General features: G+C 35.8%; 6 protein-coding genes across 8 annotated transcripts; 4 read left to right on the top strand and 2 right to left on the bottom strand.

Moving 5' to 3' along the window:
* The first annotated feature begins 31374 nt into the window (after positions 1-31374).
* On the top strand, positions 31375-54989 carry LOC150095759 (uncharacterized). The gene is made up of 2 exons (XM_090409953.1): positions 31375-33100; positions 54067-54989. The coding sequence occupies exons 1-2, from the start codon at positions 31375-31377 to the stop codon at positions 54768-54770; spliced, it is 2430 nt and encodes an 809-aa protein (XP_090266079.1). The 3' UTR covers positions 54771-54989.
* Positions 54990-62277: 7288 nt separating this feature from the next.
* Positions 62278-206031, bottom strand: LOC150095758 (phosphatidylserine decarboxylase proenzyme, mitochondrial-like). Of its 2 annotated transcripts, none has more exons than XM_090410750.1 (8): positions 205909-206031; positions 126437-126609; positions 117180-117382; positions 100444-100680; positions 87762-87896; positions 80743-80899; positions 76046-76206; positions 62278-71524 (listed from the first exon to the last, which is right to left on the bottom strand). In XM_090410750.1, the coding sequence occupies exons 1-8, from the start codon at positions 205941-205943 to the stop codon at positions 71282-71284; spliced, it is 1344 nt and encodes a 447-aa protein (XP_090266876.1). In that variant the 5' UTR covers positions 205944-206031; the 3' UTR covers positions 62278-71281. The 2 variants fall into 2 exon arrangements, with proteins under 2 accessions (XP_090266876.1, XP_090266875.1); XM_090410749.1 differs by lacking the exon at positions 205909-206031 and adding an exon at positions 137567-137630.
* A 5815-nt stretch (positions 206032-211846) lies between these two features.
* On the top strand, positions 211847-268806 carry LOC150095757 (meiotic nuclear division protein 1 homolog). The gene is made up of 6 exons (XM_090410751.1): positions 211847-211985; positions 213468-213533; positions 216478-216651; positions 231144-231251; positions 242829-242988; positions 268568-268806. Exons 1-6 carry the CDS (start codon positions 211983-211985, stop codon positions 268672-268674), a joined length of 618 nt encoding a protein of 205 aa, XP_090266877.1. The 5' UTR covers positions 211847-211982; the 3' UTR covers positions 268675-268806.
* Positions 268807-294291: 25485 nt separating this feature from the next.
* Xbp1 (X box binding protein 1) lies at positions 294292-344342 on the top strand. Its single transcript, XM_090410181.1, has 6 exons — positions 294292-294670; positions 311391-311487; positions 328286-328405; positions 331377-331522; positions 337099-337200; positions 344130-344342. The coding sequence occupies exons 1-6, from the start codon at positions 294453-294455 to the stop codon at positions 344206-344208; spliced, it is 762 nt and encodes a 253-aa protein (XP_090266307.1). The 5' UTR covers positions 294292-294452; the 3' UTR covers positions 344209-344342.
* Positions 344343-357964: 13622 nt separating this feature from the next.
* On the bottom strand, positions 357965-393680 carry LOC150095755 (monocarboxylate transporter 12-like). Its single transcript, XM_090410122.1, has 4 exons — positions 393248-393680; positions 383109-383252; positions 374138-375118; positions 357965-358318 (listed from the first exon to the last, which is right to left on the bottom strand). The coding sequence occupies exons 1-4, from the start codon at positions 393450-393452 to the stop codon at positions 358164-358166; spliced, it is 1485 nt and encodes a 494-aa protein (XP_090266248.1). The 5' UTR covers positions 393453-393680; the 3' UTR covers positions 357965-358163.
* Positions 393681-413868: 20188 nt separating this feature from the next.
* LOC150095754 (monocarboxylate transporter 9-like) lies at positions 413869-464023 on the top strand. Of its 2 annotated transcripts, none has more exons than XM_090410124.1 (4): positions 413869-414003; positions 450182-450325; positions 453982-454956; positions 463610-464023. In XM_090410124.1, exons 1-4 carry the CDS (start codon positions 413997-413999, stop codon positions 463738-463740), a joined length of 1257 nt encoding a protein of 418 aa, XP_090266250.1. In that variant the 5' UTR covers positions 413869-413996; the 3' UTR covers positions 463741-464023. The 2 variants fall into 2 exon arrangements, with proteins under 2 accessions (XP_090266250.1, XP_090266249.1); XM_090410123.1 differs by lacking the exon at positions 413869-414003 and adding an exon at positions 419790-419985.
* Positions 464024-483329: the final 19306 nt, after the last annotated feature.

The raw sequence follows: 483329 nt of genomic DNA, 5'->3' as shown, positions 1-483329 counted from the left end.
AATAAAAAGTGTGTAAAAAAAAGAGAGAATTAACAAAGGATAAATATCGTAATTTATCTAAAACTGGTCAAAGGGGAAAACTAAGAATCAAATTAAGATATCGTATGATATTATGATAACCAAATTATTATGATATAAACTCTTAAAGTTATTTATATATCACACAAAAGTAGTTTCAGATTATTCTGTAAAGTAACGAATTTGTTAATCGTCTGAGAAGATTGCAAATACGCATTTTCTTTATTCCTATACTTTTTTATATATTTTATTAATGTCAGAGGTGACATATGACATTTTAGGATATTATTATTATTATTATAGAAAAAATCTAGAAATTCTAGAAAAAACAACACACACCAGACTACAGAACTATTTACAGAAGCCCAACATTATCTCATGAAACCAATACGGCTTTCAGAAAACAAAAAGCACCATCACTTTATTAGAAGACATCGCTGACGCCATAAACAAAGCCCTCGATAAAAACAAGTACGCCGTCCTTATACTGCTTGACTTAATGAAAGCATTTGACACACTTGAACATGAAATACTACTCACCAAACTATACTCAATAGGTATAAGAGGAACAATGCATACATGGTTCAAGAACTACCTCTCAAACAGAACACAAGTAACAAAAATAGGCACATATTACAGTAGGAACATATAAATAAAATACGGTGTCCCACAAAGCGCCATATTATCACCCACTTTGTTCAACATGTACATTAATGATGTTCATATATGGTCATAAGAAGTCAAATATTTCAGTACGCAGATGACACTGCACTACTAGCAATCCACACAGACATCAGCACGGCTCTCTCCAAAGCACAACAAGACTTAAATGAAATCACAACATATTTCCACCAAAACGCAATTCTAATCAACGGCACCAAAACACAGATGTTGATAATACACAACCCAAGAATCATACGCCCTGCATCACTATCGATACATTGTCACACATACAGCTGCATTAACAACAAAAATACCTGCCAGTGTTCCGAAATCAAACCTATAACACACGCAAAAGACATTGGTCTCTCTATAGATTGTCACCTTAAATGGATATATAGAATACCTACATACCAAACTCAGGATCACCACAGCAAAACTCTTCCAAGTAAAAGACAGTATTCCATCCAACATTAAAAAAAACTCCCATATCACGGCATCTGCGAATCCCTACTCAGATACGAAATAACAGTCTATGCAAAAACATCAAACAGCCACCTAACAAAATTAGAAATATTACACAGGAAAATCGTGTCAACAGTGATTCTAATTAGATCTGGTTATATTAGTAAGAATAAAATTGTCCACTAAACCAGAAACAAATAATCTCGAAGAAGGGACTCACTCGCATAATTCAGACAGACCTTGGAAAATATCGCTAAGAGTACGAAACAAAACACGAGAAAAAGTCAGGAGCCTTTTTGAACAGTTGCTTACTTGGGAAAACTGAATAATCCCCGAATATTTGTCAGCACGAGCATTTGTGTATGGGAGAATGTCACATCAAGAGGCAAATGCTTTATCTGTTGAGATAAATATTTTTAAAGACATTGAAGCGACATATATGACATATTTCTTTATAAAACGAAAGATGTCTTTTAATGCCTATTTATTCCCTTAAAGGATAGGACTGAACCCTTTATTCTTATTATTACGTGACATTTTCTCATTAGCTGAAAATACAGTACTTTCATAAAAACAGGAACTCAGAAGGAAGCCGCATTCAGTTAATTAAATACGAAATAAATATGGAAATGAGAAAAGACTTCATTAAGGATTCCATTCTCTCTCTTACCCCTCCCCCCTTTCGCTCTGTTTTTGGTGTGACATACGAGGGAAGGAAGAAGATAAAAGCATGGACGATTTCCAAGTACTCAATTCGTAAGCCTAATTAACGATAATTCTGTTTTTCTGTATTCATAAGCTATTTTTCTTCGAGCACGATTTTGTGTGTGTGTACTGAAATGACAGATCCAAGAAATCAGTTGCTGACACGTGTGACATTCACATCCGGGAAACTCTTCTGTCCATCTCGATATTAATGTGGTAATAAACCTTTATCAACTTTTCTTCTACAGAGTAAGTCATCAACCTTTATTGCAACGACATTTTTCGTTTAATACACTGAAGACGTCTGCTGTAATTACAGATCCCTCGCATCGATTTAATACGACAAACAACCCTTGCTTTGAGTGTCTCAAGCTAATTTGAATATTAGACTGAATGAAAATTTCTTTATTAAGTTTTTTTCCCCTTATGTAATGGTCTTCCACAAGAAGCTCAATAACATTAAGGAAGGCCATTTCCCACGTGACGCTACACGATCCAGCGTGTACTAATTGACAAAGTATGCACGCATTAAATCCTGCTATATCTGTGAAGAAACGTGTTCATACTACAGCTTACTCAAATAATGTTGCCAACCAGACGCATCCTTTGATTCCCCCATGGCCACAAGGATAATGAACATGGGCGGCTCATGCTTAGGTACTACGGAACTGCAGCACCCCCAGTTTTTCTCGATATATAAATATATTTATTAATTTATTTATATTTGCTTGTAATATTTAATTTTATCATCAACAATTCGATACAATTCTCTTATTTTGTATGAAAAATAATAAAAATCCATCTTGTAGCACTTAGGAGGGCGCTAGCAGCACTGTGTTTACCAAGTATCATATTGCTACGCGCGCAAGCATATCACGTCATAGGGAGATGCGAGCTATTAGCGTAATGCGGCACTGTCCGTCGCGCAGTTCCACTGTTGTTTATATGCAGTTTGCGCCAGTAGTAGAGTGTTCGTAGTGCTTATCGTGTTTACTCCGTCTCTTTAAATATTTGGACATTACAATTCAAGACATAACATTTGTTATAGTTTTTATTTTAGAACATTATTGGGGTTATGATAATGGATTTTATTTTTAAGTAATTTTGAATTATACCAAACTGTATAATTTTATCGATAATAAACAATATTTTTCATGTTTAATTTTTTTTTAATTTTTACATAATTTTGATATTTCATCCAAACACGTCTACACTGTACTTGCAGTGTGTATGTGTATTTCGTAAGTTGCAGCACCCCCACTATTTCAAGCCACGAGCCGCCACTGATAATGAGCCAAGTCACAACACCTGGATTGATTGGGAATAGTTGCAGAAGAATAAGGATGACCGGACCATAGTTCGATGGGCTACTCACAGTGCACTAGCTTGAACAGCTTCAATTCAAGGAAGATCAACTTGCAAATACATAACGGAGGTTTTTAACGAAGCATATTTGAGTCTATCGATCAACAGAAATGTCACCTAAATCCTTATGAGTGCAATCTTAGTTTTGCATAAGATTGTCATCACATTTCAAAACTCTCCCTTCATATTCAGGAAGTGAATCTATTTCCGTAGTCTCTGCCAAAGTCAGATTCATCTAGTCAGATATCATTTGAAAACAATACTCAGCACGTGGAAACTGTCCACACCGTGTCAATAGACTGACCAAATATTGACTACCATTCCCCATTTGTTTTTTAAAATCCAGACTTTTGCTTCCTGCAACACTAAACAGGAACTTATATTACTAAAAACCTAGGGGGTTTTTCTCCCTCTTAATGTAATCAATTAATGTTTAATACTCTGTATCTAACACCACTTCCAGGTTTTCCAACTTCTGCAAATAGTTGCTCGTCAGTAGCTTTAGTTTTATTCATCAGATTACCTATCTATTCATAAAGATATGTATTTATATATTTCAACAATGTTTACGGTAAAAATCTGAGTTGTAAGAATGGCTTTTTATTTCCTTAAAGATTGCGCATGTTGAAAAACGTAACTGTCAAATATGTACGCATATTTGTAGATCGAGTCAATGCCCTCTGTGGAAGTAGCTAATCAGATATGTATTATTGATGGGGTGTTGGAACGAAGTTTGAGCAACCTCACACACACACACACACACACACACACACACAAACATCCCCAGCGTGTCTTCCAGCGCACTATCCTCGGATATTTGGACACCTGTTGCTACGGGTAACAAACCGATTCTGACGCAAACAAAAACAACTCTTACTACAGAGAGAGCGCCTACCACTGTGTGCCCACCCCGAATAACAGGAAATACCAGGCTCCAAATTCGCTTCGACGTCCGTATTGCTCTACAAAAGGTTCTGCCACGAAGTCAACTCAGTCGAATATTAATGTCTGGATTGATTTAGTCTGCTTCAGTAACAGAACTAATAAAGTACGGAGGGGGGGGGGGACTTGAGGGAGGGATAAAGGGATATCTAGTGCTTTCGTGAGCGAAACTCATTACTCTGCACGTGTTACGATCTGCACGGTCGTCCAACAGCGATACCACACTTACTGATCGGGTGGCCAATAGCTGGTGCAGACGCCAGGTGGTTACGGAGAAGCCCTATACATTACGGCGAGAGCTGTCACGTTCTGTGAAAAAAACGCCAAAAAGGAATATTAACGTGTTCCAAACCAAGCAGGATTACAGGTGAAACATTAGTAATTACAGAATGCTGTTAAAGTCTAACCAGGACAAGCAGGTAAGTCAATTCAAAGAGTGGTGATTGGACACGCGTTCTTGTGCTCAGCTATGTTCGTTGCATCCCTAAAAATAACCAAACTGCGCATTAGCAGACGAACGTTTCACTACAGCACACAAATGCTAAAACGATAATTTTACTATATAATTAACGATATATATTTTCAAAAAAATGCTGTCGGACATATTTAGTAAACGTATTGGGGTTACAATTATTCACCACAGACATGGCATTGTAGTTAGAAGAATATAATTTATAGCTGTATATTTACATACATTGTAACGTTTTGGATATGCAAGTGAAATCCTATTCTGATCATTGCTTTTTTTAGGCTATTTTTGGTGACTTTTAGATTAACCGAATCATTCTGTCTTTTTAGTCATACTAGCAGTAGCGTGGCAGGAAAATCTGGACAAATAATACCGAAACTCCCTCAAATAGAACTTTTCAAAATTTGTATTTGTCAAATATCAATTCATTATCGAATAAACACGTTTTCACAATTTTATTGCGACAAAAACTGATTAGTGTGGAAAGCATAAATATTCTCGTTATAATTATTAATTATATAGCGTAATTATTATATAAATTATATAAATTAAAATTATTATTAAAATTATAACTAAAATATAATTTTATAATGAAAATATAATTAAAAGTAATTATAAATTAAAATTATATTAATTATATAATAATTATATGATTATAATCGTACTTATTTTTAACGTTTCCTTTATGGGTTTATGCAAGTGCAATTTCATCGTTTGCAAACCGAATTTATCTATTTATTAATTAGGCCTAATGGAATTTATTACCAAAGGGATTTTTTTAATTGTTATTTTTCGAATGTTGTCATATTAAATAATATAATGTTTATATGCTATACAGCTTACGGGTTGAAAGGGGGGGGGAGAGTAAAGCAATTTTTTTAATTGAATCTAAAGGGGAGATAAAATGTACAAAATTTTAGTGTCATTTTTAAAGTCTTCTACTTGCTTCAATGCAGCCAAATATGCACCACTTCTTTGACTTCCCGAAGTTGTTTTTTTCCCAATTGCACAGACAAATACGACAAGTAGGTTCCCCATCCCCTCTATAAAAATCCGAATTTCAAAATCAAAATCGCATCTTAGAAAAAACCCATCGTACGATGTTTCAGACAAAAAACAATGCGAATGTAGGATCACTAGAATGCATGGCGCCAGTCGTCAGTCTTGTTGTCGCCTGCTTTCAAAATCATCGAGAACTATGAACTCAGCTATTGGTGATGGATAAGGATCGAGACGGACTGCCTACCGATTTACAAAAATTAGTTAGGACTAAAGAAACTATGCTTGCTCCCTAAGAGAAACAAAAGGACCTTAAAGAATCTATTTTATTATAAAATGAGGGTGTCGAGGAAAAAAGAAGACTATATCGACGTCCCAATTGGATTAGCATCCATCTGGGGATTGCTATTTAGTTATATGCTGGACCGAGGAAGGGGTTTTGAAAATTTTCATGGAATGAGAAATTAAAAAGGAAGGAGATCACCAATGCCGGGGAATTCGTGTAAAAGCGGAAATGCTTGAATATTTCTACACTAAGGGAGATAAACGACGTAAATGAGTTGGCGAATGCAAAAAGTTTAGAACTGCAGAAAAAAAAAAAAAAATGCTGAAGGAAGAAGCGTCAAGGGCAGTGAGTAATGGCACGAGGAGAATCACACACTCTCCTCTGTCGTGTATAAGGAGACTCCTACACGACAGAGGAGGTTTGAAAGGTTGGAAATAAATGAAATAAAGCGTTTAAAATGTTAAGAAATGACGTTAAAAAAGGTGACGGGACTGGATGGAACATCATTACGCGTTTTTAGAATCATGGTAAGGAATTAGCAATGGCTTCGACTGCTGGCCGTGTAACGAGGCATTTCAAAATGTCTTTAAGAAGTAGGGAAATATGGTGGCCCCGCATAAAAGGGGTGGGGTGTAATGACCGGGAAGATCCGTTTGTGTTTATGAAGAAGTAGCTAAGATTTTGGAGACGTTTAGGCAAAGGAAATAGATGTGAACATGAGGGTGGATTTATTGGAGCGAGGATATTCTTTTGTTTTTGCCAGTTTCTTACATTTTCCAATATGAATATGGTTGCATTAGACAAAGGAAATAAATGCAAATTCGTGTTTTTGAATTTTGCAGATATCTGAATGAGTTTCAGATCGCAAGTTAGTATTTTAATCAGTTTAAAATAACACGAACAACAGATTACCAGCTTGGATAAAGATTATTAATGTTAATTAGCGGTTGGGAAAAGAGTCGTTGGATAATTCTATCCTTGGGCTGCTAATTTAAGGAATGTGTCAGATGATGATGAGGATGATACGAAGTTCCAAAGTTCTAATAAAGAACAAACGTTTCAGCGATTCCACAAGGGGATCTGAAGAAGAGATAACCGACAGATAAGTGGGGAACGCGATTTCGGTTCAAGGCGGATAAGTGATGGGTATCGCGCGTCAGGCTACTTTGCCATAGGCAGGATTATCATTAGAATTGTTTTTAATACTTACTTCGGGATATACATAATACTCCTTGTTTGGATTGTGGAATTAAAATCTAATGTCATTAGCTTTTAGTTCCACATTGTATTGAGTGTGGTAAGAAGCGAGACAACTGGAATCAAAACATCTCTAAAGAATTCGCGTGTACAAAACTTCAAGAAGTGGAATAAACCAAGATGTTTGAAGTTTACAAATAATACGATAATCCACTTCATGAACGAGAATTTAGAATCCAAAAAGCAGAAATGATTTTTGGATTCTGAATAGGCTTTTACTAGGCTGTCCAAAAATTCAAGAGGTTCGTCGTGTTCCATTCCCAATACTTAACGTTATACGCTATTGATTTAATCCAATAGGATTATGTTTGAAACATAATCCTATTGGATTAAATCAAAAAATGAAGTAATCAAAATATATTGCAGGATAATATAGTTAGCAACGATCTGTTACAAATAAAATGTACTGAGTCGAATCATTGTTCGATATGTTAATGATGTATCTCCCAAACAGCAATACGTCTTCACACGAGGTTGCAAGTGTTGTCTGAGTGGATAGAGTACTCGCTGTCCAACCGAGAGACTGGTTTGGAATCCTACCATGGTATCGAATGCTTGTGAATGCCATAAAGTCCATCGCCGGTGTGACACCCTGTTTAGTGGAAGCCAAGTTCCTTGAAAAAGTTCCATGTTGGGTCTTAGAACAGAGTTTCTGGATTATATATAAATTTAAACCCACCTGCGGGGTTAATACTAGTGTAACTATACATTTACAAACGTTTTATGATGAAAAAAAAAAAAAAAAAACACTATCCTCTTTTGCTGTCATTAGTGATTTCTAAATTAAAATAGAAATTTTATTCATTTCCTAGCCGAAACGTATTAATTAAATGACCAAGTACTTTTTTTTATGATACAGACGGCTGCATATAAAGTTCGATTTGTAAAATGGCACATAAATCTGGTAAAACTGAACTTGGGGATATATTTTCCAGTAGTAAATTTCACCGAAATCCGTCAAGCAGTTTCAGAATCAACAATGCAGTGTAGAACAGACAGGCAGATGATCCTATCAGGGCAGTGTTTCGCAGTGTGACACATGTATTCTTGGGGTGTGCGAAAGGACTTTAGAGGATACAAGGAACTGTTTTTTGTTTTTAATTTTGATTATTTTTTGTTGTTGTTGACGGTTCTCAGCGATTTTTTCACTACAGGTGCGTGCATCTAACCCCCCTCCTCATCTAGGACTAAAAAAAAAAAACGTTTCACAGTTTTGTAATTTATTATGATGCAAATGTTAAAAAATAAATACCTTTCCTTTTTAATAAATAGGAAGCATCTTTAAGTGAAGTATTTTTGGTAAATAAACAAAACAGGATATTACCGAATGCTATAATTAGAAACATTAGTTTTTCATTCTTTTCATTATGTTTTCCATTCATTATGTGCAAATTAAACAGAAAGGTCCAAGAACAGAGCTTGTTACCTCTTTTGAATTCTTCTACACCATATACTTTTCGCTATCTGTCCAGCAGCAACTCTCTTATTCACTTATCTAGTGTCATATCCATCCCCATTTGTTGCAGTGTGCATAACTGAGTTCATTGTGGTATTCTGTCAAACGCCTTTGCAAAATATCCAACAGCATTGTCGTGTACTCTTTATCCAACTCCACTGTCACTATTATAACAAGTTAGTCATTTACTAAGGCATGACCAATCCGACACAAAACCGTGCTATCTCGCATAGAGTATCACATTCCTTTTCACAGATTCCTGAATTTTGTCGTACCATGTTTTCCAATATTTTTACCACTCTCGAGATACTGAATGACGGGCCTATAATTTGCTATGCAGTCTTGGAGTCTCCTTTATGCTGACAGACCTATTTTGCCCTCCTTCCACTCTCTTAGGACTTTACCAGAACTGAGACTAATAGCCGAACTAACGTTAATCATCCCAGTCAGAGACATTTTCAATTTCTTTGCACATTCTCGTAAAAACCGCGAGCCGATATCCCATCCAATCCCACAACTGTATTTACATTCAGATTCTATATTAAGTACCTGTAATTCATCAACCTCTGTTCTCACATCAGTCCCCCTCACCTCTGTCATAACAATATCTTCACTTCAATGATATACCCATGCAAAGTGGTCACTCAGTAGCTCAACAATTTCGTCTGCTTCTGTTACCTCTCCACCATCTGCACTCATCAAGGCTAATCTTCCATAGTCATTCTTCCTCCACCTTGCTACATAACGAAAAAACTCGGTTTGGAATTTCTTTCGCCTATTCGGCTAATTTCTTCTCGTGGCCTGATTTTTCCTTCCTTACCATGCTGGTCATCACTTTTTCTGTCTGAGCCCTTCCTGTTAAGTTTTTTTCCCAGTTAACCCTGCGGAGGTCGCTGTCGAAAAAATTGCAGCGTAGGTCGTGTGTATCTGAGAGATACATTCATTACTAGTTTGTGCTAAAATGCGATAAAACTTAAAAAAAAAACACTATAAAGATAATATATGATGGTTTATTTATTTTCGGTTACAATCTAGAAATTATTGAACAAAAAACAAAGAGAAAAAAAAAACAACCTAAACCATAGTATACTGACATCGGAGGTCGCGGTATCTCTCAGATACAATTTACTATGAAATATCACACACCTTTACAAACGACGTGTTAAACCAAAACTGATTACATAAACAGTATGGAATATCACTCGTAATATATGCATGCACGGCTACTCATGACCTCCTAGCTATACACTGGATATGTGTAAGAATATTTATATTAAACAATTTGTTTGTATCTGTCAGATCAGCCGTGACCTCCCAGGGTTAACAGGAAAGTAACTAATCCAAAGAAAAAGCTCGAAAAAAATTAAGAAGTGAATCGCAGACATACAGAAATGGGGATAACTGAAGAAAAGGGCAAAAGCTTCAACACACGAACAGGTCATCGCTAACATGTTGTTCCTACATAAAAATGTGCGCAAATCCATATGGAGAGAAGACACAGGATGTCATTGACCACATTGTTGATAGCGATATCTTCATGCTAGTTCAGTATTGAGAGGATTTGAAGCAGGAAGTGATTACCATTTAGTTTGATCAGGTTAAAACTGAATTTCAATGGCTTCATGTCATCGCCAATGATATTCTTCACCTAAGAACTCCAGTTGCATTTTGTTGCCGATGCTTATATAATATTTGCTTTGTTGCGTTAGATTCAATACTCAACAGCAGAGTTAGAGCTTAGGCGCGCGTTCTAAAATATCGTATATTTCGTTCTCTCTTTCGGGAACATGCTCCCAGTTTGGTTTTCCAATAGCCACTCGTATCGTAAGTCCGATTCGAACCCAGAACTCGGGAACGTAGTGGTAAACTTAATGCGTATCACGCGCGCGCGCGCGATACGCATTAAAGTTATTCTGAAAACAAAAACAACCATCTCATCACGGAGAGTGGGTCATGCAGAAGGTATTTTCCTAATGGACTGACACATATTCGAGGGAAGGAAAGAAGACTATGTTGATATGGCATTCTGGTTCTAATTATCGGATTTCTTTGTTGTCGTGCATGGCATTAGTAGCCTTCTTTATAACGAGAACCAACGCCTCACTGGCCCAGTTAATCATCTGCGTATAATGTAACAAGTCCACTTAAAAAATAAAATCATCCCACTTCGTGCTAATGTGGTCTTATTGTTTCTTTGCGTTTTGTCGCCACCACACAACCCCAGCTGTTAGTTCTCACCGGTTGGGAAATGCAGAAAGTGACACTGGAACTTGCGTGACTCCTACCCCTTTCGGATCTGGGTGAAGTTTTAAATATTGATCTTAACGATGGTGGTCCAGTAGCCGCCATATCAGAAACCCACCAGGGCGAGAAATCTTAAATGATGACGCCTTGGTTACCACAAAACAAAGGGGAGTAAGATGTCTGTCGAACCTCGAAATCCGTAATAGAAGAACGCATTAAGATAAAGCAAACAGGCGTGGCCACACTCCTATTAGCTATTAGAAGAAAATATATTACCGCCTAAGAGTTATTTCCATTCATATTCGCGTCGGCCTTGGATCTGCTACCAGGTGTGAAAAGCAGTGACATCTCCAGAACTTTCCCCATGGACACGACAGCAGATAGAATCAAGACAGATTATTTCTTGAATATATATGAAATTCAAACGAATTCTCAGGGACACAGAACGAACAAAAACTTAATTCTGCTTAAAGTTTGTCGTCTTTTGTCCATTAAGGATATAGGTCAAGTCTACTTGGATCTCTTTCCATTTTTTGCTAATAAATTAACTTTCGAAATACTTTCTGTTCAAATATCCTACCTACTTTTCACTAATTATGCGAGAGAATTATAATTAAATTTTCCCCGTATTCAGAGACCTCTGGCGAATCGTGTAGTGATTGAAATATACACTAAAACTCAAGAAATAAATAACAAAAAATATGCAGACGATAATAACATTTAAAGACAAGTTCATACTTTTAACACCGCTTTATTGTGTGTCGTTTAAATTAATTCAGTAAATGCTGTAATCCATGCAATTTATCCCCCTTAAATGATAAGGTGTGTGTATGTATGTGTGTGTGTGTGTGTGTGTGTGTGTGCTCGTGCGCGCACTGAACTAGGTCAAAGAGACCTACAAAATGTGGGTAGATTAATGTGGGTTCACCGTAAACTACGGAAAAAATAATTGCTTGGTCTAGGTTAACTATTACCCTAATAAGCAGAGCCGAGCCGTGCAGATTGTGCGCCGCACAATGGCGCTTAAAGATAGGGGGCGCCATTTCACGACGGGAAATAATAAAATATATATAAATTTTCTTATTCTTGAATTATATCGTACTATATAAATATCACAATTATAAATTATAGTTAATGCAATAAAACTAAAATTTTAAATCAGTCAAATTATTATGAATTCTAAATAATCTAGCAACATTCTTAACTTAATACATCATTAATTTTATTATAATTTGTTTGAAGTGAAACGTTATCAATATTACCACAGATTTTATTTCACAGCGTAAACATCGACTCAGCGAAAATTGTATAAATATTCTCGATTGTTTATTATAGTTTTAGTGGAAATTGTTAGTTTAAGACAGACCGTGAATTCATGCCATCGACAGGGTGTAGCATAGAGGCAGCCAAACGGCGCTGCTTAATAAGGGCGCTCGTTCAGCCGTATTACGGCAACATGATATTTTACAAAAATACAGCGTTTAGTTTACCAAATAAAAAAGGCGCCATTTCCCATTGACAGTTAAATATGTGTTTATTATATTTTATTAATAAAAAAATTACAGTCATACATACTAAAACTAAACATTTTAGAACCCACTTATTAGATACTTAAGGAAACAACACAAAGTATCATACGATGTGAATTTCATAAACTTTTATAGTCTATATATATATATATATATATATATATATAGACTGCAGATCTATATATATATATAGACTGCAACTATACTGCAGAAACACGAAAAACAATTCGTTTTATCATGTCACTGAATAAGGTTCACAGACATTTGCAGACTGTGTAATATATTTCTCAACAAACAGTGCAATTAGAGACAACTGGGAATATATAAACACTAACTAATAATCACATCTCCTCTGCTGTATAGACTGGAGCAAACCACATGTTGCAGGTGCAACATATGCTTCTTGGTAAGTCATACCCATTTTCATTGTTTTTTTTTTTCTCCTGAAAACTTTAGTTTCCGAAAATCCCCGCATATATCTCGGACCACGATTTTTTAGCTTTAATTTTGGGAAAAAGTGCGAGTTATAGTCGAGTAAATACGGTAATTTTTTTAGCTTTCAAATTGTTAAGTATGGATCATTGGTTAAAGACTGGATTTATAAAACGCACAAAAGAGAGCAACATAACAGATATAGAAATAGGCAATTTCACTTGTCTCATTGATGATAAATTATTTATATTAAGTAAAAATGTATAGTATCTTTCTAAATTTTGTTCTATTAAAAATAAATCACATTTGTTTTGTTGAAATATATATCTAAATTCAAATAAAATAGATATTTAAAATGAAATATATTTTTATTTATTGTTATTATTATTATTATTATTTTGATAAGGGTATTTGAAAAGGTACTTGATAATAATGAAAATTAAAGAAGGGGTACACGGATATCTGAATTTCAGAAACACTGATCTATCCAAATATTTAGTCTGAAAAATAGGTGCATAGTACGATGTTCGGTTTCTTAAATTCAGCTTCGAATTTGAATAAACGAAATAGTGTCTATCCAAATATGCACTTACATTTTTTTCAGCGTCATTTCAGTTTTGAATGTGAAACATATTGAGTGTATTGTGTATTCTGTGTTTAAGTGACTTTGGACAATTTTTGACTTGTTTTTGTGAATTTGGATTATTATTCACTTAAAGTAAGTACGTCTATTATATTTTGGCTAAGTTTGAAAATCAGTTTCATTGTTTCATTTTGGTTAATTATCTTATTTTGAAAACAAAAGATTTTTATCTTATGTTGGATAGACGTTTAGAAAATAAGAGATTTATTTATATATTTGTTCTTGTTGGAAGACATTGGGGTTGGGGTCCTTTTACTGATTTCTTTAATAAATAATTTTAATATTCTAGAAATTTCTTAATTATTAAACAATTACCAGAATGTAAAAAATATTAAATAAATATCACTGAGAAATCAATCTGTGTCTAATATCTCTACTAGCTAATATTCAAAAAAATACCTAAAATGTAAGCATATTTATTATTCAAAACATCTGAAAAAATCAAATTCTGTAGTAAAAAAAATAGTCAGTTTTGGGGGCCATTCACCTTAAAAATAATAGTCGGTTAAGGGGTTAAAAAATAAGTTGAAGGGAAAATTTCAGAAATTATTATTTATTTTGGTGGACAACTTTTAACGCTTTTCTTATTTTAAAGTCTAACCAAGTATGTTAACCCCCCCAAAATGTCGGGAAAAAAGCCAAAGAAGTTTTCTGGTGCACAAAACAGGAAAAGACCATTGCAGCGAGTACAACTGGAACATAAATTGGCTGGATCGCTGAATAAATTTTTAACTTCAAGACCACATAAAAAACGAAAGTTCTGACGAAGCAAGTACTCCGTGTAGCTCTACTACCGAAAAAGAGAGGACACAAAATAACTTTAACGAAAGTTGCAGCAAAAGAAATATTGGATTCCGATTCAGCGAAACACGAAACTTCAAATTTTACTTTAAATTTTAATGTTAATGACTAGGTAATGGCCGTTACCTGATCATTAATGTTAATGGCCGAATCATATAACTACCAAAGTTAGAGATTGTTTAGTTGAGCATTGCCCGCGTCAATTAGTTAATAAAGCCGGCAAAGGTTGGTCGATTGGTAGAGCCTCTGCTACTAATGGCTCAGTTAAGTAAGTTTGAGCGCGGTTAGTAGTTGGAAGGGGATCAATCGTTTGATGCTGTTGGTATACTCTCCCTCGATGAGTCTTTGGACTCCCTGGAGGTGTCAAATAATAATAATAATAATAATAATAATAAAGAATTTCCCAAAGATGAATCTGGCCGCAAGTTTTCCGATTCATGCTATTATCGAACTTTAGCAAATGGAGAAAAACTTTTACGAAGTCATTTAGTTTATTCAGAATCGCGAAATTCGGTTTTCTGTTATTATTGCAAAATATTTGGTAGTCAAAATTCCCAACTTACTAACGAAGACGGTTGTAACGATTGGCAACATTGTCATATACTAAAGATACACGAGACAAGTTCCGCGCACATTAAAAACTGTTCAAAATACAGCGAACTTAAAATGTCGTTGATTAAGAAATGCACTATTGATTGCACACAACAAAGATTATACGAAACTGAGAAAAAATATTGCCAATCTATTATAGAACGGTTAATCTACATAATACAATATTTATCAAGACAGTATATAGCTTTTAGAGGTTCTTCACAAAAACGTTTTGAAAATGATAACGGCAATTTTTTAAAGTTAGTAGAAATTGTCGCTAAATTTGATTCGATAATGGCAGAACACTTGCATCGCATCCTAACATTACTAAAAAGAACATTGCTCATTATTTATGTGATGAAATACAAAATGAAATCATCCATACAATTTCTGAAGCTATATAAAAAAAAAAAAAAAGTTTAGAAATGGTTAAAGAGGCGAAATATTATTCATTTATTCTTGACACTACTCCGGATATAAGCCACACAGAACAATTATCTATTGTTATTAGATTTGTTAATCAAAATAAAGATACAAAGATAGCATAAATTCATTAACATTTTTTGGGTTTTCAATCTGTAGAAGATACCACTGGGCAAGGACTATTTCAATTTATAAAAAAATATTTAAAATTATTGAATATTAACATTTCGGATTTACGCGGCCAAGCTTATGATAACGGTTCTAATATGCGAGGCAAACATAATGGACTGCAGAAAAAAATCCTTGAAATAAATTCAAGGGCTTTCTTTATTCCGTGTGCTGCTCATTCATTAAATTTGGTAGTTAATGATGCAGATAAGATATCCTGTGAAACTGTAAATTTTTTGCGGCTAATACAGGAATTATATAATTATTTTTCAATATCTGTGAAGCGTTGGGCTATATTAAAAAAAAAACATATTCGTGTTTTAAATTTTAAAGCACTTTCTGCTACTAGGTGGGAAAGTAGAGTAGAAGCAATAAAGCCACTTAAAAATAATATCAAGGAAATTTACCAGGCTTTTCTTGATATTACGAAAGATGAAACTGAAGATATCGATTCTAGAGTTCAGGCAGACAACTTAATTTCAAAGATTTATTCGTTTAAATTTATTTGCTCTGTTCATGTTTGGTAAGAAATCTTAAGTCTCGTAAATTTGCAAGCAAAATAATGCAGAATCCGACATTTGATAGAGGAAAAATTACAGAAAATCTTGATTATGTTATACAAGAATTAAATACTCGCCGAACAGACCAATATTTTGAAAATATTACTAGAACTGCAAAAGAAGTAGCAGACGATCTTAATATTGATCATATTTTTCAAGACATTCGCAAAAAAACAAAAATACAAAAAAGTTTGGTTACGAAGCATCAGATGAAACAACGCATGATCCTAAACAAAATTTTAGAAGATTGGAGCGATGACGATTTAATGAAACATTGTAAAGATTTGCACTTAAAACTGAGCGACAATCGCGATATTGATGGTATGACTTTATTTGAGGAATTAAAAACTTTGCAATGTTTTATTAAAAAAGAGTCGGCTCCTCAGGTTGTTTTAAATTATATATATACGTTAAAATAAATTAACCGACACGTTTCCGAATACTGCGATTGTGACGCGTATTTATTTAACATTACCAATATCCGTAGCATCAGGGGAAAGAAGTTTTTCAAAACTGAAACTAATAAAAAATTATTTGCGGTCAACAATGTCTGGAGAGCGTCTAACGGATTTATCAATTATATCAATCGAAAAAAATATTATGGATTCATTAGACATTAAAGATATTATTAAAAAATTTGTGGAGGCTAAAGCAAGACGGATAAATATGTAAAATAAATCTACATTTATCCTAATTGTTATATACATAAAAGCATATCTCCAAATGTGTGCGCGCGTATATATATATATATATACACACACATTCTGTTGTATTTATATATCAAGGAATAAACATTTTTGAAAATGTTTATTATTAAAAATTCCTTATTAATGAATTTCAGTGATTACAAAGTTCTACTACTGTTAAATAACATTTATTTTTATGTATGCCTATAAACTGTTTTGTACTTTTAACAAAGTAAAATTTTTCGCAAAATTTTTCATGGGAACTTATTTTATGGGGGCGCTGAAAAAAGTTTTGCACAAGGGCGCCTCCTACCCACGGCGCGGCACTGCTAATAAGAGTAACAATTAACTGCATTGGTTTAAAAGTTTTGCCTTTTTTTTTTGCATTTATATTTTTCTAAGTGATGTACCTTTTGCTAAACTTACCTTCGAGGTTATATTACTACGAAAATATTAGAAATGTTAATAAAAACCACAGACTACGCATGCCCGGTAAAGAGATTTGGCTTAATATTCATTAGTTACGTAATTGTGAAGCACCAAACGACTGATGTTGAAAATTAGGATAATTATAATTTAAAATTTTAATACTATTTTATGAATACACGATAAAAAAAGACCGATAAAAAAGACAGTAACTGATGATAATATATATAAAAAGCTTTTTACGAAACCTCCCAGTATTTAACTCACCATTTCTCTTTATTTTATTTTCCATGACGATATTAGAGTAATTATTCTTTAAAATGAATTAATAATATTAATAAAATAATTTCAAAATACTTAATGAACTGTGACAATTTAGTTTAGAATTGCGAAAATTTTAGGAGTATTTGTTATGTACGCTACTATGACGAAAAAACAAACATTGCACGAAAATTTCAAACGATCTCAAAATAACGTGACTAATATAAAAAAACAAACAAAACAACTCAAGTTCTTCGAAAGATCCGTAACGTGTGTTATTCCAAGAAATTAATTTTGTAAATTAGTTTCTACGCGTAGTATTAAAACGCATTTACAATTCTTTCCTTTTTTTTTTTTTTGCAGTAGCTTTTTTTTTTTAAACTATCGCAATTACTTGGAAAGATTCATTGCAAAAGTTTCGCGCATGCTTATTAAAGATTTCTCTCTCGTTTGGCACGATATTGAAAGCTTGCACGTTCAACTTTGGAGGCGAATAACAAAGCAGCAGACGTTAGCTTTATATTATGCTACAGAATGAAATATAAGGCTCATATAGTAAGTTTTGCATTTGAATATATTTTAACTGATTTTTAATAGCATTTAAGAACTTTGTGAGGACACAGAGAATATAAATTCATAGTATTCCTATTTCTGTAGATTTTTTTTTTTAATTACAGAACTATTATTAATAAGGCTACGGAAACACAAACAATTATTCTCTCTTATCTAAACTGTCACTACTTTGTTGTTTCGTAGAAGTTTATTACCAAATTTACTTTTTAATTAGTAGTAAAAAGCCTCTCTCTTCCATCTTCCATAGATTTCACTATGCATCTTACCATCTTGTAGGTGGTCTTCGTGGTTTTCTCTTTATTCTTGGTTGCCAGTTGAGTATTCTATATGTCCATCTGTTATCCATGAGTCTGGTTGTGTAACCTGCTCTCCTCATCTTGCTTTCGTATACTTCAGTTACATCTTTTATGCCTGATCTTTTTCTTAGTTCCATATTTCTAACATGTTTCATTTTGTTGATGTTACAAATTCTACGTTCTGTTTCACGCTGAGTTATTCTGAGAGTCTCTTCTTCTTTTCTTGTCGTGTATTCCATGTTTCTGCTCCGTATCTGAGTGATGGAAGAATGTCACTATTAAATAGTTTTGCCTTCGAAGAGATATCAAGATTTGGATCGGTAAGTGTTTCTTTTAGTCTTTTGAATGATAGCTATGCAGCTTTCTTTCTTTTTGCTAGTTATTCAGATAAATCGTTATTCATTTTTATTGTTTGTCCTAAGTATGAGTCAACTTGTTCTATAGGGATGTTATTAATTGCATAGGTGACTGTCACTTGTGTAGATGTTTTCGATCCATTTTGTTTTTTCTAGATTCATTTCTAAGCATATCTTACTGCTGTTTGTGTATATTTTTTTCACCCATTTCTTCTAGGTCTTTTGGATTGTGGGATATCAGTACTAGATCATCGGCAAACATAAGGATTTCTAGTTTTTCATCATCTATGCTTATTCCTCCGTTTAGGTCTATTTTTTTTTTTTCAGAATGTATTCTAAAGTGCTGGTAAAGAGATTTGGGGAGATCACATCGCCTTGGCGGACCCCTCTCTTTATATTTATATTTATAGGTTGATCAAATAGGGTTATTTGTGTTGTCTGATTTTTGTTAATTTCTTTTATCATGTGGATGTAAGTCCACACTTATTTCCAGTAAGGCATTGATGACTGCATTGTGCTCTATGGTATCAAATGCTTTTTTAAAATCAATAAAGAGGAAACATAGAGGGCTTCTCTGCATTTTTCTGTTAGTTGTGAAATGACCTGGATATGATCTATTGTGGAGAAGCCTCTTCTGAATCCTGCCTGCTCTCTACTGGAGTTGTCTTCGAGAGTGTTTTGGATTCTGTTTAGTATTACTCTGTTCATGATCTTATATATGTGAGAGAGTAGACAGAGTGGACCATAGTTTTTTATGTCTCCCTTGTTTCCTTTTTTGAACAGAAGTATGGTTTTTGAGGTCTTCCATTCCTCTGGAATCTTTCTTTCTTTGAAGTACCACGTGAATCTAGCAGCCAAGGTTTTGAAAATAATGGGTCCACCTTGTTGGATTTCTTCGGCCTTAACATGATCAAGTCCTGAGGCCTCACCTTTACTCATTTTCTTAAGGGTATGTTCTATTTCTTCTGGAAGTACATCTGTTATATTGCTTGGTTTTTCTTCTATCCTTTTCCCATTAGTATGTTTTTCTTCATTTGAATCTTGTAAAGCAGATGGAATTGACTGTTTAAAATTTAAGCCTTTCTCTATTTGTTTCAGGCTAGTTTTTGTCTGCCTGAATTAATAATATAATATAATAATAAAAAATAAAATATTGTTTAAACTGAATGAATGCGCATAATAATGGCCGAACGTGTACTTTATAAAAGCACGTCCAGCCCAATTAAAAGCGAGATGCGACTTATCTCGTCTATCAAGACAATACCTAATCAATTGGTTCGATATTGCTAACATAGTTTTCAAATAAGGCCATCACTTCCAGAAACAAACTTATCAAAATCTGTTTTTACATCTTTTTATTACAAAATACGTTTTGTTTCCCTTGAAAATATGAACGACTTTTATCATCTTTAAAGCTTTCATTTTACTATTCATTTATTGATTTCTTTTAATATTTATTAATATTTAAGTAATTATTCAATAATATTTTACGATTTAGGTGATAGACGATTTTCTTTGCAAAATTTGAAACCACTACTGTTTAATAAAATCCTGAAATGGCCATTGGATATCTAACCTTAGATAATTTCTGATAAACTGAAAATAAAATCTTTTTATGGCCAGATACGGTTTCTTGCTCTCAGAAAATCTGTTTTTTATCCCGCAAATCAAGAAAACGAACCGTAGAAACTCACTATTAAAACAATGATATGTAGTGTTAGGAACCATCGGATGGCGGAAGTTGTCTGCCGTACTCTCCCCGATGTCAAATAAAATAATTTAATAGTCTTGGACCAGCTATCCGTAATTTACTGTGTGGAGACCGACTTTCCCCACTTTCTAAAAGTTATCTATTTATCTATTTCTAATATTTTTTATTTGTAGCATATAAAAAAAAAACTTCAGCCAATCTTGAAGTAGACTTTGAAATTGCCTTTTAAAACGTTTGTAACCTATTTTTTTTTTTTCATATCGCAGTTTAATAGTGAAGTAAAAATATTTCGTAATATAAGTAGCTTGTCATAGTTATAATTGGAAATTTAATAATTATCACATACTGATGGAGGCGAACTCTTTCAATACATGGCTAAAGTGAAAAAAAAAAAGATTGAGAAGGATTACCAGTTGAAGATGAGTAAAAGTATAGTTAGCAGCTATGCGATTGCTAGGTTGTTTGCTTCGGGGATGATGAATGAGTGAGATGATTGCCTGCAGCTGTTGAGTGGGTTTAAGGAGACGTTTGATAGGCATTGGGTGAAAAATGGTTTAGTGTGGCTCTCCACTGTGGAGTCTACGGACTCCATGGAGAAGCTTGTTAATTATAATCATGATATCCTTATTAACGCAGTTGCTTCTATAAGTACGTATTATAATTTAAATCTTCAACGTACGAAAGAAAAAAAAATCTTTTATTGAAGTCTGCCCAAGATCTGTACGTGTGCTATCAATGAGGACAGCGCTGGGCATCCCAATCCTATGAAGTTCCGATTAATATCACGAAGAGATTGGATGTTTTTTAGCATTTGAAGCATAGCGAATTGCACACGCTAGCCTTCTCCTCTCGTTGCGAGATTAAAAACTTGCGCGAACTTCCATAGACAACTCCATCGCTTCGGGAATTTCCGATTTTCCCTCCCCGAAAATAATAAAATGCACGCATTTCATGGGCACACTATAATGTTTTGCATAAAGAAGAGGATATTCCAATATCCACATTCAGTTTACAAAAAAGTATTATCACGTACAAGGCTATTAATAATTCCGATGCACTATTTTTACTATTCACATCGCACTTTAACCTTGAGACAAGAACACGTGATCCTCGATTAGCCATCATGATGCAGATGCAGACTGACATCATATAACAACTGAAATTTATAACGAAATTATGAGGGACTCCTCCCCCCCCCCCCCAATATCATTTCGTTAGGGTTGCATTTAATGAAGATAGCCCAGAAGAGACTTGATTGTGTTTGCCCGCATGCGCTGAGCTCATCGTTCGCTCTTGTCAAATACTGAAATGGCCTCATTCGCAACGAGGGTTAATTCCCTGCTACACAAATTCTCTGTGGCGTTGTTTTACTAGGGAAAACGTCATTATTGCTATTCTTAGGCATGTTTATAACACTTTAAACGACATAAAAATTCTCCTTCTCCTCCCTCCCTCCCCTCAAAAAAAAAAAATTCAACGGCTGACTAATCAGAATCGCGTAAATCATTCGGGACTGTGTGGGCTCCTGAAACTCATTGTGGGATGGATATGACAGCGTCGGGTTGGCAAAAATAAACAAAATAAATTTCATTTTGGATTAATCGTTGGCCACATGCTCTGTGGTTTTGATCTCGCTCGCCGCCGACAGTTCGCCTATCATGTCGGGCTCTGCGTTGAAGAGGACAAAACTTTCGATGAGATGATAGCTTCCTGAACGATGGCGAAACTCCCCCCGGCACGGACAGGGGGGGCGTCAGCCATCGACCGAAACAAGTTACGTCAAATAGCTCCAGGTCTGGGTTGTATGCAGGATGAGGTATCGGGAGAGTTCATCGAAAAAGCAATTAATCGAATGAACAATTCATCGAACGACAATTCATCGAAAATGCAATTCATAGAAAAAACAATTCACCGAAAATCGAACTTTTAGTTCGATTTTCGGTGAATTTTTTTTTTTTTTTTTATTGTTACTAGTAGTAATATGCGACTTCAGTACATCAATTATTATGGAATGAATTTTATTCATCAGATTCAAATAGCAAATCTGAATCAGATTCCCTCTTTGAAACTTTTACAAGAAAATGTCGAACCGTTCCAGTTTTCAGTTCAGCTAGATTCGGGACAACAAAGAAATCACGTGTCCAAGTTATGTGTTACAATAACTCTCTGACTTAGCGGAATTAGTAGAAATTGTCGGCACAAGAAGATGACCGCACGGTTCAGTTTTTGTTCTAAATGGATCACTTTTATCAGAACATTTTCGAAAAAAAGTTTCGAAATGATATTAGCAATTCCGCTTTGGATGGTTCAATTTAATAAAATTTTAGTTACATTTTTCGGTGAATTGTTGCTCAATGAATTGCCTTTTCGATGAATTGTCTTTCGATTAACTGTTTTTTTCGATGAATTTTCATGGAACCGCAGGATGAGGAAGAAGCTCCAACTCCTTCGGTTCTTGTTTGTGTTCCAAGTGCGGTCTGGCTTTACCATGTTGTAGTTGAGAACAGATGTTGGCGTGGATGGTGTGACTTTATGAAACCAGGTCAGATTAGATGCACTTTCGAACTTCCAACTGTATACTTGTTCTTGAATCGACCTCTTGTTGGGAACACGAATGCAACTCACTAGGATTGTGTTCCCTAATTTTGTGGGTTGGAATTTGAGGTGCTGTTTTCACCCTAGATGTTCGTCCCGATGACAGATTATCGACGCATCAGTTCAATCCTGTTCTAGTGTCAATTCAGTTCTAGAATATTTCGACCATTTCTGATTTGGCAAGTTGGGAAAGATGATGTCGACCGGATCTCTTAGAGTTCGGCTCATATTCAGGAAATATGAATGACAGATGGTAACTGCTGTTTATTACGACATTAAAAATGAAAACCAGCATAAAACTACGAACTGGGAAGACTTGTGGGTCACTCTTGTACTGAATGCATTTGACAAGAATTTATTGATTTAAAGAGAATCATTGCACCAAAAAAGAAGTAACGTTTGGAGAGAATAACTATTATTTGTTTTTTTTTTGTCAAATGTATTTATTTTAAACTAAGTTATACCAACTAGTTTCGCCAACTGTGGCTGCTGACCTCATCAGGGTTAAAATTATATAAATGTAAGAACACTTAAATCCTAAAAAAACTATTTGCACTGAAACAATACAATTGCATTTTTATAAAAGCAGAAGTACGCGTACATCACACGTACAGCACATGTAAGATCTACTAGTTGTTATGTAAGAACATTCTGGCAAGTTTAAAGATCTAATGAGGGTTTTCCAGATCTCGGACAGAATTAATCCTTGGTTTCTATTTAGGTTTTCTTCTGAACGGAGAACTGTTGTGGCTTCTTTTATCATTCGGGAGTTGAAATCATCCTCTAAGTAGGGCATGGAGCTTTTGTCCCATTCTATGGTATGGTTTGTCCTAGAGAAATGAAAGGCTAACCCCGATTTGTCTTCTCTGTTATTGTTTACTTCTCCTACGTGTTCTTTTCTTCTGATTTCAAAACTTCTTGAAGTCTAGCCAATATAGTTTAAGCCGCACGAGCAGGGAATGTTGTAAACTCCGGTATATTTGAAAAAAGGATGACTATCTTTTGGAGATGACTATCTTAAGAATTGGCGAATGGTCTGTGAAGGTTTAAAAGCTACTTGTATTCCATGTGGCTTGAGGAGTTTAGCAATCTTATTAGAAACAGTCCCTGTAAACGGAATCACAATAGTAGAATTGTTTTTTTTATGTGACCCCCCCCATATCTTCCGGTCGTCTTTATGGGGGGGTCACAGAAAAGAATCTTGTGGATCAATTTTCTAGGATAACCATTCTTTGTAAGATTATTTGATATCAGGGATAGTTCATCTTGGAGGTCTTTATCATCAGCTGTAATGAGAGAGGCTCTATTTTTTAGCATGTGTACAATGCTACGTTTCTGAGAAATATGGTGTGAAGAAGTGAAGTGAAGAATCGACATGTGTTAGTAGGTTTGCGGTAAACTGTAAGGCAGATGCGTCCATTTATTTGTTTCTTAATTAAAATGTCCAGAAATGGTAATTGGTTATCTTTCTCCGGTTCTAGAGTGAATTTAATTTTCTGATGCAAAGAGTTGATTTTGCTTAGGAAATTGAACAAATCCTTTTCCGTATTTTGCCAAACAATAAAAATATCGTCAACGTATCTCCCCCTAACTGTGGGTTTAGGTTCCAGTTGAGATAAAATTTTATTTCCAAATTTCTCCATAAATAGATCAGCAAAAGGTGGTGAAAGAAGGCTTCCCATTGCTTTTATGAAAATGCAATTGGACTCGGTCCATTTATGGTTTCAGTTTTTTTAGCGTTTAAGTGTTCTTACATTTGTATAATTTTAACCCTGATGAAGCCAACAGCTACAGTTGGCGAAACTAGTTGGTATAACTTAGTTTAAAATAAACACATTTGACACAAAAAACCCAAATAGTAGTCATTCTCTCTTATAGTTCTCGTGGTCAAAAATAACCGTTTTATTATCGAGTAACATTTGGGTTCGAGCTTAGACTCAGACCTGACTGTCAAATGAAACGCATCTTCTGTCAACATGTCGCGGCCATTGCAGTTATAAAGTTGCTGGCTTCTGATCTTCGCGCTAGCAGAACTCTTTTCGCTTAAAAAGAGTTTTGCTAAAGCAAAGTGCTATTTTGCTTCCGCATTTTAAACCAGAAAGGTCAAAAGAGGAAGGATTTATTACCACACCGAAGAGAGCTTCGTTTGCATCATCGCACGAACGTGACAAACTGCCTTATTACAGTAATTGTCACAGACACATGATGATAGTGCAGTGTTGCATTCTCACTCCGTGTCATCAGATGTGCTGTCATTCCCATTTGGACATTTCGTGGATCTGAACAGTGCGTACAATGCTTTGGCGATCTCCTGATGCACGAAACATGGTTCCTTTGGTGTGTGGAAATTTAAACGTGTATCAACTGCTCAATGCATTTCTGGTAGGCAACTCATTTTCAAGTTGCAAGCCCTGAAAAATGGCCCTCCCTACCCCCTTTAGGATCGGAGTCATCCGGTCTTCCTCCCGCAAACTGGCAGAAGAACGCACAGTTAGCTTTACTTACTCAGGCCATAACTCGAAACCTTCGGGGGGAGGGGGGGGGGGGCTTTTCATTTTGGAGAAGAGAAAATTCTCAAGAACGAAACCTCGCAAATAAGGCGGTTGGAGAATCACGAGATCGAACATCAAGATCATTTCTCGCTCGGACGAATTGCATCTCGGAAACATCGACGAGTGATTCCGTAGGTTTGATCGATGGCCTGGCAAATATTTGGGAAGAGTTTAAAGAAAGCACTGCCTTGACATTTTTTCAGTGGAAACATTACTCAAATGGCTCCGCACTTTTTCTCTGAATTCTTGTTGCAATATTTCGTTCCCTTCTGTAGAAGCGTTGCCATGGTTACGGAAGAACCCGAACACGCTCATTTTGCAATGCTCTGTTGGGGAACAAAACATTTGCAGATCAGCGCTGTCACTCACGACCGAGTGAGCTACCGTCTATTCTGTCAAGGGATGTTGTCCTATAGGGGCGTGGGGGGTTCCACCTCGTTAGTAGTTTATATATTTTTGATCAGCCCTCATGACGACTCCCCCCTTTCTGTCTGTAGTGTCCAAGAAAGCAAACAATGTTTCCCTCGTCAATTAACGAGGGAGGAATATTTAAAGCATTCGTTTTTTTTTCTCTGCGGTAACCTCTCATCGTCCGAAGCGGTCCAAGGTTTAACCTTTCGGTCGAGGCGAATCGTGCTATCCGATTAAATGTGTAATAGCACGGTACGTAGATAAGGAATTACAAAACGGGGGCAGCTCGCTCTTCCCCGGCGTATCTCGCGGCTTCTTCCCCACCCGTGTATGTGACGTTTGCGGTGTGTTTGCCCACTAATCAAGCCCGATCGGTCCCTTTTCCCCCCAGGCACGGACGCTTCGCAGAGACACGTGTGGTAGACGCAGCGCTGCTGCTGCCCTTGAGGGTTGCGTGCACGAGACGGCTCGTGATCTGTATTGGTCGTTTCCATATTAGAATGTGCACGCAGGTAACTGGGGTGGCTTGGAAGTAGACCAGTGCGGACGCGAAACACCCGAACAGGAAGAGACGGTGGATACTCGTTTCAATGACGCGCTATGTGCGAATATCTTCTTTTCTCCCTTTAAATCACGAGGTAAGTTGTTAGATTGTGAATAGATGATAGGAAACAATTAAATTGCTTTGAAAGAAACAGTCTTTCGGGTGGTTTAGCGAGGTTTATAATAACCATAAAGTATAGAATAAGTAAGGCGTATTTTTTTTTCATTATTATTACTTTGGATTAGCCCTGTGAAGCTAATCCAGAACTGAACGGTGCATGATGAAAATCGTGTCGACTTCGCGTTTAGAATTTGGCAGGTCAAGTTCACTTACCAAAGATTGTCTGTCGCAGACTGACACAGCAGCAGAACCTAAAATGTTACTGTTTTTTAAAGCCCTGCAGCAAAGCTGCGTATCTCATGCACTTTTCTAGTAAGAAAATATCAGTAATAAAAATTAATCAAATGTTTTTAAATCTTTTAAACATTTCTAAAAGGAGTAAAGAAAAATTATACTAATAATCTTTAAATTCATGAGTTAAGTATTTATTTTTAAAAAAAGACTTAAAATTGTAAGATTTTAAGTCTTTTTTTTTTAACTTTTTAGACCTTTGTTAAAAAGACTTTGCATTATTCATTGCAGTAATTGCACAACTGTGCTGTTTTAATGCTGTTATATCGGAATTACTTCAAAAAGAGTATTCTACATGTCGATGGATTGAAGCTGTTTGAGCTCAATGTCGTTTGAGCTCAAAATGTCGTTCTAATATTACGAAATGGGACTTTTAAAAAAGGATATACTGTGTTTTAGAGAGGAGTTTTTATAATTCAAGCTGTTTAACATTTTAAATTGCATATTTAACTAAAATGTTGCGTTATTATTTCTCTCAGAAATTAATTAATTCTCTCAAACGTACGAGGGTGGATCTGAAAAGTTCTCGACCATAGATGGCAACACTATCGACAAGATTTTTTTGTTCTAAGATGGTACATCTGTCATAAGCATCCATGTGAAATTGCAAGTCATTCTATCAAGTAGTTTGTTTTATACAGCTGTCTGAAACAAAAGTGTTGTCTAACCCTTGAAATGGATAAAATTCAGTATCGTGCGGTTATAAAATTCTTTGTAAAAGAAGGTTTAGGCCCAAAAGAAATTCATTCAAAGTTCATAAAAGTTTATGGGCATTCTTCTCCTTGGTTTTTGACAAATAAGAAATGGGCTGCCGAGTTTAAACGTGACTGTATAGTAGCCTTGAAGATGATCCATGTGAAGGACGTCCAAAAATAAACATCAGAAATCATTGATCAAGTGCACGACATGGTATTGGATGATCGGCGAGTCAAAGTGCGTGAAATTGCTGAAACTATAGGCATTTGAAAAAGAACGTGTCGGATATATTTTGCATGAAGAATTGCAAATGAAAAAGCTTTGCGAAAGATGGGTGCCGTGCTTGCTCACAGCAGATCAAAAACGCACTCGCATGAAAATCTCTGATTAGTGCTTGGGACGTTTTAACAAGAATAAAACAGATTTTGTGCGTCGATTTATTACTATGGATGAGACTTGGATTCACCATTACACACCAGAATCCAAACAGCAGTCAAAACAGTGGACAGAAGCCGGTTGTTTAGCTCGAAAGAAGCCAAAGTCGGTTCCATCAGCAGGAAAGGTCATGGCAACGGTGTTTGGGATGATAAAGGCATTTTATTTATTAATTATCTTGAAAAAAGGTAAAACAATATCCGGAGAATGTTATTCCAATCTTTTAACCAGATTAGACGAAAAAAATTCGTGAGAAAAGACCCGGTTTGCATAAGATAAAAAAATCATCTTTCATCAGGACAATGCACCTGCCCACAAAGGTGTTTTGGCAATGGGAAAATTAAGGGGTCTGCGCTATGAATTATTGGAATATTCACCCTCTTCCCCAGATTTTGCTACCTCTGACTTCTATCTATTCCCAAAACTAATACTCTTCCTTGCTGGTCAGCGTTTTTCTTCGAATCAAGAGGTGATTGCAGCTGTAGAGAAGTATTTTTCAGATCTTACTGAGAACCAGTACAGGGACGGGATAATGGCGCTGGAGCATCGCTGGGATAAATGTATTAGTCTTAAGGGAGATTATGTTGAAAAATATAAATAATTTTGAAATTATAAATTCGTTTTTTCATTGTTAGGTCGAGAACTTTTCAGACCGCCCACTTAGTCTGAAACAAAACCTTTGATATTATTATCACGGGATATTTTTATTATTATGATAATAATAATTATTATTATCACGTGATAATAATAATTATTATTATTGCCACGTGATGATGATAATAATAATAATTATTATTATTATTATCACGTAATAATAATAATATTATTATCACCCTTAGACTCATCGAGGGAGGCCCCTAACATCATGTCAAGAATCACTATTCAACACCACACAGTATCTATGATACTTTGCCTTGAACTCGCTCACCGTCATAGCACCCACAACAGACTCTGGCAGCTTATTCCACTGATTTACCACTCTAAAAGTAAAGAACCCCAGCTCTAACACCTTTGATAACCACACTCTTGCTCAGTTTCCATGGATGGCCCCTAGTTCTCCCATCACTAGTCCTGTTCTCATAAGGTTCATTCCATAGACCTACTATCATCTTGGTCACTCCGCTCTGGATCCTCTCCAGCTCCTCCCCATCAAGAAGAAACCCTGGCGCCCAGATCTGGGCACAGTAGTCAAGATGAGGTCTTATCAAGGCTCGATACAGAGGAACAATAACTTGCTTGTCTCTGCTCGTCAAAGTATTCTTCAGTAACCAAGTGATTTGATGAGCTGATTTAGCCACTTTTGCAATGTGCCCCCTAAACTTCAACTCCCTATCCACCAATACTCCCAAGTCCCTGGCCTTATCAATCTCGTCGAGGACACTTCCACCAATGTGGAAGTGTCCTCTGCTAATCTTTTCACCCCAAAATGCATAACCTTACACTTTGCCACATTAAATTGACATCCATTCTCCTTACCCAGTCCTCCAATCTATCCAAATCATCCTGCAAAATTTTGACATCATGTGCATTCACTATTCACAAATGAACAGTTCCTCTCAGATCCTTTCCTATATCGTTAATGAATAAATTGAACAGTAGTGGTCCAAGAACAGAACCCTGCGGCACACCACTGGCCACAGGACTTTTGGACTCTACTCCTGAATAAACCACTCTCTGATATCGCTCCATCAACTACCCTCCTATCCATCTCACCAACCCTATGTCCATTCCCATATGCTGCAGTTTACTGATTAGAATGCCATGTGGTATCCTGTCAAAGGCCTTAGCAAGGTCCAGTAGAATCACTGTAAACCCATTACCCTTATCCAGTTCAGTCGTCACTGTGTTATAACACGTGAGGAAGTTACTGAGGCATGATCTACCCTTCACAAAACCATGCTGTCCCCCATACAGTATCCAATTTTTATCTATCCAATCCTGTATTTTCCTCCTGACTATTTTCTCCAAGACCTTGACAACGATTCCAGATATGCTGATCGGTCGGTAATTTACAACAGCAGTCTTGGATCCTCCTTTATGCAATGGAACTATTTACAGTCAGCCATTACCTCCTTGAAACGCTCCTTTATCGCTTCCCATGCACTATCAACTTCCAGCCCTTGCAGTTGTACATGCCATGGCACTGATCCAAGCAATCTCCTAAGCTTGTCATACTTGCCAGCACGTTAATTCCACATGTACCCTGTCTTAATTGTAAATTCCACACCTTTAGTCACCTCCCAAGTCAAGACCCTATGATCACTCTCACCAATTGGTGGCAACGTGGTCATATTCATTACAGCCAAATTTTCAGACGCAATTACTAGGTCAAGCACTCTCTGACTCCTAATATTTTCCATTACATGCTGTCGCAGATAGTTATCCCTTAATAACCGCATAAAATCCAATTCCTTCCTCCTATGTGTCCTCTCCTCCTTCCAATCAATGAAATCCATCACCTGGTCTATATTACACCCAACTGTATATTTTGTTCCACTAGTCTCAATCTCACACCAAATAGCCTCAAATGTGCTCTCCTCACTATCCTGCAGTTCAACTTCAATTCTCCTTGGCTGCAGTTCATCAGCTATCACCAATAACACTTCTCCCCCATTCTTTTCTCTCTGTCCCTCCTAAACACACTATACCCTTCACATTCTATCCCACTAGCTAATAGTTGGCTCTTCCTGGCCAATAACCTGTGGCCAGGAAGAGCCAACCAAGGCCAAAAATTCTTCCTTCTTGTTCCTAATACTCCTGGCATTAGTATACATGAAGTGCAGAAGCCTGTTAGTCCCACCCCTATCTTATACTAACTATCCCATTCTGATTTGTTGTCCTTCGTATTAGCTCAGGCATATTATACATCTTACACTCAACTGCCTCACTGATGTCTACTCCACTCCCCCCCCTAATAGCTCTAGTTTCCCTGATTCTGCACATCCACTTTCACTTCATTCAGCAACAATTTTTCCAGTCTGCGCACACCAAATCCATTCAGATGCAAACCATCCATATTGTATAAGTCCTTTCGCCCATCAAACTCACTGCATAGGTTATAGAGCTGATTTCTTCTACAATAAAAAAACAGGCGGGCCGATCCGTCAATCGCACCTGTTTTTTTATTCCGAAGAAGGAATTTTGATTTCAGTTTTTCTAGGAGATCTAGTTAGAGTAAATTGAAGTGATTAAATTTAACAGATAACTTTTATAACGCACTTTGAACCAACGTTTCAGAGAATGACTTTCTTTTGCAGATGCTGCATCTTGCGAGCCAACTCAAGTGGGATCAAGGAAAACGTCTTCCTGCAATTTCTTTGAATTCTCTGAAGGAGCCTCGCTAATCCGTTTGGATTTCACTGCGACGTCTTGAAGCCCACGCACCAGCAGAATGTGAATCTCCGCCCGATGGCGAATAAGCCAAAACTCCCTTATTTAATCTCCCCGCGGTCCGTTTTGTCCGAAAGGGAAGAAGAGCCAGACAAGGTGAACAATGACCACTCGGTGGGCCACTCGGAGACCGAGAGCACGCATGAAAACACTGCCCTTAAGCACGACGCCATTTCCACTAACGGCGCCGTCAACAACCTCGCTTCTCCCTCGACAAGCGACGGCCAAGAAAACGAAAAGCAAGAAGAAAACGCGCTGCCGACTGCCAACGCAAGATTTAATAAACCGCTGATTACGCTAATCAAAGACGACTCCACCAACTCGTCAAACTCCAAGTTATCTTGTGACCTGCCAGAACATCCGTCGCTGAACGACGAGACTGGAGGGCCGAGCGTGACTTTCCCACCTTCTCCCAACGTCGAACACGCGAAGTCAATCCTCCATCAAAACAACGAAGAATGTTCACCTTCGCCTTCAATCAGCGCATCCGACCATCCCCCCAACAAGCTTCAAGTGGAGAAATCCGTGACTTTTACGAAGTCCCCCTCCTTCAGTATGAAATCGTCCCAAGGCAACTCAGAAACGCGCATTTCCGTGTACATCAAACCCATCGCATCCTCTCCAAATTCTGCCGATAATTTTCAAAAGACGGGACATCAGTCGCTCAACGGAAACGAGTTCAAAGAACCCCTTTCAGAAAATAATTCGCATTTGCTGCCATTGCCTGGCACATCTCTGATGCCATACGGCCATCCTCCAGGCAATTGGCCACAGAATCCATCGTATAAACCTCCAGTCTCATATTTCACCAACACTTCAGCACCACCAGAAGACTTTGCTGGGTCTGTCCCACAAAGAGTCGATCCGATAGTTTACAATTCGATATCGAAGTCTTTTCAGGAGGCCCGAGAAACCAAATCCGAATTCGAAGAGTCAAAAAGCGAGCCTTTGGTGTACAACATCAACCTGAATTCCCTGAGCGAAAGTCGAGAGGTGAGGCCTCAGGAACCGGAGTTGAAAAGGACAGTGTCGTTAGTCGGTGGAGGTTCCCTCAAATCCTTTTCTCAAGAGGGTCAGTTGAAGCACGACAACGAAGCGGTTTGCAAGAAAAATACGGCCTCAGCCCCAGGGTACAGTCAAGCCAGACATGCGCATTCGAGTCAAAACAGCTGGAAAGACAAGCCGAGTACTCATCTCGGATACGGCGCCGATTTGAACTCTTTCTCCGAAGGTCACGCTGTTCAACAGGAAAGGCCACACCAAGAAGCATCGGCGGCACCGGAGCCCACCGTTTCCCAACGACCTCGACCCAAGACCGCTGCAGTGGAGCGGGAGACCGTGGAGCCAATCCAGCAGCAAAACATTCCCCCCTCGTACCCCCCGAAGCACACGTGTTCGTGTAAGTTTGTGTGTACGCTGTTGCTGACCGTGTCGGTCGTATCGCAAGCGGTGTTCGGCGCGTTTCTTTTCTCTTTCCTGGAACACTCCAGGGAGGTGTCGACCGCAGTGAAAACCGAAAAGTGGAAGAATGACACCTCCGTCCTGTTAGCAACTGAACTTCGACACGTGGTCCAGTACGAGCCTGTGTGGCCGCAGAAGGTCTACCACCATCTGGACATATTCGAACGCGATCTGTTGAAGGCTTGCCACAACGGCTACAGGAGATCGGAAGATATCGAAAAAGCACCCGTGTGGAGTTTCAGCAGCGCCCTCTTCTTCAGTGTTTCTGTGATGACAACAACAGGTAAGTAGATAGCTGGATCCTTTGAGTATTTATGTTGAGGATTCGTTGCTATAACAGAAATGAATCCCCCCCCCTCCCCCAAAAAAAAGACGTAATGGTAGGAACTTGATTTTTATAGGTTTGGACCCGAAAGACCGCTTTCAGACAGTAACGTGCTTCTCATTTCGCATGAAGTTAGTTCAAGACATTAAACCAACAACAAACTAAACTGTTAGTTATACGCGTAACCAAACAAAATACTTCAGCTCATATCCATTCAAAATTTAAGTCCCTTAACAACATTGGAGATTTTAATAAATGCACATTTAGACTATTCGTGTAATTTATTACTATTGGTCGGGGTAGGGGGAGTATTTGAATTCTTGTCGATGAGCCATTCTGTCCGATCGATAAATAAATTAATAATACGTGCTTATATAATAATGACTATTCGGGTGTGGAATTATTATAATTTTAATTCATTTTATTTAAAAATTGTGGGTGTGTTTAGAAAGATACATACATATTTAGAGTAATGAACAACTCCGATCACAGCTTTATTTTAATCTACCTTCTTTTGTCTTCGCTGGCCAGTTAAGCAAAAATTTGAAGACAAAGTTTAAGTCTCCTTAGCTTTTCCGATAGTTTGTCAGTACTTCCGGTTCAGGAATGGCTTTGGGTATTTCCAAGCAGCACACGCGATTTTATGTGAAAATAGTATATTATTCTATTTTTAATAAAAACGCCATTATGTACCACACAAAACAAACTGTAGTCCTGAAAACTTGCACTCAAATCAACACAACTGCTTATTTTTCACAGCTCAAATACGAAGAAATTGAGACCAATCACATTTCATCAAAAAAAAAAAAAAAAAAATTCTAGTTCAAATGCAATTTCTCCTCTGCAACGACGTTGAGGCACGTGCGTGTCTCGTGTGTAAACCACTAGCTCACACGTTTAATCACGTGAGTACGAATTGTGTGAAATTTAAGTTTGAGCTGTTTTGTACAATATTTTAATATGGAAATTTGCCTTAATATTATTTCATTTTCAGGGTTCTTATATATTATTTTTTTCTTCAAAGCTATTTTATTGCAACGATTACATACAAAATATTTTTTTAATTTAAAGATAGGTTACTATTGTGTGATATTATTACATTAACTCTCCTGGAGTCACTCGTGTTAGAGGCTTAACGGAGTGAAACAAAAAATATGTTATTTAATTCTTCCATTAATTTTATTTAAAGTTTGTCTTTAGTGGAGCAGATAAGAGTAGTAAGTGCACTTGAAAGTAGTGCAGCAAAGATTGTATTTTTTTTACTATCGGGATATTTTTCTGATGTGCCTCGGACATAGGGGATGGAATTCATTACTAAAATCTTTCTGAAGAGAAGGCCGTGGAATGGGGAGAAAGGATTGATTGTTTTTTGATAGCCAAATAAGAAGGTGATGTATATGATTAAATTCTGCTGTAAAGGTGGACTCATTGGAACAAAGGTTATAAGCTCTGTTGGTTAGTGTTTTAATGATACTATACTACATTGAGAGCGGGAGCGATGGGAAAGTTTGTCAATGTATCTGAATGTGTGGGCGGGCTTCCTGTATACTGAAAAGGACAGGTTACCATTGGATAGGCATGTTACCAAGGTGTCTAGAAAGACTATTATTAGTTTCCTTTTCCTGGTACAGTGGATTCTAAGGTGAAGACTTAGGTGAGAAAGGAAAACGTCTAACGTGTCTGGACCATGAGGATAAATCGAGAACACATCCACATATCTGAACCAGGCAGAAGGTTTGAGTCAAGACCTTGCTTTTCAAAATATTCCATAAAAAAATTGATGGGGGAGGAACCAATAGAGATACTCCCTATCTATTTATAAATTTTCTGTTTCCAAAATAAATATCCAGAATGGATAGCAGAAGGAAACAGATCAGTAATATCAGGAAGGAAAGCTTTATACACCTATATGCTATGCATTAAGTATTATTTAACGTTAATTTCACAATAAAAGTTTTAAAATGGTAGAACTTTTTATGTAGGAAGTGATATGACCAGTGACCATTTTTGGTAATTTGTATATCGGGGGGGGGGGGATGAGAAATGAAGGTTTTTGTGATTTTAGGAGGCCAGGAAGAAGCTTTTTTTTTTAGCAGACTTCTTTGAGCTGCGATTTTGTGGGATTGTAATCTAAAGGTCTATAGGTGGAGCTGAGAATGATGCCTATTTTTCTATTATATTCACTGGTATTAAGAATAACAGTAGCACTCCCTCTTATCAGCTCTGGTGATGATTATACTGCTGTATTTCCGTAGTTTCTTGAAGGCACCGAATTCATTCACCCTCTTCATACAGTAGTTAACATGTCATCAAAAAGGTTTAGCGATGCTGCCATCAGTGCCCGTAGTCTCGGTCGTAATTTTGCCATTGCTCCAAAGCAAGTACTGTCACTAGACCTAATGTTCAGCATCGAATGCGGTATCTGTAATTTCACTTTATAAATAGCTAACGATGTTAGGTTTGATGTCGCTAGCATTCTTCCTCGATCTTTGCCTTCTAAAAGAAATCTACCGTCTTGCCAACTCGGTGCCCTCAAGAAACTATGTAATAGTCATCACCAGATGCTGATAAGGGGAGTGCTACTGTGATTGAGGGAATAGACTAGAACTGGATGGTAATCGAGTGCCGATGTTTCTTCCTTCTCTTTGCGAGCATCACACTCCTTCCAAATGCCTTTTGGCGGCACCTTGACCTGAGGTTTCTGCTTATCTTGGTGATTACTTGAACTAGGGATAGCAGGTACTCCAGATTTGTCCATATTCTTTATCGTAGAGCCAGTGTCGTCATGCGACGAACAAGCAACAGATGATACGGGAGACCTTTCCAAATGATAACCGATTTTGATGTCTGTTAGGTCCTGTGTAATACGACATGATACCGATGGTTCAGATGGTACAAAACAAGGAACTGATGTTTGAGTATTTCTGCTGGACCTGTTAATCTGAAGTGCCACTGGATATCGAAAAAACTTCAACAGTAGCTGGAATGGTAGACTGTAGGCAGTGCAATCCCAAATTCTGTATCTTCCCTCAGTCGTGGCCCTTCTACCGTCACCGAATTTGCGCACATGGAATTGATTTGTGAGTGGATGCTCACTCACTCACCTAACGGAGGAAAACGAAACGCAGATTGTGGATGACTTAGTGCTGATAATGTCTTTCACTACTTCTGTCCAACCTACGAATTTCTTCAAATAATTCTGGTGAACTTGGTTCTCTGATCTTCGATGACATCTGGTTCTCAGCGTTACTACGGTTGGTGGGGAGATTTTGTCCTGCTTTGTTGCCCCATCCACACAGATGAAAAAACGGAGTACTTCTTTTGGTCTTTTCATTGCGGAAGATCCGAAGAACCTCTATGAAACTCTTAACTTTTAGAGCGTCTGCCGATTTTAGGAGTGTAAAAAGCCGGTCCTGCGAAACGTCCACTTCACCACGGCTACAGTATTCAGATCTGTATGTGATATCGCTGAGGGACGCAATGGTTGTTTGTAAGAAATTCAGAGAAAGAACAGACTGCACGCAGGTAGCACATCATGAGCCTTTAGAGTAAAGCTGTTACACGCTGTCGCATCAACTGGGGCTTCACTAGCAATGACTGATCAAAAACAGCTGAAATATTGAGCTGATGAGTCCTCATTATAAGCAGGTTAGCTGGATTCCCATCTTTTTCCACATTAAATAGAGTTACTCGCTTCGTATGCTGTCCAATCTTAGAGAGCAAATTTCTTTTCAGTTTTCTTCAAATAGAAAACATTTAAGCGCGTATACGCGTATACATAATTAAAAACCGAGAATCCCAATAAATGAACACTGTTGGCCTGGTTAGTGAATCCGCGGTGGGACCAACATTTAAAAAAAAAAAAAAAAAAAGCAGCTTTAGTTCATGTTGTCCTTGTAACAACGATTCAGTTAGGCTTAAAAAAAAAAAAAGAAGAAAAAAACGACAACAGTGGTGGCTCGTGGCTTGAAATCGTGGGGGTGCTGCAACTTTCGAAATATACATACACACTGTAAGTACATTGCATACGTGTTTGGATAAAATATCAAAATTATGGTAAAAATTCTAAAAAGAAATTAAACACGAAAAAAATTGTTTATTATCGATAAAACTATACAGTTTAGTATAATTCAAAATTATTTAAAAATAAAACCCATTTAATTGTAATTAAAGGAATGATTTACAATTTTTTAAAGAGACGAAGTAAACACGATAAGCACTACGCACACTCTACTACTAGCGCAAACTGCATATAAACAACAGTGGAACTGCGCGACGGACAGTGCCGCATTACGCTAATAGCTCGCATCTCACTATGACGTGGTCCGCGCGGTTAGCCTAGTGGCCTTGCGCTTCGCAACCATATGCCTCGGGAAGGAGTGTCCTAGGTTCGATTCCCGTCCACGACGTGAGGAGCTTAAGGAGCTTCCTCGGCCATAGCCAAGTTAGTCGGTCTTGGGCGTGGACAGCAGGGTTTTTCCCGCCAGTTTATCTGGTGTTTTTCATCCCGCAAGCAGGCAAACCAGTCTGAGGACACAAGGATTAGAGTCAGGAATACTGACCGAGCCATAGGTCTGATTCGTCAGCCTATGCCGGTTCCGGAGCCCGGATAAAATTTGGGGAGACTAGATGGTACTGTGAACTCCCGTAAAAAGGGGGAACGCAGTATTCACACGAAATTTATTATACTATGACGTGCATATGTTTGCGCGCTTAGCAATATGACACTGTGGAAAACACAGTGCTGCTAGCGCCCTCCTAAGTGCTACACGATGGATTTTTATTATTTTTTATACAAAATAAGAGAATTGTAGAGGATTGTTGATGATAAAATTAAATATTGCAAGCAAATATAAATAAATTAATAAATATATTTATATATCGAGAAAAATTGGGAGTGCTGCAGTTCCGCAGTGCCTATGCACGAGCTGCCCCTGCACGACAAGTTTAAATTATTTGATGAGAATTCTTCCCCTATTTAACGTGTTTCAAACTACTGTACTTACCAGTAATCCTGCACACTTCCAATCAATTAACAGCGAATTCATATCATAATACAGAGCTGGATTTTTTTAAAGCACCAAAATGCAATTTGTGAAGAAGAAGAAAAAAAAAATACAACAACATACACCACCTGCTAAAAAATGCAGTTTTATATTTGATCATTATCCAGTTTAGTGGAAATTAGTTTAGAGTTCCGTATTATTCCAAACTGAAATACAGTATATGCGAGGAAAGACTAAGTTGTGTAAGTAATTATTTTGATTTCTTCTGTGTGAGATAAATAGTGTGTGTGTGTGTGTGTGTGTGTGTGTGTGTGTGTGTGTGTGTGTGTGTGTGTGTGTGTGTGTGTGTGTGTGTGATTTTTTTTTTTTCCAAAGCGAATGCCGAACTAAATGAAGTAAACAGATCGTTGTTCTGTAACCAAGGTTACACTTCCTTCCGGAACTGAACAGTGAAGAACGAATATAATAGTACGCATTATAATCGCTATTATAGTCTCTACAAGTACTGCTTCACTAGAACAAGTTTCCGAAATATTTTTAAGAGAAATTGCGAAGAAAATAAACTTTCCTCGCAGTCGTACTGTTCCAGCGGGACTATAATTGTTCCGAACTCATGACTAATTCATCTCTTCCTACTATCGCCGCACTACTTAAACTGCGTTTTCTGTTTTGAGCGAATTGATGTGACGAACGGCTTGGCTACAAGTAAATAATTCATTTCTTTTCATGCCGTGCCAGGAGCCGACGTGGAAATCCAATAATTACCTCAGCACGATAACCGGTAGCAGGAAATGACGTCACCCAACAGCACTGATTTATGAGTGGTTGCTACGCTGTTGCGTTTTTTTTTTTGTTTTTTTTTTTAATAATCTCTTCTGTGTCTAAGGTACAACGCTGCGTGATGTTTATTTTCACTTTAAGATAATGCGCTTCTATAGGACACTGCGTTTGTTGTCCAGAAGTGAGCAAACTAAATAAACAAAATGGAAATAATTCACGCCATCTATGGCATAGCACTGACATTTCTAAAAGACTTGCAATCAGTGGCAGCTCATAGCTTGAAATCGTGGGGGTGCTGCAATTTTCGAAATATACATACACACTGTAAGTACAGTGTATACGTTTTCGGATATAATATCAAAATGATGGTAAAAATTTAAAAAAAATAATAAACATGAAAAATATTGTTTATTATCAATAAAATTATACAGTTTGGTATAATTCAAAATTACTTAAAAATAAAATCCATTATCATAACCCCAATAATGTTCTAAAATCAAAACTGTAACAAATGTTATGTCTTGAATTGTAATGTCCAAATATTTAAAGAGACGGAGTAAACACGATAAGTACTACGAACACTCTACTACTAGCGCAAACTGCATATAAACCACAGTGGAACTGCGCGATGCACAGTGAAGGATTATCGTGAGTTAGTCCTTGTGATCGGACGTATTCCTTTAGACTCTGCCTGCTTGAATTTTATATGAGGTTTTTCGGGAAGCTCGCATTGCACTGGAACTAACACAGTTCGAGACCTACCCCCCCCCCCCCATCTGTATGAAATATGCAGAGGTCTAATGGCGGACAGACCCCACCCGCAATGAGGACCAGTGGTGGATGAATGGTATTTTAGGGAGGTAGGTCTCTGCACTGTGTCCAAGTAAGTTCCCGAAACTCCCTTTTCCTTGTTTTTAGGATAGTCACCTATAATAAACTAACTTTTTGCTGGTAGACGCTTACTCTAAGCTGTCTACGGGATTAGCTAGTAGACTCTGAGTCTACAGGATTACTCGGGAAACCCGAGAAACCGCTATTTTCTCTCATGCCAAATTATGGACTCTCCATACGATCAGCTCGACTTCAAGCAGCTATTGGCAATCTTCAAACAGGGAGGAGGCCTGTTGCAAAGGAAATGGCCATGAAAAGTAGCAATTAGCCGAATAGAAGAGGTTGAATTAGAGGACTGCCAATCTCCTGACCCTCTTCAAGATTCCAGCAAAGAAAATGCCACATCAGCTGATATTCACACACTAGAGGATAATGACGACTTTCAAGTAGTCAGTAGGAAGAAGCGAAAGAAGGAGTCTCTAGAACCTGAAATGCTGCCTCAGACCTCAGAGAGAGCAACACCAATGGACACTACAGCATAAACTGAAAGAATAATAGAGACGGATACAGTAACTCAGTCTAAAGAGAGAATTCCACCAGTGATCTTACGATCCAAAGAAAAATGGTCATCAATCACCGAGTTGATGAAAAACAACAACATCAAATTCAATTCAGCAAAGAACACCGATGAAGGAGTCTGGATTCAGCCTGAAGGTGCATCGGACTACCGTCTGCTCACCAGACATTTAGATGAATTGAAAGTCCCATATCACACTTTTCAACTTAAAAGTGAAAAAAACGTCAAGGTGGTCATCAGAGGTTTGATAGAAACCATACCATCTGAAGAAATAGCCACTGATCTCAAATCGCAAGGATTAACACCAATAAAAATATCACACATGTACAGAGTGGATAAGTGGCCCATGCCTCTGGTCTTGGTGGAGATCAGTAAAGACCAACGAGAGATTTATGACCTTAAGACTGTCTGTAACTTGGTTATCAGGACTGAACCCCCTCAGAAGGAAAACATCCGCCGGGCAATGCCGCCGCTGTCAAAAGTATGGTCATGCGCAGAAGCTTTGTAGGGCGGAATACAAATGTGTAAAGTGCGGAAATAATCATCCCTCGCATACATGTGCCAAGTCAAGAACCACTCCTGCTAAGTGTGCCAACTGTGGCGGCCCACATCCAGCTAACTACAAGGGCTGTTCATTCCACCCATCTAACCTGACAAGGACTAGGAAGGCAGTAACCCCTTCCACTCAGAAGCGAATCACACAACTTGAATCGGAAATTAAAGTGCGGGCAATTACACCTGATAAATCGTATGCCTCTGTAGTTTCCTCATGCAACAAATCGGCAGAAACCATACCAAGTAGCCAAAACTCTGCTGCAATGCTTGCTGTCACTCTGGGAGAAATGCTATCAGCTTTTAGCAAATCAAATCCAAACCAGGCTGACACAAACAGATTTCTCAAAAATACCCAAGTCATATTCTCGTTGATTAATGGATAATCCAGCCATCACAATAAATTCTATACAGGTTGCATTCAGGAATGCTAATGGACTCAGCAACAACATTCTAGAACTCCAAGAATTTGCTGCCCACTACAAAATTGATATCCTGTTAGTTAATGAGACCCATCTGCGGCCACGTGATAATCCCAAGCTAAGAAATTACTCTTTAATTAGAAATGATAGGCCTAATGCCAGAGATAGAGGTACTGTAATCTTTATCAAGAAAAACATCCGTTATAATGAGATAAAAAAAGATTCCTACAACTGATGTGGAAAAAACTGGCATAGAAATTTACACCATTAATGCAGGCAACTTAAAAATATATTCTGTTTATAACCCTCCAGGCAGAACTCTGTTATCCTCTGATCTTTCTCAGCTGCTTGATACTACGGAAGCAACAATAGTAGCAGGTGTTCTAAACCCAAAACATCCCTTATGGAATAGCAGGTGTGCTAATTACAACGGAAAAATCCTTCACAATTTTGCTAAGTTGAGAAATATTATCATCGCAGGCCCGATTGAACCAACACACTATGGAACACACTGCAGGCCTGATGTATTAGATATAGCCATATTCAAAAACACATCTCATTTCCAGCTGCAAGTAGTTAACGACCTCAGTTCGGACCACAACCCAGTACTTCTAAAACTAGGAGAGGATCTGGAACTTATTCCCAGTCAGTCATTTACTAATTTCACAAAATTCAAGGCTACAATCAACACTATCATGGATTCAGTGCCGAATATCTCCACCTGTGAAGAAATTGACACAGCAGTCAGCAACCTGGAAAGCAAAATTGAAACTAGCTTAACTGCAGCCTCTTCTATTTCCACTCCAGCTCAAATAAACCTACTTCCAGAAGAAATCCTTGCTCTAATCAAATACAAAAATAAAATCAGACATCGCTTTCATAACACGCTATCTCTTCAAGACCGCCAAGAGCTGAACAGAGCATCAAACTTACTTCGCTATGCACTAAAAGATCACAGAAATCAACAATGGGAAAGAAAACTTTGTTCCCTGAAAACTGAAGATAACTCCTTGTGGAAATTGGCAAAAGCTCTCCGCACGGACAGTTCCAATATCCAGTCCATTCACGTAGAAAGAGGTATAGTTTATAGGGACGATGAAAAGGCAGAAGCCCTTGCTGAAGCTCTTCAAATTCAGTGAAGTCCTAATTATGCACATGCGAATTTGGTCTTCATAGAGAAAATTCACCGTCGAGTCCGTACTGCACTCCGGCAGCCTAGCAGCTGTGAAAATATCTGTCCCACCTCGCCTAAAGAGGTCTACTCAATCATTAGGAAGCTTAACAACAAAAAAGCCCCTGGCCCAGATGAAATTAACAACAAAACAATCAAGGCCATTCCGCACAAAACTGTCATGCATTTGGTAGCAATCATAAATGCAATACTCAGACTAAACTATTTTCCAACCAGATAGAAACAAGCAGATATAATCCTCATTCATAAGCCGGGAAAAGCGCCTCAGTTACCGTAAAGTTACAGACCCATCAGTCTCCTTTCATGCTTGGGAAAATTGCAGAAAAAATCACCCTCAATCGACTTCAAGATGTGGTGAACAATAACAACACAATACCGAAAGAGCAGTTTGGGTTTCGAACCGGGCACAGTACTACACATCAAGTTCACAGACTGGTCGAATTTATCGCTACTGGATTCAATTGGCGACAACATACAAGAGCTGTTTTTCTGGATGTAGCAAAAGCCTTTGATAAAGTTTGGCACAAAGGCCTCAAATTATTTATGGCCAAAGTTCCTCTACCTTATCAAACTTATCGACTCCTTTCTAAAAAACCGGAAATTTCAGGTCAAGTTGAGAGGACTCAAATCCTCTTTGAAAAGAATCACTGCAGGTGTTCCTCAAGGCTCGTTGCTCTCTCCGCTGCTTTTTAACATCTTCGTTGCTGACGCCCCTAACACGACATCAACCACCACAGCTTGCTATGCGGATGACATGGCAATTTTGAGTAGATCTCTCAGGCCGAACTTAGCTACACAGCGCTTACAAACCGCAGCAACAAACCTAGAAAAATGGCTCAGGAAATGCAGGATAGCTGTGAATGCCGACAAAAGTACTGCCATTCTCTTCACAAGACGGAAGGCATCCCACTACGGAGAAGTCAAACTTTTCAACGCAACTATTTCATGGAAATCCAGCACCAAATATTTAGGTATTCAACTAGACAACCGCCTCAACTTTAACTCTCACACCGATTATGCCTGCAGCAAGGCAAACTCCGCAATTATGCAACTTTACTCTCTTCTCAACCGAAGAAGCTGTGTCAGCACCGAAAACAAACTACAGATCTACAAAACAATCATTAGACCCACATTAAGTTACGGATCACCAGCTTGGGGTCACAACCCTCCTGGTAACATCAAAAAGCTGCAGGTCATCCAGAACAAATGTCTCCGTATGATATTCAGTGCTCCGTGGTTTGTCAGGAATACTCTCCTCCACCGAGACGCTGACATTCACATATTTCTTCGTGATACTGCCATTACATATTTCACCAAAGCAGCTAATCATCCCCATCAACTCATTCGAGAGTCATCTAACTACGATGAAAACGACAGGTGGAAACACAAGCGTCCGAAAGTGGCTCTGCTCATCGGTACAGACACTCCCACACTATCCTAAAATGGGTGAGTCAGGTGCTCGATAAATTCTCATTAATTTAAACAATTTTTCATAGAGATGAAGGGATTATAATCCAAGGGATTGAGATCCATCCAGCCACAAAGGTTAAAGGCGAAGCACAGTGCCGCATTACGCTAATAGCTCGCATCTCACTATGACGTGCATATGCTTGCGCGCGTAGCAATAGGACACTGTGGTAAACACAGTGAGCTACAAGATGGATTTTAATTATTTTTTTATACAAAATAAGAGAATTATATCGGATTGTTGATGATAAAATTAAATATTACAAGTAAATATAAATAAATTAATAAATATTTATGTATCGAGATAAATTGGGGGTGCTGCAGTTCCGCAGTGCCTATGCACGAGCCACCCCTGCTTGCAATTATCTGTGTGCTAGAGCAGTGCTTCCCCAACTTATGAATGTCAAGGCCCCCTTTGGAAAAATTAAAATATTTCACGGCCCCCACTAAAAAAAAATATTATTATATTTATTTATTTATATTCAAGATTTTGCGTTTGTAAGCTTTTTTTTTGTGCTTTTTATGAATACCTTGAAATGAAACTTATATGAATAAGCAGATATTTACTATTATTTATTAAGCGCCGAAATATGCAGGAAGCAAAATTTATGAACCAACACCAATGTGTGATTTTTTTCCATTAAAATATAAAAAATAACAAAAAGAAATAATAAATAATAAGAATTAAATACGTTTGTTTTAAGATAAAAAAATCATCTACTTAGTCTTAAAGCATTTTAAATTTGTTTTCATTATTTCACGGTCCCCCTCCAAAAAACGTACGGCCCCCCAAGGGGCCCATGGCCCTCAGTTTGGGAAGCGCTGTGCTAGAGTACAATGTTGTCGTATGATGTCATCGCTATTTACGTATCCAATTTTATCAATTTTAATGGACTCGTGGCGTTTTTGCCACTTCATCTTGTCCATCATTACAAAGTATTGTTTTTCTTTTCTTCTTTTTTTTTTTTTAATTATTAAGTGGCTTTGATTTTGTTGCATGTTAAATTTTTTGTTCTCCCCTTTTTTTATTCTTCTTTCTCACATGTCGTGATCCGACTTCCTCTTTTCCATGCAACTGCTTTCGAGAAAAAACCGTCGTCGAGAAGAAAGGCGTATTGAGATAAAGGAGCACGCGAACCAAAACAAGGGCGTATGCTTGGGTGAGCATTGTAACCTTTCTTAGAATTGTGACATTCTAAAATCCAACAAAAGACAAAGTATTCGAAAGGAGAAGTGTACAGCACGGTTGAATGAGTTATTAAACTAAACCCGGGCTCAAGTGAAGCTAGAAACTGGCAGGAATTACATGCTACCTTTCCAGTCACCACAGTGATAATTATTAACTAGTTAAGTAATTATTATTATTGCTTCGATCTTTCTATCTTCGCTAAAAATTTTGTCTAAGAACAGCTGAGATTTTTTACGTGTTCTATAGGTTCTCCTTTCAAAATGTAGTTGATATTTTCAATGCTTCTTCCTATTTTCATTGTCTTCTTATTGCTGATCTTCATTAGCAAGTTTTATGAAATTCGGGTAAAGTCTGGAAGACATATTTTGACATTTAGGCCTTATAAATAAACGTATTTACCAGATTACAAATAAGAGTATTTACGAGACCATCTCCCTGCTTATTTGAAGCCTGAAGTGGTTTAAAAGATAGTTATTTAATCTGTAGAGCATGGTTCTCAGATAATCAATCCTTTGGCTAGTTACACGTACATAGCATAAGTTTTAATTTATAACCTTTGTGCTGTGACATAAGTGTTTAGATTTTTGATCTGTTTTAGGCATTCAATACTAGCAGAATCGACCAGTAGCAAAACATTCTATGAGTATGTTCGTTACACAACGAACACCCTTTTCACATGCGACTTTCATTTTCCTGTGTTCACGAAGTTTGGAGAAATCTAGCATCGGGAACCTTAGAGACATATTTTAATCAACAAACTTAATTTTGTTGACATTGATAAATTGTTTTACATCGACTTTATTTACTTCTTTTCCCTTTGCAAAGAAGCAGTTCTGTGGTAATTTTTTAAATATTTGTTAGCTTCTGTTAGCAAGGCACGAGCTAACTGTTGTTATGGCAACGCACGACTTGCGCTGTCTCGAAAAATACTGCCCTATTTCCTAAACAGTTATGGCTAGTTTTTATTCGCATTTTAACTCTGCAGTTTAAAAAAACTGCATTCCAAATTGCAAGTGACAAAAGCACTTTTACTAATAAATTTTTAATTGTAGTTTTCGAATAACTATTATAGGCACTATAGTTTATAAAGGTCTTGCAAAACTTTTATCTCATTAAAGTACACTGCGCTTCTAAGTTTCAATTTCTGCTACTGTATTTTTCATTGTACACTCAACAGCCAAAATAATAGACATTCCCAGTCTAAATAGAATAGACCTGAAACTTCTTGCTAATGACACATGGGAGGCAATGGCTATGAATACGAGGAAGATGACCTCCAAGACATGATCTGCGTTCGAGCATGTATTACAGGGAACAGTGATTGTGACATGCGATTTTGAAAGAGAAATATAGTGAGAATTGGACAGGCTGGGTAAAAAGGATCTCGAAATTGTTGCAGTATAGTCGCATCATACACGCTGTGTTGATAAAAAGAAAAGTGTGGTCAACATCGCATACGTGGCTATAAATAGGCAATCGATGCGCCACCAGACGAAGAATCGATAGATCATGAAGTCCAACAGGTGTGTTGCTATCGGTCACGTGATTGCGAAGTGAAAGCAAAGAATGCGAGCGAGCGTCTGTTTGAATGGTTCTACCTCCTCCTCTAGATCACCTAGTACTAAGACTAACCTCTTTTTTTTTTTTCTTGCATAGATGACCAAGACGGTCACTTTTCTTCATACCAATAGCAGTTCACGGCTTTCCTCCGCTAGTCTTTCTCCAAAAAGAAATTAAAAGAATCTCGACTAGTCTAGATCTCAATTAGATGACTTCTGATGTTTTTGTTACAATTTACTTTAAATTAAAGATGCCAAGAAATTATATTCTTGGTTTCATTCCTTTATCCAAATGTAAGCAAACAAGTTTGCGCCTGAAGTATCTTCAGGACTGAGGCAACTCGTCGTAAAGGTGGTACAAGTTCTCATCACTTGCCTTAGTATCCCATAATGCAAAGCACACTTCGTTTTGCATTATGGTTTCATTCCACAAACAGACAAATTATGTAGAAAAATATCCGCAAAGACACTCATTTTACGTATTTCTAAACAGCATCAATTTCCAGCCCTTGGTGCGTGTGTGTGTGGGGGGGGGGGGGGGGGTTGTCGTCTTCTTCCATCAGACTGTTGCCCAGTAACATTAATTCTTTCTCTGATGTAATGCATTGTCATTTACAGTGGATTCCGCCTTAAGGACCACCTGTTAATGGATGACCATCAGAATGGATTACGCCACTTAAGTTCAACGGCAGAAATCCACGTGCCATGGCAAATTTAGAGAAACTTGTCCAATCGCTCTTGACATTTCCGAAAAATTTCATGCGTTGCGTCTAATAGGACTCAGCAAACTACCATTTTATGGGCTCGTTGACACCCTTTGTTATACTCTCTGGTCTTTCATTCTGTGCCATGGTAGGTTGCATCCTCTCTTCAGATTTTAGTATATTTCTTAAGAGAATCTGACCCAAGCAAGGTTGGAAACTTTTTAATACCTTAGGCTGGATAATCCCGGAAACTTTTCACTAGATATTGAACACGGTACTCGTTTTTGCCATTCGCTGGTGGGGAAAGGATAATTCTGTAAACGTCACCGCTACCAGAAGACAATCCTGTCTCCCTTGTCAAAAGAAAGATCTCCCCTCGCTCCTCCATACTTCTGATAATACCGAGATCTCCATTGAAGATCAAACTTCTCTTCTTGGGATGACTCTCACCTCTAAAAAGCATGTAAAAACACGGTTTTCACATGCTTTTTAGATCTTATAATCTACTGGTTAGAATCCATGTAAATTTCAGCTTCAAATTTATCTAACCAAACTTACCATCTCTCTCTCTCTCTCTCTCTCTCTCTAGATTTTCAAGAACCACTTGAACAGATTTCCTTTCTCCCTAATCACTTGCCTCCTCCACATGACGCGATTGTGTTACAATAATAAAAATAAAATAATTAAATCAACGGAGAAGTAATAAGGATTTATTTGCTGGTGTGATTGTTTGATAAATATAATACAGCAAATATCAACATAAATTTAACTGATTTCGCTGATTAAAATATCAGAATTGTTAGTGAAATCACTTTATTCCCTACTGGCTTAACTCGACCCCCCCCCCCCCAGCGACATACACATTTCGAGGGGAAAGCTTGGGAGAGTTATGGGGAAAGGTCACACATGCGCACTGCTATTATTACTGCTGCTATTTTTAGCGGATTTTTTCACACTCGATAGCAGATTGTAATAATAATGGTTAAAGAAAAGTAATCCCATTCTCGTGGACCCTCCGCCTTAGGAAAATCCAGTGCACCCCATTTATCCTATATTTAAGACAAATCTGGGTTGTTATTCTTATTAGTAGTAGTAGTAGTGGTGGTATTTAGGGAAAGTCAAAATCTAATTCCAGGAAGCACTTTTGGATCGCGATAAAGTAAAAGAAAAAAAAATCGTTTCCTTGATGTCATTTCGGGTTTTTTTTTCGTTATCCCAGTAGGAAATAGCTGCCTCAGACCGGAGATAATAAAATTTGGGATATCGCTGTGGTGTTTGCAAAGCGGGATATATTCGCCGTCTTGCGTGAGCGGGCGCTGTTAAGCACACATCCAAGATCGAATTCAATGTTCCTTGACTTGAAAATATCGCGTTGATGTTATCAAAGACGGAGAAGTTTTGCTCTCCGACATGTTTCCTCTACAAACGTCAGTTTTCTCCAGCTAGAGATTCGGCTGTATCCCGAAATACATGCAAAATTTTGTATTTGTTTACTTCATCCATGGAAGTGTAAAAGATTCGCTGAAAATAAAAACAGCAACAAACACTGTGAAAGGAATGGCGCCAGGCACTAAATTTAGTGAACCAATCGATGGTCTGCTGAGAAGAAATTGATCACAAATGCACTTTAGATTAAAGCGATCACTGTGTGACGTCTCGGACAAGTACAGACGCCGTCTGGCGTTGCTTTTGTTGTTGGCACCAAGCGAACAAACAACTAACAAAATTGACAAGATAATTTCCTATTTAAGCAAGTGTCCCAATTTTACTAATGGCTTCCAAAACAGAGGTTTAATCATTACTCCAGAATTCAGACGTCATTTCAGCGCTGCCTGTCCAATACAAAATAATATGCAGTGTCGTACAGTAACAAGAAATGGTTTCATTTTTATCTAAAACGGCTCATGCAGAATGGGAAGGGGAAAAAAAAAAAACGCAGAATACAGGAATAGTTGTAATTACTATTATTACGTGACATATCCAAGGAGTCCTAGAACTCATCGTGGGAAGGTACACTACTCCACCATACCATCTGCCCTACTTAATCCTTCAACTACACAAGTCAACGACGCTACTATCATCAACACAAAACGCCATCTAACGCCCATATTAATTTTCTCCTGACCATCTGTGAAAAACGAGAACAAATGAACCTAATTCTGATTCAAGTGTTTAAAAATCTGAAGAATATTTGTCTAGCTTTAATTTTGTTGAAACCCCCAACCGTTTTTTTCATTAATTAACTTAATTTTTTAATGTCGTAAACCATTCAGTTCGATGAATGACGTACAGTGGCATATCCCTTTCCTTATAACTCATTTCCCATTCATGCTTACAGAATTAAAGGTACTATCGGACCAACATAAGATGGAGAGGGTATTGCCATTGCAGCCAACAAGAAGAGGAGTTCAGCAGGCGATCAGAGAAGTGGAAAGCAGTGCATTTGAGCTGATTTAGTGGCCAACTAAATCAACTCAAACTTTATTTACTGCCAACAGTACAAAATATGCAGTCAATTGCTGCAGTAGGCCAGGAAGGTATGGGAGAAAATAATGGTTGACCTGCATCTGCAAATTAACACAATGAATTCAGGCCGAGTAATTATTATAGGGGACTTCAACGAGGGAATTTCTTTCTTCCAGCATGAAACACATGCTGGAACAGAGGGAGGGAGAGAGTAATCGTGCGTCTTGACCTGGAAAGTGATGAAACATGGCGCCATTTTTGGTGTATGTGGAACTACAAAGCTGATAATTATGACAATCACAGGGGCTGCTTGGAACTGTGCTGCAGAATAAGAAACTTCAAGGGAAGGATGTTAGTGATGAGCTATGGGGTGTTTTATCTAGGAAGTTATTAAACTGTATCCAGGATAAATCGGGTACGAGTTAGATGGATGAATAGTGTCATCAGGAATGAGCTGTTAAAAAAACTTATTTAAGGAATTTATTTAGAGAAAGGTGATCGACAAGCTTACCAGCAGAACACAAAGCACAAGTAAGAAGGGTAACTAGTTTAATAAAGAAGGTAAAATCATAGCATGCGAGGAAATGAGCAGAGCAGGCTCAAGCCAAACGAAATCCCAAAGAGATCCTTGCACTATGTCTCAAGTAGAAGAAGAATGGCCGTGGTAGGATCACCTTGATGAAGACTGATGGTAGGCAAGTGACAGAAATGAACGACATAGTTGCATTACCGCGCGTGTGACGACTTAGCAGTAGTGTATCACCCTGGTCGAGATGCTGCAGTAACAGAGGAAGATGAATTACACGTGATTAGGACAGCACAGAATCTTGATGCGAATGCAGCTATGGGATTAGGTTGATATCAATCTGCGTGTTACCAGAATGCGCTAAGAAATTGACACTTCCTCCAACCAGGCCGTTTAAATCTCAGCTCTCATGGTCCAAAGGGAGTGGGAATAAGGAAGAATAGTTAGATGTTTAAAATAGGTACCAAGATGGAATAACAAAGTATAGATCGATCAGTATCTCAGGAGTAGTGGTTAAGTATTAGTTGGGTAAAGTCGAATTTCGGAATGGAAAGATAAGAGGGGATGGGAGCATGAATTAAGGAAGGCTAGGTCACGTCTTAATCATTTATTCACACTTTTTTTTATAATGAGACAGATTACATGTATAAAAGGAATAGCTACAAAATAATGCTACTAGAGTTTGCAGAGCCATTTAACAGGATACTACACGGAACTCTGTTACATAAATTGGCAAACAAATGGATATAGATATGAAGTTGGTGTGGCAGCTAATGGGCAAGTATCTCAGAGTATTTATGGAGGAGTAGAATCCATGAGAAGCTGGATTCTACCCCTCTGGCTGGCAGCTTTTTTTTTTTTTTATGTTGGGCCCATATACGAGAGGTTGGCTGGTCAACCTATAGTACGTTAGTAGCGTATGTGGGTGATGGGTTGTGAAAGGAGAAACTTGTTTACATTTGATTTAAACACCTGCATATTGTATTCCTTGGGAAATACATCTGGGGAAGACTGTTCCACTGTACTGCAGTAGCAAGGATGAATGAGGAGGAAAAGAAACTTGTTCTGTGGGTTTCGAGGTGTACTGTGAAGGGATGCTGGGAGGTGGCTGTACGTGTTCCAATGGGTTTAGTACAGGGTGGGGGGATTATTGATGCTATTTCAGATGAACATTTCCCATGAAAGCATTTATAGAATATACAGATTGAAGAGACCAAGCGTCTATATGAAAGTGAGGGGAGCGAGTTGGTGAGGGATGGGTTATTTATTAGTCTAATTGCTCTCCTCTGTATTGAGTCAAGCGTTTTGAGGGTACTTTCGGAGCCCCACTCCAGATATGAGAGCAGTATTCTAGAACTGGGCGGATTTGTGATTTGTATAGTGTTAACAGCTGTTTAGAGGTGAAGTAGCGTCTTGAGCGAAAGAGAAAACTTAGTTTTTTGGAAGCTGAGGCTGCAATGTGTTTATGCCAGGAGAGGCTTGATGTCAGGGTAATTCCGGGAAGAGAAATTTCATCTTGTCTGGGAATTTGAGTGTTATCGAAAACGGTGCTGGGGAAAATTGGTTTACTTTTTTGTGAGAAATAAGACAGAACTGGTTTCACTAGCGTTGAAGTTGACGAGGTTATCTAAGCCCCATTGGCGGATGGCTTCGAGGTCGGAATTAAGGGCAGTGGTGGTTGATGTTCTGTGGGTTGAAGTGAGTTGTGTAGAGTAGGGTTTGTCAAATGAAAGGGTGGAATATAATGTGCTGTCATCTGCAAAACTGTGTATTGGGTTGGAGGTCAACTGAAGTAGGTCATTGATATACAGAAGGAAAAGGATCGATGAGAGAACTGAACCTTGTGGGACCTCAGCATTAGTTGGATAGTGTGCGTCCAGACAGGAAGCTGGTAATCCATCTGCAGAAGTCCTGAGGCAGTCCAAATGATGGTAGTTTGCTTAGTAAGCCTTTGTGCCAGACCCAGTCAAAGGTTTTAGAGATATCGAGTACAACTACTTGGGATTCGCCAAATTTTTCCATGGTATGTCTAGAGATGGCTGACATATAAGAACAGGTCACCTGTTGATCGACATCGGCGGAATCCGTACTGGTGGTCGCATAATAGCCGGGTACCTTCAAGGTAGAGTAGTAGTTGAGAAGTGATGGTTTTCTCCATCACTTTAGATAGGATTGAGGTGAGTGAGATAAGGCGGTAGTTAGATGGCAGCGATTTGTCTCCCTTTTTGGGAATGGGTGAATATAGGCCAATTTTCAGGATTTGGGATATATATATATATATATCCCAAATACCAGTGGAGTGAGATAGGAGTCAGTTCTGCTGCCCAAAGACCTTCAGGACAATTGGAGGAATGCCATCAGGGGCAGGGGCTTTTTATGTGTCTAATTATGACAACAGGTTTATGATCTCTTTTTCTTTTGGCAAAAGGATAGGATGCAGCTTACTGCAGGATTCTTTATTCGGCAAGAATCTATGGCTCACCTAATTCAGTGCAACAAAACACAAGGCTTAAACCTCATGCTTGTGGTTTTCCTCCTTAAAACATCTTAATTTCAGTGTTAAGTTCCAATGCACTGTTTTCATACCAAATCAACAATGAAGCACCCATGTTGAGATAAGAATCCCGATGCATATTTTTCTTTTTGCCGTTGTTGTGGTTGCCGTTTGAGACATGTTTTTAAGCCTGCTGTTTTGTGTAAATATTGTCCTCAACTATGTATGATGAACTAGTTGAATCAGTGAGAACTGTTATAAGACAGACCTGTTTAGTATGAATCTTGTCAACTTTGCAGGAAGGAGCTGTTCTAATTTCATAACTTTTTTTTTAAATTCTATCTCGCTCTATTCAAAAGGATCCAAACTGTTTCATTTATTATTACATGACATCTCCACACAACCCATCTATGATATATAATCCTCTATCTGTACAACTAAGCCATCTATCGTATCCTGAGATTTCTAGACATAAAACATGAACCTTAGATGCTTCACTCATATTAAAAAATAAAAATCCTAATAGCATTTTTGCTTGTTAATTGCATACGTTCTTTGGCCGATTTGTATGTTATTGGGATGAGAAACCCGAGTTTGGAGAGAAACTTCTTGCTCAATAACAGATGGCTAACTCACCTTTAACTGAAAAAGCCCATATAATAAGATTCCTCTCATCCTAACTAGAATCAAACTCGAGTTATTCAATAAAAAAAAAAGCACAATATCCCCTCATTCTTGCAATTGCGTTACAGTAGTGCTAATTATTAAAAAAATATTAGTAAAGAATTATTCTTCTGGGTTTTGTTTCCCTAAAGAAGGTGGAATTCTTTGAGTCCCTAACTTTTGGAAATCGGAAGACAGTTGAGAACATCAACTGACTTAGATGTAAGCAGACAAGAATGCAACAAATACAACAAACCATCTATTCCGAATTTTATACGTGTGTCGTATTCTGCGAAAAATTTGAATTATAGGACCAAAAATCTGAGTGTTCATGTTTATCATTTGTAAGTTCTAAAAAAAAATATAATACACCAAAGAACCAAATTTGTCCAATCCAGATGCTTAGGTTTACTTGTTATATATTAGTTTAATAGATTTATTTATACAGTTGTCCTTGTATTTCAGTATTCATATAGTTAACTTTATGTATTTACAGGCTATGGCGTAGCTGTCCCGAGATCAGAATGGGGGAAAACGATCACCTTGCTGTACATGGTAATTGGTATCCCTCTCACCATAGCGTGGTTGGCACTCATAGGTTGGTCTCTTGCCCGACTCTGGACTGTAACGTTTGTGCAAGTGATCTGCCGGGCATGTCGTAGGCCTACTAACAAAGTCTATCCCCTAAACATCGAGGATAAATCTCAGAAACCATATATCGTGGGAACGAAGCCTTATGTCGGAGAAAAACAGAATGCGTCCACACATCCAGCATCTGCAAGGCAAGTTACTACAGGGACGCCCCCTCCAAAGAAACCTGACATTACGATTGATCACATCGTACCCATAGTATTTGGACTTATCTTGTTGTTTGCATACTTCATATTTGGATCTATTGCTCTGGCCCTGCGGGAGAACTGGACGATTGTGGATGGAGTGTACTTCAACCTCCTTATGTTTACCACAACGGGACCTGGAGCTGTTGAAACCGAATTCCGACTCGATCTCAACAAGGTTTTAGAAATCCGACAGAACGTTGGATATCTCATTTACTTAGTGTTTGGTTTCTGCCTGCTGTCCATGTGTTTGAACTTAGGCTGGATGTACTTCTCACGTAGGCAGAAGAGAAAAATTATAAGGAGGGTTTATCGTAAGTTGCAGCGTGAAAGAAACTTGATCACAGCACCACCAACCAGATGAATAAGCATAACAAAGAAAAGTTTCAAAAGACCACACCTAGTCATTTTGGGGGTTAGGGAGAAATTATGTAAGAAACGAATTTTGTTAATACTTTAAACGATCGATGTGACTTGTATCCGAAGATATTAATCATCCATCGTAACTATTTTAAGCATTCACGTTTCGTCCCATGCTTTGCCACTTCATCAGGCTGGAAAAGGGAGTTATTACACTACCAATTAAAATTACTTTGAATTTACCACAATATACACCTGAAATTTAAAAGTGGAGACTTTTAAGCAAAGTATTAGAGGTGGACAGAAATATTTTGTAGTTCCAGATAGGATTCAAAATTCTGCAACCCTTACTGTTGGGTTCATATCTAAGGATTGTCGTAAATAAATACAATCTCTTCCCTGTGAGCGCATTTTAAAAAAATTGTGTGTTTCTGAAAGCATTTGATGTTTCTAACTCACGGAAAGATTTCTTTTTATATTATGACATATATGTAATCATACGCGCACCATTTTCGATTTGTAAAAGTGGACTCATGCTTATGCGCTTTTGCAGACAATTCTGAATATTAGATTTCTGTAATGTTGATATGAGATTGATTTTTTGCATTTGAAGTTACTATTAAGACAGCTTTATTGTATTCTGAAGGAATACAATAAAGTTCTCTGCTGTTCTATTCTCAAGTTCCCAAACAGTCCGGTAGTAGCTGTCTTCAAGGAATACATGAGACGAAATGACTGCTTTATTAATTGCTCAGAAGTGAAGGCAGAATGTTTAGATTTAAATAAGTTGGAAAACTGAGGCCAACGACAACAGGACACTGTTAATTGCCATAGAAGATGAAATATTTGTAATTAAAAGACTGCCAAATTTTATCGCAAAAATTTGAGACAGAAAAGTATGTTCAGACGTGATACTCGTCTTCGATGTAATGGCGTCGTAAACTAGTCACTGCAATTAATTATTATAAGAACATCTATTTTTAAATATAATACAATAAAATAGCGTTGTTTGATCCCAAACAGTAACACAAGTTGGGAAATTTCTCGACCAAAAGATTCCACGCATTCAGAGCACCCTGATGTTGAGATTTGTTGGAGATGTAGTGGGATCAAATGGAATCCATAAAGTATGCATGCCACCAGAGTGGAGGGAAAGAAAACGTGTCTCGTGCAAGAACACCACCACAGGGGAAAGATATTTAAATGAAACTTCACGTCCAACGCCAAAACAAGAACTAAAAATGCTGAGATAGAGAGCTAAACTACAGATCAGTGCTTAAAATAAAATAATATAAGAATTACGTACGTTGTCAAATGCTAATTCCTCAAAAGTTACAATATCAGGTATTTTAAGAAAACATTCTAGATATGCAATATCCCCAGTGGAGAACATCACCTCCTTAACCTCAAAAACATGACCGATCAAATATCAATCAACCAAAAGATTTCAGCTGTCTACTCAAGCACGGAATGTTTTTCTGCCACTTCAATCTAATTCTGGAGTCTGATACACTGTTCTATAACGTAATCGATTCAAAGTAATTTTCTAAGCAATGTAATGACCCACCTTGGTGAATTTGCATAAGACGAAACGTTGATGCTTAAGAAATAAATAGTTGCAAAAAGAAATATTGGACTCGAACTATGATACCGCAGATTTGTTTGCACACGAGCACTTTTGAATATGCATTGCGTGTGTACACTTTTGTACTGTGATAACTGATGCGCTTTCTTGTTACCTCATACTTGAGAGACTAATTCAGCCATACTTGTTCTGAAAATAAACAGTTTATATTATATTAACTTTAGTTGTCATCTTAGGACCCTATTAAAATAACTATTCATTATACTATCGCAGGTTTTCTTCAATAATGATAATTCGCCCAAAGTTTTGCAATAGTAGTTTCAATGTTTTTTTTTTTTTTTACTCTTGCAATGCATTCTGATAGATGCGTAGAAAATAAACATCGTAACAGAAGATATTTATTGAAATGAGAGTCACTCCTCACTAGAGCTGTATTTTGCTATTAAACTTGCAAAAAGATGCAATTTTATATTTCATCCATATTTCACCTTAGCAAGGTTGATATTGAAGTATCTTCAACAACTGGAATAATAAGTTATTTTCTGATTAGTAAGTTGTACATAATCAGTAAACGTTTGCCAGTAATGGGGAAACATGATATAAGCCAGTATTTTGGAAACAGTCCACTTGTTGGTTGCTCCCGTACTACTGTATCAAGGTATGTCAGGACTGGATTAACCATGAACAGACATCCACCAGATCCACCAGAAGGTCTCACATTTGTCAGCCACGCATGGTTGATCCTAAATCCTAAAGGTGAGCGTCACGACTGGTATCTTAGCAACGACGTGCAAAAGTCACAGCCTCACCTACCAGTACAATGCGGAGCAGTTCGACCCATTTCCACATGCACCATACCTTGCTTCGCGTGGGGTTCCACAGTCGGATACTATCAAGGGTACCCATGATGACGGCCAGGCCCCTCCAACAACGCCTCGTATGGACCAAGAAACGTTGGCAATGGATTCTGGACTGATCGAAGGTCATCTGTAGTGATGAGTCCCGTTTCTTACTGATAGCCCAGTTCACATTTAGTGTAAACAGCATCAAGACCTATCCTTTGGTTGCAGAGTTGGGGTTCAACAGACCAGTGGAGGTGGTGTTATGGTCTGGGGAGTTCTTTCCTGGCATGCCCTGGGTCCGTTTGTTATCCCACAAACACTGAATAGTGAATGCTGCAGGGACCTGTTGACCATCTACATCGGCAGGTCTACCCTGACCACAGTGCCATCTTTCAACAGGACAACGCACCTTGTCATCCGGCTCGTATAACTACTGAGTGGTTGGAAGAACCTGAAATGAATTCCACACGTTACCTTAGCCCCCGAAAGTCCTCAGACACTGTAACTTGATTGAACATGTGTGGGATATGCCAGATGAAGTGCAAGAACTACTGATTCTCCTACACGGAATGTGGACTGTCGGACTTGCTGCAGCGGACGTGGGTCGAGTTACGCATGGAGGATGTTCGACACCTTGTGGAATCTGTTCCTAGGCGTCTGCAAACCATCATTATACAGAGATGGACCAACGCGTTATTAAGTGGGTGTTCCTACTGCAAAGCTAACTCAGTGTAAATGGTGATACAAGGATGCAGCAGTTTCTCGGCTATTCTCGTTATAGAAATGGTTACAAGTTGGTAAAAATCTTAAGAAAATAAATTATGATAGATAAGACATGAGTACTTTGATATATTAATATTATTCTGAGTAACAGCTGATTTCAGTTTCAAAAACGAAAACAAGGGACTTAAACAGCTACTTGAAGGTCTAATAATTCCTGTATCAGGAATGGATGAGAAAGAGCTTAAAATTTGTTGATGCTACGAGCATAGAATACAAAGGACGTTTTTGCTTAGAATGCAACTAAGATAAGGGAAGGGGTATTGTTGTGGCAAAGTAAAGAAAAAAGTAGAGATAAAACAAAATGTATGGTAGGTATGGAAAATACAGGGCTGGGGGTTACAGAGAAAGATGAATGTAAAATGTATCAGCAGTTAATTCATTAGCTACAAAGCATATAATTATAATGGCACTAAATTGAGGAAAAATAGAAGCAAGGAAATTTATTTATAGAATTCCTATGGGACAACCGCTTTTATTCGCATGTAAAAGAGAAGACGTTGATTGCTATGTAAGAAAGTGTGTGGTCATTCAACGACTGCTTCAAATGTGGCACGTGTGCTTGATTCTCTCTAACCAACGTTTTGGTACCACCAAGTATTTGTCAGTAACAGGCCCAACTTCAGGAACGCATTCTTATCAAAGAATGCGATTTTTTTTTTTCATTCTTTGTGATCATATCTGCAATTTTTTTGTCATGATTGAGCCAACTTATCTTTAGCAATAATGCTACTTAGGAAACAAGGTCAGCTGCTTGAAATCATCCTAGGTTTTTCTTCTTCGCGCAAACGTTATGCGACAATTATGAAATCACTAAACTCGCTAACATTCTGTGCTAAATGAAAGTCGCTAGAGTGAGCAATTTATCCCGAATAAGCGAATGGGTGATCGTTCGCAGTTCATCTAAAAAGCAGATTATTAACCAGCATGGTAAGAAAGGCAAAACTAGATTGTGTAATAGATATAGTTGGAAAAAAATTCTAGAGAATTCTTTCACTACATAGCAAGTAAAAAGGAAGAACGAATGCAAGTGATGGCAAGATGATTTCAGAAAAAATAGTTGAATTTCTGAATCATTTTGTCAGTCTAGGTAAATATAATACAATGAATTATATGATGAGAATACACACTGCTTAAAGTCAACAGTTACCCTCATGGGCAAGGTGCATTGCGCCGTGTAAAATCACGTCTTTGTAGCCAGTACAAATTGGAGGAATAAATATGATGCTCTCATGTTGTAGGCCTCTGTTTAATGTTTGTTGACAAATTGGTCCATTCTAGATCAATAATCAGTGATACCATACTGAGATGGACTTGCAGGGAGTTCAATTGCAAGTGCTGCACGCGTTAGACGACTCATTGAACGTGACCATAGGATGCTACGAAGAATATGTATAAAATAAAATAAAACCCCATTAAACATCGACTGAAACACGAGTCTGCGCAAAAACATTCAGAATCAAGGTTCACAACATGAACTTCCATGGTAGGCAAATCCTAGATTAAATGAACCAATATGCATCATCGTCTTCGGTGGTGCAACGAATCGCGCTACACCCTTTACCGAGCAGATGGACGGAATCCTGGTGAACATCTCTTACCCCAGTGCATAACCCCTAACTATAAAATAAAATGCAGAGGGCAGTGCGATGGCATGGTCCTGTTTTTCTGGTTTGGCCTCAGACCAAACACCGAAAAGTGCCTGGACAATGCAATGTTTCTTTCTGGCGTTTCTGCATATATTTCTTATGATACAGCAATGAGCCCCTTTTATGGCGAGGAATGGCACCATCTGAATCCCCCATTTTTATCTGTTCTCAGGACCAGCATAGCTGACGAATAAGATCTATGGCTGAAGGGTCCATCTTAAGTATTCCCGACTGTAATATGTGTGAAAAAAAAAAAAAAAACTACCTCAGTATGAGAACAGCTAACTCACCTTTGGTCGAAAGAGACCAGATAAAGGTTCCTCATGTCATGGACGGGAATCAAACCTAGGTCTTTCCAACCAAAGGGCTTCGTCTATACCAACTGAGCTATGGAAGCTCTCAGTAACTGTGGTTTGTGGGCATGAGCATCATCACTTGACTGGCAGCCACACATATGTACTTTGAGCTTTCCATCCTTAAAATCAAACTGGCCATGTGCACCCACTTATCTACAAATGTAAAATATTTGCCTTAAGAATGCAGCAGAGAAGAGGAATGGCAAGTAGGCTGCATTAATTGCCTGAAACCTCTATTCAGGGAACTTGACCTATCTTGGACAAACAAGAAATGGATATATATATACACATACGCACACATACACAATCAGCTCTGAAAAGGAAGTAGGATGAGGCTATTAACTCTTTTAATCAACCAACTCCACTCTTAGCCAATTACTGATAGGTAGTCCAATACTATGAATGACTTTAATTGGCATCAGGGCAAGAGTATAACAGGCAACTGCTGCCATCTCATGGTCCCTGACCTGCATATATTCTCTGAACTAACAAGTTCTATGATCGATTTTGAGATGCAGGATTAAAACCGAAATTTCCAGGAACAAGGTTGAAGAAAGGCTTAGAATCCTTGTAGTTTGCAATTACAGAAATTTAAGGATATGGATGCAAACATAATTTCCACAGGGCTACTACAATGCCCTATATATATTTTAGATATAATTGAAACCTATCATCATGTATTGAGAAGGCTGGTTGTGGAACTTCTTCAAGCAACTTCAAAACTGTGGCACATTTGGTAATGAAAATGTCTGTTGCAGCTCACATCTGTTCTTACTGCTACACAACCATAACCAATCATGTTAACCCAAACAGTCTGTAGTATTTGATAATGTGATCACTGTGGTATTATTAGTAGCACTTTAGCATTTGGAGCAAAGTATACCAATGTGCATAAATATTAGGCTGGCAAAAGTTTTTACACAAAATAATTGGATAAATAAGAAAGTGCACTATAATTTGGGCAAAAATATTTTTACTATCAAAATTTGGCAGCACACATCATTTGAGAAACACTGCCCTAGCTTTGCAATGGGATTTAAACCCATTCACTTTAAAAAATATTAATACATCTTTTACATTTATGACAGGCCTCACATACAAGAGGGATGCAAGCTAGAATTATGAAGAACAAAGCTATGTTTTTTGTTATATGATGATATAAATCCAACTTGATCAGTTACATGATTGAAAGTTTATTTTCAGTTTCATTCACAAGAACTAATTCTATATAAATAAATATTAAATTAAAACAACAAAAATATATAATCAACCTTATCTTTTATTTCAAAAGGTAGACTTGTTCCAGTGTATGGTGTTGTAATCTGCTTATATGGATGATGTTATCAGCTGCATTGGAATTATCACAGAGAAAAACTAGTTTTTCAGAACTGTGAAACATGTGAAGTTTTTGACACTTTTGACATGAAGTTATTAGACACACATTCACCAGAATAATTCTTATTACTGCAAATATTTTGGCCAGGAACTAACTGGCCATCAGTGCATCATAATCACAAGGCAAAGTGAGAACAAGGAATGTTAACCATCCATATGGTGCTAGAACATGAAAGGGAAGACAAACAGGACACTGTCATAAAAACAAGCACAAGAACACCAATCATATATTAGTAACAAACATGAAAAATTTGGCTTTATTCAGTATTGAGTGGACACAGACCACAATATCCTCTGGTCCAATAGCTCACCTGTTGCATGATGCCAGCTTAATTTTGGGTGGTGGACAAGTACTTGTGCACCACCCAAACTTAAAATCAGAATGAGCACCATTCAATATTTTGAATGTCAAGATTTGGGAGTCATCCTCACAAATGGCAAGCACCCCCCCCACACAACTTTTTTCTTTTTTTATATATAATGCTGCATTATTCAATTATATTTATCTAAATTTGGGTAATTTTATATTTCAAATCATTTTAACTGTAATCTCATTTTAGTTTGTAACCATCTGTATGGTGTCATTCCAGCAGTTGGCTCAGCTTCTGCAAATAGGATTAATGTTCCTTGTTCTAGCTTAACCTTATGATTATGTTGATGGCCAGTTAAGTTTCTGGCCAAAATATTTGCAATAATAAAAATTCTTTATTCTTGTGAATATGAAGCATTCTTGCTGACACTTGGTAATATGCAAAACAAGAAAGAAATATATCAAACTAAGCATACACTTTTGATAAGCATATATGTGTTATATTTGTTATTTTGTGCAGCCTTCAAGTGCTACAGGACTACTTCATGGGACAATGTTTGGTTTGTGGAAATTTTACTTCAATCAGAGAGACTGTGTTTAATAAACATTTATCACAAAAGATATTGTACACCATAATTTATGCTGGCTGCCTAATATATTTAACCTATTGTAATTGGGACATATCTGGAACATATGAAAAGTAACATTAATGGCAGCCTGTTTTACAAGCATTAATGAGAAAATAATTACAAAAATATTTTATTTTGAACATTGTACTCCATATAAAATAAAATGCTGAAGTATCTCAAAAAATGTTTTTAAACTTCACAATTAAACCTAGCAAAATGTTTACTAATTCCCAATAAAAACTCCACAAGTATTTCATAAAATTGAGATTAAAATTTTCAATTGCAAATAACTTTCATTCCAGCATAATTTTTCTGCCAGCAAATGATACAAAAATCAAGTCATATAATTTATGCAAATACTGCTAAAGACAAGTGAATCACAGAAAACATATTATACAGTATACTGAAGATGTGACAAGCATGATGAATTACTAGCCAGTAAGTGCCAAGCTTGAGTTCAACAAACTTAAGTTTGGACTTACACTAGACAATATCGAGATTCAAACAGCTATTTTCCCCATGTTGCAATATGTAGAAAAATAATATCAGACAGTGCAAAAATAAGGATAAACTATACAATAATTTTTATTCTGTGTGATAAGAACAGACTGGAGTATACCTAATTCAAAGTGTTGGCTGCAAACAGATGCAGATTCAATATGAATTGTGACTAGAAGATGCTGGTTTGCCAATGCCACAGTTACATATGATTGCATCCTCTGAAGTAGTTTATTAAAAGTTATGCAAAATATCTACTTGGTGTTGTGTGTGTTAACATGTGAATTTCATGCATAATTAAGAGCATGTAATATTTTACACACTGGATAGTTAAATAATCATGGTTTATAGCTACTTAGTTCTAAATATCTTTACTGTAGCATTTAATGAAGCTTTGATTCAATTAAAAAAATATATACCGTATATCACACACATCTATGTGAAAATGGTAGTAAGCGGAAACCAGCAGTGCACAGATTTTCAGGAGCACTGGACACGAGTAAGGTATGGCACAAACAAATGCAATGCACGTGTTAGGTTTTCTTTGCTCTGAATAGTCCGGCATTTCTAGAACTTTTGCTGTTAAACAATACTAAAAGCATCACAAGGAACTAAACTAAACTGAAGTCGGGTGGGATTGTGTATAATTAACATGCAGACAGCTAAGGCCATTATGTTAATGGATTACAAAATCGTCTTACACCGGATAACTCAAGTGTAAGACAGTTTTGAAAATGTTCCTTGCATCCTTGACAGGAAGCAGAAAAACTATCTTGTCTTATTAAACTCAAACTGAAAAAATTTTTACTGCCAAAAATTTGCTGCTAACTGTATTGTGAAAGCCAGATCTGATGTTACAAACTGTTTCAGAAAATACAAGCCACAGAAAGATAAAATTATCTTGAGACAAGATTTATAATGAAATGCACTTTTCCATTAACAAGAGTTGAAGTTATCTTTGAAATAAAAATTATAGATATCCAAGCTTTTATACAATAGAATGATTTACTTGAAGAGGTTGGTGTAGATCACTAATTGTCAGAATCAGTTGTTCGTTACAATGGACAATAATTAGGTTATTCTTGAAAGCAACTGAGCATTGGTATTCCACATCAGTAACATTCTGAGCAGTGCATGTATATACTGTAATATACATGTCAAAATTGATAGCACTCAAGTTTAAATGATGAATAAGAATGCAGGTGTCTTAGTTCTGCATTCTTCATTATTTACTATGAAACAAGTTATCTTCAGATACCTTAATTATACTCAGTGAATGGGGAAAAATATTTTCTTCATTCACTGAGTTAAAAGTTGCCAAAAAAAATTTTTTTTTTTGACAACTTATACCATGAACTCAAGTTACCAGTGTCATGAGGGGAAAAAAATAAATAAACTGAAATGTTAATATTTTGAATGCATTGGAAATAAATTTCTCACACACCTACTTACAAACATTTTTCAATAATGAAGGATTTGAAACACTTGAGGATGGGGGTTACCAGTGATGCTGCAAAAAATTCTGGGAATAACTGTTGTCTAGAGTGAAGAAATTTATAAAATATTTCATCAGTTTTGAAATTAATAGCTATATCAATCCTCAAATGGCTGATTATAATGCTTTAAAAGTTAAGTGTTTTCTTAGATTAACTGACCTGCAGATGCAAACAGAATCAAAGAAAAGTGTGAATGAATTAAACTTAAGGGCTAGAGAAAATAACTGAGGTAACAATTTGATGTAAACAAAAAATGATAACCAAAAGTATATTTTTTCATTGCTTTGGAAAAAAGTCTACCACATTATTAATTCGTTGGCTGCTGCAATGCACCCTTGCAATAATAATTTTAAACTCTGAAGTACATTAACTTTTAACCAAAAACCGTGACCTTACTGATGAAATGAGTGAAGCTATGTTGATCTTAAATCTCACAACATATGCCAAATGGAGAAACATAAAAAAAAAACTATAGTAACAAAAATATCATGGCATAACATTTCTGGAGTATTGAGGATGAGTAGCAGCATTTTGCATTAGTCTGTTTTCTTAAAATGTTGGCCTAGGCAACAAGGTTCATCATCTCTGCACTAGGAGATATATATATAAAATGCACCGAGTATACCTTTCCACAAAATTTCAAGATGTTAATATTTTGAGTAGGAGACAAAATATTGCAACATAAAAGAAACAGAACACTTTTTTCTTTAATTTAATAAGGTCTTCAAAAATAGATTCTAGCAAACAAAACTTATTGCAGTAATTTCAAAAAATACATAACAAGCAATTTATTACAACAGTTTACATTGACTACAAAGGAATTAAAGGCACAGTTCTTCACGATGAAGATACTAAATATAATACTCTCAACCACTATAATTAGCTTCACATTGTGAATACATCATTTCCTCAAGGAAATCATACTACTATTGCAGGTTTGTCAAACACATTCCACAGGCTGCACTTTTTATTTTCCTATGGAAATTTCCCGTTATTGTCAAAGGAAATTTGCCGTTTACTTCTCTCCTTTCAACTAAGACAAATGATATTTAAATTTTCTCAATCATTGACACTTGCCTTCTTAAAACTGGATGAAGGCAAATTATCTGTATAAATAATTGTATAATTAGAAATGTAAAAGAAAATGATGACCAAATTCAGTATATTTTCTATATTACATATCGTTTTTTAATAACAATCCTATGAAATGCTGAAAATTACAATGGGCAAGTTGATTCAAAGAATAGAAAGATTTATACATTTGACTTAAACTGCAGAAGACTAATTATAAAAATTAAATTAAAGGGAATAATTTCAAAATTTGATAATGATGGAGCACAGCAAATGCATGCGGATTCCAAGAAGCGTGCAGACAAGTGGTTGACACACCTGCTGTACTGCATTTTAATTATAATTCTCTACCATATTTATGAATTCTCTTATACAAATTTAATATTGTATCACATATAAAAGCAGTGTGCATGATAAAACTAGTGACAACAGTTAAGTAGTTTTTAGACATCAAAAACAATGTTGTCCGACTGGTACGCAGTAAGGATTTTTTCAAAAAAAGGCAAGTTTAAATATAAACTTGAATATTTCAAGTGTTTTACTTATCAGCCAACTAAAAGGCTTAATGAACGTAACTGTTACTCCCACAATCCTACCTTATTAGTTCCTGTGTTTTTCCTACCTTACAGAATTTAACTACCCCCCCCCCCCCCCAAGCCCAAAATTGTGTACTGTGGAGCACTATGACATGCAGTTCAGAAACTGCAGCTCTGAACCATAAAGATCTTCCTATTGATTTTCTTCAGAGTACTACATGCATGAACATAACTCGATTCTGTCTGCAAGACAAAACCAAGTTATGCTGCTTAAATGAGGTTTAGTCAAAACCATAAAAACAAATCAAGCTTCCAAATATAAAAATAAACAGTACTAGATGAAGCATTATCTGCATCTGTTGAAATAAAGTTAACCGACACTAATATAATTCCAATAATTCAGTCAATATCAAGGATGTCTTTTGGTTGGAAAGCCCTGAGTTTGAATCCTGTCTAGGACACAAAGAAACTATCAGGGTTTTTCAAGTGAAGGTGGCCTCGTGAAAACTTGGATTTTTCATCCTGCAAATTAGGCAAACCAGTCAGAAGAATACATGCAATTTACAAACATAGCAGATAATGCAAATAGGATTAACTACCTTATTATAAGCAGTAATCAGGTTTTTAATGTGCCAAGTTGCTTAACTATTCAGTCTACCATGAAAAGGAATATGGTTGGGATGTTTTATTGAAAAAACTCCAATGAGTGACAGCTTTATTAGCACACGAAGCCTTTCAAAAGCACTTGTGAAACTTGAGAGTTCAAATGGTCAACAAAAATTACCATTTCAAATAAAAATTGCAATACTGTAAAGATTTAAGCCTTATGAAATGCAATGTAATGCACATAAGGCAAATCCATATGCTGAAATCACTCTTCAAACATATGAAAGAAGATATCTGCAGAATCCAAACAAAAAAAATATATATATACAAGGGTGTGTGAAAAGTTGATATCACCATGAAGGAATTAAGGTAGAACCATGTTCTAGGTGTTTATCAGAACTTTTCAGCTCCCCCCCCCCCACATGCAAATATAAATGTAGAACTAGTTAGCTATTTGTGTCTAAACAAGAAACTTTAAGGCAATTTTTGTATCACATGCATTTAAATAAGCTCAGACAGTATATTTTAACGTAAAATTTTAAATAAAATTTATTAGAAAGGCACCTTCCTTCAAATTATTTTTTTAACTTATAAAGGAGAAAAACTTGAGGTCAAAAAATATCGAATTACATTATATTTAATAAGAAATTCTTGTTTTCATCCTTATTTTACCTAAGCATAATCAAACAAGAGTATGTACATGAAATATCTTGACTATGCTATTTGTATATAGAGAGCAGTCAACTTTACATCAAGTTCTTTTATGTCCTATTATGCTTCCTTCCAGAGTAAAATAAGAATATTTTCCAGCATAGTAGGGGAAAAAAAAAAAAAAAAAAAATACTGTAAGATTACTGTATGTGTTTTATAAATGATACTTTAAAAATGTTTAAAAAACTTTATTCATAATAATAATCAAGAGAAAATCCATGGGAACATTTGCCAAATAAACATACAACTTAAATTTCAATCTTAAAGATTGAAATTGTGGTTAAAGAAATGTATAATTTTCAAACTCTGTACAATGTTTTTGCAAATGAAAAGGAACAAAACATTGTAGGGAAAACAATTCTAAAATGAAATAAGTAAAAACTAATCAATATTTAACTCTTGCCTGACAGGCTGGAAAATATGTGAATATAGTCTTGATGAAACAAAGGAATAAAACAATAATATAATCAGTTCATATTTAAACAATCTTTCTAGAAAAATGCTAGTCTGACAGACTCGATTATTAGTTATAATACCAGATTGAAATTTGAGTTGTATATTATATTATCTGGTAAATATTCCCATGGATTTTCTCTTTCTTGATCATGAATAAAGTTCTTTTAAGCATATCTAAAGTACCGTTTAAAAACACATACAGTAATATCTCACAGTATTCTTTGCCTGATAAGCTGGAAAATATATTTGACACAAAATATTCTTATTTTTGTCTTTATTTTACTCTAGAAAGGATCATAATGTGCATCATAGGATACAAAAAAATGATGTAAAGTTGACTGCTCTCTATATAAAGTAACATAATTGAGATATTATTTTTGTTATTATTACACGACACCTCAAAGAGTCCAAAGACTCATCAAGGGAGAGCACCTACTCTACAGCTCTCCATCTCCACCACTTAATTTACCAACTACAGGGAACCTTAACTACCAACATCATCTACACCAACACTACCTACTGCTCATACAAGTATCTTTTTATTTATTTATTTTATTGTCTGTAAATTGCTTGTTTTTTGATATTTCATGCATATACTTTTGTTCAATTATGCTTAGGCAAAATAAGAATGAAAACAAGAATTTCTTGTCAAGTATAATATAGTAATTGAGTAATCAGATAACTTTCAGATCAGGCTGGCTTAGAAACATGACAATCATGACTGTTTTGATGTTTCTAGTCGTTAAAAAAAATATTCACACCCGTTCACTTTTTGTTTGAGAAAAGTCTTTATATGGAAATTAAAAAAGTGCTAATTAAAATAAATTCAAAGAATTATTCAATACTAGGGATTCTATTCTCTCTTTGCTAACTTCTAACTTAGGTTTCATCCCCCCCACACACACTTATCCTAGTAAGATAATATATGGTAGTCTGTCTCCTGATATACTGCTATTGGTATTTTTGTTTTTGCCAAAACCAATTTGACTTTTTTTTTTAGGTACATTTTGTAACAATGATGCAGGCTAGATGGATTTCAATCAAATTCATATTTAACAGCTTTACTAAAATTTGTCAAACAATCTCAATTTTGATAAACTGGACCAGTTTAAATGAATAAATTTTTTTATCCAATTTTAACTTCCATAACCTTTTATTTCAGAAAAATTTCAGAAGATTAAAAATAAGCTAAAATGTAGATCAAAATAACAAAACATCAGCTTGTTTACTGGAAGAAATTAGAAATTACCATAAAACTAATTCACCAGTCTCATTAAGAAAATTACTGCACTAAAGTTGGAAGCTTTGTTTGGTGGGATTGTCAATAAAATTGAATAAGCAAGGATTATACAATGAGCGTCCTGTACTGAAAACAGTATGGTTCTGTCATGTTACTTTACTTAAGGCCTAGCAATGTGGCAGTGGTGATGAAAGTAATTACAATCCTTTCTCTTTGTTTAATCATATACAACACTATGGTTTTAGCAGTTATGATCTGGCAACATAAGTGTATTAATGTATTATTTAAGTGCCCCCCCCACACACACACACTTAGTTAACTCAAATTTTCAATGTTCTGTTACACTTTTTACAATGTGCAGAATTAACACATTAACTTTCTGACACAAAAAAAAAAGTTAGTGTGTTAAAATTCAACATTAATGACATCCTATAATGTTTAAAGTTACAAGATTACAGTATAGTCTGCACAGTTAGCCTAGTGGCTATGTGTTTTGCAACCATATGCCTGGGAGAGTGTCCTAGGTGATTGCTGTCGCCGACGTGAGGAGCTTAAGGCTCTTCCTCAACCATAGCCAAGTTAGCCGGTCTTGGGCGTGGACAGCAGGGTTTATCTCCGCAGTTTATCTGGGGGTTTTCCTCCCGCAAGCAAGCAAATCAGCCCCTTGAATGCATCAGGAGGCATAGGGCTAGTCACCTTATCCTCAGGACGGGTACGACTTAGAAAGGCTTAAGATAGCTCTGTAACAGGCCAATAGGCCTAACATGTAGAAGGGAGAAGATTACAAGTACTTGCAAATCCCATAAACACCGTACTCTTAACATGATGAATATTTACCATCTTTATATAAATGAGAAACATATTCTCAGATGTATGATTTATACCGAATTCAACTACGGTCACTATGTTTACCAGTAATTATATGTCAATCCCTATCCAGAACACATTTTTTGCATCCCAAGAAATTAACTTAAGCTAAACATTTCAACAATTATACTGTTCAATAATGTAAAATAATATGTATGTCCTTTCTCCTGTTTGGAGTTATTCTAACCTCTTAATAAACTAGCTGGTCAATCGGATACTCAAGAATTATTGTATATCATAATTTTTTAAAGATATTTAAACATTCTGTGTCAAAAGATGTTTAAAAAGAATTCTTACAGCAATTTAAAACAGATAAAAACATCAATTCACATAAAAAAAAAATTAAATCAACCATAATTTTTTATCAATATAAATAAATAAATATAAATAATAAATATAAGACACTAATTTTGTAGAGATAGTTCACTCTGAATTTTCATTTTAAAACAGACAACATACTGAACCCTCAGTTTTAGATGCCTCTTACTATGCTTCCAACCAAACCAAGAGTACCTATTTAAAAAATCCTGCACCAATTCTAATAAAGAACTATAAAATTCTACTTCTGCTTCATTATTAAATATCTGAAATATTCAATTTATTACACCATCATTGGAAATAAAAAATAAAAAAAAAAAAATCAAGTCCAACAGTTAATCCTTTTCATCAACTTGTTTTTAAATGCAGCCTCCACCCATGATAACTGTAAACAAGTTATTAATAAATAAAAAAAAGTTTTTAAGAAAACAAATTTTTGTCCCTTGAAATGGTAAAAATCAGGTGTTTTGCTTGACAGCTGGAACACGATGGTATTCCATGGTCAAAAGCACTTCCTCAAATTAGTGCATTAAAAACTCCATGCACTCAGTTTTATGATTTAAGAGCTAACATTTTCTTTTCAAAACATAAACAGGCATCTGACTAAAAAAATAAACTCACTTAAGCACCACAATTAATGCATTTGATTTGGAGATGAAGATGTCTATTTGTAGATGTGTCCAGAGCACTGCATTATAAAAGAACATTCATTCATTAAAATGTTTTTTATGATGCTTATTTCATGTTAAAAGAACACAGCTGACAATACTAAACCTTTTCAGAAAGACTTAATGACGATTAAGTCTTAAGCAATTATTAAACTATATACAATAGGCATTCATTAGCTACAGAGTATGAATTAAATGTCATTAAAAATTCCTTCTTGCACTTTTGTCTTCATCAGAAGCTATTCTCTAGGACAATATACATCTTAAATGCAGACATAAGACTTACAAAACATCTCAGTAAAATTACACAAAAACAGTTTTTTTTGTGGTCACTTAATCCTTTGGCTAGTATATCCTGATGTAATATACATCACAGAAAAATTCAGCAATATGCTTGGAACACAAGTGTGTATAGTCTCAATAAATAGATTGCCATTCCATCCTTAACCTGCAAGGATAATGAAATCTTGGCAGACAAACAAAATATTATAATTATCCTACATTAAGTTTTCTCCAAAGAATTTTTATCACATGTAATGATTCTTTGGCCATATTTAATTTTTTGACCTATCTCAATATCAAACTGGATATTATTTGGAGCTTCAAACACAAGTACAATAGTAGATCCAAGGTTGAATTCTCCAAATGGATCACTTTTCATCATTTTTATTTCACCATTACTACTGCTCAAACCACAATCATTGTAGCTTTCTTTGACCCAATGGCATTTATTTGTAGACAGATCCTATTAAATAAAAAGTTACATTTAGTTATGCATAACACTTTAATATTATATTTATGTATCACTACTATTTAGAAGACAAAAATGCTAAACAGACCACTGAGTGGACAGACAATATCAGTGTGATGGTAATTGTTATCTTTTGTTAATTTTCCCAATGTTACAAGTTAATTAATGTAATCACAATATTATATAATAATTAACATTAAATGATAATTGCTAACAATGCTTATTTCCTAAAAAGTATTACCTAATGCACTTTATTATTATTATTTTTTTATAGAGAGTTTGTTGATAAAGACCATCTCTCTCTCTCTCAATTTAAAAATACTCACTGCTATATAAGCTGATGATCTTTCAGAAATTTTTCAGCTTATACAATGCACTATGTTTATTGCAAAAAACCACAATTCAGCACTGTAAAATATGGAAGCCAAAATAAGCTACTCAAATTTCCTTATTTCTTACACTCTTGTAAGAGAGCAATGCTATGTAATTAAAGAAAATAAGTTTAATATCTCCAATTTTACATAAGATTTACAATCACTTTTCTTATGTGATCCATACAGATTATAACATATTCCTAAAGACAGTGTAGTATTACATGCACTATCCTGCTTAGTTCAAACTGCCAACATAATTTAAGTAGAAGCTAAACACCATACATACTTTCAGTTACACTGGGGGGGTCAAAATGAGGTGTTGACCCAAATGCAAATGGATCCATAAAAATTGTCAGATCAGCAAAGGTTCTTTAAAACAAGAAAATCCATTATATATATATATATATATATATATATATAAAAAATGGATTTTTTAACATTATATATATAATCTTAAAAAATGTGAAATAATGTGTATTTCTGTTTTTCATATATGAAAAACAGAAATCCACATTATTTCACATTTTTTAACACTGATATTTTACATCAACGGTAATGTAACACAATGCTCAAGCAACCAGAATTCCCAAGCACAAGGAAATGACTAAAAGACAAAAATGCAATTTTATGTCAATTCCATATATGAATGATAAAGCTTGGAATGCTAAGGGTTAGATTATCTGAGAACCCTAACATAGAACTTTTTCAAGTACTTCAGATCTCTAAGCAAGGTGATATTATCTAAGGACATTCAAAAACATTTATGTGGGAATCTGAACCCATGAGTGAACCAAGAAACAATACTGACTTGGCCAACCACCTGCACATAATTATTGCAAGCAATTTTATGCAAGTTAAACTTCTTGTATAGCAAACACTTTCAAGAAGAGTAATGTGGGCAAATTTGAAAATGGTCAATAAGATACTTGCACGTACATATCCACAGATGGTGGAAGTAAGGAGGAAGAGACAGCTAACAAAGAAAAAAAAAAGAAGTGGTTCTTGTTGGAAACCTAAAAAAAAAAAAAAACAGTAAGAAATGAATACCAGCTATGGCTAACAATAATCAAGTTCTGCTTAGGATATAGACTAGTCATTACTAACATATTTCAACAAAAGACAAACACAGTGACTAAGAAGTGTTTTGATTATGTTACTGCTGATAGTGATATATTAAGAATGGTTCAGGATATAAGAGTACCCAAGAGATCTGAAATATAAAACAGTCACATTTAGTTTTCAAAAGGATAAAATTAAATATCATATTGAAAAGAAGTGTACAAGAGAAGTTTTTTTTTTTTAAATCTATCAGCTTTCAGAGATGAAATGTAGCCTTAAACAGAAAAAAGGTAAAAAATGAGTTTCAAAAAACATTAATTCAGCCAGCTAGATGAAGTGGTCTGTGAGGATAGAAAAATCAGAATTTCATGTTGGACTTAAGACACTAAAGAGGTCTTAGAAGAGAAGATGTATAAAAAGTTTCTGATCAGTAAACAAGCATATGCTTGTTTACTGATCAGAAAGATTACAGAGAAAAATGTTAAACTAGACTATATGTAAAAGTAGCTAAAAAATGTCATGGAAAGACTTTGGGAAGAACAAAGAAGATAAGAATTCCAAAAATGACAAAATATTCTAATAGCAATTAAAAAAAGTTAAAAATGGAGGTGAGGGCTCTGTAAAAAAGGTATATAGGTGAAAAGCAACATAAAAACTGAAGATATTCTGCATATCTGGAGTAATTATTGCAAAAAAAAAAAAAAAAAAAAAAAAAAAAACCTTAATGAGATAAGCAGTGATGGAGGAGTGATAAAATTCAAGAGAAATGCAATCAGGTGTATATATCAATACTTGATGTAGAAACACTATCAGAAATCTGGGCAACTCATTGTAAAAATAGCGATCAGAGCTTATTCTATTTTTACCATGAATTGCCTTGACTTGCACTACTTTGAGGGTCACCTAGACTTTCAATACGTGCAGGTGCAAACTTGACTTGTTTGTCTGTTTGCTCACTTGGGAAATGGAGTAAAACCAGATTTAAAATAACTTGATATCTTTAACATTTATTATACCCAAGGTAAAATACTTTCCACACACACACACACACATATATAATATATTTGACAGGAAATGCTCAAATATTGAAGTACAAAAATTTGATCATGGCTACACTTGCATAATTCAGAAGGCCTGTCAAAAAGTAGAATTCTGAATGGATGATTGATGTAGAGCTCTCATAGCACCAGTTATTAAAAAAAATAAAATATTTTAATTTTCAAAAACACTCAGTAAGGAATTACAGAATTCCTTACTGAGTGTTTCAGCAAACATACATGAGAGGATAAGAAAAATTTGAAGAGCAAGCTAGATGCAGAATAGATGAGAGTTGTGAGAATCAGATTTAAAAAACATTGCTAAGAGAAAACTTGCTCAAAATGCTACAGTTAAAAATGAGTTTGCTAAAATCTGGGAAGTGATCCATCCTCCATAATCTTTTTTCATTATTAGATTAAAACAAATGATGTGAAGTTAGTCTTTATATACAAGGGAGTGCTGAAAAGTTGTGATAATCGTCAAGAAGGAATTGTGGTAGAACTATGTAACTTGCACGTTATTCTACATATTCCCCACAAAGTGTTATACACTTGTTACGATGCTGCTGCACCATTTGCAATCCTCTGAAAAAAAAAAGTTTTTCCCTTGTTACACAAATTGGTCTATTTTTGTTCTAGGTATTCATTCTTGAAGATCTTTCATGCTAAAACTTTTGATTAGATACAGAATTAAAACAATAGTCAAGCTGGTAAAGCCTCTGCTAATAATGGCTCAAGCAAAAAGTTAAGCAAGTTCGAGCATGGTTAGTAGTTGGAAGGGGTTATTTTTCAAAAAATAAATAGTCTTTAATGCTGGTGCAGTCCCCATGAACTGCAACTAACTCAGCTTTGATCTGCACACCGTCCACTTCAAATAAAAGCGTTTTATCACTGCATGAAACTCTTTTTTCTCTATTTTTATGAAAAATGCAAACACGGTCATTTTAAATGTTTGCCAAACGAGAACTATGTGTCGCACGAGGCTACAATTTTGCCAGAGGTCATAAAATAGATGATATATGCCGACATTGGTATGAATGAATGAAATGTGTGTCGCTGTCTATTGGAAATTTACCAAACTTTTCAAACAACCCTCATACACTATGAGAAAATAGAAACAAAGTTTAATTTAGCCATTCAATCTTCATTATTAAATTAAGATCTTTCTGATAATTAAAGATTGAAATCGAATAACTGAAATGCGACAATGAATAGTGTCATCATTATAAAATACTCGTAAAATGCACTTTTATGGTTGATTGTAATTGATTCCTACATAATTTCAATTACAAATGACAAATTAATTATGTAGTTTGTAACAGAAAAATGTAGAATTTTTCTTTTGCAAAACTAGCCTGTGAACATACACAAACTGACAATATAAGCACCCTACTAAGAACTCCAGAAAGGTAAAATATCAAATCTTAGATTATTAATTTGGTACAAAAAAAAAGTGTTAATGAGGATTCATGACATTTTCAGCTTCACTTTTGAATTTTTGTTTTACAATATAATAGAAAAATTTTTCTATTACAAACTACATAATTAATTTGTCATTTGTAATTGAAACAATGTAGGAATCAATTACAATCAACCATAAAAGTGCATTTCATAATGAGCATTTTATAGTGATACCAGCCTGATTGGCCGAGTGGTTAGTGTATCTGCTCTCCAGCCAAAAAGCTGCAGGTTTGAATCCTGCTGTGGGTATCGATGTTTGTGATTGTCTGTGGAAATACTAGTGTTGGTGTTAGGCGGTAGATGGCGTTGATGTAGTTGTGGTTAGTAGAAAGTTGTAGAGTAGTTGCCCTCCCTCGAGTCTGTGGACTCCTTGGTGGTGTAATGTAATAATAATAATTTTATTTTTCTCTCGTTAACATTCAAAATTGTCACTTAAACAATTTGATTCTTAAAACAATCAAGTTGCATAAACATTCTCACAAAATTTTACCTATGTTGTACTCTGAAACAGCTAATGAATAGTTATTTGGGTCGTGTGAGAGAGAGAGAAAGGAGTAGAGAGAAGACAGACTATAATTTCTTACCTTATCAAAATACACTTTGATGGAGCCAACATTGGTAGCACCTACAGCAGTCATTGAAAAGAATCCATGTTTCCATTTCCCTATATATGCCACTCTTTCATTAATATTAAAAAGACCAGCAATCCAATTTACAATTCCAGGTCTAACACTAAGAAGTTCACCTGTCAAAATAATTGGCTTTTCTATTATGATCCATCATAATTTATAATTAAATTATTATTTATAAAAAACTTATTAAAAACATAATAAATAAAAAGAAAGTAATAAAATCCTTTTCATATCTGTATGCTAAAGTACAATTCTCATATACAGCAAGGCTGCATTCAAATGAAAGACATCAAAATAAGATAATGCAGAAAATAAGGTAGCAAATTTTTAAAGTCTATTGGAAGAAGTAGAACACAACACTGTTTTTTTTTTTCCCCCACAGAGAAAATTCACAGTTTAATAACATAGGGGACCAATCGTTCGATGCTGTTGGCACACTCTCCCTCGATGAGTCTTTGGACTCCCTGGAGGTGTCAAATAATAATAATAATAACATATCTAAAATTCAAGATAAATAAAACATTAACTCTAAATAAAAAGATGCAAAAGTTTCAGAATTTGATATTTTTATTTTAACACTTGATAAAGTGCAAATGAAAAAAACATTCAACAAAACATGATTCATTATTTTACTTCATCCACCTCTCATCTTAGAGCAATTCCTCAACACTGGTGCCACCAACACAAGGGCAAGTTAGTTATTGTTTGGAAGTGATAATTAAATGATACCAAGCTTAGTTGAACCTCATTGGTTCCAGAGTAGCTATGTTAACAGCTTGGGTCTCTAAGTCTTCTTTGTAGAACTTGCCTAAATGGGGGAGAGGGAGGAATTCACTGCCATCCTATCTAGCTGTTTGTATATTTTTTTTCCAAGTGAAATAATCCACATGATCTGTTAAATTAATTTGAATATGTCTGGGGGGGGGGAAATGAGACTATTAGATATACTTAAGTAAAGTTCATAAGTTGTTTCTAACATCTAATGTTCTTAGTATGAGAGGCTGGCTTACCTATGAAAGTAAAGAGCAAAAATAGGCAGATGCTTAGAAAGTGGGACAACCAATGCAATCAACCACTGATCTTAAATGAACACATGATCTGTGCATTTTGGAAAGATTGCATGATCTAAAGATGGACACTAGAGATGAGTTTGTTAATCTGGCTTATGGCAGGATCAAGAAAGGGGATAAAGTAGAGAAGTTACAGAGGATTATAAGCTTTCTGTAATTCTTTCTTGTCTTGTACCAGAACAGCCTTACTGTTATCTACCTTACTAATGATGTTTTTTTATGACTTCAGAGCTTTTAGTTCAGAAAAGGTTTTAAAAATTGAGATTGTGATATGGAAAGCACTGCAGCAGCTCCAGCGCTCTGAGCAATAGCATGTGCCCATTTCTCCCTGGATTTTTCATTCCATAAAAACAGGCAAGCTAGTCAGAAGGACATATGCAGACATAATACACTAACCTTTTAACAACAACTGTAATTCTGAAATTACAGCCAAAGCAATCTTCTAAAGTACTAAAACTGCATCATCACACCTATATCTTTTTCTTCCTATATTTGAACTGATTTGGCTAAAGTTTATAAGGCAGAACGCTGTAATAAGCTGATGACATTTATTTTAATTGACAACATGATGTTTCATCCTAAATTTCACAGGATTTCTTCAGGTGTAAATATACAACCTAGTAGACAAAAGAGTAAGGACTAAGAAAGGTGACAACCACCATGTAGTTATAGAAGAGACTGATGTTTTTAAAAAATATTTCTAATTGTTTAGAATGTTCTGTGTGTCTATGCATTTACATGAATGTGATTGACTAATGAAGGCTAGGATGTACTCAGACAAGTTAATACTTTGGTTAACATGTTCACTGCCAACTATGAGTATACTCATAGTTGGTATACGAGCCTCACAAGCCAACTATGAATATACTCGTATGTCGACTCGTACTGACCTTGAAGAAGTGAAAGTGCTTGGCATGTTGTAACAAACTATGTCCGAGGAGCATGGCAGCGAACGTGTTAATATTTAGATGCTTAGGATCTAATGCTATTTTCAAACACTTCCAGATATTTCTTTCTGCTGTATCATAGCAACAGTGTAATAGTTCTGATTTATCCCATAAAACTTGATGTCTCGTTTATGAAGCGTTTTATGGGTTAGCTGAAGGGAGCATGTTTAAACTGACAAAGCTGAGGTTTCACTTCTATGGTATTCAATATCTCGAAATGTGTTCTTCAATGCATTGTTCAACTGATTTTTCTGTTTCCATAGTAGGATGAATGGCAATTGCACCATAGCCAATAAACACCCTGGTATTGAAGTGGGCTATGTTGAGGTTTTGTGGATCGGAGCAATGATCTCATCTTGATAAAGGGGGTAAATACTACTTTGATTTTATACTCCTTAAGTATTTTTGCTAGTTTTATGGAAATAGAGCTAATATATGGGAGCATGATGAATCCTCTGTTTGATTCTTCATTAGAAATTTCGTTGGTCTCATGTTGGTTGAATAGTCTGGAAATGGTGTGGTCTTTATAGCCATTTTGGAAGAAAGTGTTTTTTTAAATGTTGAAGTTCTTTGGCTAGTTCATCCTTATCAGTGATCTCTTGCTCCTAGTGTGGAAATAATACCAAATCTTTGAGGTTTATAATGATGGAAAAAGCATGTAGTTACTGTTGGTATGTGTAGGTTTTTGAAACAGACTTTTAATTTATTCAATTCCTTAAGTCAGTAAAAAGGTCCAGAAATGGGAGCGAACCATTAGATTCTAATTCATAGGTGAATTTTATGTTAGGGTGTTCATGATTCAGGTACTCATGAAAAAGTAGAAGTGAAGATAGTCCATGGTTCCAGACTAAGAATATATCATCGACGTACCTTTTCCATAATTTTGGTTTATGATGATATTCTTCTAGGGCCTTGTTTTCAAATGTTTCCATATAAAGATCTGCTAAAATTGGCAAAAAAAAGAGGCCTGCCTATGGCTAGACCAGAGTTCTGTTTGAATATTGTACTTCTATATTTGAAGTATCTAGATGAAATGCAGTGTTCTAAGAGTGCCATAACCTTCTCAGAGAAGGTATCTTGTAGCAGTGCAAGTAGATCATCAGTAGGAACATTGGTAAACAAATTAACTACAAAGCTTGCTAAAATGTCATGTCCATCGAGGATAATATTGCTGATGCTTGAATTAGATTCATGAAACAAAATGCTCAGAGTTTTTAACAAAGGATGGTGATTGTCCTGTCAGGCCCTTAAGTAGTTTAGCTAGATGTTTGGCAAGAAGATATGTCGGAGAATCTATCCTTTCTACTATTTAGACGTAGGGGTGTGTCTACTTTATGAATTTCGGGTGTCTCATATAGACATGGAGGAAGAGGATGAAGAGAACAGAGCTGGTCTGGTTTCTCTGTTAAATTCATAGATATAATATTATCAATATACATATAATATCATATATATAAATATAAAATATATTTATATTTCATATATAGCAAAACAAGTGTTCTATGCCAGGTTGGCAGCAAAACGACCCAGAGGAAGACCAAGATATAGGTGGATTGATACAGTACGAAGTGCCTTAGACGATAGAAATATAAGATCTGATAATGTTGGAGTCTTAAAAAAAGTAACAGACTGATTTGGAGGAAAATTGTAGATAGGAAATTAATAATGATGTAATTTTTTTTCATGTAGTACTATCATATCCTGTACACCCCTTGAGGATACATGGCAGGAATTTGATGATGATATAAAAAATATATTTTTTTTATCTTGTAGCAGTGCATATAAGTTCTAATAAATTCCTTTGCAATTTACTGTTAAAAACTGCCATCATTAACATTTCACAATATATGGCAGACTTTGAAATTGCTGCCATTCTGGTACACTTTGATATAGGAAGAAAAAGTATTTATAATGCACATATTTCAATAAAATACAAAAGTATAATATACTACAAATGTGTTATAGTAACATGTGATTGCAATAAGAGAATTTAACTATATATCTAAATAAGAGATTTATTTTCTTAGAATTTTTTTGTTAGTTCACCACATTGATTTTCTTCAAAAATGAGATGTACTCAGAGTGCGCGCACGCACACACACACAAAATTAACTATCCAAAGTTGTGAGAATGTAGAATGCACAATATAAAGTTAACTGCTTATTTGAGCCTTCATCAAAGTGAATTAACATTTCAGGTTCCAGTTCCAGTGAAAAGAATACTTAGCTTGTGATGCAGTTGTAAAATTTGAATTTCAAACATCATAGTTAATAACCAAATCTTCTAAATAAATATAGTATTAAATCTTTCATAATCTCCATAAATTACATATATTTCATTTATAAATTTAAAATGATTAGAACTTTCTGTATTTTAAACATTAAGTTTATTAAAAGAACCCTCACACTTCATTTTACTCAAGCTCCCAGTTAAATTTGTTACAAATTCATTTCTCATGAAAACTGAAATTTTCAATATTATGACAATGTAATGATACTAAAATTTTTTTTTATCCCTTTATCCCTTAAGTATTATAAGAAATTATTGACCAAACATTTTTATATCAGTGAATGTTGGGACTGAATGTAGATAATTATAAAATAATAAAACAAAAAATACCAAAGTAACTTACCTGGAAAATGTCTTCTAAACTGGACAGTCCAATCAGATGGAGAATGAAATCTATGATAGTCTCCTGGTGCCAAATATACAACACACTGATATAAAGATGTTTCCTTTCCTTCTTGCAGCAAAGACTTGTGATAATCTTCATGTGACTGGATTGTCATCTGCAAAATACTGGTAATCAGTGATCTTTTGATCTCTGTGAGAAATTTTCAGTACTTTGTAATGACATAGTACTGAGGAAAGAGGGGAGGAGGTTCAATTTTCTAAAGGACAGAGGGCATTCAGCTAGACATCTCTGGTTATGTACTGTCACACTACTAAACAAAACCAAAGATTTTTCTAAAATAAAATGTATAACTGATTATATATCAACCATACATGCAAGAGGTATCAAAGCCAATAACACAGGGGGTATGTGGGTAAGTTGTAAAGGAGAAAGAATGAAGCTGATGATGTTTCCTGAATAGCTGGGAAAGAAAGGAGAGATGGTGTTTCAAAGAAAAGTAGATGAAATGAAAGATAACTGGTAAATATGAGGCTGAACTGTATATGGATATTTAAATCCAACTGCCAGTTAGATTTAAACATCCATATTTGCTTAAAGGGAAAGTAAATGAAGTGACTAGTTTGGTGGAGCAGTACTCATGAAATACCTATAAAAATAGGCATAAGACAGAAACAATGTCTATAAGAAAGATGACTGGAATTTTTAAGACAATCATCTATTAAGTGGACCATCTTCTAGATAGCATCAATCTTTTTTAGGGTGGATTTTGATGTATGCCTCAAATATGAGATTACCATTCTAAGGTTGGGTGAATGTGGGATTTATGTGAGAAGCAGAGTCTTGAACAGAAAATAACACTTGTAGAGACTGAGGAAGCTATGGATGTAATGTGTCAGCAAAGGTCAGAGATGTAAATTAGCCCAAGAAGAGAAATCTCATCTCTGATTAGAGATCTCAGTATTATCAAGTAAGGGGAAGTGAAGCAAGACCTTCCTGTCCAGGACAGAGCAAAGTTTTGGTAGCAATGGGATACACTACATTATTCTCCCCTTGTGGAGATTGGTGTTTGAGATACTGATTATAGAAAGACCTGTATCCTGGATCATTTGAGCATATGCTTTGTCAAATGAAGAATGGAACATCCTATCAGCAGCAAAATTATGGTGAATAGCATTTGAGGTTAGTGAGAAAATTTATGCACAAGAGGAAGAGTATGGGTAAAAATGCAGAACCTTGGGATACTTTAGCCATAAGAGCCACCATGCTACTTAAAAAGCTACTATTACGGCTCTAGTGAGAAGTGGTATCTTAGTAAACAAACTTTTATGACAGACCTGATCAAATGTCCTAGAATGTTGAGAACAATCACATTAGTTTTCAATTGGTTCCATGAAGTGTTTGTAAAGATTATATAAGATGAGCATGAAATGTAATTTTGAGCACAAGAGAGGAGGATATCACCAGGATCAGAAGACTTGATGATATCAAAGCATTAAAAAGGACATCAGAAGAATCTTTTTTTTGGGGGGGGGGCAAAAGATCAGGAGGCATGCAATGGGTTATTCTTTGTACAGTAGAAGATAATTTTCTCCAGCTGTCTATATAAAAAGTTAGTAAAGAATGAAAAAGAGGTGAAACATGGAGAGGATAGAAATTGTACCTAACAATGTTAGTAAAAAAAAAAAAACCTCAAATGCTTTTTGAACAAGAGATATAAGTTTTCCATATTTGGTTTCTTTCAATTTCTGATTTGGATTTGTTGAGATCTCATATAAGTTAAGGAACAAAGAAAAATCATAACTCAAAAGTGCATGATAAATTTTTATGAAAATTCACTGAATTTTCATAAAGCAGTATATGAGATGTGACAGAAACACCCACATTTGAATTATAAATAAATAAATAGTTTAATTCAGTAGTAAATGGGTGCATGAAGACGACAGTCAAAAACAAGGTCAGAATGAAATTGTCAAAGACTCGATAAGGAATATGGTCATCCCTTATAGCATTACAGTGCTCACAGCTATGTTTCACACTGTTTATAATGGTATCCAGGAGCTCAGTCGGTAATAACCATTGCTCCTCCAAAGCTCTTCAAGGTTTTGGGGAAGGGGGTTTGAACAGGAACATGTCTACCAAGAGTAACCTACACATTCAATAGGATTAAAGTTGGGAGACCTAGTTGGCTAGTCCATACGTATGATAATCTGATCTTGAAGATATTGGTTCATGAGCTTCTTCACTCAATGAGGACAAGGATTATCCTCTTGTAAGATAAGTCTCCCCATCGCACCTGTATACAGATAAACATGAGTCCTGACCTTGTCTCTATAGTTGCAGCAATCTTGGTTCTGCCAGGAAGCAGATATAAATCAGTGAGTCCACCCAATGAGATGCCTCCCCAAACCATCACGCTACCTCAACCATAAGTGTCCTGTTCAAGGATATTGAGAGATGATAATGTACCTGGTTCTCTCCAAATCGAAGGTATCATTCTGTAGAGTAAATTGGAACTTGTCTGAAAACAATATTGACACCCCCCATCGGTCTTTAGTCTGGTTGATGTGGAGCCTGGCCCATTTCAAACATTCACTCCTATGGCATTGGGATAGAAGCACATAGGCTACCAATTGTTTAGCATACAGAACACTTTTGTGAAGTCTTCTGCACACAGATACTAATGTTCCTGTAGCCAATGTGAGGTCAGATCATAGCTGACTCAGGGTTATCTCCGATTATCTGCTTGCCAAAACAGGAGTTTTGGCAAGCAGATAATTGGAGATATCAGTCATCCACTACAGTTATAACTCATGGCCTTCCTTTACTGTATCTCCAGGATGCTTTTTGTCACTATTGGAATTGGTTCCACAGTCTGTGAACTAAGAAATGACTCGTATGCAACCATCTTACTACCTCTGCCTGACTTTGGCCAGTCTAGTCTTACAATTGCTCGCCAAGGTATCATTTAACTGAATTCATCAGTTAAATGATATCTTGCAACCATATCCAAGAATTTTGCTATCATGAAACGAAGTCCTGTTCTAACTCTGGACACTAAATGGAAAGCCACTCCAAAATGTCTGCTTTATGCCATGGCTCATTTGCATAATGAACTCCAAAATGCAAATGCAATAATAACCAGACTTAGTATCACTTTTTACATAATGTATCTGACTTTCCTATGCCCCCCCCCCCCCAAAGATAATGCAATTTTTCCTTTTCTTCCTTAATTTATGGAAGCACCATAAGCTAGCCACGAAGCTACTTAAACTACCACCTTATGGCTTAGTGAGAAGTGATATCTAAGTAAGTAGACCTTTATGACAGACCAGATCAAATATTCCAGAATAGAGAGAGCAATCACATTTGTTTTCAAATGGTTCCATGCAGTGCTTGTAAAGATTATATGAGTATGAAGAGCAATTTTGCACATGTGTGTGTGTATTTTTGTACTCCCCTCCAGATGTGGCTGCAATGTAGACCAAGTGCTAACTAAGATATGGTAATTTATTTTGTATTGCTTTGGTAACTTGGAGAACCAAGTTATTATATTCTTAGTGCATATTGTATCTTTTAATCATTTTTAACTTTTAGACCAGGGTTGCCAAACTTTTTTTGACCATCAACCCCTTCAAGAGTTTCTTGACTTTTTATTGACCCCCTCTATTTTACTATTATGTAATTATAATAGGACAAGCAAAAAAGACGCTTATGTGAGTTTCTAGATTGTTTATTTTATAGTTACAATGTTTATTATAGTATATATTATTATATTGGCTTAATGTCAAAGGGAAACGTTTTTGTTTTTGACGTCCTTCTTAACATAACATATTTGATAGGAGGGATAAATAATATATTACCTTAATGGACCTGTCTTTCACTCAGAATTTCTCCATGAGTGCAGGTCACAAAGATGCCTCCAACGATCTCGCTCTTGAGCATCTCTCTTCCATGTTACACCCATAGATTTCACTAGTGGATCTTCCCATCTTGTAGGTGGTCTTCCTGCTTTTCTCTTTATTCTTGGTTGCCAGTTGAGTATTCTATATGTCCATCTGTTATCCCTGAGTCTGGCAATGTAACCTGTCTGTCTCATCTTGCTTTCATATACTGCAGTTACCACATTTTTTATGCCTGATCTCTTTCTTAGTTCCGTGTTTCTAACATGTTCCATTTTGCTGATGTTATAAATCCTGCGTTCTATTGCACACTGAGTTATTCGGAGAGTTTCTTCTTCTTTTCTTGTCGTGTTCCATGTTTCTGATCCATATGTGAGTGATGGAAGTATGTCACTATTAAATAGTTTTGCCTTCGCAGAGATGTCAAGATTTGGATCAGTAAGTGTTTCTTTTAGTCTGTTGAATGATAGCCATGCAGCTTTCTTTTTGCTAGTTCTTCAGATAAATCATTATTCATTTTTAATGTATATTTGTACTAAGTAATAGGAGTCAACTTGTTCTATAGGGATGTTATCAATACATAGGTGACTGTCACTTGTATAGATGTTTTTGATCCATTTTGTTTTTTCTAGATTCATTTCTAAGCCTATCTTACTGCTGTTTGTGTATATTTTTTCACTCATTTCTTCTAGGCCTTTTGGGTTGTGGGATATCAATACTAGATCATCGGCAAACATAAGGATTTGCAGTTTTTCACCATCTATATTATTCCTCCATGTAGGTCTATTTTTTTCAGAATGTATTCTAAAGTGATTGCGGGTATAACAATGTCCTCTGCAATTGTATATGGTTTTCCTGTTTTTGCTATATTAAAAGAAATATTGTAGGAGGCTGTTAATCCTTGTTTATTGTCAGCTTCAGCAGGTGCTTTCATAAATGATTTTATAGTTGGTCGATGTGTGTATTTCTCTTTCAGTTCTTTATCTTTCTTAATCGGGATGGAGTCTTTGAAGATGATCTTTCATTTTTGCTGGTTTCATTGCATCGTTACCAAAAATTTTTTCACAAAGGAGACACATAGGCCTCGTTTCGTTTCTTAATGAAGCAATAAACCCAAGTTTCAAATATTCTAATGAATATTGTCTGCATTTCTTTTTAGAATCTGAAGTTGCCTTCGTGGTTACTGCGGTTGTAACAAAATAATTAAAATTGAAGTCAGTATGCAAAAGTAATGTCTAAATTATATACCTACTCACGTATTTCTATAGGATGTACAAAATTACCACCCTGCTCAACTCTTCAACATAGAGAAGTTTAGTTCGTGGATAACAAATGAATAAAGATTGAATTCTAATATGTATGTTGATGAATTTTAGAACATTAACGCTCACTTGTATGTTGATGTGCAAAAATGAGACTGGGATCGAATACGTGCAAGTATAAGTAAATAAGCAACTGTGCACGTGTTTCAATCTCGCTCCAGCCGTGCCGGCTGGGCAGGAACCACCGACATCCGTTTATTGGTAAATACGTCAGTTTGCCCTACTTGATTGGCCTCCGTAACTATTTTCATGACCTTGATCCATCTTACAGGTCCTATTCATGTCACTGTTCCCATGTTTCACTCTTAATTGCGTTTCATTCAGGATGGAGGTAATCCAAGTTAACCAAATTATATTACCCGTACAATGATGTCTTATATTTTTCTATCGACCCCCAACAATGTTATATTGACCCCTGCAGGTCGATATCAACCACTGTTTTAGACTCTTATATCTCAAGTTTTGAATTCTTAAGATTCAATGGAGTCCTATCTCACTATTTCACTTATTTTTAATAAATTCATTCATCACCTACAGTTTGGACATCAAGATTTAAAGATCATAATTGCCAAAAAATACAGCAAAGGTAAGCAATAATACCTATATACGAGCATTTTATTAACTTTTTAATTTAAAAGAGCTACAGTTAAAAACCATGCTGATCTAAGGGTGTACTATAAAAATTAAAACTTTGCTTATCTCTCTCTATATCAAAAATTACAAAAGGAGCTACACAAACCATAGGTTCAGAAATAAAATAAAATCCTCAATTATTAAGAAAATGGCTAGCCAAACTGGCTTGTCAGATAATTTCTCTTTTCTCTAACAAATAGAAAGGGAATATGGATCTTGCTGTAGGCACAGAGAAGCTTGAAGTGGCAAGTGCATTTGGTCTCTAGAAGTGGATTAATTAAGAATAAGCATAGTGGATTTGATTATTTCAGCTTTTCAAATGAAAATCCTTAGAAAAATATGTTCAGTGAATGATAATTCCTGGAGAATTCCTGTTCTTTCAGTGTTGATATAACTCTTGCTTGTACATACACTAATTACAATTTGAAGTCTAATGTACAAACATGAGTACACTTATGACTTGTCTAATCAAATTCAAAAAATTAGATAAGTCACATTTTTAGAATAGCAGAAGAGAAAATTTTTGATTTTATAGAGCAAAAGTTTTAGTTAAAGAAAGACAAAGGAAAAACCAATAACAAGATGGCTATATTACTATTAGTCAAGATTGTAAAATCATATTCCAATGTACAGACAGGAAATTATATTCTTGGTTTAATTCTTTATCCAAGTGTAAGCAAAAAGTTTACACTTACACTTTGCTTACACTTGGATAAAGGATTAAACTAAGAATATAATTTCTTGGTATCTATAATTTATAGTATAACCAAGTGGAAAAACTTCCAAAGTCCAGCCAGGAAAAACAAAATTTTCAACAGGAAGAGATGGAGGCAATGAATGTAGAATTCCAGTGCTTGATATGTGTCACAGGGACATAAGATGAAAGGGAGAGATACTATACACATTACACATTACACATTACACACACACACACACACACACACACACACACACACACACACACACACACACACACACACACACACACACACACACACACACACACTTATATATATATATATATATATATATATAAAAAAGGGGGAGGATAACATAGTAGTATCATACAATAATACTTCACACATTTTCAAACTGATATTTCAATATCTTTAGGTAACACTATAATATAGAGAAAATGACTTAAGAAAATGATAAAACTTACATTCTTGGTATCCTTATTATACCATGTCTGAGGACCAAGGAACATTTTCAGAGAATAGGATATACCTTTAATTTGTTCAATATATCCATCTTCAATTCTACCAAAATGAAGCACTGTCCCATCTGCAGGACTTACCTGGAATATAAATGGATGTAAATGGTTCAACATTTTTATATCAAGAAAATCGTCTAAAAATAGTTTTTATTTGAATTTTTTTTTTTCTATAATACTCCTGTATTATTTAACCTTCATCCATGAAGGTTATATAATACAGGAGTCCTGTGCTCAAGAACAAACATGGACCTTTTCTATCCATTTCAAGCCTCTAGTAAGGCAGGATGTGATGGTCTCACACCAGCTAACAAAAATTGTGTACAGCCAAAAAAAATCCAATGCCAGTGGAATTAGAATCCACAGTCTGCTGGATGGAGAGCAGAGATGTCATCCACTCAGCTAACCAGTCAGACAATTAAGTATGCTTTTAGTGATAACATATGCTGTTTACTGCATACGTGAAGTTACAACATTTTAAGTTTTGCAAAGATGCCAAGTCATTCTAGCTTAAAATAACTGATTTATTTTTTTAAGTGATACAGGTATACTCTACAACCTGTCAATTCAAAGTTACACTGTAATTCATTTTATACTTCTCTCTTTCCTTCTTACTTCTTTGAACTGTTCATCAATATTACTTGTATCCAAGAAGATGACTTCTGTGATCAGTTAAACACACCACTTTTCTGACTGGAGAAATGAAGTGGCTATTACCACGTTTAATCTCTGGAACAACATCTATGGTTTCTACACCCATCTCTTATTTTAAATGTAGTGCAGGTATTTGATTCAAGACTTGACAAACTCTGTAGAGACCTAGAACCTTCCAGATTTAAGGGTATATAGCAGGAAAAAGTTCTGCAGGCCCAGATCCTATATGTACATATGACTGAAAACTTGAATTGCTATTTCTGTGTTTCTGCTCTCACATGACTGAAGTAACTAAGGATATGAGATCAATGTATTATCTGTTAATCACAAATGTTCTGGCCATGTTTTGCAAGGTAAAAAATACCCAAGCATCCAGGAGGCAAAAATCATGCCATCTCCTGAACCTATTGGTAAATGTATATCAGAAGGCTTCCCTGACCACTTAGTGAATGAGCTTGCTGTGAGATTGTGTCTGGTGGGTATCTGCATACAACAATATACAATAAGCATTGTCAAGGCTACATTAGTCTTTCATTCAAACAATGCATGTTGGAACATCCAAAATCCTCTGTCAAACAATGACAAACCTAGAATCTGCCTTTTTAATCTACCACAGTCCAACATTTCTTTGTTATTTTCCTAAATTTGTTTTGTCTATATTGCAATGCAAATTCTGGTATCTGATTATCTCAAAAATTTCATTTTCTGCGGTCCAAATACCCAAATGATGAAGTTATCCTCCTTGGGTACATTAATATTTAACAAACTGGCTTGTATTCTCTAATTCCAGTGAATAAGATAAAAGGAATGCTGAAGTTAGTGCAGTTAATTATCTAGCACAAATGATTCCTCTATCCACTAGACTACTACATAATATTATAATTGATCCAAAAAGACCATGACAGCTCTCCTTTCAAATATACTGAATATGTCAGTCTTTTTGGTAATACAGACTCCGTCCACATTTCCATTTCCACAGAAAATCTTCACCCAGCCATTCTGCTCTCACTATATGAACATTAATCTGACCGAACAACTAAAATCTTTTCTAGAATGAAGGCTGTCATCCTCATTCCTTCATGGTCAGAAGGGAACTACTTTGAAGGTGGTTAAGTCCAAAGTTAAACTGGGTAACTAATAAGATTTTATTAGCCTATTTCCGGTTTCTTTCTGATAGCATCTTGAATGTACACTATGGCATTTTCTCTGCTTAACTCTTAATCATAACATCCAACAAATGGCATCTTGAATAACATTTAACACCTAAGCCTGTCAACTAGATTAATGATCCTCCACAGGAATGTTACTGTAAATAAAGTGAAGTGTGATTTGGCAAGTTGAAACGAAGACTGGCTAGACAATTAAACATACTAGCCTTCCTCAAACAATGCCAAGATACCAACACAATTCCTGTTTCTCTCATATGGGAAAGTTCCATCAGGTTAAGACGCATTGTATTTGTCTTTGGATCAAGAATGATTTCTTGATCCAAAGAAATCATTAACAAATTAAAACCTGTTCATCCCATATTTATGGGACATCTAAAATCCACAATTTCAATACTTCTTGCACCCAATAGTTCAACATCTAAACTTACTCCAACAGTTAGCTAAATCACATGCCATCTTACTGATAACTTCTCTATTATATATCTACTCTCTATATATAAAAAGATAAGATGAAATTTGAAACGTTTTTATGGCACGTTCTTTGTCTTACCAGCCTGGAACTCGGGGGGGGGGGGGGGGGGAGCCCCCTAGTGTGTGTGTGCACGCGCGCGTGTGTGTATATATATAATTCTGTCCATTTCAAATCACCAGTAAAAAAAAAAAATTACATCCTTAGAAATTTGGACATTATGATTAATTTTAATATCACTTCCTTATTTACTATGTACCAATAAGGGACACTCTTGATTTAATCACATCTAACTTCTCTGACATCTTTGAATTATTCAAATTTACTACATATGCGGTTACTACTTTACTTGGCAAGGAAAAATCTACAAACATATTAATGGCACTGCAATGGGTTTTCCCCCTCCAATCCTTTAGCAAACTTCTAGAGTACTGTGAAAAGAAAGCACTTTGTGGTTATGCTTTGTTAATTATGGGTTTGTCATTTGGACCCATGAGCAAGACACTTTGGGTTCTTTTTGTACCTTAACACCAAGTACACAAAAATTCACTTTACATTAGAAAGTTTAATTGTTTGCCTTTTCTTGACACATTAGCCACCCACCTTTTAAATGGCTCACTATCTTTTTTACCATTTACAGAAAGCTGACAAACATAGGAAGATATCTGCATAAACAATCACATCATTCAGCCCAATATTCTCAAAACACACACACAGAGAGCTAGGGCTATTTGTTCTAATGATGCAGCCCTTTCCACAGAACTCAACTACCTTTGCCATACTTAATTAGCCAATGGTTACTTGCACAAAAATAGATAATATACTACATACCACCCATTTCCCCCCCCCCCCCAAAAAAAAAGAGAGAACAAAACACCACTATTCCTATTCCACATACCTGAGATAATCTGAAAAGACAGCCAAAGTACTAATAAAATATAACCTTCACACCACATGTCAAATTAACAACTCTGATTCACTGTCCTAAGGAAAAACTACATCCTCTAGTACAGGGTTACTCAAACTGTTTTCCACAGAACACTAGTGTTCTGCAGAATGTGAACAGGTGTTCTGTGAGTTCTGGAATTTGTCATTTTAGTTTTTCTAAGCATTTTTCATGAATAAATATTTTATAGCAAAAATATTCTGAGGAGAATAATATTCGTGAATATGTCGAAAAGCTCAGACCCAGAACGCCTAATAACATCTGTGTATCGTTAATTTTCACACATCGAAACCTTTCAACATTTGGGAAAAGGAATACCGCTGTTTATGACAGGTCATAAAAATTGCCTGCAAGCTCATTACAACAATGGGTGGCATATCCTCTGTTCTCAAAACTGAAGGAAATGAGATCTGTGTAGCAAATGTCAGTGACCAAGAGACGTTATTAAACATGAAAATATTTATGAATTATCGTTAATTTTCACACATCAAAATCTTTCAACAATCAGGAAAGAGAATACCGCTGTTTATGATCAATCATAAAAATTGACTGCAAGCCAATTACAACAATGGGTGGCGTGTTCTCAAAACTGAATGAAATAACATCTGTGTTGCAAATATCAGTGACCAATCAGCAAGGAAGTATAAAGAAAATTTTTCCACTGAAATTAAAGATCAAGGTAGTCTGTATCTGGTTCTCAAATCTATTAATACTGAATACTTTCTTTGCAAGTTTGTATTGCAGTATATAAGTGCTTGTTCTGAAATTGGAGTGCCACGATTTTTTTTTAAAAAAGTAATAGGAATACATTACTAATTATATGAAGAGCCAAAGGCTTCAATTTGGCGACATGAACTTATTTAAGTTAAGGGATATTGCATCCCATATTGTTTCATAGCTGAATATAGAAACTATATAAAGTTCGGCGAGTCCAAGCGTAAGCAAATACCTGGATAATGAAACACTGAGGCAACTCATAGTAAAGGTGGAGCCAGCCTCGATCACTATTCTTGGTATTTGCCCATAATGTGAAACCCAGCTCCTAGGAGCTGGGTTACTGTTCTACATTATGAGAGAAGGTCACTACCCAAACCGGTTTCAACCTTTATTCAGGTCTCATCAGTGAGTAGGTAGACCTAAATAATACCAAGTTTGTAGTGAACAGAACTTACATATACTCTACTATAAGAATTGCCAAGAAGGTGTCCTAATAAATTACTAATTATATGAAGAGCCAAAGGCTTCAATTCGGCGACATGAACTTATTTAAGTTAAGGGATATTACATCCCATATTGTTTCATAGTCGAATAAGAAACTCAAAGAGTTTCATGCCGAATATAGAAACAATATAAAGTTTGGCGAGTCCAAGCGCAAGCAAATACCGGGATAGTGCAACACCTAACCCATTGCTAACATATTTGCTTATGCTTGGACTCGCCAAACTTTCACATTATGGGCAAATACCAAGAATAGTGATAGGAGCTTGCTCCACCCTTACTATGAGTTGCCTCAGTGTTGCACTATCCAGGTATCTGCTTACGCGTGGACTCACCGAACTTTATATAGTTTCTTATTCGGCTATGAAACAATATCGGATGTAATCCCTTAACTTAAATAAAATAGGAATATAGATTTAAAATCTAATATGAATAAGAGACAAGGCACTTTGTTTAATTTTGGTATTAAGAAATCTCTTATTGAAGGTGTTTGTGATGGAACAGATAGTGAGTCATCCACCTCGAGCCTACAAAGATCTCCAGGATGTACAAAAGGAGGGGAAAACTACCAGCACACAGGAGAAAAAGTCTGCATTCACTCGTAATTACTTATAATATTATAAATATATTTGGTGATCAGAATGGGATACATCAATGAAAATCAGCATAAATTAATTTAATAATGTTTGCCTGAGGAAACTACAACATGCTACAAGATTTTATTAGTGCAGTGATTGATAACTAATGTAAATGTAATTTTACATTTATCAACATGCCAACCGTATACATAAGTGGACTAATAATCTTTATGATTATGCCATGATTAATTATTAATACTTATGTTAATGTATGAACGTTAAAAAATTTTGGAAAGGTATTTAAGAGTAAATTTTTTGGGACCAGGCCCATGGGGAAAAAAAAAAAAAAAAAATTTATTCCTGTATATAGGGAGTAGGCGGCTTTTAAAAAAAGAATTCTCACTCTTTTAACTAATTTTATAATTAATATATCTGATTTATTTTCATTATTTTTGTTACTGAACATTTTATCAAATCATTCTTATTACAATTGCTTTTACATTATTCGACACGGTTTAGTACTTTTCTTACAAGTATTCTTACAATTTATATTTACTTTTGTGTGTTGCAGTCTTTTTTTTTTACTATTTTGCATTATTCATTTACTTTCATATTATTTAACATTTCTTATTTATAATCTTATTGTTTTTCATACTAAAGTTACCTTTGCAACACAATTCTATTTCTTTTTATTATAACTCTGACAAATTTTGGAATTTGAATATTATTCAAAAATTACCCATGGATTCTTGTTTAAAGACAGGAACTTTAACACAAGGAGGAGCAAGTACTTCTGCTGACACATCTACTCGTATGATTGGAGAAGATATGGAATTACAAACTGTGGTTTCTTCAAAAACTAATATTAAAGAACAAGAGTCATCTAAGAACAGACCAAAATGGAAGTACTATGAAAGTTATTTAAATTATGGATTTACGTGTATTGGCAATACATATGCTCCTGATGCAATATGTGTTTTATGTAATAAAATACTAGTAAACAGTTCTTTGGCTCCAGCTAAACTTCATAGGCACTTTGAAACGAAGCACACTGATTACAAAGGAAAAGATATACATTTTTTTAAGAGACGACATGACTTGCTAGAAAAATCTAAACTTCAAATGGCTACAATTGCTACAACTGAAAATGCAACAGAGGCATCTTTTCGCATGAGTTACTGCATTACGCTTCATGGTGAAGCTCATATAATTGGTGAGACACTCATTAAGCCTTGTGTGAAAGACATTGTATCATGCATGTTAAACGAGCAGGTTGCTAAAAAAATAGATGCAGTACAATTATCAAATGATACTGTTTCACGCAGCATCAAAGATCTTTCTGCTGACATAGAGAAAGAGCTAATTCATCGACTTAGACTCTGCAGTGAATATTCATTGCAAATGGATGAATCTACAGATGTCGCAGGACTCACTGCATTACTAGTGTTTGTTCGTTACATATTTGATAAAAGTATTGAAGAAGATTTACTCATGTGTGAATATCTACAAGAAAAAACTACTGGAGAAGATATATTCAACTGTATTAATAATTATATTACAAAACAGGAAATCGGTTGGGAGAAGTGTATTGATATTTGTACAGATGGTGCTCAAGCAATGGTAGGAAAGATGAAGGGAGTTGTAACATGTATCCTGCAAGTAGCTACAAGAACCACCAAAAGTCATCGTGTTTTGTATAGACAAGCACTAGTAACAAAAAGAATTCTTACATATTTAAAAACTATTTTGGATGGAGCCATAAAAATGATCAATATGTAAAATCTCGACCACTTCAATCCAGATTATTTAAACTTTTGTGCGATGAAATGGGTAGTGCACATAACGCACTTTTATTACATACTGAAGTAAGATGGCTATCCAGAGGAAAAGCATTATTGAGGCTTTCTAAACTTCTTAGTGAGTTAATGGACTTCTTGACGTCACATAATTTAGGACAAAATTTTATTGAATTATTAAGAAATTCTTCATGGTTGATGACTCTTGCGTATTTTGGCAGATGTTTTTACAAAGTACAATGAAATTAACTTATCATTACAAGGAAAGAATATTACAATTTTTAATACAACAGATAAAATTGCATCTTTTGACAGGAAGTTGCAAATCTGGATTTCTACAGTTGAACAGAATAATTTTCCCATCTTGCATGAATTTTTGACTGAAATAAATTCTAAAGGTAAATGAAGAAGTTTCTAATGTAATTTTAGAACACTTGCATGACTTACAATCAACCCTTTGCAATATTTTCCAAAATCCAGTGAGGACATTTCCTGGGTTCTGAATCCATTACAGTGACAGCTAAGCCAGCAGGCTTCAGCGCAAGTGATTATGAAAATCTAATTGACTTAATTAGTAACTCTGATTTAAAACAAAAATAAAAGTAACTGCCAATAAATGATTTCTGGACAAATTTAACAGAAGCGCAGTGTGTCAAAACTAGCTATTCTCGTTTTACTTCCTTTCACGACATATTTATGCGAGGCAGGATTTTCATATAATGCTGCAATCAAATCAAAGTCAAGGAACAGACTCAACGCTACACCAAATATGAAAATTCAACTTTCTAATATTGTGCCTGATATCAAAAAGAATTTGTAATTCAAAGACCCAAAAACATCGGAGTCATTAAGAACTTAATTTGCAATATACATGTATATACCCTAATTTATTTTAGTATTTTTATGTGTTTTGTTTTTAATAATTATCATTTGACAATAAATGTTTGTTTTTTCTTAACACTTAGATTTACTCATTTATTTTATTTATATTTACCTATCCTACAAAACCAGCACACAGGAGAAAAAAGTCTGTATTCACTTGCAAGTACTTATAATATACATTTTTGGTGATCAGAATAGGATATGTCAATGAAAATCAGCACAAATTAATTTAATGATGGTTTAATTAATTATTAATTAATTATCAATTATTAATAATAAATCAGCTAAATTACCAATTAATTATTAATTAATACATTACAAAATAACCAAGGTGTTACAAGAAAATTTCAGGATTTGTAAAGTGTTCTGTCATAGAAAAAATTTGAAAAACCCTGCTCTAGTACATCCTGGAGTGCATGAAGTTCCCTGTGACAAGGCACTATGGGCAGACAGGAAGATCTGTTAACATCCACCTTGGAGAACATGAAAGTTTTTTTCACTTGGTTATAAAATTAAAGATGCCAAGAAATTATATTCATGTTTAATCCTTTATCCAAGTGTAAGCAAACAACATACAAACTTTGTTTGCTTATACTTGGAGAAGGATTAAACATGAACTTAATTTAATGGCATATTTAATTTAGAGATGCATGAGAAATACATACACTACAATTATGGCAAGTCATTACATGGAAGAAAGCCAATGTGCTACATAGAAGTCATTATAGGTCAGAGAAACTATTTTTAGAGTTAGCAATAGCTATGCATCATTCTCCTGACCTTAATAAGTGTGGCTGCATTAATCTGCCAAAAATTTGGGAGACTATCCTAAGATCAACTCCTATACAACTATAATACTTTTTATACAACATTACAGTGTGCCAAATTAGCACTTTAGCTCTTTTGCGCATTACAACTTGAATAATTTCATTTACTGTCGTAAACTGTAACATGTTGTTTTACTGAGGATGCTAGTTTGAAATCCAGCAAAACAAACTAGTTAATAAACATCCTTTCATAATTTAGCTGATTTCTTATATAAATTAATAAGAAAGTCTCATTGACTATGTTATAACTGATAGTGATGTTTTCCCACTGGTTTAGGACAAGAATATGCAGAGTATTTGAAATAGGAAGTGATCACTATTTAATTTTGAGCAGGATAAAACTGAATTTCATATAGAAAACAAGTGCATATAAGAAAGTTTTAAAATGAATCAATGTTGAGCAGCTTTGAGGTGAAATGTAGACTCAAATACACAAACATCTTTGAAGAAAAAAATGGAAGAATTTGAAAACAAGAATCAAACCTTGGAGATTCAATGGCAAATCCTGAAGAAAACATTGATTCAGCCAGAGAAGGCACGTGGTGAGGTTGTCTGTAAGGACAGAAAAATCAGAACTCCATGGTGGACTCAGAAAGTTAAAGAGGCAATAAAAGAAAATAATAAAGCATATAGAAAGTTCCTAGCAAGTCAGTCAGTTTGTGCTCTTAGAGAATACAGAGAAAAATGTAAGAAAGCAAAGCACACTGTGTAAAACTAGCTAAACAAGTCATGGAAAGACGTTGGTAAGAACATAGAAAATAAATATCAGGAAGGTGGTAAAATATTCTGGATGCTTTGGAAAAAGCTTAGAAATGTAGGAAAAGTACAGTGAAAAGAAGAGATGATAAAGGTGATATGAAAACTAAAGATAATATTATTCTACATGTCTGGAACAATTACTTTGAAAGACTGCTAATTGAAACAGGCAGTGTCAGCATGATGGCAGAAAACTCCCAACAGGAATGCAATCAGGGAATACATATCCATGCTTGAAGTAGAAAAAGTCACCAAAAACCTGAAATGTGGAAAGGCAGCTGGAGTAGAAGTAGATGAAATTTGGCCAAAAATGCCCAAATATGGAGGAATAAAAGTTTTAGAATGGTTGCATTGCATAATTCAGAAGGCCTGGTCAGAAGATTGGAGTAAAGTGCTCACAGTACCCAATATAAAAAGGAAAATAAAACTGAGTGTGAGAATTAGAGGTATTTCCCTGCTGAGTGTCCCTGGTAAGATTTATACAAGTATACTTCAGAAACAGCTAAGAAAACTTTGGAAGGAAAGCCTGGTGAAGAACAATCTGGATTCAGGCCAAATAGAGGTTGTCAGCATCAGATTTTCAGTTTAAGATGGTTTCAAGTAAAATCAGGTGTGCGACAATAGTGCACATTATCTCTACTGTTATTCGTTATCTACATGGATCATATTATGAAGGAAAGTGGCATTAAATCTGATATTAAAATTGGTGATTGATCTTAGCTTTACTTTGTGCAGTCGATGTTATACTTGTGAATAAATCCAGTACAGGTCTGCAAGATTCCCTGACTAAATTGAATAACTGTTGTAATAAATTTGAAATGAAAATCAGCAATAAAAAGACAAAGACAATGAATATACAGAAACATTGAAAATATCAACTGTATCTTGATGGTGAATCTATAGAACAAGTAAAACATTTCAGCTATTTAGGCACAATATTTAATGAATAAATATCGAAATAGACAACAGAAATAATGAATTTATTTGCAATAAGAAAGAAATTATCCAACATACGAAATTAGCTTTATAAAATAATGCGTTCAAATTAATTTTAACTAATGAATACGACAGCTGGGTTAGAAATAAAAAAAAAAAAATGCTTCATCAAAGAATAGAGACCTTTAAGAGTTCTAAGAAAGATTAGTGGAGTGGACAGATGGCATCAATGGCAGTATCACATCAAAAATGAAGTTATTAGGAAAGCACTTGCCATTGTTAGCATTTGGGAATGTGTTAGTAGAGCTAATCTCAGGTGGTATGATCACTTAAACAGAATGGGAGAAGAAAGATTAATAAAACAAGTGTTCTTTGCAGGTTGGCTGGAAAAAAGACCTGGAGGAAGACCAAGTAGAGAGATTGATACAGTAAAAAGTGCTTTAAAAGACAGAAATATAAGATCTGATAATCTTGAAAGATAATAGATTAACTTGGAGGAAAATTATTGATCGACATTAATGGTGCAACTTTTTCATGTAATACTATCATAATTATCCTGTACACCTCCTGAGGATATATATCAGGAATTTGATGATGATGACAAAAGGACTAGTTTTTTCTTGTTTATTTAAAACTTATTTTCCCCATCAGTTTTCTATTCAAGGGAAAAATATCAACAATTTCTTTATTCTTAATCATTTGCCCACACTCAGCACTGATGTGCTACAAGTTTTGTACCTCTCATGAGGAATTTGAAAACAGCACTGCCTGATTTGATAAACCTGTACTGGAAGACTGTGCTATACAAATGCAGAGAATCAGAACTGTTCTGATTGAGTTTGAAATTATACATATCCATATACAGCATCCAACCAACCAAAAATCACAGAATACAAGCATATGCATAAACTTAACTGGTAGATATCAATGTTTAGCCATAGTAACTGTTCAATGTATCCCAGAAAAGTAATATGCCCCACTCTTTCAGAGTATTAGTAAGTTTCACTAATGAAGGCATTCTATCTAGTTATGTTCTAATTCTGTGTTCAAATTCATAGTAAAAATGTTCTGAGTTAGGTCAGGGTTCTATGCTAGCCACTGCAATGTTCCAATGTTATTCTCTTCAAAACAAATCACTACTCTGTAATATGGAACATTATCATGCTAGAAGGCACAGGTGTTATAAAACTGCATAATGAAGGAACACAGTTGTTCAGAACATAGCAATCATAATTTCTTGCGATGTGACCCAGATGGAGCTAACTCTTATCACAAAAATCAATCCCACATCATTATACTACCACCTCCTCCTCCAAATTTACTCATTAGACTGAAAAAGCATGTAATAAATCATCACAGCATAGGTAAATATATTTGATCCATTGTTTGTAGTTATTGATAACAAAGGCCTGTAGGCTACAGCTTTTTCACCAAAATTCACAGCACTGCCTCCTGCTGTTTCAATCTCTAAACCAAGATTCTCCAGGATCTGATAATAAGATGAGGTAACATTATTCAGGAGGGATCATGGTACATGTCATTCACTAACTAGCCAATTGTATTTTGGATTCAGGCATCATTCGTATTCTTCTATTTCTTCAGCATATTGCTAACTGTGGAGTTTGAAATATCTAGTAACAAGTATTTCCCCCAATGGCATTCAACTATCATCTTCTGAAATATGGTCAACTCTCAATATATTCATTATACAGCATACAAGACAGAAATGATTCCAAGTGAATCATTGACATCCATTATAAGGGGGAGGACTTTGCATTTTGCAATCAGAGAGAGATGTTGCTCGGATTACAGGATAGTGGCAAGATATGGGTAGAGTGTAGGCAGAACAAGTGATAAAATTTATACTACTGCAAAACATAACTTTTTTTTCAAGCTTCTGAATCTTAAAGAGTAACAGAACCCGCAAAGAATTAAACTACTAATATGCAACTACATGATTAAATATTTGACATCACAACTTTCTCAATAAAATAAAGATGATTTGCTTCTGATATTAAGGAGGACCTGCAGTTTCCAACTGTGCTATCATTTTTCACTTACCGATGTTTGTAAGTGAAAAAACTTTTTATATTATATTATTATAATATAAAAAGTTATAATACAACCTTCATCATCTAACACCAATGCCATCTACCGCCACCACTAGTGCTTTCACAGACAATCACAAACATCCATGCCCACGATGAGATTTGAACCTGCAGCCTTTTGGCTGGAGAGCGGATATGTTAACCACTCGGCCAACCAGGCTGGCCCGGATTTCATTATATCAATGAAACTTTTTATATTATATCAAAATCATGTATATTAATATTATGGATAACAGAAGCAAAAAAATATAAACAAAGAGCATTTCAATATTATGTTAAATAATTTACTTACAACACAACCTTTGGTATCAATGGGCCTCACATTAGGTTTCAGTCCTCGCCGAAAAAATTCTCCAAGATTTTTATACTCAGCTAAATCTTCCTTGTCAGCTTCTTTAACATCACAATCAAATACATACACAAAAAGATTAAGGACAGGCTTGCGCATCCACAAAGGAAGATTTAAAGAGTTAACCCAACCCCACCAGCGAGAGGTTATCCTCAGAGGAAACATCGTATAAAGTGATACCTAGAAGCCACAAAAATTACTGCTTAAAATAATAGTCATTATAATAAGTATAAAACTAGAATTCATTGTTAGAGTAATATGAAACCAATAACAAAGAAACAAATAATACGGACCATACACAAGCCAAAAAAACATTCAATAACATTTACTTTACAATACAATAACTATTCTATAGCATTTTCTGATGTAGCATAATCTGATGCAAAGAAGCAAACCTTGTGTAGAACTGATGTCATCAGAGCACAGAATCCTCAAATATCAACACCTTGAATAATATTTAGTTTGGTGAATATGAAAGGCTATTAGCCTATAGTACATTAATTAGGCTTAGTATACTCTAGAAAGCCTGCTCTAAAGACCAAATATGAAAACTTTTTTCAAGCCACTTCAGTAACGCATTCAAATAAGAAGCTTGATAACTTTAACAACACGCAATGAATTTCATCAATTACCTAAAAACATTTACAAAGCATTCATCAAAATAGCGGGATTTGAACCTACAGCCTGTTAACTGTAGAATAGATATGTCCACTTGGGTAGCAGATCACGTACTATTTCCATCACCAGTGGTGCCATTACAATAATTATGAATCATGCTAAAATTAATATCTTCCAAACAATTGTAAAACGCCTCCTTAAAATGATTTCATATAATCCAGTAACTAATCTTTCACTGGCAAACTATTTGCTTCTAATGCCAAGCTAAATAATCCATCATGAGTGAAAAAAGTGTCATCTAGTATTTACTGATAAAATGTAAAAATATTCATATAATTGATCATTAAATATTTAGGCTTTAGACTGCAAAGTATCTGCCATTTAGCAATTTTTAATGATGTCTAATTAAAATAAAAAAGACTTAGTCTTATTTTACATATAAACATTTAATTAAAATTACAAGTAGGCCTCTTAAAATGAATCATCCATAAATTGAACTAAAATCAATGTATTTCAATTCCTTCAGTATGAAAACTAACTTCTACAAGTTAATAAGTTTGCAATTTTTATAATTAGTTAAAAAAGATGACTGCAGGGAAATGGAACAAATCATGGAACATGGAGCAGCTAAAGATACAAAGTACGGCGAATGAATTCGCAAAGAAAGTAGAGGAAGAAATGAATGAGAGAAATATACAAGAAAGTGATGATGTAAGTAAAAAATGGAAGATTCTGAAGGAAAACATAACTGCTACAGAATTACATTTAGCCAAAACAGACAAGGAAAGAGAGAAAAGAAAGAAGCCATGGATGACAGACAATATTCTGAGGAAAATATCAAAGAGGAAAGTTAGTCCTCTTCCTCTGTCTTTATGAAGACAGAAGAAGAGGAGAAAATAAAATGAAAGAGCATAGAGGCTGTACATCATGAGGGAGGAATTGAATCTAGCAATTCAAAAGATGAAAGAAGGAAAATCCCATGGAATAGATAGTATATAGATGGAACTTATAAGGTATATAGGTGAAAAAGGTATGGAAGTGCCTTTTTCACCTATATTCCTTAAAAGTTATGGCAAATTACTAACGGAATTTATGAGGGATAAGAATTACCAGAGGAGTTTAGAAGATCAATTTTTATCCCCACTCCAAAAAAGACGGGAGTTTTAAACTAACAACTTTAGAACGATAAGTTTTATAACTCGCACAGCAAAAATTTTGGCACAAATAATTTTAGATAGAATTAAGAATAAAATAGAAAAAGAAATGAACGAGGAAGTTTGGATTCCGAACCAATAGAGGAACTAGAGAGGCTATAACTCGTCTAAGAATTATTGGGGAGAAAACACTAAACCATGGTGGAAAGTTGTTTTAGGGATTTCTAGATTTTGAAAAGGCATTTGATACAGTGAAACATAAAAGGCTTTTTGACATTCTAGAAATTATTGATACTCTTATTACTTGGAAATTTTAAAGAGATTATATTGGTCACAAACAGCGTCAGTATGTGCAAATGGAGAGGAAACAGGAGAATTTCCCAGTGGAGAGAGGAGTTAGACAAGGATGAAAGTTATCACCATTATCATCATCATATGTATCAAGGATTTAGGCCTAGCATGGCCTGTTCTAGCCTTAGAAGTCATCGTTGAATCGTTTAAGAGGACGTCCTGGTTTTCTTTTTCCTAATGGCTTGTACTTTAAGGCTTGTTTTGGTAATCTTTCTGTTTTCATTCTTTGAACGTGTTCCATCCATTTATGTTTATATTTTTTAATTTTTTCTATTACTGGTTCTTGGTTTAATTCTTTCATAATATCTTCATTTCTTTTGTGATCGAATAGGGTATACTTTGCAGTTTTTCTCATAAACTTCATTTCTGCTGTTGTTAATCTTTGTCTTTTTGTTTTATTGTCCAGATTTCGCTTCCATACATTAAAACTGGTAAGGCTAATGTATTGTATACTTTTAGCCTGGTTTGTTTTTGAACTAGGTTTGGTTTAAATATAGAGTTAATTACACCTGTTATTTTTAAATATTTTGCAATTTTTACGTTTATATCTTTTTCATATGTGATCATACATCCTAGGTAGTTAAATGAATTCACCTGCTCTAAGATCTTGTTATCTATTACTATTTTAGTTCTTGCTGGATCTTGTCCTTTAAGGCCATAGTTTTTGATTTTTCTGTTGATATTATCATACCATAATCTTTGGATATCTCATTTAGATTTAAAATAGCTTTCTGTAAGCTATCTTCAGAATTTGTAATTATTATTTGGTCGTCTGCAAAGAGGAGAGTGTTTAAGTTAACTGTAGGTGAAAGTTTAATTCCTTGGTGCAAATTTTTACTCCATTTTATTATTATTTCATTTAAGTAGATATTAAAAAGAGTTGCTGAGAGGGGACATCCCTGTCGGACCCCTTGGTTTATCTCTCTTGTATATGATAGCTCGTGATTTAATCTTATTTGTATTTGATTATTTTCATATATACTTGTGATAGCTTTTAGGATATTATTTGGTATTTGTCTTTCTTTTAATATGTTAAATAATATGTTTTTCTTAACTTTGTCAAATGCTTTTACAAAGTCAATAAATGCAATATGTGTTTCCAAATTATATTCTCTTCTTTTCTCTACTATTAATTTTAAGCAAAAGGCTGGGTCTATACATGATCATCCTTTTCTAAATCCATTCTGTACCTCTAGAATAAAGTTTTTGGAATATTTCATTAGTTTGTTATTTAAGATTCTGCTATATATTTTGTAACAGGAATTTAGTATATTGATACCTCTATAGTTTTTAGGGTCATCTCTATTACCTTTCTTAAAGATAGGAATCACAATTGCTTTTTTCCATTCTATTGGGGGGGAGGGGATACCAGTTGAGTAAATTTTATTTAAAAATAGTAAGAGTCTTTTTTTAAATCTTGTTCCTGTGTATTTATATAGTTCTGAACCTAGCTTATCTTCTCCAGGTGATTTTCCGTTTCTTGTTTCTTTCAGGCTGATTTCTAATTCTTCTTCAGTTATTTCCTTTTCATTTTCGTTAATTGTTTACCAGTTGTCTTTTTTAAAATATTTGTCTGTCCACAGTTCTGTGTAGTAATTTAGAAATTCTTCTAATTTTAATTCAGTGTTTAATTTTATGTTTTCTTTGGTATCTGCATTTAGGTGTTTCAAAATCTTATATACATTGGGTCTTATTTTATATAAATCATGTTCTAAATTAGAAACAAATTTATTCCATAATTCTCTATGTCTTTTTCTGACTTCTCTTTTAGCTATGGCTCTTATTCTTTTATATTCTATTTCATCTTCTAATCTTTTACTGCTTAACCATTTGTGATAGGCTTCTTTTTTCTTTTTAATTATTTCTTTGATTGTATCATCCCAGATCTTCAGTTTTTTTCTTTTATTGAATTTTTTGGTATTTCCTAAGCTTTCATTTGCTGCTGCATTTAGTATCGTTTTTATATTAAGCCATTCTATTTCTATTTCTTCATTTTGTTTTATTTTATCTAGATATTGGTTAATTCTTTGTTCATATAGCCATTGTACATTTGTGTCATTCAATAGTCTAGTTTTATCACCATTATTGTTTAACCTTTACAGTGAATAGATGCTTAGAGCGGCACCTGAGGATGTAGAAGAAGGAATAAAAATAAATGGAATATCATTAATAACTTAAGATATGCAGATGATGTAGTGGTGATGTCAGAAAATGAAAATGGATTACAACAAATTTTTCAAAGAATTGAAAACTCCTACAAAGAGTAGTGACTAAGGATTAACACAAAGAAGACCAAGATAGGCAGAAAAATAGGAGATAATGTAAAGATAAGATGTGGAGAAAAGATTTTAGAAGTGAAAAGATATCAATATTTAGGTAGCCTGGATCTCAGAGAAAGGAACTTCAGAGTTAGACATTAGAAATAGAATAGGCAAAGCTAAATCGGCATTTATGGAAATGAAGAGAATTTTAATAAACAAGAATATTAAAATAGGTGTTACAATTGGAATAGTTGAAGCAACAGTTTGGAGTATTGCAAGTCATGGAAGTGAGTCATGGACACTCAGAGAGATATGGAAAGAATTAATGCATTGGAAATGTGGTGTTATAGGGAGATGGAAAAGATTAGCTATACAGAGAGAATATCAAATCAAGAATTTTAAGAAGAGTTGGGATGGAAAGAACACTGCTAAAGAATATTATGCAAAGAAAGACCAGATTTGCAGGATATCTTCTGAGAGGTTCTTCAGGACACCTGACAAGAACTATATTACAAGGGAAAGTTGAAGCAAAGACAAGACATGGAAGACCACCTAGAGAGTGGTTCAATGACATCGTGGAATGGACTGGTTTAAGAATGACGGAGGCAACAGACAGAGAGAAATGGAGAAGAGCTGCTCATCTGCTACAACCCTCTTGCTAGAGGATGCTACCGGACGACGACGACGAGGAGTTAAAAGTTATAATATATAATTACAATAAGTTATAAATTAAAGTAAAAATACTGTATAATGGCAAAGCCTTAATGAGATGGGCTGATTGAGGGTCATCTGGTTTGACAGGCTCCTTGTCCTTCTTAGTGAGAACTGCAAGAAGGATTTTTGTGGGCCTTTTTCCCTCTTCTCTAACATGTTATAATATGTTTCAGACCATTTGAAAACATCTCTGGAATAGCTGCATTCCAGGTCAGGATCATCATCAACAAAAAGATTCACAGGCAGTTTGCATCAGTGTTAAAGCTTCTTTAACCACCTTACCGGCCATTATGGATCAAATACACATCCTCATACGCTTCGTATCCATCATATATTCCAATGTAATATCAATGGTATTAAAATTTTAACATGCACCTAGCATCCATGGAAACTTGGACGTGTGAGTATATATATATATATATATATATATATATCCTGGCCGGTAGCATGGTTAAGCATCTCTATGGTGAGGTTTCTGTGCTGCACTTCAACAATTGCTCTGAGGGTTGTGTGCAAGTAATGCATCTTGAAGGCTGAAACGATACCCTAGTCCGTTGGCTGCAAAAGTGGTGGTGTTGGACAGAAAATAAACATCTTAACATCCATGCATCAGAACATAAATCTTCAAGGTTTTGGATGCAAAGGGATGTTGTCAATGGCTAAAACAACTTTATTATTCAAGTTATTTACAGTACAAAATTTGCCACCTCTAGACAAAAGTATGAAGTGTACCATTCAGTAATGACTGTCTGGATCACCAATGCTTTTTATTAAAACTCCAGAGAACAGGCACACAAATCACAACAGTGCCATTTATAACACACGAGTGTCTTTTCATGATACACTAACAGTGGTTTTAATTTGAATGTATCTGATGAATTACTTACAACCCAGCAGCAACATATGTCAGCTTTTTGTACCTTTAAAACCAGGATTAGATTTCTGTTCACATGCTGTGTGGCATAAGCATTTTTTTCCAGTAATGATCTCATTCACATTAAAAGCCAAGTGATGGGAATAGCCATCTTCATTGATTTTCTGGAATTCAGCTGTATACTCATTTGCTGCAGAAACCTCATTAGCTGCTTCACCAGAAATTTTAATACTGTGAATTTTAGTCTAATTTTTTTAATCACAAAAACCAACCCCTGCTTGCCACAAATGACTTTTCTACCAGCTTCTTCCTTTATTTCATTAAACAAGGACTTTGCCTTACCCATAATTACTGCTTGATTACACTAATGTTGTTTTGATTCATATAGTCAACACACAGTACTAATAATTTATGCCATTACTTCATTCTTAAATATGATGCTCACAGAGTCTCCATAGCTTAGTCAGTAACCCTTTGGTCCTTTGGTTGGAAAGACCTGGATCTTAACATCCATCGAAGACATGAGGAATCTTTATCTAGGCTCTTTCAACTAAAGGTAAGTTAGCCAGTCTCATACAGAGGTAGAGGGTTTTTTCGCCTGGAAACTAGCTATTTTTCCTTTGGAACAGTCATACCAGCCCCGTGAACACACTAATTTACAATTAAAAAAAAAAAAAAAAATATATATATATATATATATATATATATATATATCTAGAAATAATATTTTTGGTTTACAGATTAAGTGTTGATCAATTTTATTAACTTAACCAACTAGTTTTGCCAAACTTTAACTGTTGGAGTCTTCAGGCCACTTACATATAGGCTGAAACAATCTCACAATTATGTGTAACTATAAAACTGACAAGAATAACTGTATCGAACGTGCATGAAACACTTATCGTGTGTACAAGATTAGTTAGCTGTTGCTAAGAAACTTTCTGTAGTATGTATTAAAGTTCATTTCTTTTGTTTTTAAAGATTTGATTAGGGTTTTCCCATATCTCTGGGAGTCTTGATTTCTGTTAAGGTTGACAGTAGAACAGGCGACTGTGGCTGCTTCTTTGAAAGTTCTTGAATGGTAATCTTCCTCTACGTAAGGGGAACAACTTTTGTACCACTTGATGACATGGTTAGTTGTAGAGAAATGAGACGATAGGCTAGAAATGTCCTGTCTGTTGTTTTTGACATAGCCAATGTGCTCCTCTTTTTGCCTGATTTCAAGGCTTCTTGAAGTCTGTCCGATGTAACTAGAGCCACACGAGCATGGAATATTATAAACTCCAGCATAGTTATAGAGAGGGTGGTTGTCTTTTGGAGATCTTAGTAGTTTACGAATAGATTCTATTGTTTAAATGTTACTCTTATTTTGTGTTGTTTGAGGAGGCTGGCGAGCTTGTAGGAGATGCCACTTACAAACGGAATTGCAATAGTTTTTGTATAATGAATATCTTCTTGTTCTTTTTGTGGTGGTTCAGAGAAAAGGACTTTGACTAGTCTTCTTGGATAGCCGTTCAAGTACAGATCGTTGGAAAATGTTAACTCATCTTGAAGGGTCTCGTTGTCTGTTGTGATGCAAATAGCTCTCTTCTTTAACATGTGTACAATGCTGAGTTTATGCGAGATGAGCTGAAATGTAGGTAGCGACATGTATTGGTCGGTTTTCTGTACACCGATAGATTTATACTGCCATCAATTTGTTTTTTTGATTAAGATGTCTAAAAACGGTAGTCGTTTTTCTTTCAAGTTCCAGAGTAAATTTAATAGAATGATGGAAGGAGTTGATCTTTTTGAGAAAATCATATAGGTCATCTTTGTTGTTGTTCCACACGATGAAGATATCGCCCACATATCTGAACCAAATTTTAGGTTTGGGAATAATTTGAAATAGGATTTTATTTTCTAAGTCTTCCATAAAGAGGTCAGCACATGAAGGTGAGAGTGGGCTCCCCATCGTCAAGCCTGTTAATTGTTGGTAGATCTTATTTTTCCAAGAAGAGTAGTTAGAATTTAGGCAGTGAGCAAACAATGAGGTTATATCTTGTGGGAACAAGGTACTTAAGATGTCAATGATCTCCACTACAGGAACTTTTGTAAAGAGAGAGGTGACATCTAGGGTGGCTAGAAGATCATTATCCGACATGTTGATGTTTTTTTAGCTTTTCCACAAAATGTTCGGAGTTTTTAATATAACTCTGAGTTGTGGATGTGTTGTTGTAAGAGTTTCGAGAGATGTTTTGACAATAAGTAGGTAGGAGAGTTTATTGCGTCAACGATTGGGCGTAAAGGAATACCATCTTTGTGCACTTTTGGAACGCCATAGAGTCTCGGAGCTAAAGGATGCATGGATTTTAATTTTTTAATCAAGTCTGTTGGCCAGTTGGATAAATTGCGTAGTAATTCATTGGTATCATGGTGATTTTTTGTCGGATCTTTCGTTAAAAGACGGTATATGGACAAGTCAGATAGTAGATGGTTTACTTTGTCCTCATAGTCCTTTGAGTTCAGTATTACAGTACTGTTTCCTTTATCTGCTTTAAGTATTATGATGTCCTTGTTGTTTTTTAAATTACGAATAGTTCTTCTATCCAATGAGGAGAAGTTTTGTTTTTTATTTATTTATTATCGCCTCACACTGTGTGAGGCGGTAATAATGAGATTCCTTTTTCTAGACTACAGATGAAATCCATTTTAGGAATCTGTTGAGGAGCTATTGCATAGTTGAAACCTTTCTTGAGAATAGCGATTTCAGGTTTCTTTAACATGTGGTTTGAGAAATTAAGAATAACTTGGTTGTCCGGTAAAGAAGGTTTAGACTCATTGTGGGTGGTATAAAGGTAGTTGAATTTTTTCACACAGCAAATGATTTAAGACTAAAAAGTTGTATAATACTTTCATCTCCCTATTCCACAAAACAAAACTTCTCCTCATTGGATAGAAGAACTATTAGTAATTTAAAAAACAACAAGGACATCATAATACTTAAAGCAGATAAAGGAAACAGTACTGTAATACTGAACTCAAAGGACTATGAGGACAAAGCAAACCTTCTACTACCTGACTTGTCCGTATACCGTCTTTTATTCAATATATAAAAACTATTGCAATTCCTTTGTAAGTGGCATCTCCCACAAGATGCCACTTTTGTGTTGTTTGAGGAGGCTCGCCAGCCTCCTCAAACAACACAAAATAAGAGTAACATTTAAACAATAGAATCTATTCGTAAACTACTAAGATCTCCAAAAGACAACCACCCTATCTATAACTATGCTGGAGTTTATAATATTCCATGCTCGTGTGGCTCTAGTTACATCGGACAGACTTCAAGAAGCCTTGAAATCAGGCAAAAATAGCACACTGGCTATGTCAAAAACAACAGACAGGATATTTCTGGCCTATCGTCTCATTTCTCTACAACTAACCATGTCATCAAGTGGGACAAAAGTTGTTCCCCTTACTTAGATTACCATTCAAGAATTTTCAAAGAAGCAGCCACAGTCGCCCGTTCTACTGTCAACCTTAACAGAAATCAAGACTCCCAGAGATATGGAAAACCCTAATCAAATCTTTAAAAACAAAAGAAATGAACTTTAATAAACTACAGAAAGTTCCTTAGCAACAGCTAGCTAATCTTGTACATGCAATACGTGTTTCACGCACATTCGATACTATTTTATTTGTAATTATTCTAGTCAGTTTTAAAGTTACACATAATTGTGAGATTGTTTCAGCCTATATGTAAGTGCCCTGAAGATGCCAACAGTTAAAGTTTGGCAAAACTAGTTGGTCAAGTTAATAAAATTGATCAACATTTGATCTGTAAACCAAAAATATTATTACTAATTCTCAGAATCAAGAAAATAAACCTTCATTGTATATATACCGAATTCCTCATTAGGAAGGCTCAACCTGCCCCCAAAGGAAGGAGGGTAGAAAGGGAGAAAACCAATACCAATAAATAAATAAAATGGTTCATGACATTTTTGCATAAACCATTCATGCATGTGACTGCTTTATCTTATCTGCATTGGTTACTACTGATCAAACTGTAGAAGGCATTAACTTAAATGCTCTATGCACACCAGAATGATGTTCACCTAATTTGATGCACGGAATGACTTCCATTTTTTTTCTATAATGGCATCTAATTATATTGTCTTTTTGTTTAAAAACTTTCACTACAGTATATAATTAATTAGAATTAGAACATAAAACAAAAAGACAATATAATTAGATTATTATTATTTATACAGGTACTATATGGAATTCAAAAGACTTATCAAAGGAGAACACACACACTATCCATCCATTAACACAATACCTATCATACATCTTAAACTTATTCACTGTTGGGACACTCCTGACCACCTGTGGCAATCCATTCCACTTGTTCACCACTCTCGAAGTAAAAAAAACTTATCCATGCAGCTTTGCTAACTACACTCTTAGACAACTTCCAAGCACGATCCTTTGTTTCCCCTCCCCTAATCCCCATATAATTAAACATTTCTTTTGTGTCAATCTTATGGAATCCCTTTAGTAACGTATAAGTTTCTCAAAGATACCAAGCTATTTTAAACCCGATTTTACTCCATTTCCCAAGTAAGCAAACAGACAAATAAGTCAAGTTTGCGCCTGCACATAGTGCAAGTCTAAGTGACCCTACTGCAAGTCTAGGCAACTCTTAGTAAAGGTGGAATAAGCTTGTATTTTTTTATTTCTTAGCCTGGCTCCCACTGATGAGACCTCAATAAAGGTCGAAACCTGGTCTAGGTAGTGGCACCTTGCCTTTAATGCATAGCATCATACATCTCCTCAAGGAGATGGGCTTTGCATTAAGGGTAAATATTAAGAATAGTGATCAGAGCTTATTCCACCTTTACCACGAGTTGCACTACGTGCAGGCACAAACTTGACTTATTTGTCTGTTTGCTTACTTGGGAAATGGAGCAAAACCAGGTTTAAAACAGCTTGGAATCTTTAACATATATTATGCCCAAGGTAAAAACTTTCTAGATATAAGTTTCTATCATATCCACTCTCCTCCACCTGTCAGATAAACTCAGCAACCAACAAACCTTCAATCTATCCTCACAGAGAACATTCCACAGACCTGTCACAAACTTCTGAATTCTCTCTACCACCTCCCAGTCCCCCACAAATTCAGACGACCAAATCTCTGACAGTAGGTCAACATGTGGCTAAATCATAGCTTTATAAAGAAGGATAATAACCTCCCTATCTTTATTTGTCAATGTGTTCTTCAACATCCAAGTAATCCTCTGAATTTCATATCTTTTCCTGAATGAGGTTCTAAGTGTCATTTTATGCAAATGAACTGTGGCTTTATTTACAACAAATAATTTTACTTCTTCCCCACCACCACCATGCTTTGTTCCACAGTAATGGAGTACACTTGCTACAGATGATTTTCATTGTCTAGTACAAGGTTTACTGCACCTTGCTTAGTGATGGCTTGAAGAAATGCCTTGTTTGTTTCTGGACCATCTAGTCCAGTGATGGCAAACCTTTTTACCCAAGTGTGTCAAACTTTTTTTTTTTTTTTTTTTAAATATTGACGTTGTTGATGTGCCACTTGCATACATGCATTATAAATGTAACTACATAATCATAGATGGTGACTTATACATATCATATTAGGCTATTTATTTAATAGGACATTGATATAAAATCTATGAATTCATATTATACAATTAATTTAATAAACCGAAATTACAAACTTACATTACTTAAAGTAAGGGGATATTAAATCCCACATAGTTTTAAAACCGAATAAGAAACTCAAAGATTGGAATCAGAGTTTCTTGCCGAATATAGTAAACTATAAAGTATCGGCGACACTAGCGTTAGCCAATGCAAGTGATCCTAGTACGTAGTACAATACCGGGCAACTCGTTGCAAAGGTGGAGGAAGTTCAGATCGCTATTCTTAGGTATTTTCCATAATGTAAAAACACATTTCCTAGGAAATGTATGCTGTTATTACATTATGGAGGGAGGTCACTACCCAGACCGGTTTCAGCCTTTTTTTGAGGCTTCATCAGTGAGTAGCTAGACCTAATACCAAAGTGTATAGCGAAAAGAACTTATGTACTCTGCGAACGAGTTATCCAAACAGGTGCAACCATTAAGTTACTTAAGTATAAAGCCGAAATGTATTAAGCCAAAATGAAGCTTATTAGCTCTTTATACTTAAGTTACAAACTTACATTATATTTAATGACTTTTCTGTTGCTGACTACTGGTAGAAAGTTCTTTCAATGAACAAACCTACCTTCACCTTAACTGAGAGCGATCTTACACGATTTATCGCAGTTTTTTCATCAGAATACCAATATTTTTCAACATCCAAGGTGTGTCACCTGAAACCCTCAAGTGTGTCAGCACTGACACACTTGTCATAGGTTCGCCATCACTGATCTAGTCCATCTATATTACTAAACATGCTATAGAATTAATAATAAATGAATGCAAGCAAGTTTGAACTCTCAATTTAAATAAATAAGATGGCTCAGTACATTACTTTTCATTTTGCTAAATTAGCAATATTAAAATACATGTCATCTGCTACTCTTCACTTTGCATTTCTTTCTTCAGAAATTGAAACTGAGCAAACTAAAAATTTGTTGGCATAGCTGTTTGCATTTATGAAATGCAGTTATGTTCCTTTTGTAACCTTGGCATAATTATTAGAGAACCTAGGCAATGCAGACAAGTTCAAGATGGTATGAAGAAAGGTGCTGATGTATGGTTAGAGACAAGGAAAAAAAAAAAAAAAAAGCGTGATAATAAAATTATGAAAAGCAGATAAAATATTCATCACTTACACTAAATAGGCAAGCTAAGTTTGCTCAAACTGCAAAGAGTTTGAAGCTTTTGGTATATCTTGTTATACCGGTAGGATACCAAGAAGCCAAGAGCTCTTTGCTCAAAAATCCATAATCACCCTTTACTGATATATTTATTAGAATCATTAGCTTCATTTGTAAATTAGACGGTCAAAATTCAGGGAATTGTATTTATCCAAAACCCAAGTGTTTTTAGGCATTTTGAAAATGTATAAAACACCGATTATATTAATTTGCCCATTCATCCATATACAAGTTATTAGACTACATGGGCAGAGTTTGCTGAAGCTCAGTATTTGGAAATTCTTACAAAAATTTGTTCAGCCATATCTATTTTGTATCAAACTGGATCATTTTCAGGGGCACCACTGAAATGGTGCCCCTGTTGTACATTTAGAGTGTACAACACAATGAATGGATTTGGTTTAAACTGGATTATTTTTTATTGACAAAAATGATCTGGCAATAGCTGATGCAATTTACTGAAACTTGGTATTTAGTATATATATATAGTAATGAAATTTATCAAGTGATTTTCATTTTGATTTTTCTATTGTTTCAATTCAGTCACTTACACCATTTGATAACCTTCTTGGAATAATGTAAAGCTCGATAACTATTCAGCCTCGTTTGATCAAGTGGTCAGCACATCTGCTCGATAACCAACAAGATGCAGGTTCGAATCCCATTGGCATGAATGTGTCTTTAGGTGGGAGATGAATTTCATAACCTAGTGTAAAAACAGCTACCCTGCTGCTCATTGGTAGTATGAAGCAGCTGAAGGAGAAAGTTCCATGCATGCTCTCTAAAGCAGGATTTACAGATTATGTAAAAAGGAATGGTAAAACAAACATTCATAGAAATAGGAAAAAATCCTTTGTCCATGAATGGTACCACAAGGTTTATGACCTTCCATGGTTGAGAGTCATATGAAATCAAAAATTCAGCTCTGAATGATATCAAAGTACCATGTGTATATAAAATTATAAAAATATATAGGCATAATAATATGTACACGATATTAAACAAATGTATTTGGATACTTAGATATGGGGAAAAAAAAAAAAGTGTTTTAATTACATTTCTAGTACCAAGTGGGAAAACACCTTTGACCTGGATGACAGTAACTACCCTTCAGGGCATGCTTTCAACCAATTTCTGATATGTTGCAAAAGGAATATTCTCCCATTCCTTGCACAAAGCCATCCCCATTGTTGATGATGGCTGCTGCAGTCTAGAGCAAATTCAGAGTTCTAATTCATCCGAAATGTGTTTGATGAGGTTGAGATCTGGAATCTGAGCCGGCAAATCCAACACTTCAACTTTATATTGTGGAAATCAGTCTTTGACATGCAAGGGCCACTACTGAAGTACTTCCACAACATCAGAAGCATGAAGTTGTTCAGGATGTCCAGGTAGCAATCAGACATGGTTTTGGAGATGTCCACCAACTTGATAGTTGGAATGATGCAGCCCTGCCAGAACACTGTTCCCTAAGTAATCTCCTGGTCCAAACACATCAATTAGAGTAAAACAATTGCAAGTATGATTTGTTACTCCACAGAACCCTTTTCCAATCATCCAGGAACAGTGTGAAAGACACCAATCCAAACATTATTTGGTATTGAAAGGGGGGGGGGGGTGATACATGGCTTGTTTGCAGTAGCTCTGCCATGGTAACCTAAGGCATGCAACTCTCTGCAAGCAGTTCTAGTGCTGTCCTGGCTGAGAGACGTTCCTGAAGTGTTTTCTAGTTTAACTGCAAGGTCTGACGCTGATGATGTGCAGATGCTCAAACATTCTAGACAGAGCTAGTCAATCTCTATCAGTGAGTGTTGTTAGCCTCCTAAGGCGTTTTCCATCTGTGGTAGGACCATCAAATTTCCATTTACAAATGACATAAGCGAAGGTGGATTTCGGTATACTGAGACAGGCAGCAATATCACAGACAAAGACCACTGATGTGACACCCAACTATCATCCTATGTTGGAGGTCTGTCAGTTCAGCTGAATGTGGGCATCTTGACATCGAGTACAGTGCAAAATCATGTAGCACATCCCACCTTTTATTACCAGACTTATGCAGACACTCCCTGAATAACTGCATGGTATGCAAGGTGTCCAAATACTTTTGTCAACTGTGTATTTGATCATAAGCATATACCATAATGTATGCTTGTGATCTTCAGTTTTTATTGCCAAACAGTTTATTTTCTTCTGAATGGAAATTAACAAAATCTGGGATGAGAAATTCAATTTGGATCTTGACAGAACAATTTTTATAGCAAAATAAAACGTCTGTGATAAATAGTGTCACTAAAAAGGAATGCATTACTGAATGAACAACTTAATGACTGTTGATATTTCCTTTGTCATGCTGTCTAGTGTTAGATCCTGAATGAAGGAATCTTACAAAGAAATCATTCATTCAGGGTCTAACATACTAAACTACACAAACAAAGAGAAATACCTGCACATCAGCAGAAATTGAAGTGAAACTTCTTCACATATGTATAAAATTGTATTTTAATCTGTTGTGATCATACCAAGATCGAATTAGAGATTGTCTTAAAAGAGGAATTTGTTAATATTATTTAAGCCTCACTTTAGTTGTATAGAATGATTGCGAGTCACCAGATAGATATTAAGTAAGAATTCATAGAAGGTATACAACTACACGTGTCAAGCATAATGCTGGAGGCAGTAGCTTACCCGGAAAGTACGTCGACACGAATTCCATGAATACAAGAGTATAACAGCAAAGGGGAGAAAAAATATAGATCGTGTGCAAAGGGGACTCCGAAAAAGGGGGTGCTCAAATGAAGAATATAAGGGAATGAGTGCTGTATCGGCTCTCTCTTGCCTTATCGCTTTTCCTGGTTAGGAAGTTCGGCGGTGGTTCGAGTAAGGGGGATGAAGCGTCAGGTAGAGCTGAAATTTTCCAGCCCTAGCAGAATCGAGCCCTCACTGAAGAGTCCCATCGAGAGGAATAGAGATGTTTCCTGAGACACAAAGAATCGAGTCCATGATTGGCGGTAATTATGAAGATAGCATAGCCCCTTACGCTGGTGTAAGAACAGCCAAGACAAGAGGTAACCAGACGTACACGTGGTGCTGAAGGACGTCGGAAAAAGTTTGGTAAAGTAGAATTACTCTATTTTGTGTTTAGAATTCCTTAGAAGAGAGAAAATTATTTGTGAATGTAAATTATGAATATTATTCTAAAGAACTTTGTGGACAGAATCTAATTAGATAGTTAGCCTCCTTTTGATAAGAATTGTTTGGAAGAGGTCTTTTGTGTTGTATGTGATTGATTTGACATAACGAGATTAGGACTGTAGACTTATAGTAACTGAATAACATTAGAATGGTAGTTATATTATCTTATGAATAGCTTGCAGAAGGAAATTTTAGCTTAACACCATCATTTGCTATCTATCCCAATTATCAGTCGCTGTGTCTTACATGCTTTATAACCTTTGATTTAAATATAAATTGTGTTGATCTTTTAACTCAAGTTTCCTTATTTAGTATTGAGATAAACTGAATGCCTGAATTCCTTTAGGTTATTGCACATCAAGTTGAAACTGAGGTATCCAGGACAGAATTTTTTTCTACCATTTATTAAAGAATTATTTCCTGTTTTGAATTTATATAGAAATACATGAATATCTTTTTTCTTTTTGTAAAAACTATTTACAGAAAAAAATTCTCTGTATAAATTAACTGGAACAAATTCTGAAAGCCATACGAGATTAATTAAAGCTATTCACAAAAAAGCTGACAATACAATATATGTGGAAAAAAAAAAGTATCTTCTCAAAGATCTTAGTACTCACCTCAAAATCACTAGCCAACAATGGTTTTTTTGTAGAATTTATTTTTATATATTCACGTTTTTTCACATTATGAAACTGCTGATATGCTATAAATGCAAAACCTAATCCAAGTGGTATAGGAGTCCAACGAAGTGCCCGGATATAACGAATTAAAGGGTTTGTTCCAACCCAGTGCCATGACTGATGAGAGGAAGAACTGGATTCTGAAATAAAGAATCGATTAAAATTTTCATATAGATGAGTCATAAAATATTAAAATTAGAGAATTGTTTTTTATATGAACTTTTTTTTTTCAGAGTAAAAGCAGAAGAGAGAGCTAAATCTGGTGTAATGTTCTTTCTACATAAATCTCTTAGAAACAATATAATCCATTACAACTTTTGGAGAGATAAATAATAGAAATGAGAATTAAAATAGACAGAGGCTATATGACAGTAATCTGAACTCATGCACCTGAAGAAGGAAAAGAGGAGGACTCAGAAAACTTCTACACCCAACCGCAGAACATATTAAATAAGACCAATCCTAAGGATCACATTTTGGTAATAGATCTCAACGCAAGAATTGGCAATAAACCATATAAACCAAGCATAGAACCTATCGGAGAACTTAACTGTAATAGAAATGGAAATAGATCAAGGGATTTTACTACAAGCAATAACCTTAAAATAATTGACACCTTCTTCAAACAAAGACATCCACAGATACACCTGGGAAGCAAGAGACACAAGAAGCATTACTGATTACATAATCAGCAATATCAAAATGTCAGAAATGACAATAGATATAAGAGTATACAGAGGATATGAAATAGAATCAGATCATTACCTTTTAATCACAAAAATAAAATGGGAACCAAGATGGAAAAGGAAAACAACAAAAAAGCACAGGGAAAATAGAAATTTTGAATCCTTCAAAGTTAGACTTTTGGACGACAATAGCATTAAAGAGTTGCCAAAAAAAAAAAATAAAAATAAAAATAAAATAAAGAACTGGATGACAAGTATAAAACAAAATCAGAACATAGAAGAATGGTCAAACCTAAAAACCATAATGACAAAAGCTGCAAAAGAAAGTTTAGGAACAAAGAAAACGTGGAAAAGAAAAAAGCATATAAAAACTGGCTCAATCTAAAAACAATAGAATCAAAAATCAAATACAGCAGAAAAAAAAAGCAATAGCAAAAGCAGCATGCAAGAGAATATACAGAAACAGATGGAACAATTTTGTAACAAAATTAGAGAGAGACTGTATGCTCAAAAGACCTAATGAATATAAAATCCTTAGAGATCTAAGCAATGAAATTAGAGATAAAGCAAATATTAATACCATTAAAATAGAAACATGGCAAAATTACTACCAAGATTTATGGTATGATGAAAACATTCAAAATAGAAAATTACCCTTTGTAAACATCTTGAATAACTTGGAAAACATCACTCTAGAAGAATTGACAGAAGCATTAACCCAAAGCAAAACAGGAAAGGCTCCAGGAGAAAACAATATAAACTTGGAACTTATCGAATATGCAGGACTTAAATTCTCACTCAGGTTACTTAACTTTTATAATATTATCTGGAAAGAAGGAAAATGCCCACAAGATTGGACCAAAGCAATAGTTATCCCCATCTATAAAAAAAGGACATAAATCTGATTGTAACAATTATCGTGGAATCAGCTTACTTAGTACCTGTTATAAAGTATATGCAAAAATCTTAGCATATAAACTTAAAACGTTAGTAGACCCAAAATTAATAGAACAAAAAAAATGGATTCAGAAAAGGCAGGTCTTCCATAGCTTCTGTATTTACGTTAAAATTATTAATTGAAAAAACACAGAGAAATGAACATAGAAACGCACATAGCTTTTATAGATTACACCAAAGCATTTGATAAAATTATGAGAGAAAAACTATGGGAAATCCTAGAAGAATATGAAATACCAAACCAACTCTTTAGAGCCTTATATAATATATATCAAGATAATAAAATATCTGTGAAGTACAATAATTCAACATCAAGCTGGAAACCAATAAATAGAGGAGTACGTCAGGGTTGCCCTCTCTCTCACCGGTTTTATTTAATATATCTACCCTATAATATAAAATGATAAGTCTTTTTTTGTCAAGTTATTTGAAACATTTTGAAACTCAGGGGCTACCCTGAGTGTCAAGTCATCAGAATTCAAGAAGAACCGGCCTACCAGTTGGGAACACTTGGGGGGGGGGGCTTTCGAGTCATCAGAATTCAAGGAGAACACAAGCCTACCAGTCAGGAACTGGGAGGAGGGGAGGCAGAGGCCCTCCCTAGTACATAGATAAAATCATAAAAAATCACTCACCACAATGAAATAATTTAGTTACGATTTAAAACATTTTACAAAGTTATTTTTAATGGCATACTACACTACTTCCATGTACGCTACGTATACTATGTTCCAAATTTTTACTGCCAAAATTTATGTCATCTGCTATAGTATACTCACAGATTCAAAACCCTTCGACACTTCAGCGCATGTCACAAAAAGGAGAATCCATTCCGATAATAGGGTAATCTTTTGGGAAGAGTTGTTTATTATTACATGTAACTTCTCTTTGATGATCATTGTAGTTTTTAAAATGGTAACTATTTTGCTTGTATCACAGTTGGGAAATTTTATCTATAAAGCATGTGATTTCATGTGTTGGCAACCAATTCGTATGTCCTTCATTTCTTTCTCCCCTTCAATGATAATGCCCAAGAGTTAATTAAATCTCTTCTGAAGAATTGAGTGATTCAGACCTGCTAAATTTAGATGCACAGCGAGAAGATCCCGAAGAACATGAAGAAAATTTAACCACTGATAGTCAGCCAAAAGAGATTTCACAGAAACAATTTGAAAATATTTTTCATACAATCGAAGATTTTAAGCAGCAATGCTTAGAGGCTGACCCTGATGAAGAGAGAAGCAGTAAAATTTGCAGAAGAGTAGAAGAGGCAATGGGGCCATACAGTCGGTTGTATGAAAAAAAGAAACAAAATGCCCACCAAACTACGTTCGCTCAATTCTTTGTTAAATAGAATAATAAAATTTATATTCTGAATATGTTTTATTGTCTTCCAGCTTCATGGTTTTCCTTTAACTAGATCCTGAGACATACCCAATTCTTTAATAAAAAAAATTAAGGGTCAAAAAAGAAATCTGAGGAAACGAATTATACATTTTCCCATAGGTTACTATATTCGATTAATGAGCCTGTTTTAAAGAACGCATTAGGCGCACTAATCGAGGGATTGCTGTACATGCATTTCAACATCCTCTTAAGCCCCCAGTTACCCTTACATAATGTCATTACCTGTCCATTCAGATTTGAAACCTTGGAAACTGCACCCAATTCTTCACAATCATTCCTGCACTCATGCTTATCCCAGAGGTGGCTAGACATGCTTGATTGCCTCCCCCCTCCACCAATATCTCTAGTTTCCCTGGTTTTGCACTTTCAAACTATCAATGAACACTTTCTCCAAGTACCTAATTCCAAAACCATTTAAGTGCAGTCCATCAGGCATATACAGGTACTTCCTTAGGTTCATCAAAATTCACTCCACACATCTATAAACTGTACACCATTCCTCCTGCACAATCTTCTCATTGACAATCATGGCCCTTATTCTCAATTCTATCCTATCATAATGAGACAGCAGACTCACAATCTTTACTTTCTCTTCATTTTTGCATCTTCCAACAACTTTTTCATTCTCTCATATTTCTCACCTTTCAAAGCATCTGTATCTACCAAAACAATTAACTTGTTTGCTTCTCTTTTTCTACAAAATTAAAGCTTTACTATCATCCTTTATCTTTGCACCTGGAAAACATGTTTTTGTTATTTTCTCATTAAGTATACCTCTTATACATTACCACATGCCAACTGTTTCTCCAGTTGCTTGCTCACGTTTTGTCATGTGAAGGAGACTGCATCAGTGTGCAGTTTCTTTCCACACTGGTATCTCATCATCCTACTTCCTTCAAACTTACATCTGTATTTCATGCGCTACCATTCACTGCTTCCACTACATTCTCCACAACACTTCCACAATCCTGCCTTATATCCATAATATCAAGGCACTTCATTCTCTCACTGCTGACACAACTCATTTTTTACACTCACAAAGACAATGAACATAGGTAGAAACATTGAAAATATCAACTGTATTGTGAATGGAGAGCCTATAGATCAAGTAAAATATTTCAGCTACTTAGGCACACTTTTTTTGTGAAGATGGTAAATTATTATTGATAGGAAGTCAAATGAATAAGTTTATAAGGAATAAGAGAGAAGATAGTTAAAACACTAAATTAGCTGTATATAAGACAGTATTCAAACCAATTTTAACTTATGATCTTATATCTGAGAGCTGGGTTAGAAGTAAAATAGTTGATTAAAGACTAGAGACTGTAGATACGAGATGGCATCAATGGCAATATCATATTAAAAATGAGGATATTAGGAAAGAACTTGACATTGTTAGCATCCAGGAATGATTAGCAGAGCTAATCTCAGGTGGTATGGTCACTTAAACAGATTGGAGAGGAAAGATTAGCAAAACAAGTATTCTCTGCCAGGTTGGCAAGAAAAAGACAGAGGAAGACCGAGATGTAGGAAGATTGATAGAGTAAAAAGTGTCTTAGAAAACAGAAATATAAGACCTGATAATGTTGGAGTCTTGACAGATAACAGATTGATTTGGAGGAAAATTGTTGATTGGAAGTAAGTAATAATGTAATTTTCATGTAGTACTACTATCATAATATCCTGTATACCCTTGAGGGTATATAGGATATTATGATAGTACTTAAGTGTACATGTCAGGAATTTGATAATGACTTATGAAATATTTCCTCTATTCTCACTCTCATACCACTAACCATTCAATGTCAGCAACGAAGGCATTAAACACACACTACATCACACTCATCCTGCATGTTGATATCAGTCAACATCTATGTCTTAGCTGCCATTTTTCTCATATGCATCAGCGCTATAATTATTATTATTATTCAGGCCTCCATGGAGTCAAAAGACTCATCATGGGAGGTCCTTCCTAGAACATAAAGTCTGTCAAGACTCATCGAGGGGAGGTCCCCCCTAAGAAACACAAAGTCTATCACACTACTCTTTAAACTCATTGACCGTTCTTGCTCCCACCACTCCATCAGGCAATGCATCCCACGGTTCAACCACCCTCCACGCAAAGAAACCACTCCTTACCCTCTTGCTCACAGTTTCCTTTCGTAACTTCCAGGGATGGCCTCTTGTCATTACTCCTTCCCACTGTTCAACCAAGCGAGAAGAATAATGAAGAATCTTTTTTTAACGAATATTGCATAAGTAAATAACAACCATTTTTCGAAGCTAAAGTAATGGTCTTAATAAAAAGGGACAAAAAAAGCAAGATTAAAATAATCTGAAGAGGCATCACACTACCTACAGCAGAGCTTGTCGATACCTAAAAATTATAGGTGCAACCAACTCAAGATTTAATTTGCAATAAAGCTCAAAATGTAAGAGTTACTGGCCAGGAAGAAGACACCTGGTCTTCTAATCTAGATTTGGAGTTGCATAATTTCATCAGTGAAAGGACAAGAGAATTCCAACCAATAAATATTAGGTTAGCTCATTATGTCTGATCCCTAGGATTTTCAAAATTAATTCCGAACTAAATAACTCTGGATGACAATCATAATTCTAAGGATATTTGTTGAAAATTACTTTATGACAGTAAATATTTTTAAGTAAGGATAGTTAGCAATATGCAGAATTAACATAGTTGGCAGAAATATCCAAAAGTTATTTAATGGAATAATCATGATCTATTGTAAAATCTCAAAGAATAAAAATAGAAGTATTTTTTTCTATATCGATTTTACATGAGCAATTAAATTACATAAATACTTCTTCCTTTTCAGGCTTATAGGCCAAGTGGCCTGTTCTGGACTCAATTCCACCTTTTTAAGGGTCTTCCTCTGCATCGAGTACCTTTTGGGTGATAATTTAGAATTTGTTTAGGTATTCTGCTTCTATTCATTCTCAGTATGTGTTCTTTCCATTTTTCTCTATAGCAAATACAGTGGAATCTCGCTAATCCGAACTAATAAAAACCCTGCTCGTTCGGATTAGTGAAAAGTTCGGATTAGCAAATTTCCTCTGAGAGACCGTAATAACTAGCGTTTGAGACAAAAATAATAAGATTCTAATGGTACATCAATTTAATTCTGTAAATAAACGAAGTAACTGATAGAAAAAAAGCTACTTTAATGTAAAACTAAAAAAAAAAATAATACAGTACACAAGTTTATTTTAGTAAAAAATTTAGTTTGTATATATCTGTATTGTTGAGGATTCTGATTTAATAAAATTGCGTAGTTCAGTACATAACTTAATTTGCATAAAAATATCACTTTCTTGTGCACAACACACACAAAAAAAAGTTTCACCAAATAACATACAAAAAAGTATTTTTTATTAGCAATAAAATATTGTGGAAGTGCGTATCATTCTGCTTAGGCCATTCTTGCACTCATTAAAACTGTCTACTTGCCTCTTTATGTTTTACTTTTTTTTTTTTCTTCGAGTTCTTCATCGTCTTCTAATTCATTCTGTAGCATCAAATTTAAAATTTCAGCATCTGATTTGATTTCGAATTCACTTTCGGTTCTACTTGTAATCCATTCCGTAACATCTGTTTGCAAAATTTCAACATCTGGATTTATATTTTTAACCAAATTACGCACGTTTTGAATTTCCTGTTTTTGCGTATCACCGTAGTTATCTTGGTAAATTCTAGAAGGCCACAGTTTTTAACGACAGCAGTGATTCATGACGACAATACAGTACGTACTATATTCTCCAGTATAACCGCACAATCCACAGTATGAAAAAAATACTGTACTGTAATAATAATAAAATAAATAATAATAGTTAAAATAATAATTATTAAATTAAATAATAGCACACAAAATAATAACACAACTTTTTTCTTTCAAATCGCAGTTCGGATTACTGGAGGGTTCGGACTAAAGAAGTTTGGATTAGCGAGATACCACTGTAACTGTCTCATTTAGGGAGGTTGTAATTCCAAGTTTTTTTCTGATTTCGCTACTTTTCATTTTGTCCATTATTGTTCTGCACAGAAATTTCATTTCGGATGATTCAATTCTTCTTTCATCTGCTTTTTTTTTATTGTCCATCTCACTGCCATAAAGTAAGGTTGGTTTATCTACTGTATCGTAGATTCTTATTCGTGTTTGTTTTTGTACATAATTGGGCTTAAAAATTTTATTTATATATAATTTTTATAATAAAATAATTTTATTACATAAAATACTTGTAATTATGTATTTTAATAATTACAATACATAATTGTAATTATTACAATTGTAATTAAAAACTTGTAATAATGTATAACTCACTTTAACTGTATTAAATCTGGTAACAAATTGTTAGAATATTTAAATAAGAACCACTAGAATTGCAACTAAAATTAAGCTCGGACAGGATAAGGCAAATAGACCTAAGGCTAGTGACAATCACGAAGGTCACGGGATTACGAGTTTTCCCGCCAAAACCCAACGATAGCGTGGGTGACGGAGAAAACCCTCCAGTAAATCCGGAGGACTTAATTTGAAGAAGGGCCAAGGTCGGGAGAATGATATAAAAGGCAGAGATTGAGGGGCCAAAGGGCTCGTGCCTCAAAGATTTTGTTCCTGTGCCAAGCCTTTTCCGAGAGCAGGGAGAGTTGCATTCCTGCAAGCATCGGTTAAGACAGGAAATTCACTAGTAGCAGAAACTGTCATTTCAAGATGTCCTAACGTACGATTCTTCGATGATCTACGTGTATGCTGAATTATCGCTGCCGTAACCTAGTGTCCGTAAGCCTTTAGGATCTATGTAACTGTGTAATTAACTGGCAAGATTGTAAGTAAACTGTTTTATGTCATATCCTAGATTGTAAAGTTCAAGTGACGAATGTTGGTTCTGTTATCTATTAGCATAGAAAGTACTAGAGAAATCGGAAAGCCGTACTTCTGTTTGAATGTGAACAGTAGTATATAGAGTTCTAAAGATTTGCTAATGTTGTGTAATGGTAAATTGAATGTGGTTTAAGTTTTGCCTTTTTCTGTTTATAACGTGAGTGAAGTTTAAGTGTGTTAAGTTTCTATCCAAGTGTCTGAAAATTTATGTGTACTTATAATTTCTTTGTCTTAAAGCTTGAGCGAAATGCTTAAATGATCATGTTGAGAATTAGACACATGATTTGTATTGTCTCCACTGTGCTTTTGTTGTCTTAGTTAGAATCAGACGTGTGATATGTGCTGTTTGAATTTTGTATATAATTTGTCTTAGAATGAATAAAAATATTTGTTTTGTTAATAGCTTGCCTGATCTTGTTTTGCCAATGCACTGTCTCATAAAAATATCGAACCTGTGTGACCTAAGAAAAGTGATAGCCACAACTGACTGATTAATTAATAGGAGTTGCTTGAGATGGAGAGAAATTGAGAGCTATTTTTGTACTTAGCTGAATGTTCATCTTGCATGTAAGGGAAAGAAAAACAATTCTTTTATGTGATCCTTAATGGCATAGTCGAAAAAAAAAAAAAAAAAAAATTTAAGGATCAATACAAGTGAAATACAGCAAGGTAGATTAAGGAATTGATTACAGCCAGAAGCCTTTCCTAAGTCTACACTTCGAGCATGTGAAATAGCATACCTACAGTCTTTGAGGGGGAGTAAACCAAAGGTTATAGACCAAAGGATTAAGAATAATTGCGAGTTTGAGCATGAATTAGAAATTGAAATCTACAAACAGTTTGAACTGGTTCAAGTAACTACGATGTAAGAAAAATATTACGATGCCGCAGTAGACATCCATTCGTCTATTCATTAAATCCTTATTTAAGGATTTAATGAATCTAGGGATAAAAATAAATATAAATAAACTATTACAAATGGCACAGTCCAACATAATAATAAATAAAATCATAATATCAAAAAATAAAAGATATTACACCTATAATTTAACAGCATCAAGCCACACATTTTTTCTTTCATACCAGTTGGCAGAATTGGCCAGATATCCCATGATTTATATTTCTGTGCAAAGTTTTCTTTAAGATAGCTTTAAGTTAAATATAATAATTAATGATGACTATAAAATTAAAATATCCAAGTTGTTGTAGAGTTAAAGTTGTAAAAATGGAAATAAACACTCACTTGTTGACATACCACATATACCATGGCTGAAGTCTGAACTACTTAGTGAAAATTTCTTTAATGGAGCATACGATGGTAATCTATACGAGTTAATGATTTTACTCTCTTGTGCCAAGGAAAATATTCCAAAATCAGTCAACTGTAATGGCTTAAGTAATCTGTGACTATAAATCCTAAAAAAAGATATGTACGAAGGTCATTTTATGCAATATTTTAAAACAATAATTCAAAAAGATTTTATACAAAATTAAGTACATTAAGGAGAAAATATGAGAAATATTCTGAAAGTTTTGTTATCAGGCACAAAAGTTCAATGCATGCCAAACAGCTTTTGACGAATAAAAATGTGTGATAGAATTCATCACAATTACAAGGTTTTTTGGTGAAGCAAACAAAGTACTGAATATCACTAGGCACAACGAAAAAGAAAACTGATGAGAGAACTGACATTAATAGTTCATCATGAAGTGGGGTTACCAAAAACTGCAGATGAGTTCCACAAGCAAGAAAGCTAAGGCAACTAAGAGAAAAATTCACAAATTGTTACAGAATTCGGCTATAATAAATGAATACACATTGAGTACCACATCAGCAGACTGACAAAATGAGACAAAGTTTGTAACTGACAGCTCCAATCAGTCAAAAAAAAAAAAAAAGTGCTTTTCTTCATAAATTTGACATGAACAAAAGTTGGATTATTATCACTCAAAATAAAATTACAAACTACATATTACCACTCTACCTCACCAAGTGCCAAAAAAGTTTTTATAGTAGTCTTTTTTTTTTTTTTTTGGCATTTGTTTTCAAGACAAATCTTCCAGGAGGTGCATGCTGACTAATGGAACAGTAAAAATATTATTTGAATTGAATAGTGAAAGGGCCAACCATAAATTTGCACAGTTATGTGGACAACTTCAGCAATTATAACAATGAAGTAATCATGTTTGTGCCTCTTGTTGTTATCAGGACAAAGATGTGTGACAAGAGGTTACACACAACTATGTTCATTTAATGGCTATCGAAAATCAGATTTGAAGTTGTGGAACATTCTCCATACAATGACTTCACTATCAGATTTATGGTTATTTCTTGGATTGAAAACATCTCAAGGAATGTTTGAAAATGGCAAACAGGTCAAAGCAAAGGTGAAAAAATGGTTCCTAAAACAACCTGAAGACAGCTTTCTTTGATAAACTTGAATAAATACAGTGAATCAAATATTGAAAGACTGAGCAACTTTCTGATATATATCATTAAGGATAGTTTGTAGTACCACATGAAAAAATTTATTTTAACTTATCAACAATTTTCATACCACATATACCATGGCATAGTCTTATCTGTCAGGGACTCCAATACTGCCAGATGTATGCTGTCCCTATTAAGCACAGAATCTTGTGGAATAATGCACAACTTCTATCCAAGAGCACAATTCTTATGGAATGCCTTTATAAGGAAAATTACGAAACTATTATATCATCCTACTGCGAACAGATTTCATGGCTTAGGTAATTAGTTCACTTGTCTTTTGGTAATTCCTATTGTTTATTTTTAAGTAATTGAGAATTTAAATGACCATTCACTGACTACAGTTGTGGTGGTAGAATTAAAAAAAAAAAAAATTCTTCTGTTACTTGTATTTTGCTGGGTATTCCACTATTCATTTTATTGAAGATGCCTTTCACAAATCAAAAATTTTACATAAATATTTTAACCACCTTAGTTATCTGTCTCTAATTTTTTGAGATTATGTCTACTTACATTCCTTAGTCAGAAAACTTTTCATTTGACTTCCCAGGATCTCCACCTTTACTTATTCTGTGGTCTATTTCCATATTTAATTTGCCATCTTCACTAAAAAGTGCCTAAATAGCTATGTTTTATTTGTTCTATAGGCTCTCCATTCAGGATGCTGCTGAAAATAGGCAGACTACTGATGTTTTCAGTAGTCTGCCTATTTTTATAATCTGTTTTTATTGCCGATTTTTATATCTAGTTTTTTTTCAGCAATTATTCAATGTAGTCAAGGAATCCTGCAGATTTGTATTGGATTAATTTAAGAGTATAACAGCATCTGAATAAAGTAAACATCTCAGATTTAAATCTCCAAATTTGATATCAGGTTTAGTGCCACTTTCCTTCATAATGTAATCCATATAGATGATGAACAAAAGTGGAGATAGCTCTTAGTCTCACACCAGAGTTTACCATCTTGAGTTTAGAGAGTTTACTCACATCTGGATTACTGTGCTCAAGTCTGGTCCCTTGGGGGATGAGGAAGAGGTGGAGAGAATTCAGAGGTAAGTGGCCTGCGGAATGTTCCCTATGAGGATAGATTGAAGGTGTGTGATTGCAGAAGTTGGTTGATAGGAGAAAAAGAGGGGATATGATAGAACCATTTAAGTTGCTTAAAGGATTTTATATGTAGATAGAGGGTAAATATTTCAGCACTTCGCTAGAGGGACTAGCACAAGGGATTATCCCTGGAAGTTGAATAAAGGTACAAGGACTAGATTATTTGCTTGAAGAGTAGTGAATGAGTGGAATGGGTTGCCAGATTCAATTGTCAGTGCTTTTTCTGTTAATGGGTTCAAGGAGAGGTATGATAGATTGAGTCTCCCACGATAAGTCTTCGGACTCCATGGAGGTACCCGTATAATAATTAATCTTTCTATATTATTCCGTAATTCACCGACTTTGTCTTAAAGGAAATCTTTGCTCTGGACGATACTTAATTGGCCTGAACTCAGTTTGTTCCACAATAAGTCTTTTTCAACTATTTTTCTTAGCCTATCCTCAAGTAATGCTTGCACAAATCTTGCTTAGGACAATCAGTAGGGGAATTTCTCTAATTTTTGCAGTTTTTATTATTATTATTATTATTATTATTTATTTCCATTTTTTAAAGAATGGTATCATGAGTTCTACTCTAACTCAGTCACTGTAAAAGGGAGAGAGATTATGTTGAGAAATAATTTGAAGTTTACATCTGAATTCATATACTGTTTTTTTTTTCGCTAAAATCTTAAGTAAACAGCAGCAGCAGAATTTACTTTTGAAATGCCCTTTATATAAGCCAGTGGTCGCCAAAACATTGTGGGGTTGATTCAGGCTCAGGGGTCTTATATTTTTCTATCGACCCCTGAGCCCGAATCAATGGGTAATATTTAATTCGGTTAACTTGGATTACCTCCATCCTGACAACGCAATTAAGAGTGAATCGTGGGAACAGTGACATGAATAAGACTTGTAAGATAGAGCAAGGTCATGAAAATAGTTACGGAGGCCAAAATGATGTATTTACCAATAAACAGATGTCGGTGGTTCCAGCCCGGCCGGCGCATACATGGTTGAAGCTGGTTTCAGTCATGTTAATTCCATCTTAACAAAACAAAGAAATAAGCTAGATATAGAATTTCGTGGCGATTTAAGGCTGAAACTTACTAATTTCGAACTCAACATTTCTAATCTTGTCAAGAGTCACGAAGCACACCCTTCACATTGACAACGTTAGTAAATTGTATACTAGGTTAATAAAAGTCTTATTTTCATTATTTAAATGAAGGGGATATTAAATCCTACATTATTTCAAGGCCGAATAAGAAACTCAAAGATCGGAATCAAAGAGTTTCATACCGAATCTTGGATTTAATATCCCCTTCATTTAAATAATGTTACATCGCCGAAGTGAAGCCCATTGGTTCTTTTATTTAAGTCTTATTTTCATATATATATATATATATATAAAAGGAAGATTGCATTATTGTTATTTTGTTATCTAAATTAAATTTTATATTTTACATATTATTTATCCCTCCTATCAAATATGTCATGTTAAGAAGGACGTCAAAAACATATCCCTTTGACGTTAAGCCAATATAATAATATATACTATATTATACATACAATAAACACTAACTATAAAATAAACAAGTTAAAAACTCACATAAGCATCTTTTTTGCTTGTCCTATTATAATTATGTAATAGTAAAATACGGTGGGTCGACGGTCAAAGAAGTTTGGCGACCCCTGGTGTAAGCAATAATGCATATATTATATAGGAACTTCCTATGTGTGTGTGTGTGTTTGTATTGAAATAACCATGAGCTCTATAGTACAAAGTTTGTATCACACTGAAGAATATATTTTTGAAAATATGAATGCAACAGCACAGACATTTCATAATTTGTGTTTGTGAATCCCATCCATGAAAGAATGTAGAACTATCCTACAGTAATATTGTAAGTGAACTAAGGACTAGATAATCTGGAAACGCTAAAAAGATCAGAAGAATACTAAGTGATCTACACTCAAGTCTTCTGGTCCCAATGATATCTCTTCAATTGTGCTCTGTAGCTAACATCACTCCTACATCATCTCTACAATTTTTAATACTCAGTTTGAGCTTATTCCAATGCATGGAAGCAAAACACACATTATACATCAACCTAAAAAAAAAGAGGGGAGGCAGGCAGGCAAATCTGCCATCACCTCAATCCTTTCTAAAATACAGAACGTCATCAAGTGCCAATTTCACTACCAGTGAAAAAGGCTAACAGTAAATCAACTACTGGTATGGATTATGCCAATTCCATCTACAGCTTACTTCAGTCTATATTGAAACATGCAATTGTCTGGAATCTACAATTGCTCTTAAAAATCAACTTAACTTAAAAACATGGATGTGTGAGAGACTCAGAAATTAAAAGTGCAATTTTAAGACCTCCTACCTCAACTAAACTAAACTAAAGACTAACACCCACAGCACAAATCTTCTTAGGATTTTAAGCCTTACATCTAATAATTTCCATTGTGTTGCTTGTGTACAAGCTACACTCATTTTACAATATAAGTATGTATCTGAAACAAAAACAATATTATACTTGCTAATAAGTTACATTCTTATTTAATCCTTTATCTAAGTGTAAACAAAACAAAGTTTGCACATGAAAATACTTCATGACTAGGCATTTTTATGCAGAGGCTAATTACTAAAGCAACTTGAGTGAAGTCATCATCCTCTTATATAGAGGCTGATACCTTCACATCAATTGCCTTAGTATCTCATCATGCAATGCATTAAAGGAGGGTCACTATCCCAACTGGTTTCAACTTTTATTGAGGTATTATCAGCGGGAGCCAGATCCATGAAGGAGATAATGCAGAAGTCATATTTCTCATACACACATAGTAAAAAAGGTGTATCACCATTTAATGAATAGTGACCCTTCCTTAATATATAGCATTTGCATGATGGGATACTAAGGTAAATAATGTGAAGTCATCAGCCTCTATATATAAGTAGCCTAGTCATGAAGATACTTTGCATGAAAACTTTGTCTACACTTGGGATTAAAAACAAGAATATAATTGCTTGGCAAGTATAATTTACTTTCTTACCAAGTGGAAAAAATAAAATAATAAAGAAAATATTACAAATATAGTTCAATTTAATTCATCTGTGCTGTACCTTATTCCCATTAAATCAACACAGAAGCAATAACAAGAACACGGGGCCATACATGTACAACAAAACTATTCTATACTCTGTGCTAAAATTACTACATCGAAAACTTCACAATGTGGAGAGTAAGAATTCGGTAGATCCAATGAAAGATTACAGAAAGATCCTACAAAAGCAGCAAAAGAGCTTACCAAAAGTTGTTACACAAGAAACACAGCACTACTACTGTATACAGCATAAAACAAAAATGAAGCACAAAATTAGTTCAGATCATTTACTTACAAAATAAAAGTGCGGTTGTGAAACATGCACTCACCCAGTTCTGACTATGTGTAATACCTATACTGAAATTCCTTATAGCTATATACGGAACAAACGTGCTTAACCCTACAGTACATCAGCGGATTAGAGAACAATGAATGCATGGGTTGGATATAAGAGACCAATGATATAATGCATCGTAAAACTGATAAAATCTCAATGTCAAATTTACACAGTTGAATATCTTAAATATTTATTCAGCATAAATAAGACTATATTGAGCAAAGTTTTCTTTTTGCTAGTCTACCGAACCTGACTATAGGAGGGAAAAAAAAAATTAAGTTCAATGAAAATTCTCTATTAAAAGCTGTTTTACGAATTGTGAATGCAAAGAATAGGCAAAAATAAATAAACATATACAGGGTGTTCGGGATAAATTTGACATATTTATAATTAATTATATTTTTCCGTAAGTTACATGTATTAACACACACTTCTCTTCATTTAAAAGTTTGGACCCTTCTTCATTCATATACAAGATGTCAGAAAGGATGGATAGCTGGAACCCACCTGAATCATGGAAGAGAATAACTTGTATCATGATGATTCGTGCCCGCCATCAAAATAAGGATATTACGACTGCTGCCCAATGCTCCCTGAATACAGTAAAAACAATCAGGCATGAACTAGAGACTTGCAATGGTGACTACGAGGATGTAGCAAGAAGAAAGATCCCTAGCAGACGATCTGATTGCGTTCGTACAGCAGAATTCCTCGCAAATCTGCAGGAACAGGTGTTGAAGAACCCTGGCATTGGAATTCGGGCTTTGTTCGTGGAGTTGCTAACTGTAGTCAAGCCCTGGATAACAAGGGTAGCCAATGGTAGGCCGTATGTATGGCAGCAGGATTCGGCCCCTTGCCACACCTCTGGGAAAAGTCAAAAATGGTTGTCTGAAAATTTCTACGACTTCACCAGTCCAAATGTTTGGCCTCCAAACTCCCCAGACCTTAACCCCATGGATTATTTTGTATGGGGCGCAGTTGAAAAAGACACCAATCGCACTTCCAGTAATACAAAAGCCCAGTTAATGGATAAAATTAAAACAGTTTTTGCGGCCCTTCCCAGGGAGACTGTAGCATCAGCTTGTTCGAGGTTCCGAAGCAGAATTGAAGGCTGTGATCGATGCTAATGGTGATTATTTTGAGTAAATCTTGTTGATAGTATTGTAATTAACTCTGCCTGTAATGTTTTTTTGTCAATTCATTAAATTTAATAGATACAAAGAAGATTTTCTTTTTCCTTACGAAACTGTCAAATTTATCCCGAACACCCTGTATATCTTTTTCTAAATGAAAATATGCTTTAAACAAGTTTTCTGAATCAATAAGCTGATTGTTATATATCAATCAGCTTATTGAACTTATTATCAATCATGCATAATAAGCAAGCATATCAAAATTAAGGCCTTTTCTATATTCTGTGCTAAACTGCTATAGCCAAAATCTCACAATGTTGAGGGTGAGAATTCAGTGGATCCAATGAAAGATTACAGAAAGAGCCTACCAAAAGTTGTTACACAAGAAATATAGCAATTTATAACTGACACAGTTATATCATACATAAGGGCAATTATGTCATACTCTGATGGTAAGTAGGTGTGAATGTAAGTAAACTTGAGTTTTTGAATTTACTTACTGAATAAAAGTCTAGATATGCATAAGAAATTGCAATCATCATAGAATTCTTTATTGCATTAAACATGTTCTAACACACTTGAAATTCTGTTCACAAAGCCCTTCTTGAAATTACACAACTGATGTTTACAATTTAAAAAACCACAATCTACCAGATAAGTTTAGGTGTTGATGGTTATTCATTACTTATTTTTAAATGGCATTAACAACACCAAACAAACTATTTTATAAAAAAGATGCTTTATTAACTTAATTATATTTTGCTGAATTTCAAATCAGCATCATCAGAGCACAACACAGCTTGTATAAGCGACAGTGAGTAAGAGAAACAATACAATTGTAGGGGCCATTTGCCTCATGGACAAGACACTTTGAATGCGTTTGCCACTTACCTAAACAACCAACACCCCAAAATCCAGTTCACAGTAGAAAAAGAATCTAATAACTGTTTACTATTTCTTGACACCTTAGTCACCCACCTTTCAGATGGATCACTATCTTTTTCCATTTACAGAAAACCAACACACGCAGGAAGATACCTACATAAACAAATCACATCTTCACCAGTTCAACAGTATGGCATTTTAAAAACACTTAAAAACAGAGCCATTTGTTCTAACGATACATCTGTCCACAAAACTCAAATATCTCCACCATACGTTCTTGGCCAATGGCTACAAGTCCTACAAAATAAAATACTACATAGCCCCATTACTTCTCCTTCCTGTGATACACAGGAACACAACATCATTTCTATTCCTCAGAGGTACATCAGAAAACATAGCCAAAGTACTGATGAAACATGGCCTTTGCACCATATTCAAACCTCATGTTAAAATAGCAACTCTGATCCACTCTCCTAAGAATAAACTTCACCCTCTAGCACACTTTGCTTTGAACTCATTTACAGTCATGGCACCCACAACAAACTCTGGCAGCTTATTCCACTCATTCACCACACACTTGCCCAGCTTCCATGTATGGCCCCTAGTTCTCCAACCACCAGTCTTATTCTCAAAAATATCTTCTGAATTAATCTTATAGAAACCCTTAAGTAATTTGAATGTCTCAATCATATCACCCCTTTTTCTGCATATCCCAATTTATGCAACCCACAAATCTTCAATCTGTTCTCATAAGGTTCATTCCATAGACCTGCTATCATCTTGGTCACTCGTCTCTAGATCCTCTCCACCTCCTCCCCATCCATAAGAAACCCTGGCGCCCATATCTGGGCACAGTAGTCTAGATGAGGTCTTATTAAGGCTCAATAAAGAGGAACAATAACCTGTTTGTCTCTGCTTGTTAAAGTATTTTTCAGCAACCAAGTGATTTGATGAGCTGATTTAGCCACTTTTGCAATGTGTCCCCCTAAATTTCAACTCCCTATCCACCAACACTCCCAAATCCCTGCCCTCGTCAATTTCCAGGAGTACAGTTCCACCAATGTGATATACTGCTGCTAATCTTTTCACCCCAAAATGCATAACCATTTTGCCACATTGAATTGACATCTATTCTCCTTAGCCCAGTCTCCATGGCTATGAAAAATTTTCCTAAAACTGAACAAATATGGTTGCATTAATTTACCAAAAATTTGGCAGACTTATCTTAAGAGCAATTCCCACATAACTGTCATTTTTTTAAAATTTTATTTAATTTATTTATTTTAAAACATTAAAGGACACCAAAATAGGACTTTACATCTTTTGTCCATTACAACTGTATTGTTTCACTTATTCACTATCGCGTATACAAGCTGTGTTGTTCTCTGATGATACTGATTTGAAATTCAGTGAAATATGAGCAGTTAATAAAGCATCTTTTTGATAAAATAGTTTGTTTGATGTTGTTAATACAGTTAAAAACAAGTCATTAAAAATCTGCAATTACTCCAAAATACCAAAAGGTGTTTTAAGTAAACAAGAAGTCATGCCAATACACATCCCAGACTTGTGACAAACTGACAAGATTCATGTGGCAACAGCTAGATAAAATTTGAATTAGGAAGCCAGGAGGCACTAAAAATGCTGATGACTAAAAAATTTTTCCAAGACCCCGACAAGTGAAAATTATGCAGCTATTCCTTCATCTGTATCTCCAAATCCAGATTATTACATAATCTGCTCAAGAGAAAAGAAGAAGGGGAAAGAAGATTGTAAAAGGTGCAACTTTCCCACTATCGACTCAGATTTGGATCCTCCCTTAAGTACAGTGATCTCATAATTATGTGATCCTCAAATGACAAAAGCCTCAATTTGTTCCTGAATGGGTTAGCATATCAATTGGCCAGTAAAATCTATTCCCCCGACATGCCAGATAACTGGAAGATCACCATACCTCTTTGGAATTCGAGAAATTATGAGTAGGATAGCTGGACAAGTGGAAAAATTCTGATAAATTCACAGAAACTACAATTAAAATAGGTATTATTTCTGGGTAAATTCCCATGTTACTCCTCTAAAATAAACTTATTATTATGGCTAATATTGCCTACTTTCGTTTAGGAGTGCCCTTTTTTTACAATGTCATTGGCTCTTTACTCAAATCTTAGGGCATTACTGATGTGTTATAAAACTAATATATGAAGAATAATATAGGAGGAAAATTTGGACATACATTTTTTTGGATGCTCTTTGCCGTCTCCTTATTCTGGCGATATGCATTCATCTGCTATTAGGGCTGTTAGGAAGGGGTTTTTGGGAAAGTGGGGGAGTATAAAAAAAACAGGTTTTTTCAAATAATTCCCCCACACTTTCCCAAAACCCCCTTCCTTTAACAGCCTAACAGCAGATGAATGTATAAAGAGACATGCATAAGGATAAGGAGACAGCAAACAACATTCAAAAAGGTATGTCTGAATTTTCCTCCCATATTATTCTTCATATATTAGTTTTATAACACGTCAGTAAAGCTCTAAGATTTGAGTAAAGAGCCAATGACATGGGGGGAAAAAAGGGGGGCACTCCTGAACGAAAGTAGGCTATATAGCCATAAAAATAATATATAATTAAAATAAAAATCTTTCACAATGAAGTATGTTTCCAAAACAATTTAATATACTTTATCTTTAGCCAACAACTTAATATAATTTGCCAACAGTGGAAAAGAGAAAGTTAAGCTATTTTGGTGATGAAGTAGACCCTTTGTAATAACTAGGCTTGCAAGTTAAAATTAATAGGTTTAAAATGAATTTAACTTATAACTTAAAATTAACTTGTAAGCCCAGTTGTTACAAAGAGTCAAAAATAGCTTAGCTTTTTCTTTTCTACTTCAAACATTCAGGAGCGTCATGATTTTTCAGTAAGTAAAGGTTTTAATATAATTGATTTTCTTGGTATAGTCAGTCAAACCCTGATTATTACATTCATGAAGGAGAATTAGAAACAAATAACTACGTTAAAAGGAGTTTCAACAGTCTCATAATTAACTGTGCCATTAGTAGTTGTTAAAATTTCTGGGGAAAAAAATATTTAAATCAATAAAAAACGATAGACTTTAATCGAAAATGCTAATATTACAATGGCAACTATAAAACCTTAACCGCGAATACCCAAAGCACCAAACGATATATAATATCAGGATGTAATAATATTAGCGAACGGTATATCTAATTACTTCATTGAGAAGCTTCCAACAGTTATGTAATACTACAAATTACAATCGTAGCAATAATAATTAACACACTAGGAATAATCAGAAAAGCTTACTCGGAACTGTAGGACCTATGAGCCAAGTGTACATTGCACGCAACCAGTAATGCCAACATCCAACTTCTAATCATACTCAGAAGAAGCAATTTTTTCTAAATTTCCCTGAGAAGATATATGCTTGGTCTTCTTTAAGAAAAACGGGTGGAGCCGTCACACAAGCATACAACCGGCGATTTTGATCGCAGCCTTCGCCATTTGACAACTATATAGCTATTGACTTGCCGCTAACAACTAATGGCGCTGTTCACGCATGCAACAGTGCAAAGGCCAGTTTATAGAAAAACGCGAACGCTTCCAAGAAGTGCCAATTGCATTTATAAAAGGAATTTGAGATCGACAATCAGATATTGTTACGGAGTACAAGAAAAATAATAAAAGAAAACTTGAAAGAACATTTTGCTGTTAATGTGGGACAAAAACAGAAAATTTACAAGAATTGCTGATGAACACAGAGCACAAAAGCATATCACATAAAGGGGAGAGTTAACAAAAATTACGAAAACATGTTTTTAAGCAACCTTTTCTCATCACGCTGGAATAGTTATATAAAATTCCTCTAAAGCTATGATGTCCGACCTACAAGCCGAAAACCGAATAAAAAATAATACGGCGCACTGCTGTCTTTTCTCACTGCCCGTGCCAACCTATTTCTGCAAATGCACAGGTGTGCGTCAGCCTGACATCCACGACGCGCTGGATTCGGAGAGGAAAAAAAAAAAAAAAAAAAAAATTAATAGGATCTCTTGTTCTCGTCTCTCCGTGAATATCAGACGAAAGAAATATTATTTGTAAATAAAACTATCTTGTCCATACAACGCAAAATTTGAAATATCCGAATTTTGAGTTGCGATTTTGTCATATTCACTCTGCGTTAAAATAAATGACGATAAAATGTCGAAAACAATTTAGTCAGCACGGGCATCGTATAGAAACGTAAGCTTAAGCTGCCTCTTTATATGCGCTCACTCAGCGGTACATGCAATTAGAGGCGGATCCAAAGAAGCAATAGGGATACCCCCCCCCCACCTTGTCTTGTTCCCTCAAGTAACTATACGAAAAAAAATCAATTAAATACGAATCTAGTATATAAATTATAATACAAATTAAACATGTGAATTATGCGTTATTAGGGGGGAGGGGAAGCAATTTCCCTCACTCCTCTTTTACCTTGCGGTGTCGAGGATTTTTCTACATTTAACCGCTACTGTATCGAGGATAAGGTAGTTAAGCCCTATGCCTCCCAGTGTGTCCTATGTCTGTAGATTTGTGTGTTCACGGGCCGGTTTGCCTGTTCTGGGGAACGAAAAACCCGAGTTTCCGGGTGAAAAAGACGCCCTACCTCCATATGAGACCGGCTAACTCAACTTTAGCGAAAAAGGCCAGATAAAAGGTTCCATAAGTCACTGACGGGAATCGAACCCAGTTTACTCAGTCGTTTATATCAAGTGAGCTACGGAGGCTCATTATGTGTGTGTGTGTGTGTGTGTGTGTGTGTGTGTGTGTGTGTATATATATATATATATATATATATATATATATATATATATATATATATATAATAGAGAGAGAAAAATTTACTGCAGCAGAAGTATATCCCCCGCACTCCCGAAAAAAGTCATCGCGAAAAGTACAATCAATTTGCCAAATATTTGAAACATTTGAAAACCACATTTCTTTGCTGATTTTTAAAAAGTAATATTCGTTATTAATAAACCTCTTCGCTAAAATTATCGAAGGGCAAACTTGCAAATAACAGGTCACTATGCCACGGCCTCAACCGATATAACTTACCGTTCACAAAAACGCATATTACAAAACTAAACCAACAGGAGATAAATCCACTTCCAGGTACGCTCTACGTTATGATACAGAAGATTTTTTTTTTTTTTTTTTTTTTTTTTAATGTTAACGTTACGCACAGTCCATCAATAAATTTTGTGCAACCGGCTATCTTTTTCGCCTCCATTCCTCTAAATGCAACAATTCCTTGCTGTATCGTATACAAGACCAAACGAGAACAAATGTCGTCTGTCTTGGTCCGACACTTGTTTCCGTTCTGGTCTTTATTTGTTTAATGAACTCTATTAAAGTTAAATTGATTCGCACATTCACCAGCACTTATACATAAAATAATAGATTTCACATTTCATAGAGCCAAAAACGATGTTTTTCATTTCATAACAAATTCCTATGTTAAATTATTTCCCTTGGGCTCCGGCTGCAAAAATCAGTCAACAATCCTATTTAGTACAGCTCTTTTTTTAAATAAAAAATTCTAGACATTGTGAAAGTTTTTTTAAACCGGTTTTAGTAGAGTCAGTAATGTATTTAAATTTAATAAATTACGCAAGGTACAATTCATCACCTCAGTTTAAGGAAAACACTAACTTCAAAAGTATTCGACACGAAATAAAAATGATAAATTCCTATGTAAGTAACCCTCAAGAAGTGTACAAATACTGAACGAAAATTATTCACAGAAAGCTGTAAACATATGCAGTACCCATGATAGTAGTGGATGAATCTATATTATAAATTTACAGCTTCGTGTCAACAAATCCCTCCCCCCAAAGTAACCTGCTATTTACTATATGCAAATAATATATACAGAGTTAAGAAATAGATTGTTTTTCCTCGTTCTGATGCGAATATAATAATATAAAAAAGTACCAAATAAGGAAATACTGTCTATTAAACTCCAACTGAACAAAAAAAACTCTTCTGGGATAGGATATATGGGGACCGAAGATAGCCAATCGTAAAATGGATGTGATTAGATGGACATAGGAGGAGATTGTAAACACAGAAAACAGAGAATAATGGAATATAGATAAAATCTTAAAGACAACTTCTTAAATCTTGTAAGCTGAGCTATAGTTCGTTGCGTGTGGACATCATAGTTTAATCATTATTATTGGAACAAATGCATACGTGTTTTCTTTTTTTTTTCCTTGAAAGATCGTGATACAGATATCTTTTGGGGTTCATATCTATTTTATAGATATCAGCCACTACGTCATTTATCATACAGATACCTTATTATGCCCAATCAACACTCTTGCTTAATGCACTAATTACAAATGATAGTACACAATATCAGACCTCTAAGCTAACGTCATGTCTTGAAATAATGGGGCCGTTTCAGCATAACCGACTGCCTCTGTTTTGTAACTTCTGTATGAAGTACATCTACTCAATTAACCTTCGGCAAAATCCATACAAAAATCAAGTTTTAAAATATTTCATGTTTATTTTATTGACTCATTATTTTTAACGTTAAAAGACCTTTATCATCCTCGCATAAGTCCACTGTGCTAATTTTTGAATGACAGGAAGTTCTCACTGGTTACAACAGGAAATGCAGCTATTGCTTCTGTATACAGGAAAACCTCGCTTAACGCGAATTTGATATGCGCGATAATCAGATAGTCCTATTGAGTGAAATGATACTATTTCCCGCTTTAAGTGGGTGATTAATCAGTTAATGCGATTTTTTACGTTATTCGAAATTTTTTGTCGCCAATCTGCAGCGAGTGGAAAGCTGGAAGTCATTAAGAAACATTAAGGTGGCGCTAGTAATACAAGGATTGTGCGAAACCTGGGATACAGCGAGTCTACAGTTTGGACTATATTAAATAAGAGTAAAGAATACAGAGAACAAGGATAAGTTGCTACTGCTTCTTTATGTGTGCAGATCACCAGAAAATAGAAGCCATTTAATGATCGAGATGGACGTCTTCTGTCACTCTGGATTGAAAATTATAACCAAAAAAAGAATACCTCTTAGTATAAGGAATATTCAGGCAAACGCTCGCAATATTTTTATCTCATTGAAAGAAACCAAATTTCAAGAGGAATGTGAGAGCGTTACTGCGAGTTTAGGACAGTTTGACCGTTTTAAAAATCGAACTGAACTGTATAACGTAAGAATAACTGGGGAATCTGCTAGTGCTGATAAAGATTCTTGGCCAAGTTTCTTGAAGAATAGCAAAGGAAAATTCAGGAGGGTAGTTATGGCCGATCGGCAAATAATCAACGTCGAAGAAACTAGTCTCTTTTTGAAGTGGATGCTAAAAAGCTTTCCTAGCTAAAACTGAAAGCATCTCACCCAGGATACGAAGTATCTAAAGATCGCCTTACGCTTTTATTAGGAGGAAATGCAGAAGGCGACTTTAAACTCAATAAAATTTCCTTAGCACTTCGATGTGATTGAAAACCAGCTAAGTTCTTTTGCAGTTAGCTTCTTTGTCGTATCATTCTCTTCTTGGTCGCACTCCTTATCAAACTTGGATTTAATGAACGGATAACGAAAATGTGAGAAACTTGCTCGATTCCCATCCAGAATAGTTAAGCGAGAATGATCTCCTTCAACTAGAAGAACAGCGTGCAAATGAAGATGATGATGATAAGGAGTGCGACCAAGAAGAGAATGATACGACAAAGAAGCTAACTGCAAAAGAACTTGAGATAGTTTTCAATCACATCGAAATGCTAAGGAAATTTTATTTGATGCTGATCCTGATATGGAACGAAGCTTCGAAGTCCACCGAAATCTTGATGAAGCTATTGCAAATTGCATGACAAGATGAAAAAGTGAAGCACGAGTCAAACATTTTTACTTCATTTTTTTGTAAAAAAGTAGCTCAATCAAATGTTTAGACATTAAATAAAAATTTAAGCAATTGATTTTAGAATTAACTTAGAAAATGATTTTATCCTCTAATATAGCTTATACTATTTTTTTTTTTCAAATTTACGCTAACTGATGGATGAATTATAATTATGACTATTGTTTACTGCATTCGCTTAGAGCGCATTAATTAATCGCGCTAAACGAGGTTTCCTGTATATTTTTTCGCTATTTTATTTCTATCAATACCTGAAGAAAAACTGCTCTGATGTTAGATCGAAACTGGAAAAGTATTAACCCGATGATTCAAATACACTGTAATTTTTATTTTATTATTTTTTATTTTTTTGAAGGGGAATCCCAGACTGTTCGTGTCACAGATGAGTTTCAAACTCAAATATTTTAACTAAAAAACACGTGATGGCATAAGTGCGCTAAGGAAGGAGTCTTAACATCACACCACCCACTCACAAAGTAGTTTAATACCTTAAATGGTGATATACACATCCACTGGTTTAGCTTGGCATAACATCTTGCCAACTCCTAAGCTCTACAAATTTCAGCTAAGAGAAACGGATCTGTGTCTATTCTGCAAAGTTTCAGATACCTTGGAGCACATATCTAACCTGTCCCGCAAACAAAGCGATGATCACCACTGAACTGTAATGTTGATTCATTTATTGCATTTTCTATTGTATATCCGAAAGGAAAATCCATCTTTCTCTGTAATATATATACTTATATGTAAATAGTCCTTTTGTTACCTATCTTCTAATGTATATTTTATCAAGTTAAATAATATATATATATATATATATATATCAAGCTGCCAAATCACTCCAAGTTGGAGGGAGGGCAGAGGTACTTAGAGGATCCAATGAAATCAAATCCAAGATTACTGCGAGGCACCATAACTTCAAGATTCCGCTCTAGGGATAGGAAACTAAAGTTCAAAGGTCACATAACAAAATTGCAATTTTCATTATGAGGACAGATTAAGAATATGCAGACTACTTAGCAGAACTTCTGAATGGGTGTTTTATAGGAGAGGACAAGGGGACATCCGTAGAAGTTAAGTTTGTGTGCGGTTAAGAGCTACATTTTTTCTCTCTCAGATAGTGAGTGAGTGGAACAATTTATCTGTTGAAGTGGTGAATGCATTCGGTGTGAATGAGTTTAAGAGAAGGTGTGACATTTGGTGTGGGTGATCTACCGCCTTCCTCGACGAGTCCTCGACTTCCTGGAGGTATCTGACGATGATGATACACAAATGAATCGAGTTTAGTTCAGGCTGAATTATGAACCACTATATGTGAATTAGTTCATAATTCTTTGTAAAGAACCGTTCTTTTGAACGATGCATCTTGACGTTATTTGACAATAACGCAAAGATCTCAAACGCCTAAAAGGGGTCTTGTTTTAGGGGCAGTGTAGAAACAATCGCGGATGTGAGGTGAATATCCCGTCCTGTTAACTGGGTGTGTTTTAGGACCTCTGTTTTTTGAAAGTAAAAAACCTGTAAGACCAGACTACAACTGAGGGTAAGCTAAGCACAAGTTGAAATTCTTCGAATCAAACAGGATTCAAGCCCGGTTCTTTTCTGCCACACCACAGCTGTTCTTCCGATTATAGTACGTATATATCGAATAAATATTACTTTTTTTTTCATTTAAAGGTCAACCTCATCCGCAAAAGGCTAAAATTTACATGTTTAGTATCATGGACGGAATAAAGATTACATAATCGTAGACTCCTGCTCTGAAGACCCAAAGAAGACATTTTTTCAAGCCGTTTCCGGATTCCTTATTAGCAAAGAGGTGTTTCACAACAGAAGACGAAAATCTATCCCCTAAACACATTCATAAACATCAGTGCCACGGTAGGATTTGAATCACAAGGCTGTTGGTTGGAGAACGGCTAACTATCCAATAAGGATGATATTTAACATAATTTCGCACGTTCTAGTGTAACTTCCGATCAACGCTTTGAAAGGAAATAATAATAATTATGAACTATATATACGTAAAGGATAATTATAATCATTCAAATAATCGATTTTGTATAGTTTGTTATCTCTGCTGTTTTCCCCTCCCCACTTTGTTAGGAGATTAGCAGAAAAGGAAACCGGAAGTTCAATTTCCAGATTCCTTATTTGTCTATAAGAACTCTGTAGTTGCACACCAATTATCAGGAAGTCGAAAATTGATGCTGAAAAGTCTACAAGCAGAAACTCGGCATTATATCCAACAGCGACCGATGCTTTTCGTTCATGCATTATTTCAAAGTCAAACTTTGTCCAAGTTTTTAAAAAAAAAAAAAAAAAAAAAAACGAAATGATAAACATTGTTTTTATTCATAGTTACGTATTTTGAAAAGACTAGAAGTTTCGAAAAGGATCATAAAGCTTATGGGCAATGAAACCTTCAGCATAACGAAATTTTATTATTCTTTCATGCCATAGCTTTGCAACGCCAACCAAGCTCTTTCTTCAACCATTACAATTTACCAATTTTCTTCAGCAATCTAGAATCCACTATGAAAAATGCAACTTTCCAACATGGGACTGCAATCGTTTTGACATCCAGGAGTTTCTCTATATTAAAATTTTTGCCTGGTCTCTGATGAGAACCCAACAGTTCAAAACAGCTGTCAGACAAGTGAAACCTTACAATGATAATGGCTCCTGAGCAGAGCTGGTGTCTTAAATAGTGTAAGACCAACACAACTCAGATGCTGAAGGTAGTACTTTCGTAAGTTCTCTGGTTAATATCAAAATATTTGGCTACGAAAGGATAACAGGCGTGTAATATTATCTAGTTTAACAGTTTAAAACATTTTTAATAGGCCGAAAAATAAATGAATACTCTTCTTTAAATAAATCGTCTAACGCTCCCTTATTTAAAAAAAAGAAAAAGAAAAAAAAAGTAGGTGAAGTTCTTTTAACCCCAACCAACTTTTGTAAATCGGTGAGGAGCTGATCTCCACTGGGCATCAACCACCTAAGCTCATGGCTATCGATGAATCCAAGCATTAAGAGGAAAGTACAGAACAGAACTCACGCAACTATCATTTTATGATCTTAAACCTTCACACACGTATAACTATCTGAAACAGAGTTTTAAGGTAGATTTTTCTGATATGCGTAATTAAAAACGAGGAAAGCCTACTTGCCCATTATAGCTGGGTTCCTGTATTATGATTAATACAGAAACCGGCTGAAAAAAAAGTCTAGAAAGAGTTCTCTAGTCAGTGATCAAAATCGAACTTGTAAATAGTCTTTCTTCAGGTGGTCTAGCATTATGATAGAAGTTTCCTTAAGGTTACATATGGGGAGTATCCAGATGCCTATCCTTAAGATGTTCTCTCTCCATTTTTTGCTATTATTTTTCTATCTACATACTTCAGACTCCCAATCTTTATATTGTTATTTGTTTAAATAGTTGCAAGCAAAATGAAAAGACAGCATTATAATTGCTGCGCCTCCAATGTTTTGTATTATGGAATGCTTAGGGAAACTTGAAGTTGGTTGCCCTTGACTTCGTACTGCTCAACAGGTCTTACTATGAAAGTTGCTAGTCATAAAGATACTTCATTTTAATGAATATAAAGAATATAATTTCTTGTCAGTATAACACCCAATCCAACCTAGTGAGGAAAAAAAGAAAATTGCCAAACTAGATAGATTGTTGAAGAATACGTAATCAGACAGGCATGTTTGCTGCCTCGCCTGTTTCGGGGGTGGGAAATATCTCCACGTGAGACCAACTAACTCATTTCAGTTGAAAAGTCCTCGAAGATTCTTATCCTAGACGAGATTCAAACCAAGGCTTTTCCAACCAAAGAGCACCCGACTGAGTTACAGACTCTCTCATTTATTTTAAATGAAGTCATGTAATATTTAATTCTGCATCAAATCTATAAATTTCACAGTACTGGACTACAACTTTAAAAATTACTTTCAGGGGGTTTCTGATGCTATAAAAAGGCGTTTATTCATGTTCACACTCACCGATGTGTTTCACCATCAATTACAGGATCGCTACATTATTAATCATAACCAATCAGTTTCGAGCAAGTTAAAGTACCAGAGTCAGCACCTGACATTTCTAGAAAGGTCAATGTCTCATATGGCATCACGTGTATCTTACTGGCTGACAAGATCAAAATACTTACCCCCCCCCCATGGCCAAGGAGCTGAAATTCTGCGAGCAGGTATCTTTTGGCGTGTAGCCAATAAGAAAAATCCGAATCACAAAATTTGAAATTAAATCCGCACCCCTCACGTTTTTTTTTCTCCAAAAATTCTATTTTTATTAATTAAAAAAAGTATTTTCGCTTTTAATTTGAAAGTGATTTAGGATATCGCGATGGGACTTTTCCATTGTGTAAGACTTAATCGAACCACTCGCATTAAAAAACAGAATCGTATGATAACTTGAGTCTTTCTTGCAGCATGCATCACAAGAAGACCTTAATCCATGAACGGTGGATTAAGGTCTACGACAAACTCTTACTTTAAGTGTTCCAGACTTTTTTTAGGGGGAGGGGATTAACCAAGTACTCACAGTGAGGCTATATATAGACTAACACCACTCTGGCGACAAACATAATCAGCAAGCAAATTGTGTGCTGTAATTCTCAACCTTGCAGAGGATGGCTTGCATTTGCTACGTTCATGTCTCCAAATTGCCTCATATACTTTATTTACATATACTACAAAATTATTAACATTTCATTAATGCAAATGACGTTACCAAATGCCTTATCAATTGACTATTTTCCTTGGTGTCGATATGAACAAAATTTATCAAACTGATAACAATTAAAAATATTATGCACAACACATCCATTACTAATAATGAAGGAGATATGAATCTTTTGATATTTAACTGCCCGTAAGCGAAACTCTAAGAACTCGGACTAAGATCTATGAGTTTCATACCGAAAAACTATCGGCAAATTCAAGTGTAAGTAACCACTTGGTAGTGCAACACCAAGGTAACTCGAATCAAAGGTGGAGCAAGCTGCCTCACTATCCTTGATATTTTCTCATAATGTAAAAACACAGCCCCTAGGGGATGTAATACTGTAATTACATTATGAGATGTAATTTAAAAAGGAAAGAAATTAAGTCTGATTCTTGACCGCCAAACGAGATGGAATAGTTAAGAGATATTATTAAGTTATCTGGAAAAATACTGTCTAGAATATATCCTAATTCTAGTATGGAAACAGATTCCGATGATGAATATATCGGAGAAACTATTACGGTAATTAGGGCAATGCTCTAAAAGAAGCCGTGAAAAAGTCAATTCATAGGGTTCTTGAGGAACCTTAAAGAAATAATATCAAATCCGAAGACACTGAAGGCCGATTTTTCAGTATTTGAGGCAACCAATAAAAGAACAAAGAATTTCGATTTAATAGATTCCCTGAAAACGATAAAACCAAGTTCAGTAGCCAGTGAGAGAATATTTTCTATTTCAAGCAATTTTGTATCTAGAATAAGAACAAGATTAAGTAATCGTTCAGTGGACATTTTATGTTTTTTGAAAATCATATTTCCTGAAGAAAGACTATATGATATAAAATATTATAATTTGTACGGATTTTAGTTTTATTTATTTGGTTTTGTATAAAGTATATTTTTTGTTATATTTTTGTGGTTCCATAAATATTAAATGAACTGAAAATTTTTAAAATAAGTATAAATAGTTTTTTAATGTTTTAATAATTACATTTTATTTTTGTAAAAATTCGAAAACCGGTTTAACCATTTTTTTTTTTTTTGAAATACTAGAATTCTAAATCTTTTTTTTTTTTTCAATCGGTTTTTGTATCAACCCTAGTGTTCATTCAAGTTTTACAAAGTGTTATGTCACAAAAAAGCGTAATCCTCTAATTAATGGGTGTAATCTCGTTACTAAGGAACTTCATGTGTAAGTATTATATCACAGTAGTTTTCCACAACTTCAAACCATCTAGTAACACTGATTAAGTAATTCGTTACTGTTTCGTTCGGATAAATAAACACAAAACGAGCCACGAGATCAAAGTATCGAACACATATCACTGACAAAAAGACTTTCACCAGAGTCGGTGTCAAGTGAGTGATGCAATAGAATATTCAACTATCAAAAATCTCGGCCTGCAGCAAGTCGAGTATTCTTTAAGGCCAAAATCTGACTTGCTGTTAATTCCGCTTCAAAGATGAATATTAGCAGTACATTTTAGAGATCTTCAACAAAAAACTCTTGCTAAATTTGAAACATCAAATTCAATTAAGTTTCAGAAACTTAAAAGGATATTAATATGGAAAAATATACAAAACAAAGACAGGCTGGAATTTTATTTTATTTATTTTTTAAATAAACACAATTTATATTGCTTGAAAATTTACGATGAAAGATAAAATAAATTCTACTCAGCACTCTCTTTCCTCAAGTGCTTTAATATTGGCAGAGTTTTAATTTGTTCAGTATCGAAGATCGTACAGTGACCTTCGGATACATCTCACATACGAAAACAAGTGTCTGTTTGAATGTGTGTCTGGTATACAGATTTCCACTAGTACTACCAGAGATTTCACACAACCTGTTTGTTGACTCGGAATAATACGTGCCAGTTTCATGCGAATTTCTGACTTATCTCCTTGAATTATGAGTCTTATTTAAATACATCCTCTGTCAATTAAAAAAAAAAAAATATATATATATACACACACACACACACACACACACACACACACACACACACACACACACACACACACACACACACACACACACACACACACACACACACACAATCTGAAGGAGGCGAGAAACGGGTACTGAACAAAGGTGTTTCCATAGACTTTCAGACTATTACAAAATTATCAGTTCTATTTCTGCCTGATTTGCTGATCCAAATGAATTAATCCACCTGGATTTTTAATAATACGTCGGGAATGTTCCGAGCTTAAAATAGTTTTAAAAATCAACATTCTTATTACAAACTGATACAACCGACCCTCAAAAACTAGCGGCAAATGATCTCTTGTAATTTCTAAGTTACGCAACCTGTGGAAAGCATTCTCCAAACATCTTCAATACACTCTTTTAAGTGGCGATCTGGAAAGGTCAAAGACAGGATTGACTATCATATCAGCGAATGTTAACATGCTATTACTTTCTTTTGGGTATTTTCCATACCCAATAAAATGTTTATTTTATTGGTGTAGGAATAAAACATTTTTATAAAAATTAATAAACATTTAATTTTATTAAATAATTAAATGTATTTCATTTGGGGTATTTGGTGCTGTGCTTTCGTCTGTGAGCACTAAAACATGTATGTGTAAAGAACATTAGAAGTTTCATCATCCTTGATAAAAATAATTAAATTCTCAGGACTGCTAACTCGAGAACATGCTACATACCTGCCCCTGTCCAAAACATTCATCACTTAAATCTAAACTTGCATATGTAAGGGTCTGCCCTTGGACTTCATTAATTGTCATTGCAAAAGCAAACTCTTATTGGAAATTGTAACCGTTTGAATGCAAATAGATAGTCTGAAGGAATGAGGGGGTATCCAAGATTGAAGACAATTTCTCCGATACCAGGACCTGTAAATATCACAACTAATATCATAATCAGTTTCACGATTTTACTTGAAGCCTAGTTCCATTGCAAAGATCTGGGGGAGGAGGGAGGGTGCAGAATTCGGAGCAACATAATAGGAACACCTACTTTCAATCCAGGTAGATTAAGCGAATTTAAAACTTCCATGGGCAAATGAACTGAATCTACATCCACAGGCGTATCTAGTGATTTGTAAACACTAGCAGATCCATTAACCCTATTAAGAACCAACTCGTTCATTACTGACATGCTGTCATTTTGAGATACGAGGATAACTCTCTCTGAACCAAGAAGGTGACTTTCCTGTTATGTTCTCAACAGATGGGTAGACACTGTACAACAGTTCGGACAATTTTCCAAATATTTCAGTGTGCTAATATAATTTTTCCGTCTCTTTCATGTACATTAACATTCTTCCATTAACAATTTTGAGGAGAAAGAATCCATGTAGGCGAATACATGTTAGTTTTGAGAGAAACCTCTCTTATATCATGACACAGTGACGATTTCTCAAGGCAGGCATTCACTTGGCTCGCTCTGCTCCATCGGATACGACGGCAGTGTTTGTCGAAAATCACCGGCAAATAAAAGTTATTCCACACATTCTTCGATCGTCTGATCTAAATCCGTCAGTGTTCTGTCGACCACTTCAACAGGAACATTGTTTTATGGGACATTGTACATTCATCCCAAACAATCAAAGAAACCTTTTGTAATAATTTCGCCAAATTACTTTTTGATATATTGCACACAGATGTATCATTAGTCACATTTGTAGGAGATACTTTGAAAGCAGAATGAGCAGTTCGACCATCTTGCAACAGAGTAGCTGCTATGCCTGAGGATCCCACAGCCAAAGCGACTTTACCTCGGCTTCTCAACTTAACTAATAATAATTTAGTAAAAATGTTTTCCAGTGCCACCTGGAGCATCCAAGAAAAAGTTTCCCTAATTGTTTTAACAAGCTGTGAAAAACTTCAGCTTGATCTGAAATTAGTGAAATCCCGAAGTTCATTGAAACTGTATATGGGGTTTCCCGGATTAAATCTGTATCTAGAGACAAAGGCTTGTTCGGTATCGGAAGACCGAAATCTTTAACACTTTTGTCACTTATTGACATAACAATTGATTCAAGTCTCAGTAATGCCTCATTATATATTGCTTCATTAAACTGCGCCCGAGAATGAGTAGAACGCTCTTGATGCAAGGTATCGAAGCGAAAAATGATTTTTGTAAGTTGACCACAGCGATTTGCATCGCTGAGACAATCGGGTCAGTGAGAAGCATCTTCTATCAAATTCAGGGCTTTACATGAATTCCAGTATGTCGGATGTACAACACCATTTACTGTTCTTAGGTCGCCGAATAATTTTGGTCCTTTCACACTCATTAAGAGCATTTGTAAATAAAAGCATTCAGCATTATTGGAATGTACACTATACGCACGACGTAGAGCATAGCTCTTTTTCACACCAGGATAAACGTCCACGTTGGTACTCTGTCTTCGTTGAAATTTGTTTTGATGACAGGTGTATATGTAAGTATCTCGTAAATAGGTCAGTGTTTGGGTAAAATATATTCGATGCATAGCTTAAAAAAGGCCGTTAATGTTGTGTCTCTTGGCGACTCCACTATGCTGAATGTGTTATTTTCTGTGAAATATATTCTTTGAGCATTTTCGAGATGAACTATGGTTGGATGGTGTTCGTTAATATCAAAAGATTACATCCGCCAAATGGCTTCAGAGAGACTGATGTATCGTCCAGTTTGGTATGAATCTACTTCGCTACGTTCATTTGGTCTGCACCTTTGTTGATATGTTTGAATAAATATTTGCTGGATTTCACGGAAATGCAAATTTCAACATTTATTATTATTATTATTTTGACACCTCCAGGGAGTCCAAAACTCATCGAGGGAGGGCACCCACTCTACCACTCTCCGTCTCCACTATCCGCATCATCTACACCAACGCCATCTACCGTTCACCACTACAACGAGCATTTTCCCCAGACAATCACAAACATCCATGCCCACGGCGGGATTCGAACCCACAGCCTTTTGGTTGGAGAGCGGATACGCTAAGCACTCGGACAATCAGGCCGGCATTATTGTACGCATTAAAGGTTGGCGACAAAACCCGATGATAAGGCAATATATGATGATTATCAATTTCAAAAGTTCCTTGGCTATTATGTATGGTAGCAATTAGGCCACCATCTGAAGAAGCACGTCGACGATATCATAGATATCCACCCTCACTTGTTTGAGTTTCATTAATAAATGATCCTGGATATCTCTTCGTGCACTTTCCTGACTTCATGCACGGTGAGTTTGGATGAACAGGTCCGCATGGACAGTGCACCATATGTTTTGTTATGATATCCAACAGTTCTTTGTCTCACTGAGGAGAAGGTATCTCGGCGCTTATAATGGAATCGATTTCATGACTCCTGATTTTATCTTCGAGCCAAATCAATATGTGAGCGTGTGGCAACCCCCACTTTTTTAAAATTTATTTTTTAAAGTAGAAATAGTGGCCAGATATCGTTAAACTGCAGTATGGGCCGTGGAGGGAGGTTAAAAAAAACAACTAATCACTGCTCCTTAATATGTAGGTGTACATTGATGAAAATGCACATAAACCATCTTTGGAACACCCTCTATTGGTGAAGAGATCATCAAAATCGGTCAATTCGTTCTCTAGTTATAGGCAAACATCGAAAACGGAATTTGCTTTATATATAAGCTACGATTTTTATTTTTTCAATAATTCGGAAACCCGACTATAAAGACTTAACGTGGAACTTTTTCGAACGACGAGTGTGGTAATACTTCGGTGGCAATAACAGGTTCTTCTTGTAATCTACTTGATAGCAGAATTCACTTACTATTCCGCAACAAAAGTAGATTGCAAGCACTTTTCTAAGCGTTACGTACTCCAGCTTAATATTATTAACGTGAAGTATTATTATATGAATACTTGGATAGCTGAAATGAATCTATTATATATCTGATGACTAAAGTAAATTCTTCAACTCTTATCAATCTGATGGCATGAATGTACAGTAGCGACTAAAATCTACTGATAAATTAGTGACTGCGTCATTAATTTATCAGTTGATTGTATTTGATAAATTCCAATTTACTTTTCGAAATGCTGAAACTGCTATACTATACACATTTTTCTATTGTGAAAAATTCTACAGGTAAAGCCGTTTTCAAAACTAACGCCATTAAAAATGTTTTAAGAAAGCTTATTCTAGAGTAATGATGTTGTATTAGTGAATTATATTAATTTTAGTTTCATTAAAGTTTTCATTGCAACGAAAGAACTGAAAATAGCGGAGCAGTAATAAATGTAGCAAAATTCTACTAGACCAAAATTTCTACATTTGGACTGTGTGTTTATCTTGGCGCATGCGCTAAAATATTGCTTCCCTCCAACCATGAATGTGGTGCAAGTTGGAAACAAGCATAGAATGGTAAAAAAAAAAAAAGCTAATAAAAGTAAAACTTCTTGTTGTCATGGAAACATTATTTAAGTTCCTTTGGCTGAAAAAAGACTAATTTTTAACGGACTAGACCAAGTGATTAGTGCCAACTTAAATGCAGAAATTAATTTTATTTAAAACCACTTAAAAAGATAAAATAATTATTAATTGCAGCAAGCATGTTTCGTTCATTTATGAGAAAATCGTTCTGCAACACAATCTTTCTCTTCGGTCAGTACTTACTAAAATACTTCGTACCTGTATTTAAATGAAATTAAATATTTGCCATTCTATTAGTACTTTCATTTCACTGATTTTCACTTTGCGACTATTTTTATTTCTTAAAAACTGTTTTATTTCTCGCTAATGAAAAGAATTACGCTGAAATATTTGCTGGCGAGATTTAGTTTCTTCTATTAGCTTTAGATATTTATTTTACACAAAACATGATTAAATTCCACCCGCAATGGACTTCAAGTTAGGTTTAATTTGTTCAGTCATCTGTGCTGACTTAATGGGTTGATGAACAAACAATGAGTAATCCTCGCCTATAAATTAAGATACCGCACATGCTCAATTTGAAGTGTTGTTTTGTTAGCGAAGGGTCAAAGAGACAAAAAAAGGTCATATGGGAAAAAAGGGAAGAGTTCTCTGCAAATTATTTCTGAGGAAGATGTTGAGACACTTATACCAATATTTTAAAAGTTGAAATGAATGCAATTTAATAGTATCACATACAACCTAATGAATAATATGGATTTATGTAACTTTTTGTTGTTTCATCTTTTTCTAGTTAATAGGCTTTTCCTAATTGGAAATAAAATCCAATGTACAAGAATAATTAAACATGATGTAGCATTAAAATTAGCAAAGAAAGATAGTTACAAATAATGAACAAAATAACAAAACAAAAATAGAAATAAAGCAGATAATCGGTTAAAAAATTACAGCAACTTGCTGAATCTTCGTGATCACTTCCATGATGCGAAAAGACGTTATTGGTTCGATTCTAATGGACTATAAAAACAACAGATTCAGCTTACTTAACTATAAAAATAAATAAATAAATAAATAAATAACAAGAAACCGATCTTTTAAGATCGAAGGTTCATGAATTTACAATATATTCACCATGACATCTTGGCGAATATTATTGAGGCGTAGTTCATAGTGAACTACGTCATTACTGGGCAGCAGGGCTTTTCATCACTCAAGGGGAAGAAAAAAAAATGCACAACAGACAATCCCGGTCTCACTGACTTATTGCTTCATCCGTAATTCAAAACAATTCATTAGCAATAAACGTCTTAAGATGAATTCAGAATTCACAACACACATTTCCTTTCGACCATCACATTCTTCCTATTTAAAACATGCGAAATGATGAGTATTATAGTTATACTTATTTCCAACTTGCTACTCTTATAATGATATTAACATGCGCTATACATGACGCTATTTGTTACTGAAACATGAACGAGATATGGAGAAGGAAAAAAAAAAAAAAATCCAAGGATTGTACTTCTACGTATTATATCATTTACCAGTTTTTTTATTTTTATAACAGGAGAGTTTTACACGGTAGATGACACGCTACCATACAATAAATACAGTAATGCAATCTGGAATGTCGAGAGAGAGGGAGAAAAAAAAAAAAAAATTTGATCACACTACTATTCGCTAACTTCATATTCCGCAACTCACACCTTAGCTGCACAATCTGAATAATGGCAGTTCCGTCCCTATTCGTTCTCATCCAGAAAAAAAAAAAAAAAAGTCTGTGCAGCATTTCGCGAGAATACCACATTTTTACTTTCACTGGAAGAACCAAGAACCAATTCAAAGGAATGGAAAACCTCTACTACCTCGAATCACTCCAATCAGGTACGCGAGGAAATTTATAAGGCTTTCCGAGTGAAAGTGAATTAGCCGTTAGCCAATTGGATAAATGACCTTTTGAAAAGAAGGTAGAACGCAAGTATTACTAAGATATAGAGCATGAAAGACTTCGATTTAGCAAATTAAGTAGTATAATGAGGATGGCCATTTTTTATTTTAATTTTTTAATCTAATAAATTTTTTCACTTCCCCTCCAACAAAATAGGCAGACCGGATGAAGAGCAGACGCATGCAATTAATACACTGGCTGAATTCATAGTCTTGATTGCAGTAATAACTAATTACAACAAAAGCGTCTGCCTTAAAATAAAAATCGTTACGCGATTTTGCATGATAAACTATGCTAAAATGTGATAAAATATTCATTCCTTAAGAAATAATATATCAATTAAATTAGATGGTTAAAATCATTTTCAGAAATGGAATATACTGCATTAGTCCGTTTTTAAAATAATGCAACTGTTAGGTGCGTCCTCGGCCGGAAAATAAAATCAAGTAAACAATTTTAATCATAAGAGTTCAGAAAGCTTGGTTAAATCAAAATATGGTCACAGACTATTTAATATGTACTTATTTCTGGTGCGTACACGTTTCATTTATTTTTATTATCACTAAAAATGATTAATTAATAATAATAAATATATATTATATCTATCTATAAAAATTTTCAAGCCTAACAGACATATTTGATAATTTTACTCCTGCGCAATTGCTCCAGTATAGTTTGAGTTGGGAGAAGCTATTCTTTAATATCGTGAAAACCTAGTGTGTACGCACGCGCGTGCGTGGTTTTCTGCTTTCTTTCAAACGTGCATTTTCTCCGAACTAAATGAATTTGTGAAAATCTTGGACATTCCTCTCCCCTCCCATTCTTCTCTTTGCTTTATTATTCTACAGTTAATAGAGCCTTACGGTTCTTTGACGAGGAAATTATTTTCTGAATCTACATAAAAAACAAATAGGCGCTTCATTAATATTTCATTAGCACATTCCCTTAACAAGTTTCATGAATAATATTACACTAGAGATAAATACCATTAATATGTATCGGACAGTTTTTACCTTTTAAACCATTGAATATATCCGGATATGTCTCAGATATATAGCATATTTCGAAGTATTTCAATAAGCAGTGAAAATGTGTCGTCTGCTTTATAAGCCGCGTTTGGAATAAATTCGCCTTTTAGGATTAACTGTTATAATTTGATATACAAAATCACGACTGATTAGTTTGTAATAAATCTATAATGAAAGTTATTTGCCTTCAAACGCAATCAGCTGACCTATCTAAGCAAGTGTACCGGATAAATATGACAATGATCAATGCTGCAAATACACTATGCTACAAAAATTTCAGCTACTCATTTTTCTGGAATACTAGTGACAAACTACTTTCGTAAGAAGCGTAGTTTTGTTATTTGAATTTGTATGGCTTTTAATATATTTAATATGTTATAAAACATACTTAAGCTAAGTTTATATCGGTTTATAGTTGAGTTTTCCTCCTTTTGCAGAACAAGAGGAAAATTCCTGTCAAAAAAGTTTTGCGTATAACTTTGCATGAGACTCACTTCTATGAATGCGTTTCGAATATTTAAACAAATATTTTTTATGTGGTTACTCTGATGAGCAATAATGTATTATTGAGGATCATATACATTTCATACCGGTACTTATTCATGGATATTTTCCAAGATCACGAGATCAACACATCACTGAAAAGGAAGGCGTTATTTGCTGTAATGATAGAGTCACCTTCGCTGCAAAAACCAGGCCGTGCCAGGCGGATAACACTAATTACAAATCGTCCGTAGACGTCACAAAAGTTGGCCTGCCAGCTTATACTGAAACTAAGACAAGATGGAATGCTCCCTAAAGGAAAAATATTAAAATTAGAGGAAAATAAAAGTAATGTCTGGAAAGTAAAATATTTCTTGTTTGCTCCGATATTTTACAAAATAATCGTATTCAAGTAATTAAATTATTAAAAATATTAAATAATCCTTTAGCCCGATCACCAAGGTCACAAATTCTTTGTTAAATAGCCTTGATGATCGGGCTAAAGGATTATTCACTGTATTGCAAATATCGTGTTTACGAACTGTCTTCTGCAAACAAATGCGTGTCACGTGCAGGAAACTAATTTTAAAGCAGGTGTCGTGAAAGATGAACAACAGGCAAATAGCATCCAATTACTGGAAATTTTCGACATAGAGATAATCGCATTATCCCACTCAGAGGGGTTCAAACGATTTGTTGATAATGAACAGGTGGCAAAAGGACAAAACTGAGTTACTAAAAGCTTCAGGCCAAAGAACACTGCGAACTAGATAAGAGTGTTGAAATAAAATTCCACGCTTTTTTTAAAGCACAGAATAGAGCATTTATGAATACAGATTGAAGGTAGCCTCTTCGTTCGGTGAACAATTACATAATTTATATCTATAGTTTGTAAGGGGAGGGGGAGGGGTAACGAAAGCTCAGGGCACAGACGACAAAAGCTTGACCTAACGGATTCCAATGCAAACTTGTTTTTCACTTTTTTGGGGAAATGAAGGTGGTTAGTTAGTCATTCTCATGTGAAGACTTATATATATATTTTTTTTTAATTTTTTTTTTAAAATTAGAAACTCGAGTTTATCATCGTACCAAACAGGCACACCGGTCAGACAAAAAACACTGACATCATAGCCATACTTGTTTCGGCCATGATTTTAAACAAATCATATCCCTAAACAATAAATTACAAATTTAAAGATTAAATCATATCCCTCTTATTCTATGGAAAGGCTATCGCATATAAACCAAAACATTCCCAAAACAAGGCTAAGATTCGGCCTGCGTGGTGGTTTCAGGTGAGGAATACACAGGTGGACATGTCTGAGTACGATGGCTTCCAACCATATATACCAGTATGCACTGGTTCCATTGCTTTAGTTGTTTCGGCCGTAATTTCGAACCAGCCAGAGTGCCTCCCATTTGTTAAATGTGGTGTTGGTATGTGAATGCTTCTCTTGGTTTGTAGAACTCTTGGTCATAGTGTTTTATCTGCGTTGCTTATGCCACTGGCGGTTCTATGGAAGTTACCTAATTGGTAACTTCCATGATAAATCGATATTTTACTGCAAGGTCTGTGGAGATGTGATGTGAAGAAATGGAAGAGCAAATGTTAGAGTGGCCAATTCCAATATGATGCCTACAGAACGTACGACTTCACTTTGTTTGACCGAAATATGCGGTTCTGTTTATCGATGGAAGTGATCACGGCCTGAGATGCATTTTATAAGGTTTGTAAACCATGGAAGATACACGGGTAATTTTAGCAACTCAGTGTGTGTGTGTGTGTGTGTGAGCGCTCGCGCGCGCACACACACCTAGTGGCTGTGCCCTTCGCAACCAGATGCCTGGGGAAGGAGTGTCCTAGGTTTGATTCCCGTCGGTGACGTGAGGAGCTTAAGGATCTTCCTCAGCCATAGCCAAGTTAGCCGGTCTTGGGCGTGGACAGTAAGGTTTTTTCCCATTTATCCTGGGGTTTTTCATCCCGCAAAGTAGGCAAACCGGCCTTGAGAACTCAACACTACAGGACATAGGATATACCGGGGCGTAGGACTGACCACCTTATCCTGTGAACAGTTTGAGGTCCGATGATTAATAAAACCCTCTTTTACCTCGACACCGCAAGGTAAAAGAGGGTATAAAGAAGATGAGATATATATATTTGATTTTAGCACAATATAATGTATGGGATTACTCATAACGTGTTTCTTATAAATAAACTGTTTTATTGGATAAATCAAAAAGCGTCTTGCACTTACTTAAAGAAATATTTCATCGCTGGAATAGCTGCTTTACTAAACAAATGGATGAGTGTTAACAACCTTTCGCAATCTGTATAAACAGCGATGCATTTATGGAACCACTAGTATGATTTAAAGTGGAAAGATTTCCACTCGACATACTGACGAAGCAGATGTGATGTATTGAAAAGATGCTTTAGCGTATCTGGTGTTTACTACTGTTTTTGACTTTGATCACCGTGTTCCGGAACTAGGCGTTTCACCAATGACCCTATATTGGTAGATGGTCTGATTTTTTCGTGTTTACATTTATGCATATGCTTAAACGCTTACATCTGCGATTTGAGTATGATTTGGCAATAATGTGAACTCTGAACTTCAGACATATAGTGCCTAGACGTACGTCCCAAGACTGGAAAAAAAAAAAAAAAAAGTGAAGATCAATAACCAGGAGCACACCGTACAGGAACCTCCCACACGATGTGGCTCAGAGTGAGGGGAACAACTGTTCCTGTCGTATGAGTTCGTATTCAAATGAAGAGAATCTACTGGACAAGTATTGCAAATCGTCATCATGCTCTCAATACCGTACCTGAATCTTTGCTTGAATAATGGTGGCAGCGTCTGTGCTGCCAATGCAGGTGGCATTTCCTGTTACTGGAAAGACCAGGGACTTACTAGCCACACCACACTGCAAATATTTGTTTTATTGAGTTCTCCGAAGAAATTGAAATGAAGCATTCGAAATCCTTTGCCTTAGTTGAGCTATTTGCAGGAGCAATCTGAATAAGAAGTCAATGGCTTTTCTGTCAAATTGCACCTCGCATAAATCTTCACTGATACATCCACTTAAGGAGTTTTTCCCTTTCTCTAGAAAAATGGAGTCTACTGCTTTCACTGTTGGCGGGCGTGTGGGCACTGTCTTATGAACAACAATGTCCTCTGGTTACAAAAGACCTGGGTTCAAATCCAGCGTAATAAGCGAGAAAGGTTTAACATAGTTCGTCAAAGGACGGCGATTTAATCAGTGTAGTAGAGAAGTGGTGTCGTCTTGCCTCTGTTACAGTTCAGCCCAATGAAGCGACTCAGAAAAACAACCATTTTTTTTTTTATGAAACTTAATATTTATGATTGAGTAAAAATTATCGACCATTTTTAATTTTTGTTAATATGGAACGATAACAAACTACAGTTTGAGGATTAAAATTTATTTTTCACAGCGCGAGCTATTAAAATTATTACATTTTCCTCTCAAACAATGTTTCTAGCAAACTTAAGAGCCAAAATATCTCACCAAAAAGGCATTTGGGTAAGCATTTCGGTTTTTTTTTCCTTTTCTAGGTACACCATTCTCTGTAATTGAGCCAAGCTAAGGAAACAACTCATGAGTTATGCGAGAATTATTCATAATAGGCTTAGCATACGACTTGCTTCCTTCTATCACTCCCCGCCCGTCTAATTATGTGCAATAAACTGCGCTGCGCAGATAAGCGAATCCAGTGTGTTCTGAGCATGGCATTCAGTTCGAGAAAAAACAATTAGAGAAACAATCTTGTGTAAAATGGTATTGTCTAACACTATTATTAATACTGTTTTTATAAATTCAAACAATTATGTATTTCAGACTATTATTAATACTGTTTTTATAAACTCAAACAATTATGTATTTCATAGCCTTTTAAAAAAAAAGGGGGGATGAATTCAATAAAATCGCAAGCCACGTTTAAATTGGTGTACTGTTACGAGTAGTTGAGCTACAATCAACAAATGTGCCCATGGTGTGAGGTGGTGAGCATATAAAAAGTAAATTTTTGTTGCGATGCCACTTGACGAGTTGACATAAGGCGAGATTATCCGTCAAAAAGTGCACGCAACAGTTTCTTGTAAATTAACAATAGCAGCCGACAGGAATAATTTCAGTAGTGTGATTCGTCATTATTTATTTAACAGCGGAAAGTGTACACAGATTAAAGGAAGTTAATCCGCCAACAAGGATCAATGTATAGACTACGGTTCTGCAGGCTCATCAAGAATTAGGAGAAATCGGAATAAACAAACAAAAACTACGAAAGAAAATCATGAAATATCGTAGAAATATCGAAGATATACCAACGGCCTCTTTCTTTAGGTCAGTTCATATTACAGTTTTATTTACGTATTAAACAGTAATATTATAATTAAGCTTGAAGAAGGGGCTTATTCAATTCAGAATAATACTTGTATAATTCAATTGTGTATAATAATTGAAGGAAAGTCAAGGTTCGTTCAAGTATTATTCCGCATTTAGTTGTATTGGCGTCTGTTTTCCGCTCACCGGTAACGATAGTGAAGGAAAAGAAAACGTGCGATGTGTCGAACACTTCTTCCTGGATGCGATGGCCGATCTGTAGGTCAACTACAATGGTTAATATCAAGTTAATCAAACACTAAGATAAAATTCAATTAAAAGGTCTCGTGTTTTACATTAATTTTTTAAAGTATTTTGATATTTCGGGAAAAATGCCGCGAACATCTTATTCAGGTTTACACTTTTTCATGTCTCACAAACACTGAAAAGGAAAGAAATTCTGTTAGCTTTCGATAAAAAAAAAAAAAAACCTGCGGATATTTGAAAAACAAACATTTGTGCATAAAGAATCAACCCCAAGAACTAAAATAAGTCGATATAGTTTATTTTCACTGAAAATAAACTGAAAATATCGACTTAGGATGTGAGCTTTAATTAAACTTTTTTTTTATAATAAAGACAGAAAATATACTTTTAATATTTTTACCGATTTTATATAGTGCTGCTCATTTATTGTTTTTTATTTGCAGATGGAACATTATTTTCTGAGAGTGAAATTTTTTGCTCTGACGCGGAAATGTGTCTTCAGAGAACAACCCAATCGTGAGACGTAAAAAAAGTCACGATAAAAAAAAAGATCCATCCGGGATTATTAATACGTGCGATTAGAAAAAAATAAAAAATTACTTTTGAATTGTTTCGAGAAGAACAGTTAATTTTGTTCAAAACCATTTCAACCCTTGAAAAAAATGGACATGTGAAAATAAGATTATTGAGGTCTGCCAACTTTCACCACAGAGAAAGGCGAAAACAATACGAGGAAAAACAAAACATGTTTACTAGTTAAGTGTGCATAACATAAAAAGGGAAAGAATTGGAGGTCAAAGAGAAGTGAAAATTACAGAAGATAACAGTGCGATAGGCTAAAAGGAAATACCAAAAGAAGGAAGAAAAGAGATTATAAAGAAGTGGAATGGTTAGATTATAATGGCGGCCAAATCAAGATACGTGACTACTTCTTCATGTCTGTTAATTGATTGCATTCTCCGGCAGGCGTCTCTTCTGCAGGAGCAAATTGCTACCACTATGAGGCCGATTAATTCGCTTCATAAAGATCACTTGGAATGAATGACTCAATACTAAATCACAAATTTTCTGAGGCCCCAAAATGTGGATTTTTAAAGCAAAAACCGAACAAATTAAAAATAAAAATAAATTTAAAGCGAGTTTTTCCTCTCGGAAACTCGGGTTTTTCGTCCCGTAAACTCAAGAAAATCGACCGTAGAACCCACATTATTTCAGACATTAAATATATTGTGTTAGGGTTAGGGACCACGAGATGGCGGCACATTTGAGCCGCCTCTCTTCACTGTGTACCGCTTAATTAGTGATAGCCTTGGGCCATCTATCTCTGATTGGTACCAGTGGAGATTGAACTGCCCACTCAGTCTCCAAAAGTTAGATAGGGCTAAATGGCCTCGCCTACTCCCCCGTATACGGGAATAAAAAGGCGTTAGCTGATTTTTTAAAAAAAAAAAAAAAAAACGTATCAGAACCAAACAAAAGAAAAGAAGCGAATAAAGTATTAGATAAACGAGGTGGGTGAACATGGTACTGGTGGAAGTACCCATATAATCATCTCATGACATTTTTGGGTCGATGTCATAGCCTAGTTAAGTAACAAAGCTTTGCAAAAACCTAATCAACTTGATAAGGCAGTTAATTCCATCTGTAAAACTGAATTCACGGGATTATCCTGTGGTGTTTTAACTTTCGAACTATAAGTGAATGTTTGTGAGATCTTACCTTTTCTCAGTGCTGGTGACCAGTTAAGGGTTAACTGGTATCCAGAAACGATGGAATCGCTGACAATAAGAAGTAAACGGCAACACTGTTATCATGAAAAGATAAATATGCATTATGCAGATATAAGTATTACTAATAATGACCCAACAGAAGACAAATGTCAATGGTAAGAAGTTGAATCGAGAGTGACAATGTCGTTTTCATGTAAAACAACGGGTCAATATGAAAATAATATATACTATGTAATATTAAGATAAGTTGTACAGTATTCGATGAAACGATATTTTCATGAGGCAGAATACTTGGAACATTAACATTTCTGGCTAGATGGGCGAAGCAAAATTGCTTTTCATATTCCCCTGTCTTGTAATGAAAGAACTTTGAATGGAGAGTTTGTGAGCTATATGCTCGCCCACTGGGGGCAGTGAATTTAGCTGTGTTCAGCTGAACTTAAGATAGACTTTGGTCTTTAATATTTGAAATTTTCTGCTTCATTATATTCCGAGGCTTCCTTGATAAACGTTTGGATGGTTACTTGTCATGGTAAAGAATTTCTCAGCTAGATTTAGAAGGGAAGAGATATAAGGGATATTAACTTCTCTATGGATCTGGGTGTTTATTATAAACCAAGGGGCATCCAGAATCATCCTCAGGCACTTATTCTGTAATCTCTGAAGTTTTAGAATGTTTGAATTCGCAGTGTGGCTTCATGCTGGGGATGCGTAAATGATGACCGGTCAAATTACCATCTTGTAAATTGTTAATTTTGTTTGCGTGTCCAGTTTACTTTGTCTGTTGATCATAGGGTAGAGCTGTGCTAAGACGTTGGATGTCTTTGATGTAATGTAACTAATATGTTTGCTGAACAGGAGTTTACTATCAAGAATCACTCCAAGATATTTAACTTCAGTCTGCCATGGAATCTTTACTCCCAATAAATAAATATCCTCCATGGTATAAATTTAAGTAAACAATATAGCTGAGCTTTTCTTGGGGTTAACTTGGATCCTCCAGTCTGCCATCCACTTTTCTAAAATGTGTATACTGGTTTGGAGTCTTTTGGTTGCCAGTTTTGGGCTCAGTGATCTTGCCATCAGTGCAGTATCATCTGCATATAATGCAGTGAATGTTCTTGGGTTCAGAGGGATGTCTGCTACATAGACTGAGAACAGGAGAGGTGTCAGAAGAGATCCCTGAGGTACGCCTGCCGAGATCCTGCGTCTGGTTGAAAACTTTTCACCAACCCTGACCTGCATATATCTGTCTTTCAGGTAGGAATGTATTATTTTTATTAACTTGACTGGCAAGTTGAATTTTATCAGTTTGCAGAGAATGCCTTGATGCCATACTTTGTCACACGCCTTCTCTGCGTCGATGAAGATGGCAGCTGTATTGAGTTTCCAGTTAAAACCTTTAGTAATGATTTCTACCAGCCGTTGCACTTGTTGAGCTGTACTATGGGCCTTATGGAAGCCAAACTATTCATTAGGCAAAATTCCTAACTTATCTGTTTCTGCTTGGAATCTTGAGAGGATCACTTTCCCTGTCACCTTTCCGAGGCTGGACAATAGGCTTATGGGTCTGTAGCTTTTGGGAAGGTGAGGATTTTTTCCTGGCTTCTTCAATGGCATGATGGTGGCTGTTTTCCATGTAGCAGGGAAATGTTGGAATCTAAAGATGGCATTTGTAATGTTGACGAGATGGACTATGGCCATTCTTGGAAGTAGTTTTACTATTCTGTTAGTTATGCCATCCGGTCCTGGAGCTTTTTTACTGTTTAGATGGGAGATGATATTTATCATTTCTGCCGGATTTGTAGGAGTGATATGTTCAGAGTTAACAGTGTTCTGTCTTAAAGTTGTCCTAACATGACGATGAATCTTGTACATAAGGTTGATATTTAGGTTTGTATGAGATGGATTGCACTAGAGTCTACGTTATTATTATCATTTGACACCTCCAGGGAGTCCCAAGACTCACTGAGGGAGAGTGTGCCAACAGCATCGAACAATTGTCCCCCTTCCAACTACTAACTGCGCTCAAACTTACTTAACCGAGCCATTAGTAGCAGAGGCTCTACTAATCTTATTTTCTCTTCATCTTTGCAAACTGACCCTTTCTTGGTTTGTATAGGGGGTATGAGTTGCTTTTTGGTGTGGATTGCTCTTAAGAATTTCCATACAGAATGATCTTCAGTATTGATGTTAGCCAATTTGGTTTCCCACTGATGGTTTCTGTGTTTTTGAAGAGCTTCTCAGACCTGCATGTTTGGATTGTTCAATACTGTTTTATCTTGTGGGGGCTCTGGTATTGTGCTTTTTTTTCTGGCTCTATTTTTTGCTCTGATTAGCTCCATGATTTCTTCAGGGATATGGTTGGTTGGGTGGAAGACAGTGAATTTGTATAGTTAAGTTATTTACTGCTGTGTCGATCTCTTCCTTTTTACTGATATTGAGCACTGGACCAATATGATCGGGAAGAACCTTGGCTAACTTCTCCCATGGTATGAATGTGTACAGAGGAGAGAATTGATCTGATGAACCTATATTAAGCACTATGGGACTGTGGTCAGAAGATAATTCGTTGACTGATTCCAATTTGAATTGGTATCTTAAATTTTTAAAGATGACAATGTCTAGTACATCCGAGCTACCTGAAGAGCTGAAGTGGGTGGGCTCGGTAGGGCCGGCCACAACAACAGAGTTGAGCATTGCAAAGTTGAAAAGTGTGTGACCTTTGGTGTAAGTTGATGAGCTGTACCAAGCTGTGTTTTGAGTTGAGATCTCCTGCTATTATTATGGAGTCATTTGAACCAAGTATGGAGTCCAGATTTGTTGTCAGCAGAAGAATGCTCGGAGGGTTATAAGCAGCATAGATCTTGAGACTCCCAGCATTGCAGGTATGTACCTCAACACCAGTCACCTCCAGGTTTACTGTTTGGGGCTTGTCTGTTGTATTATGATTCACTCTTAATATATATGGCTGTGCCTCCACCTCTTGTGCCAATTCTGTCGTTTCTGTACATAGTGTATTGACGGATTTTTGGGTTATTAGCTGGTCTTAGGTGTTTCATCAATCAAGCTTATATCAGCACTGAGATGAGTTGCAAATTCTTGAAGTTCCAAAACCTTGTCCATCAATCCATTTGCATTCCATGCGATTATCTTAAGAGCTTTTGGTTTGAATTTATTACTAATGACAGATGGCTGTTATAATGTTTTGAGTGCCTTGCAGGAATCTCTTTCTGGAAGATGTTGACGGGCATGTCTTGCTGAATTCCTGCAGCATGGTGGCAAGTGAGGCTGTTAAAACTGTTATGTTGGAGCTTTCTAGCTCGAGAGATGTAGGAGGCTTAGTTCTTGCAGCCTCAGCATATGTTTTGGTCATGGTTGTTCCTTCCTGTGAGGTTGAAGGCGAGGTGTTTCGGACTGGAGGACTATCTTTCTGGTTGCTTAAAACATTGTTACGTGGAGGAGCAAGATTGACTTTTGTTGATTCTCGATTTTTTGGATTGGAAAGGCATCCCTTGTAGTTGGCAGGGTGAGGTCCTCTGCAGTTTGCACAGCATGCTGGAGTTGTGCATGTGATGGTCTGGTGTCCCTTGCTGCACTTCAAGCACCTGAAGGCTGCCTTACATAATTTTGGGGCATGTCCAAACCTTTGGCATCTATGACACTGACCTGCAGATGCTCTTTTCCTAAGAGGCTCAGTTAAAATCTTGAGTGTGCATACTACTGTCAGTTCACAGATCTGCTTTTGTGTGTTGCTTATTTCCACCAGCACCAAAGGCACTGGTCTTTTATAAGATCTGAGCATCCTGCTCACTTTTACTAGGGACAGGCCCTGTCTGGAGAGATCTGTGCTCACATCTTCAAGAGTGATACCTTCAGCTATCTTACGTAGAACTACCTTCAGGTTCTTTTCGCGGGGGAAAGTAAGGGTGTGATACGGGACGTTAGCATTGTCCATAAATCTGGTGATCTGTCTGTAATCCATGACAGTAGTGGGTTGTATTTTAACTCCCTCATCTGAGTTTTTGGCCCATGAGAATGAGATGTTTTGTTCTCTGAGGGCTGATGAGACAGGGATCCATTTTTCCTTATCTCTTAATATGACTGGTGGTATCTTTTCTTTAGGACCATTGAGTGTTTCTATCCCTGTTGTTTTGGGTTCTTCCAAATTGGTGGAGATTTTCCTCTTCTTTTTGACCATTTGGAACTCTGTATCTGATAATTACTGTCTTCGGATGTAGCATCTTCCATACTTGGGGAGTGTGCAAAATCTGATTGCATTAGAGTTATGGGCTCTTCACTTATGTCATCCATACTGTCCTCTGTGACTGCTGTGTGTGTGGGGGGGGGGGGGGGAATGTGTCAAAGAGCTTGACTTTTCCAGGCCAATTATTACTCAGCAGCTTTCCTAGTCTGAAATTCCATGTATACTTCCTCGAATTTGGCCTCATTCAGAAGTTTTGCCATGACAATAATTTAGAAATGTGTTAAGACACAGATGGAGAAAGAGTAGAGATTGCTCAGATGTCCTGATCAGGTTAAAGATAATCCTGTGGACTTTTGAGGGTCCACTAGCAAGCTGTCCTATGATAGGGAAAAGGAGTGTGACGAAATCACTTGGCCACAGATTGAAATCCTACCTCCCTAAATAAAACCATAAATCCACCACTGGCTCTCATTGCGGGTGGGGCCTGCTGGCCATTAGACCTCTTGCATGTTTCATGCAGAGGGGGAGACAGCAGGAAACAAACTGTGTCTGCACCAGTGAAATGTGCGTTTTGTGAAAAACCTTCTAAACAAACTAATCAGGCTCAGTCTAAAATAATACGTCCGTTCACTTCAAAATCAGTCTCACCATTCAGAATACTTGGAAAGGGACAAGTTAACAATAGTACATCCAAACAAGTAAAGTGTGCTCACTGACATGTTTTGGTATCGTGACATTCTTATTTATCTCTTTATAGAGAAAAAGAAGTTAAAAAAAGGCATTACACAAGTGTTGCACAAGCAAATGCAATGAAATATCGTAGGTGGTCCTAATGAATAGAAAATATTCAAATAATAATATTAAGTAACTTGGACATAATTACGAAAAATATGTCTCAAGACGCCAAATTTCTGCAGGTTTACAAACTTTCATGGGTCAAAAGTAAAAACCATAAGTGATGAAAATTAGAGTATGTATATAAGAGATCGAAACAGCGCGAGTGCATGTTAGTTTGGGCATGCACTGTTTGAGCACATGGTCTGTTTATTTTTGTGTTCCATTTTCAGTTTATGCATTTTGTCATTAATAGCTTGTACAAGTAGTCCCAGACATTGTTTTTGTAAATGATCTAATCCTAAAGAGGCCAGAGAAAAGATGCAATTTGATTTACTTTTAGGAGAGAGAGAAGGAAAAAAAAAAAAAAAAACAGCTTTGAACTCTGCCTACGCTAGACTACAGCTGGCAAACACACTTTTTAAAAAATCTGACTTTGAAAGGGCCAAATACAAGAAACTTGTCTCCTGCTCAAGCAGTGGGTTGGCAGTCTGCACCAATAACCTTTGTGTATAGGTGATTTCTGTAATTTGTGCTATCACCTCCATTCCATCCAGATGGTGCACTATCGCAACATCACCCAAAGAAAATATTATTATTATTATTATTATCTGAGACCTCCAGGGAGTCAAGGACTCACTGAGGGAGGCTGTAAATTACCCAACCCAGCTATCATACCTTCCTTTAAATTCATTTACACTAGATGCACTCACTCACTGCTCTCTGAGAGAAAAACCTAGCTCTTACCCCTTTCTTGGCTGAGAACAACCTTAACTTCCATGGATGCCCCTGTGTTCTCTCCCCGCCTTCCATATAACGAAAAATTTTATCATTTGAAATGCTATAACACCCATTCAAAAGTTTAGAGACCTCTATCATATCACCCCTCTTTCTCCTGTTAACCAGAGTCTGTAATTCACATACTTGCAATCTGTCTTCATAATCTAAATCCCATAATCCGGATATAATCTTTGTAACTCTTCTTTGCACCCTTTCCACAGCTTCTTTATCCCCCTTGAAACCCGGGAGACCAAATCTGCACACAGTAATCCAAGTGTGGTCTTATCAAAGCCTTATAAAGAGGCAAAATTACTTCCTTATCCTTACATATCAAGGTTCGCTTCAGCATAGAAATTATCCTCTGAGTTGTATTTGCAACTTTTGCTATGTGACCTTTGAACTTTAAATTCTTATCCACTAATACACCAAGATCCCTTGCCTCTTCAGTTTCTTGTAGCATAACCCCGCTAATATAATATGCCACTGGATCTCTAATCACGCCAAAGTGCATAACTTTACGCTTACTAACATTAAACTGAGAGCCATTTTCGTTTGCCCAGATTTCCAGTCTATTCAAATCATTTTGTGATTGCTGAATATCAGCAGCATCCCTGATTGCCCTGCCTATCTTCACATCATCAGCAAACAATTGCAAATCTCATGATAGACCCTGCTTGAAGTCATTATTGTATAGATTGAACAATAATTGCCCAAGGACTGAACCCTGAGGTACACCACTGTTTACCTTAAATCTGGTAGATTCACACCCACTGTATACCACTTTTTGATATCTGTCTGTTAAAAATCTCCTGATCCAAGTCAATAGATTATGTTCCAATCCCATATTCTCCAGTTTACGCAACAGCTTATCATCTGGTATCCTATCAAATGCCTTAGAAAAATCCAACATTATCATAGTGTGTCCATTTCCTTTATCCAACTCGGCCATAACATTGTTATAAAATATGAGCAAATTGCTAAAACATGACCTTCCTTTAGTAAACCCATGCTGTTCCCTGCAGAGTATAGAATGATTGTCTATCCATTTCTGTATGCGAGTTCTTACCAACTTCTCTAAAATCTTCACTACAACACCAGAAATACTAATAGGTTGGTAGTTAGACACATCAGTTTTTGCACCATCCTTGCGCAATGGAACTATATTACATTCCTTCGATTCCTGTGGTATCATTCCATATGGCTGATCTTCTGACATCATCATTCTCCAATTTAAAGCAAAGCACTCCCATTGTGCATGCACTAAGAAGAGTTCACTGCATTTCTCCTCTGGTCTGCTGCCAGATAAACAACAGAAAAATCCTGAATGGCTAAGGAAAAAACTTTGGGGGATAGGGTGGATGAGAGAAACAAATAAAACACAAATAATTTTTTTCTTTTTAAATAATAAATAGTCAGCTAATGCTTTTTATTCCCTTATAGGGAGAAGTCTTTTTAATCCTATCTAGCTTTTGGAGACTGAGTGGGCCGTTCAATCTCCACCAGTAGCCAATTAAAAATAGCTGACCCATGACTACCAACTAATCATAAGCAACCGATGAAGAGATGGGCAAACAAGTGCTGCCCTCTCTTTGTACCTAACACTAACAGGATATGTTACTGTCTGAAATAATGCGAGTTCTAAGATCGATTTTCTCTCCAAATAAAAAAAAAAAAAAATGCTTCTCTTCACTCAAGACACTGCATCTCACCTATACAGAACCTTAAACTATCGTTGGATAAAGAGCCAAAACTGCATAAGAATTGTTAACGTGTAAAGAAAAGAGTGATCCAGTTAACAAGATGACCCACTCAGTTTTCTATTGGCATATTCATAGGTACTCACCCAGCCACAGTATTCCTTCCTCCACTTTCCATTAAGGCTAAACAAGTGTAAAAGACCTAGAGAACACTTCAGTTTCTAACTCACAAAGCAGCTTTTCAATTCTGCAATTAGCACAGCTGAATTGAAACAAATTTTAAAAAAGCGATCCTAAATACCAAATTTCATTAAATGCCATGAAGTCAGGGAGGAATTATCATTTCGAATATTTCAGCAAGAAAGTCCCATTGCAGCAACAAAACATAAAACATTTCAAACTGTCCTTGCAATTATACACATGGCAAGATATACTTTACATTTAGCTGTAAAATCAATCTTTACAATTGCATCTAAAGGACCATAGTTTCAAACTATTCACAGCTGAATCTGATTGTTAATTATTTCATTTGTATTTACCAGAACTATCGTAATCTGATAAACTTGTTATTCAAAAAAACTACTGAGTGGTCTTTGTAGAAATCTAATGTCAATAAATATAATGCATTTACGAGAGATGAATCCAGTTCAGGCATGTACATTCCCAATTTCTCAAAGATAGGTATTTGCCTGTTCTGGCTTTTTCATCTTACAATTGGTCTCTCTCTCTCCCACTCTATTCATTCTATTTATCTGCTTCTTTAAATAGTCAATATTTTTTTTTTCATCCTATATCTAAGCTTTCCTTTCCTTTTTCCCTCTATATTCCTGACTCTTCATGTTTCAACTATAAATACTTTGGTAACTCTCATCTTTAAACTGTTCTTAAAAATTTCATTTCTGCTGCTTGTATTTTCTGGATTATCTAAACCTTATTGGCAATCTTTTCATCTAGTTATAAATTAAATTATGTTCTTGGTTAATTCTTTATCTAATATGCAAACAAAGTTTACTGGCGAAGCATCTTCATGACTGGGCTACTTGTATATAAAGGCTTCACATCAATTGCCTTAGTATCCCATAATGCAAAGCACACATCCTTTCAGGTGTGTATACTGCTATGCATTATGGGAAGGATAACTACCCAGACAATAAAAGAATACAAGTTTCGACTTTTATTGAGGCCTCATCAGTGGGTGCTAGTTCACTACTTGTATATAGGAAATATGACTTCTGCATTTAACATTTATCTCTTTCTCTTATATTTAAGAAAAAAATACAAGGACAGATTTAATAATTAAATCTTAGGTCCAGTCAAAATAAATTAAATTAAGTACTGGAAATGTCTATCCCTAAAACTATTTGGACTTGATCTGCTTATAAAGTGCTCACAGTACTTCAAGGTGCTGAGAAGGAAAGCTAGCAGACTTCCATAAAATCCCATCCATAGCAAACTTAACAAAAAATAAAACATTTCTCCAAAGTAGTATTCAACTATACATTTAGTCTACCACATGGCAAAATCTACCAATGAACTGCAATATCTGAACCACATGCATAACAATTACTGGATACTACTATTCAGTACACACATAAAGTGAGACAAAAAGGATTGTGGCACGATACTGAAGTGGTAGAAAAACATACACCAGCCAAAGTAGAATGGGCCTGTGGAATCAAATTCAATGTCACACCTTAAAGCAAAACATGAAATTATCTCCTCTCTCAACTGTGGCCCTAAAAGTTTATGAGGATGAGGAAGAAAAAGATATGACATGAGGCAGCAGTGCCTACTTATACCATCCTTGGGGTAGATTTTCATGAAAAGATTTATTCCCAGGGTCTATATCTCTTCCTTTCTGTTCTGCACTTCTATATAGACCATGCAAACTTTTGAAACCAGCTCTGGTAGAACAAGCTCATTAATTCCTATTCCTGTAGTATCCTATGACTGCAAATTGTGTGCTTTTTTGGTAACACACAAATCGAGACCAGCTAACTCGCCTTAAACTGAAAAGCCCTGACAAAAGGTTCTCTGCATCCCAAATGGGATTCAAACACAGGTCTTTGCAACAAAAGGGCAAACTGAACAAAAAAAACCAACTGAGCTACAGAGGCTCCTGTAGTTATTATTATAATTAATATTTTCATGAATTTTAGCAAGTGAAATCCATATCTTGAAAATAGTACCATACTCTGTTTATTATGTGATTCATACCAATATATTATCAGACGTGAACTGTCAATGTATTATTAATAACTGTTAACATAATAGAAGGATAAAAACAATGAACACAATGTTGTGTCCATTATTTTTAAATGAAATTATACCTCTAAATTATACCCAGGCCGACAATTTGAATGAAACTGCCGCTCTGGTAGGCCAAGTGGTTAGCATACCCGCTCTCCAGCCAAAAGGCTGTGGGTTTGAATCCTACCGTGGGCATAGATGTTTGTGATTGTCTATGAAAATAGTGGTGGTGATTGGCGGTAGATGTAGGTGTAAATGAAGTTAGTTGCGGTTGGTGGAGATGGAGAGTGGATGCCCTCCCTCGATGAGTCTTTGGACTCCTTGGAGGTGTTACGTAATAATAATAATAAAAAAATTTTGAACTATCAAATTTATCCGAGTTAAAAGAAATTATATTCTTGGTTTAATCCCTTATCCAAGTGTAAGCAAACAAACTTTTATCCAAGTGTAAGCAAACAAACTTCAGGGAGGGGAAATGAATGTCGGGAGATGAATGGTATGATAGGAGAGAATGACGAGCGAAGTATGAATGAGAAAATAAGAGTTGGGAGTGTGGAAGGCTTGAATGACTGAAGTTTACGGAGATGGTTTTGATTGGGTAAATGAATGGCGAGTAAGAGTGACTAACTTGAAGAGAGGGATAGACGAGCTGAAAGAGGAGGTGGAATATCTTGTGAACGAGATGAGAAGTATGAAAGATGAGATTAGGAGAAGAAGAGATGAATGCAAGGTGAATCAGAGTAGGAGTGAGAGAAAGTTTTGGGAATGATAGAAGAGGAGAGAATAGAAGCAGTAGGAGAGAGGGAATGAGACAGGAGTTTGGGAATGATAGAATAGGAGAGTATAGAAAGTAGAAGAAGACGAGGAATGAGAGAGAGTTATGGGAATGATAGACGAGGAGAGAATGGGAACATTCTCTCCTCTCATAAAGTTACAAGAGCAGTAGATGAGGGAAAGGCATATACTGCCATTTTCTTGGATTTAGCGAAGGCATATGACAGGGTGCCACATGATAAGCTGATATTTAAGTTGCAGCACATGGATTTGGATGTCAGGTTGGTCAACTGGATTCAGGATTGGCTGTCCGATAAGTATCAGAAAGTTGTGTATGGTGGGGCAGTTTCAAGGAGGCAGAGGGTTACAAGTGGGGTCCCACAGGGACCAGTACTGGGACCTATATTGTTTAACCTTTATATCAATGACACTGTCAGTGGATTGCAGGGGGATGTTCAGTTGTTTGCAGATGATGTGAAGCTGGGAAGGGTTATTAGTAATAGTGCAGATGTGGTAGTCATGCAAGAGGATTTGAATAAGCCAGACAGATGGGTAAATGAATGGGGAGTCAGATTAATGCAGCAAAACGTAAGGTCTCGAGGTTTGGGACACATCGATGGGACGCTGCATACTCTATTGGAGGAGATATACTGGAGGAAGTAGGAGAGACAAGAGATCTGAGGTTAATGATTGATAGAAACCTGAAATTCAAGGGACATATTGCAAAGGTGGTTAAGGTAACGCAGAGGATTGCTGTAATAATGAGAAGGACGCTGACCTGCAGAGATGAAAGAGTTATCATTCCATTGTAAAAGACCCTGATCAGACCACACTTAGACTACTGTTCTCAGATTTGGTCCCCAGGATTTGAAGGGGATAAATTAACTGTGGAAAGAGTACAGAGGCGGTTAACAAAGACAGTTATGAGGATCGGCTGAAGGAAAGTGGACTGCAGAGTTTGGTGAATAGAAGGAGAGGAGATATGATTGAGACTTTTAAAATGTTGAGAGGTGGTTACAGGGTTGACACCGGGGAGTTCTTTCGCTTGGTTGAACAGCAGGAAGGAGTGATGACAAGGGGCCATCCCTGGAAGTTATGAAAGGGAACTGCGAGCAAGAGGAGTGGTTTCTTTGCACGGAGGGTGGTTGAACCATGGAATGCATTGCCTGATAGTGGTGAGAGCAAGAACGGTCAGTTAAAGCAGTGGTATGATAGATTGTGTTTCCTAGGAGGGACACGATGAGTCTTAATAGACTTATGTTTCCTAGGAAGGGCCTCCCACGATGAGTCTTTCGACTCCTTGGAGGCCTAAATAATAATAAAGTTTGCATGTGAAGTAACTTCACAACTGGACTACTACAGGCTAATGACTTCACATCACTTGTCTTAGTATCCCATAATGCAAAACATATATCCTTACAGACATGTATAATGCTATGCATTATGGAAAGTGTCACTACTCAGTTTCGACCTTTATTGAGGTCTCATCAGTGGGAGCGACCCAGAAGTGATACCATGGTTGAAGTAACACAGAAGTTGTCATACCTTATTACTAAAATACTCTTGATTAGAGATAGATGTTAATGTTTTTTCACTTGGTTATACTATAAATTAAAGATGTCAAGATATTATATTCTTGGTTTAATCCTTTATCCAAGTGTAAGCAAACAAAGTTTGCATGTGCAGTCATGAAGTGACTTAAAAGACAAAGAATCTTTATAAAGGTTCTGGATGAAGTTAAGTTTAGCCAGTCTCTAACAGAGGTAGCAAGTTTGTTCTTGTGGAAAGTTGGGTTTTTCATCTTGTCAGCAGAATCAGACAAACTGACCTCTTCTGGAAAACATGGATTTCAGCACTTTTGCATACAGTATTAAGAAACTTATGGGGGTGGGGGGAGGTCTGAAGACCACAGATGCTACAAATATCCTTTTCTAGAATGGATATAGAGAAAGAGAACAAGGTTAGCTCAATAACGGAAATGTCATTTTGTTTTATTCAATGTGGTTAGCAGAAAAACTCCATTTCTGCAAGACCAGACTACTTAGGATAATAAAAAAAAATAGAATATGTATGTTTAGACTGCCTGATACCTTAATATCCATTCCCATTTGCTTCAGTTTACTTAACACATTTCCATGCAGTGTCCTATCAAATGCTTTGCAAAGTTGAAAATACAATGGTCCTTTTATCCCACTCAACTGTCACTGTCAGAAAAAGTTGGTCGATTAGTGGAGCCTCTACTACTAATGGATTATGCTAAAAGTTAAGCAAGTTTGAGTGCAATTAGTAGTTGGAAGAGGATCAATTGTTCGATGCTGTTGACACCTTCAATACCATCAATATAGTTTATACAATCTTACATGTGTGAATCACAAAATTCAAAAACCTTGAATTTTTCTGTAGCATTCCTGCTGTCCAAAGATGTTCCTAGTTGGAGGAAATGCCATCTGTCTAATACTAGCTAGGCCAGTGTTTCTCAAACTTCAGTTATCCACATAACCCTTCTTAAATTTTCATTATTACCAAGTACCCCCTTATCAAGTACTAAATAAGTAAAGAATATTTCATTGTAAATGTGTATTTTATTTGAATTTATATGTTCATGTAACCAAAAAATATGATTTATATTTAATAGAACAAAATTTGGAATAGGTTCCTCTTCGTTTCCCGTCCATGAAAATCCACATTTCAAGTAATTCATATCATACTTACAAAGATTTTTCATCTTCTTCCTAGTTGGTTCTCTAGAGATGTCAGATGCACCATTATCAATTTCATTTGATCCAGATGCAATATCAACGTTTTCTTGTTGCTTACAGCTACAGTGTTCTCTTTTTATTTTTGCATTTTATAAACTTGGTCTTTAACCAATGATCCATACTTAAGAATTTGAAAGCTAAAAAAAAATTACCGTATTTACTCGCACTTTTTTCCCAAAATGAAAGTAAAAAATCGTGGTGCGAGACATATGCGGGAATTTTCGGAAACTAAAGTTTTCAGAAAAAAACTGAAAATCGCGTGACTTACCAAGAAGCTCCTACTCGGTATCGCTACTTTAGGCATCAAGAACAGTTTCCTTCTGTGCATCGTCAAAGTCATCTACCCAAATAGCTTCATCTTCTTTCCCATTATTTCAAGCAAAAATTACCACTAATTTACAAGACTTGAGATACATAGAGCAGCTATGAAGAAGCACATATGATTGGTGTGGTATTAACAAAAGATCGTGCGAACCAAAGACAAATTAGCATTTCCACAGTCGAGTTGAAATGCCAATTCTCTTCAACCAAATTCCATAATATCTGAAACACATTCACTATATATTTCTTAATTTTAACACGTTCGCAACGGGGTGGTATCAAGCAAAACCATATGCTGCCGGTGCAACATATGGTTTTGTTCGAGTCTATATAGCAGTTTCTGTTGGAGAGGAGGCGTGGTTCATTAGTTAGTAAGTGCCATTTTAATCCCAATTGTCTCTAATTGCACTATTTCTTGAGAAATATAACGATTCCATGTGTTAATGATGCAAAGACGAAAATTGCCACGTGCCCCCTGAAGACCTTTAGCATACCTCCGGGGGTACACGTACCACACTTTGAGAAACACTGAGCTACCCTCTCAGCAAACAATCACCACCTTCCTTATTGAAAGACTGAAGTGGCTGATGCCTACATTTATTTCCCAAAGTTTTTAGCTTTTGTTTACCATCTCTTCCTCTACACACTGCATGTTTGAAGAAATGCACTCCCATTTTCGATGGTATAGCAGTAAAACAAATCTACAAGAAGAAGTGTTTTACTGCTGTACCAGACAGTGAGTACACAGGACCAAACTGATGGTTATGTGTTAATAGCATTCCCAATCAGCTGACACACAACATTGCTGCCATCTATACTACCAGACTGGGATTAAGTTTACTTTAACAGCTTCAGACTAAAAGCAAACAAAAAATCATTTCTTTGTTGATGTTTATTAAGTAAGAAATAACACTCTCTAAGGGGGAAAAAAGTAGCCTAAAACAACCCAAAAAGACAGTGTTAAAAATGAACGTTAAGTTACATAATGAGCCTGGAAGTATGACACATACTTTTTCTTCAATAAACACAAACTCAAGAAAATAAGTAAATAATATTTATTTAAAAGCCATATATTTCAGCCTTAATATTACAGGCCATCATCAGCAGCAATATTAGTTAATTACAAGGTAGAACACAAACTGAGGAAACATCATATTAATTATTAACCACATTAAAAAAAATATGGATGTGTGATTAGAATAAGACTTCCATATTTCAGACAGCTACTTATCGCATAGCCAAATTTTTAGCATTTAAAAAAAAACGTAGTAATGGTGAGCGGTGTACTCACCATTACTATGAATACCTCTGACAAAAAATCACTTGCATTCCTGTGGATGTATGAGATTTTATGTGACCTTGTTCACCAAACCTCTGGTCTGAGTATACAAACAATTCACTATGTTAATTTATTTTCATGGTATTGATTATAACAGAATGATAAGAAAATAATTAATATTTATTAACTTATTAGCTGATATTTTACAGGTATTATATCCAGCATCTTCAGAGCACAAGAACAGTTTGTCAGAGTACACGAAACAATAATTTAGTGTAACAGTGGGACTACCTGTTCAACCTTTTGGTTCTGTCCACTGCTGGACAAAGGTCTCCCCCATGATTTTCCAATAGACCACTCGGTTTTCTGCCTCTCCCATCCATCTCACTCCTACAATTTGTTCCGGTTCATCCCTCCACCTTCTTCTCAGTCTTCCTCTTTGTCTTGCTCTATCCATTGGTCTCCACTCTGTTGTTTTTCTAGTCCATCTCCCATCACTGCATCTGACAATATGGCCAGCCTATCTCCACTTAGCCTGTTTAATGTATTTTACAATATCCATGATACCTGTTTGAGATCTTATCCAGGTATTTGTCTTCCTATCTTTTAACACTATTTTTAGCATACTTCTATCCATGCGATGTTGTGTTTCAGCTTTTTGTTTAGGGTTAAAGTCCATGTTTCTCCTCCATATGTTAGGACAGGAAGTATGCACTGGTCGAAAACTTTCCTTTTTAGACTCATAGGGATGTCACTTCTGAATATGTCTCTCATTTTCCCATAAGCCATCCATCCAAGGTGAATTCTTCGTTCAATCTCTTTTCTTTGGTAATCCTCAAAGGATAACAACTGGCCCAAATATACATATGAAGTAACGTTCTATTTCATGGTTTCAACTTTGACAGTTCTATGGTTTATGTATTTATTCATCATTATTTTTGTTATTTCTCTATTTATTTTTGGTAACAGTGGGCTAGTTTACAAAATTGTAGTGAATACAAGGAACTAAAGTCCTAATTTGGCATCATCTATGTTGGAATCTGATCACTAACTATTATTCAAGTATACTTTCCAACTTTGACATCATCAGAAGAAGACATTGAGGAGTTCTATATAGATTTGCAAAAAGCAGTACAGCAGATATAAAGTCAAGATCTCCTAATTGTAATGGGGGACTTAAACACAAAAGTAGGCAAAGACTGGGATACCTTGCCAAGAATAACTGGAAAGTTCGGGTATGGAGAAAGAAATGAACATGGCGAAAGACTGCTAAATTTCTGCTCAAATAACAGACTAACAATAACCAACACTCTCTTCAAACATCCAAAACCCCAAAGAAAATGGACATGGATATCACCAGACAGACAAACCAAGAATATGATAGACTATATTATTGTAAGCCAAAGATGGAAATCAAGTATCCTAAACTGCAGATCCTTCTGGGCAGATTGTGGTTCAGACCATAAGCTAGTATTAGCAAACCTAAGAATAAAATTAAAATCTGGAAACACTTTTAGAGTCAAAAGGAAACAATGTAAAAAAACTACAAGACAACAATATTCTAAAAAAATATCAACTAGAACTAGATAAAAACCTGAAGGAACTAACAAAACAGAATATAAACATCAAAGAACATTGGTGCAAATTAAAGAAAATAATATTAAATTGGGCAGAAAAAACAATAGGTTACACAGAAAGAGAAAGTAAAAAGGACTGGATCTCGAATGAAGTAAAAAAGGTTAAGCGATCAAAGGAAAAGCATGAAACTAAAACAGAACTATAACAGTATAATGAATTTAGTTTAATCTTTATCCAAGTGTGAGCAAACAAAGTTTATGCCTGAAAGTATCTTCAGGACTGGGGTAGGGTAGTACAATACCGGGCAATTCGTTGCAAAGGTGGAGCAAGCTAACATCACTCCTATCTCAGTATCTCCCATAATGCAAAGCACATCTCCTTGTGGATATGTATGATGTTATGCATTAAGGGAAGGGCCACTACCCAGACTAGTTTCAACCTTTATTGAGGTCTCTTCAGTGGGAGCCAGGCCCAGACGTGGAGATACCAGGCAGAAGCAATAGCAAGGTCATCTCTACCTATGCGAGTTGCCAAAAGGTGTGTCACCTTTTTATTAAATTACTCTGGATTTAGAGAAAGATGTTGAAAGTTTATTTTTCACTTGGTTAGACTATAATAAATTTAGTTTAATCCTTTATCCAAGTGTGAGCAAACAAAGTTTGCACCTGAAAGTATTTTCAGGACTGGGATAAGGTAGTACAACACCAGGCAACTCGTTGCAAAGGTGGAGTAAGCTAACATCACTCCTATCTCAGTATCTCCCATAATGCATAACATTATACATATCCGCAAGGAGATGTGTGTTTTGCATTATGGGAGATACTGAGATAGGAGTGATGTTAGCTTGCTCCACCTTTACAACGAGTTGTCCAGTGTTGGACTACCTTACCCCAGTCCTGAAGATACTTTCAGGCGCAAACTTTGTTTGCTCACACTTGGATAAAGGATTAAACTAAATTTATTATAGTCTAACCAAGTGAAAAATAAACTTTCAAGAACTATAACAGAAATCAATATAATAGATTAACCAGAGAAATTAGAAAACTAGTTAAAAGAGAAGAATAACTGGTTAGAAGAAAAATGCAAAATGGCAGAAAAGCTATCAAAAGAAAATAACCTTCATGGATTATATAAACGAATAGACCAAATTAGTAAGACACGGACAACAAAAATTATAACGATCAATAACAAAGAGGGACAACTAATTGACGATAAAACAAAAAGAATGGCCAGATGGGAAGAATACTTCAAAGATTTATATAATAAAAAAAGCTCCCAGGATATTATGATTCCAGCCACTGAAATGGAAGAGGAAACAAATATCTTTACCAAAGAAATAATAGCACACAGCATAGAAAAACTGAAAACTAGGAAAGCACCTGGCATTGATCAAATACATGCAGAATTCTTAAAAGCAGGAAAGGAACAACTTTTGGAACTATTAAAAAGATTATTTGAAAGGATCTACAAAAACAAAGCAGTGCCTACTAATTGGACCAAATCAGTCATAACTCCTATATACAAAAAAGGAGATAAAACAGAATGCAATAATTACAGAGGCATTAGCCTCCTCAGTATTCCAAGTAAGGTTTTTAGGAAAGTACTCCAAAAACAAATTAAGCCATATATAGAACTGGCACTAGGAGAAGAACAAGCCGGTTTCAGACCAGGGCAAAGCACAATTGATCGACTATTCACCTTAAGACAGCTAACAGAAAAGACACCAGAGTACAACCAAAGTTGCTACATAAATTTCATAGACTTTCGTCAGGCATTTGATTCAATCCGCAGAAGAGAACTATGGAAGAATTCGAAATTCCCAACAAAACCATATAAGAATAATAAAGAATCTGTATGAGAAATCTGAAAGTGCAGTACAAATGGAGGACACCTTAACCAACTGGTTCCACACAGAGAGCGGAGTAAGACAGGGATGCAATCTGTAATCAGACCTGTTCAATCTTACACTGGAAGAAGCAACCAGTAATGCCTTAAACAATGAAGACTCCAGAATCAAAATATATGGGAAAAATGTGACAAATTTAAAATTTGCAGACGACATTGCATTACTTGCAAGCAGAAGAAAATCTACAGCGAATTGCTGATAAAATCTGAAATAAACATAAATATAGACAAAACAAAAATTATGCAAATTGGAAAAAGACGCACCAATCTGAAAATTGAAATTGATAGTAAGAATCTAGAGCAGATAGAAAACTTCACCTACCTTGGAGGAGTTATTGAGTACAATGGTGAAATTATAAAAGATATAAACAGACAAATCAGTCAAGCATCAACTTTTGGATGACTTAATAAAATATGGAAGTAGGAGACATCAAACAAGTAATAAAAGTAAGAATCTATGAAACAATGGTCCTCCCAATACTCCTCTATGGAAGTGAATGCTGGAATCTCAAAAAGGCTGAAGAGAAAAAATTATTAGTTACTGAAATGGGTTGGCTAAGAAGATTACTTGGAGTATCTCTGCTGGATCGACTAAGAAACGAAGACATAAGGAAACGACTAAAACAAGAAATAACAATAATAGACAAAATCCATGAAAGAAGATTGTGATGGTTTGGCCATGTGACCAGAATGGGAACAGAAAGACTACCATCTAAAGCCGTGAATACAACGATGGAAGGTAAAAGATCCAAAGGACGGCCCAGAATTAGATGGATAGACAAAATAAAAGAGAACCTGAAAACCAAATCACAACAAGCGACACCAAACTGGACAGAATTGTTCGGACTCTCCCGGGACAGACAGAAGTGGAAAGAGTTCATTCAGCCTCATCATCATCCACATAGGTGATGGAAGAGAGAAGATGTTGGAAAAAAAGAAACTAGTATTAATTAGATCTTAAAATGACCGTCTTTTAGATTTTTGGTAAATTGATACAGCCATATTTGTTGAGATTTGGGATATGTTTTAAAGTTACTGTTGATTCCAAAAACAATCTTTCTGACATGACTTCTGTGTAGCAGTTTCTGTTTTCTTCCATTTGATCCTGTGTGAAGGGGTATCCAAGGCATGGTCTGCTAGACCTGACTTACCATAATGATAGTACCGGATGTATTTTTTATGTTCAACAAAGTGGATGTCAACAGTTCTTCCTGTCTGTCCATAGTAAGCCAGGTCACAGGAACAGGACACTTCATAAACTCCTGGATGCGATAAAGTTTGTCCTTAGAGTGAATGGAGAGTATTAATAAATATCAGCTACACACTATATTTAAACCATATTTCAAATTGACAACTCCTTTACCAATTATGTATTTCATCTGCTGCCTCTATTACTCCCCTCCCAAACTGAAAATTGCTCCTTTTCATCCACAAGACTTGATTACCTACAGTCCCAATACCCAAACAGTGAAGTGTAATCTGCCTTATGACTTCAATGCCCACAGTTCCAAACTGTGGGCATTGAAGTCATAAGGCCCTCCCCCACCAATTCTAATAACCAAATTTACAAAGATCATTTACAATGATCTAAAATTTTTAAAATCAGTTCTCCTGCATACATTGTTTGCTGAAGACATCTCTCCTTTTGGTAATTCAGACATTCTCAACCTCACATTCTTTAGCATTAGAACAAATGATAAATGGAAAGACCTCCATGAATTCTGCTCCTGTGCATGGATAGTCAGACTATTGTTTCCACTCTCCAGATCTTGTTATTTACTATGATTGTTAGAGAAATCATGTTGAAATGACGGCTTTCATTCCACATTGCATTCAAAATTCACATTCAATTTCCACGAAGCATGCAAAGCCAGTTCAAGAAAATAAAAGCATATCTCAAGTGGCTTGAGAGAAAAATTCCAGTTTCATTCTTAGCCTCCAACTGCAATGCTCAAAACAACTATTAACAAATCCAAGTCTGACTCTGAGAAAGGACCTAAATACAGAAAACTTCTCTTGTACAAATGTAACTTCTGGTCCCTTATAACAACTTAGGTTCAATTTCCATCCATATGTACTGACACCTCTCTAACCTCAATGGAATTATTCAGTGCTGTAGTGCTCATTAAAAACGTGAAATACTGTTGAGGTTTTATTCACCTTTATTCCTTGCTAACTCCTCTCTCCACCCTTCAAATTATTTTTTTCATAATACAGTAGAATCTGCTTATTGTGATCGCAGATAATATTATCAATTGGCTATTGTTGGCAAAATCAGTCGGTCCCAAAACATACCATTTAAAATGAATTTAAAATAATCCGTCTATTATAATCAAAGTTCTGGTTATTGTTATCAAAATCCTTGAATGTTTGGCCTTTTGCATCTCAGAATTCTAAGAAATGTGGGTTAATCAGGAGAAAATTTGACAAAGAACATTTGTTGAAACCTGACTTTTTTTTGTTATTCTTCCTGTAAATTTTATATCCTCCAGGCAAATACAGGTGTGTAATTATAATCTTCCGTAAAACTTAAATCTTCCATGCAAATGCAGGGAGGGGGGGTATAAATACAGTCTGATTTTTTTAGTTTATTTTTGTGCTCTCTTTCAGTAAGTGAATTTGACTTAAAGTGTCCATTAAAACAGCCTTTAGCATTATGGCAGAAGCAGGTAAAAAATGTAAAGATTTATCTTTTCAAGAAAAGCAAAGAATTTTTGAGTGATAAGTTGCCCAAAACGAGTCAGCATAGCACAGCTGTACATTTAAAAATTTCACAACCACTCTTGTGTAAGATCTTGAAAAACAGATCCAACATTGAAACGTCAGCTCTGACTAATGAAAACATGGATCGGAAGAGAGCCCAATCTGGTAAGGATACTCAAGTTGAATCAAGCATTAAAAATTTGGTTTAGTAATGTTCGTGAAAAGAATGCTTCGATTAATGGGCCTTTGATGCATCAAAAAGCAGAACTTGCAAAAACAATGGGCAAAGAAAATTTCACTGCAACTAATGGATGGTTTAACAGGTGGAAAAAGCGAGAGAATATTGTGTGCTAGCATATTCATGGTGAAGAAAAAAGCGCCGATTTTTTTATCAGCTGATGTGTGGATTAAGACCGAGTGGCCAAAAATTATTGCTGAATATCTCCCGAGCATATTTACAATGCAGACGAAACAGGACTCTATTTTTGTGCAATGGCTGAGCATACTTATTTGTTTAAAAATGAAAGTACAGTACTAAAGGATTGAAATCTTCAAAAAAGCCAGTGACAGTTCTTTGTTGAGCTAATATGAAAGATGAGAAACGAGAGCTTCTAGTGACTGGAAAAAGTAAAAATCCTTGGTGTTTTAAAGGTGTCAAAAGTTTGCCTGTTAACTACTGTTCTAGTGCAAATGCTTGGGTGACTAATGACAATTTCAACAACTGATTAGTTAAGTGGAATCTTAAATTAAAATGGAAAATTGTCTTGTTAGTAGACAACTGCACTGCACACACAAACAATTTATCGTTAAAGAACATCAAGGTAATTTTCTTGCCTTTGAACACTACATCGTTAATTCAACCATGTGACCAAGGCATCATATGAGCTTTTAAAGCTTATTATCACAGGGAAGTTTGTGCGAGAATTATAGCTGAATTTGATTATATAAAAGACCAATCTGATGCAAGTGCAATTGTAAAAAAGATTTCCCTTCTCCATGACATTTGGTAGCAATGTCATGGAAGCAAGTCTCAGAGAAGACTATTGAAAACTGCTTCTAAAAAAAAATGTAGATTTTTAAGACAAACTCAAGGCTGTGTGTCAAAAAGAGGAATTTGAAAATTGGTTGGATATTGATAACAACGTTGAAGTGACAGCTACAATAACAGTGTCGGAAATATGTCAAGCTGCTTCCGATGAGAACTTTAAAACTAATAGAAGAAAGTGAACCTAATATAAGTATAGAAGAATAAATTTTAGAAGTTCCTCCAACCAAATGTCCAGATGCAAGAAGCTCTATGAATACTTCATCATGGTGTGCAACATAGAGCGACAAACTTCAAAAGGCATTATGAGCAATTTATTCATGAACTACTATATTCAAAGACATGACAGACAACACTAGATAAGTTTTTAAAACAAATTTTATGTTTTGCTTATTAAAAAATTGTTTATTGGCTTATTAAAAAATAAACTTAGTGAATAAGTTTGATTAATTTATTATTACAGTAACCTCTATGGGAGTCCCATTCAACCAGCAACATATCTATCATATTGAACCTTAAAATCATTTAAGCTCCCTCCATTTCCAATGCACTCCACTCACTAACAACTCCCCATGTAAAAAATCTCTCATATCCTTCTCCATCACATCTTTATACAATTTTTAGAGATGGCCTCTCTTAACCAACCTGAAGGTCTATCATATTTCGTATTTCCCTTCTATCCACTAAACTGTAATCTACATTCTCTCAACTTCTCTGAATAATCAACACTCCAAAGTCTCAAGATCACTTTGATTATTCATCTTGATCCTCTCTAGTGTTTCCACATTAACATGAAACTAGGTGACCAGATTTGAACCCACAAGTGGTCCACATGTAAAAAAGTCTACTCTCATATCCTTCTCCATCACATCTTTATACAATTTTTAGAGATGGCCTCTCATTCTTCTCATCTAACCATCTACTCTTCTTATAATTCCTTCTGTATTAATCTGGTAAAATCTCTTAACCAACCTGAAAGTCTATCGTATTTCTTATTTCCCTTCTATCCACCAAACTGTAATCTACATTCCCTCAACTTCTCTGAATAATCAACACTCCAGAGTCTCAAGATCACTTTGATTATTCATCTTGATCATCTCTAGCGTTTTCATTAAAATGAAACTAGGTGACCAGATTTGAGTCCGCAAGTGGTCCAACCAATGCCTTACACATAGGCACAACCACATCTGTATAAAATTTGGCAAATTTCTTTGAAATGGAACAATCGCCACATCAATATGTTAACTGTTTTTAATCAATTACTGTCTAGTGTGTGTGAAGGCAGGAGTTTAATGGCTCACAGAATAGTGCTATCTGCATGCAGTCCATTCTTTTACAGTTTATTTATTGAAAATTCCTATAGACAGTGTGATCCTCAAGGCCATAAAATGTATAGATATAGATCTAGAAGTGACAGCTGAATTCATGTACAAGGATGAACTGAACAATTTGCATCACCAGTCATTTACATTCATTAATACTGCTGAAAGTCTTAATGTACGAAGGTTTTACAGAGATTGAAGGTCAACACCGGGGTTTAATAGCGCACTCAGGGTTTACTCTTGAGGGGGGGGGCAAGTTGAGTACACATGAGAATACACATTGCATATGACCTATGACTGAGCATCTGCAATGATCGCTAATTCATAAGTAGTATAGAAATAGAAGACACGACACAACATAAATTTAAAAAAATGAATTTTTTTAATTAGGAAAAGATTTCTGGAAAATAGTCTAGTGTTTTTTTTTCTTTTCTTTGGGAGGAAGGGCCCTTGCCCTACCCCCCTGGATGCGGCACTGACACTGGAATGCTTTAGGTATTAATCTCATTGAGGAGTGTGATCATCACTCGAGTACCCAGGCCTTATCTCTTACTGTGGAACAATAAATAACATGAATTGTCAGAGCTACACTAAGAAGAAAGAAAGAAAAAAGGAAGAAAGAAAAAGTGCACTACTTGAAGAAGATGTCTTAGCAACTAACAGTGAAGGCATAAAGAAAAAAGTATGCCATCAAGAAGTAAGGAACTACATACACTGGAGGTGCATAAGGATAACAACGAGGAGGTACAGTCAACTGCAAATGAAAGAAGATTCGCATTATCAGCATTAATCATTCACCAACTCAGATTTCTGTTCCTCATTCAGGTATGCACTCTAGTTCAACACAGAAACTACCGTATATGTCGGTGTATAAGATGACTCTCAAATACAACAGAAAACCCCTCGAAATCATAGGTAGTTACAATACATTGTTATATAAGAAAATAGGCAGTGTTTATAAACAAATCAGAATTAATTTTTTGTTACATAAATTTATTTAAAATATTACAATAGATGTTCTGTTTGCTACAAACTTGGTATTTCTAGCTCTACCTACTCACTGATGAGACCTCAATAGAGGTTGAAACCGGTCTGGGTAGTGACCTTCTCTCACTCATAATGTAAAACAGTAATACAGCTCCTAGGAGCTGGGTTTCACATTATGGGGAAATATCAAGAATAGTGATCAGAGCTTGCTCCACCCTTACCATGAGTTGCCTCAGTGTTGCACTCCCTAAAGGATCAGTTGTAACACTATCCAGGTATTTGCTTACGCTTGGACTCGCCAAACTTTATATATTTACTATATTCGGCATGAAACTCTTTGAGTTTCTTATTTGGCTATGAAACAATATGGGATGTAATATCCCTTAACTTAAATAAGTTTATGTCGCCGAATTGAAGCCTTTGGCTCTTAATATAATTAATAAGTCTAAGAAACAATAATTATTAACTTCAATTTTCATGTTAATTTTCTTCATCATCTGTTGAAAATAGTTCTTCAGATTCATTGTTTAAATGATCTTCATGTGGATCCCAGTTCGAATCCGGTGAACTGATTTCGTTTTCATCGTCATCAGTGTCCTACACAGATCATCTTCCGTACCATTCATAAAATTAGAGATACCACATTTTTTAAATGATTTTATTGGTCTCTACTTTTACTTTATTCCATGCTTTGATCACAAAATTGCACAACACATCAAGTAATACAGTGCGCATAGATCCACCGTTTGTAAATGATTTTTCACCAGTCAACATCCACTTATTCCACTCTTCTTGCATGTGATCTTTAAATGATTTTTTTTCAAGCAGACGTCTAGTGGTTGCAATATAGAAGTTAAACCTGGTATAACAGCAATTTTTGTGTTATTTTTTTCTAGAAGACTTTTAGTATTCTCAGTTTTCTCAGTTAAATGACTACGAAACATATCCCATACTAATAAACTGCATTTCTTCATTATACTGCCTGGTCGCATGTTCCACACATTATTTATCCATAATTTCACACCATTTTCATCCATCCACCCTTTTTCGTGAAAATGTACAAAAATACCTGAAGGAAATTTTATCTTAGGTTTAGTTTGACGTTTGAAGATGATCATTGGTTTTAACTTGGTTCCATCAGCCAAACATGACAACACAACCATACACCTTGTTTTTTCATGACCTGTACTTCGAACTAGCACACTTTTACTACCTGTAGACACCACTGTTTTATTGCTTATCATATCAAAGCTCATAGGAGTTTCATCCATATTTCCAATATTTGACAAAGAAATTTATGTTCTTGGGTCAACTGAATAATAAATTTATGGAAACTGGTAAGTTTTTGGTCAAGATCTGCTGGTAGTTTTTGAGCAATTTTCTTTTTTTTGTATTACCAGATTTTATCTGTTCATAAAATGATTACACCATCGTGAAGTAGCTTGAAATTCTATACTTTCACCTGGATTCAATCTTGACCATTTTAGTGTATATGCTCTAATCATATTTCTTGTAACAAGATTACCATTCTGCCTTTGTTCGAATACCCATTCTGTAACGTGATTTTCTAGTTGTGGCCATTGGGTGATTCCGTTCTCATCGTACATTTTTTATTTGACAATTTTTTTAAAATATCTTCCTCCATTCTCTTACCATCTTCTCGGTTATGTCAAACTTTCTTGCAGCAGTTATTAGTTTGCTTTGCCATTTCGATTACCCTTATTTTAAATCAAGCTTCATGATTTCTTCGATTTGTTGCTGGTTCCATGATTTTAAATGATAAGAATTTTAATAATCCTAAATTTAAAAAAATGAAAATTTAATAATTAATTAAAATTGGGTCTAATGACTTAATTAGGGTAATTCACGTAAATACTAAATCTATGCTATGCCAAAAAATAACGGATATGCATATATAAAAAAATAACAGATATAACAACAATACCTAATGTTGTATTAATACAATGTTAATTAATACAAGAAAGAAGAAATTGAGTGGTCATCTTATACAACTGACATAGCTTAAAACCTAAAAATAGCCTAAAATTTAGGCCTCGTCTTATACACCGACATATATGGTCCATTTGTACAGAGTTCACTGCTGGTAGAAAGATCATACCTAGCGAAGACATTGTAATTGAAATAGAGGAACCTTAGTTAATTGTACAAGCAACAACAGATAGTGTATCTGTACCATCAGACAGTCTGTGCCAAAGCGCAGACTATCTGATATATTAATTTCAGGTACAGATAATTCTTAAGTCTTAATATTGTTACGAAGTCACTAAATTTCATTTCATAGAATCAGAGACATTCAAGTATTACTTCCTCGTTCTCTTCTACATGGGTTATCCACATTCAGTCAGAGTGCTCGAAGTATAATACAAGACGTCCCAGACTTATTTAACGTGATACAAGACCTAGGCTCCATACTACCGGAGCCTGAAGAGTGAATTAATGTGGGTGCAGAATGAGATACAACAATTAGGAAAGAGGCTGACTGAAGAGGGCATATGCAAGTAAATGAGAAGAACTTAAAGGTGACATTATAGCACAGTTTGGAATGTAGAATAATAGAAGAGAAAAAGAGAGAGCAAATAGTGTTGATTGGGGATTCAATTATTATTATTATCCTAAGATCCCATGGAGTCAAAGACTCATCTAGGAGGTCCTTCAGTCATACACACAGCTCACCATACTGCACCTTAAACATACTCAAATTCTCTGCAGATACTACACTCTCTCAGGCAAGGCATTCCAATCACTCACAACTCTGCATGCAAAAAACCTGCTTCTCACTCCTCTGGTTCTCCCCTATTCTACCATTTTCTGTAAACTCTCTCCAACATTGATCCTGTAACAACCCCTTACTAATTTGTAGGTCTCTATCATATCACTCTTCCTCCTATCCACTAAACTCTACAAATTGCATAGCCTCAACCTTTCTTCATATTCGACATTAAAGAGATCAGAAACTACCTTAGTCAGTCGTCTCTGGACCCTTTCCAACATCTTTGTCCTTTTGTAAACCAGGTGACCAAATCTATGCACAAAAGCCCACATGTAGCCTAATCAAAGACTCATACAATGGAACAAGAATCTCTTTACTTCTACAAGTCAGTGTCTTCTGCATCATTCCCAGAATTCTTTGTGTTTTCCTCACAATTATGGCAATGTGACTTCTAAATTTCAGATCCTTATCCACTATCACCATAAGATCTCTTATTTCCTCCACCTCCAACAATATCCCCACCAAGCATAAATTCTACATCCCATCTTTGTTTCCCAAATTTTAAAACATTACACTCTGCAACATTCAACTCGCATCCCCATTTCCATGCCCATTCACTCAATTTATTCAAGTCATCTTGTAAGGCCACACATTCTCTACTCTTTATAGTTCACAACTTTGCATCATCTACAAACAACTGAAAATCCCCATCCAAATCTTTGCCAATATCATTAACATACAGGATAAACAGCAATGTCCTGAAAACAGGCCCCTGAGGCACACTACTAGTGACTTTCCTCTTCCAGGATATTGTTTCCCCCCACATACATGTATCAAATATAATAATATTTGATACAAAAATACACATACATCTATCAAAAGCCTTTGCAAAATCCAAGTATACTACTGTGTATCCGTCTCCTCTGTCCAAGGAAGCCATTACCTTATTGTAATTAGTAAGTAGATTACTAAAACATGACCTCCCTTTAGCAAATTCATGCTGTTCAAAGATAATACCATTGTTGTCAACCCAATTCTGGATCTTAGTTTTCACTTGCTTCTCTAACAACTTAACCCCAACACCTGACACACACAGATAGGCCTATAGTTGATGCTTGAGTTCTATCACCTCCCTTATGAAGCAGCACAATCTTGTCCTCCTTCCATTCTCCTTTGGAACTTGACCCAGTGCAAGACTCATATTAAAAAAATATGTCAAGGCAGATGTCAACTCCCTGGCACATTCCTTCAACATCTTCTTCTTCTTTTCAGCCATTTTCTGTCCACTGCTGGACGAAGGTCTCCTCCAGTTCTTTCCACCTTCCTCTGTTCTTGGCAATGGATGACCAATTTTTCCCAAAACAAAATTGTTCATCACTCCACCTTCTTGTAGGATGTCCTCAGCCTCATTTCCCTTCTTTTGGAATCCAGTTCGTTACTATAGTGGTCCATCGCACATCTTCTCTCCTGGCCCATTTCCATTTTCCTAAAATGGAAATGGGTGACTAAAATGGAAATGTCTGGCCCATTTCCATTTTAGTCACTTATGGTGAAGAATGATGTCAGTGATGCGAGTCCAGCTTCTTATCTTTTAATGTGATGCCTAGTATCAACCTCTCCATTTTTCTTTGAGCTGTTGTTAGTTTATTTGACAGTGCTTTTGTTAGCGACCAAGTTTCACAACCATATGTGATGACTGGAATATAAACTGATTAAATGTGGGACATCATTGTTTTGAAAAATGCTTTTCAATTTTCTGAATGCACCCCAGGCATTCAGAAAATTGAACTCTCCTATTTATTTCCTTTTGGAGTCTCAGTTTAGATCAATTAGATGACCTAAGTATGTATATGAAGAGACTCTTTCCAAGAAATTGTTTTCTATTATTATGTTTTTTGGTGTTACAAAATGATTAAGCATGATTTTAGTTTTTTTCTCTATTTATTTTTAGACCGACTTTTCTGCTTTCATGATATAGGTCTTTTATCATTATATTAAGGTCTTCTGGAGTGTTTGCAAAAATTATGATATCATCTGCATATCTTAGGCATGTTAAGTTTCTCTTATTAATTTTTACACCAAGGTTTGCCCAATTTATATTATTTAAACTTTGGTTTAATAATATTATTAATATTTTTGGTTCGAGGATACATAGTGGTTGGTCGGCGAATTTAGTGCCCCTGTAAAGTTGGTGATTTTTGTCTGTTTTTATTATGTTTTCCCTTAGAAAATTAGTGTTTTGTAATACACTAGTGTAGATTTTAGTGTTTTATAGTATATTTAGTATTTTATCATATATTTTTTATTAAGATATTTTAATATTTAGTATACGTTTAAAATGACACCAAAAAAGGGCAATAAACGTAATGCTAAAAAAAGCACCGCAGGTAAGAACAAGAAGGTTAACTCTGCCAACGAGGTTATTGTACACATGGAGGAGGTTAACAAAAATGAATTAACTGCCAAAATAGTGAAGTTGAAGCAGATCATTAGAGAGACAACACGGGAATTGCAAAAAGTTGAGACGTTTAAATGAGCATAGGGAGAAAAAGAAAATAAGAAACAACAAAGCAAGGAAACAGGTAAGTCAGGAAATACTGAAAATCAGGTAAGTGACATTGCCAGTAAAAAGAAAGAAGTTATTTGGTATGGGACTCTATAATTAGTTTTCCTGGAGCAAAATTAAAAATATAACCCAAGTAATTCAAAAACAGAAAAGAAAAGTAAATGAAATTGTAGTAGGTACGAATGATTTAACTGGCAATAAGTTCAGTATGAGAGAGGACATGAAAGGGTTGCTGGAAGAGGCGAGAGTGAAGAGTGAGAAAGTGAAAATCATTAGTATTTTACCTTGCTATGATAAAAATGAATTAAAAAGAAGGGCTATGATGGTAAATGATTCGATGCATAGGCTATGTAGAAGGAATGGATGTGACTTTTTGGATGTGTGGAGAGACTTTGAGGAAAGATTGGATTTGTGTAAGAGGGATGGGCTACACCTGCATACGTTTGGTATCAGGAGTCTGGAAAAACTAATAATGCTGGCCTGGTTGGCCGAGTGGTTACCGTATCCACTCTCCAGCCAAAAGGCTGCAGGTTTGAATCCCGCCGTGGGCAAGGATGTTTGTGATTGTCTGTGAAAGTAGTAGTGGTGGTAGATGGCGTTGGATGATGAAGGTTGGTGGAGTAGTGAGATGTGGAGTTGTAGAGCAGATGGCCTCCCTCGATGAGTCTTTGGACTCCCTGGAGGAGTCAGGGAAACTAAATTCTAAAGGGAGGAATGGCGTGAATGTGAGTGTAAGAGCAACAATGGTATATAAAACTGTATTAATGACAGGAATGAGCTTTGTCGTCGAAATGTTGACGAGGCAAGAATGATTTTGGGTTTGTGTTCGTCCAGTTCAGACCCATCATATGTGTGCAAAGATGCCTACATGTGTAAGGCATTAGAGAATAATAGAGATCTGCAAGTTCTCCAACTGTATCAGTCAGACTGCAAACAAGAGTATATAAAAGAACATGCAGGTAGATTATTATGTCTGTTCACGAATGCTAGGAGTATCAGGAACAAAGCGGTAGAATTTGTTGCCTTAGTCAATATGTTGTGACCTCAGATTGTAGGAATTAGTGAGACCTGGCTATAAGAATCAGACCTACTAACTGGTACAGAGTGTCATGGGTACAGTATTTTTAGGAAGGATGGAGTGGATAGGAGAGAAGGAGGTGTGCTGCTAATGATATTGGATGACTTAAATCCAGTTAGAATTGAGACCTATGAATGTAGTAATACTACTAACAATATTTTATGTGGCAGTAAGTTTGAAGCCATCTGGTGTGAGGTGGAATCTAACAAGACAAATTACATAACGGGGTGTTGTTACAGATGAAGAAATGCATCACCAAATAGAAAATGTGAGCACGAAAAGAGTAATCATAATGGGAGACTTTGATTATCCAAATATTGATTGGGTAGCAGTAGAATCTCATGAGATGAATGAAAATGCATTTATTGAGCTGTTGCGGGACAACTTCCTCAAGCAGCATGTGACAGAGGGAAATCGAGGCCAAAGAGTGTTAGATTTGATTATAGTGTCAGAGGGCATTTCAGTTAAAGACTTAACTAATTCTCCCTCCAGTTGGTGATACTGATCATGCAGTACTCACTTGAGAAGTGACTAAGTTTATGAATGTTCCATTCAGAAAAGGTTACATGCTGAACTACAAAGCAGGAAATTATGACCAACTGAGGAGTATACTGAGTTCAGTGGAATGGGATTGGTTGCTGGATGGAAAGAATATCGACAGTGCATGGGAAGCATTTAAACAATACTTAAATGATGCGATATCAGAATGTATCCCGAGAGTTCGAAGAATAAATAGAGTAGGAGTCAAATGGATGTGTAATCTGATTAAGAAAGAAATTCGTAAGAAAAGGACGATGTGGAAGGAATACCGTTTGCATAAGGATGACGTCCGTTATAAACATTATAAGCAGCAGGCTAGAATAATCACAACTGTTGTACAGAAAACAAAGTCTGATTATGAAAAGAAACTGGCTCTGCATGCTAAAGACAACCCACAAGAATTCTATCGATATGCTGCAAGTAAAAGAAAAAATGAATATAAAAGAATAACTCTTCTAAATCCAGATGGCATGAGGGTTACAGATACAGAAGAGGTTGTTTAGCTAATGAGTGCCCATTTCGTTAAAAGCTATCAACCTGGTGAACGTAACATTGAGCTCACTGTTACCTCTTCAATAGATGAAGAAATACAGGTGTGTAAGGCCGAGGTATTACAGCTGTTGTACAAACTGAATGAGAATTCAGCAATAGGGACTGATGGAATATCAGCACATGTGCATACTAAAAGAGTGTTCAGCTGAACTGGCCATTCCTTTCACCAGGATGTTTAATATGAGTCTCAAAACAGGGAAGATTCTGCAGGAATGGAAGGAATGTATGGTAATTCCATTGCACGAGGGTGGTGCAAAGACCAATGTATCCAACTATCGACCAATTAGTATCTCATGGTGGTGAAGATTTTGAAAAAATTGGTTAGGGCCTGAATTCAGAAAGGGTTGACAGTGAATCTCTACTTTGCAATGAACATGAGTTTACTACAGGAAGGTCATGTTTTAACAACTTGCTGACATTCTATAACAATGTTACCATTGAACTAGACAACGGGAATGGATACACCATGATACTTTTGGATTTTGCTAAGGCTTTTGACAGAATACAGCATGGCAGACTGCTGCATAAATTGGAGAAAATGGGTTTGGGTTATACAATATTAGCATGGATAAGAGGATGGCTGACTGACAGATCAAAAAGTGATATACCGGGGATCTGAGTCTGTAAGGTGCCATCCCTTACTCAATCATGCTGGGGAGGCACCAGATATGACTGGTGCCTCCCCAGAATGATTGGGTAAGGGATGGCATCAGACTCCTCCCTGGGTTCGAGTATATTAACCTTATCAGGACAAGGATCAATGCCCTGCCTACTCGAGCCTGCACAGCTCGATGGGGTAGGGATGACTCCAAGTGTAGGGCTGGCTGCCATTACAGTGAGACATTGTCTCATATAGCCCAGTGTTGCTTCGCACTCATGGGGTCCGCGTCAGGAGGCATCATTCCATGGTCTCCATTCTGAACAACCGCTTTAAGAACAAAGGTTGGGAGACTTCAGTGGAACCACATTATAGGACCTCCGTGGGTTTGCATAAGCCAGACTTGGTGATGCAAAGAGATGGTGACATTTGGGTAGTTGATGCCCAGGTGGTGGGAACAGGGTGCCCATTAGCCTATAGCCATAATAATAAAGTAAATTATTATAAAAATAGCCAAGATCTAGTTAGTAAGATACGGGAGGAGCATGGGGCAACTCAAGGTTTACCAGCACCACCATCTCTTTACATGGCATATGGAGTGCAGATAGTTATAAGGACTTAAAACAGCTTGGGCTTACACAGAAGGATATCAAAGTTCTTTCCTTGAGGGCCCTACAGGGTACACTGGTGGCATGGCATTGCCACCAGAGAATGACTACAATGATAACTAGAACAGGCATAGAGTAAAACACTTGTACAAAGTACTTGCACCAGTGCAAAGATTAATAAAAATAAATAAATAAATAACAAGTGGTGTACCACAAGGATCAGTGCTTGGTCCACTGTTACATTAATGTAACAGTGTACCAAGTTACATTAATGTAACATTAATGATATTGGGAAGGATATGACAAGCAACATGTAGTTATTTGCTGATGATGAAAAGATAGGCAGGGCAATCATGAATGCTGCTGATATGCGGTCCGTGCAGAATGATTTGAATAAGCTGGAATTGTAGGCATGGGAAAATGGGTGTCAGTTCAATGTCAGTAAATGTAAAGTCATTCACTTCGGCATGATTACCTGTCCAATGTCATATTATATTGGTGGGATTCAGCTAGAAGAAAATGATGAGGCTAGGGATCTTGGAGCATCAATAGATAGGAAGTTGAAGTTTAGAGGCCATGTGGCAAAGATTGCAAATACAACTCAAAAGATAATTGCAATGCTGAAATGAACGTTCACATGTAAAGATAAGGATGTAATTTTGCCTCTTTACAAGGCCTTGATAAGACCTCACTTGGACTATTGTGCGCAGGACTGGTCTCCTGGTTTCCGTTGTGATTCTGATATATTGGAGAAAGTACAAAGGAGAGTGTTAAAAATGATATCAGGATTGTGGAATACTGATTATGAAGACAGATTGAGAATTTGTAGACTGCAGACACTAGCAAATAGGAAAAAGAGAGGTGATATGATTGAGACTTACAAACTTCTGAAAGGGTTTGTAAGTCTCAATCATATACTTTTGTACAATCATCAATTTGTACAGGATTTCAATTGATGGAGGGTGGGTCAAGGACGAGAGGGCATCCTTGGAAGATGAGAATGAAGGCTGTCAAGAAGGGTTTGAAGGCTAGATTTTTCTCTCAGAGGGTGGGCCGTGATTGGAATTAATTGCCATTGGATGTTGTCAGTGCAAGCAGTGTGAATGAATTCAAGAATAAGTATGATAGCTGGTGTGTATAGTACGCTGCCTCCCTCAATGAGTCTCTGACTCCCTGGAGGTCTCTCATAATAATAATAATAAACATTTCTTGAAGGACTGCTGTAAAGATTTTGGGTGATAGAGAGTCTCCTTGTTGGACACCTATTTCAATTGATATTTTATTGCTACTTGTAGGAAGTTGGATTGTTGCTGTTGCAGTGTGGAATATTTCCTGGAGGAGGGCCATATATTCTCCAGGAACTCCCTGATTCTGGAGTGCTTTGATTATTGCATTATAGTTTTGATGGAATCAAATGCTTTTCATAATCAATAAAGGCTAAAGAGAGAGACAATTGGTTTTCTTCTGCTTTTTCTATTATTTGTTTTACTGCATGAATATGATCAATTGTGTTAAAGCCTTTCCGGATTGATTTGAGTCTAAAAGAGGGATTAACCTGTTTGTTATTACTTTTGTAAGAATTTTGTAGAGATTGGAGAGAATACAAATTGGTCTATAGTTCTTTACTTCTTTGTCTCCTTTTTTAAATAACAGTACCAGAGTAGCATTTTTCCAGTTTTCTGGTATCTTCCCCTCTTCTAGGCATAGATTTAGTAAGTTTGTGACATGGTAAATGATATTATTCCTCCCCATTTAATTAATTCTGTGTGAATTATTATTCAGGCCTCCATGGAGTCAAAAGACTCATTGTGGAAGGTCCTTTCTAAGAAACACAAGTCTATCAAGACTCATCGAGGGAGGTCCCTCCTAGGAAACACAAAGTCTATCATGCTACTCCTTAAACACGTTGACCATTCTCGCTCTCACCACTCCATCAGGCAATGCATTCCATGGTTCAACCACCCTCCATGCAAAGAAACCACTCCTCACCCCCTTTCTCACAATTTCCTTTCGTAACTTCCAGGGATGGCACCTTGTCATGATTCCTTCCCGCTGTTCAACCAAGCGAAATAACTCCCCAGTGACAACCCTGTAACCACCTCTACAGTCTAAAAGTCTCAATCATCTCTCCTTCTATCCACCAAACTCTGCAGTCTACACCTCGGCCGATCCTCATAACTAACATTGTACAGTCCTGACACCATCTTTGTTATCTGCCTTTGTACCCTTTTCATAGTTAATTTATCCCCTTCAAATCCTGGGGACCAGATCTGAGAACAATAGTCTAAGTGTGGTCTGATCAGAGTCTTATACAACAGAATGATAACCATTTTATCTCTGCAGGTCAGTGTCCTTTATTGCAGCAATCCTCTGTGTACCTTCACTACCTTTGCAATATGTCCCCTAAATTTCAGGTTTCTATCAATTATCAACCCCAGATCTTTTGTCTCCCCTACTTCCTCCCATCGATGTGTCCCAAACCTCAGGACTTTACATTTTGCTGCATTATCACAATTAAATCTTCACCAGGACATTTTCCATTTTTCATTTGTTTTAATGCTTGTTTTATTTCATCTGAAGTGAATAGGGGGATGAATTCTATATGCAATGGAGACGAGTTATTAATATTTGATTTATCTATTGAAGGATTACTACAGAGTTCTTTATAAAAATTCTTCTAGCCTGCTTAGGATTTGTTCTTGGTTCCGTATTATAGTTCCATTCTTGTCTTTTATTGCAATTATTTGACTTTTGCCAACTGTTTTCTTAGTATTTTCATATTTTTATTGTTTTCAATTGTTACTTTTATTTTTTTAGTGTTATAAGTTCTTATTTCATTTCTTATTTTTTTCCTTATTGTTTTGCATAGTTCTGCGTAATCTATTTTAGAAATTAAGTTTTTGTCTTGTTTCATATTTTGTCTTTTTTTTTTAGTAATTGTAAGGTTTCCTCTGAAAGTTTATGCTGCTTTTGAATTCGTTGGCTGCTGAGATTATTACTTCCGTTAGGTTTCTGCTTATTTTATTTATGTCTTCTTCTTCAAATATATTTATTAAGTCTAGTTTTTGATTGAGTTTTTCTTCAAAATCCTTCTTGTTTTCAATAGGTTTAAATCAAAACTTCTTGATTTTTTGTTGTTTAGCCATTTTATTCTTTCCAATTTGGGGTTTATTTTAATTTTGGCTCTCACCAGTCGTCGGTCACTTCCTGTTTTTACTTGATTTAGTACTGACGTATTTTGAACTATTTCTTTATTGTTACACAGCATATAATCATTTTTTATTTCTCCATTTGGACTTCTCCATGTCCATTTTCTATTGAGGGCTTTCTTAAAAAATGTATTCATAATGTAAAGCTTGTTACTGATAGAGAATTCTGTAAGAGCCATTCCTGAGTTGCTGCTTGTACCATATACCTATTGTGTCTATTTGGTGAATGGGATGACCTAGTTTGGCGTTAAAATTTAGACAAAAAAGAAATTGCTATTTCTTTTTTGTCTAGAGCGTGCTGGAGTGAGTCATAAAATGCTTCTATCGCTTCATCAGTGTGGGATGAGGTGGGAGCATATATTTGGATGATCCTGATTTTAAGTTTGGAGTTACACAGGTTTATTTTACAGTTTATTTTAAATGTGATTTCTATTATTCTTCCATCTGTATAATTAAATTCTTCTATAAGGTGTGCAATTGTTTTCTTAATTAGAAATCCAACTCCATATTGTCCTTTAGTTTATCCATAATAGTATAAGTAGTCTTAATTTTTTAGCTTTATTAAATGTTCACCTTACCTGCGAACTTCACTTAAACCTATGATATCCCATTTAATATGTTTTAGTTCTTGCTGTAAGATGGTAAGGTCTTCCTCTTCTTTAAGTGTTCAACAATTAAATGCTCCTTTAGATACTGGTTTCGATCAGAGTAGTCATATAGTTGGGGAAATTTAGTCACATCCAGTGTTTGCCCATTCTGGCCATGGGCTTTACGGCCTTTCTTTTTTCTTCTTGGCATTATAATGGAAGAGTTGTGGCCTAATCTCCCATGCTGGCCACATAACGTCTTGAGAGATGCATTTTATAGCTTTCTGCCAGCTCTTTTCTCAGTATCAACTTTGCCATGGCTCATTACGACACCATGTTTCCCAAAGGGGGTTCCACGTGAAGGCATGATACTAAGACTTCTTTTTTCTTTTTTAGGCCTTTCTTTTTTCTTCTTGGCATTATAGTGGAGGAGTGGTGGTCTAATCTCCCATGCTGGCCACATAACGTCTTGAGAGATGCATTTTATAGCTTTCTGCCAGCTCTTTTCTCAGTATCAACTTTGCCATGGCTCATTACAACACCATGTTTCCCAAAGGGGGTTCCACGTGAAGGCATGATACTAAGACTTCTTTTTTCTTTTTTAGGCCTTTCTTTTTTCTTCTTGGCATTATAGTGGAGGAGTTGTGGTCTAATCTCCCATGCTGGCCACATAACGTCTTGAGAGATGCATTTTATAGCTTTCTGCCAGCTCTTTGCTCAGTATCAACTTTGCCATGGCACATTATGACACCGTGTTTCCCGGGGGGGGGTTTCCACGTGGAGGCATGATATTAAGACTTCCTGGGTATGGCCTTCCGGACTTCACCGAAATATTGGCACTGCCATCTATATCAGTTCCATCAGGTTTTTGCCTGTGTTATAGGTTGCCAGCCCACCATGGAAGTCCATCCCAGGCTTAACTGTGCTCAACATGCTACAAGCATGACTGATGGCTAGTCAGCCAATCTTCTACCAGGATCTTGGCTGACTAGCCATCAGTCATGCTTGATAATATATTACCACATAATGCTGAAGCATTATGTGGTAATATATTATCAAGCCCCACAAAGTTATTAACATCAAGTTTGCTCAATTCTCCATACACCTCTTACTAATTTACAGTCAGTCTCTTCTCCCCATCATCAACTGCTCTCAATCACCTCATGATGTCACATTCAACAAGAATGAAAGACCTTCATGAACTGCTCATTAGGTATCTCCACTATATCTTCTGCAGCAGTTGTCATTATACCATTTTCTCCAATCAATGTCATCCTTCCTTAATCATTCTTTTTTTTTGCTGGGTACATATCAAAAAAATTTCCTAGGATTCTTTTTGACTTCATTAGCTAACTGCTGCTCACACTTCACTTTTGCTACCCTTGCCAACCAAATCACCTTCCTTGCTTGGTGTTTGTAATCCTCATTGAATTGGTTATTACCACTTCTCTTATGCTGCCTCCATAATGCCCTTTTTCTCTGTATTACATGTTTAATCTCTTTATTCATCCATTTCACACCTACCTTATTTAACTTTCTGACCCTTGGTATATATTTAGACATTGCTTCTACTAGATAGTTTTTGAATATCCTCCAAGCTGCATTGATCTCTTTTCTAGCTAACTCCTCATTCCATGCTACACCTGCATGCTGTCTCCTGAACTAATCATAATCACTCATTATCAAAGATGTAAAATCTGAATAGAATGCTGAAAGTGTGTAAGTGATACAAGTAGTTGAATGACTGAGGCTGTGGAGAGAGAGATAAGAGGGGGAATTATAGATGATGCATGGAATTTGAGAATGTTATTAGAAGCTATGAAGTATAAATGTATTAAGGGTGGGGTTGTGAGTATATTGCCCAGGTATGACATGACAATAGGGAGATGAGAAGGTCGATGATTATGAATAGTATGATAGCAAGAATGTGTAAAAAGTAGGATCTTGTGTATACTGATCTATAGGATAAATCTGAAAATAAGACGAGAGAGAGGGGAGTGTAATGATAAACTTGGTAGACTGCTAAGTGGAGGAGGAGAGATTTTGTCTTTGCAAGGAAATGAGAACTAAATGGCAGTATAAGTATAAATGTATTAAGGATGGGGTTGTGAGTATATTGCCCAGGTATGACATGACAATAGGGAGATGAGAAGGTCGATGATTATGAATAGTATGATAGCAAGAATGTGTAAAAAGTAGGATCTTGTGTATACTGATCTATAGGATAAATCTGAAAATAAGACGAGAGAGAGGGGAGTGTAATGATAAACTTGGTAGACTGCTAAGTGGAGGAGGAGAGATTTTGTCTTTGCAAGGAAATGAGAACTAAATGGCAGTATAAGTATAAATGTATTAAGGATGGGGTTGTGAGTATATTGCCCAGGTATGACATGACAATAGGGAGATGAGAAGGTCGATGATTATGAATAGTATGATAGCAAGAATGTGTAAAAAGTAGGATCTTGTGTATACTGATCTATAGGATAAATCTGAAAATAAGACGAGAGAGAGGGGGGTGTAATGATAAACTTGGTAGACTGCTAAGTGGAGGAGGAGAGATTTTGTCTTTGCAAGGAAATGAGAACTAAATGGCAGGTTTCAGATTAATCAGGAAATATTCAGTTAACCAAGTTTAGCAAGAGCATGAGGGCTAGATTTTTTGTTTGGAGGGTGGTGAGTGAGTGGAATGGTTTGCCAGGGTTAGTGAATGAGTTCAAAGAAAAGTACGATAGGTATTGTGCAAATAAAGGTAAGCATTTGGTTTTTTTAGAATGTTAGTGGACATCCCATGATGAGTCCAGAAATGCCATGGAGATTTCAATAATAACAATAATAACTAAAGATGTACCTGACTTCCTGGCATCACTCTTCAAATTTCTGCTGCACAGTCTAAGGCATATCAACTATCCAGAAACAATGCACTGCATGGCACCCATGACCTTCCACCAGAAAGACATCAGAAGAATAATCTTTAATAACCTACAAGCCAAAAAAGGCTTCTAGTGCTTATGGTATCCCCCAGTTGTACTGAAGGCATAGACTCCGAAGCAGCAGCTATCCTTTATAATCTCTACACCGTATTATATCTCATCTCATCTCATCTTCTTTATACCCTCTTTTTACCTTGCGGTGTCGAGGTTCCATTGATCATCGGACCTCAATCTGTTTACAGGATAAGGTGGTCAGCCCTATGCCCCAGTATATCCTAAGGCCTATAGTGTTAAGTTCTCAAGGCCAGTTTGCCTGCTTTGCGGGATGAAAAACCCCAGAATAAACTGAGGAAAAAACCCTGCTGTCCACGCCCAAGACTGGCTAACTTGGCTATGGCTGAGGAAGATCCTTCAGCTCCTCACGTCACCAATGGGAATCGAACCTAGGACACTCCTTCCCCAGGCATATGGTCGCGAAGCGCATAGCCACTAGGCTAACCGTGCGGACCGTATTATATTCAACCAGCATTTACTACACCTCATGGAAGCAAGTCCATATATATTCAAGTCCACTAAAAAGGAGTGCCATCAAACTATTAATCTCGTGCTCTACCCAATAATGGTGAATGTCACCAGTCAACACATTCATCACCTGAAGGACTTCCAGCTAATCAGTGACCAGCACAGATTTAACCACTCAAAATTTGCAGCAGATTTTGCCAATATCACCCACATCTGAATGTGCACCACAGAAAGTCAAGAAACCTGAGGTTCAGTACCTGATATTTCCAAAGGCATTTGATGGGGTCTTGGCATAGATGACTTCCACAGATTACCATTTTATATCATCTTTCAACCTTTTGCAATTGGGTTGCCTGCTTTCTCTCTGGTCATTCACTGTATATAATAACAGATGACATTCTTCTCTTTATATTTCTCTACGAATGCAATCATTCCTCAGGGATGCTATATCAACCACCTTCACACAAGACTTTATCATTGACCTCAGACCCTATCAAAAGTTTTGCCAATGATTACATTCTACCTACTCATATGACATCTGGGCAGTGATCAAACATCAAGCTTAAAGATTTTCTATAATGTCTGAAACATTGATTTCTATACCATCCTTCAGGGTGATGGCCTCCTAATCAACTACAGTGCTCCTTTAATATAATTATTTTCTTTCTTTTCTTTTTTTGTGAGGAAAAAAAAAAAAAAAAAAAAAGACTTTAATAGCTTTGATAACAGACAGCTCCCAGTCAAAAAAACTATCTTCTTGGGCTGACACTTAATTCTAACCTTACCTGGTAAAAACACATCACCTCTATAGCACCTTTCAGCCTTCAAAAACTCGGCACCTTTTTCATTTGAGATGTTACTTTTTAAAAATCTCAAATTAAATTACTGTCCAGTTATTAACTCTGTATAAATTCCAAATCCATCCATCCTTAGAATATTGCTTTCTCACATAAGTGGTAGTACACCATACTCTCATGGATACTGTTCAGCAGAAATAGCATCATCATTCGCTTCATTTCTGCTCAATCTAAAATAACACAAGCAACAGCTGCCCAACATCCATTTTTCAACTGCTCCAATGAAGCTGACACTTCCATTCATCTTTCATTCCATCTACATCTCTTGTCTGAAAGAGCTTTCCCCAGTTAAGTGTTTTCCAAGAGCTACAACCTGCATTTCTTCAAAAAGAAGCTCAGATTCTTGCCTTCTTAACCACTACCCACATACAACAATTTGCTATAGTTAGGAGAGATTTGGAAAAAAAAAAAAATTCCTATATAAATTATAGTGGGATTTAACCAGAGTACCACATATAAGCTTGGACACTTATCTGTGAAGCAATATAAAGAAAATGCAGACAATAGCAACCAGATTAATTAGCATAAGCAGCTACTCATATGGAAAGTGATTTTGTAAGTTACAAACCTTGGTGATAAGACTAAACTAAATTCCCCTTCAGAAATGCATACGACACTTCAGATTTTTTTCGACATAATGCAATGATGCTTAAATCTTTTCCTCACAACCCATTAAGAGTGACAGTCACACATGCATAATTCTTATGCATGTGAAATATCATCATTATGCTGCCTTACTAAGGTGAAGCTGGATTCAAATCCCACTGTGGCTTAGATATTTGTGAATGTGTTTAGGTGAATGATAAATTTCATCTTCTACTAACAGGCCATCACCTTACTTATTGTGAGATCTAGTGGTTTGGATGTGTTTCAAGACTGGTTGCTAAAGCAGGATTTTTGGATTGTCTAATCTTTAGTCCATTCACAGTACTAATATATGATGGGTTTACATCCTTTTAGAGGCAGGACATATATTATAAAACCCAATTACAACGATCCTAGTTCGTTCATTACAATCCTTTACCTCATCCCCCCCCCTCCACTGTTAGAAAGAAAATGGCTTTCATCAGTATGAAAACTCTTATAAACTGGTCGCATTACAACATTTTCACTCAACAAAGTGATTCTTCCATAATTAATCTCTCGCCTATTGCCTCATTCTTTCTTCCCATATCCTATCTTATCCTTCCTATATTTGTCCCTGACAGTTAATTGTAATTTAAGCTCGACAAGTAAATATTACAACCCCTACCTATATATTTCTATGTCTCTTCTGAAATTCTAGCTTTATCTCTAAATTCATCCATTTCAGTCCTATAGTTATCCTTTTAACATTACATATATACAACCTTAATTGTTTTCTTGATCCCTATACACTATTGATGATATTCCCTAAAAAGGTAATAAAAACAGAATTGTTAATATTCAAAGCAACAGGGAAACAACGTATATATATGGTATTAGAAAGTGCCTCGATGTCTAATGCTTATCACATGCACACGGTATTAATTACGCAGAATAAATAAATAAATAATGCAGAATTCGTACCAATATGCACACGTAATTCTTACCTGGAAGAGTAAACTTGCTTGCGTAGACAGACCATGCTAGCTTATTTATTTCCTTTTTCTTTATCCACCCCCACTTTTTTTTTTTTTTTTCAGTAACTCTTGCAAAACACACTGATCATAAATAAATCGACATAAGCAAAATCCCACTTATCGTAACCAAAAGACTTGACCTTAGATACACAAATCATAGTTGAACATGTGCACGTGTTTATATCAATGCAATAAATGCCATATGTTTGACGTGCTGCCATCTAGTTCATAATTAGTTAACTCTTTTATATAGTAAAACCTATTTTCAAGTCAATCTAATAAAGTCACTTTTTTGCTAGGTTAAATCGAGTTCTCAATTTTTAGCTGATATTAATTTGTCACTATAAAAGTTATCTCAAATTAACGCAACTGTAAAAGGATGTCAAAAGACAACATTCGTTGTCTTTTGATGGAGATGGATAGAGGTATTGTGATAGGAAGCCATGTTTGCAGGCCTATCTGTTGTTAACAAATTATTGACAAATTGGGCCATCCCAGGTCAACAATCAGTGATATCATACTGAGATGATGGGCAGGGAATCGACTACAGGTGCCATCACACTCACCGAACGTGACAGTAGGGCGCTACAAAGGAAATATTAAAAAAACCGCCATTCTTCGGCCGACGCATTGAATGCGCAGTTCCGGACATCGACTGGAACAACGTGTCTTCAGGAGTGCAAAGAACGTGTACAGTGCGACTTGGAAACTTAGAAAACTGTTATATGGAGCTACTGTGAACGTCTCTTACCAGAATACATAACACAAATTAATAAAATTCGGAGGTCACGATGTGACAGTATGGTCCTGTGTTTCTCGATTTGGTATCTGAACATTCCGGGCAATACAATGCTTCATAATTTGTGGCGTTTCTAAAGAACTGACCATTGTCACTTTCAGCAAGAAAATGCATTTTCATAAGGCTGCTCTTTAACTGTGTCGTTTGTGGACTTGACAGAACTCTCTACAGAACCCTCATCTCAACCTATTGAACATACGTGGGATGAAGTTGGGTGAGGTCAAGGAATATTCGCCCCACAACAGTCCAGGACCTCATTACATACCCACAGGAAGAATGGTCCAAAATTCTCATTGATCGCTATCATACAAGTGTGGAAAGTATGCCCCGTAGCACTACTGCAGTCATTGCAACGAAAAGAAGTCTTATATCTTTAAGGTGGATGATATGGTTGTTTACTCCTCACACTATGGTGTCCGTTGGCTTCTTTCCAAGTAGTACATTCTAAATGATTATAACCTGAATCTTTTGACTATTCTTTTAACGCTTCAAAGGTTTCTTCGCTGAGAAATTTCCTGCGACTCTTTTCTGTCATAAATTCTGCCTATGTTTTGCATTGCTTTATTTGTTGGTTGAATTTAGTGAGGTCTTTATCTATTTATTCTTTCAAGCTTTATCAATCTGCTTTATTAATTTAGCAAACTACTCCCTCTCAATACATTTGGTTTATTTATAGTGTGATATTGCTTGTATTTTTGCTTCTTGTTTTTGGTCTATATGAAGGATAGTTCTTAATGGTCTGCAATCTAAGTGTATGTTAGAGTATGTTTTTCCAGTTTCAACATTTTTTATGATTGTTCTCAATTTGTTAAAAAGCAGTCACTTTCATTTCTTGTTATATTCTTGTTATACCATTGAATATCTGCTTCAGCAAACTCTGTATACTATTCTTCTGTTGTATCTGTGCTTTTATTTTTTTAAACTTTTTTTATGTTTTCAGTTTACTTGTAGAAATCTTCTACTGTTTCATCATCAGCTGTGTAAATAAATGCATAGCAGACTATTATTTTTAATGTTTCTATTTGGCCTACCTGAACGACAAGTTGTCCCTATTCTTTCTGATAAAATGCTGCAGAATAAGACATTTTTTATTTGTTTTTGTCCAATTATTAATTCCACTCCACCAACATTGTTTCCTGAATGCGATTCATCAAGGAAGACCTGGTAATCCTTTCAGCTTTCAGTCAGGGCAGTTCGTCTTCACATAATGCTAGAAAATCAAGTTTTCGATTATCAGTCTCTTTCCGAAAAAAATCTACTTGAAAGTCCTTTAGCCAATAAAAACAGGTAGGAACTTTAAATACTTCGTCTGCATGCTCAATAGAGAAAAAATAGAACAAGCAACGCATTTCAGCTCTTTAGACAAAATTTTTAGTGAAGATAATAAATTAAATATGACAACAGAAACCGATAACAGTATCATCAAACCCAGTAGGGTGGAAATTAAGTAAATAAATTTAATGGAATAAGAGATAATTGTTAGCATTCAAGAATGTGTGAATTAGTACAGCTAAAGTAAACTCTTTATGTACCATAATCACAGTATCCAGTACACCCGTTTAGGATCAGGCATTCGACGATGATAATGCTTTTGACTCTGATCTGTAGCAAACTGTTATATACTTTATAACTAAAGGAAGAACCATAATGCTTCGTTTCGACGATGTAAACTTACATAGGCAAAATGGATACTAGATCCAACATTATTTCAAAGCCGAATGCTTGTAGAAACTACGAAAGTTTCGTAAAGACCAAGAGCTTACGAGAATACAATTCTCATCATCCTCGAGTTGACTTAGCTTTCACTAGTTAAAAATCATGAGCACTGCCCAAACGTCCATATATTCGCCTTTCAGGTCAACTTATGAAAGTTTCGTAGTTTTTACAAACATTCGGCTTTGAAATAATGTTAGATCTGGTATCCACTTCGCCGATGTAATGTTATATACTTGGTCTGTTATTTAACTAGCTTATATCACTTATAATATCAGTTGTAGAGTAGCAAACTGTTCTGTGATTTGTTGTTTATTTTTTATATCTCTTTTTTAATAATTGTAGTAAGCTTTTCTTCAGTGGGTGGGAAAATACATCATCATCATCGTGATAATAATGTCTGTTTAGCTCAGAGGAAGTGGTGATTGCACTCCTCAGCGTTAAACTCCGAAGATAGACTTAAGTTCCAGTCTAGTTTCTGACTGAAGGAACTTTTTCTAAGCCTATGTTCAACCTGTTTCCCAGTTAGTCGATCTCTGACGGAAAGCGGGGGTTTTCTCCTGGAGACTCGGGTTTTTCATCCCATAAACTCAAGAAAATCGACCATAGAACCCACGGTCGATTTTCAGACATTAAAATATTGTGTTAGGGTTAGGACCACGAGATGACAGCACTTGTGAGCCGTCTTCTCTTCACTAGGCAGGCAGCTTAAAGTAGTAATAGCCTTGGGCCAGCTATCTCTGACTGGCTATTAGTGGAGATTGAACTTCCCACTATCTCCATAAGTTAGATAGGGCTAAAATGGCCTCACCTAATCCCTGTACGGGAATAAAAGGTGTTAGCTGATTATTTTTATTAAAAATAATAATAATTTGGGAAAATGTGCAAGTCTAGCTCAGTGGAAGCACTCTTGCACCCTGTTTGCTAGGACGACCAAAGGTAGACTTAAGTTCGAATATAGTCACTGGCTGGAAGAACTTTTTCTAAGCCTTTCTTCGACTGGTTCCCAAGTTAGTCGATCTCTAGCATAGGCAAGTGGGGGTTTTCTCCTGGAGACTTGGCATTTTGTCTTGTAAATCGACTGTAGAACCCACATTATTTCAGATAGTAACATATCCTGTTAGGGTTAGGTACCAAGAGATGGCAGCAGTTGTTTGCCTGTCTCATCATCAGTGCTGCCTATCAGTGATATATATAATTAGAGGTAGACATAGGCCAGCTATCTCTGATTGGCTACTAGTGGAGATTGAACTGCCCATTCAATCTCCAAAAGCTAGATAGGGTATAGAGGCCTTGCCTACTCCCTGTAAGGGAACAAAAGGCATTAACTGATATATTTATTTCTTTATACTGCTGCTACTACTACTACTACTACTACTACTACTACTACTAATAATAATAATAATACACCCTTGAGTCTTTCGTAATAATCAATTTTTAGAACGAGGCAATTGCCTTATTCTTGTAGGAAAATATCTTAGTCTTATACCAAAATATATATTGTTGTGGTTATCAAAAGAAGGACCAACAGTCTTCATTTTGCTTATTTAAATTCAACAGAAATAAATAATGTTATAGATAATCGTTATTTCATACCAAATAAACATGGAATATGTCTAATCAGCTAGATTCGACACTCTTTATGATCTTTTTTTTGGCAGTCCAGTACTGTGGATGCAAACACCATTTCCAGAACATCTTTTTTTTAGAACAATATTTTTAGAACATCTAAATTATGTTTTTCAAATTTTCGGATAGGTTACATTTTTATCATTTAATGAGTTATTTTTTGCTAGATGATGAACCTGAACTAAAATCCTCTTTATAGAAAATGCAATAGAATCCTTTCTTCAACCATTTCTCACGTTAGTTCATCTCTGGCAAGGGGAAATAGTTTTTTTGTCCTCTGGGAAATTTGGGTTTTTAATCTCCGTTATGTTGGGAAAGATTGAGGGAATGAGAAGAAGTGGAAGACCACAAAAGCGTTGGATGGACAACATAAAAGATTTTACCAACTTGAATTTACAATTGCTGAAAGAAAAATCAAGAGACAGAGTGAGATGGAGAGTCCTTGATCAGAATATCATCCCAAGAGTCGAAAATGACTGGAAGACACATAACAACAACAATCCTAAAACTCAAAAAATTGATTAGAGAACTCATACTTTCAGACAATGATATTTAGGTTGTAAGTTTTGGTCCATGAGATGCCTTCAGTGGTCTGCATTCTCTCAGATGCCCATGGAAATAACCCATAGCCTTGGGCTGGTTATCTGTGATGACATACAATGGCGATAGGCTATATTTCAGTCTTTAAATGTTTGTTATGGCTCATCTGCCTTTCCTACTCCCTTTGAAGAATAAAAGGTGTCGGCGAATTTATTCTCTAAATAAATCCTTTAGTGTTTATTTTCTAAAGGTTGTAAACTCAAGGCAATCCTCTTTATAGTAAATGATGCAATAGATTGTATGAAAAAATAAATTCGTTATAATTTTTGTGCTTTTGAGACAGTTACCAAACTTTTAGGCAATTGGTCTTCACCATCCTGATCGCTGGAGGTGTGCATCTCTAGCTACTGGCCATAGAGGAAAGTGCACGAATATAGCACTCGCTTTAGTGGTCTATTGTTCTAAATGCTAAATGATCTGTTCTTGTGTTGAGTCGCAGTACCATCGACAGGGTGAGGCATAGAGGCAGCCTGCCTCAGGGCGCGGCTTCGTGAGGGCGCTCGTTCGGCGCCGTCGCTACACTAACAATTCCTGTTAGCGTAGTAAGTGCGGAAAGAAGTTTTTCCAAGCTTAAACTGATTAAAAATTATTTGCGAACAGCAACGACCCAAGAAAGATTGGTTGGTCTAGCAACTATATTGATAGAGGTGGACATAGCTTATAATTTAAATTGAGAAGAGCTTGTAAAGAGTTTTATTATGCGATATCCCCGTAGAGCAAACATTTAATTAATATTATTATGTAATCGTTTTGCATTAATGTTTCTCTTGTAATAAAGACAAAATAGCAATTGGAGATTTTCTTATATTTTTGTCTTATAATCCATCAGGGGCGCGCTATTTATCCGATATTTATCCAGTACTTCAAAAAATAAATAAATAGATAAACAAACGAAAAAAATATAATAAATAAATAAACAAATGAAAAAAATATAATAAATAAATAAACAAATGAAAAAAAATAAAGAAATACAATGAAAAATGAACGAGACGAGACAATTATATTAATTATCTAATCCCGTTTATAACTGTGTTAAAATAACTGTGTTTATAATAATAATAACTGTGTTTATAACTGTGTTTCTTGTTTAAAAACGTGTGCGTTTTCAGTCATTCCTTAACAAGAATGTTTAAAAATATGAAAGGTAGTGCTAACTGTGGTAGCGCTGTTAAATTCACTTTGGCGGAATTGTTAAATTGAGTTACATGGAGGATGTTCAGTTTTACTAGGTTATGCTGTAAGAGATAGTTACGGTTGTAGGGTACTGACTGTTGTATGAAAATATTACGTGAAGTTGTACGAAATGGTAAGTTGGATTAACTGGATGGGTAAAATTTATATGCAGAATTGGCACCATTTAGAGAGTGAGAAGAGCGCCCGTTCCATTAGGCGACTGTCATATATTGTCACTTAGTTTTGCGGTTTGCAAACATTTACTTCTGCGTGTAAGACAGTTATTTAACTGATAATGAATTATCCAATACTGCAACCTCCTTAAAAAGTCGTCATGCTCTTCGCTTCATGACTTATCGTATCTTTTTTAGAGCGAGTCATCTTTAACCAGTATAACCTGTAATATAGTGATTGCAATCTTTTTCAGAGATAAACAACACTAATATTTGACATTGAGTAGTTTTTTTTAAGAGAAGTCCGAAATTACCGCCGTTTTAAAATTTGAAGAAAATTATGTTTCATGACTTCGAAAATAGAGTATGAGAATAAAAAAAAAATAAAAATTATTTCGTAGAAATAATTCGTGCATTGTAGGCTGTTGATCAGTCGATCCATTATGAAGGCATAATATCATAATTCAGTTTACACATTTTTATTCCCACACAGAAAATATTAAAAAATTATAGCACAGTTAGTGCCAGCACACATGCGTGCGTGCGCCCCCTAAACCTGGTTGTTGACCATTGTCTCATCTGAGCTGTGTTTTCTAAAATTCACATAAGTCATCATCTTCCAGACAATCAGCGTTTTTTTTTTTTTTTAAATCATAATTATATTATTTACATTAGTAGTGTTTATGACTGCCTAATAATGGAGATAGTATAAGTTGCATTACTTCAAAAATGTTTGTAAAATTTTATTCAAGACTACTAGTAGTGCTACTACAAGACCCTAGATGTGGGCTGTCTTTTTTATTCACTGTCTGGCATGGCAAAACTATGCCAAACTACGTGATAGGATGGGAAACTCCAGCTGTTGCTCCCCCCTCACACATACACAATCTCCTTATTCTTTACATTGAAATGAATAGCTGGTTTTCCCTTTCAGTCGTTTCCAACCATAGATGACTTTGTAGGCATTGCCCACAAAGTATTCCTGGTGAGATTTTTACAGGGTAGTTCACAATTGCTTCCCCCCCCCCCCAATTTTATCTGGGCTTGGCACCGACATATGGCTGGGATGTATTCATGACTGTAATCCATGCGTGGGGCCAGTTTGTCTGTTCTGGGGAGGTGAAAAAAAAAAACCTACCTCCATATGAGACTGGTTAACTCACCTTTAGTCAAAAGAGACCAGATGAAGGTTCCTCATATCACTGACAGGAATTGAACCCAGCTCTTTCTGACTAAAGGGCTTAGTCTATTACAGAGGCTGTAATGAATAGTTAACAGATTTATTCTTGAAGGATGATATTTTATGATCTGAATGTATTGCAGTTTCTTGTATGTGCAAAAGTTAACATTTTGTTTGTTATATGAATACATAATATTTAAAAATTCTGATATGCTTTGCAAATTGTGATTTTGTGATTAAATTTTAATTTTATCATTTTTAGTCAAAGAAGAGAGGTTTAAGTCTTGAAGAAAAGAGACAACGAATGTTACAGTTATTTTATGAAAAGGTAATAATTTTTGAAAACAGTAAATATCTAAGTTTGAAACCATTCAAAATCTGTAGTCTGGAACTTTAAATATTTTCTGCCAATTCAACACGAGAATTCTATATGCTGTTTTCTCTGTGACCTGTGCCACCACTGATTCATTATTCCTTTTACATCTGTTATATATTTCTCTTGTATTTAACCCTGGCTTTCATTCAGTGCTTTGTTTTTGTTTTTCAGCTATTTTTATTCTCCATTTTTCACAGTGACATCCGAAACATATTTAAGTGATCTGTTGGGATGCGTATAGCTCATTATTATGCTGAAAAATGTTATATGATGGAAGTGTGTTGATACCTAGTAAGTAAACAAAAATTCAAACTTTTTTTCCGAAGTGGAAAAATCCCTAAAGAACTATTTCTCTACATTTCGGATATTGTACACATTCACCTTTACCTGGCAAACTTTGGGTATAATGATGCAGAACTAGAAATCATCTTTAATGCTTCATAAATGTAAGCATCAATTTCTTAGGATAAAATAAATCCTGAGATTAGCTCTGCTGACATATACCTGAATACTAACAATAGCAAGTTCTCAGAACTCTCATATCGGAGGTCTCCACTCTTTGATCAGGTATATTATTTTTAATCTGATCCATAAGTTAAAATTGGTTTGAACACTTTCTTTATAAAACTAATTTAGTGTTTTGACTAATTTCTCTCTTATTCCATATAAATTTATTCAGCTGACTTCCTACCATACCAGCTTTGTTGATTCTGTTATCTGTTTCTGTATTTAATTTATCATCTTCACTAAAAATTATGCCTAAATAGCTGGATGTTTTACTTGTTCTATAAGTTCTCCATTCAGAGTGCAGTTGATATTTTTAATGTTTCTGCCTACTTTCATTGTCTTTTTGTTGCTGACTTTCAAAGCAGATTTATCACAACAGTTATTCAATTTAGTCAGGGAATCTTCCAGACTTGTACTGGATTTATCGAGAAGTATAACATCATCTGCATAAAGTAAAGAGCTAAGATTAACTTTGCCAATTTTGATATCAGATTTGGTCCCACTTTCCTTCATAATGTGATCCATATAGACAATGAATAACAGTGGAGATAATGTGCACCCTAGTTGTACACTGATTTTACTGCAAACTATCTTCCTGTACCTCCTTCAATTCTAACTGCTGACTTACAGCTTAAATAGAGACTATGTATTTCTTGATATAATGTCCCACTTATACCATATAATTGTAGCTTTTTGAAGAGCTTTCCTCTTGGCACCTTGTCATATTACCTTTTCCAGATCAATAAAATTCAAATACAAATCCTTGTTATATTCCCAAAATTTCTCAATTATTTGTCTTTAAGTGAAAATCTGATCCTGTACTTCAAAATCTTACACTTGGCAACACTGAACTGGTAACTCCACTCGTTTTTTCATTCCCATAGTCTATTCAGATTTCTTGTAAAGCCACATCTGCACTACTCCTAACAGTTCTCCTCAACTCAAACAGCTGCATATCTCGATTTCAGGTTGTTCCAGTATCATTCACATATGTTTAATCAGTGATGATCCCAAAAGATATCCTTGTGGCAGCTACTATAGTGTTTGACAGTCAGTTGTCCCAGAAAATAATACTGCTCTCTGATACACAAGTTTTCATGTGGCAGTCTTTCAGAGGCTGTTGAAAATCTGAATATATCACTGCATACGAGTCTCCTTTATCCAAGCATTAGTCACATTGTTGTAGCATATAATCTGATTAGTAAAACATAGCTTCCCTATTCACAAACTCACTGGCCATCATAGGTAACAATGCTATTATCAATCCAATTCTGTATTCTAGCCTTCGTCAACTTTCCAACATGTTAACAACAGTTCCAGCCACACATACAGATTGTCTTGTAATTCAAAGCTTTGGGCTTCAAATTCCAGGCCAAGAAATGAGAAAGCATAATCTGTGTATTGAGACTTAATGGAGTGAAACAGCACTGAGAAAGGATTAAAAATATAATTTAATTCTGCCTATATTTTCAATATTTCTCAGTCATTGAGACATCATCAGGGAGTACAATATAAGACCTAACACACACACACACACACACACACACACACACACACACACACACACACACACACACACACACACACACACACACAGAGGCAACACAAAACCAAGTGAAATGTAGACGAAAGACTAATCCTAACTAGGTGGGATGTCCTTTGTTGGCAGCTTAGAATGTAAACTGAGATCTCGAAATATTAGTGGTTCCCAAAGTTGCACAGATTGGATTTAAAGAAGTGATCTTTGAGTCAGTTGATATTTGGTAGATATGACAACATATGCTAATAATTTCGATGCACTAGCTGAAACCATTGGGAATGCTGAAAATATTTATTTTCTTCAATGTTTTAGCCAAATACCTAAAAAAAACATTAAGGTTATAGTGTCTTTGATATACTGCAAAATTTTCTAGAAGTAGACATTTGTTTACTTTGTTTTTGTGTGATTTTATTGTAATTCTATTCGTAATATACTAAACTGCCAATATTACTAACGGTGCTATATTAAGCACCGCTTTTTTTTTTTTTTCTCCATGCATATCTGTGAGTGTAGACAAACCCTATTTTTGTACAGTATTTATTTCCTCATTTATTTAAGTTTTTTTTTAATTATGCCATAAATATAAAGCATTTCAATTAAAGTAGAATGCTGGTTAATGTTTGCTATGTAAAGCAACTTGTAATATTTTATATAATATAGAGTGTTCCATTAATTTTTCACACTAAGGATATTCTTTGAAAGAAAATCCTTAGTGTGAAAAATTAATAGAATATAGAATGGCATTTTAATGGCACTTTCCATTTCTGTGGTTTAAATTATTTTGAATTTTGTAATACTAACTTATAGCTTCTCCAATTTCTTTATTATAATAAGTGGTTTTTCTTACAGAAAGATGTCTTTCAGCTGAAAGAACTTGAAAAAATAGCCCCCAAAGAAAAAGGCATAGTTTCTCAATCTGTAAAAGATGTAGTGCAATCTCTTGTTGATGATGCACTTGTGGACAGTGAAAAAATTGGCACCTCAATATATTTTTGGGCATTCTCAAGTAAATCTCTGAATATTGTAAGTATTTTAGTTCTTTTTGTTTAATATAAGATTGTTGAGAAAGATTCATACTTAACAAATTAAAAACTTGATTTGTTAAAATCTTGCTAACTACACTCCTACTCTGGAAGTAGGAATGTGGTTAGCAAGGAACAGGAGTGGATGTATGGGATGTGTTGTCAGTCTTTGAGTGTTTTGTCAATCAGTACGTTCAAGAGAAGTATGATAGATATTGTGAGTGTTATATTGAGTCTTCAGACTGCAGTGGAGATTCCTATGTCATAATAATAAACTATTCCTGTGGTACATATGAATTCACTGTTGCAAGAGTTGACTAACTCCTAATATTAGAGATTATTATCATTATCCCAAGACCCCATGGAGTCAAAGACATCTAGGAGGTCCTTCTGTCATACACACAGCTCATCATACTGCACCTTAAACACAAATTCTCTGAAGACTCCACACTCTCAGGCAAGGCATTCTAATCATTCACAACTTTGCATGCAAGAAACCTTCTTCTTACTCATCTGCTCACATCCTAATTATACAGCTAACAGGGATGACCTCTGATTCTCCCCTCATCTTCTACCGTTTTCTGTAAACCTCTCCAACATTGATCCTATAACAACCCCTTACTAACTTGTAGGTCTCTATCATATTACCCCTCTTCAATGTTCCCTCTAAGCTGTGTGCATGAGTACGCGCACATGTTTTACAACTAGCGCACAAAGCAAAAAATATGCGCACACTAGATTTTCGAGATGAAATAAAAATTTATTAATTAAAGAAGTTCCACCTAAACATTAACCTATAAATTCTTTAAAAAATACGGTAACTCTGCAACGCTCAAACCTATAACCTCGCATTTTTTATTACATTCTCGAAGTTGCACAAAACTTATAAATTATTAACAGTAAACCCTATTTGAGGCTAGCGATTTGATGCCAAAGTGAAATCGGGTGTGACTTAAATGTGTAATTTTTAAGTAGCATATAGAATGGTGCGTGGTTTGTTTACATCTCAGCCCTGACTCATGGAAAATTCCCAAACGTGATTGACCGATCAAATTAGTTCTAGATCATGACGAATTAAAACAATGGTTTCATAATTTTAATAAAAATAATTAAATACTTTTAAAGACTTAAATTAGAGTACAATTAAAAATATTATAGCGTTTCACTACGTGTGTAGAGGCTTGAGTGCTGTGAGGACATCATGTTGGAGGCTTAATGGATTTTTTACAACACTCAAAAAGAATTAAAATAGAATTTAATACTTCCTATATTTCGTCCTAGTCACTAGGACATCTACGGGGATTACAAAAACAATTAATGTAACATATACACAAATAACAAACAATACTAAGCCCAACCACGTGGGTGACACTAAAGTCCTATCTAGGTAGAGCGCCCTCTAAGGGCAGTAGTAGGTGGCCTGGAATGTAAGGTGGGAACTCTGGTGATGAGTGTTTCCCAAATCTTCGAAAGCTTAATGCAACCGTATTTATTGAGATTTGGTTGGTTTTTGAGAGCTGCTGCTGCTGCTTCTAAGAAAAGTCTCTCTTTCTTGAATTTGCTGTGGTGGAGCATGGTGGTTTTCTTCCATGATACCCTGTGGGTGGTGTCCAAAACATGGTCAGCCAAGCCTGAATGGCCATAGTTGTGTTTGAAGATGTACGACTTGTGTTCCTCTAGACGGATGGATGCTGATCTGCCTGTCTGTTCAAAGTACGCCAGCTTACAGGAACAGGGTACTTTGTAAACTCCAGGCAGAGAGAGAGGAGGGAGCTGATCTTTCGTAGAACGGATAAGGGTAGCAAGTTTGTGGTGGGGCTTATATGCTGTGTGTAGGTTGTACTTTTTTAGTATCTTGGCTATTTTTTCGGATGTGCCACGGATGTAGGGTATGGTGATAGCATTTTTAAAATCTTGTTGACGAGAAGGACAGGGAATGGGGGAGGAGTTGATTATTTTTTTGATACTGTGATCACTGTAGCCATTGGAGAGGAAAGTGTTGTGTATGTGGTTAAGCTCCGTAGTGAGGGCGGTTCCACTGGAACAAAGATTGTGGGCTCTCTTGGTAAGGGTTTTAATAATGCCATATTGTTGAGAGGGGTGGTGGTGGGAGTGTTTGTGAATGTATCTGCCTGTGTGTGTGGGTTTTCTGTATATGGTGAAGGTAAGTGTATCATTAGGCAGGCGTGTGACTAAGGTGTCTAGGAAGGGTAAACAATTGTTCTTTTCCTTTTCCATAGTGAACTGGATTCTTGGATGTAGACTATTGAGATGACTGAGGAAGGAGTCTAACGTGTCTGGGCTATGAGGCCAAATAAAGAACACATCATCTACATATCTTAGCCAGATAGGTTTGAGTGGGGCTGAGTCTATGGCTCGTTTTTTGAAATCTTCCATATAGAAATTGGCAAGGGGGGGTGTGAGAGGGGGGAACCCATGGCAGTTCCCTCTATCTGCTTGTAGATTTTGTTGTTCCAAGAGAAATACCCAGTGTTAATGGCAAAGGAAAAGAGATCTAAGATGTCAGAGGGAAAAACGTTTTCTAAGAGAGATAAGGTGTCAATTAAGGGAATATTGGTAAACAAAGAGGAGATATCAAAGCTTACCAATATGTCTGTCTTATTCAAGGTTAAATTTTCTGTGAGGGCTTTAAAGTGGGTCGAGTTTTTTATATAGGAAGGGGACCTTCCAGTGAGGGGGATCAGAGAGTTGGCCAGCTGTTTAGATAGTCTATAGCAAGGTGCATTGGTAGCATCTACTATAGGCCTGAGTGGGGCTACAGCGATCACAGTATCAAAAAAATAATCAACTCCTCCCCCATTCCCTGTCCTTCTCGTCAACAAGATTTTAAAAATGCCATCACCATACCCTACACCCGTGGCACATCCGAAAAAATAGCCAAGATACTAAAAAAGTACAACCTACACACAGCATATAAGCCCCACCACAAACTTGCTACCCTTATCCGTTCTACGAAAGATCAGCTCCCTCCTCTCTCTCTGCCTGGAGTTTACAAAGTACCCTGTTCCTGTAAGCTGGCGTACTTTGGACAGACAGGCAGATCAGCATCCATCCGTCTAGAGGAACACAAGTCGTACATCTTCAAACACAACTATGGCCATTCAGACTTGGCTGACCGTGTTTTGGACACCACCCACAGGGTATCATGGAAGAAAACCACCATGCTCCACCACAGCAAATTCAAGAAAGAGAGACTTTTCTTAGAAGCAGCAGCAGCAGCTCTCAAAAACCAACCAAATCTCAATAAATACGGTTGCATTAAGCTTTCGAAGATTTGGGAAACACTCATCACCAGAGTTCCCACCTTACATTCCAGACCACCTACTACAGTCCTTAGAGGGCGCTCTACCTAGATAGGACTTTAGTGTCACCCACGTGGTTGGGCTTAGTATTGTTTGTTATTTGTGTATATGTTACATTAATTGTTTTTGTAATCCCCGTAGATGTCCTAGTGACTAGGACGAAATATAGGAAGTATTAAATTCTATTTTAATTCTTTTTGAGTGTTGTAAAAAAATCCATTAAGCCTCCAACATGATATAGTGTTTCAAAATTCTCTAATTTTTAAAAGGAATTTTAAAATAGTAGACTAAATAATAACATTCGTGTGCACGTGTTGAGATACAACCAAGTTAATTAAATCTAGCCTCTAGGCATATCTTTTAGCTCTTGTGTTGCCCTTGGCAATGTTTAGTGTTGGTCCAGCTTTTGCCTTGCCAAGTTATTCAGTGAATAGTGTACATTTGTAAATTTATAAAAACAATAAAAAACATTCTTCAAATAACAAAATTGCAAAAAACTGATGCACCATGTCAAATTCAAAGGAAGCAAAAGGTGTGAAGTGAAAACAAACTGCTAGCTGCTTTAAAAGTGAATGGCTGGATGAAATAGTGAAAACTGCTATGCCAAAAGCTCATGAGTTGATAAGCTGCGTGAAATATTTATGTATGATGCTACAACTGGTGTTGTTTGTATTTATTGTCGTGATGCAAAGGTTGCTGGTGATTTTGCTAATGGGAAGAAGTTTGATGTCACTTGGAAGTTGGACTTTTTGAAACGCCATTTGACAAGTAAAATACATCTGGATGGTGTACACAAACTTAGGCAACAAAATTATTCATTGTCAGCTACAGGAGTACTGCCTATGCTACGTGAAAGTTCAGATGACCGAGAGAGAAAATGATCAAACCCAGAGCAGATTAAAGTTCTTATTGACAGTGTCTTATTAGTTGTTAAGATGAATAACTCTTTACTTTCAGTTCAACATATTAATGAACATATGGAAAAGTATGTTCAACTCCCAGACAGCTGGTGAAGCAAAAATTATGCGTTTGAATTTCTGGAAACAATCAATTTAATTGTTGAAAATGACATGTTTGAGCAAATTGCATCTGCAAATTTCCATACCTTGATGAAAGCACTGATATAATTGTTAACAAATGTCTCATTCTCTATTTTAAGTTTAGACCTAAAGATTGTAATGAATATAAAACATATTTTGGCGGAATAATTCAGTTGCAGGCATGTGATGCCTCCTCCATTGTGTTAGCTATTAAACAATTTTATCAAGAAAAGAAACTTTATCTCCAAAAATAGTGATGTTTACCTCTCATGGAGCCGCAGTGATGCTGGACAAAGTTAATGGTGTTGCTGCAAAACTTAAATTAGAAGTTCTACATCTTGTCCAGCAACACTGTGTAGCTCACCGTGAGGATTTTGGGATCTGTGATACATGGAAGGAAATTAAACTAATCAGAGATATTGATACATTAATGAGAACAGTGTACACACTCTTTTCTTGTTCCACAGTGAAAAGACATGAATTTAAAGAAATTGTCAAGGCATCTGAAAATGAAGCTATTGCCTTCAGACCACTCAGTGAAGTGCGGTGGCTATCCAGACATTTTATATTACAGGCAATAATAAGAAACTATGAGGGACTGATCACATATTTTGAAAAAGACAAATCAAATCCTGTGGTTAATTATTGTCACAATAAATTAACTAACGTGACATTCAAAGTAGCTGTTAATGTTTTAAGTGATGTTTTTGAAGAAATGGCTTCCCTGTGCAAAATCTTACAAAGGAGTAACCTTACACCACTAGACAGTCATCATTTTGCCAGAGGGAAGATTAACAAAATCAGGAATCAGTATTTAGAAGGTGACGCTTGCTGGAGTGACAGAGTAAATGCTTTACTTAAACAATAAGAGACTGAACCAGTAGATACTAGGCCCCTGTTAAATTTTATAAATTGTTTATGTGTACATTTAGAGGACAGATTCCCTGAGAATGAGATAAAAGAATGGTCAATGTTTGATATCTCCTCTATTTCACATTGTGATTTCTCATTTGGTAGTGAACATGTTAATGCCCTTTGTCATAAATATCATGATTTTCTGGATGATACTAGAGAAATAATTAGTCAGTTTCATGATTTCAGATTTTCTGTACAAGAAAAAATTAAATGTAAAATGATATCAAATTTTACACAAATGGTTGTATTTGCTCTTCAAAATAAGCAGTTTTGTGATTTGGCAAAGTTGATGGATATTGGAGGAACCTTCCTTGGATCTAGTGCAGACTGTGAGCGAGGTTTTAGTCTAATGAATCAAATAAAAAACCAACTTAGAAACCGTTTAGGAGAATGTCATTTGGATATGCTAATGAGAGTGAAAAGTTACCAATTATATGGAAATTCAATTCATTTAGATAGTGTGTATAAACAGTGGGTGAATGCCAAAGACAGAAGAGAGAAAAAATAAAGAGATAGAAGCTAGAACTAAACAAGATGAGAATTAGTAACGGACTTATTATGAATGTTTAACAAGGTGAGAATTAGTAATGGGAATATTTTATTATGTATGTTTAGAGTTATTTGCAAAGTTAGAAAATTTAATTAAAGGCAATCAGTCACCAGTGTTATCTTTTTTTTTTTTACTTTATTTCTTACTTCTAATCAGATCAATATTAAATACATATAAAATATTTATGTCAGCTCTATGATTGATGTCACACAACTTACTTGGGGATGGTAATGGTACACACACTTAGAATCCTATCTAGTACAGTCTGTATTGTGTTGCCCTCACAAGCATGAAGTCCCCGGATTGAGTCCTGCCCAATGCTTGTGAATCGTGATTTCCGACTGTTTACTGGGAAGGCTACTGCCATGTGTGGGAACACGGTGGGGAGTTGGGGTGACCTGGCTGATGTCCCATTGACACCAGAAGGTAAAGAGTGAACTAAAATCTTTTTAACTTTTTTGCTTAAATGATCAGTATGGTGACACGTATGGGTGTGCACATACTTTTCAAAAGCAGGCAAATTTTGCACACACTCACAGCAAAAAATTAGAGGGAACATTGCCCCTCTTCCTCCCCTATCCACTAGACTGTAAATTTCATCTTCTAAGCCTTTCCTCATATTCGACATTCCAGAGATCAGAAATTCTCATCATCATCATCAAATTCCTGCTATGTACCCTCAAGAGGTATACAGGATATGACAGTACTACATGAAAAAATTACATCATTACTAACTTCCTATCTACAATTTTCCTCCAAATCAGTCTGTTACTTGTCAAGACTCCAACATTATCAGATCTTATATTTCTATCGTCTAAGGCACTTTGTACCATATCAATCCACCTATATCTTGGTCTTACTCTGGGTCGTTTTCCTGCCAACCTGGCAGAGAACACTTGTTTTGCTAATCTTTCCTCTCCCATTCTATTTAAGTGACCATACCACCTGAGATTAGCTCTGCTAATGCATTCCTGGATGCTGACAATGTCAAGTTCTTTCCTAATATCCTCATTTTTAATATGATATTGCCATTGATGCCATCTGTTCATGCCTCTAATCTTTCCCAGGACTCTCATATCTGCGGTCTCTAGTCTTTGGTCAAGTGTTTTATTTCTGAACCAGCTCTCAGATCCATAAGTTAAAACTGGTTTGAACAGTGTCTTGTATACAGCTAATTTAGTGTTCAGACTAATTTCTCTCTTATTCCATATGAATTTATTCAGTTGACTTCCCACCATACCAGCTTTGCTGATTCTGTTGTCTATTTCTATATTTAATTTACCATCTTCAGTAAAAATCGTGCCTAAGTAGCTGAAATGTTTTACTTGTTCCACAGGTTCTCCATTCACAACACAGTTGACATTTTCAATGATTCTGCCTATTTTCATTGTCTTTGTCTTTTTATTGCTGACCTTCATACCATATCTATTACAACAGCTATTCAATTTAGTCAGAGAATCTTGCAGACTTGTAGCAGATTTATTTAGAAGTATAACATCATCCGCATAAAGCAAAGAGCTGAAATTAACATCTCCAATTTTGATATCAGGTTTAATACCACTTTCCTTCATAATGTGATCCATATAGATAATGAATAACAGAGGGGATAATGTACATCCTTGTCTCACACCAGATTTAACATTAAACCATCTTCCTGTACTTCCTTCAATTCTAACTGCTGACTCACAACTCAAATAAAGACTAAGTATTGCTTGATATAATGCCCCATTGACACCATATAACTGCAGCGTATTGAATAGCTTCTCTCTTGGCACCTTGTCATATGCCTTTTCCAAATCGACAAAACTTAAATACAGATCTTTGTTATATTCCCATGCTTTCTCGACTATTTGTCGTAAAGTGAAGATCTGATCCTGATAGCCTCTATTTGACCTGAATCCAGCTTGTTCTTCACCAAGTTTTTCTTCCACAATTCTTCTCAACCGTTTCTCAAGTATACTGGCATAGATCTTGCCAGGAACACTCAGTAGGGAAATACCTCTGTAATTCTCACATTCAGTTTTATTTCCCTTTTTATATATGGGTACTATGAGAGCTCTACTCCAATCATCGGGAATTCGTCCCTCTGTCCAGGCTTTCTGAACTATGCAGTGCAGCCACTGTAAGACTTTTATACCACCATACTTCAGCATTTCTGGTCGAATATCATCTACTCCTGCTGCCTTTCCACATTTCAAGCCTTTGATGACTTTTTCTACTTCAAGTATGGATATGTATTCCTGACTGCATGCCTGGTCAGTGTTTTTTATCACTGTGCTGTCATCACTGCTTGTTTCATTTAGCAGTTTTTCAAAGTAATTACTCCATACTTCAAGGAGATCTTTTTCTCCTGTTTTCATGTCACCTTTATCATCTCTAACTCCTTTTACAGCAATCTTTTCTCCATTCCTAAGCTTCTTCAACAACCTCCAGAATATTTTGCCACCTTCTTGATATTTATTTTCTATATTCTTGCCAAAGTCCTCCCATGACTTTTATTTAGCTAGTTTTACACACTGTTTAGCTTTCTTACATTTGTCTCTGTATTCTGTAAGAGTAAAAGCTGACTTATTTGACAGGAACTTTTGATATGCTTTCTTCTTTTCCTTCACTGCCTCTTTAACTTCCTGTGTCCACCAGGGAGTTCTGATTTTTTTATCCTTGCACACAACCTCACCACATGCCTCTCTGGCAGAATCAATCAATGTTTTCTTCAGAGTTTGCCACTGAATCTCCAAGGTTTGATTCCTGTTCTCAAACTCTTTCATTTTCTTTTCAATAATCTTTGTGTATTTTAGTCTACAGTTCACATCTGAGAGCTGCTCAACTTTTATTCGTTTTAAAACTTTCTTACATGTTATTTTTTTCAATATGAAATTCAATTTTATCCTGCTCAAGACTAAATAGTGATCACTTCCAATTTCAAATCCTCTGTACACTCTGGTATCCTGCACCAGGGAGAAGACATCACTATCAACAATAACATAGTCAATGAGACTTTTCTTTTTCCTTGCCTCTTCTCTCCATGTGAATTTATGCACATTTTTATGTTGGAACATGGTGTTAGTAATAACCAGTCCATGTCCTGAGCAGAAATCCAACAGATATTTGCCATTATTATTAGCTTTGCTCTTTTCTCCAAATTTTCCCAAAATATTTTTGTATGTCTCGCAATCATTTCCTACTCTGCTATTTAGATCCCCAACAAGGACCAACTTTTCATTTTTCATTGTGTCAGTTGCTTTTTCTAAAGCCTGAAAAAATTCCTCCACTTCTACCTTAGTAGAACCTTCTGTGGGACCATAGGCACAAATAAGTCTCATTGTCCAATTCCCCATTCTCATATTTGCCCACATTACTCTACTTGAGACTGACTGCCATTCAAGAAGATTAGCCTCGTATTTTGTGTTGAATACTATGGCTACTCCTTCTTTTCCTTGATTGTCATTGCCTGAATATAACATTTTGTATTTATTGCTTAGAAAGATCTCACCAGTTTTGGTCTTTTTTGTTTCAGTCACCCCTATTATGTCGATCTGGTACTTATCTAATTCCTCAGCTAGCTCCATTTCTTTGCCATTCAGGCTTCTTACGTTGATTGTACCGATCTTTAACTCTGGTGATGTTGAGTTGGGGTTTGTTTTCAGATTTGTTCCAGTAGCTGACTTTTCGCTGTTCGCCCTGGTTCCCTGGTTTAACCGGGTGACGCCCCAGCCGGCATGAAATTTTGTCATGTTGTACCATCATGTTTTATTTTGGTTTAACCAATAAGAATACAATTTGGTCGGCTAAATCCCAAATTGCCAGCCCATCCTCGTTTCTTCAGTATCAAAGTAGATACCCAACAGGATGCACCACGAGAAGGTGAGGATTGGACATTAGTTTAGAAGCCCTGGTCGGTTCTCCGCATTCCTTTAAAGGCTATGTGGAGGTCTCTTCTCAGTTATACAGCTTTGACCCTTAAGCACCCCCAGAAATCAGAAATTCTACCTTACTCAATTGTCTCTGACCCCTTTCCAACATCTCTTCATCCTTTTGAAAAACAAGTGACCAAATCTGTGCATGCACAGTAGGCCATGTGTGGCCAAATCAAAGCCTTATACAATGGAACAAGAATTTGCTGAATTCTACAAGTTGGTGTTCTCTGCATCATTCCCAGAATTCTTTGTGTTGTCCTCACAATTTTGGCAATGTTTCCCCTAAATCTTAGATCCTTATCCAGTATCACCGCAAGATCTCTTATTTCCACCACCTTCAACAATATATCCCACCAAACATAAATTCTACATCCCATGTTTGTTTCCCAAATTTTAAAACCTTACATTTTGCAACATTGAACTCTCATCCCCATTCTCGTACCCATTCACTCAATTTATTCAAGTCTTGTAAGGCCACAACATCTTCTCTACTCTTCATAGTTCGTCCCAACTTTGCATCATCTGCAAATAACTGAACATCCCCATCCAAATCTTCACCAATATCATTAACATACAGTTAATGATAACATACAGATTAAACAGCAATGGCCCTAAAACAGACCCCTGAGGCACACTACTAGTGATTTTCCTTCTTCTAGGATATTGCTCCCCATACACATCTTGCTTACACCTATCAGATAGCCAGTCTGCAATCAAATGCACTAATCTAGTATCCAACCCATCCACTCTAGTTTGACTATCAACTTATCATGCAGTAATCTATCAAAAGCCTTTGCAAAATCCAAGTATATTACTGTGTATCCTTCTCCTCTGTCCAAGGAAGCCATCACCTTATTGTAATAAGTAAGTAAGTAGATTACTAAAACATGACCTCCCTTTAGCAAATCCATGCTGTCCATTAAAGATAATAATATTGTTGTGAACCCAATTCTGGATCCTGATTCTCACTAGCTTCTCCAACAACTTAACCACAACACCTGACACACAGATAGGCCTATAGTTGGATGCTTGAGTTCTATCACCTGCCTTATGAAGCAGCACAATCTTGCCCTCCTTCCACTCCTTTGTTACTTGACCCAGTTAGGTATGTACAGTTATCTTCACTATATCTATTGCAGCAGTTGTCCTTATACCATTTTTTCTCCAATCAATGTCGCCCTTCCATAATCATTTTTTTTTTGCTGGCTGCATGTCGAAAAAAATTCCCCAGGGCTCTTTTTGGCTCCATTAGCTAATTGCTGCTCATACTTCACTTTTGCTACCCTTACCAATCAAGTCGCCCTCTTTGGCTGGTCTTTGTAATCCTCATGTAATTGGTTATTACCACTTCTCTTATGCTGCCTTCATAATGCCTTTTTTTTCCTCTGTATCGCATGCTTAATCTCTTCATTCATCCATTTCACACCTACCTTATTTAACCTTCTGACCCTTGGAATGTTGACATTGCTTCTACTAGATAGTTCTTGAATATCCTCCAAGCTGCATTGATCTCTTTTCCAGATAACTTCTCATTCCACGCTACGCCTGCAAGCTGTCTCCTGAGCTCTTCATAATCACCAGCCTTGTAGTTCCACATATACCCTTTTCTCACAGAGGTCCTCACTGGCAACCGCCCAGGTAATCACTTCATGGTCACTCTCACCAACTGGATGGTATTTGACACCTTATTTATAATTACTGATGAGATGAATTATAATTACTGATGAGATGATCAAATCAAAGACCCTCAATCCTCGTGTGCCCTCTGTTACATACTGTCTGAGGTAGTTGCCCCTCAAAAAACTCGAGCAACTCATTTTCTTTACTTCCAATAAAGAAAATGAGTTGCTATCTCATCATCCCAGTCTATATTGCCATAATTAAAATATCGCCCATAATGATCACCCTTTTCTTATTTACTTGACTTATTTGATTATACATTTCATAGTCACTACCATCCACATTACCAGGTCTATAACAACATCCAACTAAGTATTTCATTCTATTCACCTCTATTTCACACCATTCTGTCTCAAAACCACTGGCACTATTTGCCTTGTTTCTATTCATTTGCCTTGTTTCTTATACTTCTAGCATTTGTATACAAACACAGCAGCTTATTCCTGGATCTATAGCTAGTTCCTCTGATACCACTTCTCCATGCTTAAACTTAAGCCATTTCTTTTTCTCCTTATTCATCTTAGAACCTTCTTCAAATCCAACTGTTTTCCCTTGATCCCAGGTCATCCCCTTCTTGTCTACATATGCATTCACATCCTCTTGGAGTATCTACCTTTCTCATGTTGTGTTACTCTCCATCCTGAGCCTCCCCATTTCCCTGTCTGTCTTGCACACATGTTCTCTCATTCTCTATACCAGTGGTTCTCATTCTTTTTCCCTTTTAAACCCATTTTTATAAATTGTACCCCTTGTTTTTAAATACTAACATTGTTCCATAACTGACGTTTTGCATTTTGTTTACTTTACTTGTTTTTCCGAGAGCCTGTGTAGCTCAGTGGATGTGGCGTTTGCCAACCACGGCGCTTGGCCGCACGAAGGAAGACTTGGTATCGAGTCTAGTCGGCGACTAGAGGAAATTTTTCTAAGTCTTTTTTCGACCGGTTCCCGAGTTAGTCGATCTCTGGCACGGGCAAGCAGGTTTTTCCTCCCGGAAACTCGGGTTTTTCGTCCTGTAAACTCAAGAAAATCGACCGTAGAACCCACATTATTTCAGACATTAAATATATTGTGTTAGGGCTAGGGACCACGAGATGGCGGCACATTTGAGCCGTCTCTCTTCACTGAGTACCGCTTAATTAGTGATAGCCTTGGGCCATCTGTCTCTGATTGGGTACCAGTGGAGATTGAACTGCCCACTCAGTCTCCAAAAGTTAGATAGGGCTAAATGGCCTCGCCTACTCCCGTATACGGGAATAAAAGGCGTTAGCTGATTTTTTTTTTTTTACTTGTTTTTCCGCCATTACTGATTATTTTTTGTGTACCCCTGAATGGTCCAGCACGTATCCCCGGGGTACACATACCACCGGTTGGGAACCAATGCTCTATACTCATGTCACTCACTTTTTCATTCATAACCACCTCTTCAATCTCTCCTGTCTCACTCTCCCATTCTTCCACATCGCTTCCCACTTGATCAGATTCATTCTCTTCACTTACTTCTGTACCTTCCAGTAGCAGTCTCTCCAAGCGACTCACACCAAAACCACTCAAATGCAGTCCATCGCTCCTATACAGTTCATTTGTCCTTCAAACTCATTCCACACATTAACAAACTGCACTCTTTTTTCACACATTTCTGTTAGCATATCATTCATAATCCTTGCTATCTGTCTCATCTGTCATACCTGGTTAACACACTTACCATCTTTCCTATCATAATATTCTCTTTTATCTGTCTCACAAACTCTTGATATCCAATCTGATGTGTTCTTTGTTCGCAGTCAAGTCATTTGTTCCTATTACAGCTACCATCTCTTTTGCTCACTTCTCATATCTAATGCCTCAAGGGTCTTTCAACTGAGAGTTAGTCTCATGAAGTAGTGGAATTCTCCCCCCCCTCCCCAAAAAAAAAACATCATTTGCTAGAGAACAGACATTACCTCTTAGCTTATACATGAAAAGATTGAGATTCAGTCTTATTTAACCTTGGAAGATGCAAAAGCCATTACAGCTATCATCTAAGCTAAGAGATAATGTCTGTTCTCTAGCAAATGATCTGTTTTTTTGGAGGGGAGGGGGAGAATTCCACTTCTTCATGAACCTCTAACTCTCAGTCGAAAGACCCTTGTAAAGATTCTTTTGTTTCTAGAGGATTTATACATAATCTTTCTATCTGAATACCAGATATCATATTTTCCTTGCCATGGAGGTGTTCATCAGAGAGAACAAAGAAAAGTAAAATACTGCAAATGATAATTTGTTCTAAATTATCTGCATGCATCATATGACAGTGCACGAGATCAAAAAAAAAGTGGCAGTTATTAGTGTCTCCCTTCTGTCCAAAAAGCAAGACCCATTGCACACACATCATATTTGCATTAATACTGTTCTTTATCATTTGAAATATTTAACAAAATTGTGGGAAGTTTATAATAGTCATAAGATAAATGGTTCAGATATTTAAAAACACTTCTAATAAAAATATATTTATTACATTAACTTTAAAAAACAACAACAACATTGATATGTGTAGCAGTCACTTATGATACATAACACATCTGGCAAAAAACATGATAGTTTGGAATGCGATCTGGCAGGTTTGAGTGACAGCATTTGTCACTCATACATATTTTAAGTTACATATACAATATGTATAATACTTTGAATAACAAAAGGTGTGATATGTTTAACTATTAGTGACTCTTTTCAGCTAATTTAGTTACTATAACTAATCCTTTGTTTTAAACTTTTCTTGCTTTTGTACTATGATTATTTTGCATTGTGGAAAAAAAAAAACTTATATTTTAAGTTTAAGTTTTTAAAATTATGCATAGAACTTTTCTAGTTGTGTCAAATATGAAAATTTAATATTTTCTAAAATGTTCAGTATTGTTAAGTTCTGTATTGCTGTACACTCACAGAAATTATAATGAAAAGTGGAGAGCATGTTTTTTTATCAATCAGTTAATTTAACTTTGAAAGCTTTTACAATTTGATAGGATAAGAAGAGGAGCAATTGTTATTACTGATATAAATTTTCATTTTGTGTTTCTGTTTTATTTCTGTAGCGTAAGACAAAGATTGAAGAGTTGAAGTCCCAATTGCAGGAAGCTAGAAAAAAATTAAAAAGTGTTGAAGAATTGGTTAAGAAAGCTGAATTTGGAAGAGAAGATTCGGTACATATCATGTATTGGTTTGAAATATTATAAATATAAATATCAGATTGGTACGTCTTTTTCTTTTTTTTTTTTTGTAATGATTTCATTAGGGATATCTAGAAATGATTGAAGGTTGGCACACTTCCTTATTTTTTCTAACACTGATTCCCCCCCTTTTTTTTTCTCACCTCTTGTGCAGTTGGAAGAATTATGACATTTAAAAAAATGTGTTTGAATCCCATCTTATAGGATATGAAGAACTTAGGCTTGTCATCTGCAATGAATCTTGTGAACATATCCTCCATTAGCCTCTTGTTTCTTCTTTTGGCAGCTATAATTTCATATCTGTAAGTTCTTTTATGTTATCCATCCAAATCTTTCATTGTTCCTTTCCTTCTCGTACCCTTAACCTTCCTTCCCCAACCCCCTCCACCAGTGATCCATCTGTTTACATAATATGTCAAAAATAACTTCCTCCTAATGTCTATTTAATATTTAGTGCCTCCAAAGAGTTTTTTTGTTGTAATGTTTTCTAAAATGCCTTCTTGGTAGTTATTCTTGCTGTCTTTGGCCTAATGGTCTCTTCCACTTCTTTAATTCAAATAAATTAATTTGCTGTTAGGTTTTCCAGTGGAAAGACAATTGCTTAATGGTAACATATCTCCATTACTCGCATCACAATCTGCAGTCGTTTTAAATTCTGTTATTCTTTCTATAATCCATCTCATGTATCTGGTCTCTGCTGTCTCTCCTAAATCCTCTCTTTTTTGACACTTCTCTATTCACATGTGGTTCCTATCTTTCATGGATTACTCCACAACTGACTTGAACATAAAATTAATGTGATAATATTATACTAAGGATCCAACTGGATTTTAATTCTTATTTTCAATTGTTGGGCTGCTATTGAGTGTGCTGATACAGGTTACGTGCTTTGCTGTTCATGTCGGTTTGCATTATCTAGGCATACACTAGTGAACAAATTAATCCAAACACTTGTATTTTAAAGAAAATTTTAAATTTTGCACGAAAATAAGTAAAAAAATTAAACTCTAACTTTACCTAATAATTTATATGTGCTCCTCTGTTCCTAATAAGTTCATTAATTCACTTAGACATGGACTCTACTAATATAGAACACATTTTTCTTATTTCTGTATCTTGAAATCATACTTTCGTAGTGGATTATATTAAGTTATCCTTTGTATCACAATTTAATTTTCTAAGTCTCTTTTTCACTATGGCACACAAATTTTCTATTGGGGTAATATCAGAAGAGTTACCTGGCCACTGAAGCAATTGGATGTTGTGATTTTTTAGGAACTCTTTCACTTTTTTTAAAGTGTGTGTGTGGCATGTTGGAAGATGAGTTCTTTGTCTTTCTGGATCTGTGGGACCACTCTTTTCTCCAATATTTTTATATATTGGTCATTTTTCATCATACCATCAGCAAGCACAAGTGATCTTTGACTATCATGTTTTACACATGATGATCAAAGATCTGAGTGTTTAGAAGATTGTTGAAGGTGGGTGAGAGAAGTCTTCTCAGCCACTGATTTGCAAGCATAGGGTACTTGCTCTCCTTGGACAAAGAAATGGCTCTCATCTGAGAATATGACCTTCCACTTCTCAACACCAATCTTTCTACACTTTTGCCCATTAGAGCCTGTTTTCTGTATAGCCTTCATGAACAGTTGTTAATTTTTTGGTCTTTGGGCAGTCCTCCCTGCTTCCAACAATCTTTGATAGACTGTCATGGCAGACACATTAATCCCACTAGCTGCCAAGTCTCTATTTAAGTCTACAGCAGACAATCTTGGATTCATTTTGCTTTTCTTAACTAGTAAACGATCTTGAGTAAGTGTAGGTTTTTACTTTTTTGTCCATATTTTCCTTTTCTGTTAGGAGAAATGGCATCTATCTCCCTAAACCGCTTTAAAATTGCATTAACAGTAACCAAGCCGACGCCACAATCATTGATAATTTGTCTTTGAGTCATGGATGTGTGCCGAGAAAAAGTACATATTTTTGAACACTTTCTTGGAGATGTATTTATTTTATAGCAACACAAAAATGAATAAAACACTATAAATGTCAACTTGTTTACACTATTAAAAATACACGTCATGGTTAATAAACATCATAGAAAGTTAAAACGCACAGTACTCAACCAAAATAGTAAACTAAACCAAAAACTTGACAAAAAATCGGATTCTTCAGATTAATTTGTTCACTACTATATAACTGTATACAAGAACAGATTCTAGGAAGGAACATTCATATTTCTGATCATTATACAAAAACACAATTGCTCTATCATTATAGCATGAGACTAATAAGGGTTTTGAAAGTCTTGATTTTTATAATTCTGCATTTAATAATGATATCGTTATGTTTTTTTTTGTTTTTTTTTGAGGGGGGAGTCAGGCATATTCCATAAGACTAGCCTGTTTGAACATAATATGACATGTCCCACCTGCATTTAATCTCAAACTTCAGTATATTTCTGTTATGGATGCGAAGCCTTCAGCAAATAGCAGTGATTTGAGGAGATTGGTTAGTTTTTGAAGTAGTGTTGCAGTATACTGAGAGACCAGACCTTTATTACAAAAGATCGGAAAACTGCTTCCTCCATATCTCAGGTTGCTGTCTGTGTGACATATAAAGCAGTGTTGGAGAAAATTTTCTCAACCTGAAGAGGAAAGAATTTGTGTTCTTAAATTTTTAAGAATAAAGTTCTTATGATGGTAAACTTGAGTGATGTTTTCAGAATGCTTAATTTCTGACCGTGATGATTTGACCTTGTATGCAAATATCTTTCACTATTTGTGAGTTTTCTGTAAATGTCACTGTTGCCAGATTTTAATATGATTTTTTGTGAGTACACCATTGCTATTATTTACCTCTAGTATGAAAAATACTGAAGCATATAAGTTGGTGAACATGGTTCATAAAGGACTAATTTATCCATATAATGCTGTCAGATGACAAGGATATGTTTCACACAGCATATACCAGGCAGACTCCATTCTTGCTGATATATGGGGGTGATGGGAACACAAGCACAGTAACTTCAGAAATCTTTTTATCAACTTTTGAACAAGATTTTTGAAGTTACTATACTTGGAGGAATTAATGGATTGATCTGGGTTCTTTTGCCAACGACTGTTCTGTTTTTGTTAATAAAAAATGCTGCATGTTTTGCACTGTCATGTAAGTATGTCTGTCAAAAGCTGTTCTGTTCATTTCAGGACCTTTTGCTATTCTCACACAATATTTAATATATGGTTTCTCCAACATAGTCTCTCTCTCTCTCTCTCTCTCGCTCTCTTTTGCTCTCTATTTCTTTGAAATTGGATGCAATCTCTCGGGGAAAACAGATGCAACTGCTTCTTGAATGAACCTGAAATCCTCGAATCCTCTAAAGTTGATATATGCATTGGGAAAATACAGAATGTTTTCTAAATAAATATAAATCTTGTTTATTTAATAGTTCTTTTCTTCAAGGATTAGACATTTGCCTGTTCCGGCTACCACCTCTTTTGGTAGCCGATATCTTTCCATCCTAAATAGGTGTTCTTTTCATTTCTCTCTCTCTCTCTCTCTATGTTCCTTGATCTTTTCTTTTACATTGTAAATATTTAATTCTTTTCTGATGTCTTGATTTTTTTGTATGATCCAATTTTGTGCATCCCTTAATTGTTTTAAAAATCTCATCTCTGCAGCTTGTATTTTACTTTCCTCTTTCTTTTTAGTGGTCCATGTTTCTGAACCATATAGTAGAGTGGGAGTAGCCATTACTTTATAAAATTTTAGTTAGATTTCTCATCTTGTTTTTTTATTCAGTGTCCTTTTAATTGTTCCACAGATTTTATGTTTTCAGCTATATCTTTATCTTTTAGATATATTATTATGCAGCCTAAATAATTAAACTCTGTCATCTGTTCTATTATTTTATTTTCTATAACTACTTTTGATCTAACATGATCTTAACCTTTAAATGCCATGACTTTTGTTTTCTTTTGTGAAATTTTTAAATTGTATTGTAGGTTTATTTTGTTTAATTTATAAACTGATTTTTAAAGATCAACTTCATTGTCTTGTAATATAATCTGATTATCTGTTGAAAGTTTTCCCACTTGGTTATAGTATAAATTAAAGATGCAAAGAAATTATATTCTTGGTTTAATCCTTTATACAAGTGTAAGCAAACAAAGTTTGCATGTGAAATAACTTCATGACTGGGCAACTCGTATATAGAGGCTAATAAAATATGAACACTTTATTGGAGTATTTCATCCTAGAGGAGTCAGTTTTAATGCTAGAGGGATAGGACTGGTACGAGGTCTGGAGGTACAGGAGGAGAGTGTGTTTCAGATACTGAGTACTCTGGATGTCAGTAAAGCTGTAGGACTGGATGGTATTTCGCCACGAGTTTTGAGAGAATGTGCTAGGGAATTGACAGTACCTTTAACGTGGCTTTTCAATGAAAGTCTGGCTTTGGCAAAGGTGCCCAGGGAATGGAAGGAAGGTAAGATAGTGCCATTGCATAAGGGTGGTAACAGACTGGAAGTGTCTAATTAAAGGCCAGTCTGTGTGTCATCAGTAGTTGTTAAGATCTTGGAGAAAGTAGTGAGGGACCGTGTACAGCATTGGGCAGATGAGGGTAATGTTATCTGTGAGAATCAACATGGATTTGTGAAAGGACGCTCTTGTTTTAGCAATATGCTAGCCTTTTATAATAAAGTTACAAGAACATTAGATGAGGGAAAGGCATATACTGCAATTTTCTTAGACTTGGCGAAGGCATTTGACAGGGTGCCACATGATAAGCTGATATTTAAGTTGCAGCACATGGGTCTGGATGTCAGATTGGTCAACTGGATTCAGGATTGGCTGTCTGATAGGTATCAGAGAGTTGTGTATGGTGGAGCAGTTTCCAGGAGGCAGAGAGTTACAAGTGGGGTCCCACAGGGCTCAGTAATAGGACCTATATTGTTTAACCTTTATATCAATGACATAGCCAGTGGATTGCAGGGGGATATTCAGTTGTTTGCAGATGATGCGAAGCTGGGAAGGATTATTAGTAATAGTGCAGATGTGGTAGCCCTGCAAGAGGATTTAAATAAGCTAGATGGATGGGCAAATGAATGGGGGTGTCAGTTTAATGCAGCAAAATGTAAGGTCTTGAGGTTTGGGAAACATTGATGGGATGCTGCATACTCTATGGGAGGAGTTATACTGGAGGAAGTAGGGGAGACAAGGGATCTGGGGTTGATGATTGATAGAAACCTGAAGTTTAGGGGACATATTGCAAAGGTGGTGAAGGTAACACAGAGGATTGCTGCTATTATGAGAAGGACACTGACCTGCAGAGATAAGAGGGTTATCATTCCGTTGTATAAGTCTCTGATCAGACCACACTTGGACTATTGTTCTCAGATTTGGTCCCCAGGATTTGAAGGGGATAAATTAACTGTGGAAAGGATTCAAAGACAGATGACAAAGATGGTTTCAGGACTGTACAAGGATAGTTATGAGGATCGGCTGAGAGAATGTGGACTGCAGAGTTTGGTGGATAGAAGAAGGAGAGGTGATATGATTGAGACTTTTAAATTGTTGAGAGGTGGTTACAGGGTTGACACTGGGGAGTTCTTTCGCTTGGTTGATCAGCGGGAAGGAGTGATGACAAGAGGCCATCCCTGGAAGTTACGAAAGGAAACTGTGAGCAAGAGGGTAAGGAGTGGTTTCTTTGTGTGGAGGGTGGTTGAGCCGTGGAATGCATTGCCTGATGGAGTGGTGGGAGCGAGAACGGTCAGTGAGTTTAAAGAGTGGTATGATGGACTTTGTATTTCTCAGGGGGGGACCTCCCCTCAGTGAGTCTTGACAGACTTTATGTCTTAGGAAGGACCTCCCTCGAGAGTCTTTTGACTCCTTGGAGGCCTGAATAATAATAATAATAATAATAATAACTTCACATCACTTGCTATAGTATCCCATAATGCAAAGCACCTATCCTTATGGACATGTATAATGCTATTCATTATGGGATTGGTCACTACCCAGATAGGTTTCAACCTTTATTGTGATCAGTGGGATATGTGCTTTGCATTATGGGATACTGAGGCAAGTGATGTAAAGTCATTAGCCTCTGTATACGAGTTGCCCAGTCATGAAGTTACTTCATGCACAAACTTTGTTTGCTTATGCTTGGATAAAGGATTAAACCAAGAATATAATTTCTTGGCATCTTTAATTTATAATACAATCTGATCACCTGCATGCAACATTGTATTGATAACAGTTCTGGTTAACTTGATGTTAACTTGATACCTTGTTTTATTGTTGTTTTCTACATTTTAATAAACTGATCAACGTATATATTGAATCAAGTTGGAGATGAGTTACATCCATGTCTGATGCCCTGATTTATTTCAGTCTCTTTTGTTAATTTATTACCTAACTGCAACTGTATTTTTGTATCTTTATATAAACTTTGTATAGCTTGTACCAAATGTAATGGATATCCTGGTTTTTTCATTATATTCCATAGTTTTTCTCTGTATTTTATCAAAAGCTTTCTCATAATATAATATATGAAGACCATATGGGTCTTTAATTAAATTCTCATCTTTTTTCAATACTTTGTTTTAACCCATGTCTAAAACTATTTTGTTTTTCTGAGAGTAGATTGTTTGCAATATTTCTGTCTTTTATTCAAAATTTTACTCTAAATTTTGTAACCTGTGTTTAATAAACTTATTCCTTTGTAATTTCAATAATTATCTTTGTTTCCTTTCTTAAATATAGATATAACCTTAGCTTTTAACCAATCTAATGGAACCTCACATATCCTCCAACAGTTATTTATTAATTTTAAGAATCTGTGATGTAAACATTCTCCACCATATTTCCAAAGCTCTGTATTTATGCTGGCTGATTTTCTGTTTTTTGATATCTTTATTGCTTCTTTTAGTTCTTCCAATTTTATTGGTTCTCTATCAGTACTGATTTCTTCATTATTATTTTCTGTTATTATCTTCTGAGAGGTTCTTTGGGACACCTGACAAGAACTATATTACAAGGGAAAGTTGAGGGGAAGAGAAGACGTGGAAGACCAACAAGAGAGTGGTTTAATGACATCGTGGAATGGACTGGTTTAAGAATGATGGAAGCGACTGACAGAGAGAAATGGAGAAGAGCTGCTCATCTACTGCAACCCTCTTGCTAGAGGATGCTACCGGACAACGACGACGTTATTAAACTTGGGTCATACCATAAATTCTTATGTTCTCCATTGTTTCTCTTATATTATGTTGATTTGTGCTATACCTTTCTTTGTTGTTCAACTTCATTAATACTTTGTAGGCTATCTTGTCTTCCATGTATGTCTTGTATTTTATTAATAAATCTGTCACAGGCATCTTGCTGAGCTTTCTGTACTATGGTTTTAGCTATATTTCTTTTGCTTTCTTTGTATGTTTTTAAGGAGTGATTTGTATGCCATTTGTTTTTCATTTATTGCATTTTCTATATCTGTGTTCCAGATTTTTAATGTCTTTCTTTTTAATATTTTATTTTTCTTTCCAAAGACTTCAGAGGATAATAATTTGGAAAAATTTCACTTCCTCTGGAAACATGTACATCTCTCACACATTGAGATTAGTTTTGATATAATCAATTATAGATCTTGTTCCTGCCATTCCAAGTATATTTATTATATGCTTTTTTTGAAAAAAAAAGTATTGGTTATTTTAAAATTATTGAAAGTACAGAAGTCTAATAGTTCTTGACCATTGTTATTCATGCAAATTTCCCAATATTTTCCTAAGACATTTGGGATTGGATCATTTCCAACTCTGGCATTACGACCTCCATTAATATATAGTCATTTTTATTACATTTTAACTATTTTTGTAGTTCCTCATAAAATTGTTTGGAATCCTCTTTCCTACCTTTTTCAGGGACATATACTCCTATGATAATGAAGTAGCTTCTATTTGTTTTTAATTTAACATTTGATTGTTTACAAAATTGTACTTTCATATTCTGTTTTTCCATTTATTATTGATTAAAATGGCCACACCACTAGACGCTCTGATATGTTGGTCCATGCCACTGTATACCATAGTAAAACCATATATATATTTTGTTCCCTTTAATTTCTTTTTTGTTTGTTATCTCACAGCTATATTAATATTTTTAGTTTTTAGTTATTTTATTAATTCTAATTCCTTTGTTATGCTTCACACATTCTGCGTGGCTACTTTTAAAATGTCAGAGATTCCTAAAGTTACCTTTATAATTTAATAGTTCTTATTTACCATAAATAAATCTTATTGTTGATAATTATTATGATACAGAGGAATGTGATGGTATGGCAGATGAGTTTCATCACCTCGACTTTGCTTTGTTGGAGATCCATGGCTTTAATTTCAGGTTTGGCCTGTGGAGCAGGTATTCTGTATTACATATTCCTTCGCCCACACACAGTGTTAATGTATAGCAGGAGTGGCCAACTACATGTCCTTTTGGAGCCAAAATAATTCTGGTAAGATTTGGAAGAGCTGCAACCTTTGACTGATGTGATGGTATGGGAGTGAGTGTGCGAGTGGAGGTGGGGATGCAGAAGCTTTGCCTGCTCACCACAACACGTTAGTTACACTTCTGGCACTCATCTATTGGTATCATTCAACATATTGTTGTGCGAGTCCATTAACAGTGCTTGTTATTGTTGAACTCTTTCAAGTGCTAGAAGTGTAACTAACGTGTTGTGTTAACTCTGGCCTCTGGTCTAAAACACAGAAGTTTTAGGCCAGAGTGGGAAGAGGAGTTTCTTTTTGTGAAACGACAAAGGAAACCAATGTGTGCTATATGCCAAGTAACACTTTTGCATTTCAAAATCAACAATCTCAAGCATCATTATGACACACATCACGGTAATTTTAGTAAAGAATTTCCTCTTGGCTCTGATCTGAGGCAAACTAAACTTTCACCTTTGAAAGAACAACTCAACAACTCCATGGTTAGAGTAAATTGATATCCATCTTTACTAAAGAGGCTGATGTTACTACTGAGACTCGTTTTATTTTAGTATTTAATATTGCACTGGCAAAACATCTGTACATGGAAGGAGAATTTGTCAAGAATATTGCACAAATAATTTCAAGTTTTAGACCCGGATAATAAAAAAAAACTACTCAAACTGATTGAACAGATGCCAGTCTCCAGGCATACAGTTGAAAGGAGAATTTCCATTATCTGTGCTGACATTGTAAATAACTTGCACCATAACTTGAAACACTTTAGTCTGGCTTTTGGATGAATCTGCAGATATTTAGGACAAAACCGCAACTAGCTACATTTGTCCACTTTGAATCTCACAATCTGGACTTCAAGGAAGAGCTATTGGAGTTGATAGTTGAAAGATACAACCACTGGCTCTGACATCAAAGCTCTCGATGTTGCACTTACAAAAACTTCGGTAGCATGCGAAAAAGTCATCAGCATTGCAACTGATGGTGCTCCAGCTACGAGGGGTAAAACTAAAGAGCTCATGGGCCTCCTTGAGGATGATGAATCATATCCTGCTTTCCTACCTGTACATTGCATTATTCACAGGAAACATCTTATTGCCAAGTGTTTTAAATTTGAACATGTAATGGATGTAGTTCTAAGAATTGTCATTTTTATTTGTTCAAGTGCTAAAACACGCCGACAATTCAACAGCTTTCTCGATGAGTTGAATTGTGACGAGATTCCTAATGACGTATCATGGTTTTGCTAAGCAAAGTGGATCTCAGTTACCAATGTATTAAGCAATTTTTTTTTTGTTGTTGTTAGACCTAATCAAAGTTTCTTAGAGAGGATAAATTTTTCCCTCATCTCAAAGACACTCAGTGGTTGTAGTGGGTGGAGACAGAGTTTAGAGTAGGTGCCCTCCCTCAATGAGTCTTTGGATTCCATGGAGGTATCATGTAATAATAATAATTTTTCACCAATGTTTTTCAGCATCTACAGATATTAAAGACTAATAACCAATCTCGCACAGACCGTCTAAGCTTCCAAAGCAAACTGCAACTTTTCTAGAGAGAGAGACTTGAAAAATAAAACTTTCAATCACTTTGTCTGAAGAAAATACTGACAAATTCGCCAGGAGTGGAATTAGAAATGGGATCTTATGTTAGCAAATTAAATGATCTGGCAGAACAACTCAACAATTGATTTTGTGACCTTTGAGAACTTAAGCCAACATTCACTTTTTTGGAAAATCCTTTCTTCACGAATGTGCCTGAGCACGGTATCCTATTTCAAACCAATTGTGATGGATGTCGCAGCTGCAGAACTGGAGCTTTTGGAACTTTAAGTGGACAAAGGACCGAAGTGAATGTTCTGTAATTGAGTTTTGGAAGCAAGTTCCGGACCAACAGTATCCAACACTTAAGCAATGTGCCAGAAAACTGATCTCTATTTTTGGGACCACGTACTCCTGTGATGCGCTATGTTTGACACTTAAATTTATTAAGTGTCAAACATAGTTACAAGCTCGTTCAAATGATGAATATTTGAACGAGCTTGTAAGAACTGCTTTGACTAATTACACATCTAATTTTAAGGAGCTTACTAAGATAATGGATACAAGGAAGGCCTCTGCTAGTAAATAACTAAAATTATTGTTTCAACTTTAAAATTATTCTAATTGTTCAAAGTAAACTTCATTTAATGTGTTTCAAATTAAACTTTTTTATTGCAGCAAATTTTATTAACCCTGTTTTTCTCTCTCTCTTCTCTCTCTTTTTTTTTTTTTTTTATTTTATTCTTCTTTTTTGTTGTCTCCTCTTCTCGTTTTGTTTATTTTTTCCTGTAGAGTCTGAAGAGCGAGCCACCTTGTGGCCACCCCTGTACTATAGGTTTACAAACTTTTGTGGGTGGGATTCACGTAAAGAAAATAAATAAATAAGAATATGGCTCTCAGATTTTGTTGATAATCACTTTTAGCTAGCTTCTAGCTTTATCTCATGTTATATTTTATCACAGTTTAGTATTAACTTGCATGATTTTACATATGTTTTAGTAATTGCTAAATTTATTTTGTATTTTGTTAATCTTCAAGTTGATAAGATAGGAGTGGCAGTTATTGTAAAATGGCCACTTTTTTGTGATGCCATTTCAGAGGCCAACATTTTATCAGAAATCTTTAAAACAGCTCTCAGCACTTGAAAATTAGATTTTATTGCAATACATTTTGATGTATGCTTAGTGAAATCTGCAACTAAACTCTCAGTTCTGTTTTTTTTTTTTTTTTTTTTTTTAAATTAAGAATAAGGGTTTTAACAAAACTAAAAGTTTTTTTTTTTTTTTTACTTAACACATATGTTTAATAATTATTTTTTTCCCATTAAATGAAGGTTGAAATATATTTGGAAGAAATAAAAAAATATTAACGTAGGTTAAAATTAAAATAACTCAAGTTATTTTAAAATTATGAGCTTCATAGCATGATGCTGATATGTAGGTTGTAGGTTTAGCATTTAAACTGTATATGTGATTGTAGTTTAACATTATGGATCCTCAGACATTATTTGGATCTTTTAGGAAAATAGAACTCAGTTGCTGCAGACCCTGAATGAATACCAAAATGAATGTGACCATTTAAAATCTGAACTGCAAAAATATTCTGACTGTGATCCAGAAGTACTAGAAAATGTTAAGGAGCAAACTAAAGTTGCTAAAGAAGCTTTAAACCGGTGGACTGGTATGTTGTTGTTCTTATTAATGTTACTCTGCAGTGCAGTCAAGACTCATTACAAGAGGTCTCATTATGTTGAATTAAGTAAAGTTATTTGAAATTATACAAAATTATATATTGCAAATATAGATAAACTAAATAAACTGCTACTATAATGAATGGCATGTCTATATAATAGTGTTAAATTTCTCTTTTTTCTTTATTTTTACTTTATATTCTTACCTTGTGTGTGTTTGTTGTGTTTATAATTTGTTATTGTTAAAACTTACGATTATTATCTTTAGTGAAATTCCCTATTACTTGATATAATTTCTTGCCCTTGCTTTCACCCTTTTCACTCTGTGGCCACTACTTAAATTGATCACTTGTGCAAAAACTTGGTAGACAAAGAAATTGCCCATGGTTAGAGCCAAATTTCTTTGATACAAATCTGGAATTAACTCAGTGTCAGAATATGGAAAAATTTATTTGTTAAAGCTGTGCTATCCAAATTCTTAGACAGGAGAATCTTCCTTGTCAGGGAGTTAACACTCAGAATGACACGCTATTCAATAATCAAGCAATTAAAATTCCCACTTACAAAAAAAAACTTTGTATATCTTTACTCTTACTGCAGTCGTAGCTATCCCCTTTTTTTTATCTTGCACTGGTTCTATTTGTATGAGTTGTGCATTGAGTTCACAGATCAGGCAATTTGTTAGATAAGAAAAAGAAAGGTTTATTCATTATTCTAATACGATATACAAATATTAAGATCACTTAACAAAACTGAATCTCTCCTACAAAATTAAAAATGATTACCCAGCCATAACCTTGATACTCCTAGCCATAAACAATATGAGACAATATCTACTACCAGTTAAATTTCTGACTTGATCCTATTCATCTAACATTCTTGTACAAGCATTTATCTTATTCTAGATTCAAGAACTATCAGGCTATAACATACTTGAGCAATTCAATACTACACTGTACATGAATTCTTACTCAGAGCTAAGACAATCTACCAGTTGATTGGATACTAAAGTCCTGGTTCAGTTTTGTAAGTCCAATCACTGAACATATCCACACAATATTGCACACTAACTGTCTGTTGCATACAAAGGAATTGAAGAGTTTCTACATTACCAAGCATCGGGATCTCTCTTGCCTTTTCTCTCTATCTTCTAAAAAATTCACACGGCTTGTTACCCTCTCTTATGGTCAGTTGTCTTCAGGTAGGACAAACTAGTGATTACGATCATGAATCACCCTTTCCGATGTGGGCAAAGCTGCTGTGCCAGGTTCGGTCCATGTGGTTCCGCATGTTGATCGATTTGCGCTGGCTTTTCCGCTGCACCGATGATTATGCCCACACCGGATCGCTATCTGGCCGCATGGCTGCCACTGGACATCGTTCTTTTCAACCGCTCTCACGCAACTTCTCTGGGAACGACTGGAACAGGAATCCCAAACAAAAAAAAGAGCCTCGAGTTGCCGTCGCCAAGCTCTATATATCCCTCTTACGTCACTTTTTTCCAGCCGGCACCTAAAATTCTTGCACTCGGTACCGTTCTCTCCTCGTTGCGTTCTCCACTAGCGCAACTTGGACCTCGCATACGTGACTGCCTGGGGTCATTTCTTTAAGCCGATTATCTCGTTGTATACTTAGATCTCTTTCTCATGTTAACATAACTTTCACTAAATTATCGGTTTTACGAGGACACTTAACAATGTAATACGTCGGAGAATTTACAATTAAATGATTATTTCGTTACTTCTGTCAACAATTTCACTTATACCTGCATACAAGCATTTTCTCTGGGAATTTTTGTACCTGTTAAATCTGAATGAGATATTTTCAATATAATAAACCTTTCATTCAAGATTTAACAATAGTACTATTGCATTATTTGTTGATTGAGCTAATGACCAAATTGAACAACTGTAGCATTTATTTCATAACAGTCAAAATATATAAGGAAGCTGGTTGCACTAGTGAAAAACATCCCCCCCCCTTTTTTTTTTTTTTAATTCTGTGTGTATTTACACATGATCAGTTAAATTTTTAATTTAGTAAGGTAATGAAAATATCTGGCTTATGTATCTTGAATTAAATTCATTTTAATCATTAAGTGTTAGGTACTCTTACTGACTTTTAAATACAAGAAATCTAACACATAACTAAATGTGTTAATTGTCATTTGGATATTTTTGAATTCCTTTTTTTTTTTTTTTTTTTTTTTTTTTTTTTTTATCACAAATGAGGCTAAAAATGATTCTGAGAATGAGTGCTTACAAATTTGAAATGGCTTTTGAAACAGAAAGCAAAGACTGATATTTGTCTAGCCTTTACAAACAGCTTTGCTAATGATTGTGAAAAGTGTAAATCAAGCTGATAATAAATGACTTATAAGTGAAATTAATTGAAGTCGCACAGTCTTGGATTAGCAAGTGCTGAAAAAATTTCTAAGTTGTTATAAGAGATGTAAGTTTTCAAAAACATCAGTATGTGGAGGCACTTGAATGTAATCCTAACAAGCATAGCATGCTGACTAAAGAGCCCAAATCCTGCAGGATTTTTTTTTAAAGTTAGAATTCAAATACAGGCCAGGATTTTTTTATTGATAAATACATCTGGGGTATGTGTTTCATTGTAAATATGTCCATATCAATAGGAAGTGAGACTGGAGTAGTTATAAAAACACAAGAACTTTATTAATTTGAGGAAAGCATGAAAGAAATTTGCACAGAATTAGAGGCTATTCATCTCTGTGCATGAACAATTTACCAGTAATTTTTGATGAATTATGAACAATTCGCCACTTATATTTTCACATGAAATAATTTGGTTTATCAGAGTCTGCCAAATTGAAATTCAGCAGACCAGATTATACTCTGTATTGGTTGAAATTACATACACATCATGATCAGAGCCATAGCTACACATGTGCATAGGCACAAGGTCTAGAATGGTGGGGAGACACTGAACCACACAAACAGAAGACAAAAAATTTGTCAACTGCCGTGTTAAAATTGATGAGTTTATTAGATCAGGGTCTACGAAATTATTCTACAGTAGAATGTACATCTGGGGTATGTATCATTTATTTCTATCATTTTTTCTACCAATTTAAGCAATAGTCTTCCATGCTGTATTCTGTCAAAAGTCTTAGCAAAATCCAAAAGTATTATGGTGTATCCATTCCCCTTGCTAGTTCAATGATAACATTATTACAGAATGTCAGCAAGTTGCTAAAACATGACCTTCCCTTAGTAAACCCATGCTGTTCATTGCAAAGTAGAGATTCACTGTCAACCCATTTCTGAATGCGAGCCCTAACCAATTTTTCCAAAATCTTCATCACTCCTGAGATACTGATTGGTCGATAGGTCTTTGCACCACCCTTGTGCAATGAGATTACCATACATTCTCTCCATTGGCTATATAAAATTTTATTAAAAAATTATCAAATACATTTTACTTTTTTTTTTATATATATTTGTACAATAAATTTCTTAATAAATTGGGTGTTATATACTCAATTTGTTGTAACAAATTTAGTTATTCCAAATTAAATTTGCTGTGAAGTAAAAATATCAGTAAATATTTATCCTTTTAATTATCAATTTTTTCTACTAGCAAAGAATTGAGTACCTAAGCCTACTGTTTAACAACAACAAAACAAAAACTGGGATTAACCATTCTATCAAAGTAAACCAGGTTTCAAAGAAGCTAAAATACTTGCCCATGACAGGCCATTCAGCCTAACACACTAGGGAAAATTAGTTAAAAGTACTTTATAAATTATGAAAGAGCTTGTCAAACTTTACAAATGATTAGTCAGGAAAAAATCTCATGATAAGAAACTAGCAATAAAATGTTAATGTGATGATAATGCCAAAATTAAGTATTACTTTCATCAGTATTTGTGAAATACTAATAAGCAATTATTGTTCATTTTTGTCTTGTTGTGATATAAATGTTTGTAGTACTCTGGTTGGCTGAGTGGTTAGCGTATTTGCTCTCCAGCCAAGAGGCTGCGGGTTCGAATCCCACGAAGCATGGATGTTTGTTGTGATTGTCTTCCACCTTCATACATTCATTCGCTCAAGTATAGATACACTCTCCCAATATGGATTGGGTTGGTCACCATGGGAGTAGTAGGCCCAAAACCTCCTGCAATGCGAGAGGCCTTTGCCCTGTATTGAGTAGAAAAATAGGCTGTTCATCGTCAATATTCTTTTTAGCTCTGGAAATTTAAAAGTGGGATTGTACCAAAAAAAAAAAGAGGTGATTTTTTATTTCCTGATGTGATATTACTGGGTTTATTTAATTAAAAGTAAAAGCTTGAAGTGAATATAACAATATTTAGTTTTCAGAACTGAGTTCTTAGCTCTAATTGCTGGCCCACCAGCAATACAGGTAACTTTCGTTATTCACAGTGGTTGCATTCTCAACATTTGCCACATATATCGAAAATGTATAAAATGAGAGACTTATAACATGGGATAATAGAGGTTGTGTTCCCAAATAAACAAGATTCTGATCTTCAAGATTAATTTATTCAAAAATGCACCTATTTTTTCATATGTAAAAAATAGGTGCATTTTTACAATTAGTGCATCGTAATTACATCTTAATCACATGTTCTTTAGCTGGCATGCTGAAATGGAAGGCTCATAGAAGGTTGAAGGCTGCTTTTTCCAGAATCTCAATGGAAATCTGACCTGCAGCTTTCATCTTCTGATTGTCGACATCCTTGTAACATTTAAGGACTTTTCAAAATCGCTTTTCACTTTAGAATTCTTCATATGGTCAGTCATTTTCTTTGAAGAGAGCCATGGACTCTATCACCCTAAAAGCTTGAAACATGGTTTTTGTTGTGAGAGTTTTCACAGAATTTTACTCACATTCCTTACCAATGTGCATTTCCATAGCCAGAAGATCTTTATTGCTCAGGGTGAGGTCCTTTACAGGTGAAGACTACCGCATAGACCAAAATGCAGATAACGAAGACACTTAGAATGAGTTACATGTACTAATGCACAAAAAAAAGTGTGATCTTAAGAACCATTTCCTCTATAAAAAAAAAAATAATAATAATAACTCATTCTGCTGTAAATGTTAAAAGCTATTGCGAAATCAGATAATCCAAATATAATCTTTTGTAACTCTTCTTTGCATCCTTTCCACAGCTTCTTTATCCCCTTGGAAATGAGGAGACTAAATCTGCACACAATAGTCCAGGCATGGTCTTATCAAGGCCTTTTAAAGAGGCAAAATAACTTCCTTATCCTTAAATGTCAAGGTTCACTTCAGCATTCCAATTATCCTCTGAGTTGTACTTCCAAGTTTTGCTATGTGACCTTTGAACTTCAAAATTCCTCTCTACCATTACACCATGATCCCTACCCTCATCGGTTTCGTATAGCTACCCTGATAATATAATATGCATTGGAAATCTCATCATGCCAAAGTGCATAACTTTACACTTACTAACATTAAACTGACAGCCATTTTTGTTTGCCCAGATTTCCAACCTATTCAAATCATTTTGTAAGTGCTGGATATCAGTAGAATCCTTGATTGCCCTGCCTATCTACACATTATTGACAAACAATGAAAGTTATGTACCTAATCTCACATTTAATTTCATCCAGGACCTCAATTAAGAAGAGGGATATATGAATATAGCATCGTGGATATTATTATTATTATTACGGGCAACTCCAGGGAGGCCCCAAATCATGTTCATCACAATTATTCAACATTTACACGGTATCTATCATACCTTGCCTTAAATTCATTCACTGTCACAGCACCCACTACAGAATCTGGCAGCTTATTCAACTCATTCAGCACTCTAAAAGTAGAGAACCCAGCTCTAAAACCCTTACTAACCACACTCTTGCACAGCTTCCATGGATGCCCCCTAGTCCTCCCACCACAAGCCCTGTTCTCAAAAATATCTTCTGAATTAATCTTATAAAAACCCTTCAGTAATTTGAATGTCTCAATCATATCTCCCCTCCTCTGCCTATCAACCAATTTCTGGAACCCACAAATCCTCAACCTGTTCTCATAAGGTTCATTCCACAGACCTGCTATCATCTTGGTCACTCGCCTCTGGATCCTCTCAACATCCTCCCCATCAAGAAGAAACCTAGGTGACCAAATCTGGGCACAGCAGTCGAGATGGGATCTTATCAAGGCTCGATACAGAGGAACAATAACATGCTTGTCTCTGCTCGTCAAAGTATTCTTCAGCAACCAAGTGATTTGATGAGCTGATTTGGCCACTTTTGCAATGTGCCCCCTAAACTTCAACTCCTTATCCACCAACACTCCTAAATCTCTCACCTCATCAATTTCCTGGAGTACAGTTCCACCAATGTAGTAAACTGCTGCTAATCTTTTCACCCCCAAATGCATAACCTTACATTTTGCCACATTAAATTGACATCCATTCTCCTTAGCCCAGACCTCCAAACTATCCAAATCATCCTGCAAAATTTTAACATCATCTGCATTCACTATTGCCCTACCCAACTTTGCCCTGTTCGTGGATGATGCAAACGAACTATTCCTCTCATATCCTTTCCTATATCATTAATGAACAAATTAAACAGCAGTGGTCCAAGAACAGATCCTTGTGGCACACCACTAGTCACAGGCCATCTTTTGGACTCTACTCCTGAATAAAACCACTCTGATATCTCTCCATCAACTACCCTCTTATCCATTTCACCAATCCTATATCCATCCCCATATGCTGCATTTTACTGATTAGAATTCCATGTGGTATCCTATCAAAGGCCTTAGCAAGGTCCAGTAGAATCACTGTAAACCCATTACCCTTATCCAGTTCAGCCGTCACTGTGTTATAATACTTGAGCAAGTTACTGAGGCATGACCTACTCTTCACAAAACCATGCTGTCCCCGATACAGTATCCCATTTTCACCTATCCAATCTTGTATTTTCCTGTTGACTATTTTCTCCAAGACCTTGATAATGATTCCTGTTATGCTGATTGGTCGGTAATTTTCAACAGCAGCCTCGGAACCACCTTTATGCAGCGGAACTATTTTCCCATCTTTCCACCCCCTTGGGACTGACCCAGACCTGAGGCTCAAATTAAACAAAATGGTCAAGGGCACTGACAATTCTTTAGCCACTTCACGTACGACACAAGCTGGTATACCATCCAATCCCACAGATGTATTGACATTGAGGTTCTGTAATAGACTATTTACCTCTACTTCATTCATCACAATTCCAGTATAAGCTGTTGGTTCTTCCATTCCTGTAATGTCACCACCTGGATGATATGCTCTTGCAAGGTATATCATCCAGTAATTCTGCTTACTCAGTAATTCCACTATATCGACTGATTCGGTTCCTCCCTACCTTCAGCATTTTTTAAAATCATTCTGCCATGAACATTTTTCCTTTTACTTGCAACATATTGACAAAACTGTTTGGGATTCTCTTTAACCTGCATGGCCAATATTCTTTCATAATCCGCTTTTGCTTTTCTTACCACCCTTGTTACCTTTCTGGCCTGAGCTTTATACTGTTCCTGAACCTGCAGGTCACCTTTCTCCTTAAATTCCCTCCACAATTGTTTCTTTCTTTGCAGCTCACGCTTAATGGTGTTATTCATCCATTTAACCCCTACTTGATTTATTATTCGGACTCTTGGTATACAGTCAACCATTGCCTCCTGCAAACACTTCTTAACCACCTCCCATGCACTATCAACATCCAGCTCTTGCAGTTTTGCATGCCATGGCACTGAGCCAAGCACACTCCTAAGCTTGTCATACTTACCAGCCCGGTAATTCCACATGTACTCTGTCTTAATTGTAAATTCCACTCCTTTAGCCACCTCCCAAGTCATGACCTTATGATCACTCTCACCAATTGGAGGCAACATGGTCATGTTTGTTACAGCCACATTCTCAGATGCGATTATTAGGTCAAGCACTCTGTCCCCTGGTATTTTCCATTACATGCTGTCGCAGATAGTTGTCCCTTAATAACCGCATAAAATCCAATTCCTTCCTCTCATGTGCCCTCTCCTCCTTCCACTCATTTCATCCATTTGTCTATGCATGCTCTCTCCACCATCTATTCCATCACCTGGTCTATAGCAGCACCCAATTGTATATTTTGTTCTGCTAGCCTCTATCTCACACCAAATAGCCTCAAATGTGCTCTTTTCTCTATCCTGCAGTTCAACTTCTATACTCCTTGGCTGCAACTCATCAGCTATCATCAATAACATGCCTCCCCCCTTTTCATTCTCTCTGTCACTCCTGAATACGCTATACCCATCCATTCAATCCCACTAGCTTTATCATCTTCTGTCAGCCATGTTTCACTAATACCAACAACCTGTGGCCTGGAAGTGCCAACCAAGGCCAAAAACTCCTCCTGCTTGTTCCTAATACGCCTGGCATTAGTGTACATGAATTGCATAAGCCCGTTAGTCCCATCCCTACTTTGATGCCTTATACTAACTATCCCATTCTGATTTGTTGTCCTTCGTACTCGCTTGGGCATATTATACTCATTCATACACTCAACTGCCTCCCTAAAGTCTGCATATCACTTCCCCTCCCCCCCTTAATAAATCTACTTTCTCTGAGTCTGTACATCCACTTCATTCATCAACACTTTTTCAAGCCTCCGTACACCAAATCCATTCAAATGTAAACCATCCATCTTATATACAGAGCCAGCGCTAGGGTCTTTACCGCTCACATGCAATGTCTATCTAAGCACTCCTGTAATGATCCGGGCGTCTGTGGTTCTTTTATGATAATAAAAATGTAAATTATTTGAAATTTCTTAAATAAATTTTGACAGAACAGCCACATGTTGGTTCGCTAAATGTAATGAACGGGGGGGTGTTGACTAGGCAGGATAATCATTAAAAACCCGAATATTCAAAAAATTCTTAAAAGTTAAAGCAAATTTTGATAAAGCCACTTCCCTTTAATTGTTGAATATAAGGATACGGGTATTATAGCCTTCTCACCGACCCGATTCGCTAACAAAATTAAAATTCAATTTTAATGAAAGTTAAAATTTATTTGAACTAAAGTTTAAAAAGTTCTTGCATTTTACAAGTTACTAAATTCTTAGTAACTTGTAAAAATTTTTAATAATTTTTATAAGTGAAACTATCTTTTAGGAAAATAAAAGAAACTCAAGATAGATGAGAAAATAAGAAAATAATTCAGAAATAATTCATCATCATCATCATTATCAAATTCCTGCCATGTACCCTCAAGGGGTGTACAGGATATGACAGTACTACATGAAAAAATTACATCATTACTAACTTCCTATCTACAATTTTCCTCCAAATCGGTCTGTTACTTGTCAAGACTCCAACATTATCAGATCTTATATTTCTATCGTCTAAGGCACTTTGTACCGTATCAATCCACCTATCTTGGTCTTGCTCTGGGTCGTTTTCCTGCCAACCTGGCAGAGATAATTAGAACTAATCAGAAATAATTAGAACATTTAATATAAGTATTCAAAAAATAACATCTTTACAGAATAACAGAAAATAAATTAAATTACATAAATATACTTGAAACTTTTTTAATTAAAATTTTAGTGTTTTTGATTTTATATTCATAAAATTAGAAATAATAGTATTAACATCTAATTCTGCACATACATCATTTTCAATAGCTATTAATGGCAAACTAACAATCCCTTTTTGTGACATACTTGTTCTTAAGTAGGTTTTAATCAATTTCAACTTGGAAAATTCTTAAAGTTAATTCTTAAAGCAATTGAAAAGTTAAGGAAGGATAAATTATTGGACACAATAAAATTAAGAATATCGAAAGGGTTTTGAATATTTAAATTATCCTTCCGAAAAATATCCCAGAAAGCACATAACTCATCATATAGTTCTATTGCATTTACGTGTTTATTCTCGCCGTCCTTCAAGAGAATCTCTAAATCGTCGCAATTTTTTTGTAAATCTTCGTTATTCATTTCTAGTAATCTATACAAGAAATTGAAATTATCATAATATGTTTTTAGTTGTTCAAAACGTTCTATTAACGAACACATTGCAACGTCTAGAAGTGTATAAAACATATTCACTCTAAATTTATCTTCTGGCGATTGTGGCGTTTCGTCATGATGCTCGTAATCAAATTGTTGTGTTTTCTTTCGTCATTGGACTTCCGTACCAGCTTTAAATTCTTGTTCTCCGTCCACCTCTTCACTCAGTTCTTTAAAATTTGTGTCTGATCGATACTCTTGTAAGAATGTTTTTAAGTTTTCGATAGATTCTAAATCAAGTGTAATGTTCATATTTTTGTCTTGAAGCATTTTACTCACAGGGTTTATTCTGTTAAGTAAATCATGCCAAGTTATAAGAGAGCAAATAAATTTGTAGTCCTTTATTTTAGCACATAATGTTTGTTCTTCATGCTGAGTTTCTTTATTAAAATTTTCATTATTTAAAATTCCAAAAAGTGCATCGTAAATTTCTCGTAACTGATATCGTAGAGGGCAGATTGCATTAATTTTACTTTCCCATCGCGTTTCTGATGGCTGTTTCAATGTTAATTTTTTATGGACTTCAAAAGAATTGCCTAACATTTGTAAGAATGAAAAGAAATTGTATATTTCTTGAATAATTGCAAAGAAACTAATTGTATCTGCATTCACTTTGGCTGCATCCTTAATGATTAAATTCAGAGTATGAGCAGCACATGGCAAGTAAAAAGCTCGAGGATTTTTGTTTAAAAGCAAATTTTGGAGCCCATATTTTTTCCCTTTCATATTTTCCCCATTGTCATACCCTTGATCTCGTATGTCCTCAATGGTAATATTCCATTTTTCCAGTTGTTCCATTATTGTTGCACATAAACCACATCCTGTGGAATCTCATATATCTGCACAACCTAAAAAGTTTTCCCTGATCTTAACAATTCCTTTGTCACAGGAAACAAAGCAAACAATAATGGTCATTTGTTCTGTTTTACTTACATCAGGTGTACAGTCTAAAATTATGGATTAATATTTAGATTTTCGAATTGATAATAAAATTGTATCCTTGATTGTGTTACTTAAAGTTTCCAATATTTCATTTTGACTATCTTTACTCAAATAGTGTACTCTATTGTTTCGTTGTAAGGCCCTTTCAACATGATTTTCCATAACGGGATCAAACTTTGCAAACAGTTAGACTAATTTTTAAAAAAAATTGCCGTTATTCCTTTCATATAATTTATCACATGATCCTCGAAAAGCTAAATTTTGGCTACCAAGCTAATTTTATAAAATCAATCAAGCATTCTAAAACACTCGTCCAATGTTTCTTTTCCATTGAGTCTGGCAGTCAATAGTAGTTTTGTTTTTTAAATTTTTATCAAGTTCCTTCCATTTTAAGAAATTTTTCATGAGTTAAACTAGTGTCATGTCTATGTAAAGTTGTACTTACATTTCTCTAATCATTATAACCTTTTACAAGACTACATGATTCAGTAAGTGCGAAAAGTTTGCAACAAAAGCAAAAAACAGAATTTAAAGTTTCGAAATAAATGAGCCATGTTCTTGACACGAGCTCACCATTTCCCATTTTTCTATTATAATACGTGTCGCCAAATTTATGACAATGTATCTCTGGGATATATTATATTTTTCTTTTGAACTGGCCCCATTTTCAATTAAAACAACTTGTAATTTTTTATCACTATTTCCCCATTCACATGGATCTTCTAAATTTACAGAGACTTATAATGTGTTAGTTTCGTGGTCAACTACAACTAAATCTTCTAACTGTTTTCCACTTAAATCATGCATCTTGTTATCTTGTTCAATAGTTACCATAGTACTTTCATGAAAACTGGATGATGTGCACGGTTCTTCAACTCTGATTTCTGATGTATCGAGTTGGTTACAATCTGCATCAGAATATTTTAACAAATTTATTAACATCTGCTTCTTTCACAGCATGACGCTTACAATTTTGTGCACGGATAACTTTTTTTTAATTTTTGATTCCATTTCTATTTTATACGCACAAGAAATTATTACACAACACAACACAGAGACGAAATAATAGTCCGCACTGCGCTACTGTCAGTAGCCTACTGAGATACGTGCCATATGACTGGTTAACTAGCAACAAATGTTTTGTACGAAAATTCGTTTCTGCGCATAAAAACTGTTCACTGTTTCACTTTAGATAGACTGCAGTAAACACAACATTCTGTAGGCAAGCATTTAGCCTGCTCTCGCTGCAAAATTGTAAACAGCCAGCTGATCAAAGAGGCGGCAATATACAATTTTTTTTAAAAAATTTTTCAGTGTATCTGGCCTTATTTATTTTATATGCTAAGAATTTTTTGTTTCATGGTAAAAAATTGTTTCTTAAAAATGAACTTATGAACGGTGCTCTGGCGGCGCTGCCCCCTTCGTAGCGGCGCCCGCATGCTCTGCATGCCCACTTCCGCTGACCCTGCTTATATAAATCCTTTCACCCATCAAACTCACTCCACACAACCACAAATTTCACACCACTTTCCATGCATAGTCATTTGCAATTATAGCCCTCCTTCTAAACACTTCAGTGTCATACCGTGGCAAAATACTCACCATCCTAACTCTCTCACTCTTCTCTTTTGCTACCTCTAGTAATTCCCTCACATCCTGTATAATTTCCATTTTGTCTTCTTTCAAATCATTTATTCCTGCAACGACTATCATTTCTTTCACCCTCTGTTTTTGCGCTCTAATAGACTCGCTGACATCCTGAATGTTCGCACCCGGTTGGTACGATTTCGTCAAACTCTCAACTATCACACCTCTTAATAACGAATCTCCGTACAGCACTTGCTTCTTCATTTTGTTTACGTTTACGAACATTCTCTTTTGCCGTTTATTAGTTGGTACGTTCGGCATTTTTGCATACACACTAGCTGCCGGTTTGCTCTATGTATCGCTCCGCTCAACTGTGCGATCTCACTACTTACATCTATCTCACCATTTTCATTATCATTTAAATCATCCATTTCTTTTTGTATTTTTACCTTCATTACACTTTCAACGTCGCTCTCATGCCTATCTGGTACTACCTCGCAATTTCATATCACATCGCTATTTTCTATATTCTGACTTTAACGATATCACTCTCACCACCCAAAATACGCTTTAGATCCTCATTCTCCTTACACTTTCTGCACATATTCACTCCACTATCACCATCTAACCAGACTCCAACCGCTCTCTGCAAAGCATACATCTCACAGACAGTGCATTGCATAAACTCTTTTATATCTAAATTCTTTAACAAACATGGCGACCTGGCTGCCATTTTTTTTTTTAATCGGTGCCATGTGGATGCTATCGTATCTTAAAAATAATTGAAATAACATAGAACACGCACAAAAATCGCACAGACACACTAAGATACAAAAAGCAAACGATACTACGTAAAATTCTAGTAAAATTGCCAATGATAACATAATATACTACTGATCTTTTCAGGAGCTCTTGACAAGCTGACGATCATATCAGTGCGACACCTACCGATTCATATCTGTAAAGTCCCAGTAGTTATAGATGCTATATTCATATAGCATCCAGAATGCTTAGATTGCTCTTTTATGCCAGATGGCATTTCTTTCCTGACCAGTTGATTACACTATATAAATCCCAGATTTTTAAACATCCTTGATAGTGTATAACAGATTGCAGTCTGAGTGAATTAACAAAACTTGTGATAATTCACTCTACTCTGTAGTACATAGTTTCTGCTTTGTGCCCTTTTCTGTCATTACCTCTTAGTCAGTAGTTATCTGTAGTTCCACCCCTCTCATCAAAACTTGTGAATACCTGTTTTCTGCAACTAGTCATTACTAATTTATAGTTGATTTTTGAATGTACTGCAACATCTGCTTGATCTTCTTTCATTCCTGCTACAGGAATATGCTACTGAGCATCATTGTTCTCATGCAGCATGACATGAAAACATCCAAAGAAGTATAAATTAGTTACACTGTTTTGCATTTTTCTTATGGTTGGAATTATTTTTTTAAAAATAATGTTAAGTGACTGCCACTTTAAAAATATATTATCAATAAAATTTCATAGGTGGTTGATAGACTATTCTATTTTTATGTTAGACTTAGTTATTATTATTTATGTTCTCTATGTAAGAGCTGCAGTTATATGTGGATTTAATGTAAAAATAAACTTTTATATGTTTTGCTGTCTACTGTTGACATCATCAGGAAAATGAATATACTAGAGTATACAACAGATCTGAGAACACTGAATGCATTTGTATCTGAAACAATAATATTGTAGGTTAGCCAAGCAAGTTATTTCACACTTCAGGCATAAGCTGTTCATTGTTTCAAGGATTTTTTTTTCTTCTATTTTTATAATTTGATATTTGAAGAGCTGTAATGTAACCTGGATAAGAATTTGTCAATAGAGACAAATGGAATATCAGTATGTTTGCTAAAGGAACACTCATCCGAATTGGCTGGATCTTTCACATGTTTGTATAACTTGAGTCTCACCTCTGGAATGATACCACCAGAATGGAAGAAATGTATGATAGTTCCATTGTACAAGGGTGGAGCAAAAACTGATGTGTCTAACTACCGACCGATGAGTATCTCTGGTGTGATAGTGAAGATTTTAGAGAAGTTGGTAAGAGCTTGCATACAGAAATGGGCAGACAAACAAGCTATACTCTGCAAGGAGCAGCATGAGTTTACTAAAGGGAGGTTATGTTTAGTAATTTGCTCATATTTTATAACTATGTTATGGCCAAGTTGGATAAAGGGAATGGATATATTATGATAATGTTGGATTTTGCTAAGGCATTTGATAGGATACCACATGAAAGACTTTGCATGAACTGGAGAAAATGGGATTGGAATATAAACTCTCGACTAGGATCAGTGGATGGTTGATAGACAAATATCAAAAAGTGGTATACAGTAGGCGTGAATCTGCCAGATTTATGGTGACCGGTGGTGTACCTCAGGGTTCAGTCCTTGGGCCACTGTTGTTCAATCTATACCTTAATGACATTAAGAAGGGTCTAACAGGAGATGTGCGATTGTTTGCCAATGATGTGAAGATAGGCCGGGCAATCAAGGATTCTACTGATATCTAGCACTTACAGAATGATTTGAATAGGTTGGAAATTTGGACAAACAAAAATGGATGTCAGTTCAATGTCAGTAAATGTCAAGTTATGCACCTTGGCATGATGAGATTTCTAATGGCATATTATATTATCAGGGTAACTATACGAAACTGTTGAGGCTAGGGATCTTGGTGCAATGGTGGATAGGAATTTGAAATATTCAAAGGTCACATAGCAAAAGTTGCAAGTACAACTCAGAGGATAATTTCAATGTTGAAGCGAACCTTGACATTTAAGGATAAGGAAGTCATTTTGCCTCTTTATACGACCTTGAATAAGACCATACCTGGATTATTGTGCACAGATTTGGTCTCCCTGGTTCCAAGGGGATAAAGAAGCTGTGGAAAGGGTGAAAAGAAGAGTTAAGAAAATTATATTTGGATTATGGGATCTAGATTGTGAATATGTGGATTACAGACTGGTTAACAGGAGAAAGAAGGAAGATATGATAGAGGTCTATAAACTTTTGAATGGTGTTATAAGTTATTGTCTGATGAAATTTTTCTGGTTTATATGGAAGGTGGTGAAAGAACATAGGGACATCCACAGAAGTTTGTTTGCAGTCAAGAAAGGGGTAAGGGCTAGATTTTTCTCTCATAGAGCAGTGAGTGAATGGAATAGTTTGCCTTTATGAGTAGTGAGTGCATCTAGTATGAATGAATTTAAGAAAGCTGGGTTGGGTAATTTATAACCCATCAGTGAATCCTTGAGTATCTGGAGGTCCCAGATAATAATAATAATAATGTTTTTTATATTTTATATATTTTTTACATAGTCTGGAAACCCAGCTCTAGAGACCAAACATGGCACTTTGAGCCACTTCAGGTCTCCTATAAGGAGAGCTGTGGTCTTACACTAGGTGATGAAGTTCATCTCCCATATATAGTGGTTACTGGCATAACTAAGGTGCATATAGTGGTATAAAATACTTCCAAATGTCATGTATGAGGCACTATTTCTTGTTTAAAATGCCATGTGATTATATAACTTCAGATAATTCCCTAGGTACATCGAAGCAGATGACCAATTCATCCCATGATGTCATGAGCAAATGTGTGTAGCTAGGCTGCTCAGGTGTTTTATTATTATTTAAAACTACTCTAACAATATATGCTTTGCTACAAGAATGTGGAATCTTGTATATGTCAAACTGTTTTTCAAAAGGAATGCTGTCTGGTGAATATAAAAAGGATTCTGCAGGATGGACTGGTTGGAAGGCATTCTAATATCAAATCTTTTATCTTTTTGATAAATTGTAATATACGTCACAAAACTGCTAACGTAGAGCAAGGAAATGGAACCTTTACAATCTGCTATTGTATTAGTGTTTTGCCAAAGAGAGTAATTTATTTAATAACTTTCCAAGTAACCATTTTGAATAATTAGTGGAAATAAAACATTAAGTTAATGATCTTTAATTATTCTTGAAGCTTGCATTTTTTTTCAAGTTATGATTCCTAGCTTTTGTTGTGAATGATGAAAGGAATCAGAATGGAGATATCTCCCAGTATAGGTTTGCTTCCTGTAGACATCTAACAGTATTCCTCCACCTTGTTTTTAATTAGAACATACTCCAAGCTGTTCTTCAAAAGGAATCATGTTTTGAGGTGCACATAAAAAGGATTCTGCAGGATGGAAGTTTGTTCATCCTTTTCAATTTCCTGCATGAAGCTAATTTTAGGGTTATAGTTGCTAAAGAAATAAATAAAATTCTCTAGACATTTAGAGTATGTTCCCAAACAATAAAAATATTGTCCATATGTTACCATATGTGTGGTTTTAATTAGGTAGCTACAGAATTTTTTTTTTTTTTTTTTTCAAATTTTTCTGCAGAATTAGTGATATGAGGTGTTGATAGTCAGGAGCTCATCGATAAACCATACTTTTGAGAATAAACTTTCCTTTCCACATAAAGAAAGATGGTTGGAGACATTATTAGAAAAGATTTGTGGTGTCAGGTGGACACAAATCTCTTCAAGGATAGTGACAGATTCTTCAATAGGAATGTTAGTGAATAATGATACCATGTCTAAAATATCTGACATGTTGATTTGGAATGTTCAGTATTCTCTTTACCAAATAAGCTTTCTTTTTAGGACTCATATTTGTAAATTTAGGGACACAAAAACACATGTGTTGAACAAATTATTTTATTAATTACTAATAAAATAAAACTTGACGTTTTGACCCCTGTATCGAGGTCACCATCGGAAGAATACGAAAGAATAGTATAAGGAACCAAGCTACATGCTCATGCCCTGTATACTTGTATACTATGCCTTGTATACTTTTTCTTTTAAGGAGTTTTTGTCCAATATAATTTAAGGAATTCTCTGAAGTAATGCAATCATGGCATTTTAAACAAGTACTAGTGTGCCTCATACATAGCATTTGTAAGTCTGATATACAACTATGCAACTTATCAGACTTTCATTTTGACAGTAACTATCTAAAAGCCTTACAACAATGAATAGCTTATGCTTTATATGCCAAATGACTTGCATGACTAGCCCATGTTATTATTAATGTTACCAGTTTCAAAAGAAACAGCTGTTTAGAGTTCTCCAATCTTTTTTGTCTAGTATGTTTTACTGGCAGATCTGTGAGACTTTAGGCAGCAAAACATGTAAAAGTTTACACATATATACATACGTTTAAAGTAAAAGTATATTCCACTATTATATAGTTTTGGGGCATATATTAAGGGTGTGCCAGGTCTGAGCTGCACACTCTGTAAATTCATGAAATGATATATGAGCAGTTATTAATTTTAAATAGTCATGAACTGTTCTGGAGATAGTTTTCAGTATTGAGACCACATGTTTATTAAACAATAACAAATAAAAGAATAAAAAAATGTGAGCCATAGAACGTAGCAACAACTAGCATTGTTCCAACAAGCATACAGTAACAAATGTATCATTTTGTATTCGGGATCTCAGTTAATGAACAGCTATGATGTAAAAAAAAACATCTAATAGACTATTAATTATCAATTAATCTGGTTGTTGTGTTAAACTTTTATACACCATTACCCCTGATCATGTAAGTCTTACGACGAACTAAACTTGTAGGTTTTTTTTTATTATTATTTTATTTTTTATTATTTAATAAACATGTGGTCTCAATACCAAAAGCTGTCTCCAGAACTGCTTACCCACAGAAACCTTTGCTTACAGTCATGAACTGTTTCAAATATAAGGACATTTGCAGTGTGACTGTAAATGAAATAAGACAAGCATTGCTGTAGAATCATGCATTCATGAACTAATTTTTAATTATATGGTTCATGAATTTATAATTTCAAAATAATTTTTATTTTTCAACATAATCTTCTTTAAGACTAATACATTTATTCCAGCGATGCTCCAGTGCCATTATCCCATCCCTGTAGTGCAGGGGGGGGGCAATCTTTTATAGTTCATGCATAAATTTTTTCATTTTTAAGTTAACATGCACCATGCAAACTTATACTACTTTTCAGCCCTTTAAAAATATGGTAATGTGGATATATTTAACAGCTTTGCATAAATGATTTATTATATATATGGTAATATAGACACTCTTAGCAGTTTTAAATAAAAAGATTTCATATAAAGACAAGATAAACATTAATTATTTTATTGAGACTTTTGAAATTGCTTTGCTTTTGCTAAGCTTGTAGTGTTTGGAGTTAAATCAGTTTTAAAAGAGGTAAACCGTGAGTAGACATAACTATACAAATAAATAACGGAAAAACTCACGTAGAAATATTATTTAATAGTATAATTTTCGCCTGTGTGTCACAGGCATCATCAGTACAATTAGGCACAAAAATTAAACACTAACTGACAATTCCAAAAAGCGCCACCTAAGTAGCTGGTGTAAGATAACTAAAAAGGTCAATAGTATAGTACTTTACAAATCAGCTAATCTTTCCTAACTTTTTATTGTATTACATTTTTTTTTTTTTTTTTAGGAAAGTTATTGACCTTTTTAGTTATCTTACACCAGCTACTTAGGTGGCGCTTTTTGGAATTGTCAGTTAGTGTTTAATTTTTGTGCCTAATTGTACTGAAGATGCCTGTGACACACAGGCGAAAATTATACTATTAAATAATATTTCTACGTGAGTTTTTCCGTTATTTATTTGTATGGAGTTAAATCAGTTACAGAAAGCATCAAACAGTTTTTCAAATTTGAATCAGTCAGTCTCGATCGTAGTTTGTTCTTAATCATTTTCATTGATGAAAATGCTTGTTCGCATCTGTATGTAGTTTCAAAACGACAGATATAACTCTGAACAAATTTTCTCAGGTCTGGAAAATGTTCACAGGGCAACGATCGCCAGAAATTAATTATATTATAAGCATCTGGGAGTGATGGAAGTTCATTAAATTTCATTTTCAATAAAGAATTGGTTTTGAGATCAATAAGTTCCATTTGTATGTTACTAGACATCGTCAAGATTTTTTGTTCAGTAAGTGAAAAGGGATTTAGAAATGCAAGTATGCGGTCTTCTTCTTCGGCAAAATCGCTAAAACGACTGTTAAAGAACTCTTGCAATAATTTGAGTTTCTTGGTATATTCTGTAAAGTTGCCATTATCTTCAACAGATTCACTATGTTCTTTTAAATGTGGAAATTGACTTAAATCCCCATTTTCTAACTGGGAGATGAACAGTTTTAATTTTATTTTGAATGCACTGATGTCATTTACTAAGCTAGGAAACAATTTGTTCTTGCCCTGCAGTTTCAAATTTAGATCATTGAGATGGCTGGTAACATCAACTAAAAATACTAAATCAAATAACCATTTCTTATCACACAACAGGGCTTTTTCCTCATGCAGCTCATCCTTCTCTTCCAGAAAATTATGAACACTTTCTTTCCGCTTTCAAAATCTACTGAGAACTCGTCCTTTAGAAAGCCAGCGCACCTCACAATTAAGGATGAGTTCACCATATTCCATATCTAGCAGTTCACAATATTCTCTGAATTCTCTTCTGTTTAACCCTCTTGCTCTAATTTTATTCATACACTTTACAACTGGTATCATAACATGCTTCAAATTTAGAGTTTTCCCACACAGAGATTCTTCATGTATAATACAGTGATGCTTTAGTAGAGAACGACCTAAAATCCTTTCAAGTAAAGTTATAGTCCCAGAAACTCTACCTACCATTCACGGTGCTTTATCAGTGCAAACATTGATGAGCTTACTAGAATCTAGTTGTTGATTTTCTAGACATGACTTTATTTTGTCAAATATGTCTGATCCTCTTGTTTTTTCATGAAGTGACTCAAGACCGATAAGTTCTTCAAAGAAGATGTTAAAATTACCATCAATTCCTCTTATAAAAATGCTTAATTGGGCTACATCACATATGTCAGCTAATTCGTCCAAGGCTAAAGAAAAGACAGAACAAGCATGAACATGGACTTTCAATTGCTCATTAACATCATTGGAATGTTCTTCGATGCATCTTGTAATTGTTTGCTTGGACAGAGCAATTTGGTTTACTTTTCTTTCAACATTCTTATCACCAAGACATTTTGCAAATTTTTCGAGACGGCTTAACAACTTCCTCTCCATCAGAGAAAGGCTTGTGCTTTTTAGCCAACACAAAGGAAATTTCATAAGACGCCTCCATCATTGCCACAATTTCACAACTTAGTTTCACAAATATATTTTCTCTTTTTTTTATTTCTTCCTTTTTCTTAACCACATATTCTTTCTGCAACTCAGACCCAGGAACTAACTTTAGTTTTTCTTCTAATTCAGCTTGATGTTTTCTATAGTGTCTGTTAAGATCATGTCTTCTATTATCTGAGAGAGTGCTTTCACAAACAATGCACAACAGTTTTCCTGAAGGACCCGCAATAAATAAGAACTCATTTCCCCCACAGTTCGTTAAACTGGCACTTGCTATCACCTTCTGCTTTTCTTCTGCTCGTTTTCTTTTGCAAAGTAATGGGTAACTGACTGTAAAAAAAAAAAAAAAAAAAAAAAAAAAAAAAAAAAAAAAAATTACCTTAAAAAGTAATTATTATTAAATTATTTATTAATAATTTAATTTAATTACTGTTTTCACGAAGGCCAAATACAGTTCTATAAGTTTAAAAATCATATAATTTTTTTTTCATAAAGAGTTTTCGTCTCTCTCTTGTAATATATTATGTCCAATGAAATAAGAGATCGCTTCCTGCCATAAAACAGTCTATTGGCTGGCAATCGCACACACACAACCCAAACATCCTCATTACGAACGCTTTGCCGATGATCAGTTAAATTTTAGAAATAAACCTACTATATGTAAATAAAAAGGAAAGATATTGTATAAAAAAACCCATAAAAAACACACATACAAATACACTGAATAATTGCAGGTTTCAGTAATCAGCAAATTAGTTGAGCAGGAAAGAACTTGACATATACGTTCAAAATGAAACAATTTATTTTTAAATTTACAGAACTATATTAAGCCTTCATGAAAACAGAAATCTTATCTTAAACTTAAAGAACTGTTAATAAAAACATAAGTTCGAAAACACGGGATTGTTCAGTCACATCGAATCAGAAGTTCATCGAACGTTATGACACGAGAGTGAGTTGTAAGCTGATTGAGTAACTGGTGACGCATGTCAGCATTTGCTGGTGCCTGTTGCTTCAAAATCAAACAAGTATAATAAGTGCTGCGTACTCTAGAATTCAGTGGTAGGTTAATTGTTTGTTTATACATAAATCGTATAGAAAATTTTTAAAAATTTTTCTCTGGGGTTCAGTGCGTCACTTCTAATCATGCAATGCGCCACTTTTGGCGCATGCGCCATAGGTTGGCCACCCCTGCTGTAGTGGTTCTCAGTAAGATCTGCAAAATACCCCTCTACAGCTGCAATCACCTCTTGATTTGAAGAAAAATGCTGACCAACAAGGAAGAGTTTTAGTTTTTGGAAGAGATGGAAGTCAGAGGGAGCCAAATCTGGGGAATAGTGTGGATGTTCCAACAATTCATAGTGCAGATCCCTTAATTTTCCCATTGCCAAAACACCTTTGTGGGCAGGTGCATTGTCCTGATGAAAGATGATTTTTTTCTTTCTGCAAACTGGGTCTTTTCCCATGAATTTTTTCATTTAGTTTGGTTAAAAGATCGGAATAATATTCCCCGGTTATTGTTTTATCCTTTTCAAGATAATTAATAAACAAAATGCCGTTAGCATCCCAAAACACTGATGTCGTGACCTGTCCTGCTGATGGAACTGACTTTGTCTTCTTTGGCGCTGAACAACCGGCTTCTGTCCTCCTTTTTGACTGCTGCTTGGATTCTGGTGTGTAATGGTGAATCCAAGTCTCATCCTTAGTAATAAAGCAACACACAAAATCAGTTTTATTCTAGTACTGTTCAGAGATTTTCATGCGAGTACATTTTTGATCTACTGTGAGCAAGCATGGCACCCATTTTGCGCAAAGCTTTTTCATATGCAATTCTTCATGCAAAATATATCCTACACATTCTTTTGAAATGCCTATAGTCTCAGCAATTTCACACATTTTGACTTGCTGTCATCCAGTACCATATCGTGCACTTGATCAATGATTTCTGGTGTTGTTACACTTTTTGGACTTCCTTCACATGGATTATCTTCAAATCTGGTACGGCCATGTTTAAACTCGGCAACTCATTTCTTAATTGTCAAGAGTGAAAGAAAAGATTGCCCATGAACGTTGAATGAATTTCTGTTGGTGTTAAACGTTCTTTTACAAAGAATTTTATAACCACACGATACTCAATTTTATCCATTTCAAGGGATACAGACAACACTTTTGCTTTAGACAGCTGTATAAACCAAACTACTTGATAGAATGACTTGCAATTTTACATGGATACTTATGACAGATGTACCAACTTAGAAAAATAAATATCTCTTGCCGATAATGTTGCCATCTGTAGTCAAGGCTGAGAACTTTTCAGACCACCCTCGTATGAAGTGAGAGAAATGTGGTTCCTTATGTGGTCTGTGACATGGGCCAGTACATTTGTGATGAGTAAAGTTGAACTCTCAACATCACAGCTAGCTTAGTTCTGCTCAGTAGATTACTGGCAGCCAAGAAGTGAAGTGCAGTTAGCTATTTGTTGTGGTTTCCTGTTAGATAGCAGTATACTTTTTTTTTAAAAATAATTGATATTTATTTTATCCTTTTCAATAATAGGGAAACAGCACTGAAGATATTTTATGCATACCTTGTCGAACTGAGAATGAGGTCAGGTTAAAAATTGCTAATGGTGGTAAATGTCTGCCTCTTCCAAATTTATATAGTGACAAAGGGTTGATATATAAATAGAACAGTTTTTAATCTCATCTCATTTTCCTTTTACCCTCTTTTACTTTGCAGTGTCGAGGGTTTATTAATCATTGGACCTCAAACCGTTCACAAGATAAGGTGGTCAGCCCTACGCCCTGGTGTATCCTATGTCCGTAGTGTTGAGTTCTCAAGGCCGGTTTGCCTGCTTTGCAAGAAGAAAAGCCCCAGGATAAACTGGGGAAAAAACCCTACTGTCCATGCCCAAAACTGGCTGACTTGGCTATGCCTGAGGAAAACCTTCAGCTCCTCACGTCACCGACAGGAATCGAACCTAGGACACTTCTTCCCCAGGCATATGGTTGCGAAGCACGCAGCCACTAGGCTAACCATGCAGACACAGTTTTTAATTAATAATAAAAATCATCATCAAAAAAAAAATCATCTAACGCCTTTTTATTCCCGTATACGGGGAGTAGGCGAGGCCATTTAGCCCTATCTAACTTTTGGAGACTGAGTGGGCAGTTCAGTCTCCACTGGTACCGATCAGAGATAGATGGCCCAAGGCTATCACTAATTAAGCGGTACTCAGTGAAGAGAGACGGCTCAAATGTGCCGCCATCTCGTGTTCCCTAACCCTAACACAACATACAGTATTTAATGTCTGAAATAATGTGGGTTCTACGGTCGATTTTCTTGAGTTTACAGGACGAAAAACCAGAGTTTCCGGGAGGGAAAACCTGCTTGCCCGTGCCAGAGATCGACTAACTCAGGAACCGGTCGAAAAAAGGCTTAGAAAAAGTTCCTCTAGTCGCCGACTAGACTCGAAACCAAGTCTTCCTTCGTGCGGCCAAGCGCCATGGTTGGCAAATGCCACATCCACTGAGCTACACAGACTCTAATTAATAATATAATTTTTTATATATAAATTAATGATTTTTAATAATGTTGCCTTACCACTCCACCCCACCTGTTATACCCACCATGCACGACTGAGAGCAGTTTAGTTGTGAAGTAAAATTTGTCATTCTATTTCCCGTTCTATGTTATGCTCAGTGGCTTGTCACAGTTAAGTGACTTTGCTTCTTTTGAACCTGCTCTGATGAGGTAGTTAATCCTATTTGCTTAATATATTGTGACTGTCAGTTGCATGTGTTCTTTTTGGCTGGTTTGCCTATTTTGTCAGAAGGAAACTCGAGACTATCTAATTCTCCTTCAATTATGAGAAGCCCTGACGAAAATTTCTTTGTGTTCTAGACAAGAGTCAAACCCAAAGCTTTCTAACCAATGAACATCATGGAAATTGACTGACCTATGGAAGCTGGTTATTTTAGGTTTGAGACTCTGTTTTTTCTTTTTACTTCAAAAATGTATTTTTTTTAAAAAAAAGGGAGAAGTTTTTCCCCATCTTGTCTTGGATTAATAAAATAGCTATTGTTGAAAAAATAAATTTTGTCAACAGTAGCTATTTTATTAATCCAAGGTTGGTGGCAGTTCAAATTTGTCCTGACTGAGTCATATTTAAGTTATATAAACTGACACCCAAAGACATCATAGGTGACTTTGGTTGTCAGTTTTCAGTAAGGATAATTGCACTGCTTATCTAAAATTTCTATCCATTTTCTTTATAAAGATTTACTTATATCCTTTACTGGTTTTTTCATTTATTTTATTTATTTTTTTCAGATAATATTTTTGTTGTCAAGTCTTGGTGTAAAAATAAATTCTTTCTTGAAGAATCAGTTTTGAATAAGCAGTTTGGAATTCCAGAATGTATTTTTTATAAATTCAAAAATGTATTTTTTTTAAAAAAAAGGGAGAAGTTTTTCCCCATCTTGTCTTGGATTAATAAAATAGCTATTGTTGAAAAAATAAATTTTGTCAACAGTAGCTATTTTATTAATCCAAGGTTGGTGGCAGTTCAAATTTGTCCTGACTGAGTCATATTTAAGTTATATAAACTGACACCCAAAGACATCATAGGTGACTTTGGTTGTCAGTTTTCAGTAAGGATAATTGCACTGCTTATCTAAAATTTCTATCCATTTTCTTTATAAAGATTTACTTATATCCTTTAGTGGTTTTTTCATTTATTTTATTTATTTTTTTCAGATAATATTTTTGTTGTCAAGTCTTGGTGTAAAAATAAATTCTTTCTTGAAGAATCAGTTTTGAATAAGCAGTTTGGAATTCCAGAAGATTTAGATTATCTGAACTAAAAAGAAATTGTATTCTCAAGAAGTTGATTGTAAATTTAATGTTGAAATTGGAAATTTGTGAACTTGACAGTAAAATGATATGTGTAAATAATTTTCAGGCTAAAGTAAGTTAATAAAATATACTCATGTTGAGTTTGGATTGTTGTTCTAAATAAGCATTAAATCTTTGATATAACAAGTGTTATGGAATTTTTGCGAAGAGAAAACCATAATGACTGCTACTTTGAAAAGTATGGGGGATGTAGTAATGAGTTTTTCAGCTTGATCAGATAGTATACTTGTAATAAAAAAAATCATGTCCTGATGTAAAAATAAATCGAATTCTTATTTCTTGTCCATCTTTAATATAGTATAGCGATAAGCAAACAAAGGTTTGTCTGAATCATCTTTAACTCACTGAAGAGTAGTCATTTTAGAAATGCCATCCATCTCATTCAGGATCGATCGCTTCTCCCCTTTTCCCAGGGACTTTAACCTCCATTAGTGTTCTTAGAATTCTACCTTGAATTCTTTGTATGTGTACAAAGTATTTCAGCACTTTTAAGTGTTATTAAGGAGTCTTAAAGTTCTACTGATCTTTTCACCAATCTGTCTCATGTCTCAGCAGTTATTTGCTATCCGACTTCTTTAGGTTCTAAGTTTCACATCAGTAGATCATGATGAAACAGGAAAAAGATAGGAAAAAAAAACATCTAGAATCTGCAGCTTTGTTTCTATAGTGATTTTTCCTTCAGCCATTACTATTCTTCTTCTGAACAGCATCTCTTCATATTAAATTGATCCCAATACCCAGCTTTACTAACTTCCTTAATGAATACTGACTCCTTCCATCTCTAGGCTATACTTCTATTTATACTGTAGAAGGATAATAATAGAACGTAAAAATTTATTTCGTGCTGCTTTCTTTCTAGACGCCTTCCTTGACCCAGTGAGTAATGACAATGTTATTTGTTTGGAGAAGCCTGCATTCAAATAACATATAGGACTCAAAGAACCTTCAGCAGGAGTTATTGAGTAAGGTAGCAGTTATCATATGGAAGTGGCAGTTTTTTTTTTTGTTCATGGAAGTTTTTTTTCACTTGGCTATGCTACTAATTATATATTGGGTTTTATTCTTTATCCAAGTGTAAGCAAATGAAATTTGTGCCTGAAGTACTTCCAGGACTGGGGAAACTCATGGTAAAGGTGGACCAAGCTGTCATCACTCCTTGTCTAATATCTCCCATAATGCATCGAAAGACCTGAGTGAGATGTGATCCTATTTGTGGCTCCTGATTCTGTTAGTGAATTTAACTGTGGAGAGTTCTTCTGTGTTAGGTCTTCTGTCTCAAAACTCTTGTTGAGCTTTTAAATTATTTGTGGGTGAGACTGCACCTATGATTATTTTTGCTGCTCTTGATTGTAATTTGTCAAGTTTTACTTTAAAGCTAGTAGCAGCTGAGCTTGGATTAATGAGGTATATTCCATCGTGGGTCATTTGAGTGCAGTATATGTAGTTTTCAGTGTCTTCGGTTTTGCATCTCAACTTTGTTCCACAAAGCCTTTTGGTGATATTAAGCTTTTTAAGAGCTTTATTAGATCATCATCAAATTCCTGACATGTACTCTCAAGGGGTATACAGGATATGATAGTACTTCATGAAAATTTACCTCATTACTAACTTCCTGTTTACAATTTTCTTCCAAATCAGTCTGTTACATGTCAAGACTCCAACATCATTGCCATATCTTATATTTCTATCTTCTAAGGCACTTTGTACCATATCAATTCACCTATATCTTTGGTCTTCCTCTGGGTTGTTTTCCTGCCAACCTGGCAGAGAAAACTTGTTTTGCTAATCTTTCCTTGCCCATTCTGTTTAAGTGACCATACCACCTGAGATTAACTCTAACACATTCCTGTCAAGTTCTTTCCTAATATCCTCATTTTTAATATGATATTACCATTGATGCCATCTGTTCATGCCTCTAATCTTTCTCAGGACTGTCATATCTGTAGTTCTAGTCTTTGGTCAAGTGTTTTACTTCTGACCCAGCTCTCAGATCCATAATTACTTGTTACACAGGTTCCCCATTCAAAACCCAGTTGACATTTTCAACGATTCTACCTATTTTCATTGTCTTTGTCTTTTTATTGCTGACCTTCACACCATATCTATTGCAACAGTTATTCAATTTAGTCAGGGAATCTTGCAAACTTGTAGCGGATTTATGTAGAAGTATAACATCGTCTGCATAAAGCAAAGAGCTGACATTAACATCTCCAATTCTGATATGTTTAATACCACTTTCCTTCATAATGTGATCCATATAGATAATAAATAACAGAGGATAATGTACATCCTTGTCTCACACCAGATTTAACATTAAACCATCCTCCTGTACTTCAATTCTAACTGCTCACTTGCAACTCAAAGACTAAGTATTGCTTGATATAACGCCCCACTGACACCATATAACTGTAGTGTATTGAATAGCTTCTCTCTTGGGACCTTGTCGTATGCCTTTTCCGTTCGACAAAATGTAAATAAAGATCTTTGTTATATTCCCATGCTTTCTCAACTATTTGTCGTAAAGTGAAGATCTGATCCTGACAGCCTCTATTTGGCCTGAATCCAGCTTGTTCTTCATGAAGCTTTTCTTCCACAATTCTCAACCGTTTCTCAAGTATGCTTGCGTAGATCTTGCCAGGAACACTCAGTAGGGAAATACCTTTGTAATTCTCACATTCAGTTATATTTCCCTTTTTATTTATATATGGGTACTCTTAGAGCTCTACTCCAATCATCGGGAATTTGTACCTCTGTTCAGGCTTTCTGAACTATGCGAACTATGCAGCGCAGCAACTGTAAGACTTTTATACCACCATACTTCAGCATTTCTGGTCGAATATCATCTACTCCTCTGCCTTTCCACATTTCAAGCCTTCGATGGCTTTTTCTACTTCAAGTATGGATATGTATTCCTGACTGTATGCCTGTGGAGTGTTTTTTACCACTGTGTTATAGCTGCTTGTTTCGTTTAGCAATTTTTCGAAGTAATTACTCCATTCTTCAAGGATAACTTTTTCTCCTGTTTTCATGTCACCTTTATCATCTCTAACTCCTTTTACAGCACTCTTTCCTCCATTTCTATGCTTCAACAACCAACGGAATATCTTACTACCTTGATATTTATTTTCTATGTTCTTGCCAAAGTCCTCCCATGACTTTTGTTTAGCTAGTTTTCATGATAACATAGTCAGTATTTAGCTTTCTTACATTTGTTTCTGTATTCTCTAAGAGCACAAGCTGACTTATTTGCTGGGAACTTTTGATGTGCTTTCTTCTTTTCCTTCGCTGCCTCTTTAACTTCCTGTGTCCACCATGGAGTTCTGATTTTTCTATCCTTGTAGACAACCTCACCACATGCCTCTCTGGCTGAATCAATCACGGTTTTCTTCAAGGTTTGCCACTGAATCTCCAAGGTTTGGTTCTTGTTCTCAAACTCTCATTTTTTCTTCAATATTTATTTTAGTCTACAGTTCACATCTAAGAGCTGCTCAACTTTTATTTGCTTTAAAACTTTCTTACATGTCATTCTTTTCAATATGAAATTTAATTTTATCCTGCTCAAGACTAAATAGTGATCACTTCACTTCCAATTTCAAATCCTCTGTACACTCTGGTGTCCTGCACCAGGGAGAAAACATCACTATCAACAATAACATAGTCAATGAGACTTTTCTTTTTCCTTGCCTCTTCTCTCTATGTGAATTTGTGCACATTTTTATGTTGGAACATGGTGTTAGTAATAACCAGTCCATGTCCTGAGCAGAAATCCAACAGATATTTGCCATTATTATTAGCTCTGCTCTTTTCTCCAAATTTTCCCAAAATATTTTTGTATGTCTCACAATCATTTCCTACTCTGCTATTTAGATCCCCAACAAGCACCAACTTTTCCTTTTTCATTGTGCCAGTTGCTTTTTCTAAAGCCTCAAAAAATTCCTCCACTTCTACCTTAGTAGAGCCTTCTGTAGGACTATAGGCACAAATAAGTCATCCAGTTTCCCATTCTGATATTTGCCCAAATCACTACTTGACACTGCTTGCCATTCAAGAAGATGAGCATTGTATTTTGTGTTGAATACTATGGCTACTCCTTTTCCTTGATTGTCATTGTCTGAGTATAATATTTTGTATTTATTGCTCAGAAAGATCTCACCAGTTTTTGTCTTTTTTGTTTGTCACCACTATTATGTCGAGCTGGTACTTATCTAATTCCTCAGCTAGCTCCATTTCTTTGCCATTCAGGCTTCTTATGTTGATAGTACTGATCTTTAACTCTGATGATGTTGAGTTTGGGGTGCATTTTAGGATTTGTTCCAGTAGCTGACTTTTCGCTGTTCATCCTAGTTCCTTGGCGAAAACAACGGGGGCCTTGTTTAATCGTGCGGCTCCTCAGTCGGCATGAAATTTTAGGTATATATGTAATATGAGTTGTAAATCTCAGTTCAGTATCTAGGGTTAGGCCTAAGTATTTTGGAGACTCAGTTTTGTCTATTTTGGTATTATATATATTTTGATTTGAGCATTGTAATTGTGTCTATTTTTTCTATCAGTAGAGAAGATGCTTTTTTTTTGGGTTTATCTGTAATTTAAGTTACTTTGCCCATCTTTCTAAGCCTTTTATTGAATTATTCAGGACTTTTTTGAGATTGTTGAGGATTTCTGCTTGTGTGCCAGATTACTAAATATTACCTGCATTCCAGGAGTCTGCATGGTATGCTATTTTTGTGTCATTTATCATGTGAGGATGAATATTGTTCATATAGATGAGAAATAAGAGTGGGCTTAAAACAGAACCTTGTGGAACTCCAGCCCAAGTTCGATGCATGTTGGAATAAAACCATTAACTTTTACTTTAATTTTTCTTCCTTTCATGAAATCTGAAATCCAAATTAATGCATTCCTCCTTATTCCAGTATTATATGCAATTTTTATTAACTTTTGTCTCCAGACTCGATCGTAGGCAGCTGTAAAATCCAAAAAATATTGCTGTTGTCTTTTTTGGTGGTTTTTCTTGAAAGCCATCTATGACTGATTGGCAAAGATAAAATAATTGATCTTCTGTACTGTGTTGCGACCTGTATGCAGTTTGATAGAAGTTGATCTTGTTATTTTCTAAGAGCCAATTCATAAGTCTGGCATGTATTATCCTTTCGTTTAGTTTACAGAAAGAACTAGCCAAAGCTATTTGTAGCTTTGACAGACAGTCACAAAGGTTTTTGTTAGGTTTTGGTAAGGGTATAATGACTGATGTTTTCCTGATTTTTGGAATTTTACCTGCATTCCAGGAGGTGCTAAATATCTTCAGAAGGCAGTTTTTGAAGCTATTTCTGTTTCTAATTCTGTCATTGTAAGATCCTGAGTAAAGATGTCTTCAGAAGGATAAGTTCTGGATTGCATTAGCAGATGTTTTGCAATTTTTCCTGCACTTTTTGTCTTCTTTGTTGTATTGCAACTTGCTTATATTAGAATAATGTTTGGCTAGTAATTTGCCATCTGTTTATTTGTTGCTGCTCTATTGATTCCTGAGGAGACTGTGTTTGAAGCGTGGTCAGTATCCGGAAGTGTTGCGAGTTTTTTCTTGGATCTAGTCTATTGCAGGATTTGTCCCACTATTTTTGTTTGCAGCTAGAAATTTCATCTTCTATGTTTTGAGTTAATTCTATTAACTTCTTTCCGTTGTCTTCTGTATTATTTTGTTTTAACTGTTCGTTAATAATATCTCTTGTAATCTTTCCAAAATGGAACCCAAGTATTTTTCCTGAGTCCTCTGGAATTGAATTTTTTGCAGTTTTCTGTATGTTGTTAGTTAGTTCTAGTAGTTGCTGATCAAGTTCTTTACTAGTGGGTGTACCAGTACAATATGTTTCTAATAGTTGTGTGTATTTAGGCCAATTTGCTTTTCTGAAGTTCCAAGATCTCTTTGTCTGTGGTTTTTGGTCTAGCTGCAAATTAACGGTTATGATCACTAATGGCATTGTTTGGTATTTTCCACTGGGTAAGATTCACAGTTTCATAATCTACTGCTGTGATGTCTAATGCTGATTCTGTGCTTGTTGTTTTTGACAGATATGTATTTTGCTTGTTTATGATCTCAAGGTTTACATCAGGGATCGGCGGTCCAAACGTGCATTTTTGGTGGCCAATAAAAGATTGACTATACTTACATGGCATGCGGCCCGTATGTTGAATTATTTAAATAACACATTTTATATGAATTATAAATTAAAAATAATTTTATACCTATACTTCTTGATATCGCAGTGCAACTTGGTGCGAGTCAACCTCGTGAGTCATCATGAGTGAGGATAACAAAGGCGACGACAACCGAGATTTTGGCACATTAAAGAACGCATTTTCGTTAGAAAATATTCAAAAATTTTATCGATGCTTGCCAAAAAAACAGGGAGACGCACAGAGCCGACGCTGGGGCTTTTGCCGCCCGCATGCAATTTCTATCTAAGCGCCCCTGTAACGATCTGGGCGTGTGTGGTTCGTTTACGATAATAAAAAATTTAAATTATTTGAAATTTCTTAAATAAATTTTGACAGAACAGCCACACGTTGGTTCGCTAAATGTAACGAACTGGGGATGTTGATTAGGCAAGATAATCGTTAAAAACCCGAATATTCAAAAAATTCTCAAAAGTTAAACCAAATTTTGATAAAGCTACTTCACTTTAATTGTTGAATATAATGATACAGGGATTATAGCCTTCTCACCGATCCGAATCGCTAACAAAATTAAAATGAATTTTAATTAAAGTTAAAATTTATTTGAACTAAAGTTTAAAAAATTCTTCGTTTTACAAGTTACTAAAATTTTTACGTTACTTGTAAAAAAATTTTAATAATTTTTATAAGTGGAACTATCTTTTAGGAAAATAAAAGAAATTCAAGATAGATGAGAAAATAAGAAAATAATTCAAATAATTAGAACATTTAATATAAGTATTCAAAAAATAACATCCCTAATTTTTAAAGTTTAAAATTTAAAAATTTTTTAAATTAAAATTTTAGGGTTTTTGATTTCATATTCACAAAATTAGAAAAATAGTCTTAACGTCTAATTCCGCACATACAGTATATCATTTTCAATAGCTATTAAAAAAAGTATGTCACAAAAAACGCCAAACAAGCCTTTTTTGTGACATACTTGTTTTTAAGTAGGTTTTAATCAATTTCAACTTGGAAAAGTAACGTTCACCGCTCGCTACACTAACAGGTAAGGTTAATAGTATTCTTAAAGCAATTGAAAAGTTAGGGAAAGATAAATTATTGGACACAATAAAATTAAGAATATCGAAAGGATTTTGAATATTTATATTATCCTTCCGAAAAATATCCCGGAAAGCACATAACTCGTCATATAGTTCTATTGCATTTACGTCTTTATTATCATAGTCCTTCAAGAGAATCTCTAAATCGTCACGATTTTTTCTTAAATCTTCGTTATTAATTTGTAGTATACAAGAAATTGAAATTATCATAACATGTTTTTAGTTGTTCAAAACGTTCTATTAACGAACACATTGCAACGTCTAGAAGTGTATAAAACACATTCACTAAATTTATCTTCTGGCGATTGTGGCGTTTCGACATGATGCTCATAGTCAAATTGTCGTGTCTTCTTTCGTCGTCGAACTTCCGTACCAGTTTTAAATTCTTGTTCTCCACCCACCTCTTCACTCAGTTCTTTTGCCGATTTTAGAACTTATTTAAAATTTGTATCTGTTCGTTACTCTTGTAAGAATATTTTTAAGTTTTCGATAGATTCTAAAGCAAGTGTAATGGTCATATTTTTGTCTAGAAGCATTTTACTTACAGGGTTTATTCTGTTAAGTAAATCATGCCAAGTTATAAGAGCAAATAAATTTGTAATCCTTTATTTTAGCACATAATGTTTGTGCTTCATGCTGAGTTTCTTTATTAAAATTTTCATTTAAAATCTCAAAAAGAGCATCGTAAATTTCTCGTAACTGATATCTTAGAGGGCGGATTGCATTAATTTTACTTTCCCTTCGCGTTTCTGATGGCTGTTTCAATGTTAAATGTTTTACGAACTTTAAAAGAATTGCCCAACGTTTGTAAGAGATTGAAAAAAATTGTATATTTCTGGAATAATTGCAAAGAAACTAATTGCATCTGCATTCACTTTGGCTGCATCGTTAATGATTAAATTTAGAGTAGGAGCAGCACACGCACTTAAAAAGCTCGAGGATTTTTGTTCAAAAGCAAATTTTGGAGCCCATATTTTTTCCCTTTCATATTTGCCCCATTGTCATACCCTTGACCTCGAATGTCTTCAATGGGAATGTTCCGTTTTTCCAGTTGTTCCATTATTGTTGCACATAAACCACGTCCTGTGGAATCTCATATATCTGCAAAACCTAAAACGTTTTTTCTGATCTTGACAATTCCATTGTCACAGGAAACAATGCAAATATTAATGGTCATTTGTTCTGTTTTACTTACATCAGGTGTGCAGTCTAAAATAATGGAATAATATTTAGATTTGCGAATTGATAATAAATGTGTATCCCTGATTGCGTTACTTAAAGTTTCCAATATTTCATTTTGACTGTCTTTACTCAAATAGTATAATCTATTGTTTCGTTGCAAGGCCCTTTCAACATGATTTTCCATTACGGGATCAAACTTCGCAAACAGTTCGACTAATTTTAAAAAATTGCCGTTATTCCTTTCATATTATATATCAGATGATCCACGAAAAGCTAAATTTTGGCTACCAAGGAATTTTATAATTTCAATCAAGCATTCTAAAACACTCGTCCAATGGTTCTTTTCCATTTCATACATGCGTTGAGTCTGACAATCAATAATTGTTTTGTTTTTTTAATTTTTCTCAAGTTCCTTCCATTTTAAGAAATTTTTATGTGAGTTAAACTAGTCTCATGTCTATGCAAAGTTGTACTTGCATTTCTCCAATCGTTATAACCTTCTACAAGACTACTTGATTCAGTAGTTGCGAAAAGTTTGCAGCAAAATGAAAAAACAGAATTTAAAGTTTCGGAATAAATGAGCCATGTTCTTGGCACGAACTCCCCGTTTTCCATTTTCTATTATAATAGGTGTCGCCAAATTTACGACCATATGTATCTTTGGGATATATTATATTTTTCTTTTGAACAGGCCCCATTTTAATTAAAATAACTCGTAATTTTTCATCAATATTTCCCCATTCACCTGGATCTTCTAAATTTACAGAGACTAACAATGTGTTAGTTTCGTGGTTAACTACAACTAAATCTTCTAACTGTTTTTCACTTAAATCATGCATCTTGTTATCTTGTTCAATAGTTGCAATAGTACTTTCATGCAAACTGGATGATGTGCACAGTTCTTCAACTCTAAGTTCTGATGTATTGAGTTGGTTACAATCTTCATCAGAATATTTTAATATTTTAACAAATTTATTAAGAGCCCCAGTTTTTGTCTTAATATCTGCTTCTTTTGCAGCATGACGTGCATCGGATAACTTTTTTTAAATTTTTGATTTCATTTCTATTTTATACCCACAAGAAATTATTACACAACACGACACAGAGACGAAATAAAAGTCCACACTGTCAGTAGCCTACTGAGATGCATACCATATCACTAGTTAACTAGCAACAAATGTTTTTGTACGAAAATTCGTTTCTGCGCATAAAAACCGTTCACCGTTTCACTTTAGATAGACTGCAGTGGACACAACATTCTGCAGGCAAGCGTCTGCTCTCGCTGGAAAATTGCAAACAGGCGGCAATATACAATTCTTTTAAAATTTTTATTCGGTGTAACTGGCTTTATTTATTTTAATATTGATCATTCTAAGAATTTTTTGTTTTTATGATAAAAATTTTGTTTCTTAAAAATGAACTTATGAACCGTGCCCGGCGGCGGTGTCCCCTTCGTAGCGACGCCCGCATGCCCGCTTCCGTCGGCCCTGGACACACATATTGTAATGCATAATGTATATTACTTTATTTTTACGTGATAATTTTTCATTGAGTTTGATTTTCATGCTTGTTTCATACCTCGTACTTTAAATATTTCTGTTTTTTAAGACTGACAATAAAAAATGATAACTCAAATATTTTTTTTCACTTACTATTTTCGCTTAATTAAACGCTTGCTGCCCGATTATTAAAAAATAAAAGTTGAAGTGGCCCGCGAGTCTGAAAAGTTGCCGACCGCTGGTGTAGATCATCAATTATGTCTTCTATTTGTGCTCCTTTCCGATCTAGTTGTGAGGATCCTCAAGTTGGGCTTTTGGCATTTAGATCTCCTAAAAAGATCTTTGTGTCTGACGTTGTTTGACTTAGTTGTTGAAGTAGTTCTGTATTTATATCTGTTGTCTGGGTCATATCCATTGGCTATTGAAATAATGCGTTTTGGTAGAAATATGTTGACTGCTTGAGCCTCTGCGTTACTATTTATATTGCTGTTTGTAGTTGATGCGATTTCTTTCTGTTTGATGTGTTTGGTCCGTAGGAGTATAGCTAGACCACCGCCAGAACGATCCGGTCTGTCTTTTCTTAATGTTGAATAGCCTTTGATTTGAAGCTTCAGATTTTGATTTAGTTTCGTTTCGTTTCTTCTAAGCATGCGATGTGGATGTTATTTTTGTATAGAATAGAATGTTCTTAAATTCTTCCATCTTTTTTGAGTGCCGTTGATGTTTAGCTGAAGTATGTTGATGGTCCTTGTAGCTTATTTCTCATCGAAATCCCGACTGCAGTTTTCGACGCGTCGGGTACCCCGAACGCGGTAGTAAGTTTGTGATCAGAACAGACGCTCTTCATGGAATTGGGTTTGCCAGAGCCCCATTAGCCAGCAATTTATTTTCAGGGTTTTCTGCAGGGTTTCATGTAACAATCCAAGTGGAAGAAACATTGTGGTAGCAGAATTAGACAAAAGAAAACTTTGTGAAGATACTAGAAAGTTTTCTGGGTTTGATGTAACCATCCGTAAGCATCCAACTCTTTAAAAAAAATTTATGCAACCATATTGGCCCTTCACCCTACAAAGCAAAGTCCTACTACTTGCCTCTTCTGCCTTGCATGGAGGCAAATGCCTCGGACGTGGGTTGGACTTCTGCAAGGCTTAAATTTAAATATCCATCTTATAAGCACCAACTTAAGTTATTGGAAAGATTAGAAAGAAAAACATTTACGATTATTACCAGTAATCATCAGTTTCACACATTTTGTATTCTACATCTTCAGATTAAACACAAATAAAAAAGGTATTAACACAGAGAGATTGCTAAATTAATAACTGTTGTACATTGAATGAACATGAAATAGATAAATATAGTATCGACAGAGGAGACTAGGGGCTCATTGTGCGATGTGCTGTGCAACTTCTCCTATAGCTTAATTCATTAATGTGTACTGTAGGTCTTTGATATGAGACATTGGTTTTTATTGCAAGCGGTTGGACATCGTATTATTTCACTGGCCTCTCTAAATTTGCGAACTTAGAATTCTATGTATGGCATTTTTGTAAGTTGCCGAAGTACTTTACACTTTTCTCGCTAGTGTGAAATCCCAATCATTACTTATGTACACATTTCTTTTCCAAATCTTTCATATGTTGTTTGAGGCAGATTTCTCTAGATTTCATAAACAAAATAAAAGACATTAAACAGGATCCTATAGAGAGTATGGTGTCTGGATGTTAGAAGCCCATTTATGAAGGTTCAAAGAGAAGACATCATACTAATCTTGGAAAATATACTGGTGCGTTTTTTCCCACCAGACAATGTCCAACTCTACATTGCCTAAAAAACATCTTCAGGTTTTACGACCTCTGTTATGAGCAGACGGAAGTATATCCAAGGTCTCGTCCTTTTCAACTAATTTGGCAAATATGTACATAGAATCATTTTAACAAAGTGCCGCCAATAGAGAGTATTGGTAAAATGCTCAACCAATGACTTGAATGTTGAAAAACAAGCTAACAAGTAAAGATAAGAAAAGTTGTTATCCCACTTTATAAAGCTATGATTCGACAACATCTTGACTTCTGTGCACAGATTTGGTCACCTGGTTTTTTTGGGACCAGGAGGTGGTCGAAAAGTTTCAGAAACGTGTGCCCAAGATGATGACAGGTCTGTGGAATACTCCCTATGAGGATAGGTTGAAGGTTTGTAGGTTACAAAGTTTAGTTGATAGGCAAAAAAGAAGGGACATGATAGAAACTTTTAAGATATTAAAGGGATTTTATAAAATTGAATCAAGTGAAAATTTTCAATATACAGCATATGACAAAGAGTCAGACAAATACGGGCCATCCGTGGAAGTTGTGTAATAGTATGATTAATAGGTGAAGGGTCGTATTCATGGGTGTGCGAACTGTGCGGTGGCACAGGGCCCCAAAATCATCGCAATTTTTTTTTATGTTATACAAAAAATATATACGTTATTTGCTGTCTCAACTTCACGTTGGGACATATTGAAGAAATTTGTTAAACAATTAACTCCAAAACCGTTATGTGATACAAGATGGAAATGTAGAATAGAATCAGTTAGAACTGTACGTTTTCAAATTCCAAAATTTTTAAATGCACTAAAATAATTATCTAAAACTGCATCAGATAATACTATCAAAGTAGAAGTGGTTTCAATATATGAACAAATAAATTCATTTAAGTTTATACTAAGCCTTGTAATTTGGTATGAGCTTTTGTCAAAAGTTAAATTAGTAAATAAAGTATTACAAAATGCAAAAATTCCGATAGGCCTAACAACTGAGCATATTAAAGAGTTAGTGCAGTACTTTGAAGAGCAGAGAATATCAGGATTTGATAGGCTGTTTTGAGAATGCTAAAGAACTGTCAAATCTATTAGAAATATAAATTAAATTTAAAGAAAGTTGAGTACGTCGAAGAAAAGTATTTTTTTCTTCAACGAAAAATGAATTAAAATTTTGCTGCAAACAGCTGTATCAAATATTAAATACAGATATTGATGAATCCGAATTTTTCAATGAATTAATTATTTTTAGAAATATTGTTCCAGAAGATGCACTCATTAATATTTTAAAATTCATAATTGCAAATAATTTGTCGGATATTTATCCAAATATTACTACGACATTTAAAATATTATTGACCAGTCCAGTTACGGTCGCATCAGCAGAAAGGTCATTTTTCAAATTAAAATTAATAAAAACCTATTTGCGATCTTCTATGTCTCAAGAAGAACACTTGTCATCCCTGACAATAATATCTATAGAGCATCGTTTCTCAAACTGTGGTACATTACGTTATTTTTGGTGGTAATTTTTATACAAAATATTTAAATAAATGTTCAGAAAAATGTATTTTAATATTGTAACGGGTATGTAAAAAATTATAATAAACAAAGTACATATAACATAATGAAAAACAAAAGCAATATATTGTTGCAAGTTTAAGAGTAATATATTATTTTACGTGAAAATGTATTTTATTAAGATAATTATGTGATATTCCAGTAAAAAATTAATAGTGGTACATATATTTATTATTGTACATATATTTCTTGATTCTTATTTATGTGGTACAAAATTTAAAAAGTTTGAGAACCCCTGTTATAGAGCATGAAAAAAAAAAAAAAAAAAAGAATTTTGATAGCGTTATAAATGATTTTATTGATAAGCGCATTAGATTAAATAAAATTTAATATATTAAGATTTCTTTTAAATCTTATAAGTTGTATACATATATTTCATTCTTTATAGCAAAAATGGATGTTTTTTCATATTTTTATATTATTAAATAAATCATTATTCTGGCGTATTTATATGATAATGTGTACTTATATAATAAAATAATATATCATGTACATACAAACACATTTATTTTTTAACTAATTTTTTTCCCTTTACTTAAATTGATACTAAAGAGCATACTTGTTTATTTATGTGCATAAATATCATTCATATTTGATTTAATTAATTAATTAACAAGATATTATTCCATTTAAAATTTCCATAAATGTCACTAACTTTCAAGGGCCCCGATTTTCCATTTCGAACAGGGACCTGCAAAATGTAGAAAAGGGCCTGAATATGTGTGCAGGAATAAGTGTGTGCAGACAAGATTTTTTGCGTGGTGAGTGAGCAGAATGGATTGCAGAATTGGTTGTGAGATCGCTGATGGTAAATGGATTCAAGGAGAGATATGGTATGATTTGTGTGTATGATGGTTGATTTGGGTCTCCTGCAATGAGTCTGCGGACTATGCAGATGCCGTAAATCATAATAATAACAATTACTATTATTATTATTTTTTTATAATAATAATAGATTTATTATTATTATCATGCAGGGTATATATATATATATACTCATGGTAGTGCCACTCTAGGCAAACTCGCAGTAAAGGTGGATTAAGTTCTGATGACTTTCCTTAGTATTTTACCCTTAATGTAAAGCACATCCCCTTGCGGAGATGTATGATGCTATTCATTAAAGGCAATGGTCACTACCCATACCGGTTTCGACCTTTATTGAGGTCTCGTCAGTGGGAGCTAGACCAGACAATGCTAAAGTTGAAGTAATGCAGAGCTTATATGAATTTTACATAAACAAGTTGCCACAAGGTGCTTTGACCTTACGCAGGCGGAAACTTGACTTAATTGTCTGTTTGCTCACTTGGAAAATAGGATTAAAAACCAAGTTTATATAAAATTACTTGGTATCTTGAACACATAATATACCCAAGTTAAAAAACTTTCTACATCTATCTCTCATCCTGAGATTTTATTTTATAAGGTCAAAGCACCTTGTGGCAACTTGTTTAGGTAAAATTCATATAAACTCTGCATTACTTCAACCTTAGCAATGTCTGGTCTGGCTCCCATTGACGAGACCTCAATAAAGGTCGAAACCGGTTGATAGCTTGGGTGATGAATGGCAATGCTGTAGCCTGTGAAGTTAACTGAGGCACGGCTGTTACTGTTACCCTTCCAGATGAGCAAATGAGCGGCTCTGCTCGGTGGTGGGGGGAGCTTGCCACGGTGTAGAGCCAACTGAGTTTCTGACTTTCTGATCCTGCGGGTCGCTCATTATTGAGTGATCCGGGGGATTTTACGAGTTTTTGGAAAGGTGTCCCCGCACTTAAACAAAGGGAAACTGGTATGGGTAGTAACCATTGCCTTTAATGCATAGCATCATACATCTCCGTAAGGGGGTATGCTTTACATTAAGGGAAAATACTAAGGAAAGTGATCAGATCTTAATCCACCTTTACCACGAGTTGCCAAGAGTGGCACTATCATGAGTTGCCTCAGACTTCCACTACGTGCAGGCGCAAACTTGACTTACTTGTCTGTTTGCTCACTTGGGAAATAGGTAGATACCAAGTAATTTTATAAAAACCAAGTTTATATAAAATTACTTGGTATCTTGAATATATATACAGTATATATACAATGAGACATATTTTCTGTACAGTACAAAGATTAGTGCAAAGTGCCGAGTACTTAATTTTTTATAAATATATTTTAAAAAACAACTAAATATTTATCCATCGTATTTACATGTGGATGGCACGAATATGCATACAATTGACTAAACAATACACTAATACAACACGCAGTTCAATAGTAATTAAAATAATGGAATGATTTTATATTAATATTCATAATATTTCTGCATTTTGACTTTTGTGTTTTTCTTTCAATATTTTTTATAGCTTCTGTATTTAATACAGATATTTTACTCCTCTACAAAAATTCAGCATACAAGTTATTGAGTACAATCTTTTTGGTATACTGTTCTTGTTTGTTTGTTTAGGTAGAATTTCTGCTTTCTTCCTCAAAGCTAGTGTTAAATTGCCAATGAGAATATTGAGACAGCTGATAGACACAGTGTTCTTGGCTTAATAATATTATGAGGCAGCTTGACATTTATCACAGAAAAATCAGATAAAAGATCTTGTCATATTTTAGGTATACTGCACTTCAAAGAGAAATTACCTCCATAATTAAGAATGAAGTCCACTCAAATAATTAATAAAATTATATGGTGTACATGAGAAAAGAAATGGATTGTATATGGAATGCATCTTCAGTAAACTGTTGCGGATGAATTCAATGAAGCTAGGTCGACATATTCGATTCTAGTCACAGATTAAGAATTTTTTCCAGCCGATTTGAATTAATCTATCTCTATCACAGATAAACTGGAAAAACAAGAATTTGTCTATAAAAACTAAAATGAGAATATTTAACTCAAATGCAAAGGCATTCTTAATGTATGGTTTCCTAATGTATGGATCAGAAATGTGGATGTTAAACAAAAAGATAGTTAACAATGTCCAGGTCTTCCTAAACAAGTGTTTAAGAAGACCTGGACTGATACTGGGAATATATTGGCCAAAACAAACAAATATCAAACGAAGACATTGTGGCAGAGAACAAACCAAAAACCCTTGTTGCAACAGATACGTGAAAGGAAATGGTTGGGGTATGTGTTGAGGAAAGAAGATAAAATAATAGTAAAACAGGTTCTAGATTGGAACCCACAGGGTAAAAGAAGACGAGGAAGGCCAAGAGAAACATGGAAAAGAACAATACTGAAAGAAATAACAAATATTAATAAAAACTGGAACCAAATAAAAGCAGAAGCAAAAAACAGAGTCTGGTGTAAAATGGTGGTGGAAGACCTATGCTCCCATGTGGAGTGAAGAGGATTAGCTATGTAAGTAATCACAGATAAAGAGAACCCTTTCTGAAACTCGAGTTTTTAATTCCGCCATTTATGAAAATTGATCTAGAAGAATGCTTTTTTAAAGCCTTTCTACGGCTGATTTCCGAGTTTGTCGATATGTGGCACATCTGTTATACAATTCATACAATTTTGGACATTATGCATACCAGTTAGCGTTTAGGATCACAAGGTAGTGGCAGTTTCTCTCACAAATTCTTTCTCAAAAGCCTAGATTCATTTATAGCTTGAGTTCATTATCAGTCATGGCTAAACATTTGAGACTGACTACGCAACAATTCTCAGAAAGTTAGGTACGGCTAAAGGAACTCTCATCATAGCTACAATTCTTAAACAGCAATTAAGATGGATCGAACACCTCCAGAGAATGTCTTCTCAGAGATTACCAAATATAGCCTAGAATGAAATTATTGGACGAAGACGATCAACATGCAGACACAGAAGAACATTGCTACAGTGTTTGAAGGAAAGGTCAATTATCGTGTTTCAGAGAAATAGATGACCGAAATGGCCAGAGATAGAGCCGAATGGCAAAGATTTGTTCTTGGGGACACAACCAATCATCTGAAGGATGAGAAAGAACAACAAGAAAGGAACTCTGTTTACTCACTTTGGGAATAAAAGACATTAAGTTTTTTTTTTTAAAATAGCACAGTTCCATAACTGTTTTGCACTGGGAATGACCCCAAGAATTATTATTATTATTATCACGGGCAACTCCAAGGAGTCCATAGAGACTCATCGAGGGAGGCCCTAACATCAGGGCAAGAACAACTATTCGACATTCACACAGTATCTATCATACCTCGCCTTGAATTCATTCACAGTCATGGCACCCACAACAGATTCTGACAGCTTATTCCACTCATTCACCACTCTCTAAGTAAAAAAACCAGCTCTAACACCCTTGCTAACCACACTCTTGCCCAGCTTCCATGTATGGCCCCTAGTCCTCCCGCCACCAGCCCTCTTCTCAAAAATATCTTCTGAATTAATCTTGTAGAAACCGTTCAGTAATTTGAATGTCTCAATCATATCACCACTTTTCCGCCTATCAACCAATATCTGCAACCCACAAATCTTCAACTTGTTCTCATAAGGTTCATTCCATAGACCTGCTATAATCTTGGTCACTAGTCTCTGAATCATCTCCACCTCCACATAAAGAAGAAACCCTGCCGCCCATATCTAGGCACAGTAGTCTAGATGGGTCTTATCAAGGCTCGATACAGAGGAACAATAACCTGTTTGTCTCTGCTTGTTAAAGTATTTTTCAGCAACCAAGTGATTTGATGAGCTGATTTAGCCACTTTTGCGATGTGCCCCCTAATCTTCAACTCCCTATCCACGAACACTCGCAAATCCATGGCCTCGTCAATCTCTTGGAGTCCAGTTCCATCAATGTGATATACTGCTGCCAATCGTTTCACCCTAAAATGCATAACCTTACATTTTGCCACATTAAATTGACATCCAATCTCCTTAGCCCAGTTCTCCAAACTATCCAAAAGCAGAACCCTGTGGCACACCACTAGTCACAGGCCGTCTTTTGGACTCTACTCCTGAATAATGCACTCTCTGATATCTTTCCATCAGTTACCCTCCTATCCATCTCACCAATCCTATATCCATCCCCATATGATGCATTTTACTGATTAGAATTCCATGTGGTATCCTATCAAAGGCCTTAGCAAGGTCCAGTAGAATCACTGTAAACCCATTACCTTTATCCAGTTCAGCCATCACTGTGTTATGAAACGTGAGCAAGTTACTGAGGCATGATCTACCCTTCACAAAACCATGCAGTATCCCATTTTCATCTATCTAATCCTACATTTTCCTCTTGACTATTTTCTCCAAGACCTTGACAACGATTCCTGATCGGTCGGTAATTTACAACAGCAGTCTTGGAACCTCCTTTATGCAGTGGAACTATTTTCCCCTCTTACACCCCCTTGGGATTAACCCAGACCTGAGGCTCAAATTAAACAAAATGGTCAAGGGCACTGACAATTCTTTAGCCGCTTCACGTACGACACGAGCTGGTATACCATCCAATCTCACAGATGTACTGTCATTGAAGTTTTGTAATAGACTGTTCACCTTAACTTCATTCACCACAATTCCCGTATAAGGTGTTGATTCTTTCATTCCTGCAATGTCACCACGTGGATGATATACTCTTGCAAAGTACTCGCTCAGTAATTGCACTATATCAACTGATTCGGTTACCTCCCTTCCATCGGCCTTTAGAATCATTCTGCCATATACATTTTCTTTTACTTGCAACATATCGAAAAAACTGTTGGGGATTCTCTTTAGCCTGCATGGCCAATGTTCTTACATAATCCGCTTTTGCTTTTCTTACCACACTTGTTACCCTTCTGGCCTGCGCTTTATACCGTTCATGTGCCTGCCGTTCACCTTTCTCCTTAAATTCCCTCCACAGTTGTTTCTTTTTTTTTTTTGCAGCTCAAGCTTAATGGTGTTATTCGTCTATTTAACCCCTACTTGATTTATTATTCGGACTCTTGGTATACAGTCAGCCATTGCCTCCTGCAAACACTTCTTAACCGCCTCCCATGCACTATCAACCAGTCTTTGCAGTTTTTCATGCCATGGCACTGAACGAATGAAACTCCTAAGCTTGCCATACTTACCAGCCCGTTAATTCCACATGTACCCTGTCTTAATTGTAAATTCCACACCTTTAGTCACCAGAATAACACACGAGGTACTGACTTATAGTTATTCAATATTCTGTGTGTCTCATACTGATATGAAACATAGCATATGTTCAGATGAATTCTAGATATTGACTGGAGAATTTCAAAAAAGTAGTCATACAAATTTTTGCCCATAAATCCGCTATGTAAGCGGTTCGTTTCTCATCGGATATTCAAAGCAGTCACTGCATCTCTTCCCTCTGGAGAAGCACAGTGGCCAGAACGCAATGGCTTGTTCAAGCAAACAGTACTGATTCTCTCCGTACAGTTTGCCGAAATTATAATCTGAAGTAGTGTACTTATACGCCACACATATGATCCGTAGCGCCGATGTGTGAATAGTTTTATATAGTGTAAATGTTGCTGATAGCGCCATAATTCATTTAACAGAAACCACTGCCACCTTCTTTGGTCACTGTTTGCAATTCAGAAATTAACAGGAGACACGAAAGCTGATACTGATGCATAACGGATGTCTATATATTTGGATCCATGATTATATTTATCAATAACCTATATAACATTTCACTCATGCACAGGGGCAGCTTGTGCATAGGCACTGCGGAACTGTAGCACTCCCAATTTTTCTCGATATATAAATATATTTATTAATTTCTTTATATTTGCTTGTAATATTTAATTTTATCATCAACAATCCTATACAGTTCTCTTATTTTGTATCAAAAATAATAAAAATACATCTTGTATCACTTAGGAGGGCGAAGGACTCGAGCATTAATTGTAATGTCCAAATTAATATTTGGACATTACAATTAAAGACATAACATTTGTTATAGTTTTTATTTTAGAACATTATTGGGGTTATGATAATGGATTTTATTTTTAAGTAATTTTGAATTATACTAAACTGTATAATTTTATCGATAATAAACAATATTTTTTCAAGTTTAATTTTTACCATAATTTTGATATTTTATCCGAACACGTGTACACTGTACTTACAGTGTGTATGTATATTACAAAAGTTGCAGCACCCCTACGATTTCAAGCCACGAGCCGACACTGCTCTTGCATACTATCATTGTACCATACTCGTTTAGTAAGACTGCTTAAAAAAACAAAAAATAACTTTCTCCCTTATGGTGAGATCCTTCTCTGCTTAAGTAGCTTTGTTAGGCATCACTTAGGGGATTGATACCTAAGTTTGTGACAGTTTGATTTTTTAAACTAGGCTAAATTAGCCTGTAATGCAAAATTGTACGGATTTTTCCTCGCCGAGAACATATAAAGATACAGTACTTGGCAGATACAATAGAGTAAAGTTCGGTCTCAATTTGTAATTAAAAAAACCGAACTCTACCTCTTAGATTAACCTAAACAAGGGAAAATAGCATGACTGAATCCAACTGCACTGCCAAACAACAAATATTTGAGTACTTGGAAACTGGGTGCGCTCGCCCATGTGTTGATTTTATGACTTGATCACCTATTTGCCATTCCTAGCATTCTGAAAATTTCGTGCTCCAACCAAGAGGTATGGTACCCTAACACCTATCATTCTGCAAGAACCTAGTCAGCCCATATCTTAGTCAGTTGTAACTCTTTCTCCTAGGTCTGCAAAATGTCGGTAGCCAGGATCTCAGTTACTGGTCACTGAGATCCTGGCTACCTGATCAATGGATACCGGCTAACCATCATCATCATCATCATCAAATTCCTGCCATGTACCCTCCAGGAGTGTACAGGATATAATAGTACCATATGAAAAAATTACATCATTACTAACTTCCTATCTACAATTTTCCTCCAAATCAGTCTGTTACTTGTCAAGACTCCAACATTATCAGATCTTATATTTCTATCGTCTAAGGCACTTTGTACCGTATCAATCCACCAATATCTTGGTCTTCCTCTGGGTCGTTTTACTGCCAATCTGGCAAAGAATATTTGTTTTGCTAATCTTTCCTCTCCCATTCTATTTAAGTGACCATACCACCTGAGATTAGCTCTGCTAATGCATTCTTGGATGCTGACAATGTCAAGTTCTTTCCGAATATCCTTGTTTTTAATATGATATTGCCATTGATGGCATCTGTTCACGCCTCTAATCTTTCTCAGGACTCTCATATCTGCGGTCTCTAGTCTTTGGTCAAGTGTTTTACTTCTGAACCAGCTCTCAGATCCATAAGTTAAAACTGGTTTGAACATTGTCTTGTATACAGCTAATTTAGTGTTCCGACTAATTCCTCTCTTATTCCATATGAATTTATTCAATTGACTTCCTACCCTACCAGCTGATTCTGTTGTCTATTTCTATATTTAATTTCCCATCCTCACTAAAAATCGTGCCTAAGTAGCTGAAATGTTTTACTTATTCTACAGGTTCTCCATTCACAACACAGCTGACATTTTCAATGATTCTGCCTATTTTCATTGTCTTTGTTTTTTTATTGCTGACCTTCATACCATATCTATTACAACAGTTATTCAATTTAGTCAGAGAATCTTGCAGACTTGTAGCGGATTTATTGAGAAATATAACATCATCTGCATAAAGCAAAAGCATCTCCAATTTTGATATCATGTTTCATACCACTTTCCTTCATAATGTGATCCACATAGATCATGAATAACAGAGGGGATAATGTACATCCTTGTCAAACACCAGATTTAACATTAAACCAACTTCCTGTACTTCCTTCAATTCTAACTGCTGACTTACAACTCAAATAAGGACTAAGTATTGCTTGATATAATACCCATTGACACCATATAACTGTAGAGTATTGAATAGCTTCTCTCTTGGCACCTTGTAATATGCCTTTTCCAAATCGACAAAACTCAAATACAGATCTTTGTTATATTCCCATGAATTCTCCACTATTTGTCGAAAGTGAAGATCTGATCCTGACAGTCTCTATTTGGCCCGAATCCAGCTTGTTCTTCACCTAGCTTTTCTTCCACAATTCTTCTCAATCGTTTCTCAAGTATACTTGCATAAATCTTGCAGGAACATTTAGTAGGGAAATACCTCTGTAATTCTCACATTTACTTTTATTTCCCGTTTTATATATGGGTACTATGAGAGCTCTACTCCAATCATCGGGAATTCGTCCCTCTGTCCAGGCTTTCTGAACAACGCAGTGCAGCCACTGTAAGACTTTCATACCACCATACTTCAGCATTTCTGGTCGAATATCATCTACTCCTGCTGCCTTTCCACATTTTAAGCCTTTGATGGCTTTTTCTACTTCAAGTATGGATATGTATTCCTGACTGCATGCCTGGTCAGTGTTTTTTACCACTGTACTGTCATCACTGCTTGTTTCATTTAGCAGTTTTTCAAAGTAATTGCTCCATGCTTCAAGGATATCTTTTTCTTCTGTTTTCATGTCACCTTTATCATCTCCTTTTACAGCACTCTTTCCTCCATTCCTAAGCTTCTTCAACAACCTCCAGAATATTTTGCCACCTTCTTGATATTTATTTTCTATATTCTTGCCAAAGTCCTCCCATGACTTTTGTTTAGCTAGTTTTACACAGTATTTAGCATTCTTGCATTTGTCTCTGTATTCTCTGAGAGCACAAGCTGACTTATTTGCCAGGAACTTTTGATATGCTTTCTTCTTTTCCTTCACTGCCTGTTAACTTCCTGATTCCGGAGTTCTGATTTTTCTATCCTTGCAGACAACTTCACCACATGCCTCTCTTGTTGAATCAATCAGTGCTTTCTTCAAGACTTGCCACTCAATCTCCAAGATTTGATTCTTGTTCTCAAATTCTTTCATTTTTTCTTCAATAATCTTTTTTGTATTTTAGTCCACAGTTCACATCTGAGAGCTGCTCAACTTTTATTCGCTTTAAAACTTTCTTACATGTTATTCTTTTCAATATGAAATTCAATTTTATCCTGCTCAAGACTAAATAGTGATCACTTCACTTCCAATTTCAAATCCTCTGTACACTCTGGTGTCCCGCACCAGGGAGAAAACATCACTATCAACAATAACATAGTCAATGAGACTTTTCTTTTTCCTTTCCTCTTCTCTCCATGTGAATTTGTGCACATTTTTATGTTGGAGCATAAAAATGTTCCCATGTCCTGAGCAGAAATCCAACAGATATTTGCCATTATTATTAGCTTTGCTCTTTTCTCCAAATTTTCCCAAAATATTTTTGTATGTCTCACAATCATTTCCTACTCTGCTATTTAGATCCCCAACAAGGACCAACTTTTCGTTTTTCATTGTGTCAGTTGCTTTTTCTAAAGCATCAAAAAATTTCTCCATTTCTACCTTAGTAGAATTTTCTGTGGAAGAAAGGCACAAATAAGGCTCATTGTCCAGTTCCCCATTCTCCTATTTGCCCATATTACTCTACTTGAGACTGCCTGCCATTCAAGAAGATTAGCCTCGTATTTTGTGATGAATACTATGGCTACTCCTTCTTTTCTGTGATTGTCATTGCCTGAATATAACATTTTGTATTTATTGCTCAGAAAGATCTCACCAGTTTTTGTCTTTTTTGTTTCAGTCACCTCTATTATGTCGATCTGGTACTTATCTAATTCCTCAGCTAGCTCCATTTTTTGCTGTTCATGTTGATAGTACCGATCTTTAACTCTGATGATGTTGATTTGGGGTGTGTTTTCAGATTTGTTCCAGTAGCTGAGTTTTCGCTGTTCGCCCGGTTCCCTAGCGAAAACAACGAGGGCCTTGTTTAACCGCGCGACGCCCCAGTTGGCATGAAATTTTGTCATGTTGTACCATCATTTTTTTTATTTTGGTTAACCAATAAGAAAACAATTTGGTCGGCTAAGTCCCAAATTGCCAGTCAATCCTTGTTCGTACAGTATCCGAGTAGATACCCAACAGGGTGCACCACGAGAAGGTGAGGATTGGACATTAGGTCAGAAGCAATGGTCGGTTCTCCGCATTCCTTTAAAGGCTATGTGGAGGTCTCCTCTCAGTTATACAGCTTCGACCCTTAAGCACCCCTGCCTGCTAACCACGGATTTAATAAAAAAAAAATTAAAAAAAAATTATGTATATTAATTTTTTAGCGTTTTTTAGTGTTTAAATGTTCTGGAATAGGGATGTTACAGTCACGAAAGTGTTCTTGTTCAGATGACGACCACGAATAGTCGAAACGGTCCACACCCCGTCAACCACCTTCCCCCTCCCTATTTTAAAAAATTAACCCTTTCACTTTTTCCCCACCCTATATAAAAGTATATGTTTCTATATGTTACGAAAAAAACCCGGGTTTTTCTAACTTATTCTACCATACTGCCTTCCTCCCCCCCCCCCCCCCCCCACACACACTCTGCAGTTTTCGACATCGCAGACAGAGGAAAAGCCACAACACCCAGAAAAAGGTATGTGCAATTTTCTATTCCTTAGGCTACATATACTTTTTAGTACATCTACACTCATAATGCCCTAAGAATCCATGAGTAAATAGCCAATGACATTTAAACAGGGGTACTCCTAAACTGAAGCAGGCAAAATAGCTGTAATTATAATAAAAAAAAAATGTTACTTAAGGTTGGAGTTTGTACTACTCCCTTTCGAAAATTAAAAATCGTGAGGATTGTTATTCGTATTTTTTTTTTTTTAAATAATTCGTTGATTTTGAGAATATGCAAAGTGTTTTCACAGCCGTTCAACCGAGATTTAAATATTTTATTGTCATACTTTTGTACACAGTTTAGATATGGTCTGGCCTCGCCTGCTTCCTTTGGTGAATAAAAGGCTTTAGTGGATTTATTTATTTATTATCAATATCATCAGATAGATTTTGATATTTGATCTCTGTCTCTGATTGTTTTAGAGTGATGATATTAATACTATTATTATTGAATAACAAAATTGATGATATTATTGAATAACAAAACGGTCATATTTAAAATATAATTGGACTTACGCATTTTACCTCCATGAAATGGCTTTTAGAACATGTTTTTAAAGAGTCCTATCGAAAGCAGCCCAAATCGATATTTGATAAACACTTGTAATTATTTATATTCTGACAGCTTACGAAATGATGAAACATTACGTCAGAAACAGCTGCAAGTGGTGGACATGCTGTACTGAATTGACGTGTTGTTTCCGGGAAATTGCTTGATTGCGTAGACGTTGTTGTCGTCCAATAGAATTCTGCCACGGTCTCATTGAATTAGAGGGAAGAAGCCACAACTGTCATGAAATGTTACGGAGATGTCAAAATTTTATTTCCTTGGGTCTATGGCCGGTATTAACCATTCTGGAAACTATCAGAATATTTCGGTATAACTTCGTGTCCGGTTAGGCGAAATTCGAATGGCAATTCCAAAAACAATTGTGATTACTACCTTACCAAGCGCGCTTGGAAGGCAAACAGCTTGGACTACTGTTACTCAGCCACCATCGCATATTTTACCTGATCATAGTATTTCCTCCTCTTCTAGTGAAAACGAAAATGAAGCGTTATCTCCAGGCGTTGTTCGTAAAAGGCAACGGTTGGATCACTTAAGTCATGAGGAGAAGATTATGAGAAGGTGAGTGATATTGTTTGCGTAGTAACCACTTGGTAACATCTGAAAGCTATTAGTTTTAAACATGTTGCAGCATACTAATAATGAATAACATTAAACAGCAACATTGTCTGTATTTACACGAACTTCCTCTGGTAGGCGAGGCAAATAATTATTATTGCATTAATTCTCCTGAAGTCAAAGACTTTCGATAGAGAGGGGGGGGGGTTATGCCATTAACAATTACATAAATTATTATTATATTAGCTCTCCTGAAGTCAGACTCATCGAGAGAGAGGTTTATGCCATTAACAATTACATAAATTATATATATAAATTATATTTGTTATTTCCTATTATATTAGAGAATAAAAGAATCTTTCCCCGAAGCGTTAATTTTTTTTAAAACTATCTACGTTTTAACTGTTTGCAATTCTCACGTAGACGTTTATAGTGAATGTGCTCTGCTTAGAACTTCGAGTGCTAATTGATTCAAATCAAACTTAATTTTTTAATATAAGCAGCGAGTGTTAGTGACGTAATGACTTGTTTTTGATATTAGCATTCTGATGTAAGATCAGGAGCATAAGGAATTGGTAGATAAGGAATTGAAATTTAGGGGACACATTGCAAAAGTGACCAAAACAGCTCATCAAATCACTTGGTTGCTGAAGAATACGTTGACAAGCAGGTTATTGTTCCTCTCTATCGAGCCTTGATAAGACCCCATCTAGACTACTGTGCTCAGATTTGGTCACCTAGGTTTCTTCTTGATGGGGAGGAGGTGGAGAGGATCCAGAGGCGAGTGACCAAGATGATAGCAGGTCTGTGGAATGAACCGTATGAGAACAGGTTGAGGATTTGTGGGTTGCAAAAATTGGTTGATAGGCGGAGGAGGGGAGATATGATTGAGACATTCAAATTACTGAAGGGTTTCTATAAAATTAATTCAGAAGATATTTTTGAGAACAGGGCTGGTTGTGGGAGGACTAGGGGACATCCATGGAAACTGGGCAAAAGTGTGGTTAGTAAAGGTGTTAGAGCTGGGTTCTTTACTTTTAGAGTAGTGAATGAGTGGAATGCGCTCCCTGAGTGTGTGGTGGATGCTGTGACAGTGAATGAGTTTAAGGCGAGGTATGATAGATACTGTATGAATGTCAAATAGTTGTGATGAATATGATTTGGGGCCTCCCTCGATGAGTCTAATGACTCCCTGGAGTTGCCCGTAATAATAGTAATAATATGTTTTTGATATTAGCATTCTGATGTAAGATCAGGAGCATATTACCAGTCCTGAAATTATGGCTCTAGACTTGTTTTCTGTGTAACATTGCATGCAAATTGCCATATATTGCACTGTTAAAAGGATTACTAGTCTTATTATTAAGAGGCTATCCTGAATGGAAATAGGATTGTTTTCATAAATTCTAACTTGCATACTTAAAGGGAAAGAAAGAAGTCAATTTTTAAAATTTAGATATATAATTCATTCAATTTCTGAATTACTCTATCCATATACTGTGCTTATTGCTTTTAGTCCAGAATAGACACCCCCTTGCCCGGAATTTTTAAAATTTCCCTTCCTGGGAGTTGTTTACAATTTTTGCTGTGTGACCTTTGAACTTCTGCTTTACTAGAGTGAATTTACTTCATTAGTAGTTTGAGTAATATTATATGTTATGTATATGGATTTGTCATATACCATCATGTGGTACAAGTTGTTTGGAAATGATTTGAGCAGCACAAGGGTAATTTCATTAATCTGGTCAGTTATAGAATCTCACTTGATTATACTGTAAATTGAAGATGGCAAGAAATTATATTCTTGGTTTAATCCTTTATCCAAGTTACTTCATGACTGGGCAACTCGTATAGAGAGGCTAATAACTTCACATCGCTTGCCTTAGTATCCCATAATGCAAAGCACATATCCTTATGGATGTATAATGCTATGCATTATGGTAAAGGTCACTACCCAGACCTTTTATAGAGATCTCATCAGGGGAACCAGGCCCAGAAATGATACCAAGGTTGCATTAATTCAGAAGTCATATTTCTATGTATAAGTAGCCAAAAAATGTCACTTATTAATAAAATACTTTAGATTAGAGATAGATGTTGAAAGTTGGGTATACTGTAAATTAAATTAATAAAGGTCAAAACTAGTCTGGGTAGTATTTCATAATGCAAAGCACATATCCTTATGGATATGTGCTTTGCATTATGAAATACTACCCAGATTGGGAAGACTTTGCTACCCAGACAAGTTTTGACCTTTATTTATTACATTAATTTACAGTATGACCAAGTGGAAATATGAGTTTCCCAATCATGAAGTTACTTCACATGCATACTTTGTTTGCTTCCACTTGGATAAAGGATTAAATGAAGAATATAATTTCTTGGTATCTTTAATTTATAGAATCTCATGTTGTAATAGATATCACAGTATGATATGAACACAGATGGATAAGAAAATAACTATTTATTAACTTAAAAGCTAATATTTTGCTGGTATTATAGCCAGCATCTTCAGAGCACACATACAACACAAAGTTTGTTACAAACACAAGACAACAACAATCTGGTGTAACAGTGGGGCTAGTATAAGTAATTGCAGCATGCAACACATGACTGAAGTCCTAATATGGCACCATCTATGTTTTAAAAAAAAAAAAAAAAAAATTATGAAAAAGTTAAAAAAAAAGTTATGAAATAGTAGTCCAAATGTTAGTCTTAGAAAGTTTAAAAAAATAAAATAAAAGTAATAAATATTAATTTGGTCTTAGAATGACTATCTCCCAAATCTTTGGTAGATTTATACAGCCATACTTGTTAAGGTGTGGAGTATGTTTTAAGGCTTCTGTTGATTCCAAGAACAACCTCTCTGACTTGTAGAAGCTTCTGTGCATTACTTTTGTTGCTTTCCAATTGATCCTGTGTGTGCAGGGGTATCCAAAGCATGGTCTGCCAGACCTGACTTGCCATAGCGAAAGTGTCGGATATATTTTTTGTGTTCACTGAGGCAGAAACCTATTACAACATGTCTGACGAACACATAAGCCCATCCATGCTTATAGAATCTCAGTCCCTTGATTATTTCTGAGATGAGGTGAAATCAGCTGAGTGCAACTGGCTTCTGTTCCACAGGACTGGAAGAGAAGCCAGTTCAAACAGCTATAGGATGGGAAATGTAGGCTTAGCAGAAAATAGGAGAGGTGAGATGCCAGTTTAGTACAACAGCACTAATGTACATAAAATAAAATCATAATACTAATTATAAAGTCAGAGCATGTAGTATCATTTGACTTTAATATTTTTAATGTATGTTTGTATGCATGTATCCATTTTCCCCTTTGCCTTTGTATTCCAATATATCCTTTAAATTTTGACTCTATATTTTAATATCTAATGCAAAACATTCTTCATCTGGACCTGTGTAGCAGTTTTTTTTAGTTGAAACTGAAGAAAATGCATGTATATTATGATTCTGTTATAACCTGCAAAAGAAATGATGTAGAATTTATGGATTCGTGTTTGATGGAAAGAATGATTTCTACAGTGCTGATGGACCTCGTCTAAATGGTTTTGGTGTTAGATGTCTAGAGAGCTTTGTTCACCCAGCCATGGAGTGCAAATTCAGGGAAACTTAAGCAGTTAGGGTGACAGCAAGTGAGTTTGTGTGAAGGCACCCATAAAGTGGGTGTGAGAATGACCAAATGAGGAATCTAGTCTCTCAGGCAAAAATTTTGAATAGGGTAGTCATTTCAGAAAGTAAAGGTGGATGGGGGCCTAAAGGGATGCTGCAGTTTTCCAGAATTATCAGGAACAAGAGGGAGGAGTTTTTGGTATTGGTTAGTGCAACCTTGCCAAAAGTTGTGGGCATTAGTAGATGGCTAACAGCAGATGATGTAGTTACAGTGATAGAATATGAAGGGTTTAGTATTTTCAGGGAAGATGGAGAAGATAGGGAGGGGTACTGCTGATGATAGCATATGAACTGCAGCCAAAAAGAAGTGATAAGTGTGTGTGTGTGTGTGTGTGTGTAGGGGGGGAAATAGCTGTTCATTTGAAGCAGTCTGGTGTGTGAGATTAAGACCAGTAAGACACAATATATAGTTGGTTGTTGCTATAGGCTAGGGAGTTCCACAGATGATCTGAAAGGCATGCATCGGCAAATTAGTACAATGAGTACAGGTTGAGTGATTATTATGAGGGACTTCAATTATGGAGATATCAACTGGAAGGAAAAAAGATCACATGGTAGGAAGAAAATGAAATTTATATATCTTCCAAGAGATAATTACTTGAGGCAGCATGTGATGGAGAGGACTAGGGGATTGAGAGTATTGGACTTGGTCATAGGATCAGAAGAGCTATTCATAACTAAGGTGACCGCATTGTCCGATTGAAAGTGACCATGTGGTCTTGACCTGGGAGATTATAAAAATGAAGAATATTCAGTCAAGAAGGGATATTGGGGAACTACAGGGCAGGTGATGACAAGCTTAGGAAGAAGCTTAAATCTGTGCCATGGCCTAAAACACTGCAGGGTAAGGATGTTAGTAGTGCATGGGATATAATTAAGGACCATCTAGAGGATGCAATATTGTATATCTAAGATAAGGAGGGTTAATCAGATAGGAGTTAGATGGATGATTAATATCATTAAGTACGAGCTGCAGAAGAAGAAAATACTATGGAAGGTATATAAAGAGAAAGGTGACCAGCAAACTCATGAACAGTACAAGGCTCAGGCAAGGAAGGCAAAATCAGATTATGAGAAGAATCTAGCCAAGCAGGCCAAAGGAAATCCCAAAGAGTTGTTTCATTATGTGGCAAGTAAGAGGAAGAATGACTATGAAAGATTAACCTTAATGAGTGATGATGGTCACGAGGAGACAGAAGTGGATAAAATAGTTGAGTTACTGAGTGACCACTTTGCAAGCATATATCATCCTAGTGAGGTTACTGCTTTAACATATGTGACAGACATTGATGTGGGAATAGAGGTGGATGAATTGGAAGTTCTTAGGATATTGCAGAATCTCAATGTAAATACAGCTAATCCCACAGCTAGAGTTTTGTAAGAATGTGCAAGAGAACTGGCAATGCCTCTGACAAGGCTCTTTAAGTCTCATCTCTGGTAGAGTTCCAAGGGAGTGAAAAGAGGGCAAAATAACTCCCTTGCATAAGGGAGGTCTTAAGATTTCTTAAGATTTCAGTAGCAAATTATAGACCAATCATTATCTCAGGCATGGTAGTAAAAGTATAGAAAAGTTGGTCAAAAAGAGAATTCAAGAATAGGTAGATAAAAAAAATATGACATATGAGGGTCAACATGGCTTTGTGAAGGGTAAGTCATTCCTTAGTAATTTGCTAACTTTTTATAATAGAGTAACAGCAGAATTGGATAAAAGAAATGGCTACAGATGATTTTGCAAAGGCATTTGACAGAATACTCATGGAACTCTGTTACGCAAATTAAAACAAATGGGGATGGGCATGACACTGGTTAAGTGGATAAGAGGGTGACTGCTAGTCAGATATTAAAACGTGGCATATGGAGAGGTGGAATTGAGGTGACTAGTAATGTGCCACCAGGTTCAGTGCTGAGACCATTGCTGTTTTAATTTGCACATAAATGATTTAGGAAATAACCTGAAGGAATATATTCAGTTCTGTGCTGATGATGCAAAATTAGGTACAGTAATAGTTAATCAAGGCAATGTGTAGAGCTTGCAGGATAATTTAAATAGGCTGTCAGTTTGGGCAAAAGATGGTGGGTTTAATGTCAGTTTAATATGGAGAAATGTAGAGTTATGCATTTTGAGATAGAGATTACAAGCCCTCCAGTAAATAGATGAAGCTAGAGATTTAGGAATAGTGCTGGTAGACAGAGTATGAAAATAGTAAAATTGTTTTATAAAACTGTTTAAATTAAACATATTTGGTCGTTGATAATTAAACATACAAATTTATTGTTTTAATACTGACCATATTGTAATGCGTACAAACATCTTGCATTCTTTGCCTACTAGTTTCGCGAGCAAACTGTCTAGCTTTTTCAAAGGTTGACGGAAAAGCAAAAAAAATAGTAAATGCAAATTGAAAGGAACATAAAAAAAAGTTGTGAAAAATCTAGTAGCTAAGGTTACACATTCGCATGACAGAGACTGATCGGACTTATTCTTATTCATTATCATGTATGTGTGTTTGTTGTAAACACGTAATGTGATTACTGGCTAGCTGTAGTTCAGATGGATTTAGAGAGAGGATCAGGTTTTTGACAAACTGTTTAGTATAGTACCCTGATTTCTGTTGAGGTTTCTGCTGCTTATTAACACTATTGTGGCTTCCTTGAATAAACGATGTCTGTAGTCGTCATCCAAATATAACATGGAGCTGTTTTGCTACTCTATCGTGTAGTTAGAAGTACAGAAATGATATGCTAAGCCAGAAGAAATACTTTTGTTGTGGTTTACATCACCAACATGTTCTTTTTGTCTGATCTCTAAACTCCATGAAGTTTGTCCGATGTAGGCAAGACCACAGGAGCAAGGAATGTAATATACTCCTGGATTACTAAATATATATGAAGAGCCAAAGGCTTCAATTCAGCAACATATAACTTGTTTTAAGTTAAGGGACATTACATCCCATATTGTTTCTTAGCCGAATAAGAAACTCAAAAGAGTTTCATGCCGAATATAGAAATTATATAAAGTTCGGCGATTTCAAGCGTAAGCAAATACCTGGATAGCAGCAACTGACCCTTAAGGTAGTGCAAGCTGAGGCAACTCATAGCAAAGGTGGAGCAAGCTCTGATCACTATTCTTGATATTTACCCATAATGTGAACTTAGCTCTTAGGAGCTGTATTACTGTTCTACATTATGAGAGGTCACTACCCAGACCGGTTTCAACCTTCATTGAGGTCTCATCAGTGAGTTCGGCATGAAACTCTTTTGAGTTTCTTATTCGGCTAAGAAACAATATGGGATGTAATGTCCCTTAACTTAAACAAGTTATATGTCGCCGAATTGAAGCCTCTGGCTCTTCATATATATTTAGTAATTTATTAGGACACCACTTGGCAATTCTCATAGAAGGGATGTAAGTTCTGTTTGCTACAAACTTGGTATTAATTAGGTCTACCTACTCACTGATGAGACCTCAATGAAGGTTGAAACCGGTCTGGGTAGTGACCTTCTCTCATAATGTAGAACAGTAATATAGCTCCTAGGAGCTAAGTTCACATTATGGGTAAATATCAAGAATAGTGATCGGATCTTGCTCCACCTTTGCTATGAGTTGCCTCAGCTTGCACTACCTTAAGGGTCAGTTGCTGCTATCCAGGTATTTGCTTACGCTTGGAATCGCCGAACTTTATATCATTTCTATATTCTGCATGAAACTCTTTTGAGTTTCTTATTCGGCTAAGAAACAATATGGGATGTAATGTCCTTTAACTTAAACATACTCCTGGATATTTGTAGAATGGCACCTTATCTTTTGGGGATCCTAGAACCTGTCTGATGCTGGTGGTTGGTTTGAAGACCATGCTGATGTTGTAGGCTCTTAGTATTCTGGCTATTTGATAAGAAATTGACCTGATGAAAGGGATCACTACAGTAGAAATGTGCTGGGAGCTTGATTCTTCTTGTCTGGTGTTGTCACCGTATAGATATTTTTTGATGATGTTCGGAGGATATCCATTTTGTGATAATGTGTTGGCTATTAGTGAGAGTTCAGTCTGTGTATCCTCCTCTTCTGATATAAACTTTCGAGTTCTATTTTTCAACATGTGGATAATGCTCAGATTGTGTGTCCTGTGATGGTTTGAAGTAATGAAGATATCTTCCAGTGTCTGTAGGCTTTCTGTAAATAGATAATTTGACACTATTTGATTGTCTCTTTATCAAGATGTCTAAAAAATGCAGTTGGCTGTTGTTTTCCACTTCCAGAGTGAATTTTATCTTGTTATGTATCGAGTTGATTTTATTCACAAACGCTTTTAGGTTTTCTAAGCTGTCTTGCCATATAATGAAAATATCATCTACATATCTCCATCATATAGATGGTCTAGGGAGGGATTGTGGAGAGAATTTCTTTTTCAAGTTTTTCCATGAAAAGGTCCGCACAAGATGGCGATAGCAGGCTTCCCATTGCCAGGCCTTCTAATTGTTGGTATATAGTGTTGTTAACCTTGAAGAAATTAGACTGAAGGTAGTGTCTAAACATTTGTGTGATGTCTGGAGGAAAGAGGTTTTGAATGATGTTTATTACCTCTTCTACTGGTACATTGAAAAGGGATACAACATCTAGACTGGCTAGCATGTCTGTTGGTGCAATCTTAATGGCTTGGAGTTTATTTACAAAGTGCTGACTATTCTTGATATAGGATTCTGTTGATCTTATTTTATTATTTAATAAGTTTGCAAGGTGCTTCGCCAAAAGGTAAGTTGGGGATGACCTTCCATCAACGATTGGATGAAGAGGTATATCCTTTTTATGTATTTTAGGTGTCCCATATAGTCTGGGAGTAATGGGATGTGAGCATTTTAGTGTTCTCTTCACTTCTTCTGGCCAAATGTTACAATTTCTGATTAGTTGGTTTGTTTCATTATAATTTTTTATGGTGGGATCTCTGTCTAGGATCTTATAGGTAGAGTTATCTGATAGTAATAGATCGTAATTTAACTTATCGTGATAGTCTTTAGAGTTAAGATAACTGTTGAATTTCCTTTATCAGCCTTTATAATGATGATATCTTTGTTTTTATTCAAGTTGAGGATTGCCTTTCTATCATAAGGAGACGTGTTGAGAATAGGTTGTTTGGCTTTGACTAGGATTATTGTACTTTTGAATCATATAGTGTTGGCTACATTTTGCGGTAGTGGATATAAGCCTTTTTCAATTCCACACATGAAATCCATTTTAGGAATGTGTTTGGGCGTAATCGCAAAATTAATTCAACGAACTTTACAAGAAAAAATATCGGACACAAAACAACCTCCCAGACGACAAAGTGATGTTTAATTTGTCGAATCATAGTCTCACAAAAAAATGAATCCGACATTCTCAAGAAAGTTTTAACTTTGCGATTACGTAGATATTGTATCCCTTTTCACCAATGTACCAGTAGAAGAGATAATAAACATCATTCAAGACCTCTTTCTTCCAGACATCACACAGATGTTTAGACACTGCCTTCAGTCTAATTTCTTCAAGTTAACAACACTATATACCAACAATTAGAAGGCCTAGCAATGGGAAGCCTGCTATCGCCATCTTGTGCAGACCTTTTCATGGAGAAACTTGAAAAAGAAATTATCTCCACGATCTCCCTTAGACCATCTATATGATGGAGATATGTAGATGATATTTTCATTATATGGCAAGACAGCTTAGAAAACCTAAAAGCGTTTGTGAATAAAATCAACTCAATACATAACAAGATAAAATTCACTCTGGAAGTGGAAAACAACAGCCAGCTGCATTTTTTAGACATCTTGATAAAGAGACAATTAAATAGTGTCAAATTATCTATTTACAGAAAGCCTATAGACACTGGAAGATAACTTCATTACACTTCAAACATCACAGGACACACAAACTGAGCATTATCCACATGTTGAAAAATAGAACTCGAAAGTTTATATCAGAAGAGGAGGATACACAGACTGAACTCTCACTAATAGCCAACACATTATCACAAAATGGATATCCTCCGAACATCATCAAAAAATATCTACACATTTCTACTGTAGTGATCCCTTTCATCAGGTCAATTTGTTATCAAATAGCCAGAATACTAAGAACCTAAAACATCAGAGCGGTCTTCAAACCAACCACCAGCATCAGACAGGTTCTAGGATCCCCAAAAGATAACCTAATCCATTCTACAAATATCCAGGAGTATATTACATTCCTTGCTCCTGTGGTCTTGCCTACATCGGACAAACTTCACGGAGTGTAGAGATCAGACAAAAAGAACATGTTAGTGATGTAAACCACAACAAAAGTATTTCTTTTGGCTTAGCACATCATTTCTGTACGTCTAACTACATGATGGAGTGGCAAAATAGCTCCATGCCATATTTGGATGACGACTACAGACATTGTTTATTCAAAGAAGCCACAATAGTGTTAATAACCAGGGAAACCTCAGCCGAAATCAGGGTACTATTCTAAACAGTTTGTGGAAAAACCTGATCCTCTCTCTAAATCCATCTGAACTACAGCTAGCCAGTAATCACATTACGCATTTATGACAAACACGCATACGTGATAATGAATAAGAATAAGTCCATTCAGTCTCTGTCATGCGAACGTGTAACCTTAGCTACTAGATTTTTCACAACGTTTTTTATGTTCCTTTCAATTTGCATTTACTATTTTTTTTTTGCTTTTCCGTCAACGCCTTGAAAAAGCTAGACAGTTTGCTAGCGAAACTGGTAGGCAAAGAATGTAAGATGTTTGTACACATTACAATATGGTCAGTATTAAAACAATAAATTTGTATGTTTTTAAAATCGTTTTATGAGAACCTATACTCATCTAAACAAGTAATCACAGCTCCAGTATCAGACGAAAATTTGGAAATACCATCTGTCCTACCTGAAGAAATATAAATGGCTGTCCACCATATGAAAAATGACCAATCACCAGGAATTGATGGTATAAAATCTAATGAATTAAAAATGGGTGGACAAATACTCTCTAAAGCTCTAGCAGAAAGATTTACCTGATATATACAATTAAGGAAAGTACCTACTGAATGGAAAACATCGAAGCCCATAATTCTACATAAAAAAAAAAAAAGATAATAAAGAAAACATCAGTAACTGACCCATCTTCGCCATAGTCATCCTAAACAGAATACAAACCTCCAACAAAAATAGCTGCAAAGAACAGGCCGGTTTCAAAAAAGGCTTTTCAACAATTGATCAGATTCAAACTATTACTCAGCTAACAGAAAGATGCAGAGAATATCAGATTCCACTTTGTCTTCTTTTTATAGATTTTAAAAAGGCATTTGACACTGTTGAACATAATGCAGTATTCCAAGCTTTAATAGAACATGGTGTAGAAAAAGCATATACCCAACTCGTAAAAAATATCTACAAAGAAGGCACAACAAATATCACCCGATTAAAATTAACTTAAGTAGATGAGTATTCAGGGTGATGTCTTATCACCTAATCTCTTCACATCTACTCTGGACAGCATCATTTGAAAAATTGACATGAAAGGTGGAATAAACGTTGATGGCAAAATGTTAAATATCCTAATATTCGCCGATGATGTGGTATTAATATCTCACTCACCCAAACTCTCAGAATCAACGCTGAATAACATAAGCCAAAACTGCCAAAAAAATTGTATTGGAAATACATCTGGACAAAACAAGATGGATGAAAAACAAATACTGTAAAGATTATACAATCACTCTAGAATTCCACGCCATTGAAAAAGTTGAAGATTACATTTACCTCGGCCAGTCCATAAAAATGAATAATGACATATCAAATGAAATAGCAAGGAGAAAAAGAGCTGCTTGGAAAGCCTTCAACAAAATAAAATCAACAATTACCAACCAAAACATAAGATATAGAAATAAGAGCCCATCTTTTCAACAGTCACATCTTACCAGCATTAACTTATGGCAGTGAAACATGAAACACAACTTTAAAAGAAGAAGAAAGCTTAATAACTCAATGTGCAATATAAACAAAATAGACCACGTAAGATACACAGAAATCTGGAAGAAGTCTGGACTCGCAGATGTAATAAAAGCAATCTACAACAGCAAAAGAAGATGGGCAGGACATCTCGCCAGAATGAGACAACAGATGGACAGTCAGAATTACAAACTGGTATGCGAGAGATACTAAAAGGAAACCTGGAAGACCAGCCTTAAGGTGGGAAGACTTGATGATTAAGAAAGTCAGAAGAAAGTGGAGAAGAAAGGCCCAAGACGGGAACAGCTGGACTCCTTACGACCTGCAGTCATGGAGAAATCCTGACTGAAATCACAGGTCCATCAAGGTAAGGTAGACAGAGTTAAAGTTTAGAGGACATATTGCTAAGGTAGCCCATAAGATAACTTGACTATTGAAGAAACATTAATAAGTACAGATAAAATAGTTGTTATTCATCTTTATAAGGCCTTAATATGCTTTATCTGGATTACTCTGCTTAATTCCCTTGGGTTTCTTGGGAATGAGGAAATGGTGGAGAGGATTTAGAGGTGAGTGACCCTTGGCCTGTTGTGGAATGTTCCCTATGAGAATAGATTGAGGGTGTGTGTGTGGTGTGGATTACAGAAGTTAGTTGATAGGAGTAAAAGAGTGGGATATGATATTTAAGCTGCTTAAAGGGTTTTTTGGGATCGATGTAGGGAAAATGTAGTGGTTAGCATAGCCAAAAGGCTGTTGGCTTAAATCCCGCTGTGGGCATGGACGTTTGTGATTGTGAAATTACTAGTGGTGGCGGTTTGCAGTATATGGCATTGGTGTAGATGAAGGTAGTTGAGGTTGGTGGAGACAGAGTAGGTTCACTCCCTCGATGAGTCTTTGGACTTCCTGGAGGTGTTGCGTAATAATAGTAATGTTTCAGCACTTGACTAGAGGGACCAGAACTTGAAGGAGTCATCCCTGGAAGTTGAATGAAGGTATGGTTAGTAGGGGGTGTGAGGAATGGGTTGCCAGAGTCATTTGAGAGTGTTTTGTCTGTTAATAGGTTCATGGAGAGGTATGATAGATTGGGTCTCCCACAATAAGTCTTTGGACTCCATGGAGGTGCCCGTATAATAACAATAATAAATCACAGTATAACTATGAAAGCAAAAATTATTCATTCAGTTAGTTTCTTATACACTGAGGTATACTTTATCAGTAATAGTTATTTTTAGTTTGAAAATATAGTGGCATAATGATTTTTTAATACATAAATTGACATTAGGACTGGCTTATACTACAAGAAAAAGCATCAGCATCAAAGCATGTAGTTTCATTTGACTTATGTATCCATTTCTCCCTTCGCCTTTGTATTCCAATATGTCCTTTAAATTTTGACTATTTTAACCCTAGACTGCTCACCCTTTTTTAGACATCACTGCTCATCTGGGGGTATGCTATCACCCCACGACATTTCTTCTCCCCCCTCCCTCCTCTCCACTATAGGTAATTGAAATTGTTATTGTGTTTAGATAGCCCAAGCTATTAACAGAGTTTACCTACTATGATATTTCGAAAGGAGAAAAAGGAAGGGAAAACAAAAAATAAAATACAACATTATGTAATTTTAAATTTTTACTGATATTTACCAAGCGCCATACTTTCTAACGAAAACATAAAAAAAAAAATGAATATATCCTAATTTTTCTTGTGCAAATTTGTTAGGTTTCAGTTAAAATGTACATGAAGAAAAAAATACCTTACAATACAAATGACGAATTTATTTACACAAAACAAACCATGAGTATCAAAAATTGATGCTTGCTTCAGTAATATATTACACAAAAATAAAATATTTTTCTACCATGTGAATGATTTGTAGTTGATAAATCTAATAAAAGTTTAAAAAAAGACTAAAATGCATCAAAATCAGTTTATAAATCATGTAGAATGTTAATTCTTTCTAGCACATTCATCACAAATGTCTTTCCTGTGATCCGCGCACACACAAAAATGTTACATACTAAACAACGGACTTTGGTTTTCCGATCCTTGGCTTGTGGACAGATCTGACATCTAGCTTGCTTCTTCACTTTTGGTTCTGGAGGTCCCCCCCCTCCTCAGCAGGACCAGCATTAGCGTCTTCATCACCTTGGATGTTCAGAACTTTATGATATTCATAAGTTCTCTAGACGGTGGCTGAGCCAGTCTCCTTTTCATGTGTGGTGTGATTCAAGCCCAAATTCTTCAAGTATTGACGCCTGATCATCTTTTTCTTAGTTGCTGACTGGAGAATTATCTGAGAGTTGATTCTTGCTTGATCCAGCATCCCATAAAAAAAAAAAAAAAAGCACAGAGGCCATCTTCTGGTTTTACGGCTTTTTTGTGTAGTTGTGAGCCATCTGTCGAAACTGTCGACAGCACCTTTTCTGTTGTTATAAAAAAGTATAACTTCTGGTTGCTTAGAGACCTCATCAGCTTTCTTGTCACTGCATTGATAGAAATAGCTGTGGTGCCAAACACAAATTTAACACGTGCTAATGCTCACCAGGGTATGCTATCACCCCAACTGTCTTACAGAATGACACATACTTCATGAACTACACTCACTCACTCACTCATTGACTGATGTGGAGAACGATTGTTGATTAGAGTATAGCTGGGTGGGGGAAGCGCTGTGCACATCTGTGACTAATTTGTAGAAGAAAATGGAGTCATCTGGGGTAACACATCACCCTGGGGAGCATTGTTGGGTTATTATCTAAACTTGCAAAACATTCTTTATTTGTACCTATTTAGCAGTTTTGATAGTTGAAGCTGAAAAAAATGGACGTATATTATAATGATTCTGTTATAAACAGTATAACTATGAAAGTAAAAATTATTCATTCTGTTAGTTTCTTATACACTGAGGTATACTTTATCAGTAATAGTTATTTTCAATTTGAAAACATAGCGGTGTCGTGACGTTCTATTTTCGTGTTGTGTTCTAATCTGCCATCTTGTTTCAAGTCACTCTTATTAATAAAACAACTAATTGCAAATTGATCACCGATCCAAAAGTAGGGAAATTTATAATTATACTGCGCCACCCTATTTTTAGATTAGTCTATATAAAACAGTAGGATCAATTCTTAAGTTAGCAGTCTTCTCATTTAGACCGAATTATTTACTATTCTACTTGGGGCACCCGCAAGATTCGAATTTTTTATGAACGGTGCAATAAAAGGGAATTCAGGCAAACACAATATTTAGATTAACAAAATAAAACATTTAATATATGATATATAACACATACAAGAATTCTACATTTAAATGAAACAATACAAATAACTTAATACATCTTGCTAAGTCACTGATTCCAATTCAATGTTCTAAACTTTAACATACAATTCACAGCTTCAAAATTACAAGCCTTCTTAACTCAAGTTAATAAAACAAAACTTCTCTTTTGATCAGTCTGCACATATCTATCAGTTGTACTTAATGTTTAAATTCACAGCAGGCACTAATCAAGGTAGACAATATTCCAAGCAATCTTATTTCGGACCTTGAATTTCGAAGATACGTTATAGTTAATGTTAGAATAAACAAACATGTATGACTACTCTTACCAGATACAATCTTCAATACATCAATTTATTGTGAGCACATTTATGAATTAACTTATTTAAGCTAGCGGAACACATTAAATAAAATTCTCCAACGCTTTAACTGAACTACTGTTAATCGCGCTTCACTACTCTAAACAATAGCAATAAGGTACTGATATCTTTCCTTGTTTACTTTTCTCCAACTAGTTAAATTCATTATAATTCTTCTCAGGGCAACATAGAATTAAGACGTAATCCTAGACTAACTGGAATTAATCAGAATTTCCCATTGAATGTCCAGTTCTTTATTTATCCGATTACGACATCAATTTTTCTCTACAATAATAGCTGATTTCACTTGCAGCTGAGTATACGATTCACTACGTTTTTTTGCTCACTTCAAACACTCTTCTCATGAATTTCTGCCCTAAAGAATTTATAATTTTCTTTCACTTCTTTTCTTGTATCCTACTTTCCTTCAGGCTCTGCAAAACTATCTCCTTCCTTCTAATCTAAAATTCTTATTGCCTTCCTTTCTCCTTCTGGTTCCAAGGTCACGCACTCTTCGACTCATGCTTGTTTATTTCATGCGTCTCCATGACAACCAATGAACGTAAACACTTCGCTAATGTAATACGACGCTCTAGTACATAAGTGATTACATAACGTTAAATTTTTACAAATAAGAATAAACAGAATATTTGAGCTACTTAATCAGCTTTTTCATTACGTATACAATTATTTATAATAACACTTCGTTACTTTATATATATATTTTAGTTATCATAAATTTCTACACATATTATTATTTAATAAATTAATAGTAGGTTAAGTTTAGAATAAATATTTAAATAGTAATCCTTAACTAAGGAACAATAAATAATTTTTATACAAATCATGATTAATATATATAGTAAGCAATGTTAAATGTGAATGAAAAAAATAAATTACACAACATAGTTTCATTCACAATTTAACAGCGGTATAATTTTTTAATACATAAATTGACATTAGTTCTAGCTTATATCACAAGGAAAAACAGCAGCTAATTTGGGAACTAAGAAGAATTCTGTATATGGAATTTAACAGCTATATTTGCAAGTTTAAAGATGCCTCCAAAATGACATAATATTCAGCACCATGCAATGAAAATCAAGTCTTATCCTAAACCAGTTGTGTTAGCCACCTACATAAGACTTAAAATTCATGGAACTAGACTATGATCGATTTATGCCCATATATATAAGATAAAGAGTAAACGTGTATGACATCTCAACATAATATTCACTGCCATCTTAACAGTGGTTTCATTAACATCAGTTTATATATTAAAAATCATTCTACTACTAGAAGAAATCATTATAATAAATACCATTACAATAAATAACAAACCACAGAAGTTTGATGTCAAAAATACATATAATTAATTTGGCTCAAAAATTTATTTTTTCCCCTTTCTTTTGAATAGAAAATTAAAGAACAGAGTTGCTGCACAAAGTGCAAGAGATAGAAAAAAAGCCAGAATGACTGATTTGGAAGAACAAGTTAAAGTTCTAGAAATGGAGGTATATTTATTTTAAATATTCTACATCATAAAGATTTGTCATATAATATGTGAGAAGTATGTCTTTGCTTGCCTCCTACTGTGCTTTCAATTTTTACCGTGGCATGGCATGGTGAAATTTGGAATTATTAGTATGGCATAAGGGTAAGATAATCTGGAAATACTACTCTAACGATCAAACATTGAAGTTTTTTTGAGTCACTTCAGGCCTTTGACATACAAGGCCTTGCATTACACAATGAAATTCATTTACCACCTGAAGTTATTTGCAAACATCTAACAGTGGTGGGATTGAAATCCACAGCTTGTTTATTGGGGGTATGCTATCCATTCAACAACCAGGCCAGCTAAAGTTTACAATACGTTTGTTAGTATGCAGTTCTCTTGCTTATTTAACTTGCTTGGAATTTATACCAGAACCCACAGGGAGTTTATCCATAAACACTTATATAATCCATGTTGGCTATCCTGAGAAGATCTTAGTCCTCTTTTAGGCCAAATATATCATTTGATAATATCACTGGTGTTTGTAATCTTTCTCATTGAGTGTTGTGTGTTTACCAGATTACATCATGACTGTCAGTTATCTTATGTGTCCAAATGGATATATTGTGGACCATTTTTGTTCAGGGCATTAAGCAGGGCAGTGCCCTGCTTAATTTGGTGTTGTGCAGGGGAACCAGATTATTTGACTCTAAAACCTGCCTACAGTGCTAAATGTGCAATAGGTTCTGAACCTTTTGCAGAGGAAATTTACAGTTTTTTTTTAATTTTTTTTAATTTGATGTATCCAGAAGAGTGTGACTGCTGCTTATAGGATTATATTTAAGTTTTTCTTTTTTCTATGAATCGTGTATATCCAACTTAAGTTTGAGTAATGACTTATTTTTCGCACATGTACACACACACACACACATACACACACACACACACACACACACACACACACACACACACACACACACACACACTACCTTTTTACTATGTTCTCCCCAGGACTTTTTCAATGGGCAAACCACCCGGCTAGTTAATGTTGTGAATTGACATGGCTAAATAATGAGCAAGAATGGAAAACTAATTTAAGAAATTTTTTAATTAATAGTGATGAGAAATCGAACCAAAGAGTCTCTATACTTGTGAGACCAGCTCAATTTCTTGCATTGCAAGCCAATCCCGAGATCTTTGGATAATATTCACTTTGATGCACACCAATCCTTATGCAGAAGACAATGGGATCTTGAATTCAGCAGTATTGGTTGCAAAGAAGATCTTTTACGAAAGAGACATAATTTTGATGTTTGAAAGGAATAAATTGTGAAAATTGAGCGAATTTGAATCAAAGGCAAAAATCTATGTTAAAAATCTACATTTATTTTTCTTAATAATGGTTTTTGTCTGAAGATCGTGATTCAAGTATTTAATATTTTATTTTGTAAAAGAAAATAGGCCTGCGCATCAAATATAGTTGTGATCTCGGGGAATTCTCGAGGACTGTGACGTCAGTCTCGAGTGACTACAATTCCTAGTAATTAACACTTATAAATAGTAAAATTGCGACATAATGCACATTATGTCTCGGGTATTACTGTTGGTGCACAATTCAGTGATTTGGTCTGATTAATTTAATAACAATTATATTTTGTATTTATTAAATTACCCCATAATGAGTAAAAAGTCAAGTCAGAAAACCACACTCTTAAGTTATTTTAAGAAAGATGAAATCGATAAGCATAGTAGCGAAGACACCAAAATAACAACAGAATCGTCAATTTCTGCAGAGTCTCTTTCAGATGTAAAACTTGCGTCTAAACACCGCTTATCGGGTATTAATAGTGAGTGGTTTAAAAAATTCCATTGGTTAGTGGTGAAAGATAATGGAATGACGTGTTCCACGTGTATGAAATACAGAAAGAGACGACCCACAAACAAAGAAGTGACTTGGGTAACTACCATGCACAAGATTTGAAAAGAAAGCTTGGTTGACCATGAACAAAGCAAGTTACACACTGATTCTTGTTCAGATATAATTGAAAAATGTATACTAGAATAAACTGGAATAGGGCAAATTGAAAAATCAATTTTGAATAACTTGCAGAGATGCTTTTTTGGGAGCTTTGAGATCTATGTATTGGTTAGTGAAAAATGAGTTACCACATACTACATTATTTGAAAAATTGCTTGAACATTGCAAGGCTATAGGCAGTTCCCACTTAGAACATCTTAACGTTGGTAAAAGATTGCAAGAGTTGATTGATCAGAAATTAGATCTGAAAAATATACATTCTGCAGATTATTTCAGTGTTTTATGTGATGAAACTATAGACATCTTAGTTTTAAAACAGCTGATTGTGTACATTAAATATGTTTGTCAACTTAGAAAAGAGGTCAGGGTTAGTTTTGTATCAACTTGCAATATCATTGATGGCAAAGCTGAGACTATAACTAACAAAGTAATTGAAACCCTTGACAGTCTAGGCTTAAAAACTTGTAATCTGGCTGGCCTAGGATTTGATGGAGCAGCTGTCATGATTGGAAAGCAAAAAGGAGTTGCAAAACTGCTCAAAGATAAAACAGATGGACTCATGGTCAACTGTCATTGTGTAAACAACCGGTTGGCTCTTGCTAGTGCCCAAGTAGCTGCTGAAGTGCCTTATTTAGTCATGTTTAATGATATCTTAAGGCAATTGTTTTTCTTCTTCCAAAATTCCTCAGTCAGGATGACTGGTTTAATCCAAAATATACTGAACAGTCTTGAGATTAAACTTAAAATGGCTAGTGACACTAGATGGCTGTCTTGTGTTTTTGCAATACAGTCTCTAAGAGAATGCATGGTAAGAAGGAAGAATTTTTGGCCTTGATTGGCTCTTCCTGGCCACATGTTATTGGCATTAGTGAAACATGGCTGACGGAAGAAGATATAATTAGTGGGATAGAATGTGTAGGTTATAGTGTGTTTAGGAGGGACAGAGAGAATAAAATGGGGGGAGGGGTATTATTGATGATAGCTGATGAACTGCAGCCAAGGAGAATCGAAGTTGTATCGCAGGATAGTGAAAGGAGCGCATTTGAGGCTATTTGGTGTGAGATTGAGACTGGCAGAATAAAATATACAGTTGGGTGCTGCTATAGACCAGGTGATGGAATAGATGGTGGAGATAGTATGCATAGGGAAATTGATGAAATGAGTGGAAGGAAGGTAATTATTATGGGGGATTTCAACTATGGTAACATTGATTGGAAGGAGGAGAGGACACATGTGAGGAAGGAAAAGGATTTTATTCAATTATTAAGGGATAACTATCTGAGACAGCATGTAATTGAAAATACTAGGGGTGTGAGAGTGCTTGAGTTGGTAATAGCATCTGAGAATTTGACTGTAATGAATATGACCATGTTGCCACCTATTGGTGAGAGTGATCATAAGGTCTTGACCTGGGAGGTGGCTAAAGGTGTGGAATTTTCGATTAAGACAGGGTATATGTGGAATTACCGTGCTGGCAAGTATGACAAGCTTAGGAGATTGCTTGGATCAGTGCCATGGCATGTACAACTGCAAGGGCTGGACGTCGATAGAGCATGGGAAGTGGTCAAGGAGCATTTACAGGAGGTAATGGCTGATTGTATACCTAGGGTCCGAATAGTAAAACAAGTAGGGGTTAAATGGATGAATAACACCATTAAGCTTGAGCTGCAAAAAAAGAAACAACTGTGGAGGGAATTTAAAAAAAGGGGTGACCTGCAGGCACACGAACGGTATAAAGTGTAGGCCAGAGGTAACGAGTGTGGTAAAAAAAGCAAAAGCGGATTATGAAAGGAAACTAGCTTTGCAAGCAAAAGAGAATTCAAAACAGTTCTTTCAATATGCTGCAAGCAAGAAAAAAACTGTACACGTCAAAATGATTTTAAGGAATGACTATGGTAAGGAGATCACTGAATCAGTCGATATAGTGGAGTTACTGAGCGCACACTTTGCAAAAGCATATCATCCAGGTGGTGACATTGAAAAAATGAAGGAACCATTAGTTTATACAGGAATAGTGATGAATGAAGTGGAGGTGACCAGTCTATTACAGAACCTTAATGTGAACACATCTGTGGGATTGGATGGTATACCGGCATGGGTCTTGCATGAAGCGGCTAAAGAATTATTAGTGCCCTTGACCATGTTGTTTAATCTGAGTCTCAGGTCTGGCTTAGTCCCGAAGGTGTGGAAAGAGGGGAAAATAGTTTCACTGCATAAAGGAGGATCCAAGACTACTGTTGCAAATTACCGACCGATCAGCATATCAGGAGTCGTTGTCAAGGTCTTGGAGAAAGTAGTCAAGGGAAAAATACAGGAATGGATTGATGAAAACGAGATACTGTACAGTGGACAGCATGGCTTTGTGAAGGGTAGATCATGCTTCAGTAACTTTCTCAAGTTTTATAACAAGGTGACAGCTGAACTGGATAAGGGAAATGGGTTTACAGTGATACTGCTGGACCTGGCAAAGGCATTTGACAGGATACCACATGGAATTCTAATCCGTAAACTACAGCATATGGGAATGGATATAGGGTTGGTGAGGTGGATAGGTGGTTGGTTGGTGGAGAGATATCAAAGAGTAGTTTATTCAGGAGTACAGTCCAAAAGACGACCTGTGACTAGTGGTGTGCCGCAGGGTTCTGTTCTTGGACCACTGCTGTTTAATCTGTTCATTAACGATATAGGGAAGGATCTAAGTGGAGCAATTCATTTGTTCGCTGATGATGCAAAGTTGGGTAGGGCAATAGTGAATGCAGAAGATGTCAAAGTCTTGCAGGATGACTTAGATAGATTGGAGTTCTGGGCTAAGGAGAATGGATGTCAATTTAATGTGACAAAATGTAAGGTTATGCATTTTGGGGTGAAAAGATTAGCAGCAGTATACCACATTGGTGGAACTGTACTCCAAGAGATTGATGAGGCCAGGGACTTGGGAGTGTTGGTGGATAGGGAGATGAAGTTTAGGGGGCACACTGCAAAAGTAGCTAAATCAGCTTATCAACTCACTTGGTTGTTGAAAAATACCTTGACGAGCAGAGACAAGCAAGTTATTGTACCTCTGTACCGAGCCTTGATAAGACCTCATCTCGACTACTGTGCCCAGATTTGGTCACCTCGGTTCCTTCTTGATGGGGAAGGAGGTGGAGAGGATCCAGAGGCGAGTGACTAAGATGATAACAGGTCTATGGAATGAACCATATGAGAACAGGTTGAAGATTTGTGGGTTGCAGAAACTAGTTGATAGGCGAAGGAGGGGAGATATGATTGAGACATTCAAATTGCTAAAGGGATTCTATAGGATTAATTCAGAGGATATTTTTGAGATCAGGACTGGTGGTGGGAGAACTAGGCGACATCTATGGAAGCTGGGCAAGAGTGTGGTTAGCAGGGGTGTTAGAGCTGGGTTCTTTACTTTTAGAGTGGTAAATGAGTGGAATAAGCTGCCTGAGTCTGTTGTGGGTGCTATGACGGTGAAAGAGTTCAAGACAAGGTATGATAGATACTGTGAGAATGTAATCGCATAGTTGTGTGGACATGATGTTTAGAGCCTACCTCGATTAGTCTAAGGACTCCTGGAGTCGCCCGAAATAATAATAATTATAGCTGCATTGGAAAGAGTGGCCACTGAACGAAATGATATCACAGCTGAAGGTTTAAGTAAATATATCAGAACATACCATTTCATAGCTTCACTAATGATGCTTTCAGATGTCTTACTGCATTTATCTAACTTGTCTACATCGTGGCAAAGGCAGGATGCTGACATAACTGAAATAGAGCCAGTCTTAGAAGCCAGAAAACTATCAATCATGGAATTGAAAGACACTCCTGGCAGTCATTTTCGAAATCTTCTTCAGCATCTTTCAGGTGAATGGTCAGACCTTCACATTGATTATTCAGATTCTGATGTTATTACGTTTAAGACTACGATATATGATAAATACATAGGCACAGCTATTAAACACCTAGAAGTAAAATTTCCAGATATGCCAATCATTTCCTGCTTTTCAAGACTTCACGTTGATCATGACAGAAAGTCATGATCAACGTGAAGCTTCTGAGATTCTTTTTGATTATTATTCTAGAAATGGAAGTCCTGCAGTTTTAAACTATCATCATCATCATCATCAAATTCCTGACATGTACCCTCAAGGGGTGTACAGGATATGATAGTACTACATGAAAAATTTGCATCATTACTAACTTCCTATCTACAGTTTTCCTCCAAATCAGTCTGTTACTTGTCAAGACTCCAACATTATCAGATCTTATATTTCTATTGTCTAAGTCACTTTGTACCGTATCAATCCACCTATATCTTGGTCTTTCTCTGGGTCGTTTTCCTGCCAACCTGGCTGAGAACACTTGCTTTGCTAATCTTTCCTCACCCATTCTGTTTAAGTGGCCATACCACCTGAGATTAGCTCTAGTAATGCATTCATGGATGCTGACAATGTCTAGTTCTTTCCTAATATCCTCGTTTTTAATTTGAATCTTTCTCAGGCCTCTCACATCTGCAGTCTCTAGTCTTTGGTCAAGTGTTTTACTTCTGACCCAGCCCTCAGATCCACAAGTTAAAACTGGTTTGATCACTGTCTTGTATACAGCTAATTTAGTGTTCCTACTAATTTCTCTCTTATTCCATATGAATTTATTCAATTGACTTCCTACCATACCAGTTTTGCTGATTCTGTTGTCTATTTCCATATTTAATTTACCATCTTCACTAAAAATTATGCCTAAATAGCTGAATTGTTTTACTTGTTCCACAGGTTCTCCGTTCACAACACAATTGACATTTTTAATGATTCTACCTATTTTCATTGTCTTTGTCTTTTTTATTGCTGACCTTCATACCATATCTATTACAACGGTTATTCAATTTAGTCAGGGTATCTTGCAGACTTGTAGCGGATTTATTTAGAAGTATCTCATCGTCCGCATAAAGCAAAGAACTGACATTAACATTTCCAATTCTGATATCATGTTTAATACCACTTTCCTTCATAATGTGATCCACATAGATAATGAATAACAGAGGGTATAATGTACATCCTTGTCAAACACCAGATTTAACATTAAACCAACTTCCTGTACTTCCTTCAATTCTAACTGCTGACTTGCAACTCAAATAAGGACTAAGTATTGCTTGATATAATGCCCCATCAACACCATATAACTGTATTGAATAGCTTCTCTCTTGGCACCTTGTCATATGCCTTTTCTAGATCGACAAAACTTAAATACAGATCTTTGTTATATTCCCTGCTTTCTCAACTATTTGTCGTAAAGTGAAGATCTGATGCTGACAGCCTTTATTTGGCCTGAATCTAGCTTGTTCTTCACCAAGCTTTTTTTCCACAATTCTTCTCAAGTATACTGACATAAATCTTCCCAGGAACACCGTGTAGGGAAATACCTCTTTAATTCTCACATTCAGTTTTATTTCCCTTTTTATATATGGGTACTATTAGAACTCTACTGCAATCACCAGGAATTTGCCTCTCTGTCCAGGCCTTCTGAACTATGCAGTGCAGCCACTGTAAAACTTTTATACCACCATACTTCAGCATTTCTGGTCGAATATCATCTACTCCTCCTGCTTTTCCATATTTCAAGCCTTTGATGGCTTTTTCTACTTCAAGTATGGATATGTATTCCTAAGTGTATGCCTGTTGAGTGTTTTTTTACTAATGTGCTATCACTGCTTGTTTCATTTAGCAATTTTTTGAAGTAATTACTCCATACTTCAAGGATATCTTTTTCTCTCGTTTTCATGTCACCTTTATCATCTCTAACTCCTTTTACAGTACTCTTTCCTCTATTGCTAAGCTTCTTTAACAACCTCCAGAATATCTTACCACCTTCTTGATATTTTCTGTGTTCTTGCCAAAGTCCTCCCATGACTTTTGTTTAGCTAGTTTTACACAGTGTTTAGCTTTCTTAGATTTGTCTGTATTCTCTAAGAGCACAAGCTGACTTATTTACCAGGAACTTTTGATATGCGTTCTTCTTTTCCTTCACTGCCTGTTTATCTTTCTGAGTCCACCATGGAGTTCTAATTTTTCTATCCTTGCAGATAACTTCACCACATGCCTCTCTAGTTGAATCACTCAGGGCTTTCTTCAAGACTTGCCACTGAATCTCCAAGGTTTGATTCCTGTTCTCAAACTCTTTCATTTTTTCTTCAATAATCTTTGTGTATTTTAGTCTACAGTTCACATCTGAGAGCTGCTCAACTTTTATTCGCTTTAAAACTTTCTTACATGTTATTCTTTTCAATATGAAATTCAATTTTATCCTGCTCAAGACCAAATAGTGATCACTTCCAATTTCAAATCCTCTGTATACTCTGGTGTCTTGCACCAGGGAGAAAACACCACTATCAACAATAACATAGTCAATGAGACTTTTCTTATTCCTTGCCTCTTCTCTCCATGTGAATTTGTGCACATTTTTATGTTGGAACATGGTGTTTAGTAATAACCAGTCTATGTCCTTAGCAAAAATCCAACAGATATTTGCCATTATTATTAGCTTTGCTCTTTTCTCCAAATTTTCCCAAAATATTTTTGTATGTCTCACAATCATTTCCTACTCTGCTATTTAGATCCCCAACAAGGACCAACTTAGCTTTGCTCTTTTCTCAAAATATTTTTGTATGTCTGACAATTATTTCCTACTAGATTTCCATTAGTAGGAAATCTAGTAGGAAATTGTGTCTGTTGCTTTTTCTAAAGCATCAAAAAATTCCTCCACTTCTACCAGTGCTGGCGCTAGGGTATTTGCTGCCCGCATGCAATTTCTATCTGTGCTCCCCTGTAATGATCTGGGCGTGTGTGGTTCTTTTACGATAATAAAAATTTAAATTATTTGAAATTTCTTAAATAAATTTTGACAGAACAGCCACGTGTTGGTTCGCTAAATGTAATGAACCGGGGTGTTGACTAGGCAGGATAATTGTTAAAAAGCCAAATATTGAAAAAATTCTTAAAAGTTAAAGCAAATTTTGATAAGCCACTTCACTTTAATCATTGAATATAATGATACAGGGATTATAGTCTTCTCACCGACCCGAATCCCGAACAAAATTAAAATGAAATTTAATTAACGTTAAAATTTATTTGAACTAAAGTTTAAAAAATTCTTGCATTTTACAAGTTACTGAATTCTTAGTAACTTGTAAAAATTTTTTAATAATTTTTATAAGTGGTACTATCTTTAAGGAAAATAAAAGAAACTCAACATAGATGAGAAAATAATAAAATAATTCAGAAATAATTTGAACATTTTATATAAGTATTCAAAAAAATAAAATCTTTACAGTATTCTGTAAAGATGTTATTTTTTGAATACTTATAACAGAAAATAAATTAAATTACATAAATATACTTGAAATTTTTAAATTAAAATTTTAGGGTTTTTGATTTCATATTCACAAAATTAGAAATAACGGTCTTAATCTAATTCTGCACATACATCATTTTCAATAGCTATTAATGCCAAACTAACAAGCCTTTTTTGTGACATACTTGTTCTTAAGCAGGTTTTAATCAATTTCAACTTAGAAAAGGAACGTTCACTGCTCACTACACTAACAGTTAAGGTTAATAGTATTTTTAAAGCAATTGAAAAGTTAGGGTAAGGTAAATTATTGCACACAATAAAATTTAAGAATATTCAAAGGGTTTTGAATATTTTTAATTTTAGAATTAAGTAATCGTAGTCAAATTGTCGTGTCTTCTTTCGTCGTCAACCTTCCGTACCAGTTTTAAATTCTTGTTCTCCATCCACCTCTTCTCTCCGTTCTTTTGCTGTTTTTAGAACTCTTTTAAAATTTTTGCAATTCTTACAAGAGTATTATATGATTGATACTCTTGTAAGAATATTTTTAAGTTTTCAATAGAGTCTAAAGCAAGTGTAACGTTACTAAGATGAAAAGCCAAAGGGCTATTTTTCTGGCAACCTTAATTAAAATTAAGGAGATAAAAATCCCTTTTTCAAGTGTAATGTTCATATTTTTGTCTTGAAGCATTTTACTCACAAGGTTTATTTTATTCACAGGGTTAAGTAAATCATGCCAAACTATAAGAGAGCAAATAAATTTGTAGTTCTCTATTTTCGCACATAATGTTTGTGTTTCATGCTTAGTTTCTTTATTAAAATTTTCATTATTTAAAATTTCAAAAAATACATCGTAAATTTCTTCTAACTGATATCTTAGACGGTGGATTGCATTAATTTTACTTTCCCATCGCTTTTCTGATGGCTGTTTCAATGTTAAATTTTTTAAGAACACTAAATGGATTGCCTAATGTTTGTGAGAGAATGAATAGAAATTGTATATTTCTTGAATAATTACAAAGAAACTAATTGTATCTGCATTCACTTTGGCTGCATCGTTAATGATTAAATTTAGAGTATGATCAGCACATGGCACGTAAAAAGCTAGAGGATTTTTGTTCAAAAGCCAGTTTTGGAGCCAATATTTTTTTTTCTTTCATTTTTTTTTTTCAATATTTCCCTTTCAATATTTTGCACCATTGTCATACCCTTGACCTCGCATGTTTCCAATGGTAATGTTCCATTTTTCCAGTTCTTCCATTATTGTTGCACACAAACCACGGCCTGTGGAATCTGATATATCTGCAAAACCAAAAACGTTTTCCCTAATCTTGACAATTCCATTGTCACAGGAAACAAAGCGAATAATAATAATGGTCATTTGTTCTGTTTTATTTGCATCAGTTGTGTGGTTTAAAATTATGGAATAATATTTAGATTTTCGAATTGATAATAAAATTGTATCCCTGATTGCGTTACTTAGTTTCCAATATTTCAATTTGACTGTCTTTAGTCAAATAGCGTACTCTATTGTTTCGTTGTAGGACCCTTTCAACATGATTTTCCATAACGGGATCAAACTTCGCAAACAGTTCGACTAATTTTAAAAAATTGCCGTTATTCCTTTCATATAATTTATCAGATAATCTGCTAAAAGCTAAATTTTGGCTACCATGGAATTTTATAATTTCAATCAAGCTTTCTAAAACACTCGTCCAATGTTTCTTTTCCATTTCATACATGCTTTGAGTCTGGCAATCAGTAGTAGTTTTGTTTTTTAAATTTTTATCAAATTCCTTCCATTTTAAAAAATTTTTCATGTGAGTTAAACTAGTCCCATGTCTATGCAAAGTTGTACTTGCATTTCTGCAATCGTTATAACCTTTTACAAGACTACTTGATTCAGTAGGTGCGAAAAGTTTGCAGCAAAAGCAAAAAACAGAATTTAAAGTTTCGGAATAAATGAGCCATGTTCTTGGCACAAGCTCCCCGTTTTTTCCATTTTTCTATTATAATATGTGTCGCCAAATTTACTACCATATGTATCTCTGGGATATATTATATTTTTCTTTTGAACAGGCCCCATTTTAATTAAAACAACTCGTAATTTTTCATCAATATTTCCCCATTCACCTGGATCTTCTAAATTTACAGAGACTAACAATGTGTTAGTTTCGTGGTCAACTACAACTAAATATTCTCCTGTTTTTCACTTAAATCATGTGTCTTGTTATCTTGTTCAGTAATTCTATAGTATTTTCATGAAAACTGGACACAGCAGTCCTTCAACTCTGATTTCTGATGTATCGAGTTGGTTACAATCTGCATCAGAATATTTTAACAAATTTATTAAGAGCCCCAGTTTGTTTCTTAATATCTGCTTCTTTCACATCATGACACTTACGATTTTGTGTGCAGGATAACTTTTTTTTAAATTTTTGATTCCATTTCTATTTTATACCCACAAGAAATTATTACACGACACTGAGATAAAATAATAGTCCACACTGCGCTACTGTCAGTAGCCTACTGAAATGTGTACCATATGACTGGTTAACTAGCAACAAATGTTTTGTACGAAAATTCGTTTCTTCGCATAAAATCCGTTCACTTTAGATAGACTGCAGTAGACACAACATTCTACAGGCAAGCATTTAGCCTGCTCTCGCTGCAAAATTTTAAACAGCCAGCTGATCAAAGAGGCGGCAATATACAATTTTTTTAAAAAAATTTTTCGGTGTATCCAGCCTTATTTATTTTGATATTGATCATGCTAAGAATTTTTTGTTTTTATGATAAAAATTTTGTTTCTTAAAAATTAACTTATGAACCGTTCCCTGGCGGCGGCGTCCCTTTTGTAGCAGCATCTGCATGCCTGCTTCCATTGGCCCTGACTTCTACCTTTAGTAGAACCTTCTGTGGGACCATAGACACAAATAAGTCTCATTGTCCAATTTCCATTTCTGATATTTGCCCACATCACTCTACTTGAAACTGCCTGCCATTCAAGAAGATTAGCCTCATATTTTGTGTTGAATACTATATCTGGCTACTCCTTCTTTTCTGTGATTGTCATTGCCTGAATATAACATTTTATATTTATTGCTCAGAAAGATCTCGCCAGTTTTTGTCTTTTTTGTTTCAGTCACCCCTATTATGTCGATTTGGTACTTATCTAATTCCTCAGCTAGCTCCATTTCTTTGCCATTCAGGCTCTTATGTTGATAGCACCGATCTTTAACTCTGGTGATATTGAGTTGGGGTGTGCTTTCAGATTTGTTCCAGTAGCTGACTTTTCGCTGTTTGCACTTGTTTCCTGGCGAAAACAACGGGGGACTTGTTTAACCGGGCGACGCCCCAGCCAGCATGAAATTTTGTCATGTTGTACCATCATTTAGTATATTGGTTTAAGCCAATAAGAAAACAATTGGTCGGCTAAATCCCAAATTGCCAGTCTATCCTCATTTGTTCAGTATTCAGGTAGATACCCAACAGGGTGCACCACGAGAAGGTGAGGATTGGACATTAGGTCAGAAGCCCTGGTCGGTTCTCTGCATTCCTTTAAAAGCTATGTTGCGGTCTCCTTTCAGTTATACAATTTTTGTCTTTTTTGTGGTGTTTTGACCCTTAAGCACCCTCCTTTTTAAACTATGAAAGTACTAAACTAGAATGGGGAGTTTCATCAAAAATGATGAATGGACAGTCATACAAAAATCTAGATCGAAGTCAAATATTGCTGAAATTAGCAACAGCATCTGAGCTCAGTGTTTTTTCCAAATTTACGAAACTAGCTGCTGTTGGACTGGCCTTACCTGTGAGCACAGCTGAATGTGAAAGGGGTTTTTCTGCATTAAAAAGGATAAAAACCTGTATGAGGAATCACATCAGTTAGAACACTCTAAATAATCTGATGCTACTTTCACTAGCGGGACCAAATCCAACAGATTTTAATTATGAAAAAGCTGCTGACAACTGGGCTTTTAAAAAGACGAGAAGAATTAATGTATAGAATTTTAAGCTGTGAGCATTACAAGGTTTTTCATTACTTAATGAGAAAATAAGAAAAATCCTAGTCTTGTTTGTTATAATTACTATATAAAATATTATCCTTGTTTGAAGTAATTTCTAATAAAATTACTATTTTAATTTGTTATGAAAAAGGGTCTTAATTCATTCAAAATTTTTGTACACCCTGCTATTCTTCATTCCACCCTGTTGGTAAAAATTTCTGCGGACAACACTACTTTGAAACATTTCTGGAATGTTTCTTTCAGGATACTATGCAGTTTTGCTAGTGATTTCATTTATTTATTTTCTCTCAAGTCAGTCAACTGTGAAAACATTGGCCTTTCAACGTCAATTTCAATTTGGGGAATAAAAAAAGTCCACTGGGGTGTCGGGCAAGTAAGCAGGCTATGGAACAACCATTGTTTCGTGTTTAGCCAAAAATTCATGGATTAGTAATGATGTGTATGCAGGTGCATTATCATAATGAAGCATCCACCAGTTTTCCCTCCAAGTATCAGGCTTTTTTTTTTTTTTTTTCCCCTAATAGCCTCATGAAGACATTGCATTACCTCAAGATAATACTCCTTGTTCACTGTCATGCCTTGTGGAAGAAATTTTGTAGTGAACAATATCCTCAGAAAAGGGAAAAAAAACTGCCATCACTTTGATGTTTGACCACACTTGTCTTGCTCTTTTTTGTCATGGCGACCCTTTTGACACCCACTGTGATGATTGAGCTTTTGTTTTGATGTCATAGCCATAAACCCATGTCTCATCCCTGGTAATGATGTTTTTTTTAAAAAAAAATGAAATGGTAATGAAACCTTTTTTAAAAAAGGTTTCATCATCGTAAACTCGACTGAAAATCTCTTGGCTCACATCAACTCGAATTTGTTTTTGATCATCAGTCAGAAGGCAAGGCACAAATTTGGCAGCAGTGCAATGCTTTTTACGTTGAGCCTATATACAAGAAGTTGGTTGATCAACTTATAGTACCATATATGGCTACTGGGTCGGGAAAGGAGAAACTTGTTTATGTTTGTTTTAAAAGTCTGTATATTGTATTCCTTGAGAAACGCAACAAGGGGAAGACTTCCACAATATACAGTAGTAGCAGAATGAAGGAGGAGGAAAAGAAATTTGTTCTGTATGTTTCAAGGTGTACTGTGAAGGGATGTTGGGTGGTAGCTGCATGTGTTCCAACTGGCTTAGTATGCTGGGGGTGGGGGGGGGTTATAGATGTTATTTCAGACAAACATTTGCCATAGAAATATTTATAGAATACACAAATTTTAGAAACCAAACATCTATGTGAAAGTGGGAGGAGTGAGTTGGTAGGAGATGGGTTATTAATCAGTCTAATTGCTCTCCTCTGTATTCAGTCAATTTGATTTTCTCTTTACTTTGAATGAGATAAGGCGGTAGTTAGATGGCAGTAATTTGTCACCCTTCTTGGGAATGGGATGAATATAGGCTAATTTCCAGGCTGTGTGATAAATACCAGTGGAGTAAGAGTATATATAAGCAGCATAGGATAGGAGTCAGTTCTGGTGCACAAACCTTCAGGACAATTTGAGGAATGCCATCAGGGACAGGATACTTGTTTTGTGTGTGTATGTGTGTCTAATTTAGACAATTTTTGCATCTCTTTCTGGCAAAAAGATATAAAGGGGTATTGTATATTGGGCATCTGGAATGGTTGGGGGACATTTTACCATTGTCAGTTATGTGTGCATTGGAGTCAAAGTGTGAGTATAAGCACTGAAGGAAGATGGAGTTCTTGATGTACTCCAGTTGTGGTATGCTTGATTTTTCATTTGTACAGCTTTGGCACATCTTTTTTGGAAAACTAGGGTTTAGTTAGGGAATAGCAATTCACAGTAGTGTAGAGAATGTATCTTTCCATGCCAGTGAGGATTACTTTGATACGTTTGGTGCATATGTTTGGGTTGTAAGACCAGAAACAATAGTCCAAGAAGTCATGGAGGCTGTCCCACTCAGCACTGTTATAATGCCAAACTACTCTTGTATTGGAATGACTGTGTAAGCATTATTGCATGGGAGATGAGGACTATATTGTGGTGAGAATTACCTGGGAGGCTCATTACATTCACTGTGTATTTGGAAGGGTAATTGGTGAGGAAGAGATCTAGTGTGTTTGGAGATCTTGGTCTGGAGTTGTTTGAGTTATTTGGTGTTCTAGTTAGCATGTGAACAATTTGTGTAAGGTTGTTAGTGATGGCAAATGTTTCAGCATCTCTGCCTGCAAGATTTGTACAACTGGAAGAGGAAAACTAGTTGGTGTTGTGGACATTAAAGTCTCCTAGGAGGATGATTTTACTGTTAGGAAAGTGGGTCTGGAGAAAATAAATTTTTAGGGAGAGGAAATTAAAGAGCTCAGAGTAGTTGGTGGTATTAGGGGAATGATAGAGACAGCAAATGAATTTGACTGAGTGGGGAAGGGATATTTTCAATCAAAGAAGGTCAAAGTTGGGCAATTCTAGGTTGGGTGCTCTCTGGTATGTCAGAGCAGATATATGTGCAGATGCCACCCTTGGGTTGAAAAGAGTTAAACAGTGTGCTATTTGAAGGTTGAGATGTATAGCTGGGGGGGGGTGAGATTTGAGTTTCTGCCAAAAAGAGTAGGTGGGATTTGGTAGTGGACACTTAAGGTTGATGCCACAGATTTTAGTGAAGTGGATGTACAAGGTTCTGTGGGGGCATATATTTGACTGCATGGGTTTTGTACATTGCATTCCTAAATTTTGCATAAGAATCTCATGACAGTTTTTGTAATTTTACTTTTTCAGCTACCTCATGAACAATTAAATGCTGGTTAGAACAGATAACTTCATAAACTTTTGCAACATTTTCTCAATTTTCAATGTCAATGGTTTCCCTGAATGAGGATCATCATTGACTGAACTTCAGTCATCTTTGAAATGTTTTCACCACTCATATATTTGAGTCTGGCCTAAAGCCTCATTTCCAAATGCTGTTTTTAACATTTCAAATGTGTCTGTGAAAGATTTTCCCAATTTGATGAAACTTCACCACACAAATTCATTGATCATGAAAATCACTCATTTTAGATGAATACGTGTTATAGTACAATAACTGAGCAAAATATCATGTTGCAGTTAGTAGCGCTTGTTGGCATGATAATTCAAAAGTTTGGGAATTTCCTGGACAAACCTTGTATATATATTTTAGTACTGCATTATTTTGTTTTATATTCTTGTCAGAAATGAAGTAGTACCATATATGTTAGTACTGTTTTTTTTGCAAAATTTGGATACCTAAAATGAAACGGTATAAATTATAGAATTCTTATTGATAATGTGCTAGTAGAGTTTGTGATCTTGCTTTAAAATAAATTGTAAAGTTGAAAGCAGTATTTAATTTCAAGTTAATTTTTCAGAAAAGAAAAATATTATCAGAAAATCAGTCACTGAAGCATAAGAATTCCCAGTTAGAGAAAGAAAATCTTGAACTGAAAACAAGGCTAGGATTAAATGTCAAACTTGAAAAAATTACTGAGGTAAGTTATTTCTTGTTTTGTTGTACATATACAATATTTTTTTACATTACAACATTTTTTTCTGTGGAAATAAAAATAGATGTGTGTGGAACATAACTGAGAAAATCTTCCAAGGAAATTAACAGAAGTGTCGTACTCTCTCATAACATGAAAGTCAAGTTAGTGCCAAAACAGTTGATTAATGACTGCAGACCATGGACATAATGGTGCTGAAGAAATCTACAGAAAATAGATGCCATAAATGATGGAAGCATTTTAAAAATAAAAATATTAGAAAGGAATAGCTAATATTAGGCATTTAAGAATGTGTAAGCAATGCTAATATAATTGATATGCTTAAATAGAATATGAATGAAAAATTAACAAAACCAGTAGTTTGCAGAAAAAATATACAGGCAAAAGATTCAGAGGTCTAGATGAATGATTGAGTGTAGTTGAATGCCTTAGATAGATAGAAAGGTGTTTGGAGCTTAACCATCTTAGAGATCTAATAAAATTCCAATTTCGAATTTTTTGCTGAGAAACTATTCATTTGTATTGGATTATCTTAGTATCCTATACACCCTTGTGGATTCATGCTAGAAAGTTGCTTATCAAATCATTGCATTCTTCTCATCAATAAATATGCAAACATTTAGCTTGCATATTCATTGAAGCTTTGTAATTCTGTCAAGTCTTATGGCGTTGCAACAAATTTGTTATCTTTATTTCCATACCATAAATGGTACTAATGTACTATAGGTTGATCAACCAACCTCTCATGTATGGACTCGACATAAAAAAATTCGAAGATAAAGGTGTTAAATGTAGAGGAGGAGGAGAAATTGTTAGAAATATTCTGTAATTTTCAGTCGCAAACCAGTTTTACATTCCTCATTAATGTAAGAAAAGGATATGCACCATTTTGCAAATAAAGCAGTTATAGTTTGCTACTATTTGCATCATTGTGCTTATACATAAAATTTAAAAATCAAGTAAAGAAGCACTCAGTGCTGAACCAGATTTGTGACTTTCTTCAGTGGTTCCAGAGATTGAAAATTTGACTAAAGCAGTAAGTGCCCTCATTGTTTTAATTGAGCGAGGGGAATCTGTGCTACTGCCACAGCATAGTATTAGAATTGTTTTGCACTGTTTTCAAAGAAAACTTGGATTTGCGTACTTAGCATTATTTATAATAGTGATTTGTAGACTTTTTCAGTTTTGACTTTGGGTCTAAAAATATCTAAAATATGGACAGCCTCTACACCCATCTTTCCAATTTGATCAATATGCTTCATAAATTGCATTATGCTTTTGAACCCTACAATGTAACAGACTGGAAACCAGCATAATGTGTATACTCAGAGGTCTAATATGTACTCAGATACTCTTTTTCTATACACACCACAAATGGCCACTTTCCTTGTCTGACCATCTACCAGCATTATCTAAAAGGTTGTTTAGTAAAACAGCCAGTCAAAAGAAGGGAGAGAGATACTCATTAAAGTTCATACTAATTATATTTCTACAAGGTTTGTAGGGCCTTGTTATAATGCTGGAAAGATGGAGGATGGAGAAGTGAGAGATTCAAAGTGTTAATCTTAACTAAAAATGATCCAAAGTGATATACAAACTGCACATTCCAAGCTAAGAACATTTCTTAATCCATTAATAAGATTGGTCAACAGTTCTAAACCAGATATTAAAAAAAAAAAAAAAAAAAAAAAAAAATCCTGACAACCAGCAATTTTCAACTTTTGGACTCTCTCTCTTGCATTATATATATATATATACAGGGTGTTCGGGATAAATTTGACATATTTATAATTAATTATATTTTTCCGTAAGTTACATGTATTAACACACACTTCTCTTCATTTAAAAGTTTGGACCCTTCTTCATTCATATACAAGATGTCAGAAAGGATGGATAGCTGGAACCCACCTGAATCATGGAAGAGAATAACTTGTATCATGATGATTCGTGCCCGCCATCAAAATAAGGATATTACGACTGCTGCCCAATGCTCCCTGAATACAGTAAAAACAATCAGGCATGAACTAGAGACTTGCAATGGTGACTACGAGGATGTAGCAAGAAGAAAGATCCCTAGCAGATGATCTGATTGCGTTCGTACAGCAGAATTCCTCGCAAATCTGCAGGAACAGGTGTTGAAGAACCCTGGCATTGGAATTCGGGCTTTGTTCGTGGAGTTGCTAACTGTAGTCAAGCCCTGGATAACAAGGGTAGCCAATGGTAGGCCGTATGTATGGCAGCAGGATTCGGCCCCTTGCCACACCTCTGGGAAAAGTCAAAAATGGTTGTCTGAAAATTTCTACGACTTCACCAGTCCAAATGTTTGGCCTCCAAACTCCCCAGACCTTAACCCCATGGATTATTTTGTATGGGGCGCAGTTGAAAAAGACACCAATCGCACTTCCAGTAATACAAAAGCCCAGTTAATGGATAAAATTAAAACAGTTTTTGCGGCCCTTCCCAGGGAGACTGTAGCATCAGCTTGTTCGAGGTTCCGAAGCAGAATTGAAGCTGTGATCGATGCTAATGGTGGTTATTTTGAGTAAATCTTGTTGATAGTATTGTAATTAACTCTGCCTGTAATGTTTTTTTGTCAATTCATTAAATTTAATAGATACAAAGAAGATTTTCTTTTTCCTTACGAAACTGTCAAATTTATCCCGAACACCCTGTATATATATATTGCATTCCTGTGTGTGTGTGTGTGTATTTATTTGTGTACTTCACTTGATAACCTGGAATTAAATCGTCAAAATGTTGAGTAAGTGTATTTAATCTTAGTTATTTATTACTTAGTCTCCAAATTTATTTCCATAATGGAACAGTACATTAAATAACATTTTGAAATATCTCAGTTTTCTGCTCTGAATAAAATTCTTTAAATGAGCAGTATTTTCAGTATATCAAAATTTGCACTTATATTTTGCAATATTCTAAAGCACAATTTTATCTTCAGGTGACACCCGCTATCAAACAGGAAGAAGGTAGTTGTGAGACTTTTGAGCATGCATCGCCCATTAATGATCCTCTGCAGAAGGAACAGGACCTCCAACTTCCTACTCTCTTGATGAAGCAATTCATTTGCTTGCAGGTGATAGTGAGGTAACTGAATTGTTTTTATTGCTGTATTTTAAAAATGGCATGTATTAGGATATTAAATATACACTATACTATATTAAGCTTGTAATATTTCTTCCAACACTGGATAGAAGTTTTTAAAGGAGTTCCCTCTCCCATGTGTTGTCTCTGGAGCACCTGATTGTTTTCCATTGAAAATGTTAGTGCATTTTGGTGAATAAATCTAAGTTGATAGATTTTTTTCATGATTGCTGGTGAGAAATCAGATGAATGTAAACAAAAGATTTAAAATGTATTGGATAATTTTTATTTTAGTTTGCAAGGAAGGTATATCAGAATAGCCTCTGTGACTCAGTTTCAGAAATATCCTTTAGTCAGAAAGACGTGGGTTTGCATCCTGTTTAGGATGCAAACCTAAGAATGTTTATCAGGACTTTTCAGTTGAAGATGAGTTAGCTGGTCTCATATAGGCGTGGCACTGTTTTTTCCTCCTGGAAATAGTTTATCCTGCAAAACAGGCAAACTGGCCAGAGGAGCATGTGCAATTGACGGTCATAAAACACTGTGCAGATAGGATTAACTGCCCTGTCAGAGTATTTGTTAGGTTTTAAAGATGCAAAGCTACTTGTCCATGATAGGTCACATTTGCTACATCTCCCATTTCTCCAAACATTTTAGAGAAAATTGGAGGTATAACAGATTACTATCTTTATCACCACTTTTTCTACTATATATTGAAGATTTTTAACATCAGTTGGTAGATGGTCAACACTTAGTGTGAATCTGAGAACTATGTTAAATCTTGATGGATTTATATTGAATAGAGGCAGGTGAGTAAAGGAGAAAGTTTATCCTTAGTTGTGTGCAGGAAATTGAACAGTTGATAAGAAAAAAATATAGGTGTGAACTGCAGAGTTATGACAGGCAGAGATTCAAAAAACATAACAGGAATACTATAGGACAGTTCTTTTCTTCATGCACAGTGAACAGCATTCGTTTTTGGATGATTGATTAAAAATTCAGGTTTCTTTAAATTTGCATTCTTACCAGGTTTTTGTATAATGTAAGGAACAGTTGGATGGTATAATACGCCCACAGATACGAAACCCTTCGACACTTCTGTGCATGTCAAAAGAAGGAGAATCCATTCCGATAATAGGGTAATAATAATCAATCCGTATTGTGGGACGAGTGTTTATTATTATATGTCGGAAAATTAACTTCTCTTTTATGATCATTGTAGTTCTTAAAGTGGTAACTATTTTGCTTGTATAACAGTTGGAAAATTTTACGTATTAAACACGTGATTTCACGTGTTGGCGACCAATTCGTACATCTTATTTCTTTCTCCCCTTCAACATGAATTGACTCTTCTTGGCAGTCTGCCAACAACAGCTCTCGATTCTATGGTCAGGCTATATACATTCAGCAGACCCTTACTATAGGATTCTAAGCAATAATTTCAGCCATTATTGGCCACCATGTATACTGTTTTGTTCTAATTTATCTGTGAGTAATTATGTGAGAGCATGTTGCTCTCTAGCTTAATATCTCTTAATGTAGCTGTCTGTGTATACTCCAGATGATGACCTTGATATGAAGGTTGAAACATTAGATGATTATTTTGGTTTATATTAAACGGAAGTTTTATTATAACATGGTAGTTACCTAGTTTTCGTAATTTTTTTTAAAAATAAAGGAAGATAGGACTGTATGAATCTGGTTGATTTTTTTTTGTGTGGTGGGGGGGGTCAATCCATTCAACTGAATAAGTTTAATAGTATAGAATTTCTTGGGATGATGAATGAAAACAACAAATAATATAAATTCTAAATATTGCCTATATTTTAAGGAGGATGATGGGTGCATTCATGTTTATACATCTTCCAGTAATGGTACACTAGCTGCTTGCTATTATAGCGAACTCCTATGTCACTTGTCCCTAGGAGTTTGCTATAATAGCATTAATGTAAGCATTATTAGTGTAAGGTTTGCTATAGTGAATTTGGGGGAAAAAATACTGACATCCCCAGTTCCCATTAAACATAGGATATTGAAGGAAATCATACATTGACAACAGAACTCAATGGATTGGCAAGAACCATACATAGTAAAAGCACACAAAATGATGACATGAAAAAATACAAATGTGTGTGAGGCAATAAGAAAGAATTAGAAGAATGAAATCATAAAAATGAAAATTCAAAATTAGCTGTTAAATTCAAAATGTTAAATTAGCTTAAATTATTGTCGCTCACCTGAAGATTTCAGACAAAATTAAGTTAGTACTTATTACTTCAGCTAATCTTTCCTGCTTCCCATAAAGGGGATAGATATAGACCATTGGATCTGTTTAAGTTAGGAGAGTGAAGTAAAGTTTCACATGTTTCTTTATAAAGCTGTTCCATGAGGGACTGACTTTTAAAACAGATCTTCCTGTTTGTCTGAAATAAGATAACTGACAAGAGCAGGGAATCTGATAGATGCCTGGATAATTGAGAGATGGAAGCTTGTCCTTAGAGGTGAGAAAGGTGGAGATTTTTCTGATGGGGCAAAAGGCAACAAAAATATTCAGCAGTTTTAAAACTTTTGCTATGCATTATAAGTTTTAAAACTCCTGACTATTTTTGTTGCTTTTTGCCCCATCAGAAAAATCGTCACTTTTCTCGCTTCTAAGGACAAGCTTCCACCTCTAAATTATTCAGGCTTCTACCAGATACCAGGATCTGATCACTGCATTAGATAATAACATTGACAACAGAACTCAATAGATTGGCAGGAACCGTACATAGTAAAAGCACACAAAATGATAACATGAAAAAATACAAATGTATGTGAGGCAATAAGAAAGAATTAGAATGAAATCATAAAAATGAAAATTCAAAATTAGCTGTTAACATTAATTTAACAAAATTAACATTAACTAATCTAGCTATCTTCTCCTCCACATGGAGAAAATGATCATGTGGTCCTGACCTGGGAGATTGCCAGACATGCTGAATTTTCTGTTAAGAAGGTATATATGTGGAATTACAAAGCAGGTGATTATGGAAAGCTTGAGGAGACAGCTTTCAGCAAAGCAATGGCATAAGAATTTGTAGGGAGAAAAGTTAGTGCACAGGAGGTGGTCAAGAGGTGTTTGAAGAAGGCAATACATACTCAGAAGGATAAATCAGGTATGAGTTAGATGGATGAATAACTTCATTATGTAGGAAGAAGGGAGGATTATAAAGAAAAATGTGATCAGCATGCTCATGAGCAGTATAAGGCACAGGCAAGAAAGGTAACTGGTATGGTAAGGAAGGCCAAAGCTAATAATGAGAGAAAACTAGCTGACGAGGCCAAAAGAAACTCTAAGCCGTTCTTTTGCCTATGTGGCAAGTAAAAGGAGGGATGACTAAAAAGTGCTGATGGTAGGGAGGTAACAGAAGCAAACCAAATGGTTGAATCCCTGCAAAATGCTCACTCGAGCATTTTGCAGGGATGTACCATCTAGGTGATGGAATATTGGCCCATGTATTACTAGAGCGTGAAGGGAATTATCAGCTCCTCTGAGCAGCTGTTTAATTAAGCCTTAGTAGTAGGAAGGTGCCAGTGGAATGAAAACAGGCTAAAATAGTCTCGTTGCATAAAGGACACTCCAAGACAGAAGTAGCAAATAATAGGCTAATCAGCATCTCAGTAGTGATGGTTAAGGTATTGAAGAAATTGGTGAAAGAATTCCGGACGGTATATAGGAATATGTTACTCTTTAAGGGACAACATGGCTTTGTGAAGGGTAGGTCTTGCCTTAGTAATTTACTTACTTTTTAAAATCAAATGACAATGAAGTTGGATAAGAGAAATAGCTACTCAGTGATATTGTTAGACTGCAAAAGCATTTGACAAGATTCCAGATAGTACTCTTTTGCATGAATTGAAACAAATAGGGATTGGATATGAATCTGGTGATTTGGATTAGAGGGTGGCTGACGAACAGATATCAAAGAGTAGTTTATGGAGGAGTTGAGTCTAGAAGAAATCAAGTGACCAGTGGTATACCACAGGTCAGCACTTCGACCTCTGTTGTTTAATTTGTATATCAGTGATATAGGAAATGATTTGAAGAGAAATATAGGGGGTCATCAACATGCGTCGTTTTGACTTTACGGCGGTAATCCCATAAATAACTTAAAATATAAATTTTGACTTGAAGCAGCGCGACATAAAATTCAAACATTGCAGGCAAACTTATTTGGGTCCCAGCATACACTCTTTGGGTACTGCGTGCTTTGTTTACATCCGCTCTCTCACTTTTGTGTTTGTGTTTTTTTTGTGACTTTTTACCCTTCAATATGGCCCCCAAGTGTAAGGCAGACTCTTTCAGTGGCAGTGTGTTGAAGTAAAGGAAAGCCATTACATTTAGAAGTAAAATTAGACATTATTAAAAGGGCAAAAAAGGGAGAAACGCCAATGAACATCGGCCGCGCGTTGAACTTAAGTCTTAGCACAGTCTGGACTATTATCAAGGATAAAGAATTGTTTTCATTTTTTTTTTTTTTTAAATCACCTGTACAGAATGTATAGTTTCATTTGTCATTTTGGGGATTGTTCTCATTTTTATGTTTGTTTTTTTATTACAGTTTCATTTTTGTCATTTTTCTGTACTGTACAGTAATTATGTTCTCCCTTTCATTTTCCTATGGCCTGGTTCTGTTTCTTGATATATACATATGACTTTAGGGTGTTTTAGGTTATGTAAGTAACTTAGGCTATGGTAATTCCGACCGCTTATGTCGGTCCGTAGGAATGGATCTCCGACGTAACGCGAGGACCCCTGTATTCAGGTGTTTTCTGATTATGCTAAACTGGGAAGAGCAGTAGTAGTAAATGAAGGTGATGCAGAGATCCTTCAGGAAGACCAGGGACTTGGGTGTGATTGTGGACAGGCAGTTGAAGATTATAGGACATATTACCGCAATCATGCAGCACCTCGGATTACGTGATTGTTGAAGAACACCACTATACAGAGATCTGGATTCGGGGTGAAGAAGTTGTGAAGAGGATCCAGAGGTCAGTGATAAAGATTGTGGCAGGTCTGTGGAATATCCCCTATGAGAATAGATTGACAGTCTGTAGGTTTCAAAAATTGTCTAATAGAGAAAAAGAGGAGGCATGATAGAAGCATTTAAATTATTAAAGGATTTTTATAGGATTGACACTGAAGACTTTTTTTCAGTATGTGGAAGAAAGGAGAGAATAAAGGGTCATCAGTGGAAGTTGTGTAAAAAATATGGTTAGTAAGGGTGTTAGTACTAGGTTTTTTTGCTTGGAGGATGGTGAATGGGTTGCCAGAAGTAGTTATGGGTGCTTCATCGATGAGTTTAAGTAGATGATAGGCATTGTGTGAATGATGGTTAGTGTGTGAATCAATAGATCTCCAATGATGAGTTTTCTGACTCCATGGAGATACCTGAATTATAATAACAATAATATATTTGGAGAAATCCCCTCATTATTTGTCAAATCATTTGTTGTGGTGCCAGTTGTCATTTAAATATACTGAAATTCATTTTGGTGTTTAGTTGGTATGTATATATGATTTTTTTTATATATATTAGTGTGATGATTTTCTTGACCTGCTACACCAGTGCAGTGAACAGTTGCTCGAGTACGACCTCAATTCTGTATCCACTGCATGTGAAGAAGTCCAAGAAAAATCAGTAAGTACATTCTGTTCACTATAAAATGAGGTGATAGTTTAAAACTTTGTCATAACGTGGTCATTCAAATGCATTAATACACATAACTTGAAGTTATTTCATGTTGTACCATCTTTTGTTTATTAAGTGAATGCAGAATACAGTTTAATCATCTTAGTTTTAAATTGCCAACCTATCCTTGTTTATACAGTATCCAGGAGAATACTTCTTAATGGGACACATAATGTGTCCCATTAGTAGATATCACCTGGATACTGCATGTGAATAACAGTACACGTGTAGGTGAGTATTGGACATTAGTTCAGCTACCTCAGTTCTCTACATTTTTAAGGGCTATATAGAGGTCTCCTCCTCCCATGTATTTTAGCATCAAGAATACTAATTAGAAAAATATTGGTCCTTTCAACCAAAGGGCTTTGCTGTGAAGAGTAGGCTAGAGCAGGGATGGCCAGCCTATGGTGCATGCACCAAGAGTGGCACATTGGATCCCAATGATTAAAAAAAAAAAAAAAAAAAAAAAAAAAAAAAAAGGAAGCCTATTTATGCAAAAAAGTATTAACAAACAAAAACAGATTTGTAAGAAAAAAGCTAAAACTTAATAATTAATTATAGCTATTTTACTGTTTTGTGCACATCTTTTGCACATTCACTTATTTGATCTTGAGGTGCCAAGCATTAGTAACAGTGGTGTGTCACAGGTTTTTGCCACTCAGCTTACAATTGATACTTGTGCACTACAGAGTTGTGCTTTGATTTTACATTCAGTTGCCCATCACAATGCAAAAGAAAAAACAGAAGGTGATATAGTCAGCATGAATTCAGTAAACAATATATATCATGTCTATATTGATATATTTTTACTGGGAGTTATTAAGGATACAAGAGTTGTATGCTGCATCTGAACTCAAATGAAAAAATTGGCACATGGGATGTAAAAGGTTGGCCACCCCTGCTGTAGAGGATACTTCATCAGCTGATTGTTTGAATGCTCTTGAGCAAAAGTTGTAATGAATGTGGGGCATTTCATTGCCATCAGTTTATTACCATTCTACTAGATGTTTTTGTGGCTATTGTATGTGCTGTTCCAATCGGTGTATCTCTTTAGATCTATCAATTTGTCCTATGTAGTGTAACCTACAACTGATCTTGTAGAAGACACCTGGTTTAAGTGGCATATGTGGAGGTTTAGAAGGTTTCAGATGATTGGAGAATTTTATTTTTCTTGATTGGTAGAATGCGACTTTCAAGTGTTTTTTTTTTTTTTTTTGTGTGTGTGTGGGGGGGGAGCAATCTTGCTATTATGTTCTTGGCTTATTTGTTGTTCTGTTTGTTTTAGAGGTAGAGATAAAATATTTTTGAGTAATCTTCTGTTGTAGCCATTTTATGGAAAGACAGAATTAAGATATTATAGTTCTCAGTTTCTTCTATCTATCTTGTTCATGGAAATTCTGTAGGCTCTATTGCATAAGGAACAGACAATGCATATTTTTTGTGCTGGGTAGTGATGAGAAGTTGCATTTAGATAACATCTGTGTTGGTTAGTTTCCTGTAGACTGAGAATTTGAGCGTGATTTGCTCTGATATCTCAGCTAATGTTTCTTTCTAATTCAGCTGTAAACTTAAATTTGAGGATGAATGTTGTTCAGGAAGGTAATGAGATCTTCTAATTGGGTAGTAGAACCAGACCAATGATAAAAATATTGTTGACGTATCTTTGCCAAATTTTTGGTTGAGTTCTCCGATACTACCCAACTTCTTAGTCTACAGGCAACTAACCAACTCAGGACATTATCTAAATGCAACTTCTCATCACCATCCAGCACAAAAAATAGGCATCATCCATTACTTACACAATAGAGCCTACAGAATTTCCATGAATGTAGATAAAAGAAACCAAGAGAACTATAATATCGGAATTCTGTCCTTCCAAAAAATGGCTACAACAGAAGATTAGTCAAAAAAAAAAATTCTATCTCAACCTCTAGAACAAACAGAACAACAAATGAAAGAAAGAATATAAAAATAGCAAAATTACTTCACACACACACACACACACACACACACACACACACACACACACACACACACACAAAAAAAAAACTGACGGTCACTTTCTACCTAATCAACAAAATCTTCAATCATCTGAAACCTTATAAACCTCTGCATCTGTCACGTAAAAAACCAGGTGTCTGCAAGATCAATTTCAGTTGTGGTTTACTCTACATAGGATAAACTGACAGATCTAGGGCAATACGTCAATTTGAACACATCAAGGATGTTGAGAATGAAAGAAAGCACAGATCAGAGCTGGCAGCACATACAACTGATACAAACATCTAGGTCATACAAACAAGGGATGACCACTAGCTTTATACAAGTCAGTGGTCAAACCAATTTTAAGTTATGGTTAATATAATAGCTAGCTTATTATGAACAAATTTTCAGAAGTAATATATGGTTTAAATTATGGATCTGAGAGTTGGGTTAGAAATAAAGCTTGATCAGACTAGTGACTACAGATATGATACCCTTGAGACAAATTAGGGGAGTGAACAGATGACATCAGTGGAAGAATAATATTAAGGCAACAACATGAAAATATTAAGTGGAACTTGATGTTGTCAGCATTCAAGAATGTGAGAGCAGAGCTAATCTAAGGTGGTATGGCCATTTAAACAGAAGGAAAGATTAGCAAAACAAGTGTTCTTTATCAGGATGGCAACAAAAAGACCCAGAGGAAACCAAGGTCTAGGTGGATTAATTCAGTCAGAAGAGCCCCAGAAGACTGAAATATTAGATATGACACTATTGGAATGCTAACAAGTGATAGACTAATTTAGAGGTCTATCTAACTAAAATTGTTTTTTTATTATTATTATTAAGAGAGACCTCCAGGGAGTCAGAGACTCATCGAGGGAGGCTACATACTACACACACCAGCTATCATGCTTATTCTTGAATTCATTCACACTGCTTGCACTCACAACATCCAATGCCAATCTATTCCAATCACGCACCACCTTCTAAGAATAAAATCTAGCCTTCACCCCTTCTTAGCGGCCTTCATTCTCAGCTTTCAAGAAAGCCCCCTTGTCCTTTCTCCCCACCCTCCATAAATTGAAATCCTGTATGACCCTTTCAGAAGTTTGTAAGTCTCAATCATATCTCCCCTCTTTCTCCTGTCTGCAGTCTACAAAATCTCAATCTGTCTTCATACTTAGTATTCCACAATCCTGATATCATTTTTAACACGCTCCTTTTTACTCTCTCCAATATATCAGAATCACAACAGAAACCAGGAGACCAGACCTGCGCACAATCGTCCAAGTGAGACCTTGTAAAGAGGCAAAATAATATCCTTATCTTTTTCATGTGGACGTTCATTTCAGCATTGCAATTATCTTTTGAATTGTATTTGCAATCTTGGCCACATGACCCCCTGAACACTTCCTATCTATTAACACCCCAAGATCCCTAGCTTCATCAGTTTCTTCTAGCCTAATCCCACCAATATAATAAGCCATTGGATACCTAATCAAGCTGAAGTGAATGACTTTACATTTACCGACATTGAACTGACACCCATTTTCCCATGCCCACTATTCCAGCCTATTCAAATCATTCTGCAAGTAATCAGCAGCATTCCTGATTAACCCTACCTATCTTTTGCATCATCAGCAAATAGCTGTATGTTGCTTGTCAGATCTTTGCCAATATCATTTATGTACAGATTGAATAACAGTGGGCCAAGCACCGATCCTTGTGATAGCCTAGTTACCTTAAATCTTGCAGACTCACGTTCCCCCCATACCACTTTTTGATATGTCAGTCAGCCATCTCCTTTTATCCATGCTAATATTCGATAACCTAGATCCATTTTCTCCAATTTATGCAGCAGTCTGCCATGCTGTATTCTGTCAAAAGCCTTAGCAAAATCCAAAAGTATCATGGTGTATCCATTCCCTTGTCTAGTAAAACATGACCTTCCTTTAGTAAACCCATGTTGTTCATTGCAAAGTAGAGATTCACTGTCAACCCATTTCTGAATGCAAGTCCTAACCAATTTTTCCAAAATCTTCATGACCACTCCTGAAATATTAAATAACGTAAACTTAATCATGAGTACTAATAATGTACATGCTTTGAGGGTACATACTAGGAAATTGATGATAATGGAGTTTCAAAATGCCAGTGTTGTTTACTTAGCTATAAAATAACAATGGATATTTATTATCCTTTTTTGTTTTAAGAATTTTTTCCCCTTTCTTTTGTAGTTATGTAAAAAAAAAAAAAAAAAGGGGGGGGGGGTATAACTTGTTCATCTTTAATAATTTTGAATGATACAGCTTGCAACTGTATAAGAATTTAAGTATTTTTGTGAATATGGGTCAGAAGAGACAAGATTTATATAATGCCATAATACATGAAATTTTTGATATCTTAAATCGCATGGCAATTGGTAAGGTTGTGAACAGATTGTATGTCAGGGATAATTAATATATTTCTGATCATCTTCAGTGAATTGTATTGGGAATAGTTCCCTTTTCTTTGGGAACTTTGGAAGTTTGCAAGGGTTATTCCAGTGCTTAAGGATGGTTCAACACACAGTGAAGAATTATAGACCAGCAAGTCTGAGTTACAAATTAATGAAAAATTAATTAGGAAACTTAGAATGACATTGTTTAGGCTTCTGTGGAGAAAGGACATATTAGAATCACTATTTTCCAGTATTAAACCACTCACAAAGATGTCAAAATAGTTGTTTCAATTCAGCTAGTTTTGTAAAATAACTTTGTTTCACTTCATCAGGAAATAGCATGAATGAATTAAACTACAAGCAAAGTAATAAAAGTTAACATTTCTAGTGAAGAATATTGGAAAGTGTTCATGGGTTACTGTATATACTGCTGGTAGATACAAATGTTATGATGGATTGAGAGGACTTGTTTTTTGTTACATTGTAGAGGATACTTCATTTCAACTGATTTTTTTTAATACTCTTGAAATTTAAATAAAACAGTGTAGTCAGAGGCATTGACAGCACCAGCTGATATCCCATTTAATCCCACAGCCATATTTGCATTGAGGTTCTGCAGTATCCTAAGTACCAACAATTTATCAACCTTGAGCTCTGGTAGAACCTGAACCACCTGGTTTATGCTCTATCAGAGGGCATAATAAAAAGATAGTGAAGAAGTCAGTCCAAATATAAAAGTTCATTTTTAATTGAAAGTTTATTGAAAGAAACTTTCAGGCACAAACTTTGTTTGTACACACTTGGATAAAGGATTAAACTAAATTTATTATAGTCTAACCAAGTGAAAAATAAACTTTCAACATCTTTCTCTAAATCCAGAGTAATTTAATAAAAAGGTGGCACACCTTTTGGCAGCTCCTATAGGAGGAGATGACCTTGCTAATGCTTCTGCTTTGGTATCTCCACTTGGGCCTGGCTCCCACTGAAGAGACCTCAATAAAGATCGAAACTAGTCTGGGTAGTGGCCCTTCCCTTAATGCATGACATTATACATATCTGCAAGGAAATGTGTTTTGCATTATGGGAGATACTGAGATAGGAGTGTTGGTAGCTTGCTCCACCTTTGCAAGGAGTTGCCTGGTGTTGTACCACTTTACCCCAGTCCTGAAGATACTTTCAGGCGCAAACTTTGTTTGTACACACTTGGATAAAGGATTAAACTAAATTTATTATATTCATTTTTAATTGTTAGGCCAGATTACAGTAGGTTATAGAAGCGGTGAATTTATGTAATTTTAAGACAATTACAGTTGTAATGGCTAGGTGATGTGTTAGAGTTTATACGTAAAGATTATCTAATCTGGCATTGTTGTGAACATGTCTATTGATATTGTTACATGTCCATATAAATATGTATGGAAAAATAAAATGGTGAGAAATTAATGAAAAGAAAAATATAAGATGAGTAACTATATGCAAGTCATCATGTTCAGGCAGTAAATTTTGTGGTAAGTATTGGTTTGGCCACAGAGATTTAGTTGGTATATGGATCTCTCGCTGTTTTTTGCATTGAGTTAGCTGGTCTCAAACTGTGGAAATGGTTTTTTCCCCACAAATATTATAGAAACATTTAAATTATTTAAAGGATTTTATAGAATTAATACAGAGGAAATATTTCAGCACTTGGGTAGAAAAAGAAATTATTCCTGAAAGTTGAGTTACAGTGTGGTTAGCAAGGGTGTGAGAACTAGATTTTTCTCTGGAAGAGTGGCGATTGAATGGAATGGGTTGTTTGAGTTGGTTGTGAGTGCATTGCCTGTTAATGGTTTCAAGAAGAGGTATGATAGATGTTGTGTTGATAGTTTGGATTTATTACAATGAGTCTTAGGACTGTATGGAGTGACTGTGCAATAATTATAATATAGTTAACCTTAAATGCATTTGCTAATAGTTAAATGTGCTTGCATTTATATTTAGGAGTAAATATGAATTCAGGTGAAACTGGTGAGTTCATGCTACTGCCAACCCAGATGGACTTATGTCTTGTAGCAGAATTCTGAAAATATCTCGCAGTGCACTTTTTTTATATACTGATTATGAATGAATGAATAAACTTATTCTGTTTATTCATTAGTTAGTATTAATATATCCTCTTGTAATACATTATAAAGAAATTTGAAATTTCATTACAGATAGATTTAGCTCTGGTCATTTTATCCTTCCTTAAAATGAGTATTAGAACTGCTGTAATTTGCATAATTTTTATATGAATGCATTTTGAGTGGTAAGGTATTACTATATTTTATTCTTTTTATCTTAAATGATTTTTTAAATAATATGAAGGTTTAATTAGGAAAAACGCTTTCATCTTTAAAAGTGAATACTGAAATTGCATATTTATTCATAAAATAAATTTAAATTCATCTTTTTAATTATTTTTCTCTTGTTTCAGAGTATATCAGAGAAAGAATACCACAATGAAATGGTGGGGACCACAACAGAGAACTTGGAATCCTTCAAAGAACTTATAAATTTTGATCATGGGTACCATAAACAAGATAATAGTGGTGCAAAAGCTGAGAGCACTATATCTTGTATTTCAGAATCTGATCAGTTGCAGTTACATTCTTCAGAATGTGTTATTTCTACAGAAGGAAATGCCTTTTCAAAGTCTACAGCTTTAAGTTCATCTAATATAACAAAAGAATGGCCATTGGACATTTTTTCTTTAAATTCTGACAGCTTCAGCACAGAGCATCAAGATCTGCCAATAATCAAAGTTACTAGGCCAGCCGTTGAAAACCTATTAGTAGACAGCAAAGTTATTAGGCCGGCCATTGAAGATCTATTAGTAGACAGATGTGATGAAGCAAATTGTGTTCCCAATCCATCAATAAGTGATCCTGAATATGATTCAGGTCTATCTTTATCTTCTCCTTTAAGTCATAAAAGCATTTCTAGTCCCATAAGTTTGATGGATGAGGATCATTGGGAATCTTCTTTTGGTGAATTATTTCCTTCTTTAGTATAATGATAATTCTCTATTTATGATTTTGGTGATATTTCGTTGACACCATAATGTTCATGGACAAAGTATAAGATGTAAATATGACTGGGTAACTTTATTTCTTCAAAAAACTATTTACATTGTTATTCCTTTTGTGGAAATAAACCACTCTGATGTATTTTTTTTGTGTGTGTGTTTTTGTTGTATTGATAAACTAGCTAGAGCCTATCATTTAAAGAATTTATTTCCGATTCATGCTTGAGGTATTGACTACAGAAAGTCTGTAACCTACAAACTATTTAAAGTACGTAGTCTACAGTCTGTATGATGGAGGGCATAGTTTATGCCCTGGTTATGTTCTTGGAGGTGCAAACATGAACAAAAGCATGTAAAAAAAAACTAAATTGAAGTCGGTGAGGTATTCTCAGCCTACAAAGAAATTATCCTCCCTTCCCTTTTGAAATTGTTTATATCTTAGTCCAAGAAATGGGATATAAGAGTTTTTATGTAACTTCGATCCACAAGATTGTAAACTTATAGTACATTAGTGTAGGTGTGTTAAGAATTTTTTCTATTTTTATTAATTTTTGTATTTTTATTTTTTACATAATCCAGAAACCCTGCTCTAGAAAACAGGTTTTCAAGCCACTTTAGGCCAGTGTGCAGGGTAGTAGCTTTACATCGGTGAAATTCGTCTCCCACCTGAAGAAGTTAGAAACCTCCATGCTATGGTGGGATTTGAACTGTTGGTTGCAGGTGGATGTTCTATTTGGCCAATCAGCATAGCAGTATGTATGAACATGTACAGATATTAATCTCGCCCACAGTATATTTTGAAATTCTGAAAATTCTACTTCTGCATCATCACTTGAATCTTCTCCTATAAGTTGAACATTGTGAATTTTGGTGCATTGTTTTTGAATTTGTGAAGTCCTATGCTAGTTGTAAAAGATTATTTCCACTACCTTTTTGTTCACTTCATTGAACAAACTAGTCTTATCCATAATTAACACTTATGTTACTGTTTTATCTACTCATAACACAAGCAGTTTTGTCACTATTGTCTCCATTATGCTCCCAAATGAATTTGCCAACATGAATTGTTAAGTTGGATTTTTTTTTATTTTAAAATTCATTATTGTTGTATATTACTAGCCTCAGTTCTCTATCTTTCATCCCCCCCCCCCCACACACACACACCAAACTTGCAGACTCGTGCCTTCTTATTGCAATGTTTGCTGGGATTTTGGCTATTACTGACTATCTTAACTTTTTTTTTTACTTCATAAATTTCACAAATGTATTTTTTTTTTTTCAGAATTATTAAATAGCACTACATGCATATTTATTATTATTATGCATCATAAGTGAATTAAATCCACTTATAATATAATATTGCAAATAAAAAAAAGTTGTAGTGCCGCACTCTTTTGCACTTCGTATTCATTGCAGCTGAATGAGAACTGGCAGGCAAAATTCCTTAAATGCTTGATCATTTTGCAGAATTTTTGATTTTATTTAAGAACTTTCCTTTTTATTTTTCCCCTTTACAACCAAACAATCATTCTGAAGTGGCATAAATAGAAACATCACAAGCACATCACCCCAATTGATTCTTTGGTGTATAATAAAGACACCTTGTTTTGAGAAAATCAACCAAGATAGGTGGGAGGATCTATATCTTAATAGATATAGATCCCCCCCACCTATCAGTAATTCATCAGTTAGCTGAAAAAGTTTAAAACATATATTTGTTCATTTCCAACTTAATCTTTATTTCTCTCTTATCAGGTCATTTTTGAGGTTCTCTAGGAAATTCATATAATTTTCTGTAAGCAGTGTTATAATAATTTTAAATACTCATTTGAATATAGCTCACATTTACAGGAATGTAATTCCTGCACTATTCAAGCAGTTGGTGTTATCAATGTTATAATTATTTTCAAAAGGCTAAAGTATCAGATTTGTGTTCAGATTTAGAAATGGAAGTGACCACACACACATTATTAGCAAAAACTATTTTAATACACAATTTATAATATACAGAAAAACTAGCGTATATGTTGTGTGTGTACTCGTTTTTACCACATTGACAGGTAACTAAGATAACTCGTATTTGACCATCTCTTGTATTGTATTTTTCATACTAAATATTAGTATACTAGTCAGGTGCTGTCTATCTGCAGGACTAGAATCTTTCAACCAATAATATAATGTAATCACAAGCTCTGAAAACATTTTTGTAGTTAAGTTTGTAGTTATAGTGAAAAACGTATCAACAATAATATATTTTTGAAGAGAAAATACTAATAACTTTGTGGCAAGTTTACACATCAGGCCAGTGATAGTCAGCTTGTTAACAAATATTTATATTGCTAATTCTTGGTATTCATTGAAAGAATTGCACAGGAATAGCAAGTATCTGCATTTTCACCAGCTAATTATGAGATATGGTTGTCCAGGTAATTAGCTGGTGAATATGCAGATACTTCCTATTCCTGTATTATATTATTCACTCAATGACTGTTATTGTTGATGGTGATGTTTTCTCCCTGGTGCAGGACACCAGAGTGTACAGAGGATTTGAAATTGGAAGTGATCACTATTTAGTCTTGAGCAGGATAAAATTGAATTTCATATTGAAAAGAATAACATGTAAGAAAGTTTTAAAGCGAATAAAAGTTGAGCAGCTCTCAGATGTGAACTGTAGACTAAAATACACAAAGATTATTGAAGAAAAAATGAAAGAGTTTGAGAACAGGAATCAAACCTTGGAGATTCAGTGGCAAACTCTAAAGAAAACATTGATTGATTCTGCCAGAGAGGCATGTGGTGAGGTAGTCTGCAAGAATAGAAAAATCAGACCTCCATGGTGGACACAGGAAGTTAAAGAAGCATCATCATCAAATTCCTGCCATGTACCCTCAAGGGGTGTACAGGATATGACAGTACTACATGGAAAAATTACATCATTACTAACTTCCTATCTACAATTTTCCTCCAAATCAGTCTGTTACTTGTCAAGACTCCAACATTATCAGATCTTATATTTCTATCGTCTAAGGCACTTTGTACCTTATCAATCCACCTATATCTTGGTCTTCCTGTGGGTCGTTTTCCTGCTAACCTGGCAGAAAACACTTGTTTTGCTAATCTTTCCTCTCCCATTCTATTTAAGTGACCATACCACCTGAATAAAAAAATGATGGTACAACATGACAGTTAAAGAAGCAGTGAAGGAAAAGAAGAAAGCATATCAAAAGTTCCTGGCAAATAAGTCAGCTTTTGCTCTTAGAGAATACAGAGACAAATGTAAGAAAGCGAAACACTGTGTAAAACTAGCTAAACAAAAGTCATGGGAGGACTTTGGCAAGAATATAGAAAATAAATATCAAGAAGGTGGCAAAATATTTTGTAGGCTGTTGAAGAAGCTTAGGAATGGAGGAAAGATTGCTGTAAAAGGAGTTAGAGATGACAAAGGTGACATGAAAACAGGAGAAAACGATATCCTTGAAGTATGGAGTAATTACTTTGAAAAACTTCTAAATGAAACAAGCAGTGATGACAGCACATAGATAAAAAAAACACTGACCAGGCATATAGTCAGGAATACATATCCATACTTGAAGTAGAAAAAGCCATCAAAAGCTTGAAATGTGGCAAGGCAGTAGGAGTACATGATATTCGACCAGAAATGCTGAAGTATGGTGGTATAAAAGTCTTACAGTGGCTGTACTGCATAGTTCAGAATGCTTGGACAGAGGGAGGAATTCCCGATGATTGGAGTAGAGCTCTCATAGTACCCATATATAAAAAGGGAAATAAAACAATGTGAGAATTACAGAGGTATATCCCTACTGAATGTTCTTGGTAAGATATATTGAAGTATACTTGAGAAATGGTTGAGAAGAATTGTGGAAGAAAAGTTGAAGAATAAGCTGGATTCAGGTCAAATAGAGGCTCTCAGGATCAGATCTTCAGTTTACAACAAATAGTGGAGAAATCATGGGAATATAATAACAAAGATCTGTATTTAAGTTTTGTCGATTTGGAAAAGGCATATGACAAGGTGCCTAGAGAGAAGCTATTCAATATGCTAGTTATATGGTGTCAATGGGGCATTATATCAAGTAATACTTAGTCTTTATTTGAGTTGTAAGTCAGAATTGAAGGAAGTACAGGAAGATGGTTTAATGTTAAATCTGGTGTGAGACAAGGATGTACATTATCCCCTCTGTTATTCATGATCTATATTGATCACATTATGAAGGAAAGTGGCATTAAACATGATATCAAAATTGGAGATATTAATGTCAGCTCTTTGCTTTATGTGGACGATGTTATACTTCTAAATAAATCCGCTACAAGTCTGCAAGATTCTCTGAGTAAATTGAATAACTGTTGTAATAGATATGGTATGAAGGTCAGCAATAAAAAGATAAAGACAATGAAAATAGGCAGAATCTTGAATATGTCAGCTGTGTTGTGAATGACCCTGTGGAACAAGTAGAAGATTTCAGCTACTTAGGCACAATTTTTAGTGAAGATGGTAAATTAAATATGGAAATAGACAACAGAATCAACAAAGCTGGTATGGTGGGAAGTCAATTGAATAAATTAATATGGAATAAGAGAGAAATTAGTCGGAACACTAAATTAGCTGTATACAAGACAGTGCTCAAACAGTTTTAACTTATGGATTTGAGAGCTGGGTCAAAAGTAAAACACTTAACCAAAGACTAGAGACCGCGGATATGAGACTTCTGAGAAAGATTAGAGGTGTGAACAGATGGCATCAATGGCAATATCATATTAAAAACAAGGATATTAGGAATGAACTTGACATTGTCAGCATCCAGGAATGCGTTAGCAGAGCTAATCTCGGGTGTCACAGTCACTTAAACAGAATGGGCAAGGAAAGATTAGCAAAACAAGTTTTCTCTGCCAGGTTGGCAGGAAAACGACCCAGAGGAAGACCAAGATATAAGTGGATTGATACGGTACAAAGTGCCTTAGACGATAGAAATATAAGATCTGATAATGTTGGAGTCTTGACAAGTAACAGACTGATTTGGAGGAAAATTGTAGATAGGAAGTTAGTAATGATGTAAATTTTTCATGTAGTACTATCATATCCTGTACACCCCCTTGTGATTACATGGCAGGAATTTGATGATGATGATTCATATACTATAACAAAATTTTGTCATGCAGTTGTTTTTAGGTGAATCTGTACTCTTGTACAAATTTCTGTGATTATCATGTATTAAACAACTTTCAGCTCTGAGTTGCTGAATGGGAATTTGAACCCACATAATATTTCAACTTGACTGAGATAAAGAGCCAAAAAGGCTTCACTTCAGTGATGCAAAATTATACAAATTAAGTGGATATTGAATCCAACATTATTTCAAAGCTGAATATAGAAACTAAGAGTTTCATGCTGAATATATAGAAACCATAAAATAAAAGTTTCAGCAGATCCAAGGCATAAGCCAACACCTAGTTCAGGCTAGGGCAACTTGTAGTAAAGGTGGAGTAAGTTCTGATCACTATCCTTAGTATTTTCCATAATGTAAAGCACATCTCCTTTATTTGCATGTATGATGCTATATATTATGGAGGGAGGGTCACTACCCAGACCGGTTTCAACCCTATTTCAACTTTAATTTTTTTTGCTTCCAAATTTAACATTTTCATTTAACTTCTGGTACTGGAGACCGCATTTCTTAACAAGAATTAGCTTTTATTAAACTAAACAGTACAACTCAGCAAGTTTTGTAAGTAATTGGACTTGCTTCATCTAGAACATAGGTGGCCAACAGCAGGCCCACGGGCTGTAACGTGATTTTGTGCAGCTCGCGGCAGGATAAAAACTGTATTAAATATATGTATTATCAATTTAGCTATTAGTTTCGACTGCAGATTTTCTGATTGATATACTAGTTATGTTCGTTATTTCTGATGACGGAAACAATTTATATTCTCATGGAATCAAAATTGCTTTATATATATATATATACACAGTCGATTCCTTTTAATTGGGCGATTGGTTAATTGGGGCTGCTGCTTTTTTGTGCCAAATCTCAAAAAACGGAAACCAAACCAACATATTAATACATAATTTAAACGCTTAATTGGGACAACTTTTCGCTCATGGAGGGGCCCCCATCCCTGGGTGCGCTACTGTTCATAGAGCTGATGTCTCCAGAAAGGTATATGATAGGATCACTTGGTGAGGACTAGTGTGGAACATTACCAAGGAAAGGAGTGTGATCATGTGGTATTTGATGATGCGAATCTTTTGTTGATATATATTTCAATTTTCATTGGTTATCTTTTTATATTATATATATTTTAATTTTTTAAAATTTCTAATCATTATTATGTGATACCTCCAGGGAGTCCAAAGGCTTATTGAGGGAGGGTACCTACTCTACAACTCTGTCTCCACTGGTCCACCAACCACAATGAACTGCAACTACACAAACACCATCTACTGCCCACCACCATTACTAGTATTTTCACAGACAATCGCAAACATCCATGCTCATGGCAGGATTCGAACCTGCGGCCTTTTGGCTGGAAAGCAGATACACTAACCACTCGACCAACCAGGCTGGCCATTTTTTTCTCCCTGAAAAGTTGACAGGAACATTATAAACATGGTGGTAATGTTCAGCACAGAGTGATATTCAGTGTAATGTTTTATAGCTTTTATTTCAAATTGGGTAAGATCTTTGTGGGGTTTCACAATTCGTAATTCCTTATTTTAGATTTTTGATTTCTGTTGCATTGTTGATATACAAATTCAAGCAAACTACTTTCTTTCTCATATGAAAATAACTTCCAAACTGAAAATAGAATATGAGATGATTATCTTTATTGTTGACTTGCAAAATGGATTACCTGTAGAACCCTCCCCTTCCCCCCAAAAAATCATCCTAACACAATAGCAGATTGTTAATGTTTAATTCAATTCTGACATTTTGATGAATCCAAGACTATTTTTATCTTCGCTATTTAAATGCATTTGTTGCCCCTTTTCTTTAGCTACCATCCTTCCAAATTTTGGATATGGACAACGTGGACCACCAATACTTTTTAGTCAAAGTAATAGGGTGCCAGAAAAGGTCGGATACTGCTGCATTGATAGCATAACAGTTTAACTGTGTTAAAAAAAAAAAAATAATAAATAAGTAAATAAATAAAAAAAATCTATTCTAGATATGGCATGGCACAAAATAAAAAAAACAGTACTGAACTTCAGCACACACACACACACCCTTCAGTACATGCACTATGAGATATGCTGTTCGACTGCATGCACATGTAGAGTCTATGCCATTACATTCAGCTGTAGCAATGGTGTTGACATTGGAAGAAAAGACATTTACTGTTGAGCATTATTTTCTTTCATATGGAGTTGGTAGAGCAAATGGTCCAAGCCGACAGGCATTTGGGGGAGTCCACAAACTGGTAACACAAATGAGAATCACAGGAGTGTGCTGGAGCAAGTGTTACAGTCTCCAAAATGCAGTCAGCGGTAAAACTTGGGATGCCAAAGTGGTCACTACAGAGAATCCTTAAGGAGCTTGGGTACCTTTTCATACATCATTCAGGTGGGTCAGTGTGTAACAGCAATGGATTACACTGCATGGTGGGAATACTGTGCACATGTGCTGGCCAATGTCTATGAAGAGCCATCCTTCCTGCATAATGTTTGGTTCTTAGACAAAGCACATTTTCATCTAAGCAGTCATGTAAACAGATGAATATACAAGTTTTTTGGTTTCTCGATCTGAATTTGTCTAAGAGAAACCTCTTCACAGTGAGAAGGTCACTGCATGGTGTGTGGTTTCTGGCCATGGCATAATTGGACCCTCTTTCATTGAGGAGGGTGGCGTAACCATGATCTTGAATAGTAAATGCTACATTGAGAATGTGTTTGTTGGTTCCATTCATCCAGGATTTGCATTGGATGTATCATGCAAAAAGCATGTCATTTCGTGCACAGGTATTCCAACAGGCCACAGCAACCTGTCACACATCACATGGTATTAGAGCTTATTTATCAGAATACTTCTTCCTCAAGAGGTTCATTTCAAAGTTCACAGAATTCCTGTATCCTTCACATTCTCCTAATCTGGCATCATTTGATGCCTTCGTTTGGGGTATGATGTCCCAACCCTTCTTCTTCAAGATGACAAGGAACCTTTACATGCTACAAAACCTGTCTTGAAAGACAAGGTGCCGATTTCAAGCATATTTAAAAATGGTTGAAAGCAGGAGGAAGAAGTGAAAAGTTCCACAGTTATCAGTGCTATAACTAACTTTTAATGGCCCTGTGCAAGATTTTATTCCTCCCCTTTTTTTTGGGGGGGGGGGACATACAATAGCAATAGATTGATTAACCTCCCAACCGGCTGGTGTGGATGATATAGTCAGCTCTCCCTAGCTTTTTTCATGGATCAAAACTTCGTCGGCATTCTACCTTTTATCATGCCATTACCTTCCTCCGCCATTAATCTCGTTAAGGCTATTCTATAGCCATTAGTGGATTAACTGTTGCTGAGTGACCTTTGTGTCCCCCTGTCTTTACGTCTATTGTGTTGCTTAGAATTTTATTCACTGTCCTAAGTTATTTGACCTTTCTTGCCTCTAAAATGATTTATTGTGTGTCTTCCTAAAAATTGAAACAATTTTCACATATGCGAAAAAAATCAATCCTGAAATGACCACTGATCAGCTTTTGCAATGAATCTATTTAGTGATAGTAAATTTTGTGTATTTTATTCTACAAATCAGTGCACAGGAAGAGTTGCACTGATTGTTCTTTTCATGGATTTCACTTTACATATAATAATTGAATAATTTTTTTTCGAATTTCAGAATTTTCAAATGTTTGCTTTGAAAATATTATGTCAAATATTTATATTTTTAAATAATATTTATTGAAATATGTCCTTTTGCTTTCGTTTCTAGCCAAATAGCATTATATGGATCATCACATTTCAGTTTTAGAAACGATTTTTTATTATTCATAAAGACAAAATAAAAAATAAATAAAAATGTTAAAATGCTAAATTGCATTACTCGGTTTCCGATTGTCTTTTTGGTATCAAAAATTTATATCCAATGATATTTTAGCAGTGATTCTTCACCTTGGTCTTTTATTTATTTGTTAATTTGTATTATGCATATTACGATAATATCTAATGCATATCCTCGTAGATATGTGAAAAATATCATATACGGAATGATTCAAAATTTTTGCTCATTTTGAAGATTTTTTAATGCTCCCCCCCCCCCAAACACACACATCTCCTTATTCTCTCCCAGAACTCAATTGCATAACTACTCTAAATTTCTATACAGGTTTGAAAGCTTTTCTAGATAGCATTCAAAATCAATTACTTCATTTTACCATTTTGACAAAAGATATACGGCAATCAGATTGTACCGTGAAGCTTCCAATTCTGTTCTATTTATTTGCAATCTAAAACCAGCTGTTCTACTGTCGGCTGAAATTATGTGAAATTTTAGAAATAATATGCTATATTTTCACCATGCAGAATTGTTTATATGCATACCACACAAAAGAAAGTTCAGTAGTATTATTTTTGTTTGTTTTTCTTTAAAAAATCTAAATATTACTTCTGCTGCTAGAAGCTATTTCTGAAATAATCTATGTCTTATAAATACTTGGTAATATCCTCTTAGCTGGAGGAAAAGTTGAAGACTTATTACTCTCAGTGCTATTGAGAAGAAAGGGGAGAACACCAAACTCGCACTAAAGTGCCTCAGGCTGTAGTGCAGAATATGTCAAGAATGTCTTGACATTCCTTTTCGATTGTTGATTACCTATATCCTAACAGAAATACTGACATTTCGTTTACATGCTTATACATTATTTATGCCAAAATAATTGTTTAATTTATAATGATCAGTTTCACTTTTATTATCGAAAAATTAGAAATTAATTATCCAATTATCTTGAAAAAGAGGATTTGAATTATTTTCAAAGAAAAGGTGCATATGCGTTTCATAATCTTCTTTTTTTTTGGGGGGGGGGGGGTATAGACCTAATCAATCTGTGGATATTTCAGATAATTTATTTCATAAATCGTTCGCAAGACAGCTGTTACAAACGTAAATCACTTGGGGAACATACCCATTCGTTTTAGTGTAAAATAGTAGCAGAGGTTCAGTTACTTTAGATATCTAATCTAGAAGAAAATGTTATGTCTGCTGAGATTAGAATCTTACGTGAATAATTTTTCTGACATGATTTCTCTATTCGTTATAATGTAACCAATTTCCAGATTTTTCCCCTCATGCAGACTCCGTGTTATATGCAGTGATTTCTTCTTTGTACTACAAGAAAAAAAATCAGATAACAGAAGAAAAATATGTAGTATTTTCTTTTCCACTGGCTGAATTTACAATGTTCTTTCTTTGTGTTTTGAAGAGAAAGTGCAAATGACCTTTTTCTTACTATTTTTGCCATTATAACATCTCTTATAATTATAAGAGTGACATTTTACCGTGTTTCTCCCACACGAGAAACAGAAATAAGGTAGTAATAATATTGTTGATTATGTCAAACTTCATTGTAGCAGAACTTTTTATTACAAAACTTTGTAATATATATCTCCAAAACAAAGAAATTTGGAACCCATATCACATCAATGTTGAGTGTTGGCAAGGTGAAAATGTTCCCGTTATTATTTATATATTTCATTTATTAACTGGGGGGGGGGGCTATGCCCAACCCCCCCCATGTTCCAATCTGGTAGGCCAGTTCTCCTTCAATTATGATAACTCGAAAGGGGTTTCCGCCCCTGAATTCTGATGACTCGAATTTTGAAGACTCGACACTCAGGGTAGCCCCTGAGTTTCAAAACGTTTCGAAAAACATGACATAAAAAGGCTTATCATTTTATATGTATATAGGGTAGATTTTATTTCATTATTTTTTATTGTTTTGGTGAAATACTTTACCTGGAATACTCTTTCCAGTTCCTCTGGAACTGGAAAGAGTATTCCAGTTCCTCTTATATTTTATTTCTTCAAAAATATCATTCTGTGTCATAAAAAGAATTTAAAAATTCGCCTTCAAGAAGAAAAGGAAACAGTTCATTTCATACTGTTCAGAAATTAAAATTCTTGAACAGTGTGGAACACCTTGAAGCAAGGGTAAACACAGAAAGCAGTTTTACACTCAGGGCACCAGATTTTTGTTTCCTTTCTGATATTTTTTTTTATTACATACATAACATTTGCATGGAGGTTTTTTTTATTAGCCGTTGGTGGTAGATTTTCGAGAAAATAGTTGGAGTTAGCAACGTTCAACCTCAGATGTCTGGCAGAATTTCCTGTTTTTCTGCTTGCTGAAGAAGGCGCATGTGCATGCAGAAATGCTTTCGCAATTTCTATTCTGTATTCTAGATATGTTATGGTAGACAAACATTTTTTCTTGTTCAGGAGGAAACTGTTCCAAATAAAATCTAATACATGTCCAAACACTTTTTTGTAATATTTTTTATGCTGTTTACTCATTACAGAGTAGAATGATAGCTGCTGATTGCACCTGTCAACTCCACCCATAGTGTTTCTATGCACACACAGCAATGGGTTTTTCTTTCTTCAAACCATGCTTCTCCACGGATTCTGTTGATGGATTGTGCAGGACAGCAGAAAAACATTTTTTTGTCTTTCCAACGTAGTGCAAAGACTTTCCCTCACTGATAAGCTCAGATTTCCCCCTTCGATAGCTTTCCTGAAGCCAGATCTGGAGACGTATCTCGCCTTTTTGCATTTACAGTACCATAACTATCTGTACAATGCTGTAAAAGCAAATCAGCGAGTTCAGGACATATAGTAATTATCCATTGTAATGCAGTAACCTTTCCCCAGTAAAGGGTCTCTCAATATCAGACAATATACATAAATAATATGTATATTGTCTGATTTATAATTTGCTAATTTATAATAATCACCACATAGTTTCGGTATCGAAAAATTAAAGTTATGTGGAACAATTACTAGAGAAAAATAACGAATTAAATAAAACTGTACCTATGTTTCATAACAGTTTTCGGGTGTGTGATAGTAATGCCATGGGGGGGGTAGTTAAACTATCAGAGGCGAAATAAAGTTCAATTCTATTGTGAAAGGAAATGAAATTTTGATATACATATTTTGAATGATAAAAATAAGCAAATGTCGCTTACTTTAAAAATTGGAGAATAAAATATCTGAATTATGCAGAAAATATAAATTTAAATCATAACTGTTAATTTCATTTTGTAATGACCAATTATACAAGGAAACCAAGAAAGTAAAAGTACAAAGAACAGTAGATCACTATACAACATGAAGAAAAAATTTAGTAATATGATTAAAGAATTTCATGTTATTCTCTATAAAGCAAGGTTGCTCAAGCGTGTCCTAAAGGAAATCTGTGAAGTATTATTCGATTTCGAAGGTTTTGTACAAAAATAAAAATAACATAAACTGGAACGTCGGCAGCCGGTTTTCTTTTCTTTTCTTTTTTAAAAAGAATATTTCAAATAATCATCGTGAAGAAAGAAAAATCTTTTGTCTAGTAAGCGATTAGAAAAAAATTGGTGCAAAAAAATTAAATTGGTTCTCCAAGTTAAGGCTTTGTTCACTTAAATATTTTTAAGTGGACAAATTATACAAGATCTTTATTTTGTCCAGACATTAAAATTGTATTGTACAATAAAAAGAGAAAACAAAAATATAAATTTCTCTATTTTTAGTCTATCCTATATAACTAAAATCCAGTTGACCAGCATGGAACAAGGAAGTGCGTTTCTTGTTATAGGCAACTGAGAGGCAGCTACGAACGCGAGATAATCCGATTAACCGTTCTCTTCAGCGTGAGGGTTTATCGCACTTTCTAATGGACATGACAGCAAATTGCACCTTATCCAAGTTCTTTAAACAGGTGGGCTGAAACATATCCAGATTTAGTTGGAAGTCTATAGACGTCCTAGCCGTTTGGGAGGTTAATTTTTAACTTTAATGAAAAATGTTACGGAATCGGCTCCCACGGCAGCAAAATTTAAAATTTGGAAATGAAAATATAATACTAATTATTTTTTGATAATACCCCATTTCAAACCCCCACCCCCTGTACCTGCCTAGTTACAGTACTAGATGTATTTATATACGCTTCATGTGCATTTGCAGGAGTATGAGGGTAACTTTAATTGAGAACAAAATAATGGGGAGTGGAGGTTGTATTTACTTATTACCATTTACATTGGATTCTCAACAACATTCTCTATAAAATAACCTTTATTTATAATCATGTAAACATTTCCATCATAAATGTTTTTAAAGATTAAAAAATAGACTTTTACAGAAAACTTTCGCACTTATCTTGTGTGTGTCGATAAAACATCAAAAACCTCATTTGTTTTTAACTGTATTGAAAAATCGCTGATTTCACAGTTTTTCTGTAATTACCGAGTCTGATGCAATTTTCTTCTGAACTTCATTGAGACATGGTTCAAAGAACCAGATGAGAGCCATCACAATATTAAGAACACCAACAGTAACAAATAGGTTATCATAGTTTCCCACAAAGTCTCTGAAGTAACCTGTAAGAAAGAATTTATTAGTATCTGATTCTATAACTTTCATGCTGGAGAAAAATTTACTTTTGTAGTTTTAAAATGCAATTAAAAAAATTCCATAATTTTTGAAAAACATTGGAAAGTTGCACACATAATTTATTGTGTGTGTGTAGAATTTATCACAACTGATTAATAACTCGCCTCGTAAATTATTTTAAATTAAAATGTAAATGTTGATTACAAAGAAGTAATAGATTAACATCACTTTCTTTTGCATAGTAAGTGAGTTATAATTTTATAACAGTTTGTGACAATAGGAATAGATGGCATAAAATATGACTTTTTTTTATTTTTTGTCTATTTTAGTTTCACTCCTAGATTACCAGCTGCAACTGGAAAGACCCGAATTTGAATACCATTTAGAATGCAAAGAACCCTTAGGCTTTTAACTGAAAGTGAGTTTGCAGGTTTACAACAATTATCTTCTTATATAATGTTCAAGATTTTGAGGAATGTAATAGAGCACTGAAGTTTTCATTATAACAACAAAAGGCTTCTCCTTTCGGGATACTTATATATTTAGTGCCCATGGCCCTAGCTTTTTAGTCCTGCATAAAAGACATCATGGCTGTGCAGCATTCTCTCAAATGCTTTTCCAAAATGTTCAGTTTCGTTATCCCCTGTAAAATATGAAATAGAACATGACTTTCACAAAGTCATGTGACTTCTACTTTGGTACAACTCAAAGTGGCTGAAGAATTAGAGAAAATATCATGTGGATATAATTGGCATTGAGATGAAGAAAACAGATGAGATTGTGCTAAATAAAGAAAATCAAGGATATTATAGTTGGACAATAGTGATTAGGGAAAGAAGCAGCAGCAATAGCATTCAGCAACAAACATGGCTATAATTAACTGGCAAGCAATTTCATGTAATATGGACACATTCCAAAATGAGGAATTGAAACAAAGAAATTTGTTCTGATGGTCCCATAGAAAAGTCTAAGAAAGAAGTGGGAATTTTCCGATTTGTTAAAGATGGCAGCTAACAGGAAATGGAAAAGCTCATCCTTGATGGAGATCAAAACAGCAAGGTAGGAAATGAATTTTGGGCATATAGAAACATTTTGGAAAAATTTGGAGAAAGAGTAGACGAATAATTGCACAAACAAAATATCGTATATATAGGTATCCCTCGATTAACATGGTTAATTAATCCCTTGATGTTACCGTGTATATCAAAATCGCATTAATCAAATCTAATAATCAATGGTAAAAATTACAATTCATCCATGATCGATTACTGTATTAATAATTCGTTTTATATGGTATTCTTTTAGGAAAGATAAAAAATGAATGTAAAGTAAATGTTTAATAAATACTTGTACCTACATTATTTACTGCAATTTTTTTATCGAGTGGTTTGAACAGTTTTAGTTTTTTTTTCTTATCGGCATAAATTTACGATTTCTTTCACTACGTGTTATTCCCACTTCCTATGCAGGGTCCACGTGTTACTTAGATGCGACTGCTTGTTAGTACCACTCCCAACTGACCTGTAGCCTGGTGGGGATATATTTTTGGCTGGAGAGGCGTATGTTCACGAGGCCAGTTTGCCTGCTTGCGGGATGAAAAACACCAGATAAACTGGCGGAAAAAACCCTACTACCCGTGCCCAAGACCGGCTAATTTAGCTGTGCCTGAGGAAGATCCAAAGTTCCTCACATCTTCGACAGGAATCAAACCTGGGATACTCCTTCCCCGAGCATATGGTTGCGAAGCACAAAGCCACTTGGCTAATTGCGTGGACTGTATAAATTCTATGATAACAAGCAAAATGACTCTCCAGACCTCGGCAAACAAGCAATAAAACAAAGAAAAAACACTGCAAATATAATACATAATACATGATGATACAAATTAAGTGGATATTGAATCCAATATTATTTCATAACCGAATATAGAAACTACAAGAATTTCGTGTCAAATATATAGAAACTAAAAGTTTTGGCGCATGCAAGCATAAGCAACCTTATGGGCAACTCGTCGTAAAGGTGTAGTAAGCTCCAGATCACTTTCCTTAATATTTTCCATAAATGTAAAGCACATCTAGAGGATATGTATGATTAATAAGCCTTTGGCTCTCTATTTCAGTAATACATGATGGTTTATTTATTTTCAGTTACAACCTAGAAATTATTGAGCAAAGAATAAAAACAACTAAACCATACTATACTGACATTGGAGGTCACTGTATCTCTCAGATACAATTTATTGTCAAATATCAGAAACCTTTACATAATGTGTTAAACTAAACTGACAGCAAAAAACAGTGCAAGAACATGAATCCACAGCTATTCATGACCTCCAAGCTATACTATATATTATTATAGTATATCATATTATTTATATGAATATTTATGTTAAATATTTTGCAAGTATCTGTCAGATCAGCTGCGAGCTCCGCAGGGTTAAAGGCGCGTTAATCAAAACTCTTGCCGCGTATATCAAGGGATTGCCGCAATTAATTTCACCGTGTTAATCAAATCCCGCGTTAAGCAAGGGATACCTGTAGTTCCTTATTTTGCTACTAATTGTGAAAGTTAAATTATTCACGTGACGTCATTTTGACGCTGTATCACAAAGGTTGGTCGATTGGTAGAGCCTCTGCTACTAATGGCTCGCAAAACGTTAAGCAAGTTTGAGCAGGATTAGTAGTTGGAATGGATCAATCGATCAGTGCTGTAGGCACACTCTCTCGATGAGTCTTTGGACTCCCTGGAAGTGTCACATAATAATAATGGTAAGTGCCTGCTGAATTTCCATTAGAACATGGACTGTCTTCACAAACATGAAGTTTCAACATATATATGCACAAATTCCCATGGAGGGAGGACACATACACACAAAGCGAAAACTTGATTATGTTATCATTGATAGTGTTATCTTCACATTGGGTCAAGGTAAATAGAGTATATGCAGGAGGATTTGCAAATGGAAGTGATCATTACTTTTAATTAATGCTCCATTTGGAGTATAGTTCCTAGTTGCCATCTATAAAGGCAGAAACAATGTGAAAATTAGAGCGACTTATTTGTTACAGGTAAAATTACACGTATACTTGAAGAGGCTAAAAAATTAAGGGAAATTTCAAGCACAAGCTGGGTTCAAGCCAAATAGAGGTTATCAAAATCAGATTTTCACTTTGTGATAAAGAGGTGAGAAATTCTGAGAACATAAAAGGATCTGTTTTGGAGATATGGAAAAAGCACACAAGGGTGCCAGGGGAAAAAGTTTTTCAAAATGCTAGGACTGAGATAAATGGAACATTATACAAAACAATATGTAGTCTGTTTAAGTTGTAAATCTGCAGTTAGAATTGAAGGAGGTACAGGAAAGTGGTGTGTGTGTGTAAAATCAGGTGTAAGGCATGGGTGCAATTTTTGTCATCTCTATGCATCATTATGATAGAATGTGGCTTAACCTTGATGTCAAAATTGGATATATCAATTTAGTTTTTTGCTTTATGCAGATAATTTTGTATTAGGTGTCCAGGATTATTCACTTAAATTGAATAACTGCTATAACATACTTGGTATGACATTAGAAATAGTCCAAAACTATGAAAATAGTAAGGAATACAGAAAAACTTCAGCTGCATTCTCAATAGAAACCTAACAGAATAAGTAAAATATTCCAGATGTTTATTATTAGCCTCAGCCCAACATGGAGTGAGACTCATCACAGGATGTATGACTCTCACCACACTTTCAGGCTATGCATTCCAATTACCTACCACTCTTCGTGTAAAAAAACCTGCTCCTTATTCTAGGTCTGGCCTCTTGTTCCCAAACATCTACAACCATTCTATGAAACCTTATCAACTTATGTAACAATCATGTCCTCCTCCCATCTGCTATACTGCAAATTGAATTCCCTTTGTCTTTATACTCAACATACCAGGAACTACTTTAGCCAGTCATCTCTTCATCCTTTTGAAAACCACGTGACCAAATCTGTGCACAGTACTCCACATGCAGTCTGATCAAAGTCTTATACAATAGAATCATAACATCCATACTTCTCATGTCAATGTTTTCCACATCATTGCCATAATCTGCTGTGATACCTTCAACACTTTAGCAAAGTGTCTCCATGGTGATATACGAATTTTAACTTCCATACCTTCTCTATCACATCCCCACCAATCTTATACTCTGCATACCATCTTTGCTTCCCGAAGTGTAAAGCCTTACACACTTTGCAATACCATTTACAAATAAACAGCAATGGCCTGAAAACAGATCTTTGAGGCACACCACTAGTGATTCCTCTTTTGGCATATTGCTACCCAAGTTGCTAATCAGACCTATCAGATAGCCAATCAATTCATCCTTTTGAAAACTAAGTGACCAAAAAACCAACTGTTAACTCCCTGGAATGCTTTCTCAAGAAACATGGTGATATACGATCATACCTACTGGCTTTTTTACATCAAGTTTCTAATCCAATACATTAATCTACTATCCAACACCATCTGTTCCAGTTTAATTACAAGCTTGGTGTGTGACAATCTATCAAGGACTTTTGCAAAATCTAAATATAGTACTGTATATACATTGCATTTCTCACCTTGTTATAGTAAGTAAAACTTAAACATGATCTGCCTTGATAACAAGTAAAGCTGTTCATCAAAGAGAATACTTCTATTGTCAGCTCAATTCTAAACCTTGATCCTCACAGTTCCAGACAAAACAGATTGGCCTCTAATTTGAAGGCTGTCTTGTCACTTGGAAAGCAGAAGAATTTTGACACTTGGTGATATACTCTCATATTCTATATCCTATAAGCTTGTTGATATTCAGTTTACTCAATTTCTCATAACCTCTTGCTTACTAACCATCAGTCACACCTCACTTTTCTGCATGTGAGATGAAAAACCATTATGAACTGCTCCTTTATATTATATTGTAGTTTTTAGTGCATTTCATAACACAATTACAGAAATATTAGTTTTTAATAGTTTTAAGAATGGTGTCGAAAGCTTGCCATGATAGGACAGTGTCTAAAGCACAAATTAATTGTTATTACTAAGGAGAACCTTTGTATTGAGAAAAAATGAGTCTGTTGGAAGAAGCAAGAAAAAAAATGTGAGAGTAAACATTGTAGATTTGCTGCCCAGATACAAAAGTACTGAGTTAAGGAGGGCAATGTTAGCAAATGATTAGATTTACAGGCTGTATATAGAAGAAATGGATGTGGGTTTTTAGATGTGTGGAATGCATTTGTATAAGAAAAGGCTGCACTTGAATGGATTTGGCAGCAGGAGTCTGGAAAAATTATTTATTGGGATGAGACCTAATGCAGTCAGGGAAACTGAATCATCATGGGAGGAATGGTGAAAATGAAAATGTGTTTGAAAATTCAGCTATGGTATGCAAACACGAAGATATGAATGGCACTGAACATGGTTATGCATCTGCTGGTCATAAATGCTTTGGGTTTGGACTTTTTGAATGGTCTAGGGAAGGAAAAGAGAAATTTGTACATCAAGCAGATATCATATCAAAGTATAAGAAAAGACCAAAAGGCAATTTATGTCTACACAAATGCCAGGAGCAAAGGCATCGAGTTTGTTGCTTTATTGAATTCATTGTCATCATTAGTGAAACTTGGCTATGAATAAAATATCATAACTGGGATCGAGTATAAAGAATATAGTATTTTTAGGAATAACAGAGGAAGAGGAGGAGTACTAATATCTGATGCCTTTAGCCCATTTAACATAGAAACAATAAAACAATGGTAACAATGTTCCATGGCTGTGAGTTTGAGGCTAACAGAATGAAATATATGGTGGGGTGTTGCTACAGAGCTGCCAGCTCAGTGATGCATTACAAATTTACTCTCCTAGGTACTAAATGAGTGATCGTTAATTATCCAACCATTGATTGGGTAGAAGATAAATCTCATAAGAATAAAGTAGAATTTATTGAGTGAATACTTATATAAGGAGGATAAATTCATTTATCCATTATATAAATCCTTCCATTACATGCCACTAGCAACTCTTGTTATATATATTTATTTTATTTTTTAGCTGTAGCAGTACTATAATTTATTATGCTTTCACGTTGGGGGGAAATGTGTAGAATAGGGACATCCAGCAGGATTTGTGAAGATTCCCACATAAGGACCCATACCCCAATCAATTGCATTTTTCCAACCAGGGAGCATAAAATCTCCATGTTTGTTTTCTAGAGTGAGGATTTCTGGATTATCTGGCATTTAACCTACTACCAACAGTAGTAATATTAATGAACTATAGGTTTACATCCTTTAGTGAGTGGGAGTCATGAGAAAAAAATCTGGTGGGACTGTAGAGAGTAGAGAAGGGAGGCAACATTGGAACAGAGTACACAGGGAATGGAAGTTATTCAAGAATCACAATGAGAAAAATTGAAAGAAAATTTCCTCTATATAAGGCTTGATTCTGCTGCATCTGAACTTTTATGTCATAGATTTGGTTGCCTGCATTTCTAAAATATATAACCAAGACTCAGAAAATATTCAGAGGATAACAAAATAATATGAGGGATGGAAAATCAAAGAGAGGGGGTTGTGATAATGCAGTCTAGAGTAAGCATCGGCAACGTTTTCAGACTCGTGGGCCACATTCAATTTTCATTTTTAATAATCAGGCCGTAAGCGTTTATTTAAGAGAAAATAGTGAGTGAAAAAAAATACTTAAGTTATCAATTTTTATTATGTCAATCTTAAAAAACACAGAAATATTTAAAGTATGAAAATGAAACGCAATGAAAAATTATCACGTAAAAACAAAGTAATATAGTGTATTCATCGCAATATGTACATGTCTCCCTGCTTAATGTGACTTTTGTGATTGTTTTCCATTAGCCAGATTATCTAGATCCACTGTAACCTGAGGCACAAATTCGAATCGAAGGATGCAAATATTAATCGGTCTGTCGAGAAGGAATTTTATTTTTTCTAGAACTCTTGTCGGAAAATTCTTATTTGCAAACATAGGTACTTCCGAATGTGACCATCATCCTGCGGCCCTTAATACTATATGTATGGTCTAAAATAGTGCGAATTCTACATTTGAGTTTCTAAGTTGTAGGATTGAAAATCCAAGTTTCTGTGAGAGAAAAGCTCTACATAGGAGAGCCAGAGATCGAGTAATTGGGGATCAGCCTGTCGAAGAAAGAGTTATAAAAAGTTCCTTTATTCAGCGAACTAGAAATCTAACTCAGAACGATGTTTCTTCGAGCGTCATACTTATGGATGCAAACCATATTTCTATAAGTATAATACATGGGCTTGTTGTTGAAAGGAACTTTCATGAGATATCTGCAACATTTTTCACTGTTAGAGAGCAGAGGATAAGAGCAACAGGTCATTTTTAGAAATTAAGGCATGTTTTTTGCATAATATGCGAAGGGCAAGAACAATGTTCTGCTGGATGAGGTGAGAGTGAATCAATTTAAGGCATGATATGACAGATATTTGCAAGTATTAGAATTCGAGCGAGATGTTAACTCACTATAAGGCATTTTTCAATGTCATTTGTCTCTGCAGGTCAGAAATTACCCTATCAGATAGACCTGTGGAAGTGGCGTTTGCACCCAAAGTCCTTAGCCACCTGAAGACAGCTGTTGTCATTTTGAATCTAGTCGCAGATGAGGGATTTTTTTCTAACCCTTTTTTTTGCCCAGTTCTGAGTCGGTCTATTTCTGGCAGGGTTTTTCTCCTGGAAACTCAGGTTGTTCATCCCGTAAACTCAAGAAAATCGACAGTAGAACCTACACCATTTCAGACAATATACTGTATTTGGGTTTGTGACCACAACATGGCGGCATTGTCTGCAGTCTATTCATCTGATGACGTCTTACAATTAGTGACAGTCTTGGACCGTATTTCTGACTGTCTTTGGAGAATGAACTTTCCTCAGTTCCCCAAAAGTTAGAACTAAGCAGTCTCCTATTGTCTGTACAGGCGTTAATTGATTTATTTATTTTAATGTGCCTATCATACTGCTTCAATAATGGCACACCGCGAGTTGGCATAATAATACATAAAAATGCAGGAAAACTCATGAAAATAGCTTATTTAATATAAACGCTTTGCTTAAATGTCATTAGGCATCTTCAGTTCAGGATTATAGGAGGGTAATAACCAGTGGCAACCCGTACATAAGCACTGCAGCACCCCTAAGGAAAAAAGAAAAATTTTAATTTTGTTTCTGTTTCTAAATAACAATGCTTGCAACATTATATAAATGCAATACATGTTAAAGGTTACAGCTTATGTTTCAACAGCGATTGAATAGATAATAATTAGAAATGTTCGATTAACGCTTTAGATTACGAAATACACTGTGATCTAATGCAGTGTGGATATTATGTTCAACCAACCCAGCCAGACTCGCCGATATTCGTTTGCGCTTTTGATTGCATGTTACAAGTCATTCTGATACTGCTCGTTTGAGCACTGCATCGTATGCTTGCGCGCGTTATTTCTGTGAGATACGAAACTTTTATTACTGGTGGGTGAGGGTGAATTATTTGTTGCAAATCTTATTTCATTTTGTTAAAGTAACATATAATTATTTATTTGTAATATATAAAAGGCTGAATTATGACGAGTGTCACTGTTGAAAATACGGAAAGAATTATATTTTTCAATTATCGTTACACGAAACAAATACACTGAGATCTACTGCTGTGTCGGAATTATTTCGTTCGACCAATCGCAGCCATTTCGCCGCTATTCGTTCGCGCTTGTGATTGCACGTTACAAGTCATGCCCGACACTGCTTATTTGGGCGGTGTATTGTATGCTTGCTCGTTATTTCTGTGAGATACGAAACTTTTATTATTGGTGTTTGTTCGTGGTGAGAGTGAAATATTTTTAATATGTAAATTTATTTATTAATAAATTGGTTACTGATTAGGAAAAAAAAATATTCTGTATATGCAGCACCTCTACTTAAAATTTTCACTGGCCGCCACTGGTAATAACACAATTCTAAGAAGCTCTATTATTAGTAGCTAATATATCGGATAACTTAAAAACAGACAATAATTTCCCACGTTGTCTTACATTAGCTACTAAAAGGTGGCACTTTTTAGAATTGCCTTTCTATGATTCTGTACTGAAGAGGCCTATGACACTTAGGTGAAAATTTTAGATAAGTTCCTTACGTGAGTTGTCCTTCGTTTTTATATTATTATTATTCGTGACACCTCCAAGGAGTCAGAAGACTCATCGCGGGAGGACACCTACTGTACAACTCTCCTTCTCCACCACTACAACCATTATCTACACCAGCGCCATCTGAGTTAGCCCATCTCATTCGGAGGGTAGCAGGGATTTTCCTCCAAACTTGGGTTTTTCAGCTCGCATACAGTCAAATCGGCCTTTTGTAAATTGCGTGTTCTGAAAGGCCGATTTGACTGTATGCGAGCTGAAAAACCCAAGTTTGGAGGAAAATCCCTGCTACCCTCCGAATGAGATGGGCTAACTCGCCTTCGATTGGAAAAATCCGCATAAAGAGTCCTCCCGTCATAACGAGAATCGAACTTAAGCCTTTTCCAATCGAATAGCGCAATATACCGTCGCAATTGCGCCACGGAGGCGATAATATTTACTATTATCTTATTGCTTCGGATAATAGTTCCCTTCCAGGACAGTCTTCAACTCCACAAGGAGTTTGTGTAGCGATAATAATAAGAATCACATCTCTAGTAAAGAGAGAGAAAGATCATTTTCTAATTTAAAATCAGGAATTTATTCCAGATCAAGCCGAGTTCAAAACAGCGCAGGCATCGAAGTCACTTTGAAGAATTATAGATCGAACGAAATTTTCTATTATTGGTAAATCATGCAGTAGTATTAATTCACTCTTATTACGAGTTAGAAGTACGCAGTATAAATAAGTTTTCTTCATTTGTTTCCTGTCAAATTAAAATAACATGAAATGGTTATCATCCCGAAATGTGTTTTTATATTCAATATGGCCGAATATTTCAAAATTCTCTAAATAAGAATCACGAGGTTCTCAATCTTCAACATGATAAATACAGATTTTAGTAGTATTTCATTGGTGCATTAAAAAAATGTTTACATGAAATATAAGTAAACGGAAAGATTGTGCATAAAGAAATTATCCTATATTATAAATAAAGATGTTCTAATACCTCTTTTATTCCTTCTTATCTGAATTTCAGAAATTTAGTCTGCAAATTTTTCCCCACGGTACGCGTTGGCAGCAAGCATCGTCCTATCCACGAGCGTCAGCAGAAAATTTTCCTTAAGGGGGGGGGGGGGGCTTGAAAACAAATAATTACATCAATAAATTGTTATTTAATTATTTCAAGTTTTGGGGGTTTTTTTGTTTTTTTTTTTCCCACAAGTACATCCCAGGGAATGAGCCCGTGTGCACCGTTTGCCATTTCCGCGAACGCCCATGGTTCTATCCAAATGTCGATAACGTGAGTCAGGTGAATATCAACTATTTCGCCTGTCACAAGGAAATCTTCATTAGATGAAGATGCAAGTTTCATCAGGTTCCAAACAGATGTAGACTTGAATGTGCTTATGCATCAAATACCCCCCACGCCTCTCCTTATCCTCAACCTTCCCACCAACTCTATATACCTCATTCGAGTTCAAACCTCGATCGTTTTTTTTTCCTGAATGGCCAACACGTACCTCCCACCCGTGTAAGCTCTCGGCCCGATAATGCAGATTAACAGCCTCGTCTCTGATTCAGCACTCAAAATGATATTTGAATACAATAGCACTCCAAATGATAAAAGAATACAACAGGTTCAAAACCATGCTGCTTGCATATAAAATAACAACGAACATGTTCCCTTATTTATACTCCGATGCATACATCACAAACACGTTACCTCACAATGATGAAGACGACATCGTAAAATTAAAAGATTCCTCCTTTATATCGTTCGATTATTGCGAAAATCACAGAAAGCTGAAATTTTAAGTTCATTGTTACTAATAGTCGAGTATTGTTCTAATTTCCGTGTTGTTGTGCACCAGTCACTTTATTAATTATTAAAGTAATAAAAATAAAGGATTAATTATACAGTCATCCCTCGACCTACGTCCGTTCGAGTTACGTCCTTGATCCCCTAAGGGAACAAATAACATTTTCCGCTATGCTTTCGAACAAAACGCAAGCAAGCATAAGCTAAAGCTTGTAGAACTGTTCTTCAACAGTTTCTTCAAGAGTTGCTCTGTTGATTTTGTGTTTGAGAAATGGTTTATTTGTGTATTTATCGTTAAATATTTCGCGATGTTTTGTGCAACATGGCCCCTACATGCTCAATCAAAAACCCTAGTGAAGAATCACAGAAAAAGAGATAAGCAATTGATCTTGAAAAACGAAGTTGCGAGTTATAAAGCAACATAAAGCTGGTAAGCCCGTTAATGTACGACACAATAAAGACCATTTTGAAAAATAAGGATAAAATCTTACAGGCTGTGAAAGGATCTGCTTCCATTAAATCGACGATAGTGACTAATCAACAAGGTCCTATCGGTGATATGGAAAAGCTACTTGCATCACGGATACAGGACCCGAACCAAAAGCGCATGCCTCTTAGCACAGTGACCATAACCGCCAAGGCACTTAGTCCCTTCAACATGTTAAAGCAGAAAGCAGTACCGGATTATGACTAAGAATTCAACGCTTCTTCTTGTTGGTTTATGAGATTCAAGCAGCATTTTGCACTACATAATGTGAAAATGTATGGGAATCTGTAAGTGCTCAGAAGGCTGCCAAGGAGTTTGTGAAAAAATTGGATAAAATCATTACGGAGGAAAATTATTTGACACGGCAAATATTTAATATGGATGAGACGTCCTTGTTTTGGGAAAAAAATGTCCGAGCAGACATTCATCCACGAAAAGCTAAAATCTATGTCTTGTTTCAAAGCTCTTAAAGGCCGTATTACGATTCTGTTAAAGGTAATGTGGCTGGATATATAAAATGAAACCATTTGTGATATGGCATAGTGAGAATCCACGCATCTTCAAAAACATTAGCAAGCATACTCCCAGTTCATTATCGGAGCAATAAGAAGTCGTGTATAACTCAAAAATTGTGTGAGGATGCCTTAATCAACTTATGAGAGTGAAATAAAAAGCTACTGTGTGAAAAAAAATGTAGAATTTAAAATTTTATTAATTCTAGATAATACTCCAGGTCATCCGTCTTATAGCGATGATCTTCACCAAGTTCAAGGTCATATTTCTCCCTCCAAACACTACTTCATTGATCCAACCGATGGATCAGGGAGTTCTTGCATTGTTTAAGGCTGATCATCTACGGAGAACTTTTTCACAAGTCATTTCTGCTACTGAAGGAAATGATCAGACTCTCATGCAATTCTGGAAAGCATTCAACATTTATGATGCTATTAAAAATATGACTGCTGTGGCTTGGGACGAAGTGACCTCTCATATATGAGTGGTATATGGAAAAAGACATTAAAAAGGTTTGTGCATGATTTTGAAAGTTTGTGATAGTGGGTCTAGCAAACAATCTGAATCTCGAAGTGAATAATGACATAATTCAACTCGTAGAAAGTTCCGCTGAAGAGGTGACCAACGAGGAATTGGTCGAACTGGAGGAACAACTGTTGCAGAAGAGGGAAAATCGAAACCGGAAGAGTAGTTGAACAATCTACAGTGAAGGGTCTTGCAGAAATATTCTTTGCAGTTAGCGATGTTCTCAAAATGGCTGAAGACATGTACCTCAATGTTGAACGCTAATTAATAATAGAAACGAAAGTGTATGATGCGTTTGCTTGCTATGAACAAATTTATGATGAAAAGAAGAAGAGGAATAGGCAAAGCACAATGCACATTTTCATCAAAAAAAAACAAAGGCTACACAGAAAAGCGAGAGCCTGGTCCTTCACACAGGGAAGGTAATGAAGATGTGATTGTGGAAGATTTTAATGAATATTCTCCTGTTTTGTAGTGGCAGTAATACACAGCACAGTTTTATAATAAGGTTTAAAAATTAAAATGACAGCATACTTATTACGGTAAGTCCCTAACCCTTATAATCTGTTAATTTAATGTATCGAGTTACGTCCTGCCGGATGGAAATTAATTAGTCATCCTGGACGTAAGTCGAGGGATGACTGTAATTAATAATAATACTCTTTTTAAAACTACAATGTATATTCCGTGTCAAAGAAACTAGAGAGAGAGAATTACAAAATTATCTGTTGTCATAATCAATACTGTGATCAACACGTATTGCTTTCTTGTTTTCAGAATTACGAAAGATGCTTTAAAGTCCTTAGCTAAACGATGTTTGTGTAATGCAGAGACTCACACTTCTTAGAGAATTAAGTGACATTGGACTACAATTCCCCTCTGTTTACCTAATATAGTATACTTTTCTGGCATTTTGTGGATGGATCTATTGGGAACAATAGAGACTCTGAGATCGTGTTTGACGGGCGTAATTTGAAAGTGGTAAATGGCAGCAAAGCGAAAGGTAATCCCAGTAGTCATCAGGCAGTCTACATTAACCGAGAGTAAGGCTAGTTGTGAAAATGGTTAGGTTTACCTTCATTCGTGGTTCTCTCAACAGCGGCTTAAAGCACTAAACGTATCATAGTACATGCTTCTCAACCTTGACGGATACGTTTGCTATAACAGAACCCCCCCCCTCATCATAAATTTATTTCACAAACGATATCATCATTTCTGTTAACCGTTATGGTTGTGTTGTGCAGCAACACAACCATAACGGCAACCATCGCAGCAAAACAAAGTCGAGAATTGACTTTGTTTTGCTGCGATGATGCCAAGTTTAGGTATTCTATATGTTTTGTCCATTAAAGCAATATATATAAAGGCGAAGGTATTTTGCATGTGTTACGGATTTGATTTCGGGACATTGGCAGGTATTTTTGTTTATTGTCAAGACCTTCCAAAGCGTCAAAATGCGTTATATTTACATGTCAAGGTTCGTTTCAGCATTTGATTCATCATTTCATAATTAATTTGTGCAAAGTGACCTTCTCTTAGTAAACTCGTGCTTCTCATTGCGAAGTAGAGATTATCAGTCAACCATTTTCTGAATGCGAAACCTAACCAACTTTTACAAAATCCTCACCACCACTATAAAGTTATTAATTCTTGGATACAGCGGCCTTTGCACGATTCTTGTGAGTTCAAATAATGAACTACAGTATTTCCTCTGTTACAGAAATTAAGTTTCCAGTTACAAGAATTAAACGAATTTCGTTATGTTAAAAGAATAATCAACGTTTCAGTAATATCACCTCATTGTTGACAGCAGATGAAAGAATGCTGTCGTTTTTTATCCCCGAAACTGATATGCCAACAGTTCCTATTGCAGAATTCTAATTCCATTTATGCAACAGCTCGTGTACTTCCTCCTCATCGATATGATATTGCTCGTGTCACGAACATGAGCAATATCATATCGATGTTGAATCTTGGCCACGTGTCCCTAACTGAATTTCAAATTTCCATTCATTGTTGATATTGGAAAAGGGTGCATAATTTTAACAATAAACTAACCAGACTGAGTTTATGTTGTTTTATTTAGCCACTGCTCCAAAATACACCGCTATTTGGAATAGAGAAGGAAAAGCATTATGCTTTCCGAAACACTTAATTCGTTGCCCAATCGGACGAACGCACCGACAGTTTCGGGTGCGACATTGTGAGAACTGTATCGCAGTTCGGGGTGGACACATTCCATACTGAAATGTTTCTCCGCATTGGTTTTCTGTAAGCACTGTACATTAACTATATCTTTAGGAAATTCCGAAAACGTATTGCAATTTAATTTGTACGAAATTATTAACATTTTTTTGTGTAATATAATTTTTAGTATGCTGGCAATAAATTTATGTCCACATTTGACGGCAGGCATGATTTTTTCATATACAGGTAAAAATGCAGTTTGTCCTTACTTTTGCGCACCAGTGTATTTGAATGCAATTATTTTCTTTATTTTTGAAAGATTTAAGACTTTATTTACAACAAAAATGAAAAATATTAAGGTTTCACTGTGAATAGCAACAAACGGAATCGCTGAAAGATTTTTAAAAATCAACTGACGCCTTTTTATTCCCGTATACGGGGAGTAGGCGAGGCCATTTAGCCCTATCTAACTTTTTTGGAGACTGAGTGGGCAGTTCAATCTCCACTGGTACCAATCAGAGATAGATGGCCCAAGGCTATCACTAATTAAGCGGTACACATTGAAGAGAGACGGCTCAAATGTGCCGCCATTTCGTGGTCCCTAACACAATATATTTAATGTCTGAAATAATGTGGATTCTACGGTCGATTTTCTTGAGTTTACGAGACGAAAAACCCGCTTGCCCGTGCCACAGATCGACTAACTCTGGAACCGGTCGAAAAAAAGCTTAGAAAAATTTCCTCTAGTCGGCGACTAGACTCGAAACCAAGTCTTCCTTCGTGCGGCCAAGCGCCGTGGTGTGCAAACGCTACATCCACTGAGCTACACAGGCGCATCGCTGAAAGATAAAATCAAAAAAAAAAAATTGCTAATCACCTCTGTCCGATTTAATGCACCTTGAATTAATTTCATTCTTTGCACCTGGTTGGAAAGATACTCTGGGATTCAGATAAATCTAAATCAAACAGCTTCTCACAAGTGCTTAACCCAGAAGAAGCAATGGCATCGCTATACACTACGAGATGTGATGATAGACAATTTCAAAAAAAAAAAAAAAATGTATTAACTGCAAGTATATATAAAGAAACTCACCTATCATTGTTGGCCGTATTAAAGCTGACAGACCGACTAAGGAAGTAGAAAATCCCATCGCTAAAGGAAGCTTCTTCAATCCCAGATAGTCCGTCATCAATACAGAAAAATTAACGATAATACTACCATTAACTAATCCGAAGAAGGTTGACGTGACCATCATTGCGATGAAAGACTTGCAAACAGGCATCACGGCGGCTGTGATTCCCATCACTGCTACAGACACCAGCACAGCGTTCTTCCTTTTGAAGCTGAAGAAGTCGTACACCCACCCGAATATCAGTCTACCCATTAGATCGCCAACGGAAAAAGCCGAAATGAGAAACACTGCGGATCTATTGGGGATATCACGATCGAAGGCGAAGTCTACGATCACCATGAGGTAGATGGCGGAGGTGGTGAAATAAATAGAAAAGGTCAACGAGATGAGCAGGAACATTGGGTTGGTCACGATGCTTAGAATAAGCATGAAGGTCGAAAAGAACCTTCGTTGTCTAAAGCTGTTTCCAATTGCTCGCACAACTCTGTTCCTTTTCTGAGGAACATCCTTATAGGCTGCATGACTAGAAATGTTTTGTATCAGCAGCTCATCATGGACGAAGGTGTTATCTGTTTGATTATACGATATTTCATCATATTCCTGCGGACAGTTTGCGTCAGGTATTTTTCCATTAGAAATATCGGCGGTTTTATTGCAATCCTCCCTACGGTTAAGAACTGGACACACTGTCTTAGGAGATGAAGATTGCAGCGGCCGGTAAAGACAGGCTCCTATCACTGACTGTAACATAATTCCTCCAAGAATAAGAAATGTCCCACGTAGACCATAAGTTCGCAGCAAAAAGTCCGCTACAGGTGGGTAAACGAAGGAGCCTAGAGAGGACCCCGCAGTGGCTATCCCCATGGCTGTGGTCCGGTAGTGGCTGAAGTACTGGTTTAAGATCGTGTGTGGGAGAGTCAACACAAAACACACTCCAAGACCTGTAAAAAAAAAAAAAATAAAAAAAGATAACGTTTGTATTGTTCTAGAGAGAGGGTTTTACGTACTAATTTTATACTCGTTATGTATTTTAAAATACTCTAAAAATTAAAACAATTGAACACAGATGGGATTTATTGCAATTGTAACATTAACCACAACAGTGCAATGAACTGTTGAAAATTTTCAAGATCCTTTACAGATCATCGCGTTAAACTATACTTTTAACGAAAGAGTATTTTAGCGTCATATTTTAACTGAAATTTGCACGTGTATGCACTTTGACCTGCTCTCTGTACCCGTGTGCCAACCTACTTTCCGATCGAAAGCAACCGTCTCTCGAACTCTTCAATATTTTAGTTTGTACTAAAATATTGACAACCGTGCAATAGTGTAACCATAAGGTTCCCCCCCCCCCCTCCTAGGACGTAGTTCTATATACCACACGATTGATTCAAAAACGGATCATCTCTTCCCGCTCAACAGTAAAAAAATCAATGATCAATTCCAAGATGGGAAACACGTACTGGCAATATTTTGTATACGTCCCGATTAAGAATTCAACAGACAGTATTTGATACTGTTTTAATCTTAGTTCTTCCAACGGCAGTTCAAAATGCAACTTACTTCATATTTTCTTTTCCATATACGTATTAACTCTTCTATATTCTTGGTCTGTTTTCTCGCACCCAACTAGTAATATTTGTAACTAATTATTTTTTCTTTCGCTGGCTCAACTGTTGTATCATAGAACGATATCGCAAATCGTCACGTCGTTCTTTCGAACTAAACCTTGCAGTACTATACCGAAAAGAAGCAGCCAACAACTTCAAATCTGATATTCAAGGGACCAAAAGCGCAAACTTTGCATGTCTACATATTAGTTGTTTCGTGCTGTCAAGTTAGTCATTAGTCGCAATTTCAATCTGTCCTCACTTCCACTACTATCTGTATCCAAAATGATGTTGACATTATACAGACGTATAGTTGACTCTTTAAGGTGCATTTGATTTTTTATTTATTTTTTATGTCGGGGCCCATATACAGGAGGTTGGTTGGTCAACCTATAGTGCGTTAGTACCGTATATGGGTGGTGGGTTGCGAAAGGAGAAACTTGTTTACATTTGATTTGAACGCCTGTATGTTGTATTCCTTGGGAAATACGTCGGGGGAAGCCTGTTCCACTGTACTGCAGTAGCAGGGATGAATGAGGAGGAGAAGAAACTTATTCTATGGGTTTCGAGGTGTACTGTAAAAGGATGTTGGACGGCCAATGGGCTTAGTACAGGGTAGGGGAATTATTGATGCTGTTTCAGATGAACATTTTCCATGGAAATATGTGTAGAATATACAGATTGCAGAGACCAAGCGTCTATGTGAAAGTGGGGGTAGTGAGTTGGTGAGGGATGGGTCATTTACTAATCTAATTGCTCTCCTCTGTATTGAGTCGAGCATTTTGAGGGTACTTTTTTTGGAGCCCCCACTCCAGATGTGAGAGCAGTTTTGAGAGCTGGGGGGATTTGTGACCTGTATAGTGTTAACAGCTGTTTAGAGGTGAAGTAGCGTCTTGAGCGAAAGAGAAATCCTAGTTTTTTGGAAGTTGAGGATGCAATGGTTGTGATGTGTTTATGCCAGGAGAGGCTTGATGTCAGGGTAATTCCGAGAAGAGAAATTTCGAAATTTGTCTGTGAATTTGAGTATTATGGGGGAAAATGGTTCTTTTTTTGTGAGAAATAAGACAGAACTGGGTTTTACTAACGTTGAAGTTGACAAGGTTGTCTGAGCCCCATAGGATGATGTCTTGGAGGTCGGAATTAAGGGCAGTGGTGGTTGATGTTCTGTGGGTTGAGGTGAGTTGTGTAGATTAGAATTTGTCAAATGAAAGGGAGGAATGCAATGTGCTGTCATCTGCAAAACTGTGTATTGGGTTGGAGGTCAACTGAAGTAGGTCATTGATATACAGAAGGAAGAGGATCGGTGAGAGAGAACTGAACTTTGTGGGACCCCAGCATTAGTTGGATGGGGAGAGGATAGGGAGCCGTCACCATCACACATAGTGTGCGTTCAGACAGAAAGCTGGTAATCCATCTGCAGAAGTCCTGAGGCAGTCCAAATGATGGAAGTTTGCTTAGTAAGCCTTTGTGCCAGATTCGGTCGAAGACTTTGGAGATATCAAGTGCAACTACTTGGGATTCATCGAATTTCTCCATGGCGTTTGTCCAGTGATGGGTGATGTATGAGAGTAGATCTCCTGTTGAACGGCTTTGACGGAATCCGTACTGGTGGTCTCTTAATAGCCAGGTACGACTATTAAGCGACATATTGTACAAGCGATTGCTTGTACAACAGCATAGGCCACACGCTAAGACAGAAAGTTATAATTTTAACCTTAAAACAGAGTTGTTCACATTTATTTTAATGAGAGAGAAAATAAAAGTCAATTTCTTTTGAGAGTAAAAGCCAGACACTTATACAACCAAAAATTGATTAATTCAGGAATCAAAAAGCGTACTCTATTCAATCCATTTGCATTTCGCTAACTTGGAAATTAGTTCGCACACAATCCAAAGGGGAAAAAAACCGGGAGAGGGGGAAGAAATATGATTATCAGTATCATTCAATAATTGCTCTCATCTCGATTCTATGTGAGTAAAAAATAAACCCATTAACATTTAATCTCAATAACATCTGCCTTTTACTTGAATTGGACATTGTAGTTTCCTAGCTCAACTAACTTGGCAAGTGCATTAATCAGTCTCTGGCGTAAACAGGTAGGGTGTCCCTTCTAGAAAACTCGGTGTTTCTTGCAACTAAAAATCGACAGTAGGACGTGCACTGTTTCAGACAAAATATATACTTGTTAGGACCACGAGATGGAGGTACTTGTCTGCCGTAATTATCATAAAAATCTCGATTCATGAGCGCCTCCAGATCAGCTATTAGTGATGGTGAGAGGGTCGATTAACAGTCCATCTATCTTCAAAAAGTTATTTAAAAAAATATCCCTTCACACACGGGAGACTACAAGTCTACAGCAAGTCAATATCATAAGTGGGCAGCTCATGAAGAAAAAATTAATCTGTTGGTTATTTTTATTTGAAAAGCTGGAGATTTTTGTCTTGGGAATACTTAATTCATGGGAAAGGTGTTCCACGGAGCTGAGGTAGATGGAATGAAAGATGAACAGAAGTAGCAGGTTGGGTGAGTCAATTATTCTACTGTAAACGGATGTTGGGTAGCTGTTGATCATGTTTTGTGGTTTAATAGTAATGGGGTGACATGATGAATGACAGTTCTGGTTAGGACGATGTCTATGAGAGACAGTAGCTAGAGAGTCTGTTGTTCTCTATATATAATATCAAGAAACTTTTGCGACAGTTTGGTACAAACAAACTAAATGTGAAGGAAGCATTTCAACGTTGACCATTCATTTGCGGAGTCAGTGGCAGCACAGATGAAAAGTAACGTTTTGGGCAAAAAAAGATGTCAAATTTTTGGAAGCAAGCCGAGGATCCTGCAGATGTAACGTTTATGCCAGGCAAGGCTAAGAGTAAGTGATGCGCCCGAGAATCGAAATGTGGTCTTCAAAAGAGTATAATCAAACGTAGGGTGGGATGAACTAAGGCCTTTTTTTTGAGAGGAAAAAAATGTTTTAGAAGCATTGAGGTGACTAGGTTATGATCCCATTAAAGAATAGCATGGAGATCAGAATGCAGGAACTGATTGTAAATAATCTTGAAGCTTGAACCGACACCTAGTCCTCTATAATTCTTACGGTATTTCTTACTGCCTTTCTTATACATGGATGATAGATATGATAAGTTCCACTCATAAGGGATATCCTCACCTACAGTCTGTTGATTATCATTATCGGGACGGACCAACAATATTTTACCATCACCATACTTGAGCATTCCATTCCACTCTACCAAGTTCAGCATTTCCATTCTTTTATTCTTGAACAGCCCTCATCACCTCAAGTGTCACTTCAAATATCCTTTCTCCTGACAAGAGCGGCTCATCTCTCTCGATGTCCCACCCTATCCTTATATAAGAAAATTTCGTAATATCTCTTGAAGAGAAATGAGTCCTTATTGAGATCTATAAGTGGCTCTTACGTATCACACAAATCACCAGGCTTCAGAAGAGACCGAATATCTCACTAGAGGTATTCAAATTTCACTTGAATACACCTTCTTTACTGTATTTCTTCTTCAGCCTTAATCGCCATTCTTTTCAGTTGTTTCTTAATTGTACTTATTCTATGCTGAAGGTTTTTTTTTTACTGATTACTCCTCTCTTATAAGATCTCTTCTGTCTCCTCTTTCACTTGTTGACCTCGCCTCTTTACTTCTCTTCCAAGGATCTGTTCAGCAACCTCTTTAAATGATCCTACAACTCTGATTAAATCTGATTTCTGTTCACCGTGTACTTTCAGTTCTATTTCATATCTGTGGTGTTTTAAAACCGCTACCATGTGAAGTATTTGGTGTCCTAGATGTAACAGAACACACACACACGCAATCTTACTTCTTGTCCCACATGACATTGAACTCCACGGGACACGCTCACCTCTTGCCATTCTCTTGTTTGGCTGTCACCAGATCAATTACCCAGAACCTCCAGTTGGTTGAGTCCATGTAAATTTATGCATATTTTTTAACAGTAGCCATTCATCACCTGACGCCTCTCGTTTTCACAAGTCTGAATCAACGTGCATCCATTGTCATTAACGAGATCTCCATGATGTCCTCACTGAACAATTATCACTTGTTCAGTGAGGACATCATGAGGACTCCTCACAACTACTGTCGAAGTAACACTAACAATTCCTTGCGTCTGCCTGCTGATTCAATCATTTATCTGAGATTTTCAAAATATTCTTCCTTCTTTTATCGAGTGAAGAATTGTCACGTGGGCCATAAGTTCCAATAATAAAAATTTGCAGTCCATGTATTTCAAGAATTCCTTTTATAAACCTTTCATTCACTTCTTCCCCATTCTCTACTTGGTTGTTCCGTCTGCTTTTTATCAGGATCGATACTTCGGTTTTAACTTTCCCTTTTCTGCTCCACACATGCAGATATTCACCCAATATTTCAAAACCTTTACCTTTCTTCTTTGTTTCTTTTAGGATCATAACATCTATTTTTCTACTTCCCGAATGACTTCATACTATTTAGTATTCAGACTTCGTACCTGGCGTGTCGCCAACATCGTTGCCTGTTTCTTGCAAAGTCACCGCCAAAGTCTACTGGCTGTGCCTGTAGTGGAACCCCCAGTCTATTGGATCAGGGTTTAATATCCGAGTTACTTTCTCTTTGGTATGTCGCCTACCAAGTATTAACAGTCATATACACCCTATCCAGGAATTAAGCCAGAAAATAAAGACCCCCCCCCCTCCCACACACGCAGCTGTCGAATACTATAACAGCAACAGCGTCGGAAGAAAACAAGAGTTGTCAAAAGAGAGGCATCTGACTCAAAAGTGAGTGGAAGAAGACACCAGACCCAGCTGGGTGGGGGGGCATGGAAGAATCACTTCCATTCGATAGCTGTCTGTTGGTCTACTAGTTGTTCAATATATTCAAGACAGCCCCTCTAAGGTCTGTAGTGGATTAGAACAAAACAAGTCCTGGGGTTTTGAAGAGTGAAAACGAAAGCCAGAAATGGGAAATCATTTTTAAAAACCCTGTAAATATTTTTCTCAAATTAGTGGTCAAATTTTCTTTCTAAGGAAACATCACTGATATTTTATATATAATATGAAGTATATATGTATAAAATATAAAAAGACAACGAAAAAAGACGTGAATTTCCGTGTTCACGACAATAAGGAAGGAGTTTAAAAAAAATAATAAATAAAAAAAACAAACATCTAAATTGATTTTCTGAGGAAACAGAAGGGGATGTAAATTTAGAGAGATGAAACAAGAAACCTGAATCTTATTCCAGAAATGCTGTCGCCTTTTTTTTATATCTTTCATTTGTTAAAAAAAAAAAAGAAAAAAGGTGTGTGCTATCTAATTATATTTCAAAGATCTACCTTTGAGAGAGGAAGAAAGGCAATACTTATTAGTGTTAAAAGTTAAGTGTTTTGTGACATTCTTCTTATGGGCCCTTCCTTTTAAATTCTTGTTATTCATAAGGAATGATTTGTATGCAGCGCTTGCAAGACAACTACAGGAAAAATCTATCAAATAATGCGCGCTAAGCGAAATCGTGTTAAGCGAATACAATAAACAATACGAATGATTATAATTCCTCCATCAGTTGGCGTAAATTTGAAAAAAAAAATTACAGTATAAGCTATATTAAAGGATAAAATCATCAAAGTTAATAAAAACCAATTACTTAAATTTTTATTTAATGTCTGAACATTTGATTGAGCTACTTTTTTACGAAAAAAAAAATTAAGTAAAGATGTTTGAATCGTACTCGACTTTTTCATCTTGTCATGCAATTCGCGATAGCTGGCGACCACTTTATCAAGATTTCGGCGGACTTCGAAGCTTCGTTCCACATCAGGATCAGCATCAAACAAAATTTCCTTAGCATTTCGACGTGATTGAAAACTACCTCAAGTTCTTTTGCAGTTAGCTTCTTTGTCGTATCATTCTCTTCTTGGTCGCACTCCTTATCATCATCTTCATATGCACGCTGTTCTTCTGCTTGGGAATTCTGGATGGGAATCGAGCAAGTTTCTCACATTTTCATTATCCGTTCATTAAATCCAAGTTTTTTTGTTTTTTTTTCCTATTGTGCTGATTTCTTCAGCAATGTTAGATCTTGGATTTTGTGCACAATAAACTAAGATAGGCTTGAGTTTAAAGTCGCCTTCTGCTTTGCCTCCTAAAAGTATAAGACGATCTTTAGATACTTTGTATCCTGGTTGAGATGCTTCAGTTTAGCTAGGAAAGATTTTGTTATCATAAGCTTCCAAAAGAGACCAATTTCGTCGACGTTAAATATTTGCCGATCGTCATAATCACCCTCCTGAATTATCCTTTGCAATTCTTCAGGAAACTTGGCTGCAGAATCTTTATCTGCACTAGCAGATTCCCCAGTTATTCTTACGTTATGCAGTTCAGATCGATTTTTAAAACGGTCAAACCATCCTAAAAAACTCGCAGTAAAGCTTTCACATTCCTCTTGAAATTTGGTTTCTTTCATTGAGATAAAAATATTGAGCTTTTGCCTGAATATTTCTTGTACTAAGAAGTATTATTTTTTGATTGTAATCATCAATCCAGAGTGATAGAAGACGCTCTATCTCGATCATTATATGGATTATATTTCTGGTGATCTGCATACTTAAAGAAGCAGTAGCAACTTTTCCCTTGTTCTTTGTATTCTTTAGTCTTATTTAAATAGTCCAAACTGTAGACTCGCTGTATTCCAGGTCTCGCACAGTCATTGTACTAATAGCGCCACTTTCATGTCTCTCAATGACTTCCAGCTTTTCCACTTGCTGCAGATTGGCGACAGAAAATTTCGCATAACATAAAAAAATTGCGTTCACTGATTAATCACTCGCTTAAAGCGGGAAGTGGTATCATTTCACCCAATAATCGCGCATATCGAATTCGCGTTGAGCGAGGTTTCCTGCATTTTACACGCCGTTACATCCACAATTCCACTGGTGTTAATGATTTGTAAATAAAGATTTTATTTTGAAAATCTGAAATAACGGACAGAAATCATGCTCTTCCAAATGCCCGAGCTATTTAGTTGTGCAGGCACCCGTCACCAAATAATTAGCGATCCCAGTCAGGATTTACTTGCGAATGAGCAGCCGAAATACGGCAGAATTGAAAAACACATAGCGGATTCATAAATATTAACTGCGCATTAAAAAAAAGCTATACAATTTTGTTAGGTTAGATTAGCTAGATTACGCTAATAGATTAATTAGTTGCGATGTTCGTTTAAGAGGACAATATTTATTTTCATTTCTTGCCTGTTATTCAAAACGAAACGTGTAAAACTTACCTTGTCCTAACCCGTAAAAGACAGCTATATAATACATATCCGTGGCGAAGTAGCAGAGAGAAACTGAGAAAGAAGAAATCAGACATCCCCATATGACGATTGCCCTTATGGTGAAGTAGTTGCATAGGTAGCCTGAGATGGGACCTGCAAAAGAAAAGGAGTCATTACCCGAATTCAGGTTTCAACTTGCACACTCAAAAGGCTAAGTAGAACAAAAGGGTTCATTATTGGAACAAACGCCAGCTGTTGTGAATGAGCTTAAAGAGAAGTACAATAGGCATTGCGTGAATAGTGGTTAGTGTGAGTCTCACGTGATGAGTATTCGGACCTTAAGTTTATTTTTTTAAACTTTGTTACTGCCGCTTTTCTCTCAGATAAACATAAGCGAATCCATGCTGTTTAGGAGGGGAAAAAAAACGCAATAGAAATAACGTACAAGATATTTTTTCAAAGGAGTTTTGTTTGAGTATCGTATAGATCTTTCCTTCTTTAACACTAAAACAAGTTTGTGCTCTGAGTTGATATAGAATAAATAAATCTCCTAGTTTTTTCTTGCTGAAGAGGGGAATGAGAAATCTCATCAAGCGATTGAGAATATAAAAAAATGCTTTGTTAGGTCTCCCCTCTCTATTATCATAAAAATTATGAAAGATTTCAACGCAACATTCACCAATTACTTTTTTTTATTTATTTTCCAAATCAGAATTTTTTTTATAGGAGAAACATACAAGAAATTAAAGTTAATGACATAAGCAAAAAAAAAAAAAAAAAAAAGTCAAGAAATGCGCAGCTCACATGAAATTGTAAACTACGCACAAACAATTCGTCTGCTTCATCTCACGTTCTATGCAGCGTTTTATTTGAAAGGCAAATTTTGCGATACGACTTCGACGAAAGAGCGTAGTTTTTATTTTATTTTATATATTATTTTAAACCAAACTTCCTCCCAGGAAATTTGATATAAATATTCATCAAATTTTTGTTGAATTTCATCAAGCATATAACAGCATTAATAGAGGGGAAAATATATGAGATTATGATACACTTGGGAATTCCAGATAAGCTAGTGGAAAATCAGAAGCACAGTAAAATTTACAAAAAAAAAAAAAAATTTAACAGACCTCCCTTTTCTAATAATAACTCAAGGATTAAAACGAGGAGGTAAGTCTAGTTGAATTCTTTTCAACATAGCTTTGGAATACATTATCTGATCATTGCCACTAATAAACATATTCGAGGGGATTGTAGCCCATGCCATTAACAGATTGCAGCAGATGATATTAACATAATGGGAACCAAACAGAAAGTATATATATATATATATATATATATATATATATGTATATTCTGCTTTATTTACCACACACACGTTAACGTACGCAAAGTGATATCTGCGCTAAGATATCAGTGTTTAATTTCTGAAAATGAGGAGCAAAGACAGCATTTGTCCCGAGTTGCCTTGGTATTACGCTACCCAAAAGCCATACACCTGAAGGAGTCACTCCTGCCTGCTATCGGTGCAATTTTTGGTGTGTTTTAGGCGCATTTTCTTAAAACATTAAACCACTATTCAAACCTCCTTAAGTGTCTTTAAACATTCATTATTTAATCTATCCTATTGACAAGCTGTTGGTGGAGGACGAAGAAATGGAACACCGGAGTTTCATATGGCCAAAAGAATTCTTTCCTCTTCTGATAGCTACAATGTCGCGTACAAAAAAAGAACAGAACGACAGTCAGGTTGCTGTGTTTTGATATGCATGTCAAGCTGTTACAAAGCTCCAGAAATATGGTCTGTTTATCCAAATATTTCATCCATACATTTCCCTGAGTAGAATATAAATTCCTTCATTATTTCTTAATACCTTTATCCCAGCTCTTACTTTCTGGAGGTTATGATATCGGAGATTAAGGGTTGTTTTGCAAAATCACCGTTATTAGCTCCTGCCTGACGCAGCAGATAAAACAAGGGGAATAAGGAAATTCTGTTGATTGCTAAGCAGTCACTTTTACCAGTCGACAGTCCTTAAAAAATAATAAATAAATCGAAAATAATCCGCATCATATTTAGCAGAATATAATTAACATCTGCGTCTGTATTTTTACTTCTGTAACAAATAACTTTTTTTATCTTTTGTTTTCTTTTCTTGAATTCTCAAGTTTAGTGATTTTCTTGGACATTATTATTACTTAAAAAGTAAAAATAAGAATAATCGAAGACATAACAACTTTATTCCATAAATCAGCAAATGAATTTAGTATAAATAAAAACAAAAATCTTGGTTTAAAATGCAGCCCGAAGCGAATTTGTTGTCAACATCGTTACGTTATTACGCACCCGATGTTCTTTTGTTAAACAAAGTGTAAGTCAAATACAAACAATCTCTTGGATTGTTTCGTTTTTGTTTATTTTCTCCCTTCATTCAGTTATTTTTAGCCGATGCTTGCAGTTAAGACTTAAGAGACTTCTAATCCCAGAAATCTAAATAATAATTAATGAACGAATAAAGAAAAACAAATGCCAAATAATCTGCTCGAACGTGATTAAATATATGTGGCAAGTGATTTAAAGGAGATGTTAGAGATTGCTAGATTTAAGAGCAAGAGTGTTAGGATTGTCAGTGTGCTGCCCAGATATGATAGTCGAGAAATGAGGAGGGCATGGATGATGAATGAAATGTTAAGCTAGGATGTGTAGGAAAAGAGGGGTCGGGATATGTGGATCTATGGGAGGAGTTTTATGGGAGAAAAGAAGTATATGCCGAAGATGGTCTGCATTTGAATAATTACGGGAGTAAGCTTTTACAGAAGTTACTGTTTAATGAATATATGGGGGTTTTAGACCAGGGAAACGAGAGGTGCGAGGATGGTTGTCAGAAATAATGACAGGAAAATAGAGTTAGCTGTCAATATTACTAAGGTCAATAATAACTGTGATATGGGGAATCATTGTACTCAGAATTTTAATGGTATTCAGAGTGGGCTAATTCACACACCATGTGATTATCGGGGGAAAGGAGTATTGCAGTTTATGTATACTAATGCCCGAAGTATTCGGAATAAGCGTGATGAATGTTTGTAATTACTTAGCTCTACTTGGCCAAAAATTATAGGAATTAGTGAGACTTGGTTAACTAAGAATGATTTAGTCGTAGGGATTGAATGCAAGGGATATAGTATCTTCAGAAAGGATAGAGAGGACAGAATGGGGAGAGGAGTTTTACTAATGATGGACGAAGTGTTAAAGCCAAAAATGGCAGAAGTGCCTCAAGGTGACAGGCATGTAGAGGGGAGTTCATTTGAGGCTGTTTGGTGTGAGATGGAGATCAACAGGATGAAATATGTAATTCGTTCTGCTATAATCCAAGGGGTATAAGGGAGAATGTAGATGGTATGCATTGGCAAATTAGTAAGATGAGTGGAGGACGTGTAATTATTATGGGCGATTTTAACTATGGGGACATAGCATGTAATGGAAGGGACAAGAGATTTGAGAGTGTTAGATCTGGTCATAGCACCGGAGAACATATCAGTAAGTAATTTAGATACACTGTCTCCACTTAGGGAAAGTGATCATGTAGTCTTGACTTGGAAGATTGTATTATGTGCTGAATATTCTGTTAAGAAGGGTTACATGTGGAATTACAAGTGGAATTACTGGTGATTATGATAAGCTGAGAAGTCAGCTATCAAAAGTGTTATGGCATGAGAATTTTAAGGGGAGAGATGTTGATGGTGCATGGGAGATTATCAAGGAGTATTGAATGAAAGCTAAATCTGACTGTATTCCCAGAGTCAGAGGAGGAATCAGGCAGGGGTAAGATGGATGAAAAATATTATTAAGCGAGAGTTGCAGATAAAGAGAAGTTGTGGTATAAGTATAAAGAAAAAGGTGATGAGCATTCCCATGAGCAGTACAAGATACAGGCAAGAAGGGTAACCTGCATGGTAAGGAAGGCCACAGCTAATTATAAGAGAAAGCTAGCTGATGAGTCCAAAAAAAAAAAAAAAAATCCTAAGGGGAGTTCTTTCGCTATGTGGCAAGTAAAAGGAGGAATAACTTTGGAAGGATGACTTTAAAAAGTGTTGATGGTAAATTACAGAAGCTAATCAAATAGTTGAGTTGCTTAGTGATCATTTTGCAAAAGTGTACCATCTGGATTGTGATGTTGCAGTGCCAGACGTGTCATTGACTGATGAGAGTCTAGTGATAGAAGAATTTGAGGTGCTTAGTATATTACAGAACCTTAATGCTAACAATGCCAATGGGTTAGATGGCATATCGGTCCATGTTTTAAGGGAATGCGCAAGAGAATTAGCACCTCCTCTAACTTGGCTGTTTAATTTAAGCCTCAGTTCTGGTAAAGTCCCAATTGAGTGGAAAGAGGGGAAAATTATTCCAATACATAAGGGGAGCTCCAGGACTGAGGTAGCAAATTACAGACCAATCGGGAGTGGTGGTTAAGGTCCTGGAGAAATTGATAAAAATTAGAATTCAGGGCTGGGTGGACAGCAATATGATACTTTATAAGGGCCAACGTGGTTTTGTGAAGGGTAGGTCTTGCCTTAGCAATTTGATCACTTTCTATAATGAAGTAACAATGGAGTTGGATAAAGGAAATCCTTTTTCAGTGATCCTGCTGGACTTTGCAAAGGCATTTGACAAGATTCCGCATCGGACTCTGTTGCATAAATTGGAGTAAATGGGTAGGGATCCGAGACTAGTGATTTGGATTAGAGGATGAGTAGTGGATAGATATCAAAGAGTGATTTATGGTGGAGCAGAGTCCAGTAGAAGGCAGGTGACTAGTGGTGTGCCTCAGGGCTCAGTCCTCTGTTATTTAATTTGTACATTAATGATATTGGGAATACTCTGAAAGGAGATATCCACTTGTTTGCTGATGATACAAAACTGGGAAGAGCGATAGTCAATTCAGATGATGTGGATATCTTGCAGGATGACTTAAATAGGCTGATGGTTTGGGATAAACTAAATGGCTGCTAGTTTAATGTGGCCAAGTGTAAGGTGATGCGCTTCGGAAGGATGAGATCATATGCTGTTTATTATATTAATTAATGGAACTGAACCGCAAGAAGTTTGAGTCAAGGGACTTGGGAGTTATTGTGGACAGACAACCTAAGTTTCGACGGCATATTGCAAGGGTTGCCAAAACTTCACATCAGATTACATGGTTATTGAAGAACACACACTGACAAGAAGTGTAAGGAAGTGATTGTTCCACTTTATAAGGCATTAATAAGACCTCATTTGGACTATTGTGCACAGATCTGGTCACCTGGATTTCTTGGGGGATGTGGAAATGGTGGAGAAGATTCAGAGGCGGGTTACGAAAATTGTTGCAGGCCTGTGGGATGTCTCATACGAGGATAGATTGAAGTTCTCTGGGCTTCAAAAACTAGTTGATAGACGTATGACAGGAGATATGATAGAGGCATATAAATTATTAAAAGGGTTTTATAGGATTGATACTGATAATCTTTTTAAGACTAGTGAAGGAAGGGATGGAGATTGTATAAGAGTGTGGCTAATAAGGGTGTTAGGACTAGATTTTTTGCTTGGAGGGTTGTAAATGGGTGAAATGCGTAGCCAGAGGTGGTTGTGAATGCTTCGTCTGTGAATGAGTTTAAGGGATTTAAGATATGACAGGTATTGTATGAATAACGGTTAGTATGCCAATGTTGGGTCTCCCGCGATGAGTCTTTTGACTCCATGGAGGCACCTTACATAATAATAATAACATCGAGTGTTGAGTTTTAAAATCAGTAGTAAGGATATATTCAATAAGTGGAAATCTATACAAATCAGACCTTGGATAAGTGCACCGTTATGAATGTTTTATTTTTTTTTTTTTTTTAATTCCTCAATAGTGATGTTCGCATAATAAGACACTGTTATTCACTTGATGTGGCATGACTGTACCAGCAAACGTAAAAATTTCATAGAAAATGTAGCGAGTTGCATAACATAGCATAATGATAAGGTTAGGTCATGTTTCATGATTTCAATTTCAAGTTTTTTTTTTGGTTATTGAAGAATCAATAACCAAATCAAGAGTGACCAAGTTGGTGAGTGGTGTAAGGAATACTTCCTAATTGATAGATTGAGAGTTTGTGGGTTACAGAGGCTGGCTGATAGGCGGAGAAGAGGTATCATGGGATAATGGTGAAAAACAAGAGGCCATCCCTGGAAATTAAGTAAGAGTGTGGTCAACAAGGGTGTAGGGACTAGATTTTTCGCTCGGAGAGTAGTGAATAAATGGAATGCATTGCCTGTAAATGAGTTCTAGAAGAGGTATGATAGATAGTGTGTGGATAGTTTGGGTCTCCTGCGATGAAGCTACTGACTCCATGGAGATTCTCCCGTACAATAATAATAAGGCAATTATCGTAAATAAAAGCAGATAACAAATAAAAATAAATAAATAAATAAATATAACACAATCCCTCGATTAGTGCGCCTAATGAGTTCTTTAAAACAGGCGCACTAATCGAATATATATACAGTATATATATTACATAATAACCTATGGGAAACAGTACAATTCGTTCCTCAAATTTCTTTTTTGAACCTTAATTTTTTACAAAAGAATTAAGGTATGTCTCAGGGCCTAGTTAAAGGAAAACCATGAAGCTGAAAGACAATAAAACATATTCAGAATATAAATTTTATTATTCTACTTAACAAAGAATTGAGCTAACGTAGTTTCGCTGGCATTTTGTTTCTTTTGTTCATACAACCGACGGTATGGCCCTATTGCCTCTTCTACTCTTCTGCAAATTTTCCTGCTTCTCTCTTCATCATCGAATCTTTTTCACACATCCTGTGCTTTATACATAAAATCTCCCGACTGTTATACAAATAAAATAGTTACCACTTTAAAAACTACAATGATCATAAAAAGGAAGTTAATTTTCCGACGTGTAATAATAAACAACTCATCCCAGAAACGGATTGATTACCTTATTATGGGAATGGATTCTCCTTTTTGTGACATGCGCAGAAGTGTCGAAGGGTCTCGAATCTGTGGGCGTACTATAGGAACATAAATATTGGCGGTAAATTTTGGAACATAGTATACATGGAAGTAGTGTAGTATGCCATTAAAAATAACTTTGTAATATGTTTTAAATAGGTAACTAAATTATTTCATTCTAGTGAGTTATTTTTTAAAAATAGTTAGCCATAAAAATGTATAGATGGAAAATTTTTAAAATCTGTAACATTTATTTTTAAGATGTATATAGGCGCACTAATGACCGCGCGGTTAGCCTAGTGGCTTTGCGCTTCGCAACCATATGCCTGGGGAAGGAGTGTCCCAGGTTCGATTCCCGTTGTAGACGTGAGGAATTTGAAGATCTTCCTCAGGCATTGCCAAGTTAGCCGGTCTTGGGCGCGGTCAGTAGGGTTTTTTCCTCCAGTTTATCTGGCGTTTTTCATCCCGCAAACAGGCCCCATGAACATACGCCTCTACAGTCAAAAATATATCCCCTCCCCCCAGCGGCAGACCAGGCGACGGGTCGGTTGGGAGCAGTACTAACAAGAAGTCGTATCTAAAGTAACATGCGGACCCTGCATGGGAAGCGGGAATAACGCGTAGTAGAAGATATAGGCGCACTAATCGAATTTGGGTATCGAAAAAATATGACGCACTAATCGAGGGGTTACTGTATATATGTTAAAGATACCGAGCAATTTTATAAGCTGGGTTTTTAATCCTTTTCCCCAAGTAAGTCAAGTTTGCGGCTGCAAGTAGTGAAACACTAGGCAACTCGTTGTAAAAGTGGAGTAAGATCTGATCACTTTCCTTAGAATTTTCCCTAATGCAAAGCACATTTCCTTGCGGAGATGTATGATGCTATGTATTAAGGTAATGGTCACTACCCAGACCGGTTTCGACTTTTATTGAGGTCTCATCAGTGGGAGCCAGACCTAAAAATGCCAAGGGTGAAGTAATACAGAGCTTATGAATTTACCTAAACAAGTTTCCACAAGGTGCTTTGACCTCATTAAATAAAAATCTCAGGATGAGAGTAAGATTGTAGTGTTGCACTACTTGCAGCCGCAAACTTGACTTACTTGTCTGTTTGCTTACTTGGGAAAAATGATTAAAAAAACCTAGCTTATAAAATTGCTTGGTATCTTTAACAATATATACCCAAGGTAAAAAACTTTCTACATATTACTCTCATCCTGAGATTTTTATTTAATGAGGTCAAAGCACCTTATGGAAACTTGTTTAGGTAAATTTATAAGCTCTGTATTACTTCACCCTTAGCATTTTTTAGGTCTGGCTCCCACTGACGAGACCTCAATAAAGGTCGAAACCGGTATTAATGCATAGCATCATACATCTCTGCAAGGAAATGTGCTTTGCATTAGGGAAAATTCTAAGGAAAGTGATCAGATCTTACTGCACCTTTACCACGAGTTGCACTACTTGCAGCCGCAAACTTGACTTACTTATCAGTTTGCTTACTTGGGAAAGAGGATTAAAAACCTAGCTTATAAAATTGCTTGGTATCTTTAACATAATATATAACCAAGGTAAAAAACTCTCTCTCTCTCTATATACAGGGTGTTCGGGATAAATTTGACATATTTATAATTAATTATATTTTTCCGTAAGTTACATGTATTAACACACACTTCTCTTCATTTAAAAGTTTGGACCCTTCTTCATTCATATACAAGATGTCAGAAAGGATGGATAGCTGGAACCCACCTGAATCATGGAAGAGAATAACTTGTATCATGATGATTTGTGCCCGCCATCAAAATAAGGATATTACGACTGCTGCCCAATGCTCCCTGAATACAGTAAAAACAATCAGGCATGAACTAGAGACTTGCAATGGTGACTACGAGGATGTAGCAAGAAGAAAGATCCCTAGCAGACGATCTGATTGCGTTCGTACAGCAGAATTCCTCGCAAATCTGCAGGAACAGGTGTTGAAGAACCCTGGCATTGGAATTCGGGCTTTGTTCGTGGAGTTGCTAACTGTAGTCAAGCCCTGGATAACAAGGGTAGCCAATGGTAGGCCGTATGTATGGCAGCAGGATTCGGCCCCTTGCCACACCTCTGGGAAAAGTCAAAAATGGTTGTCTGAAAATTTCTACGACTTCACCAGTCCAAATGTTTGGCCTCCAAACTCCCCAGACCTTAACCCCATGGATTATTTTGTATGGGGCGCAGTTGAAAAAGACACCAATCGCACTTCCAGTAATACAAAAGCCCAGTTAATGGATAAAATTAAAACAGTTTTTGCGGCCCTTCCCAGGGAGACTGTAGCATCAGCTTGTTCGAGGTTCCGAAGCAGAATTGAAGCTGTGATCGATGCTAATGGTGGTTATTTTGAGTAAATCTTGTTGATAGTATTGTAATTAACTCTGCCTGTAATGTTTTTTTGTCAATTCATTAAATTTAATAGATACAAAGAAGATTTTCTTTTTCCTTACGAAACTGTCAAATTTATCCCGAACACCCTGTATATATATATAAACTGAAAAAAAAAACCCTCCTGTAATAGTATATTATATGCCCTTGAACTTCATGGAGGTATCACACAATAATAATAATAACAAACAAGATAAACAAATAATAAAAACAAGTGAAATGAGATTTATGAGAAGAACTGAAAAAATACATTATTAGATCAAAAAAAGGAACGAAGACATTTTAAAAGAACTAAAAAACAAAATCAATATAAGATAACCTAACAAATACAAACAAAAATGGATTGAACAAGTAAACCGAATGGCCAACACCCGACATCCTAAGCAAATACGAAAATATAAGCCAATTGGAAAGAGAAGGCAGGGTAGACCTAAAAAAAATAGGATATTGGATGGATAATGAGACCGGAACAGACCAATATGGTCTATACCCGTAATTAGTGTTATGATGATGACGATAATAATAATATTCTATGTGGTCAATTTTTAATTTTATTGCTCAATTTATTTTATTTTATTTTTAAATTTGAACCGCATACGTTTGAACTGATCATTTCATGAATTTTTCTGTCAAAATATTTACCAAATTATCGTACTTGTAATTTATAAATACTCGATATTAAAGGGAATGCAACTCTTCAATCAATTGGGGATTCAAACTTACCCATGACACACATCGAAAAGCTAAATAACCCGGAAGGCCAAGCGGCAATTTCTCTGCTGACGCCATAGCTGTCAATCAATGCTACATAGATAGTAGCGGACGAACGCTGAAGTCCGAGAATAGAAAAATTTATCCAGAATGTGGCCACTGCAACGACCCACTTCCATGTTTCTTCGTAGCGAAGCCGTTCGGGAACAGACGCCATAAGGAACGCTGTCTTTATCGTAGCTGATTGGCCTTCGGCAAAAACGCAAGTAATGCACCGCAATATCACTTTGCGGGATAAACTATCTCGTTATGGGACATATTCACGACTTGATTCATGTACCTCATACTCCAGCCATTCAAACATCAGTTTTAACCCTTCATGTTGAAGTACTTTCTACCTTAGTACGCATGGTTTGTTTATTCGTAAAAGTCGTTACTTTACGGTTGCTTCGAACTTGCCAAGTTTGAACCATATAGCGGTCGCTTTTCCCTTTTTGCTCTTTGAGCCCGGTGATGCTGTAGGCAGGTCCACGTGACCGGCATCATTTTTGGCAGCTTCATTACTAGTGTACAGAAACTGGAGAAGGAGTTGACAGATAATTCAGAGGGTAAACCAGAATATTTTAGTCGGAACCTGCTATATCATTAAAAACGCTGCCCCCTCGTCGCTCCACCAATAAGGCGTACTGCCGAAATTTGATTATATGGCAAATAGTTGTAAAGACACGAATAAAGAGCTCCTCGCAAAGCAGTCAAACTGGCTGGGAAACTTACGCAGTTACCGCCAACTAAAGCCTCATAGGTTTACATGTTTTAGTAATCATGAATAACTTTTCTGCCAAATTTTCTACCACACTCAACGTATTTTTGCACCAAACTTAGTTCGTATTATTTGTGGTCTCTTACTACCAATATTCAAAATTCAATATTCACCCTTTCATCATTCGATGAATCTAATTTTAGGTTTTGTTTATGTTCAAAACTACCAAACACCATGTTTTTGTGTGTTTTTTTTAAAACTTTATTGGTGATAAGATGTTAGTTGCAATTTTTTATATTATACACGGTGCTGACGTCACTTACACGTGCCTAAATGTGCTTGTTTGTTAACTGAAAGTTCAATCTCTTGGGTCCTCAACTTTTTCGAATCTATTTATTTATTTTGCAAAACACATGTACAAGACTACTGCATTGTATTATTGAAATAAAAATATGCTACGGTAAGCGATAGTCCACATTATTGTTATAACATTAATTTCTAGAGGTCGCTCCAACTGCGGTTATAAACTTATCATTAATTATTCTTTACATCGGCTAGCAGTACTACAGGAGCTTGTTTCAATATTCAGTGTGTTATATAAGCCTGAATAATTTTTTTTTCGCTCCAAGAGGTTTCCAAAACAGGTTTAGAATGGAACTGGGTGAATCATCTCAGGTAAATATTGCTCAAGTACAACACTGTTGGATGCTTCTAAGTTATGTACAAGAAGGCGGGAGTTAACAGATCGGGCTGGTACTTTGCACTAACTATTATTTTACCCCTCCCCGCTCTCTTTAACTCTTTCCTTCCTATATGAGTATACAGTGTTTAGTTTTTAAGCATGATTGCAAAATGAATAAATTTAGTTATCATTTGAAATATGTATCTCATTTTTTAAATACACTAATCAAAACCTTTATGTTAAAATATACAAAAGGAGATTTTACTTGAATTTTATTACAGTTGACAGAGAAGGCAATCGTAAAGTGGCGAGGGACTTCTATCTATTAACATTGCTTCAACATCTCTTTATATGTCCCCCCCCTCTCCAACTGTAGATGGATTTTTCATAGAATGCTGGGTCTATTATTGATCTATGAGCATTTCAAAAGAAAAATATATATAACATAAGATGACACAGCATAAATCCTACATCATCTCAGCTAGTTTTCAGATCAAAGATCATGTGGAAGTATAAGCAATATCAAGTTATATTTTGTAATCAACGGTCTCTGAAAAATTTAAATCTATTTAAAAGTTAAACAATATTAAAATACTCTTCCTTCGGAGGAAGGCAGGCATAATTAACATTTCTCCCCGCCGATAAAAAAAAATGTTGAGGGGGAACACATAATTATAATCCCCCATAGTTACGGAGATGATTGTGACTATACATTTGATGCGAGGTAGCCAGACGTGTGGATTTTTCGTAAAGAAGGGTTACATGTGAAATCACAGAGCTGGTAACGATGACAGACTAGGAGACTGCTTGGAGAGGTCATGGGATGAAAAACTGCAAGGGAAGAATGTTAGTAGTGCATGGGAAATGGTTAAGGGGTGTTTGAAGGAAGGAATAGCACCTGGATGAATAACATCCTTAAGCAAGAGTTGCTAAAAAATGCTTGTGAAATACATTTAACGAGAAAGGTGATCAGGAATCTCATGAGCGGTATAAAGCACAGGCCAGAAGGATAATGAGTATGGATGGTACGAAAAGAAAAATTAGACTACGCGAAGAAATTAGCTGAGCGAGCCAAAGGTAATCAGAAACAGTTTCATCAAGGTGACTGAAACCAAACGAAATCGTTGAATTACTGAGTGATCGCTTCGTAAAGGGATCCAAGTGGAGGTGCTGCAGTAACAGATGCGACGAGGACCAAGACTGAAAAAGAGACAGGTAGATGTACACAGTACAGAACCTTGATGTAATATGAATACGGCTTTGGGATTAGATGGGATATCAGCTTGTATTAATATCACATCGATGTATAGCACACAGTGTCTTTAACTAGATAGCTTAATTTGCATCTCAGTTCTGGAAGAGTTCCAAAGAAGTGGAAAGAAGGAAAAATAGTTCCGTTGCATAAAGGAAGTCTCCCCAAGACAGAAGTAGCAAATTATCGACCGATCAGCATCTCGGGAGTGGTGGTCAAGGTATTCGAAAAGTCGGTTAAAGGCAAAGTACAGGAAAGGATGGATGTATAGGAATCACTATATGCGGGACAGCATGGTTTTATGAACGGTGGGTCATACCTTAGTAATTTACTTACTTTTTATAATATCGTAAGAGTTGAGTTGGATAAAGGGAATGCTTATACGATGACACTGCTATAATTTGCAAACGCATTTGACATTGTTAAATAAATTGGAGCAAATGGGCAATTGGATATGAAGCTGGTGAGGTGAATAAAAGAGAGTGGATAGACATCAGAGAGTGGTTTGTGGAGGAGTTGAGTCCAGGAGAAGGAGTGTGACTAGCGCTGTGCCACAGGGCTCTGCACTCGGGCCACTACTATTTAAGTTGTATATTAATGATATAGGAAATAATCTGAGGAAAAATATTCAAGTCTTTGCTGACAGTGTAAAACTGGGTAGAGCAATAGTAATAAGACTGATGTGAAGATATTGTTGCAGGAAGACCCATTTAGACCAAGAATATGGGCAAAGAAGAAGAATGCCTATCAGTTTAATATGGCAAGGTTATGCATTTTGGGATGAAAACAGTATTGGAAAAGCTGATTGATTATCAGCTATGTACTACACTGATGGAACTGAACTGCAAGAAATCAGAGGCTAAGAATTTGAGGATGTTCAGAGACCTTACTGCAAAAGCGACTAAAATAACTCAGGATTGCCTATTATTGACGAACACACTAAAGCAGATATAAGGAGGTCAGCATACCTCTTTATAAGATCTTAATACGGCCCCTCTGCACTTCTTCTTTCACTCTGCCTTATCCCATGTTAAATGGGGTCGGGGCACCAATCTTTAACCTTCCTCTTCCAAGTTCTCCGGTCCAGGGCATCCTTCGGACTCCATCCTTTCTCCCTAAGATCCTCTGTTATCTTATCCCTCCACCTGAGCTTGGGCCTGCCTCTTTTCCTCCTTCCCTCCAACTCCATATACTCCACTCGTTTACCAACATACTCCTCACCCTTCCTCTCAACATGTCCATACCACCTCAGCCTACTTTCTTGTATCTTCTTGCCAATTGGTCCCACCTTAACCGTCCCTCTGATGTAGTCATTCCTTATCCTGTCCTTCTTTGTCACACCACTCATCCATCTCAACGTCCGCATCTCCGCTACCTCCATCTTCCTCTCCTGTGCCTTGGTTATAGGCCACGTCTCCGCACCATGGAGCATCGCCGGCCTCACCACCATCTTATAGAGCTTTCCTTTCCTCTTACAACTCACTTTCTTGTCGCACAGGACCCCGCTCATCTTCCTCCAATTCATCCAACCACATGTTATTCGGTGCTGTATTTCCTCATCCAGGTCACCATTCCTCTCGACAACCGACCCAAGGTACTTGAATTTCTTCCCTGAAATTAGCCTTTCACCCTGGAGTTGTATGACGATATCCTCGTCACTCCCCGTTGACATATATTCAGTCTTCACCCGGTTAATTCTCATGCCGCTCTCCTCCAATGCCTTTCTCCACTCTTCCAGGGTATTTTCAAGCTTCTCTCGGGATGATTCGCATAGAACAATGTCATCGGCAAACAGCATGCTCCATGGTGCCTCCTTCTTGACATCCTCCACTAGTACATCCATGACCAGGTCAAAGAGGTAGGGGCTCAGAGCTGACCCTTGGTGTAGCCCTACGACAATAGGGAACCCTTCTGTCATGCCGACACTAGACCTGACCTGAGTTTCTGTTCCCTCATACATCTCCTTCACCAACCTCACGTACTTCTCCGACACCCCCCTTCTTCCTCATACACCTCCATACCTCCTGCCTGGCCACTCTGTCGTATGCCTTTTCCAGATCTATAAACACCATGTGCAGATCCACTTGCATCTCTCTATATTTCTCCATCAATCGCCTTAGCGCAAATATTGCATCCGTTGTCCCTCTTCCTGGCATAAATCCAAACTGCTCCTCACCAAGTTTCGTTTCCTGCCATAACCTTGCTTCAATTACTCTTTCCCATATTTTTAATGTGTGTGACATCAGCTTGATTCCTCTATAGTTGCCACAGTCTTGAACATCTCCTCTTCCTTTGTAGATTGGGACGAGAATACTTTTCCTCCATTCCTCTGGTATCTTTTCCTGTTGAGCTATTTTACACATCAGATCCCATAACATATCCACGCCCTCACTGCCCAAACTTTTCCATACTTCCCCGGTATCTGGTCTGCTCCCACAGCCTTTCCATTCTTCATTTTTCTCAGTACCCAAACCACTTCCTCTCTACTTATGTCTTGCACCGGTCTCTCATTTACCTCTCCATCCTCGCACCTCTCTCTTGGATTCTCCTCATTTAGTAGTTTTCGGAAATATTCTTTCCATCTTCCTCTGATTTTGCCCTCGTCTTGTAATACTACTCCTGAGGCATCCTTTATCTGCTTGACTGATGTTATGTCTTTCGAGGCCTTATCTCTGGCTTTCGCTATTCTCAACAACTGAGCTTCGCCAGTTGTTGCCACAGCTCTCTTTGCATTTTTCTTTGCTAATCTATATGCCTCCTTGTCGGCTCTAGTTCTAGTCATGTCCCATTTTTTCTTTGCCTCTTTCTTTTCCTTGATCTCCAACTGCACCTCCTCATTCCACCACCATGCCTCCTTATCCTCAGGTGGTCCCTTTCCTGATGTTATACCAAGCACCTCTTCTCCAATATGTCTAATATTCCGACTATTAACGTCCCACCATTCTTCCACATCCTCTGGTAACTTCATTTCTTTCAATACCTCTTCTTTAAACTTATTCCTTGGTCCTTCCTCTTCCAATTTCCACCACTTTATACTCCTCTGTACCCACCACTTCCGTCTATTCTTCTTTTCCCCTTTTATATCACGGTCTACCACAACCAACCTGTGCTGCTATACTTTCTCCATTAATCACTTTACAGTTTTTCACCTCCTTCAGATGTTTCCCACGGCACATAATATAGTCAATCTGACTCATTCTATCCCCGCTCTTATAGGTTATCAGATGCCCAACTCTCTTCTTGAACCACGTGTTAGCTATAGCCAGATCGAAGGCCACAGCATATTCTATGATTTTTTTTACCTTCTTCATTTCTTTCACCACTACTCCAACCTCCATGTACCCTTTCTTCACCACTTCGTCGCCTTCCTACATGCCCGTTCAGATCTGCTCCGACGATCACTCTCTCACCATCAGGGATTCCCATTACTACTTGGTCAAGTTCTCTCCAGAATGTCTCTTTCTCATCATCACAACCTACTTGCGGGGCGTAGCCACACACTATAGTAGCCGCACTTCCTCCCATCTCAAGCTTAACGCTCATAATCCGATCATTCTTCCGGCACACCTCGTCGACTCCACTCTTTAGCTCCTTATTGATGATAATTCCAACTCCGTTTCTTTCCTTCTCATCCACACCGCTATAAAACAGTTTATATCCCTCCGCCAGCTCCTTTGCTTTATTGCCTTTCCACCTTGTCTCCTGCACGCGCAAGATCTTCAGCTTCCTTCTTCTCATCATGTCCACTATCTCCCTACTCTTCCCATTCATCGTACCCACATTCAGCGACCCGATTCTTACTTTACACACACTCTCTTTCTGTGTTTAACGGCCCCTCTGGACTACTGTCTACAAATCTGGTCACACGGGTTCCTTAGAGATGTTGAGGAGGCGGAAACCATCCAGAGGCGAGTGATGATTACGATGGTGGCAGGTCTATGGGCTGCTCCTTATAAGGATAGATTAAAGATTTGTGGGTTTCAGAAACTGGCTGATAAGAAAAATAAGATAGAGACATGTATACTATTTAAAGTTGTCACAGGATTGATCTAGGAGTAAATGTTCAGCACATAACTAATGTGGGGAAGAACTAGGGTTCATCCCTGGAAATTATGAAAGAGTGTTTAGTTAGCAGGCACATTGCAAAAGAATTTTTTGTTTGAAAATAAATGGAATTGGATGCCAGAATCAATTTTAAGTGCTTTATTTGTAAATGAGTTCAACGCAAAATTGAGTTTTTGTTTTTTGGATTGTTAATGGACTTATCGCAATGAGTCTACAGGCTCCATGGAGGTGTGCATAATAATAATAATAATAATAATACAATATAATGTATCAGCCTGGAGAACCGAAGTGATATAACGACGCTTACATCCTCGGCAGCATTATTTGAAATATATTTTGTTTGTATTCTTAACATTTATCTCTCTCTTTTTTTTTTTTTTTTGTATACATCTATGTAAACAAATTACTTTAAAATATAATCCACGTTATCATTGTTCTGTTAAATACCGAAATCTATTTAGCAATGAAAAGTGTACTCCTGTTCGATTTCGTGAGTTTCGAAATAAATGTGATTGAAAACCTGACTGAAATCTGTATGTCAAGGTCTTCAGGGCTTGCATAGCAATGGGCGTACCTGAACAGGGTTGAGAAAGTGGCTACAGAATAATGAGACAAAGTTCAAAGGGATTACAAACTCCTTCAGGCGCATGACCTAAAATCACTACCCTTTTTTCACGTAATAGCAACCTGGAAGCCTCAAATGAGGATGTTGTGAAGGTTGACAGAAACGAGTCAAGACTCGAGAAAAAATGGAGCGCTGTTACATAATAAGTGAACGAAGATGCAAAAGCAAAGTTCGCCTACACTACATAAACCAGTTCACCTGCTTTATTTACTGGACAGTTTGTGTAAGTTACAGAAATCGAAATTAATTACGAATCTGAAGTTACTGGTTGTTTTACAGAGAAAGAACTGAAATTTCTCTTCTGTAGTTAACAAAAGTGATAATTGAGTTAAACGTTTAATTCTGTTAAGATTTAACTTTTAGTCAACAACTTCGGCAGCATATTATTATCGTTCTTATAATTAACCTACTAAATATAATAGTGCAGCTATGTCAACTATCATTGAACCTAAAAACGCCTTCATAATTTCACTGCGCGCGCGCGCACACACACACACACACACACAGACAGACACACACATACAATAAAGGTGAGTTTGTCGGTCCCATACGAAAGTAGCAGGGTTTTTCCGGACACTCGAGTTTTTGATACAGCATACAGGGAAAATCGACCAGGAATACTCGCAGATAAAAGTACTATTAGTGGACGGTAGATGGGATAATGTGTATGACCGATTATGTAGCTGACGGTAGTTCGTGTAGTGTTGTGTGAGTGCACTGCCATCAGCCACGTGAGCTGGACTCCAGGAGGTGTCATTAATCATATTAATCATTTTAGTACGAGGTGAGTTCTTTTCCCCATACACACTGTGGATTTATATCCCACCCGATCGATTTCTGATTTTTTGGTCATTTCCCAGAAACTTGATTTTCTGGGATGTGACATTTATAAAGATAAATTTATTAATTAATAAATTTAATCTTCTTCGAGTAATGATAATTTCATATTTGTTCAACCAATTTTTCTTTGGGGTTGACTAACTGGTCGTAACCGTTCTCCAAACAACAGGCTGCAGGTTCGAATCCCACTATGGACATGAATGTTGATTGTGCTTATGTGGAAGAGAAAGTTCCTTATTCAGTACGAGACCACCACCCTGCTTATTTGATGTCTGAAGTGCCTTCAAAAAGTTCCATATTTGGTTTCACGAGAGCAGGGCTTCCAGATGTAATATATTTAGAAATAGGAAAAAAAAAATCCTTACCGCGCGCGCACACACGCACACACACATTAGTAATGTATTACAAGTTTATAGCCTTTCTCGGGAAAGGGCCACATAAAAAACAATCCGATTTTATATTCGATAAGCTGGGTGCCTCCTTAGCCCTGTACAATTGGTATCGAGCACTTATGACATTGCTCTCATCAGCGCTAGACCATCCGAAGAAAGACTGCTATAAGTTTTCAATTCTGGCCGCGAAATTTTACAAGATTTTTTTTCAGCTAGTTTCCTCTGGCACAGTCAAGTGAGGTTTTTTCCTCGTAGAAAATTCATTTTCTAGATCTGAAATGCAAGCAAATCGATTGTAGAACGAATCTATTTCCGACAATAACTATCCGAGTTTAGGACCAATAGCGGAAGCCGTCTGCTATACTCCCTTTGCTATCTGAAACTGCAGACAGCTTTGGACTCAGCTGTCAGTGATAACTAACGGTGGAGCGTGGATGTCTAGTGACTTCAAAAAAAAGTTACGACTAGGTAAAAAAGCTCCATCTACTCCCATTGGCAACAAAAGACATTAGGGAATTTGTTCGAGAAATTCCGAAGTTGCCCAAGAAATTCTGTAATAGTCAATGACAAATACAGAAACGTGTCCTGGTAACTTTACTGGATTGGTATGTACAGTATTTCATGTCTAATCCTACTATTATTAGTTTTATCTTATTAACTGCTCTTATACATCTTTTAGCCATTATTCTTTTCTATGTACATGGACGATCTGTGTACACTATTAACGCAGTTTTGGATCAAAGAGCAGTTCGTATTTCAATGCTGCTCTATTTTCTTGAAGGTTTCGCTATCAAATAACATACAATTCTCTTACCATACTACTAGAAGCAGCTGGCTAGACCAGGAAAACGCTACACACGACTCACTTCTGAAAAATATAAGAGTAACAAAACTGAAATGAACTGCGACATTCCACAAGGGACAATTTTATCATTATTCTGATTAAATAGCTATAGTCAGACATAAACCGTCATTAACACCTTCGTGATTTGTACACAGATTTAATCTCAAATCGGCTAACATTATCATCCCAGTTAAAATACCCAAAAGAGTACCAAGAAAAACTTCAGTTCTTCAAAAATCTTCTCGAAGTGAAAAAGAGCTCTCAAGTATCTTGTTTATATCGCTTGCTTGCAGCATTTAGGAATGTGCTTGCCCAACAATATTTAAAGGAGAAATATACTTCGAATACATTGTACAATATGTACACGTGTATATTCAAGATACGTTGCTCTAAAGAAATTACCTAGATATTGTCCTAATGCGTTTACGAGCCACAGCATTTAATTAACAAACTAATCGCTCAGCAGACCGGTTACAACGATTCTGGAGACTGAAACACAACACACCTTTATAGCCATCAGTATATACCAGCACTTGGACTACGAGCTACAGCAAACCTAAGATAACATTGCCTTTCTAAAATGACAGACAATATCAGACCTTGTAGAAAGTTTTTTTACCTTGGGTATATACTATGTTAAAGATATCAAGCATTTTTTTTTTTATAAGCTAGGTTTTAATCCTTTTCCCCAAGTAAGCAAACAGTCAAGTTTGCGCCTGAACATAGTTCAAGTCTGAGGCAACTCGTGATAAAGGTGGAATAAGTTCCGATCACTTTCCTTAGTATTTTCCCCTAATGCAAAGCACATCCCCTTGCGGAGATGTATGATACTATGCATTGAAGGCAAGGGCCACTACCTAGACCGGTTTTTGCATTAAGGGAAAATACTAAGGAAAGTGATCGGAGCTTATTCCACCTTTACCACGAGTTGCCTCAGACTTTAACTATGTTCCGGCGCAAACTTGACTGTTTGCTTATTTGGATAAAAGGATTAAAACTTAGCTTATAAAATTGCTTGGTATCCTTAGCATAATATCAGACCTTATCAGGGAATAATACAACGTAGGTAGTCAAAAATTTTTATTGTGAGGCAAGTAGACAACTGCAGGTCCCACACCTAAAAAGCAAACATTTATCCAACGTGGCCTTAGAATGGCTTTTTCTGCGCATGCGTGTTGTATACGAGTACGGTAAAGATCCTGCTTGCACTTTCAATGAGCGGATAGTGCTATAGGAAGCAATGAAACTTAACACTGATAGAAAAGTAGTGCCAAGGTTCGAAGAACGGCTCCTCCTTCCATTTCGATCCATTTACTATTATGGCTACACATGTTACGGAGCGCCAGTTTCGTCAGCGTTGGATCACTCGTGGGAAAGCTGTAAAGGCAACTAAGTATTTACATTAATGGCAATGTTTTTAGGAGTTTTAGACCGCAGTTTTAAAACGTATAAAAGTAAGAGGATTATGGCAACGACATGCAGGTCAGAGGATTGATATGAACAGTAGCTTCGGGGGATAAAACGCTTTTAAAAAATACTGATTTTTATTTTCTTTCTGTGGCATAGTAATTTTATCTCTGATATATAATTCTATTCATATAAATTGGAGTTTTCCTTAATACAACCGCTCTTAGTTCATAACATAAACGGTACAGAGACAGCTGTCGGTTGATTGCTAGTTTAATGATAACAAACTATTCCCGTGTCTTCCGATTCCTTCATGTATTTCATATAGATCGAATGCCTTGGCAACACTTACGAGGTGACAATACATATCGAAAGATCAAACTCAGTCCTGCAGGAATTGCAACTTCCATTTTTTCAGTTAAGATTTTTGCTGTAAATTATTCAAATTCATACGTGCTTTGTAACAGCACTTTGTATGTACTGTAGTCTCTTTGATTATATGTGAGTCTTCCTACCCTCATTTAAGCAAAGGAACTAAGTTCATAAGAATAATTTAAGACGCTATTTCTTGTAAAAATCTCGGCTTAAGTGGTTCTAATTTTTTTAAGTGACCCCTTACGAAGAGTTGTTAGTCTGATTCTACATTAATAATTAGTACTGTGGTTGTAAGGGGTTTGGTATTAGGCAGAAGCCTACAGCTAAAGATTTTAGGGCCTTCATAGCTTTCAAGTCATTTTTTGTGCTTGATATATGTTTTTAAAAATGGCAAAATATCATTCAAATTAAGTGGATATTGAATCCAACATTATTTCAAAGCTGAATCAAGAGTTTCGGCAGATCCAAGCGTAAGCAAACCTTTCATGATAGGGGCAACTCGTAGTAAAGGTGGAGTAAGCTGTGATCACTATCCTTAGTATTTCCCATAATGTAAAACACATCTCCAGCGGACATGTATGATGTTATACATTATGGGGGGGGTCACTACCCAAGCAGGTTTCGAGCCTTGTTGAATGTTCAAGTACAGGTCAAACTCCAAAAACTCGGCGTTGTTCCCCTCAGTAACAGGCTCACCTTGCCACTGAGAATAACTCTCAGAACCGGTTGGCTCTACACCGTGGCAGGCTCCCCCCACCACCGAGCAGAGCCGCTCATTTGCTCATCTGGAAGGGTAACAGCAACAGCCGTGTCTCAGTTAACTTCACGGGCTACAGCATTGCTATTCATCACCCAAATTTCCAACCGGTTTCGACCTTTGTATAGATGAAGCGGGTTCTAAAAATAAAACGATCCCGAAAGATCCCCCAACTCAGCGTTGTTCCACTTAGTGACAGGCTCGCCCCGTCACCGAGAAGAACTTCTCAGCATTGGCTCTACCTAGTGGCAGGCTCACCCCGCCACCAAGCAGAGCCATAATCTCAGCGGTTGCCCCACCCAGAGACAGGCAAAACCTACCCCCAAGCAGAGCCTCCTGGAGCCAGACCCAAATCGGTTTCGACCTTTGTTGAAGTCTCAGTCAGCCAGACCCAGATGTAAATACTCAGGTTGAAGTGATGAAGAACTTATACTTTACCATACGAGTTGCCAAAAAAGGTGTCACATCACAAAAGGCACCAAGAATTACTGAAAAAAGAGAGCCAAAACGCTTCCCTTCAGCGATGCAAAATTATTCAAATTAAGTGGATATGGAATCCAACATTATACATGACAAAATATTATTCTGAAGGCTACTGAAAATAGTTTAGAAATGGAGGAAAGAGTACTGGAAAAGAAATCAAGAACATTTTCAAGAGGAACGCAAAGAGGAGTACATATCAATAGATGACATTCGACCAGAAATACTTAAGTATGGAGATATTAAAAGTTTTGCAGTAGCTGCACTGCATAATTCTGAAGGCTGGACGGAAGGTCTAATTCCCAATGACTGCAGCAGAGTTCTAATAGTTCCCATCTATAAAAAAGGGAGTAAATGCTGAAGATGACAATTACAGAGGAATTTCTCAACGAAGTATTCCAGGTAAGATTTATGCAAGTATACTTGACAAACGGCTAAAAATTGTGGAAGGGAAGCTTGGTGAAACAATCTCGGTTCCGGCCAAATAGAGGTCAGATTTTCACATTCAGACAAATAGTTCAGAAATCGTGAGAATGATCTGTACTTGAGTTTTGTAGATCTGGAAAAGGCATATGAAAAAGTGCCAAGAGAGAGAGAAGCTATTCAAAAACACTACAATTGTATGGAATAAATGGAACATTATACAGAGCCATACATACTGTATATTTAAGCTGTAAGTCAGCAGTTAGAATTCAAGGAAATACAGGAAGATGGTTTACTGTAAAAACAGACATAAGACAAGGAGCCACGTAATATCCACTCTTATTCATCTATAAGAATCACATTAGGTAAGAAACTGGCATTTCTTACCTAATGTGATTCAAAGAACCGGAGATTAGAACTGGAGATGTCAAACTCAGCTCTTTGCTTTATGCAGGTGATGTTATACTCCTAAACACATCTAGTGCAAGTCTCCAGGATTCTCCAACTAAATGGTTTTAATAATGGCAAACCGTGAGAAGACATATAAATACAAAATGAATAACGGAAAAACTCACGTAAACAGATTATTTAATAGTATAATTTTCGTCTGTGTGTCCCATGTATCTTCAGTACATTTTAAGCTCAAATTAAACACTAACTGACAATTCCAAAAAGCGCCACCTAAGTAGCTGGTGTAAGATAACTAAAAGGGTCAATAAATTTCCTAACAAAAAAATTATATATACAATAAAAAGTTAGGAAAGATTAGCTGAATTATAAAGTACTATCTCCAATAAAGGGGATAGACGTAAACCATCAGATCTGTTTAAGTTAGGCGAGTGAAGTAAAGTTTCACATGTTTCTTTATAAAGCCGTTCCATGAGGAACCGACTTTTGTGAAGGACTCTTGTCTTTTTCCAATGAACTTTATGTTTAGTGATGATGGCATGTTCTGCAAGTCCAGACTGCTCAGTTTCAAGGTATTGAATATAAGACTGGTGTTGTTCTAGCCGAATAGAGGCAGATCTTCCTGTTTGTCCGAAATAAGATAATCCACAAGAGCAAGGAATCTGGTAGACACTTGGATAATTAAGATATGGAAGCTTGTCCTTAGGAGAAGTGAGAAAGGTGGAGATTTTTCTGAATGGTCGAAAGGCAACAAAAATATTCAGTGGTTTTAAAACTTTTGCTATACGTTCACTGATGCCTTGTACATAAGGGATAGTAATGCGCGTTATTTCTTCTGTGTTTGAAGAGGAAGATATATTAAAACTACTCAAAGTTCTTTTAATGAAGCAATTCTTATAACCATTAGATAGAAAGGAATAAGTAACATATTGTAGTTCTTTCTGTAAAAGGTCGTCTGAAGAACAAAAGGAGTGGGCACATGATGAACCAGTGTTTTAATAATTCCTGCCTTTTGACTGAGATGGTGATGAGATTCAGCATGAATATAATGGCCTGTATGAGTCTTCTTTCTGTAGACTGAGAAATGTAGGTTACAATTTAAAAATATCTGATAACTAACTTTTGACCATTATATTTATGATGAGCCCTTGAACTTCATGGAGATATCACACGATAATAATAGCAATAATAATAATCATATTGCGAATAAAGAGCCTATTTTAGTATAAATGTCTCCTCATGTGCTGCTAAATAGCTGGTATTATTATCTGTTGCTGTGAGATTAATGCCACTGAAGTGATCAGTTAATTAGTTATATAAATGTAATTACCACCCTTGTTAGCAGAATGGTTAGTGTATGCTCTCAAACTCGGTTGAGGACATAGATGGTTGTGATTGTCTTTGGATGGAAGATGAAATTCATAGCCTGGTGTGAGACCACCATCCCATTTTTCTTTCTTTTTCTTTGGTATATTAATCCCACACCCGAAAGGTCAAGGGACCTATAAGCACATCAGTGTCGTGTATGGGGCGCAGATGATGACTGAGATAAAAATGTTTTTTTTTTTTTTTTTGCAAGATGGAGTTGTTTGGGAATACTTCATAAGGAAAGCTGCTCCAGAGGACATGGATGGAATAAAAGAGGTTCTGAATGTTTGCAGTTGCAAAGTAAAAGAATGCTGAGCAGTTGCAGCTCTTGTGTTAACAGGTGCAACAAAAAGTGCTGCTAATTCACTGGAGCAGTGACCATAGAAGTACCTGTGGAACAGACACAGTACTGAAACACTGAACCTGTGAAATGGAAATTGAAGTGACTCCGTAAGAGAGGGATCATCTATGAGCTTAACTGCTCACCTATGGACAGTTAAGGATTTTAAGGGACATTTTAGGTGTACCACCCCAAACACGTGAACGGTATTCTAAACATGGGTGAATTTGGGATTTGTGTATAGTTAAAGAGTTGTTTGGGTGTAAAATAGGCTCTTGATGTATTAAAGCCAAGAAAGACCAGAGGTAAACATTAGTCCAAACAAGGAGATTCGATCTTGTCTGGCATGAGACAGACCGAAGTATCGAAATTTGTTTAGTAGACGTCGATACCACGCGAAAATGTCAAGGGCGAGAGCACAATTTTTTCGGAATCTTTCCATGGTACATGTCAAGTGATGGATGATGTAAGCTACAAGGTATGCTGTGGATCTTGAATGGTGGAATCCGTACTGGTGGTTGCTGATTAATTCGTTGGCCTATAATTAGTGGAGGAGATGGCTATTGATGACTTTCTTCCTCATTTTGGAGAGGACAGAAGTGATGGCAGTTGGTTGGTAGTTTGACGGTAGATTTCTATAGCCCCTTTTTTGGGATAGGATGGACATGAAATTGCTTCCATGCATTGGGATAAATACCAAACGATGCAGGATGGGCGTCAGCTTTGGAGCGCAATGTTTTAGAACAATTGGCGAGATGCCATCAGGACAGAGGACGTTTCAGTATGCTGGCTGGAAACGTTCTGTGTGGGCCCTAGAGCAGGGATTCTGGACCAAGTAAAAAATTAATAAAAACTGAAAAGTCTTAGCCTACCCACAGTGCTATAGGTTTGTTTACAACCTTTTGTGGGTGCGACTTACATAAAATAAGGTAACTATTATCATCAAAAACATTTAATCATAATATAAAATCGGCACTTTTATATCGGAACATGTTAATAATGTTTTATATTGTTAATACTGGTGGTGCATAACAAATAATAATAAAAAATAAAGAAAAAAAACGAGAGAGAGACAGAGAGAAGGCAAGGCACATGTTATGAATGTGAGGAAGTGCAAACTATCCTCTTCAAGCATGACAATTTAAGATTTACGTATTTTGGTTGCTTCCACTATGTTGCTAGTATTTAGGGTTAGTTTATTCCTCTGAATAATCCTGTTTTCACTTGAAAAAATTGAAAATCGGCCTAGAATCCTTATAAAAGTAATCGCTCTGATGGATATACAGTTTTGTTCTTCTGGTGGAAGGCCGAATTAATAATATATAGTGGTGTCCAAAAGCTAAGGACAAACTACATTTTTATCTGTATATGAAAAAAATTTCATGAATACAGCCAAATTATATTGCACAAAAAATGTGTTCTAAATTTCGTACAAATGAAATTTCAACACGTTTTTGACAAAAGTTACAAATTTCCTAAGGACGTAGTTAAGGAATTAATGTACACTGCTTGCAGAAAACTATGCGGAGAGATTTCGGTATGGACTATGTTCACCCTGAACTGTGATGCAGATCTCGCAACGTCATATTATGCTTAGCACCAAGTGATTCAGGTGTTGTTTAGGCAAACTGGCCCACTTCCTTCAGCAAGGTTATGTGTTCTGGAAGCGAATGGCGAGCAGCAATGCATCTCCCTATAACGTTCTAAACGTGTTCTATAGAGTTGAGATTGGGAAAGCGTGCTGGCTACTCAATTCGATTGTTATCCTCGGTTTCTAGGAGTATCTCCGCTGCTTGTGTACAATGTGGTATGGCATTATCATCTATACAAATGAGTTCTTCGCCTACAGCAACACGGCACGGAACAATTGAAGATGACGTTGAAGAACTTCATTGCAATATCATTCGCCAGTCACAGTTCCTTTTTCCAACACTTTTAGCTCGGTGCGTCCATTAAGCATAATGCCTCCCCACACTATGACCCCAGCACCGCCGTATCTATCCCTTTCAATAAGATTCTCGCGATGGCAACTAGTATTACTTTCACGCCAGATCAAGTGTCGTCTAAAATCGGAGGAAAGAATAAAACGACCCATATCAGCCTATTGGTGTGTTTTCAAATTTTTATGGGTACAATGAGCTGCGGATAAATGGACGTAGACTACAGGCCTTCGGGTATAGGCCTACTTGTCGCAGATATCTTATCGAAGTTTGTCGAGATATTCGCGTATCTGTGCTTGAATGGAGTCGACGTGCAAGCTGATCTGCTGTGGTGCGTCGATTACGTTTTGCTGTTATAACAAAAAAAAAAAAAAATTGTCTTCATGCTCCGTGGTAGAGCGAAGGAGACCTCTTAGCAAACGTCTGGAACCCATTTCATTTGTTTGAAATGCTTCCCAGAGCATGAACACAACACTATGTGAGATAGATTCCAAACCATCTGAAAAAAAAAAAAAAAAAATGAAAACAAAATCCAAGCAGCAGTTCTGCGTCAACTTCTCGCGGATCCCTATCCAATCGGCATGAAAGTGCACTTGCATGTACAGCACAGTGATAGTACAACCGAAAACATTCCCTACACAACAATTGGCTCCAGAGTTTTGAAACGTAACTTAAGCACTGTCTCCTGAGAAGCTAAACCCACCCCTCAGAATTGCACTCTCAAGAGACTTGATAACTCCATATATCTTTTCCCCACTTGTGAAAACGAAATCAAAAATGTTATAGCTAGCCTAAAAACAACCTAAACTTCAGGATACGATGGTATTAACACTAACATTGTGAAAGAATGCCAAATGTACATCATAGAACCCCTAATGTACATTTTTAATTTATCGCTGATGACAGGAACATTTCCATCAGATTTTAAGAAAGCCGTAGTTATACCTATTTACAAAAAGGGAAACAAAAATAAATTGAAAAATTACAGACCGATCTCCCTTTTACCGGTCTTTTCGAAAATATTAGAAAAATTGGTAAAAATTAGACTCGTGAAATTTTTGGACAAAAACAACTTCTTTTCAAAGAATCAATTTGGGTTCAGGCAAAAGTTTAGCACAGAACATGCTTTACTGAACTTCACAAACACAGTTTATACCTCCCTTGACGAACATAAACTAACATTAGTAGTATTTCTAGATATACACAAAGCTTTTGACTCTGTAATACGAGGTACTGCCCTAAACTGGTTCAAAAATTACTTAAATGCCAGATCACAAATTGTAAAAATAAACAACAGCTATAGCAGCTCCATAACAGTAGACTGCGATGTACCACAAGGATCTGTCTTGGGACCAATTTTATTTAATATTTATATCAATGACTTCTGCAATCTTAAACTAAACAGTAAAATGAATACTTTTGCAGATGATACAGTACTAATTTTCTCCACAGACACAGCCGAACAAATGAAAACCATCGTGAATGCTGATCTTTTGAAAGAAACAAATTGGTTTCAGTCAAATAAACTCGGTCTGAATGTCTCAAAAACTAAATATGTAAATTTTAACTTGCGAAATACAACTGGCAAAATGAACTTCATTGCACAATTAATTTTGTATGATTGGAATTGCAGGACAAATTCAAATTACAACTGCGAAAAAATAGAAAAAGTCAGTGTAATAACTTACTTGGGATTAAAAATTGATAGTAATTTAAGCTGGAAACCGCATATAACCGATGTCGTAAACAAAGTAAGGATTATGTTAAACAGACTTTACTACCTAAAAAAGATTCTTAAATTTAAATATGCTAAAAATATTATATTCTGCCTGGATTCAAAGCACACTACAATATGGTATATTAAGTTGGGGAGGAATCTATCGCACTACGCTGAAACCTTTAGTCTCGACTCAGAATAAAGTAATTAAAATCTCAACTCGAAACAGATATAAGGATACTGCAATGTGTAATAAATACACCATACTAAACATACTACCCCTAAGATATTTACACGTCCATAGGGTACTATTATTCATAAAAAACGACAACGAATACGTAAATATCAAACAAGATACTTTCCTTAGTAGACATAAGGGCCTCAAATATTTAGTTCCAAAAGCAAATAAAGAAGCAATACACAAACATTATACTTATTTAGTGCCAAAAGTATTCCACACACTACCTTTAACAATAAGAAACGAAACTAATCCAAACAAATACAAAACTCTCATCAAAGAGTATTTATTTTCTCACACAAATGAGGAAGCTCTGTTCAAAATAATTGTATAAATGATTGGTTTTGAGCATATTTGTATTCAAAGATCCAGTCTTATGTGTAAACGTAAAATTTAAATGCTATTTAACTGCTTTGTTTTATTTTGTTCCTAATTAATTGTTAGGCAACTTTCTCTGTATGATGAAATTTTATTTTATCTGCGATTTTATTATGTAATTATATAATAATAATAATATGTATATTATATGAATGTACATATATGTATATAATGAAAATGCATTACATAAATATTGGTAACTTTATGCATATCGTAACCTAGATGAGCTGTTGCTCTTAGGTTACCCATGTGATTGTTCAACATTTTGTACTATTATAGGAAGCTTATAAATAAAATCGGTAATAATAATAAAAATAAAAAAACTCTCTGGCAATATCAGTAATTCTGTGGCCTTCAAGCTTTTCAATAATTCTTCCCCGCGTCCAGCTAGGCGATGGCTTTGAGATATTACAAGACATCCAGGGTTACAACTTTATTCCTTTACGAAAAAAAAAAATTCCTCAAACACAATTCGTTTAGCGCAGACTTTTGGCTTTTATCGTGTTGAGTGCTATCACGTGATTCCTTTGCGCGCGATTCAAAAATTTGAAGGTGTATCCGCGTTCTACTCGAAATCGCGTAGAACGCAGATTTCGAGTAGAAATATCTATAACTAGCAGTAACCGCGTCCTAGCTGGACGCGGTTACTGCTATTCTAATATCGAATTAAAATGCGATATTAGAATAGCAGAAAAATTAGCCAGAACGCCATCTATCGGTATAAAAACAGTGCGATTTAATTTTACCATTTAGATTTGGGACATGAATTTGTATAATAATTTAAAGAAAAGGAAAGTAGCGAATTAGAAAAAAAACAACAAAAAACATTTCAATCAAAACAACAGGAGATAAACTTAAAAGACGACGCTGATATGAAAAGTGTGTCATTGAGAAAACTAAAGAAAGATCTAAGATATATGAGCACAATCTCGAAGAAAATTATGTTAAAATTGTACCATTTGGGGAATGATCAAGAAGAAGAAGGAACGTATCATTGGAGGAAATTACAAGTGCTAGATGTCTAAAACTGATAGAGGTAGGGTGTGATGGGATTAAAAACTCGCTTCTGTAATACTCGTAGAAAAGCATTATGGAGGATGTCTTCATTAACAAACCTCTCTCACAGCCGACTGATAAATGTAAAGCAAAACAAAGGAAGTCAAATGCTGTTATTTACCTTTATTTCGTACATGCATCATACCACGTGTGCATACGAAAATGGGAAACTTCACAGAGACGAAAAATAGGCTAACCAAGTGCATGTGACCTCGGCCTAGTATAGCAGAGATATCTGTAAACCTTCATTACGTCTCAGACAGAGAGATGTGGATTATAGGTGGGTGCCGTCGTAATCTGTATTTATGCACCAATAAGTTAAGGATTAGATTAAAGTAAATTCGGAATGCTGGGAGTGTTTACGTCCTCTTGCTTCAATGCTAAACAATTACTGGTTTAACACGAGATTTGTATATGAAAAGTGAGTCATGTTTTACTTTGAATTTATTGTTGCTTTTAAAATGTCAATGCGAAGAGAGCCAAATAAGGTATGTATTTTCACAGAGCATACGTAGTTATAACATTTTTATATGTGCAACAATTGATCACATTCATTTACTATTTCTCATTAAGGACCGTAAAGATATTCGTTTCGTGTTTTACTCGAACATACTGAAAAAATATTAAACAGGAGTACACCATGAGATAAACATTCTAAAAACATTATTTAGATAAACAGATAGTAGTGCAATTAGTATGACGCAAATGAAACCCAGTTTGTTTTGCAATTGAAGCACCTTGTCCCTTGAAGATCGATGTTCAAGGGCACCGCTACACGTATTATCCGGTTTTCGTTTCTAAAACTGAATTTGAGAAGACAAACACGTAGGCACCGAATGCGTGCTTTTTCTTACCAGATACTATCGTTCAATTTAAGCAGGTCGAGAACATATTAGTGTTCATAAACTCGTAATTTCCTGTTTTTATCATTGCTCTTTTCTGGTTTTGTTTTAAAAAAATAATATTTTTATTAACATATTTTTAATTCATTTAATTAATAATTTAACTTGGTTTTAATTAATCATAATTTAACTTGGTTTGGCTTCCAAAACAAGTTAAATTATGAGGCAGGTTATGGTTGAAAAAGGCAGAAACTCAGCATCGATGAGAAAGCGATTGAAAACACACACACACACATATGTAGAGATAGAAAGCAATATTATTCGTAAACAATCCGCCACAAAACGTTACAGAACAACAACAACAAAACAGCCATTGTTTGGTGATTTCAGTAGTAATCCAAACTCAGAAGAGGAAATCCCAAATCCCCCTTCTCTCATCAAGCTCCATAAAATGGAAGGGACTTTTGGTCAAGAGCATCAGCAGATTATTCAATAAAAAGCAAGTGTTGTAACCAAGACGTTTAACTTTCTGTTAACAAGCTCATACGGCACCTTCTAAAAGTTGCTGCCGTTGAGGGACCCATTCCGATCTTGCATCGGACTCGCTGAGTTCTTGGGATTCTTCGCATCCGAAGTTTTTCGTGGTGAGTCGCTACGTCTCTGAATACATCTGCGGACACTACTACCTGGCCAAGAACAAACACGACGTGCAATACTTCATTATGTTATGGCCGTCAGATTCAAGGTAACAGTTGCAATCATAAAAGGTATGTTTTGAAATATGCACCTTTTCTTCATATTTAGCCTTCCAAATCATTATTCAGCACATTTTTCTTCTCTCTTCCGTCATCTATGTGGATGATGATGAGGCCGAATGAACTCTTTCCACTTCTGTCTGTCCCGGGAGAGTCCGAACAATTCTGTCCAGTTTGGTGTCGCTTGTTGTGATTTGGTTTTCAGGTCCTCTTTTATATTCAGCACATTAGGAACGTATATATAATACATATAACAAAGACATTCAAGGTCATAAATTCTTCGTTTTATTTTCTTTTAAAACAACTATTGTAAAATGGAATAAGTGGATTGCTATCACACCTTTTGTTTTGTATGCTTAAACTAAATGTTAGCTGACCATAAACGATGGGAGTGGGTTTAAAAATTCCACCTTTCAGTAATGTTAAGCTTAATTGCCTGTTAGTTACGGCAAAATCATTTAGCTTCTTATAAACGTAATTAACGTGTTGAATGGGACAATTCTTTTATCTTCATAGTGTACAATGTCTATCAATGCGTGTATTCTGCTTCAAATTTCTGGGAAGATAAACCCTGCCACCTTCTTACGAGAGGGTCTAAAATGTCCAACATTCCGACTAAAGGGCATGTTCGTTCTTACAGCTGCACGATAGAGACGTTGGTTTCGAAAATTTATAAATACAATAATAAATATCTCATAAATAAATAAAAAGAAGAAAACTAAAGAGAAAATTAACCGATTTTTGTGAGTAAATTTTTTAAACTTTTGCAGTTTTGAATTTTTGTATTCTGTGTAGCAGATAGGATATCACCTGAGGATACTTATTAGGAATGTGATATCATGTTTACCACCTGTCTGTTCTGATGATGGTGAATGATGTGAATCAACATCCGAATGCAAATAAAAGTAACACTCGCAGCCAATTTGTTGTTCAGATCAACCGTACAGACACAATTGCCGTTACCATGATGGATTACCAACAACTGCTTATTCAAAAAAATCTTTCGAATTAATCACGTGACAAATTTCTTCCGATTTTTATTTTCTACAACATCGAATGCACACGCAGGATGCAAGAAAATGCCGTAGTGATTTCCTATTTTTTTTCAGACATTTCCTGCTCTTCAATTACGCGCTTGTGAAATATTTTAACGCTTGAGTAATCATAATTATCCCATATTTTTATATCCAAAAGTTTTCATGTCCCCGGATTGTAAATGCTCTTACCGTATAAGAAATTGGTTTCTTCACCAGTATATTAAGGACAATTCGGAAGTAATTAATCTGTCAAATACAATGTTGTTGCACACCTCCCATTTTTTAGATCTAGCATGAGATACACGCACGATAATCAAGGATTTATTTAATTAACTTGTTAGCAAGACGTCACTGAGCGAGCCCAATGAAATTTGTAACTCGATACTTCATTAATTAACCAGACTGCCGTGACACTCAAATTGCAAAAACAGGAAATACTTTACCCTTTCTTCAGTATGTATGCGGAAACGGTAATTGGGGTCTAACGTTTTCTACATAACAAAATAGAGTAGACAGAAGGGATGATACGGAATACCAATATAATAATACATTTCTCTCTTGGGAGAGCATCTCGATATCATAGCAAAGATTTTCCTGTTATGCCCATTCCAAAATTTGTATGCTGTGAAAATATCACCTAGTCAGAATGTACGCTATTACTCTATATCCCCCCCCCCCACACACACACACGCACTTCCAAGCAAAAAACTTCTGCGTAAAGTATAATATTGGTTTCTTTATATTTATGTGAAACATGCCTTTGTAATTTTTCCATCAACTGAAATAATACGAAATTTAATTGGATTGGCCTTACTTGGCATCCGTATATATCCGTAAGAAGTTCTAGCCTTGTGGTAATGGTATTTGTTCATTTACTTAGCATTCAATGTCTGAATCTCAGGTAAAACTTTTATAAGCTATTTTTCTCATGTCATAAAAGTCCAATCCAAGAAAGGTTGTAAAACTATCGCAAATTTGTCATTATTATATTATATAAATTTACCTCCATAAATATAAACAAATATTGCTTATTAAGTGAGCAAATGTACGGAGAAAAAATTAGTTATAAGCATTTTTTCATTCGGAAAAGATTAATATCTTCAGATTGCCGAGTACACATTATCCTATAAAATTATAAGCAAAATAAAACCTCCATGCTATTTGAAATTCCTGCTAGGAAGAACAGTAGTAAGCGGTACTACTTTAGTACCGGAACAGCACTATATTCTCTAGCTGGCGTGCATGGATGAAAGTGACACGAGAAAACGGCAAACCTCTTATCCTTACGTAGAATTATTGTGTGAAACCATGCAAGTTCTACCCTCTATAATGATCCGTGTTCTGCGGATCTAACGTAATGGATATAACATCGAAGCAATTCATAAATGAGCCTTATTTAATTCCTATTCAAATATCCTTTCCGACAATCAACGTAAACTAAGCAGTACTTGATACAAAGATGATAGCAAATGTTGTGTATGTGCGGAGCCCGCTGGGAAGCTTGGCTGCCACTACAAATACATAAGAAGGGGCACGGAATTAAACATCGTAACCAAATAAATTGATACTACCTTTCTCTTTTGATCTGCAGGAACTAGTAGAGTGAACTACTTTATAACATTGGTAATGGGTGGGGCAGTAGCCATTCCGAGAGTATTTGGATAATGAATCTAATTGGCTCTCGAGAAGTTTGACAATGAAAATACTTTTAATAAAGGGAACATTAAACTTCGTTGTTAAGCAGAAACTTGTACATATGACAAACTGTTCTGAACGTATTATTTATAGCTTACAGTTATATCCTTAGCGAAGGTCTGAACTGGAGTTCCATGTTTGAATTCTATCTCATGCAGGGTTTCTTGATCATCTAATCCTCTGCCCAAACCACGGAAGTAATGCACGATAAGTTTACAACATTTGTGTGAGTGGAATTAACATAAAAAAAAAAAAGTAAAATAAGATGTACGACAAGCAGAGACTCTAGACAACGCCCAGTTTTCAAACCTGCTGAAATGTTAGACGTTTGTGTAAAGTGGATGCTTTGTTCTGTAACATTATGGTGATATTTACTGATCAGGAAAAGATGTTTACTGTTAAATACTACGGCTTGCCAGAAAACCAATAAATCACACATGAAAATTTTGCTACACTGGCCATCATTGTCGAATTATGTACGACCATCCTAAGCATCCTTTGTGTTTTTGAAAGTTCCTGGTAATCAGAACACAAATGTTTGGCATCGAATTGCAAAGGGATTATGGCCAAATCCCTTGGAAGTTTTTTTTTTTTTTTTTAGCAACTATAGTTTACATGACTTCGTCTGCTCCGAGTGGGGAGGTACAACGTTACAAATCCCTTCCGACGACGGTGAGATCACTTTTGGGGTTAACCATTCGACGCATTTTTAGTGGTGAGAAGGAAAGCATGGAAATTTCGATGTGTCACAAATGACAAACCGACCTTTAGAACACACATACAAAATATTCGCAATTGCTTTGGTGTTCACCGAAACCAAATCCAGTTTATATATCAGGGAACACGTGATTTTTTAACCTTTAATTAATGCGGTTTTTTTTTTGGTTTTTTTCAGTGAAGTCTGTATCTGCTATCCGGAGTCGCATTTCTTGCGTGTAAATAACTGGCATATTCTTCAGTTCATTTCAGGTTAAAGAGAATGAAAGAATAACTTTCACTTCCTTAAAACTTCTCTAATATGCGTCTAATAAGAAAAAAATCCCGACATGGTAAGGTTGTATAAACTTAGGCTTCTCACATGAATACTACATCTTACAGATCCTATTTCGTTTTAATGAGCTGATACGTTTCAACAGAGAAAGCAAACTTGCTCTGGTATTTACTATCCAAGGAGGCCCCCCAACCCCTTTTTTTTAAGGAGTTGTTAGTAAGAGCGAATGTGGAGATCTTTTACCATTTTTTTTTCTTTTTTGGTGAACATTCTGAGGTATAGTTTCAGATATAAACATTCTTTCTGATTGATTCAACCCATTTCTTAAGGTTCATCACCACTATCCGCGAGAGTCTTGTTAGTGTTTTCCTTCCTATATATTTGTTTTTAAATGTTCAAAATTCATCGCTCATGCATTACCTACAACTCCACCCCTTCTTTATTCAGTCATTCATTGAACGGAAAAAATATACACACAACTCATATTTCATGTACATATATTTACATATACGAAACTGGAATATCGCCAAATATACTCCAGAAGCTCTCTGTGAACCCGGCGATGAAACATTTGTTTCTTTTCTCAGCGAGCACACTTCACGATTTAATCCAGTACATTTACGAAATGCACTCCTCCTCCGCTACCCCCCATCATACCAGGGAACAAAAATCAATGCATGCCAAGAGCCGGTGCAGAAATGTTTCTTTTAATCCAGCTTACGTGGTATTAAATGACTCTGGATACTCGGTGTCGCTATCAATACAGGTGTTCCGCAGGAAATTTATTACAAGTCATAGTAAGAAAGGTCATCACTACTGCCGTATAAATAGTGCACTTCCCACTAGCGTCATTCAGTTGCTACGTAAAGAGAATGGAGACCAGACAGACATGGCACGTTACCCGGTCAGAATCAGTCGAAAGCTGGCTGGTGGCGTTTGCTTGTTTCTGCCTCAGCTGTATCACCGTAGGGTTGCAGAGGTCAGCGGGGGTTATGTTTGTATCGGTAGTTAACATCTACGGCGTGGCACGAGAGCAGGCGTCATGGCCGTTCTCTCTCGGAGGATCCATCATGTGCTTACTGGGTAAGTAGTTCCTCTATTTTTAGTCGCGCATCAAGGAAGTTAGTTGTACGTTACGATGGCGCCACTGGAAGAATAGGGTTAGAGACACGTCTCAGAAGTCGTTTCAAAAAATACGGGAGACAGGGCGTCGTTTATATGATGACTTATCCGTGGAGCATGATGCAACTGGAAGACTTATTTTGAGCTTATCATGCTTGTATTCTTTGAATTCAACTCAGATTTATAAATCAATGCATTTGAGTATGGAGATACACGGTTTAAAATCTTCAGTGACGCTACGAAGCCAATGAAATTCATTATTATTATTTTTTTAATTTTATCTTGAGAACTGCATGACAACATGAAACTGCGCATGTTTTTCCCCCCATTGCTTTAATGTTTCAAAATAAATACAGCAAAAACCCCTTTTTTTTTTTTACACTTTTCAGGGGACTGATGGAAAAAAGTGTAAATAGCAGGAAATGACTTACTGCTAGTATGTGAGTCTACATACCAGATTACAAAATTTAATAACTGAAAATAAATGAATTTGCAATTACTTACATTTATCTATTTAAAATAATCTTTATTTGTTGATTGTTTTTGCTTTTCGTTTTTTTTTTTTTTTTTTTTTTGACATCGCGCCAGATTGCTTTGCATTGAGTTCAGTGCTTGACCTGTTTTTTTACTATCGTGTTCAAAGTGGACACGGAGAGTCCAAGATCTTTTGCTAAATGCACACGTGTTCCGGAATGCCAATCTACACGTCGCAGAATTGCTATCTTTTCTTCTACCGAAATACATTTTTTTTTTTCTTCTCCATGTTACTAACGTGGATAATCCACCACCGCAACTTGAAAGCAACTTTCACACGCTAAATTACGTAGCAGAAATTCTGCAATATCAATTCGTACTGTGATTGAAAAATCACGGTATCGCTCATCACAACATTACTGCGGCAAGCGTGCAGGACACCGTGATTGCGGAAACGAAATTACAGCCGAAAGTAAGTAACGCCATCTGGGAACAGAAATGCGCGATTTCTGCAGCAATCGAATCGAAAATCAGTATTGACACCCGAGGAAAAAAAACGCAAATTACGGGAAATAACGTCCACATCAAGTTGTTGATGGCGGGAAAACAATACATCGTAAGAATAGGCCTTACGACGGGATCAACGGAAAATGACGTAATGGCAGGAAAACGTAAATTGCGAGAACGTAAAAACGGGGTTTTACTGTAGTTCTTAAAATTTCACATAATTAACTGTGCTTCTGACTGCTTAGGCCTTCTTATACTTTGCTATTAGAGTCAAGGCTGTTGCCAGATTAGATCGCGCCTTGAGGCAAACAATTAAATATCACCCCTGATGGATTATAAGACAAAAATATTAGAAAATCTCCAATTGCTATTTTGTTTTTATTACAAGTGAAACATTAATCCAAACGATTATATAATAATGTTAATTAAATGTTCGCTCTACAGGGATATCGCACAATAAAACTGTTGATAAGCTCTTCTACATTTAAATTATAAGCTATGTCCATATAGTTGCTAGACCAATCAATCTTTCTTGGGTCATTGCTGTTCGCAAATAATTTTTTAATCAGTTTAAGCTTGAAAAAAATTCTTTCAGCACTTGCTACGCTAACAATTTCTGTCAGCACTGTCAGGGTGTAGCATAGAGGCAGGCTGCCTCTATGCTACACCCTGTCGACGGTACTGGTTACAGCATTAATGAGGATGGTTTGGGAACATTTTTATTTTTAACTGAGTTTATTTAAGTACAAAATATGATTTTCTTGCCATCTACTTTCTTTCTTTTTTTCAGTGGGGAATTTTTGGTATATTACAACGCATGCTTATATATAGAGTATAGCACTTTTTGGCAGTGAAACATGGACAATGGGAACAGGAGATAGAAGACCGGAGGCATTTGAAATGTGGTGTTGGAGACGAATGCAAAAGATAAAATGGACACACAAAAAAATCTAATGAAGTTCTTAAGAAAGTAAATGAACCCAGAACACTGATAAAGACATTAATAACAAGAAGAGACAGATGGATTGGACATATCTTACGACATGAAAGTCTGACGGGAAGAATAATGAAAGGCAAAATCAAAGGAAAAAGATACTTTGATCAAATGAAACAAAGCACCAAACTGAAAACATACTACGAAATAAAGAGGAAAGCAAACAGAAGAGAAGAATGGAAGGAAATGCTGCTGAGCTACCAGTCATAAGACTGATGCAATAGAAGAAGACAACAATGCATAATAATGTTAGCGTTTGTAATAAACCCAGTTTATTTTGTGTGTGTGCGAGAGAGAGATCAGATTCATATAAAGGCTGTGCTGTGAGAGCGTCCTAGAGCTTGTGTTTTTGTTGTCTGGATTTACGGCCGAAGCAGCTACTACGAGATCAGTGTGACACGTAGGTTAATTTGCGTGTGTTCCCAGTCCAGTCAGTCAGCGTTTTTTTTTTTTTTTTTTGGATGAAAAACCAGAGTAGTTCCAAGGAGAAACATCCTACCATCTCCATTTGATATGTTTTTGTGCTTATTGATATTAGAATTTCATTCCGTCCGTACGGTAACCCTCTTTTAAATCGTAGCACATAAGCAGATCCTCATCCTTAAGATATCGTAAAGTTTTCGTTAATAGTAAATTAATTTGTTTTTACATCTATGGATCATACAAGTTTGGATTTTAATTTTTATACTAATTATGGCTTTTGTATAGTTCGTTGACGGTGGTACCAGTGGCTGCTTGTACATAAGCACTGCGACACTGCAGCACCCACAAGGGAAAAAACCAAAAAATTAAATTTTGTTTGTGTTTATAAACAATGCTGACAACATTATATAAATGCAATACAATATGTTAAAGGTTACAGCTTATGTTTCGACATTAACTGAATAATTGGAATTGTTCGATTAACGAAGTGTCGGAATTATCACGTTCGGTCAGTTGCGGCTAGACTCGCTGATATTCGTTTGCGCTTGTCACTGCACGTAACAAGTGAATCCGACACTGCTGAACGAGCAGTGTCGCTACAGATAAGTTGTATGCTTGCGCGGTTGTTTCTGTGAGATACGAAACGTTTATTATTGGTGTGTGTTTGTGGTGAGGGCAAAATATTTTTGGTAAACCTTATTTTATTCTGTTAAAATAACATATTTATTTATTATAGATACAAGGCTGAATTATGACGAGTGTCATAATAAGTCTGTTGAAAATATGAAAAGAATTATATTTTCTCAATTATCGTTACACGAAACAAATACACTGAGATCTAACGCAGTGTCGGAATGCCGAAACCGACCCTGCTCATTGAGCAGTGTCTCTCTACAGATATACTGTATGCTTGCGCGTTATTTCTGTGTACGAAACTTATTTCTGGTGTGCGTTCGTAGTGAGGGTGAAATATTTCTAATAAAGCAATTTTTGTAATATGTAAATTTACTTATTAATAAATTGGTTACTGATTAGGAAAAATGAATTATTTTTTCATATTTTGTATATGCAGCACCCCCCCCCCACACACACACACTTAAAATTTTCACCGGCCGCCACTGCATGATACTATAATCATGACAGCAAATAGACGATGTTTTTATGAAGTATTCATAAAAAGCATGTTTGTTTTCTATTTTGATTTTGCAGTATTGTTCCAATTTCAGAGATGAATTGTTACAATTAAAATAACGCTGTCCCAATAGCTGCTTTTAAACTACTGCAATCTCTTTAATACTTAGCTCATTTACTTTTACATATGGGATTGTTTATACGAAACGTCACTTATTTATTTTTAGACAGGTAAAACGGTCGAAAAAGAAATTGCCGAAATAAATTGAATGATTGAAATTTTTTATAGCAATTCTAATAAGTAGAAATGTTATAAAAACAACATTCAATGTTATTGTTGGTGTTTTTCAACAAATAAAAAGAAAATAGTTATGCTAAATTTAGTCAAAATCTGTTGAAGAACACGTCCTGTAGTGTTATTGGCGTAGGAGAAGAAGAAAAACTCTGGGGCGTTTTTCGCTTTTTCCAAAGTGCTATTAATCGGACTCATCGCCTCAAATGTGACGGGTTGAGCCTTGCAGTTAATAGAAGCAGCAGATCGATAATATTCGCTTATAATTGGAGTTATAGCTGGTTCAGAGTTTGATGCTACTGATTCTTGTGATAAAAGTAGTCAGTGGCTCTGCATTTCTTGGCCTTGCAGTTATTCTGTGGTTAGTATCGAAACTGTATTTTAACATATCTGTTCAGCGGTATTAATTATTCAAACTGAGCTCGGTACGGAATGTATAGCTGCTCAAAACGATTAGGGGATGTTTTAATTTCTGTCGAATAATTATACATTTCTGCAAATAATTCTAACTATTGGGTACTTTATACATGAATAAATATTTCTTACTCATGGATAGGTGTAATTGACGAGATATTGTTTAAATAGTCGATATTTATTACAAATTTAACAAATTATACATTTTAGCGTTAAATAATTTTAACAAGAATAACCAAAAATGTTTTTGTTAATTTTTAATTAGGCGTATGGTTCCATTAACAGCGGTACATCTTAATTTCATGGACCGGATAAGATGATCCAACACTTCTTGTGGGATATTTCCCTCAATCTTCTGTGAGAGCAATTTCGACAAGTCTTAACATGATTTTGTACCCAGTTGCGTGTTCTACACTGCTGTATATTAAGAATATTTTAAAATAAATGTGTTACATTAGTAAATTATTTTTATAACTTTTATAATTTACAAGAAAACCAAAATATCTCTAATTGTTTTGAGCAGTATAATTCCATATCATCCTGAAAACATTGCTTAGATTTAAGTAGCGAGAGAGAAAGCTCCTCTGATCGATGACTACAAGCAAACTTATAAGCAAAAGAATATCTAAACGGAAATATTATACAAATAAAAAGTTGTTTTATATCCGCTAGATAAAAGATAAAAATATCTTGTAGATCGAAGTCTGTAAAGTGAAATACACTCTACAATTCGTTTGATGTGATTATTGTCATACTAATTGTATAGACAAAAAAAAAACGCCCCAGTTCCCTGATTTTCAAATTTTCTTTAGTATGGACCTACAGATCAGTGAAGTAATGGTTTGCAAATTTAGTCAAATTGGTGCTGTATATCTTTTTTTTTTTAATGCGGATCGAAACCCACGAAAGTTGTAAACTTATAGTACATTGATACAGTAAGTTAGTATCATGATTTAGCAGCGTTAATTTCTTTTATTATTTTATTTGTTTAGTAAATGTCAGTATTCTATCATTTTGTTTTGTTTGCCTCGCTGTTAATGGCCGGAATTGTGAAATTAGGAATCTACAGATAAACTTAATATTTGCCAACATCGTCGATGCTTCTGTCATCCTATTTACACCATCTCTCTGATTCCCCACTGCGTGACTCATGAATATGACAACTGTCGGTATTAATAAATCTGTTGAATGGCTTGCATTTATCGCAAGTCAACATGATGTTCTCTTCTTTTTCCTTGCAGTGAATGTGCTTTTCATTGCAGTAGTCTATTCATGTCTTCTAACATTTGATTTCTTTGCTCTTGAGTTTGTGATTTTTTAGGAACATTTCTGTCTTTTACCGCTCCCCCCGCCCCCCATCTAGCAGAACAAGTTCTGGTAGACCGGTGTTAAAGACTGTGTGACGTGATGGGATACGTTCAGACCTTTGACGACTGGTTTATTCAAGTCTGCGAGCTTTTATGATATTCCTTGTAGATCTGTTTGCAAGTCGAACCATGACAGGAAAGGGTCGGGGCAAAACCTTATCTTTTGGGCTTTTGACATGGTCCTTGTAAACATATTGAATGTCTCTGGACTTCAAGAAGATGTTGATTTTGCTGAACTAGTTTAAAATTGTCTCTTAAATTTTAGGTCCATGTAGTTTCAGGAAGCCGTCTCTGAAGAGGTATTTTATACTGTTGCTTAACCAGGAATGCGCTAAATAAATATATTAAAGGTTTGGATGTCCCGCAAACCGAAGGCGTAGTAGCTCAGAAGGCTATAATTAAATTCTGCTGTTTAACTAGCACTTTTTTTCAGTCCTTTCCAAGACCTTTAGATGGCCGCTATCTATTTTGTGTTCAAATTTTTCTTTCTTTAGGGTTCATTAAACTGTTTGCTGAAATTTCCAGCGTTCAACGAAGCACTTGTAATTTAAATTTTCCACTCTTTAAAAGATGTAAAACATATGTTTTCAATCTTTAAATATTTAAAGTATATTTAATATACTGACATTGTGAACTTATAGATGTAATTTATTTCTTCACTCTTATGTTTACCTTTCTTCAGTGAAACGATATCGTGATTAGTGATGTAATATCACGCGGCTCGTTCTAATTTTGAATGATCAATTGCTTGTATTCTACCTTGTAAAATACCGTTTCCTGTCAAGCCACTGATGACAGTTTGTTATTTTCAAACTGAAATATCTGACAATATTAAATATACTTTTCTTGTGCTAACGTGTACATAATTCTTAATTCGTTTTAAATTAACTGACAAACCAAAGTGTTTTTATTACACAGCGAGACTGGTTTAATAACCTCTCCATAGCTCAGTCTATAATGATGCCCTTCTCTTGGAAAGACTCGGGCTCAAATCCAAGAAAAAGGACGAAAAAAAAACTTTTATAAGGGATTTTCATCAACTTAATGTGAATTAGCCAATCTTTTACTGATCACAAGGGGTTTAGTCCACCTGAAAAACAGTCAAATCCGACAGAACAAGCAATTAACAAAAAATAAATAAATAAATAAAATAATAATAAAAATAACTGCAACACAGAGTGGCCTCCCGCGATCAGTTCTGGGAATCTATGGAGGTATTATTATTATTATTATGCGACTCATATTCACAGAAGGGTATAAAACTCAAGTACATTAGTTCGGTGGGGTTGGACTAAAGGTTTTCTTCCCTATTAGTTACATAATGTTTTGTGTTTATTTTTACATAATCCGGAAACTCTGCTCCAGACACGACACATGAAACTTTTTCAAGTCACTTCAGATTCCCGATAAGTAGGGCGGCGATAGCACACCAGATGATAATATTCACCTCCCACCTAAGGATAATCCCAAACATCCATGGTGGAATGGGGACCAAAGGATTGGGGAGTGGATACGCTTACCACTCGGTCAACCAGACGAGCAACTAGCAATGATAATAACTGGCTATTTATTTTGCTTCCTTGAGCATCCAGCGTTTGTAGTTTATTATTAAAATAATAAACTACAAGCAGTTTATTATTTTAGCAAGGAGATAAGTTTTGCATCCCTTAAGAGCCCCTAAAGCATTCTATTTCCTGACACACACGCGTGCTTCTACACATAGCGTTTTATTTAATATACCCCTATCTCTTGTAGAATGCTATCTCATGTCATCCAAATTCGACAACGCAGTTCCACCAACCCAATGTTCCTAATTTTCTTCACTAAATCCAGAGATCTGGAGAGGAAAACACCGTCAATGAAAAGATTAGAGATTTTTCTCTCATAACTGAACCCAGTTCAAGGGACATCTTCACTGCTCAAGACCACCAGTGTCCCGTAAGATATAACATAATAAAGAATAGAGTTTTGCGTTGCAATTTATGAAGTGGAGATCTATAATGCTTCGCAGCACTGGCATAAATAGTAGACAGTTCTTCTTTAACAGAATAAATATTACTCTTAGAAACATTCCCGATATCTTGACCTATGAAGCCAATCAACCACAAACAAAGCACATTGTTCATCGAACATTGGATGGACTGGATGAATGCTGTTGATTCAACGCAATATGTTTTTTTCATGGAAAACGGTGTTGATTATCACTATCTTCAATTCTAATCGGTTCAACCACAGACGTATGGGCAACACAGGGCTGTATTCTCATCTTATACAGTATTTCACAAAATGTGTTTATTTAGAGGATCATTTGACACAAACAGTAACGACACAACCAGTCCCAGCTCTTGAAATATTTTAATTGAAAAAATAAAAGAATTCTTCTCGCACTAAGGTTACTCACTAATCGCAGTACAGAAGAAGTTAAATTATCTGTTTTAGATTCTTCTTAAAGTCTTAATATGTCCAGTTTCCAAACTCCTTATATTAATAATGTTACAGAAAAAAAAAGATGTTTTTTAATCTTATTCAGTTTAGTAAATTAATAAATAAAGGTCGCTTATTACTTTGTTCTCCACTGGAGAATAATTTAATTTAAATTTATTATCATTATGTTTATGTGACTCGCACTACGCCGCCTGCCAACAATGTTTTGTTTTCTAAACTGCGTGTGTTCTATGATTGATTTGCCTGTTTTGTGGGATGAAAATCCAGACTTTCCGGGAGGGGGAAACCCTGCTACCTCCTTGTGAGATCGGATAACTCACCTTCAATCGAAAAAGTCCACATAAAGATTCTTCTTCTTATATGAAGAGAATCGAACTAAGGACTCAATGTCTGGTCGTTCGGCCAATGCGCTACGGAAGCTGTGCTGGTTTAGAAAACGCAAGGGGGGAAAATGCACCAATCTCCATAGATAACTACATTGTTTTATAAATGGCCGATTTTCAATAGATATCCATTTTAGTAGTAGTAATAATAATGAAATATCGCGTATGTGTAGTGTGGCTCTATTCATATTTTAAAGACTTACCGCATGGTTATGTTACGCTTTAGGTTACAGGCGTCTGACACAAAAAAAGGTAAACTATTTTATACGTACAGAACTCAGTTGTTCCTATACAGGCAGCACAGGGCAACAAGTGGAAGTGCTCCAATAAAACTTAGTGACATTCCCATACGCAGTCTTTAGTTGTATTTAAGAACTTGTTTATATGTATTACAAAGATCAGGTTACAGTTCTCAAATTAAATTAGCAAGCTGGCAAAACATGTTCCACAAATGATTTCCGGAAGTCATTACACGCCCAACAAATTGATTTAAACTTCCGGTAAGTAACACTGAATGTTGTCGTGACGACTGTACTCTCGCGTTTATCGCTTCCTATTATCTCCGGGTTACCACTATCAGCAATGAAGTGGACATGATGAATCGTTAAAATAAAAAAAAAAAGTGGGTCAAGACTTAGCAGAACGGACCACTTCAAGTTCCCATTAGCCACTCTCTCACTGCCTCTTGAGTAACAAGCAAACTGATAAAGTGGACCTCAATTTTCTCGGAACAACAAAGTGTGGGCTGCAGCTCTAAGTATGAACGGGAATTTAATATGGACGGTATAAGTTTTTGGAACATTTAATAACATAAATACTAACAGTAATAATCTTATTTAGAACTTCATAATTAGTTTAGAATGTTGCAATCCCACTCGGTTAGGGACAGCTCAAATCATTGCAATTTTTTTTTTTTTTTTGTATATGCGCGTGCAGCATTTTTTATATAGGGCACGCGAAATTAAACAGGGGAGTAGGTGAAATACTATTTATTTGTTCCTTAAACTATTTTCAGAATGCTATGGACTGAAATGTTTATATTTAATGAATGTTCTGAAACGAACTTCGTAAACCCTGATAGTGCGAATATTTAATTACTTTGGCGTCGTGGACCATAAAAATTCCTATCTACGCTTTTAGTCTGGAGACCCTTTTTTGAAGAGTAACCGACCAATCCCACTACTCCATAAATCCAAGATTAACTTACGTATTACTGACTAGCTGAATCAACAGATCGAAGTTAATGGGAAGAAAAACAAAACTTGAATTTAAAAAAAAAAAAATTAATATTTATCCCACATACGAAAGACAGAAGAGCCTACAGCAAACAGATGCCGTGTGAGGGCAAATATGTGAATATTGGCAGATAAGCCCAAGTTTTAGATAACTTTTTAAATACATTTAATCAAATGAATTGCCCTCTCAGACGGATATAAGAAATTTCTTTTGATCTTTAAATATTGTCCATTCTTTAACACTAAAAGAAGCATTTAGATTTTTATTTTCAAGTATAATTTTGTTAATTTATGACAGAATATGCGAGCGCTGCCAATATTTTAGAATGTATTCTTAACAGATGTACTTCAATTTCTATTATTTTATAAGATTACATTCTTGAAAATTAAAATCACGACTAATTTTTGTTTAAAATTATTATGAATGAAACATGGGCGTAAATTGCTAGAAATGATGAGGAGGTAATGAGATAGTGAGAGGGGGAAGCCACTGAGAAATACTTATCCGTTTAACATTTCTTGTTTTGTTAATATATTTTACTTCGTTTTCGCATCGATAATATTCTCAAATTTTTAATTTGTATTACAATTCAAAAACACATTACGATCATGAGATCGTCTTCCTTTCAGATCCAACTGATTGAATAAGAAAAATTAGCAGGGTGCCAATGTGGATGTGTGTGTGAGAGAGAGAGGGGAACATTTGTTCCGTTTTGGCAGTACATTCTTTGTCGAAAAAAAAAAAAAAAAACCAGAATAAACAAGATCATTTTATGCAATTTGTTTGTTTCAGTGTCAAAAGACTGCAGCTTTGAATAACTTAGAAAAACCGATCAAATTCTGGTCACCGATGCGCTTGTTCTTTGGAGTTGAAATACCAGAAATCTCAACACACAATCCCGCTTTCAAGCCAGCATTGATTGGAACAAGAAACAAATTATTCCACACATGTTGTTCCATACTTAATATCACTGTCCATTTAAACGTTTTAAAATGCATTTATTATTATTAAGACACCTCCAGGGAGTCAGAGACTCATCGAGGGAGGCCACATACTACACGCACCAACTATCATACTTATTCTTGGATTCATTCACACTGCTTGAATGGCAATCCATTCCAGTCACGTACCACTCTGAGAGAAAAATCTAGCCCTCACATCCTTTTGGCGGCCTTCATTCTCAGTTTCCAAGGAATGCCCTCTTGTCCTTTCCTCACCCTCCATAAATTGAAATCCTGTATGACCCTTTCAGAAGTTTGTAAGTCGCAATCATAACACCCCTCTTTCTCTTGTTTGCTAGTGTCTGCAGTCTACAAATTCTCAATCTGCCTTCATAATCAGACTCCACAATCCTGATATCATTTTTAACACTCTCCTTTGTACTCTCTCCAATATATCAGAATCACAACGGAGACCAGACCTGCGCACAATAGTCCAAGGGAGGTCTTATCAAGGCCTTGTAAAGAGGCAAAATAACATCCTTATCTTTACATGTGAACGTTCGTTTCAGTATTGCAATTATTTTTGAGTTGTATTTGCAGTCTTTGCTACATGGTGTCCCTAAACTTCGACTTCCTATCTATTAACACTTCAAGATCCCTAGCCTCATCAGTTTCTTCTACTCTACTATCACAGTATGTAATTACTTCAAAGCTGTTTTAAAAGTTACGGAATAAAAAAGAAAATCTTCCGTTTAACCACGAAGAGAGAGAATAATTTCATCTAAATTAACAAATCAAAACCACAAATTTCCACCTGCAGTCAGTTAAATAACCAATGAATTTTGTTTTGGCATTCGTATTCCTCACTCTCCATAATGAATCTATCCGCAATCAAATGTCTGATGTAATAAACGAGTATATTTCAGCGACAAGGCAAAAAATGCAGAAGATATTCCTGAGTTGGCAACGATCTTCAAGGCCCTAGAAGGGCGGAACTTAAACAAGCTGCCGTATTTGTAAGTACTGAAAACAAATTACGTTGCTGAAAGGCAAAGGAAGGGTCAGATGAAATGACCTGCATAATGTATTCCATTCTGTAAACTCATTAGCAACACACGTTACGAATTGCTTGCTACATTTCAAATTAATATAATCTGAAATATAGATTCTTCAATATTCGCCCCCTCTGCAGATCGGATGTTTTCTCTAGCATGAAACTGATCAATGGCCACGTGAAGCAGCATAATCTGCTTGAGGTCATAACCAATTACCGTTCAAGTAAGCGCCTGTTGTTTATTTAAGTTTGTCATTTGCATAATCATGCTTCAATTTAACTGATTACGTACTTCCTGAGTTATACGTACCAAATACAAAACTGTACTTGAAATTGATTAAAAAACTGAAAATTTATATCAGCGCGGAGTTAAGCAGATCAATTGTCATTGATCTATGTCTAATACATAAAAAACGAACACAGGACGACAAAAACAATTTAGGAAACGGTCACAGAGAAACAACAAAAAAATTGGCTTTGTAATCGAATTCTTGTACAGAGATCTGATCCATAATCACGCGTAGGTCCACACTTCACCGTGCAGACATTCGAAACCGAAAATCCCACGGAATAGGTCGGTCAATCCTTATTCCAGGAGTGTCCCCTATGTCCACAGAGGAATTGGTTCAGGGGGACCGGTTTGCCTGTTCTAGGGCCGAAAAACCCGAGTTTCCGGGTGAAAAAACCCTCTACTTCCGTATGAGACCGACTAACTCACCTTTCATCGAAAGAGACCAGATAAAGGTTCCTCGCCTCATGGACAGGAATCGAACCTAGGTCTTTCTGACCAAAGGGCTTCGTCTGTACCGACTGATCTACAGAAGCTCTTGTACAGAGATACTAACATTTTTATTAGACCTCTTCAGACTCTGTACGTTCATCTCATATCTTTAGTGATGTAGCGTGTAAATTTGAATTGATTCAAATTTTTATAAAGGTCCTAACTAACAAATTTCATTAAATTCCATTGAAAAGAGACGGATTATTATCATCATTTGGAACTGTCCCAAATATTCCAGTTTTCTTCGGTCAGTGTTCTCCTCCCCGGGTTCCGTCTATTTCCCTCTTCATTTTTCACTCAAACAGTCTTCTGTACCACTACATCAAAAAAAAAAAGTAGGCGATCTTTGTTTATTCTTCATAAAACCATGCATTCTAACAATTTGAGCAGAGATTTTTTTTTTTTTTTTGGCACGTGTACTGTAGACATAACTTTGCCATTAACACAGTACAATCGAAACCAAAATTTAATTGATTCAAACTTTTTATAAAGGTCCTAATTAACAAATTTCATTAAATTCCATTCAAAAGAGGCAGATTATTATCATTTGGAACTGTTTCGTGATAAATGTGGGTTTATAGTGAAAAAAATCATCATCCAATCTTCAACCGAAGGCTGAAAATTCGCACATTACAACGTACATCTCGGTAAACATATAGAAGAGCTATCATAATTATGTATATACAGCACAATCTAAACTGTTTACCTTGGAAAGTAGAAAAATACTAAAATGAATTTTCTAATTCTCACTTACACATATAAAAACAGTGGAACTTTAAAATGTATCAGAATCTCGCAAACAGTATAATCTTTATACTTTAATCCTTATCATTATCATCCTACGGCAATAAAATATTGCTAAGGTTTTCAAAATTCAATCTTTAACACACGTTTCTTAGTGTAAAGTTGGATTGGATTGAGGTAAACATGTTCATTCATAGCAGATATCTGAATAAAGTAGGTCTAAAATATTCTGATGCCACAATTAAAATATTAAGTCCCATATACAAGTATTTTCTGATTGTAAAATAATTCGAACATTCAAGATTTCAAATGAAGACCCATTTGAAATCTTGAATATGTGAAGGTCAAAAATTGCACTTAACCTCTTGCAATGTAGTTCAAAAGATAAACTGCAGCGTACAGAGCACTGCATAAGATTTCAGCGTCGCATCCTTCCATCCACGACAAGTTGTACCCCTGTTAGCACATTAATACCGTGGGTGGACCAATGATTATTAAATTATTTCTAATTTTATTATAAATAAATTATTTATTTATAAAAATATTAATTTTTTTTTACATAATCGGGAAAAGCTATTCTAGCGCCCACACGTGGAACTTTTTCAAGCTATTTTAAACCTCTAAATAAACAGTACGGTGGTATACACTGGGTGATGAACTTCATTCCCCACTCAAGGATAACAAATATCCACGTCCGAGGTGGGATAACTTCGAATCCGTAGCGTGTTGATTGGAGTTAACCATTGGGCCAACAGCGCCGTACTTACTTATAACATTATAATATGTAAATCAATTTTCACACATGCATTATGTGTTTTATAATCTCATTCTTTGTACATAATATCACACACTCGTTCCCGAATTCACTTGAAAAGTCCTTATAACTTTCTTGGCGTGCTTGATGGGATTCGGGCCCTTCGCATGTCATTACCACTTGACATGCGAAGGGTTCGTAACTACAGTCGCAGGCATGAAAAGAAAATTCCGTAACACTATTGAATATTTGGATGCAATTACAGAAGATTGTACTCGTGAAGGTCAAGCTGATTTAACATTCAGTTAACCTGATATTGCTTGACGTTAGATTTCTTCGAACATCTTTAATCCATTCAAATCGTTGCTATATTTCAAGGCTAAAACTTCAGCTGCTTCTGTTTTGCGACTGCAAATTTGAACTCATGTTAGTAAGTGCATAACATGATAAAAAAAAAAAAATAAAATCTGTTAATTTTTGAGATCTTTGTATATCGAATTTGTGCGCCCCTGTCATTTTGGTACCGAAATGTCTACTGCCTTCATCCATATCATCAATCCCCTTTAAATGATATCACAGGTAATATATTATATATCCAACGAATACAACAATGCAGTACTTATGAAGGGAATTCCAAGGTGTCACAATAAAACCGAACTCGCAGCACTTTGTTCAAAGTTGATCGAGAAGAAAGTCTGCTCTTTTGGAGATATATAGAGAAACTGTGGAGATACTTGAGGTAGAGAAATAAATTTGTGTAGTATCCATTGGAGGAGGCTAGCAAAGAGTATCACCTACCAGCCATGAATGACCCAACGGTTCATTTAGGACTGCGGGAGAAGAAGTATCCATTATTAGTAACCACCTTACTTTCGCGAATGCACTCTTAGCGAAAACTTATTTTCATAATAATTAAGTAGAGTTCAGAAATATCTGGAAATTTCGATTTGAAAGAATAAAAACTTTCAAGGAAAAAATGTTTTTTTTTTTAAACATGCAAATTTAGAATTATATATCAGAAAGTGAATGTCACTGCGTAATATGGAAAATTTAATACTAATTTTATCTGTTTGAATGTCGCTTTTTTTTTTTTTTTTTTTTGTTTAAACGTTCACTCAATTAAAATGTGCAGTGTCCTTGATAGATCCACCGATCTCTGATTAAAATCCAGAGAGAAAATATATTCGGCATTCACATCGCCCCTAAACGAAGCTTGACCTTCATTTCATGTGTTCGGTAATTGATTTAAACGAGTTTAATTTCCATTAAAACATGCGTTACCATATGAGCCCAGCCAGTAAAACCCTATCGAGATTGTAGTGCACCTACTAGCCTTGGTTGTTGGAGACAATTAGTATTCGATACTAGTTAGAACTGGAATTATGCTGATAATTACAGTCATCCTTCATAGATCCTTCATCCTTCTTTGCCACACACTTTCTCTTTGATAATTCCTTAAAGACATCAGAGACTGTTCAGCCGTGTCGACGTGTGTGTGTGGGGGTGGGGGTGGGGGGGGACGATTCACAAGTTAATTCTATTGCAAATGTCGAGCGCTGAACATTGGAATACGATTACTGGAAAAATTACGATTACTGGAGTCATTCCAGTAATCGTAGCACCGAACTCAATTAATCAAGAATTAGTGCCTGATGTGAACACTAAATGAAGTAGGTCGAGACAAAAGAAAAAGTCTTTACTTTTTTTGTATCGACGGAAATTTTATTTATTTTTTAAATGAAATCTAGTCAGGTAAAATCTACAAACTTTTGTCACCGTTTTTTCGAAGCATGTTCCCTTTACTTTTCCAAACACTTTTTAAGTCGATCTACCAACTTCGTATGCATCTTAAGACTGTTCGATTGTCTTTGCAGCCAAATATGCATCACTTCTTTGATTTTGGTATCATGTGTAAAAATATTTTTCGTAGAGGACCAAAATAGGTGGTGATGACGTTGTCGAGAGGTTCTGTTTTGTAGATATTTAATTTTCGTTTCGTACGAATAGTGGATTTAAGTTTCCTTTTTTGAACCTTTCACTATTGCTATGCTAATAGTCTTCGGTAAACTGGTTTGACCTTTCTGGCCACAAACATCCGATAAATGCGCCTTTTTAACTGCAAGTGCAATCGGAAAACGAAGGTGACGTGTTTATTCCTCTGCTGTCTGAGACACAATAACACCGACAATTAGGAAGACACATTTAGACTTTATTATTCGTGACGCCTCCAAAGACTCATCGCGGGAGGACACCTACAACTGTTTATCTAAACAGAAAGATAACCTTGCAAGCACGTTTATCGCATGTTATACTGCTTTTACTTTTTTGATTCACTGTACTAATTTACGCATATTTTGTTCGCATATGCTTGCAAGTAATCTTAATGCGTGGGATGGCCTGAGTAATAATCGTGGGTGACAATAAGACATTTTCGTCGCTTCATTTGACTTCGTCATGCATTGAAAAGCAAAGAGAACTGCTTCAAATATCGATGTAAAAGTTTGTGCCTGTTTGCCTGTCTACTAGATTTAACTAAAAATTTATTTTCACATATTAAAAGTTTGCTAAAAAAAACATTCATACAACAAGGCGCAAGTCGTGTATCGCGCAGCACTATAGTATTGTTTATTATGTCATTTCAGTGTGTGCGTACGTGCTAGCGAAACACTAGCTAGTAAAGTTTAGTTTTCATATAATATTATTTCATAAGATGGCATTTGTTCTTATAGCATGTTCGATACCAGTCGACTATTAGAACTTTTTCTAGGGCTTCTTTTTTTAGCCAATTCCCGAGTTAGCTGATCTTTGGTTCTGGGAAGCAGGGGATTTTTCTCCTTCCGTAAACTGGTATTAACCACACAAATAAAATAAAAAAAATCGACGGTAGACTTGCATTGTTTCAGACAATATTACACCCAAATTAGGGTTTAGGACACCGAGATGGCGGAAGCTGTCTAATATCCTCTCCGGATGCAAATCGAAATCACTGATAGTTTTGGGCCAGCTATCTGTAATTGGTAAGTATAGAAATTGGCTACCAACCAGTCTTCACAAGTTAATTTGAGCTAAATGGCTGTGCCTACTCGATTTAGAATTAAAAGGCGTTAGGGAATTTCTGTTTATATATATATATATATATATATGTGTGTGTGTGTGTGTGTGTGTGTAAAGCTTTTTTTTTTTTTTTTTACCTTGGGTGTATTATACGTTAAAGATACCAAGAAATTTTATATACTTAGTTTTTAATCCTTATCCCAAGTAAGCAAAAACAATGTTTTGCAATTCACGTCTGAGCTATTTGTATATAGAGGCTAATAATTTCGTATCACTTGCCTTAGTATGTATCCCATAATGCAAAGCACACCCCTCTTTCGGACATGTATAATGCAATGCATAATGGGAAGGGCCACTACCCAGACCGGTTTCGATCTTTATTGAGGTCTCCTCAGTGGGAGACAGACCCGGGAGAGATACCAAGTTTGAAGTAATACAGAAATCATATATATCTCTTATACAAGTAGACAAAAGGTGCTTTGACCTTATTAATAAAAATCTCTGGATGAGAGAAAGATGTGGACAGTTTTTTTTTGTTTACTTGTATAGGAGATGATTTTTGCATTACTTCAACTGCATGGTACGGTGTGGATCTACGCGTAACCGTAAAATACGACCAAAAGCCTCATTAACCTACTAACAAAAGTATACTATAGACTAGCAGCCTTTCGTGAGTGGGATTCATATAAAAAATTCAATTTTTTCTTCATTCCCCACACGTGGCAGTGAAGTGCTGTAGGTTGTTCTCTTCTGGTATGTGAGTTTGACAAAAAATGGTGAGCTGACAGACCTGACAGCTCACCATAGTTATTAATTAGCTTAAATAATGTACATTCAAAGTGATGTATTCTTTTCAGAGTTCGCCTCCAATCCGACGTTGTTCCGTTTAGAATTAGGTCTGGTTAAAATTCTAGTTTTCTTTTTTAAAAAAAACAAGAGGTGTCAACCGAGTTATAGTTTTGACACCAGCAAATAAACAACAATAGACAGTTGACAATCTGTAGTATTTGAGGTCGAGTTTACTTGACAAACAAGTATTTCTTTCTTGTCAGCTGACATGTAGGTCACATTTGCAAAACAACTTTCGTTTCTCATATCCTAAAAGTCACCACATTCCTTCCTTTCCATTCTTATTCAGATCCAATCTCGACCATGAGCGTGTGTCGGTTTGGAGCACAAGGCTTTCAATTAAAAAGAGGTGCATTGCAAAACAATGAACGACAGGTTGGCAATTTTCTCGAAATACTGCAGGCAATACGGAGATGTTTGCTTATTGGATTTCGCACTTCCAGTAATGTACGGGAGGGGGGGGGGGGTTAGGGTTCGTATTACATAGTCTATAATGAGAACCCCGTTTATTAAATCCTTCCAACTGAAGTACGAGTAGCAGGTTTTTCTTCTGACAAAACAGAAAAACCGGCAGGGGAATACAGCATAGATAAAATACTGCGTTGACATCACAGCCTTTGCTATGTCGACGTGATTCTAAACCCAACCCTTGAAATGAATGCAGTAAATACACATTATTACGAGTAGGGCTCGTTCTCCCACTCGCACTGCGAATAGATTTTAGCAGTTGGTGAGTCGCTGCAGACCGAACAATACAGACATTTTTTTTATATTTAATAAAAAAAAAACTTTTTAACTTTAAGAAGTACAGATGTAGCACCACTGATCACTTAAAGGAAACTCCTATTGACATACCGAGACAGTGGCGCACCCAGAGAAGGGGCCAAGGGGCCCTACCCACCTTCAAGAAAGAGGAAAAAAAAAAACACTAGAAAATTTTCCAAAAATCTTTTCCTAATTAAAATTCATTTTTTTTCATTCATGTTGTGTCTTCTATTTGTATACTACTTATGAATTAGCGATCATTGCAGATGCTCAGTCATAGGTCGTATGCGATGCGTAGTGGGTATTCTAAAATCGTCTACTCAACTCGTCCCCCCCCCCCCCCAAGATTAAATCCTGAGTGCACCAGTATTGGGACATATGATTAGAAAATGTAGATCTTGGATGAGTATATTTTTTACATGGGTTTTTCGCATAATTTATCGTGCAATGATTATAAATACCAAGCAATTCGGTAATGAATTGTTTGATACTTATGCATGCCTGAAAATGTAAGAAAATATAAAGCAGTATTTTACTTACAGTATTATCTGGACATGAAAGAGAAGCTACCTGCAAGAAGTAGTACTAGTATACCAGTTTTGACGAAAACAAAACAAAAAAAAAACACTGATATGCTCTATGGATGGAAGAAAAAAAAACCGGGTTCAAATCCCGTCTATCAAATGAATAACTATTATGCGAACGTTAACAGGAGGAGAATTATTTTTCCTCTCGAAAATCCAAGTTTACATCTCGTAAAATGGACAAACAGGCAGGAGATTAATGCAAACCATAACGTTGCTAAGAAAAAGCAAAGTGCATGTTTTGTAAAGGCAAGGTGGGTTGATGAATTTCACACCTCTGTGTGATACCATCCTGTTTATTGAATGACACACACCTAAAGATTCGAATCTGGAACAGTTAGTCCGCTCACCGAACATACGATAGCTTCACAACCATTTCTGAATGGGATTCACATCATCAACAACATGCTGTCTCTGCACTTCAGATATTTACATCAAATTAAAACGTGTTAAATAATTCCAAATACCCACGTGGCATAAGAGATGCGTTCCGAAATGTCATCACAGAATTAGTTACCTATACGGCAGAGATGTCTGAATGTTTCATGGGAATTTCACTTCAACTTGAAATAACAAATTCGCAGCAAACTGCCATTTTATTATTTATTATTATGTTCTACGTAAATTTTCCGGATGACTGTGTAGCGCGTGTATGCATGTTGTTAGTGAGGTCATCCTTACTGCTGCATCGCTTTGGCCTTGTACACCGCTTGTTTTTCTTCGGTGTGTCGTCTCGGCGAACAAGTCTGTTGGGAGACGACTTTTAACCAGTGCTGATGTCTTCTCGTTTTACTTATCAGATTCCGCAATAAACCTTGAGCAAGGTCCTCTTGTGGATATATGAGCAGGCTGTAGTATGCTGCTTTTCTTTCACGTGAAAAATAGATTTTTCCGGTTCACCTTGTCATTATTAATCTTGTTCATTAAATGGTAAATGGTTCATAAAATGTTAGCATAGATTAAATGGAATTAACTAGATTTACAATAACTTTCCTGGACTTTCAAAGACTCATGGATAGAAAGAGAGATAATAATGTCAAGATTTCGATAATTTCACACGTGAAAATTAAACATTCATATATAAAAATTTATATATGAATATAAATGGATGCGTTTAGTAAATTATTCTTGCATAATATCAGACATCATCGCAATAATTACCAACCTGCAACCATTTCTGGTATATTTTCAGTGCATGGAATTCTTTTTTGCCTAATTTTGCCACTAAAAGAATTCAAGTGAAACCACAAATCTTAAATACACAGTTGAATCTGGCTAGGGATGAATTACTGTTATGATTTCTAATCGTTTTGTCAATAAAAACAGTCCAAATATAAAAAAAGAAATTCCATCACAGCCAATCTTGATTGAGGACTAGTTTAATGAGTGAAATTATTACTTGTTAAACGTAAATAATTATGTATATCATGAAATAAATATTAGGCTTAGCATGTATAATAGCAAGAACTCTAATCAGGGCTAGCAGAAGCGGACATGCAGAGCATTCGGGCGCCGCTACGAAGGGGGGGGGGGCCTCCGCCGCCGGGGAACGGTTCATAAGTTCATTTTTAAGTAACAAAATTTTTATCATAAAAAAAAAATTCTTAGAATGATCAATATTAAAATAAATAAGGCCGGATACACCGAATAAAAATTAAAAAAAAAAAAAAAATTGTATATTGCCTCTTTGATCAGCCGGTTTGTTTACAGTTTTGCAGAGAGAGCAGACTAAATGCTTGCCTGCAGAATGTTGTGTCCACTGCAGTCTATCTAAAGTGAAACGGTGAACGGTTTTTATGCGCAGAAACGAATTTTCGTACAAAGCATTTGTTGCTAGTTAACCAGTCATATGGTACGCATCTCGGTAGGCTACTGACAGTAGCGCAGTGTGGACTATTATTTCGTCTCTGTGTCGTGTTGTGTAATAATTTCTTGTGGGTATAAAATAGAAATGGAATCAAAAATTTAAAAAAAGTTATCCGGTGCACAAAATCGTATGCGTCATGCTGCGAAAGAAGCAGATATTAAGAAACAAATTGGGGCTCTTAATAAATTTGCTAAAATATTCGGATGCAGATTGTAACCAACTCAATACATCAGAAATCAGAGTTGAAGAACCGTGCACATCATCCAGTTTGAATGAAAGTACTATTACAACTGTTGAACAAGATAACAAGACACATGATTTAAGTGAAAAACAGTTAGGAGAAGATTTAGTTATAGTTGACCACGAAACTAACACATTGTTAGTCTCTGTAAATTTAAAAGATCCAGGTGAACGGGGAAATATTGATGAAGAATTACGAGTTGTTTTAATTGAAATGGGGCCTGTTCAAAAGAAAAATATAATATATCCGAGAGATACATATGGTTGTAATGGCGACACGTATTATAATAGAAAAATGGAAAACGGGGAGCTCGTGCCAAGAACATGGCTCATTTATCCCAAAACTTTAAATTCTGTTTTTTGCTTTTGTTGCAAACTTGTCGCACCTACTGAATCAAATAGTCTTGTAGAAGGTTGTAACGATTGGAGAAATGTAAGTACAACTTTGCATAGACATGAGACTAGTTTAACTCACATGAAAAATTTCTTAAAATGGAAGGAACTTGAGAAAAATTTAAAAAACAAAACTACTATTGATTGCCAGACTCAAAGCATGTATGAAATGGAAAAGAAACATCAGACGAGTGTTTTAGCTTGATTGAAATTATAAAATTCCTTGGTAGCCAAAATTTAGCTTTTCGAGGATTATCTGATAAATTATATGAAAGGAATAACGGCATTTTTTTAAAATTAGTTGAACTGTTTGCGAAGTTTCATCCCATTATGAAAAATTATGTTGAAAGGGCCCCACAACGAAACAATAGAGTACTGTCATTACTATTTGAGTAAAGACAGTCAAAATGAAATATTGGAAACTTTAAGTAATGCAATCAGGGATACAACAGAAATTCGAAAATCTAAATATTATTCCATAATTTTAGACTGCACACCTGATGCAAGTAAAACAGAACAAATGACCATTATTATTCGCTTTATTTCCTGTGACAATGAAATTGTCAAATTCAGTGAAAACTTTTTAGGTTTTGCAGATATATCAGATTCCACAGAGCGTGGTTTATGTGCAACAATAATGGAACAACTGGAAAAACGGAACATTACCACTGGAGACATGCGAGGTCAAGGGTATGACAATGGGGCAAATATGAAAGGGAAAAAATATGGGCTCCAAAATTTGCTTTTGAACAAAAATCCTCGAGCTTTTTACGTGCCATGTGCTGCTCATACTCCAAATTTAATCATTAACGATGCAGCCAAAGTGAATGCAGATACAATTAGTTTCTTTGGAATTATTCATGAAATATACAATTTCTTTTCATTCTCTTACAAACGTGGGGCAATCCTTTTAAAGTTCGTAAAAATTTTAACATTGAAACAGCCATCAGAAACGCGATGGGAAAGTAACATTAATGCAATTCGCCCTCTACGATATCAGTTACTAGAAATTTACGATGCACTTTTTGAAATTTTAAATAATGAAAATTTTAATAAAGAAACTCAGCATGAAGCACAAACATTATGTGCTAAAATAAAGGACTACAAATTTATTTGCTCTCTTATAACTTGGCATGATTTACTTAACAGAATAAACCCTGTGAGTAAAATGCTTCGACAAAAATATGAACATTACACTTGCTTTAGAATTTATCGAAAACTTAAAAATATTCTTACAAGAGTATCGTTCAGATACAAATTTTAAAGAAGTTCTAAAAACGGCAAAAGAACTGAGTGAAGAGGTGAATGGAGAACAAGAATTTAAAACTGGTACGGAAGTTCAACGACGAAAGAAGACACGACAATTTGATTACGAGCATCATGACGAAATGCCACAATCGCCAGAAGATAAATTTAGAGTGAATGTGTTTTATACACTTCTAGACGTGGCAATGTGTTCGTTAATAGAACATTTTGAACAACTAAAAACATATTATGATAATTTCAATTTCTTGTATAGATTACTACAAATTAATAACGAAGATTTAAAAAAAAAAAATGTGACGATTTAGAGATTCTCTTGAAGGCGTAAATGCAATAGAACTATATGACGAGTTATGTGCTTTCCAGAATATTTTTCGGAAGGATAATATAAATATTCAAAACCCTTTCGATATGTCCAATAATTTATCCTTCCCTAACTTTTCAATTGCTTTAAGAATACTATTAACCTTACCTGTTAGTGTAGGGAGCGGTGACTTTTCCAAGTTGAAATTGATTAAAACCTACTTAAGAACAAGTATGTCACAAAAAGGCTTGATAGTTTGGCGTTAATAGTTATTAAAAATGATATATTTGCGGAATTAGACGTTAAGACCATTGTTTCTAATTTTTTGAATATGAAATCAAAACCCCCTAAAATTTTAATAAAAAAATTTCAAGTATATTTATGTAATTTAATTTATTTTCTGTTATTCTGTAAAGATGTTATTTTTTGAATACTATATTAAATGTTCTAATTATTTCTGAATTATTTTTTTTATTTTATCTATCTTGAGTTTCTTTTATTTTCCTAAAAGATAGTTCCACTTATAAAAATTATTAAAACATTTCACAAGTTACTAAGAATTTAGTAACTTGTAAAATGAAGAATTTTTTTTAAATTTTAGTTCAAATAAATTTCAACTTTAATTAAAATTCATTTTAATTTTGTTAGCGATTCGGGTCGGTGAGAAGGCCCGAATATAATCCCTGTATCATTATATTCAACGATTAAAGTGAAGTGGCTTTATCAAAATTTGCTTTAACTTTTGAGAATTTTTTGAATATTCGGGTTTTTAACGATTATCCTGACTAGTCAACACCCCCGGTTCGTAACATTTAGCGAATCAACATGTGGCTGTTCTGTCAAAATTTATTTAAGAAATTTCAAATAATTTAAAATTTTATTATCGCAAAAGAACCACACACGCCCGGATCGTTACAGGGGCGCTTCGATAGAATTTGCATGCGGGCGGCAAAGACCCTAGCGCTGGTTCTGACTCTAATGGACACTTTCTTTTAATAGTTTTTTTTTTTTAAAAGAAAAAGAAGGGTGCACCAGTCTTGCGACTTCGTGATACATTACATATAATGTATTTCAAACCGATTTTCGCTAATGTGTTCTTGATAACTAATTTTGTTTCACCCAATTTTTCTAATACAAAAGATCCAACTTAAACCAAAATTGAAATAAATCAACAGGTTTCTAATAGAAATCCTAAATTTCATTAAATTCCACGTAGTCAGTAAGGAATTCTTAACATCAATTCGAGTCATTTTCCCAATAAACTACACTGATTGAAGTGAAAATGCGACTACGGAGATATCTTCATATATCTCATTCCGCTCAGCCAGATCAGCGTTATTTCACTACAGACTTTCAACATGTTTCGCTCCTTTAGATCCTTACAGATAATATGACTGAAATAAAAATTGAACTCTGTATGGATTTCTGTATTTCTGTCTGGATAAAAATAAACGAATTTTTATTAATAGATGCGTTTGCATCTTGTGAAACACATCCGGAGAACAAGACATCAGGAAATTTAATGAACTGTGATTTTAAGTTAATTTTATCCAAATGTAACAGTTTTTGAGTCGATAAGTAGGCTTTCGTTAATATGTTACGTTTTATGCGACCCACAAAAGGTTGCAGTACATCAGTGCAAGCCTGGTTGGTCGAGTGGTTAGCGTATCCGCTCTCCAACCAGTAGGCCGTGAGTTCGAATCTTACCGCGGGCATGGATGTTTGTGATCGTCTTAGGTGGGAGATGAATTCCAGGCGTGAGACCACCGAACCGATTATGGAAAGGCAGAAGTGGCTTGATGAAAGTACCGGACTTAATCTCTAGAGCTGGGTTCCGCACTGTGTAAAAAATAATAAATATAAATACAAAAATATAAAATTGTACTACAGGTCTACGACCTTTTGTGCGCGGGAGTAGCCTTGATAAAACATTGAGTGGTTTAAGAGGCGGATAAGTTGGCTCTGCTCTAGAAACCAAACAACGTATGAATGAATACGCTCTTGTTGACTTGAAACGTCAATTTCAAAAGCATAAAATACGTTCTAGTACCATAATTTCTATTATTTTCTTTTTCATAACGCTGTGGCCATCCTTAATGGCATTAGGTCTCCTTGGAACTTTTGAAGGCACTTCAGGGCTCCATTAGTGGTCTCACACGCCAAGACATTCTCAGACATCCATGCCCACAGCGGGATTCGAACCCAGAGCCTGGTGGTTGGAGAGTGGGGATGCTAGCCACTTAGCCAACCAGGCTGGCTGACTTCAGATCAGTTCATTTAGCAGATCTAATTGGCAAACTTTGAAAGGTAGCGTGATTTATTATTATTTATTTATTTTTAGGCGATTAGTCGCCGAGTAGATGAACTATAGTCTCTGTGAACAAACTTCCATGGAGGTTGGTCTATGGAGAGTACTCCACAGAATCGAGAAGAAATTGTTAATCCGTATTTGACTTTATTATTACTTTCACTTTCCCCAAGGAGACCTAATGCCATTAAGGATGGCCATAGCGTTATGAAAAAGAAAATAATAAAAATTATGGTACTAGAACGTATTTTATGCTTTTGAAACTGATGTTTCAAGTCAACAAGAGCGTATTCACTCATACGTTGTGTTTTTCCATCAATGAAAGAGTTACAAGCAGACTCGTGCATCAATACCCTTTATTATCACTGAGGCGTGGTCTCTTTATCGCTAAGGGTTCTCTGAATTCTTGCATTTCTTCCCCCACCCCATTCTCTACTGGCTCGGCCTTTTGTTTGTTGTCGAGACACGTGCTGAGAACAGGCCGGTAAAACAGCAAGTGTCTCGTGCTATTATACCTGCCTAACCAGCGAACTGCGCCATGCTATTACGCATCTCTGAATGAGATCGAACGAATAATCTTCATTCACCTTCGCCTGATTTGACATTGATTTTGACAAGTTTCTTAATGAAGAAATAAAGTTTTTGTTTTTTAAATCTATTTTATTTAAAATAGAAACGAATTCAATTATTTAAATTTAATTTAATGGAATTTTTAAGGGAGAGAATTCACACTAGTTTACCCATCAGAAAATGAAAATGTCATTTTTAAGGGGGAACTTATTATCGCCATTTTATAAGTAAATGGATGGAGGCAATATCGGAATGTGTTCCAGAGGTCAAATAGAGAAATGGATGAATCAAGAGGTAAGGTATGCAATCTGGAAGAAGAAGAAGGTATTATGGAGGAAGCACAAGACGAGTGATAATAACAATCAGTTGCATGAGGAGTACAAAGAGCAGGCGAGGAAGGCGACTCGCTTGAGTAGCAAAAGTGCAGTACGAACAGAAGTTAATTAATGCGGCTAAAAAAACCTTAAGGAATTTTTTCGATATGTGGCCAGCAGAAGAAAGAATGATTATGGGAGGATGGCTTGGTGGAAAAAGGAGGATGATAACCGCTGCAGAGGATATAGTTGAGGTATTTATGTGACATCATGCAGAACCTGAAATCAGTGGGAAAGGAGGAGGAACTGTAGTAAGGATGGTATGGTTCCCAGAAGGAGGTATATAAGGATTCGAACAAACCTGATGTTAATAAGGCTGCGGGACTTGGTGCTATTTCACCATGCGTTATGAAGGACTGTTCCGAAGAGTTAACAACAGCTTTTACGTATTTTTCAACATGAGTATTGTACTGAGCCAAGTTCCAAAGGAGTGGAAAGAGGGTAAAATTGTTCCAATTCATAAGGGAGGTGATAAGACTAAGGCTTTGAATTATAGGCCAGTCTGTGTCTCTGGAGTTGTCGTTAAGGTGTTAGAGAAGTTAGTTAGGACCAAGATACAGACTTGGGTTGACAAACGAAAAATACTCTTTGGCCAGCAGCATGGGTTTGTTAAAGAAAGATCGTGTTTTAGCAATCTGCTTACTTATTATAAGATGGCAAATGCATTCGATAAGGGTGATATATACACAGTGGTGCATTTAGATTTTGCAAAGGCCTTTGATGGATTGCCACATGACAAACTGGTAATTCGATTGGAACAGATGGGAAAAGACAGTAGAATAATGCGGTGGATTGGAGTTTGCATCAGCGAGTTGTCTATGGAGGAGCGATATCCCAGAAGAGGAAGGTTACTAGTGGTGTACTCCAAGGGCCTGTTATGGGTCCATTGCTGTCTAATTTGTATGTAAATACAAATATTGGGAAAAGGTCTCAATGGTGATATGCAGTTCTTTGCAGATGACGAGGGAGGACTATCAGGCTTTACAAGAGAACTTGAATACACTGGATGAATGGGAAAGTGAGTGGGATTATCAGTTCAATGTTGCAAAGTGTAAGGTTTTGAAATTTGGGAAGCAAAGATGGAATGTAGCATACACAATCGGTGGAAATATCTTGGAAGAGGTAGAGGAGATGAGAGTTCTAGTAGATTGTGGACAATGACCTAAACTTTTGGGGACACATTGCTAAAATTGTGATGAGAGCACAGCGGATAATGGGAATGATGCGGAGGGCATTGACTTGTATAAGTAAGAATGTTATGGTTCCCTTGTCTTAGGCTTTGATCAGACCACAGATTTGGTCACCTGGTTTTCAAAAAGATAAATGTATTGAAAAGGGTCCAGAGATCATTGACTAAAGTGGTTTCTGGTATCTGGAATGTTGAGTATGATTGAGAAAATTATTTTCTCAATGATTTACTGAATGTGTAAGGCGTCTTACACAGAATGGATGAAGACAGGCAGAGAACAAGAAGTCATCCCCGGAAGCTGTATAAAGAGAGTGCCAGCAAGAGGATGAGGAGCAGGTTTTTTGCATGGGAATGGTGAGTGAGCGAATGGGATGCATTGCCCGAGAGTGTGGTGAGTGCGATAAACTGTTTGATGATGATGATAATAATTATAATAATAATAGTGATACAATTATTTAACGCAACCAAGACCTTTAAAGTTTAACGCAACATAATCAGCACGAGTACAGAAATGAATCGTCTTCCTCAAAAAAAAAAAAGAAAAGAAAAAAGAAACATGAGCAGCATGCACTCTGTCCAGGCATAAACGTAAATTTCAGTTACTCATTCGTAGTTTCCGTTTTGCATATTCTCCTAATGATACCATACGAAGCTAATCAAATAATATAACAATCATTCAGAGAGAAACAGACTATAGTGATGCAAAGTGAATGGCTTTGTCACTATCCGTCCAACTACCCGCTCCCACATAGTTCACTATGCACTTTATATTGTTTTCAAGTGTACACACAGCATAAAATCATATTGTCCGTCCATACATAGATTTTTCATGACTTTTCGTATTTGGCATCTTATATTTATCAACATAATTCAGGTTAAATTTAGTGGGTCACTTTTTTTACACATCATTATATAATAAATTATGTCTCCCTCTGTTTTACGTTTACGCGTAGATCCACACCGTACCATGCAGGCGCTCGAAACCAGATCCTACGGAATAGATTGGTCAGTCCTTATTCAAGTAGTGTCCTGACTGGGAAATCAAGATAAGAAGTAAAAACAAATTTTAATGGCACGACTAGTTTCATCTTGAAGATTTTGATTTACAGAAAACCTACCCACACGAATAGATATCTCCATGCTCAGTCTCACCATTATCCCCCACAGAAATTTGGAATCATTTCTACACTTGGACATCGGGCTCGCTCCTTTCTTTATGATGAAGAACTTAACAAAGAACTCAATTTCCTCCAGACTACCTTTCAACTGAATGCCTATTCTCAGAAAACTATTAACAAATTCTATTTAATCCACTCCCTCGCTAAATGAAGATACCACAAGTGTTAAAGTTTCTCTGCCTTACATCAGCTCCGTCTCTCCCAAATTGGACAAGGTTCTTAAGAAATATAACATATGGAATTTATTCACATCTCTACAGAAACTCCGCTCCTTACTGAGCAGACCTAAACTTGGGCATAACAATCTCAAGTATCCCGGGGTCTACCAGATTTTGTGCAACTGTGATAAACCATTCTTTGGCCAGACAGAGAAATCCATTGAACTACGCACCGAAGAACATCAGAGAGACATAAGTTACGGGAGAACGCGAGCCAGTGCTCTGTCTAGCCATGTTCTGTTTTCCGAAAATTCTAATGAAGAGAACCACACCCATCCAGTACTATGGGACAAGTCTACTAATATTTTCGTTGTTACGATGAATTAGAGAAAAGGATAGTAGAATCTAAAGAAATCACCCTTAATCCTATACATCTCAACAGCAACCTAAGTTATAACCTGTCTGACTGTCATTGTGCTGCTATCCAATATTGGCGTACACGAGCGCATTTTTAGCGCATGCGTACGCCCAACAATGAAGTCAGAGAGAGAATGTTTTCAAATACACAAATATCAACACATTAACGGTGAAATGTATACGCTAACTTTTTGTGCTGTTTAGAGATATTTCCTTTACGGTTCTTGTTAGTTGTTTCTTTTATTTTTTGCACTTGAAGAAGTCTGTGGAAGACGAAACTAGTCGTGTCATTAAAATTTGTTTTTACTTCTTATCTCGGTTTCCCAGTCATTTAATCCTAAAAAAAAAAACATTTATTTCAACCGAGTAAATCAGTCTTCTAACACACACACACACACACACACACACACACACACACACACACACACACACACACTGCGTGTGTTCTTCTGACCGATTGGTCTCCCGGCTGACTCACCTTCAGATGAGAAGCCCTGATAAACAGTCTTCACTTTCTGGACGAGACTCAAGTCTTTCCAACCATCGTTACCAAGACTATTCAAAATGATAACGGATTACAAATCGGGAATCATTTCCATATGTATGCGATGAAAGTTTCATAAACTATTTAAATAAACTAATGTATTGTTAACTGGTATAGTTATCCTATAAAGTAACACGCTTTGTTCTAAATCTTTACGTAGGACCCCTAACTGGCGTCTTAATCCAGTATTTCGCCATTAGAACCATCATAATATGGGGAATCATCATCTCTGCAGTTGGTGTCACGTGCTGTTTCTTCGCCACCAATGTTTTATTCCTAATTATCTTATTTGGAGTCGTCAGAGGTAAGTTCGTTTTTATCTTTAATAATATTGATGTATACCAGAATTTTAAATCGTTATTAACTATCCAAAATTAGTTCCAAAGATTTTAGTTTCTAATTTGATGCTTGTCTAAACGGAGAGATCTTAGCTATTTGATACACGTAAATTAGAACAAAATCTACACTCCGTGGGCAATAAAATGGCATGCCCATAAGCGAGGAGTGCAATTAATTATATTTATACACAACCCTGCCTTTTTTGTATCGCTTCTTCTATCTTTCCAATGTTATCTTAAAAAAAAAAAAAAAACAGTGCATAGCAGACCTATGGAATTTGGATATCTTATTATAACAAGTTTTTTTTTTTTTTTTTCAAATCGAAAACTGCTTTTTTGTTTCTTCTTCTTCTCCATTAGCATCTAATCCATCTCATTCCTAAAAGTTTGGAAAGTCTTAGTGTAGTTCATTTGTCAAACTTGCTTTCTGTTTTTTAATTCCAAAGTCACCATTGTAAAATTAAAATATCGCCTTTTTCACTCCAGTGGACATCGCGCTTTGATTCTTAGGATATGCGATTTCCGTTTCCGCACTATTGGCATATAAAAACAATGCTTCAGTGCCTAGACGACAAAAAAAAAAATAATCTACTAAAAATCTTCATGTTGCCTAGGCGACATTGATAGAAGTAGACAGAAGTAAAAAATCCAGATGGTTGCAAACCGAATTTTGTCAAAAATTCGCGTTTTAAATGCGAATTCGTTGCAGTAGATGAGGAATAAGTAGTAAAAAAGTTCGGAGATATTAATATCTCCGAACTTTCTTTTTAAAAATACTGCTTAATTATTTACTAAGTCCTATTTTAAAAAAGAAAGTTCGGAGATATTAAGGTCGATACTACTTATTCCTCATCTACTGCAACGAATTCGCTTTTAAAACGCGAATTTTTGACAAAATTCAGTTTGCAGCCAACTGGATTTTTTACTTCTGTCTACATTACCTAGGCAACATGAAGATTTTGAGTAGATTTTTTTTGTTTCTCTCTATTGAGCTTCTGTATTATCTTTTTTTTTCATAAAGACAATCACAAACATCCATGAAATAATTTATTTATGGAATAACAAATCATCGCCGCAGATAGGTTGCAAAGGTTTTCGAAAATGTCTTAAGATCGATGCATTTTTATATCAATTTGTGCTTTTTATAATTGACATGCATACCTGATATAATACATTATCATTTCCTACAGAAATTTGTTGATACCTTATAAATATGAAAACATCACTCACTATTTGACATTTCAAATACCCAACTGAATACCGTAGATTATTTAAGAATGAGGCAAATACTATCCCTGCTCAAAGAAGCCACACGTAATTTTTCAGCTGTTTCAGACTATTTTTACAGAAATCCTGGATTGATGTTATAAAATTTGCTGTTTCATTCTCACTTTGATTCCAACACAAAGCACGTGGGATGGTTTCAATATCCACTAGGAAAACATTATCTGAAAACTGCTGAAGGACACTTTAAATATACATTTTCTCTTCAATCAATCATATAATGAATAAACACTAGTAAATAAGTCAAAAATAAAAGCAGTAGGTTACCTTACCCGATCGAGAAAAAAAAAAAAAAAACTGGAAGAATGATGTTTCATTGTACTTGCATTAAAACAATTGCGAATCAATTTGTTTTCGTGGATAGTATTATATCACGCGTGCATTAACAGGAATAGTAAGCTTTCTCTCTCTATTGAGCTTCTGTATTAAAGTTGACAACAACTTCCTTTGGTCGGAAAGACTGGTAATTCCCAGAAATTCGGGGTTTTCGTTCCTATTGGCAGACAAACCAGCCGAAGAACACATACAGTTAACAGACATAATATTCTAGTTCCCATAATCCTAACCGCTCCGGCTAATTCAAAACAAAACTTTCACTATTAAGAAATTCGTGTGTTCATCAACAAGGCTTGATGTACATGTTCATAGTTCGCAAAACCATGTCAACAAGATTTTCAAATAAATTGTGTATAATAGGACAATTTACAATATTTGCGAGTGCGTTATCGAATTTTTAAAGCATATAAATAGAAATAACGGATCCGTTTATGTTCGAGGCGAAGTCATTGTTAATGTGGAGACAGGGATTAATAAATGTCGCAAGCAGGAGGAGCCAAGTGATCTGTGCTCAAAACATTGGAGAAGTTCCCATCTAATGGAATCCACCTGTAACATGATTAATTATATATGACGGGTACCGACCGGATAGAAATATGCGTCAGGGAGAAAGATCCTGACTTCAAGAGCGTGTAAAAACGAACAAAGGTCGAAAATTGTGGTCGTGCTAAATCAGCATATGTAACCAAGAATAGTGGGAAAATAGAAAACATCAAGTCAATGTTCGGTATGTGGCCAGAAACATCTTATCGGTCGAGTCTATGCTACGGATTGGTCATACGCTTAATACACCAAATATCGGAAAATTATTATTATATGACACCTCCAGGGAGTCCAAAGACTCATCGAGGGAGAGTGTTCCAACGGCATCGAACGATTGATTCCCTTCCAACTACTAACCGCGCTCAAACTTGCCTAATATTTTGCGTGAGCCATTAGTAGCAGAGGCTCTAACAATCGACCAACAATGAAGAACACGCGAGAATACTGGTCTTCGCCCAGCGGAGACAGTTCTCATGAAGTAATCAATCTCGGTTCATGCTACTTCTTGCGGATAGAAGGACAATGTTCTTTTTTTGTTGTTGTTTGTTTGATTCATGTGGCCGTCACCCACGAAAGGTCTATAGTATTCCTACCATGGGGTGGGGGGGGGGGCTATGAATTTTCTTTTGTTGTTGTTATTGCTTTTATACAGATACTTTTTTTATAAAGACAATCACAAACATCCATAACCCACAGCGAGATTCGAATCCGTGGTCTTCTGGTTGGCGAGCGGATACGCACTAACCACCCAGCAAAACAGCACGATAAAGTGTGAGCGAGCTGGACGTGACACGAACAGCACGAATCAATGGATCCAATGTGCTTGTGCTTGGGTGCAACAATGCAGGCAGTAGTGGTAGAGGGATGATCTGGAGTATGTTTTCCTGGCACTGAGACTGTTTAATCTTCCCATCCGGTGGATGTGGGACAAATAGCCAGTAAAAATAGGCATAATCGGTAAAGAACAATATTCAAATAGGCTACGTCTAATGGAACCTCCAACTAAAATGACGTACGACGTCACAAGGTATGTGCCATCCAAGAATGGCAAAATGAACGTGATAGATTCCACTTCTTCTCACAGTCCTTCTGACGTATCTCGGATGCGATGTGATGAAACGAAATGTGCAGGAACTCAGTATGTTGCTTACGGGGTAGGATAGGTGAGATGCGAAATCGATACACTATCGTCGAGGCTCACAGTAATCCAACAAGCTAACTTAATTAGGTGGTGTCTCTAATAAACTCGCCATTAAATGTGAAACAACTAAACAGTTCAGAATCTCATACGTTAGCATTTTCGCGATGGATTATACAATTTTCTTTAAGCACGGTATATAGTAGTATGAAAAATCAAATTCTGTGTCCCAAAGGGCACAAAATTATTTTCTGTTCCTGATTTGATTGCATCTTCTTTAGAGGTTACACATATCGAAATAATTCTTTTGTTCTGTTCCAGGTATTGGCAGCGGCTTGGTAGTCACTCTGAACCCAGTAATCATTAACCACCATTTCAAGACACGCAGAGCAACAGCCACGGGGATCGCTTACATTGGAGCATCGGTGGGCTCGTTTTCTTTGCCTCCACTCATTGAATATTTACTTACCACCTACAATCTTAAGGGTTGTTTACTGTTGTTAGGTGGGGTGGTTCTGAATGGACTGATTCCTGCAACCTTTTGTCGAGCTCCGTCTTCAGAGAAAAGTACATCGAATAAGCGTCTGACCGATAAAGCAAATGGAACCACCACCAATGGAAAAGTGACGTATGATGGCAGAATTATTTATGATGACACAGAGACCTCTCATCCTCTACTTATCGAAGAGGGGGAGGGTAAGGAAGGATTCAATAAGAAGCGCAAAGAACTCCTGCCGATTGCAAATGGATCTGAAGTTGCTGTGGACAGTCAACAATCTTTTGATACCAGGACTGTGCCCAAAAAGAACGTAGTGTCTCAAAATTTCAGAGATATTTTTGACATTTTAGTGCATCCAGTGCATCTTCTAATGTGTTTCACCATGGGGTGCACGGTTGTGAATTTTCTGTCGTATCTGACAGTGATCGTCGATTTTGCAGTTGACCGCCGCATCACAGAGGCGGACGCAGTGTTCCTGGTTTCTTCTTTCTCAATTGGAGATATGTTCGGGGCACTCATTATTGGTTGGCTTTCCGATGCTCGCTGCCTCCAGAGGAAGTACACAGTGATGCTAGCATTCATGGGGATGGGAGTTCTGTTAGCGGTGCTCCCCTTGTGCTGGAACTATTCTCTTATGTTATGCGTATCAGTTATTGTGGGCGTAATGAACGGTGGCATTATGACTAATATCCCGGTGATAATGAGAGAATACTTGGGTTTGCAAAAACTAGCTACTGCTGTTGGATTAAGCCATTTTGTGGTTGGTGTCGGCCAGTTCTTTTTACCCTTCCTGATAGGTAAGTCGAGATCACAGTAGTCAATTAATAATTATTAAAAATGATAATTTCTTTTGAGTCTTCATTTATACGTTAAACTGAATATTGAACGCACTAATACATCTTTATAAAGATAAGTCCCGCATTCAAGTAATGTAATTTTATGCTACTGTCGCATTATTAAATAATATAAAACATTAATCTCAAAATGGATTTTTATTTTTTGCTTCCATTCTTTCAACTTCTTAAAAGCAAGCTGTGTAAGTTATACTTTGTTCTTCGAATTTATTTTATTGGAGAGGGCAGGGTACAGTGAGCTGAACAACAACAATATGACATTCTATACCTATATTCATTAACACACACACACACGCTGGGTTGGTTGGCCGAGTGGTTAGTACATCCGCTCTCCAACTGACAGGCTACGGGTTAGAAAATCACCGTGGGCATGGATGTTTGCGACTGTCTAAGAGTGTGTGGAAAGGAAGTTGCAATCCTTCCACTTCTTTTTTAGCAGACAGTTCATTTCCCAAACTCTATGGGGTATGAGAGTGACCTTCTACTTATCGGGAGTAGGCGAGACCGTTTAGTCCTATCCTAGCGTTTGGAGACCGAAGGAGCAGTTCACTATCCACCGGTAGATAGCTATCATCGGCGATATCTGTAATTGGAAGAGCACAATCTCATGCGCAATACAAATGTGAAATATTCAGAACTGGTGCACATTTGCGCTACGAGCCGGAAGACAAAAGTACGAGGGCGAGTTCTGAACGGTGCATGCCTGGCCAGTGGGATGACGTACTGATTTCCACCTTCTGAGTAAAAATATCGTATGCTCGTTTTATGTTTCTATTGTTCTTGTTCTGAGAAATTAAGCTTTCAAAATGGAACAATCATATTGAGTTCAGATATCGAACATTTTGACAATGTAGGACAGCGATATGTTTCGGATGAAGTATCGAATTTCTTGAATCGGATTACCGCAATACACTCCCGACATGAGTTACCCAGAGCTGGATTTATTCCCCAAGTTGAAAGAACCACTCTGTGGGGAACGCTTGACTATATTTAGAACGTTTCTACCCTGTAGAGCGAGCCCATCAACAAAGCAGGTGTACGGACTAGAATACAAACAAGCGTCGGGCAGTAGTGATAAGGGAGAACGGGATTATATTGATGCAAACAAAGTTTGCAGCTTAAGTATCTTTCAGGACTGGGGCAACTTGTATATAGAAGCTAATGACTTCATCACTTGCCTTAGTATCCCATAATGCAAAGCACATCTCCTTGCCGACATGTATAATGCTATCCATTATGAGACACAAACCGATTTAAAATTTTTTATTTTATTTTATTTTCTTTATTATGAGACACTGCCCAGACCGGTTTCGAATTTTATTGAGGTCTCATCAGTGGGAGCCAGACCTGGAGGTGAGATACCAAGGTCGAAGTAATGCATAAGTAATATTTTCCTATATGAGTTGCCAAAAGGTGTCACAACTTATTATTAAAATACTCTGGATTAGAGACAGATAATTGTTTAAAGGTTTTCGCTTGGTTATATTATAAATTAAAGATACCAAGAAATCATATACTTGGTTTAATCTTTTATCCAAGTGTAAATAAATAAAGTTTGCGACTGAAGTATCTTTCAGGACTGGGGCAACTCGTAGCAAAGGTGGACTGAGTTCTCATCACTCCTTGTCTCAATATCTCCCATAATGCAAAGTACATCTCCTTGCGGACATGTATAATGCTATGCATTATGGGAAGGGTCACTACCCAGACCGGTTTTGACCTTTATTGAAGTCTCATCAGTGGGAGCCAGACCCAGAGGTGTGGTGTGACAACTTTTGGCAATTCATATAGGAAAATATGACTTGCATTACTTCAACCGTGATATTTCACCTCCGGGTCTCCCATTCCCCATCCGGCTGAATCTCTACAGAGCAAAGAGGTTCATCTGGGTGTATATGGAAAAAAGTTCAGATTACTAAATAATGTCGTTGGTGTGAGGCCTGGTTGTTTGAGTGGTAAGAGCCTGTGTAGCTCAGTGGAAGTGATGTTTGCACTCCTCAGTGCTAGGCCACCCAACGAATGACCTAGATTTGATTCCTAGTCGCCAATTAGAGGAACTTTTTCCGTCTTTCTTCGGCCTGTTCCAGAGTCTACATATACCTGCTGTACAACAGGATTTTATCCTCCGGAAGCTCGGGTGTTTTGGAGATTTTTCGTCCAGTAAACTCAAGAAAATCGTCTGTAGAACTCGCACTATTTCACACATTAAAACTATTGTGTTAGGGTTAAGTACCACGAGATGACAGCACTTGTTAGCAGTTTCATCACTAGCTGCTACTTAGAATTTAATGATAGTCTTGGGCCAGTTATCTCTGATTGGCTGCTAGTGAGGACTGAACTGCTCACTCAATCTCCAAGCGTTGGATATGGCTGAAACGCCACTGTCTACTCTACTCGCCTATATAAGGGAATAAAAGGTGTGCTAGATGATTATAGTCTAATTAGCTCCCCCCTCCCGCACTGAGAAATGTTTTAAAGTTTGTATTCAGTACATGTAAACTTGTACTGATTCCTATTCCAGTTCTGTACGACTGATTGATCTGCTATACAAGAATGTTTCGTTTGGGGGGGGGGGGGAAGGTGGCGTAGTTCTGATTCATCCTGAAGAATTATATACAAAAGATGGTCGGCAAATCTCTCAAAGCTGAGTAAGTCTAATAAGCAAGTGATCGTAAATTTTCATTTGTATTTTAGGGAGTGCTACTACATTCTTTCCTCAAAGATATCCATAAAAAGACACTGATATCTCCAGATCGCAAAATGTTTAATCAAATTGATCACGTGCTTATAGATAAAAGATCGGCATCATGTATTACGGATGTAAAGTGATATAAGGTAGGTTTGCCCTGAGTTAGATCATTCTAAATCGAATAAATTGAAACTGGTCAAAATTAAATATAGGTGCAGAACCTCAGTGAAGGAACTAGAAAGACATGCAAACCAAAGTTCAACTTACAAAAGTTTAAAGAAATTGAAGTAAAAACCAACTTCCAGAATAAAATTGAATTAGAAAGAAGCTGAACATAAATTAAATAGTGGATTCCAAATACTCTCTGGGATGCGAAAATAAGCAAAAGAAAAGACTCAAGCTGTAAAACACTCAAGTAATAAAAAGAAATAAAGCGTATGAAAAATATGCTGAAAAGACCCAACTAGGATTAAAGAAGGAAAACAGAAAAACGGAGACAAAATCGCAGATAAAATCTGTCGAAGGAAGGAAAGACAAGTCCTTAATGAAATCATATGCACAAGAGAACAAGAAATGAAGAACACGGGCAGTCTTAATAATACAATTAAGAAAATATTTCCATGAACTGCTGAATAAGAGCACTACCTCTGCAACTCAGAATTATATACGAACTACTATTGAAGAAGATGATTCTGTAAAGCTACCATCAAGGCAAGAGCTTAACAATATAACGCATTCACTCAGGAATAACCAATCCTCAAGAACAGACAATCCCTGTAGAGCAGGAGGAGAGACACTAGAAGACAAAACTGATTTTAACCATATGGAAGAGAGAGGAAATATCAAAAGAATGGAGCCAGATCTGCCCGATACATAAGAATAATGACAAAACAGTTTGTGTAAATTATACACAAATATTTTATCTTCTCCATAAATGGGTTTAATCTGTTCTTCAAAATAGAAATATTTTTCTATTATGTACAACATGCACAATATTTATCTCTATTTTGAAGAACAGATTAAACCCATTTATGGAGAAGATAAAATATAATTGGTGTTTACCAAGGCACATCCACAACTGATCAGATATATATAGTTACACAATTATGAGAGAAATTTTTGAAATTTGATATAAATATTCATCACATGTTTGTTGAATTTCAACAAGCATATAATAGCATTAATAGAGAGGAATTCCAGATAAGCCAGTGGAAAATCAGAAGCACAGGCTAAAATTTAAAAAAAGATCATTTAAAAGACCCCCTTTCTAATAATAACTCAAGGATTAAAACAAGGAGATTGCCTATAGATATTAAAGACACTAATAAACAAATCAGCGTCGACTGTAGCATGTGACATTAATACCATGTCAAGAACCAGACAGGAAGCAGAAAAACGTATGGAGAACTAGAAAAATCAGCACAAGAGATAGGGATAATAATTAAAAAAGAACCAAAACAATGATTAATAGCAGGAAGAATTAGTAAACTGATACAAAGGTGAACATTAGGAACCTTGAAATAGAAAAAAAAAATGGAACAATTCAATTAATGATCGCTAGCCAACCGAATGAGCCTGTGGAAATGCTGAATCGAATAAACGGAAGAAACCAGGCTTTCTGTTTTCTCTCTCATGTGTACTCATTTCAAAAGATATTCATGGGAGAACTAAATAAAAATACACTGCTTGCAAAGAAGTTACAGGACACCATAGATTGAGGAACAAACAGCCACAACGCCCACCTTAATAAGATGTAAGACTTCCTTTCGCTGCACTGTATCAATCCTACGGGGCATACATTCCACAAGCGTACGGTAGCGATCAGTGAAAATTTTGAAATTTTCTGTAGCAGTAATGAGGTCCTGGATGACTGTTGTGGGGCGGACGCCCCACGACCTCAACCGGCGCTGCAGTTCATCCCACAGATGTTCACAATAGGGTTGAGATCAGGGCTCTGTGGATGCCAGTCACGTGTGATGACGCTTATGTTCACAAACCACGAAGTTACAGCAGCAATCTTATGACATGGTGCTGAACGACAATTATCATTTCCGTAGAAACGCCACAAAGTAGGAAGCATTACATTGTCCAGAATGTTCAGATACCGCTCTGAGTTCACTTTTCGTGGCATCATAAACCAGAGGTCCGAGGCCAAACCAAGAAAAACAGGACCATACCACCACCTCCGAATTTCATAGTTGGGGTTACGCACTCTGGTAAGATACGTTCACGGGGCATCAGTCACACTCGTCCATCTACTCGGTAGAGGGGAGGGTGTACATAATTCGTCGCTCCACAACACAGCTTTCCAAGCTTTTGCACCACCGAAGACGACCCTGCATGTTGGTTCGGTTAATGTGGAACTTGCATATTGCAGTTTTACCATGGAAAACCTATGTTGTGAGCCTCGGTTCTGAATGTTTTTGTGAAGATTCGTGTTCCAGTAAATGCCAGGAATTCCGCAATCAACGTGTCGGCCGACGAATGCTGCTTTTACATATTTTTCTTCTTTAGCACTCTACGGTCACGTTCGGTGAGTGTGGTAGGTCATCCACCGTAGCACTTGCCGTCGACTCCGTACGCTTCAATCTCAGTATGGTATCAGTGATTGTTAACCTGAAATGGCCTAATTTGTCAATAATTTGGAGAACAGATAGGCATGCAACATGGCATCCTATCACAACGGCTTCTGTCAGTGATCTTCTCGCAATAATTTCAGCTGGATACAGTGCAATGATTTGGGAGCAGCATAATATTCCTCCATTTTATCCTGGCTACAAACATCTGACTCATTACATGGCATGATGCACCTTGCCTATGGGGGTGTCCGCCGCTTGTTTCGCAGCAGTGTATATATAAGTCAATAATTCGTCCACTTGTTACCTATGGACGTGTTGGATATTTACGGCAAGAGTGGAGATTCCGATTTCATCTTTTGAAAAGAAAATCCTTAGAAAACTATTTCAACCAGTGAATGACGATGGTCTCTGAAGGATCAGATGCAATCATGAGTTATATCAACTTTATGAAGGACTCATGATATATAGTTTAATCAAGTTCAGACCGTTGTAGTAGGTAGGACATGTTTTTCGTAGGAAAATGACAGCTTAAGAAGACTATCAATAGTAAAATTCGCGGTAAAGAATTTTACTATTTCTAGTATTCAAAAAGGAAAATCTAGAAGAAGATGGATAGGCAGCATTAGTCAAGATAGCAACATTATATTACAATGTTCACACTGGAGAAGTTTTGCATAGACAGGGTTGGAATCCAGGAGACACAGGCTCGATTTGGGCTGTCATCGGTTTGTGATAATCTTGAATTACAAGTAGAAGGAAAGACACGCAGGATAATAATAACAAAAATGTGCATCATGCTATTCTACAAATATAGAAATTAGTTGTGATAATTGATGCAGGAAGAGGGTATTTTTCTTCAGAAAATGCGCCATCTATGGCGCTATCAGAAATTCCGGGTCTTACTAAAAACATAAATAGCACTCATATCTAACGTTATCAAAGGGTTTATGTACACATCAAGATGAAGAAGAGAAGTTCAGTTAACTATATTGAAAAAGTGAATCACGAGATACGATTTGTGCTTATTACTCGTGTCTTGGTCACAACTGGGTTGACAGGAGAATGCACTATTAGACGTCAAAGGAACAAATTGGATAGTTTCTGTAACTAGAAATTAAATATAACATTAAAAAAAAATGAACAGTTAATGGCAATCACTTCCCAGAACTTTTGAGATCGGCACAGTCAAAGTGGATGAGGTTCGGACGATGTCATAAAGCTTCACAAGCGTCAAGGAACAGACAATCAAATTTAAATCTGTTAGAATGAAAAATCTTGGTTTGGCTCCAAAGATCTTTGTGCGTAGTGTCAATGGCATGGTAAAAAAGGCCAGACGTATCAGATGCAGTAATATTCTTGGATTCTAATCTTTGTAGAGCGACGGTCTGTCCGAAGTGACAGTCGACATTAGAATCCAAGAACATCAGGAATAGTTAAAGTTTTTCAACCTGGCCTTGATTCTCATTCCACCGACACTAGATACAAAGATCTTTGGAGCCAAATCAAGATTCTCCATTACAACAGATTTAAATTTGATCGCCTGTAACGTATGAAGCCTTACGACATCGTCCGAACCTTATTCGCTCCGAATGTATGCCAATCTCAGTTCTAGGAAATGGTTGCCAATAACCGTTTGTAATTTTTTTTAACTATTAAATTTAAATTTTTGTTACGTATATTAAATTTTTTCCTGTGAACTCTAATAGTGCCGGGAGTAGTAAGCAGATGTTACGTGACTCATATCTTGTGATTCATGTTTGGACTACAGTGAGGTATTTCTCTTCCCTCCCTGATGTCCATGTTAACACTGGATGAAATATATTGGAATTATAATAAATTCTCTTTTTTTTTTTTCTACACTTGTTAACCATCCAAGTGTATAAACAATACTACGCATGATCCTTTAAAATGTCTGATCATGAATAAAAGGCTGATATATTTATGAACAGCTTGAATAAAGACATGTAGAGAATAGAATATGTGGTAAGTGATATGCAAATATGAAGACAGCGTATAATTTCTTTTAAAAAAAGGAATAGATGAGAATCATGGGAATATCCAAAGTCGACTCAAGATAACATTGAACTCAATAATGTGCATTAAAGACTGAAACTTCTCAAAATTGAGAATGCTGTTCCTCTTAGGTTGAAATATTCTAAAATTGAACCAACTTATAGTTCATTTTACCAGCAAGTTGGATGCGTTTATAAGAATCAAATGATTAATTTGTCTTGCTCCCTGTTTTCCTGAAGCTTGGACCAGTTGATCTTTTCACTTACAGTTAAAACTCGATTTGTTGTCTTATCTTTTTATTCTTTATTAATTTATTATTTCATTTTCAAAACTTATCGCAAATAAAGAAATAGATCTAGGAGTACACAAGAATAAGTAAGATATGGATTGGACTCGCTCATAGGATGACATCTTTCATACGGATCCAGGGATCTCATCTACCTGTTTCAATGTTCAACATCTGACAGCATCTTCAGGAGGTTGTAGGGGGGAAATGAGAAGCTCCGAAGACTCGCAAAAACAAAAGAGATGACCTCTGTATTCACATTAAAGATATAATCATGTAAACAACTGTATGCCCATAACTCACTTATTCGTTACACTCATAAGCCAAAAAATCGTGACTACTAGCCGTTTCCAGACCAACCAAATGCACGGTTGGCTGGAAACAAGGTTGGTGGGTCCTCTCATCATTCCCCACTTAACACATAATTCTTACATAGGGGGACTGTTTCGGACCAGGTATTGCCTTACATGGTGACAATGCCGCTTGATGGCTCTGGACTATTCCCGTGTGACAAGGCTCGCACTGTGCAAGCATGAGTCAGAGTCCAAGCATTTTGTGTGGTCTCTTTGTTGCCTAATTCTCCCGAGATGAATTCCATCGAGCATCTTACGAGGACGTTATTCTGTTTAGTTTGTCCAGAATACCTCAAGAAACCTTCCGTGGTCTTGTGGAGTGAATGTCAAGACGAGTGCAAGCGGTTATCTCAAGTATGCTCCTACTATTATCCACAGTAGAAATCAGTTATCGTCTACTGGAAAACTGGAATTATTCTGAATTAAGATTAGCACTGAACGGAGACTTTCTGGAAAGTTACTTCAGACTAACAGGATATACATGGAACAATCAAAGAGCAAAACAGTCAAAATGTTTTTTTTCTCTGTCTTACGGTAGATGAAAACGATGAAACGCAACAATTTCTTGTATTTTGTATACAATTATTCTGTATAATAAAAATAACTTCTATTTTGAATAAAACTAAATCAATATCCGTCGTTAATTTATTTCTCATCAATGTTTATTTCCTTATAGGCTACTTCCGCGATCAAGTAGGAACCTACGACCATCTCTTTCACACACTAGCAAGCATGTGTTTGGCTATTACTTTTCTGTGGGTGTTAGAGACAATATTCAACAGGACAGGATCCCAGGAAAGATCGTAGCCTTGACGTAGTTTAAAGCATTTTGTACAGTTATTGTTTTGGAGGAGCACGTATTTGCTGTTCCCGCAAATCCCAGTGTCCATATCTAGATGTACTTAAGGTTTATTTGCCCCCCCCCCTTTCCCCAAAGTTGTTTTGTTATATAATCTAAACAGGAGATGTACGGCACACAATTTTCTGTGATATTATTTGACTAATGTGATGTACAAAGCATAACAATCCTGTAAATTTCGGTACATGCAGTGATATAGTACTTTCCAGAAAGAAAAAAAAATTCATAAAAAATAAAATAAAATGTTTGTTCATAAATAAATAAATAAAGTTTATAATAAATAAATTTGCCGGCATTATTGGCGGAACGAGTAGCGTACACACTCTTCAACCAGCAGACATTCTACCCATACTTATTTGAAATTGCTTGAAAAACTTCTATGTTTGGAATCTAGAGGGTTTCGGGATTATCTAACATTTAGCCCATCGGTGGTACTGATGTGGTTTACAGCCTTTCGTTGGTGGGATACAAAATAAAATAAATTCTCAGAACTGAAAGAGGAAACAAGCTGAGGATTTCTCGTGAGGTAACACGCTTTCAACTGTACATTACAGGGGATTGGTAATCTTTGCTTTCTAATTAGAAAAAGTGACCTATTTAACAGTTTATTATCATTCCCATCACGTATACAAGATATTTATATTATACAATTCAAGTTGCACAATTCAATGTAATATTATACAATACAGTTCAAGTATTACTATCATTTTCTGTTGGTAATTTCACTTATTTTTGATTATTTTGTTACAGTTAATAAATGTTTCCTTATACACACAAATATAGTAAAATACATTTCGGATAGTTTTCGTAGTTTATAATAAGTTACTGGTTTTGGTGATAAAGTAAGTTAGTTTGTGTATTTATGTGTAACCAAGGGCCGTAGCCATACTGGTTACTAGAGAATCAAATTAGCTCGAAACAGTCACTGCGAGTCAGTGACAGCATCTTATGAGGGCTCACTTTACACGGTTTGATTTGATGTTAATATATTAGTCTCCTAAGTGAATGAACTAGTTAGTATATTGGTACCTTAATTGGATATGATATGCGAGTTCCAATGATCTCTTATGCTATACGTTTAAAGTAATTGTCAACATTGTTCAGTCCCATTATATTTAAGATCGAAATTTCACTGCTCAGCTGTCTCTCTTCCTTGCGGACAGATTTGCCAGAAAAGAGTCAAGATGGACTTTTTTCTTAGTCTTTTTTTGACAAGTTACACTAAATCACTCTGTCTCAAAGGAAGTGACAGGATTTCCACCTGTAAATATTCAAAAGAGAGAGAAGCCTGAGCACACACGATTCTGATCCCGCTAACAAACTAAAACTTCTCGGACGGCGCAATTAAGAACTGTAAAATGAAAAGTCCGGTTAAAAACTTTACTGGTTTAAAGCAAAGCGAACAGTGATTTGCCGATGTTCAATAATCGGCAATTATGAAAATAAATACAAAAAGCTTCAGTTGGTTGTTAAATTGGTTAGAATTATCATCATCACCAAGATTTTGACGAAGGGGGGGGGGAAACAAGTTGCCGGGATGAAAAGAAATTCTGCATTTCTCAAAGAAGACCAGAATGTTCACAAACGAACGACTTGAATTTCATGATATTCCTCTACCACTCAATATGTTTTTAAAATATCGTAAAACTGGTGTACTGTTCTTAGCATATGAACTGCTGTGTCTGGCTTCTTTCATAATAAAAAAAAAAAAAGCTTATTAAAATTAAGGGGATATTAAATCCCACATTGTTTTAAAACCGAATAAGAAACTCAAAGATTGGATCAGAGAGTTTCATGCCGAATATAGTAAACTATAAAAGTATCGGCGACTACTAGCGTGAGCTAATGCAAGTAGTCCTAGTACGTAGTACAATACCGGACAACTCGCAGCAAAGGTGGTAAAGTTCTGATCGCTATTCTTGGTATTTTCCATAATGTAAAAACACATTTCCTAGGAAATGTATGCTGTTATTACATTATGGCGAGGGGGCACTATTCAGACCGGTTTCAGCCTTTATTGAGGCTTCATCAGTGAGTAGCTAGACCAAATTAATACCATCAGAACTTCACCACCTTTGCTCCGAGTTTGTACTACGTACTAGGACTACTTGCATTGGCTCACGCCAGTGTTCGCCGATACTTTTATAGTATCGGCGAACACTGGCGTTGAATTCGGCATGAAACTCTCCGATTCTAATCTTTGAGTTTCTTATTCGGTTTTAAAACAATGTAGGATCTAATATCCCCTTAATTTTAATACTGTTTATATCGCCGAAATGAAGCCCATTGGCGCTTTATATTTAAAAAAAAAAGCTTGTTTATTTTTGTAACAATCGCAAGGGAAGTGGCTATGTGAGATTTTTAACCAAATACAACCGACTACACTTATACATGCGAACAATATCTCAAAAAAAAAAAAAAAAAAAAAAAGAGGCTGTGCAGACATAGGAAGAAAGTAGAGCTGGTTTCTATATAGGCTCATAAATTTCTATTTATTTCAAACATTTTTTTTATTATCGACTTTAGGAAGGTAACCCTTTGGTTGAAAACCCCTGAGTTCGAATCCCAAATGGGACGAAAAATCCTGAGAATGCTTTTTTTTTTACCTGAAAGTCGGTCTCGTATGGAGTTAGCAGGAATTTTTTCTCACAGAAACGCCAGTTTTTCATCCAGCAAAACAGGTAAATAAACTGACCAAAAACACACACGCAGTTTACAGAAATAATATACGCTAGTCTCACAGCCCTATCTTCGACAGTAACTTAAAAGTATCACAGTATCTATCAGGACGAACGATATACTGCGTCTGCTCTGGTTTAATCCATTCTCAAACCCGCTATGCTGTGCTGATTACGATATAATCGTAATAGCAGGCCTTATTTTCTGAGTTTATTCAGTGTCACTTACTCTAAACATAAATCCATACATAGCTAATGAAATATGTTTGCACGCGCGCGCACACAGCTATAGTTTAAAAGGCCTATTGATTTCAGGATTCTCATTACATGACAATGACGCCATACTTAAGCATAAAACTTCAGCATAATATAATGCTTTTAATAATAATAAAAAAATTATTATTATGTGACACCTCCAAGGAATCCAAAAACTCATCGAGCGAGGGTACCTACTCTACAACTCTCCGTCTCCATCACTCATTTCACCAACTACAGTGAACTGCAACTAACATCTACACCAGCTCCATCTATTCCCAACCACCACTACTATTTTCACAAACATCCATGCCCACAGCGGGATTCGAACCTGTAGCCTTTTGACTGGAGAGCGGATACGTTAACCACTCGGCCAACCAGGCCTGATAAATAAAAAAAAAATAATAAAAAATATAATTTTCAAAATGACCGTTGCTAGTTGTTGGCAACAAATAAACTCTGAAGTCTTCAGCAGCTTAATAAAATATTTTCACATAATTTCCCTAAAATGATGTTGCAATGTCACTGAACTATGACAGCATCTTGTTCAAAGAGATGTTATTCCATATCTAGATCTGTTGCATGTTAGCCGTCTATCCTCCCAAGCCATATAAGCAAAGGTCCGAATCTATACCAAAAGAAACAACTGCAGACCATTACACTTCCGTCACCAAACTTCAGAGATGGCCTGATGCATTGGGAGTTAGTTGCCCAGGCATTAGTCCCAGTCACTCTCGCCCGTCTGTTCGAAAAAGATGCAGCATGATAAATCGCTCGATATTACAGACTTTTTTTGCCTCTCACAAATCTACAGACTAATTACACATTATTTAAACCAGAGTCATCCAAGCTGTTGATTGTCATTGGATGGTGTTTGCTTTTTTGTGCAAAACAACCGCAGTCAATGTTTGGCAACATTAACCATGGTTAATGTGCAACTGTTGTTGCGGTTGAAGACTATTCTAAGGCTAACTCATAGATGAGTGTGTTCTTCTTGCCACTTTGCCTGCTTTGCAGGATGAGAAATCCGAGATTCCAGGAGGAAAAACCCTTCAACCTTTAACTCACCTCCGGTTATTATGCGCAGCTGTCTTTATATAGGAACACTGACTATGCAGCTCTTTGTATAGTGTGATATTCATTTAAGCCATTGTATATTCTTTGAACTCTTGGTTGATATGTTCGTAATCTTATGAGCTTTCTTGGTTGTTTTCTGTGTATTTCTTAGCAAAGATAGTTCCATCATGTTTATATATCGGCTGATAATGTTACTTGGTATATTTTTGGGTAATGCATTTTTTTATTTTTTTTATTTTTTATTTATTTATTTTTTTTTTTCACGAACGGGAAGGCCACTGACGGGGCAGTTATCCTCTCTCAAGTCCTTTGTTCTCTATATGCCACCGACAGCATCCAGATACAGTCAATTCAGAACACTATGTTGAAAGAGGTATTTAATCGACCCCGTTTTAGAATGAAATACAGTGATGGTTATATTCTACTCGTATTTTTTCAATCACTTAATTTCTTACTAACTACCCATCTTAGCCCCTCTCTGCTTTTCTCAGTCGGTGACATGGAAACCACCATATTCTCACTACTGAGAAGTTGCGTTTGTAATCTTTTTATGTAAATCACGAGGAATTTTAGAGAAAATGTTATTTAAGACATCGGGGAGAGAGAGAGAGAGTGTGTGTGAGAGAGAGAGAGAGCTTTATAATAAGTGGTCAAACACACGTCATAATATCGATTATTGGAAAATGCACTTTATTACTTTGTATGCAGATTATGAGGCTTTCAGTGAGTCGTTTTTTTATTTTATTTATTTTTTTTTTTCTGACACGAGGGAATGTAATATTGAAGCAAGAACTTGACCACCGCTTTCTTTCTTTCTTTTGATAATAGCAATTTCAGTTACCGAAAACAGAATTCTACATAAAGATGTTTTCTTTGTTCAAATGAATTTTAATAAAAGAAACCAATTTTGTCCCTGCGTTCTTCCTAATTGATGGTAACGCATATACACGCATCTACAATTTTTACAGTGTCACCAATTGAAAAGTCTAAACTGAGGGCCATCATGACACAAGGCTCATTATATTTTGTGAATTATCAGATACTTTTTTAGATAAGTTTCAACCTTTTGTTACCTTCAGCAAAAAAAAAAAAAATCAAATCATATCCGTGTTGCACTTCGCTATGAAAATGTGTTAAACATTTATTATACTGACAAATACTTCGTAACTGCATTAATCACAAACTGATGCTGCTGCATTGATCCTTGGATGACGTATTCAATGAATAAAAACAGTTGGTGAGTAGTCACTGTAAAATACGAAAACTTCTCTACACTTATTCAATATGATGATGACACAATGTAATGTTTAATTCATTTGCTCTTTTCTAACAATGTCCGCGTCAATAAAAATGCTGATCAGCTATCCCCCCCCCCATTAGGTGTTTCTCTTTTAGTATTTACTTCTCCTTGTCACTATTTTTAGAAACCAATGTTTAGTTTGTTTTATATTTAAATAATTGATTTTTTTTAATTTCTTTCACAAATACATTTTATAGCTTTACAAACAGTATAAACAATCTTAATCAGGTATTAGGAGACTTTAATAAAACACGAAAATCGGACACTCTTCAGATATAAGACAGAAAAGAAATGAAAAAAGATTTCTCTTATTTCCTTTCTTCATATTTAGAAGGGAAAAAAAAATTCATCTTAGCACAATCATTCTCTAACTTTTTTTAAACTTTTATAGGCGATATTAGGTAAAAGCGGTACGCTAATATTTATTTTTAAAAAAGAGAGGTTGCACTCCCCCCCTTCTCATGTTGTTCCAATTTCAAGCTCTGTTTTTCTACCTCCTTTTATCTTCTGGAGGAAAAATGTTTTGTTTCTCAACCACATTTAGATTATTTCCAATGTCTTCTAGTAGATGGCGCTAGAGTAGCTCAAACCACACTTAATTTCTCCCACTGTAAAACGGTCCAATTCCTCCAAGGAAAAGTTTCAAACGTTGACAGAAACGAGATTATTATACAGATAAATAATCCTCTTACGAGGTAAATATTGATATTCTTATTAGGAATATATTCATACTTGGAATAATTTTCACCGAAGTGCGTGCATTTGTTAAATATGAAGTCGCCATTAGAATTGTAATTTTTTAAAGGTCGCGACTTGAAAAATTATAAAGCAAAGATCCCAAATTATAAGATACTGGGGAGGATACAAAAATAATGCTTTATTTTTTCCTGCAGTATTTAGCAGAAGTGATCTTCCCTATCAAAGCAAAGCCCTGATCTGGTGCCTTCCGACTACAACCAGTTTTGGCCAGCTGAAAGATGCACTCTAAGGACGCCATTTTTTTTGTACGCATGACGAGGAGCGGAAAGAAGCTTTTTATGAAAAGCTCCAACGCCAGAGTAAAGTCCTTTACGGGATCGACATACAGCGTCTCACTCAGCGATGGCAAAAGGGTATTGAGAATGAGGGAGAGATTGTTGAAAAATGATACAGAAAGCTGGAGGGAAAAAAAAATAGGATTAATCCATATAAAAGCTGCTATGAAATATTTTCTGTGAGAAAAATACATGAGGTATTATTTTCGTACCGCTCCTCGTACGATACACTTAAATGCATCTCGTATGTCACGCCATGAACGAACAGAGATGTTTTCAGCCCCATATAATAATGAAACCTGTTTCAGGCGAAGATACTTGATATTCTTATTAGGAATATATTCATACTTGGAATAATTTTCACTGAAGTGCGTGCACTTGTTAAATATGAAGTCGCCATTAGAATTGTAATTTTTTAAAGGTCGCGATACTATTTAGAGACTAGTTCGATGTTTGTTAGCTGTATGTGTGTTTGTCTGATATGCTGAATGAAAACGCAAGTTTCCAAGAGGAAAACCCTGTCATCTCCTTTGGGGACCCATTATCTTATTGAAAAACCTTTATAAAATATTGTTTGCGTCCTAGATGGGATCCAAACCCAGATCTTTCTAACCAAAGTGCATCGTCTCTGGCGAAGCCAAGATCAATCCAGTTCTGGAGTAACGATATGGATGTCAAATGCCACTTGAAGGATTCCTTAACTTTTGTTGGAATTTAAGTTCTGTTAGTAATTTGCTAGGAAAGTATTCAACGCATTTTACACGACTTTTATATGTATTTTTATTCATGCACAATAATACCAAAATTATAGTACTGCGATTATGAATACTGTAACCTAATTGAACACGAGAATTATACACGTAAAAAACTAAGGCGTTTATTTAAAAAAAAAAAAAAAACGCCTTTCTCTTCATGAGCATGCCCAAGCATCTTATCACATCATCGTAGTGAACGCACTATAAATGACAGTTACATGAAGCAAGAATGGAATGAAAACAAACGTTACAAAGTACATTCTTTTTACCACTCTTCAGAGCAATGTGAAACTATTAGGGAACCAAAGAACGATTTAAGACAGCAACCATTGGAACTCGGAGGTACAAGTATGTGTAAAAAGATACCCTCTAAAATACAGTTAATCATAAAAAATACATTAACCTTCTCATCTCATCTTCCTTTCCCTCTTTTACCTTGCGGCGTCGAGGGTTTATTAATCATCGGACCTCAAACCGTTCACAGGATAAGGTGGTCAAGCCCTACGCCTCGGTGTACCCTATGTCCTGTAGTGTTGAGTTCTCAAGGCCAGTTTGCCTGCTTGCGGGATGAAAAACCCCAGGAAAATGGGAGAAATCCCTACAGTCCATGCCCAAGACCGGCTAACTTGGCTATGGCTGAGGAAGATCCTTCAGCTCCTCACGTCACCGACGGGAATCGAACCTAGGACACTCCTTCCCCAGGCATATGGTTGTGAAGCGCATAGCCACTAGCGCAGACCATTAAACTTTAAACTTTTTACATTAATAACAGCAATATAAATGACCAAGTACCAATAAAAATACCACGATATATAACTTAAATTAACTTAGATAAATAACTTAAAACACTGCATATCATTCTTAGAAGAGATTCTCGAAGGTGATATGAAAGATTTTTGTGTTGTTTCAAAGGATCCCGTGCCCATTAAAAATTCCATGTGCAAAACCAGAATTCACAAGTTGAAGAAAAACGGATAAACTTAATTTGTTCTTAAACGAAGTATGTTTTTAGTACATGGTCTTTGCCTAGCTCAAATACATGAAATCTCGTAAACTCTGGGACTTAGGGGAGAGGAAAGGAAGATTATCTTCAGTAGAGGGAAGAATCGTTTTTGAAGGTTTCTGAAATGTAAAGAATTCCGTTGTTTTCACATCAAGATTTTCAAACTTTTCAAATTTAAAAAAAAAAATTAAAGTTTCCTTGAAAACTTTTAAATCGATAACGGCACTAATAACTCGAGACAAATCAAGTTCGGCAAAACGGAGCTGATTAGCAATCAAGGATTTAGTAGCAATTAAGTAAATGAAGAGATTTACTCGCATCTGTAAACTTACTAGCTTCAAATATAACTAGTTAATCGATACTTATATCCTGTTATCAATGTGGTAAATGTTTATGGATTGTATTTATTATGTTTAACACTGTGTGAAAGAGAGAGAATATACTGTACAGTCATATATATATTTGTTTTTTTCCTATCAGTTTATTTTTATTTTATTTTATATTTATCTTGCGAACTCCGCGCAATTGGCTGTGTTAAAATCGTTTCTTGGCTTCCTAAACAGTATCGCATTGCTGCCTTCAGGGTGGTAAAAAGAAAGCAGTTTGTTTACATTTAATTTTTTGCTTCATGTAGCTATCGATTTGCAATGTGTTCGCTCTGATGATGTGATATTCATCAAAAAATATGCTTTTTTTTCCTTAACGTAACTGACGTGTTTAGTCAGTTCACTGTGATCTGCAAACAACTGCCACTCTTCCAAGCATAAGGCTTCGTCTGTGACTACTCCGCAGTGCAACGTTTTTCTAGCTCTTGTAAACTTCGGAAATGAAAAATATGTGGGTAATGGGGACACCTTTTTTTTTTATCGCTACTGTTTTTAGTTTAGATATACGAGATACAAAAACTGAGTATTAAATTACTGACACTTCTTTTCAGTTTATTAAAGTGCTTCCTGATGTTTTATATTTTATGCTACAAAGAACAGTTCGCTTCGTGCGTGTCACGTAAACTCTTTGTAGAAGGCTCCATTTAAGTAAACAGATATCTTATTCACTTTACAGGAGAAAACTGTTGTTGCAGAAGACTCTGGACCCTCGTCAGAGAAGCTAGGACCCCATTTATCCCTGACCCACATCCATCGGTGTTAACTATACAAGCACAATATTGTTCCACTAGAATTCGTCTCAAATTAAAAGAGGGAACATTATGCATTGTAGAGAAAAAAATAAAACAAAAATAAAAGACCTGATTTTAAACAACAAAAAAAAAATGCGAAAAAGGAATGAAAAAAGTATAAATACTCTTTTCTTTGCTTAAAAAAGGATAGAGGCAGGGGTGGACTTAGGCATGGGCTTTATGGGCTTCAGCCCAGAGCCCCGTTCAATCAAAGGGCCCCTTCGCAGTCAAAAAAATAAAAATAAAAACAATTTAAATTACAAATTTAAGAAAAAATAAATTATACAAAATTTTTTTCGTACCTAGGTAACGTTAAAATCGTTAATTTGCAGCATTATTGGATTTGAATTAAATATCAGATAACAATGTTTTAAATGACTCAAATTGTGAACTTTTTTGGAATAGTGCAACAAATATATGTTTTATTTTCTGCATCTACCCATAGGTGGGAGCTTCTAAATCGTGAAAAAAAAACTAAAATTTTCGATAAAAGTTTTAAGCCAGACTGTCACTATGATGCTGTTAGAGCTTTAAAAAATAGTTAGTGATATCATGAAAATATTAAAAACATTTGGTGACAATATAGATGAAAAACTTGATTTTCGAAGAGAGGTACAGAAATTATATAATGATTTGGCGAAACTTGAAACTGCGATTTTAACTGTTTTTTGGGAAGAAATTTTAGAGAGATTCAATTTAGTTAACAAAAGAGTTCAGACCCCAGGCTTAGACATATGTGAAGGTGAGAAATTGATTACGTCAATAGAAGTGTTCGTGAGCAACTTAAGAGAACAATCAGATCAGAAACTAAACGAATACGAGGAGACAGCCAAAAAATTAAGTACTAGTGTGGAAAAGAATACAGTGATTTAAAAAAGAGGCGTATTATTTCAAAATTTTCGGAAAAATCTACAGAGAAAGTTTCGCTAAATGAAGCAGCAAAATTTAAACGGGATACGCTATACGTTGCATTAGATAAGTTGATTATGGATTTAAACAGAAGAGGCCATGTCTACAGGGAATTTAGCAAAAGATTCAAATTTTTAATGAATTTGCAAGACATTAATATCGAAAATATTGACTTGGAAAGTGCACGTAATATTATTGATTACACTGGCCAACAAAAAAAAAATTTTTTTCTGCTGATTATGATCTGACACTTGTTTTTTACTAATTTGGGTGCGCTGACTTCAAATATCAAACCATTTTTCTCTATCACGTTAGGTTTTTCCTCTATGGCATTTTCTTTTTGCTAATTTGTAAGTTTTTGATAGTTTTTAGGAGGCAATACTATTTAGAGGATCAAAAAAATCGATTTTTTAATATTATTTTCTAAAAGTATGTACTTTTAAAAATCTGTTCCTAACTTTTTATCAAGAAATTCGAAAAATTCCCGAAGATATAGCCTATTATTCAAAGCGGTGCGCAGATCAGAATCGGAGCGCTCACCGCTCTCGCTTGTTAGTAAACGAATAAATGCGTAAGAACCTGTAACGGCGCGTACTGGTGCTTTGAATGCGAGAGAGGCCGATATGAAAAGTAGGCGATGACAACTGCCTAAAACAAATGAATGCTATATGCGTCATAGCGGACAAAGAACGATCGAAATCAGTCAATGGTTAATCGATCGTGAAAGTATGATGGGCGCTTATAACGTTTCAATAAACTCTGTTTTTTTTTGTCTTGTTAATTGCATATTAGTCGGCAGTGAATAAAATACATCATGTCTACTACTCGAAATTCTGTCAATAGTGTAGATTCCTTCTGCTACATTTGTGGCAGCTTTACTGTTCCCAGTCAAAGGACAAATATCACATCACTGATTTCGTTAAGAAAGTGTACTTTGCATATTTTGATGTAAAACTTGCAGATCAGGACAATTCATGGGCTCCAAATAAAGTGTGTAAGTCATGTGCAGAAAATCTACGACAGTGGAGCAAGGGAAAACGCCAAAAATTAGCTTTTGGCATTCCAATGATTTGGCGTGAACCGAAAAATCACGTAGACGATTGCTATTTTTGTTTAGTTCAGACTTCTGGTTATAATAAGAAGAATAAGAAAAAAAATGTGAATCCAAATCTCGACTCAGCAATTCGGCCAGTTGCTCATTCCAATGAAATAGCCGTGCCAATTTAAAAAGGACTTCCTTCACTTGAGAACAAGCATGATCGGGATATGCCAGATGTTCTTGAAGAGCAAGACCCGGATGTTGAGTTAGACAATGAAAATTTAATTTCTAGTTCTGGACCGCAACGTTTTTCTCAAGCGGAATTGAATGACTTAGTAAGAGATTTGGGCCTATCAAAGGAATCATCGAATTGTTAGCTTCAAGATTAAATGAAAAAAACTTACTGGAGCAAGATACGAAGATAACTTTTTATCGTAGCATGGAAAGTAATCTTGTACAATATTTTAAACACGAGTGTGGGTTTGTTTACTGTAACAATGTGTCAGGTTTACTAACTGAAATGAGTGTTGTACAATATCATCCAAATGAGTGGCGTTTATTTATCGACAGTTCAAGCAGAAGTCTCAAGTGTGTCTTACTACACAATGGGAATGTATATGGCTCAATTCCTATTGGCTATTCAGTCCACTTAAAGGAAACATATGAGAACATTAAAAAGGCTCTGAAGTTATTAAAATATACAGACCATAACTGGATCATCTGTGTGGAACTTAAAATGGTGAACTTTTTACTTGGCTTTCAAAGAGGATATACAAAGTTTTCGTGTTTTCTATGCTTCTGGGATAGTCGAGCTAGAAACCAACACTGGAGTCAGAAACATTGGCCTCTTAGAATATCCTTAAATGTTGGAGAACAGAATGTTATAAATCAACCTTTAATCTACAGAGAAAAAAATCATTTTTTCACCTCTACACCTCAAACTAGGTCTTATGAAGCAGTATGTTAAAGCTTTAGATTTACAAGGTGACTATTTCCAATAACTAAATCGTGAAAAATTTCCACGACTTAGTTATGAAAAAATTAAAGCCAGTGTATTTGATGGACCGCAAATTAGAACTTTAATGAAAGACCCAAATTTCATTAACTCTATGAACGAAATTGAGAAAGAGGCCTGGACTTCATTTACGATGGTTGCGAATAATTTTCTTGGAAACAAAAAAGCGTGCAATTACAAAGATCTAGTGGAAACAATGCTTGAAAATTTCCAGCGCCTAGGTTGCAACACGAGCATAAAGCTTCATTTCCTATACAGTCATCTTGATAGATTTCCCGAGAATTTAGGTGATGTAAGCGATGAACAAGGCGAAAGATTTCATCAAGACTTAAAAACTATGGAAGATCGGTACCAAGGAAGATGGGATTCTCACATGATGGCCGACTATTGTTGGAGTATTCAAAGGGATTACCAAAACAGAACACACAGCAGAAATTGCTACAAACAAAAGTTTATTCCCTGAAACTCATGTGTAAGTAAAATTGTTCTTTTTTTATAAATATTCTTGTAATTTTTAATGAATATTGTTAAGTAGTTATGTATCTAATTATCGGCCTCTCTCTCTCGCATTCAAAGCGCCAGTACGTGCCGTTGCAGGTTCTTACGCATTTATTCGTTTACTAACAAGCGAGAGCGGTGAGCGCTCCGATTCTGATCTGCGCACTGCTTTGAATAATAGGCTATATCTTCGGGAATTTTTCGAATTTCTTGATAAAAAGTTAGGAAACAGATTTTTAAAAGTACATACTTTCAGAAAATATTAAAAAATCGATTTTTTTGATCCTCTAAATAGTACTGCTGCCTCCTTAAAAATATCAAAAACTTACAAATTAACAAAAAGAAAATGCCATAGAGGAAAAACCTGACGTGATAGAGAAAAATGGGTTTGATATTTGAAATCAGCGCACCCAAATTAGTAAAAAACAAGTCTCATATAAAAGTCAGCAAAAAATTGTGTTGGACTATGTTATTATTCGGATGATATAGATGAACATTTAGTCAATGAATGCATTCAGTTAAAATCCTACTTTCAGACTAAGCCAGACTCTGGCAGACCCAGACTGCGGTGATATATTCAAGCTAATTTGTGAAAAGAAACTTGTCATGTTTTTCCGAATTGCTGTACAATCTTAAAAAAATTTTTGGCCTTGCTTAATCACCAGCTGTGAGGCGGAGCGATCCTTCTCCAGGATGTCCTATATAGAAAACAAATAAAGGACAACAATGACGAATGAAAGATTAAATTATTTATCAATTCTTTCCGTAAACTGTGATTTAACCAAAGAATTACAATGTGATGATCAAATAAAGGAATTTGCAGCGCAAAAATGCAGAAGAGTTACTCTTTAAAAATCTTTAATGTATTAAAAAACTTACATTATATAACTCTCTCTCTAGAATGTTTTATTATTTTATTTTTAAGAATAAGTTTTTTTTTCTTAGTCTTTATTCTTGACGTGAGAATTTATTGTTTCGTTTTTTTTTGTTTATTACTAAAAGTAATACCTAATATATTTTATTGTTTATTTATGTTTGATGTTTGTTATGTATACAAAACCTTTTTTCATTATAACTGTATATAAAAGTTTGCATATCCAAGTGCATCAAATTAAATAAAAAAGTTCTTCAATGTCTGTTGCCTATAATTTTTTCTATTAAAAAGGATAAAAAAAAAACAGTTTTTCGACAAAATGGAAAATGAGTCGCCACAACTAACCCAAACTTGGGTTAATTAATTGGATACCCCCCCCCCCCCCACCAAAGAGTGTTAGTCCAGGGCCCCCAAAGTAAAGTTAACGGTCCGCCACTGGCTAGAGGCGATCAGCAATGCCCAAAATATTACGTGTACTTTCTCTTATTAAGGCATTTGTAACTTTCACGCCCAAGCCTAAAGAAATGACTGTTATTGCATTTCTACGACAAATATCTCGAATTAAATTTCTCTCTCTTTCTGGCTTTTAAAGGAAATAACCAATTTCGGCAAACGAATTGTTTAGCTTTGAAGTGCGTCTAGTTTGGTAGTACGAGCACACAATCAGTAGATCAGCCCAGAGGAAGAGGAAGCGGGAGCGTCGAGGAAAGGCCCAATGGACTACAAACGAAGAAGGAACTAGAATGGAGTTTCTCCTTCATTCATGTGATTATTACTTATTTGAATAACTGTGAGATTTCTACTGGCGCCACCTTGCCAATGCTAAGGAAGTCGAGTCTGATCTGAGTCTGGTTAGTGTAGATGGGTTGAACCGCTTTCGAAGGAATGACTGATTGTAGTTTTACGAAGCAGGACCATTGTTAGGTATATACCGCCACTAGGCAAGTATTATTTTGCCGGCTCTAAATTTAAGAAATTACATATAAAAAGTCAGAAGCCTGCCGCTTCTGGCTATCGTCTTAGTTGCTTAGTGGGTCAGGACAGCCCTGTCATAAAGTACACTTCATTAACTTATCAAACTGTTCAGTCAGATTGGCAACGTGACAATGTCTGTCTTCTGTGTGGCTGAGATTTTGGTGAGAGGGATCCATGGTTATTTGTTTTGTACTCCAAAAACTAAGTGACGACTACATGGAGGACGGGACAGGACAGAATACGTCGGTCTTGGGGAATGGGAGCAAGCGTATTGTAGAATCATGGCAATCAGCGAAGAAAAGACGTTGCATCATGTGATGGAGAAAACTACCACAGAAACATCAGAAACTTGCTTTCAGAGAGAGCGAATAATTGCTTTCTTCAATGAGTAATGTAATGCATGGCATATCATTGATGTATATCACACAATAATGAATATTCACTTCGATTTCGGAAAATCAATCAAATGCAAGGTAAACGTTAGCTAATATCAATCAATAAGCAAAACAAATCAAATTATTGCGCGACTCATGAAATCTGCCCAAGAAAACGGCTTAGCTAACTGTATCCTCAATTAGCTAAGCACTTAGAAATCTCAACATTGTCCTGCAATGCTTTTGCTTTCTCCCAAACTAAACTGGTTGACAATGAAGGTTAGCGGATCCAAAGATGGCATCATGAATTAAAAAAAAAAAACAATGTAGGGTACACTTTTCGACAATGGCGAAACACCCAGATTCGCCATTAAAGTCCAGGAAATCACTTCGAAGAGGAGGACAGCATGGAAGATAGGCTAAATGCTGTTATCCAGAAGCAAGGCTTTTGCATCGAAAGGTGCAAGCAAACTAAAATGCCGAAAAAAAATGGTCCTCGACTGGAGCCGATAGTCTAAAACGATAATGTAGCAATATTGTCCACGTTGAGGAAAGTTTTCTTCCTGGTGGAGGAGATGGATGAATACCATTAATTTCTGAAAACTTAAGGTTATGTACTAGCAGGCAAGTACTTTTTTGCTTGCATCGTCAGTGCATATAAAAACAGTCCAGTTTTTATATGCATTACAGGATGCACTTCATGTTTTGTTTCCAAACAATGAAGACTCAAGAAAAACAAACTACTGTATTATAATCTACCTCAAGGCAGCCATAGAATCGTAGAAATTTCCATGATGCTACATCTGGAGAAGAATTACTATTATAACTCACCATACGAATAAATAACAGTTAGAGATTGCGGTAACATTCCTTCTTACAATACTAAGATCACAAATCGGTTATATCACGTTAACGAAAGAATTGCAGATAATAAATATGGATATTTTGTTATGCCAATCATCTACTTCGGTAACCTGCATAATTTGCCATATATTTCTATTTTTTTGTCCAGTTTAAATTCAGCGCAATGAAAGAAGAAAGTCTGTCTGAAAATGATAGATTTCGTACACATATGTACTGGGCTGAAGAGCTTCGAAAAGTGCTGTCATGTCAGCAGAATCTCTACTCTGAAAAATGGCAACAATACGGACTCTTTGAAGGTGTTTTAAGCAATGTAGCTGATCGGTTATGGATAATTTTATCCTTCTAGAATTAAGTTTTGTTTTGAAATAAGATTAAATATTTATATGGTCATACGACACGTTAAATTCCCTACTAGAATTGTATAGCGAATCACTATCCCCCCCCCCCCCGGAGAGCCGGTGGGCTTGGGCACATACACAGTTGTACATGCATATAATGGTTTAATAACGTTTTTACGCAAAGGATACCAAGTAATTTTATAAACTTGGTTTTTTTACTTTTTTACTCCTTCTCCCAAGTAAGCAAAACAGTTAAGTTTGTGTCTGAACGTAGTTCAAGTGTAAAGGTAGTGCAACACCAGGGCAACTCGTTGTAAAGGTGGGTAAAGATCTGATCACTATTCTTAGTATTTCCCATAATGTAAAACACATCTCACTAAGAGATGTATACTGTTATATACATTATGGGTGGGGGGTCACTACCCAGACCGGTTTCAACCTTTTTTGAGGTCTTCTCAGTGAGTAGCTATACCCTGAAATACCAAGGTTTTTAGTAATACAGAGCCTTATCAACTTTACCTATACAAGTTGCTACAAGGTGCTTTTACTTTGAATAAGAAACTCTGGATGAGATAAAGATGTCAAAAGTTTTTTACCTTGGGGATAATATATATTAAGGATACCAAGTAATTTTATAAACTTGGTTTTTTTTATTCCTTCTCCCAAGTAAGCAAAACAGTTAAGTTTGCGCCTGAACGTAGTTCAAGTTCTAAAGGTAGTGCAACACCAGGGATTTTCATCTTAATTATAATATAATATATAATATATATGGGCACACCACTCTGGCATTCGTATAGTGAAGATATGTAAGTTCTTTTCACTTAAACTTTGATATCATCCAGGTCTACCTACTCACTGATGAGACCTCAAAAAAGGTTGAAACCGATGGGGGCTCCTTGAGGCTCTGCTTGGGGATAGGTTTTTGCCTGTCTCTGAGTGGGGCCACCGTTGAGATTATGGCTCTGCTTGGTGGTGGGGTGAGCCTGCCACTGGGTAGAGCCAATACTGAGAAGTTCTTCTCGGTGACGGAGTGAGCCTGTTATTGAGTGGAACAATACAGAGGTGGGCGATCTTTCGGGATCGTCTTATTTTTAGAGCCCGTTTCACTTTTACATTCAAAAAAAGGTTGAAACCGGTCTGGGTAGTGACCTCTCCTCATAATGTAAAGCAGTATTACATCTCCTAGGAGCTGTGTTTTCACATTATGAGAAAATATCAAGGATAGTGAGGGAGCTTGCTCCACCTTTGCATCGAGTTGCCTGGTGTTGTACTACCCAAGTGGTCACTTACGCTTGGATTCGCCGATAATTCATCGGCATGAAACTCGTAGATCGTAGTTTTCGATCTTAGAGTTTCGCATACTGGCTGTAAAATAATAAGGGATTTTTATACTTATACCCTTAATCTAACTAACTTCGCCAGAAAATATAGCCGTTTGGCTTTTCATCTTAACCAAGGCAACTCGTTGTAAAGGTGGGTAAAGCTCTGATCACTATTCTTAGTATTTCCCATAATGTAAAACACATCTCACTAAGAGATATATACTGTTATACATTATGGGTGGGTGGTCACTAAAAAAACCAAGGAGTAAAAAAATCAAGTTTATACAATTACTTGGTATTCTTAATATATATTATCCCCAAGGTAAAAAAACTTTTCTCACACACACACACACACACACACACACACACACACACACACACACACACACACACACACACACACACACGCGATTGCTTAAGTCATATATGAGTAAAAAATTTAATTAATTTTCTTTGTTTTAAACAACTGTAGTTGCGAGGAAAGTTTAGCCTGCAGTCTATCTCAGTGTTAGATACACCATCGTCACGAAATTAATCATTTTAATCTTAGCATGTATTGTAACAGTTTCACCTATCTTCTTCTTTTCACTGGAAGAAACACATTTTGAATTTTATGCGACATTATCAACAATAATAAAACAGCAGTTATACAGTTTATAATTCACAGGGAAACACCTGAATTCAGATATGTAGCGAGCAGCGACGTCGAAACAGTTCACGAAAGTTGCTCATGCGCTGGTCATCATTGAAAAGCGTCGCATGCGTGGATCGTCGTCAAACGAAGGTCGTAAGGTGGAGTATTACGGTACTGAAGTTAGTTCTCACACTTTCACATTTTTGCAAACATGAACATGGATGAACAAAAGATATTTAAAGCAAGAAAGTGATAAGCGTATATTAAAAATTATATTAACTGTTCAAATTATGACAACCGCATAATACAGACGTGATGTTCACTTTTTGGGTGGAAAGCTCGAACTCCATGAAAAACGAGAGGAACCTTAAAAAGGCTATTTTAAGCGCATTGAGTTAGCCGTTTTAAAAAAGGAGACAGACGGTTTGTCCTAGAATCTCGGATTTTTCATTAGGTACGAATGTCATACAGAGAACACAAACTCAATTTATAGATATTGTACATCAACCATTAGACGATGCAGTAAGACCGCTCTATATTAAAATGACCTGTTCGGATTTTAATATTTTTTTTTTTTTTTTTTTAAATAAAGATATCTGTATCGCTTGAATTTCGTTAAACTCCCATGGAAAGTGAATAATGCCCGATTCACTCAAAATTTATTTTCGTGCTTCTTTCCTCTTTTAATAAATGTTTATATATATATATATATATATATATATATTTTTTTTTTTTTTTTAAATTTTTTTATGTGTTTCTCTCTCTCTCTCTCCCAAAGAAGAACTTTTCAACAATATTTATCGTTCTGAATATTTGAGATGTCGTTGGTTTCGCCTGCTGTAGTTCAGATTTTCATCCGGTTCTACTAATAACAGAGGTACGTCAAGTAAAAATATGAAAAACAAATTTGACACGGCCCTTAAATGAAAAAAGTACATTATTTTATACAGTAAAGTGAAAAAAAAATTTAAAATGATTTAAATGTCAAATAACATTTAAACTGTGCCAGATGAAGTTCCACTTCAATTTAATGAATTCGTTCGATTCCAACATTCGTTGTCTGACTAACACAATTAATTCAACATATACTGGGTAATAAATTATGGAGAAACATTTATTTTATTTTTTCGCATACGTGATTCAAGAATAATACTTGGTGAGTATATCACTTCTTCTTTCCTTTCACTCATTCTTTTACTGAATAGATAACGTGATATAATATCATACTGTTATTAGGATAGCCGAATTTCTGTGAAACGGATTTCCAATTTTCTCCTTATATATAAGGAGAAATTTCAGTTCAATTTCAATTATTCAGTTGATAACTGATAAATAATTACCCACACTACATATTTTGACATCGTAATATAAAATAATAATTGAATTGTATATGCTAAGAAGTTTTTGAAATAGGAA

The sequence above is a fragment of the Typopeltis vanoorti genome, chromosome 20 (assembly GCF_054136105.1).
Source record: "Typopeltis vanoorti isolate ZY-2024b chromosome 20, IOZ_Tvanoo_1.0, whole genome shotgun sequence".
NCBI classification, from domain to species: Eukaryota; Metazoa; Arthropoda; class Arachnida; order Uropygi; family Thelyphonidae; genus Typopeltis; species Typopeltis vanoorti.
Note: the sequence above shows the minus strand (reverse complement) of the source record. Positions and strands in the feature narration are given on the sequence as shown.

Excerpts from the sequence above, each read along its gene's own strand:
- LOC150095759 (XM_090409953.1), top strand. The coding sequence starts at position 31,375 with ATGGCGAATAAGCCAAAACTCCCTTATTTAATCTCCCCGCGGTCCGTT. Across the intron at positions 33,101-54,066 it reads TTCTGTGATGACAACAACAG|GCTATGGCGTAGCTGTCCCG; the intron begins GTAAGTAGATAG and ends ATGTATTTACAG.
- LOC150095758 (XM_090410749.1), bottom strand. The coding sequence starts at position 137,625 with ATGTTGGCATTACTGGTTGCGTGCAATGTACACTTGGCTCATAGGTCC. Across the intron at positions 100,681-117,179 it reads TGTTGGCTAGTGATTTTGAG|GTATCACTTTATACGATGTT; the intron begins GTGAGTACTAAG and ends TGTGGCTTCTAG. Across the intron at positions 76,207-80,742 it reads GTTTAGAAGACATTTTCCAG|GTGAACTTCTTAGTGTTAGA; the intron begins GTAAGTTACTTT and ends TTATTTTGACAG.
- LOC150095757 (XM_090410751.1), top strand. Across the intron at positions 216,652-231,143 it reads CAAGTAAATCTCTGAATATT|CGTAAGACAAAGATTGAAGA; the intron begins GTAAGTATTTTA and ends TTATTTCTGTAG. Across the intron at positions 242,989-268,567 it reads AGCTTTAAACCGGTGGACTG|ATAATATTTTTGTTGTCAAG; the intron begins GTATGTTGTTGT and ends TATTTTTTTCAG.
- Xbp1 (XM_090410181.1), top strand. The coding sequence starts at position 294,453 with ATGGCAATTCCAAAAACAATTGTGATTACTACCTTACCAAGCGCGCTT. Across the intron at positions 294,671-311,390 it reads GAGGAGAAGATTATGAGAAG|AAAATTAAAGAACAGAGTTG; the intron begins GTGAGTGATATT and ends TCTTTTGAATAG. Across the intron at positions 337,201-344,129 it reads AAGAAGTCCAAGAAAAATCA|AGTATATCAGAGAAAGAATA; the intron begins GTAAGTACATTC and ends CTCTTGTTTCAG.
- LOC150095755 (XM_090410122.1), bottom strand. The coding sequence starts at position 393,452 with ATGGCGTCTGTTCCCGAACGGCTTCGCTACGAAGAAACATGGAAGTGG. Across the intron at positions 375,119-383,108 it reads CTTTTACGGGTTAGGACAAG|GTCTTGGAGTGTGTTTTGTG; the intron begins GTAAGTTTTACA and ends TTTTTTTTACAG. Across the intron at positions 358,319-374,137 it reads AATACGGCCAACAATGATAG|GTTACTTCAGAGACTTTGTG; the intron begins GTGAGTTTCTTT and ends TCTTTCTTACAG.
- LOC150095754 (XM_090410123.1), top strand. The coding sequence starts at position 419,895 with ATGTTTGTATCGGTAGTTAACATCTACGGCGTGGCACGAGAGCAGGCG. Across the intron at positions 419,986-450,181 it reads ATCCATCATGTGCTTACTGG|GACCCCTAACTGGCGTCTTA; the intron begins GTAAGTAGTTCC and ends ATCTTTACGTAG. Across the intron at positions 454,957-463,609 it reads CTTTTTACCCTTCCTGATAG|GCTACTTCCGCGATCAAGTA; the intron begins GTAAGTCGAGAT and ends ATTTCCTTATAG.